This window comes from Mastigoproctus giganteus, chromosome 4 (assembly GCF_048544385.1).
Source record: "Mastigoproctus giganteus isolate SK-2022 chromosome 4, ASM4854438v1, whole genome shotgun sequence".
Taxonomy (NCBI): Eukaryota; Metazoa; Arthropoda; class Arachnida; order Uropygi; family Thelyphonidae; genus Mastigoproctus; species Mastigoproctus giganteus.
Window position 1 is genome coordinate 9,462,861 of NC_143578.1, and position 566,771 is coordinate 10,029,631.

General features: G+C 37.1%; 3 protein-coding genes, 1 non-coding gene and 1 pseudogene across 11 annotated transcripts; 3 read left to right on the plus strand and 2 right to left on the minus strand.

Annotated features, from left to right (window-relative positions):
- Positions 1-12,055: 12,055 nt before the first annotated feature.
- Positions 12,056-12,859, minus strand: LOC150086377 (noggin-1-like). The gene has a single exon (XM_090371292.1). It carries the CDS (start codon positions 12,857-12,859, stop codon positions 12,056-12,058), a length of 804 nt encoding a protein of 267 aa, XP_090227418.1.
- Positions 12,860-30,760: 17,901 nt separating this feature from the next.
- On the minus strand, positions 30,761-30,831 carry TRNAG-GCC (transfer RNA glycine (anticodon GCC)). Its single transcript has one exon. It is a non-coding gene; the product is annotated as a tRNA-Gly (tRNA).
- Positions 30,832-51,334: 20,503 nt separating this feature from the next.
- Positions 51,335-174,949, plus strand: LOC150086379 (U3 small nucleolar RNA-associated protein 6 homolog). Its single transcript, XM_090371293.1, has 21 exons — positions 51,335-51,476; positions 55,060-55,144; positions 58,732-58,773; positions 66,552-66,623; positions 70,469-70,537; positions 81,511-81,574; positions 85,681-85,799; positions 92,823-92,855; positions 100,627-100,677; positions 104,024-104,102; positions 112,791-112,872; positions 120,846-120,958; positions 124,018-124,086; positions 124,507-124,580; positions 132,022-132,099; positions 134,909-135,094; positions 139,094-139,171; positions 152,597-152,703; positions 153,672-153,738; positions 160,004-160,076; positions 174,762-174,949. Exons 1-21 carry the CDS (start codon positions 51,385-51,387, stop codon positions 174,947-174,949), a joined length of 1,821 nt encoding a protein of 606 aa, XP_090227419.1. The 5' UTR covers positions 51,335-51,384.
- Positions 174,950-211,935: 36,986 nt separating this feature from the next.
- GTPBP1 (GTP-binding protein 1) lies at positions 211,936-481,935 on the plus strand. 8 transcript variants are annotated; one of them, XM_090372553.1, is made up of 13 exons: positions 211,936-212,166; positions 229,203-229,272; positions 294,916-295,097; positions 337,325-337,552; positions 356,025-356,133; positions 375,008-375,188; positions 376,791-377,043; positions 384,615-384,710; positions 421,288-421,526; positions 449,340-449,484; positions 458,372-458,554; positions 462,369-462,504; positions 481,277-481,935. In XM_090372553.1, the coding sequence occupies exons 4-13, from the start codon at positions 337,433-337,435 to the stop codon at positions 481,636-481,638; spliced, it is 1,824 nt and encodes a 607-aa protein (XP_090228679.1). In that variant the 5' UTR covers positions 211,936-212,166; positions 229,203-229,272; positions 294,916-295,097; positions 337,325-337,432; the 3' UTR covers positions 481,639-481,935. The 8 variants fall into 8 exon arrangements, with proteins under 8 accessions (XP_090228679.1, XP_090228680.1, XP_090228683.1 ...); XM_090372556.1 differs by lacking the exons at positions 211,936-212,166; positions 229,203-229,272 and adding exons at positions 229,379-229,565; positions 229,896-230,031; XM_090372554.1 differs by lacking the exon at positions 229,203-229,272.
- Positions 212,241-213,851, plus strand: LOC150086381 (cyclin-L1 pseudogene; annotated as a pseudogene).
- Positions 481,936-566,771: the final 84,836 nt, after the last annotated feature.

Below are 566,771 nucleotides of genomic sequence, written 5' to 3' on the forward strand. Positions count from 1 at the left end.
TTGAACAATTTCTGCTCTACTTTCCTTTAATTTACCACAGAGTCGTTTAGCTCTTCGTTAGAGTTAGATAAAGTTTTGGCATTCCCTTCCCCAAAGAATTCCTCGTGTGAATATAAGCGCAAAACACCTATTCAATTTGTCCGCGACCTGAGCAGGGTCATCAACAGTTAACCAATAGATATCAAGTTGTCCAATGTGATTCAACTCCTTCCTCTTACTGTTAATATAAGCATAGAAGCCTTTGCTGTTTTACTTTGCACTTTTTTGCCAGAGACTTCTGATAATTAGCTTTAGCTTGTCTAACCTCCTTTTTTGACTTTATTACAGACTAATTTATATCTATCGTAGGCTTCTGTATCACCTGATAATTTATATGCATCCCATGCACTGTTCTTCTCTGCCACGTGTCTCAATAGTTCATCTCACATCCATTTAGGTCTAAGCCTTGAAGAGTATTTCTTTTAAAATATTGGTATGAAAAACCTAGTAGTTTCTTTGAACAATATTTCTATTAAGAAATATTGTTAAAGGTTTAGGCCTAAATGGTTGTCAAATGAACTAATGAGACTCGTAACAGAGAAGAAATATGCATGGGATGCATATAAATTATCAAGCGACTCAGAAGCCTATGGCAGATATAAGTTAATCTGTAATCAGGTCACAAAGGAGGTTCGGCAGGCGAAGGCAGATTACGAGAAATCCTTGGCAAAAGATGCTAAGAAAAACAGCAAGGATTTCTTTACTTATATAAACTCTAAAAGGAAGGGGATGAATCTGATTGGTCCACTTGACATCGATGGTTCGACTGTTGATGATCCAAACAAACTTAATGAGTATTTTGCATCTACATTCACACGTGAGGAATTATTAAGGTTTGAAAATGGCAGAAGGTTATCAAATTGTAGCAGGGTGCTTAATGATCTTGTAATAACTGAGAGCAAAGTGGAAGAGAAATTGTTGAAGTTAAACGTAAGAAAAGCACCTCGGGTGCATGGGATCTATCCAGTTATATTAAAGGAGGCGGCAAAGCAACTAAGCAAACCCTTAGCCATAATTATGAGAGCATCCTTGGACTCAGGGGAGGTTCCCACCGACTGGAGATGTGCAAATCCCCCAATTCACAAAGGGGAATCGAAGGGTGACACGAGTAATTACAGACCAGTTAGTTTAACTTCGATCCTCCAATTCACAAAGGGGGATCGAAGGGTGACACGAGTAATTACAGACCAGTTAGTTTAACTTCTGTTCCGGGTAAAATAATGGAGTCACTGGTTAAAGATGCATTGCAGGATCATCTAGACAAGACTGCAGCAATAATTCAGACACAGCATGGGTCTGTTAAGGGAAAGTCTTGTCTGACAAATTTGATAGGATATTATGATGTGGTTACAAAGGAACTGGATGCAAAAAATTAATTTTGATATCATAATTTGGATTTCAGGAAAGCTTTTGACACTGTTGCGCATGGAAGACTATTGTACAAATTGGAGCAGAATGGTATTAAGGGTAAGTTGCTACAATGGATAAAAGGATGGTTAAGTGCGAGAAGACAGAGGGTGGTAATCAATGGGTGCTGCTCTTCTTGGACTAATGTTATTAGTGGAGTCCCACAGGGTTCGGTGTTAGGTCCACTGTTGTTTTGTATATTTATCAATGATATTGATGAAGGTATATCAGGCTTAATGTCGAAGTTTGCAGATGATACAAAGGTTGGCAGGGTTGTTAATGACAGTAATGGCAGTGTGCTACTGTAACAGGATCTAGATAATTTGGGCAGATGGGTTAAGAAGTGGCAACTGAAGGTTAACCTTGACAAATGCAAAGTACTGCATATGGGTAGAAGTAACCCCAGAGAAACGTACCAACTGTGTGGTACTATACTTAAGGTGGTAGAAAATGAAAAAGACTTGGGAGTAATTGTGCAGGCAGATATGAAGTTCTCTGAGCAATGCAGACAGGCTGCCAGGGCAGGTCATGGGGTTTTGTCAATGATATATAGGAATTTTGCTAGCAGGGAAAAGGAGGTGATTATCCCTCTGTATAAGGCAATGGTCAGGCCACGCCTTGAGTACTGCGTACAGGTCTAGAGGCCTCATTTTAGGAAGGATGTAGATTTGCTTGAGCGTGTACAGAGAAGGGCAACATGATTGGTGAGGGGAATGAAGGGATCCTCTTACCAAGAGAGGCTTAAGTTCTGCAAATTGCAGTGGCTGGAGACTAGGCACCTGCGCGGTGATCTGATTGAGGTATATAAGGCCTTGAATGGGTTGAGCACGCTGAATTCTGATGGGATCCTTCCACTTGTTCAGATTACGAACCTAAGGGGGCATAAATTCAAATTAAGAAAAGACAGATGTAGAATAGATGTGCGGAAATTTGCCTTTAGCCAGCGGGTGGTTAATTGCTGGAACAAACTTCCATCTGTCGTTGTGGAAGTTGATAGGTTGAATAAATTTAAGGAGGAACTGGACAGGCATTTGGAGGGAATGGTGTGATTTTTTTTTTTTTTTTTTTGGCTGATGCTGCATAAGCTCATACATTTGCTTTCTTGCATCACATGCCACTACTACTACTACTACTACTACTACTACTACTACTACTTTCCTGAATACTTCCCATTTAGAATTTGCTGTTTTATTTTAGAATTTCTCTTTACCCTTGACAATAGTTATGCCTTTAATAAAAGACACATTAGTACACCGTGATCGCTGCTATCCAGTGGGTCTTTTACCTGTAGATTCTTAATGAATGAAGAACCACTGCTCATAAAGATATCAAAAGTATTGCTTCCTCTTGTTGCCTCTCTAGCATGCTGCTGTTGAAAACAGTTATCCAAGAAATCCACAAAAGTCTTGCTAGTGTATGAGTGACCAACCCCCAAATTCCAGTCAACATCTGGAAAGTTAAAATCCCCCATTATGAGACATTGTGATTTGCTGGCCCACTCTATTTCCATGTATAGCTCTTTGGTAGTCACAGTCATTAGGCCCATAACACTCCTACTCTCAATTTTGTTTTCCGAGTGCTTATATCACACCAAACTGACTCAACATTGCACTCGTCACCCATATCAACTGGATGCACTGCCTTAGATTTAATATGCTTCTAAACTAAGAAAATAAACCCTCCACCTCTCCTGTCCTGTCTTCTTTCCTGTATACGTTGTACTCCCCACGTTCAAATTCAGCATCACTTATGTCTGAGTGACACCATGCTTCCGCTATTCCTACAATGGCTGCATTTTATAACTTAATCAGTACTTCACATTTATCAAATTTATTTACAATGCTCCTAGCATTGGTGTACATGCAAGTATACATGCACACGTTCTTACTCTTAGTTATCCTAATACAGCCAATGTATTTATTTGTTCAATGATGACCCACAGCGGGACCTGAAGTCCTAGACACCTTGCTTGCTTTCCAGGTTGCTGCATGTACCAATAGTAGCTGTGCAAGATTCACTTTCGCCTCTGTCATTAGTCTGTGTATCCCTCCCACAAGCTAGTAGTTTTCCGGCCCATCTATCACTGCCTCGATAACATCAGAAAATTCCTTGCATTCCTATTCAAGTGTATTCCATTCCTCTAAAAACAGTCTCTCCTGTTAACAAGCACAGACTACGCTGTGAAAAATTCTACCCCACGAGCTTTGTACATTCACTCCAGGGTCGAATTGATTGACAAGGCACTCAACATATACTCCTTCCTATTGTGTCTGTGCAGAATTGCAGACACTTTCAAATTCAATCCCAAATCGCGTAAGTCCTCAGATCTTCTACTCTTAATATCATTAGTGCCAACGTATACAACAATATTACCTTCTGTGCCCTTAAAAGATGGTATCTGCTCTACAAAGTCATCTACTTTTGCCCTGGTCCTATTCCACCTATCCTTCTTGCACAATATATTTCCCGTTTCTCTGGAGTCACCGACAATAACCACCTCCTATAGGACCAGCGCTTTCTGTCTTGGAGATTGCCGCTGTGTTATCTAATGCACAAGTGTGAGCTCTGTGTCGAGTTCAGCTGAAAGCTTGATGGGGCTCTCCATTTTAGATCCTTCGCGGGCATTTACCCTACTCTTCAAATTCTCTTAAACGCCCATTAGAACGCTGAGTCCGCACCTAATTTCTTCACATTTCCTGCACCTAGCACGAACGCACGCACGCACACACACGCACACACACACACACACACACACACACACACACACACACACACACACACACACACACACACACACACACACACACACACACACACCTTGGCTGGATCATGTCCTCTTCCAGAAAGGTGCGTCCTGTTCCAGAAAAGGTGCAAACATTTCGCAAGTTGCACATTTTGTTAGGCTGTGATACGTTGTAAAATTACCCCCTTCGGCTCTTCCACGTGCCACAGCACTCCCGCCACTTTATTCTCGTTACTTTGCTGCTTTAGTCTGGGTATGATTTCCGTTTAAATACAATTTAATTGATTAACAATGAAAATTAATAACATTAATAAATTTAATTGATGCTCCAAACTGCCTAAATCGGAGATATTTTTAAATTTGGTTAAGGAAGAGTAATTACTCTTTATAAACTAATTACTAAATGCAATTCTATAAATTTTAAAAAGGGACTCATTTAACTCATAGTTTTGAAACATATTCAAGTGAGACAAATCTAATTACAAGCAAAGTTGTTTTCATTACCCTCCGATAGATGGCATTAGATGTTAAAATTCTTATTGATCCATTCAGTTGTATGGGGTCGTTTGCCATAATACCAGGACAAGTCAGGCATAAGACGTCAGCCATGTTGTTAAATTGTGTGTCCTAAGCCTCGTTCTTCTCTGTTCGAACAAATTCCTGCTAAAAGTTTTCTCAAAAAAAAAAAAAAAAAAGAATCTCGGTGAAATCCAACCCGCTCCCGACTACAGATCTCTATTTCAAAATTTCAATGCTTAGAATATTTTAGGATTGATAGATTAACTTATTTTGTTATAAATCATGAATTACTATTTGCTAATGCGCCTGAAAGTAACTTGCATATGCGTACATTATTTTCATTTCGAATAATTGAGAAGGGAGGAATAATTTATACTGTACTTAATTTTGAATGAAAATGAATTTTGAATGCTGAACTTATCGTTACATGGAACAAATTTTTATTTTTAAAAAATATAATCCTTCAATAGCAACCTATGAATACCTTTAAATAAATGACTCATAAAGAATACAAATAATAAATCAGGTTACGAAAATTTTATTTTGTTTCTCAGAGCAAACTAAACTAGAATTACAATTAATACAATTTTTACCAATAAATCAGGTTACTTAATTTTATGGAATCTTCGGTTTGCTTTCTTTATAGATACAAGAGCCAAATTATAAATAAAATACAGCAACACAGCCTAAAAATTTTAAATATTTAAAAAAAAATTAAATATTATTTACCTTTCGGTATATTAAAAAATATACCGAAAGATAATATATTCTTCAATATAACAAGATCTGTACATTGGGATCAACTGATGGTGTTACCAACGTTGAATTCTAAATAGGAAGCTTTCAGGGACTTAATTTTGGAGCCTACTAGGCTTTTCATTCCAACTAAGAAATACTGTTCAAGGTTTAGGCCTAAACGGATGTCAGATGAATTAATGAGGCTCGTGGCAGAGAAGAAAAATGTATGGGATGCATATCAAGTATCAAATGACACAGAAGCCTATGCCAGATATAAAGTAGGCTGTAATCAAGGAGGTTAGGCAGGCGAGGGCAGATTACGAGAAATCCTTGGCAGAGGATGCAAAGAAAAACAGCAAAGACTTCTTTACTAATGTAAAGAAGGAAAGAGATTAATCAGATTGGATCACTTAACATAGATGGGTTGACTATTGATGATCATGCTCAGGTAGCTGATAAACTGAATGAGTATTTTGCATCAACATTCACACATGAGGAGCTATTCAATGAGGGAGTGCCAGAAGTTTAGAAAACTCTAACAGGGTGCTAAGTGATTTTGTAATAACTGAGAGCAAAGTGGAGGAGAAATTGTTGAAGTTAAACATAAAAAAAGCACCTCAGGTGGATGGGATCTATCCAGTTATATTAAAGGAGGCAGCAAAGGAAGTAAGCAAACCTTTAGCCATAATTATGAGAGCTTCCTTGGACTCAGGGGAGGTCCCAATGGACTGCATGTGTGTTCCGGGGAAAATAATGGAGTCACTGGTTAAAGAAACGTTGCAGAATCATCAAGACAAGACTGCAGTAATAGTTAAGACACAGCATGGGTTTGTCAAAGGGAGGTCTTGTCTGACCAATTTGATTGCTTACTATGATGTGGTCACAAAGGAACTGAATGCCAAAAATAATTTTGATATCATATACTTGGATTTTAGGAAAGCTTTTGATACTGTTGCACATGGAAGACTGCTGTACAAATTGGAGAGGTACAGTATGGCATTAAGGGTAAGTTGCTACAATGGATAAAGGGATGGTTGAGTGGGAGACGACAGAGTGGTAATCAATGGACACTGCTCTTCATGGACAAATGTTATTAGTGCAGTTTTCCAGGGTTTGGTGTTGGGCCCATTGTTTTGTATATTTATCAATGATATTGATGAAGGTATATCAGGATTAATGTCCAAGTTTGTAGATGATACAAAGGCTGGTAGGGTTGTTAACGACAGTATGCTACTCCAACTGGATCTAGACAAGTTGGGCAAATGGGCTGAGAAGTGGCAACTGAAGTTTAACATTGACAAATGCAAAGTACTGCATATGGGTAGCAATAACCGAAGAGAAACGTACCAACTGTGTGGTACTACACTCAGGGAAATGGAAAGTGAAAAATACCTGGGGGTAATTGTGCAGTCAAATATGAAGTTTGCTGAGCAGTGCAGACGGACTGTCAGGGCAGGTCACGGAGTCTTGTCAATGATATATAGGAATTTTGCTAGCAGGGAAAAGGAGGTGATTGTCCCTCTGTAAAAGGCAATGGTCAGGCCACACCCAAAGTACTGTGTACAGGTCTGGAGGCCTCATTTTAGGAAGGATGTAGAGTTACTAGAACGTGTACAAAGAAGGAAAACAAGATTGGCGAGGGGAACAAAGAGGTGCTCTTACCAAGAAAGGCTTAATTCTGCAAATTGCAGCGCCTGGACAGTAGGCACCTGCGAGGTGATCTGATTGAGGTGTATAAGGGCTTGAATGGGTTGAGCAGGCTCAATGCTTATAGGATTCTTCCTCTTGCTTCGGTTAAGAATCTGAGGGGGCATAGATTCAAATTGAGGAAAGACAGTTGTAGAATAGATGTGCGTAAATTTTCCTTTAGCCAGCGGGTGGTTGATTGGTGGAACAGTCTTCCATCTTTTGTTGTGGAAGTTGATAGCCTAAATAAATTTAAGGCTGATCTGGACAGGCATTTGGAACGAATGGAGGGGTGAAATGGGTACGTTTTTTTTTTTTTTTTGGCTGATGCTGCAAGAAAGCTTGCTTTCTTGCAGCATCAGCCAAAAAAAAAAAAAAAAAACGTACAAAGCTTGCTTTCTTGCATCGTATGCCTCTAGTAATGCTAATACTAAATGCTAATAATTTTATGATTACACCAGCGAGTTTCCTGATACAAGAAGTTGGTAACTGCTGCCCTAATATGATAAATGTATTCCTTTATTCCAATATAAAGTAATAAATTTGTACATAATGCAATGAATACAAAAATAATAATCCATAAATAATGGGAACGTAAATAGTGCAATGCAATGCAGAGCACATTTGATTTTCAATAACAAACCCTGGCACTAATTTAAGAATAAACACAAATTACTATCATTATTTATTATTTATTTTTTTTTTGGCTCAGACCCATAAATTTGGATTGTCAACATTTGTTTAAAAGGTTATGAGATGAACAACTATTTATGATCTAGATGTGCACATTTTCACTGTTTCAATTTCACAAATTTCCTCTCTCATTTAAAATTTTTTTCTGCATAATTTAGTATTATGTAGGTTTTAGTCAACTTTCAAACAAGTATATATATATATATACTTGTTTATAAACAAGTATATAACTAAATGGTCTACAGTAGACTTTGTAGTTAATATAATTACTATCTATGAATCTTAATTAGATATTAATAATCACATATTATTAATAATAAATATAATAAATATTTATGAAATATAATCATAATTTCTTACCAACTTTACATTGCTGAAAATGCAAATTTTATACTATCAACTTTCAACATCGTCTGCGATTTCTTCACCAAACACGCAATTCAGAACTAAGCACCACCTATGCACAAGTGGTTGAGGAATTTAAATTAAAATACGTTTTTAAAAATAAATATTCATTTTAAAAAATGAATTATTAAGCAATGAAGAAAATAAATATTGATTTTAAAAATTAATTATTGAGCAATACAAAAATAAATATTCATTTTAAAATTTAATTATTAAGCATTGAAAAAATAATGAATTAATGAAAAAAAAATCACGAAGCTAGTACATAGTGGTCACTATGTCTATCATATTTTTCATATTTGCATATTCACAGAGAAAATAATTTATTTAAATAATAGACAATATTGATAGTTGCTAGCACTTAATCTGCATTTTCAGCAAAGTAAATGACAAGACAAGAAAAGTTGACGAGAAACTGGGGTACTAACTTGTAAATATAATAAATAAATAAATAATTAATTAATATTTAATTCCTGTGTGTTTATTATTAGTTATTGCTTCGCTAAATATACTGTTACATATTCATTATTCAAATTATTGTCTATAAATCGGGAATTAAATTTAATGAGGTTGCCTGATGCGGGTGAGGGCACACACGGTACCACATCGTCGTCAATTTCTCCCTTGTCGAAGCCGTTAAGCTGGCGTTAATTGCACTCTCGCTTTCCGCCGACTTGCTTTAATAACGAGCCGATCTCTGACATTGAACGACGATGTCCCCCACCAGCGGCGAACAATCCTAGTGGAGCCGAACTGTCTGGACGAGATGAGGTTCTCACATTTACCTGTTTGTCTTTCTTAAGGTGAACACCTTCTTACCAGCTTAATAGCACCGTGAAGGATTAGGTCAGCAGACCTTGCACTGCGGGAGATGGCGCCAGCAACACTGTGGGCAGTAGACCACACAGAGAAGTGTTACAGCGTGTATCTTTTAGCTGCTCACGAAGAGAAAGAGAGGGGGCATACACAACACTTGGGCTATGGCAGCAAAATTAAGCTTGCGCTTTAGATATGTGCGTTCCTAAAGAATCCATATGCCGTATACAGGCAACTATTAAAATCTCCGCCATCAAAGAAAGATTTAGAATTATATTCGTATGGGGAATAAAATCTCTCCGCATCTTCAACCTCTCAGACACACCTTTAAGTCTACCGCATACCACAGTCATGTTTATTTATGTCACACATTCTCTTAAAGTATCATGGAAAGAACGAAAAATTCCGCATATTAAGGCATCGATCCGACAACCAACTGGTGCTAATACCCACAGTTATTTGTCAAGTGACCATGGTACAAGACGGCGTGGCTACAATATAAGGTGGTGCTGTTTCTTATATTATATATCTTATATCTTATGAACTTCTCTGACCGTGTGGCCTTCTCGAAGTATAAGTAGAAAACTTATTTATTTATTTAAGTACACAGCATTTATTATTAATCACATGTTGCATAAATTTACTGCTGCTATTTTTTTACTTCTCTATGATCTTTTTAATGTGTATTTATTCCAAAAGGTTACGCTAGTTTTAGAGTTTGGCTGTTTGCCTTACCAGAAGACTTCTCTTTTCATAGCATTAGAAACATCTGAAAGTCTTCTCTTAGAAACTTTTGAAATTACGGCAGTAAAATTGCTAATGTTGTTAAAAGATCATTCGTTTGAGTATCATCGTATTGATTATGTAAAATATTTAATATATCTAAGAATGAACAAATTGGAGAATTGAAGAACCTTTATGGCACTGGAATTTGTATATGGAACTTGGAATAACATAAAAAAGTTCACGAACAAATCGATTTATGTTTATATTTCTTTTAGTATTTTAAAACCACGCAATTTCTTTTTTTATTGTATATACCATACACATTTCTGACATTGTATTCCTTGAACAAACATCTCCAAATAAAAGATAAGGAAAATAAAGTTGTATCCTGTTATATGGAATAAATTTAAACACGAATTATGAGGAGATCCTATATATTGTAATCAAATTAAGTGTTTAGATATGTCTAAATGTATAAATGCATAAATTTAATTATTTAAAATGTATAGAAGGGTGACTCAATTACATCAAAACATATGATTGCATTTAAAGGATGTCTGAGAGCAGCGTTTCCCAAATTAGAGTCCGCAGACCCCCCCCCCCGGGGGGGGTTCGTAAACCAGTTCCAGGAGGTACGCGAAACGGACCCTCTGGAACTGGTCAAATTTTTCGTTCTATGTATAGCAAATTGATGATAAATAAAGTTATTATATATTTATGTAAAAATAAGAATAAAGTTGAGTTGTTTTAAACATAAAACTGAATTTTCTTTTCAGAAAACCCAGTGTTCATACATATATATATATATATATACACACAAAGAGAAACATATGCATATATGTATATAGGGGTCAGCAAACTTTTTTTTGATTTTTGAAGGGGTCCGTAGATCTCAGTAGTTTGGGAATCACTGTCTTAGAGCAATGTCCATGATTTCCGTTGTGGCGCGGTTTGACGAGCGCTTGTAATTTAATGTATTTTTTGTTCATATGAGAACCAACTGGAAAGCAAGGGATCCAATGCTGTGATTTAAAAAAGTACCACATGTGATACAAAAATATAACGTGACTTAGTTCGTATTCAACTATACACTGATGCATTAGAAATGACGTACACATTACAGGAGAACCATGCTACCCTCGCCTGAGACCGACTAAGTTACCATGTTGTGAAAAATGCCCATAAAAATTCCTCGCGTCGTTGACGGGATTGGAATTCAGGTCTTTTCCATCCGGTGCGGGGATAACGATGATTATACCAACTGTGCTACCAACGAGGGCATAATTTCTTTCCTGCATCTTGCTAACTTTTAAAAATAAAGCATTGCAAACAGATATTACTTTCTGATTTAACCTAGTATTAATTTCCTGATCTATTTTCTAATCTACCATTTAAATATATGCTATTGACTACAACTTATTTTTAGAATCAGTATCACCCTTAAAAATCACAATACACTTCATTTCAAAGTGATACTATATGAATGGTTTGCTTAAGAAATTTAATAAAATGATTAGAACTGTTTTATAAAAATTAAAATGAATAAATAATCTTAAGATATGTTAAGTTTCATGTCTATTTTGTATAATGTCTATTTTGTATAATACTCTGAGCAATGATGAATTACAGGGTGAAATGAAATATATATATATATATTTATTATATTAGCAGTCAACATCTAAGATTTATTTACTCTTCGTTTGTCATGAATAAAATATTGAGGGCGATACTATAGAAAAAATAAGAAAGAGTTACGTTCAATTCGAAATCTTTTCTGCTGCCTCATAAAAACAGCTTGAAAGTAAGATAATATAATTGAATTTTTCCATGAAATTTCAATAAACGGTTTAATAAAAAATATATTTATTATAAAATCTTCTAGCATACATGATGTGCATAAATGCATTATGTACTACGTAATTCAATATTTTTACAAAGTTATATACAGAAGAGAGTGATAAATGTCTCTGTTTACACATTTATTGCTACATACTTTCGCACTACCAAGACAGGAGTGCAATTCGAAAAACCGGTAAATGTTCGTTGTGCGACAATATCACAAATGAAGAAGCTATAGCAATCATGTTCATTCAAACATAGTAAAATAATCAACTAACAAAATTCACACGAACTATGCACAGTCTGGTGAAAGTCAGCAGAGTAATCATGAATTTCTCATATTTTGAGAATTTATTGACTTCTTCCACTTAGAGCCAATTTATGGCAGCTCGAGATGGTTATTCTACACTACTTACACCGAAGAACCAGAATTCGCTTTCGACCTCAGCAGGTACAAAAGCATTCCGTGGTAACAGGATATGGAACCCGAATCCACTCACATTTCATCTTCGATCTGCCTCTGTCGTTGGACTCTTGTCCACGCTTCGACGAACCTTGAATCAATCTACCATTCCGTGATCCACGTTCTGACCTTCGCTTTCCCTGGCGGCGTCGAGTACGGCAGTGCCAACGTAGCAATTGAAGAGTAGTACTGGTGGCGGGAACGCAGTGCATTCCTGGAGGCCAAGAACATGTTCCATGTTTCTCAAGGCATTCGCCTCTTTTGATCCAACGAGGCCAAAATAAAGGACCAATGTCCACCCACACGAATCGAATTGGACAGAAAGGGCGACGGAGAAGCCATTCTTTGATTGTTTGGATCACTCCAGGGTTGTCAGACACACTGGTATCGCCCACTAGTCTCAGTTCTTCGGTTAGGTTTAAGTTTTCGAGTTGCCTTTTAACCCTTTCCATTGCCCATCCTTGATCGGAATATTCCAATGCAGTTGCTGCAACGAGTTCCTTTGGTTTGTCTATGGACATCCAGTCACTGTCGAATTCGTCTCCAACTAGCTGTCTCAAGTAAGTCTGATCCAGGTTCTTGATGCGGGGTCGCCGTGGATAGTTGTCCATCGAATCCAAAAGCTGTAGCTGGGGTGAACTGGTTGGAGAGTAACTCTGGGGTTTCAGTGGTCGCTTGTGTTTTTTAAGCATGTCATTGTTTAGAGAATTTTTTCGAGCAGCTCCAACACACATCGCAGAAACGACTGCTGCCAACAGGAATCGTAATGAAGTTATCTGGACCATGTTTTGCTGTTTCTGAAATAAAACAAAATATTTTGACTATACAGATACGAGCATGAAAATTCATGAATAATTAAGACAGCAGATTTATGATAAAAATTCATTAAATTATAGGCGTCAAGAAACTAGAAAGTTAAGAAAATAAAATAAAAAAAATTAAATAAAAGTTTCAAGGCATGACCATATGATGATATTCTTTTACTCTTTATCTTGCAAACTCCTTTGACCCTACGTGGCCGGATTGTAAACAAAAATTTAATTTATTGCTTTATTTTTATGAAGACAAGATTTTTAGGCAATATACAGCTTTTGAGATTAAGATTAAGAATAAGAATCTAAATCATTACTATAAACTGGCCTACACGATATTAGTTTTTGATATGAAATTTTGAAAAGTTCTAATTTAAAAATTTTTACGAAACTTTGGAAGATGCTTACTGAATCAAGGATGGAGACCACAGGCACAGTGATACAGAGCCTTATTAAAGAGAAGGGGGTTTTTTTGAGGGAAGAGAGTTATAGCCCCAACTTAAGGAAACTTAACTCTTAAGTTTTCGTTCCATGACCAGATTAATTCTTTTATTTAAAACAGCGATTAAGAATTCTTTGAGGAATATGATAATACTTTTACTGTTTTAAACAGATATATGTACATCTGTATTTTACTGCATTGCTTTAATAATAATTATAATCTGTATAAAGCCAATTAAAATTTATTTTATGACGTTATAGTCTAAATTATCTCTAGTGTAACTGCTTTATTTAATATTTAACTAATTCGTAAATTAGTTAAAGTTTTATTTATTTACGTATTAATTTACATTTAATTTACTAAAACTGGCTTATTTTAGTAATGATTCAGAATCTTGTGCAGAAAGTTAAATTTTTTGACCCAGAATAGCCAAATGGCTTGGCACACCTAGGGTTCTGAGCTGGATATCATCATTCTTCACTTTCTTGGTGATTCCCTTCTACTTCTCTCACCCTCTCTCTCTCTCTCTCTCTCTCTCTCTTTCAGGGTGACTCAGAAATTTTGTTTTGGCTGGTACAGCATAAGCCTCAGCAATTATTATTATAAAATAATAATAATTGCTGAGTCATTTATTGTGGACTGTTCCTAGAAAAGGTGTGGTACCGGTTAAAATTCTGTTGATTCTATCGCCTAACGTGCATTTTAAGATAAAACTCTTATTGAAATGAAAGCGAAATGATGATGCCTGAATCATGAACAAAATCATAGCAGAAAGATAACTTCCAATATGTTTTTATAGTACATCTCAAATTAACCACTAAGTCTGTGGGCGAGTCCAAAATTACAAAATTAACAGTAACCACTGTTCTAGTACCTAAACAAACATTAAAGATTATTATGCGTTTTTGTACAAAAAATAATAATAAATAACATAAAATAAATGCAATTTACCGTATATTTTCCAAGTGAAAAGAGATAATTGTCCTTTTGACCACCCATTCACTTTTCCACCTTCATGGATTTTCAAAAAATCCATGAACTCGAAATTCTATGTTCGAGTTCATGGATTTTTTTAAAATTTAATTTAGGACCACTTGCGTATGTGGATGATAATTAGCCAACCAGACCACCTGGAGTATAATGAAAACGGTTGATAACTTTAAAATTGGTATAACGGATATACAAGTCTCTTTAAATCTTGTTCAAATACAGTTTTCTGATTGAAAGAAGCGCAATATAGGAGTATTTTAAACTCAGTGAGAAGTGAACAAATTAACAAATTGATATTTTGTATTTCTCTTGTTTTATGCAAAGAAAAATCACACTAGAGACTTGAAAAAAAAAAACCTCACTCTGGAGTTCTTTTTTCAAGTCGGAAATAACAGAAAAGATCATTGACCTTTTTTTTTTTTTTTAATAACATTAAAAGACTATGTTATTTATTTCAATTTATTCACATTTCCGTTTCAAGGGGCAGTCTTCGTCACACATTTCTGATTCGCGATAAGGTATTCAATAGCGCAACAAGACTGGGGACCACTGAACTAGGCCATAGCAAACATAACAGAAGTACTTTAATTAGCATGGACATTTTAAAGATGGTTGTATTATATACTGCATTGTCACAACAACTGAAGATGTGTCAGAGTGAATGGCATAGCGGAACGCCTCACATTGCGAGAGTCCCGTATCTAGAGGGGATGGACTAGTTTCACAAATATCACAGAAAATAAACCAACTTTAAAACATCATTATAATGAAATATAAAAAACAGTAGGTTCCACTTTAAAGGTAACAATATATGCACTTTGTACAAGTTGGTTCTCGATAAGTTTTGTGGGTGATCCCCACCCTCCTTTGATTAATTTTGCTGGAGTCCCACAAAACCTTGTTCATACGAAGCTGGGATGACCCTGTGACGACTTTCTTGGGCAATATACACCGTCTAAGTCATATTTTTCCATGTTTATTCGCAGTATTACAAATTAGATGCCCAAATTCTAAACTTGAATAATTCCTTATATCAGTGCTTTAACTGGCTTGCCATGACACGTAAATGTAAGATTAGGCGCCCTGAGATCTGTACTTTAGTGTGCTAAGAAAACTTTTGAAGAAATTGAAATCATAACGAATAAAGTGAAATACATTTGTTTCGCCACTGAAGGTCATGTCTCTAATGGACCGAGCTTGAGTGTGTTGGGAGAATGTGAGACTCCTTTCTATATTGCCTCATGAAAAAGATAAATGAAGGTCCTAAGGCAGCGCTTTTCAACCTTTAAAAAATCAATAGACATCTCCATTTCTATTTTTCACTTTCAAAATCCTGCCAAACTCTTTCTGGGAGATACCTGTCAAACTTTATAGTTTAATATGAATTTTTAAATGAACTCAAAAATAACACAATGTCCATTTTTATTAAAAAGGAAAATATATCATAATTTCATATTTAAAAATATCTCATAAAGACTACACGGGTGGAACCATTTCTCAGAAAAATTCTCTACACTTATTTGAATCGAAATTTATCTTGGAAGATGTCTGTGGGTAATGGACCATTCTTTTAGGTTGGCAATGAAACAAAGAGTCTCATTAAACTAGCAAAGAACTCAGATTAAAGGAAACGTTTAAAAAGCCGTAACTTTATAACCCACACATCGCACATTTTCTGCGTGAAGTGAAGACGATACACATATCAGCGAAAAAGCCATTGAGAAACTGTTATCATTTTCTTTCTCTTTTTTTTTTTTTTTTTTTTTTCGTACATTGAACAGAATAGAACAGATATCTGTTTATTGTTTCTTTTTCCCAGAAAGTATAAAATTTACAATTCAGTACACATTACATTCCAAAAATTGGAATGGCAAAGGCGACTTTCTGGAAACGCAATGAACCGATCAGAAGGAATGTGAATAGAGAAATAAAATTAAAAACGTTGAGATGCTATGCGTGGTCAGTCTTCCTATATGGGTGCGAAACTTAGACTCTGACAAAAGAGAGAAAAGTTAAGATCTCTGTTGATATGTGGTGTACTTGAAGAAATGCTAAAAAGTGAATGGACTGGTAAGATTAGGAATGAAAAAGTTTGGAGAAGAATGAGAAGTGACTACAGCTTATTGAAAGAAGCGATGAAGAGGAAGCGGATGTATGCTGAACATATTATGAGAAGTTCCTCTGAAAACAGACTAGTTACATCGCTAGATGGATGGAAGAAAGAGACAGAGACAAAAACAAAAAGGGCGACCAAGAAGAGAATGTCTAGATGACTTAAAGGAATGGTCCAACAAGAAGAAAAGCTTTGATCTGAAGCAACTTGTCCAAGACAGAAAGCTTTGGCAAATCATGACTGCGAACACTTCGACAGGGAGACCGCGCAACACTTATCCCAGCACTAACTTATTCACAATACGAACTTTGATAACGTTAATATTACTAACAGGAAAAAAGTATAAGAAAAAATTTCTCGTTGGAATTTTAATTTTTAGGATCCCTTGTCTTTTCGTAGGCCCTAAAAACTTGGTAGGCCCTAGACTCAGGGCCTATAACGCCAAATGGAAAATACGGATCAGCAAGTACTTTTTTTTAATGTACAAAGCACAGTTACTGACAACTTTTTTTTTGTTGTTTTTCTTATTTTTTAAAATTTTCTTATAAAATACAGTTGAAGTTTATCGAAGTACTTTCGGATATAACCGTTGCTTCCAATTATAATTATAACAACGATTCCTAAGTGAGTTTCGCAAGCAACATTTAGGCACAATTCATTAATAAAAAAATGTCACAAGACATTATTTTATTAATGAACTTTAAACAAAGATCAGAGTCAGCAAGATTAAAACAGGCTTACTGATGCTTGCGCTGTAGAAATTGAAAAAAAAAAAAAAAATAGAATATGGCATTCAGAAAATAATATGGTGACTACCTATAAATCATAAAATTTTAAAACTTTTAAATGAAAGAGAAACAACAACAACAAAAAAGTTTGGTTAAACTTTAGTTGATGTTTGCAATATTTGTCATCCCTGCTTCAGAATAAATTATTTTTTGTCCAGTTACTTTCTTAAATATCGGTGATTGTTTTTAAACCGCATTATAAAAATGCGCTTTGACGTAAATTAAGCCATAAGTCCAAAATTTATTCCTTCTAGCAATGAAGAGTGAAAAGCCGAAAAGCTCTGTAAAAACTTTAAAATCTATCCATGGTTTGGTGAATATACAAGTGCAATAAGCAATAGACAGACATCAATAAACTACAAATATTTACAATTCACAATAAAATACTCACCACAATATTTGAAATCAACGGACAGTTCTTTCACTGTCCCAAACCGAATTTTGATCTTCACTTATTGAACGAGGTAAGTAAGGGACTTAAATGTGCCAGACCAAAGAGACGTGCTTTTTATACATCGCGACCTGAAGAAGCCATAATCAAGGTCCCAGAGGGATAACCACTGGAAACAAGTAACTGAAGAAGTCCGAACTTCGGCAAATCAGAATACCTCCTTCTTTAAAAGAAAGAAAAAAAAGGCCACTTCATCCTTTGTGGGACGCCCTTTGAGAACAACGCCGCCTTAGGGAACAAGAAGACCGTGTCTCTAAGGCAAGAATGCAGGCGCCTGTGCGGGGAACATTTACAAAACCAATACCACAATGGATCAGTGACAAGTCTCCAGCTCCCTTAATCGTCTCTCCATCACGAGAGACGTCCGAGTTCTTCAAAAGCGACGCGAGAATTGGAATGGACGTAGTTCGTCAAAGGTAAATGAATGCTGTAGTAACGAGGGTCGCGCACGCTTTAGTTTGCTTCAACCCCTCCCCCCACCCCAGACTTTAACAGTGTACGCCTGAGGTGGCAATCAACTGGTTGTTCAGTGCGGGAATCTCGCAGATTGTAATCTCTGACACTGACGGCAATCTGACTAGCACGAGACAAAGTGCCGTGAAATGTAACGCTGTGATTAGCGAGCAGCAAGTCTGACTCTGTGACGTGCTCAAATAGTTGTTGACAAATGAGTCTTGAATATTTGCGGCAAGCAGGCAGACGACACTCACCACTGTCTACTCTGTGTGAATGAATCTTCGCTGCTGGAGCTATTACCATTTGCCCATAGAATCGGCTGCCATCAACAAATTAGAGATGTCTTATGACGATCCCAAATTTCATTAATTTAGATATCATTAAGCTAGTAATGGGACAGCGGGTTGAATTTTCGAATTTCGTTGTACGTAATTAAGCGATGCCATTCGGACTGTAATAGGAGATATTATCTCCAAAGGTTATCTGGCTTCCTTTCACGTAGAAACAAAGTCCTTACAACAAACACACAATAGGCCAGCGCCGTTAACGTTTCGTGCTGGGGTACACTGGGTCAACACCGACTATGACTATGATCCCTGGTTTTGGAGCACGCCAGCGTGTCGCCAAGAGGTGTCAAGACATATTCGCAAAACAAAGTCGATTTTTATTTCACCAAAAAATTGTCATTGCACAAAAATTTCAAAGTTCCAAGCAAAAGTAGCTTTATCAGCAAGTTTTTTTTAATTACTTTTATGTAGCATTTTAAAAGAGTTGAGTTATGAAAATCTGTTGAACGTAATTTCTATTGTATCCCAAAGAATAATGAGATAAAATCCTTTGCTTTAATACGTATGTTATTGAAATTTTAATAACATCCACTGACAACTCATTTATTATGATTTCATTCATCATATCGGTTTCATTCAAGTAGACATTATTCACCATGGTGTCCATTTTTGACGTTAGTTATGGGAACTAATTGGAAGTGGACCAATTTGAATAATCGATTTCTTCAAAGTCTTTTTTCTTTTTAATATCCCAAATTCCATTCTCAATTTTTCAATGATATCATCTTGTCATTGATGGATAGCACTACACGCTAAAGTTTTGTAGACATTTTTGCAACACAATGGCCGACTCGACATGGTACACTGCACTCGGCAGCAAGTATAAATAGCACATTACAGTATCGGGAAGCTCGCTTAAAGTATACCGTATTTCAAAAGACTTTAAAGAAAACCGAAGTAGAATATGAAGGTAATAAGAACACCTATTCAAGATCCTGAATGTATATTGTAAGTCGGGGAGAACAAAATTTCACGACTTTCACTCAAACAGAATTCTGAATATCAGCAAATACTTTCCCACACTATAAATTGCCTTGCCAATATTACAGCTTAAAAAAAGAAAGAAAAAAGTGTGTCTATCAAGAATTGAAGAAGAAAATAAATCAGGGGGTTGTTGTTGTTGTTGTTGTTGTTGTTGTAGGAGTTAGGAGCATCAGCGACTAAGGCCATGTTTCTCCCTGTATATTGTCTGTAAATTGCGTTCGTCTTGTGGACGATTTTCTATTTTCTGGATGAAAAACCCGAGTTTCCCTGAAGAAAAAACCATGCTGCCCTCTCCTGAGACCGGCTAACCACGTTGTGAAAAAGACCCATGAGTCGAACTCAGGTCTTTTCCACCCAGTGTGGGGAGGATGGCGATCCTATCAACATGTTTATAACATACAAACTGTATAACTAAATATATCAACATACTGTAAAAACCATTAATGAAAGTAATGCACAAATAACATTGATATAAATAAAGTACAAGTAATAAAAGCGATAAAAAATTAAAAACAAGTCAAAAACATTATAAAAGGTGTAAACCTTTGCGAAATTAAATATGGTTTATTTAGCTTTTGAATATTTCCCCTTGAAAAGATCTAATTCTGTTCGAAAAAAACAAATAAATAAAAACAAATAAAATAAGTGATTTTTCTAGCAGGTAAGGACATGGAAATTTTTAAAGGAAAGAAGATGGGAACAGGCGAACTTATTATTGATAATTTTATGGAAAAGGCAAAGACCAGAGATGGTTTTGCTTTGAGAACCAAAATCGTTACATTCCAGTTTTAGCGTTTAGAAATGTATTCATACAAAATGTTATTATGTGGAGCCCAGGGTCTTCATGAGTAGTACACTGGTTTCGTCACCGTCCTCCCCACACCGGGTGGAAAAGACCCGGGTTCGAATCCCTTCGACGACTCGAGGAACTTTTATAGGCTTTTTTTTCACTCGGTGGCTGACTTAGTCGGTTTCAGGCGTATATAGCAAGTTTACCCCCCCCCCGGAAAAAAGGGGTTTTCTGTCCAGTAAAGAAGACAAATGGACCAGAGAACACACGCAATTTACGGACACAATACACATGCGTAGTTGAAAGTAGCTTTCTAGGTGACCCTAATATTATAGTTTAGTTAGGGATGCAGTTTCAGGTGACGGGAACCATTGCAAGAAGAGCTGGCCAAGGTCGCTCGAGGGCTATGTCAACTAGAACAGACCGCTATCTGGTTCTAACAGCAAGACGGAACCCAAGACGTTCTGTCATGAACTGTCTCTTGATGTTGCTGCGCCCACAGGTGAAAACATTTCCAACCGGACTGTGTAAAGAAGGCTCAATTCAAGTGGACTCTAAGCAAGGAAGTCGGAAGCCAGTGGTTTGTATTATTTTAACCCAAAACCACCGCACAGCTTATCGAAACTGGACTTGGAACCCTGGAAATTGGGGTACAGTTCTGTTCTCTGATGAGATTTTAGCCTTTAAACAGATTCTAGACGTTATTTCATCTGGAGACAACGAGGAATGCAGTACCATCCCTTCAACGTCAGAGAAGCTGGATACGATCAACAACCGCGCCCCTCTTCATGTTTTTAATAGGCTACCATAACTGCGCAGAGGTATCGAAAACAGATCCTCGAACCCTATGTGTTACTTTTGGGGTGCGGTTGGCCTAGATTTTCTTTTCATGCACGACAGCGCCACTGCACATAGAGCTCAAGTGGTGGAGGAATATCTTGAAACTGAAGATATCCAACTGCTGCCTTGGCCATCACGATCAGCCGACTTAAATCCGATCAACCATGTGTCGTACGCCTTGATAAGCTAAGATCTGCGCTGGTGGAAGAATGGGATTTGAATGCAATTTTATGAAGACTCATATCGAGCATGGTTCATCACTGTCAGGCGTGTTTAGCCTTTGGAGGGGATCCTATGTCATGTGACCATATTTCAAGCACCTTGTATCGACTTCTGTAATGTGACCTTTTTGGTAATTCTTATACAGCCACTATAAATGTCCCTTATACCCGTCCGAAGTTTCTTGCTGTCTCCTCATTTCATCGTTATTCTGTAGTACACCATCATATCCAAATTTTGTCCCACTTCATCACAAGCTGACGAGTTACACCACTTTTTGTACGTGTTCTGTTCATTTTGTCGATCAGTGTATATATAGATTTTAAGTTTCATAGGACCAAGACATAGAAAACTTTTAAAGCTTCTTGCAGAGGTTAAAAATTAGCAGATTATTGAATATCCTATGAAACTTAAAATCATAGTATAGGCTAAAAAACAGAATTCAGATTTATTATTATTATTATTAATTTTTTTAATAATTTTTATTATTATTATTATTTCTTGTAGAAAATAGGTTAGATTATTTACGTAAAGATTAAAAAGTAACGGGCCTAGCGAGGAACCCTGGGGGACTCCATTAATTGTTAAGAGCGAACGATGGAGACCGAATGCCATTGTTTATTAGTTTTTAGTGCCGTTGGCCGAAGTGTGTATATAAACTTTTTTTTTATTACATTTAGGAATCTTTCTTGAAAAGGTCACTGACGTTTTTGTAAGCTGTTTGATAAGTTGGAACTTGAGGCCAGTCTCATTGTTAACGTTGTATATACATTATCATCACGTGCGTTCGATTCATATATATATATATAAACAAGTGTTCGATTCTGAACGATTGCAGAGCTATGGTCATTTGACTTTTAAAAAATGTATATGCAAATTTTAATGGTAAAGCAGACGAATTCCGTAATATCTTTATTCATGCTAGGTACACCGTTTCTTAATCTTATTTACATTGGCTTGGCTTTGCTTAGCAACACTTCCTTGTGTACAAATGGACTCGTATATGACGCTGGTGAAGGCTCAGAGTCGGAATAGCTGATATAAACTGTAGTTGGCACATGTAGCGATCAGTCTCCACTATCTTGACAATAGCCAACATGGATAAGTGCTCCAGTTCTGTGTTGGCACGAGGCTGCAGTGAGTGGTTAAACAGCAGTCAAACAACCAGCCAACGGCCATGGTGAGCTTCGTGTATCGCGTCTCATAACACTGCAGGGACGCAGCATAGTGGCCCAGCCAGTACAATATAGGAACAGCAAAACCAATTGCCTTAGTGTTTAGTGTTACATGTCCTGCGGCTCTGGGGGTTCCCCCAACTCCACGTCGCAGCTTTGTGACGTAATACAAACTCTATAAAAGCCAGACATGTGAGTTAGTATGTGTTTATGTGGGGTAGTGTTGTTATTTTGCCATCGTGAATATCGCAGTTGGTATAATCATCGACCTCCACACTGGGTGGAAAAAGTTCGAATCCATTAATGACGCGAGGAATTTTTATGGGTCTTTTTCACAACGTGGCCGAGTTAGTCGATCTCAGCAGAGGGTAGCATGGTTTTTTTCTCCCTGAAACTTTTCGTCCTGAAATTTACAGCGCAATATGACCTACTTTGCTGATGCACCTACAGCAACCAACCAACTTCTGTTGGTATATTTTTCGTGTGGTCCCTTAGCCTAGGGGGGGGGTCAGTGGAACACCACAGTCCCCTAGTTATTGTCCAGTGCAGCGGGGCGATCCCTGGCGAAGTCTGAGCTAACCAGGAAAGAAAAAAAAAAGGAAGTTTCTTTCAAAAGGAATATAACTCACATTTTCAAATTTCTTTTTCTCTTTCTTTCTTCTTTAACGGAACACAAAATACTTCCACACACACACACACGAGGCGGGGGGAACTTCATTCAACACAATTTTAGTTGAGCTATCACTTATACCTGGTGGTTATAAAATAAGTTTTCCTATTCGGGAGACCCTAGTGTCAAAACGGTTAGAGGTAGCGCTGTAAAATTCGGTGGGTATGTCATTTAGAGTATGGAGAAGCAATATGTAGAAGAAAAAAAAAAAAAAAAGTTCAAATTTCCGCCACGAGATGGAACACTTAGGATTAGATTTTAATATCAGAATTTAGAAATCTACAGATATTGTTCGATGTGCTTTCCTTCACTTGACATTCTGAAAACGGAGGACTGCGCGTGACACAGTTTCCCCAATGAGATGCTATTGGGGATGTTGGCCAATGAGAAATCACAGGGATTGAGGGCTGGCCAGAACTGCAGAAAATCTCTAGAAATGATTTCCGAATGTTGAACAGAGCAGTTCCTTCACTTGTCGAACAACGTGGGGAGAGGCATCACCTTGCATGAATACTACGGTCACCTTTCTTGCAGAACGCGAATAATGTGATCTCTTAGAAGAGCGCAGTACCGTGCACCAGTTACCGTACACCTTAAGGGGTGGGGGCATGTGGTGTAGACCCTTCAAAGAAAAATGGTCAGGTTATTAACTCTGCTGTGAATCCACATCATACTGTAACGTCTGGACTTTGTAGTGGTCTTTCATGCACAGCAGATGGACGAGAATATTTGGCAGTTTTGTGCATTTACAGCCCCATGAAGAGTGAAATGTGCCTCATCAAATTTGAACGAATTTTTTTCTTCTATCAATCGCTTCCCCATACACTAAATGACATATCCACCGATGTTCACAGCGCTAACTCTTTTGACACTAGGGTCTCCTGAATAGGGAAACTTATTTTATAACCATCTGGTACATACTTATGCGCCGGACATTAGCTGGCATACAGGGCGGATTTAAACTTGTTCTGACCCTAAGCTATAAGATGTATAAGGCTCCATTTCTCTTTTGCAGTTCACCTGTGACAATATTAAAAAAAAAAAAAAGGATTTTTTTAAGATGGAGTGAGGCCTCTTGTAATGTGAAGCTCTAAGCTATAACTTGTTTAGCTTATGTGTAAATCTGGCCCTGCTCGTATAGGCTATGGAAGTCGACAGTTGGCATGGTACTCATGCTCAGTGCGAGACACAAGAAACTGCGCCTTGCATGAGCACATCAGAATAAACTTAACCGACATATGAAAATCTGTTGCCTAGTCTGATGAATTCCGTTTCTAACTCTATCATCCTGATGGGCGTATCGGCATTTGAAGAAAGCAACTTGAGGCCACTGCACCTGGATGCATCGTTGGTGTTCAGCAGGCTGGATGCGGTGGTGTTATGGTTTAGGAACTGTTTTCGTGGTATGCCCTGGGTCATCCGATCACCGTTAATCAACGGCTCTATGCGCCTATCTTTCTATCGTCGCCGGCGAAGTACATCGCTTAATGATGACAGTATATACAGACAACTTCAGCGTCTATCAATAAGCCAACGTGCCATGCCACAAAGCCTGAATTGGTTTCAGTTATATAGCAATGAATTCTCTATCCTCCCATAGCCGCCTGATCTCAATCCAATTGAGCATATTTGAAACTTACTGGAAAAGGACGTTCGGGTATTACTGGACACATTATGCAACGCACTACAAGGACATCCTGTAAGTAAAATGCAGTAAATTTGGAGGCTTGTACCGGTTATGTTACGGGAAAACGGTGGCTACACGAGGTATGTTAGATGGATGCTTCTACTATAATGCCAACTTTGTATATATTTTTATTATTTTTTACTATTAAAAACACAACGGTCATTTTTTTTTTAAAATTCAGTCAATCATAGCTTCTTAACAGTTTAAAATCGGACATATATGAGCTTATATGAACTTTTTTCAATATTTTCAGGAATCTCTCAGATTCCAATAGTACAGCCCACATGTTATGAAATTTAACTAACTTAACCTAACATACTGTATTTGACTAAAGACTGTTGTTGAATGCTTTTCTGTTTTTTTTTTAATTTTTTGTGGGGTTTTGGGAGCATCAGCGACTAAGGTCATATGATTCCATATGTATTGTCTGTAAATTGCGTGTGATCTGAGGTCGATTTTCTGTTTGCTGGACGAAAAATCCGAGTTACCTCGAGAAAAAAAAACCATGCTGCCCATGAGACCGACTAACTTAGCCAAGTTATGAAAAAGGCCCATCAACATCCTTCACGTCATCAACGAGACTCGAACTCAGGAAGTAATACTGTAATACTCTACACTAACATATTAAGCCCATATGATTTTACCTCAGATAATTGGGGTGTGACGTCTGGGTAACCACAAAATTTCGATGCTATTATTTGCGCCCATAGCATTAATCTACAAAGATCCACTTCAAGGCGCATGGTGCTCGAGCACGTTGTTGTTTTTTAAGAGTATCAGCGACTAAGGCCATGTTGTTCCATGTATACTGTCTGCAAAGTGCGTGTGTTCTGAGGTCGCTTTTCTGCTTTGCTGGACGAAAAACCCAAATTTCCGGGATAAAAAACCATGCTACCCTCGCATTAGACCGACTAACTCAGCCACGTTGTGAAAAAGGCCCATAAAAATTCCTCATATCATCGACGATATTCGAACTCAGGTCTTTACCACCTGGTGTAGGGAGGACGGCGTTCCTACTGACTGTGCTGCCCACAAGGGCCGCGAGTATGAAAAATCATCGAAAAACACGTAGAGATGGGCACCATTATTCCTGTTCCACATAAAATGGTTGTTTATTAGAATTTTTTTATTATTATATTTTTGGTTATTTAAAGTAGTTAAATCAGTTCTGAAAATGTATGATCCAAGGTTTTAATGTTTATTAAAAACTTATCCTATAAATGCATTTATTTAGAGAGAGAGAGAGAGAGAGAGAGATAGCGATATTTGTCTAAACAGATATCGCTTATACACACACACGCTCTCTCTCTCTCTCTCTCTCTCTCTCTCTCTCTCTCTCTCTCTCTCAAATAAAAATGTTGTCGAAGAAATGGAAACTATTGCTCCTACGCATTACGAGGAATACAAAAAATTAAACATTATAGCATTTCGCAATTTGTGAACATCTCCTAATTCAGGATCCAAGATCTACTAACGTGAGCGATGTTTGCAGTTACTTTGGTGGGTTAGTTTATTTAGTCCACGAGGTTGTGTAAATAAAATAACTGTTCCAGGAAAGTGCCCATTTAGTGAAGTGTGTTGGCAAACAGGTCCTTTATCTCTAAATGAATAAGAAGAACTCTAAAAGTAAACAGGTTTCGTTAATATCTAAATATTTTATCTAAAATATATTTAGGCAAGTATAAACATTTTTAGATAAATTTCAATGAATTCAAATATTTTCTGTTATCTTAATAACTAAATAAAGCACTCAAAACCTATGTTGGTATTATTATACATAATGGAGTCACACGTTTCGAGGTATTTTCTTACCACTTCTTCAGTAACTGCAAAGATAGTAACTAAGGGTTATTATTATGGAATTCTTAATTTTTTTTTAGTAGAATTAAATAGTAAAAGTTTTAGCATATCAAACTTAGATCTGATTCGAACAATTTTGTTTTAAGGTTAATTTTATATGGTAAATAACAATAATCCGGAAACACTTACTGACTTACAAGATGTCTTTTCAACATCACCGTCACAAAAGATCACTTCGATCAGAAAAACTTGTGAATAAAAAAATTTCAAAATTCTTGGAATTAGATCTGAATTTGATTTACTGAAACTTTTAATTATACTAAACAATTTTAAGAGTTTCATAATCATAACCCTTAGTAGCAGTTTTAATAGCAGTTGTAATTTTATTACAACTGCTATTAAAACAAGAAATTATGTTTTAGCCAAAACACAAAAAAACTACACAGTTCATCCATCCGTACCCTCCAAGAATTTGTCTAGTTTTCCCTTGAATTTATTCAACCCATCCACTTCCACAACACCATATGGCAGCCTGTTCCAACAATCAACCACACGCTGGCTGGAGGCAAACCTCCGCACATCTATCCTGCAACCATTCTTCCTCAACTTGAATTTATGCTCCCTCATGTGTATGTGTGTGTGGTCTCAGCAAGTGGAAGAATGCCATTAAATAACATTCAGCTTAATCAATCCATTCAAGGCTTTAAACACCTCAATCAGATCACCACGCAGGTACCTACTCTCGAGACGCAGCAATTTGCAGAAGTGAAGCTCTTCTAGGTAAATTAAGAGCACCTTTTTTGGTTCCCTTCACCAATCTAGTTGCCCTTCTCTCATCCGTTCCAGCAGATCTACAGCCTTCCTAAAGTGAGGCCTCCAGACCTGTATACAATACTTAAGATGCGGCCTAACTATGGCTTTACACAAAGGGATAATCACCTCCTTATCCCTGATAGCAAAGTTTCTGTACTTCATTGACAAACCCCATGAGCTCTCCTGGCAGCATGTCTGCACTACTGAGAGAATTTCATATTCGACTTCACAATTACCTCAGGTCTTTTTCATTCTCAACTAACCTCAGTGTACTACCACAGAGTTGATAATTTAATCTGGCGTTACTGCTACCCGTGTACATTTGTCAATATGCTACCATTGCATTTGTCAATGTTAAACTTCAACTGCCATTTCTCAGCATGTCGACCCAATTTTCCCAGATCTTGTAGTAGTTCGCCCAGATGACTGTCGTAAACCACCCTGCCAGCCTTTATATCATCTGCAAACTTAGATATTAAGCATAATATACCTTAATCAATATCATTAATAAATATTGAAAACAACGAGCCAGCACTGAACCCACTAATAACATTAGTCCACGAAGAGCAGTACCCATCGGTAACTACTCTCTGTTTTCTTCCACTTAACCATCCCTTTATCCATAGCAGTAATTTAGGATATATATATATAGTGTTGTTAAAATTAAAGTATCCATATGTAGAGGGCTCTGGAGCGAGTTCTAAGTCTCGTACTGAAGAGCAACAGGTACAATAAAGAATGCGCTCGCCATTTATTGGAAGAAAAAAAATTAGTTACAAAATTTGTCACTATAGGGCGCTGTGGCAATACAAATCACTTGAACAGCGCTGCAATTGTTCAATGTGTCCTCCATTTTGGTCAACAACAGTTTCCATTCGAAGAACAGTATTTTCTACTGCAGAACGTAACATGTCAACTGGAACAGCCAGCACATGACGTCTAATGCTGTCCTTCAGATCTGCCAGAGTTTGACATCCTTCCCGATACACCTGGTTCTTCAAAAAACCCCACAACCAGAAGTCACATGGGCTGAGGTCCGGTGATTGTGGTGGCCAAGGTGTCTGGAAACAACGGCTGATGACCCGTTCGTCTGTAAAATGTTGGTGGTCACTCTTTAGCAATCTTTGGACACAACGGTGGATGTGGGGGTGGCACACCATATTGCATGAATATGGTACCCTGAAGGCACCCACGTTGTTGTAGCTCTGGTATTGCGAAATTTGCCAACATTTCATAATATCGCGAGGTCCAGTCGGTGTTACCTGTTCAAAAAAATATGGCCCAATCATGAATATGGCCGTAAATCCACATCACACTGTCACTTTTGGAAAATTCAACGGGACTTCTTGGATAACTCGAGGGTTTTCTGTTGCCCAAATGCGACAGTTGTGCGTATTCACTTGTCCATTTAAGCAGAAGTGGGCTTCATCGCTCCAAAGGATGTTCCATAGCCAAGTGATATCCACTGTCATTCGCGACAGAAACTGAAGTGCGTATGTGAAACGAATATCTGCATCACCATCCGATCCTCAGTTCGAGCAGCCAATGCAGAGGACCTGAATAGCGGTGGTCCTGATGCAGCGAAAATTAAAAATAAGACAGATACATTTTGACGATTTTCGCTCTTCTGTCTTACATGCTGCTGGCATTATATTTTTTTATTTAATTATCATTCTAATTTTTTATATTTCGAGCATCATGTAGAGGAATATGCTTTTTTGCTGCCTCTGATGTTTGCTTTAGCTTTTTATTTTTTATTATGAAAGATTCAGTTTTCAACTATTTCAAACATTATTCAAATATATATATATCACATGCATCTGTGATATACATATGTATATCAGGCACCTGCGAGGTGATCTGATTGAGGTGTATAAAGCCTTGAATGGGTTGAACACGCTGAATTCTGATGGGATTCTTCCATTGTTCAGATTACGAACCCAAGGGGGCATAAATTCAAATTGAGGAAAGACAGATGTAGAATAGATGTGCGGAAATTTGCCTTTAGCCAGCGGGTGGTTAATTGCTGGAACAAATCTGTCGTTGTGGAAGTTGATAGGTTAAATAAATTTAAGGAGGAACTGGACAAACATTTAGAGGGAATTGTTTTGTAAATTTTTTTTTTGGCTGGTGCTGCATAAGCTCATACACTTGCTTTCTTGCGTCACATGCCACTACTACCACTACTACTACTACTGCTACATGATAGTAGTGGGCTGATTTGCTAACGCTGCACCCGTACTGCCATCTATAGTTTATTATTCGTCTATATAATCTGGTTAAGATTACTTTTTGTCAGTGGTGTGGCTTTGCATTGGAGTCCTTGTATCTGTCCTATTTTTAATTTTCGCTGCATCAGGAGTGGTCCTGATGCAGCGAAGAAGACCTGAATAGATGACGCTATTCAGGTCTTCTGCATTGGCCGCTCGATCTGAGGGTCGGATGGCGGACTGATCTTTCGATCGACTCGCCTTTGCGGCGATTTGTCTAGCGATCGAAATGCAGCGATTCCTTGACCATTATTGGCCTTGTGGTCCTCTGTTGAGATGGAGCATAATGGTCAGTTTATTTTTGTTTTATTTTATTGTAGTTGGATTACATCTCTGTTGGTGATATTTCACACTTTGGACTTGGTGCCCTTCAGAGGGGGCGCCGTTAAATTTCTATTTAATTGACATTCAAAATATTATTTTATTTTTGCATTTAGATTTTCTAAATTATTTGGAGAGTTTCTGCTACAATATTTTTACTCTTGTTACCCTTCTCTTCCCTCCCTGTTGGTTTGATCGTTACATTTAATTGTGACTATTTTCGCTCTTCTGTCTTGCCATGCTGCTGGAATTATATATATTTTTGATTTAATTATCATTCTAATATATATAAAGGTAAAGCGCCACTTATCCAATTTAACTAGAAGCTATAACCCGAATAAAAAAAAAAATAATAAACAAATAAAAAACTGTTAATCCAAATTATATTTAAATAGGATTTTGATGGGCAAATATTTTCGTTTATAAAAGAAAATAACGCCAAACAGTTACGAAAAATGTATTTGTTTACGCCGTAAACAAATACATTTTTCAAAAAATCATATTTAAAAATTCTGTAATAAAATAATTATTCATTATTATTTTTTTTAATAATTGTTAAGTTATAATATCTGCGGTCATGGTTAATTCAGTCAAACGGATAATTAAATTTGGGATTTAAGTTTGGAGATATGACATAATCAATTATATTAATTATTCACCTAATTGAACTCAGTTAATGAAGAAAGGATGGTGTGAGAAAAAAAAAAAAAAAAAAACTTGCATCGGCCGGGAATCGAACCCGGGCCGCCCGCGTGGCAGGCGAGCATTCTACCACTGAACCACCGATGCTTGGTTGAGAATGTTTGTTCTAATTCTGTTAAACTGTCTATAGCTAAATTATAAACAATTTTTTATTGATATTTTAATTTATTCAGGTAAAAATATGCTGTTTAAATGCTTCCATATGAACTAATGTTTGAAACCGGAGATACGATATAGGAGTGCATGAGATTAAAAAAAAAAAACAACAAATACAGGAGATGCATATGAAACAAATGCACATGAATGTGCAATTAAGATATATGCATAACCAAGTTTTAATTTATGGGAAATTACAAATGTTCCTCCTCCCCCACTTCTCAACACAATTTGAAATATCGCTTTGAAATAACCATTCTGTAAACTGTTCATAATATGGGTCGTGTTAAATTCAAGCAACTGTAACACTGCATGCATTGCCCTTGTAAGTTTATAGAATAGGGATTTGTAATAAGAAATTATTATATTTAAATTTGGTTTTCATTTTATAGCAAATGAATGGAACTTTTTTTTAAGATACATTTAAATGACATATTCATCTTTTTTTTATCGATATATTAAGAAATTCGGTTTTTGAAACTGATATTAAACAAAATTTTAATTAATCGTTTAAAGGTCAATTTACTTTTATATTATTTTGTGAAATATTTGTCGGTGTGTTCCATCCATTTTTGCTGCTGTTTCGCTCTCTCATTTTTCCAATACAACAGAAGTTTTTAAACAACAATTATGTTATTCTCAGTTCAATGTTTCACGATTTCCTCAAGCCAATGCACCATCATCGTTAGCACGCGTCATCTGAAGAGCACACTCCTGTCATCTAGTGAGGAATTATAGAAGCAATTATACATTTTTTGTATAAAACTGTACCGGGAACCTTACTAAATTTGTATTAGTATTAATAAAGAAAAGCCATTTTTAGGAAACAGAATTATTCAGCATCCGCGTCAAAAAAAAAAAAAAAAAAAAAAGGAAAAAAGAAAAAATGCACTATAATTTATTTCATTCTTTTGATTTGAACCGTTCTATCGTCGTCTCATATTCATACAAATTAGCGCTCTCGATTAATCTTATGATTAAAAAATCATTGAGTTAATCTTATTGTTAATCTTAAATTTAAAGTCACATATAATCCTGATGTAAAATGAAAACAATGCATTAAAAACCACTAACAAACAATAATACACTTATGACACAAATAATTTTATTTAGACCGATGAGCCAAAACATTATGACCAGCGAGTCGTTATGCAAATCGAAGCAACTGCATGTGAACTACAGCGTGTCCGCGGGTCGAGACACGGGATAAAAAACAACCGATACTGAGATCCGTTAATCAATGTTATTGTTGTTCTTCAGATGGGGAAGGCAGCAGACTTAGACAAAGGGCGAATTTGACAAAGGCCAAATTGTAATGGCCAGATGACTGGGTCACAGCACATCTAAAAAAAAAACCAAACTATTATTTTTAGGTCACCCGAATAATTAAATTCATCTGCCATGCTGTGTGGCTTATGACTGTTAATTGCGTGTGTTCTATGGTCGATTTGTCTGTTTTGCTGGACGAAAAACCCCAGTTTCTGGGGGGAGGGGGAACCTTGCTATCTATGCCTGAACCGATTAACTCAGCCACGGAGTGAAAAAAGCCCACTAAAGTTCCTTGCGTTCGACGGGATTCGAACCCGGGCCTTTTCCACCCGGTGTGGGGAGGACGGGTCAGAGCATATCCGAAACGGCACGGCTGATAGGGGACACTCACGGTCAGCCGCGGTTAGTACCTACCGACAGTGGTCCGAGGAGCGAAAACGCAAGAACCGCCGGCGAAGGATCGGATGACTACGGCTCATCGATGCTTGAGGTGAGCGAAGGCTCATCCGGATGGTACGTGGCAACAGAAGAGCGACTATGGCGCAACTAGCCGGTAATTGGAATGCTGGTGATGGGAGTAGAGTAATGTGTCACAACACACAGTACATCGAACCCTGCTGAAAATTGGACCGTGTAGCCGCAGACCACTCCGAGTGCCCATGCTAACCACTGGTCATCGGCCACGGCGCCTACAATGGGTGCGCGAGCATAGAAATTGGACCTTGAGTGATTGGAAGACGGTCGTCTGGTCCGATGAATCACGTTTCCTGTTGCACCATGTGGACTGCTGGGTACGTGTGCGTCGTTTACCTGGGGAGGTGATGGCTTCTGGATGCACCATGGGACGAAAACAAGCCGGTGGTAGCAGTTTCATGTTTTGAGCGATGTTCTGCTGGGATACCATGGGTCCATGTGCCAGGCATTCTGATGTCTACCACCTACAGGGAAGCTGCCATTTCTGCTCCACTTTTCTCCTTGTTTTCTGATTACTTCTGTGACCGTGAGGTGATGGTTTGGAGTGGTGTTCAGGAAATCAGAAGAAAAATCACAAGGGGATGCCCACAAGGCTCAGTCTTGGGCCCATTCTGTTGAAGCCTGTTTTCGACACCTGGTTACATAAGCCCTTCCAATCAACAACATTAATAACTTTTGCAGACGACCTCACTATCTATTGTCACGGTCGGAACCCTAGCAGGGAGATAGTAAATAATGCAAACCAAAGCTTGCCATATGGGCGGATAAACACAAATTGAATGTATCCACACAAAAAACGACGCAACGGCTGATCTGATCAAGGGGAAACTCGATAGGAGTGCCCACCACTCGTCAAGTACACAGGTCAAAGAATCAAATATACACAAACAACTAGCTACATAGGCACCATGGTGGATGAAACACTCAGCTTCCTCCCACACACGAAATACTTAAGAGAGAAGACCAAGACCTTCCTGATGGCCCTCAAGCAAATATCCAGAAGAGAATGGGGCCGAAAAGCCCACACGCTACGGTTATATCTCGTTTGTTTCGAACATATCCCAGGCGCTTGACGAAGGAAAACAAGTCGACTCCATCTCCCTTGACTTAAGCAAAGCCTTCGACAAGGTAGTCCATCAGAGACTAATCAACAAACTGCATCACTATGGTCTCAGAGGACAAGCACTAAACTGGATTGAAAACTACTTGGAAGGTAGAGAAATGTCCATGACATTTAAAGGTAAAACCTCATATCCTTTCAGTCCTGAAATTGGTGTCCCACAGGGTTCATGCTTAGGCCCGCTATTATTTCTTATCTACATCAATGACCTGCCAAGCACCCTTGGAGACTACCAAATCAAAATCAACGTATTTGCAGACGACATAAAAATCTATAAAGCAATTCGCAGTACCAATGACTGCATCATCCTAAACGAAGCTCTTCAACGAGTTATTCAGTGGCTGAAGGAGAACAAAATGGCAATCAATGAAAACAAGTGTGAGCTGATGATCTTTGCTAATGCACACAAGAAAAACAAACTTAATTTTTCTTATTGTATCAACAACAAGGCAATCAAAAAAGTTAGTACAGCCAAAATTTTAGGTATCTTTATTAAAGAATCATTTTCCTTTGATGTCCATGTCTCTGACATTGTGAAGGCAGCTAGCAAAAAACTAGGTTTCCTGAAAAGAATTAACCGAGAGTTCAATCAGTTGGCACTTTTCATCTTTCTTTACAAAATCTATGAATTTGCCTCACAGGTCTGGTCCCCACATGTTGCTTACAAAAAATTAGAAATTGAAAATATTCAAAAGAGAGCAATCCAGTACGTTTGCTTTAAAAGTGGCCTTGAATACTATGAGAAATCCTACCATGAGTGGTGTGTATTCTTTGGACTCGAAACGCTGGAAAAAAGAAGAGATAAAGCCGACTTACTCCTTCTTAACCAGCTGTTAAATGGTACCCTGAACTGCCCTCATCTCGTCTCACAAATAAATTTCAACGCTCCGAAAAGAGCGGTAAGAAACCATCCACTGCTGAAACCATCCTATGCGAGAACAAATTATGGATACTACAACTTCTACAACAGGACTGCAAGATCAATGAACAAAGCAAATATTGAGATATTTGATACCCCCGGACACTTCAAGAGGCAACTGAAATTGCTAACCTCATCCGGTACCTGACTTAAAATAGACTCTTCTTTTAGGTTCTAAGACTCTGATTGTGTAATGTGTGTGAAGAAATACCAGTGCTCTGCCTGTTCACTTAAATAGGACGGATGAGTCCTACTTTTATTTATTTAGTTTTATTTTATCTGTACATTTACTTTTTTCTTTACTTTGGGAAATATGTACTCCAAGCTTCTGCTTTGAAGCTATGTAATAATTCTTTGTAGCTGCACCCTCAGGCACGTTGTTTGCTGTTTTGTAGCTGTTAATAATAATAATAATAATAATAATAATAATAATAATAATAATATAACTGTTTTCATTTCTATTCTTACTTATGGAACGGGTGCATGGGGATATAGAGCAAACGAGGTGATTATAACCAAACATCTGGAACAAGCACACAGATTGGCGCCCTTAAGCATGTCAAGGGTATGCCAAACAACTTCAACAATGGCGTTACAAGCTCTACTAGGGAAAATGCCAGCAAATCTAGAAGTAAAGTTCAGATGCCTGAAGTACAGAATAAACAAAGGAATACCCACGACTATTGATCACATCACTGTTGCCTTGCAGGCTGAAAAGAAAACGGAAATAGTCAGAATAAGGAATGTGATGAGGGAGAAATGGTAAACACCTGGACAACCACGGAAAAGGGAGGAACAACAAGACAATACACCCCAAATGTGCAAGAGCTAATCAAGGAGAAAAAATTATGGCTAGCTCCAGGCCTATATGCCTCCTTCCTAATGACGGGCCATGGCAGTATAAACACCAAACTATACCAACTGGGCCTAACAGAGACACCATAATGTTACTGCAGCGAGCCTGAAACTGCTGACCATATACAAAACGATTGTCATTGTTACTAGGATCTAAGGCAGGAGCTCGCCTCCTTAGTAGATTCCACACCACCAATTGACCAGCTTGCAAATGGCCGTCATTCAGTGTAGCCACGTGTTCTGGAGCTCCTGAATGTTGAGTTATTTTAATGTGTTTAAAGTGTTTTCTTCCACTGGAAAAATGTACCAGCTAAAAGAACTTCGCAATTGGATTAAGTGAGTGAAAAATTTTTGTTATTACGAGGGTTATCTGGACTGTACTCTCTCGTCATAGACCTAATCCCTTTAGGCTTAGCATTCTGCTAACGCTTTGCTGTAGTCAAACACGTATTGTTGACAGTTAGGCCTAGTGGATATTGCTGAGAATACGATATGTATATAGTTTTGATTTGGAGCAAATTCGTGCGCGTATAGTGTGTGGCAGCCTACGAATGAGCTCCGATTAAAATTAATAATTTGTGCGGTTATACTGTTTTGATTTTCGAGAAAGATGTTCTAAAGATGATCTGTCCGGTAATAATGCCAAATCGCCTGCATCTTCCTCAGGTAATGTTTTATTTATTTCTTGGCTGATTTTATCAATACAGTACTTCCAATTCCCGACTATAGACCAAAAGCAGTTGGCTACGCCGTCGGTTCCTCTCTCTAGGGCCACGCTCACCGCTGGCTACTTCTTCCCCCCACTTGTGTTCTGGGGATAACTCGGGGATTTTCGAGGCGTTGATGTGCGGCTTCAGATCATCACACGGGCCTGACGCTTTCGTTCGGCGGCTTTTTCAGTCCTCTTGAGGCGTAAAAAATTTCAACCCCGTTAAACCTCCGGTAGACCTTTCAGAAGAAATCAAATTACTCAGGAGCAACCCCTTACAATTGCTTTATTATAGCTTTATTGGTCTTTGACCCAAACCATACAACCCTTAGACATGAGCTCAAGAGAAACATCCTCATCGTCGGCTGACGAGAATGCTGTAGCAGACGATTCAGACCAAGTTGGCCTCCAGCCTCCCAAAGTGAACAAGTCCAAGAAAAAGAAACAGAAAAGTAAGAGGAGAGCAAAAACCAGAACACCCCGGTCTCCTCAAACCATACTAGAATTTCTCAACAAAGTGCCTCTTGATGAATCTGACCCTGTGATCTCATCTAAGTTTCAATTTAACACTTCAACGCCAGTAGTAGTTCGCCTAGCCCCTGTCCCTCCTACTCTGCAACCTTCACAGGCAAGCTCTCCCTACACTGGGAAATTACAGACCACTCTCTCTCCAACAGCTATAAGTGCTCCTGCCTCCCAGGCAGCTCTAGGGCCCTCCCCTAATCTAGCAGAGAGTCCTGGAACATTATCTGCAGCCAAACTATCAACCAATATTCCTACCCCATCAGGGACTCCTAAGACCTCCTCTGCCAAACAACCAGAGAGACCACGCAGAGCATTGGATCAGACTGAGACAGAAGGCCTCCCCCAATCTAGAAAACTAACCGTCACAGTAACTACACCTTCTGCATACCCTACAACTCACAAACCTATAGATGAAGACTCTCCAACCCATCAAATAATATCTGCTTTACATAGGAATCTTGTGACCTTTCTTAATCAAGATAATAGTCGATTCAACAGACAAGCGGCAAGTTATGTTCAAGAACTCTGGGCCACCCTTGAATCTATTACCACTGCCCTCCTTATCGACAGCGAGAAACTAAAAACCACTAACGAGGAACTTAAGACAAGAACCTCCATCCTTGAGAAGGTGCTGGACACTCTACCGAATCTTCCTACACCACGGCTACAAGCATATAAAGAATGCGGGGAAAAACAAACGCCACAGCGCGTCCCGACATACTCGGAAGCGCTGAGGATCCCAATAGCAACGGAAACCCAACCAACCGCAGAGACGCACCAGAAGAGGAAAACACTGTTGCCAACACCAAACCTGGTGATACTCCGACCAAAGGAGACTGGCAAGATCCCCTCTAGTGAGGAATTAAAAACAAAAGTAATTAGTAATATGAGGGAGGACCTTAAAAATACAAGAATAAAAGGAATACGGAAAATGAGAGACGTAGGACTAGTAATTGAAACCGAAACTAGACAAGAAATACAAAGTATCATAGAAAACCCCAAAATAGACGCTCTCGGATTAACGGCCCAGCCGCCCAAAAGGAAGGGACCGTCAATAATAATCTATGACGTCAATCCAGAAGTCACAGCAGCCCAGCTGGCCGAAGAGCTCTACCTCAGGAATCTGCAAAAGGAAATACCAGACAAAGAAACACACGAAGTAATAACCACAAAGTTTCATATAAAGGCGAGAGGAGGAATAAACAACAACTGGAGTGTGGAGCTTATACCGGAAGCATGGCAAGTCTTAAAGGACAGAACAAGGGTATATATTGAGTGGGGCAGCTACCGATTCCGGGAGCGAGTGGTGGTTCCGAAATGCTTTAGATGCTGCAAGTTCGGACACACTACGCATGTCTGCACCCAGACAGTTCCAACTTGTGGACACTGCACAGAGAAGGGACACGCCTTTAAAGACTGTCCACACAAAGACAAGGAAGCCACCTGCGCAAACTGTAAGGCAATGAAAATAGAACACGCGCATTCAATCAAGGACCCGAAGTGCCCAGTCTACCTTAAAGCCAAAAGCATATACCAAAATAGAATCGATTATGGGGACAAGAAATAAAAAGTATAATATAGCAATGATTAAGATAATCCAGACTAACGCGCAACGAGCCAAAACAGTGGCAGACCAAATCCGGGTCAGGGCCGATGAGGAAGACACCGACATAATCATATTGCAGGAGCCATACGTTCACGCAAAGCGAGTGGTGGGGTATCCACTGCAATATAAGGCCGTCCACACGGAGGAGGACACCCCATGGGCAGCGGTCCTAGTCAGGAACACCAAAATCACTGCAACAAAAGTAACTCAACTGTGCACGACCTGGGCTGCCTGTGCCCAGCTCATTACAGCACTAGGCTCCCTATATGTAGTGGCCCTTTACAGCAGGCCAGGACAGGAAATTGAGACCACAATCAACTACCTGCGCCGTCTCCAAAACACTCTGCCGAATGAAAAAATAATTATAGGAGCGGATGTAAACTGTCGCTCTCCACTATGGCACAGCATTACTGCCGACAGAAGAGGAACAACAAATGGGCAGCAACTCGAAAACTATCTGATAGGATCACAATTTGTTGTACTGAACCAACCGCACCATCTGCCAACATTCTGCAACACCCTCTGGGAGGCCACCATCGATATCACTCTAGCAACTAGGAACCTGGAGAACCACGTGACCGACTGGAGGGTGGAAGACGCTTGGACCACCTCGGACCATCGAGTCATCACCTGCAAAGTAACAAGAACGCTGCCAAGAACAACAGCAAATATACAAACACCCCACAGATACGCAGTTGCCAAGGCAGATTGGCCCCAATACAAAGAGCTACTAACTACAGCGGTTAACAACAAACCTCCGTCCCTAGATCCACAGAATAATCCGAACGAACTGCAGAAGGCAATTACTAAATTGATGATAGATATCAGCAACCAAACTATCAGGAAGAAACAACCCCGACTGGGCTCAGTCCCCTGGTGGACCCGGGACATTGCCATGCTCCGGCGACAAATGAACAAGAGTAGGAAGGACTTCCAGAGGGCCCGAAGAACATGGCCAGCAAATGAGGTTGAAGCCCTGAGGCAAATATATAGACAAATAAGAAACCGGTACACTGACGCCATAAAGACAAGTAAAAGACGCTCTTGGGAGTCCTTGGTCTCCACAGCAGGGAACAATGACCCCTGGGGCATTGTCTACAAAGTAACAACCAATAGACTGCCTAGGGGGGAGGTGATTTCTACCACTAGGACTCGGCAGGGAGATCTCACCACAACCTGGGAGCAGTCGATGAATAACATACTCGACAGAATATATCAAAAACCAAATATGTTAACTATGCCAGGTCAGAAACAGACATGCTACAGAAACGATAACTACAGAAACCAGGCGATTGAGCCTCCCTTCACCCTGGATGAACTCAGCGTGGCCGCTAGTAGGGTCAGAAATAGAAAATGCCCGGGCCTCGATCTTATTGAGCCTGAAATACTGAAGAAAACCGTGGAATACAATCCGCACCTACTCCTAACACTATACAATAGATGCTTGGAAACAGGACATTTCCCAACTGCATGGAAAACAGCAAATTTAAAACTAATACTGAAAAATCCTACCAAAAATCCAGAATTTCCGGATTCATATCGACCCATCGCACTGCTCCCAGTGGCAAGCAAATTGTTTGAAAGATTACTCCATGTGAGAGTTATAAAACACTATGAAGCGGCAGGCCTACATGCCAGAAATCAGTATGGCTTCAGACCAGGATCCTCAACCGTGGACGCACTGGGAAACTTGCTAAGGATTTTCCAGGATTGTAGACGAAAGTATCTGCTGCTCATCTCTGTTGACTTTGCTGGGGCGTTTGATTCACTTTGGTGGCCAAGCGTCCTGGCAAGGTTGAGGGAGGCTGAGGTGCCTCTTAACCTCTACAAAGTAATCGAAAGCTATTTAACACAAAGAAGAGTGGAAATCAATGTACACTATCAAAAAATAACAAGAGAGGTGCACAGAGGATGTCCGCAGGGATCGGTGCTTGGGCCGCTTCTGTGGACAATGGTCCTCGATGAATTCCTGACTACGGACCTGGGTTCTGTGGCAGTACACGCCTTCGCGGACGACTTGACATTGACGGTAGAGGCGGACTCCAGGGCCCAATTGGAGACGCTGGCAAATCAGGCACTGCAGCGGCTGCAGCAATGGGCATCAAAGAACCAGCTGAAAATATCGTCAGACAAGACCTCATCGATCCTGCTAAAGGGGACTCTGCAACTACGACGACCCCCGCAAATTAAAATCAACAATGTAACAATCAAATTTGTGAGCCAACTGAAGTATCTGGGCGTTATCCTAGATAAAAACATGACGTTCCAGCCGCATCTGAAATACATCAGAAGAAAAATCAGAGGATACTCTGGACTGGTAACCAGAATCACAAGGAAAGATTGGGGACTCAAGAAAAAAGCACTGATGCTTTACTATAAAACAACCTTCCTGCCTGCAATCACCTATGCAGCAGCGGTTTGGTATCCAAAAACGACACTGGTAGTCAACAAAAGAACACTAGAAATGACCCAAAGGACCATACTGCTATCAACAACGCGCGCCTGCAGCACGGTAAGTACCCCAGCATTGCAGGTACTTGCTGGAGCGCTCCCTCTGGACCTGGAGGCAGTTCAGGCCGGGCTACTGTTTTTGCTGGCCAGGGGAGTGGCCGCTACCCACCAAGGATACACGACTGACCCGGCGGGCAACCTAAAACACGAAAAAAATAGGCTACAGACCCACCTCCTAGATCTTTGGCAGAGAAGATGGACAGAGACTACAAAAGGCGAAGTAACAAAAAGATTTCTACCAGACCTCCAGAAAATATACCCAAAGCAGCCACCGTGGTACTTCCCAGGGTACCATATGACAACACTATTAACCGGACACGGACCCTACAAGGAGAAGCTGTTTGGCTTCCGACTTGTTGAGGACCCCAACTGCATATGTGGAGAAAGTGAAAGCTGGAGCCACATAGTCTATGATTGTCAACACTATGAAGACCTCAGAGGGCTACTAATAACAAGGTTAAGATACTTCCCAAAAGGACTGGAGCACCACTTCCTGGACACTGAGGATGAATATAGGGCACTCTCCCAGTATGCGCAAGACTTATTCACCAGGAGAAAAACACTAATAGCTATCTACAGCAACGTACACAGAGATTGACAAAAATCGGCTCCAAATGTGACAAAAAAACTGAAACCTTGCAGAGGACCAGTACTTGGAAAAGAAGAGTGCTGATCACACGGAAGAGAAAAGCAAGGACGGGGGAATGCAGCACAGACAGTAGAGAACAGACTAAACGCAGCACAGTTGCAAACAGCTTGATGGCGATCTGAAGAGGACACCCTCGCCCTCTTCACCTATTATTCCCACTTCCTTGGGGGGAGGGGACATTTTTTGTTCCTTCTCCTCCACCCCCAAACTTCTACTCTGGTGGGGCATGGGCATGCCCCACTGAAAACTGGGGCTATCTACTCTATTGGCCCCATATTTCTGTCTTTTCCCCCCAATCTTCGGTCTCCCTCCCCTCTCTACCTTCATCATAGCGAAAGCCCCACACGTCAAAAACTAAATATGATAAAATTACCTTACGCCCAAAACTCGGCCTAGCAAACCAAAGCGACATTACCCCAGCGCAGATTTTTTATTTACTTATATATTTATTTTTATTATTTTTATTTTTTTATTTATTTATTTTTATTTTTTTTTTTTTTTTTTATTTTATTTATTTATTTTTTTTTTTAAGGTCCTAGCCGCCGAAATCCCAGGAAATTAAGCGGCAGGACCTGCCAGAGTGAATCTACAGCTACTGGGTTCCTGGTCTGCCTCCACGGGGCGTAAGTGGGACAACGTTGGGCCTCAATAGGGGTCCAACGGCTAAATGACCAGATGAACAACGGTACAGAACACAACACATGAACAATTCCCACACACTTTTAAATCTCTGGCATTTCCCAGTGAACTGGTTCACCACAATGAAAGCAACGCGGAGATGGGGGAAACCCCTGGTGCCGTAAGACAACAACACACACTTACACTTACACTTACACTTACCACCAATTGACAAGGCAAAGTTCACAAAAAGCGAGAACAATTTCAAGCCATTCAACACCTTCGGGACTAAGACTTTTAAGAGAAGAGAGGCCATTAGGAGAAAGGACAACCGGCAGGAAAGGTCCGTTCGAGCTTTGGATCTTCCACCCAGGAATGCCACGGAATTATGGACTGCAGTGCAGCAAGCATGGATGGAAATACATATGAAACGCTTTCGTGAATTTGTGGACTCAGTGCTCACCGTGCGACTGCCTTTCTCCGGGCAATAGGTGGGCTTACCCGTTACTAGGTAGGTATCTTATGATTTCTGTCCACCCAGTGTACAGCAAAAAAAATCTATCGCACGGAACAATAGTTGCGGGTGACGCTAGCTATTTCAATGCAAGCTATGCAACAGGTGGTCCTGATGCACAGTGCGTAATCCATACTGTAGTGGAGAAGCATTCTATTTCAATGTCAGGGTCAGGTTTATAATGATCGATTGCAATGCTCACATCACATTCTGCCGTTTCAGTTTCATCATCATCTCTATCGGATGAAAAATCAAATAGCAACTTGACTTTCTTTGCTGGAATTTCGTCATTTACAATATAACTTACTGCAACTTGAGCAGCTTAAAGATCCTTAAGTTTGTTTTCAATAATTGACCACTTTACACGGTTCTAGCAGAGATTTCAAAACACGAAGCTTTTCCCATTCACCTTCATTAGGTTGAATTTTTGACACCATAGTACAGCCAACATGGCATCTTTTAATTTTAAGGAATGCTCTAGCATATTAAGTGTTGAGTTCCATCTAGTAGCGATATCCTGGATAGGCGTTTCTGGAGGCAGATGGCATTTAATCAGTTCTCATTTCAATTTGTTAAAGTTGACAGGACACAGTTTAAAATGACCCACAATTTTACGACATTTGACAACAACAGCTAATAAAGCAGCTTTGGATAAACCTTTTTTATGTGTAAGAATCTTAGGCGGCACCTACTAAATTTCGGACGCTAGTAAAATCAATTTGTCACGATTTTGCGATGCGGAAATGAATTCATTTCTGTTTCATAACAAAGAAAAACAGAATCGGCAGAGGAGATCGCGCAAAGGATCATGAGAGGTGATATTGGATGTGCTCAGAACTGGCATAGACCAGTTGGTTGCAGAAAAACGTTTATGATTCGGGGCATATCACTCAGATGGCTTTGGGCTAATCATTACCACCCGTGGAAGAAACCTTTTGGTAACCAGAGAAATGGATATCTTGAGGGCAGTGGTCTTGGATGTGCTCAGAGCTGGTATAAACCAGCTCTGAGCACATACAAGATCATTACATTACATGTGCTTCAGCCTTATCAGTTAAAGTGCATGTAATGTAGGCGTTACAGTTCCCGTCTGTATTACTAAAGTGGTTGTATCTTTCCATCAAGAGGCGAATCATAAACGGTTTTTCTGCAAGCAGCAGGGCCGGTCAAGAATATTTGAAAAGGTTCACGATTGGGACGTAGTAGATTCCAAATTACATGTATTTGCTTGTCATTGGCCATTCTCATTAAGTTGCAGAAATCCTCGTGGTCACCAAGTTTTTGCGTTTCTTTGCAATTGCGCTGAGTCGGTTGAGCGTGCGAAGCTTTAGATCTTCATTCATCTCGCTGTTTGGATGGTTGTAAATGTTTCAAAAGGAGTCTTTTTCTCGCAGACGCGATACAAAGCTATGCAGGTCATTATCGCATGCTTCATCAGGGTCAACGTCGTCGTTGTTTTGACACATTACATACAGTATGTACAGTAGAGAAATCTTTGCTAATATGACATATTATCTGCTACATATTAGCAGAGAAATCTTTGCTAATATGTACCATATTTGTTAATATGTACCATAAAATATAATTAGAATACAGTTTTAATTTAATAATTAATATAATTATATTTACTTTTATCAATTTTTAACAATATTGTTAGGCATCTCCTAACAATCAGAGACGGTTCGCCGAGGAGGCAGTGGAGCGGAGCGAGTGACGCTGTCCCCCGTACGGCTATCACAAGAGAAGGGCAAGACCATCCAGCCCCAACTGTTAATAAAACAGACTGCTTCTATAGGGATGGGATACACTTAAATAGAAAGAGTGCAAGAATATTTGCTGATGCTATCGAGGCAGTGTTCGGTGGGTCGGAAAACTGCTAGCTTGGGGGAATTCACAGACTAAGAGGTTAAAAGTAGCTGCAGGCAGAGGTGAAGGTGATTCTTGCACAACTTCTATTTAGAATAAGTCGCGACCTAGCGCGAGGGGTGCTGGGGGTTTCAGGGACTGATGGCAGTCATCGTGAAACAGGTGGGTATATGGGATGTGTTAGGGTAGCTAATAATAAGGATAGGTACATGTATACTTGCATGTATACCAATGCTAGAAGTATAGTAAATAAAGTTTATGAATTTGAAGTGTTGGTCAAGACATCAAAGGCGGATATTGTTGTGACAGCAAAGACGTGGTGTCACACAGATATAACGAATGCAGAACTGGAATTTGGGGAGAACAATGTGTACAGAAAGGATAGACAGGATAGGAATGGAGGAGGTGTTATGCTATTAATTAAGAAAAACATAAAATCAAAATAAGTGCATACAGTTGATAGAAGGAGTGTGTTATAGGCCTAATGACTCGAATGAGTACAATGATTAATTGTACAGAGAAATAAAGTGGGCTAGTAATTCAACATGTCTTATAATGGGGGATTTTAACTTCCCAGATATTGACTGGAATTTGTGGGTTGGTCACTCACACACTAGTAAGACTTTTGTGGAATTATTGGATGATTGTTTTCTGCAGCAGCATGTTCGAGAGGCAACTAGAGGGAGTAATACTCTTGATCTGATTATCAGCAGTGATTCTTCATGCATTAAGAATCTGCAGATAAAGGAACCAGTAGGTGGCAGTGATTACAGTGTGCTGAAGTGAGATTTACTCAAAGAGGTAACTACCATCAGGGGTAAAGGGAAGGGATTTTGCTCTCATAAAGGTGACTACGATGGTTTGAGACAGTATTTAAATTCTATACAGTGGGACCAACTGATGATGATACCAACAGCAAATTCAAAATGGGAAACATTCAAAGAACTTATCTTGGAAGCTACTAGGTTTTACATACCAACTAAGAAATATTGTTCAAGGTTTAGGCCTAAATGGATGTCAGATGAACTAATGAGACATATGGCAGAGAAGAAAAATACATGGAATACATATAAATTAATGGGTGACATGGAAGCTTATGATAGATATAAGCTGGTCTGTAACCAAGTCACAAAGGAGGTTAGGCAGGCAAAGGCAGATTACGAGAAATCTTTGCCAAAGTATGCAAAGAAAAACAGCAAACGTTCTTTACTTATGTAAACTATAGAAGGAGGGGATGTATCAGATTGGTCCACTTGATATCGATGGTTCAACTGTTGATGATCCTGCTCAGGTAGCTAACAAACTAAACGAATATTTTACATCGACATTCACACATGAGGAGTTATTCAGCGAGAGGAACGCCAGAGGTGTATTCAACTCTGGCAGTAAGCTAGATAATCTTGTAATAACTGAGAGTAAAGTGGAGGAGAAATTGTTGAAGATAAACACAAGAAAGGCACCTGGGGTGGATGGGATCTATCCAGTTATATTAAAGGAGGCAGCAAAGGAAGGGGAGGTACCCATAGACTGGAGATGTGCAAATGTGACCCCAATTCACAAAGGAGGATCAAAGGCTGACACAAGTAATTATAGACCTGTGAGTTTAACTTCTGGTCCAGGAAAATTAATGGAGGCACTGGTTAAAGCAGCACTGCAGGATCATCTAGACAAGACTTCAGTTATAGCCTGGACACAGCATGGTTTTGTTAAGGGAAAGTCTTGCCTGACCAATTTTATGGGATACTATGATGACGTTACAAAAGAACTGGATGCAGAGAATAACTTTGATATTATATATTTGGATCTTAGAAAGGCTTTTGATACTGTTACACATGAAAGACTGCTGCACAAATTGGAGCAATGTGGCATTCGAGGCAAATGGCTGCTATGGATAAAGGGATGGTTGAGGGGGAGAAGATAGAGAGTGTTAATCAACGGACACTGCTCTCTCGTGGACTAATGTTATTAGTGGAGTCCCTCCGGGTTCAGTGTTGGGTCTATTATTGTTTTCTGTATTTATTAATGATATTGATGATGGTACGTCAAGTTTAATGTCCAAGTTTGCAGACGATATAAAGGTTGTCAGGGTGTTAAGGACACTACTGCCGCTATGCTGCTGCAACAGGGTCTGGAAAGGTTGAGCAGATGGGCTGAGAGATGGCAAATGAAGTTTAACATTGACAAATATCAAGTACTACATATGGAAAACAGCAACCCCAGAGCAGCGTACCAATTCTGTGGTACTACATTGACAGTGGTAGAGTAATTGTGCAGGCAGATATGAAGTTCTCTGAGCAGTGCAGACGGGCTGCAAGAGTAGCTCATGGTGTCTTGTCAATGATATATAGGAATTTTTCTAACAGGTAGAAGGAGGCGATTATTCCCTTGTATAAGTCAATGGTCAGGCCACACCTTGAGTACTGTATACAGGTCTGGAGGCCTCATTTCCAGAAAGATGTAGAGCTGCTGGAACGAGTACAGAGAAGGGTAACAAGATTAGTGAATGGAACAACGGGTTGCTCTTACGAAGAAAGGCTTAAGTTTTGCAAATTACAGTGTGTGGAGACTAGGCACTGGCGAGGTGATCTGATAGAGCTGTATAAAGCCTTGAATGGTTTGTGCATGCCGATGAGATTCTTCCTCTTGCTCAGAATAATCACCTGTTAGGGCATAAATTTAGATTGAGGAAAGGCAGTTGTAGGATAGATGTGCGGAAATTTGCCTTTAGCCAGCGGGTATTTGGTTGGTTGGTGGAACAGACTTCCATCCCTTGTTGTGGAAGTTGATAGTCTAAATAAATTCAAGGCTCAGCTGGACAGGTCTTTCGAACGAACGGAGGGGTGAAATGAAAGTGATTTTTTTTTTGGCTGATGCTGCATAAGATTGCTTTCTTGCATCATATGCCTCTACTAATGCTAATGCTAATATGCTAATGCTAATGCTAATATGCCCACACCTGTGCGGTGTGGCCACATGACATGATGTTCATTGTTATTTGTATAAAGTAAAACTAAAATCATCTCAGATTAAAAATGGAATTTTATAGTTAATGTTGTTTGACATTAACCCCTCGATATGCAGGATGTATAAGTAAAACTAAATTACTTGAGGTATTGCTCAAAACATCAAAGGCAGATATTGTTGGGATATCAGAGACGTGGTGTCACACAGATATAAGGAATGCGGAACTGGAATTTGGGGAATACAATGTGTATAGAAAGGATAGACAGGACAGGAGGGGAGGAGCGGTTATGCTATTAGTTAAGAAACACATAAAGTCCAAGGAAGTGAAGCCAGTCGACATCGATGGACAGGGCAGTGTCGAATCAGTTTGGTCTGACATAAGCATAGGGAAATCAAAATTGAGAGTACGAGTGTGCTATAGGCCTAATGACTCTGATGAGTATAATAAGATATTGTACAGGGAAATAGAGTGGGCCAGTAAATCAGAGAGTCTTATAATGGGGGATTTAAATTTCCCAGATATTGACTGGAATTTGTGGATTGGTCACTCGCACACTAGCAAGGCTTTTGTTGATTTATTGGATGATTGTTTTCTACATCAGCATGTTCGTGAGGCAACAAGAGGGAGCAATACTCTTGATCTGATTATCAGTAGTGATTCTTCATGCATTAAGAATCTGCAGATAAATGAACCACTAGGCGGCAGTGATCACAGTGTGTTGAAGTGGGATTTACTCAAGGAGGTAACTACCATCAGAGGTAAAGGGAAGGGTTTTTGTTTTGGTAAAGGCGACTATGATGGTCTGAGACAGTATTTAAATTCTATACAGTGGGACCAACTGATGATGTTACCAACAGCAAACTCAAAATGGGAAGCATTCAAGGAACTAATCTTGGAGGCTACCAGGCTTTACATACCAACTAAGAAATATTGTTCAAGGTTTAGGCCTAAATGGTTGTCAGATGAACTAATGAGACATGTGGCAGAGAAGAAAAATGCATGGGATACATACAAATTAATGGGTGACATGGAAGCCTATGATAGATATAAGTTGGTCTGTAACCAAGTCACAAAGGAGATTAGGCAGGCAAAGGCAGACTACGAAAAATCCTTGGCAAAGGATGCAAAGAAAAACAGAAAAGAGTTCTTTACCTATTTAAACTCAAGAAGGAAAGGGATGAATCAGATTGGTCCACTGGATATTGATGGTTCAACAGTTGAGGATCCTGCTCAGGTGGCTAACAATCTAAACGCATGAGGAGTTATTCAGGAAGGAGAATGATGTAGGTAAAGTAAACATTGGCAGTGAGCTGGATGATTTTGTAATAACTGAGAGGAAAGTGGAGGAGAGATTGTTGAGGATAAACATAAAAAAGGCACCTGGGGTGGATGGGATCTATCCAGTTATATTAAAGGAGGCAGCAAAGGAAGTAAGCAAACCCCTAGCCATAATTATGAGAGCTTCTTTGGACTCAGGGGAGGTACCCATAGACTGGAGATGTGCAAATGTAACCCCAATTCACAAAGGAGGATCAAAGGCTGACAAAAGTAATTATAGACCTGTTAGTTTAACTTCTGTTCCAGGTAAATTAATGGAGGCACTGGTTAAAGAAGCACTGCAGGATCATCTAGACAAGAATTCAGTTACAGCTCAGACGCAGCATGGTTTTGTTAAGGGCAGGTCTTGCCTGACCAATTTGATTGGATACTATGATGTAGTCACAAAAGAACTGGATGCAGGGAATTACTTTGATATTATATATTTGGATCTTAGAAAGGCTTTTGATACTGTTGCACATGGAAGACTGCTGCACAAGTTGGAGCAGTGTGGCATTGGAGGCAAATTGCTGCTATGGATAAGGGGATGGTTGAGTGGCAGAAGACAGAGAGTGGTAATCAATGGACACTGCTCAACGTGGACTAATGTTATTAGTGGAGTTCCTCAGGGTTCAGTGTTGTGTCGGTTGTTGTTTTCGGTGTTTATGAATGATATTGATGATGGGATATCAAGTTTAATGTCCAAGTTTGCAGATGATACAAAGGTTGGCAGGGTTGTTAAGGACACTACTGACGCTATGCTGCTGCAACAGGATCTGGAAAGGTTGAATAGATGGGCTGAGAGGTGGCAAATGAAGTTTAACATTGACATATGTAAAGTACTACATATGGGAAATAGTAACCCCAGAGCAACATATCAACTCTGCGGTACTACACTGACAGTGGTGGAGAATGAAAAGGACCTGGGAGTAATTGTGCAGGCAGACATGAAGTTCTCTGAGCAGTGCAGACGAGCTGCAAGAGTAGCTCATGGTGTCTTGTCAATGATATACAGGAATTTTTCTAGCAGGGATAAGGAGGTGATTATTCCCTTGTATAAGGCAATGGTTAGGCCACATCTTGAGTACTGTATACAGGTCTGGAGGCCTCATTTCAAGAAGGATGTAGAGCTGCTGGAACGGGCACAGAGAAGGGCAACAAGATTAGTGAATGGAACAAAGGGTTGCTCTTACGAAGAAAGGATTAAGTTTTGCAAATTACAGAGTCTGGAGACTAGGCACCGGCGAGGTGATCTGATAGAGGTGTATAAGGCTTTGAATGGTTTGAGCATGCTGAATGCCAATGGGATTCTTCATCTTGCTCAAAATAATCACCTCAGAGGGCATAAATTCAAATTGAGGAAGGACGGATGTCGGATAGATGTTCGGAAATTTGCCTTTGGCCAGCGGGTGGTTGGTTGGTGGAACCGGCTTCCGTCACTTGTTGTTGAAGTTGATAGCCTAAACAAATTTAAGGCTCAACTGGACAGGTATTTCGAGCGAACGGAGGGGTGAAATGGGAGTGGTGCTTTTTTTTTTTTTTTGGCTGATGCTGAATAAGCTTGCTTTCTTGCATCATATGCCTCTACTAATGCTAATGCTAATGCTAAAGTCATTTCAAAGAAAAAATGGAATTTTGTTGTTAACGTTGTTTGACACTAAACCCTCGATACGCAGGATGTTTAACTTCTGGGGCTCACATCTGGTGAGTATGGGCTTGTCACACCCAGGGTCCTGAGCTGGATTTCATGATTTCCTCTTTCTTGGTGATTTCCTCCTATTTTTGACTCTCTCTCTCTCTCTCTCTCTCTCTCTCTCTCTCTCCCTCTCTCTCTCTCTCTCTCTCTCTCTCTCAGGATAACTCTGGATTTTTTCCCCCTCAGGCTTCCTTGCACCATTTGTCTAATAATAATAATAATAATAATAATAATAATAATAATAATAATAATAATAATAATAGTATCTTGAAAGTGAATGCACAACAATAGCACCCAAGGAACCTGAACGAATTACGTGCTCAGTTGTTTTCCTTAATATTGATATAAACTATTTAAGTTGTATAGTTACAAAAGAATTTAAGATGCAAATCCTACGAAAGAATTCATTAAACGGTTCGTTCTAAAAGAGGGTTTACCCATTGTTATTTTAAAATTACACAAGTGACTAATTTTTTGTCTGGATCTAAATAAATACAAGATCTAAATAAATAGATCTTAAATCGATCTTCTATTAGTTTATCTCCTTTATGTTTTGCCAGTTAGCATCATATTCATATAAAGTTAGCTCTTTTAACCTGCGAATATTTTTAACACTTGGAGGGGGGGGGGGATTCTACCGGGCTGCACGAGGCCCGTTTTCTGCTAGTTTGGTCTCTACCAAGTCTGGTAAATTGGATTTTTTATTTCATTACCAATAAAAACTTTTGAAATCGAAGATGGCGCTGGTATTATTTAATGGCGGAAAACACACGTGTGTATGGGCATATTTAAGTATTTTGTAGTTCTGATATTTGTTTAAAAATAAAAAAAAATAAACAGAAAAACAAAGTAGTACTATTAACTGCAAAAAATGGCTGAACTTGTTCATCTCCGGACGGAAAGAACTATAAATGAATTGGAACAAATGGAAAGAGTTGGTTTATTTACACGAGAAGAAATCAGGTATGGGCTTCGATCATGTGTGTATGTGTAATAGTTTTACTTATTGACAGTGGCGTATTCAGATATCGTAAGGGGGGCTTGGCGACCAGGCTTTTGAATATTTTTTTAGAACGCCTCCTGCGTTCTTTTTCTTTAATTCAAAATTTTGGTTAAAGGGAGCATATGCTCCCTTAACTAAATATTGAAAGATATTTGTAGTTTTAATTGAGTAAGGCTAGAGCAGTGAAGATATAACATTTGAGGATATAATATTGGTCCGTTGTTTCATTATGATAATTTGTACCATAACGAATGGCCCATTATGGTCTATATTGCCCATGCATAGTTGTGTCAAAATTCAAAGCAGAATTGGATAGCCACCGTTTGGTAACGTGGATTTTATTATTATTATTACCCATATGGTGCAAGGAAGCCTGAGGCTTATGCTGCACCAGCCAAAAAAAAAAAAAAAAAAAAATTCCCACATTACCATGAGAGAGAGAGAGTCAGAAGTAGAAGGGAATCATCAAGAAAGAGAAGAATGATGATATCCAACTCAGGACCCTGGGTTTGCCAAGCCCATACTCACCAGATGTGAGCCCCTGGGGTAATGCTCTGCATTATAAAAAAATAGTAAAAATATAAATAAAAAAATAATAAATAATATATAAATAAAAAAAATAATAAATAATATATAAATAAAAAATAAAAATATAAAAAAATAATAGCACTACACATGAAGTGTTATTTTCATATAATATATAATGTCAAATAATATCATTATAAAATAGTGCCTATGAAGACATGATTTTGACTTCATAACAGTTTATCTAGTAGTAGTAATGGCAAATGATGCAAGAAAGCAAACTTAAAAGCACCAGCCAAAATAAAAAAAAACACAGTTCACCCATCCATACCCTCAGTTAACTGGATGCATTGCCTTTGATTTAATATTCTTCTTAACTAAGAGCATAACCCCACCACATCTTCTATCCTGTCTGCCCTTCCTGTATACATTGTCCTCACCATATTCAATTTCAGCATCACATACATCTGAGTGACATCATGTCTCAGCTATTCCTACGCCTGCATTTAATGACTTAATCAGTACTTCAAATTTATTTACAATGCTCCTAGCATTAGTGTACATGCAAGTATACACGCACATGTTTACCCTAACACTGCCCGTGTATTCATTTGTTCCATGATGACCCACAGCAGGGCCTAAAATCCCAGACACCTTGCTTTCCAGGCTGCTGCATGTGCCAATAGTAGCAATATAAGAATCACTTTCACCTCTGCCTGCAGCTATAATTAAACTATTAATCTGTGTATCCCTCCCCAAACTAGCAGTTTTCCGACCCATTTATCACTGCCTCAATAGCCTAATCAAATATTCTTGCACCCCTTCTATTCAAGTATATCCCATCCCTGTAAAAACAGTCTCTCCTCTTAACAAGCACAAACCATGCTAAGAAAAATTCTATCCCGAGTCTTGCACATACTCTCCAAGGCCAAATTGATTGACAAAGACTCTCAACATATAATCCCTACTGGATGGTATGAATGATAAATCTTTTTTTTTTAATTTTCTTGTGTTTGGCAGATGTATAAAAGAATTCTGGTTAATTGCCCATAATTTAGCAATTATAATACTAATACTTCTATTATAATTCTACCCTTCAGTAGAATGCCTTTCCATCACCACACCAAAGCCGATTTCAGATGATCCTGATCCAAATGAGATTGTGGATTCCAGGAGTGAAAGCTTCCCTCCGCCACATTTCAGATTCCCTCACCTCGCTTCAGTAATTTGAAGAAACAAACACCTGTGCAGTGTGGGCATCAATTTTGAAGTGATATCAGTCTAAAATGGCTTTTGAAGAGACCACAACAAAGATTTCTTCAAGTATTTCCTCTTTGCTGTCAAATGAAGAGATCTGTTTAACCCAAAGGAAATATTATCAGTTGTTACGTTATTATAAACAACATAGTTGTTTCTTTATTGTGAAGGTAGATAGTTTTTGAGTGCTCCTCATTACTTGAGATATTTATAAACAAAAATAATAAATGAAAATTTCCAGATTTTTATGCTAGTTTTAATGAAATTAGAACAACTCAGCAGATCTTTATAAAAGAATAAATAATTTTAATAAATAAAAGAACTTTGAATAAATTCAAGGAAGAACTATACAGGGGCTTACATCTGGTGAGTATGGGCTTGGTGCACCCAAGATCCTGAGCTGGATATCATCATTCTTACCTTTCTTGGTAATTCCCTTCTACTTCTGACTTTTGTTTTCTCTCTCCCTCTCTCTCTTTCTCTCTCCCTCCCTCCCGGGTAACTCAGAAATTTTTTTTGGCTGGTGCAGCAAAAGCCTCAGGCTTCCTTGCACCATATGGCTAATAAAAATATATATGTAACTATAGGAGGGGATGGAAAGGTAATGTGGGATTCTTTTTTTTTTGGATGATGTTGTATAAGCTTGCTTCTTTGCACGAGTTGCTATTATTAGCACTACTACTAAAGATTTAAATATAAATTTCATAAAAATCTTCCCATGGGTTGATGAGTTATTACATGTGGATAGATAAATGGTAAAGACATTTGGTGCTTTATGCAGTTAAGAAAGCACATAAAAAAGATCATAATTAAAAAAAATATTGTCATCATACTTAAAAACTTTACCTATGTGAAACTAAAACTTGCTTTTAACATCCTCAAGGAATGAAGTAACGTTCTTTGAAACTCCTTTGAACATCCCATATTTCCTGATGTCAGCCGAATGATTAAATTTTAATTTTTTTTAAACTTCAAACTTTATTTAGGAAAATAAAGTTTTCCTAAAGTAAAAGTTATAAAGTAAAAATTTTTTCTGTTGCAGTTTGATACCCATGAACAGCAATTTTCTCTGTAGATTTATTGACACTTCAAAGAATATCTGTTCCTAAAGAAAAGGTGTTCAATTTACAAGCTGCTTCAGAAAGTTTTTCACAATCTTGCAGTGTGTATTTTTTATAATCTTAAATCTAGCTTTGCAATCATTTTATAACTGTTACTCTGCTAAAGTGAATTAAATATACTTAACTGAGATGAGACTGGTCATTGACCTTACTGAACAATAATGACTTATCAGTCAATAAGTAGTGTTTTCATTGAGCTTTGGCATGGCATATAAAAATCTAACCAGCACTTTGTGTCCTTATGCAGCAGCCTTAGTTTGACAACTAAATGGCAATAAGATGTTATCAAATATGTTCTGCTAGATTCCAGATTGTGTAAAATTAATCTATTATTAGTATTTAACTATATTTCATGATTTGTGTAACATCAGCTTATATAATTTTGAACAAGCTTCAATACTACTGTCATATGTTATTATTTTACTTAAATTTCCCCCTTTATTGTACTTGAATTTCATTACTGATAATAGAATCTGTCAAGGGTCCTAAAACACCACCTTTGTATCAGATTTAGTGTAATTAAGTCATAGGCACTTAATCTAACTTTGAATTATTCATGTGTTGTGTTTTATTATATAATTAATCTAAGCCTATTTAATTTGTTTTGTAATTATCGCTTTTTTTTTTTTTTTCTTTTCAGAAAAATAATAAAAAGGCGAACAGCTCTGGAATACAAGTTGCAGCGTCGGCAGAAAACAAAAGAAGATTATTTGAATTATATTGAGGTGAATGAAATTTTAAATTAGAATTTTGCCACAAAGAATGAAATAATCACCATTAGTGATAAGGCTTACACCTTACGTTCAATTGAGAGGTGCTTCTATTTTGGGAACTTATGGTTATGGTAAAACTTCTTAACAAGATAATACCACATTCCCTAAAATATAGATTGTTTCATTTAAAAAGGTGCGGCTCAAGTGAAATGAGACTCGTTGCTTTTTTTTTTTTTTTTTAGGAGCATTAGCAACTAAGGCCATATTGCTCCGGGATATGCGGTGGTCATTCCCTGACCTTTCCGCATCCTCCATATTTGGTGGTGACGGGCTCGAACCCCGGTCTAATCAAGAAGCGTGTGCTACACACTGCTGCCCCTTCCCACCTGGCTACGGAGGCGCCTACTCGTTGCTTACCAACACCTTACTACTGCGCATGTCAATAACATTCACATCATGCTTTAGCTTTATTTTCCTGTATAGATCAGTTTTTGTTTCATTGCAATTGGTTAAGTTTTGATTGAACTGTGCCTCTCTAAGTGGATTGGATTCCAAAAGAAAAATGAGTGATTGTAATTTAGAGCAAAGAATTGTTATTAAATTTTTAGTGAAACTCGGTAAAAATGCTGCAGAAATGATAAAAAAGTGTACAGTAATGAAACCATGAGTCAGTCGTGTGTATGAATGGCACAAACAGTTCAGAGAGGGATGGGACAATGTCCACGACAACAAGAAGACAGGAAGACTGCCAACTTTGACAACAGAAAGAATATTGAAAGGTGTGCATGCAAATTGTTTTCACATGTCCTTGCAGACTATCAGAAACAGAAATGTGTGGAAATTTGCACGGAACTCCTGACTTTTTGGATTCAGTGATAACAAGAGATGAATCCTTTGTCTTTCAGTATGATCCACAAACCAAGCGGCGCCTCCAGAGCCAGGTGGGAAGGAGCAGCAGTGCGTAACACATGCTTCGTGATTAGACCGGGGTTCGATCCTGTCACCACCAAATACGGAGGATGCAGAAAGGTCAGGGAATGACCACCGCATATTCCCGGAGCAATATTGCCTTAGTTGCTAATGCTCCTAAAAATCAAATAATAATAACAAACTAAGCATCAAAGCATTCAGTGGCAAGCTCCTTCTTCACCTCATTTAAAGAAGAAGCAAGGATGTCTTGATCGAAAATCAAGTCCATGCTTGCCGTTTTCTTTGACTGTTGTGGCGTTGTTCGTCATGAATTTGTCCCACCAAATCAGACTTAATCAGACATTCTACATTGAGATTTTAGAAAGACTTCTTGAAAAAATTTGAAAGACATGGCCCAATTTATGGCCGGCCAAGTGGTTTTGCATCATGACAGTGTACCAAGTTATTCCTCTGTCGCACTGAGAGAGTTTTTAACAAAAAACAAGATCACAACAATGGAGCACCCACCACATTTAGCAGACTTGGTGCTGTGTGACTTTTTTCTGTTACTGAAAATTAAAATTTGAAGGGGATAAACATTTAAATTGTTGTATTTAAAATAATAAATGATTTAAAAAATATTTCTTGTTTCTTTTTTAGCCACGCCTTGTATCAATGTCTATTTTGCTTATTTTTAGGTTTAGGTTATTTGAACCTTCTTTCTCATCTTTGGGCTGAAAATGAATGTTAAAATTATGTGTTACCGTTTAAATTTTGCCTAATCACCTTTATTTCTTTTGCTTTCTTTTTTTTTTTTTGTTTGCCAATGGGAAGGTCTTCCCTTTTGTTAGCTTACGCTTTTGATTTTATTTGAAGAAAAATTAAACACAGTGTAAATATGATGTTATGTTTGCTTTTCATTACTTGTGTTCAGCAGTTGGCTGCATTGAGGGCAATTTGTGGCACCAAGTCTCGTGCTTCGACCATTGTGTTATTTATAACTTTTTTCTTTAAATAAAATTGGTGTTTGTTTGTTTCAGAACTGACATTTTTGAAATTGAGACAATCCTTGTGGCACCTCTTTTTTATCTGAGGATGAGGAACAGCTTTCCAATTGAGAAAAAAAAAAACAGTGATTAAGCAAAATTTAAAATTAGAAATCATAAAATATAAACGGTAATACTTAGTCCAATTTTTACATCAAATTCAAAACTTTTACATAAAAATAAATGAGGTAGGTTCCATTGCCCTTTAATTGAAATACCATATATGTGTTGAAAAAAAAACCCTCTGAGGTCAGGACACGATACTTGTTACTTCTATCTAATCACTGGCTAGGCTGCAATTGAGATATATTTTTATTATAATACTTTTACACTGTTGAAAATAGTAAAACTTATTTACAGTTGAACAACAAATGTTGTCTTTCTCAGCCATAAATGTTTCAAGTCTCAGCTCCTAAATGCTGGTCACAAAGGGTAGGATTGGGAATGGTTTTAGGTAATGCTTCATCATTAGCAAATTTTCAAAAAACCCCCTTAGCAAATTTTCATTGTATGGTATGACATTGCTGTGCGAGAGACTCAAAGATAATAGTGATTGCATGTTCCCTATCTGTGTTCATAACACATCTCTCATACCAGTTACACTTCACTTCCATCCATTGGTAATGTTATTGATATTTTTTTGTAAACAATGATGACTTTTGAAAGGGGGTTTATATAGTGCTCTTTTATTGCCATATGTTCAGCAAGAGCTGAACTAAAATCTGTTACGTATAACATTCATGTGGTTTCCCAGGCACCTCATTTTTATTCCTTGAGGCACCTCATTTTTATTCGATGAATTACTGGATTATGCTAATGAAGACACTGAGTAATCATGTGGTTTAACTACATATCTTGCCATATTTAAGAGAAAGAGATATTTATGGTTGAGAAGGGCAATGTTCATTGTCGGAAGCTTCTATGACAATATTCGTTGTCATGGAAGCTTCTGACAATTTTGTCGAGCAGTGTATATTTAGCATATGTTGATAAGAAATAGTTTTTGGGATTTTTACTTTTGGGACTTGACAGAAATGCAGTGATATATCTGATGGATTTTGATGAGCTAAATCCAAATTTGAAGTCAGATATTGCCTGGCACCCACAGATTTCAAGAGATATGCAGGTATTATAATTGTAATTTTTAAGGCAATTTTAAGAATTTGAACAATTTCAACAACATTTAAATTTTAACAGTGATTAAACTAAGATTAAACATTTTTTACATGAATATATTGCTGAGACTGCAGCAAGCATTTTTTTTATAAGAAACAAAAATAAATAAATAAGGGAAAACATCATTGTCAATTTAAAGAGATTAAAAAGAAAGTATCTCTACTCACTGTGTTTGATGTGGTGGTGGAGACCGTTCAAATATCAGAAAGTCCTTTATTTAAGGATTTTCAGATATTTGAAGAGAAATATAGATAAAATAATAGTTTTTTTTTTTTTTTATATATATATATATATAGATTTGTGTCAAGCATCACAAAAATTAAAATTTATACATAATTTATACAAAGAATGATTATGTTGGATAAAATTAGCGCTGAATTTATTTGAAGAACTATTAATTTTATTTTATTTTAGATTATGAAGTAAAGTTACATAATGTGTCATAATCATTCTTTTTTTTCTTTATAGTACGAAATTAACTTGTTGAGTTTGCTTCAGAAAAGGAGACCGGTAAGTTGTGGATATTCAGAGCATTTTTAAAATTTTGAAATAACAGATAGAAAATTTCTCAACAATTCAAATTTCAGTTATAGTACTATATTTTAGAGAGTTTCAGTGGAACATATGGTAGAATGTTGAATTACCATGTGTCCATCATATATTACAGTAATTTTTCATATGGAAATAATGGGTCTAGCCCCTGATGATCCTTAGTACCTTCAAGTCAGTTATCATCTTATTTTTTGCTAATGATACAATTTTACCTGCTGCAACAACAAAAAAGAATGAAATGGCTCTGTTTGTTTGCAAGTTTAGTGGTTCTGTCATTCATAATTGCTACAATTAATACATAAGCATTAATGTACAAAATACATACACTGAAAAGCAGACCCATTATTTGCATGCAGGCATTGAGCATATGCTGAGTTGTGAAGTACTCTGTCATAATTTCCTTTATGTAGAGATTGCATGTGACACAGGGAAGCAAATACTTACTGAGACTTTAATATTCTGCACTTGGCTTCATGTGGATTGTGAATGATTATTATGAACAAGTAGAAGAAACTGTTTTATTAATTTGTTTATATCAGTAGCCCAGCCCAAGGTGGAATTTATGAAGTAAGATAAATGTATTTTTCTAGAAAATAAAACTGGGACGATTTGACAAAAAAAAAAAAAAATTCTTAAAAAATAACTTGTACATGAAATTTTATATTTTTCAATGTCAAATAGTACTTGTTATTTTTTAGAGAGAATTAATAAAAAAAATATTAATACATGAGGCATTATAAACATTTGAAAATTTGTGTTTTAAAAATTTGGCAAAAGTAAAGAAAGAAACTAGAAATCTCCACTGGCAAATTGCTTTTTTGCTACCAGCAGGAAGCTTCTGGTAGCATTCAGTTGAACTGATTATCTTAGTGGCAGAGAAGAGACATGCATGGGGTGATTTTAAATTGTCAGAACACACAGTCGTACATTAAGTACAAAATGCTATTTAATTAAGTTATTCAGGAGATTAAGCATGCTAAGGCAGATTGTGACAACTCTTTAGCTAAGAGTGCAAAGAAAAGTAGCAAGGAAATCTTTGCTTATGTTAACACTAGAACGAAAGGGATGAATCAATTGGTCCACTGGATGTGAATGGTATAACTATTAATGATCCTGTATACAGGCTGCTCACAACTGAATAAATATTTTGTCTGTTTTCACACATGAAGTTTTTTGAGATCTGGATAACAGACATCTGTCTAATACTAATTGGGCGGTAAATGATTTTATAATAATGGAAAAGAAGGTAGTAGTAGTAGTAGTAGTAGTGGCACATGATGCAAGAAAGCAAGTGTAGGAGCTTATGCAGCATCAGCCAAAAAAAAAAAAAAAAAAAAAAAATCATCACACCATTCCCTCCAAATGCCTGTCCAGTTCCTCCTTAAATTTATTTAACCTATCAACTTCCACAACGACAGATGGAAGTTTGTTCCAGCAATTAACCACCCGCTGGCTAAAGGCAAATTTCCGCACATCTATTCTACATCTATCCTTTCTTAATTTGAACTTATGTCCCCGTAGGTTCGTAATCTGAACAAGTGGAAGGATCCCATCAGAATTCAGCGTGCTCAACCCATTCAAGGCCTTATAGACCTCAATCAGATCACCGCGCAGGTGCCTAGTCTCCAGCCACTGCAATTTGCAGAACTTAAGCCTCTCTTGGTAAGAGAATCCCTTCATTCCCCTCACCAATCGTGTTGCTCTTCTCTGTACACGCTCAAGCAAATCTACATCCTTCCTAAAATGAGGCCTCCAGACTTGTACGCAATACTCAAGGCGTGGCCTGACCATTGCCTTATACAGAGGGACAATCACCTCCTTTTCCCTGCTAGCAAAATTCCTATATATCATTGACAAAACCCCATGACCTGCCCTAGCAGCCTGTCTGCATTGCTCAGAAAACTTCATATCTGACTGCACAATTACTCCCAGGTCTTTTTCATTTTCTACCACCTTAAGTGTAGTACCACACAGTTGGTACGTTTCTCTGGGGTTACTTCTACCCATATGCAGTACTTTGCATTTGTCAAGGTTGAACTTCAGTTGCCACTTCTTAGCCCATCTGCCCAAATTATCTAGATCCTGTTGCAGTAGCACACTGCCATTACTGTCATTAACAACCCTGCCAACCTTTGTGTCATCTGCAAACTTCGACATTAAGCCTGATATACCTTCATCAATATCATTGATAAATACACAAAACAACAGTGGACCCAACACCGAACCCTGTGGGACTCCACTAATAACATTAGTCCACGAAGAGCAGCACCCATTGATTACCACCCTCTGTCTTCTCCCACTTAACCATCCTTTTATCCATTGTAGCAACTTACCCTTCTGCTCCAATTTGTACAGTAGTCTTCCATGTGCAACAGTGTCAAAAGCTTTCCTGAAATCCAAGTATATGATATCAAAATTATTTTTCGCATCCAGTTCCTTTGTGACCACATCATAATAACCAATCAAATTTGTCAGACAAGACTTTCCCTTAACAAACCCATGCTGTGTTTGAATTATTGCTGCAGTCTTGTCTAGATGATCCTGCAATGCATCTTTAACCAGTGACTCCATTATTTTACCCGGAATAGAAGTTAAACTAACTGGTCTGTAATTACTCGTGTCACCCTTCGATCCACCTTTGTGAATTGGGGACACATTTGCACATCTCCAGTCCGTGGGAACCTCCCCTGAGTCCAAGGATGCTCTCATAATTATGGCTAAGGGTTTGCTTAGTTGCTTTGCCGCCTCCTTTAAAATAACTGGATAGATCCCATCCACCCCAGGTGCCTTTCTTATGTTTAACTTCAACAATTTCTCCTCCACTTTGCTCTCAGTTATTACAAAATCATTAAGCACACTGCTACAATTTGATAACCTTCTTCCATTTTCAAACTGTAATAATTCCTCACGTGTGAATGTAGATGCAAAATACTCATTCAGTTTGTTTGCTATCTGAGCAGGATCATCAACAGTCGAACCATCGATGTCAAGTGGACCAATCATATTCACCCCCTTCCTTTTAGAGTTTATATAAGTAAAGAAATCCTTGCTGTTTTTCTTAGCATCCTTTGCCAAAGATTTCTCGTAATCCGCCTTCGCCTGCCGAACCTCCTTTGTGACCTGATTACAGACTAGCTTATATCTGCCACAGGCTTCTGCGTCACCTGATAATTTATATGCATCCCATGCATTTTTCTTCTCTGTCACGAGTCTCATTAGTTCATTTGATAACCATTTAGGCCTAAACCTTGAACGATATTTCTTAATCGGTATATAAAGTCTAGTAGCTTCCACGATTAATTCCTTGAATGCTTCCCACTTAGAATTTACTGTTGGTAACATCGTCAGTTGATCCCACTGTACAGAATTTAAAAACTGTCTGAGACCACTGTACTCCCCTTTACGGAAGCAAAAACCCTTTCCTTTACCCCTGACGGTAGTTACCTCTTTGAGTAAATCCCACTTCAGCACACTGTGATCACTGCCACCTAGTGGTTCCTTTATCTGCAAATTCTTAATACACGAATGATCACTGCTGATAACCAGATCAAGAGTGTTACTTTCTCTGGTTGCCTCTCGAACATGCTGCTGCAGAAAACAATCATCCAATAAATCCACAAAAGTCTGACTGGTGTGTGAGTGACCAACCCACAAGTTCCAGTCAATATCTGGGAAGTTAAAATCCCCCATTATAAGACATTCAGATTTACTGGCCCACTCTATTTCTCTGTACAATTGTTCATTGTACTCATTCAAGTCATTAGGCCTGTAACACACTCCTACCCTTATTTTTCCTTTCGCAGTGCTTATCTCGCACCAAACTGACTCAACAGAGCACTGTTCATCTATATTAACTGGGTGCACTTCCTTTGATTTTATGTTTTTCTTAATTAACAGCATAACACCCCCTCCCTTTCTGTCCTGTCTATCCTTTCTGTACACATTGTACTCCCCAAATTCCAGTTCTGCATTCCTTATATCTTTGTGACACCACGTCTCTGCTATCCCAACAATATCCGCCTTTGATGTCTTGACCAACACTTCAAATTCATCAAATTTATTTACTATACTTCTAGCATTGGTATACATGCAAGCATACATGCTCCTATGCCTATTCCTTGTTACCCTAACACATCCCATATACCCAACTATTCCATGATGACTGCCATCCGTCCCTGAAACTCCCAACACCCCTCGCTCCAGGTCGCTTCTTATTCTAATAGAAGTTGTGCAAGAATCACCTTCACCTCTGCCTGCGGTTACTGTTAAACTATTAGTCTTTGTATCCCCCCAAACTAGCAGTTTTCCGACCCACCTAACACTGCCTCGATAGCATCAGCAAATATTCTTGCACCCTTTCTATTTAAGTGTATCCCATCCCTGTAGAAGCAATCTCTCCTGTTAACAAGTACAGTCCAGGCTGAAAAAAATTCTACCCCTTGAGCCTTGCACAATCCTTCCAGGGCCGAATTGATCGACAAGGCTCTCATCATGTACTCCCTCCTATCGTGTCTGGGCAGAATTGCAGACACTTTCAAATTCAACCCTATTTCACGGCTTTTTTTCAACAGTGACCTGTACTTGTTGAGTAATTCCACCGGTCTCCTACTCTTAATATCATTAGTGCCAACGTGTACAACTATATCACCTTTTGTGCCCTTGAAAGATGATATCCGCTCTACAACGTCATCAACCTTTGCCCCTGGCAGACATACCCTGGTCCTGTTCCTCCTATCCTTTTTACAAAGGATGTTCCCCGTTTCCCTGACAATAGAGTCACCAACAACAACTAGTTCCTGTGGGACCAGCGCATTCTGCCTTAGGGGTTGCCGCTGTGTTGCGCGATGACCAAGTGCAAGCTCTGGCGTTGATGTGGGCAGCTGAGAGCTTGATGGGCCCCTCAATTTACTTCCTTCGAGGGCATCCACCCTGTCCTTCAAGCTCTCATATAGGCCCATAAGAACGCTGAGTTGTTGCCTGATTTCGATACACTCCTTGCATCGCGCACACACAAAGACATCCCCCATGGCAATATCATGTTCCGTTCCAGAGAGTTCGGCAAACATTTCACAAGTTGCACATTTCTTTAGGCTGTGATGCGTTGGAGAATTGCCCCCCTCAGTTCTCCCCCGAGTCACAGCACTCCTGCCACTTTGTGCCCGTTGCTTTGCTGCTCTAGTTTGGGGCATGGTAGTTTAAATTAAAAAAAATCAATAAATTAAATGTCAGTAGTATTTGAATAGAAACTATTAAATAGAAACAGTGAAGCGTATTACTATATAATTATGCGTTAGAACTACCTAGCTACCTCAATTAAAAAATTTGAATTCCCTACCACTATATCCAAAAACAATGGCTACAAAAATGGAACGAAATAACGGTTTTACCTATCGTAAGTAAAATCCACAAAAACTCTTTATCTAAATTAAAAATAAAAAATAACCAGCGTAACTATAACTATATGACTACGTATTAAGTACAATATAAAATAACAATCATGTAAATAACAGGTAAACACTTATCGTTTTTGCAGAGCCTGTAACTGATAGCTGTAACTTTTAAAGAGATTCAGCGCCCTCCAGCAACATGTCTTCCAGGTGGAAGACATGTTGCTGCAGCTAAAAGCAAATAAGGCACATAGGGCTGATATTGGTGTAGCTATTTCAAGTTTGATGGCTCAGTTTGCTGTTGATACAAATGTGGACATAGTGGATAATGCTAGTTATCTGGATATATTACTGCAGGAAAATTTAGATAAACTAATGATCAACTAGCCAAATGGACTGAACAATGACAATTGAAGTTTAACATTGATAAATGCAAGTTACATTTGATACAGTCATCCTGGAATAGCATACTATTTAGGTGACACCAAGCACAAGGTAGTTGACAAGGAAAATACCTAAGGATATTGTAAAGTCCTACATGAAGGTCTAGGTGGAGTGTAAGCAGGCTGCTAGAACAGTTTATTGGGAGGTAGTTTGTCAATGACATATATAAACTTTGTCAGGAAGAGCAAAGAGATGATTATCCTGTTGTATAAGGCAATGGTAAGGCAATCTGGAATACTGCATACAGGTTTAGAAATCTCATTTTAGGAAGGACATAATCTGTTGAAAAGGTGCCAAGAAGAGCATAAGATTAGATGGGAGGGCACAAAAGTTTTACTAAGAAAAAGAATAATTACTATGGAAATTAGGCAACTGCATGGTGACCTAATTGAAATGTATAGAGCTTTAAAAGGGGTAAGTAAACTAAATGCTGATGGCATCTTTATTCTTCCTAATATGACATGCACACATACTCAAGGGGACATAAATTTAAATTGAAAAAATGGTGGTTGCAGGCTTTGTGTGTCTGTAAATTTGACCAACCAGAGAGATATTGATTGCTGGACTAAACACACGTTTTATGGGTAGTTTTAATCGATTGGAAGTGGGTAGTTTAAATGAATTAAAGATGTTTTGGACAAATTACTAGAAGGAATGGGCAAATAAAGTGGGTAAATTTTTTTTCATTGTGTATAAATTGCCTCCTTGCAAATTGTTGCCCATACTAATACTATTCTATATTAGTTATAATTCAGATTCGCTCTGCATTACATTGTGCTCTGTTTTGCTTGACCAGGCCAACAAATAGATCTCCTAGAGCAGCGGTTCTCAACCTTTTTTTAATACTCGTACCATCAAAACAAAAATTGAAAAATGTCGGTACCACTTATTAAAATATGTATTTGTATTAAGAGGAAAAGTCAAGAATATTCACATAATAAGGCTATGTTATTAATTATACATATTTTTATTTCATTTTTAATACAAAAATTGAACAAACTAAATAAAAAATATTAAATGAAACAGTACAAAATAAACTATAAAATACTTCATTAGTATGGTGATATAATTGTAATCAATAACGATTTAATGCAATAAATTGTGTGAACTTGAACAAATATTTCACTTAATGTGACACTTTAGCTTGTTTGACAGTGATTAGTTTATATATATTTAGTTCTGTTTTACTTAATTTCAAACATAAATTTGGCTCCAAAGTGAGCCTTGTTCTACTTTTTTTTTTTTTAAATACATCATAAAAGAAAATCCTGTTTCATGTAAATATGTCATACAAAATGGCATTAAACCTTTCATTGCTCTTTCTGAAATTTGTTTGAAATCTTTTTTTATGCTTAATCCAAAAGTTGATTAAAGTGTTGTTTTTGAAATCATCCATTAAATTTTTGTTAGATTGAACTCTTGTTAGATAAAAAAATATATAGGTAAAACATGTAATTATTTGCCTTTAGAGGGGGAAGTTTTTAATGTTTCATTTTTCATAATTTCATTAATTAATAAAAATTCAACCATTCTGTGATTCACTTACCACCAAATCTTTTTCCATGTACCACCGGTTGAGAAATTCTGTCCTAGAGGACTTCAATTTTTTTCTCTCTTCTGGACAAAAACTTGTCATAGTGATTATGGCTTTACATTTATAGGGATTTGCTCTCCAAATGTTTCTTTTTCCATTTTGCTACACTCAGTAATTTACCCAGTAAATTTAACTTGGCCCTAAATTGTTTTCTTTGTCAGTTTGCACCAGGTCTTGAAATAATGGGCTGGTAGTACGACAATGTAATATCTTCTTATTCAAACTGCATTTGCTATATGAATGTCCTTATCCTTTAATTTATTTGATTAAATTTGAACAATTAATTTGATTGCATTTTTCTTTTCATATAGAAAATTGGATATAATTTGAAGAGAAAGGAAATTGATCATGCTATTGCCAAAAGAATAAATAAATTATTCAAGGTAAGACTATTTTTACTCTGTTTTTGAAAAGTTTTTAAGTTTCTGTGCATGGCAGCCTGGTCGTACCCAGAGATTCTTAGCACCCTCTGCTTCCACTCTGATCCTCTCTCTGCCATAAGAGGGGGAGTGACGGCCATTTGTTTCGTTGTTCTGTCATTTGCTGGAAGGTTTTAACATGCCACATTAATTAAATTATGTGCTTAGAATGCTACCTCATCCTTCCAATGGTCTTTGGTCAGATGGACAAAATTGTCTGGATGTAAAAACCATCTGTACTGTTATGTTACGTAAATATGTTACCAATATTTTTGTTATTACCAATACTGTTATGTTACATAAATATATCATAAATTTAGCATATAGAGATTTTTATTGATCTAAATATGATCAGGGAAGATTGAAATTAATAAAATATGTTGGAGTAAAGCCTTTGGTTTGAGATTTATTTTATTAACTGCTTAATTCCTCAAAATGTATTAATGTAATTATTTTAAAATACATTAAACCATATTTTCTCTTTTATTAATAGTGTATTTCTATTTCATTTTTAGAGTACATATTACCTAACACGGCAAAGTTCTTATTGTCATGTTTTTTTTTTTTTTTTTGTGTTTAATTGCCGATGCTTTGAATTATAGTTTTTTTCTCATTTTGTTCCGATTGTGGCCAGCAGCATCTGGTCATCTTAATCTAAATAAATAATAAAAGTTTTGTGTACTTTTAATCTCTGCATTGTCCTATACAGCAAAAAAGTAAAGATTGAAATCAATGTTTGGAATAATTTTTTAAAAATAATTTTTTAAAATTATTTAAAACACTGAAATAATTTTAGAATTTTGTGCATTAGATGACAGGCCTCTCTATCAATTGAGCGATAAAAGTGTTCCCTATTCCCTATAGCAGAAACAATACGGAAATGTGCATAATTTTCAAATTATTTTAATAACTATTTAAATATAATCTTACGACCTTTATGCACTGCTAGACAAAATTAACAGAACATGTAGAAAATGTGATATAATTCGTGTAGTTTGCAATGAAGCAGGACAGAATTTGGTATGTTGGTGTATCATAGAATAATGATGAAATGAGGAGACAGCAAGAAACTTCGAACAGATATAAGGGACATTTTAGGGATTGTATAAGAATTACTAAAAAGATCACATTGCAGAAGTCTATATAAGGTGCTCAAAAAGATGGTCACGTGTCATCAGCATGGTGTATGGTCCCCTCCAGCAGCTAAACAGGCCTCATAGTGGTGAACCATGCTCGAGAGGCGCCTCCGTAGCCAGGTGGGAAGGAGCAGCAGTGCGTAGCACACGCTTCTTGATTAAACCGGGGTTCGAGCCCGTCACCACCAAATACGGAGGATGCGGAAAAGGTCTGGGAATGACCCCCGCATATCCCGGAGCAATATGGCCTTAGTTGCTAATGCTCCTAAAAACCAAATCACAAACCATGCTCGAGATAAGGGTGCCTATAAGATTCTGTGGCAACAAAACTCATTCTTTCACCAGCACCGACTTTGGCTCACCAAGCACTGACTGAGGAACTAGCTGTTGGTGTACAATGCGACACACAAAGTTGCCCTACACATGTTTGATTGGATTTAAGTCTGGTGATCTTGCTGGCCATGGCAGTCGTTGAATATCCTCGGTTTCAATATATTCCTCCACCACTTGAGCTCTATGTGCAGTGATGTTGTTGTGCATGAAAAAAAATCTCGTCCAATCACACCCCTAAAAAATCACACATAGGGTTTGATGATCTGTTCTTATCTTTGTGCAGTTACAGTACCCTTATCAAAAATATAAAGTGTGTGGCCATTGATCATTATTCTGCCCCACACGAGAATAGTGTCTCCATTGTAAGTGTTCCTTTCCGATGTTGGAGGGATGGTACCACATTCCTCATACTTTCCAGATGAAATAACGTCTAGAATCTGTAGGCTAAAATGGGACTCATCAGAGAACAGAACTGTACCCCATTTATCAGGGCTCCAAGTCACATGTTCATGACACCAGTTTTGATGAGCTCTGCAGTGATTTTGGGGTTAATGGGATGCAGACTACTCCTTTCCTTGTGTAGAGTCCACTTGAATCAAGCCTTCTTAACATGGTCCTGTTGGAAATGTTTTTACTTGTGGCTACAGCAACCGTGAGAGGCAATTGATTACACAACATCATAGGGTTCCATCTTGCTGTTAGAGTCAGATAGCAGTCTGTTCTGGTTGATGCGCACCTTGGGTGACCTCTTCTTGTAATGGTTCCTGTCTCCTGATACTGCTTCCATATTGCCGAGCCGATACTGTGTGACACGTTAAACCAGTATGCCACCTTTATCCATGACATTAGTATGGCATACTGTCCTGCTTGAAGTCATCCAGTGGCCTGCCATCTCAAAGAATCATCTAAACAACAACTTGCCATCCTGAGTGCTGGACACGTGGCTGTCCCTCTGAGCAAGCCAAAAAAATGGGAATTAAGTGATGTGGTTGCAACCCATGTTTTTATAGGCATGAATAATTTGCATAATGTGTGGCTCTGTAAGATGGTAGATCAATTTCTATTGGATACTTGGGATTTGCATGCCAGAATGCTTATTATATCAAACATCGGACTTTGGTGACACTGTTCACAATAAAATATTCATGAAAAACATTTTGTTCTGTTAATTTTGTCGAGCAATGTATTTCTTAGGCCTTTGTTTTTATTTATATAATAATATGCGTGTGTACATGCATATATGTGTACTAGGCTAATTGCTTAGCACAATGCTTCCCACCTATTTTAATTTTGCTTTATTTTATTTTAAACATCATTCCCACTGAATTTGATATGATTTTCACTGAATTTCATACTGATTTGAAAATAGGTGAGAATTTACAATAAGAAGTTTATAAACAGTGCATCAATTGGAAAACGAGACTGATACTAGAAAAAAATGATCCCATGTATGAGTAAACTAACCTTTATTCAAAGTAAATTCCTCCTGCTTCCACATGCTACATGCAATAATCATGAAGCAACTGGTGGAAGGCCATGACTGATATATGGTTCAATTTTCTCATCACAGCTCTTTGAATGGTGTTGACATCAAAATAACAGCCTTTCAGTGGTGCCTTGAACTTTGGGAACAAAAAAGTCACACAGGGCTAAGTCTGAATACGGTGGGTGTGACAGTACACAGATTTTTTTGTTAGCTTGGTGTGTTGCACAAGAGGAACTAACTGCTGTCTTCTCCATACTGAGGCTGCACATGATAGATTCTCAGCAGACATTTCAAAACATCCAGATAGTAGGCAGCAGTAACACTGGCCATTGGGCATGAATTCTTTGGGCACAGTTCCCATTCTTATCATAGAAAGCGATGAGCATGGTTTTGTGATCTTTCTTGATGAACTTATTTTGCTTCGGAAGAGCTTGCCAACTTTCACTCCGCACTTTGTTGCTTTTTTGCTATTTCATACTGGAAACACCATGTCTTGTCATGCATAATGATCAAATTCAGGAATTTGGGTTTGCTTTCAGTTGCCTCAATGAGTTCTCTGCAGTGTTCAACTCACACCTGTCGTTGACTGCCTGTTAATGAACGTGTTAAAAACCAAGCACAGATCTTCGTTTTCTTCAGATCTGGGCCTGAAATGGTGGCAATTTCTGTAGTATGAGCTTGACTGTGGTGCTCGAGGGACATCACTCTTTCATTTCATGGTTACTTATAGTATGATGGCAGTGCCAACATTCTTCTTATGACATCAGTCTTGCTTTCCAATTTCTGCACTGTGCATATATTATTAATAATATTACTGGATAAAAGCTTATTTTTTTTTTTTTAACTCATTGTAGGGTGCAATAATTCGTTTCAAAAATGATGAAAATCTGTGGCTTTCACAAATTGAATTTTGCAAAAGAATGGTAAGGAATATATATTTCATATTTTTTATCAATACAAATAAGTATAACAAGCTTAAATAACTTAAGAATTGAATGATATAGGCCAGACAAGAGTGAGAGTGTGTGTGTGAGCGTGCATGCATGCACTTGTGTGTGTATATGCATGTGTGCGTGCACATGTGAAAACTTTGCACTAATAAAATGCTGCATTATTAAATAAGGGTTTGATTAAAAAACTGGATAGGATCAGGAATACTAGAATTCTGAACTATCTCATACAATGCTTACAAAGTTAGTGATGTGACTTGAGTACCATCTGTTATGGTGACAAATGAAACAAGTATAGCTTTTAAATGTAAATAAAATATATCTTGTGGACATTCAAGTTCTTTTAACTTCATCAGTGAAAGGAAATCAGTCAAATTAGCAAAAAACCAAGAATTCACAGTAACTTACCTTCAGTTGTGTGAGGTCAACTGGACTACAGTGATGTTTAGCTCTTTTGTATCTTTCAGTCATTCTATCCATACACATGAAATTTAGTATACCTTTAAAGAAAGGGGTTAAAGAGAAGGTAAGAAAACTTCTCCTTTCAAACTTTGAGAAATCTTATTTATTGTCAAGCAAATAGGAAAAATGCAGGATCAAGGAAAATGTCACAAAAGCTAACTCTTAGTAAGTGGGCATTTTTTCCTTTTGGCAGAAAATGCAGCAAAAAGAATATCATCTATTGCAAAGGATTTCCTATCTTCCCCCCCCCCAGTTTATACTGCAAAAAAAAAAAGAAAAAAGTTTTGGTTCCTGTTCAGTGCAAAGAATTGAGTTTTAGAACATAAGGCCTTGCAACAAGAGGCCTTCCTCTGTTTCAACCATAACTGGTATGCTACACAATTTGTGTTTGTTTCATGTTTTCCATGAGTATTTTTTGCTGAGACAGATATTTGTTTCATTGAAGAATTAAATTATCCAAAGGTGATAAATGTGATGTCTCTAAAAAATTTCAACATCACAGTTGATACAGAAAGAGAAGAAAACTCTACATCCATGTCACGTTGCATGAAAAGGGAAAGGAGTGCATGCTCCTTAGATTATTTTTTTGAAAAACATACCACCACCAGAGTACCTTTTTGGATGTGTGTCTAATCTAATACCAAAGCTCTTCATAGGAGCTTTGAAATAATTTTAAGGGTTTTTGTTATTTTAATACACTAAACTATAGTTAATATATAGTTTGGATTCCTGTAGTCACATAGGTTAGTATATTTTTGTATTTAGATAAGTATTTGGAAAGCTACAGTTTAATATTCAGATAGCTTTTGTTATTAATATTTTAGCAGAAATTTGCAACTTTCACTTGGTAGCTTAAATTTAACTTCTTTAGCGGTTAAAGTTTTGTCAACAGTGTAATTTCTGCAATATTTCGTTAACATAAATTCTGTAAATTTAATTTTGTTAACATATATACTGTAAATTTAAATTTTGTAATCTTTCTGAAGTTAAAATGTTACTTAAATAATAGTTGCTACAAGATCCGCTTACAATACAAAGATCAAGGACATTGTGATCCAGATGGAAATGCTTGCAGGAATATCCGGTGGAGTTTTTTTTTTTTTTTTTTATGTAAACCCCAAACATGAGAGGTATTGGAACCTATAATACTTGGTACCATGCTTGGGTTGGAGATTGAGAAGATGAAAGAAGATATTTGTTGACGTTAGACTTGAACTTCTGTAGACTGTAATTTGCCGACCGGGCTAGCCAGGTGGGTAAAGGGCCTGCCTGGCAACCCAAAGGTCGCAGGTTCGAATCCTGCCTCGGGCTTGGATCAAAGTACTGCAAAAACCTTGGGAGGTGCATTATGGCCACAGAAGACAATGCACCAACAACTACCAAAAAAAAAAAAAAGACTGTAATTTTCAGGAAATACCTATGAAGGAAGGTTGTTCCAGAAAATGGCAGTTGAATGAATAAACGAGGAAGATGAAAAGTTGGTTCTGTGAGTTTGAAGTTGGACAGTAAATGGATGTTGGCTAGTAGCGGCACATGTTCGGACTGTTTTGAAAGAGAGAGAGCGAGAATTATAGAAGCCGATTCAGAAGGATAGTGCCCATGGAGGTATCTGTAGAAGAGGCATGCAGCAGAAACAGTACATCTGTGAGACAGCGAGTGGAGAAACTGTGTTAGAGATGAATCATTAATTAACCTAACTGCCCTCTTCTGAATGGAATCAAGAAGCCTGAGAGAGGTTTTGGGGGCACCAACCCAGATGTGGAAACAATATTCCATGGTAGGGCGGATTTGCGATTTGTAAAGAGTAAACAGCTGTTTGGGAGAAAAGTAACGCCGAGAGCAAAAGAGAAAACCAAGTTTTTTAGATGCAGAGGAAGCAATATTTGTAATGTGCTTGTGCCAATAGAGATTAGAAGTCTGGGTAATCCCCAAAAGAGATATATCGTTTTTGCCTAGAAATCAGAGTGTCACCAAAGATAAGCATAGGAGCAGAAGAATCCTTTTTGCGAGATATAAGACAAGACTGAGTTTTAGAAGGATTGAAATCAACTAAGTTGTCTTTGCCCCACTGGAGAATTGTTTGTTTGTTTGTTATTTGGTTTTTAGGAGCATTAGCAACTAAGGCCATATTGCTCCGAGATATGCGGTGGTCATTCCCTGACCTTTCCGCATCCTCCGTATTTGGTGGTGACGGGCTCGAACCCCGGTCTAATCAAGAAGCGTGTGCTACGCACTGCTGCTCCTTCCCACCTGGCTACGGAGGCGTCACTGGAGAATTATCTGGAGATCGGCATTTAAGGAATTGGTAGTGGATATTCGAGAAGTTGAAGTGATTGATCAGGGCAAGGTTTTTCAAAATGGAAAGTGGAATGCATTCTGCTATCATCGGCAAAACTATGGATAGGATTTCCAGTCAATGGAAGAAGGTCATTAATATACAAGAGGAAAAGAGTGGGGGAAAGAACTAAACCTTGGGGAACACCAACATCAGTGGAGAAGTTAGAAGACAGAGAGCCATCTACCATCACCTTCAGTGAGCAATCAAAGAGAAAACTGGATAACCAATTACAAAAAACAGTTGGCAAACCATATCATAAGATCGAAGCTTGTTTAGAAGACCTTTATGCCAAACACGATCGAAAGCCTTTAAGATGCTAAGATTTCACTGAACTTTTCCATTGAATTAGTCCATAAATGGGTAACATAAGCCAGAATATTACCAGTGGATCGATACTAACGGAATCCATACTGGTGATCGTTGATCAAACGGAAGATTTCTGGGTAGTTTACGAGTTGGCGGTTAATTGATTTCGCCATTACTTTAGAAAGAGTAGAAGTAATTCCAATGGGACGATAATTGGATGGGAGGGATTTGTCACCCTTTTTAGGAACTGGCTGGATATGAGCAAATTTCCAAGCAGAAGGAAAAAACACCTTTGGAATAAGAAAGTGAAAAAAAGGTGGCAAAGAAAAGGAGTAAGTTCAGGAGCACAGGTTTTGAGAACAAGTGAAGAAATACCATCAGGACCTGGAGCTTTCTTAGCATCGAGATTCGTCAAAATCCTTCTGACATACTTTTGATGGAAGACCACAGGTGGCAGTGAATAGAGCGTGGTGCGAGGTGTTTTACCAAGATTATTAATACAAGAGTTGAAAGAAAAATGGGATGCTAGCAGGTCAGCTTTATCCTTGGCTGAAGTAACAACAGAACCATCTGGTTTGGACAGAGGTGGGAGCAGAGAAGGACAAAAGTTGCGGCCAATAGCTTTGGCAAGAGACCAGAATGCTCGGCTACCATTAGGGCAAGAAGCAAGTTTTCTACTATTAGCCTGTTCAAACTGTGGTTTGGACTGATTAATAACTGCTTTACAATTGTTGCGAGCTTTGGTGTAGGCAGAAAATGAAACTGAAGAATTAGAAACAAGCCAATTACGGTATGCAGCGTTCTTCTCTTGAACAGCCTTAGCACATTTATTGGAAAACCAAGGTTTAGATAAAGGACGAGATTTTAAAGTGGAGTGTGGAATAAAGGATTCCATTCCTGCAAGAGTAATTTTACTGACACGATCTGAGAAAACGTTGACATCAGTTTTGAAACAGTAATCCGACCAAGGAAAAGAAATCCTGCAGGTCATCCCATTTTGCATTCTTGTAATGCCAAACAATATGAGGTTGGGAATAGCCATGAGATAAGGGCTCCATTGGAAAAGAAACAATCACCAAGTTGTGATCTGAGGTGCCTAAAGGCCCTCTCACTTCGACCATGTACTTAGAAAGGTTGTTTGTGAGAAAAAGGTCAAGCAGTTGGCTGTATGGTTAGGATTGTCCGTTATTCTTGTAGGTAAATGAACAATCTGTGCAAGGTCATTAGTAATTGCAAAAATATCAGCATCTCAACCAGCTGAGTCGGTGTGACTAGAAAACAGAAGTTAGCTGGAGTTGGCACCTCCATAGCCGTGTGGGCAGGAGCAGCAGTGCATAGCACACGCTACTTGATTAGACCGGGGTTCGAGCCCGTCACCACCAAATACGGAGGATGCGGAAAGATCAGGGAATGACCACCGCATATCCCGGAGCAATATGGCCTTAGTTGCTAATGCTCCTAAAAAAAAAAACCAGCTGGAGTTGTGAACATTAAAATCACCAAGAAAAATTACCTCACTGTTAGGAAAGTTGGACTGGAGAAAGTCAAGTTGCAAAGAGAGGAAGAGATTTTAAGCCAGAGAAGATCAAAAAGTGGAGATTCCAAATTACCAAGTCTCTGACTGGGAATATCGGAACGGACATATGCACAAGTACCACCTTTGAGGCGAAAGGAATCATACAGTGAATAATTTGGGCAACTGAGATGAGCAGTAGATGAATCAACCGATAACTGAGATTCTGTCAGAAAAGTACACGGGGTTTGGCGGACTGCAAGTGGAAATGGACATTGTTGAGATTAGAATTGAGACCACGTATATTTATGAAATGAGTTAGGAATTATTTGGGAGGTTTAGATCTTTTTACAGATAAGGTTGCTCTGTTAGTTTGACAATTCATGTTGTATTCAATGGTTCAAAAAAGTGGGTGGGACATGCTGTATGAAGTAATGAAATTTTTGATATGACGTACACATGGTAAGAATATACCCAGATCCTTGACATAATGTGGCCTTGACAATGCCCCCTCCCCACATACACACTACTCGGACTCCCTCCAGTCACTATCTGGCAGAGTAGAGGTAGCAAGATTATACACTAGCTGATCCGAAAGCCTCCTAGAGAGTTACCAATAGGTTCGGTGTACTAACTACCGGTCGGACTGTGAACACCATTTTAGAGCTGTACCCTCGAAATGTAAGAAATTGGATCTTGCCATGATGTTCATCATAATCTCAAAAGTCATCAATCATACTGCATGATGGAAGAGATGGAGAAATGTTGACCGGAACTTAGCTCTGGAGACAAAACATGGGTTCCATCACTTCAAGCCTCATAGGAGGTTAGGTTTGCAACTGTTGCAACTGTGTCATTTGTATAGTATTAATATGTGGCATGTATTTTAAAGCTGGTCTAGTAGACACTCTTAGCTCAACTGATGATTCTTTTCTTTGCAACCGATGTAAGGAGTGTACTGATCTTAAATTATAACTTGGTACATTAAAAGAAAAATTTGAGTCACTGAAGAAACAAGTGTTTGCCATAGAAACAAATGTAACTGGGAGCTCATCAGGGACTTGAGTACCTCATGACCTGTCAAGTGATGCACCCCCCCCACCCCAATTGGGATCCCAGAAAAGAATAGTGAAGTGCCGACTACTCTGGTTGAAGGCGATCTAATTTTAAATTTTATTGGGAGGCTATTGTCAGGAAAACGGGTAACATTTTTTGTAATAAAGATAGGTGGTCCAGATCCAGAGTGTGTTTGTCAGCATATGAGGAGCATCAGTTAATGATGTTACCAACAAATTGTCAAAATTTAAGGAAGGTAAGAGAGAATTATTATTCGTATGGGGACTAGCAATGTTAAATTTCCACGACCTAACCATCTGTTGGATAAATATAGCACTATGCTAAAAAAATGCCGCGAGTTAGGTCAGAATGTGTGTGTCTGCAATTCTCCTCTCTGGCCAGATATGATAGGAGGAATTATATGTGAAATGTCTTGTGGATTAACTCAAGACTTAAGGAAATCTGCAAGGCTCTAGGAGGGAAATTTTTATCAGCATGCCCTTCATTTGTAGGTAGAAGCAATTTATTTTGTCGAGCTGGTATTCATTTGAACAAAGGTGGTCCAAGGGTTTTTGCCAGTATCATTGAGGATACCCAAAGGGTTTAGGAAACTGCTAATTAGGTGGGAAAAGGGTAATTTAGATTTGTGTTTATTTGATGATATGGGTTAAAGTATTGCTTGCACTTGCCTCAAGAATTCTTGTTTGTTTCCACACTAGAAAATGTTGATAAGATGTTCTGAGGGTAGCAAAGTTTCATTTGAGGGTGAAGATAAGGCTTGGGTTACAAACCTAAATAACTTCAAGGAATATGTCAGGATAGTAAACTATAGAAGATTAATCTTAACTGTGTCTGCAGTAATATCAGGAATGTTGTCAATAAAATGGTTGAATTTGAACACCTGGTTAGGGCAACTAATGCTGATATAATAAGGGTAACAGAAACGTGGTGCCACCGGAAATTGGGGATGACGAGTTCCACTACAGTATGTATAATGTATTTATGGAAGATAGAAGGGGTGGAGGGATCATGCTTCTTATCAAAAGCAGCCTGAGTATGAAAAAGAGCTTAGCTAAGTCTGGCGTTACGTCTGCCAGCATAGAATTTGTGTGGTGAAATTTAGTTGGAAGCAAAGGTATAATGAGAGTGGGAGTAATATACAGACTGGAAGATTGTGAAGAGTATGATGAGAGTCTCTATATGCAGATGGAATGGGCAAGCAAGCATGAATGTTTTATTACAAGTGACTTTAATCTGCCCCAGATCGATTAAATCAAATACGTGGGAAGGAAACTCACCTTGGGGAAAATTTTTTTTAAATAAAGTAGATGATTATTATTCGTATCAGCATGTTAGAGAAAATATTAGGGATGAGAATATTCTTGACATCATCATTACTCATGAATCAGATGACATCATAGGACTTTACGTACAGGAACCATTATCAGGAAGTGATCATGTAATCGTCAGTTGAAGATGAAGAAAGAGGTTGCAGTAGTTAAACGTAAAGGCACGGGTGTTAACTTCAGAAGAAGGTACATTGATAGTCTGAGGTGCTATGTGGCATCTGTGGATTGGGCAGATTGCTGAGGGTGGGCAAATATATTTGAATTATGGAATACTTTTAAAGCAAAAATCACAGCAGCAATGAATGCATATATACCATTAAGAAAATATTGCAGGAGGAGGAGGAGGATGCTGAACTGGATGACTGCAGACCTAGCTGGTCAAATAGAGCAGAAAAAGATAACATGGGATAGTTACAGAGTGATGAAATGTACTGAAGCCTACAACAGGTAGGTGTCTAATGATATGGGAAATTATCCTGTTGATCTATAATAGTACCACAAATAAGGTTAGGGAGGCCAAGGCTGCATATGAGAAAGCATTGGCTAAGAGAGCAAAGAATGGGGACAAGGAATTTTTATGCATTCACATACAATAAAGAAGAAAGCTAATCAGATCAGACTCTTGTTCACTGAGTGTGGGAAAATCTTAGATGCCCCAGCTGATGTTGCGGATGAATTGAATAGGTACTTCTGTCAGTCTTCGCTGACTAAAGACCCTTTATGCTGAAAAGAAGCTGCATGAGTGAGGTTGAGCCATATGAAATTAGTGATTTCATAATGACAGATGATTGCTTATTAGAAGTGGCACCTCTGTAGCCAGGTGGGAAGGAGCAGCAGTGCACACGCTTCTTGATTAGACCGGGGTTCAAGCCCGTCACCACCAAATACGGAGGATGCGGAAAGGTCAGGGAATGACCACCGCATATCCCGGAGCAATATGGCCTTAGTTGCTAATGCTCCTAAAAACCAAATAACAAACAAACAGCTTATTAGAAAAATATTTGAGCATAAAGGTAAGTAAGGCTCCCAGAACATACCGGTTAGTCTGACTTCAGTGGTAGGAAAAATCTTAGAGGCAGTGATTAAGAGTGTAATCCAGGAACATTTAGATAGATATGGCATTCTGAAGGATACACAACATGGCAAGGCGCCTCGGTAGCCAGGTGGGCAGGAGCAGCAGTGCGTAGCACACGCTTCTTGATTAGACCGGGGTTCGTGCCCGTGACCACCAAATACGGAGGATGCGGAAAGGTCAGGGAATGACCACCACATATCCCCGGAGCAATATGGCCTTAGTTGCTAATGCTCCTAAAAACCAAACAACAACAACATGGCAATCATCAGTTGAAGATGAAGAAAGAGGTTTCAGTATTTAAAGGTAAAGGCACAAGTTTTAACTTCAGAAGAAGGGACTTTGACAATTTAAGGTACTATAGAATTTTATGAGGAACTGTGTCAAAATAGCCTACTAAAGGCTAGTTTGACCCAGTTCCTCATAAACTGGATGTAGGGAACAATTTTGACTTAGTTCATTTGGAGTTTAGCAAGGCATTTGACTTGTTCATATGAGCAGGTCTCGTGACTTGCTCATAACCTCCCTCATGAGAGGTTACTCTCATGAGGGAGCAAGTATAAGTTCATATATAAGCCTGAACAGGTTGGGATTACTGGTAAGATTCCAAGCTGGATTGCTGGGTGGCTGCACGGCAGAAGACTGTGACTACTCAATATTCTTCAGATTGGTGAAACGTCAGGAGTGGATCCCACAAGATCAGTTCCTGGACCACTGTTGTTTCTCATTTTCATAAACGACATCGATGAAGGGATAAAGGGCGTGATGCCAAAATTTGAAGAAGACGTAAAGATTGGGGGCGAGTGGTTAATGATCACTGTCAAGCAGCGCTTCTTCAGGCTTCAGGAATGGTCAGAAAAGTGGCAGCTTTGTTTTAAAGCAGCAAAATACAAGGTCCTAGACTTGAGAAATAGCAACCCCAAAATAACTTATATACTTGGTGGAATCGAATTGAAAACAATAAAGGGATCCGGAAGTTATGATACGGGCAGGTATGAAGTTTTCTGAGCAGTGTAAACAGACTGCCAGGAATGCTCATGGTGTCTTATCAGACAATATCCCATAGTGATTGGAAGGTCATAATTGTATGACTGCTTTGGGAATACTGTGCTCATACGAAAAAAAAGACATCGAGCTTCTTGAAAGGATCAAAAGACGGGCAAATCGAATGGTGAGATCGGTTAAAAGTTGATCATATGAGGAAAGACTGATTATGTGGGCTGCAGAAGCACCTCAGAGGTCACCTGATTGTGGTTTATAAGGCTCTGAGAGGGATTAGTAAAATGAATGAAGGTGGTATTTTGACTATTATAAAGGATTTCAGAACTAGGGGGCCATTAATTCAAATTATGGGGGTTTAGGTTTAGATTAGATTGTAGGAAGTTTTCTTTTAGCCAGCGAGTTGTTAATTGCTGGAACAAGTTACCCTCGTGGGTAGTTGAGGCTGAAAGTTTGAATAAATTCAAAAGTCAACTTGCATAGTTACCTGTGTGAGAAGGGAAACGTATAATTTGTATTTTCTTATCTACTTGTTTTATTTTACCAGTTCAGCAAAAGCCTGTGGCTTCCTTGGACTATATGGTGAATACTATTATCGTTACTTTGAGGAAAATCATCTGTTAACATCCCAGATATAAACTGCCAAAAGCTGCTGTAAAATAGAAAAACTTTGCAATCACTTTGTTGCACTTCCAAAAAAACTTGCTTTTAAATCTCTATTGTTATATTTTTATATAACAATTTTCATATGTACTTGATGTAATAAGAGCATTTCAATCAAGGTTTAAAGGAAAATTGCAGCTGCATTATAAACTTTTTAGAACTAAATAGAAATCTGAAAATCTTTTGATCTATTTTGATTGTATCTACATGGAAAGTGAAAAATATAGTAGGTTAGTTTTTTTTTTTTTTTTCAGTTGTTGCAGCAAAAGCCTGTGGCTTCCTTGTATCATATGGCTAATACCAATCTAGTAACTGTCATGAATAGTCTCATTACCTTCTGTTTTCCATTACCTTGCAATGTTTCCAGCAGTTGATTTTGAGCATTTCAATTTTTCTACCATCTGGAAAATTGATACACAGTCACTGTATGACCCTGTTGTCATACCTTTTGTGAAAGGCATATAAATTATGGATAATTCTTGTCATTTTGTAAACTTGTTATAACACCTGTTAACCTGAATAAAAGTTTCTTTTCCTTTAGTTTGCTTCCACCTATATTTGAGAAAGTGCATTCAATGTGCCATAATTATGTCAGGCTGTACTAACATTCATAGTAGAGATGCCATAAACTTTATTCATTTTCTTGCAGATGCCAGTAAGCCTTTATCTCCCATACCCTAGATTTTTAAAATTGCAGTCAAAAACATTAAAGGTTAACAACCTTATGATTCTAGAGTACCACAGTGAGAGCACATTTTCTGCTCAACCTTCTGCCTTTTCTGTACCCTTTACTTTCTGTCCATTCTGTGGATGGGTGAAGGGTTGAATAGAAAAACAAAAAATGAACAAACAAACTTAGCACTTAGCATTAGATTATTTAAATAATTGTTGTCGAGACCTTGTAATTGCAGAGAAAGGGATGATAAGTCCAACTGTTCTAATAGATTTTTTTAGTAGGTTCTATCAGGGTCAAATTCATTTTCCTGTATCAGGAAAATTGAATTCAGTTAATTTCTTACTGACTTTATTCAGATAGTTTAATTAATGAAAGCTGTGTGTGTGTGTGTGTGTGTGTGTGTGTGTGTGTGTGTGTGTGTGTGTGTGTGTGTGTGTGTGTGTGTGTGTGTGTGTGTGTGTGTGTGTGTGTGTGTGTTGATGGGCTCTAATGTTGTATGTTTTTATTTCTAGCATTGGTATCATTCTGTTAGTGAGCTGTTCGAGCAGATGCTTCAGATTCATAACAAAGTACCTGGTAAGTAAAGCTATCCCCCCCCACATGCATTCTTCATTTCATTGAAAATCAAATGGAATGATGCAGAATTAATGTGTTTTTACTGGATATTTTAACTAACACTGTTCACAGAATTATTCCTTCCATTAATTTCTCCCTCTTCTAAACCAAACAGAATATGTGATCTGACCATCTAGGGGAAAAATTATATTTCATAGTTAAAGATGTGAATTGCTATCTAGAGAGCAATGGAATTATAAAGAAATCACAACATAGGGAGATCGCATTTAATCAATGTCATATTAGTACTAAGAGGTCACAAAATAACTCAATAGAAAGAAAAATTCTGACATCTTTTATTTAGACTTTAGTAAGGAAATGTGGTTTTTACAAAAGTCACATGAATAACTTTTATAGAAAGAGGTAAGTTTTTGTTGTTGATAAAGTGATAATCAGTCAGAGGAGGATAGAGGGTCATTATGAATGGTCATTGCTCTTTATGTACTATTTTCACACATAGGGTTCCATCTTCTTCTTCTTCTTCTTTGGTCCTTAGTTGGCAGCTGGGGGAGGCGGTTGGCCACGCAACCAGTATGCTGCTGTAGGTGCCGCAGGGTTTCGGACTTGCTCTGTGATGTTCTTCCATACCTTACGATCCATGGCTTCAGTCCTGGCCTGGTTAAGGTCGAGACGTCGGCTCTTCAAGTCATCTTCCACTTGCTTGGCCCACGTTTTCCTAGGCGCGGTCCATTGGATGCTCCATTGGGTGGGTTGTTGTCTCCAAAGGAGTGTGGATGGTATTCTGTTCGTGCCCATTCTACCTACGTGGCCAAACCATCTGAGCCTTCGCTTCTGGATTTGGTCGGCAATGGTTGGTTGCTGTTGGCATCTGGCGCGGATGGTACATTAGTGATGCGGTCGCGAAGAGAGATGCCCAAGATCTGCCGCAGGCATCGCATTTGGAATACCTCAAGTTTGTTCAAATCTAACTTGAGACAAATCCATGTTTCCGATCCGTAAAGAAGAATGGGCAGGATCAAAGTCCGGAAGAGTCGGATTTTAGTCTTTGTGGAAATGTTGGTCCTCTTCCATAGACACCATTTGAGCGAGGCGAACGCAGTGGCCGCCTGTCCAATTCTGCTGTGGATTTCCATGGTGGATGCAACTTTCTTCTCCTGGACCAGCGACCCAAGGTATTTAAAGTCCTGCACTTGCTCGATCTGGACGCCTTCGAGATAGATGGTGGTTTGCGACCCATCTGTTGTCAGGGCCTTTGTCTTACCAGCATTGATCTTCAAACCGTATGGCCGGGCAATGCGGGCAATGTTGTAGAGGATGTCCGTGGCTTCAGCGTCGTTACCGGCAAGGATAGCACTATCATCAGCAAACATCAGGTCAGTCACATAGTGATCCTTGTCATATTGTATGCCCTGTCTGTTTCTGAATGCTTGCCTCATAATGGCGTCGACCACGATGTTGAAAAGCAATGGGGAGGCTACATCCCCTTGGCGGACTCCAGTTTGGATGGTAAATTCCTCAGATAAATCGTTCTGGATGCGCACCTGGCTGGTTAAACCGTTGTATGCAGTTTGGAGGAGTGTGATGACTTTTCGAGGTACATGTTCAACCTCTAGTAGTTTCCATAAGGCAGGCCGGTGGACACAGTCGAAAGCAGACTTAAAGTCAATGAAAACAATGACGGTTCGCTGTCCACACCGGATCCTCTCCTCCATCAGCTGACGAATGGCAAAGATTTGATCACAGCATCCTCGCCCGGGTCTAAATCCTGCCTGTTCTTCTCGACTGGTTTGCTCGCGATGTTTTTGCAGTCTTGACTGGATGATCTTCATAAAGACCTTTCCGATGATGGAAAGGAGGCTGATGCCACGGTAGTTCTTGCAGTCCCGGTTATCACCTTTCTTGTGGATTGGTACGATAATGGCTTTCCTCCATGTCAATGGAATTTGTTCAGTGCACCAGATGGTTTTGAGGAGTGAGTGTAGTCGGCGAAGCAGTACATCTCCCCCGGCTTTGATCGCTTCTGTGGTGACTTGGTCCACTCCTGGTGCCCTGCCATTCTTCAGGGATTGTATGGCTGCTTTCACTTCTTCTACTGTAGGCTCAACATCGACCATGGAGACCTCAGGGGGGGTCGATCGAGAGTGCTGTTGCTGGCGGTCCCTGAGGTGGGTCGTGATTATACAAAGCTTTGAAGAATTCACTCCACCGTTGCAGGCGTTCGGATGGTGATCGCACGAAGGTCCCATCAGCATTCTTGATGTTGTCACTAGTCAATTTGGTCTTTCCACTCAGACATCTGAGGGTGCGGTAGAGAGTGCGGTACTCGTTTTTGGATGCCGCCACTTCAAGATCGTCTGCCACTTGGTTCCAGTATGCTTCTCTTTCTGCTGTCATTCTTTGTCGGACTTCTCGGTTTAGCTGCCGGTACCGTTCAAAGTCGACCAACTTTGCCTGTTTCCGTTTGTCCACGAGGTCGAGGCACTCGTCTGATATCCATGGTTGCGTTCGACGTCGGGCAGGTGGACATAGAGGCTTGGCACATTCCAGGATGGCATCAGAGATCTGCTTTTCTTCTTCATTTATATCCTCGGGCACAGCCAGCATCTCGAAGCGGTTGGATAGGGCGATCTGATATGCCTGTTTGTTGGCAGCATTCATTAGCTGCCTCCAGTCCAGCTTGGCTGACCGAGATGATCTTTTTGCATGCCGTAATTTGAGCTGCACCTTAGCCCGGATGAGGTAGTGATCAGATCCGCAATCAGGTCCCCTCATGGCACGAACGTCCATGAGTGATGAGCGAAATCTGGCATTGATCAAAATGTAGTCCAGGATTGCTGAGTCCTTGCCAGATGGATTTCGCCATGTAAGTTGATGTTTTTGAGGGTGCTGGAAATGGCTGTTTCCAATGATCAGGTTGTTAGATGCGGCAAAGGACAACAAACGTAAGCCGTTGTCATTGATCTTCCCATGGCCAAACTTGCCCATTGTTGTTTCCCAACCAGATCTGTCCACGCCAATATGGGCATTAAAGTCCCCTGCGAGGATGATCACTTCTGTCTGCGGAATTGAATCCAGCGTATGTTGGAGCTGGTTGTAGAAGTCATTCTTGGTCGGGTCCAGGCTAGTCTCAGTTGGCGCATAGGCGGAGGGTTCCATCTAGGATTCCTCAGATTTAAAAACAGTGCTGGATCCTTTTCTGATATTCTTTTAGGTTAATCCTTTTATAGATAAAAGGATTAACAAATTCACTTTCTAAGTTTGCTAACCTAACCAGGTTCAACTATAACAGTGTCATTTATTTTTCCTATTCTCTCATTTTAATTTATTTAGAGCATCCTCATATTCTAATTAACCATTGACTAACTTGGTCTGAAGGCTATTGCAACATGCAGTTTGCTGCTTGTAAAGATATCAGTGAGGCCTAATGGTAATTTTAACAAATACAAATTCTAAATATGAAATGTACAAGGAAGTTATTCTGGAAGCAGCTACTAAGCTTCTTATACTAACGGAAGTGTCCAGGTATCATCTCGTGCAATACTGTAACCAGTGTCGTGTTCTTGGCAGTGCGGGGTTTGTTTTGCCTTGTCTGAATTGATTGTGCCAAACCAGACTGTTTCTTAGACATGACTTTGCACCACACGTGCACACAGCTCGGAATTGCTGTGAATTTCTGTGTGCTAAGTTCTTGCATGCAGACGTCACATAACTGTGCTCAGGTTTTCATTTATTGACCTTTCAAGGTCAATAAATGCCAACAAAGGTGTACAGCATACTAGATAAAGTGTCTTTATTCGTGTGATATTTTACTATTGGGAAGTCATTATCCCAAAACAACTTTTGTCTTACTTTTCATTTACAGCCCTCACACTAATGTTTTCTCTGATTTTGTGGTATGCAGCTGGAAGTTATTTAATGATTTAAGAGTATTTGTCTATTTTTAATATAAATTTAAATTGTGGCTTTCAACCGTTAACTAATCGAAGTATTAGCTGATCAGAATTTGAAGATATCATTCTGAATGGGATGAATTTGTGATATATTTTTAAAAAAAAAGTGTAGTGAATATTTGCTTTAAAATAAATAAAGTAAAAATCTTTTTTCAGGTCTATGGGTAATGGCTGCAAAGTGGGAAATGGAAGAAAATGATGCTCCAGAAAAAGCCCGAATCTTGCTTCAAAAAGCAATTAGATTTCACCCTACTTCTTGGCATTTGTGGCAAGAGGTGAGCAATATAGTTTTGGTTTTCATAAATGTGATTGAAATTTATTACATATACATGTAGATGATAGTATTCATATAACAAATTTTTTTTGTAGTTTTCAGTGGCTACCAAATAAGGTTGTTACTTTTTTCCAGCCTCATTCTGCTATGTGTAGATATTATGTGGGTCTAGAGCAGGTTTAGCATGATATTGTCAGTGGCACCAAGTTTTGTGTGCATTTAAAGTCTATTTTGGAATGTCTGTGGATGATCAAGAAAAGTGGTGGGCATCTTGTGTCTGCTGTGGTAGTTGCAGGTCAACATTAGAAGGACAGTTTCATGGTAGTGATAAGTGTATGCTTAGTGCTGTACCTCAAGTATGGAGAGAACCCACAAACCATTGTGTTGACTGCTACTTTTATGTGATAGATTGTATATCAAAGTTTTAAAAGTCTGCAGATCAAAAGTTGTAGTGTATCTCAACATTCCATCCCATTTTTCTCCAGTGCCACACAATGAAGGCCCACCAATCCGCAATCCACTTTTTCAGAAAAGAGCTTTCAGAATGAGTTCAGAATTGGATGATGAACAAAATAATTGGGCTTACACCTCAGAAGTCTGTTCAAGTAAAGTACCACATTTCTCTAATCAGCATGAATTGGATGACTTATTGAGGGACATGTGTCTAACCAAATCAAGTGCACTCCCTTGGTTCCAAGAAACAGTCTTGCTTCCCTCACTCCATATCAAACTGGGACTGGACAAACAATTTGTTAAATCATTGGATTTTCAAGGTGACACTTGCAAGCATATAAAATCTGTTTCCAAAATTGAAAGGTGACGTGTATTGTTCCAGGAGAAGCAGATGCTTCTTTTACCAGAACTGGAAGACAAAATGACTGATGCTAAATGAAATGCCTGGCAGTCATATCACCTTGTAGTGAATGACTTTCAATTTCTTGCTAGAATTTAAGAGTGAAAATTACATAGTACTAGTTGAAAAGTTGATTGAAAATTATGTAAAAATGGGATGCAGAATATCAGTCAAGCTCCATTACTTGCACTCTCACTTGAATTTTTCAGACTAAATCTAGATGCTGTCTAACATCATTTGGACAAGGGCATGAGGAAAAATTCTACTAGGATATCAGTCAGTAGAGAAAGAGTACCAGTGAAGGTGGTATGAAGCTGTGATGGGTGACTATACCTGGTTCTTAGTTTTCAATGATGTTCAAATTTACAAATTTGGATTTTTTTTGATTAACCAAGAAGCATTTCTGCTTTTTAATTTGTGATTTTTTTTTAACTTGTCATTTATTTGTAGCAAAGATTTTTTTGTATATAATCTCTGTTTTTGTATAAAAACTCTATTTTGTATAAAAGTTAGGCATTGTTAATAAATCTTATATACATTTATCCATAGCTGCCAACTCTGGATTTGGGCCATTTACAAGGTGTTCACTTTGCACATCTTGATTTGACCCCCTTCTCAGTCTCACCATTGTAATATAATAGGTAGTTTGGAGTTCCCTGTCCGTTTTGCCAAAACTGTTTTTCTTTTCTCAAAAAATAGTAAAACTGCATTAAAATATGAATTTCTTATTTTCGTTAATGAGTACAACGGTGATAAACACCTAACAATAGTTTGTTGTAATTGTTCAATAAGCCATATGAAAAGCAAAATAAGAGCAGTTTATTATGCAGATTTCTCACTTCCAATACAGTGTACACAGATTCTCTCTATCTCTCCCTCTCTCTCTCTCTCAATTTAAAAAACTAAAAATATTAATAAAAGAACTTAAAGTTTATTTAAAAAAAAACATTTAGCCTTTACAATCTGGTATCCCTTCCATTTAATCCTTGCTAGTGGCAGTGATTGACAGGCAAGCCCCTCTTACTCATTCCTTTCCTCACAGTAATTGGAAGCTCTGACCTCTTCAGTATATGGTATCCATTTTAGTTTAGTTAGTCAGAAAACAAGTTCCTGATTTTAAAACAGTGGCAAGAGAGGGGAGAATAAACATCCTCCCCTTGCCATTTGCTGTTTTAAAATCAAAAACTCTTTTTCCAATTTTAAAACAATAGCGGGGACTGGGGTGTACCTAACACTGAGTAAAAAGCCACCAGTGGGAGCTGGTTGCTTTTTACTTAGCGTTAATGGCCTGCCAATCACTGCTACTCTCAATGATTGATCAGAAGGGGTACTAGATTGTAAAGACTAACCAAAAAAACTAGTATCGTTAAAGATTTAGTTTTCAAAGAAAATAATTTCCATGTTTTCAACTATTCTAACTCACTTGCCAATAATCTAAAAATACATACCAAAACATCACCTTTCCCTATCAATAAATTAGTGAAGGCTACCTTCCTTATCAATCACAATAATAAAAGACCAATGATAGATAAGTGCAGAGACATGTGATGAATTTCAAAACAGTATATAAAACAGTATCTTAGCAATAAATATACTCATACACCAACCATAAGAATAAGTATTTTACTGTAACTGAAAATTTACAAATTTAAATAAAATTACTACACTATGTATTTACAAAAAGTAATATTATAATAAATTAAATTACGTACATTGTGAAAACATTAAAACTGTAATAAAATCCTTGCAATAAAATACAAATTTGTATACTAAAATAAACTGGATTAAAAGCGATAAAAACAATAAAAAAAAAAACCTGGAGCTTTCGGAAGCATCGGCTTCCTTCCTCAGCAGTAACAAAACTTCCTGCAACACTTCCTTATATAACAGGCTCACGGTACTTATACACGTGGTTCAGTCGGCGCATGGTCTGAACTGGAAGCGGAAACAGCTCGGGAGCGTGTCAAGCAAAACCGTTCATCCGTACTTAGGACAATGGTTTCAAAAAGAGGATGCATACCCATACCTCTGTCCCTATTCATGATATTGTTGTCGGATGAACAGATTCGCAAGTTCTCGAGCCATTCACAGTCCCAGAACCCATGTACTCAATCCACAATAACCGCATCCTCTGGGGAGATTTGATGCTGCCTCTCCCAAAAATGCTCGGACACAGCAGACTTGTTGTAATCAGCGGTTTTTATAGCATTTGCATGCTTCCCCAGACGATCCTTGAACCGTCGTTTTGTCTCACCCAAATAACATTCCCCACGATCCGGGCATTTTATCCTGTATACCACTCCACTACTTAGGTCCTTTGCTATTGGGTCTTTTTACTTGGGACACAACTGTGTGCAACCTCAGCCCAGGAAGCTGCACACATTGTGTTTTATAACCACGCAAAATTCTCGCTAGATGCTCGGTAACGCCCGGATAGTAAGGAATGTATGCGGTAGCCACAGGAACAAACGGTTCCTGACGGTTGGACTCTGTTCCTCTACTAAATCTGTCTATGATCCTCTGGGGGTATCTGCATTTTCTAAGGTCTGCTGTGACTCGTCGTCTAATTTCACATTCTTTGTCCTCAGAGGTAGTACAGTGTGACCCTGCTCTATCTAGTAGAGCTTTTACCACACTATTTTTACGTTGTCCAGCTTGGGCTGAACTATAATGGGTGTACTGGCCTCTGCACATAGGTTTTTTATACACTGAAGTTTTAAGCCTAGGGCCTATCCTAGAGACAAGTACATCCAAGAATGGAAGGATACCTCCTGTCTCCACCTCTGAGGTAAATTGAATAAATTGGGAGAAGCTATTAAGCCAATGGAGTGCATCATCCTCTCTCTCCTTCTGGACCACGGTAAAGGTATCATCAACATACCTCTTCCATTTCTTTATGGGAAACTGACATCCACCAAAAACCCTGACCTCTAACTCCTCCATGGCCTAACTCCTCCCATGGCTGTACCGTGAACCTGTTTGTACATAACACCTTGGTACACCATAGTGGTGCTGGCCAGACAAAGTTCCACACCAGAACAAATATCCTCTACGTTTAAAAGTGATCTATTACCCAAAGAGACATCATTACTCAACGCTTTTCTAACACAATATGTTCCATGTTTAATTGGAATGCATGTGAATAGTGACACAACATCAAAAGAAATCATGCTCTCATTTTCATTTACAATCAAATCTTTCACAAAACCCACAAATTCTTTGCTGTCTTTTATGACATAGTTGGACTGACCCACTATAGTCGAAATCAATTTAGCCAAGTACCCCGACAAAGCATATGTGGGGCTTCCTATAAATGATACGATGGGTCTGAGAGGGACTTCCGTCTTATGAGTTTTTCGGAAGTCCATAGAACCTGGGGAGTTGGCATCCAGTAGCATGTAAGAACCAAAAGGTCTCCCTGGAAATCTTCTCTGCCTTTAACCAAGTCTGTACCAGTTTATTAACGTGCCGCTCTAGGCCAACCAACGGGTTTCTCTGAGTAACTTTATACGTATTATTGTTCTGTAAAAGGTCCAATGCTTTTTTGTGATAGTCTTCTTTGTTTAGGACAGCCGTCGATCTGCCCTTGTCCGCAGGTAAAACCACAATTCCCTCGTCTCTTCTCAGTTCATTCAAGGCTTTTCTTTGACTAAAGTTAAGATTCGGAGATACTTTCTTCACCTGGCTCAAAATAACGGCAGACTTCACCCGGATCTCATTAGCTAGGGCCTCCAGTAGCTTGCTGATGGCCTGTTCAATACCCATTGCTATCTCCGCAATGGGAGGTTTGGGAGGTACAAGTGTAAACTTAGGACCTAGATTTAAAACTCCCTCTTGCTCTTCAGTAAGTTGCCTATTACTCAAATTGTGAACAAAACGAGTACGTCTATCATTACGTTAGGTGGTAGATGACTTTCATCAACCGGTGAAATACCACCACTTTGCTTATTGGAGGCTTGAAGTGGTGAAACCCATGTTTAGTCTCTAGAGCAAAGTTTCTGGCACCCCCCTATACTTCTCCTTCAACCCATGCACGGTACTAAGTGTTGTAGGTTTTGATGCCTTTCGTGTTTGGGGTTTTTATAAAAAAAAAAAAAAAAAAAACCTAGCGAGAATTTTGCGTGGTTATAAAACACGCTGTGTGCAGCTTCCCGGGCTGAGGTTGCACACAGTTGTGTCCCAAGTAAAAGACCCAATAGCAAAGGACCTGAGAGTGGAGTGGTATACAGGATAAAATGCCCGGATTGTGGGGAATGTTATGTAGGCGAGACAAAACGACGGTTCAAGGATCATCTGGGGGAGCATGCAAATGCTATAAAAACTGCTGATTACAACAAGTCTGCTGTGGCCGAGCATTTTTGGGAGAGGCAGCATCAAATCTCCCCAGAGGATGCAGTTATTGTGGATCGAGCGCATGGGTTCTGGGACCGTAAATGGCTCGAGAGCTTGTGAATCTGTTCATCCGACAACAATATCATGAATAGGGACAGAGGTATGCGTATGCATCCTCTGTTTGAAACCATTGTCCTAATTACGGATGAACGGTTTTGCTTGACACGCTCCCGAGCTGTTTCCGCTTCCAGTTCAGACCATGCGTCGACTTAACCACGTGTATAAGTACCGTGAGCCTGTTATATAAGGAAGTGTTGCAGGAAGTTTTGTTACTGCTGAGGAAGGAAGCCGATGCTTCCGAAAGCTCCAGGTTTTTTTTTTTTTTTATCGTTTTTATCGCTTTTAATCCGGTTTATTTTAGTATATTTTATTGCAAGGATTTTATTACAGTTTTAATGTTTTCACAATATACATAATTTAATTTATTATAATATTAGTTTTTGTAATACTTAGTGTAGTAATTTTATTTATTTTATTTTAATTTGTAAATTTTCAGTTACGGTAAAATACTTATTCTTATGGTTGGTGTATGAGTATATTTATTGCTAAGATATGAATTTGCCCAACCTCAGAGGCCTCTTTCAGGATATAAAACTGTAAGCTGTTTTATATATATGGCTAAAAAAAAATGATTGTGACCTAGTTTGGCAGCCAGGTGACTTTTTGTTATGAATTTGTAAGAGGCAAAGCATATTTCCTTACAGCTGTCAAAAGTCTGCTATCTCCCAAACAGAATTCATAGATAGCAAGTTGCCCAACTGGGTTTTTGGAAATATTAAGTTAAATATTAACTTTTTATTAAATATGATCATATTTGGAGAACAGATTCATCATTCCAGTAACTGTGTGGCACTATTTAGAAAACAAATATTTTCCAACCAAAACAAATTGATTTAAACACATGTGCGTACACACACACACACACACACACACACACACACACAGTATTTCTCACTATAATGAAATGTAAGGAATAGATATTTTGGAGATCAGTTCTGACAATTTCAGTGTGAGAACCTACCTGATGCTATTATGAAAGAAGAAAGATTTGATGTATAGTGGTCAGGGAATTTACAAGTGCGCAAGGAAGCATGAAATATAACAAATTATTCAAAGTCATTCTTGGAATTTTAATAATTACTCATAGCAATGCTGAATATCATAGAATATACAAATCCCGAGATTTGCAGGGGGGGGGGGGGAACAACTTGAAATTCAGATCTTCCCTTTCCGGTAAAGCTTGAAAATACTCTTAACAGCAAAGTCTGAAACAATATCTTTCTTGAAGAAATCATAATTAGTCAATGTTTAAGAGAACAATCCTAACAGAAATCCACAGACAGAAAAATCATTAATGAGTTAATATTTTAAAGCATACTGTAGTAGTACATTAAGGGCATAATTCTGATTTGTATCTACTGGGTATATTGATGTTGGATGTTATTTTAGCAGCATGGGGTACAAGTAAATTAAAAATGGAAATTAGTGGGAAAATAAGCACTTCAAGCTGCATAGAATGTAATCTGTCTTTAATGCCTTGGTAAGCTTATGGTGTAATAAGGGCAACATTTCACTGAAGAAGTGGTAATGAAGTACTGTGAAATGTCTGAGAATAATCTGTAACCCTTTTAGAAATTAAAGACATTACATTCCTTGTAGGTTGAAGTGCTTATTTTTTCACTAATTTCCATTGCATCTATATTATTGGATGCCACATTTTATTAAATTATGTCTCAGTTGGTAAGAAAGAGTAATTTTTTTTTAATTATTCTATTACAGTATTATCGAATGGAGTTAATTTTCACAGAATTGGTAAGTATTTTATGGAAAAAATTTTCAGACATAAATAGTTTGCCTGTACAGTACTTTGTATATATATATGTAAATCTGCTGCAGTACATAGGGCAATGAGGCAATGTCCACTTGCCAAGATGCCAAATTAAAGGATTATCCCAAGTGCTGCAGCAGCTCTTCGTATGTCTAGATAGTTGCATGAAATGTTTTTTTTTTTTTTTTTTTTTTATGAAAACCCCAAACACGAGAGGTATTAGAACCTACAGTACTTAGTACCGTGCTTGGGTTGGTGGTTGAGAAGACGAAAGAAGATATTTGTTGACATTAGACTTGAACTTCTGTAGACTGTAATTTTCAGGAAATACGTATGAAGGAAGGATGTTCCAGAAAACAGCAGTTGAATGAATAAACGAGGAAGATGAAAAGTTGGTTCTGTGAGTTTGAAGTCAGACGGTAAATGAATGTTGGCTAGTGGCGGCACTTGTTTGGACTGTTTTGAAAGAGAGAGTGGGAATTATAGAAGCTGATTCAGAAGAACAGTGCCCATGGAAGTATCTGTAGAAAAGGAATGCAGCAGAAACAGTACATCTATGAGACAGAGAGTGGAGAGACTCTGTTAGAGAGGAGTCATTAATTAACCTAACTGCCCTCTTCTGAATGGAATCTAGAAGCCTGAGAGAGGTTTTGGGGGCACCGCCCCAGATGTGGGAACAATATTCCATTGTAGGGCGGATTTGCGATTTCTACAGAGTGAACAGCTGTTTGGAAGAAAAGTAACGCTGAGAGTGAAAGAAAAAACCAAGTTTTTTAGATGCAGAGGAAGCAATATTTGTAATGTGCTTGTGCCAACAGAGAGTAGAAGTCAGGGTAATCCCCAAAAGAGATATATCATTTTGCCTAGAAATTGGAGTGTCACCAAAGATAAGCATAGGAGCAGAAGAATCCTTTTTGTGAGATATAAGACAAGACTGAGTTTTAGAAGGATTGAAATCAACTAAGTTGCCCCACTGGAGAATTACCTGGAGATCGGCATTTAAGGAATTTGTAGCGGATATTCGAGAAGTTGAAGTGACTGAGCAGGGCAAAGTTTTTCAAAATGGAAAGTGGAATGCATTGTGCTATCATCGGCAAAACTATGGATAGGATTTCCAGTCAATGGAAGAAGGTCATTAATATACAAGAGGAAAAGAGTAGGGGAAAGAACTAAACCTTGGGGGACACCAGCATCAGTGGAGAAGTGAGAAGACAGAGAGCCATCTACCATCACCTTCAGTGAGCGATCAAAGAGAAAACTGGATAACCAATTACAAAAAACAGTTGGCAAACCGTATCATAAGATGGAAGCTTGTTTAGAAGACCTTTATGCCAAACATGATTGAAAGCCTTTGAGATGTCAAGAGCAACTGCTTATGTTTCATCAGACTTTTCCATTGAATTTGTCCATAGATGAGTAACATAAGCCAGAATATCACCAGTGGATTATTACTGATGGAATCCATACTGGCGATCGCTGATCAGACAGAAGGTTTCTAGGTAGTTTAAGAGTTGGTGGTTAATTGATTTCTTCATTACTTTAGAAAGAGTAGAAGTAATTGCAATGGGACGATAATTGGATGGGAGAGATTTGTCACCCTTTTTAGGAACTGGCTGGATATGAGCAAATTTCCAAGCAGAAGAAAAAACACCTTTGGAATAAGAAAGTGAAAAAGGCGGAAAGAACAGGAGTAAGTTCAGGAGCACAGGTTTTGAGAACAAGTGGAGAAATACCATCAGGACCTGGAGCTTTCTTAGCATCGAGATTCGTCAAAATCCTTCTGACATCCTTTTGACGGAAGACCGCAGGAGGCAATAAATGGAGTGTGTTGGGAATGGTGGGAGGTGTTTTACAAAGATCAATAATACATGACTTGGAAGAAAAATGGGATGCTAGCAGGTCAGCTTTATCCTTGGCTGAAGTGACAACATAACCATTTGGGTTTCACAGAGGTGGGAGCAATGATGGGCAAAAGTTGCAGCTAATAGCTTTGGCAAGAGAACAGAATGCTCAGCTACCATTAGGGCAAGAAGCAAGTTTTCTACAGTTAGCCTGTTCAAAATCTTGTTTGGACTGATTAATGACTTCTTTACATTTGTTGCGAGATTTGGTGTAGGCAGAAAATGAAGATGAAGAATAATTGGAAACAAGCCAATTACAGTATGCAGCATCCTTCTCTTGAACAGCCTTAGCACATTTATTGGAAAACCAAGGTTTAGATAAAGGATGAGATTTTAAAGTGGAGTGTGGAATAAAGGATTCCATTCCTACGAGAATAATTTCATTGACATGATCAGAGCAAACGTTGACATCAGAAGTTTTGAAACAGTAGGCCGACCAAGGAAAAGAAGAAAAGAAGTCTCGCAGGTCATCCTATTTTGCATTCTTGTAATGCCAAACAATACGAGTTTGGGAATAGCCATGAGATAAAGGCTCCATTGGAGAAGAGACTCTCATTAGATGACTCTCATCAACCGGTGCAATAAATACCACCACTTTGCTTATCCATCATGCAGTATGACTCATTACTTTTGAGGTTATGATGAAAATCATGGCAAGATCCAATCTTCCTTACATTTCGAGGGTACAGTTCTAAAACGATGTTCGCAGGCCGGCCGCTAGTTAGTACACTGGACCGAACCTATTGGTAACTCTTTAGGAGGCTTCCGGATCAGCTAGTGTATAATCTTGCTACCTCTACTCTGCCAGATAATGACCGGAAGGAGTCTGAGTAGTGTGTATATGGGGGGGGGCATTGTCGAGGCCACATTATGTCAAGGATCTGGGTATATTCTTACCGTGTGTACGCCATATCTAAAAATTTCATTACCCCCCCCACACACTTTTTCCTTCTATTAAATACACCATGAATTGTCAAACTAACAGAGTAAGCTTATCTGCGAAAAGATCTGAACCTCCCAAATACTTCCTAATTCATTTCACAGATATATGTGGTCTCAATTCTAATCTCAATAATGTCCATTTCCACTTGCAGTCTGCCAAACGCCATGTACTTTTTTTGACAGAATCTCAGTTATTGGTTGATTCAAATGCTGCTCATCTCAGTTCCCCAAATTATTCGCTGTATGATTCCTTTCGGCTCAAAGGTGGTACTGCTGCATACATCCGTTCTGATATTCCCTGTCAGAGAATTGGTAATTTGGAATCTTCTCTTTTCGATCTTCTCTGGTTTAAAATCTCTCTACCTCATTGTGTCAAATTCATCTGCTGTCTGTACTGTTCTCCCAACTCCACTAATCACTTGGAGCTCTTTGACTTCCTCTCTTTGCAACTTGGCTTTCTCCAGTCCCACTTTCCTACCAGTGAGGTAATTTTCCTTGGTGATTTTAATGTTCACAACTCCAGCTAGCTTCCGTTTTGTAGTCACACTGACCCAGCTGGTCGAAATGCTGAGGCTTTTACAATTTCTAATGACCTGCACAGCTGGTACATTTACCTACAAGAATACCAGACAGTCCTAACCACAGCCAACATGCTTGATCTTTTTCTCACAAACAACCCTTCTAAGTACCCGGTCGAAGTGAGTGGTCCTTTAGGTACCTCTGATCACAACTTGGTGATTCAAAATGTTCAGGAAAGAAAGTTAAAATTGAACTTCACAATTATTCACTTTTGTCAAAGTGAATAATTGTGAAGCCATTCTCTTCTCCTATCACTCGACGGATTTCTGGAACCCATTTACTGATGTTAATTTTAGTACTCTGGATGTGCACTGTCAGACTTCCTCCATTGGAGTTGTGATACTTTGGAATAAAAAGAAGCAAAATTGGGAGAGTAGGGAGGGTGATTTATTGCAAAACCAACAACGTGATGACTCGCACTCCATTATCACTGAGAAAATATTTGATGGAAAAACAGAATTCTTCCAGTTTGGTGAAAGGGACTCTCCTTTGCCGAAGGGATGCATTTTGAGACTTTGGAGGAAGTCCAGTATCTTATTGAAGGCACTAAAATTGATATTAGTAACCTTAAAGGAAACTGTCTCAAAGAGGCCAAAAGGAAATAATGTGCAAGTTCAAATCTAATTTACTTGTTGAAGTCCTTTTTGAAACTTTATAGCCACATCTCGTATGTATGGATAATTCACTTTTGTTCTGTAAAAAAGCAAATAATCTATATGAGATGTATAAATATCTTTTATTAAAAAGTAAATATCTTTCGTACTTGTGTAACTACTTTGTAACTTAAGATGCAATATTGTTTATCCATGATTGAAAAATATGGTGGTCACTGTACTATCACAATAGACCAATTTATAGATCACTATTGGAATACAATCTGAACTGTGTCCTGATACTAATATGTGTTGCCTGATGTTATTAATATTTGTTGTGTTGTTGTTGCAGTGATGAATTGTCTAAATGCAGATTTATATACTTTGCACTTTAGAACAGATATTTCTTATTCATTAAATAGATTTATATGAGGTGTGGTGGTAAAATTCCAAGACTGGTACAATAAAAAGAACACAAAGTGAAGGAGCTCAAAAATTATTTTATTTTTATTCAAAATAATCACTACCTGATTGAATGCACTTATTGCACAATTCTAAAAATTTCTGAAGAGTCAGTGAGGGTGTCCAAAATGATGATGATAATGATGTTCAGTTTGGTGGTTAGGTTTTTCTTTATGTCCTCAACATCTTGAATTCTCTTTCCTTTGATGGCAATTTTCACTTCACTTTGGGAAAGTGGAAGAAATCTGCTGGTGCAATGTTTCATCAGGAATGTTGTCATAACAAGTGTTGAATTGCGGGGGCATTGTTGTGTGACAAGAACCAGCTGCCTCCTCTCGGAATTGTGGCCTCACCCAGGAAATGCACTTCAATAGCTTTTGAAGCACCAGTACATAGAACACAACATTGACTCTTTCTCCCCTTCAGGTGGTACAAATGTGAATCACACTCTTTGTCAAAAACCATGATCAGCATCGTCTTGATCCTGGACTTTTGTAAACAAAACTTTTGGGGGCTTGGTGATGATTACGAAGTCCAATACCCAACACTCCTCTCTAGTGACAGCACAGTTGAGGAAATTAGAATTATCTTGACAGTTTGGATGAAGTATTTGCATGATGACACTCTTCGTTGCTGCTGCTTATCTGTGAGGCTGTGCAGAACAAATTTTGCATAGACCTTCCTTTTCCCTAAACCTTCATGCAGAATTTGATGAATCATTTCCTTAAAAAAAAAAACTGCAGCCATTATCAACCCACTGTAGGAAGCCTCCTCAACAATTTATGTTGAGGGAAATGGACTATAATCCGCCATGCTGGGCCATTGTGGATTGGCAAATCGATCGTATTTAGCAGTCAGGGGCTCCCCTGTCTACTCAATGAGCATGTGCTACTGCACTCCCGCTCCTCACCACTCGGCTACGGAGGCTTTTGTCTCCTTATTCGTATCCAACTCGGCCATAATTCTGAGGGTCAAATGACAATCTCATGACACAATTCCTTAACTTTTGTAACTCTGTCCTCATTTTGAGAGGTTGTTAGATGCTCACCTTCTTTGGCCATCACAAGAATCCTCACATCCATTTTTGAACTGTGTATGCCATTCAAACACAACTGTTTCATTACCATAAACAGTTTTTAACACTTCATATGTTTCTGAAGCAGATTTCCCAGTTTAAGGCAAAATTTGATTTGTGTTTATTGCCCCATTGCAAAATCGTGGCATGGAATGTTAATGTTGCTAATGAAACTGCCTGTTACTTGTAACCCATCAGCCTACTGGACAATCTATGCACCACCATCTGTTGGGCCGACCGGGCTAGCCGAGTGGGTAAAGTACCTGCCCGGCAACCCAAAGGTCGCGGGTTCGATTCCCGCCTCGGGCTTGGATCAAAGTACTGCAAAAACCTTGGGAGGTGCAATATGGCCGCAGAAGCCGATGCGCCAACAACTACCAAATCAAAAAAAAAAAAAAAAACCATCTGTTGAAGGAAGTTTGAACTACAACATACCACTTCCATTTATTTCAAACTTGTTGAACAAGACTGCAATGCTCCAGCACCAGTACAGGAACTTTATTGCCAAACTTCATATTTCTCAAGTTTTTTATATTTTTAAGCCATTTGAAAAGTACATTTTTTAAAGTAGACTATCAAAAAAGATCTTGTACTATTGTAAAGGAGAATGTAGACAAAATGTTACACTGCTAATGGAATAGAATTCCAGCTATGATGTTTTTAAGATATATTGGCTTTAATGCTTTGAATCAGGAATAATATTCCTAAAGGGGCTTGCTAGATAGTCGGAAGGTCTGTATGTTAAGTTTTTTCTTCTGACTTTTTGGTTACATGGTGGGGTTTCATCATAGTATGTAACATATACCACACAAGGTTTGAAATGAAATTCTAATGTATGAACCTCTAACTTCATGACACTGTCTACGTAATTGTTAAGAGAGCTGATATACATCCTGTCTGGAATGTTGCCACGTTTATAGTGCTCACGTCTTTCAATTCTTCCAGTTACCTAGGATCTACATGAAATATTAGTACTTGTTTTCCAGAAAGTTGCATAAAATTTTGTGCAAATTAGTTCATTGTATATGCAAAGCTATATACTAGCCTCAGTTTCATCTGCCCCACAACTTGTATAGACCAAAGTGTGTTTAAACATTTAACATTTGTGCATCTTATTAATTGTCATGTTACAAAACTTCATTATTCTTTGAGGTTTGTGCTGTGTGAGTACCATGTACTTTGTAAATTTTTTTTTTCTCGTTTCTTAGGAGACATTCCAGTACTTTTGCAGTTTTTGTCTCTGTATAAGAAAATATGCAAGGTTAATTTGTTCCCTCTAATGTTACAGTGCAAGTGCTTTCTTCAGTTTCATATTGTGACTTAAATTGCATGTATTTCAGGCAATATATATTACGATATATTTAATTTCAATATACTGGCTGATCATTGAATTTGCAGAATGGCAATGAAACTGTAAAACCACTCAAGTTTTAGCAAACTACAGTAGACAGCAAGAGAGTGTATGTCTGAGAATGCAGTACACAGTTGCAATTTCTGACATGTTGTCTGTTAGTTGCAATGTGACTTTAAGTTCTGTGTTGACCATTTTGTGAGCAACAGAATGGAATAGTTGAAGACTGAGCAAAGTTTTGTATTTCACTACCATGTTTGATGTGATATAAGCACTATAGAGAGTGTGAGGAAAAATGCTAGATATTTTTGAAAAGTGTTTGAAGAAAACTGCAATTTTCAACTATCATGGGTGCATTATAGAAGGTCGAGAATTTATGGCAACAGCAACCATTCTTAAAGATTTATCAGTAAATGGCTTCTCTGAGTAGATTCATTGAGTGTAAAAAGATTATTTTGAAATTAGGAGTACCAGCAGACCTCAGTGAAGATTTAAATTCAAGGTAGATTCATTCTGCAAATTAAATGATGAACCTATATATTTAAGGAAAACTTATAATCTCAAAATAGGTATTTCACTTATTACTTTTTACTAATATATTTTATTACAAATATTCTTTTGACTTTGCATTAATAATTTTTATATGCATAATAAATAGGAAATTAAATCCATATTTTAAATGGGCAGCATTGTAGCATTCACAATACAACAGGTAAAATAGCAGCAACATCATATGATAATTGCATTTCAACACCTTGTGAATATGCATACTACCATGTTAAAGTTGCATAAAAGTTGAGGTAGTTTTTTAGACTCCTGTTATTGAAATTTGTATTTTTTATTATTTTGTAGATGATAAAGAAGAAAGAAGAATTGGAACTTAAGCAGATTCACCTTTCCATGGTTTGTGGAATTTTGATAATTTTTTTAATTGGCGGAAATGAGAATGTTTAAGTTTAGCATTAGAAAGGGCACATGATGCAAGAAAGCAAGCTTATATAGCATCGACCAACAAAAAAAAAAAAAACACTTTTATTTCACCCATCCACTCGCTCCAAATGTTTGTCAAGTTCTGCCTTGAATCTATTTAAGCTATCAACTTCTGCAATGACAGATGGAAGTTTGTTCCAGCAATCAACCACCTGCTGGCTAAAGGCAAACTTCCACACATCTATCCTACAACTGTCTTTCCTCAATTTGAATTTATGCCCTCTCAGGTGATTATTCTGAGCAAGAGGAAGAATTCCATCAGCATTGAGCATGTTCAAACCATTCAAGACTTTATACATCTCAATCAGATCACCTCGCAGGAGCCTAGTCTCCAGATACTGTAATTTGCAAAATTTAAGCCTTTCTTCGTAAGAGCAACCCTTTGTTCTGTTCACTAATCTTGTTGCCCGCTTGTTCACTAGTCTTGTTGTTGTATTCGTTCCAACAGCTCTACATCCTTCTTAAAATGAGACCTCCAGACCCCTGTATACAGTACTCAAGGTATAGCCTGACCACTGCCTTATACAAGGGGATAATCACCTCCTTATCCCTGCTAGAAAAATTCCTGTATATCATTGACAAGACACCATGAGCTACTCTTGCAGACCGTCTGCACTGCTCAGAAAACTTCATATCTGCCTGCACAATTACCCCCAAGTCCTTTTCATTCTCTACCACTGTCAGTGTAGTACCACAGAGTTGATGCGTCACTCTGGGGTTATTGCTTCCCATATGTAGTACTTTACATTTGTCAATGTTAAACTTCATTTGCCACAGCTCAGCCCATCTGCTCAACTTTTCTAGATCCTGTTCCAGCAGCGTACTGTCATTAGTGTCATTAACAACCCTGCCAACCTTCGTATCATCTGCAAACTTGGACATTAAGCCTGATATACCATCATCAGTATCATTTATAAATACAGAAAACAACAATGGACCCAACACTGAACCCTGAGGGACTCCACTAATAACATTAGCAACGAAGAGCAGTGTCCATTGATTACCACTCTCTGTCTTCTCCCACTCGACCATCCCTTTATCTATAGCAGCAATTTGCCTCCAATGCCACACTGCTCCAATTTGTGCAGCAGTCTTCCATGTGCAACAGTATCAAAGTCCTTTCTAAGATCCAAATATATGATAACAAAGTTATTCTTTACATCCAGTTCCTTTGTGACTATATCATGACTATATCATAAACAAACCCATTCTGTGTCCGAGCTATAACTGAAGTCTTGTGTAGATGATCCTGCAATGCCTCTTTGACCAGTGCCTCCATTAATTTCTCTGGAACAGAAGTTAAACTAACAGGTCTGTAATTACCTGTTTCTCCCTGTGATTCTCCTTTGTGGATTGGGGTCACATTTGCACATCTCCAGTCCATGGGTACCTCCCCTGAGTCCAGGGAAGCTATCATAATTATGGCTAGGGGTTTGCTTACTTCCTTTGCCGCCTCCTTTAATATAACTGGATAGATTCCATCCACCCCAGGTGCCTTTCTTATGTTTATCTTCAACAATTTCTCCTCCACTTTACTCTCAGTTATTACAAGATTATCTAGCTTACTGCCAGAGTTGAATACACTTCTGGCATTCCCCTCCCTGAATAACTCCTCATGTGTGAATGTAGATGCAAAATATTCATTTAGTTTGTTAGCTACCTGAGCAGGATCATCAAGAGTTGAACCATCGATATCAAGTGGACCAATCTGATTCATCCCCTTCCTTCTAGAGTTTACATAAGTGAAGAACTCTTTGCATCCTTTGCCAAATATTTATCGTAATCTGCTTTCGCCTGCTTAACTTGGTTACAGACCAGCTTATATCTATCATAGGCTTCTGTGTCACATGTTAATTTATATGTATCCCATGCATTTTTCTTCTCTGTCACATGTCTAATTAGTTCATCTGGCATCCATTTAGGCCTAAATCTTGAACAATATTTCTTTGTTGGTATGAAAAGCCTAGTAGCTTCCAAGATTAATTCTTTGAATGCTTCCCATTTTGAATGTTGCTTATGTTGCTTTTTTTTATTAGTAAGCATTTTTCATAATCAGCAAACATTTAACAACATATTTGAAAGAAAAATAGAAGAACAATCTTTTTCTTCAGGTTAATATCATCCAGATATGTTATACCCAATAGGTGTATGGGTGCTCCAATAGTATAAATTCATTATTTTGGACTATCAACTTTCCATATACAATTGTCTCCATGCTATCCTATTTTCTGTTCCACCAAATTCTTTCTTTTTCAGACCAAACCCCCTCTCCTTTAATGCTTACTTTACACCATTGATACGCCGACCGGGCTAGCCGAGTGGGTAAAGTACCTGCCCGGCAACCCAAAGGTCGCGGGTTCGATTCCCGCCTCGGGCTTGGATCAAAGTACTGCAAAAACCTTGGGAGGTGCAATATGGCCACAGAAGCCGATGCGCCAACAACTACCAAATCAAAAAAAAAAAAAAAAAAAAAACACCATTGATACACCTTCCAATTATTTTTGCTTTGAATAAATGTTTAGCTAACTTTCCTTCTCCCATCCTTTTTACATTTCCACATCATCTTAAGTTTGCTTTACTCACTGTTTATTGAATGTTAGATTTTTCAAGAGATTTTTCTTATTTCCTCATTTGTTCTGCCACATTTCCATCTGTTAGTTTCATTTATTTTTATTACAACTCATTTCTGCAGATTCTAATTTTTGATTAATTACTTTTTTCTTACTCAGCTCCATTGGATTAAAATATGCTTAAAAACTGTGTTATAAATAGCTAATATTTGCCATTTGCCTAATCTTTGTTCCAGTTGAATTATTTAATTGGTTTCCTACATTTCCTGCTTTACTCATTATGTTGTCCATTTCCATGCTAATTTAACATCTTCTTTTAAGATATACAAAATTGCTAACTTGTACCACTTTTTTCATTATTTAGGCTACACTAAATTTTCCCTGTCACTCCCACTTTCATAGCTTTTTTGTGCGACTGATTTTCATACAAAATTGTGTACTACCTTTATCCAATTTATTCAGAGATTATTATTAATGTCATTATGGTTAAAAAATATTCCTGAAATTAACTTATCTTTTGTCTAAATCTGCTTTAAATTTGTTTAGATAATTCAGCATTCTTTATAATTTAATACAGAGGTTGAGAGAATGAGTTTTCCAGCCAGGCAAAAGTTTGGAATTATTGACTATTTATGAAACAAAATTGATGAACATTGCTATAAACCATCATACATATTTTAATTTTTCAGTCTGAAGATGCATATACCTCATTATCGGAAGGTCAGATACCTTTGGCAGTATATAGAAATGCAGTCGAGGCCATACCAGGTAATATCTTATTTAAGTTTTACAGAATGAATAATTTTTACCTTTTATTTAAATTGATTATGAACCTTTTACAATTTTGTGTTTGCTGTGTTTTGCAAAACACAACTTGCATTCTTTTGTTTTGTAAACATGCCACATAGAATGTGCTTTATAGTATCATCACAGTTCTTTTGAGATGTTACTTTTATTGCGATGAAAATTGTACATTTTAATTACTTGTCTAGTTTAGAGAGTCTGAAAGATATCATAACTGGGGACTCAAGACCTTGATGCATTAAATCTCATACTCTGACAGTTGACCTCTGATCATCCAGAACTAGTGCAAAGTGGACAAATTATGTGCTCGCAGATGGTGCAGTGGACTGCACCATCTGTGTGCATCTAATAATCACTAGTAAGGAAATGAAAACTGGCAGAAAGGCTATTTTATAAAAATATTAAAATAAAAATATTTGCCAGTAAATTAAATAGATGATTTAATGATAAGTTAAAGATGGTACTGTTCACTTTTTCTAATGTCTTTTTTTTTGGGAGTGGCGGGGGGGGAATGAAGTGGTTGGAATAAACCAAAAAAAAGGACACGAAGGAAGATGGTTCTATAGTTGGAATAAAACAAAGTGAAAAGCACTGGCTTTTTTTAATTCCAAGAAATCAAAGGTCACCTATAGTTATTTTGCTAAGAATAAAATTACCGTGTAGTTGATCTTACCTGTCTCTAATGCATTTGCCATTACAGTTATAAAATAACACTTCAAGTACACTATAGTTCAAAATTTATAAAATAGCTAATGTCATTTTGTGTAGTTGATATTTATAAAAAGCATAGCAGTGCCTTGTCCATTTTATGTGTTCTTTCAATCGCAGAAAAGTTTCATAAAAAATGCTATAGTTTTATATTTTGCAGCATATTGAACATCACCCTTTTGATGAGTTGTCTTGGTATTGCATTACTTTTAAACAAATGGTATCACCCAGCAGTTATTCTGCTATTTGTTTTCAATTAAATTTTTGGAACTTTTTCCTCCTAATTGAGTTTTTTCCCATCCCACGACAGGTACTGATACTGGGTGCGTGGGGTGGTTGTTTTGTCCAATTACTATTTTTGGTCTAAGAACACTGACTACCCTACAGGTGTTCAGGGTTGTGGCTGTCTGGAGTTTCATGTAAGTGTTCTGTGTGAGGTCTGTTGCTGCTTGGTTCTTATGGAGGCTCTTTGGCGCCGTGCCAATGGTTGACATGGTGATTGGGATGGACATTACTTATTCCATATGCCACATTTCTTTGACTTCCTGTCTTTGGTCTGTACTTTCTGATCTTTTCCTTGTACTTTTTCTGGAGGTTGTTAATATTGGGAACCACTGTGTCGACACAATCAGGTAGTTAGCCATTTCCTTCTTGTCAGTGAGGGTTATGTGTGGTCTGTCATGCAGGATCATCTTCTTCGTTATTATGGTGCGGTCTCAGTACTGCTTGTGAGTAAGGATCTGTAGTACGACCTGGGTTTTGTACTTGTAATACAGTACACCTTTTTCATCAGGTGGTATTTTTTTTTGCTCTAGCTCTGATGTATTATCCTGGTGACCTGGTCATGCCTGTGAGTGTACTCCATCTGGATGATAACCCTGCATCCCACAGTGATGTGCTGAATTGTTTCTGGTTCCAGATGGTATCATAAACATGTGTCGTCTGTCACTCTAGGGCCCTTGGCAATACATTTTCTGTAGTTCCTGTGTTGATTACCTAGTCTTGGGTGGCGAACATGAATCCTTTGATCTTCTTGGGAAGAACCTGCTCATGAGCCATGCTTTTGAAGTCATCTTATCTATGTAGTCTCTATTGTAGTGTCTACCATGGAGTGCCTTCTTCACCCATCTTCCTGTCTTTCTTTCTTGTCTTCCTTATGGCTTGGTAGATTGGCACTGTTTTCCTGGAAATAAATCCTCAGGTTCTTAATCACTTTCTTCTGTTGTTCTGTGAGGCCTGTCAAGGCCTTCCCTCCTTTCTGGACTATGTTCAGATGGTCAGTTTCTCGATGGCCAACTTCACGTAGCATTGGTGGCTCTTGGCCATCATTATTGTGGTCGATCTCAATAATCTCTTCCAGCTCAGTGTTGGTCCAATCTGTGATCCCAAAGGAGTATATTAGTATTGGGACTGGTTTAAGGCCGTGTTCCCACTATTCAGCTTTGATTTTAGCAGGTTTCTCAGTCTCTGATGGTATTTCGCAATGAGGCAAGTCTTGATCTCCTTGTGCTCTAGCTGTCGAGCCTGCATCATCATCCCCAGATATTTGTAGGTCTCTCCCTCTGTCATGGCTTCAATCTCTACACCAGTATTTAGCTGGTAGTTTTGGCATGGGATTTCCCTGATGCAGTCCATAGGTCTGCATTTGTCTAGCCCAAATTGTATTCTGATGTCAGTGCTGAACTCTTTGGTGATCCAGAGTAGCTGTTGGAGTTAATTCTCTGTTACTGCATAGTTTGATGTCATTCATGTACATCATGTGAGAGAGGGTATACAGGATCTTCTTTAAGGGTATATCCTCTCTCTCATCCAATGTGTGTGGATGACAGCAAACTATGCAGCAACCGAGAACCAACTTCAACAACTAATCCAGATCACCAAATTGTTCAGCAGGTTGACTTTGTAGATCTTCACAGGTTCTATCACACACAGAGTCAAAGGCCTTGAGGTAGTTGATGTAGTAGGAGTAATAGTATTTGCCGTATAGTACAAGGAAGCCACAGGCTTTTGCTGCACTGGCAAAAAAAAAAAAAAAGTACATAAGAAAATGAAAATTATATGCTCTCCTCCTCACACAGGGGTTTGTTCCCTTAAATTCTTCTGGGGCCTTTTTCCACTCTTCTGTTCTGAATATCATGACCTTATCTTTTTCCACTTCAGCTGCAGTGAGTTGTACTTATACTTCCTGTTCCTCCTCTAAGTTCTGGTTCGGTTGTGTCCATATTCCTTGTTCCTTGTAGTTGGCCACTCACATCCAGCTTGATTTTTCCAAGATTGCAAGAGCTATCAGGTTCTTCATGACCAAGATCCGTCTCTGGTCTGCTATTTGCTGTTTTGTGACATAGATAGTCAAAAACCATTCCAACCACTTGGTGTGCATTTTCATCCTGTATATTGTCATATTGGTTTCTAGCTTTGTTACTTTGTAATATGTTTGCATGATGAATGATGCTCTACTTCATGTGTTGGCTTTTCCTTCCTGGGTGGTCTTTCTCTTCAGTCATTGGTAGCCATATGGGGGAGAATGCCACTTGCTCTGCTGTCATCTGTGATAGAGAATGACAGTGAAGTAAATGGCACTAAAATTATTATTGTTTTATTTTATTTTATTTTTTTGGCTGATGCTTCCTCACTTCATTTATCTTTACTTATTCTAACTTGTTCATTATGTTGAGATTTGAAAAAAATGTAAAATATTTTTACATATGCTAACTAGTTGTGCTGATTAGTCATCCAAACAGGTGAAAAGAAGGAGTAGGAATTTAATATTTTATAGCTCTTTGTATATCACACACATGCACACCATACTTTAATTAATAAATTTCCACCCATACATTTACTATTATCATACGGTCACTATCATTATTACTCATAAATAAATAAATATATATATATATATATATGTTGAGGAAATCTGGTCGAACATAAAAAAATCAATTCTGGGAGCTGCTGATGAAAGTCTTGGATATAAACCTATAAAAAATAAAAACTGGCTGAGAACTTGGAATGAAGAATTGAAACAAACAATTAATGAGAAAAAAAAGACCTATAAACTATTCCTACAAACTAAAGACCTACATCTACACATAAAATGTAAAAAGCTTAGAGCAGAAGTTAGAAAACTAACCAGAAGAATCTGACGAGATGACTGGGATAAATTTGTTAAATCTTTAGAATGTGATATCACAGGCCCACAGAGAAGAGGTTTTAAAATTTTTAAGAAATTACAACTAGACACAAATGATCAAATAAAAACCAACTCCATCTTTCAAGCAGAATGGAAGCAACACTGTTCCAAACTTTGGTATAACCCTGGCACTAGGGAATTGGAAGATGAATCTGTGGTAACCAAAGATGAAGAAAATATAACAATGGAAGAACTAGAGTTAATATTACAAAAATCAAAAAACCAAAAAAGCCCAGGCATAAACAATTTGAATGTAAAAGTAAACTGCAGCCATTATCAACCCACTGTAGGATGGAAGCCGCCTCAACAATTCATGCTGAGAGAAATGGACCATAATCTTCCACGCTGGTCCATTGTGGGTTGGCAGATCGACCATATTTACCAGTCAGGGGCTTGAACCCCGTCTACTCAAAGAGCGTGTGCTGCTGCACTCCCACTCCTGACCACTTGGCTGTGGAGGCATGGTGGCACCTTACTAAAAAAACACACTGCTAAAATTATTTAACATCATATGGCATAAGCAACAGATACCCAAAGATTGGGAAACAGGAATAGTAATCAATTTACACAAAAAAAGGCTACAGAAATAACCCTAACAACTACAGAGGAATAACGCTGATTTCAACTGCTTCAAGGCCTCTAATATACTAAAGAATAAACTTAATAAATACAGTGAACAATTCTTAGAAGAAGAGCAATGTGGGTTCAGAAAAGGGAGAAACACAATAGATGCCATTTTCTCATTACAACAAATTTTGGAGAAAAGAAGAGAATTCAATCTACTAACATTTCTGCTGTTTATTGACTATGAAAAAGCATATGACAATGTAAACCAGGAAAAACTTTGGCAGATTCTACGTGAAGAACATATCACAACCCAACTCTGGAAAGCAATGCAAAAAGCCTATATAAAAACTCAAAAGTCTGCATAAAATATTTTAATGGTCAACTCTCAGACCCAATTAACACCAATAAAGGAGTCAAACAGGGATGTAGACTATCACCAAATTTATTTAATATCTACATCAATAAAATTATTAAAGAATGGAAACAAACAATTAACAACAGAATACAGTTGATCAACAGGAATAAAATCCAAACTATATTATATGCTGATCAAGTTATAATTGCAAAATCTGAAGATGAACTACAGATAGCAGCAAAAGAACTGAATAAAATAGGTAAAAAGTATGAGATGAAAATCTCCACCTCAAAAACAAAATCTATGGGATTATGTGGAAAAAACATACAAAGAGTCAAAATTGCTATTGATGACAAAATAATAGAACAAATATCCAACTTCACTTATTTGGGAAATTTAAAATCAAATGAAGGGAAAGACATCCATACTAAACTACAAAAATATAATAAAATGAATGGAATGATTAAACACCACTTCAGGAAACAAATGACAACCAAAACAAAATTACGACTGCACAACATCACTTCAAAATCAGCCCTCTTCTACAGCTGTGAGACTTCAGTCATAAATAAGAAAGATGCACACAAACTAGAAGCAGCACAAATGAGTTTTTTAAGACCATTATTAATCTTTACAAGACTAGACCACCAAAAAAATTTAGATATCCGCGAGAAATTAAAAGTAGATAACATAGTAAATGACATAAAGTGGTATCAGAAAAAATGGATCAGCCACCTAGAAAGAATTAATCCAGACCTGATCCCAATCCAGTCTGGGTTCTGGGTTTGTAGTTAATTAGCCTTTAACTACAAACCTACAGGCAAGAGAGATGTGGGTCAACCATGACCACAATGGCGAGATCAAGACCACCTCAGAGAGCTACAACGAAACAGGTCTTAAAAGACCTAAGCCGCTTGTTGCAGGAAGCTGCTTGTTGCTGCATGTTGAGACATGTTCATACGTGCATAATAGCCGCCGCGCCAAGTCGATGGGCTCAGTTATTCATTAGTAGTGAGAGTGTAAAGTGCTTGCGATGGCATCGTGGTCACGAAATGAGATAAGGACAGTTTTGCGGTATAATTTCGTGCGTGGTTTAACCATAGACCAGTGCTTAGAAGAAATGACTCTTGCACTAGATGATGATTGTCCACATCGTACAACGATATTCAGGTGGTATAGAGAATTCCAAAGGGGAAATTTCACTCTGGAGGATTCTGAGAGGCCGGGAAGGCCACGAACGTCAGTTACGGAGGAAAACGTTACTGCTGTGAGGAAAATGCTTGACGAAAACAGGCGAGTGACCTACCAACAGATAGAGGATACTTTGGGCCTAAATGCACCAGCAATTCGTTCGATTCTGCAAGACCATTTGCACGTGAAGAAACTTTGTTCTCTCTGGGTGCCGCATCAACTGACTGAAGAGCAGATGACACGACGTGTGACTTGGTGCCGAGAGATGTTAAAAAAAGTTTGATAAGGGACAATCTCGGTATGTGAACAACATCGTGACAGGTGACGAGACTTGGCTGTACTATTACGATCTGCCGACCAAGGCTCAAAACAAAGTTTGGGTCTTTGATGATGACGACACACCCGTAATTGTCAGAAAATCCCAATCTGTAAAGAAGAAAATGATAGCTGTATTTTTCAAATCAAGTGGAATTGTGGAACGTGTCATTTTGGACACGCAGAAGACAGTCACAGCTAAGTAGTATACTGAACAATGCCTGCCTAAAGCCATTGGATCTATGAAGAACCTGCGGCCAAAGTCAAGAATGGACACCTGGTACCTCCATCACGAAAATGCTCCAGCTCACCGCGCCAAAGCCTGCACCGAATATTTGACCACGACAGGACTGAAACCTCGAGCACCCTCCCTACAGTCCAGACCTTGCTCCCTGCGACTTTGCACTGTTCCCGCATGTGAAAATGAAGCTAAAAGGGAGGCACTTTTCCAGTGATGAGGACCTTCTACGGGCTTGGGACAACGAGTGTGCTTTACTCCCTAGTGAAACTTGGCAGAACTGGTTTAAAGATTGGTTTCAGAGGATGGAGAGGTGTATTGAATGTAGAGGAAATTACTTTGAAAAAATTAAATAAACAAAGCTGTATTGCAAAACTTTCCTAGTACCCTTTGTATATATATATATATACAGGGCGGGTCTCGCTAAATAGTACAAAAGAAAAAGATGGGAAAGATTATTATTACTCATAAACACACACACACACACACAGGGTGGGTCTCGGTAAATAGTACAAAAGAAAAGGGCGATAGTCAGAACTGACGCATGGCTACACAAAATTTATTTATAGCTGCCGGATTTACACAAATTGCGATTACTGATACACTAAAAACCATGTCTATGTCTTGAAGATAACGTCTAGCAAATGACCTTCATCGGCATCGATGCATTTCTGCAAGCGCTCCTGGAAGCTCCTCATGACGTCTGAAGCATTTCCTGGGGAATGGCCTCAATCTCGTCTCGGATTGCCGTCTTCAAATCCCCAATACTGTGTACCCACCGGGAGAAAACTTTGTCTTTGAGATATTTCCAAAGAAAAAAGTCTGGGGCTGTCAGTTCTGGAGACCTAGCTGGCCACGGGACATCCATGGGACAAAGATGGTTGTAGGATAGATGTGCGGAAGTTTGCCTTTAGCCAACGGGTGGTTGATTGTCGGAACAAACTTCCCTCTGTCATCGTAGAAGTTGATGGCTTAAATAGATTCAAGGCAGAACTTGACAAACATTTGGAGCGAGTGGATGGGTGAAAAAAGGGATTTTTTTTTTTTTTTCTTTTGGCTGATGCTTTATAAGCTTGCATTTTTGCATCATGTGCCTTTGCTAATTCTAATAACCAGAAAAGCGAAAATCAACTCATCCTGCTCCAATATCTCAAGGGATTTTGTGCAGAAGTCTGACTTGGTCACTTTATCTGCTGCCGTAGCTCTTGAACAACTGCAATTTCTGCGGTTGAAACTTTAAATCAAATTTCACAATCTGACGCAGGGAACTGCGACACATGTGCAGTGTCCTTGCATGGCGATGAACTGATTGCTGGGTACTTTGCTGCAGAGCCTCACAGACTTATTGGACATTTGTTGCCACTGTTTCACCCACAGAGTAACTTTGTTTTTATATGATTGAAGATTTCAGTAAAGGGGAAACATTTTTCACCATAATAACATAAAAATCCGCACAATTCCAGTTATCGGTATCATCGCAAATTAAATAAGATCGAGTTTACTACCTGTTTATAATAGATTGCACTAGCAGAAAAGCCCAATAAACCAGAAAGTGCAAATTGTTTTTATGGTCGTGACCTCCAGAAATGTGTTTTTGAAAAATATCACAAAGCCGTTCAAAATTGGTTTTTATAACAGAACATATGATAACGATGAAAGTGTAGTGCATTTTAATGATTTGAATTGGTAACTAATACAATTTATACTATAAAAATGACCTTTTAGAGAGTTATATAGTGAAAATTTCAACTTCCGAGGTCGTGGAACGAATTACCAAAAAAAAATATATTTTTGGGTTCACTTTACGATATTTTCACGATACGATGGTGTCTCTGGAACGGATTAATATTGTAAAGTGGGGTACACTGTATTGTATAGCTACGTGTGTGTGGTATTTATGAATGTTTAACATTCATTTTTTGCAATTAATGTTCGTATTTTCGATTTTGTTGATACTTAGAAAAAAAAAAAAAAACTTGTAAACCCAGGAACTCGTAAAGCGGGAACTGCCTGTACTTTGCATTCTGAGCTAGTTTATAATTATTGCAATAATTATTAAACATTACTTAACAGAATGGATTTATATTCCAGATGTACTCTTTGCGCTGTCATTTCTTCCAATCTGTGAAGAATTTAGTTTCTCCAAGTTTCAGAAAGATTACATTTTTGAAGAGTAAGTTTTTATTCAATTAGTAGTGTTAGAAAATAAGCCTTTTTTAAATTTTTAATATATATTAAAAATATTTAATTCTAGTTGAAATTGGCAAAAGAGTAATTTTTACCCATTCCATCAGTCATCTACTGCTTTAAATAAAGCTTATCCACAGCAAGAATATATACAGTGACTTTGACTCATTACCTGTAATGAGACTGCTAAAATTTGTTTTTGATTTAAATGGAAATTCTGTGATATCAAAAAAAAAATTTACATGCTGTTTGTTGATTATTTTGCTCTTAATATCAGTATCAAATTTTAGTATCTCTTAATTATTACTTGCAATATATTTAATTGTATTAGCATTTTTTTTAGCATTAGCATTAGTAGAGGCATTTGATGCAAGAAAGCAAGCTTATGCAGCATCAGCCAAAAAAAAAAAAAAAAAAAAAAAAACCCCACTTCCACTTCACCCCTCTGTTCGTTCAAAATACCTGTCCAGCTGAGCCTTAAACTTATTTAGGCTATCAACCTCCACTACAAGGGATGGAAGTCTGTTCCACCAACCAACCACCCGCTGGCTAAAGGCAAATTTCCACACGTCTATCCTATCATTTCGTCTATCCTATCATCTGTCTTTCCTCAATTTGAATTTATGCCCTCTCAGGTGATTATTCTGAGCTAGAGGAAGAATCCCATCAGCATTGAGCATGCTCAAACCATTCAAGGCTTTATACACCTCTATCAGATCACCTCGCTGGTGCCTAGTCTCCAGACACTGTAATTTGCAAAACTTAAGCCTTTCTTCGTAAGAGCACCCCTTTGTTCCATTCACTAATCTTGTTGCCCTTCTCTGTACTCGTTCCAGCAGCTCTACATCCTTCTTGAAATGAGGCCTCCAGACCTGTATACAGTATTCCTGGTGTGGCCTGACCATTGCCTTATAAAAGGGAATAATCACCTCCTTATCCCTGCTAGAAAAATTCCTATATATATCATTAACAATACACCATGAGCTACTCTTGCAGCCCGTCTGCACTACTCAGAGAACTTCATATCTGCCTGCACAACCACTCCCAGGTCACTTTCATTCTCTACCACTGTCAGTGTAGTACCACAGAGTTGATACGTTGCTCTGGGGTTGCTGTTTCCCATATGTAGTACTTTACATTTGTCAATGTTAAACTTCATTTGCCACCTCTCAGCCCATCTGCTCAACCTTTCCAGATCCTGTTGCAGCAGCATAGTGTCAGTAGTGTCCTTGACAACCCTGCCAACCTTTGTATCGTCTGCAAACTTGGACATTAAGCTTGATATACCATCATCAATATCATTTATAAATACAGAAAGCAACAATGGACCCAACACTGAACCCTGAGGGACTCCACTGATAACATTAGTCCACAATGAGCAGTGTCCATTGATTACCACTCTCTGTCTTCTCCCCCTCAACCACCCCTTTATCCATAGCAGCAATTTGCCTCCAGTGCCACACTGCTCCAATTTGTGCAGCAGTCTTCCATTTGCAACAGTATCAAAGTCCTTTCTAAGATCCAAGTATATAATATCAAAGTTATTCCCTGCATCCAGTTCTTTTGTGACTGCATCATAGTATCCAATCAAATTGGTCAGGCAAGACTTCCCCTTAACAAAACCATGCTGTGTCCGAGCTATAACTGAAGTCTTGTCTAGATGATCCTGCAGTGCTTCTTTAACCAGTGCCTCCATTAATTTTCTTGGAACAGAAGTTAAACTCACAGGTCTATAATTACTTGTGTCAGCCTTTGATCCTCCTTTGTGAATTGGGGTCACATTTGCACATCTCCAGTCTGTGGGTATCTCCCCTGAGTCCAAGGAAGCTCTCATAATTATGGCTAAGGGTTTGCTTACTTCCTTTGCTGCCTCCTTTAATATAACTGGATAGATCCCATCCACCCCAGGTGCCTTTCTTGTGTTTATCTTCAACAATTTCTCCTCCACTTTACTCTCAGTTATTACAAGATTCTCTAGCTTACTGCCAGAGTTGAATACACCTCTTGCATTCCCCTCGATGAATAACTCCTCATGTGTGAATGTTGATGCAAAATATTCATTTAGTTTGTTAGCTACCTCAGCAGGATCATCAACAGTTGACCAATCTGATTCATCCCCTTCCTTCTAGAGTTTACATAAGTAAAGAACTCTTTGCTGTTTTTCTTTGCATCCCTTGCCAAAGATTTCTTGCAATCTGCCTTCGCCTGCCTAACTTCCTTTGTAACTTGGTTACAGATCAACTTGTATCTATCATAGGCGCCGACTGGGCTAGCCGGGTGGGTAAAGCGCCTGCCTAGCAACCCAAAGGTCGCAGGTTTGAATCTCGCCTCGGGCTTGGATCAAAGTACTGCAAAAACCTTCGGAGGTGCATTATGGCCACAGAAGCCAATGCGCCAATAACTACCAAAAAAAAAAAAAAAAAACTATCATAGGCTTCTGTGTCACGTGTTAATTTGTATGTATCCCATGCAATTTTCTTCTCTGCCATATGTCTCATTAGTTCATCTGACATCTATTTAGGCCTAAACCTTGAACAATATTTCTTAGTTGGTATGTAATGACTAGTAGTTTCCAAGATATGTTCTTTGAATGGTTCCCATTTTGAATTTGCTGTTGGTAACATCATCAGTTTGTCCCACTGTATAGAATTTAAATACTGTCTCAGTCCATCGTAGTTGCCTTTACGAAAGCACGAGGAAGATGAAAAGTTGGTTCTGTGAGTTTGAAGTTGGACAGTAAATGGAAGTTGGCTGGTGGCGGCATGTGTTGGACTGTTTTGAAAGAGAGAGCGGAAATTATAGAAGCCAATAGAAGTCAGAAGAACAGTGCTCATGGAAGTATCTGTAGAAAAGGCATGCAGTAGAAACAGCACATCTATGAGACAGTGAATGGAGAGACTCTGTTAGAGAGGAGTCATTAATTAACCTAACTGCCCTCTTCTGAATGGAATCTAGAAGCACGAGAGAGGTTTTTGGGACACCGCCCCAGATGTGGGAACAATATTCCATGGTAGGGCAGATTTGCGATTTGTACAGAGTGAACAGCTGTTTGGAAAAAAAAGTAACACCGAGAACGAAAGAGAAAAACAGGTTTTTTAGATGCAGAGGAAGCAATATTTGTAATGTGCTTGTGCCAAGAGAAATTAGAAGTCAGGGTTATCCCCAAAAGAGATATATCATTTTGTCTAGAAATCGGAGTGTCACCAAAGATAAGCATAGGAGCAGAAGAATCCTTTTTGCAGGATATAAGACAAGACTGAGTTTTAGAAGGATTGAAATCAACTAAGTTGTCTTTGCCCCACTGGAGAATTACCTGGAGATCGGCATTTAAGGAATTGGTAATGGATATTCGAGAAGTTGAAGTGATTGAGCAGGGCAAGGTTTTTCAAAATGGAAAGTGGAATGCATTGTGCTATCATCGGCAAAACTATGGATAGGATTTCCAGTCAATGGAAGAAGGTCATTGATATACAAGTGGAAAAGAGTGGGGGAAAGAACTGAACCTTGGGGGCCACCAGCATTAGTGGAGAAGTTAGAAGACAGAGGCGATCTACCATCACCCTCAGCGAGCAATCAGAAAGAAAACAGAAAACTGGATAACCAATTACAAAAAACAGTTGGCAAACAATAAGATGGAAGCTTGTTAAAAAGACCTTTATGCCAAACACGATCGAAAGCCTTTGAGATGTCAAGAGCAACTGGTGCCTCCGCAGCCAGGTGGGCAGGAGCAGCAGTGCATAGCACACACTTCTTGATTAGACTCGGGTTCGAGCCCATGACCACCAAATAAGGAAGATGTGGAAAGGTCAGGGAATGACCACCGCATATCCCGGAGCAATATGGCCTTAGTTGCTAATGCTCCTAAAAACCAAATAACAAAACAAAACAAACATCAAGAACAACTGCTTGTGTTTCACCAAACTTTTTCATTGAATTTATCCATAAATGTTACATAAAATGTAATTATATTAAATTTAAATTTCTATCCGAAATTAATTCACAATCACAGTAAAATATTTTTGAATATTAAAAATCAGTTATATATAAATTGTTCATGTCTTAATTCCATTAATTTTAGAATTATTAACTCACTTCTTGACTTGAAGATAGACTTCTGTACAAATCCAGCAGTGTAGCCTGCAAGTTAGAAATTAGCATTAGCATTAGCATTAGTAGATGCATACAATGCAAGAAAGCAAGCTTATACAGTATCAGCCAAAAAAAAAAAAAAAAAAAAAAAACCTTCCCATTTCACTCATTCATTCGCTGCAAATGTTTGTCCAGTTCTTCCTTGAATTTAAAAAAAACTATCAACTTCCACAATGACAGATGGAAGTTTGTTCCAGCAATCAACCACCTGGCTAAAAGCAAATTTTCACACTATTCTACAACTGTATTTCCTCAGTTTGAATTTATGCCCCCTCATGTTCGTAATCTGAGCAATTGGAAGAATCCCATCAAGCCTGTTCAAACCCATTCAAGACTTTATACATCTCAATCAGATCACATCACAGGTGCCTAGTCTCCAAGCATGGCAATTTGCAGAACTTAAGCCTTTCTTGGTAAGAGAAACCCTTCATTTCCCTCACCAATCTTGTTTCCCTTCTCTATACTCGTTCCAGCAGCTCTACACCCTTCCTAAAATGAGGCCTCCAGACCTGTAGGTTTGGCCTGACTATTGCTTTTATACAGGGGGGGATAATCACCTATCCCTGTTAGCAAACTTCCTGTATCTTATTGACAAGACCCCATGAGCTGCTCTGGCAGCTTGTCTGCACTACTGAGAAAAATTTATATCTAACTGCAATACCCCCAGGTCTTTTTCATTCTCTCCTACCCCTGAGTGTGGTACACTCAATGGACAGAAATCATGGGATACTTACCTAGTAATGGGTAACCCCCTTTAGCCATGTCACTGCCCCGGATAAGGGCAGTGACATGGCAAGGCATTGAGTCCACCAATTCACAAAAGCATTCCACAGGAATTTCCATCCATGCTTACTGCACTGCTGTCCATAATTCCGTCACATTCCTGGGTGGAGGATCCATAGCTTGAATGGACTTTTCCACAGCATCCCAAAGATGCTCCACATGGTTTGTGTCCAATGAACGGGGAGACCATTCCATGATGGTAAAATATGCAGAATGCTCTTCGAACCATGTTCTAGTCACCACGGCTCTTTGGGGAGGCACATTGTTCTGCTGGAAGAGCCCATTTCCCTGTGGGTACACGATGACCATGAAGGGATGCAGATGATCCGCAAGGATGGACACGTAACCTGGACCTTTCAGAGATGTGTCTAAATGTATCAGAGGTCCCAACATGTGCCAGTAGAACACACCCCAGACCATTACCAACCGTCCACCTGCCTGAACAATTCCTTGTTGACATGACGGACGTATAGCTTTGTGCGGTTTCTGCCAGATACGCACCCTTCCGTCCACTCGAAATAACTGGAATCGTGGCTCATCAGACCAGGAAACCCATCTCCAATTATCCAAGGCCCTGTACCAATGTTCTTTCGCCCAGTTGAGTCGTAGAGTCCTATGTTGTGGTGTTAGCAATGAGACTCTGGTGGGTCAGCGGCTCCCATAACCTATTGCAGGTAATGATTGCCTGATGGTCTTGGTGAAGACATTTCTGGCACCTCCCTCATTGAAATTGGCAGTGATTTATGCCCCTGTCGCTCTCCAGTTGGCTGGAACAATGCAAGACAGACGTTGACGGCCACGTTCATCTACTACCTTTCTCTTCCCACAGCTCTGTCCATGATGGGATGTTATTCTGGAAATGGCATATTCCCAATACACTCTTGATACTGTCGAACGGGAATAGTGTAATTTCTGTACCACTTCTGCGATAGAGTGACCCATGCATCAGGCACCCACTATCATCCCTCTTTCAAAATTGGTTAACTCATAATGTTTATCCATACTGATATCAGTTTACTGTCTATGTGAATGCAGTGTACCAATATACCTGCCAACCATTGGGTTTGTCCACTGGCTAGAGGAGTGACAGCATTGCATTGCCCAGGAACCAGGTATCCAATGAATTCTGCCCTTTCAGTGTAATTGGCGTTACTCTAGGGTTACTGCAAAGTACTGCTCATATGCAGTACTTTGCATTTGCTAATGGTTAAAATTCAGTTGCCACTTCTCAGCCCACCTGCAAACTTTTCTAGATACTGTCATTACCATCATTAACAACCCTGCCAACCTTTGTATCATCTGAAAACTTAGGAATTAAGCCTGATATACCTTCATCGATAACATTGATAAATATGGAAAATAGCAATGGGGCCAAACACCACACCTTGGGGGACTTCACTAATTTGTTGCTAGGTAATGGAATCTTCTGCTTAATGAAACAATAAACAATAAAATTTGAATATCACATGGCCTCTGTATTTCCTCATATCAAACTTTGGTTAGATTCTATACAATATCCTGATTGAATTTTTATAAGAAGCTGATAATCAGGAATTATTTTTAGTATTGCATAAATGGGGATCAAAATGCAAAATAAAAATGAGATGTGAATCAGCTTGATGTTAGTATGCTCGCATGTATCATGTGCAGTCAATAGTTGCTTTCTCGAAATCATGGCAGCTGTGTTTTGACCATGGTGGTTTTTTTTTTTTACTCATTTTTATAAAAACAACAAATGATTATTTTTATCAGGCTGTATTCTTCCCATTTATCCTTGGGGGACTCTATTAATTTTGTTGCTAGGTAATGGAATCTTCTGCTTAATGAAACAATAAACAATAAAATTTGAAAATCACATGGCCTCTGTATTTCCTCATATCAAACTTTGGTTAGATTCCATACAATATCCTTATCGAATTTTTATAAGAAGCTGATAATCAGGAATTATTTTTACTATTGCATAAATGGGGATCAAAATGCAAAATAAAAATGAGATGTGAATCAGCTTGATGTTAGTATGCTCGCATGTATCATGTGCAGTCAATAGTTGCTTTCTCGAAATCATGGCAGCTGTGTTTTGACCGTGGTTTTTTTTTTTTTTTTTACTCATTTTTATAAGAACAACAAATGATTATTTTTATTAGGCTGTATTCTTCCCATTTATCCCTTTACTGAATATATTTATTTTGTTTTTGTATTTATATAAATTGAATGCACAAATTTAGTTTCATAAATAAAGTAGTTTAATTTGAAATGTTGTTAAAGATTTTTAAAGGCATTCCTTGATTTACTTGAATTATTTTTCCATAACCAATTATAACCAAGTCCTCTGTCCCCTTCTTATGTTTCTTCTCTTTCTTGTGAGCCATAAAAAAAAAAATAATAATAAAAAAAAAAAAAAAAAAAAAAACCAACCGGTGATACCTCATCATACTTGATCCCACTGAAAAAAAGTGAATAAGATGTACAGTCCGAAACAAATTTTCACCAGAGCTGAAACCAGTTTATTTTGCCAAAAAAAAAAAAAGAAAAAAAGAAGCTTAACAGATTATTTCTTATCAAGGAGGAAATTTTTGCCAGGATTTAAGAAATCTAAAGATTGCTTAACCCTTTTCCTAAAAAAAAATACTGCAGGAAATTTTAAACTTAGAACAGTGTTGGTACTACCTGTGGTCAAGGTTGTGTGTTTTTTTGGAAAGCATATAAGAAGGTATGAGCTAATGGACAATTTTTCAAGAATAATCTGTGGATTGTTTTTACCTAGCTGTCAGTAAAGTTGCATTGAAAATGATTTTGTAAACAAAATGCTGCTAGTCTGCAAGAATACTTTCTTCGATAATGTCCTGTGGTATACACAAGTTGTAGTCTGAAGTTAGGGCTATTTTGTCTTGGGGAAAATAATCCTTGATCTTTTTGCTTAATGCCTGGTCTCCACAGAACCAGTTAAGGATATAAATTGAGGGATGCCTATAATTCTGTGAATAATGAATTTATATATTATTATAACATATATGATATTTATTTTAGTTTACAGAAAAGACATTCAGATAAGGAAGAACTTTGGAATGCTCTTGCAAGAAGTTCTGTACAAGAAACAAAGGATGCAGATAATTTGTGTGTACAAGGCACTAAAAAATGTGGTAATTGAATGAATATTTTAAATTGCTGTTCCACTATATATTTTTTTATATTTTATTTTGAATATACAGTAAACCCCCACTATTCGTTGGGGGTTACGTTCCTGAGAAATGGCACGAATACTGAAAATGCGAATACTGAGTAATGGCGCCCATAGTAATAAAAGGGTTCCATTCCAAAGTATGAAATATATAAGAAAAACTAGTCTAAAATTTTGTCTATGTATTATATGTTCCAACATTATATATTATAGTGAAATACAAGCATAAGGTATCGAAATGAAAATAAGAAAAAATTTAATGTTAAATGTAACATTTATTAGAAATTTCAAACAAATCTTTCAAAAACATATCAAGAATATGAGTTGCTGGGGGAAAAAATAACTCATATTCGAAGTTTGTTTTCATTTTTTTATTGCGCTCCTTTTGGATTTCCCTGTAGGCAAGAGTTCTAGGTCTCATTTAAACTTGATGCTTCTTTCCAAATTAGGATCCATTTCTACCACCTTTTCTGAAAGTTGTATGGAGAGGCTAAAGATTGCCTTTAATGATTTGTTATTTAATTCTGGTCTAACAATGTCGAGATCTTCCTCCTCAGGATCATTTTCGTTCTCCTTTGACCTTGTCACTAATTCATCCAACTCTTCTATTGGAACTTCATCTCATGAGTCTCAATAAGTTCCTGAATGTCAACGTTTTCAAAGTCCCCATATTCTATTCCCTGTGTGATTGCTACAATATCAGCAGCCAGTTCATTGATATTGGGGATTGTTTTAGCAACAACTTTCACCAACACATTAATTGTAGATACTCTTATCTCATCAACTGATACCTTGATGCTGATCAGCAATCTGCGATGTTATAATTTTTCTAACTTTGACTTACAGTTAAGTCTGTCTCCCTTTCCATTTTTTTCAATTAAGCCAGTAAAAGTTCTCCTAACATAGTAGGACTTAAATGCAGCAATCACACCTTTGTCTAGCAGTTGTAAAAGTGATGTGGTGTCAAGTGACAAAAACACAATTTCACCGTTTGGGTGGTCAGATACTAGACCTCTTGGATGTCCTGGCTCATTATCAGTGAGAAGTAGAACTTTGAAAGGCAAAGATTTTGAAGCTAAGTAACTTTCCACCTCTCGCATAAAGCTATCATTAAACCACTCTCTAACAAGTGTAGTTGTTACTCAGGCTTTAGTGTAATTGTAGTAACAAGTGTAGTTGTTTACCGTGCTTGCAATTGTATCACCCCTCTCCCCCACCCACCAAGCACTGTTTTGACTGGACAAGATGATTTTAGCCACACCCATATTTTTTATGGCAGAAAATGTTTACAGTGCTTTAAAATTCACATTTTTTTAGGTTTCATTTTATATTAAATCAGCAACCGCAAATATGCAAGCCTGTAAATTCAGATACTGTGAATAGCAGGGGTTTACTGTACATGTTTTCTTTTATAGTCCATTCAGTTTGATAAATCTTTACATGATTTATAATTCTCATTAAAATCTGCAGTTTTTTTGATACATAAAGAAATGTTTAATAAAATTTTTAACTGCATTCATTAAGAAAAATTTTTTTGAATTTCCTGTCAGTAAAATTTTCTGAAAGTTAACTAAGAATATTCAGTTTAAAATATTGTTTTGTAATTCTTGTTAAAAGAGCAATAATTCAGCAAGTAAGTCAGCAAATTCTAGTTAAAATTATAGGGCATGCATATTTGAAAGAATCCTTTTCACTTTTCACATCACATGGTTTTATACTAATTATGATATTGTGTATGCAGATATTTGGCAGTGCCCTTGCAACTTATTGTAACAAGTTCAGTCATTTTGCCACTGTCATTGTTGAAAACATTTATGGAATCTTTGCATTTTGCCAAATATAACTTATGTTATATTTGATCTGGTCGATATGGAGAGTGGAGTGGAAACAGTTCTGGTTTTTGGCAAGAAATTCTTGTACATTCCAGTCAGAGTGAGTAAGCACTTTGTTGTGATTTTGATAGAGAAGCCAATACAATATGCTGCTTCTAGAAAGTTTCTGCTCTATCTTCTCATAGAGTCCATATGACATCTTTTTGGAAATTTGATCCTGTGGGGGGCAAATTCTTAATGTACAATTCCATCGATGTTGAAAAATTCAATCAGTATGCTCTTTGCATTATAATGAATTTGTCTGCCTTCATGTATGGTGACTTTGCATTTTTCCATTGTAGACACTTAATTTTGTTTTAGATTGTACCTATAAACCCATGTTTTTTCATCCATGATGATCTTGGAAAGAAACTATGGGTCTCACTGAAGTGTTTATTGAAAATCCAGACATACATTGATTTGATTCTGCTTTTGCTTATCAGACCCAAATTTAGTAACAGTTTTATTTTATTCCTATGTTGAAATCTTGTAGCAAATTGCTATAGCATGATCTAGGTAAGATTTTATTCTCAATGGTAAAATCATAGGTATTGAGGTGCCTGTTTTTTTGCGAACAAATGCTTTAATTCATATCATATTTCCATCTGTTTTGTTTGAGGATAGGCACCCTGAACTTTTCACATTGTTAGCAGAAACTTTCAGTTTTGAACTTTAAAAACTACTTGGTTGCTCCAAAAGCAAGTTTTAACATATCATTAGTTTCTCTGACAGTTTTATCTAGTTTGAAACAGCACTTGATAAAGTGTAGTTCTTTAAAGTCGATCATTATCCGAACAGCTATTGAATCAGCAGATTAATAAGGGGTACTATACATTACATGACTTAATAATAACAATTACTTCTGAATGGAACATCCAGTAATTTTTGAAATAAACAGCAACTATTTCATTAACTTGCATTCTACTACCACCATCTGGCAGATGAATTTTATACTAATTATGATAGTGTGATCTTACAGTTAGTCTAGAAACTATTTTATTACACTTCGTATGCATGTGTAAGTAATCCTTGCATTTTCATTTCTGAGATTACTCTTACTAAACTTTAGTGTGCTTTTCTTTCATCTGTTTTGGTGGAGGTGGCAATTTCTTATAAAATTCTTATTTTTATTTTTTTATTTTTTTTGCAGAATCTCAAGAATATACCTGTGGTCAAGCAGTTGCAATTTTTGAGGAAGCGATACAAAAGATACATACTGGTAAGAAATTGGAGTGATTTTTCAGCTTACTCTGGAAGTGTGGTTATTTTAATTTTATCAAAATGTTTTTTTTTTTCTTTTTAATTAATGTTAGGTTAATTATACCTTAAATTTTGTACCCTTTCTGTTCAAATGTACTACAGTAACCATGTCATAATATTATTTCATGTTGAATTTTTTTAACATGAAATTCTGTTTGTCATAATATATTATTAGCATCATAGTTGTATATGGCACATTATATTGTCTTTATATTAAAATGTCATTATATTATATTAAAATGTCTATTAAGTAGAGACAGGATCTAATTTTTTTTTTTTTTTTTTTTTTGCAACTTTTTAATTTCTGTTGTGGAGAAAATAAGAAATAGATAAAAATCAAATATAAAATAACAAGGTGCTTTTCATTTTCTTTTATCAGAAAAGATGTGGGGTTTCTATATACAGTATCTACTAGAGAGTCTTCAGAATGAGAATATTGAAACAACCATGCAGGTATTTTTCTGCTTTAATTTTTATCCATAAATATGAACATGGTTTATAGAAATGGTTTGTAGTCAAGTTGTTTTAATTAAAGTAGTATATTAATTAGGTCAGTGCTGTACAAATAAAAGATTATGATCCTTTTATGGATCTCAAAATATTCTTAAGGAGTTGTGAAAAAATTGGCTTCCTAATACAGTTATGGGTTAAAATGTCAGTGACTGGAGAATCTTTAGTTTTTGTTTATGTTAAATAAATAGCTTTTATATTACCTGCACATTATATCAATAATATATATTTTTTTATTTATTTTCCATCATTATCAAAGATTTGGTATTTACCTTTTCCCTTCTGATGCTCACCTGAATAAATCACATCAGATTCTTTCAATGATATATTTTTAATTGCATAATATGAACATTAATTAGAGAAAATACCAAAATGAAATTGATTAAAATACATAAAAATATCTTCAAGAGTCAAAGTCACCTTGATGTTTTGGTTTGTTTCCACTATATCAATAAATCACATATTTATATTATTAATGACCTTGCATTATAAATTTCTTGTGTGGGAAAGTAATGTGAAGCATTGTTCACATTTTTGAAATGTTTTATGGTGATTTTGTGTTTAATAAAGGAATGTTATGAAACTGAAAAACCCTTATGGCCAGGGCTTCAAAAACTACTGTTTTATTTGGAAGGAAGTCTAAGAATTATGTTGGCTTCATCCACTTTTGGAGAATGTTTTGTAGCTATGACATCAGAAGTTAAAATCAGACTGCCACACATACTATTTGTGCACACCTTTAAAGTTTTTGTCATGAGCCACCTTCATATTTTCTGTCACCAACATTTCTACTAGTACTAGAAGCACTACCAACAACAAACTGCTTGAGTTTTTCCTTGCTCTTATGAATATCAGAAAACTGAGAAAAAATAACACCAAATTTTATTATGTTTTTTTTTTTGTCATGACTGTCTGCCACTTGGAAATGCTTTTGTCCCACCAGAGTGACAGTGACAAAGCCTGGGCTTGTCACTGTCACTCTGGTGACAGTGACAGCTGCATTTATTCATGAATTGAAATAAAATAACCAATGTCATTTTTTACTTAAAAACCCAGACCCTTGTGGGTAGCACGGTTGGTTTAATCACCTTCCTCTCCACACTGGGTGGAAAAGACTGGAGTTCAAATCCCCATCAATGACGTAAGGAATTTTTATGGGTCTTTTTCTCAATGTGGCTGAGTTAGTCAGTCTCAGGTGACAGTAGCTTGGGTTTTTCATCTGGCAGACAACAAATTGACTGCAGAACATGCACACAATTTATATCCAGCTCAATATGGCTTAAGTTGATTCGAGGTTGGCATTCGAGGTGAGCGGACGCGCTTAGACAGGGCTCCTCAGTTAAGTGGTTTACTTTTGGATAGTGCTTTTAAATATTTGATTTATTTAGATATTGTTGGATTATTTTGTTATAGGTTTTCCTGTAACTGTTTGATTTTAATAATATTATAGATATAATTTTTTAAAGTTACTTTCATTGATATTTATTTAATTTTATAATGGTAGTTACGAGATCTGCCTTAAACACGTCACAGGGTATCGTGACTCACACGGAAATAGCAGATGGCGATTTACGGGTGAGTCATGATTTAATCCGTTGTGGAACCTGTGGAATGTTTTCCAAGGTCGACCTGGTGACTAATCCTACCTCACCTGGGGATTCTTTTCTTTGTGATCGATGTAAGGAGTGCACCGATCTTAAATTACAATTTGGTGCACTGATGGAACAATTTGAGTCCCTGAAAAAACGAGTGCTTGCCCTCGAAAATAATGCATCTGGGAGCTCGTCAGGGACTCAAAACTCCAGCAATCCACCAAGTGATGCACGCCCGATTCGAGCCTCAAAACAGAAAAACCAAGTGCAAACTACTCTGGTTAAAAAGGACATTGTTTTATTAGGAGACTCCATTGTCAGGGAAACGGGGAATATTTTTTGTAATAAAGATAGGTGGAGGAGAACCAGGGTATGTCTGCCGGGAGCAACTATTGATGATGTCACCAACAGACTGTCAGATTTTAAAGGGGGTAAAGAAAATATTATTATTCATGTGGGGACAAATGACATTAAACGTACACGATCTGACGATTTGTTGGAAAAATACAGGACCATGCTGAGGAAATGTCGCGAGCTAGGCCATAATGTCTATGTGTCTGCAATTCTGCCCAGACACGATAGGAGGGATTATATGTTAAGAGCCTTGTGGATTAACTCAAGACTTGAAGGAATCTGCAAGGCTTTAGGGGGTAAATTTCTATCAGCATGGCCCACACTTGTAGGTAGAAGGAATTTGTTTTGTAGAGACGGGATACACTTAAACAAAGGTGGTGCAAAAGTTTTTGCCAGTATTATTGAGGATACCTTAAAGGTTCAGGGAAACTGCTAGTTAGGGGGGATGTGGGTAATACTGACACGCGTTTATCTGATAATATTGGTCAATGTAACTCTTGCACATACCTTAAGAGTTCTTATCTGTTACCCCAACTGGACGTATTATCTAGATGTTCTGGGGGCAAAGACGTTTCACGTACGCGGGTAGCTAATATCAGGGAAGAGAGCCTAAAAAAACTTCAAGGGTTGTGTTAGGGTTGTTAAATATACAAGAACAGTAAATCTTAATTGTTTATACAGTAACGTTAGAAGTGTCGTCAATAAAATGAGCGAATTCGAACTGCTGGTTAAAACAAGTAACGCGGACATAATAGGGCTTACAGAGACGTGGTGCCACCCGGAAATTGGGGATGATGAGTTTCAGTACGGCTTGTATAATGTATTTAGGAAGGATAGGTTAGATAGAAGGGGTGGTGGGGTAATGCTTCTTATCAGAAGCAGCCTGAGTGCGACGATGGCTTTCCCGGATTCAGACGTTTCACATGCTAGTATAGAGTCTGTATGGTGTGAGATAGTTGGAAACAAAGGTATAATGCGAGTAGGAGTAATCTACAGACCAGGTGATTGTGAAGATTATGACAAAAGCCTCTACATGCAAATGGAATGGGCAAGTAAGCGTCAATGTCTTATTATGGGTGATTTCAATTTGCCTCTAATTGATTGGAGTAAATGGGAAGGAAACTCGACATGGGGAACAAAATTTTTAAATCAACTAGATGACTGTTATTTGTATCAACATGTCAGGGAAAGTACTAGAGAAAAGAATATCCTAGACCTCATCATCACACATGAATCAGATGACATAACAGGGCTGACAGTAGAGGAACCAGTAGCAGGAAGTGATCACGGAGTTCTACGGTGGATGATGACGAGAGAGGTAGCAGAAGTAAAAGGCAAAGGAATGGGTTTTAATTTCAGAAAAGGAAATTACGATGCCTTAAGGTACTACATGGCCTCTATTAACTGGAAAGATATCGCGCAGAGAATGAATACAATTGAACTGTGGTACGCTTTTAAAACATTAATCACAGATGCCTTGAATGCGTATATACCATTAAAAAAATACTCCACGAGGAGGGTTCCAAGTTGGACGACTAGTGAAGTTGCCGCATTACTTGAGCAGAAAAAGGTGGCATGGAAAGGTTACAGAACAATAAAAAGTACTGAAGCCTATAACAGCTACAAGGTGATGTGTAACAGAGCCACAGAAAAGGTTCGACAGGCAAAGGCAGTTTATGAGAAATCACTAGCAAACAGAGCAAAGAGGAGGGATAAAGAATTCTTCACATATATAAATGCCAAGAAGAGCAGGACAAACCAGATCGGACCTTTACGTAAGGGAAAGGGGATAGTAATAAATACACCAGCTGCCATTGCAGATGAACTCAACAGTTATTTTGCATCGATATTTACAAATGAAAAGCCTTTTGTGGCAAAGGGAAATTGTGGGAGCGAAGTTAAAAAAAATGTAATTAATGATATTGAAATTTCGCAAGATTATTTAATGAAAAAACTTTCGAGCCTACAGACCAGTAAAGCTCCTGGAGTTGATGGAATATACCCTATAATCTTAAGAGAGGCAGCAAGCGAGTGCATTGAACCATTGAGGCTAATTATGCGAGCATCATTAGACTCTGGGGAGATTCCCTTGGATTGGAAAAGTGCAAATGTATCTCCCATACATAAGGGTGGCTCTAAAAGTGAAGTTGGAAATTATCGACCTGTCAGTCTGAGTTCAGTAGTAGGGAAAATCATGGAGACAATGATCAAGGGTGGAATTCAGGATCATTTGGATCGAATTGAAATTCTCAAGGATACTCAGCATGGTTTCGTAAAGGGAAAATCATGTTTAACAAATCTGGTTCGCTATTTCGAAAGGGTCACTCACGAGCTGGATTTAGGGAATAATTTCGACATTGTTTATTTAGATTTCAGCAAAGCTTTTGACTCAGTCCCACATGAGCGGTTGCTTTATAAGCTGGAACAGGTTGGAATCACTGGGAAAATCCTTAGATGGATAGAAGGATGGCTTCAGGGCAGGAGGCAGAGGGTTGTGATAAATGGCTATTCCTCAGATTGGGTTGATGTAAGAAGTGGGGTTCCCCAAGGATCAGTATTAGGACCACTGTTGTTTTTAATTTTCATAAACGACATTGATGAAGGGATAGAGGGCGTGATGTCTAAATTTGCAGATGATGTTAAAATTGGGAGAGTAGTTAATGATCACTCTCAAGCTGAGCTTCTTCAGAGAGACCTAGATAGACTTCAGGAATGGTCAGAAAAATGGCAGCTGTGCTTTAATACAACAAAGTGTAAGGTATTACACCTGGGAAACAGTAATCCCAAAAAAACTTATTCACTTGGTGGAGTTCAACTAAACCCAGTACTGGAGGAAAGGGACTTGGGTGTTACGATACGGTCAGACATGAAATTCTCTGAGCATTGTAAACAGGTTGCAAGGAAGGCCCATGGTGTCCTATCGATGATCTATCGAACTTTTGCAAGTAGAGATAGGGACGTGATAATCCCATTATATAAGGCTTATGTTAGACCACACTTGGAATACTGTGTTCAAGTATGGAGACCGCACCTGAAGAAAGACATCGAGATTCTTGAAAGGGTGCAAAGAAGGGTAACTCGCCTGGTGAGATCGGCAAAAGGGCGTCCTTATGAAGAAAGACTTCGAATATGTGGGTTGCAGAGTTTGGAAACTAGACACCTTAGAGGAGATTTGATTGAGGTGTTTAAGGATCTGAGAGGCATCAGTAAAATGAATGAGGACAAAATTTTCAAGATTATAAATGATGCTAGAACTAGGGGACATAAATTCAAGTTACGGGGGGAAATGTTTAGATTGGACTGCAGGAAGTTTTATTTTAGCCAGCGAGTTATAAATTACTGGAATAAGTTGCCTTCATGGGTGGTAGAGGCCGACAGTTTGGGGAAATTCAAAGGTCATCTGGATAGTACTTTCGGGTAAGGGAAGCGCATAGGATGATAGGTTTAATTTCCTTTTTATTTATTTTTTATTTTATTTTATTTTTTTATTTATTAATTATTATTATTTAGTTATTTATTTATTTATTGTTTTTATCATTGTTTTGTTCGGATTTTTTTTTTTTTTTTTTTTTTTGGCTGGTGCAGCATAAGCCATAGGCTTTCTTGCACCTTGCGGCCGTTACTAATACTAATACTAATACTAAGTCACTGATGTGCCTAAATCCTACTATAACCAACCAATTCACCCAATAAGTGAATCTGTTATTCATTAAAAACTTTAATTAATGTAATTGTATATTCATGAAGTTCTCTGAGTAGTGCAGACCAATATGTGATGGAAGCTCATGGATTCTGTCAATGATATACAAGGGCTTTGACAGAAGGGAGAAAGAGATGATTATTCCACTGTATAAAGCAATCGCTATGCCACTCTTCTGGAATACTGCATACATATTTGGAAACCTCGTTTTGGGAATAACATAGAGCTATTGGAAAGGTGTAGAAAAGAGCAGCAAGAGTGGTTTGTGAGGGGGGGGGGGCATTCTTAAAGGATATTCTTATGAAGGAAAACTGGGGCCTGTGAATTGTATTAGCTGTAAACTAGGCAGCTGCATGGCAACATAATTGACTTGCATAAGCTTTTAAGGATTAACTAAATTAATTGGTGATGGCATCACCAATTTACTCTTTCTCAGACAAAGTGGACATAAATTGAAAAAGGGCAGTTACGGAATAAATTTGCATTCAGCCAGGAAATAATTGACTGTTAGAATAAAACTAATTCCAGAAATAGGTGGTAGAATATATTTAATGAAAGTTTGGACAAAGGAATGGGCAAATTAAGTGGATATAAAGTTTATTTATTTATTTGTGTTACCTCTTTTGGCTGCAGTTGCTTTTCTTGCATAATTTTCATTAATACTAATTTTGTCAATTCTTTGCTCCTCCATTTTGATTCCACCTTGGCCTATATCTTTTTAAAGGTATAAGATGGTATATTTCTTCTAATATTATTTTCTGGAACATTTATGTTTCTTTAGGAATTTCTATTCCTAAAAAATTCTATTCTTTAGGAATTTCAGCTACTCTCTCAGAATTGAACTCAGATAATGTCTAAAACCAATGTAATTCCTCTTAAAGAAAATAAAAATCATTCTTTCTTTTACTCTTGGCAGTGATTTCTTTGGATACATCCCATAGTAAAACATTATAGTTAATTTCAGTTGATAGTCCAAGAGAAATTGAATGCAGAAACAAGTTTTCAAATTACAACATAAGTTTATCAAAATGTTTTTTAACTTAAGACTTTCACAAAATTGAAATCATCAATCTCAGCTATCCTATATAATTTTGTACCATATATATCTTCTTTTATAGTTGACTAAAATTTGTAACATTATATTATTTTGTGCACAGAAATGTCATGGAAACTCTAGTTTCATATACTCACTGATTGTTGTGGACTTGTGCTGTTCAGGTTTTGGTTTATAGTCTACAGAGCTGATGACTGAAATTTCTTGGTTATCTCTCTCTTTGGTTGAAGTCAGAGTCATACAAAAGAACAATTTTTCTGAAAACTGACTCTTTTATACATTAGTCATTTTTTATTTGCAAACTAAAAAAAAAAAAAGGGGGAAAAAAAAGCGTTTTCATATATTTTACTGTGAATTAGCTTATATAAGCACTTTACCATAATCCTAATTTGATGAATGTCTTTTAAGCCATATTTTGAACTTCTGTCCTTAAAAATATATAAAATAATATATATTAAAATATATAAAATATTGATTTTAATAACCAATGTAGTTTAATCTCTACTTAAACTTCAACAGTTGTGACAGTTATTTTTGAGGATGGGATAATGATAATGTTTAATTTTAAACATATATAAAGTGTCACTGATTAAGTCTCCTGTAATTTATTTCATTAAAATCTTTATTTATTTGGCATAGTTATTATATAAATACCAGTATGGTAATTGTAAAAGTTATTTTCAGATTGTTTCACAAGTGAATAGTGTCATGGAAAGGGCAGCCGAAAAGAATTATCTGTCCCAGGAATATTATGAAGAGTGGGTAAGTTGAAGCAGTTCTTTAATATGAATAAATCTTTATTGCTTCAAATAAGAAACATTCATATAAATCACACATTTCAAGTAGTATTACTTCTTGACAGCATGCAGCTAGGAGTCTAAACGAATAACATATCTTTATGGGAATGTAAATAAATTCAATTCCTCCCACCATTGAATTTGCAGTTTATACCTTTTATATGTAAGGAGATGCCATATGACAGACATGGAAAGATACAAACAACATTTTATAGATAAAACTGGCAGAGTTATTAGGAGATAGATTATCTACATTTGTAGCAGAAACTCATGTAACAACTATTGCAGTTGGTAAACATATCATTGTAATTTGTGTGCTTCCAACAAGGACTTTGAACTTATAGTGTATATTCTCCTATTTGTCTTTTTTTTTTTTTAATTGTTTGAATTTTCTGGCTGTTAAGAAAGAAACTGCTTAAAAAAATGTTTTTAAATGTAATATTTTTGTTTTTCACTTTGCTGAATCAATATGTATATGTTATTGTAATCATAAAGTTAAAATTTTAAAGACAATACATGTGAAAGTGGTGTGCTTGACATAGTTACCACTTATGTAGAGGGTGAGTGATAGAAGCTAATGATGTCACTGCTCTAATGTGAAAAATAGTGAAACGCTACCTTACCTAGTTTAAGATACTTAGTCCTTAATTTTATTAATTGGGTTTAGAAATAAAAAAGACTTTGCCCTGGATAAAGATGGCTAATTATATAAATAAATGCAACCTGTTAAATTTGCATTTTATGCTGATAATGGAATATTATTTGATTCGTCAAAAGAAAGAACAAACAAAAGAAAATTTCTAGTGATGAAAAACCCCAGTAAAGCTATGAAATGTTTAAAGGGTCAAGTTTGAAAAGAAGACATGGTAAGAAACTTCTTATTTTATAAACAACTGCTATCAGAAACAAAAAACAACCATTATTGTTGTTGCCATTAAAGAACTAAAGCAGTGTGCAGGCTCTATGTTTATAACAGAAATTTTTTTTGATTAACTTGAACTGGACTACATAATAAAACAAGTCCAAAAAATTATTAAAGAGCGATTTGTGATGATAATTTTTTGAGAAATGAGGTTTAATTTAGGAATTATTAGTGTTATTAAAAATGTTCTCAAGTTTTAACCACTTTGATTTAAGATTTTAGTTTTTAAACAAGAGTTCTGCATGTTATAGATTATCTGGTGAATGTAAACTTGTGTTATTTTTTATTTTAAAGGCAAAAATATAACTTTCTTTTGTTTCAGATGAGTCATGTTGTTTCTTTTAGACTTTTAAGGTGTTCGCTGATGTAGTTAAGCATCAACTGTCTGGACCTGTGTTTTTAAGTCGGGAAACCCTACACTAAGAAACAGTGATTGAGTTTGTGTACTTTTATTTTTTTTTATAAACAAATACTTTCTTCTTCCTGGGATTCTAAGTGAAGGGGGAGAGGCATGCAGTGGCAGAACCTTTGATTTGTTTAGTTGACTTCAGACCTGTTTCTTATAGCATTAACAACACACTTTGGATAAGTATCTTTTTGGATCTTTGGAGTATTAATTGTTTGGCACAGTGCTATACAAAATATTATATTTTTGAGCAAAACAAAGGTGGGAAACACACCATCCTTATATGATAAGTAGCTACTACACACATAGGAGTAGGACTTAGATTATTATTTTAAGAGACTTGAAAGGTATATAAAAGATATACAGTAGACTTTCAGAATAACGGTACCTTCAGAGATTCAAGATGCTGTTATTTTGATTTTTCCGTTTTCTAGAAAGTTTTATTTTTAATATATTTAATGCAGAAATAATGAGGCTAAATAAGAAACAGAGATTAAGAATGCAATTTTATTAACTGCACACAAAAAAACATAAACATGTTGATGTAAATGTAAACCATCAGAGTCCGACATGCTTACTTAAGAGTTAATATTAAATATATAAAATGTCTCTTTTGCAGTTGTGTAAAGCAATGCAAGGAAAATCTGGATGTGGAAATCCGTTGTGTTACACAGATGGATTTCTAAATGAAGAGTTTTAAAATTTTTTCAGTTGCTTTCCTGAATTCAAAGAAAGCAGACTAAGATGAACTAAGCATTTTCAAAAGCTTCACAAGGTCCCTCTCCTTACTCTAACAGTGATTAAAATAGCAAAATAACTACATACAAATATTAATTTTGCAATACATACAACAAATTCTAGAAATCTCAATGAAATAAACATAACTAACAATATTCAAAAACAACATGAACATTGTATGCTATAAAGTTTTGTAGGACAAAAGATTGGTTACATGAATTGGTTCATGTAACCAATTTTACTCATTACTCAGAATTGTGTAACCAATTCTGAGTAATGAAGACCCTTGTGGGTGGCAGAACCAAGGAAAGGTTGTGAGTATATGACTGATCTATTAATGCTGTTTCTGTTGTTTTTGGGGAGGCCACCTGTACTAGACCCTACCCTTGAAGATATGAACTTCGTTGTTGGCATTTAAAGGGGCAAAAGAATTTGAATAATTTGAACAATATTGAACATTTAACTCTTCTCATTTCAAATGATATTTTCATCTCCCATTTTCTTCTCTGTAGCGATCGTTCATTTCTTGATACATCAAAATTCAGGAGATTATCTGTATTTTCATCATTCGGCATCTCAAAAATTAGTGATTCCAGCAAAAACTGTTACAATTTGTAATGTGATTATCCATTTTCATTTGCTATAAATGTGTTAGATCCTATTTCTTTTTTTGTAGTTATATTGTATACCTGCTTTAATATTTTATAGGCACGATTATTAAATTCATCTGGTGAAGATGGATCAGCAAGAAAAGTGGCTATTGAAGCTTCAAGAAAATGGCCAGAAAAGGTAGACCTCTGGCTCTTTTGCCTCACATTACATACTGAGGGAGAGCAGGAATATAATTCTATCACAAATTTATTTTGTGAGGCTCTCGAGAAGGTTTCAGAAAAGGTAAATTTTTGTTCAATATGTTGGAGATCAAGTGAATGACACATAAGTGAGTGAATTACATGTGAATGATAAATTAGTAAAAGAGGCATACTGCACCATGTTGGAAATTCATATTAGATTTAGAATGCTTTAATAACACTGAATTATTTTTTTAATTAAATTTTTTAAAAAATAATTCAGTTTATTTAAAGCTTCCTAAATTTAGTATGAATTTCCACTGCAGCATAGTGTATCTCTTTTACTAATGAATTTTTACTTCAAATTTTATGTGCAATTAGAATTAATTTTTATTTCTTTCTGTTTTAATACAACTGTTGTAAGATGTGTATACACATTGTGTAATGCAGTCCTATCGTTTTTTTTCCTCCATGAGTATATGTTAGATTTACTAAGAATGGTAGTAGTCTGATATTATACACTGGTGTGCAAAACTTAAGGACCAACACTATTTCTAAAGGTTACAACCTCAAAATCAAACGAAACAGCCTGTGACGATTTGCATAACTGTGGCCATTCAGTAGAAAGCTGGTGCACATGCAAAAATTTCAATCGTGATGAGAGGGCTCACATAAACAGATAAAAGCAGCAGTTATGTGCAAATTACCGAATGGTGAGCATGATTGTTACAGACGTTCAATTGGTTTCATACAGTGCCACAGACAACAAAATGGCCAGTAGACAACATCTGGATGACTTTACCTGAAGTCGAATAATTGGGAAGCTCGAGGAACGTCAAAGTGCGAGAAGTGTGGCTGCAGAGTTCGGCATCACCCATAGCATCGTCTCATGTGTGTGTGGTTGGCCTTCAGAACGACAGATACAGCTGTTCAAAGGACCAGTGGCGGTCGTCCATGAAAAACAACACCAAACAGCAATATCCTGCACAGGACGCAGGATATTGCTGTTTACTCTGGCCAGGCGACTCCACAAAGGTGGACTGTTTGCCCAATGGCCAGTATGCTGTGTCCCTTTAACACCTGCCCATCGGAGACACTGTTTACGGTGGTGCATTGAATGCAAGGACTGGACAGCAGTGCAATGGGGTAAGGTTCTCTTTACTGATGAGAGTAGATTCAGTCTCAACAGTGATTCTGGACGTTAGCTAATCTGGCAAGAGGTTGGCACGCAGTATTACCCTGCAAACATCACTGAAAGAGATCGATATGATGGTCGAGGTGTCCTCATCTGGGAAGGCATTATCTTGGATGAATGTACACAACTCCAGATACTGGAAAGCGGTACTGTAACCAGTGCATGCTACTGTACTGAGGTAATCCTTTCCCATGTGCATCTGTTCCGAAGTGCCAGCTCCTCCATAGCCAGGTGGGAAGGAGCAGCAGTGCGTAGCACATGCTTCTTGATTAGACCGGGGTTCGAGCCCGTCACCACCAAATACGGAGGATGTGGAAAGGTCAGGGAATGACCACCGCATATTCCCGGAGCAATATGGCCTTAGTTGCTAATGCTCCTAAAAACCAAATAACAACAACAACCGAGGTGCCATTGGCCCCGAGTTTGTGTTTATGGATGATAATGCCACACCCCATCGCACTGCAGCTATTGATATGCTTTTGGAATGTGAGGATGTTGTTCGTACGGATTGGCTTGCCCATTCCACTGATCTAAACCCCATTGAACACATATGGGACACTCTGGGGAAATGCCTAGCGGCATGTCCACACCCACCAGAAAATGTTCACCAGCTGAAGATGGCGCTGACAGAGGAATGGACGATGTTACTGCAAGAACTTAACAACATTGTTCTAAGTATGGACAGGCAGTGCAAAGCCTGCATCGACATTAAGGGTGGCCATATCTCCTACTGAGGACCGCCTCTTCCCTTTGTTCCATCTTTGGCAGTGATGCATCTGTATCATGGCAGCACTGGCTGCCATGATACAGATGCAAGCCATGTGTAATGAACTTCATAGATAAATTAATTATAATTATAATAATGATGACTGCCATTTTTGAATAAAGTCCCTCTATACCATTTTATTTCTGTTGTGTTGTTTCCTTCATCATTTCTGTACCTCACAAGGTTTCTTTGGTATGCGTTTCCCATATCTAGGCCACTCCTATGAGAAGCTACAGGTGGAAACCTGACTGGTCCTTAAGTTTTGCACACCAGTGTATTTTGGTACCCTGTCTGATGGTATATTTGCTCCCCTTCCTCTCACTGGTATATCAGAAAGTTTTATGAAGACATTTTCACTGTCAGGCATCACAATTTAAATTTTAGAAAAGGCTTGGGTTTGAATCCCACCAAGACGTCTTTTTTTTCTTTTTTTTTTTTTTTTTTTGTCGTGAGTTAGTTTTGAGTGGTGGGAGTTGTATATCAATCAAAGGATTAGTGTAGATCTGATTTTATTTGTTCTCCTTGAACTAGTTATGTGATGGAGTGCATATATTTAAGGAATTGACATTGATGAGTAAAATGCTGTTTATTCTAGTTTTCTCAAATCTTACAGGATGAAAAATGGTTGTTGGTCACATGGTGTATTTTATAATTTTAACTGGTTTTTTACTTTTACTTGGTTCTGTCAATGGGCTTCAAATTATTAAAAAAATCATGGTTACTGCACTCAATTACATAATCTTCCCTTTTTTTCTGTTATGTCAGTTGAGTTTGAATATTTTCAAATAAACATCACCTGGTGGCAAAAGATAACTTTTTTAAAGTAAAATAAAGAAGAAAAAAAACTTCTTAAAACTTCAAAAAACTTAACTGGTTGCATCTGCACATGTATTTAGTAGCCTAAATTTAATTTGTATAACCCTATATGTGTATACTGGTAGAAATGAAAATTTTTCTTCCTAATGATTCAGTTAATTTGATATTTCTCATTTCGGTCTTATTGTAATACTTCATTGAACTTATTGCCACCATTTGTGTCCTTGTTCCTTATACTGATATTTTAATCATTCTCCTTATTTCCATGTCTAACATAACTTACTCATGGGAATAAGTTCCTTAATGAAAAATTAAGCATAAATATCTGGTGGGAACACTGTAGTATTCTTGTTACGAAGAATGGCAAGAATACTATAATGCAGTTGTCCCATTTTTGCATTATAAATACACAGTAGTTTTCTGCTCTTGAATATATTTTTTTCAAAATCTAGTTTGGATTTATTAATAACTTATTTGTCAATCAGAAAATGACACAGGGTTTTTGATGCAAGTGAACTGTGATATGCTGTCTTACCACAAACCTTAGCAAACTCATAATATAACAACAGGAAAAATTTGTTTGTAAATCCTATGATGGATCTTTTTTATTACATTTTTTCTTTTATGTATTTCTTTCTTGCAAATTACTTTGACATTGTGTGTCCTGCAATAAACAAAAGTTTTCTTTATAAGTTTTTTTGGCAGTTTCCAAATCCTTCCTTTATTTCCCATAGACTGTTCCTTTGGATATTCTTCATCATATAACCTGTCATATCCATTGCCTTGCAGTCAGTATGAGGGGTTATGATTTGGTATTGTAAGGTCTAATGTTTTCTCTGAAATTTCTGCATCTAGCAGTGTCAGCTTCTCTTAAATAATTTAAAATACTAGTTACTTTGGAAACTTTCAAATAGTGATATCTGAACTTTTTTATTTATTTAATTTATTATTAGTTTTTAATTTATTATTATTTTTGGTATCTCGACTAATCTTTTAAATCAAAATATCATATAATACTAATATTATTGATTATTTATTAGCCACTTAAGTCATTTTTAGAAAAGAAAATGCAAGCCATGTGTAATGAACTTCATAGACAAATTAATAATAATTATAATTATAATAATGATGACTCTAAATAATAAACTAATGTAGGGATGGAAATTAACAAGTAAGTAGCATTGCCTTGCTTACTGAATTTAGGTATATAGATTAGCATCAAACTCAAAATATCATGTTTAGAATTAATAGAAATTATTCATAAATTCTCATAATATTGTATATTATTTTTTTATTTTGTTTATTATTATTTTTTTATTTTATAGGCATCCTTACCACTCTGGCAGTTCTATACAGATTGGCTAGCATCACACTACCAGCATAAATTAAAGGAATGGTTTGAGGTGACTTTTTATGAATTCTTAAAAACAATCTTTCAATTAGTACCAGTAACATTTTGTTTAATTCTTGTATGTTATTTTATTTAATAACATACAAGTATTTGAATAGTAAAAAATTGCAATATAAAAATTTTTTAACTCTAAGCAGTCTGCAAGAAAATGAACAGCGGCTATTTCTGTAAGTATATAATTATAATATCTGTGAGATATTATAATTATATATAATTTCATTGTGCCTCATATCATTATAGTAAGCAGTCATATAATTTCAATTTTAATTTTAAAAATATTTAAATCAAAATACCTTATATAATGTTAATACTATTGATTACACTAGTCAGCAAGGTTTTGCTAACATGGGTGAAAGCAGGCATTTTTTTTTGTTAATTTGTATGTGCTGATTGCAAATATGACAGTAAAAAGTTTCTATCCTGGCACATTTTTTAGAAAAATGCAAAACAGTTTTAAAAAAAACATAAAATAGCTTCAAAATCATCCAATATCGCACTCTGTACCTTTCCTGATTGAATTTATTTTAACAAAAGAGATATATCTGTGTTGTTTAATGGTATACTAAAACCTCTTTTTAGTTTTATGGCCCTGAGGAGTGGCCCCTCTGAGTTATATTGCTATAATCCTTATTATGCAGTAGCATGTTTCTGGCGGCCAGGAGTCTCTGTGAAAGACAACTTGTTTACAAGCTGTCTTTAACCCTTAAATGTACATTTTTGGGGTTAGTTTCGATTTGTGAGATCTGGTGGTAGGTTGTGGTGTTTTAAAGTTCCGTTTTGGTCTTGTGAAAACTCGTGAAATGGAGCAAAAGTGCCATGCACGCATTAATTTGCCAAACAGTTTTTACTATGTTTGTGGGCAATTTACAGTGAAGTCGCAATGTCAATCATTATAGTAAGCAGTCATATAATTTCGGTTTTAATTTTAAAAATATTTAAGGTGAAATAAGCTTATTATTTTGATTTTAGTTGCCACGTGGGTGATCAGGATAAAAGGTGGGCATATGTGCTGTATAACATGCTATGTAAATCTGACTGAAAGAATGAAGGGGAAGAATTCTAAAATGCCTTTTGCTGTTCCGTAAGATTAACCTGCGAGAACTAACAAGCCACCTCAAAGATTGTTACTTCTGCCTCACAAATACTAAGGGGTTTTCAAGGGAAAATAGAGTTAAAATAAAATACCCCAACCTTCCATCCACAATAAGACCAGTGACCTATTCCTCCACCTAGTTGTGAAAAAATCACTATTTCAGAAGAAGAGCAAGAATCACTAGAGCCCATACCTGCCTCCTTAATATCTGCAGATCTCTTTGTTACAATCCTGAAAATGACAAAACCCCACACTTAATTGAGCAAAGTGAATTAATGATTTGGTTAGGGATTAAATCTTTCAAAGCAACAGGCTGAGCTATTAGGATCTAGGTTGTAACAGTGGAATTTGCTGGCAAAAACCATGAGGATTTCAGTGTTTAGAAACTGAAATGAAAAGTTTGTGGTTTATTATCAAATGGAAGGTTCTCTTTGTGTCTGTAAATGGATTGATGGATGAACCAGGGTTTGAACAACACAATTCTGAAGAATGGAAATTATTCATCAATTCTTCTAAACTCAGTTTAAAAGCAGTTTTGTTACACAATAGTAATATCAAACCATCAGTCCCAGTAGCCCATTCAGTGGCTATGAAAGAAATCTATGACAGCATGTCATTGCTATTAAATGCCTTAAACTATAAGAAATATTGTTGGAAAATCTGTGGCGATTTAAAAGTAATCCCTTTGTTGCTTAGACTACAGGGTGGTTTTAAGTATTGTTTCTTCCTGTGTTTATGGGATTGTTGAGCAGTAGAACATCATTATATTGGGAAGGAATGGTCCATCAGAGAAGAATACTTTCCTGGGAAACTCAACATCCTTTAGTGAAAACCGAAATGGTACTTCTTCCGTCTTTCCGCATTAAGTTGGGTCTCTTGAAAAATTTTGTAAAAGTTCTGGACAAAAATAATGAAGGAAAAATTAGTGATGCAAAGTTGAAGGAGGGTATATTCGTAGGTCCACAAATTAGATGGCTTTTAAAGGAAAAAATCTTTGAAACTAAACTTAATGCTACTGAATTAGCTGCATGGAAAACCTTCAGAGAGCTGTTGTTAGTGGGTTTTTAGGGAATAAAAAGTAGGGAACTATAAAGAGTTCATAGAATTGTTGCATAACTATCAAAAGTTAGGATACCGAATGTCACTGAAGATACACTTCCTACATTTGCACCTGAGCTTCTTTCTGGACAACTTTGGACCTGTCAGTTACAAGCCGGGGGGAGCGATTCCACCAAGATATCTACACAATGGACCAGAGGTACTAAGGACAATGGGATCCAGCAATGATGGTGACTATTGCTGGTTTCTGATAAGGGAGGACCATTCTGCTCATAAGAGGAAAAAATAACTAAGTAGTATGATTTCCTATTTTTGCCTCTACTTTTGTGGGTCAATTGCTTACTTAAATCCAAAGGCGTCTCCGTAGCCAGGTGGGAAGGAGCAGCAGTGCGTAGCACACGCTTCTTGATTAGACCGGGGTTCGAGCCTGTCACCACCAAATATGGAGGATGCGGAAAGGTCAGGGAATGACCACTGCATATCCCAGGAGCAATATGGCCTTAGTTGCTAATGCTCCTAAAAACCAAATAACAAACAAACACAAACAAACAAGAAAAGTAGTCAAGTACATTTAGATAAGTAAAAATTCATAATTTTTGGAAAAAGAGGAGTATGACACCATAACATGAAAACGTGACATGCTACGAACTTTCTACTGTCATTTTTGTTTCCAGAACATGCAATTTAGTCAAAATCAGTTGATTTCGTTCATATTATCGAAAAAAAAAGTTTAAAATTGTTGGCTAGTGTTATTTATTAGCCACTGAAGTCATTTTTACATTTTCATTTGTTCAGATGACACTGCCCACTTCCTCTATACCAGCGATTCCCAACCTTTTTGACCTGCGGAGCCCTTTTTAGAATCAATTCCTATGGAGGAGCCTTATTCTTACCCTATGTTTTCAAGCTAAGGGTATTTAAGAGTAGTGTTACAGGGGGGGAAGAGGGGGATAGATAATAAGGGAGTGCAAAGTAAAGAGATATTTAAACAATCGTACAATGTTACAATGTCCATGCAATAAAATTATATTTTAAAAACTGAAATTTGCCATAATATCTCAATTTATTTTTAACTACCACCAATACACATGATATTGTCAAAACTTGACTATACATAAAAGTTCTCCCAAAGTTCAAAAAATCAAACCATTTGCGTTACAACAGATTTTACATTATTGGTGAAAGCAATAATAAGGTCCATACAATAAACTCAGTTCCTCCAATATGAGAATAACCGACTTTATCTTTTATAATCCAAAATACAAAGTAAAGCAACTAAATCCAAAATACAAAGTTAAAGCAACTAAAAATTTTATTACGAAATACAAACACTTACCTACTTGAAAACCAATAAAAGCACCTGGGTCAATCAATAATGTAGCATTTTTCTACCGGAAATATATTGCAGTAGCTCAGAGTTCGAATGTACAAGTAGAGCAAAACACAATAGTTTATTAAAGAACACTTACAAAGTACACAACTAAATACTCACAAAGAGGTCAAATGCACTGAAAACTCATGGAAGAATTGCTAGGTAATCATAATGTTATTGCTATGAAAATTAACTGCGAAGTGACTTCAAGTCGACTAGCCAGCCTCTGTTTATATGGTGCTAAGTTTTGAGAAGCTTCAAGCGGATTCCAAGAATTCTCAAAGGGTCGAGAATGGGCAAAAAACTTCTCGAATGTACAGTTCCAAGAAATCACACAGATATTCAGTTCCAGGAAGGGTCATTAAAATGCAGCACGCGACAGAATGTGCGTGACATGTTGGTGCTCCACTCTGCCTCGTCACCTGTCTGTCTCGTACTACAATAATTTTGAAGCTAATGGCAGCAAAATGACTGAACGTCGTCTGCTAGAGAATGCGCAAAATTCAACTTGGCAAATTTTTATTCAGAATGTGATTTCTAGTTTTCTAATTTACATTTCTAATTCTTTAATTCCATTCAATTTTTAGCTATTTTATTTTCCTGGAGCAGCCGCGGAGCCCCTGGGAAGTGTACACGGAGCCCTTAGGTTGGGAACCACTGCTCTATACACATAGTCCTCAGAACCAAAGTTTATCAGTCACAGCTGGAACCCATAAAAACTCACAGAGGACAATTGCCCTTGTTAGCTGCAAGTTATTCTCAGTTATTTCAGTTCTGTTTTTTCAGTGTCTTGCTTCATGTGAGTCCTTTGTATTATTACAAATGATTAGTCCTCAATGACATTATAGTGATTTCACTACTTGTCACTCACTTGGAGTGGTCTAGATTTGAGTCCCATTATAGATGGAGGAATTTCTCTTCAACTGTGGTCTATAGTTCACTCAGGCAGAGGGAGTAGAGTTATTCTTGGTTTTTCAGCCCATGAACACACATTTGTACAGACATAATTCACAATAGTGTGGTATGGCCTAAGTTGCTGATGCACATAAAACCCAACAACAATGATACAAGTAATTAAGTAAAATTATAATGAAAATCTGTATATGATATATTTATTCATCATGTAAGTGGTCCCTTATAAATGTTAGCTGCTATTCCTAAACTGAATGACTATATATGTTTGCTTGTTTTATTAGAGGTAAAAATAATTTTATAGTCTATATCACTGCACACCATCAGGCATCTCTCATATTGTGAGGTTATACTTCATAACTGGGTTGTCACTATTGCAACACCAGGATATCTGCCCACCCGTCAAAGAGATGCCAACAAGCTTTGAAACTGTGCCGTCTGGGTGGTGGTATCTGCTGAGAATAAGTAACAGTAGTCTTCTCCACTGGTGAAGTGTTACTTATTCAAGATAGTACAATACCATGGCAACTCGTTATGAAAGCATTCACAGCTTTGGTAGATGGCTATGTTAAAATGTTGCTTTTGCACTAACCTATATGTTAGTTATAATGTACCTTAAAAAATCATGTTTATTAAGTTACCTTAATAAAACATCAAAACATAATTATTTACATATTCTTTTTTGGCTACTTCATAAGTGCATTTTTTCTGTCTAGTGTAGAAAACTTGTTTTTGTGATATTTTGTTATATGTAAATAATTATTATTTTTTATAATTCCCCTGTGAAGTTCATGACATTGATTTATTGCCATTTGCCACTCATTTACGGAATTACTAAACAAGTACAGGTCACTGTTGAAAAAAAGCCGTGAATTAGGGTTGAATTTGAAAGTGTCTGCAATTCTGCCCAGACACGATAGGAGGGAGTATATGATGAGAGCCTTGTCAATCAATTCAGCCCTGGAGAGATTGTGCAAGACTTGAGGGGTAGAGTTTTTCTCAGCCTGATCTATGCTTGTTAACAGGAGAGACTGCTTCTACAGGGATGGGATACACTTAAATAGAAAGGGTGCAAGAATATTTGCTGATGCTATTGAGGCAGTGCTAGGTGGGTTGGAAAACTGCTAGATTGGGGGGATACACAGTCTAATAGATTAACAGTAGCAACTGGCAGAGATGAAAGTGATTTTTGCACTACTTCTATTGGAATGAGCATCAGCCTGGAAAACAAAATGCAGGGGATTTCAGAGACTGCTGAGAGTCATTGTGGTACAAGTAAACACATGAGTTGTGTTAGGGTAGCTAAGAATAGGAACAGGTGCATGTATACTTGCATGTACACCAAGGAGTTTGGTAAATAAATTTGGTGAATTTGAGGTATTGGTCAAAACATCAAAAGCTGATATTGTTGGGATATCAGATACGTGGCATCACACAGATATAAGGAATGCAGAACTGGAATTTGGGGAGTACAGTGTGTATAGGAAGGATAGGAAGGGAGGAGGGGTTATGCCATTAGTTAAGAATCAACAGGGATTACCTTTATTTTAGATATAGGAAGCTTCTTTTCCAACTCTCCTTATGCCTTAGACATAGTCTGAGCCTACTTAAACAATGAAAACATAAAAATTAATAACACCAGACTCCCCAAAGACAGAATATTCAAACTAACAAAACTATTAGTAAATGCTAATTACATTCTCTTTCAAGAAAAAATATACAGACAGATTTTCGGCCTCCCAATGGGCCTAAACATCAGTGGACCCATTGCCGAACTATACTTAGACAAATTAGAAAAAGGTCCATCTTGATCCATTTATACCACAGATCACATATTACGGAAGATATCTGGATGACATCCTAATTATCACAGATCATTTGACCATAAACAATATTCTACAGGTTTTTAATAACATCCATCAGAGATTAAAATTTGAATTAGAAATTGAAGCAGAAACCCACTCCATAAATTTCCTTAATTTTACCATACACAGATTAGACCAAAAACTAAATTTCAGCTTATATAGAAAACCCACTAATAAGGGGATGCTTTTGCATTTCCACAGTTATCATCCCCAACCGTACAAAAAATCAGTCATGCTGAACCAATTTCTTAACGCCTTTAAATATTCTTCAACCCAGATTTCTCTAACCACTGAAATAAATGAATTAACCAGAAGATTCTCAAATAGGGGTTACCCGCTAACCTATATAAACAAAGTTAAAACAATAGCCCGTGATAAAATAAATAACAACAACCTCGCAACAAACATTGCACAAATATCTGACAAGACCAAAATACATTTCATCACCATTCCATATGTCGAGTACTGGTACAATAAACTTAATCAAATATGCAAGGGAACCGACATGAAAATCATAGCAAAACCTATGAACAAATTATACACATTCTTCAGAAATCGACCTTCAAACACCACATTCCAATCACAGCATGACCCTAGTATACAGCATCCCATGCAAAAATTGCGACACTGTTTATGTAGGATCTACTATGGGAGTGTCACAGCTTTGAGCAAAACAACACGAAGCTTCTGTGCGGGTGGATCGTTCAGATGCATCTGAACTTTCGTTCCACGCAATAAATGAACGACATTCATTCAGCTTTAATGAAACAAAAATTATAAATATTCAACACAACTACCACAAACTACTTATTGCGGAAACTTTAGAGATGAAACTACATGAAACTTCAATCAATATCCGTAGACCATTCCTATTGTCCAACGATTGGTCACTTATACGCATGCATGAAGAACAAACACTACAACAAAGACAAAAGTTTCGGATTAATTGTGAGTTGCTCTATTCCTGTGAACAAGACACCCCGAAAAGTTCTAGTCCAACTTAAGGAGAATAACCCCCCTTAAGTAGAGAATAACCCCCCATATCCAATTTTTTAGACCCCTAAATTTAATTCTAAAGCCCAGCTACAGGACCAAAAGAAATAATCAGTCCATATTTATTAAGCAGTTTAGACCTTCAAAAATCTAATTTTATGCCAATCCACGTAATAGTTTCCTTGCTGCCAGAGGTATGGTGTTTGTAGACAGAAATCTTGAGCGCTCATTGTTGAGACTGCACGGTCTGAACATTACGGTTCTGACAGTGGGGAAGATGTCCCACATGTTTTGCAAAATTCATATATGGCCTTCCCCATGAATAGTGAGTTGGACTAGGAGAGTTGGAAAAGAAGCTTCCTATATCTAAAATAAAGGTAATCCCTGTTGATTCATAATATAATAGAATATAGGAATTATCGAGCACTTAATAGCTCTCTATTATCAAAGCTATTAGTTAAGAAACACATAAACTCCAAGGAGGTACAGCCAGTCGACATCACTGGACAGTGCAGTGTTGAGTCAGTTTGATGTGATATAAGCACTGGGAAATCAACATTGAGAGTAGGAGTGTGTTATAGGCCTAATGACTCTGATGAGTATAATAAAAAACTGTACAGGGAAATAGAGTGGGCCAGTAAATCAGAGAGTCTTATAATGGGGAATTTTAATTTCCCGGATATTGACTGAAATTTGTGGGTTGATCACTTAGACACTAGTAGCAAGGCTTTTGTGGATTTATTGGATGATTGTTTTCTATATCAGCATGTTCGGGAGGCAACTAGATTGATTAATACTCTTGATCTGATTATCAGTAGTGATTCTTCATGCATTAAGAATCTGCAGATAAAAGGAACCACTAGGTGGCAGTCATCACAGTGTGCTGAAGTGGGATATACTCAAAGAGGTAACTACCATCGGGGGTAAAGGGAAGGGTTTTTGCTTTCATAAAGGTGACTATGGAGGTCTGAGACAGTATTTAAATTCTATACAGTGGGACCAACTGATGTTACCAACAGCAAATTCAAAATGGGAAGCATTCAAAGAATTAATCTTGGAAGCTACTAGGCTTTACATACCAACTAAGAAATATTGTTCAAGGTTTAGGCCTAAATGGATGTCAGATGAACTACTGAAATATGTGGCAGAGAAGAAAAATGCATGCGATACATATAAATTAATGGGTGACATGGAAGCCTATGATAGATATAAGCTGGTCTGTAACCAAGTCACAAAGGAGGCAAGCAAAGGCAGATTATGAGAAATCTTTGGCAAAGGATGCAAAGAAAAACAGCAAAGAGTTCTTTGCAGTTCTTTGTGTAAACTCTAGAAGGAAGGGGATGAATCAGATTGGTCCACTGGATATCGAGGGTTCAACTGTTGATGATCCTGCTCAGGTGGCTAACAAACTAAATGAGTATTTTGCATCTACATTCACACATGACGAGTTATTCAAGGAGAGGAATGCCAGAGGTGAACTAAACTCTGGCAGTGAGCTAGGTGATTTTGTAATAACTGAGAAGAAAGTGGAGGAGAAATTGTTGAAGATAAACATAAGAAAGGCACCTGGGGTGGATGGGATCTATCCAGTTATATTAAAGGAGGCAGCAAGGAAGTAAGCAAATCCTTAGCCACAATTATAAGAGCTTCCTTGGAATCAGGGGAGGTACCCATGGACTGGAGATGTGCAAATGTGACCCCAATTCACAGAGGATCAAAGGGCGATACAAGTAATTATAGACCTGTTAGTTTAACTTCTGTTCCATGGAAATTAATGGAGGCTCTGGTTAAAGAAGCCCTGCAGGATCATCTAGACAAGTCTTCAATTATAGTTCGGACACAGCATGGGTTTGTTAAGGGGAAGTCTTGTCTGACCACTTTGATTGGATACTATGATGTGATCACAAAGCAACTGGATGCAGGGAATAACTTTGATATCATATATTTGGATCTTAGAAAGGCTTTTGATACTGTTGCACATGGAAGACTGCTGCACAAATTGGAGCAGTGTGGGATAGATGTATGGAAGTTTGCCTTTTGCCAGCGGGTAGTTGATTGGTGGAACAGAATTTTATCTTTTGTTGTGGAAGTTGATAGTCTAAATAAATTTAAGGCTGGGCTGGACAGGTATTTTGAATGAATGGAGGGGTGAAATCAAAGCTTTTTTTTTTTTTTTTTTTTTTTTTTGGCTGATGCTGCATAAGCTTGCTTTCTTGCATCATGTGCCTCTACTAATGATAATGCTAATTTAAAGAGATTTTTGTTTGATTCCCATCAGTGAATGGAGGAATTTCTAATGTCCACTTCAATCAAGGCCGTACTTAGCCGATCTCAAGCAAGGGAGGTAGGGTTTTCTCCATGAGGTTTTTATACCAAGATCTTTGCTAGGAAATGTAAACACAGCAATTACTATGGAATCATGAATGTATGCTCACTAAGCAGAAAAAAAATAGAGCACGAAATTTTTTTCACAAATTCCCTACAACTAGAAACCTCATTAACTTTAAAAGACCCAAAGCTGAGTTCTGACAAATAAGAAGAAAAGCAAAGAAAGATGCCTGGATTAGTTATTCTTCAGCTGATGACAAGGGCACATGCATCTGGAGGAAAATTAAATCTAAATGATAAATATGTGGAGACCCTAACCTCAGTACTAAACTGGAAAGGCAGGACCTATGCTTACTGGCAGAAATAGTGAAAACTTTAACTTAATCATTCGCTAGTATATTGGCAGTATCCTCTTACAATCCAGTCTTTCAAAAAATTAAGGTCTGTAGAACAGCATAAAATCAACTTCACTACTACACTGGTGTGCAAAACGTAAGGACCAACACTATTTCTAAAGGTTACAACCACAAAATCTTTAGTTAAGGTACTCTTTACTGATGAGAGTAGATTCAGTCTCAGCAGCGATTCTGGACTTCAGCTAATCTGGTGAGAGGTTGGCACATGGCATCACCCTGCAAACATCACTGAAAGGGATCGATATGCCGGTCGAGGTGTTCTCGTCTGGGGAGGCATTATCTTGTATGGACGTATACAACTCCAGATACTGGAAGGCGCTACTGTAACCGGTGCACCCTACTGTACTGAGGTAATCCTTCCCCATGTGCATCTGTTCTGGGGTGCCATTGGCCCTGAGTTCATGTTTATGGATGATAACGCCATACTCCATCGCACTACAGCTGTTGATATGCTTTTAGAAAGTGAGGATGTTGTTCGTATGGATTTGCCTGCCCGTTCCCTTGATCTAAATCCCATTGAACACATGTGGGACACTCTGGAGAAATGCCTAGCAGCATGTCCACACTCACCAGAAAATGTTCACCAGCTGAAGATGGCACTGACAGAGGAATGGACGATGTTACCGCAAGAACTTATCAACAACATTGTTCTAAGTATGGACAGGCAGTGCAAAGCCTGCATCAACATTAGGGGTAGCCATATAGGTGGTCCTCCTACCGAGGACCACCTCTTCCCTTTTATTCCATCTTTGGCAGTGATGCATCTGTATTATGGCAGCCAATGCTATGTTGCCATTTTTGAATAAAGTCCATCTGTACCATTTTGTTTCCGTTCTTGGTTCGGTGTTGTTTCCTTCATCATTTCTGTTCCTCACGAGGTTCCTTTGGTATGCTTTTCCCATATCCAGGCCACTGCTATGAGAAGCTACAGGTGTAAACCTGACTGGTCCTTAAATTTTGCACACCAGTGTGTGATATCATACCTGTACAACCATTCACATCAACAGAACTTTTAGAATCTTTTAATTAAAAGATTTGATTAAAATTTTATTAAAAATTAAATAGTGCAGCTGGTCCAGATAGTCTACTAGATAATATTAAAAGAACTAAACAACAAAGCAAAAAAACTCTGTTAAATTTCTACAATCAAATATTTTTAGAAAATACTTACCCAAAATACTCGGCCCACTCAATTGCCCTAGTCTTCCCAAAACCAGGAAAGGATTGTAACTTTCCCCATAATTACTGACTAGGTGTGTTGGCAAACTCTTGGAAAAAATGGTTCACATGCAGTTAACATGGGAACTAAAATCTTGCTAAACAATAATGACTACTAGTTTCATAAGAATCAACATTAGACATGATGATCAAAGCAGAAGCAAACATCCACAATGCTTTCATAAATAGACAACATCTTGTCATGGTTAATGTCGATATTGAGAAAGCCTTTGATACCAACTGGCTACAAGATATTCTTCAAGATCATTCTTTTAGTTTGAGAGGGCCATTATCCTAACTTATACAAAACTTTCTATGCCACAGAACATTTCAGGTTAGCCATCTAAACAACCTATCTGAATCATTTGAACAAGAGGAAGGTATACTGCAGGGGTCCATCCTCAGTGCAACTTTATTTACAATCAAAATTACAAGTGTGACATGTGACATTCCAAGTACAGTTGAATCACATTTGGGACAAGAGATAATGAGGTTGACAACCTCATTATCTCCTGTCAGTCACAAACTATGAATATGATTGAAAGGCAACCTCATTATCTCTTGTCAGTCACAAACTATGAATGATTGAAAGGCAACTAACTTCAACTTTCCGTAGTCAAAATAAAATCATGGGTGCTACTGAATGGCTATTCCCTAGCAGAAAAAAAATCCACTGAATTCATTTCTGAAAAAAATGCAGACCACATCCAAATCCAAATATTTAAAAAATAACCTGATTCCTCTTACCAACAACTTACATTTATTGGGCTAATATTTAGACAATAAACTAATTTTGTTCTTCAGACTGCTTGTCTAAAAAAATTAAGATCCTAAGAGCTGTCTCCTGGGTGCTGAAAGAAGCTCCCTCTTAATCTCTAGAGAACCTTAATTCAGTCCCACTTGGACTATGGATCGCCAGTCTACAACTCAGCAATACCATCCAGCTGAATATAATAATATGCTGAATACCATTCAGCATAGTACCCTTAGGATAGCTGTGGGAGCCTTCAGAACATCTGTGATCCACAGCCTACTTGGTTCTACAGCCTGTCTGGCAACCCAAAGGTATAAGGTATAAGGTATGTTAGTGTCTAACGGCTCCTGGGATTTCTCCCATCTCCGCGGGTGTACATTGTATCGGGGCCAGAGATTTGAAGTGTGTGGGGGTCATGTGCTGTGTATTGTGTTGTGCCCTTTGTTCCTCCGGTCTATTAGCCGCCGAGCCCCTAGTGGGACCCGACGTTACCACACCATGCCACGGGGAGGCTGACCGGGTGTACCACTGTAGCTAGAGTACTCTGGCGGGTCCTGCCACCTACTTTCCTGGGATTTCAGTGGCTAGGACCAGATTTAAGAATGAGATGATCGCTGTTTCTTGAGCAACGGTTGTAATTTTAACAGAGCGTAGGGTTGTTCGCTGATAACTTGTTCTAGGGCCAAATAGGTCGGGCAGTAATTTTGATGTTTTTAGATTTAGACCTGTGGGGGCATGAGTGTGTGTGTATATAAAAATATATATACACACACACCCACACACAAATATATATATATATATATAAACTAAAAAAAAAAAAAAAAAACGTTGTGCAAGAGAAAAGTAAGGGAGGAAGGCAAAAGACTGGAGGGTAGGAAACAGAAGAAACCCAAAGGTCACGGGTTCGAATCCCGCCTCGGGCTTGGATCAAAGTAAAATGCAAAAACTTTGGGAGGTGCATTTTGGCCACCGAAGCCGATGCGCCAACAACTAACAAAAAAAAAAACCCAGTGTTCATTCTGCTAATCTCAACTAACAAGCAAGTGCATATCCTCATTGAATGTTCTCAGTGGTCATATATCTGGAAATTCAGCTTTACCTCTTTATCTAACTTGCAGGAACCTTAAACTTTATCACAGATTCTTGACAATGATGCAAATTTTGAAGGACTGTTTCATATTTACATTGCATAAATTTATCAAATTATCTGTGATAATCATAATGAAATCCATAAACAGTCACAGTATGGCCCAGGAGGCACTTGTATCAAACATACAAATTAGCATGTGAACACACTTCTACAGATAAATATACATGCAGATGAGTGACAAACTCCATTTTATTTAATAATTATACAATAAAAATTCCTTTGTGAAGCTATAGTTTACTCTGTTTTATTCATTGCAGCATGGTATTCAGAAACGACCAGAAGTTAGCATTCCATTGAAGGAGAAGTACCTTGAAATAACAGCAAAGAAAGGTGATATTACTGAAACAAGATGTCTTTACAAAAGGTAATTTGTATCTACCTTTTACTTTTCTTCTAGGTTTTTTTTTTTTTTTTCTTTTACTTTCATCACTTCTGTTTTTCTTCTTTTTTCAAAGTATTATTTCAGAACGTTGGGAATACAAATACTCGTTAATATCTTCTAGACAAACTCTGACTGAAAAGAGTGGAATATGGCTGTATTACATTTTCAATTAGACTGTGGGACTCTTTCCCTCAAGAATGTACTAGTTTAGGTTAAAAACAACATAAGTAAATTTTATATTGCATCTCTAATTGAGGTGAGAGAGGGTTGAAAGTGAACATCTACAGTAATTACCCTAGGATAACTACTATCGTTTATAAAAATATAATTGCCTACTTGAGGGAATATACTGCAGAAGAGAATACAATATTATTCTCTTCTGCGGTAAATTTTGGACTTTGTCCACACTTTGGAAACCATTTTAATTAGCTGGCTCTGCTTTGTGAGGTATAGCATTTGTTTTTGCTAGTCTCTGTTGTGAAATTCATTTTTGCCATAATTGCAATTTTTATGTCCCTTTTGGGGAACATGATTACACCTTGCTTTATATTCAGAAATGCAATATATTGAGGTTGCACTGTATTTAAAGGAGTTTTATTGATTTGATTTTAATGGGCTTCACTGCTAGTAGTATCTATAAATAGATAAAATAAGCTTATTATGCATACTTAATTGACAAAAGAATTCAAATTTTGAACTGTTATAGAGTTTTCTTTTTTAATACGACTTCTGTCTCACTTGTTTGCACCTCCCTCATTTTATCCATAAATAGATAAAATAAGCTCATTATACTTAATTGTACAAAAGAATTCAAATTCTGAATTGGTATAAAGTTGTTTTCTTTTTTAATACGACTTCTTTCTCAATTGTTTATCCCTCCCTCATTTAGTTTTTGAATATTTAAAAAGTTGCTTATTTTTATTTACTTTGTAATGCATTTAATTTTTCAGGTTGCTCAGTTTAAGGCCTTTGTCACTACACTTCTTTGAAGCAATGATAGCAAGTGAAGAAGCACAGGTAAGTTGTACTAATTTTTCATTATACTCTTGGAATATGTTTAGATAATTTAGGATATTTGGGATGAATGGTATATTTTAAATGTTTTATTATTTCATGCTGATGTTTTAAGATATGCTAGTATTATTAGCATTAGAATTAATATTGGCCATAAAGTGCAAAAAAGGCCAGAGCTTTTGCTGCACTAACCAAAAGAAAATTATACATCTCTCTTTCTTCCTGTGGATCTTTATCCACCAAGAAAAGCCATCAGCCGCAACTATTCATGGAGACAACTTATTCCAATGATTAAGAACTTGCTGGCTGAAGGGAAACTTCCTGTAATCCATCCAGTCATATTAATTCTTTCCACCTAGTATTATATATGCCTTCTAGTGTAACTTAATATCATGAAAATTTCACCTTCATTCATTTTTAAACCCCATTTGGATCCCCTCTAAGTTATCTAGTTATCTTACTCTCTAGCCCACATACTTGAAGCCTTGTGTCAAGTTGGGGCCCTTTTACTGATCTTGCCCATTCAACAATTCAAGATGCTGTGTGTTTCTCTTTTTAGATGTAGCCTCCCTACATGAACATATTTGAAGTGCCATCTCACAGTTGCCTTATACACTGGAATTGTATCCTCCTTCTCTGTACAAGATATTGTTTGATAAATCAGCAGAAGGACAACATGCCCTCCTCCTCCCCACACTAAATGCTTACTATTAGTATTGGAAAAATTATGCAAGGGAGCAAATTATACAGCAGAGTTAGAGATAAAAAAACATAATAAATTTCTATCCGCTTTGTTTCCCCATTTCTTCTAATAATTTGTCCAATCCTTTTTAAATTTATTCAAACTACCCATTTCAATAATACTAAGTGGAAATTAATTCCAATCATGAATGGCTGTATGGCATGAATGAGTATGGCTGAAGGCAAATTTTCACAGTTACTGTTGCAACCAATCTTTTTCAGTTTAAATTTATATTTTCCTTATGTGTGTTGACTGAGAAATGGTGAAGATGCCGTCAACATTTAATTTACTCAACCATTTTGAAGCTTTAAATACTTCAGTTAAGTCACCATGCAGATGCTTAGTTTCAAAGGCGCCTCCGTAGCCAGGTGGGAAGGAGCAGCAGTGCGTAGCACACGCTTCTTGATTAGACCGGGGTTCGAGCCCGTCACCACCAAATACGGAGGATGTGGAAAGGTCAGGGAATGACCACCGCATATCCCGGAGCAATATGGCCTTAGTTGCTAATGCTCCTAAAAACCAAATAACAACAACAACAACAACAACTTAGTTTCAAACATTGCAATTTACAGAATTGATGAGAATCCCATTTTGTGCTGATAACTAATCTCATTGCTGTTCTCCAAACCCTTTCCAATCAGTATATACACTGGTGTTCAAAGAAAGTGCATCACCTAGGAATTTCACATTTCTAACCCTTTTTCTTGATGGTATGTTGCATTAATGACTAGCGTCGCAAATAGAAATATAAACAAAAGATATTTATTAATAGTTAAGGCAAAGCTAAGTAATATTTGACAGGTGCTCTCAAAATATTCCAAAATGAGCATTTGCAACCTTTATACAACAGTTTTGGTAAACACAATTATGGATGAAATGTTATCAGAAGCCCTCAGTATGCTTCAGTTTATTATTTTAAATGGAAAACAAAATGAAAAGTTCACCAGCTGTAAACTAATATTTAGTTGAACCACCTCTGGCCCTGATGACAGCAGCACACCATTGAGGCATTGACAAGATCAATTTCTGAAGATAATCAACTGATAGTTCGTGGTTCCAAACACGAATTATGGCTTCCTGAAGTTCACGAAGGGTCTTTGGTTTCTTTCTAGCAACTGCAGATTCCACATGATGCCAACAGTTCTCTATAGGGTTCAGGTCCGAGCCGTTTCCTGGCCAGCTAAGAGTTGTAATGGACCGTTCTTCCAACCATTTTTTTACCTGTAACAAATGTAAACACATTACTGTCGAACCTGTAATGCAGAATGAAGCTAAAGTAACTACAGAAGTGCCTATTTACACTTTTCGCCCGATGACAAGGAGCAGAATCGTCCTGAAAGATGCAGTTACTTGGCAGGTTGAAATGGTCTCTAATGGTTATTTGCCTTCCAATATAGCCAGGTATCCATTAGCATTTATGGAACCTTTTATAAACTGCAGGTGACCTACTCACCATGGTCAATATATGCAATATACCTCTATGCGATGGCTCCTTTCTTCAGTGGGGAAAATATTCCCATCCATTGAATCAAAATCTTGAGACAGTTACATGAGGCTTATGCATTGGCCAATACTCACAGTTTTCATGTATATGCAGACAGCTCAAAAACTGACATATCCATAGGAGCTGTAGTGGTCCTTCCTACATCCATTGTCTGTCCAGTTACCAATTGAATGCAGTGTTTTTACAGCTGAACCCTATTCAATAAAAATGGCTTTGAATCTCCTTAACGACCTAATAAATACCCAGGTCATAATATATACAGACTCTTTAAGTGCAGTGAGTGCTTTACAGAATAAATTACAACATTCCCATCCTTCTTGATTAGACCGGGGTTCGAGCCCGTCACCACCAAATACGGAGGATGCAGAAAGGTCAGGGAATGACCACCGCATATCCCAGAGCAATATGGCCTTAGTTGCTAATGCTCCTAAAAACCAAAATAACAAATAACAACATTCCCATCCACTTCTCACACAAATCAGATCACAGTTATGTAACCTTGATGAAAAGAAGCTGACTGTCAAATTCTGCTGGATACCCGCCACGTTGGAATTCCAGGAAATGAGCATGCAGACGAAGCAGCAAAGCACCCTGCTTGCTTTGATTCCATCCCAGTTCCTTACTCTGATTTCAAAACCAATCATACGACGGATATGTACTGAGATGTGATCTGAAATGTTGCATACCCAGACAGGAAACAAACTTCTTGAGATAAAACAGAATTCACAGTTGAGGAGATCCAGTTTTAGACTAAACAGGCTCGAAGAGGTCGTGCTTTCAAGAGCACAAATTGGCCATACATATCTAACGCACCTTTTTTTACTGCTAGGAGAAGATCCTCCACTTTGCTTACACTGTAGCTCTGTACTTGCCATTAGGCATATCCTAATTTGAAACATGCAGTTCTAACTGAATGGTAATGTGCACATTACCATTCAGTTAGAACTGCATGTTTCAAATCCCAGTTTAATTTTCAGAAACCTCTGCAACTATCCCATATACTTGGAGATGATGGCAATTTTTCTGAACTTTTAACTTACCTGAAAATGATCAACACATTTACAGTCACTTCTAGACCAAAGTAACAGGCGCAATTTGGTCATAGTAGCCCTTGCACCATTAAACCCCACTCCAACAACAACAACAACATCTTGAAAGAGATCAGAGGATACTTGATAAATCTAACAGAATATAACAGCGATAAGGTTTTGCTGGATTCCTGGGCATGCTGGAATCCAGGGAAATAAGAAGGCAGATGAAACAGCTAAAATCCAGTCAATCCTATATCTTCACTTGCCTCGATTCCATATATGGATTGCAAACTCACTATAAAGCAGGGATGTATTGACCAATGGGCATCAGTCTGGCAGCAACAAACCCATAATAAGCTCTTCCAAATAGAGAAAATGCCACAGTACCAGAAATCTAGTTCACGAGTGAACTGACGAGAAGAGGTTGTTCTTGCAAGGACATGCATCGGGCATACCCATATCACTCACCTTCACTTGCTGACAGGCAATGAACCTCCTCACTGTTGCCATTGTTCTGCCCTACTAATGGTGAAACATATCCTTCTTGACTGGCCACACAACCATGCTGCTCGATTAACAGTTTTTAAAGCAGTTCAAACCCAAAATAATTCATTAGAGATGAACCAAACTCTCAGTGATGATGCAAATCTATCTGGCCTATTTAATTTTTTAAAGCAAATTCATTTATACGAACTTATTTGAGATATGACTGAAAAAAGAAAAAGGTTTTGTTTGCAGAACTACTGTGACAGGCACAATTTGGCCTTAGTTGCCCTTGTGCCAATAAACCCCCATTAAAACCAAAAAAAGGTGACCTACTCCACGATACGAAATGCACACCCATATCATTTGGCTGGTAGGGAATTTCACTGTAGACACCATACAGTCTGGATGGTATTCTTCACCAATGTCTACGGCAAATCGTTTGTCTCCCATCAGAGCCATGCAGGTTGAATTTCTTCTCGTCCGAGAAAATAACCGACTTCCACTGCTTGGGGGTCCATTTGACATGTTCTTTACACCAAATTAATCAGGCCTTTTTCATTTTTTGTGTGAGGAGGGACTTCTTAGAATGATGGGCTATAAGTTCATTTTTGAAGTGGCATTTTCTGGTGTTACTGCACTTGCTACCAGTCCTGTATGTTCTTTCCATTCTCTTTTCAGCTCAGATGAAGAAGCTTTACGGTCTTTAAGGCATAAGCACTTCAAAACGCAGTCCTGTTTTGGTGTAGAGACTCATTTGCATCCAGTTCCTTTTTTCCTATCAGCAGAACCAGTATTCTTCAGTTTGGAAAGAAATCTATTCACTGTCAACTGATTATAAGACACTCTATAAGCAATATGCTGGGAAGAACGTCCTTCCTCACATAAAGCAACAATAGCACTCTTTCTTTGTGGCGTCAGCTGCACGTAACTCACAATCCTGACACAAGCAAGAAATGACTGCAACTCTTGCAGAGCATGCTTATATAGCTGAAAGTAACAGCTGATGCAATATTATGTCATCACCTACCCATGTCAATCTTATGTAATCTGTAAGAAATATTGCCATATACTTACGTTATTAGGATGACAATTACAATTTTAAGGGGTGATGCACTTTCTTTGAACACCAGTGTGTATATCCTTCTTAAAATGAGGTTTACAAACCTCTATGCAATATTCCAGATATGGCCTAACTATCACTTTCAAAGTTCCTGTTTACCATTGATAGAACCCATCATGCGGTACCCCTGGTCTTTCTTTCTTTATCATGCAGCTGTAACAAAGTTGGAGGAAGAGGACATTGCCAAATAGCACTCTTCAATATATCCCATACATTCTCAATAGGATTGAGAGTGGGTGAATGTGGGGGCCAAGGAAGGTGGTGGAAATCTGTGTCATGTTCTCTTAACCATTCTTACATGATTCAGACATGATGCGCTATTGCATTATTATCCATAAAGTGGCCATCACCTTTGGGATTGAAGTGTAACATTGCAGGGTGCAGTGATCTGATACAAAATTCAGGTACTGCCTTGATGACATTCAACCTTCCATCAGTATTATTGGACAGCCTGTGCCAAGAAAACATTCCCTGTACCATGATGCCAATGCCAGATGCTTAGGTTGTCATCACACTCTCTGCCTATCATCAGTGCAAAACAAAGTGTATTGTGATTTTTCTAACCACATTACTTTCTTCCATTGTTTCCACTGTCCAATCACGACGTATTTGGATGTCGTGATTGGACCACTACAAGCAGATTTTTCTGTTTTTCTCTGAAACAGGTGGATTTGAATAGGCAAGCAACACCAATACCAAATTTCTTCAATTCTTTGTGCATGATATGGGTTGAAATAGTGCAGTCTGGGTTTAGTTGAATTGAGATGTTATTTGCTGCACACTGGATGTTATTTTTCTATACAGTCTCCTTAAAATACAACAGCTTTGTTCTTGTTTTGTTTTTCTGCCACATTGAGCAGTTCTTCCACATTGAAATGTGGAAGAACTGCTTACCTCTCAAGTCATTAAAAACCTTCGAGACGGATGATTTTCAGAAACCAGTTATGCCTTTCATTTCTTTAAACGTGGCTCCTGCTAAATGTGCACCCACAATAAGCCTTTTTTCAAAGTCTGATAGATCATGCATTTTCCCCATTCTGGATTCAGAATCTGCAGTTTTATACTTGGCGAGGCAGCATGTCATCATCCCACATCACACTTTTCTTTGCATCTATTTGCATTTATTCACATTTATATCCATTTCTTCTGTCTGTGACTGTCTAAATACAAATGTTTGTATTTTTTTGGCTACTGTATCTATAAAGTACAATAAAAACTACATTTCATTTTTTTTAATATATTATGCATATTTATAGTCAAGGTAGATAACTCATTGAATGTCCCTTTGTATATATAAATGATCCCCACTCATTTGTTTATGGATTAAAAGTATAATATATTTAAAGATATTGGACTTTAAATGTGATTGTGTGAATTGTTTTTAGGCACAGTCATCCATAAAGAAGGTCAGAAGGTGCTATGAAGATGCAATTCATGAATTTGGTGATATAGCTTCCAGTAAGTTGAGAGTTCAAATCAAACACTGATTGTGAGAGATATTTGAAAAGTTTCTGTCCTACCGTGTATTTTAAAATAAAATCAACACAATAATATTAAATTATAAACATTTATTCGTGTGTAATTCAATTTTAAAGTAATATCTTAAATATTATTATTAGTAGTATTATTATATAATCCCACAACTATGAATATACACCTAATTCTGTTTTTACACGATAGATACGTTCCTGAAAAATACGTGTAAAAAACATTCGTGTAAAAAAATACATTGTATTTATGGAAGAAAAGAAGATTGGTTCCGGATCTAAAAAATCAGTAAAAATAATTTTAAAAAAAACACACAAAAATATTATTTTTAAGCTTATTATTTTATTTCAACAAAATACACATGTAATAATATGTAATGAAAATGTATTAAAGTAAATTTGTATGCATATGAAATGAATTCTTCATGAACAAAAAAAATCTGTTTTACACATAACAAAATTTTATTCATTTTCACTTTCTGATAATAAACGGCGCATACGTTTGCGTACGACTGGAATATCACTGCTATCGCTAGAAATGTTGTGGACATCGTCTTCTTCCTCTATTAATGAAATTCTTTCTGTGATCTCTTGAGCAAAATCAGCACGAGTCTCCTCTGGTGGTGATATTTCACCGGTTTTTTGAACGAATTCAGTTATTAATCGTTGTGTTCGTGTTTTGGTTAGGCCGTTATATAATTCTCTGTAAGAGGCTGTCAACAATTTCAGTTCACGTTGAAACTTCTCAGAGCGTTCCTCATTAGGGTCATGTTTGACAAAATGATTACCTAATTTTCTGGCCAGTTCCAGACCTTCTTTTATTAAATCTGCATTTAGAACAGGATCATTTTCTTCATTATCACTACGTTCTGTGAGATAAGGAGTCCCAAGGACAATCTCTAATATTTCATCTTCGCTTAGGGCTTTGTCGGTTAACAATTCATCAATATCTTCAAACGATAGATCATCGAATCCTTCTCCACCAATTTTGTGTGTCATTGTAATGATGTTGGGAAATTCGGTCGTATTAAGGATGATGGCATCTTTGCTTTTTATACATTGTGGCCAAACCGCTTTCCAACACGCATTTAAAGTTGCTGGTTTTAATTCAGTTAACGCTAATCCAACTTGATTGATACAATCCATAATTGAGAATTTCTTCCACACATCAATGACTGTTAGTGTTTCATCATTCAGTTTGTCCAAAACGTGTTGGAATGTTCGTTTTACGTAGTATGTTTTAATTGTCGCAATTATACCTTGGTCTAGCGGTTGTATCAAAGATGTAGTATTAGGTGGCAGAAATAAAATTTGTACGTTTGGGTGTTCCAAGACAGGATGGCCGGGTGCATTGTCAAGAATCAGAAGAACTTTATATTCGAGACCTTTCAAATTCATATAACGTCTGACTTCTGGGATGAAACATTTGTTGAACTATTCTGTAAAGATAGCAGTAGTCACCCAGCCCTTCTTGTTTGCCATCCAGTAAACAGGCAGTTTATTGATATCTACACCTTTCATTGAACGTGGGTTTAGGGCTCGATTTATCAGCAGTGGTTTCAACATACGATCTCCTGAAGCGTTGGAGGAAAATAATAAGGTCACACGATCCTTAGCTACCTTAAAACCACCAGCAGTTTTCTGCGATTTGGCTACATACGTTCTGTTCGGCATTCGTTTCAGGAAGAAACCAGTTTCATCTGCATTCCACACTTGATCAGGAGTGTATCTTCCATCTTCGATAATTTTTGCAAGTTCCTGCGGGAATACTTTAGCAGCCGATTCATCTGCAGATGCAGTTTTACCTTTAATTTTTATATTATGAAGAGTATTCCTTTTAAGAAACCCTGTCATCCAACCTGTACTCGCAGAAAAGTCATACTTTCTGTTTAATTGAGATGAAGTGCTTGGCTCCTTTTCTTTAATCTGTCTGTAAATTCTTAGTGCTGTTTGCTTGATGGCATTTCCATCTACTGGTACTCTTTTTTGTGACTGGTCTTCTATCCATATTACCAGAGCCTTTTCCATTTTTTCCTTGACAATATCTCTTGTATATGATGATGAATTAACACTTACTTTTGTTCCAGAACATACCGACTTCCTAACTGCAGCTTCATTTTTCTTAATAGTTCTTACGGTAGCTTCATGTACACCAAAATGCTTTCCTACAGACATAGCCCCTTGTCCAGTTGCAAGACGATCTAAAATTTGAATTTTAAGTTCCAAAGAAATCGCTTTCCTTTTCATTTTGGTAATAGGCGAATTATTCGACATTATATAAGGGCTACCGAAAAATATCTCAGTTATAATTAATAAAAAAAGGTATGAAAAATTTGTAAACTTACAATTTATTGACTATCGGCAAAATTAATAAATTTTTATGTGCACAAATTTCACTAAAGATTCTTTCACTTTGAAATAGAGCGTACTACTAAATGTCTTCCGAAGATGGCGCCTCCGTAGCCAGGTGGGAAGGAGCAGCAGTGCGTAGCACACGCTTCTTGATTAGACCGGGGTTCGAACCCGTCACCACCAAATACGGAAAGGTCAGGGAATGACCACCGCATATCCCGGAGCAATATGGCCTTAGTTGCTAATGCTCCTAAAAACTAAATAACAAACAAACAAACAATCTTCCGAAGATACAATGCACGAATACCGTAGATGTGCACCAAATTCAATAAAAGCGTTGACAATTCATAGATACCTAGACGTACACATTGGTAAACAAAAGCACGCGTTTCAAAACGCACACAGTAGCTGTTATCCAATCTATTGGTGCGTGTAAAATAGAAATGATACTAATATGCCACAAATTTAAAAAAAAATTTTCTTAGAAGGCAAAAAAAATTAATTGGAATCGTGTTAAATCAAAATGACTCGCGTAAAAAGAGAATGAAATTTTTATTTTGAATTCGTGTTAAATCAAATTCGTGTAAAAAAAGTTCGTGCAAAAACAGAATTAGGTGTACTTTTAACAAAAATCTCACTATAACAAAAATATTTCCCAAGTTTCTGAAGATCTCCCTTATCAGTAGTATTTGGTAAAAACATTTTGAAAAATATAAAGAGATTTAGTTCCTGTGCACAATACAATCATTTACAAAACTACATAAACTAGTTTTCTGGCTACATTTCTGGAACTACTGTGCCAGAAATCAGAACAACTGGGTCATTTCATCAGAATAGTAAGAAGTTGTAATAGTAATCGAGGCATGTGATGCAAGAAAGCAAGCTTATGTAGCATCAGCCAAAAAAAAACATTTCACACATCCATTCCCTTTGAAAGTTTGTCCAGTTCCTCCTTGAATTTATTTAAGCTATCAACTTCCATAACGACCGATGGAAGTTTGTTCCAGCAATCAACTACCTGCTGGCTAAAGGCAAATTTCTGCACATCTATTCTATAACTGTCTTTCCTCAATTTGAATTTATGCCACCTCAGGTTCGTAATCTGAGCAAGAAGAAGAAGAAGAACCCCAACAGAATTGAGCCTGCTCAACCCATTCAAGGCTTTATACACCTCTATCAGATCATCTCACGGTTGCCTAGTCCAGATGCTGCAATTTGCAGAACTTAAGCCTTTCTTTGTAAAACCACCCTTTTGTTCCCCTCACTAATCTTGTTGCCCTTCTGTACTTGCTCAAGCAATTCTGCATCCTTCCTAAAATGTGGCCTCCAGACCTGTATGCAGTACTCAAGGCGTGCCCTGACCATTGCCTTATACATAGGAATAATCACCTCCTTTTCCCTACTAGCAAAATTCCTGTATATCGTTGACAATACCCCATGAGCTTCTCTGGCAGCCTGTCTGCACTGCTTAGAAAATTTCATATCTAACTGCATAATTACTCCCAGGTCTTTTTCATTTTCTACCACCCTAAGTGTAGTACTACAGGGTTGGTACATTTCTCTGGGGTTATTTCTACCCATATGCATTATAGCCACTCCCAGACTTATGTAAGGGTTGCATTCTGCAGAACTCTACATAAGTCGGAATTTCCCTAAATGCTTATGCAGCACTCGCAAATTTGATTGAAGAAAAAAAGAAATGTTCGATGAACCTGTAAATAGAATTATTCAATTTTTTTATCTCATGCGCAGGAAAAATTACAGAAGTGTACAAAATTACAAAAATTTCAAAATTATAAAATTACAAAAATAGAGAGGAGACAGGCATAATGTCAGCAAGTTTTACCTTTCGAGCATCGTTGCCAGAATTAACTCTCCAGCTGATAAGCACGCCACTGCGGAAGTTGAGGGCTGTGGAGATTTAGAAGGAATTTTTTCCAACACATCCCAAAATTTCTCTGCAACTGCAGAATTGGCACTGGCGACTTCACCGCACCATACAGAAGAATGAAACCAGCGCGATGCTTGAACCTATTAAACCACCCGTTGCTTGCCGCAAACTTGGCTTGGAGTTCGCCATACTTATCCTTAATATCTTCGTAAATACTTCTTGCTTTTGCTTGAATGGCTATTGGACTCAGGGACACTTGCTTCTGAATCTGATTTTCCGTCCATATTATTAAAAGCTTTTCCATCTTCGATATAGCACTTGAATGCTGTTTTGTGATCACTGTTGATCTTAACCCCTACCTTTCATAATGCCAACATAATCTGCAAAGGCAGAACTGGGGATGGACCTGCTCACAGTGGGATCGTCATTCTAGTCGGCAACCATACTCCTTTCCAAGTAATCCCTCTTACAACCACCATAGAGGTGGTTGCTGTTTGCCTCTTTGTAGAGTTTCTTCTAACAATTTGTTCAGCCACCTGGGATTAACATCTCCTAAGCAGATCTCATTGTGCAACTGCCTGCTGTTAGTCTCTTATTAGATCTCAGTGGACATAATACCCTATAGGGTAAAATAGACACATGCTTGAAGTTTACTTCAAGCATGTGTCTATTTTATGCTTGTCTATTTTTTAGCACATGTCTTGGCCGTAGTTTACTGCCAGTGGGCTCTCTGTTTACTCCCCTTCTCTCCTCTCTTTCCTCACATAGGAGGTTGAAGAAAATTCCTGTGGGCGTGTCCCTGCGATATCTCTTTTGACATGGAAAAAGACCATGTCAGTCGTCAAGGATAATTCATTGGAAATTTGATAATGCTGACTGGGTTGCCTTCGGACATCTGTCAGTTTGACACCACAAGCATGATGCAATTATGTACATTACAGAACGTATTGTCCACACAGCAGCAGTTGCAATTTCCAAAACGTTTGCATGGTTTCCACCATTTCCAAAACCTTGGTGGAATTCAGAATGCACAGCATCAAGAAAAGCCCAAAACAAGGCATGGGGGATATTTCGCCACTATAGAAAATTTAATATCCTTTAAATATGTGCCAAAGCATATTATATGAACCAAATGGAATCTTGAATCTGTTTTAGCTCCTCCATAACCCAGACTGCTAGCTCAAAAGTAGTCTGTGTAAGATTTGGAAAATGAAGGGAAAATGTCCACTATGCCCTTCAGTGATCTTAGAGCATGGATGTCCAATTGTATCCATTATGCCCAAGGGAAAACATTTGCAATAATGTCATTCTCCCCAAAGTTCTTGGTCCTAAAAGAGAAGAGTGAGAAATGTTCATTAAACTTTACCAAATTTACCAAACTCCTAGCATTTACCAATGCTAGGAGTTTGGTAAATAAATTTGATGAATTTGAGGTATTGCTCAAAACATCAAAGGCAGATATTGTTGGGATATCAGAGACGTGGTGTCACACAGATATAAGTAATGCGGAACTGGAATTTGGGGAATACAATGTATATAGAAAGGATAGACAGGACAGGAGGGGAGGAGGGGTTATGCTATTAATTAAGAAACACATAAAGTCAAAGGAAGTGAAGCCAGTTGACATCGATGGACAGGGCAGTGTCGAGTCAGTTTGGTGTGACATAAGCATAGGGAAATCAAAATTGAGAGTAGGAGTGTGCTATAGGCCTAATGACTCTGGTGAGTATAATAATATATTGTACAGGGAAATAGAGTGGGCCAGTAAATCAGAGAGTCTTATAATGGGGGATTTTAATTTCCCAGATATTGACTGGAATTTGTGGGTTGGTCACTCGCACACTAGCAAGGCTTTTGTGGATTTATTGGATGATTGTTTTCTACATCAGCATGTTCGTGAGGGAACAAGAGGGAGCAATACTCTTGATCTGATTATCAGTAGTGATTCTTCATGCATTAAGAACCTGCAGATAAATGAACCACTAGGTGGCAGTGATCACAGTGTGTTGAAGTGGGATTTACTCAAGGAGGTAACTACCATCAGAGGTAAAGGGAAGGGTTTTTGTTTTCGTAAAGGCGACTATGATGGTCTGAGACAGTATTTAAATTCTATACAGTGGGACCAACTGATGATGTTACCAACAGCAAACTCAAAATGGGAAGCATTCAAGGAACTAATATTGGTGGCTACCAGGCTTTACATACCAACTAAGAAATATTGTTCAAGGTTTAGGCCTAAATGGTTGTCAGATGGACTAATGAGACATGTGGCAGAGAAGAAAAATGCATGGGATACATACAAATTAATGGGTGACATGGAAGCCTATGATAGATATAAGTTGGTCTGTAACCAAGTCACAAAGGAGATTAGGCAGGCAAAGGCAGACTACGAAAAATCCTTGGCAAAGGATGCAAAGAAAAACAGAAAGGAGTTCTTTACATACTTGAACTCGAGAAGGAAAGGGATGAATCAGATTGGTCCACTGGATATTGATGGTTCAACAGTTGAGGATCCTGCTCAGGTGGCTAACAATCTAAACGAGTATTTTGCATCTACATTCACGCATGAGGAGTTATTCAGGAAGGAGAATGATGTAGGTAAAGTAAACATTGGCAGTGAGCTGGATGATTTTGTAATAACTGAGAGGAAAGTGGAGGAGAGATTGTTGAGGATAAACATAAAAAAGGCACCTGGGGTGGATGGAATCTATCCAGTTATATTAAAGGAGGCAGCAAAGGAAGTATGCAAACCCCTAGCCATAATTATGAGAGCTTCTTTGGACTCAGGGGAGGTACCCATAGACTGGAGATGTGCAAATGTAACCCCAATTCACAAAGGAGGATCAAAGGCTGACACAAGTAATTATAGACCTGTTAGTTTAACTTCTGTTCCAGGTAAATTAATGGAGGCACTGGTTAAAGAAGCACTGCAGGATCATCTAGACAAGAATTCAGTTATAGCTCAGACGCAGCATGGTTTTGTTAAGGGCAGGTCTTGCCTGACCAATTTGATTGGATACTATGATGTAGTCACAAAAGAACTGGATGCAGGGAATAACTTTGATATTATATATTTGGATCTTAGAAAGGCTTTTGATACTGTTGCACATGGAAGACTGCTGCACAAATTGGAGCAGTGTGGCATTGGAGGCAAATTGCTGCTATGGATAAGGGGATGGTTGAGTGGCAGAAGACAGAGAGTGGTAATCAATGGACACTGCTCAACGTGGACTAATGTTATTAGTGGAGTTCCTCAAGGTTCAGTGTTGGGTCCATTGTTGTTTTCGGTGTTTATGAATGATATTGATGATGGGATATCAAGTTTAATGTCTAAGTTTGCAGATGATACAAAGGTTGGCAGGGTCGTTAAGGACACTACTGACGCTATGCTGCTGCAACAGGATCTGGAAAGGTTGAACAGATGGGCTGAGAGGTGGCAAATGAAGTTTAACATTGACAAATGTAAAGTACTACATATGGGTAACAGTAACCCCAGAGCAATGTATCAACTCTGCGGTACTACACTGACAGTGGTGGAGAATGAAAAGGACCTGGGGGTAATTGTGCAGGCAGATATGAAGTTCTCTGAGCAGTGCAGACGAGCTGCAAGAGTAGCTCATGGTGTCTTGTCAATGATATACAGGAATTTTTCTAGCAGGGATAAGGAGGTGATTATTCCCTTGTATAAGGCAATGGTTAGGCCACATCTTGAGTACTGTATACAGGTCTGGAGGCCTCATTTCAAGAAGGATGTAGAGCTGCTGGAACGGGTACAGAGAAGGGCAACAAGATTAGTAAATGGAACAAAGGGTTGCTCTTACGAAGAAAGGCTTAAGTTTTGCAAATTACAGAGTCTGGAGACTAGGCACCGGCGAGGTGATCTGATAGAGGTGTATAAGGCTTTGAATGGTTTGAGCATGCTCAATGCCAATGGGATTCTTCATCTTTCTCAGAATAATCACCTCAGAGGGCATAAATTCAAATTGAGGAAGGACGGATGTCGGATAGATGTGCGGAAATTTGCCTTTGGCCAGCAGGTGGTTGGTTGGTGGAACCGACTTCCATCACTTGTTGTTGAAGTTGATAGCCTAAACAAATTTAAAGCTCAACTGGACAGGTATTTCGAACGAACGGAGGGGTGAAATGGGAGAGGGGGTTTTTTTTTTTTTTTTTTTTTTTTTTTTGGCTGATGCTGAATAAGCTTGCTTTCTTGCATCATATGCCTCTACTAATGCTAATGCTAATGCTAACTTCTCTTCAAAAGGGATTGAACCATATAACAAGCCCTTTACACAGGAAGAGTTAAGTGCAGGACTCATTCTCTCATGAGCAAGTTCTTTAGGGCCAGATCACATCCACTATGAAATAATAAACCGCCTTTCAACACAATCTAGGGATAATCTATTTTTATTTAATAGAATCTTAATCGGCAAAGAATATCCGAATTCCTGGTGGAAGGCAATTATTCTTGCCTTTCCAGAACCAGAAAAGGATCCTCAAGTAACTATAATCCTATCACTCTGACAAGCTGCTTGTGCAAGGGTCTAGTAAGAATGGTTAATGCTCACCTTATGTAGTATTTGGAAATAAGTGATTGGTTTCCAGGTAAAAGCAGACCATTTGTTTCCAAAGTGGACAAGTGTAAATGGTCCAAAAGAAACAGATTCACTTTAGATGAAACTTGAAATGAAAAATAATCAAACTTGAAATGTACATTTGTGATTCTGATACTTTTATTAAACCCGAGCATCTGGTAGCAGTTTTCTTTGATATTAGCATTAGTAGAGGCATATGATGCAAGAAAGCAAGCTTATGCAGCATCAGCCAAAAAAAAAAAAAAAAAAAAAAAACACGCTCCCATTTCACCCTTCCGTTCGTTCCAAATACCTGTCCAGCTCAGCTTTAAATTTATTTAGGCTATCAACTTCCACAGCAAAGGATGGAAGTCTGTTCCACCAACTAACTGTCTGCTGGCTAAAGGCAAACTTCCGCACATCTATCCTACAACTGTGCCTGTGCCCACCAAATACGGAGGATGCGGAAAGGTCAGAGAATGACCACTGCATATCCAAGGAGCAATATGGCCTTAGTTGCTAATGCTCCTAAAAAAACCAAATAACTAAATAACCTACAACTGTCTTTCCTCAGTTTGAATTTATGCCATCTCAGGTGATTATTCTGAGCTAGAGGAAGAATCCCATCAGCATTGAGCATGCTCAAACCATTCAAGACTTTATACACCTCAATCAGATCACCTCGCAGGTGCCTAGTCTCCAGACACTGTAATTTGCAAAACTTAAGCCTTTCCTCGTAAGAGCAACCCTTTGTTCAATTCACTAATCTTGTTGCCCTTCTCTGTACTCTTTCCAACAGCTCTACATCCTTCTTAAAATGAAGCCACCAGACCTGTATACAGTACTCAAGGTGTGACCTAACCATAGGTCACACCTTGGAGGTCACTCATAGGAGGGAATAATCACCTCCCTATCCCTGCTAGAAAAATTCCTATATATCATTGACAAATCACCATGAGCTACTCTTGCAGACTGTCTGCACTGCTCAGAAAACTTCATATCTGCCTGCACAATTACCCCCAGGTCCTTTTCATTCTCTACCACTGTCAGTGTAGTACCGCAGAGTTGATACGTTACTCTGGGGTTACTGCTTCCCATATGTTGTACTTTACATTTGTCAATGTTAAACTTCATTTGCCACCTCTCAGCTCATCTGCTCAACTTTTCTAGATCCTGTTGCAGCAGCGCACTGTCATTAGTGTCCTTAACAACCCTGCCAACCTTTGTATCGTCTGCAAACTTGGACATTAAGCTTGATATACCATCATCAATATCATTTATACATACAGAAAACAGCAGCGGCCCAACACCGAACCCTGTGGGACTCCACTAATAACATTAGTCCACGAAGTGTAGTGTCCATTGATTACCACCCTCTATCTTCTCCCACTCAACTATCCCTTTATCCATAGCAGCAATTTGCCTCCAATGCCACACTGCTCCAATTAGTTCAGCAGTCTTCCATGTGCAACAGTATCAAAAGCCTTTCTAAGATCCAAATATATGATATCAAATTTATTCCCTGCATCCAGTTCCTTTTTGACCACATCATAATATCCAATTTGATTGGGTATTATGATCTATAATTACTTGTGTTGCCCTTTGATCCTCCTTTGTGAATTGAGATCACATTTGCACCTCTCCAGTCTGTGGGTACCTCCCCTGAGTCCAAAGAAGCTCTCATAATTATGGCTAAAGGTTTGCTTACTTCCTTTGCTGCCTTCTTTAATATAACTGGATACATCCCATCCACTACGGGTGCCTCTTTTATATTTATCTTCAACAATTTCTCCTCCACTTTCCTCTCAGTTATTACAAAATCATCTAGCTCATTGCCAGAGTTTAATTCACCTCTGGCATTCCCCTCCTTGAATAACTCCTCATGTGTGAATATAGATACAAAATACTCATTTAGTTTGTTAGCCACCTAAGCAGGATCATCAACAGTTGAACCATCGATATCCAGTGACCAATCTGACCAATCTCATCCCCTTCATTCTAGAGTTTACACAGGTAAAGAACTCTTTTCTGCATCCTTTGCCAAAGATTTCTCATAATCTGCCTTTCCTTGCCTTTCTCATAATCTGCCTTTGCATGCTTCCTTTGTGATTTGGTTACAGACCAGCTTATATCTATCATAGGCTTCCATGTCACCCATTAATTTATATGTATCCCATGCATTTTTCTTCTGTGCCATATGTCTCATTAGTTCATCTGACATCCATTTAGGCCTAAACCTTGAACAATATTTCTTATCTTAGTTGGTATGTAAAGCCTAGTAGCTTCCAAGATAAATTCTTTGAATGCTTTCCATTTTCAATTTGCTGTTGGTAACATCATCAGTTGGTCCCACAGTATAGAATTTAAATACTGTCTCAGACCACTGTAGTCGCCTTTACGAAAGCAAAAACCCTTCCCTTTGCTCCTAATGGTAGTTACCTCTTTGTGTAAATTCCACTTCAGCACACTGTGATCACTGCCACCTAGTGGTTCCTTTATCTGCAGATTCTTAATGCACGAAGAATCACTACTGATAATCATATCAAGAGTATTAATCAATCTAGTTGCCTCCCGAACATGCTGATGTAGAAAACAATCGTCCAATAAATCCACAAAAGCCTTGCTAGTGTGTGAGTGACCAACCCACAAATTCCTGTCAATATCCGGGAAATTAAAATTCCCCATTATAAGACTCTCTGATTTACTGGCCCACTCTATTTCCCTGTACAGTTTCTTATTATACTCATCAGAGTCATTAGGCCTATAACACACTCCTACTCTCAATTTTGATCTCCCAGTGCTTATATCACACCAAACTGACTCGACACTGCACTGTCCAGCCATGTCGACTGGCTGTACCTCCTTGGATTTTATGTGTTTCTTAACTAATAGCATAACTCCTCCCCAAATTACAGTTCTGCATTCCTTATACAGTGGATTCCGGTTATTTGGGCCACCGGTTAATCGGGGCAGCTGGTTATTTGGAGCAAATGTTAAAAAACAGAACCCAATCGAGAAAATAGCCAGGGTTTACTTCGCTTAATTGGGACAAAATGCCGTTTAATCGGAGCAGGAGGCCGCAGCACTGGAGATTACCCTACGATTGTCTCCGACCTTACCATGTGGTTTGGGCGGATTTCTGGAGGTCACAACCATAAAACAATAAAAACAATTAGCAGTCACCTGTTTATTGGGCTTTTCTGTTAGTGCAATCTGTCATAAACGGATAGATTGCACTAACCCAACTGTGGGTTAGTGCAATTCTGTGGGTTATTATGGTGAAATAACCTAGCTATTCATGGCAACCAATTTAATATCCTATTAAATTGGTTAGCTAGATTATTTCCATGAATTCTTCAATCATATAAAAAAATTAATTTTCAGAATCTTCTATTCATTCCTATTTTTTAAGCTTGTTAACTTGTTAACAAGTTAACAAGTTGCTTAACTTGTTAACTTGTTACTTGTTAAACTTGCTTAACTTGTTACTCCATTCTCACTTGCGTGTATCATGTTACTTACAATTTGTGTGTGCCGAGTTGTAATTGATTACTTATCTTTTTACATTTTAACCCCACCCACAAATGTCAGTGAACAGAAATGTCAACTAGTTAGTATGTACATATTACAGTACGTATTAATTATTCCGATTATCACGTATATTCTTCTGATTTTTGGGTATCATTTAATTTTTTAATTGGTAAGGTAATAAAGGGTAAATTTGTTCTTGATATATCTTTACTTTTATAGCCTGTGGATAATATTCCTCCTATTTTCGCTCATTAGAATTGCTGCTTGATAGAATTAAAATTCAATTCACAAACATGATCATAATGACGGGTGCTTACTACACATCGTATAGTGAACGGTACTTTACTGTGGTGAGTTCATCGTAATGTGATTTGATTGTACAGTGAACCAATTGTAAAGCGGGGGTCCATTGTATTTTTAACTTCTTTTACGTGAAACTTCGGATAATTGGGGCAGCCGCTTAATCGGGCCAAAATGCACTAGTCTCGATGTGTCTCAAATAACTGGAATCGACTGTATCTGTGTGACACCACGTCTCTGATATCCCAACAATATCTGCCTTTGATGTTTTGAGCAATACCTCAAATTCATCAAATTTGTTTACCAAACTCCTAGCATTGGTGTATATGTAAGTATACATGCACCTGTTCCTATTCTTAGCTATCCTAACACAACCCATGTGTTTACTTGAACCGCAGACTCCCAGCAGTCTCTAAAATACCCTGCATCTTGTTTTCCAGGCTGCTGCTCATTCCAATAGAAGCAGCACAAGAATCACTTTCACCTCTGCCAGTGGTTACTGTTAATCTATTAGTCCTTGTATCCCCACAAGCTAGCAGTTTTCCGACCCACCTAACACTGCCTCGATAGCATCAGCAAATATTCTTGCAAAATATCATACAACACAGCCCGGGAATTTGGTAATTACAAAACCTTCATAACTTGGGAGTAACATAATCTCCATGTTTTCATTGAAAACTGCCTATTGAATTGCCAGTTTCAAGTCCATTTCAGATCCACACTCCTGAGTGTTTTTCCAACATGGAGTTCCACAAGGATCTGTACGAAGTGTCATGCTTTTTGCAATCAAAATACACTATCATAGAACAACTTCCTGTAATGGAAAATAATGCTCTTTAAGTTGATGATTTTACTGTATTTTGTCATTCATTCAATATGAGGGTCATTGAAAGATTAACTACAAAAGCATCTTTTACCTTGGACATTGTCTGATGGGTTCAGACTGTTGTCATAGAAGACCATTTCTGTTGCAAACAGAATCTCCATCTTGACCCAGAATTAAGGCTAGAGAAAAATGTCCTGGTAGTGGCAGAAGCTAAATTCCTAGGAATAATTTTTGATAAAAAGCTGACTTTTCTACAACGTTCATCAGCTTTAGACAAGGTGTACCAAAGGGCTTCTACAGTCCTTTTTGTCAACTTTGTGGGGTGCAGATCACTACCTTTTTTTTTTTTTGTCCCTACTGAGCCCTTGTCCATTCTTGATTATGGTTCTCAGGTTTATGCATCTGCTAGAAATGGCATACTTTGGTGGTTAGATCCATTCCACTATTAGTCCATCTGGACTGCCACTGGAGCATTTTACACATCTCCTATCCAAAGTGTTTAGGTTGAAGCAAATAAACCATCTCTGTCTCTTCGATTTAAGTAGTTGTCCTTACAGTGCATTTTTAAATTGAAATCCCTGCCTATTAACTTCACATGGGTATTACTTTTTGAGCAATGATGGGAAAATCTGTATAATGCTCAATGGTCTGCCAAACAATCCATAGTATTCAGATCCAAGGATTAAATGAACTAAACATTATAGTAGATGATGTTGCCCAATCACCAAGGCAACTCCTTTCACCTTGGCATGCTCAGCTTCCATCCTGTGACCTCTCTTTCTCTCAAAATTGTTTTTCTCAAATGGTTCTTAAGTTCCTAATTGCAGTATTCATGCTGAATACTTTGTAAGATTGGCTTGCCAAACATGGATATTGTTTCGTGTTAATAGTTAGCATCAAAATATCACAAAGAATCTTTGGTTTCTAGACTGTTATTAGTCATAGAAGTACTTAATATTTTTATGATTTGATTTTTTTAAATTTATCGTAGTAACTGAATAATGTAGTAACTTAAAAAATTTTTTTAATTTTTATTTATTTCAATAATTTAAAAGTACTGTGGTTTTTAATTTTTAATAGACTAGGCTTGTTTTTAACTTCAAGATATTTCTACTTTTTTTTGCTGTTATTAAAAATAACATCTTATAATTCAGTTTAAATTTCAATTGTCATCTCTTCCAGGTTTGTGGTTGAAATATATCACTCTAGAATTGAATCATCCTCATGGTAAACCAACTGAAGTGGGAAATATCTATTTGAGAGCTGTCAGGAGTTTAAATCCAAGCATAACAAATGACTTTATCAGTCAGTATACACTTTTGTCTACTGGCCATGCCATTCCTACTTCCATGCCAGAATTAGATAATTAAGAAGTGCTGTAAATATTGTAATGATGTATACGATATACTTCCTGATGTACAGGTTCATTTTAGCTAATTGAGAAAATGATGCCACCGTAATAATTCTTTATAATGAAGGAATGGTAAATTTGTACATATTAATTAAAATATTTTCTTGTGTATTTGTCTCTTGAATCTTTTTTAATATTACACTTATTATTGTATCCAGGCATGCAATTTAGCATTACAAAAATTCTGAGCAGATTAATTGAGTATTTGTATTCACTATATGGGGTAAGCTGAAAGAAAACATTTTACATTACAGTCTGTATCACTTTTTCCATAATTTGAATTTATGTCACTAGTTCTACAACCGTTTATAACAGTGAAAATTTTACCAAATTTACCAAGCCTGTACTAACATATTCAAACTCTTTCCTCATACGGATATGCTCTTTTGCTGATTTCATCAAGCACGTTGCCAGTCTTTGGGCCTTTTAAAGAACTCAGTGTGGTCTCTGTACTTGGATGCAGTATCCCAAGTGCAGTCTCATCATTGCTTTATATGGTGGGATTATGATCTCATCTACAAACAAATAACCTATAAATCATCAATAGAACTCTCTTTGCAACTTGTCTATGGGAACTTCATGTCTGCATGGATGGTCATTTTTGACCATCCCAAGACAGCATCTCTCTCTCTCTATATATATATAACTTTAAAAAAATCGAACTATTGAAAACGAATATATACTGGCACGTATAATGTTCAATTGGCCAACATGGCAAAAAACAATGGCATTAACGATGCACAAAAGACGGATTAAAATACAAAGAATGATAATACAAAAGAATGATATATATATATATATATTATCATGGCATAAGATATGTTAGAGAAAAATAGTGCCAGAATCAGTTTATTTGTTGATATAAATACCATATGCAGCATAATATTGATAACAGAGAGTAGAATTAATTGGAACAACTAAGAAGGGATAATCTGACAAACGACAAGAAAATTTAGTGTTGAGCTGTTTCCAATTTCTGATGGTATGAAAAGTTTAAGTCCATTTCTACTTTTAATGAGTTTGTTTCCATAACCTTCACTTTATACAGAGGAAGTTGATAATCTAACTGTAGGTGAACTATAATTACACAGAATTTTGTTCAGTTGAATGTAGAACATTGCCTTGCCTCTTGGCACTCATGGTCAGGACTCATAAAAATAAGGGCACATTTCTTTTCAAACCAATCACAACAGAGTCTTATAATAATACCGAAGATTTAATAGAAGTATCTTCTTAATATCGGATATCATTGAAGTGGCTTTACTTTTAGACATCAATGTATTTTAATGGTTTAATAAAGAAGTAGGGTTTTATTTTTTTGAAAAAATTAACCAGATATCAATACTGAGAGGAATAGTGATCATTAATAGTCTGCAAATTCATTATGTATGTTGTGTTTCTGTAAGCTGCTTGAAATACCAATGAGATTAGTCTGTAGACATAAAACAAAACATCTAATTTCTTTTTATTTTATTTTATTTAAATGAAATACATTACTGCCATAGTTTTATGAAATTTTCAGGCCAGCTAAATTCCAGAAGTACATTTCCATAAAGTATTTTCCTGACATTTAGAAATTAAGGACCACATTTTGGGGCACAATACCAACACCTAATTTTGTGCTCTTAAAATAATAGTGCAGGTCATACAAGATAAACTGAAAAGAAAAACCAAAAAAATGACTGTTGCAATAACCTTTAGGAAATTTTCTGTTTTTCAATGTTAACTTATCAAAGGGATCAAATATCAAACATAATACTTCAAGTGTATCCATTTGTTCTTCACAAGAATGATTCACTGAAGAGACAAGTTATATGAAAAAAAAAAAAAAGTTATATACATTTTGATTTATACACTACTACAAAAAGGCAGACTGCATCCAAAGCAGGCCATTTTGTTTTGTCAGTAATTCCTGCCATTTAATTTACAGGATATTACAATTATTGTAAAATAGAGACGTATTCAATTTACCTGAACATACAGATGCCTTTAACTTCACTGTTTCTTTTTACTTTTACACTCCTGAAAGAAAAGATAAATAAGTATGTATTTTCTGGTAAAGGCATTAAATTCATTTCTTAATATGAATTACACTGGGCAACAAATTAAGTTTTTTCCACCTCCCAAAATATGGAATGTCTCATGGATTTTGTTGAATTCAAATTTTAAGTCAGATATTGCCTAGCATCCACAGATTTAGAGAGAAGTGTAAGTTATGCTTATTGAAACGATGAAATTTTGATAGGGGTATTGCAATAAACATTAGTTTCCTTTTTCTTTTGTAATGATCAATTGCCTCTGATCAGTGTCCAGCAATAGCCTGCCAGCATACTATGCTTTTGTCTTCCCTAGTAACATTTCACCATAGTAACAGCATCTTGATGAAACTGTTCAGGTTTTTCATTAACGTGTCTGAGATTATCCAGGAAAAATTCTAAATGGGAATGGAAAAATGTATTTTTAGAGACATAATGGAACTGAGATTTGAGTAGGCTCTACAATCAATAGGACTACCAACTACTGTAGCAAGGTCTGTAAAATCCTTGATTCCAGAACTTCTCAATCTCAGCCCAACGGATATGAACAGATAGACAAAAATCTAAGTATGCAAAAATTAAAATATGAGATATCTTCGAACTGAAGGTGCTAGGGGAAAAAAAATGGGCTTCATATTTGAAATTAGCATTAAAAAATACACTACCATATTTCTATTGAAATATTTTTCACTGTTCGGTGTTATCAAAGATTTCATTGTTTCTCTGTGCATTGATTTTATCATATATCACATATTTCAAACTAATATTCATAATATTAAATTGAGATATCCCATAAATATGTTCATTTCAATTAAAAATTTAACATATACTGTATGATTTGAAGGTTGGGAACAGCTGGGTTGCGACTCTGCTCTTCTAGCTTTCTTCAGTGTTATTGTATATGCGGCAGAGTAAGAACTTTATCTGTTTCACTAGAGTGATGGATTTGAAAGAATGATGAATTCCATAGGATCAAAATATTAATTGGTGCCATTTAAAATCGACTCTGTTGTTTCTTTCCCACTTCACCTTTGCATAATTACCCAAGACATCTACTGTCAGCTTATGTATACAATCATACACCTGGCACAAAGTGAGGTGGGGGAGAGGATATGGGGATAAGTATGTCTCATGGTACAACAGTGCCCAACCATATTGGTTGTCTGCTATCCATATGATGTGGCCAGCATGATCTCTTGATCTTGCTTTGGATACCTTAGGAGACAGGAGCTTAGCACTGTTCTCAAGAACTATTGATATCATTGCCGCCTGGGTGTTTTTGTAGCAACATCAACAGTATAACATCCCTATTGACTGGAAATTAATATTTCACACTGCTTTATTATTGAATATTATGTCATCCTTCATGATTTTGTGCATGTCATTTTACCATTGTAAGAACTGGATTTTCAGAATATTTGGCCACGTCCATAATTGTATCCCTTACAGGTGATCCGCATGTAAGAAAACTTTTGAATAGTTGCTGATTTAAATATGTATAAGCTCTTTAAGAAAATTGTTTATAATTTTTTTATTGTTTTGGAATAATTTGAATAGGAAAAGTACCATGAGCTTACAATGAACGAGAGGATTGAAATTGTAAGGTGGCATGCAAAATATGATAGCGCTGCAGAAATTACTTGCCAGTTTAAGTTTTTTGGATATAAAGACCATAAAGAAAATTCTGAAAAAGCTTGGTGAAGTGGGAAACCTCGTATCTCAAAGACACCACCAATTTGAAACCTGTAAGAGAGAATATCAAAATAAGTTAGAAAATATCTCAAAAAAAGCAAACTTTGGAACTTAAAATACCTAAAACAAGCTAAAGTAGAATGAATTTCAATACAAGGTTTATCATCCCATATTGCTACAAAGATTTTTGAATGAAAATGACCCTGATAGAAGATTGTTGAACGTTTTTTGGCCACAAGTCTTATGAACTCAGATATTGCTGATAGTATTTTGTGGACTGATGAAGCTGTTTAAACTAAATAGAACTTTACATGCCATTAACTGGGTTTAATACTCTTATCATTCCCACTTATTTAAGAAGGATTTACATGCTTTGCAGGATTTACAGGATTTGCATGAAGGGCTTGGCAATCTGCTGTAATTTGCACGGTGGTGTTCTCTGACCTTTGAGGGGAACCATGACAGGCAAAAGCTACCTGAGACCACTAAATGAAAATCATACCATTAATCCAATTCAAAATCAATTTTCAGCATTGCTTTTTTATGTAGGATGGAGCAATAGTTCCCAATGCAAAAGTTATTTGAAATTCCTAGACCAAAAGTTCCCAGGTCAATGGATTGGACATTGGGGTTCTGTTAAATGACCACACAGTACGATTGACTGTGTGTACCACCATGTACAATGGAATGTAAGTATAAGAAATTCATATGTAGAGACCAAAATATATTCATTACAATGAAATTTCATTATTGAAATTCAACAAGAATATTAGAATGATAGTTGGGTATTGCAAAATGTCAATAAGAAAAGAAACTTACTTTATAAAATGCATTTTTATATTTTTTAATGAAAACATTCAAAAATTTAAAAATGTGTTCTTTACGCTTGCGTTATAGTTGAAATAAAACTTTCTTTAAACTTCAGAACAAGACTTATCCATGGATCTTTGCAACGCAGAGCAACATGAGCTTAGCCCCTCCGACTGCTTTGCAGTGATTGGATGATCTATTCCTTTGCCCAATTTTCTTTCCCACTTTAAAACCAGTGGTAAAATGGAACTGCTAAGCTGCTTATTGAGAAATGAGTTCCCCACCTATATGCCTCTGGTTTAAAATCAGAATGATTTTCCTCTTTACTGCTGGTTTTAAATCGTGAAGGAGTAGATCATCCAATCTGAAGCTGGGGCAGGCTAGATGTGTTCATAATTTGCTGTCTCAAGGATCCATGGGTAAGAGCCTTGTTATGAAGTTTAACCAAAACTTTTAATTTTGCTGAAAAAAAAAAAAAAAAACATAAACATGAAACTAAAGCTTCTTCTGAAAATTAAAAATCAAGTGTAAATCATATTAAACACAAAATTGTAAACAATTTCGATAATGCTGGTGCCTCTGTGTAAACCTGTCACTTCCAAAGTTACCCAAGTAAAGTAAGTTGTAAGAGGAATGACAGATTAAAATTAAAAGGCCAGTTTCAAACAGGCAATTATTAGGGCATTGCAAGACCAAAGATAAAAAAAAAAAAGAAGCATGTCATATTGTTTAAGAATTTTATTTTTACAAATTTCGTTAAAATGATTATATTTTTTTCGTAGTGGGATGATTTACCATGTAAATTGGCAAAGGACAGGAAATGATTTTTTATTTTACAGAATATTTTGTTACTCTGGCATTCATTATATTGTAAAATAATAAACAAATGTATATTTGTTTATTATTCTACAGTAAAAACAAATAACAAACAAACCGCTTATGGAATACACTCATAATTAAGAAATTTTCCTAGCCCCCTGACAGGGATTAAATTTACAACACTTAATTAATAATAGAAAATTTAAAATTGAAATTTACCTTTTCAAATTTGTTGAAGGCCACTTCAAAGTCGGAAACTGCCTTTGATTGCTCATCCATGAAGCATCTGATGGTACCCTTCATTATCTATAGAAAAATAAGATGATTTCTAAACAAAGAACATCATTTGTTTAACATATCTAAAAAATGAATTGTAAGTTACTACTGAATCGATTATGTCAATACTATATTAGTCTTTCATTTGTCTCCAAAAAACAAAGTGCCATGGTTAACTTCGATTGCTTAAGATAGGAAGGTATGTACCTATTAGAAAGTCGGATTCGCTAATAAATTGGTGGGGCAGTGCATAATCTAGTGGTGATCAGAAAGATGGTTTACCAAAGAAACTAGTTGAACAACAGGGCGTAGCTACAAAGAACAAACTCAAACATTCTAATAATTAATACATCGGAATAAACATTTGAAAAATAATGACCACGATGCATTTCTCTCTCTCTCACCTTTTCAAATTCCCCGGGTTTGGTTAACAATGTTACGCATACTTGAGCGCTTGAAAAATTGGGTTTAATGATCTTCGTGGTGATGACACTGTCATGGCAAACCGTCCATTTCTTCAGTTTCTAATAAAAAGAAAAGCATTATTGTATTTCATAATTTAATTATTTAATTCTATTAATGTATTTGCTATTTTTATTAATAAAACTAATTTTTATTAATTTGATTAATTTAATTTATTTAAATTAATTCTTACAATAAATCCTTCCAAGGGTTTGGTTTCGATTCCATTAATAAGCATGAAGTAGATGAGCTCTGTCAGAAAGAAAATAACTTCTAACTTGTCTAATATGTTAGAACTTGTTTTCATGTTAGAAGTTCTAACTTCTAACATGTCTAATACGAGTTATAAATTACTGGAATAAGTTGCCTACATGGGTAGTAGAGGCTGACAGTTTGGGGAAATTCAAAGGTCATCTGGATAGTACCTTCTGGTCAGGGAAGTGCATAGGATGATAGGTTTAATTTCCTTTTTATTTATTTATTTTATTTTTGGCTGGTGCAGCATAAGCCATAGGCTTCCTTGCACCATGTGGCCATTACTAATACTAATGGTCTTTTCCAATGATTCTAATTATTCGTTCCCTGGCAGAGATTTTCTTTTGTCCTCTGTAGAAAGTAGCGATTGCATCCCATAAACGAAAGCTTCGATCAAAACTTTTTTTACTTTTAGCATTACCATTAGCAGTGGCAAATAATGCAAAAAAAAAAAAAAAAAAAAACAAGCTTACACAGCATCGGCCCAAAAAACAAAAAAACATTACACTTCTCATTTCACCTATTTATTCACTCCAACAATTTGTCTAGTTCTTCATTGAATTTATTTACACTACCAACTTCCGCCAAAAAAGATGAAAGTTTGTTCCAACAATCAACCGTCAGTTAGCTAAAGGCAAACCTCCGCACATCTATCCTGCAACCTCCTTCCTCAATTTGAATTTATGCCCACCCCTTATGGTGTGGTCTAAACAAGAAGAATCTCAACAGAACTGAGCTTGTTCAATCCATTCAAATCCTTAAACACCTCAAGCAGATCGCCTCTCGGGAGCCTAGTATACAGACGCTGTAATTTGCCCAGCTGAAGCCTTTTTTTGTAAGAGCACCCATTTGTTCCACTCACCAATCTCGTTGCCCTTCTCTATACTCGTTCCAATAGCTCCACATCCTTCCTAAAATGAGGCCTCCAGACTTGTATGCAGTACTCAAGATGTAGCCTGACCATGGCCTTATACAATGGGATAATCACCTCCTTATCTCTGCTAGCAAAATTCCTGTATATCATTGACAAAACTCCATGAGCTGCCCTGGCAGCCTGTCTGCATTGCTCAGAAAATTTCATATCTGTAATTGTTACTACCAGAACGTTTTCATTTTCCACTACGTAAGTAGTACCATTGGCACGTTATTCTGAGGTTACTGCTACCCATATGTAGTACTTTGCATTTATCAATGTTAAATTTCAATTGTCATTTCTAATCCCATATGCTCTTCGGCGGTATTCTCGTGTGTGGCGGAATAATGATCAGCGGCCGTACCCCTCTTCGTGTTTTTGAAAAGTGTACGGTAACTGCGCAGAGTTACCGAGAACAGGTCCTCGAACCATATGTGCCACTTTTTAAGAGTGTGGTTGGCCCAGGTTATCGTTTCTTGCACGACAACGCCACTGCACGTAGAGCTCAAGTGGTGGAGAAATAACTTTAAACAGAAGATATCCAACGACTGCCGCCGTGGCCAGCACGATGAGGGTGTCGGATGCCCTTGGGCGTCGCATCTCACGCCGACAGCCAGCTCCTCGGTCATTTGGTCTGCTAACGTCTGTGCTGATGGAAGACTGGCATTTGTTGCCACAGAATCCTATAGACATTCTTATATCGAGCATGGTTCACCGCTGTCACGCCTGTTTAGCCGTTGGAGTTGATCATACGCCGAAGCAACCTCAGAGGCTCACATCTGGTGAGTATGGGCTTGGCGCACCCAGGGTTCTGAGCTGGATATCATCATTCTTCTCTTTCTTGGTGATTCCCTTCTACTTCTGATATTCTCTCCCTCTCTCTCTCTCTCTCTCTACCTTCCTCCCTCCATCTCTCTCTCTCTCTCTCTCTCTCTCGCTCTCTCTCTACCTTCCTCCCTCCATCTCGGGGATTTTTTTTTTTTTTTTTTTTGGCAGGTGCAGCATAAGCCTCAGGTTTCTTGCACCGTGTAGCTAATAATAATAATAATAATAATAATAATAATAAAATGAATGCATGTACCATATTTTCGAGCAAGTTTTATCGACTTCTGTAATGTGACCTTTTTGGTAATTCTTATAGAACCCCTATTAATGCCCCTTATACCTGTCCTAAGTTTCTCACCATAGAATTACCATAGAATTTCAACGGTATTCTATGGCACCCCATCATACCAAATTTTGTCCAGCTTCATCGCAAACTGCACGAGTTAAACCACGATTTCTATGTGTTCTGTTAATTTTGTCGAGCAGTGTACTATCCAATCAAATTGGTCAAACAAAATTTTCCCTTTAGAGAACCATACTGTGAGTTTGTTAAGTTCTCTTTCATCTAGTAAACAAAAAGCTTTTGCTTGCATTGAAGTCCAATAAAACAAAAGATTTTTGTTACTTTTCACATTTTAACATTACATCTTTATTTTTAAATATGGTTGTACATACCTCTGGAGACAATTGATTGAATACACAGGTCAGTATAGCAGCGTTGACATCATTTTCTGAAAGTTAAAATAATATTCATTAATTCATCAAAATGGGTGTTAAAGTATTAAATTAATATACACGAAAGTAATGCCACTGTGTGTGGCAAATATTATTACGATTTAACCTCACCATTGATGAGATTAAAACTATTTCCCATATATATATATATATTTTTTTTAATTTTAAAGAAGATGGGTTTAATCTCCCCAAACAGAAACATAAAAATTGTCTAGTCTGATTCTGGACATATTTGTGAAACCAAAATGAAAGACATTACCGCATGATCAATTAAGTGTACAGATCCATCTTGACAATTATTATAATGTGGGAAACAATGTCTGTCAAATAACTGAACCTTCGAGACTAATTTCTTTAATAGCAGCAGTTAAACCCCACCATATATTTAATATATTTATTAGGAATTTTCAAATGAAAAATTTCGAATAGACCCTGCTACTCTTCCTGGGATAGGCACCAATTTCGGTGACAAATGATGTTATTTGTTTAAAAAAATAAGTGTTTGTTGTTGCCAACACAAAATATGGCTGCTTGAATGCTAGAATCCATTCTATTTTTCTATATAAATTAAGTTAATTCAGAGGAAAAGAATTAATCATTCGAAAGCTATAAACATTATTGTACAATGCTAGGAAAATATATCAATTGTACACAGAAACCGCAAAATACATCAATCTCATATTGAAAAGCAGTTACTAAAGTGTTCTGTATATTCTACAGAGTGGGTATAAAGACCTTTCCCAAATGTTTACAAATCAAATATTCAAACTGCAATACTGGACAAATTGTGCAGGGGGAAAAATTTTGGTATGGTGGTGTACAACAGAATAACATTGAAATGAGGAGACAGTGAGAAACTTAGGACAGGCATAAGGGAGATTTATAGGGATTGTATAAGAATTACCAAAAAGGGTCACATTACAGAAGTCGATAAAACTTGCTCGAAAATATGGTCACATGACACCAGTACGGCGTATGATCACCTCCAACGGTTAAACAGGACTGACAGCGGTAAACCATGCTCGATATATGAGTGTCTATAAGATTCTGTGGCAACAAATACCAGTTTTCGACCGCACAGACGTTAGCAGACCGAGAAGTTGGCTGTCGGCGTGCAATGCGACGCCCAAATGTGCCCCACACATCTTCCATCTAATTTAAGTCCGATGATCGTGCTGGGCACGGCAGTCGTTGGGTATCTTCATTTTAAAGTTATTTCTCCACCACTTGAGCTCTATGTGCAGTGGCGTTGTCATGCATGAAAAGAAAATCTGAGCCAACCGCACTTCTGTAAACTCGCACACAGGGTTTGAAGTTCTGTTCTCTCTACCTCTGGGCAGTTATGGTACACCTGCCAATTTACACGTAGAGGGGGGGGGCGATGAGAACAATGCCTCCACCGAAAGTGTCCCTTTCTCTGATGTTGGAGGTATGATACCACATTCCTCGTTGACTCCAGATGAAATAACGTCTAGAATCTCTTTGTAGGCTAAAACGGTACTGATCAGAGAAGAGAAACTGTATCCATTATTCAGGGCTCCAAGTCACATGTTCAGGGCACTAGTTTAGACGAGCTGTGCAGTGGTTTGGGTTAATAGGAAACAAACTAGCTTCCTTGTATAGAGTCCACTTGAACCGAACATTCTTAACACAATTCTTTGGAAATGTTTCACCTATGCTTACAAAAACCTCAAGAGACAGATGATGATGACCGAACATCGTAGGGTTACGTCTTGCTGTTAGAGCCAGATAGCGGTCTATCCTGGTTGATGTAGCTCTCGGGTGACTTTGGCCAGCTCTTGTTGTGGTTCCTGTCTCCTGAAACTGTTTCCATAATGTCGAGACGACACTGCTTGACATGTTAAGCCAACGTGCCACCTTCACCTGCGACTGTCCTTAGTCGCAGGTGGGGGTGGCACGTTCTTTGAGATGGGGTCATTGGGCGACTTGAAGTCGCACAATGACCCCCATCTCAAAGAATCATCTAAACCAAGATGACTTGTCATCCTGAGAACTGGAGTTGTGATTGTCCCACTGAGCAAGCAAAAATATGCCTAATGAATAATAATATTTGAATAATATGCCTAATGTGTTGCTCTGTAAGGTAATGGATCAATTTCTACTAGATGATCAGAATTTACATGCCGGAATTCCTATTACATCAGACATTCGCCTTCGGCGACACCGTTAACAATAAAATATTCATGAAGACATTTTGTTCTATTAATTTTATCGAGCAATGGATAAATCGTATCGAAAAATAATTAGGCAACATTTTGAAACACACTTGACTATACTTAATTATGTTAGATTACAGCTTGAAGCTGTAACCTAACATAACTGTAACCTTCAAACTGTAACCGTTATGTCAAAGACTGTTGCGGGAGGAATACAATACAGTGATTCTGTGATTCAAATCTTCCAGTCTTAGCGTCATTCCTTTTTAGAACGAACGCAAAAGCTAATTTGTTTCATGGAATTAATAAATCGCTTAGTTCCCTGATGGGGGCTAAGCGATTTGTTTAAAAATTTGAATTATTTTTTTAAAATAATCCCACGTATACTGATTGCAATGCAAAAAAAAATCGTTTTCGAAATATTAATTTTATGAAGTAGAAAAGGACTTTATAATTACTCTCTACTTGTACTTCAAATTAAATATATACACACACTGCCCTACTATCATTATCAGGACACCTCTCCATGGATGGGGAGACAGGTCCTATGCATGCAACACGTAACAGAACCTGCTATCGATATGCACACTGGGCTTCGAACAGAGAATTACAAAAGTGGGCATGCAAGATGACACGTTCAACAGAATTACGTCAACAGTTCAACAGAATTGATCACATCAACAAATGCTGGACGCTGATGAACATAGAGTAAGGAGCGCGAATCCTGGAACTACAGCAGCGGAAAACAGTCATATGAACAGACGAATCAAGGTTCGCACTCTATCAGTCTGATGGCCGCTCCTGGGTGTGGCCAATGCCAAGAGAACAGTTCCTTCCTGATTGTATCCTCCCAAAAATGAAGTTTGGTGGAGGCAGTGTCATGGTATGGGGCTCCTTTCACGGTCTGGCTTGGGACCATTAGTCGTTACCGACAAAACCATGAATGCTGTGCAATACCAGGACAGCCTGGACAATTATGCACTTCCAGCATTACGGCGTTACTTTAGAGAAGGCCCATACTTGTATCAGCAAGACAACGCGCCATGCCATACTGCTTGGGTCGTAATAGGGTGATTTGAGGATATTGGCCAGCTCACAGTACCGATTTGGATCCGATCGAGCATCTCTGGAATGTATTGAATCGTAGGGTACGTGAACATCCAGATCGCCCAAAGAAAAAGGCCGAACTGGTGGCTGCGTTAAAGGCCGAGTGGAGCAACATATCACTTGACATTTATAAAAATGCTGGTTGAGAGTATGCCGCGAAGATTGAAAGCGACACAATGAAAGCTTTTTTTTTTTTTTTTTTTTTTTTGTCTAAAGGCAGGTGTCTAGATATTAGTTAGTACGTGTATATTTCGAACCGCCTCCTCGTGGCGTGGACGGGTACTAGGAAGCAGCCTTCCTGGTGATCGCTGCTTCCTGGTATCAAAGCGGCTAGAAACAGCTAAACAATACAACAACAACAACACACACTATGCAAACATAACACTATACTAATTTCTGGCCATTGTATAGAGTCTTGTATATCATCACAGCAACCATGGCGGAGATAAACTAACGTTTAGGGGCCGCTTAAGACACAATACATGTCCACACATGTATATATATAAATATATATATAACAAAACAAAATTGGAAAAAGAATACGAAAGAATAGCCCCAAGTAATTATAAAATAGTTCGGAAACTGAATTGTTTAACAAGAAATCAATTTGTTAAAAATTTAAACATTAATTTAGTAAAATTTTTGAAATTAATTAATTAAGATTTTAAATCCCTACTTACTGCAAAGAAACTTTAATTTTTCCGTCATTCTGGCCACAATGGAATCGTCGACTTTCTCGTTGAAAGCACACTGCACAAGGATGCTGTTCCACATCAGACACAAAGCACCCAAAACGACAAGACCCATCATGCCAAATGGTGTTGGCTTCATGGTAACCTCAGCGAAAATGCTGACAACCAATTGTCTATCCCGACTTTAAATATACACACAATCACAACATATTTCAAAGAAAGAAAGAAGAGAGAGACGACCATCTGGTAATTATATTTTTGATTAATAACAAACAAGTGGTAGCAGTTAGTGTCAAAAACATTCCCGAATACAAAACATCTCCTATTTAGGAAGCTCCATACTGCGAATCCAATTGCCATTGTTATCATCTTTCAATTTATGAAAGATGACGCACGAAGTCATACTGATTAATTATTACATAAACAATTATGATTAATTATTATCATAACTCTGATCTATAGTCCTTTATCGTTGCAAATCAGACCATCAGCTTTTAAACTCTCTCTCTGCATTTATAATTCCCCTATCATCATCAGGGAGAAGAAACTCAAATTTAGTTTCATTATACCATTTTACAAATAACTTTAAATTTATTTTTTGAGCTTTTTGACCAACAGTGCCTATTAGCTTTTTGTAAGCTGTGTCCTGAAAGCAAATTTTAGGTTCATTCTATTCAGTTTTTCAAAAAACCAAACTAGTACGTTAGGGTCCGGCTATTTATTACATATACCCATGTGTATTGTGTCTGTAAATTGCGTGTGTTCTCTGGTCGATTTGCCTGTTTTGCTGGACGAAAAAAACCCCAGTTTCTATGGGAAAAAACCTTGCTATCTACGCCTGAGACCGACTAACTCTACCACGAAGTGAAAAAAGCCCAAAAAGTTCCTGCGTCAACGACGGGATTCGAACACTGGCTTTTTCCATCCAGTGTGGGGAGGACGGTGACAATATCATTGTGCAACCGCGAAGGCTATCCAGTTTTTCAATGCGAACAGTTATTCCAAGCAAAAAATAATCTAACACTTGCCACGATGATAGACTTCAATAAGAAATTCAGAAACATCGCCATTTTTTATTTAATTTTGGTATTGATCGACTGAAAATTTAATAAAAAAATTATCTTGTCCAACCTTGTCCTACACGAGAGGAACCTTTACGGGCTTTTCACACTTTGTGTCTGAGTTACTCGGTCTCAGGCGTGGATAGAAAAGGTTTTTACTCCCAGAAAAACTTTTTATCTTACCCAATAAATCTCGTAAGACATCACGTGGAAAGTATCTTCTTAAATCTAAATAAACATTACGATACAAAGTCCTTCTCAGATAGAATTAGAATCAAATTAAACTTCTGTAATAGTTCTGGCTCGCCTAAAAAAAAGGAGTATGCTTTAACATGAATGAAAGCCATTCAAAGGATTGTCCTTGAAAAGCACTAAAAATACAGGTGGTCTCAGAAACACGAAAACCAAAAAGAGCAACAAAAACAACAAAAGGAAAGTACTGCTAAAAGTCTAGACGTTGTTTACAAATGATATAGCAGACATTACTTTTTGTCTAGGCATCACTTACACAATATCAGAGAATTCGTGGGGTTGCATTTCCTAAATTGCTCTAGTTTGCCTGCTAGAAAATAGGACAGTACTACAATAAATTATTTTTATTAAATGGATTAAATTTTCGTTTAATAAATCTGCTTATGATCGATGCAATGCAAAAACCATTAACACTACCTCAACATTTAATGAGCTAAGTATTTAGAAGAGAACACACCACAAATATTACATTAACAAAAAACAGTTTGGGCTGCTAAAAGTTGTAAAACTGAAACTGATGAGGTCAATTTTTGAAAAGTTTTATTAAAATATTTTGAAGAAATCGAGGAAGAAATCTATGAGGATATTGGACATATTATCATTGTTTTTGCAAACCGTTCCATCTACTATACTTTTCATCTACTACTGGATATTAATGGTAGTGCAGAATATACACTGCCCTGCCATTAATATCCAGACACCCCTCTATGGATAAATAAACAAGTCCTATGCATGCAACACGTCACGGAACCTGCTATAAATATGCACATTGGACTTCGCACAGACAATTGCAAAAGTGGGCTTCGAACAGACAATTGCAAAAGTGGGCAAGCAAGATAACATGTTCAACAGAATTACCTTAACACTTCAACAGAACTGATCACCTCAACAAATGCTAGACGCTGATGAACATGGTGTAAGGAGCGCGAATCCTGGACTGTACAGCAGCGGAAAATATCATATGGACAGACGAGTCAAGGTTCGCACTCTAAGAGTCTGATGGCCGTTCCTGGGTGTGGCGAATGCCAGGAGAACAGTTCCTTCCTGATTGTATCCTCCCAACAATGAATTTTGTTAGAGGCAGTGTCACGGTATGGGGCTCCTTTCACGATCCGGCTTGGAAACCATTAGTTGTTACCGACAAAACCACGAATGCTGTGCAATACCAAGACAGACTGGACAATTATGCACTTCCAACATTATGACGTTATTTCAGGGAAGGCCTGTATCAGCAAGACAACACGCCATGCCATACGGCTCGGATCGTAACAGAGTGGTGTGGAAAAGTTGGATTGGTCAGTCCAGAGTCCTGAGCAGAACCATATCGAGCATCTTTAGCATTGGCATTAGTAGAAGCATACGATGCAAAAAAGCAAGCTTACGCTTGCTTTCTTGCATCGCAGCATCAGCCATCAGAAGATACTTTCCTCCCAGTTCACCCCTCCATTCGTTTCCAAATGAAGTGCCTGTCCAGCTCAGCCTTAAATTTATTTAGGCTATCAACTTCCACAACAAAAGATGGAAGTCTGTTCCACCAATGAACTACCGGCTGGCTAAAGACAATTTCCGCACATCTATTCTACAATTGTCTTTTTTGCAACAGGGCCGAGTTAGTTGGTCTCAGGCGAAACTCGGTTTTTCATTCAGGAAACAGAAAATCGCCCTCAGAACACACACACACACATACTGGCCAGGGGAGTGGCCGCTACCCACCAAGGATACACGACTGACCCGGCAGGCAACCTAAAACACGAAAAAAATAGGCTACAGACCCACCTCCTAGATCTTTGGCAGAGAAGATGGACAGACTACAAAAGGCGAAGTAACAAAAAGATTTCTACCAGACCTCCAGAAAATATACCCAAAGCAGCCACCGTGGTACTTCCCAGGGTACCATATGACAACACTATTAACCGAACACGGACCCTACAAGGAGAAGCTGTTTGGCTTCCGACTCGTTGAGGACCCCAACTGTATATGTGAGAAAGTGAAAGCTGGAGCCACATAGTCTATGATTGTCAACACTATGAAGACCTCAGAGGGCTACTAATAACAAGGTTAAGATACTTCCCAAAAGGACTGGAGCACCACTTCCTGGACACTGAGGATGAATATAGGGCACTCTCCCAGTATGCGCAAGACTTATTCACCAGGAGAAAAACACTAATAGCTATCTACAGCAACGTACACAGAGATTGACAAAAATCGGCGCCAAATGTGACAAAAAAACTGAAACCTTGCAGAGGACCAGTACTTGGAAAAGAAGAGTGCTGATCACACGGAAGAGAAAAGCAAGGACGGGGGAATGCAGCACAGACAGTAGAGAACAGACTAAACGCAGCACAGTTGCAAACAGCTTGATGGCGATCTGAAGAGGACACCCTCGCCCTCTTCACCTATTATTCCCACTTCCTTGGGGGGAGGGGACATTTTTTGTTCCTTCTCCTCCACCCCCAAACTTCTACTCTGGTGGGGCATGGGCATGCCCCACTGAAAACTGGGGCTATCTACTCTATTGGCCCCATATTTCTGTCTTTTCCCCCCAATCTTCGGTCTCCCTCCCCTCTCTACCTTCATCATAGCGAAAGCCCCACACGTCAAAAACTAAATATGATAAAATTACCTTACGCCCAAAACTCGGCCTAGCAAACCAAAGCGACATTACCCCAGCGCAGATTTTTTATTTACTTATATATTTATTTTTATTTATTTTTTTATTTATTTATTTATTTTTTTTTTATTTTATTTTATTTATTTTTTTTTTAAGGTCCTAGCGCCGAAATCCCAGGAAATTAAGCGGCAGGACCTGCCAGAGTGAATCTACAGCTACTGGGTTCCTGGTCTGCCTCCACGGGGCGTAAGTGGGACAACGTTGGGCCTCAATAGGGGTCCAACGGCTAAATGACCAGATGAACAACGGTACAGAACACAACACATGAACAATTCCCACACACTTTTAAATCTCTGGCATTTCCCAGTGAACTGGTTCACCACAATGAAAGCAACGCGGAGATGGGGGAAACCCCTGGTGCCGTAAGACAACAACACACACTTACACTTACACTTACACTTACACACACACACACACACACACACACACACACACACACACACACACACACACACACACACACACACACACACACACACACACACACACACACACACACACACACACACAATTTGAAACTGTGTCCCCCTCCGGTTCTTAATCTGAGCAAGAGAAAGAATCCCATCAGCATTCAGCTTGCTCAACCCATTCAAGGCCTTATACACCTCAATCAAATCACCTCACAGATGCCTACTCTCAGGCACTGCAATTTGCAGAACTTCACACTTTCTTGGTAAGAGCAGCCCTTTGTTCCCCCTCACCAATCTTGTTGCCCTTCTTTGTACTACGTTCAAGCAACACTACATCTTTCCTAAAATGAGGCTTCCCAACCTGTACACAGTACTCTAGGTGTGGCCTGACCATTGCCTTTGTTAGCAGGATAATCACCTCCCTGTCCCTGCTAGAAAAATTCCTATATATCATTGACAAGACTCCATGACCTCTCCTGGCAGCCCGTCTGCACTGCTGAGGGAACTTCATATTTGACTGCACAGTTACCCCCAGGTCTTCTTCACTTTCCACTTCCCTGAGTGTAATACCACACAGTTAATATGTTTCTCTTCGGTTATTGCTACCCATATGCACTACTTTGCATTTGTCAATGTTAAACTTCAGTTGCCACTTCTCAGCCCATCTACTTAACTTTTCTAGATCCTGTTTCAGTAGCATTCTATCTTTTTCTATCATTAGCAACCTGATATACCTTCATTGATATTATTGATAAATATACAAAACAACAATGGGCCAAGCACCAAACTCTGGGGGCTCCACTAATAACATTAGTCCATGTAGAACAGTATCTATTTATTACCACTCTCTGCCGTCTTCCAGAGAGTCTTCATGGAACAACGTTTCAAACTCCTTGAGTGATGAAGGTGCAGAAACCCTGCGCCTCGCTCTCTTCTCCTAACATTCACTCAATGACTCAATAAAATTTGAGTCTGGCGACTGTGCAAGTTAGTAGAGAAGCTTAGCCTCAGTTTCATGCTCCATAAAACAAGTTTGAACACATCTAGCTGTGTATATTAGAGCATTGTCATATTGAAATATGGCATCGTTTGTGGAAAACAATATTGACACCATGGGACGAAACTCAACTCAGAATATCAACTGAATCAGTGGCAATAATTTGCCAGTTCAGGTTGATGATAGGGCCTAAAAAATATATTGCTGCCCAAACCATTGTTACTCCTCCTTCATCTTTAACGGTTAGCACAATACAGTCAGGTCGAGGAGCTACTTTATCGTTCTCCAAATGTGCACTCTCCCTAATGTTGGAAAATGTGTGAATGATGATCCTAATGAAATTATGACGTTTTCAATTATCAAGTGATCAGTTTTTGTGCTTTTTACACCATTGCATCCTCTTTTCACCATTACCATCAGTAATGATTGGTTTAGCATTGGCGATTCTTCCAAAAATTTCAGCCTTATGAATTACTCCCGGAACTGTTTTGCTAGAAACTGAATTGCTGAGACTCACATTAAACTCTGCAGTTATTTTTAAGCAGTAGTTTTACGTTTTCGGGCCACAATTATTTTCAGTGTTCGTTGGTCTCTTTAAGCCTGCTTTGATTTTATGCCAATAGCCTTCCTATTGGATTTTGTTTTTCCATACTTGATGGATGCAGACATCACTTTCGATTCATTTACTATACATTAAAGAATTCAGCAGTTTTAGTCACCGATACCTCTGCTAAAAGTGCACCAAAAATTTGACCTCTTTAGAATTCAGGCAGGTTAGTCATTTTCTTCATGTACCTTTTTATATAATCTCTGAATAAATATCAGCTTTCATTGCCTTTCCTTCACATGACTGCCTGCAAGAAACAGCAACAACAAAAATCATGTCTTTATGTTCATAAATACATCATACAGCCATTACAAAAACTACTATTTTCATATCAGTTGTTTCCATTGTTTTATCCACTCTTGTATATCTCTGCAACCGATCTATGTCATTTTAAAGGGAATTGGCTTGTTTCTGATGTCTTTAAATCATCAGGAAACATAGAAAACATCCCTTTTTGTAGGATTTTAGGCACATCAACAACTTGATAAAATATCCTTAATAATATGTCTGTAAATTGCGTAATCCATGGTAGATTTGCTCGTTATCGGACGAAAAATCTGAGTTTCTGGTTAAAACCATGCTGCTGCTGTCGCATGAGACTGATTGTCAGCCACATCGTGAAAAATCGCCCATAAATATTCCTGGCGTCACTGAGAGGGTTCGATCTCAGATCTTTTCCACTCGATATGGGTCCGACGGCTCAAGGGAGATGCACACGAGGATACTTGCCTACACCTCTCCTGTTTCACAGAAGACGGAGTGCATACTGTTCGCTGACAGACTCCACTTGCTGCAGTGGTCTACCCAGAGGAATATCCATTTACAATTACTGCCTTTCTCTAATCTTCTAGCCAATCCCTGATCCAATGATGGGATCTTATCAAAATCCTAATTTAGTCAAGTTTATTTGTCACCTTGCCCTGGTTTATATTGAAGTCAAGGTAAATAAAGTCAAAGCATCCACCTGCTTCTATCTGTCTTCATTTCCTATTCATCAGCGGTATGGGATGCACTTAGTTAACTCGAAGGAAGGAAACTGCATTTATTTTCCTTGATTGGGAAGGCTTTTCTAGTTGACATGTAGCTGCAAGAGTTGACTGAACTATTCTATGTCAATATCACTTAAAAAGGAACGTGGGACCAGAGATGTCAAAAACAAAACTGGAACCGGACTGACAGAAAAATATTGCATCACAGGACAGAATTTTCAAGCGCCTTACCTCCGTGATTGTCATTCAAGTTCCACAGACCTAATATCCATGTGTAAGGAACATACTGAGGTAAATTAAAGTCATACAACTGTCTGACAAACACTTAAGGTGAGTGGTCTGAAAGCATATGGGTAAAATTGCGCGCATCCATATCGTAAAAAGCAGCTGTTGGCAAAATCCATGAATAAAAAAATAACTAACCTGGGCTAAAGAATATGCTAATTAGACAATTGAGCAACGGGTTATTCTCTGATAAATCCAATTTAACCACCATAGACTTCCCCAACTTGAATTATGTTCCCCTAATCGCTTGGAAAATCATTTTACATCAGTTTATAACAAATTTGAAGCTATAGGAGCAATTATAATTATATACAGTCTTTAATTTGTTGATATTTTTACTGTGATGCAATTTATGCAGCTGCCTCGCTACGCATATACACTTATAATACTTATTCAAGTCGGAATTATGCAATAGTCTATGATTGTCTAAGACTTTTTTCTTTAATTAAACCAGAAGAGAATGTAGTCGTTCTCTTGACTTAATAGAGCCAAAAAAAAAAAAAAAAAACCCTCACTCAATTACGGATGTTGACAGTGGTATTGAAATCAGTAGATAGAGGTATTGAAACCAGTGGCACAATGTTTCTCAGAAAAAGAGAGAAAGAAAATCGCCTAATCAGGGACGATGCAGTAAACTCGCATCACACCATTGCTCCTTAAAACAAATGCATATCAGCAACCACCTCTCATCCTGTTGAATGTTTGTAAAGATCCATCTAGTTAATGGCTCTCAATTTAGTAGCAAACGCTGCACATGCTAGATTTTATAAAGACACGGGGAAAACATTCCTTATTGCTTGTCCTACTGTTGTACTTGGAATCCTTATCTCTTCAACAGCAAGTAGAACTGTAGTGGATGTTGAGAGTATCCCGGTTCGTGGATGAGCTGGTTTTGGTCAGGTTTCCTGGTAACTTAACTAATAGGACTCTCCTAAAGTAATATTGGAGACTTAGAATTTCTTGTAGAACGATTAATCATCAGAGCTTGATAGGGCAAAGATAACGTAATTTCTAGAGAACATTCAATAATGCCCTTTAAAGTAATTTGTACACCTCGTATAATAGTCAATTTGTTCAACAGCGTTCCTTTCCAACGAAATCTGGAAATAATAAAATTTTTATTCGATAAAAGCCTATGGTACAAAATGTTCTTCCATAATTGAAGTTTTAAATTTTTTGACAGACTTTGGAATACCTTGTATACTCTTATACATTCCCAAACTACAACATTTAGGATGTAGAATCGACTTATTTGTCCGTGTGTCCATGAAAGTGCGCTATTATTGACTACAATAGATGCTAAATATGTTATGCGCTATCTATTTTATCATAAGTATGAATGGGAAAACACCATCTGTTAAAGTTAAGAGAAGTTTTCTTATGGGAACATGCAATCAAAGATAACCCGAAATTGTGAAAGACTAACAGTTCTGAGAGAGCATTTCAGATTACACAGTGGAGAGTATTCTTCCTGCAGGAAATTTTGAAAATTACAATGGAATCAAAAGACATGACGAACAACTGAAACTCTGAAGTTGCTCAAGTGGTTACATCAACAGATGCTTTATCCAGCTGTGCATTAAGAGAGCCCAGCTGGATAAAACATAGTTTCTATATGGTCATATTTTTAATCACATTTACATGCTGGCAGTTTTAAATATAATTGGTCCAGATAATTGAATAATAACTAACTCAGCCACAGAGTGAAAAAAAAAAAAAAAACAGTTCATAGAGAATGAGTCATGGATGAGATAACACACTATTTAGAAGACTGGAAAAAAGTAACGGCAATGCAATAGCTATAGATAATAACAGTTTAATTGCATACGCACAACCTTATCAAAAGTATTCGGTAAACCAAACTATTATATTAGGGTCACCCGGTAATTTCTTACCTGTATTTGTTTCTGTAAATTGGGTGTGTTCTCTGGTCGATTTGCCAGTTTTGCTGGACAAAAAAACCCCGGATCCTGGAGGAAAAAACCTTGCTATATCTACGCCTGAGACTGACTAACTCAGCCACAGAGTGAAAAAGTCCAACACAGGATTAGAGGATCACTTCTCGGTACCTCATTTACGGTACCCTTCTCAAAAACATGAAAATGGGTGCTGCTGTTGATCATTATTCTGCCACACGTGAGACCACCACTTCAACCCTAAAAAATGTCCCTTTCTCTGATGTTGGAGGGTTGGTACCGCATTTCTCGTTGTCTCGAGCTGAAATAGCGGCTAGAATCGGTTTATAGGCTAAAACGGAACTTATCAGAGAACACATTTGTCAAAGCTCCAAGTCATGTTTTCCACCCAGTGTGGGAAAGACGATACTACCGTGCCACCTGCACAGACAGTATTTGATAAACATGAGATATTTACTAATTATAGCATGTTGAACTGGTATAAATCCTCTTACATTGTTATTGTTTTAATAGGATTTTAGGAGCATCGCCGACTAAGGCCATGTTGCTAAGTGTAAATTGCATGTGTTCTGAGGTAGATTTTTTGTTTCCTGGACGAAAACCAGAGTTTCCAGGAGAGAAAACCATGCTACCTTCGTCTCAGACCAACTAACTCAGCCACTTTGCGAAAAAACCCATAAAAATTCTTCCGTCCTCGACGGGATTCGAATTCGGGTCTTTTCCACCCGGTGTAAGGAGGACGGCCGTTCTACCAACTATACTACCCACTAGGGTCATCTTCACATATCAAAATGAATGAGTGGCTATATTCATACTGAATGTGGCCTCTTATTAATGCATAGAGGCTATATTCTTACTGAATATAGCCTCTATGCATAATCAAGTAGCCTTAATATTAATATTAATAAAGATCGACAAACAGTAACCTTTTTCGTCTTCGTTGGAAATTTTTAATGCATTAACTACCTTGTTAACACAACTCGCGTCAGAGGGTAACAGTTCGTTTGGTACACCAGTTCATACGGTTTGAAGTGTGTTATATCTACACAAGTATAAACTGTATGACCAACCAAAAGGAATCTGAAATATCCAAGTATACTGCTCGACAAAATTAACAAAACAAAATATTTCCATAAATATTTTATTTTGAACAGTGTCGCCGAAGACGAATATTTGATAAAATAAGCATCCTGGCACGCATATTCCGAGTATCCGATAGAAATCGATCTACAATCTTACAGAGCTGCACATTATGCAAATTATTCATGCCTATAAAAATAAAGATTGCGACCACATCTCTTCATTCCCGTTTTTTGGCTTGTTCAGTGGGATAAAAACCAAATTATGATATTAGGGTATCCTGTAAACGATTACATCTACTACACTTCTGTTCTCTGATAAGTTCCGTTTTAGCCTATAAACAGAATCTAGCCGCTGTTTCATCTCCAGACAAGGAGAAGTAAAGTGTAAAGTGTGTTTAGGGTCAAGCGGCACCAGGGGTTTCCCCCATCTCCGCGTAGTTTACATTGTGGGTGAACCAGTTGACTGGAAAAGCCAGAGATTTAAAAGTGTATGGACTTTGTATATATTTGATGGCTTGTACTGTTGTTCATCTGGTCATTTAGCCGCCAGACCCCTACTGAGGCCCGACGTTGTCCCACTTTAGCCCCGTGGAGGCAGACCAGGTACTCACTAGTATATAGTTCACTCTGGCAGGTCCTGCCACCTAATTTCCTAAGATTTCAGTGGCTAGGACCTTAAGACAACGAGAAATGCGGTACCAACCCTCCAACATCAGAGAAAAGGACACTTATTGTTGAAACGGTGCTCCCACGTGTGGCGGAATAATGATTAACAGCCGCACCTATTTTCATGTTTTTTATAGGGGTGCAGAAAATAAGGTACCGAGAAGAGATCCTCTATCCCTAAGTGCGATTTTTTAGGGGTGCGGTTCGACCAGATTTCCTTTTCATGCATGACAACTCCCTTGATCATTGCCTCCACGATTGTTCCTACTACTGAAGAATGACAGGTCGGCAATTTCCCACTTCATTCTTAGAACCGCCCTTAAGTATTGGAAATACATTATCACTTTTCCAATTCAATGGAATCACTTCTAAGTCCAGGGAAACTCTCATAATTAGCCCCAATGGTTCAATGCACTCATTTGCCGTTTCCCTCAAGATAATAGGGTATTTTATGAAAAGATTTTTCATTAAATAATCGTGTGAAATTTCAATGTCATTCATTACATATTTTTCAACTTCACTCCCATAATTTTTCTTTGGCATAAAGGGATTTTGTTCTGTAAATATAGATGCAAAGTAACTATTGAGTTCATCTGCATCATCAGCTTGGGTATCTAATACTGTCCCAAGTCCATTACATAAGGGTCCGATCTGGTGTGTCATTCTCTTCTTTGCATTTATATATGTGAAGAATTCCCTATCCCCACTCTTTGCCATCGATTTCTCATAATCTGACTTTGCCATCCTAACCATTTTTGTAGCACTGTTACAGATCACTTTGTAGCTGTTATAGGTTTGTGGCTTCAGTACTTTTTATTGCTTTGTAACTTTTCCATGCCGACTTTTTCAGCTCAAGTAATCGGGCAACTTCATTATTCATCCAACTTGGCATCCTCTTCGTGGAGTTTTTCTTTAATGATATTTACGCATTCAAGGGTTCTGTGATTAATGTTTTAGAGGTAGACCATAATTCAATTGTATTCGTTCTCTGTTCTATATCTACCCAGTTAATAGAGACCATATAGCACCTTAAAGCATCGTAATTTCCTTTTCTGAAATTATAACCGATTCCTTTGCCTTTCACTACTGCTACTTTCCTGTTCATCGTCCACCGTAAAACTCCGTGATCATTTCCTGCTACTGGTTCCTGTATTGTCAGCGCTATTATGTCATCTGGTTCCTGGGTGTTGTTGAGGTCTAGAATATTCTTTTTCCTAGTACTTTCCCTGACATGTTGATACAAATAAAAATCATTTAGTTGATTTAATAGTTATCTGCTATGTCGAGTTTCCTTCCCATTTGCTCAAATCAATTAGGGGCAAATAAAAATCGCCCATAATAAGACATTGATGCTTACTTGCCCATTCCATTTGTAGGTAGAGGCTCTCATCATAATGTTCACAATCACCTGGCCTCTAGATTGTTCTCACTTTTATTATATCTTTGCTTCCAACTATTATTATTATTAGTTATATGGTGCAAGGAAGCCTGAGGCTTATGCTGCACCAGCCAAAAAAATAAAATTCTAGAATTACCCTGAGAGAGAGAGAGAGAGAGAGAGAGAGAGAGAGAGAATGTTAATATACAGTTCAGGACCCTGGTTGTGCCAAGCCAGATGTGAGCCCCTGGGTTTAAACTCACAATCACACTGATCATATACTAGCATGCAAAACGTCTGAGGCCGGGAAAGCTTTCGTCGCGCTCGAGCTGCATTTGATGAGAAGCATGACCCATCATCCCTTCAATTCTCCCAATCCTTCCTAAATACATTATAGTTAGATTACTGTAACTCATCATCCCCTATAAAATTGAGAGTACAGGCGTGCTATAAGCCTATGTCTCTGATGAGTATAATGAACAGCTGTGCAAAGAAACAGAGGGGGCCAGTAAATCAAATTTTTTTATTATGGGAGTTTTTAATTTTGCAGATATTGACTGGAACTTGTGGGTTCGTCATTCGCACACTAGGAAGTCTTTTGTGGATTTATTGGATGATTGTTTTCTACAGTAGCATTTTCGGCAGGCAACCAGAGGGAGTAATACTCTTGATTTAATTGTTTGTAGTGATTCTTCATGCATTAAGAATCTGCAGATAAAGGAACCACTATGTGGCAGGGATCACAATGTGCTGATGTGGGATTAATTCAAAGAGGTAACTACCATTAGGGGTAAAGGGAAGGGTTTCTGCTTTCGTAAAGTTGACTACGGAGGTCTGAGACAGTTTTTAAAGTCTATACAGTGGGACAAACTGATGAGTTTATCAACAGCAAATTCTAAATGGCAACCATTCAAAGAATTAATCTTGGAAGCTACTAGGCTTTTCATACCAACTAAAAAATATTGTTCAAGGTTTAAGCCTAAATGGATGTCAGCTGAACTATTTGTTTGTTTGTTATTTAGGACCATTAGCAACTAAAGCCATATTGTTCGGGGATAAGCGGTGGTTATTCCCTGAACTTTCCGCATCCTCCGTATTTGGTGCTGACGGGCTCGAACCCCAGTCTAATCAAGAAGCGTATGTTACACACTGCTGCTCCTTCCCACCTGGCTACGGAGGCGCCTCATCTGAACTAATGAGAAATGCATGGGGATACATATAAATTAACACGTGACAGATTTAACTGGTCTGTAACCAAGTGACAACGGAGATTAGGCAAGCAAAGGCAGATTACGGGAAATCTTTGGCAAAGGATACAAAGAAAAAGAACAAAGAGTTCTTTATTTAAGAATTTGCAGATAAAGGAACCACTAGGTGGTAGTGATCACAGTGTACTGATATGGGATTTACTTAAAGATTCCATTACCATCAGGGGTAAAGGAAAGGGTTTTTGCTTCCGTAAAGGTGAGTACAGTGGTCTCAGAAAGTTTTTAAATTCTGTACAGTGAGATCAACTGACGATGTTACCAACTGTAAATTCTAAGTGAGAAGCATTCAAGGGATTAATCGTGGATGCTACTAAAAGTTTCATACCTATTAAGAAATATTGTTCAAGGTTTAAGCCTAAATGGTTATCAAATGAACTAATGAGACTCGTAACAAAGAAGAAAAATGCATGGGATGCATATAAATTATTAAGCGACTCAGAAGCCTATGGCAGATATAACCTAGTCTGTAATCAGGTCACAAAGGAGGTTAGGCAGGCGAAGGCAGATTACGAGAAATCCTTGGCAAAGGATGCTAAGAAAACAGCAAGGATTTCTTTAGTTATATAAACTCTAAAAGGAAGGGGATGAATCTGATTGGTCCACTTGATATCGATGGTTCGGCTGTTGATGATCCTGCTCAGATAGCAAACAAACTGAATGAGTATTTTGCATCTACATTCACACATGACGAATTATTAAGGTTTGAAAATGGCAGAAGGTTATCAAATTGTAGCAGGGTGCTTAATGATTTTGTAATAACTGAGAGCAAAGTGCAGGAGAAATTGTTGAAGTTAAACATAAGAAAAGCACCTGGGGTGGATGGGAACTATCCAGTTATATTAAAGGAGGTGGCAAAGCAACTAAGCAAACCCTTTTATGAGATCATCCTTGGACTCAGGGGAGGTCCCCACGGACTGAAGATGTGCAAATGTATCCCCAATTCACAGAGGGGGATCGAAGGGTGACACGAGTAATTACAGAGCAGTTAGTTTAACTTCTGTTCCAGGTAAAATAATGGAGTCACTGGTTAAAGATGCATCGCAGGATCATCTAGACAAGACTGCAGCAATAATTCAGACACAGCATGGGTTTGTTAAGGTAAAGTCTTGTCTGACAAATTTCATAGGATTTACCACATACCATAGGATTTTATGATGTGGTTACAAAGGAACTGGATGCAAAACATAACTTTGATATCATATATTTGGATTTCAGGAAAGCTTTCGACACTGTTGGGCATGGAAGACTATTGTACAAATTGGAGCAGAATGGTATTAAGCGTAAGTTGCTACAATGGATAAAAGGATGGTTAAATGGGAGAAGACAGAGGTTGGTAATCAATGGGTGCTGCTCTTCGTGAAATTATGTTATTAGTGGAGTCGCACAGGGTTCGGTGTTGGGTCCACTGTTGTTTTGTATATTTATCAATGATATTGATGAATGTATATCAGGCTTACTGTCGAAGTTTGCAGATGATACAAAGGTTGGAAGGGTTGTTAATGACAGTAATGGCAGTGCTACTGCAACAGGATCTAGATAATTTGGGCAGATGGGCTAAGAAGTGGCAACTGAAGTTTAACCTTGACAAATGCAAAGTACTGCATATAGGTAGAAGTAACCCCAGAGAAACATACCAACTGTGTGGTAGAAAATGAAAAGGACCTTGGAGTAATTGTGTAGTCAGATATGAAGTTTTCTTAGCAATGCACACAGGCTGCCAGGGCAGGTTATGGGGTTTTGTCAATGATATGTAGGAATTTTTCTAGCAGGGAAAAGAAGGTGATTTTCCCTCTGTATAAGGCAATGGTCAGGCCACGCCTTGAGTACTGCGTACAGGTTTGGAGGCCTCATTTTAGGAAGGATGTAGATTTGCTTAAGCTTGTACAGAGAAGGGCAACAATATTGGTGAGGGGAATGAAGGGATCCTCTTACCAAGAGGGGGCTTAAGTTCTGCAAATTGCAGTGGCTGGAGACTAGGCACCAGCGCAGTGATCTGATTGAGGTATATAAGGCCTTGAATGTGTTGAGACGCTGAATTCTGATGTGATCCTTCCACTTGTCCAGATTACAAACCTAAGCGGGCATAAATTCAAATTAAGAAAGGACAGATGTGCGGAAATTTGCTTTTAGCTGGTGGGTGGTTAATTGCTGGAACAAACTTCCATCTGTCGTTGTGGAAGTTGACAGGTTGAATAAATTTAAGGAGGAACTAGACAGGCATTTGGAGGAAATGGTGTGATTTTTTTTTTTTTTTTTTTTGGTTGATGCTGCATAAGCTCATACACTTGCTTTTCCACTCGATATAGGTCGGACGGCGCAAGGGAGATGCACACGAGGGTACTTGCCTACACCTCTCCTGTGTTTGCGCGGTAGCACAGTGGTATCGTCACCGTCCTCCCCACACCGAGTGGAAAAGGCCTGGGTCCGAATCCCGTCGATGCGAGGAACTTTAATGGGCTTTTTTCACTCCGTGGCTGAGTTAGTTGGTCTCAGGCGTAGATAGCAAGGTTTTTCTCTCCAATAACTGGGGTTTTTTCGTCCAGCAAAACAGGCAAATCAACCAGAGAACCTACGCAATTTACAATCACAAATACGGGTTAATGTATTTAATTACGGGCAACCCTAAAAATAATAACAATAATTACACCTCTCCTGTTTCACAGAAGACGGAGTGCATACTGATCTTGCATCACATGCCACTACTACTACTATAAATGGAAATTTGGTCCAACAATAAACAATTCGTTGGCTGAGTCACGTTTATCCTTCCTCAGTTTGAATTTATACCTTATTCTGTGTGTCGCCTGAGCATGAGGAAGAATGCTATCAGCATTGATTTTGCTTTATCCTCTCCTTTCCTTTGGCATGGACAGGAAAATTACAGGAAGAACCTGTAATTTTCTTGATTTTTCTGATTCCTAGTAACAAACCGTCCAGAAACAACAATTACTGTGGTGTTTGTGTGGGCGGGGAGTGATCCTTTCTTCATTTAATACTCCTCTTATAAGCAGTGTAAATCATTTTACCTGGAAACACTGCAAGAGGGCCACAATAATCTTTCCTAATTCCCTAAAATTTATTTATTTTTATAGTGTATTTGTTTTATTCGTCATCATCATCATGAACTTGGTCCGGCTTAGGTCGTTTAAGACCTGTTCCTTTGTAGCTCTTGGAGGTGGTCTTGATCTCGCAATCGTTGTCTTAGTCCACCAACATCTCTCTCCCTCAGCGTTTCTGCGGAAACCTACAAATGTACAGACCAAAAGTCAATCGGTCAAAAGAAAAACCCTTCTGCCCACACCCAACATAGTGGTTGTACAACCAGTAGGGAATGAAAAATCCACCAGTGAGGAAATAAAGAAGAAAGTCACAGAGAACTTGAAAGAGGACTTCGGCGCTTCTAGAATCAAAGCTATCCGAAAAACCAGGAACCCCGGGATAGTTATTGAAACAGCAACCAGAGAAGGAGCACAGCAGATAATAACAAACCCCAAGATCTTCACCCTAGGCCTTACCGCGGAGGCCCCCAAAAGAAAAGGGCCATCTGTAATCATTTTTGATATTGACCAGGATATGACATCTGAATGTGTAAGGGAAGAGATATACAGGAAAAACCTCCTAAACCAATTACCTGACAAGGATGAAAAACAGCTAATCATACCCAAGTACAGAACAAAATCTAGAAATAGTGGAAACTGCAACTGGGTGGTAGAGCTGGCCCCCGAAGCATGGCAGATCCTACGAATGCAAAACACCATATACATAGAGTGGAGCAGTCATAGATTTAGAGAACGTGTGGATGTACCAAGGTGCTTCCGATGCTGCAAGTACGGCCACACAACACACACCTGCGCCCAAAAAGAAGCAACGTTTGTGGCCACTGCTCTGAAATGGGCCACAATTACAGCAGCTGCCCAAAGAAAGAAAAAGATCCCATCTGCACCAACTGCAAATCCCTGAGGTTAGATCATGCCCATTCCACACGCGACACAAACTGCCCAACTTACCAGAAAGCTAAGAGTTCATACCAGTCACGAATCAATTATGGGGATACACCATAAGAAATTTAATAACGGAATCCTTGTGGTGCACCAAATAAACGCGCAGCGAGCCAGAGCAATGGCCGACCAAGTACGGCAAAGCGCTGATGAGGCAAACGCAGATGTTATCCTGATACAGGAGCCCTACACTCACACAGGGCAAGTCAGGGGCTATCCTCTCCGATATAAAATTGTACAATGCAACGAAGACACTCCGAGGGCGGCGGTGATAGTACGAAACCCGGAGATAACCACAACAAAAATACCACAACTCTGCACGCCATGGGCAGCATGTGCCCATATTATTAGCTCTGTTGGCAGCCTGTATATGATCTCGCTGTACTGCAGACCCGGAATAGAAATAGATTTCGCTATCACATACCTACAAACAGTGCAAGAAACCCTAGCAGGACAAAGAGTCGTAATCAGCGCCGATGTAAACTGCCGCTCCCCTGTCTGGCACAGCACTACACCAGACCGACGAGGTACCAGGAATGGACAGAGGCTTGAGGAGTTCCTAGCAAATTCTATCTTCACTGTAAAGAATCAACCCTTCAATCTACCGACATACTGCAACACCTTATGGGAATCAACCATAGACATCATGCTAACCACAAGAAACATAGCAGCTCATGTGACCGATTGGACTGTGCAAAACGCCTGGACCACATCGGATCACCGCACAATCACCTTCAATATCAAGAGAACGATGACAAGACCAACAAATGGCAAACACATGGCGAGCAGGTTCGCCATCAAAAAGGCAAACTGGGAGCTCTTTCGAGAACAATTGATCCGCAAAGCACAAGAGGAAGTGACCGGATGGGAGAGTGACAGGATGGAAAGCGTAGACAGGATGCAGGAGAAAGTCACCCACATTATAACCACTGCAGCGGAAATGGCGATGAAAAGGAAGACACCCTCCGTAGGAGCCATGCCGTGGTGGACTCCGGAGTTACAAAGACTACGAAAGCAAGTTCAAATAAAGAGAAAAGAACACCAGAGGGCGCGGAGAACCTGGCCACCCGCAGATGTAGCCGATCTAAGACATCAATACCAACAGCTACGCAATGCCTACACTGAAAAAATAAAGAAAAATAAGAAAGCCTCCTGGGAGCGACTAGTCTCTGCGAGCGGAAATGACGACCCCTGGGGGGTTGTATACAAAATAACCACAAATAAGCTCCCCAAGGGGGAAATAACGACGGCAACAAAAACGCCTCAAGGATCCCTCACTAAAACATGGGATGATTCAATTAATAATATTATAAATACAATCATTCTAGGACCCCCAGACAACCTCAGTGACAAGCAAGAAGAAATTTCCCAAGCGAACGAGGCATACGCATCGCAACAAATGGAGCCGCCCTTCACCATGGAGGAGCTACAAAATGCTGCGGACAGATGCGAAATAGGTAATGCCCAGGACCAGACCTCCTGGAGCCGGAGCTGATCAAAAAGGCTGTGGAACATATACCTGGCCTCCTGCTCAAACTTCTAAACTGCTGCCTGCAAGCGGGGAAATTTCCGACCTCCTGGAAAACCGCAAATCTGAAACTCATCCTGAAGGACCCTAACAAGCATTAGCATTAGCATTAGTAGAGGCATATGATGCAAGAAAGCAAGCTTATTCAGCATCAGCCAAAAAAAAAAAAAAAAAACACACACCACTCCCATTTCACCCCTCCGTTCGTTCGAAATACCTGTCCAGTTGAGCTTTAAATTTGTTTAGGCTATCAACTTCAACAACAAGTGATGGAAGTCGGTTCCACCAACCAACCACCCGCTGGCCAAAGGCAAATTTCCGCACATCTATCCGACATCCGTCCTTCCTCAATTTGAATTTATGCCCTCTGAGGTGATTATTCTGAGAAAGATGAAGAATCCCATTGGCATTGAGCATGCTCAAAGCCACTTGAACAACCGGATTCCTACCGACCGATAGCTTTACTGACTACCCTGAGTAAACTATACGAAAGGCTGTTGCATAAAATAATTATGAACCACTACAAAGCTGCAAACCTAGAATCACCAAAACAATATGGATTCAAACCGGGATTATCAACCATAGAAGCAGTTCAAAACCTTATATTCAAAGCAACTTAATGCGACAGGAAGTACTTCCTAGTCATTGCAGTGGACTTCGCAGGGGTGTTCGACACCCTTTGGTGGCCGAGCGTCCTCGGCCGGCTCCGGGAGGCAGCGCTCCCAACAAACCTCTACAAGTGTATAAAGGATTACCTAACTGACCGAAGAATTGAGGTGGTAACACCTTTTCGAAAAGTGGCTCGATGGGTCCGCAGGGGCTGCCCCCAGGGCTCGGTCCTGGGGCCACTCATGTGGAACATTGTCTTTGACGACTTCCTGGCTCAGGACTTGGGCGAAGTGAGCTGCCAGGCCTTTGCTGACGATTTGGTCCTGATGGTCGAGGCGGACTCCAGATCGGGCCTGGAGACTCATGCAAACCAGGCAATACAGGTGTTACAGGATTGGACAAAGCTGCACATGTTGAAGATCTCACCCACGAAGACGAACTCCGTTCTACTGAAAGGAGTGCTTGACATCCACAGACCACCACAAATAAAGATAGCAGGAGCAACCATCAAACTTGCAAAACAAATACGATACTTAGGAATTACAATCGACAGTAATTTATCCTTCACCCCTCACATCATCCACCTGAAAGAAAAACTAAGGAATTACACAGCATTAATAGCAAGAGTCTCACGCAGGGACTGGGGATTAAACAGGAAAACCCTGTCCCTGTATTACAAAGCAATTTTCATCCCAGCCATTACCTACGGATCCCCGATATGGTACAAAAAGCAGGAACATAGTGGCATAGTGTTTTGTGGAAGGCGCCACCGGTGGTTTCCCACATCTGCACCATAGTACTCTGTGAAGAATTTATAGAATCTCTGTAAAAGCCAGAAAAAGTGTGGTGTCTGGTTTGTGACAGAGTTGTGCTGTGATCTGTTGTTCTGTCTCTGGCTGCTTAGCCGCAAGGCCCCTAAGGGAACCCCATGTTGCCTGCCACCACCACCACTGGGAGGTGAGCCAGGCTGCCCATTATACTCTGGCTGGCCTCCGCCAGGGTTGCCTGAGCTTCCTGACGGAGACCAAAAAAAAAAAAAAAAAAAAAAATATATATATATATATATATAATAATAAAAAAAAAAAAATATATATATATATATATAAAATAAAAATAAATTACTAAAAATAAGTAAAAAGTAGTAGATTAAAAAAAAAAAGGGGAGAGAGAGAGGGGCATAGAAGAATAGAGGATTTGAGGGGGAATGAATTTGGGTGGGTTGACAGTGGAGAATAAATCCACCCTAATTGGGCAAAGTATAGGAAAGAGTGTGGGTTTAAAAAGTCACAGGGGACAGGTGCCCCTGTGTAATTGTCAATGGCATAGTGCCTGTAGATCCCGCACTGAGGTCAGTGCCAGCAATCCCGCACCTAGATCGGTGCCAGCAGTATATCCTACCCATTTCGGGTTTGCGATGACTTAAATCCCGCACTCCAAGGAGTGCCAGCATCCCGCACCTTGGATGGTGCCTGCAATGGATCCTACCCTATTAGGGTTTGCATGATTATGTCTGCGTTTTCCGGGGGAATAGAGAGTTATCCCATGCCGGTCCGGTTTAGTTCTTGGGCTCTGAGTTCTGCAATCTTAGCTCGCCTAAGAGCAAATGTTTCCTGCACGTAGGTGGTTAATGCCTTATAGGTATGTTCCTCAAACAGCAGGAACAGTAGTAAATAAAAGATACTTGGACACAATCCAGCGTAGCATTATGCTCATCATCTCTCATGCATGCAGAACAGTGAGAACGCACGCCCTCCAGGTCTTGACAGGAGTCCTCCCACTGGACCTGGAGGTGACTCGCTGCAGGCTCATGTACCACCTGTCTAAGGGAACACCCACTACCATCTATGGACTCACCCTAGAACCAAACAACAACAACCGCAAAGCAGAAAAGCATAGAATCGTGGCTCACCTGCTACAGCTGTGGCAGGACAGATGGACAGCATCAAACAAAGGCGAAGTGATGAAGAGATTCATACCACTGGTTGCTAAGACGTATCCAAAAGCGCCCCCGTGGTTTAACCCGGGGTTAAATACAACGTACTTACTAACGGGCCATGGTCCATTCAAGGCAAAATTGAACATGTTGGGTATAACGGAGGAGCTAACTTGCACTTGTGGTGAGCCTGAAACATGGCATCATATAATGCACGACTGTGAGTGCTATGAGGAACACAGAAGCGTGCTAATAACTAAAATACAGTACATACCAAAAAAAAAAAAAAAAGAACACCATCTCTTGGACACAGAAGACGACTACACGGCTTTCAGCCAATTTGCACGAGAAGTCTTCGACCGAAGAAGAACGGAAATTGCCATCCACAATGAATGAAAGTAAATTACATGCTCGAAGAAAATCGACCACCCCACAAGACTGCAAAGAGTAAGAGGAAATCAAAATGAGCGTGGAAGAAGACAACTCCGACCAAAGTGAGGCCATAAATGGATCAAAGGACCCAACAAAGATCAAGAAAATAGCAAAGTGACAAGAAACCTAGTCAGACACAGCCATAGGAACTAACCGACGAAGATGAGTATATGCAAACAAACCAAGTGACAAAAAGCCCGGACTGGACATAAATGCAGGAACTACTTGCATTATGCCATATGGCGGTCTGAATAGGACTCCCTAGTCCTATTCACCTTTAATTCCCAATCCCCAGGCAGGGGGAAGACAGTTTCCTGTTTCCCCCCTGCCACTCCCCGCTTCTCTACCTCTGGTGGGGCATGGGCCTGCCCCACTGCTTTTGGGGACACCTACTCTAATGTCCCCATACTTCCGGCTTTTCCCCCCAGTCTTTAGTCTCCCTCCCCTACTCTGTCTATACACCAGCGAACGTCCACACAATGTTAAAAATTAAAATATGTCCAAATTCAAACCGCGCACGCAAAACTCTTTCGGCTTAAACCTTTTTCAGCGATTATTTTATTTTTTTATTTAATTTTTAGCCACTGAAATCTCAGGAAACTAGGTGGCAGGGCCTGCCAGAGTAAAATATCAACTACTGGGTACCTGGTCTGCCTCCACGAGGCTAAGTGTGAACAACGTTGGGCCCCAGCAGGGGTCTAGCGGCTAAATTGCCAGAAGAACAACAATACACAACACTACACTTACAACATCCATACACTTTTAAATCTCTGGCCTTTACAGTGAACTGTTACACCTACAATGAAAGCAACGCGGAGTTGGGGGAAACCTCCGGTGCCGCTAGACACGAATACATTTTACACTTTTTTTTCTCTCTCTCTCTCTCTCTCTCTCTCTTGCCTGTAGGTTTGTAGTTAAAGGCTAATTTTGGGATCTGGTCTGGGTTCATTCTTTCTATGTGGCTGATCCATTTTTCCTGATACTGTTCGTTTCGTTTTATGTCATTTACTATGTTATCTACTTTTAATTTCTCGAGGATATCTAAATTTCTTTGGTGGTCGAGTCTTGTAAAGCCTAATAATGGTCTTAAAAATCTCATTTGTGCTGCTTCTAGTTTGTGTGCATATTTCTTATTTATGACTCAAGTCTCACAGCTGTAGAAGAGGGCTGGTTTGAAGTGATGTCGCGCAGTCGTAATTTTGTTTCAGTTGTCATTTGTTTTCCGAAGTGGCGTTTAATCGTTCCATTCATTTTATTATATTTTTGTAGTTTAGTGTGGATGTCTTTCCCTTAGTTTGATATTAAATTTCCCATATAGGTGAAGTCAGATATTTGTTCTATTATTTTATCGTCAATAACAATTTTGACTCTTTGTATATTTTTTCCACATAATCCCATTGATTTTGTTTTTGAGTTGGAGATTTTCATCTCGTACCTTTTTACCTATTTTATTAAGTTCATTTGCTGCTATCTGTAGTTCATCTTCGGATTTTGCAATTATAACTTGATGATCAGCATATTAACCCCAGGGGCTCACATCTGGTGAGTATTGGCTTGGCACACCCAGGGTCCTGAGTTGGATATAATCATTCTTCTCTTTCTTGGTGATTTCCTTCTCTCTCAGGGTAACTCAGAATTTTTTTTTTTCCCCTGGTGCAGCAAAAGCCACAGACTTCCTTGCACCATATGGCTAATAATGATAATGATAATATAATGTAGTTTGGATTTTATTCATAAATCTAATTAATATTAAATTTTTAATTTGTTAATAAATAAATTCGTAATTGCTTTTATTTAATAATAATAATTATTATTTAATTTTGTTCCTGAAATATAGAATGATTAAATGTATTTTGCGCATTCATTTCTTCAAGGCTTTCATTTTGCCCCCGATAACATGAGATGTTAACCTTACTCATCTGATATGCCACAGGGCTGAAAATCTTACGAGAGTTCCAACGAGAACTTCGAGGAATATTACGTTTGAGAGTAGAAATTGCTGTGTATCGTTCTTGAAGGAATTCTGGGAATCGTGATGACGTCATTAGCCATTTTGTTCTACCTTCGTGTGGTGACATTAAGTGCTGAATTTCAAAAAAATATATATAAAAGAAGAAGCTGATATTTTAGTGTTTCAGACAGTCTGTCTTGTGTTTTTAAAGTATGTGAGTACATTTTCGATGTACATACCGTTGAAATTTCCAAAGAATTTCGTTGGAGTTTGAAGTTATGCTGCCAACAGGATATTCCGGAGTTCTCCATATCTGAATTGGGCTAACTCAAGTTTAATGATATGTAAGTCTCATTTTATTGTATATTTGCAATTATTGCCAGTGATTATAATTATCTCGCTATATGTATGTCTAATTTAGCATATTTAATTGTTTTGTTGCGATCGCTGTTACCGGTTGTCCTGCATAGTACTCAGCAGCTTTGTCATCGTGAGCAGGCAGCACTTAGGGAATATGGCGGGTGTCGAGCCTGTCGCAAACGGTTTATATAATAAGAAAGCAGAGTACGGAAGAGTTGCATTAACTTTAGCCCATTGTTTACTGCCACGTGAGAAACTGTCACCGACACCCTCATTTTTGGACGGTATAGATAACGAACTCGAGTCAGATTTGAGGATATACGGATGTGAATTAATACAGACTTCAGGTGTTCTTCTTCGACTACCCCAAGTCGCTATGGCAACAGGCCAAGTGTTATATCAGAGATTTTATTATTCAAAATCTTTCATAAGGTACGATATGGAAACTGTTGCTATGGCATGTGTAATACTCGCATCGAAATTGGAAGAATCGCCTCGAAAGATACGAGACGTAATTAATGTTTTTCATCATATAAAACAAGTCAAACGAGGGAAGACGATATCACCACTCGTCTTGGACCAGAACTATGTACTTCTTAAAAGTCAGGTAATCAAAGCAGAGAGGCAGGTTTTGAAACAGCTGGGATTTTGTGTACATATGAAGCATCCCCATAAGATAATTGTGACATTGTTGGAGGTGCTGCAGTGCAAAAATCAGAGGTTGACACAGACTGCTTGGAATTATATGAATGACAGTTTAAGAACTGATGTTTTTGTGCGTTATTATCCAGAAACAATTGCTTGTGCATGCATATATCTGAGTGCCAATTTATTAAATATTCCTTTGCCTAGTAAGCCCCAATGGTATCTTGTGTTTGGTTCCAGGGAAAAGGATATCGAAACTGTGTGCACCAAAATTTTATCTTTGTATTCCAGAAAAAAGATTGATCCAGAAAAACTTGAAAAGTCTGTTGAAGAACTGAAAGTTGCATATCAGGAAACTAGACGAAAGGCAAAGGAAGCATCTGGAATGATGCCTCCATTGAAGAGTAATGGTGACTTTTCCCCAAATTTAAAAGTTAAATCTGCACTGAAGCAGGATGAAATTGAAAAATGTCAAAGTGATAAGCCTAAAGATGTGGCTGTGCATGAATTGAAGAAAAGAAAAAGTTCTCCTGACCAGATTGTGTACCATTCAGCAGAAAAACGGACTAAGTTATATTCTTCAGACAGTTCGGGTGCAAGTTCATCCTCATCCTCAAAGTATAAGATGAGGTCTCATTCTAGAAACCATAGAGAACTAGAATTATATTCATCACATATAGCTTATAAAAAGTATAAAATGCATTCCTATAAGAAAAGATCTCGTAGCCATAGCCCATCTCCTAGAAGATACAGGAGGAGTCACAGCAGGTCCAGCAGTGGCTCTTCTCGAAGTCAAAAAGGCCAAAGTCATAGCAGGTCTTCTAGTTATTCTCCTCCAGTTCATAAACATAAAAGAAGTAAGAATAGCAAGATTAGAGGGAGTCATTTATCCAAAAAACACCATAGCAGGAAAAAGAAAAACAAAACAAGAAGTCGGAAAGCTTACTCATGATGTAGGATAAACTGTATATTATGAAAATTTTAAGGCCTGTGATATGAACTTAAAGACAATATAATGCCATTTCAGACTGAATTAGAACTTTTAAGAACTGTATATTATATACATAACATTCATACACACACACATATATATATATTATATATGTACACACACGTATATACATATATATATATATATATATAAAAGTTAATATGTACAAAACATTACTGTATAGTTGTATTGGACCCTTTAAACAAAAGTTTTGCATTTGATTTATGAAAATAATGTCATTTCATTATTTGCACAATTATTCTGAAAAGCATTTGTAAATATAAGTTTTTCAGATTGTATAGCTCTGATCAGCTAGGATGGTGGAAATTATTTGTTAAACAAATAAATTTCAGGACAATATTAATTAGATGACTGTTTTTTATTTAAAATATGAATATTGAGAAATATTAAATATTTATTGTATACAGTTTTAAGGAACTCAGATTATTTATATTAAAATAGTTTTGATTTAAAACCTTATAATGTGAACATGACTTGTCTTGATATCACTTAATTCAACTTAATTTTGAATTTGCATGTGAATGGCTCTGTTTCACTGTGCTTTATAAAAAAGCTAACTGAAATAATTTTATTTCAAATTTTGTGAATGAATATTAGTTTAGAAATAATGTTAAAGTTGAATAATTATTTCATATCACAAACAGGAAGAACTTTGTTTTATCCCATTAAAATAATATAATTTCTGAACCATATTTCTCAATATGATGTTTTCTGATGATGATGATGGTTTGACATTGTCCAAGTAATTAAAGTTTTTTCTTATAAAATTTGAAGAGTTGTTAATTGCAAATAGTGACATTTCTTTCTTTTTGAATATACTTTTTTATTTTTAAATAAATATAAATTTATTTAAAAAAAAACACAAAATACCCATAGAAATTAAAATTCAGTGAAGTATAAAATTTTTAAAGTTCAGGGAACTATCAGGCAAAAATATATTTTAACACAAACATTTTGAAGTCATAACATCCATTTTTCTTTTTTAACCTTACCATATACTGACCAAATCTTATTGATAAATTTAATAGACTATCTGGAGATTTTGATTCATGCATATGAAGATTTTTTAAGGTTTATTATAATTTTATATCTTTAGTATTACCAACCTTCATAGAAATGTTAACAATTTTGAGAAGACATGAATTTCACCGGAAGTGATTGCAGTTACAAGTGATAGAAGGAATCGTGAATCATTTTGTTAGGAAAAAGGGTCTGGACACTTATGTTTGCAAAATTGCGGTAGTTATTTTTGCTCAATTTTAAAAATCCCACAACACTGTTGTGGGATTTGCTAGTATGACTGTTACAAAGCATCATCAGACCATATCAATAGCCACACATTGTGTGGCTGTTGATATGGTCTGATGATGCTTTGCAGTCCACTTGAATGGGGCATACTGGCAGTAGTATGTGGATGATATCATGTAATAAGTCCATTATATATATAAAATGGCATTTGCTAGTTAATCTTTGGAGGATTTTATTCTTAAGATCAAATCAGAGAAATACAAAAAATGGTACCACAATAGGATTAAAAAATATATTCAAATGTAGCTTTATGAATAAATACTAATGCTATTTATACTCTATTTTATCTAAGAAAAATGCTGGTGCACCGACACTGAGCATGAAATTTCAGAAGCTATTCATTGGTAAAGTGTGTGATAAAGATGTGCGGGGAAACCTTTTTTCTCACATGTGGCAATACATCTTCTAAATCAGGATATATGTTAATGAATAGAGGAGGATGCTTCCATGTGAATGCTCAAGTTTTATTGTTCTGCTTGCAGAGTGGATGTTTAGATTTGATAGGGGAAAGAAATACCACCAGTTCTGTGGAAGTTTAGATTCTCTGTGAGGTCAAGATGGAAGATTTTATAAAAGAATGGCTCTTAATAAAATATATTTTAATAATTATATACGTACGTGACTTTATACAATGTGTGATGAGCAGGAAAACATTCTGGGCTCCAGTCTATTTCAAGCTCTGTTTCTGTGTTAACTTTTAGCAACCATTTTCAGTGATAGAAGCAATTCAGATTTGGAGCACCCAAATTCTGTTTCTGCCTTATTGCTTCATGAATTGGCTTTGAACTGCATATCATACGAAGAAGTCTAATACGATCAGAGTAGTTGTTATGCCAAGTAAACCCCTAAACAAATTTGTCCGAAGTGAAATAAAAAAAAAATCATATGTGATCAAAGTAATGGGATTCCCTCTTAAAGCTATTTATATATATTTTTTCTTGAGATTAGCATACCACAACGCTATTGATCACAAGGATTGTAACAGCGTTTCAGTCATCTCTATATACAGGGTGTCTCAAAAATATTGGTACAAACGTTTAGGGGAGGTAGGTAACATCTAAAGGAATGTGAATCGCATAGGAACCCATAACCGGAAGCATCACAGGAAAGTAATAGCAGAGGCAGAAGAAGCAGAAATGACACAAGACAGTAATTAGTGGCAAACATTTATTTGACATAATATTAACAACGGAGTATGAGATGGATGCATTTCATGATGTTACAACAGATGCTCGAAGGTTTCACCATGAGACGCGATGCATGTGAAACCGACGCAGCATGGATTGGCGGACACGGTCAAACACACCTGGAGTTTCTTTGACAGTAGCAGCAGCAGCGCAGACGAGTCTCGCCACGAGATCCATTTCCATCTCCACAGGCGATTCATACACAATAGATTTGAGGGTCCCCCCACAGAAAGAAATCAGGTGAATGTGGGGGCCAGGCACCACAGCCAATCCATCAATGCCCAAAACGCCTGTTCAAATGGTCATGAACACACCTTCCATAATGGGCAGTTGCCCCATCATGTTGAAACCAAATGTTGCGTCTCACATTTGCTGGAACATCGTGAAGTAACCCTGGTAGAACTTGTTCAAGAAAGGTCTAATATTTAGCAGAGTTCTTGCGGGATGGTAACAGGTATGGCCGACTAAGCAGTCGCCGACCATACCTGCCCACACCTTTATTGCGAAGCGATGTTGTGCCACATGGGGGGCGCACACCGTGTGGGTTGTCATGAGCCCACACACGAGAATTGTGCTGATTGAATAAGCCTCATCCGTGAATAAAACATAGGCTGGAAAATTCAAGTCTTGAACACTTTCTTGGAGAAACCACTGCGCAAAAGCCACATGTGCAGGATGATCTTGGGGGAGCAGTAACTGAACCCTTTGGAGATGAAAGGGGTGTAAGGAATTGCCATGCCAGACATGCTGTACACTGCAACGAGACACTCCTAAGGCAGAGGCAACGGCACGTGTGCTGGTAGTAGGATTATTCTGGATGGCATTGAACACGCTTTCTTCCATGATGGGAGTTCGCGTCGAACGTGGTCTGCTCGCACTACTCCTGTTACCTCTAAATGACCCATAATCACACAAATTTTGATGCACATGCACAAATGAATGGTGGTCCGGTATATGTCTGTCTGGGAAGCGTTCCCCATAAATTCATTGAGCGGCTCGTGCATTGCCCTCTGCTAATCCATACACTAGGTGCATGTCTGCCAGCTCGCAGTTCATATATCGATGCATGCTGTTCATGCAGCGACTACTGCTTGAATGAGTAAACCAGAAATTTTCCCTCTCGTGAACTGATGAACAGTGCCGTCTACAGATGTTTCCGGTTATGGGTTCCTATGCGATTCACATTCCTTTAGATGTTATCTATCTCTCCTAAACGTTTGTAACAATATTTTTGAGACACCCTGTATGTGTTTATGGGATGAATAAATCCAAAGAAATCTGCAAAGAGAGAGTGTGAAGGAACTTTTACCCCTGCTTTTTTTTTTTTTTTTTTTTTTTTTTTTATTTATTTCAGCTGATTTTAAATCAACTGCAATAAATAAAAAAAATTGGTGCAATGAGCTGTGATCAGCTTACTAAAACATTCCTTCTTATTCCAGTTTACCTAAAGAAAGTGACCTCCCCATTCAAATGACCATTTTTAATACTCCAGTATAGCTTCAGGGTTGTCGGAGAAGTTAGCTTCATTGTAACAGTTTTTGGTAGCTAATATGCCAGCACTGTGGTTTATATAAAGTGGGTCTGCTTCTGTTGTGATATTCATTGTTTAATTTCCTTCAGAATATCAAGTTTTTTAAAGATAAGTTTAACTAGTTTTTGAGTAATCATCTGTTCAAAGGTTGTTAGCCTAGCAGTTGCATCCAGTTGGGTTGTAAATGCCAAACATAATTACTTTTAAATCATCTATTATATGTATATATTTGATTATGGGAAGGTTGGCGAGAAATATCTATTTGCAGATGTTGTTTTAAGCATATACAAAGATGGGGTAATATGGTTGCATTATATATGTCTTTACATGCAACTGCATTACAAATGATATAAATTATAATATCTTAATGTTTTAAATAACCACTTTTGCTTAAATTATAATATTTTATTTTATTTTTCAGTTATTTATGCTATTGTTGACGAAAATATAATTTAATTGAAAGACTCAGTTGTGTTGTGTGCTTATATATAGATTGAGGATGTGAAAATCGGTCTGTACAATCATTTAGGTAACAAATGCTTATTTAAAAGAATTTATTGCATATGAATGTAATCTCCATAGTTTGCAGTCTTGCAGTGTTCAAAATGAGTAACGTGAAATAACTTCTGTTTTCAAGTCAGACAGTGTTTCACATTTGCCATGAAATCACGATTATTATAGTGAAACTGGCTTTTTATATTCCGAAAACTTACTAGGGATAAACACAGCTGGTTTGCATGCAGATAAACATCTTCATGCAAATATAATCTTTATATAAAGAGCATTAACCCTTCAAAATAGTGAGGCAGTGCGAGATTCCGTAGCTGATTATTGTGGCGTCTCATGCTATTTGCCTTTGAGAATATAGGTTAAACGTATTGATCTGTATCTCACATAGAAATTGTGCCTTCAGTTGGTAAAACTTATTCCTGATATGGAAATGTTCCATCTTTTCTAGTGAATTTGAATGCCTTTAACCCAGAATTTGAAGGCATTAATTATGCTTGATAATATGTGGGCATGAATTTTTATCAAACTGAATGAAGCGAATTCACTTTTTCTGTGTGATACCCAAAAATTTTATTTTTAGATGAAGAAATAAAAAGGAAGAATGAGTTTTTAAGAGTTCTACCATATCTAGTAAATATTTAAATCCCGTATGGCTGTTAAATACTAGAGAATTAGTGAAAATTTTAGTTACTATATAGTATCAGGAATTATCAGTTACATCTTTAAAATAATTTTTTTTTTTTTTATTTTCAAGAAAGTGCAATTCTGATAACTAGTAAAAGATGAAGTCTCTCTCTCTCTCTCTCTCTCTCTCTTTATATATATATATATATATATATATATAAGTGAATTAATCTTAATAATGTAGTACCTTATTTAAAAAAAAAATTGATTTTGTTAACCAAAGCACTAAGATTTTATATAATTGGTAAAACTGTTATTCAGACAAAGAAGCAGGACACATATGTACGAGGCATTTAATTTTTTGATTATTTCTTTCCTCAAAACTACCACCTCAAAGCAGAGGAATGATAGTATTTTAATTTATATATTTAGTAATATTATTAATTTTAGGTATTTTACGTTTTAACATTAGTTTAAACATTGGCAAATATGTTGGTACTAAATTGTGCCTTCAGGTACACATTGTTAGTCAACACCATATAACCTGCCTATATTGCAACTCATCTGTTCTCACATAATTTCTGATCCCATATCACAGTAGTTTTCAACCAGGGTGCCGCAACAACATTTTAGGGGTTCCGTGTCATTTGGGTTTAAGTTACTGAAACTTTTTATTTTATTTTTTTTTATTTATATATTTATTTCATTATAAAAAGGTGTATGGTATCCATCGTACCATATCTTTTTAATTTTGTGATGATTTATAATTGATCTTTATTTAGTAGCTATATAAAGAATAAAATTATTATATATGTATGTATAATTTCTATTATGAATTGTAATTTTATTTGTAATTATATTATAATAATAACTATCATATAACATATATATACACATACACACACTGCCCTACCATTAATATCCAGACACCTGACTTTAGATAAAAAAAAAAAAAAGAGCTTTTGTGTCATTTAATATTTTGTGCTGAAACCTTTTGCTTTTATGACGGCCTTCAATCTTCGCGGCATACTCTCAACCAGCTTTTTATAAATGTCAAGTGATATGTTACTCCACTCGGCCTTTGACACAGCCACCAGTTCGGCCTTGGACCATCGAGTACATCCCAAAGATGCTCGATAGGGTTCAGATCAGCATTCTGGGCTGGCCAATCCAACTTTTCCACACCCATGTCCTCAAACCACTCTGTTATGATCTGAGCAGTATGGCATGGCATGTTGTCTAGCAGATACAATGGCAAATAGCCTTCTCTGAAATATTGCCATAATGTTGGAAGTGCATGGTTGTCCTGGTATTGCACAGTATTCATGGTTTTGTTGATAACGACCAATGGGCCCAAGCCATGAAAGGAGTCCCTTATCTGTTATTTTTATAAATGTAAAAAAATGTAATGCTTTATGTAGTACATACCTAAAACTTTAAAATAAACTAATCTAAAAGGGTCTTCATATTTAAAAATGATTGTGTTTTATGGATTTTTGAGATTTATGCATAGGTAATGTAATATATTTTTCAACTACCAGGGATACATCACACGTTTTATATTTAATGACCTTTCTTTTCAAAACATTTCCCCCTCCCCACATACAACACAGCAGTTACGCTTGTTCTTACTAATAATTTATACAGTTTGTGCACAATTTTAAAGTAATATTGTGTATGACTTCATGGTTTTTCACATTCAAAGCTTTGTTAATTGAAGTGGACATCAGGATGAATGGTCACTACAGGTATGCAGTATACAGGGTTTTCAAAAGTATGTGTAAAATATTCTGGGACATATTCTAGCACAGCGTTTCTCAAACTGTGTTTCGTGGAACACTAGTGTTCCGTGAGATGTGAACAAGTATTCAGCAAAAAATCAATAATTAAAAAAAAAATAATAAAATAAATAAATTTTGCATATTTGTAGCATATGCCACTTTTGTATCATTATAATATTTAACAATTTTTTTTCAGTTATTAATATACTGGCATAGACTAATAATCAAATAGACCACAGAACACTTTATTTTGGCAGGCTTTGCATAGCGAAGTGTGCGTAGAATAATGACACCTACAAAAAAGTAGCAATGTGGTGATCTAGTATGCCATTCATATGCGATTTAACCTGGAATACACGGGTTGAATGAGAGGAGAAAGTGAACCAATATCATAACTAAACTCACTTCCTTGTATAAAATTTTTTTTTTTATATAATTATTAGTATTTCAAAATATTATTATTAAAATATGTGATCGTGGATTGGTTGTTAAAAAATGAGAAGCAAAGTACTTCTAGTAGTGCAACTGTGGGCGATGAAAACGAACACAATATTGTCACACTTCAAAGTGAGAATGAACAATCGCAGCCTTTTGTTTCCCAAAAATCTGAAGTGAAAAAACAGGAACCAACTAATAAAAGACCAAAACGAAATTATAATGACAGTTATTTGAATTTTGGCTTACGTGTGTAGGCACCTCCGTAGCCACCGGGGTTCAAGCCCGTCGCCACCAAATACGGAGGATGCGGAAAGGTCAGGGGAATGACCACCCATATCCCGGAGCAATATGGCCTTAGTTGCTAATGCTCCTAAAAACCAAATAACTAACTAACTAAGCTTACATGTGTTGGAAATAAAGATGCTACTGATGCACGGTGTGTCGTATGTAATAAAATATTAGCAAACAGTTCTTTGGTTCCCGCTAAACTTGTGTTCCAAGAATATGTTGAGATGAAAAGTGTTCTGTGACTAAAAAAAGTTTGGGAAACACTGTTCTAGCATTTGAAATAAGAAAAGAGAAACTCATACAAACATTTGTCCAAATCTCAACTGTTATGGAACTATGCAGGCCTTGAAATTGAAAATTTTATGGAGTGGAATGCTCTTCAGGAACAGAGGAGTTAGTGTGTATATATGTGATATTACCAGTACGTATGATGAAGTGGAACTGCTTTCTCATCCATTTTGAGCCTTGAATTTTTTTTTTTTTTTTGTTTTTTTTTAATTGAACTTTATCCTTTATCTTACCTTTTGTGATTTTTCATCTAAATCTACATTTTGCTTTGTGGTACGTTGCTGGAATACATTCAGAGTTCAGGTTTGAGTAAAGGCATAGAATTTCATTACATATAACAATTACTATTTTGTAATCTCCTTTAAAAGATGGGCTGTTCTTGGATTTAATTTGGCACCCCATGTAGTTTGCTATTAAATGATAAGGTTAGAATTTTTATTGCTTATATATGCAGGTGATATTTTATGTGAATGAAAAATCAATTTTGCTCTTTTTTTGTAGAAATTTACTGAAGATAACTAACTTCAGACAAATTATTTGTATGTATTAGGATTTCTTTTATTTTGAAATTGCTACCACAATTGAAATTTTCTTTGGGTCTTGTTTTTCATATTTTGTGTATAGATTAAAAAAAAGTACACAGACTGTTAAATTGGGATTTCTTATTTTACAAAAAAGCAGCATATAATCATATCTAGATTTGTTGATTGTTTATTGAATCTTTATCTTTAAAAGGTTATTTTATGGTGCAGTGTATGAGCTATTTGGTCCCTTGTTGTGGTCCTTTTTGTATAGTTTCTAATAGCTATATATTTATAGTTTTTTCTAAATGACCAAATGTTTAATGATAGATATATTTCAAATAATGCCAAGTTATTTCATTTATTTGATTTGGTGATATTTACTTAATTTGTATTTTGAAACTTAATTATTTTTAAAAATAAATTAGCAAGGCATCTTAATTTTTTTCCCATTCATTGAGAATGTTCATCATGTGTTTGATATATCCTAAAGCAAAGAAATTTAGGCTTGTGGAGTGGCAATTTAAAATTTTTCCAGTTCCATGGATCACCAGAAAGAAGGTGTAGACCAGTGGTTGGAAAATATTTCTAGAGAGTGATTGAACAAACAACTTTTCATTGACTTAATTTATTATTGTTAAACCAGATAATGTAAGTTTGGGATCACAGGTACAAATGGGTTATTAGCCAATTTTGGAAGGAAATCTGATAAATGCGATATATGGATCATCCTGAGGTCTAGAGTAGCGGTGTTTTGATACTGCATTATTACGGGTTTCATTAGCATTAGTAGAGGCATATGATGCAAGAAAGCAAGCTTATTCAGCATCAGCCAAAAAAAAAAAAAAAAAACACACACCACTCCCATTTCACCCCTCCGTTCGTTCGAAATACCTGTCCAGTTGAGCTTTAAATTTGTTTAGGCTATCAACTTCAACAACAAGTGATGGAAGTCGGTTCCACCAACCAACCACCCGCTGGCCAAAGGCAAATTTCCGCACATCTATCCGACATCCGTCCTTCCTCAGTTTGAATTTATGCCCTCTGAGGTGATTATTCTGAGCAAGATGAAGAATCCCATTGGCATTGAGCATGCTCAAACCATTCAAAGCCTTATACACCTCTATCAGATCACCTCGCCGGTGCCTAGTCTCCAGACTCTGTAATTTGCAAAACTTAAGCCTTTCTTCGTAAGAGCAACCCTTTATTCCATTCACTAATCTTGTTGCCCTTCTCTGTACCCGTTCCAGCAGCTCTACATCCTTCTTGAAATGAGGCCTCCAGACCTGTATACAGTACTCAAGATGTGGCCTAACCATTGCCTTATACAAGGGAATAATCACCCTGCTAGAAAAATTCCTGTATATCATTGACAAGACACCATGAGCTACTCTTGCAGCTCGTCTGCACTGCTCAGAGAACTTCATATCTGCCTGCACAATTACCCCAGGTCCTTTTCATTCTCCACCACTGTCAGTGTAGTACCGCAGAGTTGATACGTTGCTCTGGGGTTACTGTTACCCATATGTAGTACTTTACATTTGTTAATGTTAAACTTCATTTGCCACCTCTCAGCCCATCTGTTCAACCTTTCCAGATCCTGTTGCAGCAGCATAGCGTCAGTAGCGTCCTTAACAACCCTGCCAACCTTTGTATCATCTGCAAACTTGGACATTAAACTTGATATCCCATCATCAATATCATTCATAAACACCGAAAACAACAACGGACCCAACACTGAACCCTGAGGAACTCCACTAATAACATTAGTCCACGTTGAGCAGTGTCCATTGATTACCACTCTCTGTCTTCTGCCACTCAACCATCCCCTTATCCATAGCAGCAATTTGCCTCCAATGCCACACTGCTCCAATTTGTGCAGCAGTCTTCCATGTGCAACAGTATCAAAAGCCTTTCTAAGATCCAAATATATAATATCCAAGTTATTCCCTGCATCCAGTTCTTTTGTGACTATATCATAGTATCCAATCAAATTGGTCAGGCAAGACCTGCCCTTAACAAAACCATGCTGCGTCTGAGCTATAAGCTTAGTTGCGTCTGAGCTTAGTTGCAGCATTTTTTTTTTTGGGCCAATGTGTTGCCTTCTTTCTTGCAATGCACCAAAGAACATCAATATTATGCATTGTTGTAGGTTCTTAACTTAGATTAGTTTGGACTCATACTTTTTATGTGACCAAAGACGGGCCCAACATAGCTGAGTAGTCAGTCACAAGGGTACAGAAGTACACATGCATTGAGTGGGCTGTGGTTCAAGCCGCATGACTGCTAAATATGGTTAAAATGCTTGTATTCATTGTCAAAATAATGTAAACTCCTCTGAACTAGTGTTCATGCTGGAGTATGAACAAGAACTTTTTTTTTTTAATAAACCAAGTATGCAGTCAACATTCCTTATGATGGTATGTAGGCATGAAATGCATTGGTCAAGTACTTCAGAATATTGATTTTGTAGCCTGATTATTGACTAGGGATTTCATACTGATTTTGATATTAATTATGGATTTTGTAATATGTTTTTATAAACATTTCTTTATAAAACTTTTTTTTTTTTTTTTTTTTTAAGGATTAATGATGACTATACTGCCATTTGTTGAAACTAACTGCAAACCCTATAATATATTGAATTGTTGGTTCTTATCAGTTTTACAATATCATTTGCATTATTAGGACACAAACAATAATGCATAATGATTTCAGCAGCTACAAATGTATCTCGCATATCCTCCCTAATTACTGGTAGTTTACCATCATTATGTCAAAGCAAATTCAAACAGCCATATATAGGTGGCTTGTGGGAAAAAAAAATGATGTCCTTGAACCAGTCTCAACACTGCACATGTAGAATGATAAAGAAAATGGGTTATCTTTAATAGTTATGAGGTTTTTTTGTTGTATAGACTGTACAAGTCAGTTATCTGCTTTATGAAATAATTATCGTTAACTTGAAGCTTTATATTTTACCTAATTCGTGTAAATTACCATTAATTATTTATATAAAATGATGTTTGCAGGCCGGTGCTGGATAGTCTACCGGACTGAACCTTATTAGTAACTCTCTAGGAAGCATCCAAATCATCTGGTATATAACCTCACTGCCTCTACTTTGCCAGAGATGGAAGCATTCTGAGTGTGTAGTGGGGGGGGGGATTGTTGAGGCTACATTATGAGTTTGGTATATTCTTAATGTGTGTACCCCATATTCAGAAATTTCATTACCTCATAACATGTTCCCTTCACTTGCTTTTACTATACTGAATAATCCAAAATAGCCAAACTAACAGAACAAACTTATCTGCAAAAAAAGATCTAAACGTACCAAACATTTCCTTGTTTATTTCGTAAATATGTCATCTCGGTTCCAGTCTTAGTGATCATTTATGCTGTCTGCTGAGCCCCACTTACTCTTTCTGACAGATTCCCAATTATCAGTTGTCCTTATTGTTCACTGTACAATTCCTTTTGCTTCAAAGGTTGTGCATGTCTGCTCTGATATTCCCTGTCAGAGACTTAGCAATTTGGATGCTTCTCTTTTTGATCTTTTGTGATCAAAAAGAACTAAAAAGAAAAAAAAACTAACTCAAAATCTCTCCTCCCATTTGTCAGATTCATCTGTTGCTCTATTGTTCACCCAACTCTACTAATCACTTGGAACTCTGACTTTCTTTGAAACTCTCTCCAGCCCAACTATGCATTATATAATCGGCGCCTCCGTAGCCAGGTGGGAAGGAGCAGCACTGCATAGCACACGCTTCTTGATTAGACCGGGGTTCGAGCCCGTCACCACCAAATACGGAGGATGCGGAAAGGTCAAGGAATGACTACCGCATATCCCGGAGCAATGTGGCTTTAGTTGCTAATGCTCCTAAAAAAACCAAAATAGCATTATATAAATTCAAAATTTCTTAATTTCTATTATATTTTTTTATAATCCTAAATTCAATTATTTGTTATATAACTTCAATTGATTTTGCCATAGTGCATATCGATCATTACAGGAACAGAGAACCTCTTATTGTTGTTGTTTTTCAATTTGGGTGGTTGACTTTGGAAGAAGTCACCCAAATTGTAGGTATACAGTGATAAGTTTTTGTTTATGTAATATATTTTATCTATGCATTCTCCATAGATTTATCTAGATATGGCTTTTACGATAATCTTTCCCATAAACTAATACATATATTTAACATAATAATGCGGTGTATATATATGTATTACATTATGGACATTGTGTATCTGTTGTCACTGCAATGACACTAGCCCATAAATTCTGTATAATGATGATTATCAACATACTATATAACTCATATATATATATGTGTGTGTGTGTGTGTGTGTGTGTGTGTGTGTGTGTGTGTGTGTGTGTGTGTGTGTGTGTGTGTGTGTGTGTGTGTGTGTGTGTTTGACCAGTACAGCAGAAGTCTCGCAAGTTGTCACTTGTCCTGTGAATCTGGCTGGATAACATGTGAAAATTGTTAGGAAGTGTGTCTTAGCTGTGCTCCTGCTAGTTGTTGTTATGCGGTGATCCTACCTTAGATTTGTGCAGAGCTCTGCAAGTTTCTGGAGACTCTTGACTATCTGATTTTGGTTGGAACCTTGTGGGATGACCTGGTATTCACACAGAACTTTGACCCCCCCCCCCCAGAGTTTCTGATTGGTTGAAGATGTGTGCACACACTTCTGGTTAGCTATTCTAGCTGACTTTCAAATGCCTAATAGCCATTGGTTAGGTAAGCTGTCTGACTGTGCAGGATAGTTGTTTGGAAAGCAAATTTGTCATGTTTTACTCTGCTTTCAGAGTGCTGAGACCAGAAGGTCAGAAATAAGAGACATTCAGAAGCTGGTCTTGTTGGGTACTCACTTGAGAGAACCTAATATGTTTGGAGGAGTTAGTTATCTTATCCCTTTTTTCCCATACCAAATCATCTGGGCTTTATCTGAATATCCTCCACGCTTAAGTGAATTGTGGAAAGTATGTGGGGGTTGTGGTATCAGTGATGCTGTGGAAAGCTGCATTGCTTACTGTTAGCCTCCCAACCAGTGGTTCCTGAATGCTCATTTAGTTGAGAATTGTGCTTCTGATTTGATTGACATTGTGTTTGCCACATTAGTAGTCTGTTAAAGGGCATATCAGAGTGTATTCAGTTTCCTGTGTATGGTGAAAGTCTTGTACATTGTACAATTTGTAAACAGTCACCCCTTTAATAGGGTAATCTAAAATATTGCCTCAGTGGGAATAATTAACAGGTTAGTGATGGAAGTTGTTTATAATCAAGTTGTGTATGTAATTTAGAATAGCTTAAAGTTTATGGAATGGGATTACTTCATGTAAAGTACTTTTCCTAAATTGATTAGGGCCTTGATGCATACACTTTCTTTTGAAAGCTATGGAATATAATTTTATGATTAGTTATAGGGTACTTTTGCCTTGATATTATACTGTTCAGAGTAAGGAAGTGGGATGGCAGATAAAATGTTATGTTATGGGAGAGGGGAATAGTTGCACAAAATTTTGTCCATTTTATGACTTCGGAATATGTATTTTTGTTTTATTTTTTTATTTTCCTCTTAACAATGCAATTAGAAGACAAAATGCACAAGGCATAATTTCTTATGGGTTTAGGTAATTAACTATATAATATCGGTGTAGATACACCATAGTTTACACATAAATTTAAACTACGCATGTAGTGTAAAGGCATCATTTTAATTGTATCTCATATTGTGGGTGCCTTCACAATGAGATATTAGAAGATGAAACGCACACTGATGATGAAGCCAACTAGCTTCGAAACAATCATTTGGGTGGTGGTATCTACTGAAAATAAATAACAGTAGTCTTCTCTACTAGAGAAGCATTATTTATTTGAAGTAGTGCAATACCAGCTATCTTGTTGTGAAGGCACCTACAATATGAGATACAATTAAAATGATGCATTTACACTACATACGTAGTTCAAATTTATGGGTAAACTATGGTGTATCTACACTGATATTATATAGTTAATTACCTACCCATAAGAAATTATGCATTTAATCTTCTAATACATTATTATTTATACACCATTTGGCATCTCTCATATTGTGGAAATAACTTTGCAACTGTGATGGCATGTTGTATTACCAGGGTACCTACCCACTCACTGATGATGAAGCCAACTAGCTTCAAAACGATCGTCTGGGTGGTGGTATGCACTGAAAATAAATAACAGTAGTCTTCTCTACTAGAGAAGTGTTATTTATTTGAAGTAGTGCAATACCAGCTATCTCATTGTGAAGGCACCCACAATATGAGATACAATTAAAACGATGCCTTTACACTACATACGTAGTTCAAATTTATGGCGAAACTATGGTGTATCTACGCCGATATTATATAGTTAACAATGCAATATAAACAAAATATTTCTCTAATGAAAATGACTAAGCATAAACAAATACTGATCATATATACAAAGTAACAGTGTATACTGCTACTTTGTTGGCTTATCCTTCTGTAATAATTCAGCGTAGAATTCTTTTATTCACACCTTCCTTATATGCACCAATTTTGCATATCATGTGTGTGTATTCTATACATCAAAAATACATTATCAGTTATTGTTACTTTCAGAATGACAGATTTAAATATTTATGTTCATTTATAATGAACTGAAATTTGTTCACTATATTATTTATCAAATTGAAAATTGACTGTACGAATTAGTTGGGTTAAAACAATCTTTGGTCAATAAAATGTTTATGTAGGCTGTGAGTCATTTTTTTTCTTACTGGGACAAAAAAGAAGTAGATCAATTTTAATTTCTTTATGTTAACACACATTTATCATTTTCAAGGGAAATAATGTGCCTATATTTTTCTTTCTCTAGAATGTTTCCTCCATTTCCAAGATGCAGTGACAGTTGACAGAATTTCTTCAAGAATTAGATTCATCTTTCTGTATTAGCATTTGGCCATTTCATATATATTTCTTATGTTATTGAATTTTAACATACCATTTTTTCCCCTGATTAAATTTTGTTTATATCACTCTGGTTTGGAATTTGGAGTTTATATATTGGCTTACAGCTAATTGATAATTATATATCATTTTTTGCCATGCCAGTTATTTGCATATTACAGATTTCTTCTTGATAATGAATCCATCTTTGATCTGTGAAGTCAGAGGCATCTGTATTTTCACTCATAAGCCAAGAAGAGGGGATGACTAAGGCCATTGCCAAATGAAACAAGTAATCCCTTTTGTGACCATAAAGTAAATTATAATTCGGTGTTAGACAAAATTTTCATGAAAGCAGTATATCACTAATTGATTAATTAACGTTGACATTTTCCATTTGCTGAAGAACTGTTTTTACAGTTTCAGTAAATATAGTGAAAAGTGTGAATCTTAATCAAACTTAGTTTATGTGGTGTCTTTCATGAAATTTATTAATAGCACATCACTTTTCAACTTTTTTTTTTTTTTTTTTTTTACAGAAATCTCTTTCACTATTTGCTTTTGACTGATTAATATGATCAGTGTTACTAATTATATACATGTTTTTTCTTTGGATGATAAGGAAATGTGCTGGATAGAAAGGTGGAGTTCCAAATTGGTTTATAGGCTGACTTCACATGCTAACATGAATGTAGTGTGGAATAATCAGAATAAGAGAGAGGTGGTTCTGTAGAAAGCTGTACCAAATTAAAATTCAGGTACTATGCATACCCTCAAGCTGAGATTTTGGAAATTTTTAAAAGTGCTTATGAATATCAACAAAGTATGTTTCACTCCTGTTTGGATGATTAAACTGTTATTTGCCATTTGTCTCAGCAAGTTCCTTTTCCAGATAGGTGACTTGTAATATAATTCTAACAGATTGTGGAAGCTGTTTGTTAGAAACTTTGCAAATTAATGTGGGACAACGTTTCCTGTAGATAGATGAGTTGTGTGAGTATGGCTTAGCCTTCTGAAATATATTTCGTGTTTTTAACTCTATTACCACTTAATGAATAAATTGTCACCTTCATATCTGAGATGCTGGCACATTATTTTCTGAAATATTGAACCCAATTTCAGAATTAAAACTACATGAATAATCTTTCAGTGTCAATGTACATGGTGTGCTAAACTCCAGATTTCTATCTTTTATAAACATGTTTCCACACTTCTATAATTAATTTTATGAATAAAATATGGAATTCCGTCTCTTTGTTTTAGCAAAATTAATTTAGCTTTAGGAGCATAAGTAAAGTGGAAAGCAGTGCTATATTCAAAAATATAATTTTACAAGGGTATTTCACAATTGTTATTCATGATGTTCACAAAATACTCTTACATCTCCAAATAGTGCAAAAAAATGAAGTGATTTATCTAAAACATTTCCTTGAAGTTTTATTGCTATGTTTATCATTTGACTTGTGTGTGTGTTTTAAATTCTAGGTGAGCCATGTGATGTGTTATGTTTAGTACAGAATAACATTAGCTTTCATCATCCCTATCTTAAGAGCCTTTTTCCCAGCTATTTGGGATCAGCCTTTCCTGTCCTCTTCTTCCTACTAAAAGTCATCTCTTCTCAGCATATATCCTTTTTGGTTGTTCTTTTCTCCACTGTACTTCTATTTGTATTACCATAATAATTCAGAGATGGAGAAACTTTTGCACATTATGCACCACCTAAAATTCTGTGACATATTACATTTAAGTATTAAAATAATCACATTACACGTAATCTATTATACATTACTAAAACCATTCTTCAATATATGTTTCTTCAGAATATCGGCCTCGTTTTGTATTTATAAAAGTAAATCTTTCATTTGAAAAGTCTCACTCAGGATTCGAGTTTATGATATTAACAAGTTAATTTTTAAATACTAAATTAAGTAATAAATGCATTTTCACAAATGACTAAGTGACATTGTAAATCAGGATATTATAACCATGACGATAGTAGATGAATCGGTAGTGATAGATAAGAGCACCTTGTGTGTTTTTGTTATATGTGATCAAATGCTGATGAAGTCCCCCAACTATTCCTTGATTCTTTTGGCAGAAAAATTTAATGGTAAGGTATATATAAATGGCATGTCACCATCGAAGTGGAACCTTATTTTTGACCTTCGTACCCAATCTCCACACCATTCTGCAATCTACCTGGATCACAAACATAGACAAGATGATCACAGAATCTGACATACCTCCAGATAAAGTAAAGTCAATATAATGCATGTATGCATTATAGAATTATACTAAATATGTAATCATAGTACTAACTCTTAACATTATAACATGCATTTTCAACTGACCTTGAATATAGTTGACTTTTCAAAAAATGGTTATTGTTAGCAAATTAAATCATCACAAGACAGTATTTTAAAATATTACCGGGCATTGCTGCCCGGTAAGATTTTAAAGAACTGCCAACATGTATTCTTATAATTACAGCAATGATTTACTCAATTTCATTTTTCCCTTAACATGTTCACTGCCTGAACACAAACTTGTGTCGAAATAAACTGAAATTTTTGTGTCTCAATGCAAATATGCATCCATTGAATTGTGGTCAGTAAATGAGCCCTGTAAAAGGAAAAGCACATGAAATAAACAACTGAGTGATATTGGCAACTGATTGAACCATGAACTATTGCATTATGGTTGGGATTTTGTTTAGTGTCAATTGCACTGTGTAGAGAGTGTTATAAAAACATTATACTTGGTTCACAGCTTCATTATGTTCTTTGCTTATGTTGAAGTTAATTTGTCCAATTTAGTATTTTCTACAAGAAGAAAGGTTAAAATGTTTTGAAGATTATGCTTGCTAAATTTTAATTCTTTAGTTTGTGCAAAACAAAACCTCATCCTTAGTGTGTGTCCACTGATAAAATTTTGTGTAAAAAAAAAATTTCCTATAAAATTTTACCCAAAAGAGTTATTGTGCAACTGGAACATCAGGACTAAAAAGGAACAGAGATGGACAGTATGTTTGAAGCCGATAAAAGCTTCAACATACTGTCCATCAGCTCTTTATAATATGCCAGTCATCTGATACTGAAATAAAATTCTATTCAAGTGATGCAGATTCTGAATCTCATTCAAATGTATTTGTTGATGTTAGAATGCTACAAACAACAGATACTGGCATTACTTGAAGTGATGATTCTTCACAGATGAAATCCATTTATTAAAAAAACACTGCTTACTTGTTCCCCTGCCACAAGGCACAAATATAAGTGGCAGTGAATGTGTTAAGTATTCAGGTACAGGTAACACCATAAAATTAATAATCTTATTTTGTCAGAGAAAACCATAACACAGATTTGTGTAATAATTATGAATTGATTTGTAAAAAAAACTGCTTTGAGTTTCGGATGAAATCTTGAATATGAGAAATTACTATTCAGTAGAGTCAACTATAGGGATTAAAATTAATTTTATTTATACATAAATAAAGAGAAAAAGAGTAAATTGAATAGGACCTTTGCAGAATGGAAATTCTCTACTTATAGATAACCCAGACTATATGAGTGCTGACCTGAGTTGATACTTGATATTAATTTTCACAGCAGAAAGCCCCTTTTATGCTGGAGGATATTGTGCTAATGTACCTGAGAATTGTGGGATTAGGGATATTCAAAATACAAAATAGGATCCCAAGCTGCTGGACTTGAATTTTAGTAAGTCTCTGGATGTGATGGGATTGACAGAGAGCTTCGAAATAACATCAGGTTTGAAGCAAGGAGGCATTCTGTCACCACTACTGTTTATAGCTGTCACGAATGATGTGCAGTAGAGTGGCGGAACAACTTGGAAAATACCAGATGAAAGTCATGCTATTTGCAGATGACCTCTGCATATGGGGGGAGAGAGCAGGGAACAAGTTGATATGTGGGCTAGTATGGCCAATGAATTTGGACTGGTTTTCAGTCAGGAGAAGAGTGAAGTAATGGTTCAAAAGAGGAGTGGTGAGCTTGACGGATACATTACAATGGAAGGGAAACAGCTAAAAATGGTTAACAACCTCAAGTATCTAGGAAGCACCATTACAAAGACTAGAGTAATAGACGAAGAAATAAGTAGAAGGATACAAGCGGGTGGGAATTTCTATAGGCAGACGAGATCTGATCAGGTATCACTGAGGTGTAAGAAGGCTATATATTAGACCTATTACATACCAATTGTGACGTCTGCATCTGAAACTTGGACTGTGAGGGGAAAAGGATGAAATCAGGATGCAGAAATGAGATTTGTGAAGAGGATAGCTGGAAAGACAAGATGGGACAAAATTAGGAATGATGTGATTAGGAAGAGAATTCAGGTTGGAAAACTCCAGAATAGTATTGAAAGGTCTTGTTTGAAATAGTTTGGACATGTCAAGAGGATGAACTAGATGCATTTGCCAAGAAGAATGTTTGATTTACAATTAAGGGACAAAAGACCAAGGAGGAGGCCAAGAATTGAGGTGGCAGGACATGATAAAGACTGATGTCATTAAGAGAGTCAGAACTGGTGTGAAATCAATGACGGAGAGAAGTACATGGACAGAGCATGGTGGTGAGGCTTCATACGTCGACTCGTGGAATAGCAGAATGATGATGATGCTTGTTAGATAGATGTATGAAAATTTTGTTTTCAGCCTTAGAGTGACTGATTGTTGGAACAAACTTCCATGTTGTGTTGAAGTGGGTAGGCAGTTAAGAAAGAATTGAACAAATTATTAGAGAGGATGGGAAAGATTTTTTTTTTTTTTTTTTTTTTTGCTGATACTGTATAAGCTTGCTTATTTGCACCATTTGCCAATACTAATACTGATTTTTTGACGTGCTGTCCTGTGATAGCTTAAATTGCTTTCATGCTTAACACACATTCATCTCTTTGTGCTAATTTCTTCCAAAATTGTGTAACATAACCAGAATAGGTAGATTCACTATACAGTAAAAAAAAAAAAAAAAAAAAACCTGAAACACTGCCAGAACAGCTGATTTGAAGTTTACTGGCTTCCGATCAGCTGGAAAATGGTCTCTATTAGTGAACTGTGGGTATTGTATTTGTTTTAAGTGAATGGCCAACTGGAATATGCAAGTACAACTTCCATTCGGAAACATAACTGTTATGTTTACCTTTAAACCATAGAACTATGCTGCAATTGCCTTACTTAATATAATACTGTAGGACTGAAAGAGTATTTCAATACAGTAGTTAAAATCAAATCAAAAATTGTCCCCTTTTCATACATCTGATTTCAGTCATAGAGAAACTTTTTGTTCTTACTGAAGAACAAATGTCAAGTACTTGCTACCGAGGCTTGAGCTTATGTTCAACTTAGGATCAACTACTGTTATCCATGGTTCCGCCTGAGTTGCTAATACCTTTTTAAAATACTGAATCTGTTATTTAAAATGATATCAGCAACTTAGGCAGAACATTGAATGCTGGTATTTGTCTCTAACTTGAGAATAAGCACGAGCTGTAGTGCTGAGTTCTTGGTGGTGGTGGTGGTGGTAGTAGTAGTAATAGTAATGGCAAATGATACAAGAAAGCAAGCTTATATAGCATCAGCCAAAAAAAAAAAAAAAAAAAAAAAAAACAGTTCACCCATCTATTACCTACAAGAATTTGTCTAGTTCTCCCTTGAATTTATTTAACCCATCCACTTCCACAACAACAGATGGAAGCCTGTTCCAACAGTCAACTACCCGCTGACCAACCCCCTCATATCTTAATCAGTTATGCAGAGTCAGTAAGGATTTTGGACTAAAGATGAATACGGCTAAAACAAAAGTAATAATGAACAAGTATGCCACAGAAAGGGATATAATGATTGAAGGAGCAGTAATTGAAAAGGTGGTGTCATATACTTATCTGGGACAAGTCATTAGCTGTAATAATGATAAATGGCTGGAAGTCAAGAGAAGAATAAATTTTGGATGGATAGCATTCAGGAAATGTAATCACACACTGAGGAGAAATATCTCAATTTGTCTGAAACATTAAATAATGAACCAATGTATACTCCCCACCATGACTTATGGAAGAGAAGCTGAGAACTATACAGCGAAGAATGGAACGAATTATATTGGGAATCAGACTGTTAGATAAGAAGAGAAACACATGGATTAGTCAGCAAACTTAAGTAAAGGACATACTTATCAAAACTAAAGAACTAAAATGGTCTTGGGCCGGACACATAGCTCGAAGACATGATGACAGATGGATTAAGAAAATAACAGAATGGTACCCAAGAGAAACCCTGGAAGACAACAACAGCGATGGACATGAAATTCATGAGTTTGTCGGTAGTAAATGAATGGCCATTGCACAAAACAGAAGGAACTGGAAAGTTGCTGGAGAGGCCTTCATCCTGCAGTGGATTGAAAATGGATGATGATGTGTAGTCTCAGAAAGTGGAAGAATACTATTAACATTCAGCTATTAACATTTTGCAAAGTTTCTCATTGACCATTGACAAAACAACATGAGCTGTCCTGGCAGCACGTCTGCACCGCATAGAGAATTGCATGTCTGACTGCACATTTACCCCGAAGGTATTTTGCATTCTCCACTATCCCGAGTGTAGTACGTCACAGTTGATAAGTTACCCCATGTGCAGTACTTTGCATTTGTCAGTGTTAAACAACTGCCATTTCTCAGCCCATCGACCAAATTTTTGTAGATATTGTTGCAGTAGTGTACTCTGACTGTCTTTAACCACACTGCCTTTGTATCGTCTGTAAACTTAGATATTAAGCCTGATATACCTTCATCAATATCACTGATAAATATTGAAAACAACAATGGACCTAGCACTGAACGTGGGGAACTCCACTAATAACATTAGTCCACGAAGAGCAGTGTCCATTGATAACCACCCTCTGTCTTCTTTCCATAACCAGCCCTTTATCCTTTAATGCCACATTCTCTAGTTTGTACAGCAGTCTTTTATGTGCAACAGTGTCAAAAGCCTTCCTGAAATTAGCATTTCAGGAAGAAAGCAAGCTTATACATCATTAGCCAAAAAAACTCTTCCCATTTCACCTGTCCATTCGCTCCAAATATTTGTCTAGTTCTGCCTTGAATTTATTTACACTGTCAACTTCTATGACAGATGGAAATTTGTTCCAGTAATCAACCACCCACTGGCTAAAGGCAAACTTCCGGACATCTGTTCTACAACATTCTTTCCTCACTTTGAATTTATATCCCCTCAGGCAATTAATCTGGGCAGCAGGAAGAATCCCATCAGCATTGAGCATGCTCAACCCATTCAAGGCCTTATACACTTCAATTAGATAACCTCGCAGGTGCCTAGTCTCCAGACACTGTAATTTGCAAAATTTCAGTCCTCCTTCATAAGAGCAACCATTTGTTCCATTCACTAATCTTGTTGCCCTTTTGTACGTTCCAGCACCTCTACATCCTTCCTAAAATGAGGCCTCCAGTCCTGTATACAGTACTCACAGTGTGGCCTGACCATTGTCTTATACAAGGGAATAATCACCTCATTTTCCCTACTATAAAAATTCCTGTATATCATTGACAAGACACCATGAGCTACTCTTTCAGACCATCAGCACTGCTCAGAAAACTTCATATCTGACTGCACAATTACCCCTAGGTCCTTTTCATTCTCTATCACTCTCAGTGTAGTGCCACACAGCTGACGCGTTACTCTGGGATTACTGCTACCCGTTTGCAGTACTTTAACATTTTTCAGTATTTAAACTTCAGTTGCCACCTCATCTGCTCAACTTTTCTAGATCCTGTTGCAGTAGAGTCTGTCATTAGTGTCATTAACAACCCTGCCAACCTTTGTATCGTCTGAAAACATGGACATTAAACCTGATATACCATCATTAATAAATACAGAAAACAACAATGGACCCAACACTTGAACCCTGGGGGAATCCAGTAATAACATCACTCCATGAAGAGCAGTGTCCATTGATTATCACTCTGTCTTCTCTCACTCAATTATTCTTTTATCTATAGCAGCAATTTGCCTTCAATGCCACACTACTCCAATTTGTGCAGCAGTTTTCCATGTGTAACAGTACCAAAGACCTTTCTAAGATCCAAATATATGATATCAAAGTTATTCTTTGCATCCAGTTCCTTTGTGATCACATCATAGTATCCAATCAAATTGGTCAGAGAAAACTTCCCCTTAACAAATTCATGCTGTGTGTGAACTTTAACTGAAGTCTTGTCTAGATGATCCTGCAGTGCTTTTTTAACCAGTGCCTCCATTAATTTCCCTGGAACAGAAGTTAAACTAACAGGTCTGTAATTACTTGTGTCACCCTTTGATCTTCCTTTATGAATCGGTCACATTTGCACATCTCCAGTCCATGGGTACCTCTCCTTAGTCCAAAGAAGTTCTCATAATTGTGGCTAAGGGTGATTTGCTTAATTCCTTTGCTGTCTCCTTTAATATAGCTGCATAGATCCCAGGTGTCTTCTGTATGTTTTCTTCAACAATTTCTCCTCCACTTTGCTCTGAGTTATTACAAAATCATTTAGCTTACTGCCAGAGTTTAATACACCTCTGGCATTCCCTTTCCTGAATAGCTTCTCATGTGAAAATATAGATGCAAAATACTCATTCAGTTTGTAAGTTACCTGAGCAGGATGATCAACAATTGACCCATCGATATCGAGTTACCAATCTGATTCCACCTCTTTCTTCTATAGTTTACATAAGTAAAGAACTCTTTGCATCCTTTGCCAAAGATTTCTCATAATCTGTTGGTCCCACTGTATAGAATTGAAAAACTGTCTCAGACCACCGTAGTCGCCTTACGAAAGCAAAAATCCGTCCCTTTACGCATGATGGTAGTTATCTCTTTGAGGAAATCGCCCATCAGCACACTGTGATCACTGCCACCTAGTGGTTCCATTATCTGTAGATTCTTAATGCATGAAGAATTGCTACTGATAACCAAATCAAGAGTATTACTCCCTCTTGTTGCTTCCCGAACATGCAGCTGTAGAAAACATTCATCCAATAAATCCACAAAAGCCTTGCTAGTGTATGAGTGACCAACCCACAAGTTCCAGTCAGTATCCGGGAAATTAAAATCCCCCATTATAAGACAATCTTATTTCTTGCCCCACTCTATTTCTTTTTTCATTATCTGAGTCATTAAGCCTATAGCATTAGCATTAGTAGAGGCATTTGATGCAAGAAAGCAAGCTTATGCAGCATCAGCCAAAAAAAAAAAAAAAAAAAACCCACTTCCACTTCACCCCTCTGTTCGTTCAAAATACCTGTCCAGCTGAGCCTTAAACTTGTTTAGACTATCAACCTCCACCACAAGGGATGGAAGTCTGTTCCACCAACCAACCACCCGCTGGCTAAAGGCAAATTTCCGCACGTCTATCCTACATCTGTCTTTCCTCAATTTGAATTTATGCCCTCTCAGGTGATTTTTCTGAGCTAGAGGAAGAATCCCATCAGCATTGAGCATGCTCAAACCATTCAAGGCTTTATACACCTCTATCAGATCATCTCGCTGGTGCCTAGTCTCCAGACACTGTAATTTGCAAAACTTAAGCCTTTCTTCGTAAGAGCACCCCTTTGTTCCATTCACTAATCTTGTTGCCCTTCTTTGTACTCGTTCCAGCAGCTCTACATCCTTCTTGAAATGAGGCCTCCAGACCTGTATACAGTACTCTAGGTGGGGCCTGACCGTTGCCTTATACAATGGAATAATCACCTCTTTATCCCTGCTGGAAAAATTCCTGTATATCATTGACAATACTCCATGAGCTACTCTTGCAGCCCGTCTGCACTGCTCAGAGAACTTCATATCTGCCTGCACAACCACCCCCAAGTCCCTTTCATTCTCTACCACTGTCAGTGTAGTACCACAGAGTTGATACGTTGCTCTGGGGTTGCTGTTTCCCATGTGTAGTACTTTACATTTGTCAACGTTAAACTTCATTTGCCACCTCTCAGCCCATCTGCTCAACCTTTCCAGATCCTGTTGCAGCAGCATAGTGTCAGTAGTGTTCTTGACAACCCTGCCAACCTTTGTATCGTCTGCAAACTTCGACATTAAGCTTGATATACCATCATCAATATCATTTATAAATACAGAAAACAATAATGGACCCAACACGAGCCCTGAGGGACTCCACTAATAACATTAGTCCACGATGAGCAGTGTCCATTGATTACCACTCTCTGTCTTCTCCCCCTCAACCACCCCTTTATCCATAGCAGCAATTTGCCTCCAATGTCACACTGCTCCAATTTGTGTAGCAGTCTTCCATGTGCAACAGTATCAAAAGCCTTTCTAAGATCCAAGTATATAATATCAAAGTTATTCCCTGCATCCAGTTCTTTTGTGACTGCATCATAGTATCCAATCAAGTTGGTCAGGCAAGACTTCCCCTTAACAAAACCATGCTGTGTCTGAGCTATAACTGAAGTCTTGTCTAAATGATCCTGCAGTGCTTCTTTAACCAGTGCCTCCATTAATTTTCCTGGAACAGAAGTTAAGCTCACAGGTCTATAATTACTTGTGTCAGCCTTTGATCCTCCTTTGTGAATTGGGGTCACATTTGCACATTTCCAGTCTATGGGTACCTCCCCTGAGTCCAAGGAAGCTCTCATAATTATGGCTAAGGGTTTGCTTACTTCCTTTGCTGCCTCCTTTAATATAACTGGATAGATCCCATCCACCCCGGGTGCCTTTCTTGTGTTTATCTTCAACAGTTTCTCCTCCACTTTACTCCCAGTTATTTCAAGATTCTGTAGTTTACTGCTAGAGTTGAATACACCTCTGGCATTCCCCTTGCTGAATAACTCCTCATGTGTGAATGCTGATGCAAAATATTCATTCAGTTTGTTAGCTACCTGAGCAGGATCATCAACAGTTGACCCATCAATATCAAGTGGGCCAATCTGATTCATCCCCTTCCTTCTAGAGTTTACATAAGTAAAGAACTCTTTGCTGTTTTTCTTTGCATCCCTTGCCAAGGATTTCTCGTAATCTGCCTTCGCCTGCCTAACCTCCTTTGTAACTTGGTTGCATATCAACTTGTATCTATCATAGGCTTCTGTGTCATGTGTTAATTTGTAAATATCCCATGCATTTTTCTTCTCTGCCATATGCCTCATTAGTTCATCTGACATCCATTTTGGCCTAAACCTTGAACAATATTTCTTAGTTGGTATGTAAAGCCTAGTAGCTTCCAAGATAAGTTCTTTGAATGCTTCCCATTTTGAATTTGCTGTTGGTAACATCATCAGTTGGTCCCACTGTATAGAATTTAAATACTGTCTCAGTCCATCGTAGTCGCCTTTACGGAAGCAATAACCCTTCCCTTTACCCCTAATGGTAGTTACCTCTTTGAGTAAATCCCACTTCAGCACACTGTGATCACTGCCACCTAGTGGTTCATTTATCTGCAGATTCTTGATGCATGAAGAATCACTGCTGATAATCAAATCAAGAGTATTACTCCCTCTAGTTGCCTCCCGAACATGCTGATGTAGAAAACAATCATCCAATAAATCCACAAAAGCCCTGCTAGTGTGTGAGTAACCAGCCCCCAAATTCCAGTCAATATCTGGGAAATTAAAATCTTCCATTATAAGACTCTCTGATTTACTGGCCCACTCTATTTCCCTGTACAGTTCCTTATTATACTCATCAGAGTCATTAGGCCTATAGCACACTCCTACTCTCAATTTTGATCTCCCAATGCTTATGTCACACCAAACTGACTCAACACTGCACTGTCCAGCGATGTCGACTGGCTTCACTTCCTTGGTTTTTATGTGTTTCTTAACTAATAGCATAACCCCTCCCCCCTTCCTATCCTGTCTATCCTTTCTGTAGACATTGTACTCCCCAAATTGCAGTTCTACATCCCTTATATCTGTGTGACACCATGTCTCTGATATCCCAACAATATCTGCCTTTGATGTTTTGAGCAATACCTCAAATTTATTTACTAAACTCCTAGCATTGGTGTATACGCAAGTATACCTGCACCTGTTTCTATTCTTAGCTACCCTAACACAACCCATGTGTTTACTTGTACCCCAATGGCTCCCAGCAGTCTCTGAAATACCATGCATCTTGTTTTTCAGGCTTCTGCTCATTCTAATAGAAGCAGTGCAAGAATCTCTTTCACCTCTGCCAGTGACTACTGTCAATCTATTGGTCTTTGTCTCCCCCCAAGCTAGCAGTTTTCCGACCCACCTAACATTGCCTCGATAGCATCAGCAAATATTCTTGCACCCTTTCTATTTAAGTGTATCCCATCCCTGTAGAAGCAATCTCTCCTGTTAACAAGTACAGTCCAGGCTGAAAAAGATTCTACCCCTTGAGCCTTGCACAATCTTTCCAGCCTTGCACAACCTATAACAGACTCTTACTCTCAATTTTGCTTTCCCAGTGCTTATCAAGTGGCCAGTTCAGTGTCAAGTCACCAAAGTGACTTGACACTGCACTGGCCACCCATGTTAACTGGCTGCACTTCCTTGCATTTTAAGTGTTTCTTTTATGACCCCTTCCCGCTTCCTATCCTTCTTGTACACACTGTACTCCCCAAATTCCAATTCTGCATTCCTTATATCTTTGTGACACCACATCTCTGTTATTCTAACAATATCTGCCTTTGATGTTTTGATCAACACCTCAAATTCATCAAATTTATTCACCAAACTCCTAGCATTAGTGTACACGCAAATATACATGTACCTGTTCCTATTCTTAGCTACCTTAACACAGCCCATGTATTTACTTGTTCCGCGATGACACTCAGCAGTCCGAAATCCCCCGCACCTTGTTTTCCAGCCTGCTGCTCATTCCATTAGAAGCAGTGCAAGAATCACTTTCACCTCTCCCAGTGGTTACTGTTATTCTATTAGTCAGTGTATCCCTCCACGCTAGCAGTTTTCCACCTCCCTAACACTGCCTCAATAGCATCAGCAAATATTATTGCACCCTTTTTATTTAAGTATATCCTATCCCTGTAGTAGCCGTCTCTCCTGTTAACAAGCACAGACCAGGCTAAGAAAAATTCTATCCCATGAGATGCACAATCTCTCCAGGGCCGAATTGATTGATAAGTCTCCTCATATACTCCCTCCTATCATGTCTCGGCAGGATTGCAGACACTTTCCAATTCAACCCTAACTTACGGCTCTTTTTTTCAGCATTGACCTGTACTTGTTAAGTAATTCCGCCAGTCTCCTAATCTTGATATCATTAGTGCCGACGTGTACAGCAATATCACTTTTTGTGCCCTTAAAGATGATATCTTCTCTAAACATCATTAACCTTTGCCCTTGTCCTGTTACAATTAATATGATGTCAAAATTATTTTTTGCATCTAGTTCATTGGCCAGTGTATCATAGTAACAAGACTGCTCCTTGACAAATCTATGCTGTGATTGCAGTATACTCTACATTGCACATCATTCACGACAGCTATGAACAGTAGTGGTGACTGGATGCCTCCTTGCCTTAAACCTGATGTTATTTCAAAGCTGACCGTCAACCCCACCACTGTTCTTACTTTGCTCATTGTATTGGTGCACACATTCTCAATTCTCTCCACAAGATATTCCTCTATCCCCAAGTTTCTCAAAACCTTCCACACTTTCTCTTTACAGCATCAAATGCTTTCTTTATATCCAAAAATGCCATTCATAATTATTGTGTTCATAACACTTTTCCATCAGTTGCCTGATGCAGAAAATTAGATCCACCATTGATCTGCCAGTCCTAAAACCGTACTGTTCCTTGGCCAACCTATTTTCAATCGTTTCTCTTATCTTCTGCTCTTACACTCTCTCATACAGCTTACTCACATGTGATGTCAGTGTGATGCCTCTATAATTGGAACACATTTTCCTATTCCCCTTCTTGAACAATGGGATTATCAAACCTTCTTTCGGCACTTGTCTCTCATTCCAGGTCTTAAGGAACAGTCTGTATGTCCACACTACCTGCCTCGCCTGTAGCCTTCGGCAATTCTCCATTTATCTCATCCATACCAGCAGACTTGTCTATCTTGTTGTATTTCCATGCCTGCACTACATCATTCCATGTCAAGTCTGTCTGCTCTTTCTCCGTATCTTCGCTTTAATCCCCTCTTTTAAGATCAACCTGTCTTTGTCCCTTTTGCTGGCTGTCCTGCATATTCAATAGATTTTCAAATACTTCTATGTTCCTCTTGCCTCTTTGTCCTTGGTTATTAGGTTCTCATCCATCAAGTATATGCTCTGTTCACCATCTTTTCTCCTTTTCCTCACCATACCATACAGCGTCTTTTTATTACCATCAATATCTTGTCGTAGAGTTTCACCACATTCTTCCAACCACGGTCTTCTTTTCTTGTTAACTGTCCTCTTGGCCTCTCTCTTCATGGTTTCATATCTCTCTTTATTCTCTTCATTTCTGTTCTGAAAGTAAGTCCTGAATGCATTATTCTTGATTTTCACAGCCTCTCTCATCCTATCTTTCAACCAAGGGGTTTCTTTCGATCTCCGTCTATTGCTTGTCCTTCCACAAAGCTGCTCTGTCAGTCCTACTATACAGTCTTTGAATGCTTTCCATTCTGATTCCACGCTGTTCATCACTGTCTTAGGTACAACCTTCCTGAACTCTTCTCTGAACATCGCCCCTTTTTCCTCTTCTTTCAACTTCCACACCCGTAGTTTTCTCTCTTATTATTTTGATCCTCTTCTATTTAGGGAATCTTAAAATTCCAACAACTAACCTGTGATCACTACCCAAGGAGACACTAGGAATGACCTTGATGTCCACTAGTCTGTGTCGCTCTTTATCCATGAGTATATGGGGGCGGGATTCTGTTGACCGTCCCAACTGTATCTTGTCACTTTGTGACTCTTTCTCTTCTTGAACCAGGTGTTTCCTATGACCAAGCTGTTCCGTAAACAGAAATCTAAAACCCTGTCACCATCATCATTCCTAGGTCTCCAGCCATGCGGACCCATAATGTATTCTAGTCCTTGTCTCTCCACTCTGACTTTTGTGTTCAGGTCACCCATGATAACTATATCTCCACCTGTGATGTTCTCTTCGAGCTTGTCCTCAAACTCCAGCTTCTCCATTTCTTCACAACCGGTTTGCGGTGCGTAACATTGTACTGTCTTCAATGTTTCGTTGTCATTCATTTGCAGTTTAATTGACATGAGTCTGTCGCTGATATTATTCATCTCCATTAGCCTGTTCTTAATTCTGTGATCTATAATGATGGCTACACCCTTCCTCGCTACATCACTCCCACACCATATTGGTCTGGGGGTGATGATTGAATTATTTTTGGCATTTAGTTCCTTTGTAACCACATCATAGTATCCAATCGAATTGGTCAGACAAGACCAATTCCCCCTTGACAAACCAAGACATGGTTTGTCAAGGGGGAATCCTTGACAAACCATGCTGTGTCTGAATTATTACTGCTGTCTTGTCTAGATGACCTGCAATGCTTCTTTAACTAATGACTCCATTATTTTCCCTGAAATGGAATTCAGACTGACAGGTCTTTAATTACTCGTGTCACCCTTTGATCCCCTTAGTTCAAGGAACTCTCATTATGGCTAAGGGTGGGTTGCTTACTTCATTTGCTGCCTCCTTTAATATAACTAGATATATCCTGTCCACACCAGTTGCCTTTCTTATGTTTAACTTCAACAATTTCTCCTCCACTGATCTCAGTTATTACAAAATCATTTAACTCCCTGTTAGAGATTGATAAACTCTCCTCCTTGAATTCCTCACGAATTCTTTGAACTCATGTGTAAATGTAGATGCAAAATACTCATTTAGTTCGACTGCTAAATTTTCAATTAGCTATCTGAGAATGATCATCTACAGTCAAACCATTGATATCAAGTGGACTAATCTGATTCATCTCCTTCCTTTTAGAGTTTATATAAGGAAAGAAGTTTTTGCTGTTTTTCTTTGCATCCTTTGCCAAAGATTTTTCATAATCTGCCTTTGCTGGCCTAACCTCCTTTGTGACTTGATTACAGACTAGCTTGTATCTACCATAGGCTTCTGTATTGCCTGACAGTTTATGTCCGTCCCATTCATTTTTCAATTAGAAGACAGAGAGCTATCTACCATCACTCACAGTAAGCAATCAGAGAGAAAACTGTCCTTATTGAACATCCGTATTTTGGCTCTGTTTTGACTTATGTGAAATTGCTGATTTTGCAGTTTCGAATTTGTGGGTCTATTTGTTTAGACTGGGGGCTTGAGTACAACCCTCCCAAGTCATGATTGTCACTAGAAACTCTCCATGAGAATTTGTTGTGTTCTTTATGCAGCATTGACTTGCTGACACACAAGAATGTATAATTGGGAAACATTCTGGATATTTGTTGTTGAGCACATTTGCAACTTCTTGCTGACTACAACCTCCACAGAGCAGAATTACTCTCATCTCTATTCAGTGCCATTAGTGAATGAACAAACTTATGGGACATCATGTAGAATGTCTAGTTGTGCATGTATCCTTTTTGACAATGCTCATAAATATAAGTGAAACTCTATAAGGAGAAACAGAAGGAGATGTTTCTGGGATAAACATCAGAAGTATAGGGATAAATGTTTCATTACAATATTTATAAAATTTATAAGTAAATATTATTTCTGCTAAATAAAATAATTTTGTTTACATGTACTCGGGTTGATATAACAAATTAATATAGGCGCAGCATTAATTCAGCTCAGTTTATTTTTATGTTTAATAATTAATTTAAGGTGTAACTATTACATTTTGTTCTTAAACTTCATGAACATTAAACCTCTCAAGAACTTACAGATTTGAGAATGGAAATTTTTCATCAGTTCTTTTTCCATATACCAATTTGGTTATAAAATGTTTCCCTGTTCAGGAGACCCTAGTGTCAAAATGGTTAGAGATAGCACTGTGAAAATCGGGGGGGGGGGGGGGGGGGGTATGTCATTTAGGGTTATGGAGAAGTGATTTGGTGAAGAACAAAAATTAGTTTCAATTTCTGCCCCCAGGGGAGAGATTGGCACTGTAAACATGAGATGAAATACTTAACTTAGGATTAAATTTTAATATCAGAACTTAGAAATCTACAGATATTGTTCTATGTGCTTTCTTTCACTTGAGATAACATTCTGAAAACTGAGGACACTGTTTCCCAACGAGCATCTGTATGCCACTATGGTAAACGTCTTTCAGGTATCCCCATAGCCAGAAATCACAGGAATTGAGATCTGGGGATCAGGCTGACCAGAACTGTGGAAAGTCTCTAGAAATGATGTGATCATTTCTGAATGTTGAACAGAGCAATTCCTTCACTTGTAGACCAATGTCGGGAGGGTCACCATCTCTTGCATGATCACTACGATCTCCAAGCATTGCCTTTCTTGCAGAGCGGGAATAATATGATTTCTTAGAAGAGCGCAGTACAGTGCACTAGTTACTGTACACCTTATGGGGGGGGTGCGATGAGGTGTAGACTCTTCAAAGAAAAATGGTCCGATTATAAACTCTGCTGTGAATCCACACCATACTGTAACGTATGGACTTTGTCATGGTCTTTTGTGCACGGCAGATGGACGAGAATATTTGGTAGTTTTGTGCATTTACATCCCATTTAGGTTGAAATGTGCCTCATCAGACCACAAGATCTAGCCCATGTATCGTCAAGTTCCATACGAGCCAGAAATTGCAGAAATTGTCTATGCATTGTTGATGATCACAAGACTTTAGTACTTGCACTACATGAATGTTGTATGTGAACCAGTGTAAAATTATTCGAAGCACTTTATGTACAGTAGACCAAGGAAGGTTCAAGTCTCTTGACACCTCTGACAGGCACTACTGACTGGTAGTGTTTCACATTGTGACCATTGCAGCTGCCACGTCATCCCCTGCCTGGAATTACGCCTAACTCCCTGGTCAGTCACTTCGGATTTCTTTATTAATTTTCAAAGCCCCACTGACGAGGTCAAAGGTCCTTTACACAAACGTTTAAGTTTCCGATATTCATGTAGTTCTGCATTAGCATTACTATTATTCTGGTAGAACAGTTTTATTAAAAGAGCACGTTCCTTTTTTGTAAGAGCCATAATGGTTATTGAATGTGGCGTTGGCTTTTCTGCTTTTATCTTACAGGATGTCATTTGTGTAAGCAGCATGCCTTGAAGTAAATGACAACTTTTACATATGTACAGCACCATTTCCCCCTGGTGGCAGCAATTTGAATTAATTTTTTTTCCCTTCTACAAATCGCTTCCCCTACACCCACCGATTTTTACAGTGCTAACTCTAACCTCTTTGACACTAGGGTCTCCTGAATAGGGAAACTTATTTTATATACACCCGGTAAATGTGAAATTCATGATTAACATTTTTACATTTAAATAAATATTAGGTGCATCTGTTTTTAATAAAATAAAATTAGAAAGTAACTATTTGAATTATTATGCATTTAAGATTTGTCTTTGCAAAACTATTGAATGTCTGCATTGCCTAAATTATTTTTACTTTTTTTTTTTTTTTTTTTTTTTCTTTAGTTTATTTTCCTGGCTGTATGCATTAAAAGATATTGTATGTGTTACTGGTCATTTCTTAATTGGCCTGTATATACTCTGAGCAGTATGTTATATAAGTCATTTATTAATAATATATTAAGATATATTAATATTATATATAATATTATATTAATATTATATATAATATTATATTAATATTATATATAATATTATATTAATATTATATATAATATTATATTAATATTATATATAATATTATATTATATTTTAAGATATATATAGTATGAACCAGAGTTGCAGTGCTCAATACGTTCTACGTTGATATCAATATTTGTAAAATAATAAGATAAGTTTACCTCAATACTGTATAGTGCGTAGAACACCTCCGTATGATACTCTCCAGAAATTGAAACGAAAAAATCGAAAAACTTACATTAGAGTAACAAATAATTTAAAAAATAATTAACAATCAATTTAACACAATTAAAAATAAGAAAATTAATTAAAAGAATTTAACAAAAAACTTGCAAAACGATTTTCCTTCCTGAAGCTGACAACGCTTTTAGACTGTATGTCGTGATCACAGGAATGAAAATTACCAAATAAGGGTTAGTATGAAACTTAAATAGGGATTATTTGTCTTCGTGCATGTGCGTAAAAGCCCATGAATTGGAGATGAGATATGGCCGACGAACTTTAACTTCGGTATAAAGAATTCAGTTTAAAGAATCTGTTAAGCTGTTTGTGCCACTGTTCAACATATAGTGTTTAAAGAAAAGGAAATAAAGTATTTTTTGATGTTACTATTGTTGGTTGGTGTAGTATTTTGTATCCTATCCTTAGCTTGTATCCTAATTCGGTTTATTGTAGCAAGGGGATAAACCCTGTTTAAGTATTTGCTGGTTAATATTTGTATTTCTGAGCCCAAAGCAGATTCTGTCGTTGAATATTTGTAGGCATTAAGAAATTGATTAAAGATAATCAATCTTTTGTAGGTGAACGGGTGATAGCTGCTATAATGTAGAAGCATGCTGGTGTTTGTAGGTTTTCGATAGATGTTAAATTGGATTTTATTCGAGTCCCGAGTAAGTGTGAAATTTAGAAAATTTAATGACTTTGTATCTGTATCCTCCCTTTCCAATGTAAATTTGAGTCTAGAATGAATATTATTAAACGAATGTAAAATGTCTTGGATAGTACTACTATCAGTAATAACTAGAACATCTTAATACCTCCCATTATGTGATACGGGGTCGAAAAAGCGTCAAATGTATATGCTCAATCGTTGAGAGATAGATCTCCGATATTAAGCTGCTCAGGCTCAATCTCATTGGCAAACCAAAAATTTGTTTGTACACTTTGTCTCGAAAGGTGATATAGTTGGCCTCAACTAACAGTTTAATTAAGTGAAAAATTTCCTTAATAGGAAGCTTCGTATAATTAATCGGTATCGAGTTATTATTTAACACATCCCAAATAATATCTAATGTGTATTCAACGTTTACATTCGTATATAATGAGCATCTAGTGAGAATAACTTGTCATTGTTGCCAAGTCTACAGTCCTTAAGGTTATTAAATAATGTATCGTAGTTCTTAATCCCAAATTTTATTGCCTGTCTAAAGGGTTTTATAATGCTATATACATGTGTGGCCAAGGATGAAAATGCTGAGTTTCTGTAGGAAACAATAGGCCGAATAGGAAATCCAGTCTTGTGTAATTTGTGTAATGTTCTGGCCTTCAATTCCTTTAACTGAGCCATAGTAATGTAGTCGTTTTTTTTCGATACGTGGTTAACATTTTATTGTATTGATTGACTAAATTGGTAAATAGTGCCCCGTCTACTTCAAGATAAGTGGAACTATCTGAAACTACTGATTCTAACTTATTAATATAATCAGGTTTATCGAGTATTACCACTGTATCTCCTTTATCTGCCCTCTGTATAATATCTTTATTTTCCTGAAGTTCACTTAAAGCTGAACTGTCATGTGTATTCAGTTTAGGAAGTCATGTTTCTTTTATGTTACTCACCACTTGGTTAACTTGTTGAATAAATAAATCTTTTTGTGGAACATTACAAAGTCCAAATTCAATATCAGTTATGTATCATACAGAGGTGTTCTATGTACTATATTGAGGTAAACTTCTCTTATTATTTTTACAAATATTAAGATATATTCAAATTTCCAATTTTAATTCAAACAGCCTTGATTGGATAAGTACACTATTCAGTCAGTATCCTGAATTCTGTTAAATAACAAGACTTTGCAGCCAAGAAAAGTTTGTATATGAGAAACATATATAGTACTTGATGAATTTCTGTTATTTTCTAAGTCAGAACATTGTATTTCAAAAACAATTATAGCGGTTTTTGAAAGTGGTTATAGCAGATATGTTTATTTTATTAAACTTAATATATTTTTAACTTTCTTTAATTCTTAAAAATATCAAATGGTAAATTGACCTGATTATATGCTGCTTATTTGTTTTTGATAACCCAGTTTAGTTTATTTCCTTGGCCGTGTGCATTAAAAGATATTGTATGTGTTACTGGTCTTTTTTAATTGGCCTGTATATACTCTGAACAGTCATTTATTAATAATATACTAAGTATATTCAGATTTCAACTTTTAATTCAAACGGCTTTGATTGGATAAGTACACAATTCAGTCAGTATCCTGAATTCTGTTAAATAACAAGACTTTGCAGCCAAGAAAATTTTGTACATGAGAAACATATATAGTACTTGATGAATTTCTGTTATTTTCTAAGTCAGAACATTGTATTTCAAAAACCATTATAGCGGTTTTTGAAAGTGGTTATAGCAGATATGTTTATTTTATTAAACTTAATATATTTTTAACTTTCTTTAATTCTTAAAAAAATCAAATGGTAAATTGACCTGATTATATGCTGCTTATTTGTTTTTGATAACCCAGTTTAGTTTATTTCCTTGGCCGTGTGCATTAAAAGATATTGTATGTGTTACTGGTCTTTTTTAATTGGCCTGTATATACTCTGAACAGTCATTTATTAATAATATACTAAGTATATTCAGATTTCAACTTTTAATTCAAACAGCTTTGATTGGATAAGTACACAATTCAGTCAGTACCCTGAATTCTGTTAAATAACAAGACTTTGCAGCCAAGAAAATTTTGTACATGAGAAACAGGACATGTAGTACTTGTTGAATTTGTGTTATTTTCTAAGTCAACACATTGTATTTCAAAAACCATTATTATAGCGATTTTTGAAAGTAGTTATAGCAGATATGTTTATTTTATTAAACTTAATATATAGTTAATTTATTTCTTAAAAAAATCAAATGATTAGTTGACCTGATTATATGCTGCTTATTTGTTTTCGATAATCCCAGACTAAATATACTTTGAACTCTTCAATATTTATTTAAACTTCATTTATTAAATTTTGTATTTTTCGATATGTTAATAATATCTTTGAATTTTTTTCCCCCTCTTTGTTCATGAGAAGTAATCTTGTAGGTTTTAGAAAAAATATGTGCACATCATAATTAGAAATACACTTTAAAAGGATTGCAGTACCTTGTAAATTACTATCATTTTTATGAATTTGTTTATTCACACAAATATTTATTTACTTTTGCACTACATTTCTGCAGTTTCACATGGAATCAAACTATTTCCTGTTCAATTTGCTTAATTAGGTTTTGAATTGTTCTTGATCATCTTGATAGGTGTGTTAGGACAGCAGTTCCCAAACTACTGAGATTAACGGACCCCTTCAAAAATCAAAACAAGTTTGGGACCCCCTTCTAAACTCAGTATGAACACTGGGTTTTCTGAAAAGAAAATTCAAAGTTTAATGTGTGAAACACCTCAATTTTATTCTTATTTTTATACAGATACATAGTAATAACTTTATTTATCATCAGTTTGCTATTCATAGAATGAATAATTTGAAATATGTATACAATTATATACACTAATCTTATTGAAAATAAGTAATGTTCTATGATGAAGTTCGTTGTGATTCTGTCAGTATGTTTTTTAAGAAAATAAACATATATTACAAATGATACCTTCTGAATGTTTCACGGACCCTCTGGAACTGGTTTATGCCTCCCCCCCCCAGGGATCTGTTGACCCCAAGTTTAGGAAATGCTGTGTTAGGATATCCCTACAAAAGTAAGTTGGGAACTTTTAAGCCCAAAATTCTGGTTAACCTTGAAACAACTTCTAATCAGAGTGAAGGGATAGATTACTCAAACAACAATGATGTACAAGCAATGTGGGCAGTTTTATTATATTGTCAGGGCCATGTTTGACTGTTAAAAAAACCCATATTTCCTAATTTTGAAACAAGAATATGTTTAGTCACAATTTGGTATCACTCTGATAGCAGATGTCCATAAATATACTTATCTAGTTTTATATTTTGGTATACTAACATGCATGTATAATGCACTTGAGCTGAAAATGATCCAACACAAATGAACAGATTTTCAGGCTTGACATAGCCAAATGGTCAGCAGTGCAGTTTGTTTCATTCAGAAGCAAACATGACTTCTGAATGAAATGATATTCTTCTAATCTGTACCTCTATCAAATTGAGCTGTTGGCCTATATGGCCATCCCAAGGTATAAATAGAAAATTTATCTTATATACAATTTAATTTAGCTGGACTGTAATAAAGTTGTAAACTGAAGAGTAGTTTAAAACTACACTGACTGTTTAACTACTGTATCTCATTCCAACCAGTATATCAATATAACCTCTGAATTTTTTGTGGTGGTTTACTTTCTTGATCTCCCAAGTGCGTACCTGTGTCCATGTATGGTACACTAAGATCACACACAGTTTTTATGTACAAACTTATAATACTCTGTGTGCTGTGTACAATATTTAATTTCTACTAATACACTGCTGTATGAACGTTTTTTATGTTAATTTTAAATATATGTGGAAGATTTTTTGTGATGACCAACAAACTCGAATTAAAATCAAAATTTTAATAAAATACAGTATGTACATAAACAAGAAAACACTAAATACAGTAGAAGTAAATAAAGTAAGAATAAAACTGATAAGGTTGAAGATTAAAAGCTCTAAAATAAAATGACAAGTAGCTTTCGAAGTGGAGTGCTTCTTTATCAGCTTAAAGGAATGGATGACATACAGTAGTATAAATGGCAGAGTTCATGTGATTTGTAAATAGGTCAGAAATGACTGGGCATGACAGTATTTAACTGTCATGCCCAGTCATTAAATGTCGAGATTGTCAGGTGTGTTATATTGCCAAGACTGCCTGGAGGCTGGAAAATATCTCTGGGCATGAGAAGGTATATTTTATTTTCGTGCTTTTACTCTTTGACCTTATCAGTTTTATTCTTATTTTACTTATTTCAAGTTTGTCATTTGTCAAAGAAATCTGTATTGTGTTTCCCCGTGCCCAAGATTTTTTCCTAGATTTAAATATAGTTTTTACAGTTACATCTTCACATAAAATTTTAACTCTATCTTTCTGTGCTTTAATATTTTAGCTTATAGGCAACTTGCTATTATATAGCCCAATTAATGCTACAAGCATTAACAGGGTTTGTTACAAAATTACAATTTATTTGCCATGTTATTTTATGACTGTTAAAAGAACTGTCGTATACCAGCATTATAAAAATACAGTAATTTTAAGAAATGACCTTATTTGAGAGAAGTGAGTAATACCCCGACTTACGCGAGCTCGGAGTTACGCGGTTCTTGATTTTTTTCGTTTGGCAACACTACCGTCCACTATCTTCAAGGTCGTTTTTCATATGCTATCGATATACGTTGCGACGGCGGAGAGTGAGAGTGAAAGATGAACAAAATTCAACTTTGCTGCCGCATGAGCTGCACACATAGACAAGAATTTGCATTCCAACTGTCATATTTATATGTGTGCGTTCGAATTCGTGCTCAACTTTTGTTGCAAATTACATCGTTTTCACAAATAAAAAAACTTTCCAGGCTTTAAGGTTTCCAAAGACCGATTGATAATGATGGTCGGTGGGAATGCAGCTGGTGACTGCAAGTTAAAACCTCTCTTAATTTATCGCTCCGAAAACCCAAGAGTTTTAAAATATATATCTAAAATTAGCTTACTAGTGATTTGGAAGTCAAATCATAAAGCTTGGGTGACAGCTTCCATTTTTGAGGACTGGTTTGGTCACCACTTCATACCCGAAGTCGAACGTTATTGCAAGTCTAAACAGATTCCATTTAAATTGATCCTTCTTATTAACAATGCACCCGGTCACCCTCCTGCCACCCTAATTAATTTCGACTGACGTGTGAAAGTTGTGTTTTTGCCTCCAAACACAACCAGCTTGCTTCAACCGATGGACCAGGGAGTCATCAAAACATTCAAGGCCTACTACACGAGGTGTTCGTTTGCACGTCTGAATGAAGCTATGAGACAAAATAGTGAGATATCTGTTAAAGACTTTTGGAAACAATTCAATGTTTTAGATGCCGTAAGAATCATTGAAGCACCTTGGGATGAAATTAACAAAAAAAAAACATTGAATGGTGTCTGGAAGAAACTTTGTCCATTTTTTTTTTTTTTTTTTTCAAAAACGAGACGAAAACAATGCCAGAAACTGATCATGTCGCTCATGTGATAGAAGAAGTTGTTAATCTTGCCAGGCAATTAGATTTGGAAGTCAATGGTGATGATGTCAATGAGCTCTTGGATTCACATAGTGAATCCAACTGCAGTTGTATAACCAACTGTATAAATAACTCCAATTTTATTAAATATTTTTCTTTTACACAATGAATGAGCTCATAGAGATGCGTGAGCAAAACGTCACTGAATTATCCGACACTTCAGACCCAGTTCCACCAGAAAAGCACATGACAGTTGCAAGCTTGACAGAAGGTCTCAGCTCAATTGAAAAGGGCTTAAAAATTTTAGAAAACATAGAGTCCAATGAAGAACGCGTTATAGCTACAAAGCAAGGAATAAAAAATTATTATTATTATTATTATTATTATTATTATTAGCCATATGGTGCAAGGAAGCCTGAGGCTTATGCTGCACCAGCCAAAAAAAAAAAATTTGAGTTACCCTGAGAGAGAGAGAGAGAGAGAGAGAGAGAGAGAGAGAGAGAGAGAGAGAGAGAGAGAGAGTAGAAGGAAATCATCAAGAAAGAGAAGAATGATGATATCCAGCTCAGGACCCTGGGTGTGCCAAGCCCATACTCACCAGATGTGAGCCCCTGGGGTTATTAGCTTGCTACGAAGAAATTCTGCATGAAAAAAAGAAGGCGCTGTGTCGTCAGACGAATTTGTTAGATTTTATGAAGCCATCGACATCAAAATAACTTTTTTACGTAACTCATTAATTTTTTTAATACATAATTTGTATTAATATGTATAAATAACTGCAATTTTTTAAAATATTTTTCTTTTAAACTAGTGTTTTTGTTAGTCCTTGGTCCCAATTAAACAAAATTTATATGTATTTATTTGCAAAGTTGTACCCAGACTTACGCGAATTCGACTTAAGCGATTTTCGTCGGACCCACGTATCGCGTAACTTCAGAGTATTACTGTACTTAACAGAGCACTGTCACAAATCGTTGTGGATATGAATGTTTTGCTTTTTTGAGCAATTCTCTCTAATTTGATCTGCCTAGTGAGAAGGTTTTGAACTTTTTCAACTTTTTTTTTTTTAAGAGGCTATTTTGCAGAATGATAGTAAAAGAATTTTTCTTAAAAAAAGTATTAGTATTGCCTGGTATTAATAAACTTGCCAGTGTTTTTGGCCATTTAAATAGCAGGAGAATACAGATTTTAAGAAAGGACACATTTTCACACAAAATTATAATTGTGTCAAGGTATAAAAATATATTATGTTACACTCTGCACAGGCTATATATTATGGCCTGTGCTTACAACTTCATTATAACTATTTTGTGGCAGTACACAATCTCATACTTGTGTGTACTATGTACTTTACCCATCAAGTCACATACAGCCAAAATATTGTGATTTCAGTTTAGAAAAGTTATGTATACAAGATTTAAACTCCTGAATTTCCATTGTCAGGCCAAAGGAAAGGTTGCCAGAGAACTTTTCCAGGTTTTATTACTGCTACCGAATTGAATTGAAGCTGAATGCTTTGTACTACTAGAGCTAGTGAGTTAGACAGCACTAATTGCTTCACTCACTCACTAATAATTTTTATATGGAAAATTTCTTATCTATCCCAAATTAGTGTGGATGGAGATATCACATTTTGGGACATGGGTTTCAAGATTGGTCAGAGAGTAATTTCTCTTAGAACTGAGATGGTGAAAATTAGTCATTGTAGCATATGTGGTTGTTGAGCTTCCTGCGTATTTCCTTAAATGCCAAAAGCAAAGGCAGGATAACAGAAATAGATTTCTCTTAACTGGATTTTGTTTTTTAATGTTTGTAATTAGACTTTTACACTAATAAATAATATATTACCCTAGTGGCTCACATCTGGTAAGTATGGGCTTGGCACACCCAGGGTCCTGAGCTGGATATCATCATCATTCTTCTTGATGATTCCCTTCTACTTTTGACTCTCTCTCTCAGGGTAGCTTGGGAATTTTTTTTTTTTTTTTTTGGCTTGTGCAGCAAAAGCCTCAGGCTTCCTTGCACCATATGGCTAATAATAATAATAATATCACATCATGATGTGATATATTATTTATAAATGCATGATGATGCATTTATACTAATTGTTTTATTCTGATATTAGTTGATATTATTTTTGATGGTTTCCTTTTTGGTATTTATCAGAAAAATGATTTTGTTTGGAAGCAGAATTATTTCTCTTTCTGCTTCCCTGAACTTCTCAAATCTGTCAACCTTGGGACCTGATCCTTACCATTTTCTTTTACCTGTATCTATAGCAATATCTGGAAGGGTTATCAGTAAAATGGGTGAAGTTGAATTCCTGGTTAGGACAATTAACACTGACATAATTGGGTTAATAGAAAATACTCGTGTGTGTAATTAATAAAATATGACATGAGTAGGATGCCAGGATGGAATAATAGGAGTGGGACTGGTTTAGTAGAACAGAAAAAGATGGCATGGGAGAGGTAGTAGCAAAAAAGCACTAAAGCCTACAACAGATATTAGTTGATTTTTATTATGTAAGGTCTGCACCATAGCCGTATTTGGTTCAGTTATTCATATTGATTTTGACATATTAAAGTGAAAAGAGGGAGGGATATTTATTTACTCTGAAATATTAAGAATTTTTTACTTTCTTTTATTAAAAGTGATTTTATAATACATAAGTTAGTTTGATAATATATTCTTAAACATAAAGAAAAGTCAACCGGATGGAGTTGAGACTTTGATCTGATATGAATTCCATTAGAGGTTGTAATATTTCCACTGTTATATACATTATATATTCAGTGTGTATGAATTGATATTATTTTTATAGTTATACGATGTAACAGAATTGTTTTTTTTACAATAAAATTTGTGAAAAGTGAAAAAAAATAATTGTTAAAAAATTACTTAATGTTCAGTAAACTTCTAAAAAAGTTTTGATTATTAGAAGAATCTTAATTTGGATCCGTTCAGTGGTGTTGAAAATTCAGATACGTTTATGTGCAAAACCATATTTATAATATGCTGAGAGATATTGCTGACTTTTCACAATTTTATGTATAAAATAGCTGCTTAGATTAATTCAGCCTGTGTGGAAGAACTGTTTTGTTTCAGAGTTTTATTGGTAAGGAATTTCACATAACCATTTGCTTATAATTTTAGCATTAATGATTCTTGATTTTTATTCCTCGTTAAAGAAAGTGTATGAGGTGCAAGCTAAAAGTTTCCAGACAGGCTGTGTGTTTGTGCTAACCACATGTAGTATAATGGGCCTGAACTAATTCATTTAGGTCGGTGTGGCAAGTTTTGTGCTAGTAGAACTTCTGCTTTTATGCGGTTGGTGTTTAAGTGTGTTTTTGTTGAGTGTGTCTTGCGAGTTTTGTAGATAAGTAAGATGGCAACGTTATGGAATGAACAACGAATTTGTAGCAAATTTTGTCATAACTTGGGGAAACAGTTTTTGGAGACTTGCAAAATTATTAATTTCTGTGTGTGCAGGGACATGCAAGCACAGGCTGGAAAGGATTGAAATGTCTTTTCCAAGGTCATAATGGGATGAATGGCTGTGACCCAGGAAAAAAAGTCATTTGGGAAGTCATCTCCACGTCCAAAAGAGGCAAGGTAGGTCAGATCAAATGACAGGAGTATGCTGATTGTTTTCTTTGACAGTCAGAAAATGTTCATCTGGAGTTCCTTCTGCCAGACCAAAAAAATTACTGGTTCTACATCATGGTCCTAAAGCATTTGAAGGAGAATGTCAGGAGAAAATGGCATGCTCAGCATTGTCTTCCACATCGTGACAATGCACCAGTTCACATGGGCGTAGCACACGCTTCTTGATTAGACCGGGGTTCGAGCCCGTCACCACCAAATACGGGGGATGCGGAAAGGTCAGGGAATGACCACCGCATATCCCGGAGCAATATGGCCTTAGTTGCTAATGCTCCTAAAAAAAAAAAAAACAAACAAACAAACAGTTCACATGGCTTTGTTGATCCTGCAGTTTTTAGCCAAGAACAAAATGGCAATTGTCCTACATCCTCCCTGTTTTCTCCTGATCTGGGCTCCTATGACTTTTTCTGTTTCTCAAAATTGAGTTAAAATTATGAAGATTCAAAGACATCTTAGAGATTTAGACTGAAACAAAAAGTGTTGGACAGCATCGTGAAACAGGAGGTTTGAAAGATGCTTTAACAGTAGAAGTGCTGGGATCGATGTATAAATGCCAATGGCACTTCTACAACATGGTTTCCCTCTAGCACGGTTTGAGAATTGCAGGAAATCTTGCATAACATGGTATTATTGAATTTTTCTGCTGGGAAAAACCCTTTATGTTAGATGTAATTTTCAGTGTTTCCATTCCTTTTTGTGAATCCCTGCTGTTGACTCGCTAAGCATTATCGCTTTTGTGATATTTTTCTAAAGCACATTTCTGGAGATCACTACCATAAAACAATTTGCAGTTTCTGGTTTATTGGGCTTTTCTGTTAGTGTAATTATAAATGTTTAGTAACCTGGAACTTCTTGCATTTGTGATAGTATCGATAGCTGGAATTCTGTGTTTTTTCACGTTATTGGTGAAATGTGTTTCCCTTTCTATGAAATATTCAGTCATATAAAAAACAAATAAATTTCAGAAACTCATTACTCCATATTATGTGTGTTGCAACTTATGCATGCTTATTAATTGCTGATCATTTTTACTGTTTTAAATTTTACAACCAAAAAATAAAGTCAGTGAACAGAATTATCAATTAGTTAGTATATACATGTTACAGTATGTATTAATTAAGCCATATACATAAGCGTAAATTTATTTTGCTAACTGGAAAATATTCTTCCGATTTTCACGTATCATTTAACTTTAATTGGTAAGGTAATAAAGTTAAATTTGTGCTGATATCTCTTTTTGTGCACCCTGAATATATGCACATTAAAAAATGTAAAAAGATCTTGTGTGCATGTAAGAATAATTAAAGTGGAGGTCTACTACATTTTGTTGGGAGATCCATGGGTTAGGTTCTTTGCTATTGAACTTGTGCTTGTTTGAGACCATAAAAAATTGTGACTTTGAAGCGTGCAGATTGTGACAGAGAACAGAAGGTACACAAAATCTAGATGCTGCAGAAGAGATTGTGCTTAGCAGCAATGAAGAGGAAGAAAATTAAATGAGCGTACATTATCTGGCATATAAGTATCACATAAGTTTGTAAGGTAAGACGTTTGTTCAGTTATTACTATTTAAGTTACTACTATTATAAAAATAAAGTTAAAATATTAAGTTATTACTATTATAAAAATTAAGTTTCTGATAGTTATATGAAAAAAAAAAAAAAAAAAAGGTGTACAGTAAACCCCCCGCTATTCGTGGTATCTGTATTCGCGATCGCTGATTTAATATAAAACGAAACCTAAAAAATGTGAATTTTAAAGCGCCGTGAATATTTTCCGCCATAAAAAAACATGGGCGTAGCTAAAATTATCTTTCCCGGTCAAAACAGCGCTCGGTGGGTGGGGGAGAGGGGTGACAAAATCGCGAGCATGGATGTTTCTCGCTAATCCTTGTTCAATATGTGTTATGCACTTGTTATGGAAGGTTTCGTCATTTGCTTTTAATTTATATGCTTATAAATTGAATCAATTTATAAGTTGATATGCTTACAAAAGTGATAAATCTACCGTTTTGCAGTGTAAAACAGACTTTTTTTCGAGTGTGTTAACAGAAGAAAGTGACTTTATTGTGGACAAGTTCTTTCTAACCCCTACAAAAATATGACTATGAATAACAAGAGAAATGTGAAAATATCAAAGAAGGTGGTGACATTAGCGAATAAAATTGAGTTATTAGATAAAATTTCTAATGGTGAAAGTGTCTCCTCAGTGGCAAAACATTATAAAATCAATGAGTCAACGGTACGATCAATCAAGAAATCGGAAGAAAAAATCAGCCGTAGTGTCAGTGAAAACGCGCTAATTGCTTCAAAAATCTGCTCTGTAACTCGTGATGTTAAATTAGAAAAAATGGAAAAAGCTTTAAATCTGTGGATAGAAGACCGAACTCAAAATAAAATTCCATTAAATTCACTCATCATTTGTGAAAACGCAAAACTCCTTATCAATGCTTTAGCGAAACTGGTGATAGCACTGACGGGATAGGTTTTTTAGCTAGCAAAGACGCTGGTTTGAAATTTCTAATAAATATTACATTTAATATTAAATTGTTTCTTATTTTCATTTCGATGCCGTATGCTTGCATTTCACTATGTACATAGTCATTATGAAGGTACATATAATACATACATAGACAAAATTTTAGACTAGTTTTTCTAATATATTTCATACTTTGGAACAGAACCCCTTTATTGCTATGGGAGCCATAACTCAGTATTCGCGTTTTCGGTATTCACGGCATTTCTCAAGAATGTAACCCCCATGAATAGCGGGGGTTTACTGTATTTTTGTTAGGTTTTATAACGTAACCACCTTTTTGTACTGGTTCTTAGTCCCGTATAACACGGTTTCGCATTACACAAGATTTTGTAGGAACCAAACTACCGTGTTATACGAGGGCTACCTGTACTTAATTTAAAATTTTATTGTCCTACAGTTCAGAAACTTCTGGCTTTCACCTTTTAATGAGGACTAGCACTTTAAGTATCTAGGTGTTATTGTTTCTTAATCCCACCAGTACATATGTTGTCTTATAAAACAAGCGTGCATGTAGTCAGATTTCTCACAAATTTAAATACTTACAACACAACTATTTATGATATTTGTCAATTCCCCCCCCCCCGGTCATATTAAAACCATAACCTAAGTGGTCACCATCAGATTTTCACACCAGCCTTGACTTTTTTTTTTTTAATTTCTTCTTATTATTTTTTTTTTTCTTGGTCATTAATTCTGTGTGCATGGGAAAAAAATATAAGTATCATATTGATAATGTGATAATAATGAGTTATTTTTTAAAAATCTTACTTTGTTAAAAAAAATGGGCATTTGGGATAGTTTTCTACTAAAATTTTAAGAAGCTTAAAACTGCAGGATGTGATATATATATACAGTAAACTCCCGCTATTCGCGGTATCTGTATTCGCGATCGCTGATTTAATATAAAATGAAACCTAAAAAATGTGAATTTTAAAGCGCCGTGAATATTTTCCGCCATAAAAAAACATGGGCGTAGCTAAAATTATCTTTCCTGGTCAAAACAGCGCTCGGTGGGTGGGGGAGAGGGGTGACAAAATCGCGAGCGTGGATGCTTCTTGCTAATCCTTGTTCAATATGTGTTATGCACTTGTCATGGAAGGTTTAGGTCGTTTGCTTTTAATTTATATGTTTATAAATTGAATAAATTTCTCAATTTATAAATTGATATGCTTACAAAAGTGATAAATCTACCGTTTTGCAGTGTAAAACAGACTTTTTCGAGTGTGTTAACGGAAGAAAGTGACTTTATTGTGGACAAGTTCTTTCTAACCTGTACAAAAATATGGCTACGAATAACAAGGGAAATGTGAAAATTTCAAAGAGATGACATTAGAGAATAAAATTGAGTTATTAGATAAAATTTGTAATAGTGAAAGTGTCTCCTCAGTGGCAAAACATTATAAAATCAATGAGTCAACGGTACGATAAATCAAGAAATCGGAAGAAAAAATCTGCGTATACTGTCCGTGAAAACGCGCTAATTGCTTCAAAAATTTGCTCTATAACTCGTGATGTTAAATTATTAGAAAAAAATGGAAAAAGCTTTAAATCTGTGGATAGAAGACCGAACTCAAAATAAAATTCCGTTAAGTTCACTCATCATTCGTGAAAAGGCAAAACTCCTTTATCAACACTTTAGCGAAACTGGTGATAGCACCGGTGGGATAAGTTTTTTTGCTAGCAAAGTCACTGGTTTGAAAGATTTGTTTGAAATTTCTAATAAATATTACATTTAATATTAAACTGTTTCTTATTTTCATTTCGATGCCATATGCTTGCATTTCACTATGTACTGTCTATGTACATAGTCATATTATGAAGGTACATATAATACATACATAGACAAAATTTTAGACTAGTTTTTCTTATATATTTCATACTTTGGAACGGAACCCCTTTATTACTATGGGAGCCATAACTCAGTATTCGCGGAATTTCTCAGGAACGTAACCACCGCGAATAGCGGGGCTTTACTGTATATATATATATATATATATATACACAGTTAGATAGTATGAACCAGAGCTGTAATGCTCAGCAGCTCTGGTTCATATATATATATATATAGTGGGCCGACCGGGCTAGCCGGGTGGGTCAAGTGCCTGCCTGGCAACCCAAAGTTCTTGGGTTCGAATCCCACCCCGGGCTTGGATCAGAGTAGAAAATGCAAAAACTTTGGGAGGTGCAATGTGGCCACAGAAGCTGATGTGCCAACAACAAAACAAACAACAACATATACAGCGGATTCCAGTTATTTGGGCCACCGGTTGATCGGGGCAGCTGTTTATTTGGGGCAGAACCCAATCGAGAAAATAGCCAGGGTTTACTTTGCTTAATTTGGACAACATGCCGTTTAATCGGGGCAGGAGACTGCGGCACTGGAGATTACCCTGCGATTGTCTCCGACCGTACCACGTGGTTCAGTCAGATTTCTGGAAGGCACAACCATAAAAAAATAAAACAAAAACAATTAGCAGTCACCTGTTTATTGGGCTTTTCTTTTATTGCAATCTATCATAAGCGGAAAGTAAACTCGATCTTATTGAATTTATGATAATACCGATAGCTGTAATTCACTGGGTTATTATGGTGAAATGTGTTTACACCTCCATGGAATCTTCAGTCATAAAAAATTAATTTTCAGAATCTTTTCTTCATTCCTATTTTTAAAGCGTCGTAACTTGTTACTCTGTTTTCACTTGTGTGTATCGTGTTACTTGCGATTTGTGTGCTGTGTTCTTTGTTATTTATTGATTGCTGATCATTTTACTGTTTTAAATTTTAAGCCCCACACACATAAAAGTAAAGATATATTAAGCACAAATTTACCTTTTATTACTTTACCAATTAAAAAATTAAATGATTGTGATAATCGGAAGAATTAATATGTACATACTAACTAGTTGACATGTCAGTGAACAGAAATGTCAACTAGTTAGTATGTACATATTACAGTACGTATTAATTCTTCTGATTATCACGCATATTCTTCCGATTATCACGTAATATTCCGATTTTCACAATCATTTAATTTTTTAATTGGTAAAGTAAAGGTAAATTTGTGCTTAATATATCTTTACTTTTATAGCCTGTGGATAATATTCCTCCTATTTTTGCTAATTAGAATCGCTGTTTAATAGAATTAAAATTCAATTCACAAAAGTGATCACAATGACTGGCGCTTACTACACATCGTAATGTGATTTTATTATACAGTGAACCAATTGTAAAGCGGGGGTCCATTGTATTTTTAACTATTTAACTATATAATGGCATGGACTAGTGCCATTGCCTAAGACATGTACACTAAGACCATAGTGTAATATAGGAGTTATTCACTACTCTTTGCTAATATCAATACATATATTCTAACATAATATACTATATTATATATACACACACACACACTGTGCTGCCACTTTATTAGGTACACCTACCTAGTAGCATGTTGAGCCTCTTTAACCTTCAAAACATCCTGAATTCGTCTAGGCATGGATTGAACGAGATGCTGGAAATGTGCAGGAATGGAGTACCATGCAGACGTGATTGTGTCACGCAATTTCTTGAGATTCGACAGAGGTGTAGGCCTGCAGCGAACAGCTCTTTTCAGCTCATCCTAAAGATGTTCAGTAGGATTGAGGTCCACAGACTGAGCAGGCCACTGCAGCAAAGAAAGTCAAAACCTGGAACCATTCCATAGTGATTTGGGCTTTGTGCACCGGCTCATTATCCTGCTGGAAGTAACCATTTGACTGAAGATAAACTGTCAACATGAACGGATGCACTTGGTCAGCAACGATGTTTAAGTACGATGTGGCATTCAGACGTGAATCTGTGGATATCAATGGACCCAATGAGTGCCAAGAAAACATTCCCCATCACCTTGCACAGTAGTCGTAAAACATGACAGGTCCATGGATTCGTGTTGTTTTCACCAAATTCTGAGCTTTCCGTCAACATGATGCACCAGGAACGTCGAGTCGTCAGACCAAACAACTGTTTTCCAATCCTCGATAGTCCACAGGAGGTGTGCTCTCTTGTTCTTCATTGATAACAAAGGTACGCGATGTGGCCATTGGCTGTTGTAGCCCATTTGTAACAAAGTACAACTAGTGGCCCGTTGCAATATTTTGTTCTGCACACCAAGGTTGTATTCTGACGTGATGTGCGACATTATGGCCTGTTCGTTTGCTCACATAATTCTAGCCATCCTCCTCTGACCTCTCTCATCAACAAGCGATTTTCTTCCATAGGAGTGCTGTTGAGAGGTTGTTTTCTGTTTGTTGCACCATTCTCGATACATCCTTGAAATTGTGGTGCATGAAAAGTTCAGGAGAACTGCCATTTCAGAGATGCTTTGTCGAGCATGTCTGGCACCTACTACCATGCCACGTTCAAAGTCCGTTAGATCACTCCTTTTCTTCATTCTTGCTACTTTTTGTACGCTTAACTGGTACTAGAAAGGTTGCTCTGCTGCATTTATATCCACAACTGTGGTCATGTGACTTTCAACGTTGTGGGACAAACCATTTGTGTGCACAGCAGGGGTGTACCTAATAAAGTGGCAGCACAGTGTGTATATATACATATATATATATAATTCTGAAACCCCAAAATTTGGACTTGCACCAGAGCAAATGGCTAAAATTCTGAAATATCAAAAAATGACATCAGTGGTTCATTCATTTTTAAACAAGGGCAGAGGGTAAAATATATCATTGTCTGGCAATGCACCTAGCCCAAGTTCTTAACAAGCTACACTTTTTACTACAACTAGCTAATACCTCTTTTTATGCCTCTATCTTTAAATGTGAAAATGCCAGAAGATCGAAATCTTGGATTTCTGAAAGGATTTTTCTTGAGACAAAATATACCAAATTTTATTTCTCTGGGATGGTCCACTGTCCTTCTGTAGATCCTCAAACAGGGTAGTTTTTGCTGTCTGACCGACTCCTCATCAATATTCTAATATATTTCTGATTAAGTTAGAAACTTGAAATTTGGTACGGTTATAGGATTTTCTTTCCTGGTAATGGGAAAATTAATAAAACTTAATGATAAGTTATCTAGGTTATATATGATAAGTTACTTGCATAACTTATCTATGATAAGTTATGCAAGTTAAATTAGCAGTATTATAAAAACAATCTGTTTGTATTAATTAAAAACTAAGATCTTTTTAATATTAATTAAAAACTAATGTCATGTTTGCACAGCCCTGAGAAGAAATGGTATCCAGCTAATTGTTATTGGCATTTGCCGATATAACATAGCATGTTCATGTGTTGTAAGTTTAATAACTCTGTGAAGCAATTTGATATCTCAAAAAAAAAATAATAATAATAATTGTAAAACAAGTGAGCCAAGTTCTTTTGCAAGCTTTGCAAAATCTTCCACTCTTGATATCAAACAATAATTCCAAGTTTATCATAACCTCAGTTATGAAAGGAATTAACATCCAAAAGATGTACCAAGTTTGTTATGGGCTAAGCTATAAAAAGCAGTGAGATGAAAAAGTTATGCTAACTTTGCTATTGGAAACTAACAACTTGAAAGTTTGTCATACACTTTTTGAATTTACTTAAAAAATTATAGTTCATTTTAGTTTGTAAGGTGATGAATCTGACAAAGAACAAACTTTTAATCTGGTTAGCCAATAGCATACTTAATCTCACTACGTTTCATGGCTAAGCCTATAAATAATAGTATTCACCATTAGTGCAAGGAAACCACAGACTTTTTCTATACTGGCAAAAAAAAAACCTGCATGGGTATATACAAATTATATGTCTCCCTCCTCACACATGTAATGATCCAGTTGACCTTTGAATTTATTCAAACTGTCATCCACAACTACCTGCGAGTGCAACTTGTTCCAGCAATCAACAACTGGTTAAAAAAAAACTTTTTACAATCTAATCTAACCTTAATCCCTGTAACTTGAATTTATGGCCCCTAGTTCTTGAATTCTCTATAACAGTAAAAATTCCGATTTAGTTCATTTTACTAATCCCTCTCAGATAAACCTCAAATGGGTCACCTCTGAGGTACTTGATTGCTAACCTCCGTAGCCCACATAATCACAGTCTTTCCTCGTACGGCATCCGTTTGCCAATTTTACCATTTGAGTTGGTCTTCTTTGTATCCTTTTAAGAAGCTTAATATCTATTTTTCAGATGAGGTCTTCATACTCGAACACAGTATTCCAAATGTGGTCTTACAATGCCGTATACCGTGGGATTATGACCTCCTTGTCTCTACAAGATAACATTCAGTGGCTCACTTGCCTTTCATTCTCCACTGTTAATTCAATTCCACCAATTGTATAATTTATTTGCTCTTCTCCAAGTTTATATTGTAGTTGCTGTTCCCCAAGACCCTGCATTTAGCAGCATTAAAACATAGCTGCCACTTCTCTAACATATGTTTAAGTTATCCTGAAGGAGCACTGATCAATGACTACCAATCTTGACATTGCAAATTTTGACATCACATTTTCTCTCCATTCATTGATGTCATTTATAAAAATAATAATAAACATTGGTGCCTCCATGGGCAGGAGCAGCAGTGCGTAGCACATACTTCTTGATTAGACCGGGGTTCGAGCCCATGACCACCAAATATGGAGGATGCGGAAAGGTCAGAGAATGATCACCGCATGTCCCCGGAGCAATATGGCCTTAGTTGCTAATGCTCCTAAAAACCAAATAACAACAACAACATAATCAACAGTGGTCCAAGAACCACTCCTTGAGAGACCCCCCCCTCACTCCTAATTTTACACCAATCTGAAGAACATCCATTAATCACAACCTTTTGCTCTGCAGCTGCTGAGTAGCCCATCTTGGAATCTTACAAGTAATCCCAACCTGTCCAAGCTTATACAGTAACCTCTCATGTCAAATGCCTTGCTAAAATTAAAATGAATCATCTCAAAATTGTTCCCTAAATCCAGTTCATGAGTAACTGTGTCAAAATAGCCTACTAAGTTAGTTAAACTTGGTTTTCCCTTAAAGCCACATTGTGTGTCCTTCAGAATGCTGTATCTTTCTAAATGTTCCTGGATTACACTCTTAATCATGCCTCTAAAATTTTCCTACCACTGAAGTCAGACTAACCAGTCTATAGGTACCAAATTCACTCTTAGAACTGCCTTTATGTATTGACGATATGTTGGCACTTCTCCAATCCAAAGGAATCCCTCCCCCCAATCAGCACTCCCTTGTGGTTTCTCTCAAAACTACCGGGTATATGCCATTAACTGCTGCAGCCTAACTTGCCGTTATGCTCAAGTTTTTCTAATAAACAATAATTTGTATTTACAAAATCACTAGTTTTGTATGGCTCAGCCTCACTCGTATAACTTCTCAGCATGAAGGGTCTTTCGTCAGTAAAGACCCTTCATGCTGAGAACCAATGGAAGACCTATTCAATTCATCCGCAACATCAGCCTAGTCATCTGAGACTTTCCCACAAGGGTTCAATCTGATTAGCTTTCATCTTTGTTGTATTCACATACATGAAAAATTCCTTGTGCTCGCTTAGCCAATGCTTTCTCATATTGCAGCCTTGGCATCCCTAACCTTATTTGTGGTACTATTACAGATCAAGTTGTGCCTGTTGTAGGCTTCAGTAATTTTCATCACCTTGTAACTATCTCATGCTCTCTTTTCCTGCTGTAATTGACTGGCCAGCTCTGCAGTCATCCATTTTGGCATCCATCATGCTGCAGTATTTTCTCAAAGGTTCATGGCTTCTGTGATTTTTGCTTTAAAAGTATTTCATAATTCAAATGTATTCTCCCTCCCTCAAACAAACCTGGCACATCTTTTCGATATCAATGTTTTTCGTGGCTACGAGGTTATAATGAACTTGGCATCACTGTTTTTACCTTTTTTTTTTTTTTTTTTGAGATATGCTATACTTGTAAGGTTGCCAGGATAGGTAACATATTCGTTATATTTGGAATATAGCAAATATTCCAACACAGACCATTACACAATGATAATATACTGCTTCATTCACTACTTTGATTTTTAAACAAGGGCATAGTGAGCATATATCTCCAATCCCTGCAATGTTGCCTGCATAACATATTCCCTATATATATACACAGAGTGTGTAATATATAAAATAAAAATAAATTTTCTGTTTATACTCCGGGACCACCAAACGGTCAGAGGAGTTAACAAGATAGACAGAATACAAGAAACAGCACCGTATTCAGTAGTCACGGGCTTGAACCCCGGTCACTCAAGGCACGTGTACTTATGCACCCGCGCGCCTGACCACTAGGCTACGGCGGCCTTCTATATAGTACTTTAGTCATAATAAAATGGCGCCTCCTTAGCCAGGTGGGCAGCAGCAGCAGTGCATAGCACACACTTCTTGATTAGACCAGGGTTCGAGCCCATGACCACCAAATACAGAGGATGCAGAAAGGTCAGGGAGTGACCACCGCATATCCCCGGAGCAATATGGCCTTAGTTGCTAATGTTCCTAAAAAAAAAAACCAAATAATAATAACTTTAGTCATAATGGAAAATAATTTGCAAATGAAATTATCAAATTGGCTTTTACCAATATGAACTGTTAAATATTATTTTATTGTACCACTGTGAACAATTGTTTGTTATTCACAGTGGTAAAAGTCCAAAATGAAGCGAAATGTGTTAATATATTTGGGTTTAATATGTAGCAATTCAGTTATAATGGAAAGGATTCAGATTTTGCCAGTTTGCTCCAGTAACAGTCTGAATTTCAGACTTTCACCAAAGTGAATCAGTAAATTCTGAGATTAACCAGATTTTGGGCTTTTGAAGTTACAAATGGGTTTTTTTTTTTTTTTACATCATTAATATTGAATCATCTTAATGAATTTTTTTTAAAAAAATATTTTAATTTTTTTAAAGTAATAATTCCATCTTCTCTTAAGATGTACATCATGGAAATTTTAATTTTCAGAAAAACCTTGTAACTAAGTAAACAGTAGTGTAAATAATTTCTTACTACCATAAACAACTGAGAAAACCTTTATCCCAATGCAGTAGTAGTAACAGTAGTAGTCCCTCCCATCCAATTATCGTCCCATTGCAATTACTTCTACTCTTTCTAAAGTAATGGAGAAATCAATTAACCGCCAACTCTTAAACTACCTAGAAACCTTCCGTCTGATCAACGATCGCCAGTATGGATTCCGTCAGTGTCGATCCACTGGTGATATTCTGGCTTATGTTACCCATTTATGGACTAATTCAATGGAAAGGTTCGGTGAAACACAAGTAGTTGCTCTTGACATCTCAAAGGCTTTTGATCGTGTTTGGCACAAAGGTCTTCTAAATAAGCTTCCATCTTATGGTTTGCCATCTGTTTTTAGTAATTGTTTATCCATTTTTCTCTCTGATCGCTCACTGAGGGTGATGGTAGATGGCTCTCTGTCTTCTAACTTCTCCACTAATGCCGGTGTCCCCCTAGGTTCAGTTCTTTCCCCCACTCTTTTCCTCTTGTATATCAATGACCTTCTTCCATTGACTGGAAATCCTATCCATAGTTTTGCCGATGAAAGCACATTGCATTCAACTTTCCATTTTGAAAAACTTTGCCCTGCTCAGTCACTTCAACTTCTCGAATATCCGCTACAAATTCCTTAAATGCCGATCTCCAGGTAATTCTCCAGTGGGGCAACTTAGTTGATTTCAATCCTTCTAAAACTCAGTCTTGTTTTATATCTCGCAAAAAAGGATTCTTCTGCTCCTATGCTTATCTTTAGTGACACTCCGATTTCTAGGCAAAATGATATATCTCTTTTGGGGATTACCCTGACTTCTAATCTCTCATGGCACAAGCATATTACAAATATTGCTTCCTCTGCATCTAAAAAACTTGGTTTTCTCTTTCGCTCTCGCTTTACTTTTCTTCCAAACAGCTGCTCACTCTGCATAAATCGCAAATCCGCCCTGCCATGGAATATTGTTCCCACATCTGGGGTGGTGCCCCCAAAACCTCTCTCAGGCTTCTTGATTCCATTCAGAAGAGGGCAGTTAGGTTAATTAATGATTCATCTCTAACAGAGTCTCTCCACTCGCTTTCTCATAGACGTACTGTTTCTGCTGCATGCCTCTTCTACAGATACTTCCATGGGCACTGTTCTTCTGAAATGGCTTCTATAATTCCCGCTCTCTCTTTCAAAACAGTCCGAACACATGCCGCCACCAGCCAACATCCATTTACTGTCCAACTTCAAACCCACAGAACTAACTTTTCATCTTCCTCATTTATTCATTCAACTACCGTTTTCTGGAACAACCTCCCTTCATACGTATTTCCTGAAAATTACAATCTACAGAAGTTCAAGTCCAATGTCAACAAATATCTTCTTTCGTATTCTCAACCTCCAACCCAAACACGGTACTAAGTACTATAGGTTCTAATACCTCTTGTGTTTGGGGTTCTCATAAAAAAAAAAAAAAAAAAAAGTCATTATTAGAAGACCCACATTCCCATGTAAAACATGAGAGGGACACTAGGTAGTTAAAGCATGTGAGGAACAGTCATCCTTGTTTAAACTAGTTTTTTTAAATCTTTTGTCTTTCAAGTCACACTTGAAGTTCACAACCTAAATAATGATTGCCATTTAATTTGATGGAGTTTACCCTAATCTCACAGCACACTTAAAAAGGCTTGGGGGCACACCGTTTGAGAATCACTGGTCTGAGGAATGGGTTTAGCTGACATAACAAATATTTCAGGTTTCTCTTCCCCATCATCATCATCAGCCATTTTCAATCCACTGCAGGATGAAGGCCTCTCCAGCAACTTTCCAGTTCCTTCTGTTTTGAGCACTGGCCATCCACTTACTACTCAAAAACTCATGAATTTCATCTATCCATCTCCGCCTTTGTCTTCCAGGTTTTCTTCTAGCTCCTCTTGGGTACCATTCTGTTATTTTCTTAGTCCATCTGTCATCATGTCTTCGAGCTATGTGTCCTGCCCAAGACCATTTTAGTTCTTTAGTTTTGATAAGAATGTCCTTTACTTGAGTTTGCTGCCTAATCCATTTGTTTCTCTTCTTATCTAACAGTCTGATTCCCAATATAATTCGTTCCATTCTTCGCTGTGTAGTTCTTAGCTTCTCTTCCATTCTTTTGGTGAGTGCCCAAGTTTCACTTCCATAAGTTATGGTGGGAGTATACATTGATTCATTATTTTACGTTTCAGACAAACTGGGATATTGCTCTTCAGTATGTGACTATATTTCCTGAATGCTATCCATCCAAAATTTATTCTTCTCTTGACTTCCAGCCATTTATCATTATTACAGCTGATAACTTGTCCCAGATAAGTGAAAGTGAAAGTGTGTTTAGGGTCCAACGGCACCAGGGGTTTCCCCCATCTCCGCGTAGTTTACATTGTGGGTGAACCAGTTGACTGGAAAAGCCAGAGATTTAAAAGTGTGTGGGAATTGTATTTGTGTGGTGTCGTGTACCGTTGTTCTTCTGGTCATTTAGCCGCTGGACCTCTATTGAGGCCCAACGTTGCCCCACTTTCGCCCCGTGGAGGCAGACCAGGAACTCACTTGACTTAAGTTACTCTGGCAGGTCCTGCCGCTTAATTTCCTGAGATTTCGGCAGCTAGGACCTAAAAAAAAAAAAAAAAAAAAAAAATTGAAGATATATAAATATGTATATATATATATATATATATATATACACACACATGCAGTTGTAATTTATTTTTGAATGTTTGCATACAGCGCATAGCGTCCATGCATTCAAACGGCAAGAGCAGGGCAGTGGATATGATAGGCCGAGACTGGGCGAAAATTATTTTTGATTTGATTAATTTAGGATGTAGGGCGTTTACATCGTGTATAGATAGAGTGGGGGAGGAGAGGCAGAAGGCTGGGGGGTAAAGGTAGAAGTATGGGGGCGACAGAGTAGATGTCCCCACGTGGTCAGTGAGGCATGTCCATGCCTCACCAGAAGGAAAAGGACGGTCGGCGGAGAGAGGGGGGGACAGGGTGTCTCCCCTCTTCCCGCCTGGGTTTGGATTTAAAGTAATCGAGTCAGGTGCTCGATTTTGTTCGCCAAAATGGCTTGGTGGCAGTGAACTGCACGATCCAGGTCGGTGTGTTCCTTTGAAAAGTCCAGGGTTGTAGTCATTCTAATGGTTGTAAGCCGTGTCCTTTATTCTTAGTAGAATCCGTTTCCTTGTAGGGTCCACGATGCGGCAGTCATGATACTTTGTCGTTTTCAGTTCTCAGCTTGAATTAGTTTTATTGCTGTTGGTCACGGTTTGGTTGTTGTACAATGAGGGTACGTCTCCTCTTGTAGAGGTCTTCTGCGAATTTTGAGAATGCAATGTATTGCTCTTTACTGTTGAGTAGGTGCTTTTCTCTGTCTCTGGGCAAGAAGGTGATCCTGGAGATGAGCTGGCAGCGAAGGTCATCGTAGAGCCGGCAATCGTACATGAGATGCTGCCAGCTCTCAGACTCTCCACAGCAGCAGGCAGGGTCCTCTGTGATGCCCAGGGCTGTGAGTTTTGCCTTGAATGCTCCGTGTCCGGTAAGTAGAAAGGTTGTATAGAGGCCCGGTGAGAACCACAGCGGGGCCTTCGGATGCAATTTCTCCACGTTAGAGAGAAATTTCCTAGTGATCTCTCCCTTGGAAGAGTTGTCCCATCCAGATTGCCATATTTGCGTGAGATGGGCAGTGAGCCTTTTCTTTTCGGTCGCTCGGTTAGCAGTGGGATCTGCATTGAAGCCCATGAAGGTGCAGGCGTTCCCCTTAGAAATTTCATAGAGGATACCGATTCTGGCCACTTCCAGGTCGAGTGGAAGGGTTCCAGCCAGCACCTGCAGCGCGTGTGTGCTTACTGTGCTGCAGGCCCGTGTGATGGCTAATAGCATGGCTCTGTGAATGGAGTCGAGTAACCTGTGGTTTACTGCCATGGTGACTTTAGAGTACCATGCTCCCGATGCATAGGTTGCTATCGGTATAAAGGCTGCTTTGTATATGAGCTTGAGGGTTTTGCTGTTTAGCCCCCAGTCCCTTTTTGCGACCCTGGTGATGAGAGCCGTGTAGCCCCTAATTTTCTTCCTGGTGTAGTTGAGATGCGTTTTAAAGGAAAGAGTGGCGTCAAGTATTACACCCAGGTACTTGAGCTCTTTTGATAGTCTCAGTGTGGTGGTACCAATCTTGATCTGAGGGGGTCTCCTCGGATCAAGGAAGCCCCTTAGGAGGATAGAATTAGTTTTTTCTTTGGAGATCCTGAGATTGTGCTTTTCGGTCCATTTCAGAAGAATTTGTAGGGCATGGTTTGCCTTTGTTTCAAGTTGTAGTCTGCTGTTTCCGGCGACCATAAGGATAAGGTCATCTGCAAAGGCTTGCGAGGATGCTTCACCAATGTCCGTATTAAGGAGTTCATCCATTGTGATGTTCCACAGTATTGGTCCCAGTACAGAGCCCTGTGGGCAGCCTCTGTGTATTTGTCTTGTAAGCGTTCTATATGGGGTGTTTATCGTGATACGTCTGTCAGACAGGTAGCTTTTTATTACGTTATATAAATTTTCTGGCATGCTGGTCTCCCGGAGCCGGGCCAGGACGCTTGGCCACCAGAGGGTGTCAAACGCCCCGGCAAAGTCAACAGAGATAGCTAGGAAGTACTTTTGATCAGTGGCTGCTGCTTGCACCAAGAGATAAGTATATGACTCCACCTTTTCAATTACTGCTCCTTCAATCATTATTTCCCTTTCCGTGGCATACTTGTTCATCATTACTTTTGTTTTAGCCATATTCATCTTTAGTCCAAAATCCTTACTAACTGTGCATAACTGATTAAGATTTTCCTCTAATTCTTTGGGATCGTGGCTTATGACCACAATGTCATCTGCAAATCGTAATTGGTTTAGGTACTCTCCGTTCACATTGACTCCTTTCTGCGACCAGTCTAATCTTCTGAAAGCTTCCTCAAGGGCAGCAGTAAACAGCTTCGGAGATATTGTGTCTCCTTGTCGAACTCCTTTCTCGATTTTAAATTTGCTACTGTCTTTGTCTAGTCTAATAAAGGATGTAGCACTCTCATATATTTTCTTCAAAATCATAATATATGGAGTACCTATGCCTTGTCTTTCCAGTGCCCGAAACAATGCCTTATGCTGTATGGAGTGAAATGCCTTTTCATAATCCACAAATGCCAGGCATAATGGTGTTTTATATTCATTTGCTTTCTCCATTAGCTGTGATATTACGTGAAGGTGGTCCATAGTTGAGAATCCTGTCCTAAAGCCAGCTTGCTCTTTCGGTTGATTCTCATCAAGTATTCTTTCTAATCTGTTAGTAATGACCCGTGTGAACAACTTGTAGATGTGGGATAACAAGCTAATTGGTCTATAATTTCCAATTTCTGATTTATCTCCTTTCTTATGCAGCAAAACTATGATTGCATTATTCCACTGCTTAGGCATCACACCTTTTCTAATGCACTTTGTGAAGAGCCTTGCCAGTTTTTGTGTTATGTCTCTTCCTCCCAATTTTAACAACTCTACAGTAACTTCATCTTCCCCCGGGGCTTTCCGATTCTTCATTTTCTTCAATGCATGTTCTACCTCATCGGGAAGAATATCGGGTATGTCGTATGTGTTGCTACTTTGCAATCCATCTTCCCCACTGCTGGTATCATTCCCTCGCTCCTTGTATAATTCTCTATAGTAGTCTTCTGCTATTTGAATTATGCCTTCTCTGCTGTTTATAAGTACACCATCGCTATTCTTCAGTTTCAGTATCATTTGTCTTTCTGTATTACTGCTCATGGCTGCTGATTTAAATCCTTTGTTTTCCCTTAATGCTTGTTCTACTTTTCTTGTGTTAAATCTTCTTATGTCCTCTCTGAGTCTCTTTCTAATGGCTTTGCATAACTCAGTATACTCAATTTTCTACCTGTCAGTGTTTTTCTTGCTCTTCATTTGTCGTCTTTGGTTCATCATGACAAGTGTTTCTTGACTAATTTTTTCTTCTTTGGATTTCTGTTTCCCTATAGGTTTCTTGGGCTTTATCACTTTCAGAAAGTTGTAATATTCCTCGTCGATATCTTGGTCCTCAGCAGTCTGCAGAAGCTCAAACTTGTTCTTAAGTTCCAGTACATACTGCTTTTTCTCCTCCTCTGTTATTTCAAAGACCTTTGTATTATTTACTCGAGTCAGTTTTTTCCTTTCCTTTCCTACATCTATATCAAGTGTACATCTTACCATTCTGTGATCACTTCCAACATTTACCTTATTCAGGACGGTAACATCATTCACAATATATCTTCTGTTAGTGAGGATGAAGTCGATTTCATTAGTTGTTAATCCATTTGGACTCTTCCATGTCCACTTTCTGTTCACCCTTTTCTTGAAAAAAGTGTTCATTACTGACATTCCTTGAGATTCTGCAAATTCCACAAGTCTTTCACCTCTTTTATTTCTTTCACCAATTCCAAAATTTCCTATAGTTCCTCTTTCTGCACTGTTTTGCCTTTTTCCAACCTTAGCATTGAAGTCCCCTATAATAATAGTGTAGTGAGTTTTCTGCTCATCTAGAAGACTCAATTTCAGTGTACATTTCTTCAACCTCTTCATCATCATGGCTCGATGTTGGTGCATAAATCATTATAATATTTAGCTTGTACCTCTTAGAAATCTTGAGTATTAGTCTTGACACCCTTGGTGATGTACTTTTGAATTCCAAAATGTTGTTTTTAAAATCTTTATGGACCAGAAACCCAACTCCACCTTCACTCCTTTCACTGTTTCCATTGGTGTACAGCAGATTTCCACTTGATAAACTTATAAGTGATTCATTTCTTCTTCTTGTTTCAGCCAAACCGATGATATTCCAATTCACATTTTCTAATTCCTTTTCCAGCTCTAATATCCTGTCTTCACCGATGAGTGATCGCACGTTATAACAGGCCAAGTTCAATTTCCGTGCATGGCAGCCTGGTCGTACCCAGAGATTCTTAGCACCCTCTGCTTCCACTTTGATCCTCTCGCTGCCGTAAGAGGGAGAGTGAAAGCTGCTGGGGACTGAGGGCCATTTGTATTGTTGTGCTCTCATTGCTGGAGGGTTTGGTCTTTTCCTCTTCACGCTGACCAGGCGTCTTGAAGAGAACCACTCTACACGTTCGTTGCCACCTAAGTGACGTAACAGGGCTTACCATCGAGAAGGTGTGCATGAGTGGATTTTAGGGAGGCAGGCCAACCGGACTTCTCCTAAATCTTCTGTAATAGAGAGATATTGGATCCATCAGTGTTTTAGGCTGAGTGTCTGATAACACACAGGATACCTGTCCCCCTCTAAGCCCCAACCCTTCCCCAAAATAGACTTTAGAAATAAGCAACGAGCAAAGACTTTGTCAGAAATGTTTCTTCATGGTTAAAAAAATTTAAAGCAAAATTTCTCCTTTAAAATCTTAATTGGGGGAGTGAGGTTCATAATGTAAGAACAGCATGGTTGTTTCAACTTGCATTGTAAGTTTTGAAACTTGATTGTTACAAAAAGCAAATGACTTATAATTATTATTTATAGGCAATGTTTTTAATTAAAAAATAAACTATATTCATAATGCTGCTATAATCATATAATTTGACAATTTTCCATGTGAAGGCTTAACAAAGTGTGGTGCCCTGCATAGCATTTTCTTGACTACCAAGTTGCACTCTTCTTACAATCCAGCCAAACTTTGTGGCTCTGATGACATTATGCCAGAGTTTTGCATGTGAATGGCAATACCACTGAACATATTTCTTCATAATCAATTTGTAGTTTTGTCAATCTACAAATCAAGTGCTGTTTTACCATTTTTTTTTGTTGCTATTACTTGTATGTGGGAATAAATATTATTGCTTTATAACATTATAGTAGACTGCTGAGTAACTTAAACGATATGTATAATTACATATCCACTTCACTTGATTAAAAAAAAAATGCATTTGTTCTGGAAAGGTTTGCAACATTTGTGTGATATGAATGTGAAAATTAAGTGATTGAGATGATAGTAACGAAATTGAAGAAGTCTTTTTTTTTTTTTAGCATATTTTAATCAACTTCATAAATGAGATACTGCTACAGAATTATTTTACCCTGAAACTTAATGCTAGTTAACTTTGCCTTCAAGAAAAGATTAGCATCTCTAGTGATTTTATAAATATGGAATATTTTAGGATTATATGCAATTTTTATACATAAACATAAAATCTTCAAAAGGAGATATCTTTTCAGAAGGAAGAAACAACATATTTGGAAGTTGATGTGCCATCTGTGCTTATGACACTCATACACTTTGCGTGTTTCTTTGATTCCTCACCATAAGCTAGTTGTAACAACATATACATTTCAAATGGAGAATTTTTAATAATGTGCACAAAATTTGACCAATGTTATGCTGGTATTATAGTACTATATACTTGAATATGAAATGCAATGGCTAGCTACTTTTAAATATGATATGATTTGGCCCTCTTTAGATTAGGAATATAAATGATATTTTCCTAATATGTAAAATTAGGATTTTGGAATTTTTTTTCTTCCTCAACAGTCAGCAACTAAGCCAACAGTAAAAATATCAGGAATTTCTGCAATTTTTGTATAGATACAGTAAGTCCCCGGCATATGTAAGAGATATGTTCCAGGACTTCTTATGTAAGTCAAGTTTTACGTAACTCGGGAATGATTAATGAAATATTGCTACTATATCCCTGATGTGCCAAAATTACAAAAACCACATAATATCCTCAGAAGAATAAAGAAAAACAGTTATATATTTTTCAATTAATTAGTTATATATTAACTATATACATAGAAAAATAGTTATATTTTTAATTAGTTCAATTTTATCTGGGGACAGGTGAAGTTGCCGGAGTGACACATAAGAAAAGAAAACATAAAAGGAAGGAAAAACGCATGTTATTGTACTGTAAAAACTAACATGTATTTCGTAGCCTTGGTTATTATAGTTGACTTCATTGGTGCCGATCTCTTTGCCAGTTCTTGTATTTGTATTTGTCCTTTATTATTGTGTTCACAGTTGACACTGACAAATGTAAATTCAGCGCGATACTTGTTAGTGTTTGACCATTTTCATACATCCTTGTTATTTTAATTTTCTGATCCAAATTGATCGCTTTCCTTTTTTTTGGTAGATTTACTGGTACTACTGTCACTTATTCTCTTAGTTGGCACCATGATAAAGGTCAAAATGAAATTTTGTAAAGAACTTCACAGGTTTAAGGCAGAAAAACACTATTATCACCTCACACGAGCTCACATTTTATTAAAGCACATTTCTGGAGGTCACTACCATAAAACAATAAAAACAATTTGAAGTTTCCTGTTTATTGGGCTTTTCTGTTAAAGCAATCTAATTATAAACGAGTAGTTAACTGGATCTTATTGCATTTGCAAAAATACCAATAGCTTGAATTTTGTGGAGTTTTTATGTTATTATGGTGAAATGTGTCCCCCCCCCCTTCACTGAAATCTTCAGTCATAAAAAAAACATAAATATATTTTCAGAATCTTCTCTTCGTTCCTATTTTCTGAGCTTCGTAAACTTTTACTCTATATCTCACTTGTGCAATTTGTGCGTGCCATGTTTGTTGTTTGATTCCTCTCCCCCCCCCCCTTTTTTTTTTTTTTACTGATATTTACAATCCTAAAAATTTACATAAGTCGGGGACTCGCTGTATTAGAAATATAGATCTCTGTATACTGTATTTCTAATTCCAAAATCGTAATCTCACATGTCAGGAAAATTTCTTTAAAAACTACAATATATTATTGCTAATGTAAGATTCAGATTTACTAGTGATTTACCTTTGCTTGCGACCACTGAAAATCTTATTGAACAGTGGTGGAATAAGTTACAGTATTTTACAAACAACTTAAAGTGAAATCACCTGTCTCCATAATTTCAGTGTATTATATCTCATAGGGTATAGGGTTCTTGGTATTAAAAGCTTTACTTTCATTAACTTTTGATGAAAAATTGTGAAATCACACAGAACCAGAAGCTTGAAATGGGCAGTGTCCATGCCATATGGAAATGAAAAAATAAAAAAAAAATCCAAAAAAAAGTAACACCAGGATGAAATTGAGATGGTTATGATGAGAAATTGGTACATTGTTGGAGAAGCTTTATTACAAGCACAACATTCTCCTTGAGAGTTTGCCTCTTGACCCTTGTTTGCAGAGGTTTGGTTCAAATTTCTTTGGAGACTAGAGGAATTCTAGTCTCCAAAGGGCCTCTTCATTCAGGGCTGTAGTTAACCAGTCTCTGTATAAGATACACCCTCCATAACACATTCTGTTTTTTAGTCTACACAGTTTAAATTGTGCTGTGAATGCATACTTGTATGGAATTGCCACCTCTTTAGAAAGGTGACAACTCAGTTATACAGACATAATACATGATAATGACTAGATGAAGTGGTATGTGTGTGTGTATTCCTTTTACTTTTTTTGTATTGTATTTTTTAACCTCTAATGTAGTTCACAGCTTAAATTTAATTTAATAATATAGGACTGTGGGGGAAGGAGGAATACTTCAATATAGAAGTCAAAATCAGACAAATTTGGTATTACTGTATTAGATATATGATCACAGAGTTCTGCCCCCTCGAAAGAACTCTGCACTAATGCTTATTCTTATATCCAGCTTAGAGTAATACCATTATTCACTCATGGTTCTAGTATTAGTAATGGCCACATGGTGCAAGGAAGCCTATGGCTTATGCTGCACCAAGAAAAAAATAATAAATAAAAATAAACAATAATAAAATAAAATAATAAAAATAAGAGAAAAGGAAATGGGCAACCTATGCAATTCCCTCCTTCCTTAGGTAATTATCCAGCTGACCTTTGAATTTCCCCAGATTGTCAGCTTCTACCACCCATGTAGGTAACTTATTCTAGTAATTTATAACTCGCTGACTAAAATAAAACTTCCTGCAATTCACTCTGAACAATTCCCCCCATAACTTGAAATTATGGCCCCTAGTTCTAGAATCATTTATAACCGTGATAATTTCGTCCTTATTCATTTTGCTTATGCCTCTCAGAGCCTTAAACACCTCATTCAAGTCTTCTCTAAGGTGCCTAGTTTCCAAACTTTGCAACACACATATTCGAAGTCTTTCTTCATATGGATGCACTTTTGCCGAGGCGAGTTACCCATCTTTGGACCCTTTCAAGAAAAATAACAACGTCTTTCTTTAGGTGTGGTCTCTATACTTGAACACAGTATTCCAAGTGTGGTCTAACAGTAGCCTTATATAAGGTATTATCACTTCCTTATCTCTACTAGCGAGTTTGTTAAATCATCGATAGGACACCAATGGGCCCTCCTGGCAACCAATCTACAATGCTCGGAGAACTTCATATCTGACTGTATCTTAATACCCAAGTCCCTTTCCTCCACGAGCTGCCGTTTTTCTGACCATCCCTGAAGTCTAGGTCATTCTGAAGAAGCTCTGCTTGGTGGCAGTCATTAACTACTCTACCAATTTTTACATCAACTGCAAATTTAGACATCACACCCTCTATCCCTTCATTGATGTCATTTATGAAAATCAAAAACAACAGTGGTCCTAATTCGGATCCTTGGGGAATCCAACTTATTACATCAACCCAATCTGAGGAATAACCATTTATCATAACCCTCTAAGTTGAAAACATTTTTTTAAAATGTGTAGCATTACCTAAACATGCGGATCTGCTATGCATTTAAAAATCTGAGGCACCTTCAGAACAGCAGTTTCGAAACTCATTGGCTTATTATAAGAGATGGTGGGTGGCCTCTGTTAGTGAATGTATGTTGAACTGTGTGTATATTGTTTAAGTGAATGGCTAAGCAGTATATGGAAGACCCTATGTAATATAATAATATAAATTGTGGGGCATAATTTAATGCAAACCAAAATTGGACAAATTTAACTAAAGCTCTATACACTACACATGTCAGTGAATTTGAAGGTTTGGTCAAGACATCCAAGGTGGATATTGGGATATGACATTGTGTCACACAGATATTAGGAATGCAGAATTGGAATTTGGGGAGTACAATGTGTACAGAAAGGATAGGAAGGGACGAGGGGTTATGCTGTTAATTAAGAAAAACATAAAATCAAAGGAAGTGTATCCAGTTGACATAGATGGACAGTGCAATGTTGAGTCAGTTTGGGTTGACATAAGCACTGGAAAAGCAAAAATAACAGTAGGAGTGTCTTATAAGCCTAATGACTCGAATGAATACAGCGAACAGCTGTACAGAGAAATAGTGGGCTAGTAAATCAGAATGTCTTATAATGGGGGATTTTAACTTCCCAGATGTTGACTGGAACTTGGGGGTTGGTCATTCGCACACGAGTAAGACTTTAGTGGATTTATTGGATGATTGTTTCTGCAGCAGCATGTTCGAAAGACAATCAGAGAGAGTAATACTCTTGATCTGGTTTTTTTTTTTTTTTTTTTATGTGAACCCCAAACACGAGAGGTATTAGAACCTATAGTACTTAGTACCGTGCTTGGGTTGGAGGTTGAGAAGACGAAAGAAGATATTTGTTGACATTGGACTTGAACTTCTGTAGATTGTAATTTTCAGGAAATACGTATGAAGGTAGGTTGTTCCAGAAAACAGCAGTTGAATGAATAAATGAGGAAGATGAAAAGTTGGTTCTGTGGGTTTGAAGTTGGACAGTAAATGGATGTTGGCTGGTGGCTGCACGTGTTCGGACTGTTTTGAAAGAGAGAGCGGGAATTATAGAAGCCATTTCAGAAGAACAGTGCCCATGGAAGTATCTGTAGAAGAGGCATGCAGCAGAAACAGTACGTCTATGAGAAAGCGAGTGGAGAGACTCTGTTAGAGATGAATCATTAATTAACCTAACTGCCCTCTTCTGAATGGAATCAAGAAGCCTGAGAGAGGTGTTGGGGTAACCACCCCAGATGTGGGAACAGTATTCCATGGCAGGGCGGATTTGCAATTTATACAGAGTGAGCAGCTGTTTGGAAGAAAAGTAATGCCGAGAGCAAAAGAGAAAACCAAGTTTCTTAGATGCAGAGGAAGCAATATTTGTAATGTGCTTGTGCCAAGAGAGATTAGAAGTCAAGGTAATCCCTAAAAGAGATATATCATTTTGCCTAGAAATCGGAGTGTCACTAAAGATAAGCATAGGAGCAGAAGAATCCTTTTTGCGAGATATAAGACAAGACTGAGTTTTAGAAGGGTTGAAAACGACTAAGTTGTCTTTGCCCCACTGGACAATTACCTGAAGATCAGCATTTAGGGAATTGGTAGCAGATTTTCGAGAAGTTGAAGCTGATTGAGCAGGACAAGGTTTCTCAAAATGGAAAGTTGAATGCAATGTGCTATCATCGGCAAAACTATGGATAGGATTTCCAGTCAATGGAAGAAGGTCATTGATATACAAGAGGAAAAGAGTGGGGGAAAGAACTGAACCTTGGGGGACACCAGCATTAGTGGAGAAGTTAGAAGACAGAGAGCCATCTACCATCACCCTCAGTGAGCGATCAAAGAGAAAACTGGATAACCAATTACTAAAAACAGTTGGCAAACCATAAGATGGAAGCTTGTTTAGAAGACCTTTATGCCAAACACGATCAAAAGCCTTTGAGATGTCAAGAGCAACTACTTGTGTTTCACCGAACCTTTCCATTGAATTAGTCCATAAATGGGTAACATAAGCCAGAATATCACTAGTGGATCGACACTGATGGAATCCATACTGGCGATCGTTGATCAGACGGAAGGTTTTTAGGTAGTTTAAGAGTTGGCGGTTAATTGATTTCTCCATTACTTTAGAAAGATTAGCAGTAATTGCAATGGGACGATAATTGGATGGGAGGGATTTGTCACCCTTTTTAGGAACTGGCTGGATATGAGCAAATTTCCAAGCAGAAGGAAAAACACCTTTGGAATAGGAAAGTGAAAAAGGCGGCAAAGAATAGGAGTAAGTTCAGGAGCACAGGTTTTGAGAAAAAGTGGAGAAATACCATCAGGACCTGGAGCTTTCTTAGCATCAAGATTCATCAAAATTCTTCTGATATCCTTTTGACGGAAGACCACAGGAGGCATTGTTAGGAATGGTGGGAGGTGTTTTACCAAGATCTTTAATACAAGAGCTGGAAGAAAAATGGGATGCTAGCAGGTCAGCTTTATCCTTGGCTGAAGTGACAACAGAACCATATGGTTTGGACAGAGGTGGGAGCAGAGATGGGCAAAAGTTGCGGCCAATAGCTTTGGCAAGAGACCAGAATGCTCGGCTACAATTAGGGCAAGAAGCAAGTTTTCTACTCTTAGCCTGTTCAAACTCTAGTTTGGACTGATTAATAACTGCTTTACAATTGTTGCGAGCTTTGGTGTAGGCAGAAAATGAAACTGAAGAATTAGAAACAAGCCAATTACGATATGCAACATTCTTCTCTTGAACAGCCTTAGCACATTTATTGGAAAACCAAGGTTTAGATAAAGGACGAGATTTTAAAGTGGAGTGTGGGATAAAGGATTCCATTCCTGCAAGAATAATTTAACTGACACGATCTTAGCAAACGTTGACATCAGAAGTTTTGAAACAGTAATCCGACCAAGGAAAAGAAGAAAAGAAGTCTCGCAGGTCGTCCCATTTTGCATTCTTGTAATGCCAAACAACACGTGGTTGGGAATAGCCATGAGATAAAGGTTCCATTGGAGAAGAGACAATCACCAAGTTGTGATCTGAAGTGCCTAAAGGACCTCTCATTTCGACCGTGTACTTAGAAGGGTTGTTTGTGAGAAAAAGATCAAAGGTATTGGCTGTATGATTAGGATTTTCCGGTATTATCGTAGGTAAATGAACAATCTGTTCTAGGTCATTAGTAATTGCAAAAGCCTCAGCATCTCGACCTGCTGGGTCGGTGTGACTAGAAAACGGAAGGCAGCTGGAGTTGTGAACATTAAAATCACCAAGAAAAATTACCTGACTGTTAGGAAAGTTGGACTGGAGAAAGTCAAGTTGCAAAGAGAGGAAGTCAAAGAGCTCCAAGTGATTAGTGGAGTTGGGAGAATGGTAGAGACAACAGATGAATTTGACACAATCAGGTAGAGAGATTTTAAGCCAGAGAAGATCAAAGAGAGGAGATTCCAAATTGCCAAGTCTCTGACAGGGAATATCAGAACAGACATATGCACAAGTACCACCTTTGAGGCTAAAGGAATCATACAGCGAATAATTTGGGCATCTGAGATGAGCAGTAGTTGAATCAACCAATAAATGAGATTCTGTCAGAAAAAGTACATGGGGTTTGGTTATCAGCAGTGATCATACGTGTATTAAGAATTTGCCGATAAAGGAACCACTAGGTGGCAGTGATCACAGTGTACTGATGTGGGATTTACTTAAAGATATAATTACCATTAGGGATAAAGGAAAAGGTTTTTGCTTCCATAAAGACTATAGTGTCTCAGGTAGTTTTTAAATTCTGTACATCGGGACCAACTTATGATGTTACCGACAACAAATTCTAAGTGGAAGCATTCAAGGAATTAATCGTGGAAGCTACTAGATGTTTCATACCTATTAAGAAATATTGTTTAAGGTTTAGGCCTAAATGGTTGTCAAATGAACTGAGTCTCATGGCAGAGAAGAAAAATGCATGGGATGCATATAAATTATCAGGCAACATAGAAGCCTATGACAGATATAAGTTAGTCTGTAATCAAGTCACAAAGGAGGTTAGGCAGGCAAAGGTAGATTACGAGAAATCTTTGGCAAACTATGCTAAGAAAAACAGTAAGGATTTCTTTACTTATATAAACTCTAAAAGGTAGGGGATGAATCAGATTAGTCCACTTGATATCGATGATCCTGTTCGGATAGCTAAAAAAAATGAATGACCATTTTGCATTTACATTCACACACAAGCAGTTATTAAGGGAGGAAAATGTCAGAAGTTTATCAAATTGTAGCAGGGTGCCTAATGATTTTGTAATAACAGAACAAAGTGGAGGAGAAATTGTTGAAGTTAAACATAAGAAAGACAACTGGGGTAGTGGGATCTATCCAGTTATATAGGAGGTGCCAAAGGAATCAAGCAAACCCTTAGCCATAATTATGAGAGCATCCTTGAACTCAGGGGTGGTCCACATGGACTGGAGATATGCAAATGTATCCCCAATTCACAAATGGGGATTGGAGGGTGACACAAATAATTACAGACCAGTTCGTTTAACTTCTTTTTCGGGTAAAATAACGGAGTCACTGGTTAAAGATGCATTGCAGAATCATCTAGACAAAGACTGCAGCAATAATTCAGACACAACACGGGTTTGATAACCGAAAGTCTTGTCTTACAAATTTGATTAGATACTATGATGTGGTTACAAAGGAACTGGATGCAAAAAAATAATTTTGATTTCAGGAAAGCTTTTGACACTGTTGCACATGGAAGACTACTGTACAAATTGGAGCAGAATGGTATTAAGGTAAGTTGCTACAATGGATAAAAGTGTGGTTGAGTGGGAGAAGACAGAGGGTAGTAATCAATGGATGCTACACTTCGTGGGCTAATGTTATTAGTGGAGTCCCACAGGGTTCGGTGTTGGGCTGCTGCTGTTTTGTACAAATAGCAGTGGGCCCAACACCGAAACATTGACAAATGCAAAATACTGCATATGGGTAGAAGTAACCTCAGAGGAACGTACCAACTGTATGGTACTACACTTAGGGTGGTAGAAAATGAAAAAGACCTGGGAGTAATTGTGCAGTCAGATAAGAAGTTTTCTTAGCAATGCAGACAGGCTGCAAGAGCAGGTCATGAGGTTTTGTCAATGATATACAGGAATTTTGTTAGGAAAAAGGAGGTGATTATCCCTTTGTATAAGGCAATGGTCAGGCCACACCCTGAGTACTGTGTACAGGTCTGGACGCTTCATTTTAGGAAGGATGTACACGCTCATTTGCTTGAGCGTGTACAGAGAAGGGCAACAAGATTGGTGAGGGGAATGACGGGATGCTCTTACCAAGAGAGGCTTAAGTTCTGCAAATTGCAGTGGCTGGAGACTAGGTACCTGCGAGGTGATCTAATTGAGATGTATAAGGCCTTGAATGGGTTGAGCACATGAATTTTGTTGGAATTCTTCCACTTGCTCAGATTACAAACCTAAGGGGACATAAATTCAAATTGAGGAAAGACAGTTGTAGAATAGATGTGCGGAAATTTGCCTTTAGCCAGTGGGTGGTCAATTGCTGGAACAAACTTCCAACTGTTGTTGTGGAAGTTGATAGCTTAAATAAATTCTTTTTTTTTGGCTGATGCTTGCTTTCTTGCATCACATGCCTCTATTACTATTTCTTTGAATAGGCCTCTGGGGTTGGGAATATTCATATTCATAATAACTGCACAATCCTATACCAACCGTTATTATATAAAATAAATAAATAGCGTGTTTATATTAAAATAATAATGATGAAAATAAATAGAATGATATAATTCCACCGGATAAAATTGATAAAAATGTAACTGTCTGTACTGTAAAATATGAAATTTTAAACTGCAGTGAATAAATTACAATAAACAATGTAGATAAAATGCCGGATAATAAAAGTGCTAAAACACCGTAGCTTTCAGAGGCATCTGCCTCCTTTTTCAACAGTGAGGTTTATCATACAGCACATCCTTAAATATCAGCAGGCTCACGGTTTTCAGCACGTGTTTCTATAGGAGCATTATAGTAATATTACTATAATAAATTTGTGAAAAGATATCAACTTTGCACAACTATGGATAATGGTATTTGTCTCTATGTTACCATTACACCAAACCTCGTCAAGTGCTATTGAACTTTTGAGGCAGCAGAAAATGTTCCTGCAATTATGTGTCTCAAATTTAATTAAAGTTAATTTAATTCTACCTCTAAAGAAGGAAGCAAAGTGACTTTCACAATGTTAGGCTGTGTTATAATATTTTTTCCTGGTTCTGAATCATTGAATTTATATCCGACCAGAATGTAGAGTCATAGATCTTTAATGTTAAGTGCCTGTGTTATCTGAAGAAAAATTGTCTTTAACACCATATCAGAGATGAACTGGCACACTGGTTTGAAAAGACTTAGAAATATAGCTGTTAAAGGCTACTGTGGTATAATTGGAATGTGGCTCTTCTGGCAGCAGTAAAATATTCAGCAAATTATAATAATAAAGAGATGGAACAATTTGTTTGAGTGGTTTCTAATCAGCAGTTAAAGAATATTTTTTCAAGATAAATGCACATACTGAAGCCAGGAATTAAAGACAACTACAATTTACCTGAACACATTTACCAATTTAGAATTTAGAAACACATAGAATGCAGAATTTGGGGGGTTCATAACCTATTCAATTTTTGGAAGCAGAAATAAAGTAACTGAAATACATCTAAGGCTGAAATATTACATACAGAAAAATAGGGTACATACTACTTGCTGGGACAGGAGAGGAATACCGTACCAATTTGCAAATGAATTCCTTTTTTTTTTTTTTTTTATTTGTGTGTTTCTCTCATTCCTTAATGGGTAGCAGTTTTGTATTTTATTCAATTTTATTTTATTATATGTTATATTTCAGCTTTGGGTGTATTTCATAACTTAGTTCACTTTCTCTTTATGCCTGCAATGGAGAAAAACAGTTTTGTGCAGGTATTCCAGATAGGGAATGAGCACATACACTACTGCACATGATAACATTAGAATGTTTATTATGGGAAAATATTTTTAAGAAGTTTAAAGTTAAATAAGGTAAGATAAGTATGACATTTAAGTAAAAGCAGTAGGGGATTAAAGCTGACATTCTGTGGGCACTTTCCTTCCTTCCTTCTAGGCTGGTTGCCTGGACACGCTTATAAAGCACAACACCTAACTGACCTACTTGTGCAAAAGTGAAGTAGTGGTATACCAAAACTAACCCCCCCCCCAACTTTACTGTTTTACTTTATCTTATCCTATTTAACTTGACCTTAAACGTAAATTTTTTTTAATATTTTTGTGTTATATGCAGTGGTGTGTGTGTGTGTGTGTGTGTGTGTGTGTGTGTGTGTTTGTGTGTGTGTGTGTGTGTGCGTGCGTGCGTGCGTGTGTGCTCACTTACTATGTGAATTATATTTCCCAGTTCTAAATTAAAAAAAAGACTTCACCTTAGATTAATAAATTCTGTCTCTTGATTTTTTAAGGAGTCCTTATGTGCTGTAATGTAATAACTAGATCGTATGTATAGCTTAGCTTAATTTTCAGCACTCACCTCATGAGGTGAGTGCTGAAAATTAAGCTAAGCTATACATACGATCTAATTAATAAATTCTGTTATTTGATAATTTAATTCTCAACATGAGAGTGGTTATTTATAAAAATTTTCAACATTAAAATTCACATGACATTAATGCATCTAAATGAAGCTGTTTTAATAGTATTTATTTTTATCAGAAAATATGTCTACTACAGGTATCTCAAATACACAGCCTGAATGCCACCCTCTGATTTTAATCTAATTATAAAATGTTTCATTTGGTGAACCAAGAAAATACTTCACTTGTAAATACTGCAACCAGCATTCAACATAAGAACATTCTCTTTGATTTTATAGTGGGTTTGCCATTTGTCACGTGTTGATATCAAATATCCTTAGCTGAGCAGTTCAAGTCATGTGACTACTAAATATGGCAGTCTTCTTGAATTCTTGTGATCTTATGTAGTCATCCTGGATTATAAAACAGAAAATTTATTTTATTTAAATCCTTCAGCTCATATATGACAATTCAGTTGATTGACTTCAAATCAAAATGTGTCTTATTGGACTACTTCACTTTTGGTTTTATTATGACATTTTGATTTTCTTTAGAAATTTTTAGTGTGGTTTGGCAGTGGTAAAATCTGTTCCCATAATTTGTAAGTTTCAGTCTAAACAAGGAGCATATGCAAGCAGCTGGAGACCCCTATGCAAGCTTCTTAGGATATTGTACTGCACCACTTAATGCTACATTTGTTTTCAATATACTTAAAAATATATTATCCAGTTAAATGTCATTGTAATTTAACCTAATAAGTTGATATCCATTAATGACCCTTTCTTTGTAAACTGGTGTTTTTCACACCAGTGTAAAAAAATTACTAAATATGATTTTAAAGTAAATATATCCACTAATAAAAACAGATATCAGTGACAATTATTCCTTGGTAAATATTATTTTGTACACTAGTGTGTATAGTAGTGCATTATGGTTACTAGTATGGCTTTAAGTGATGCTGGTATAATGCCTGCAACCTAATGAGTTTGAGGGAGACCCCCCCCCTCCTTACATTGGTAGACAGCTTTATCTTATGATAGTCTGTTAGCCCTACTGCTTCACATCCATATGTCATATATTCTTGAAATATACTCAGTGTGCAGTTGTTAGGATGTGTTATATCAGCAACTGAGGGAACTGGAGTTTTCTGAGCTCCTGGGCATCTCTTAATTTATAATTAATTACTTTTGTTGCTGAATTAAGCTTTCTGCCAATATTACTTAACAAGTTAAATCAACAGATGTGGACATTGATATCGGAAACGTGAAACATAAGGGATGCAATGAACAAAGTGGGCAGGAGTCGGGTAATAACTCCTGGTTAAGGAGCATATAGAATCTCAGGTAATGCACCCAGATGATTTAGGCAGCCAGTGTAGTGTTGAGTCAATTTCGTGTGACATAAGTAGTGGGAAAACTAAGATGAGGGCAGGAGTCTGAAATAGGCTAAAAAAGGCTGTGATCAGGCAAATAGTAATTCAAACAACTGTACAGATAGAGTGGGCCGGTAAATCAAAATGTCTTATATCTTGAGATTTTAACTATACAGATATTAACTGGAACTTGTGGGTTGGACACGCATGCTGTAATAAATTTTCTGGATTTATTGGATGATGTTTTCTATATAGCGGTATTCTTAATATGATGATTATTGGACTTTTCTTGCATTAAGAATATTCAAATAAAAGAGTCACTAGTGGCAGTGATCATGACATAACTACTTTCAATGGTAAAGGATTTTGCTTTTGTAAAGGCAACTACAGTGGCTTTAGACAATTTTTAAATTCCTTTCAGTGGGACCAACCAGTAATGTTACCAATTGCAAATTCTAAATGCGAGGCATTCAGGGAAATTACTAAGCTTTATTACAACAAAAAGATATAGTTCAAGATTTAGATCTAAATCAATGGATGTCAGATGAATTGACAAGACTAGTGGTAGAGAAGAAAAATGCATGGGATGATTATAAATTAGCAGGGAACATGGAAACCTACAAACTGGCACAAAGTGTAAGTACAAACTGGTCTGTAGTCAGGTCATCAAATGGATTGGGCAGGTTATGAGAAGTCCTTGGCTAAGGATGCAAAGTAGCAATGAATTCTTTGCTTATGTGAACACTAGAAGGATTGGGATGAACAGGCCATCTACAGCTGTCATCTGCACAACACGTTTCCAATTAATGAATAAAAAATTGAAGATATTTTCTATCACCTGGAAATGGTTTCAGATTTTTATCATGTACCCTCTTCACACAACAACATTTTAGTGTTGTAAAGGAGATCATTATCAGCCATATGGTGCTAAGAAGCCTGAGGCTTTTTCTGCACCAGCCGAAAAAATTAGAGTTACCCTGAGAGAGAGAAGTAGAAGGGAATTACCAAGAAAGAGAAGAATGATGATATCCAGCTCAGGACCCTGGGTGTGCTAAGCCCATACCAGATGTGAACCCCTGGTTTGTGGACATCCTCTATAATTATTTAGCTGCAACCATCATGTATTCATTTTGGTTTTTATACTTGTTGATACCACTTCTTTCTCACTAGGTCTTCTAACATTGGCATTTATCTTTATGGCTTGCTTTTTCATTCCTTTAATTTTATTATTTAATATATGATTCCATTGTGAATGTCATGATTGAACAACACACAGATAAACCCATCTAACAAAAAATTAAATTAACTAAAAAAAAAAAAAAAGGAATTAAATTTTTCTGTGATAAAATTTAGTCTTTTATTGCTCCAAAAAGCATAAAACTTCTGTGGTGATGTCATACTTATCCCTTGCAAGTAATCCAACTGGCTGTAGGAAATGATGAATTTCACTTGCACAAGAGAAATTAAACAAAAGCATCTTTTGTATCATAGGAAGCATAGCTATGCCTTTTCACAAAAGTATGTGCATGGAGTGGAGATCTACTCAGAAGCATTTTGATTATGGTTCTGTCCACAGTAATGGAACTTCAGTGGAGCTTATTGCCATTGGCCCATTGTTCTGAATTTCCTTGAAAGGTACAGAAAGTTGCAGCAGAAGTGAACATTTGTGTATACAGTATATATTTGGAAATTCCTTACCATCATTAATGAGTTAAATCAAATTAAAATAATTTGTGTATATGCTGTTTGATGCTGACAGTTTTGTGTGGTGTGGAATAATGTTGGAAACTAGGCTGAGAAGATATAATGTATATTAATATATGTTAGTAAACCTGAATGAGATTTTGCAGACCCAAGTTTGAAATATAGAAATTTCATTCTCTCAATTTAAAAATGCCCTTTTATAAAATTAATCATATCTTTTTTTTTTATATAAATACATTTTGCATTATAAACATCAATTTAAACCCACACAAAAAATGATTTAAAAATTCATAATTTTCTAGCAAAATTTTTCCTAGGACATGAAAAAAAAATCAGTGTAGGTTTTATAAAAGTGGCAGCCTGGCTTTGGGAGAGGAAGGGAGAAAAGAGAAAGGGGAAAATATTTACAGTGGAATTCATTTAATGTTTCTTTGGGGAACAAGGAATATACTATAATTGATGATACACCATATAAAGTTGCAGCAACTAAGGAAATTAAATGTAAGTGACATTAATTAATACAAAATAGATTATAAAATGGTGTCAGGACAGAACTAGAAAATGTCTCAAACACAAGTGAAATGATATATAAAAATTTAGATTTTTGTATATTTAATCTTATTCAAGAAGAACCTTAATACATTTTTTCAAATTATGTATACATATAACACTTTGAAATAAATCATATTTATGATACAACAAAGGTAGCTGTTATGCCAGTAAACTCCCAAAACAACATGTTTAATGTTGAGGAACATTCCATTTTAGAACTTAATTTATTTACAGTTTGGCCAGGCAAGTTTAGAAAAATGTCAAGCCATTCTTCCAAGACAGAGAATTATAAATTGAAGGATTAGTTTTCTTCACTTTCAAAGGAATTAATTACCTTGCTTCTAAAGTCAGCTAGATGACTACTAAATATTTAGTAAACCTGAATTCAGACTAAACGAGAGAGAGAGAGAGAGAGAGAAAGAGGAGAGATATCACTGCAGTCTCTTGTAAAACTGCAAATTGTCAGAATCCAGTTGAAGTTTATACCAAGCTAAGTGGAAATTTTCTACTTTGTGGTTTTTCTGGTTATGTATATTTTGGCACGAGTGTATTTTAAATGAAAAAAATTGTACTTCATGTATTAATGAATTAAATGTTGTATTATCCAATTGTAATTACCTTATTCTGAGTTCTGTGTATTAAAATGAAAAATCTTTTATTGTCTAACATTATTATGACTTATGTTGAACAATTTTAAAATTGGTATGATTGCTGAACCATGATGTATAATGGTAGAAATATAGTACAAAATTAGATGTTTTAGGTTTAGTGTAGGTCAACAGTTTTCAATGAAATCTTTATTCTTAATTTTGTTAAATCTGATATGACAAGGAAAAACCATAGCAGTTGTAAATACTTGAAGAAATCTCTAAAGGATATTCATAGGCATTTCTGTAGGGCCTGTGGAATTGGAGTTAAGAAATCTTTTCAAGAACTGAGATTCCACCATTGGTGATTGCTAATTTGTAATTATATCTTAAACATTTGTTGTGTATTTAATGTAGTCAAGTGACCAAATATCAAGAGATCTCTATCTTTAATAACTTGAAATTAATGCCAACAAGTATAAAAGTTTTTGTGCTTATATATCTATTGTCATGAAAAATGAATGTTAGTTTAGTAATGGAATCAGGTATTCTTAGTGGTATATAATAATTAACAGTAGCCGCATACTTGTAGAATAATCCCTTTTGCCTTTCTCAATAAGAAATAAAAACAAAAGTATCCAAACTGCTTAATTACAATAGTTTGTTGCATTGCATCAAAACACAAACATATTTTTCTTCTCTCATGAAGTACAACTGGAACAAACCAGTGTGTATTAATATTCCAGTGTATTGTAAATAATCAGTTTAGCTAAAATCCTGGCTTTTAAGCAATATGTCAGTAATTTTATTTAAAACGTTTAGCTCAAAGACATGCCAAATACATTAGAAATTTTGGAATTTATCTCACAGTCATATTGTAATGAAGATGTTAATAGTAATCTTATAATAAACAAAAATCTTATAAAAGCAAAAATCTTATAAAATTTGCCTTATTTACTGTATATCTTAATGTGATATAATTGCAAGATTAGAAGCTGGATCATTTTGTAACTGAAATATGTTACTTTTGTGTTATTGTGGAATGCAATTTTAGAGACCCTAATTTTCTAGTGATATAAATCTAAATTTGTCTCTAGAACTTAAATCTTGCTATTCAGCCAGTCACAGCAGATAAAAATTAATTGAAGTTAAACAGTGGCAGCTTATATTAAGGTTCAGGGATTTTTTAACCTTTCACATCTGACATCTAGTTTACTATATGTAGTAAACCTACATATATGCATATGTAGGTTTACATATTTGTTCTGTGTGACTTCAACAATGAAGAGAAAAACATGGATTCCTTTCTACCTGAGGTCCTTAATTGAGTGTCGTTAGGCTTCTTATTTTTAGTTCTTGAATCTTGGCAATGTCTACAGGTGTTCCCTTCTGGATATTCATGAAGCAGTATTTAATGGAATAATGTATCCTTTTGTGTAGGATGGGATAGCTCACTAATAACCTTTACATATTTCATGAAAGTTGTGCATGTATATACTGTGTGTGTGTGTGTGTGTGTGTGTGTGTATATATATGTTTATATAAAGTAATGATTTCAGTTAAGAGTAAGATATATTACTTATACATTCCAGTGCAAATTGTTTTGAACTTTTGTAAAATGGCCAAAAAATTGTTTTACATATTTTTCAGTTTAATAATAATAACCATATTATTGCAGATATGGGGATCTTCACTGCACTGGAGATGGCGTCTCTTGCAAATTAGAAGAACTTTGGTGCCTTTTTCAACTGGCCCACATTTCCTCCTCTGAGTGAATGACCCCCTCTTATCTTTTTTATATGTTGTTCTCTTATTGTGCCATAATCTAAGGATGAATTACTGCCCAGGTTTTTAATTTGTGTGAGTTATGTAATGTAGCTTAATTTTAAGTAGTTAATATGTACTTGGTGTTTGTGATAAATCTGTCTGAATTCATATTCACCTTAATCACTTAAATGTATTCCCAAATTCTAGTATAAGTTTTTATAATAGTCTTGGAGACAACCGTGTTTATCTTTATAGTAAAGTTTCACTGTAATATTTTGATGCCAACATTGATCTGTAATAATTGAAATCTGATGTTGCAAAGTACACCTTGTCAGTTTTCCCCCCCTCTTTCTCCTTGAATTGTATATTGAAAAATTTAATGCTGTAAGGAACATCCTATAGGAAATACAGCTGATTGTAAGATTTTAATGAAATATATATAGTTTAATGCACATCCTTATATTTTAAAATATAAATAATAGGTAATTGTGCGATATGAATATAATGTGAACTTTAATGCTAAATTTAACTGCTACAGTCTAGATTATTAGAAGTAACTTCATTTTTAAACTACCTTTTCTTGAATTATTCTTATATACCAATATAAACATTTATGAAGAAATAATTTCTTAATGTTTTGCATATTTGCTCATTGTACCTTTACATCCATTTGCTCAGCACCCAATTAAATATTTCAGCAAGAGAAGTAAGTGTTATTCTTATTCAGGACTCGAAATATGAAATGTTACAAAATGGAACACTTGTCAGGGTGGGTACATACAGAAGGCAGTTAATGCATATGACAAACTAGAACAGCATTCTGCCATCCATTCCCAGCCTTGCTCTTATGGACTACCGATGAGCAGATATGTTCTTAGGAATGGTATTATTTTTAAAGGTTTCAAAACAACATTACCTGGTATATTAATAATATAACAATGGTAGTTTATAAAAAATGAAGTTCGTTGTACTGTCTGATCAAATTATTTTATTTAGTGGATGATTATGTACCTTCTAATAAAAAGATGGATTTCTAACAGTAATTCATTTTCTGAAATACTACATGTAAAAACAGTAATTACTTGTTTGTTCTAGAGCCCCCTCTTCATCAAAAATATATATACACTTTTGTTTTTGGTGGAGGAGGACTCTTAGCACGCACACACAGAGTGGTCACTTTATTAGGTACTTAAACTAATATCAAGTTGCCCCCCCCCCATAAGTGATAGGATTTATGGCAAGGACTCAATGAGGTATAAAAAGCAGGTCACAGGGATGAGAGGTGATGGCTCAGTTGAAAAGTGGATGGTTATGGATTTATTGTGCAATTCCTGGCTTTGTGACATGGTGCATTATTGCTAATGAATATACTACACTTTCCAGTTAATTAGTGACATCCAAATGTTCCACTGATATCAAGGGGACCCAGTGTGCACCACGAAAGCACTCACCATGCTATTACACTGCTACAACTCCACCAGCCTGTATTGTTGACACTGATGAGATAGGTCCTTGGACTCATGCTGTTTTTTGCCATATCCTGGTTCTAAATTTTTCACCTTTACTAGTCTTTCAGCTTGAAACTGCAAGAACTGGGAATCATCAGACCAGATAATTCTCCAATGTTGGTATTAGTGAGCCCACTGTAACTGTACCTCTTGGTTTCTGCTGGCAGGAGTGGAACCTGATTCTGTCATTAACTGTGATCCCTCTCCATGAGTTGTGTGTTCTGAAATGCCTCTTTAGTTACCACTATTGTATTGATTTGTTCTCTGACTGACGGTATCCTAGTTATCTTGCATAAGTTTTGGCAGCCTCCATTAGCACTTTCATATCAATGAGCTGTTTCCAACCACAGGATTGCTGTTGGCTGGATATTATTTGGTTGTTAGGCCAATCTGATATACCTAAGAGCCATTCTACAAAAACAGGGTTGCAGTTTACAAGGTAATCATGCTGTTGCAGACCACCATAGCACATTCAGAATCACTTAAATGTTTCATTTTGCCCACTCTTGCACTGAATTGCACATGGTACAACATCTGTTTTCGTATCTATCCACCTACTTTATATTGCATAATATGAACACATGATGCGTGACTGGAGAGGTGCTCTGTTTTGTGAAAAGGATAGGTGTACCTGATATATTGGTCACTCAGTGTCTGTCTGTCTGTGTACACACACACACACACATTATTTGTGTTATATATGTGTATAATTGAAGGAACCAGTTAAGTTTGTTTTTCTGTTTACAGTTTAAGAAATTTGCATAGTTTTATGTATTTTAAAATTTCATTAGTTGTAGCTAATAAATTCACTGCTTGAAAAGTGCATAGTTGAATTTTCAAACTTATCAGTTGGAAGGTTGTTTAGTGAATGATATATCTTTTTAAGAGCTTATTAATAAACTCAGTTTTACATTGTCATGATTCCAATTAGTTCCTCTCAGCAACTTACCCTTCATTGTAGATATAGTAACTGAATAAGGGTAAGTGAAGTGAAATTGAGTCAAATGAAGACAAGATGTCTGTTATGTGTGGATGTAGTGATGAGTACTACTGGAGTTATGTAATGGTAAAGATGGCACTATTCAGTATACAGATATTATGATGCATAGTAATAGAGATAGTTTGGGCCTGCTTAACCTTTCATTCATGAAAGGTTGCACCTTAATACTGGTGCACTATCGCTTCAGCTGCCCGTTTGGTATAAAACTCGACACCAACCAACCCTGAATGGTTAAAATATAGGAAAATCAGCATGAAGTGTATACCCAAATTTTTATAATGACCAGCAACATCTGGTAGTAATGTCTGATACATTGCAATTTTTAATTTGTACTGTCTGGTATATTGCAAGCTGGAGGAAGTGTATTCTTATAATGAATTATGATTGTGAAGGAGATATAGAACAAGTAGTATATATAGGTGCCTCCATAGCCAGGTGGGAAGGAGCAGCAGTGCCTAGCACACGCCTCTTGATTTGACTGGGGTTCGAGCCCGTCACCACCAAATACAGAGGATGTGGAAAGGTTAGGGAATGACCACCGCATATTCCCGGAGCAATATGGCCTTAGTTGCTAATGCTTCTAAAAACCAAATAACAACAACAAGTAGTATAAACTGGAAGGAAGCTTTCCAGTATGTAGTGGAAACTGCCTTCTTTTACCACAGCTGAAAAAAACTTAAAGCACTGAGATCATCCTGCTTGTGCTATTCTTCAACTTTCTGGGTTCATTGCTGTGCCTTGTTATGTGCCAAGGTGAACGAGTACTTGAAATGTAGTTAGATTGCCATCCTGCTTCAATTTCAGATGTCCTCAAACTGCCGCCCGTCACCACCAAATACGGAGGATGCGGAAAGGTCAGGGAATGACCACCGCATATCCCGGAGCAATATGGCCTTAGTTGCTAATGCTCCTAAAAACCAAAATAACAAATAACCTCAAACTGCTGCCTTTATTTCAAAGTCAAGAAATTTGAAAACTGTCCTGCTCCTCCTCCATCAGATCAAGAACCAGAAACAGTCGTGTTAATTTGATACCTAGCCATTCTTTAAGGGATTCAGTGACATAGTATCAAAAATAAGAAACTTTTATGCTTAAGTGAAAGTGTCATTTTGTTATAGCACAATGTGTGGTGATTGATCAGCTGTCCCTTTTTTATAGCCTTAATTGTTGGCATCAGTTTTGTGTTTTTGAGAAATTGAAAAGATATCTGGCTGGTGGAAAATATGAAGGAGTCCTATAAGTATTAACAACTTTAAAAATTTTATTAATAGGTAGAAGAGTTGGTCTAACAGATTATTTGAGAAAAACTATCTCCACTTCACAAGCTAATCTCATTTTCATTTGACTCACCCTTTGATTTTCTCTTGTTATACTCTTCTTGCACATTATTGAATTTAGTTATTGATTAGTTATTATGCAATCTTAATGCTGAATAACCTGTTTTCAAAGAATTGGTAATTGTCATGAAATATTGAATATTAATATTTTAGCTTTGTGTGTATATTTATGTGTAAAATGCAAACTGATGTATTTTCTAAAAAAAAATTTAGCCAGTTCCTAAAATCATGGAGGATTCCTTTTCATGTTTGACTTCATTTTTATGAATTCTTATAAATACTGAAGAATGTTTGAGAATAATAACATAGTATGCTTTTTTGAAGCAGCTGTGATAGTAATATTCTGATTTCACCACTGATTTACGGTTGCCTGTAGCTGCTGTTCTGCCTGCAATCTTCTCCATTTTCAGGCAGATTTAAAATAGAGGGCTAATAGTCACAAGAGATATCAGTTTAGTATAAAGTACATTTTTGTGTTGATAAATGTTGACTGTTATATGTTTATGTATGCCTAATATGTTACCTGTAATTTCACTGTAATTCATATATCTAAATGATTAATGGCAAATATCTTTCACATTGAAATCAGTTTCCTATGCTGTAGAAATGGCAGAAACAGTTGCTGACTGCCATGAAGCCATATCACACAAAGTGTGTTTCCATTGCTATTTTCCAGCCATTTTTCAACAACAGCACTAGGTAGATTCATCCTTGTAGTTAGCAGTTCCTCTCTCCTATTATTTTATCTCCAGTAATGACTGTCTTTCTGGATAAGAAGCATAGAAATGCATTATTGAGTTCCTATTATTGAGAATATCTTCTTGTCATCTATTTTATTTGTTGCTATTATTCTTTTCTATTAGTAATTGCATAGGCAACTTTGTTAACCCTTTTGTGCATATGCATATATATATATATTTGTTAACTATGATTAGGTGTGTTTATGTGTATATAAAAATAAACAAATCTGCAGCCATTGTCAATTCACTGCAGGGTGGAAGCCTCCTCAACAAGTCATATTGATGGAATGGACCGTAATCTGCCACGCTGGTCCTGTGTGGGTTGGCAAGTTGACCATCTTTAGCATTCAGGGGCTTGAACCTCGCTCTATGCAAAGACAAGACAAAGAGCATGTATTATTGCACTTCCTCACCTGACTGTGCAACTCCAAAAGTTTGTTTAGTTCAGCCTTGAATTTATTTAAGCTGTCAACTTCCACAATAGATGGAGGTTTAGCTGATGTCAATTCCTAGACACACAGGCTTTTGTGTCTAGGAACCTGTGTGCAAAAGGGTTAACACCACTTGTTTTTGTTACAAGTTGCTGTCATTGACTAATGCTTACCATATTTTTGTTTATATAAGATAAGATCAAAAAAATAATTTCAGGACAAGTGTGTCAAAAATAGCTGAACATGGAATAAGAAAAAAACTTTTATTTTAAGTTTTTTTCATTGTTAGTGATAATTTCATATTGTTTCACTATTTTTAGAATATTGTTTTTTAAACAAAGATCTGTACTTCGTTGAAGAAATAATCTTCAGAACTATAAAATACGATTCTTTGAAGCACATGGTGAAATGGTTTTTTAAAGAGATGGCATATTTGAATGGTATAACCATTGCAAAGACAGCCATGATATCATTCAGGATGTTGCAAGTTGTGGGAGGTCTCACATATCAACAGATTACAAACCTGTCTTCCATTTTAGAAGCATTTTTTGGACCAATCATCAAATAAGCATTGAGTCTGTAACTTCTCAGGTTGGAATACCATATGATAGTTGTCGAGCTATCATGTCAGATGCTATAAATGTGAAAAGATTGTGCAACTTCATTTTTCCCAAGTTTTTTAGAAATCAAATGGAAACAAGTGAAATTTCCAAAGAACTGATCAGAATGTGTGATTTTGATCCAACATTTTTAAAAAATATTGCTATTTTGTAACAGAAGATAATCTAATTTTATCACTACAACTTGCAAACAAAGCATTGGCCCACTGACTGGAAGTCTCCCAGGAAAAAAAAAATATTCACATACAAATTTTATCTTTAGTCATACAGGTCTAAAGATAAAATTATGCTAGAGTGATTTCTTAACTGTACTAGCATAATTATGAATTCGTACCAGAAGGTCATACTTGATAATAAGTCTATATACGTAGAAATCATTAAGTACTTGAGACACAGACATAAAAGGAGGGAGAGACCTAATCAGTAGACCTAAATGGAAATTACTCCATGATCTTGCTCATAATGGCAATAGTATTATTGTAATAAACCTCAAAAGCCGTTATTGTGATCATGAATAAGAAGTTTTTGAGGAATATTTTACTTCTGAAATTTCTTCCAGTCTATCCATGTACTTTATATATAGGCAGACTTATTTTATTGGGCGCCTCTGTAGCCAGGGGGGCAGGAGCAGCAGTGCATAGCGCACGCTTCTTGATTAGACTGGGGTTCAAGCCCGTGACCACCAAATGCAGAGGATGCGGAAAGGTCGAGATGACCACCGCATATCCCCAGAGCAATATGGTCTTAGTTGCTGATGCTCCTAAAAAAACCCAAATAACAACAATAACAACTTATTTTATTTCCTTAAAATCAGCATTGTTGTTGAGTTGGACAAAGAGAGATACTGTCTTGGTTGACTTTTTCGAGTTTTATTTCTTATTTGGTCAGCATCTAGTGAGTGTTGGCAAAATGAAGCAAGGAAGTAAGTATCATCAACCAAAAAAAAAAATTCTCTGCTTCCATTTTGTCCAATTGAAGGCTCCAATTTTGTTTTTAATCAAATAACGTCACCTAATAGTTTAGTCTCTTATTCATTTGAATTTACATTATAAGTTTTTAATGAATTCACTGTTGGGCAGTGTTATTTGATTAAAGTAACAAATTTCATAATTTGTTACTTTAATTCAATTCATGGACAAGCACATTGTTTCTAGAGAGTCTTTCACTATCACAGGAAGGACAATATTGTTCCCAGGCAATAATGGTAGGAAAACATAATTCAGAGAAGCATATTTTTTCAAACAAAAAATGTAACCTAAGAAAACCACTCTTACTTAGCAGACATGTTCAAACAGTGGACATTTCTTAATGTGCCAATCAGAATATATTGTTTTTTATTGGATATACTATCTCCTACTGAATAACAGATACTTCAAAATTGTAGTGTATAGTACAGTAAAGAGACTTAATATTATTGCAGTCTGATTCATTATGTGCTCAACTAAAATTACTCAAAAATCCAGTCTTGCAAATTTGCAGGTTAGTGGACAAGGGCGGTAAAGCAGAGGTATTTTTGGAATCTGATTTGCTGTTTGCTAGACTGATATTACATATTAAAATTTCAAAATTTTAATTATTATTATTAAATTTTTACCATTATTTAATTATTTTAGATTTAATCGTGCAATTTTTAAAATATTTGTAAACTCAAATGCATGTACAGTCAGAAAATTTCTTTACTCATTTATGTACCATTGGAAATTAAAGTGGATAATTTTTAAGTGTATATTTTTATGTCCCATTGGTGTGTTATTGGAAGATTTCACTATTCGGTCCTTCCTTGCACTTTTTTAGATCCTGCCTTGTATAGTCCCCAGGTATCATTGGCAAATGAAATAAATGATTATATGTAAGCATCATACCATTTCGTTAACAAAATTGCCCTTGTCCAGTACATTTGGGGAAGGGGGGGGACTTGGTCTTGGTAGGAATTCTCCAGCAGCGAGTATATCTCATATTGATGATTCAGAAATGAACTTCATGCTAATTTCACAGTGATGACAACCTCTGAGAATTAAGATTTGAAGGTTGATGAAGCCCTATTGTATTTGCCAGTGCCATTGCTCTATTATTGAGGTGTTATTATATTTATTAGCCATATGGTGCAAGGAATCCTGAGGCTTATGCTGCACCAGCCCAAAAAAAAAAAAAAAAAAAAAAAAAAAAATCCTGCATTACCCTGAGAGAGAGAAGTACAAGGGAATCACCAAGAAAGAGAAGAATGATGATATCCATCTCAGGACCTTGGGTTTGCCAAGCCCATACTCACCAGATGTGAGCCCCTAGGAAATTTTGGAATTGGTGAAAGACTTGTGGAATTTGCAGAATCTCAAGGAATGTCAGTAATGAACACCTTTTTTTCAAGAAAAGGTTGGACATGGAAGAGCCCAAAATGGATTGACACTAATGAAATTGACTTCATCCTCACTAACAAAAGATATATTGTAAATGATGTTACTATCTTGAACAAGGTAAATGCTGGAAGTAAGGTAATGTTAAGATGCACACTTGATATAGCTCAAGCACATCTACATCCTTCCTGAAATGAGGCCTCCGGACCTGTACGCAGTACTCAAGGCGTGGCCTGACCATTGCCTTAAACAGAGGGACAATCACCTCCTTTTACCTGCTAGCAATATTCCTATATATCATTGACAAAACCCAACCTTTGTATCATCTGCAAACTTCGACACTAAGCCAGATATACCTTCATCAATATCATTGATAAATATACAAAACAACAGAGGACCCAACACCAAACCCCGTGGGACTCCACTAATAACGTTAGTCCACGAGCTGACCGGGCTAGCTGGGTGGGTAAAGTGCCTGCCTGGCAACCCAAAGGTTGCGGATTCGAATCCCGCCTCGGGCTTGGATCAAAGTACTGCAAAAACCTTGGGAGGTGCATTATGGCCACAGAAGCCGATGCGCCAACAACTACCAAAAAAAAAAAAAAAAAAAAATTAGTCCACGAAGAGCAGCACCCATTAATTACCACCCTCTATCTTCTCCCACTCAACCATCCTTTTATCCATTGTAGCAACTTACCCTTAATACCATTCTGCTCCAATTTGTACAATAGTCTTCCATGCACAACAGTGTCAAAAGCTTTCCTGAAATCCAAATATATGATATCAAAATTATTTTTTGCATCCAGTTCCTTTGTAACCACATCATAATATCCTATCAAATTTGTCAGACAAGACTTTCCCTTAACAAACCCATGCTGTGTCTGAATTATTGCTGCAGTCTTGTCTAGATGATCCTGCAATGCATCTTTAACCAGTAACTCCATTATTTTACCCGGAACAGAAGTTAAACTAACTGTTCTGTAATTACTTGTGTCACCCTTCGATCCCCCTTTGTGAATTGGGGATACATTTGCACATCTCCAGTCTGTGAGGACCTTTCCTGAGTCCAAGGATGCTGCTCTCATAATTATGGCTAAGGGTTTGCTTAGTTGCTTTGCTGCCTCCTTTAATATAACTGGATAGATCCCATCCACCCCAGGTGCCTTTCTTATGTTTAACTTCAACAATTTCTCCTCCACTTTGCTCTGTTATTACAAAATCATTAGGCACCCTGCTACAATTTGATAAACTTCTGACATTTTCCTCCCTTAATAGCTTGTGTGTGAATGTAGTTTCCCTCAGCATGAATTGTTGAGGAGGCTTCCATCCTGCAGTGGGTTGATAATGGCTGCACTTTACTTTTTTTTACCCTGCTACGATTTGATAAACTTCTGACATTTTCCTCCCTTAATAGCTTGTGTGTGAATGTAGATGCAAAATACTCGTTCATTTTTTTAGCTATCTGAGCAGGATCATCAACAGTGGAACCATCGATATCAAGTGGACTAATCAGATTCATCCCCTTTCTTTTAGAGTTTATATAAGTAAAGAAATCCTTGCTGTTTTTCTTAGCATCTTTTGCCAAAGATTTCTCATAATCTGCCTTCGCCTGCCTAACCTCCTTTGTGAACTGATTACAGACTAGCTTATGTCTGCCATAGGCTTCTGAGTCGCTTGATAATTTCTATGCGTCCCATGCATTTTTCTTCTCTGTCACGAGTCTCATTAGTTCATTTGATAACCATTTAGGCCTAAACCTTGAACAATATTTCTTAATAGGTATGAAACTTTTAGTAGGTTCCACGATTAATTCCTGGAATGCTTCCCACTTAGAATTTACTGTTGGTAACATCGTCAGTTGATCCCACTGTACAGAATTTAAAAACTGTCTGTACTCACCTTTATGGAAGCAAAAACCCTTTCCTTTACCCCTGATGGTAATTATATCTTTAAGTAAATTCCACATCAGTACACTGAGATCGCTGCCACCTAGTGGTTCCTTTATCTGCAAATTCTTAATACACAAATTGTTTTTATATTAATGGTTCTGGCTGAACCATGGAATTTGTGAAGCAATTTGTGCTAAATGAGGGGTTACACATTATTAATTCAAAAATTACACGACTAATTTTCGAAGAAACATAATGATTCTTTGAAATAATTTTCGATTCAAAAAATAAAACATAATTTTTATTTTTTATGATTTTTTTTTTTATTATTATTATTTTTTTTAAGTTTTCTTTTTAAGAAATTTTGATTTGATATTCAACAATAACCGAATGTTTGGCTATAAAGTTAAAACATGCAAAAATTTAATATTTAAAAGCATTTATGTAAATAGTTTTCAAACTTCCAATTCCTTTGAAATAAGCACTCCTGGGTGGCATGCATACTTTCCAGAAAAATTATAAGCTATGAAAAATTTCCTGTTTTTGCAGTTCCACCTGTTTATTGGATCTTGGATTTTTTATAGATTGTGTTAAATCCATTATCATGGTTTGCTGAGAATGTCCTAGTTTTACCAACCACCTAAACCAGTGTTTCTTAACCTTTTTGAGCCGTGACCCAGATTATGGTAATAGTTTGGTTTCATGACCCAAGAAAGATTAATAAAATAACACATACAGATAACAATTAAATAAATTTTATATTTTAATAGTACAAAATACATTACTTATATTGGTAACAACATTAAATCTTATTAATGTGAACCTTGGCTTTGAATAAGTTTTGAAAGCTCATCAAAATCTTGGTGTTATATTAGATAGGCTGCACCTTAGGTCATCTTCAGGCTGCAGTCTGTTTTGCGATTTGGTTTTTGTTATAATTAGAGTTGAAAACCCTGACTTGCATGTGTATGTTGTTGCAAAGGGCAGTAGTACTTTCAGTGCTTCGTTTACTAATGTTGGCTTTTTACTTTTTAATTTCAACAAGAATGCACACGAAGACTCGGTGGTTTTGTTAAAAGTGTAGCGAAGTGCCTCATCACTTTGTATTTCAATGAGTTGCTCTTGTAGGTTATTAATATTGACAAAATTCTCATGCAAGTCATTTACTTCAAAATTAAATGGCATTCATACCCAATTATATTTGAAGATATCTCCTTCGGGAATATACCGATTAAATTCTACTATTAGGTTTTCTAAATGTCTGACAATAATTTCTTGTATGTCAGCATCAGCGAAATTAATGTTTTTATCTTCAATAAGTTGATTAAGGGTTGGGAAAGAGGCAAGTTTATTTTCTCCATAATTTTAGCTTACCTTTGAAGCATGTTATCTTTTCAGCTAATTCGATAAGAGTGTGATTGCACTCTTGCGTAGATGTATTTAAGTTGTTAATTTTGGAAAAAAATATCTGAAAGATAAGCTGCTTGAAGAATCCACTTTGAATTGGAGAATCTTGTACCAGATGGTGATTTTTCTGTCAAAAAAAATTTCAATCTCATTGCATAATGATAAAACTCGCTGAAGCACTTTTCTGCGAGACAGCCATCTGACTTCAGAGTAATATAGCAAGTGTTCATATTCAGTGCCAAAATCAGAACACATTAAAAATTCAACAATTGAGAGCCTTTGATTTAATAAAATTGACCACCTGAATTATCTCATTTAACACAGTGTACAACTCAGGTGACAGATTTCTTGAAGCAATATTTTTGTCTATGTAGGAAGCAGTCAAAGGTTTTAACCTGCAGATTAACTTCTTTTACTCTTGCACAAAAGCCTTGCTGAGCCCCTAGCATTGCCGGTGCACCATTGGTGCATACCCTGAAGCATTGATTCCAATTCAGTCCTTCTTCCTTAAAAAAAAAGAATCTACCATTTGAAAAATATCTTCTCCTGTTGGTTTAGTGGTCATTGGTCTGCAAAATAAGATTTCTTCTTCCATATCTTGTACACCTGGGTATCGTACATAAACCATTGTGAATTGGGGATACATTTGCACATCTCAAGTGCATGAGGACCTCCCCTGACTCTAAGGATGCTCTCATAATTATGGCTAAGGGTTTGCTTACTTCCTTTGCTACTCCTTCATTATAACTGGATAGATTCCATCTACTCCAGGTGCCTTTTTTATGTTTAACTTCAACAATTTCTTCTCCACTTTGCTCTCAGTTATCACAAAACCACTTAGCTCCCTGTTAAGAGTTTGATAAACTTCTGGCATTCCCCCTCCTTGAATAACTCCATGTGTGAATGTAGATGCAAAATACTCATTCAGTTTATCAGCTACTTGAGCAGGATCATCAAAGTCGAACCATCTATGTTAAGTGGACCAATCTAATTCATCCCCTTCCTTCTAGAGTTTACATAAGAAAAGAACTCTTTGCGTCCTTTGCCAAAGATTTCTCGTAATATGCCTTCGTCTGCCTAACCTCCTTTGTGACTTGATTACAGACTAGATTATACCTGTTGTAGGCTTCTGTGTCGCTTGATAATTTATATGCATCCCATGCATTTCCCTTCTCTGCCACGAGCCATTAATTAATTAATCCGACATCCATTTAGGCCTGAACCTTGAACAGCATTTCTTAGTTGGTATGAAAAGCCTAGTAGCCTCCAAGATTAAGTCCCTGAAGGCTTCCCATTTAGAATTCACCATTGGTAACATCATCAGTCGATCCCACTCTATAGAATTTAAAAACTGTCGGAGACCTCTGTAATCACCTTTACGAAAACAAAACCCCTTCCCTTTACCGATCCATAGACAAATTCAATGGAAAAGTTTGCCGAAACTCCAGCAGTTGTTCTTTTCATTTCAAAGCCTTTTTGATCATATTTTGCTTAACAGCCTTGTGAATTTTCTTCCACCTTATGGTTTGCCAACTGTTTTTCGTAATTGGCCATTCAGTTATATCGCTTACTGCTCCATGTGTCTTTTTTTTTTTTTTTTTTTTTTTATGTGAACCCCAAACACGAGAGGTATTAGGACCTATAGTACTTAGTACCGTGCTTGGGTTTGAGGTTAAGAAGACGAAGGAAGATATTTGTTGACATTGGACTTGAACTTCTGTAGATTGTAATTTTCAGGAAATACGTATGAAGGAAGGTTGTTCCAGAAAATGGCAGTTGAATGAATAAATGAGGAAGATGAAAAGTTGGTTCTGTGGGTTTGAAGTTGGACAGTAAATGGATGTTGGCTGGTGGCGGCACGTGTTCGGACTGTTTTGAAAGAGAGAGCAGGAATTATAGAAGCCAATTCAGAAGAACAGTGCCCATGGAAGTATCTGTAGAAAAGGCATGCAGCAGAAACAGTGCGTCTATGAGAAAGCGAGTGGAGAGACTCTGTTAGAGATGAATCATTAATTAACCTAACTGCCCTCTTCTGAATGGAATCAAGAAGCCGGAGAGAGATTTGGGGGCACCACCCCAGATATGGGAACAATATTCCATGGCAGGGCGAATTTGCGATTTATACAGAGTGAGCAGCTGTTTGGAAGAAAAGTAACGCCGAGAGCGAAAGAGAAAACCAAGTTTTTTAGATGCAGAGGAAGCAATATTTGTAATGTGCTTGTGCCAAGAGAGATTAGAAGTCAGGGTAATCCCCAAAAGAGATATATCATTCTGCCTAGAAATCGGAGTGTCATTAAAGATAAGCATAGGAGTAGAAGAATCCTTTTTGCGAGATATCAGCTTCTGCGAGATATCACCTGCTCAATCAGCTTCAACTTCTCGAAAATCTGCTACCAATTCCTTAAATGCCGATCTTCAGGTAATTCTCCAGTGGGGCAAAGACAACTTAGTTGATTTCAACCCTTCTAAAACTCAGTCTTGTCTTATATTAGCATTAGCATTAGCATTAGTAGAGGCATTTGATGCAAGAAAGCAAGCTTATGCAGCATCAGCCAAAAAAAAAAAAAAAAAAAAAAAAAAAAGTAAATAAATAAAAATAACCACTTCCACTTCACCCCTCTGTTCGTTCAAAATACCTGTCCAGCTGAGCCTTAAACTTATTTAGGCTATCAACTTCCATCCCTTGTCGTGGAAGTTGATAGCCTAAATAAGTTTAAGGCTCAGCTGGACAGGTATTTCGAACGAACAGAGGGGTGAAGTGGAAGTGGTTATTTTTATTTATTTATGTTACTTTTTTTTTTTTTTTTTTTTTTTTTGGCTGATGCTGCATAAGCTTGCTTTCTTGCATCAAATGCCTCTACTAATGCTAATGCTAATATAAGACAAGACTGAGTTTTAGAAGGGTTGAAATCAACTAAGTTGTCTTTGCCCCACTGGAGAATTACCTGAAGATCGGCATTTAAGGAATTGGTAGCAGATTTTCGAGAAGTTGAAGCTGATTGAGCAGGACAAGGTTTCTCAAAATGGAAAGTTGAATGCAATGTGCTATCATCGGCAAAACTATGGATAGGATTTCCAGTCAATGAGAGAAGGTCATTGATATACAAGAGGAAAAGAGTGGGGGAAAGAACTGAACCTTGGGGGACACCGGCATTAGTGGAGAAGTTAGAAGACAGAGAGCCATCTACCATCACCCTCAGTGAGCGATCAGAGAGAAAACTGGATAACCAATTATTAAAAACAGTTGGCAAACCATAAGATGGAAGCTTGTTTAGAAGACCTTTATGCCAAACACGATCAAAAGCCTTTGAGATGTCAAGAGCAACTACTTGTGTTTCACCGAATCTTTCCATTGAATTAGTCCATAAATGGGTAACATAAGCCAGAATATCTCCAGTGGATCGACACTGACGGAATCCATACTGGTGATCGTTGATCAGACGGAAGGTTTCTAGGTAGTTTAAGAGTTGGCGGTTAATTGATTTCTCCATTACTTTAGAAAGAGTAGAAGTAATTGCAATGGGACGATAATTGGATGGGAGGGATTTGTCACCCTTTTTAGGAACTGGCTGGATATGAGCAAATTTCCAAGCAGAAGGAAAAACACCTTTGGAATAAGAAAGTGAAAAAAGGCGGCAAAGAATAGGAGTAAGTTCAGGAGCACAGGTTTTGAGAACAAGTGGAGAAATATCATCAGGACCTGGAGCTTTCTTAGCATCAAGATTCATCAAAATCCTTCTGATATCCTTTTGACGGAAGACCACAGGAGGCATTGAATTGAGCGTGTTGGGAATGGTGGGAGGTGTTTTACCAAGATCATTAATACATGAGCTGGAAGAAAAATGGGATGCTAGAAGGTCAGCTTTATCCTTGGCTGAAGTGGCAACAGAACCATCTGGTTTGGACAGAGGTGGGAGTAAAGATGGGCAAAAGTTGCGGCCAATAGCTTTGGCAAGAGACCAGAATGCTAGGCTACCATTAGGGCAAGAAGCAAGTTTTCTACTCTTAGCCTGTTCAAACTCTAGTTTGGACTGGTTAATAACTGCTTTACAACTGTTGCGAGCTTTGGTGTAGGCAGAAAATGAAACTGAAGAATTAGAAACAAGCCAATTACGATATGCAACATTCTTCTCTTGGACAGCCTTAGCACATTTATTGGAAAACCAAGGTTTAGATAAAGGACGAGATTTTAAAGTGGAGTGTGGGATAAAGGATTCCATTCCTGCAAGAATAATTTCACTGACACGATCTGAGCAGACGTTGACATCAGAAGTTTTGAAACAGTAATCCGACCAAGGAAAAGAAGAAAAGAAGTCTCGCAGGTCATCCCATTTTGCATTCTTGTAATGCCAAACAACACGTGGTTGGGAATAGCCATGAGATAAAGGTTCCATTGGAGAAGAGACAATCACCAAGTTGTGATCTGAAGTGCCTAAAGGACCTCTCACTTCAACCTTGTACTTAGAAGGGTTGTTTGTGAGAAAAAGATCAAGCGTATTGGCTGTATGATTAGGATTGTCCGGTATTCTTGTAGGTAAATGAACAATCTGTGCTAGGTCATTAGTAATTGCAAAAGCCTCAGCATCTCGACCTGCTGGGTCGGTGTGACTAGAAAACGGAAGCTAGCTGGAGTTGTGAACATTAAAATCACCAAGGAAAATTACTTCACTGTTAGGAAAGTTGGACTGGAGAAAGTCTAGTTGCAAAGAGAGGAAGTCAAAGAGCTCCAAGTGATTAGTGGAGTTGGGAGAACGGTAGAGACAACAGATGAATTTGACACAATGAGGTAGAGAGATTTTAAGCCAGAGAAGATCAAAGAGAGGAGATTCCAAATTGCCAAGTCTCTGAAAGGGAATATCAGAACGGACATATGCACAAGTACCACCTTTGAGGCGAAAGGAATCATACAGCGAATAATTTGGGCATCTGAGATGAGCAGTAGATGAATCCACCGATAACTGAGATTCTGTCAGAAAAAGTACATGGGGTTTGGCAGACTGCAAGTGGAAATGGACATCGTTGAGATTAGAATTGAGACCACGTATATTTGTGAAATGAATTAGGAAGTCCTTGGGAGGTTTAGATCTTTTCGCAGATAAGCTTGCTCTATTAGTTTGACAATTCATGGTGTATTCAATAGTAAGGAAAAGTAGGTGGGACATGCTGTATGAAGTAATGAAATTTTTGGATATGGCGTACATGTGGTAAGAATATACCCAGATCCTTGACATAACGTGGCCTCGACAATGCTCCCAGCATACACACTACTCGGACTCCCTCCAGTCACTATCTGGCAGAGTAGAGGCAGCAAGATTATACACTAGCTGATCCGGAAGCTTCCTAGAGAGTTACCAATAGGTTCAGTCCGGTGTACTAACTAGCGGCCGGCCTGCGAACACCGTTTTAGAGCTGTACCCTCGAAATGTGAGGAATATTGGATCTCGCCACGACGTTCATCATAACCTCAAAAGTCATCAATCATACTGCATGATGGAAGAGATAGGGAAAGGTTGACCGGAACTTAGCTCTAGAGACTAAACATGGGTTCCACCATTTCAAGCCTCCAATATGCAAAGTGGTGGTATTTCACCGGTTGATGAGAGTCATCTACCACCTATATATGGTCTTTGTCTTCTAACTTCTCCACTAATGTAGATGTTCCCCAAGGTCTATTTCTTTCTCCCCCTCTTTTTGTCTTGTATATTAATGACCTTCCATTGACTGGAAATCCTATCCATAGTTTTGCTGATGGTTGCACATTGCATTCCACTTTCCTGTTTGAAAAACTTTGCCTTGCACAAACAGCATCAACTTCTGGAGTATACAGTACCATTTCCTTGAATTCTGATATCCAGATATTTCTGGAGTGGGGCAAAGATAACTTAGTTCATTTCGATCCTTCTAAAATTCAATCCTGTCTTCTGAAAAAAGGATTCTTCTGCTCCTATGCTTATCTTTGATAACACTGATTTCTAGGTAAGGTCATATATCTCTGATGGGGATTACTCTGACTTCTAATCTCTCTTGGCATAAGCACATTACAAATATTGCTTTCTGTGCATCTGAAAAACTGGGTTTTCTCTTTCACTCTCGGCATTACGTTCTTTACAAAGAACTGTTCACTCTATACAAATTGAAAATCTGCTCTACCATGGAATATTGTTCCCACATCTGGGGTAATGCTCTCAAAATCTCTCTCTCACACTTCAAAAGAGGACAATTAGGGTAATTATTGTCTCATCTGTAAAAGAGTCTCCACTGTTTCTGCTGCATGCCTTCTCTGTAGATACTCTCATGGGCACTGTTCTTTTGAATGTCTTCTATAATTCCTGTTATCTCTCTTTTCCAAAGCAGTCTAAACATGTGCTGCAACCAGTCAACATTCTTTTACTGTCTAACTTCAAACTCCAACATTTCTTTCTTCCTCGTTTATTTCTTCAACCTCTGTTTTCTGGAACAACCTCCCTTCATAATGTATTTCCTGAAAACTACAATCTACAGAAATCCAAGTTTAATGTCAACAAGTATTTTTCATTTTCTCAATCTTCAAACTGTGCACAGTACTAAGTACTATAGGCTCTAGTACCTCTCATGTTTGGGGTTTTCCTAAAAAAAAAAAAAGTTGGTCCCACTGTGATCACTGCCATCCAGTGGGTCTTTTAACTACAGATTCTTAATGCATGAAGAAATGCCACTAATAACCATATTGAGTAGTGCTGCTTCTTGTTGCCTCTCTAACATGCTGTTGTAGCAAGTGAGTGGTCACTCACTCACTTGCTAGTGAGTGAGTGACCAATCCACAAATTCCAGTAAAACCTGAAAGGTTAAAATCCATATTTATAAGACATTCTGATTACTGGTTCACTCTTATTTCTCTATACGGCCATTTGGTATACTCATCACAGTCAGTCCTATAGCATACTCCTCATTTTTAATTTTCCAGTGCTTATGTCACACCAAACTGACTCAGCATCACACTGGTTACACATGTCAACCGGATGCACTACCTTAGATTTAATATACTTCTTAACTAAGAGCATGCCCACCTCCAGTCCTCCCTGTATATATTCAAATTCAGCATAGCATAGCTTATATCTGAGCGACACAATTTCTATCTCTCTGTAGTATCCCTACAATGTCTGCATTTGATGACTTAATCAGTACTTCAAATTCATCAAATTTATTTACAGTGCTCGTAACATTAGTGTATATTGCAAGTATACATGCTCCTGTTCTTACTCTTAGTTACCCCAATACAGCACAAATATTTTCTTGTTCTGTGATGACCCACAACAGGGCTTGAAATCCCTAACACCTTGCTTCCCAGTGCTGCTATGGGAGGAGATGTTTTCTTGGGAATCTCTTGGAGCCCTCGTACCCCTAGACTGCATGTTAGATGCTAAAAACTATCTATCCTTTGTGGCTAGCAATGAACAACTGTGCGGGAAAATAGAGTGGGCCAGTAACTTAGATTGTCTTATAATGGGGGATTTTAACTTCCCAGATATAGATTGGAACTTGTGGGTTGATCCCTCACAGACTTTTGTGGATTTATTGGATCATGTTCCAATAGAAGCAGTTCAAGAATCACTTTCTCCTCTGCTTGTGGCTCTTGTAATCTATTGTGAAGAAACATATGCAACGATAGTTTTTATGATGTATAATAGGTTGAAAATATATCATTTTCATTGTTTTTGCTTTCAAAGGGTTATATCTTATAGAGTTACTGACTTTGAGCAAAGTTTGTCAAATTTGAAGTTTAAAAAATTCTTGTTCATAAATAGGAGATTATACAGTCTCCTATTTATGAACAAGAATTTTTTAAACTTCAAAAATGAAAACACCACCAAAGATGAAAACATCTTTGGTGGTGCGTATTAAATTTCTGTCCAACAGTCAGTGTTTGGCCCATTGGCAAAAATGTGAAACGGAAATGATGCACAATACGTCACTTCCTAAATGACGCTAATGCAGTCACTAACATTGATTCGGTAAAGTAAGTAGGAGTTGTGAGCATAAAGCATTACATTGTTCATAACTTCAGTCTGGTTATAAAATGGATCTGATTTTCATCAAAGATGTTTTTGCATAAAACATTTTTGCATGTGTACAGCTTTTTGTGCTCTTTTTTTTTTTTTTTTTTTTTTTTCTAGGAATCCAACAGCTGATTTAAATGAGTGTTAAATGCACTACAGCCATTGGATTACCTAAAATGTACCAATTGCCATAAATATGTATTTCCTGCAGTTGCACGTGTGACTGCAGGAAAACCTGATTAATAGTTATTATTCATTCTGTGCTAGTGATCTCAACCTGAGAAAATGCAAATTAAAATAAGCTAATAACCCCTTGAGTTGAGGGAGAATTACATATTTTATATGTAAAGAGAGAGAGAGAGAGAGAGAGATAAATAATGTAATGGTAAAATTAGACAAATCAAGAATCACAACATGATCCCCTCCCTGGGAGTAATAGTAAACGATAAATCTAATATTATTTTTAATTTCCAGAAAATAACAGAAAACTTTAAAATTAAGCTAAGGATTTTTACAGATTAAATCTAAAAATGAAATGGACCGAGGAAATTTCTGGATGGCTAAAATCCAAACTACTAGCTTATTTAATTTGGAAGTTATTCATATGAGGACCTGCACTACATAGCCCCTACCTTGGAATCTGCTTTGCAGAGGCATTCAAAAAAATTCATAGTCCAACATATTAAGCAGAGTGCTACAAACTTAAAAGTTGGCATCCCAGAAAAACTGTGGCCATAACCTTTCCAGCAGAGTACTGTTTCTTGAAATGTTTAGGAGGTGAGTGATAAGGGGTGCTTGCATTGCGCATTGAAATTTCTTGCCTAGATCACAGTGACAGCAACAGTTACAAAACTACTGGAAAAATCTCCCTTTGTCTTTACTGTGTATAGTAGCAGTCTCTTAATGTTTCTCGCACTTTTTTTAATATTTGTTTTTATTTTATTTTATTTTTCTACAGATTAATATTAGTCCCAGGTTGCACTAGGCAAAACAAAATAATAATAAAAAAAATTATAATAATAAACAACTTCTATTGTCACAGATGCCTATCCAGCTGCCCTTTGAAGTTCTCCAAACTGTCCAAAATTTTTTTTTTTTTATTTGTTTTTATGCTATGTTCTTTTTATGCAAATTAGTATTAGCCCTTTGGTGCAAGGCAGTCCCAGGCTTTGTTGCATTAAGCAAAACAAAATAATAATGAAAAAATAAAATAAACTACCTATATAAACCACCTTCTCTTGTCACGTAGGTACTTGTCCAGTTACCCTTTGAAGTTCCCAAACTGTCCATGTGGTGAACTGATTCTAGTAATGAACAATTTTCTGACTAAAAGAAAACTGTACAATTCAGTCCAAACCTTTTCCCCCTAATTTGAATTTATGGTCCTTAGTTCTGGAACCATTTATAACAGTGAAAATTTCACTCTCAACCTTTTTCCTTTAAGAGCTTTATAGACCTCAGTTCAATCTTGGTTTTCAAGCTCTGTAGTACAAAATCACCATTTCCTCGTGGATGTCTTTTTGTTGACCTTACCAAGTATGATGCCTGTCTTTGGACCCTTTCAGAAAGCTCAGTGTCTTTTAGAGGCAATCTCCATGCTGGAACACAGTATTTCAAGTGTGGTCTTGCAGTTGTCTTGTGAGATGTTGCCCTCCCTATCTCTACAAGCAAATATTTGGTAAATCATTGATAAAACATCATTGGGCCCCTCCTTGTTGTGATGGGCCCAATGATGGATGAACATCTTTATGTTCACCCGTATTGTAACTCTTGAATCTCTTTTTTTTTTTTTTTTCGTTTCTTTTAATTTAACCCCACCAAGCATATAAATTATTTTGGTTTGCAATTCTGCCAGTGTAACACTGTATTTTGCTGCATAAAAATATAGCTGCCACTTCTTGACCATTCCTAAAGTCTATCTACATCATCCTGAAGAAGTGCTGCTTGGTGCCAATCATTATTTATTCCAGTTTTCATATTACACCCTGTAATTCCATTTGTTGATATCATTTAAGAAAATCAGAAGCAACAGTGGGTCCCAGTACTAATTCTTGGGAGACACCTCTTCATAGTTTAGCCCAGAAGTTTGCAAACTTTTATACCTTGCATTCCCTCCTAAAATATTAAAAAGTGCTTAATGAAAACAGTCCCTCTCCTCAAAAAAAGTGTCATTATTCACAAACCTCTGGCCTGCAGCCACCTGTGCTTCATAAAAACAGCATTCCCCCTCTCAAAAAAAAAAAGAAAAAAAGTGTCATGCCTGTCCAGCTTACACAACGATCTCTTGCTTTTCTAAGTCAAATTCTTTGCTAAAATCCAAATAAATAATGTCAGAATTAAATCCTTCATCCGTATCATGAGTAACCATCAGAATAACTAATCAGGGTGACTTAATATGTTTTGATCCGTTCAGAACAGTGCTTTGTTTTCTTCAGAATTCAATTTGCCTAAATAATGACCCTGTATTGCACTTGATTGTTGTCATAATTTTCCATAACACCGAAGTCAGACTATAACTGGTCAGTAGCTAATCTTCTTCACTCTTAATATATTGCTGATGATACCTTGGCACATCTCCAGCGCAAAGAATCTTTCCAAAGTTCAGCGATGCCCTCATAATTAATCTTAATGTTCCAATGCACTCTTTTGCTCTCTCCCTTAAAATTATTGGATTTATGCCATCAGCTTCTGAAACCAAGGACTCACATTTAGGCTCAAAAGTTTTTCTAATAGACAATTGTAATTTCAATATCACTAGTTTCATAGTTCCCAGCATCACTTGCACTGTTTCTCATCACCATGAAGAGTCTTTCATATGCAAATATAGATGTAAAGTACCCGTTCAATTCATCTGCAGCCTCGTCTTATCTAAGACTTTCCTGCACCTATTATGTAAGGGCATGATCTGATTCGTTTATTTCTTCATATTCATATATGTGAAAAATTCCTTGTCCTCCTTCTTTGCTCCTTCATTGATTTCTTATAATCAGCCTTTGCATTCCTAATGTGTTCTGTGGTACCATTGCAGATCAACGTATAGCTGTTATAGACTTCATTATTTTGCACTTTCTCATGTTATCTTTTTCTATGCTATTAAATTAGCTCATTATTTCTCCATTTTGGCATCCTCTATATTTTCTTAATGGTATGTATTTATTCATGGCTTCTGTGACTATTGCTTTAAAGATATTCCATAACGCTAATGTATTAAGCCTTTGCTATCTGCCCAGTTGATGGCCTTGTTTCCAACCCATGGGCAACCTTTGCATTGTATAGCTTGCAGTTATGTAGGCAGCCTTACGTGTTATCCGCCCTCCAAGTTTAAAAGTAATGCATCATTAAAATTATAGTTTCACATTGAATTTTCGAAAATATTGGTTTTTGGTAATAATTGATTTTTCTATGTTGCTTATGATTTACGTGTCTTCCTCAGCATTTAACAATAATTACTATTATAACTGTATATCCCATTTTTCTTCCAGCTTATGTATTAATGATCTTGGTAAAACACCTCCCACCATCCCCAACACGCTCCATTCAATGCCTCCTGTGGTCTTCCGTCAAAAGGATATCAGAAGGATTTTGATGAATCTTGATGCTAAGAAAGCTCCAGGTCCTGATGGTATTTCTCCACTTGTTCTCAAAACCTGTGCTCCTGAACTTACTCCTATTCTTTGCCGCCTTTTTTCACTTTCTTATTCCAAAGGTGTTTTTCCTTCTGCTTGGAAATTTGCTCATATCCAGCCAGTTCCTAAAAAGGGTGACAAATCCCTCCCATCCAATTATCGTCCCATTGCAATTACTTCTACTCTTTCTAAAGTAATGGAGAAATCAATTAACTGCCAACTCTTAAACTACCTAGAAACCTTCTGTCTGATCAACGATCGCCAGTATGGATTCCGTCAGTGTCGATCCACTGGTGATATTCTGTCTTATGTTACCCATTTATGGACTAATTCAATTAAGGAAGGAAAATCGTTTTGAATATTTTCGTTAGATTCTTTTAATTGCGTTAATTTGAATTTTAATTGTTTTGAATTGATTTTGAATTGTGTTAAATTGATTATTTAATTATTTATAATTTACTTTAATTATTTATATTTTACTTTAATGTACCGGTAAGTTGTCGATTTTTTCGTTTTTTCCGTTTTAATTTCTGGAGGGTATCATACGGAAGTGTTCCACGTACTATATTGAGGTAAACTCCTCTTATTAATTTACTAATATCATTATCAACGTAGAACATATTGAGTATTACAGCTCTGATTCATACTATCGGACTAATTCAATGGAAAGGTTCGGTGAAACACAAGTAGTTGCTCTTGACATCTCAAAGGCTTTTGATCGTGTTTGGCATAAAAGTCTTCTAAACAAGCTTCCATCTTATGGTTTGCCAGCTGTTTTTAGTAATTGGTTATCCAGTTTTCTCTCTGATCGCTCACTGAGGGTGATGGTAGATCTCTCTGTCTTCTAACTTCTCCACTAATGCCGGTGTCCCCCAAGGTTCAGTTCTTTCCCCCACTCTTTTCCTCGTGTATATTAATGACCTTCTTCCATTGACTGGAAATCCTATCCATAGTTTTGCCGTTGATAGCACATTGCATTCCACTTTCCATTTTGAGAAACCTTGTCCTGTTCAATCAGCTTCAACTTCTCGAAAATCTGCTACCAGTTCCCTAAATGCTGATCTTCAGGTAATTGTTCAGTGTGGCAAAGACAACTTAGTTGATTTCAAGCCTTCTAAAACTCAGTCTTGTCTTATATCTTGCAAAAAGGATTCTTCTGCTCCTATGCTTATCTTTAGTGACACTCCGATTTCTAGGCAAAATGATATATCTCTTTTGGGGATCACCCTAACTTCTAATCTCTCTTAGCACAAGCACATTACAAATATTGCTTCCTCTGCATCTAAAAAACTTGGTTTTCTCTTTCGCTCTCGGCATTACTTTTCTTCCAAACAGCTGCTCACTCTGTATAAATCGCAAATCCGCCCTGACATGGAATATTGTTCCTACATCTGGGGTGGTGCCCCCAACACCTCTCTCAGGCTTCTTGATTCCATTCAGAAGAGGGCAGTTAGGTTAATTAATGATTCATCTCTAACAGAGTCTCTCCACTCGCTTTCTCATAGGTGTACTGTTTCTGCTGCATGCCTCTTCTACAGATACTTCCATGGGCACTGTTCTTCTGAATTGGCTTCTATAATTCCTGCTCTCTCTTTCAAAACAGTCCGAACACGTGCCGCCACCAGCCAACATCCATTTACTGTCCAACTTCAAACCCACAGAACGAGCTTTTCATCTTCCTCGTTTATTCATTCAACTGCTGTTTTCTGGAACAACCTTCCTTCATACATATTTCCTGAAAATTACAATCTACAGAAGTTCAAGTCCAATGTCAACAAATATCTTCTTTAGTCTTCTCAACCACCAACCCAAGCACTGTACTAAGTACTATAGGTTCTAATACCTCTCGTGTTTGGGGTTCACATTAAAAAAAAAAAAATAATAATAATAATAAGAATGTTATTAGTTTTATGTAATAATTATTGGATTTTCATATTTAATATTATTTTGAAAAAAAAATTATAAATATAAAAGTTTGATAACAAAGGTTAAATTCTATTTGAAAAATGCATAACTAGTGGTAAGGAACCTGTTCTTTTGGCTTTCAAACAACCAGTGTCACTTCCAGTGGTTGTTTGAAGTGTGGGTCATCTTCCCTGGTTTCTTAACCTCATTTATACTGCTTAGACCAGCGTTTCTCAAACTGTGTTCTGCAAAAAATCTTAATTAATAATTAAATAAATAAATTTTACATAATTGTTAGCGTACACCACCTTTGTATCATTATAATTTTTAACATTTTTTTTTTCGGTTATTAATATACTGGCATAGACTAATAATTGAATAGACCGCGGAAACTTTATTTTGGTGGGGTTTACATAGAGGTAATGACACCTACGAAAAAGTACCAATGTGGTGGTCTAGTATGCCATTCACATGCAATTTAGCCTGGAGTATATGGGTTGAAGGAGAGGAAGAAGCAAACCGATATCATAACTAAACTCACTTGTTTAAATTTTTTTTGATAATTATTAATATTTCGAAATATTATTATTAAAATATGTGACCATAGATTTGTGGTTGAAAAAAGGAACTTTAAAACGAGAAGCAAAGTACTTCTAGTAGTGCAACTGTGGTCGATTAAAATGAACACGATATTGTCACATTTTAAAGTGAGGATGAACAATTGCAGCCTTTTGTTTCCCAAAAATCTGAAGTGAAAAAACAGTAACCAACTAATAAAAGGCCAAAACAAAAATATAATGACAGTTATTTGAATTTCCGCTTTACATGTGTTGGAAATAAAAATGCTCCTAATGCACAGTGTGTCGTATGTAATAGAATATTAACAAACAGTTCTTTGGCTCCCGCTAAATTTGTGTTTTGTAAGTGTTCTGTGAATATCTTGTGAGATGAAAAGTGTTCTGTGACTAAAAAAGTTTGGAAACCCTGGCTTAGACCATAATTTTATCAGATATTGGAAGGTACAGCATCACCATGTACTGCCGTTTTGCATTTGTGAATAACATTAGGTCCATTCCGTTCCTTTGTCAAAACTTTAGTTATGCCAGGCGTGTCAGTTTTGTTACATCCATGTTTTCCTTTGGTTTTGTTACTTTAGATTTTTTCTGTTATTCTATACTTCACTCTACTGAGCTGGGCATATTAATAGTCAAGGTTAATTTATTGAATGTAACTTGTAGCTAAAGGGCAAGAGCCATAATGACATAGTATTTAGTGTCAGGTGCCACCGGTGGTATCCCTCATCTGTTCCTTATGTATTCTGTGTTGGAATGCAGAACTACTGCAAAAGCCAGGAAATAAAGTGTTGTGTCTGGTTTATGTAGTATTGTTTTTGTTCTGTTGTTATGTCTGGCTGCTTGGTTGCAGGGGCCCCTAGTGTAAGTTGCAGGGTCCCCTAGAATGTAACTTGTAGCTAAAGGGCAAGAGCCATAATGGCATAGTATTTAGTGTCAGGTGCCACCGGTGGTATCCCTCATCTGTGCCTTATGTATTCTGTGCTGGAATGCAGAACTACTGCAAAAGCCAGGAAATAGTGTTGTGTCTGGTATATGTAGTATTGTTTTTGTTCTGTTGTTATGTCTGGCTGCTTGGTTGCAGGGGCCCCTAGTGGGGACCGTATGTTGCCTGCCACCTCTGCTGGGAGGTGAGCCAGACTGCCATTTTGCATGAGTTTTGTGGATGGAGACCAGAAAAGAGGGGGGATAGTAAAAATGGTGGAGTCAAAGTAGGCAAAAGGAGGAGGATGAGGAAAAAAGGCATCCAGTGGAAAGAAGAAGAGGTGGGAAGGGAGAAGTAAGAACCACCCCTGGTCTGGGAACCCACCAAAGGGCAAGAAAAGGAAGATAGCTTGTAGAACAAGATAAGTCTGCAAAGGTAGTGCCAGATTGGCATCTCACATCTGGCAAACCAGATGTCTGCTGCACCTGACCAACCTGAGGGTATACAGGTGCAAGGAAACCTTGACAGGTCAGCAGATTCCGTGCCCTGAAGAGAGGAAGCCTGTACAGTTCTCATTCCGGTTTATAAGGAAGGCGGGAGTAAGTCAGTTGGTAAAATGATAGCAGAGGCTTAGATCAGCGGGGGAACCAAAGAGTTGGGGCTGTGTCGCAGGTTTTTTTTTTTTTTTTTTAATTCAGTTTCTAGAGAGAAAGGACCATTGTGGGTGAAGGCTACCTGTGCAAATGTGTAGAGTTCTTTATAGTTCTGTTCATCTATGACAAAAAAATGTTCATCTCCATGTGGGAGGGAGTGGAAGTTTGCCAGCATGATGCTTCTGAATGGATGGTAATTTTCACAGTGGTAGAGCACATGTTCCCAGACCTCAGGGTACCACAAATACAGGATGGACTGTCAGTTTGGCCCAGGTCAGCAAGCTTTTGGTTTAATGAGCCGTGTCCCATGAGAAGATAAGTGCCATAGAGACCTGGTGAAAACCAAGGGGATGGCTGTGGGAAGGTGATGATGACTTCTGGAATGAATTTCTTTCTAACCAGCCCCTTAGGTGTGGTATTCCAGTTGCCTGGCAAAATTTCAGTGAGGTGAGTATACAGTCTTTTCTTTTCTTTTTTCCAGTTATTGCTTGGGTCCAATGTGAAGTTGAGTATTGTGGCAGTGGGTTGTTATAAATGGTGCTTCACCCCCCTCCCCCAAGCTTATAAGCAGGGTTCATCAAGATTCATTAATGTAAAGCCACTTGTTTTCTGATCTTGAATTATATTGACAAAGGAATAAAGGTATAGTACTTTGCAGATGATATAAAAGTTATTAGAGTGATTTATGATGCAATCAGGCTGAGCTTCTTCAAAATGATTTGGACTGTTTTTTAGGATAGTCAGGAAAGTGCAATTACATTTTAATGCTGCCAAATATTAAGCCCTACATTTTTACTAATTATTTTCTGTACCTTTACATCTAAGAAGAAGGAAGTTACATGTAAGTCAGGTCTGTATCTAAGGAATGACAAAGATGGGTGACTGGTAAGATAGTGAAGATGCATTCATATGAGAGACCAAATGTGTGGTTAGAGTTTGGATAGCATCTTGGGAGAGAGGGTCTGGTTTATGTGTATAGGAGTACACTAGGGTGAGGGGGGGGGGTAATTGAATAGTGGCAAATTTTCACAAATGGAACCATAAAAATATATATATATATATATATATTTTTTTTTTTTTTTTAGTTTGATTGCTTAGATGAATTAAACTTTAGTGTCTATTTTCCATTGGGTATTAGGGTGTATCCTGAACAGGAGATTTTGTTAGCATTTCAAGTCTAACATATTCCTAGGGGTCTGTGGTGGTGTTCAAATTATATAATAAACAATAATAAAAAGTTAGTTCTAATACTAATTATTTAATTTTAATTAATGTTATTAATCAATACTAAACAATACTAAATAACATTCCCTTATCTGGTCATCTATCCGCTACTTCTTCAGGGGCTTTGAGCGGATCGATAGCCAGTTTTACAGACCACAGGAATAGTCATGGGATCTTGCTGCTCCAGTGCGATTGCCAACCTATATTTACATCACTTCGAAAATAACACAACAGAAGAAATTAAAATGTTCAGATATATTGATGACGTCCTAATCATCAACCACGACGGTTTTGAAACACTAGCCCAAGCAATATATCCTACCGACCTCAGCATAGAACGTACCAACCAAAACAGCAAATTACAAGCATATTACCTAGACAGCCAGATTACTATCAAAAATAACAAAATCGAAACTAAACATTATGACAAAAGAGACCACTTCAAATTCCCAGCTATAAAACTCATCCACTGGGATAGCAACATTGCAAAACACATATACGGAAACACAATTAGGAACCAAACGACCAGAATAATAAAAGTATGCAGTAATGCAGAAAACACAACAAAAGCAATTAACAAACTGATAAAAACACTCACAAAAAACAATATACCCTACAATTACAGCAAACACCACATAAAAGCGGCCACACTTATTAATAACAAAAATCTAATATCTAAATCACAAAGCAATACCAAAACCTAAATTAAGGTCCGGATCTCCTATGCTCAGAGGAGGCTCGTCCTCTGACCGCACTATAATCCGGTTTCCTATATTAACCCACCCTTCAAAATCAGAATAAAAAAAAATAAAAATAAAAAAATTAATCTATGGGTAACCATTCGCAAGGTAAAATTCACTTTACAGGAGGCTGTAAATATGTAAATAGCTATCCCCGAGGACAAAACGGGCTGTTATGCCTTAGAAAAGCTATACCGGCCCAGTCCAAAGGGATAGCAAACCAACTTATGTAAATAACAATAAATAACGCTTGTAAATATAATACAAACATATCACATTTTATTCAAATTAATGTTCACCACGGAGTTTAAAAACGGAAACAAAAACCCCCCACCCAGGCCGCACCCCGGCTGACGTAGGAACCAACCCACTTATCGGAAGACTTGCTAAAATATCACCTTACAACAATATCAAGCAACAATAGACGTGACTGCGCAATAAAAACCAAACCAAGAATGAAACAAACAGTGAACAAGAGCTAACCCCTCTTTTACTGAAGGACCACCACCACCACCGGACAGATAAGTATAGCTCCACTCTCTTATTCCGATAATTACCCGTTGGGCTTTGTTTCTCCTATACCAGTTTGCTGAATTCCTAAATTAAGTATTAAAAATATTCAAAAATTTAAAGACAAATTAGCATAAAAATATCATTATTTAATAAATTAAATAATCTAAAGGAGATAAAAAATCTCACTAATAAGGCAAAACTGATAAGGAGTTAACAGAAACGGGTAATTATGAGACATTCCTTTAAAACTGGCTATCGATCCGCTCAAAGCCCCTGAAGAAGTAGCGGATAGATGACCAGATAAGGGAATGTTATTTAGTATTGTTTAGTATTGATTAATAACATTAATTAAAATTAAATAATTAGTATTAGAACTAACTTTTTATTATTGTTTATTATATAATTTGAACACCACCACAGACCCCTAGGAATATGTTAGACTTGAAATGCTAACAAAATCTCCTGTTCAGGATACACCCTAATACCCAATGGAAAATAGACACTAAAGTTTAATTCATCTAAGCAATCAAACTAAAATATATCAAGCACGTATAATTGTCGAATTGCCAACGGCAATGGCATTAACGTAGCAAGGGATAAAATATTAGAACAATCAATAAAACAATCAAATTTAATTCATTTAAGCAATCAAAAAAAAAATATATATATATATATATTGGGAAAAATTAATATATTGGACCTAAGAAATACTGGTAAGCATATTGTCAACCAGTGGGATAAACTGCCTTTGTGAGTAGTTGACATTGGCATCCTGGTAAGATGGGATGGCTGGGTCAGTACCTTTTAATGGTGGGAAGGGCATTATGTGAAGGATGAGGTTGTATAGACCCCCCCCCTTCCTCCCAATGCAGCAAAAGCATAGCTTTCTTTCAGTTTTTTGCCTTCACTAATATTAGTTAAAACCAATATGAAATTGAAGCAAAAGGACTGTAATGAAATTCACAAATGCTAAATCCAACAAAAATTAAATAAATTGTGCAGTTGCTAAATTTTTAAATCTCTTGACTAGGGCATGTTTTTAAAGCAACAAACAATAGTGTACGGAATTCACCACTCATATCTTTGCAGTAAGTTTTTAAAAATATTGAAAATGAGTAACTTTAAAATTATTCTTAATTTTGAATATAGTGGATAATGATATCAAAAATTATCAGTAGTCTTGTTATCCAAAAAACAAATATTTCTCTGAACTCAGTGATGATTAAAAAAAATAATGTCCAATTTGCTGTACTTGTTGAAAATACTCTTTTCTTTCATTTGAGCTGGCTGACAGGTGGGGATGGGAGAATGTATTATGCTAGCTTTTTTTATGTAGAGTTGTGTATTCACTCTCAACATTTTTTTCGCTATTCTTTTCATCTTTGTATTTCTTTACAGTTTTTCCTTTTATATGAAACCATACTGGTTTTTAGATGTGCTTGCTTTACTAGTAGATAGTGATGCATTTTTTCACTGTTAGGTCATAGTTATGTTTCAAAAAATGACTGAAGCACATTTCTCTTGTTTGGTTAAATAAAAAAAATCAAGTAAAACTATTTGGAAGCTTTATTAGTTACTGATCTGCATTTATATTCAACTTATATAAAATAGTTGCATTATGATGCAACTATTTCACATATATTGCATTATGTAAAATAGTTAATGCAGAAATAGCATGATTAACATGTCAATCACTGAGACAGTGTTTGTGTCTCACTTGTTTTACTATCACATCATTAAAGCATCACAAGCAGTATATTCTTTAATGTAAAATGAATCTGAATTTCCTGGCACACCCAAATACGATTTTGGTTTAATTGTTTTTTTTTTTTTTTTTTTTTTTTTTGGATAGGTCATGGTGTTCTTGCAGGATATGTAAAATAGATATAGAAATCCTACTATATAACAAAAGATTTAGTTTATGTAATAATACACGTACGCAGTTTTTACATTATTATTATTATTATTATTATTATTATTATTAGCCGTATAGTACAAGGAAGCCTGAGGCTTATGCTGTACTAGGCGAGAGAGAGAGAGTGTCAGAATTAAAAAGGAATCACCAAGAAAGAGAAGAATGATGACATCCAGCTCAGGACCCTGGGTGTGCCAAGCCCATACTCACCAGATGTGAGCCCCTGGGGTTTATAAAGTTAAAAAATATATAATGCTCTTGTTTATACTCTAGCGCCATCACTAGGTCAGCGGGTTTACAGTTAATTATTTTGACAGTGAATACAATCATTAATTGTATTTAGTCATCACATGACCTCACCACGGTCCACCCCCATTATTGCACACTCATGCTTGACCACTTGGCTACGTAAGCTATATATTTTTTATGTTTACTGGGATAAATTTAGCATTTATTTTAAATGCATAAAATTAAGTTCTAATCATTGATAAATTAATCTAGAATTGTTTCCCCACCCCTAATGTCATGTAATAGTTTTTGTAACCATGCTTGTTCATCCTTGTATGAACAAGCATGGTTACAAGCAGAAGCATATATATATATATATCTGCACAAGCATATATATATTTTTTTTTTTATTAACATTATTATGGCAATTAATGTGGCTTTATTACTTAGTCACTTTCCTAAAAAGGAGATAGCATTCTCCTTCTCTAGGAACATTGCAACTCTTATGTTTTATCTCTATTTGGAGCATCATCAGGGAGTTCACTCTTATCCTCGATGTTTTGTATTTCACTTCTGTTGATAAATATAGCCTTATCGAGTGGAGAATGTCACTTGATTTTATGAAAATACAATTAGTTAATAAGAAATAGGTCTGTTGAAAGCATTTCGGCAAGAAATATGAATGTATTGGCAAGAAACATGCTATATATATCAAACGTAGTCTTCCAGTACATTAGAAGATGAAATACAAGCAATCACATGAAGACTAGCTGTTATGCTTTAACATATCAACTGCCATGAGAAATGACAGTTATGTGTCAGCCTTTTTTGGTTCAACAGGCCACCCTTGGTGTGTCGCATGCTGTATGTGTGAACCCTGTGAGACAGCAGATCGTTCTCACTGTGTATTACATCATATGGACAATAAGGTGGCCTAGAGAACCCAAATACAATTTTGTGTGTATTTGTTGTGGTTATGGTTATGTGAAACTGATATATAATTTAGGGTGCTTTATTGAACATCTCTTTTTATGTTTCCTTTATTATAGATGTACTGTACTGTACATATAATTCTTCCAGATGAAGAATTATATGAGATGTTTGAAAAATACAGGAAGTGGTAAAATCCAACATATTTCAAAAAATAAATAAATCATTTTAAAATATGAAATATAAAAGCAATCTGACATGCATATGAACATTGCATTTTTCTTTTAAGAATTCATGCAATAAAGAATGACATTTATCTCTAAGTGATAGCATTTTTATAGTGCTATCACTCATTCAACAAATTTTAACTCAGAGCAAACTGCCCTGCAAATTACAGTTGAGTGGTGGTTATAGTGCTTGTTTGAATAGTGACCAGGTTAGAACAGCTGAGAGTGAAGAGAAGAAAATTCCCACGTGGATACAGAAAAATGTATCTTTGTTAAATTATTTATCCACTGCCCATAAAGTGTTCAAGAGCACACACTTCAATAATTGAATATAGATACTACTGATTTTAAACTATATTTTTCAGCATGTGCATATAATTATTGAGAATAGGCTTAACTTGAACCTGCACTTTTCCTGTTTGAGTGATAAATATTTCTGTAATTTTCATTTGAAAAATTAAAGAAAACATTTCTTTGACAGCAATTGCAAGTTTCAGCTGTCTGTTCCAAGTTTGTGTGGCATCTCAAAGAACCTACACACCTGGATCCAGGTTAAAGTTGACATTACAGTGCATGGCGTTTGCTGTGGCCGTTGATTGTCATTTGTTTATATTTAACAAAGCGGATTGTTGTTTACATTTGTAACCACTAGCACCTATCTCTTAGTCATTATAAATGTATACAGAATAATTAAGTATCAGAAAATAAGTTAATATTCTTTGAAATGTGCTTCTCCAAAATTGCACAATCACTAGGTGTACACTCTAAAATCTGGAAATTTTTTTTTTTTTAAATCTTGCACCTTTCAATCCCTGTGGGTGCTGAATTTTAGAGTTTACTATATAGGAAACAAACTACGAATATTTTTATAAATTAAAATTTTATATCTCTTAACTCAGTACTTTATGGTGTTATTCGTATGATCTTTATTTCATTGAAAAATGTAAAATAAAAACAACATTACTGCAGTTACTCCTTGCAAAAATCTTTATTTATACATTATGACTTTCTTGGTTTACTTTTAACAGAAGACAGACAAACCAAGTAGTTTATTTGTTGTTTGTTGGTTTCTTTATGTTTATGTGGCTTACAGCTCTCACTGGCTAATAAACAGATATTTCAATATGTGGCATGGGGTACTCATTATTATGTCACAATGCAATTAATACAATGTTTCTCTTTATAAGTTAGTATAGTTGGGTATTCCACCCTGCAACTTAAATTTATTAAGTTGAAGAGATAAATACTCTGTCAAAAACCAGATGGTTCTGTTGTCACTTCAGCCAAGGATAAAGCTGACCTGCTAGCATCCCCTTTTTCTTCCAACTCATGTAATTGATCTTGGTACCTACCACCATTCCCAGCATGCTCCATTCAATGTATCATGTGGTCTTCCGTCAGAAGGACTTTGATAAAACTTGATGCTCAGAAAGCTCCAGGTCCTGATGGTATTTCTCCACTTGTTATCAAAACCTGTGCTCCCGAACTTACTCCTGTTCTTTGCCATCTTTTTTCACTTTCTTATTCAAAAGGTGTTTTTCCATCTGCTTGGAAATTTGCTCACATCCGGCCAGTTCCTAAAAAGGGTTACAGATCCCTCCCATCCAATTATCGTCCCATTGCAATTACTTCTGCTCTTTCTAAAGTTATGGAGAAATCAATTAACTGCCAACCCTTAAACTACCTAGAAACCGTCTGAACAATGATCGCCAGTATGGATTCCTTCAGTGTCGATCCACTGGTGATATCCTGGCTTATGTTACCCATTTATGGACAAATTCAATGGAAAAGTTCGGTGAAACATAAGCAGTTACTCTCGACATCTCAAAGGCTTTCGATCGTGTTTGGCATAAAGGTCTTCTAAACAAGCTTCCGTTGTATGGTTTGCCAACTGATTTTTGTAATTGGTTATCCAGTTTTCTCTCTGATTGCTCACTGAGGGTGATGGTAGATAGCTCTCTGTCTTCTAACTTCTCCACTAATGCTGGTGTCCCCCAAAGTTCAGTTCTTTCACCCACTCTTTTCCTCTTATATATTAATGACCTTCTTCCATTGACCGAAATCCTATCCATAGTTTTGCCGATGATAGCACATTGCATTCCACTTTCCAGTTTGAGAAACCTTGCCCTGCTCAATCAGCTTCAACTTCTCGAATATCCGCTGCCAATTCCTTAAATGCTGATCCCCAGTGGGGCAAAGATAACTTAGTTGATTTCAATCCTTCCAAAACTCAGTCTTGTCTTATATCTTGCAAAAAGGATTCTTCTGTTCCTATGCTTATCTTTGATGACACTCCGATTTCTAGGCAAGATGATATATCTCTTTTGGGGATTACCCTGACTTCTAAGCTCTCTTGGCACAAGCATATTACAAATATTGCTTCCTCTGCATCTAAAAAACTTGGTTTTCTCTTTCACTCTCAGTGTTACTTTTCTTCCAAACAGCTGTTCACTCTGTACAAATTGCAAATCCACCCTACCATGAAATATTGTTTCCACATCTGAGGCGGTGTCCCCAAAACCTCTCTCAGGCTTCAAGATTCCATTCAGAAGAGGGCAGTTAGGTTAATTAATGACTCATTTCTAAGTCTCTCCACTCGCTGTCTCATAGATGTACTGTTTCTGCTGCATGCCTTTTCTACAGGTACTTCCACGGGCACTGTTCTTCTGAATTGGCTTCTATAATTCCCGCTCTCTCTCTCTTTCAAAAGTCTGAACACGTACAGCCAACATCCATTTACTGTCCAACTTCAAACTCACAGAACCAACTTTTCATTTCCTTGTTTACTCATTCAACTGCCGTTTTCTGGAACAACCTTCCTTCATATGTATTTCCTGAAAATACATCTGCAGAAGTTCAAGTCTAATGTCAACAAACATCTTCTTTCGTCTTCTCAGCCTCCAACTCAAGCACGGTACTAAGTATTATAGGTTCTAATACCTCTCGTGTTTGGAGTTTTCATAAAAAAAAAAAATAATAATAATAAAAAAATAGCATAGATATTAGCAAGCTGGACAAGACATGCAGTATGTCTCGTCGCCAATGGTGCCATATTTTTAAAATTGCATCTTTGCATTTTTTTTAACATTGCAGTAGTTAACCCTTTTAATTATAAAGATAATTTTAAAGATGAGTGGTATTTAGCCTTCTGTTGCTAGTATGGTCTTACAGATGCCACTTTTTAACCGATTATGCAATATTTGCTGTTTTAGTGTCAATATATCACGAATTATGAAATGTTGATTTTGGAAAAAAAAAGAGGTGCCAATCTGTTTTTCTAGGCAATTTCCATGTGGTGTCTGTGATGCACTAGTAACCAGTGTGTAATCTTGCCATATAGCTTGTTTCACGGGATAAATGCAAATAGTTGATAAATAAAAATGTTCATGTGTCTACACAAGTGTTTGTGTTTCAGTCCAGGGGATCAATGACCTTAAAATTTCTAAAAATATACATTAAAAAACTGTTATTATTATTGGTTTCATTTATTTTTGCTTTGATAAATTGAGTTTAACAAATTATAATTAATACATCACTATTTTGGTTCAAAGGTAAATAAAGTGTCAGATGTCTCATGAGCATATTTGTTAAATTGAAGGGTATGAGTGAAGTAAGGTTAATTAGCGTTTGATCTCTATTTCTTCATCTTGTAATGAACATTTTCTTTATTCATTTCACAGTGAATATTCAACTCAGCTAGTGACTAAATTGTTTTATTGTACAAATATTAAAATAATAGCACAATGTATTTCTTAAAATATTCATAATTATTATCACAAATTTACGTAATAGTATTTGTTAAATGCATTATAATTAAGACTCCCACCGCAGTTATTCCGTTTGAGAAAATCACGTAATTTTCTCTTTCACAGTTGATTTCTAAATTTTTTTTTTTCTCCTCAAATATTAAATAACTTATGGAATTATAGCTAAAGGCTTAAATTATGCAAATAATAATCACAAATGAAAGACTTCTTTACATAGATAACGAACTCAAAAGATTTCATTTGTAAATTAAATAACACAGAGCACAGGCTCTGTATTTAGCTCTATATTAAGAATACGATAACAACTGCAATAAATTGTACCTTATTTATCAGAAACATTTGTTAAAAAATTATGATAACTAATAAACTGCCAAATGTTTGCTTTCATTGTAAATTTATTGAAATTTAAATAAATATCTATATATATATGTGTGTGTGTGTCACTAAGTGAACAGTATTCAAAGACTAATATTTTAAAATGTTTAAAGCTGACTTAAGCTTAATTTCAAAGTGTCATAAACATTTAAAAATAAATTATAAAATTTTAAGTTTACATTTTGGTTAATCTTACTGTTGATATGCCATTGTATATCCTAATCAGTAGAAATTACATCATAAAGTTACAGTGTATTTTGTCATCCACTGCTAATGATCTTGTTTCATATCTTCCAATCATTGCATCATTCATTTTTATAAAACCACTGGTGTGCTGTCCATAACATTTATGTCAGCACAAACCATTGAACTGTGTTACAACTTGTGAAAATTATTGTACATAATATGAACTGAAACTTATCATTTTCAGTTCGTATTAAAAAAAAAAAAAAAAAAAAGTCGGGGTAAGCATGATTTTATCTTAGTGTTTGTAATCTATTATAATTTTAGTATTGATATCAGTAATAAATTTTAAAAATTGATCAACCTCTGGTTTTCCTAGTACATAGAAAAATTACTTTATTTGCAGAAAAATTATTTTATTTTATTTATTGTTATTTTTTGTCTGCAATGTATATGAACAGTTAATTGATTTATTTTATTAAATAGAAAAAAAACAAAAACTTTTATATAGAAAGGTATTTAGTTTTTCATGATTATGGATAAAAAATTCACTCTAGCATAAATGTGTAAATAGTAATACCAGTAGATCAATTGTTAAAGTTTGTGCAGATAAACAGAAAACGCGTCGATGGCGCTTGTTTATTGCCAGTTTATCTTCTTGATTAATATTAATTGTATTCTTTTATAGTTAATAGAATATTAACTATAGTCTTTTAACCCCCTTTGGTGGTTAGTTAAAATTTTGAAACGCCCCAAACTCTGCTACAATTAAATTGCCAAGCAGTTCCTGATAAACTCGCTTCAGTAATGTTCCATAACCCGATTCGCGTGTTGTTGTTGATTATCATTTTCATACGACGACCAATGTCCGTTCTGTTCATGTTTCTCGATTGCGAGATTTTTGACCGATAACATATTCCGCATAGGAATAAGTGAATCGCTTCCAGAAATTGGCAAAAAACCAAAGGAGGAAGATACCGATGCGTTCTTTTTTTGCCGCCTCTGCTGCTGGGATCTGCCCAGTTAAGTTCATATATTTTATCACAGCATTAAATACAGTATGAAAATATAGATAATAAAAGTTTCTTCACTGTTTTATTTTCGTCTTTTAATGCCGATATAAAGATGCGATTGTAACGGCAAAACCACAAGAGCATTCAAAACCACTTGTAGCACGCGGGTTCTACGAGAACATCGTATGAATCTAGATGGACGTATCTGAAACTCGGTGTGTAACAGGACTTAATAATTATTGGGACGTTTTTTGGCTCTTTTAAAAATGGATTTCATTATGATCGCTTTTGCATCTATGAAATCGCGAAAGAAAAATGTTGGGTTCATCCAGTACTTGAGCAGCTTACTACTTTCTTTTTTTTTTTTTTTTTTTTCCCCCCCATAAAAACAAAGTATCCAGAAAAATTCTTCTCATATTACTGTGTCATAGCCTTGATTTCTTGGAATTTATAACTGAGAAAAATTGCTAAAATGGGTTCCTTCCCCCCCACCATTTTTTTTTTTGTTAGCATATGTACAAAATAGGCTTGTCTGCAGATATGTATAATGCTCCATATTTTGGCTTCTGCATGTAAACACTCAGTGGCTAGCAGATGGATTTTCATAAAATTTTATATTTGGTTCTTGTAGAAAGATTGTTGAGCCATTCCAAATTTAATTAAAAATCCAGTAATTATTATTTCTTTTCCTGTTTGCGTGCCTGTAATAATTGGACTTCCAGTGGATGGATTTTCAGGAAATATTATGTCTTGAAATTTCTTGCATCATTTCTATGCAAATGATGCAAGAAAGCAAGCTTATACAGCATTAACTGGGGGGGGGGGAAAAATCCCATTTCACGTATCCATCCCCTCCAATAGTTTGTCTAGTTGTTGAATTTTTTTCAAACTATCCACCTCCACAACAACTGATAGTTGCTTGAAATTAACATAACAGCATACAGGAAAGCTCACAGCAAAATTTTTGGGTTACTTAATAAAATTTTCATCATCAAACCAGTAATATTTTTCCTGCTGGCCAAAGGTTGTGACATTTACCAAGAGTTAACTTAATTCATTTTTAGGCAGGCTGCACAAGGTAGGATAAAAGTAATTAGAAAATTATCAGCACAGTATGTTTCCTTAACCTTCTGTTACTAGTATGCCACTTTAAAAAAAAAAAAAAAAAATATTATTGTTATTGGTTTATCTTTTTTATTTGATTTGATATTTTTAATTTTAGCATATGATAGATCACCATTTTAAATTCACTAATCAAGCTAACAAATTTATTTTTTATAATTATAACAAAAAGGGGTATCCTAACAGATGCCACATGAATGTCTTTTTTAAATTGAGGGAATAAGTAATGGAAGGTTAATAATTCAAGTATCTCTGTTTCCTTCCATCCCTCTCGGTCTGTCAGTGAGTCTTAGTGTAGATAGCAGAAATTAGCACTTGTAACTGGTGTATATTCATATTGCTGTATATGTATGCTGATTTGGAGTACAACCAATATTACAGTTAATGATTTTGTTAACTTATTAATTTATTAGAAATATTCTCAACAGTAATTTCCTCCTGGGTATTTTAGAAGAATGGACATTCCATCCTTTCTTTTGTCCCTGTTCTCTTGCTGAATTGTGTCTGAATGACATTTAGCATTGTTAGATTTTAAATAATTTAATACAAATTAACTTAATCAAATAAGTGTTTTTCCTTTAATTTTAATATTAGGATTTTTTTAAATATTTTTAGAATTTTTATAATAAAATAACTTATTTTAATGTGTGATATAATAACTATACCCAGTGTTTCTCTCCTTTTCACTGTAAATATCTCACCTAAGTAATTGCCATTTGCTGTTATGATTCTAGTAATAATGAAATATTTAATACTGTTCAAAGACTGTACTGTATTACGGTATTGAGAACATTTGTTATATATATATATATATATATATTTTTTTTTTACATAATATTTTACCAACATCAAAAGAGGATTCAAAAATTTTGAAATCTGAGAATTGTGTACATTTTAAAATAAAATATAATGCTAAAGTTTGCATCTTGAGTTTTAGTCCTTAACCAGCTTAATATTTTTTTAATATTCTTAGTATTTTTTTATAAATAGAAATTTGACTCTGCAGTTACATTGTGTGTACACCACTAGTATTCTTGTTTCATGTCTTTTAGTCATTGCATCGTTCAGTTGTGGTAGTTCTTGTTTTCTGCATTATAATTTATTGAAAATACACTGTTCATTTCAAATTATGCTCTGATTAGTTCATAAAATATGAAATATTTTTTTATTAATTGTTGCTGAGCATAATTTCAGTGTCAGACTTGACATTAAGAGCGAATTTTAGTAAAAATAGAATCATTCATAAGGTTTTCACAGTAATAGAAAAAAAATGTCAAGCTTGGTAGAAAACATTCTGTATGTGGTATCTTCAATTTTATTTTTGCAATTATGGTTTGTCTACAACATGCAAAATCAGTTAATTTCTTTTTTTAATAAAATAAAAAAAAATAAAGGATTTGAAATGAAAACTAGTCTTTATAGTCTATTCTCAAAAGGGTTTATGATTTTCTCTCTCTCTCTCTCTCTCTCAAAATTTTAATATTTCCTGTAACATGGAAAATTAATAGACAATGAAGAATGGCTTAAATCCTCTCTCCAGAAAATTTTTGAACATCACTGCTCCCTAATTTTTATTAGAAAATGCATTGGTTATGTATAAAATGGATAATGATTTTTTTTAATAGCTTTTCATTTAAATGGCAACTAAACTCATTTAATAATTGCATATCAGACAGATTAGTTGTTAAACTTATTATTTTTATGAATAACCTTTGTTAAGTTCTTATATCTTTTTCCTGTGTTCAGTTTTTGTTTTATAATTTAAATGCAATTCCTGTGAAACTGAATCACCTTTTTTTTTTTTTTATATGAGTGCTATGTAATTTTTCACAATTAAGAATAATATAAGCATCTTGAGTATTCAGTATACTCATACTCTTTCTTACATGATATAGATTTCATTGATATGAAATCTGTAATACTTAAAGAACTTCTCTCAGTACTCAATTTTAAATTTCAGTATTGAGTCATTATGCATTTAATAAATGCACATCTGTAAATTTTAAAACCATTTTGCCTTAAAGTTCATATTTTGAGGATTGCATTAAATTAGTTATTAAATAGGATCACTAATTGTAACACAGTCTACTTATCTTAGACATCATAAGATAAGAAAAATTACTATATTGCAGTAAACATTTAGCAGTGATGCCCAGCAATATTCCAAGTCATTCAGTGCTTTCAGCAAAACATATTTTGATGTGTTCCAGTAAATATTTATTGCATTAAGTGAATGATGTAATACACCAGTTAATTTATGCAAGTTTGAATAAAATAGATAATTAGTTAATAATTGTACAGATGTTGAAATATTGAAAAATACTTAGTTAAGTATGTTTAGTTCCAACTCTTTTATGCTAATTGTTACCAGTCATTTTTTGTAATTTGGATTTTAAATTTAGGCATATTTTTATCTGAGTACACCTAATTTTATTCTGTGTTGTATTTTCATTATTTTTTTTAATTACTGTTGTCTAATAAAAAGGTGTGGCTGAAATTTAAAATAAATCAGTAATGTTTCTTTAGATTGTACATTTTTACTTGTATAAATGTGGTAATGTGGAGCTTATAGCACAGAAAGTTTCCAATTGATTGGGCAGTTGTAATGTTAACTTCATGTGTTTTGATTAGATAGTAGATTCTCCATTTTTAACCAGAGGCAGAAAAGAATGCAATGAGATTGCTACTTTAATTTTTTTTTGTCAATATGTGTAAACATTTATAGAAATTATTAAATCAGTAATTTTTTTAAAACAGTAACCAAATTCATTTAACTTTTTTTTTTTTTTTTGAAAAATTATTAGAGGAGATCAGATTCATTTGAAAAATATATCAGATCATTTGGTACGTACTTTGTAAATATGACTAGTACTTACCAAAAAAAAAAAAAAAAAAGTAAGGGCTGTTTAGACCTACCAAGAAAGTGGGTTGTATTATAAGAATGAAGTTATCTATAAAATTGTCATTCACCATTGTAATCATAATGTTTGCCATTTGCCATTCCTTGACTGTTTATCTTCAGAATAAAAATGTGGTTAGTTCTTTTTTTTTTTTCCTGTTATTTAAGATCTCTCTCTTTACAGGAGACTGGCTCTCAGCTGTACACATTTTTTGAACGAGGATGTGAAACTGCTTAATGTGTGTAATTTTTTTAATACTGTCACCTAACAGAGAAACAAAAGTATTTTACAATGGCAGCAATAGTTGATCAAACTCCAACCACAGCCAAGAATGTGGCTGATTTATTTGTACCACAAGTAGAAGCTGAGGATGAAAATAAAGATAATGACATTGCTGAACTCAGTGATAAGGTGAGTGTTGAATTGAATGTTATGAGTCACGAGTCATATAACTTAAAAAGGGAAAAAAAATCTAAGCCTTTAAAGTAGTAATAATAAATGTGACCAGGCAGCAGTAATATTACTATTATTACTACCCAGTCATATACTACTGTTTTTTTTTTTTTTATCGTATGATATGAGCAATACACGAAGGAACCAGTTTTTCCCTGCTTCCTTCATGTATCGTGGCTGTGAGATCCAACCGGATAGTGCAGCACGCACCATCCTGATATCCAAGCCCGAGGCAGGAATCGAACCCACAAGCTTTGGATTGCCAGGAGGCACTTTACCCACCTGGCTACCCCAGTCAGCATACTACTGGTAACAGTGCTATTACTGCAAGGTTAGTGTTTACCAAAAGCACCTCTGTATCCCTTGGGAATGTAGAATTTCTCTTCGTTTATTTTCTGTGCTAATATTTCAGTGAAAGGTTTCGGTTTTTTTTCTTTTGGATCATCATAACACTAGTGAATTTATCAGTTAATGATAGTAGAAGAAAAGGGTAAATAGCCTCTAAATTAAATTAAAGGTGACTTCATACCACAGTTAATTATGGAAGTTAATTTTATTTGTTAGGTCACAAAGTCCTTATAAGCAAACAGTTCACTTTTTTTTTTTCACTCTACAGAAGCATAGAAAAATAATATAATTTCTGCTTTAAAATTAGCTTTGAAGGATTTTTTTTTTCCCTTCACTGTCTTTGTACAGAGAGCAACCAAGAGTTTGTTCCTGAAATGTAATTTCTAGAACCTGGGTAGTATTACAAATAGAATATCCAAAAGTTGTCTGTACAAAATAAAGACATTTTTAAGATTCAGATGGTTTTTTTTTTTTTTTTTTTTTTTTCCCTCACAAAGTAGTCATTTAATATTTCAAAACTTGTTCTGAGAAGAATAGTGCTATTGGATGATGAATTTGATTATATTAAAATAAATTTAAAACCTCTGAAAGCTCCATTGGCACCTATGTATATGCATGTGTACAAAGCTGTATATATTCATTTGGCAGGCAGCAGACTTGCAAATACTGTAACTAAACACAGAGTGGTTATATTAACTTATGATAGAATGTCTACTGGCTGCCAAATACACAATTTAAAACTTACGTATATTAAATACTTAGTTTTCTGACACTTCATTGGATCACATCAGCATAAAATCACCCTGACATAACTGCATAGGCTAGCTGTAGTCCTTAGGCAATGTACGCAGATGCAAATTTGCATATTGCGAGATCGAGTGTATATTTCCACAAAAAAGCACTCTGCCCATTGTTGTATGATGTGTTGGTAAATCAACTGACATTAGAAAGTTTTTACGGCTCCAGCAAATAGAAAAGTTTTTGCGTTTTTATTGACTTAAATTGGCATATTAATTTATTTTTTAGAGTTGCTTTATATTCCTAGTAGCAATATAGTTTAAATTGAATTTAGATAGAGATTTGTAGGTTATTACTTAGTATCGGTAAGGGTATCAAATCCACATGTTGAACAGGTTTTGTAGCTCACACGAAAGGCACCTCCATAGCCAGGTGGGCAGGAGCAGCAGTGCGTAGCACACGCTTCTTGATTAGACCGGGGTTCGAGCCCGTGACCACCAAATATGGAGGGTGCGGAAAGGTCAGGGAATGACCACCGCATATTCTCGGAGCAATATGGCCCTAGTTGCTAATGCTCCTAAAAACCAAATAACAATAATATAACAGCTCCTGTGAATGCAAAGTTTTTAATTATACTTAGCCGCTTTATTGACATAATTGTTGGATTAAATTAGGTCTATAAGCTACTTATAGAAATTATCAAGCTCTGTGGTTTATTTTGAATTTAGATAGCGCGATTTGGAAAGTAAATAATACCTCATGTCCATAGATTAACCGTTCATAACTTGCTGCCATTGTTATAGACCTATCAAGCTCTGTGGTTTATTTTGAATTTAGATAGCGCGATTTGGAAAGTAAATAATACCTCATGTCCGTAGATTAAACGTTCATAACTTGCCGCCATTGTTATACGATACAAAGTGTGCTAGCGTAAGGTTTAATGGAAAACTAGATAGCATAAGGTTTAATGGAAAACTAGATAGTGAGTATAGTAGTATCAATTAATCAGTAAAATTTATTAATCTTATTAAATTTCATTGTCAATTGAATTGTGCTTTTTTAACTAAATAAATAGAGCGACTTAGTTTTTACAAACATAACATCATAAATTAATACATATAAGTTTACAGGGGATAAGAAAGTCATATAACGTAACTCAGAGATAATATTTGATACCGAAATACATATATATATTGTTAGGATATAACTGCATTAGGATATAGGTTTAGGGTTATATTTTGTATTGTAATTTTATTGAACTTGAATAGAAATCATGACTCAGACCAGAGCAGCAAAGCAAAAGGCTCAAACTAGTGGAAGTGCTGTGGCTCAGGAGAGAACTGGGGGGGGGGGGCGGTTGTCCTCTGAAGCAGTCTTTTGAAATGCACTGCTTGTTTGATGTGTGTGGAACAATCAGGAATGGGACATGATATTGCCAAGGTGAATGTCTTTGTGTGTGTGTGCGCGCGTGATGTAAGGAGTGCAAGGAAATCGGGTGGAAACTCAGCATTGCTATGGGCTTATGCGAGAGCTTGAAGGACAGGGTGTATGCCCTCAAAGGATTTAAATTGAGGGTCCCATCAAGCTCTCAGCTGCCCACATCAATGCCAGAGCTTGCACTTGAACATCACAAAACACAGCGACAACCCCCAAGGCAGAATGTGCTGGTCCGAAAGGAACTAGTTGTTGTAGGTGACTCTATTGTCAGGGAAATGAGGAACATATTGTGCAAAAAGGATAGATGGAACAGGACCAGGGTATGTCTGCCAGGGGCAAAGGTTGATGATGTAGAGCAGATATCATCCTTTAAGGGCACAAAGGGTGATATTGTTGTACACGTTGGCACTAATGATATCAAAAGTAGGAGACCGACAGAATTACTTAACAAGTACAAGACAATGCTGAAAAACAGCCGTGGGTTAGGGTTGAATTTGAAAATGTTTGCAATTCTGCTCAGACACAATAGGAGGGAGTATATGATGAGAGCCTTGTCGATCAATTCGGCTGTGGAGAGATTGTGCAAGGTTCGAGGGATAGAATTTTTCTCACCCTGGTCTCTGCTTGATAACAGGAGAGACTGCTTCTACAAGGATGGGATACACTTAAATAGAAAGGGTGCAAGAATATTTGCTGACGCTATCGAGGCAGAGTTAGGTGGGTCGGAAAACTGCTAGCTTGGGGGGAATACATGGACTAATAGATTAACAGTAGCTGCTGGCAGAGATAAAAGTGATTCTTGCACTACTTCTATTGAAATGCAATTGAGCAGCAGCCTGGAAAGCAAGGCAGTGGGGATTTCCAGGACTGCTGGGAGTCATAGTGAAACAAGTAAATACATTGGCTGTGTTAGAGTAACTAAGAGTAGAAACAGGTGCATGTATACTTGCATGTACACCAATGCTAGGAGTATAGTTAATAAATTTGATGAGCTTGAAGTGCTAGTCAAGACATCAAAGGCAGATATTGTTGGGATATCAGAGACATGGTGTCACATGGACATAGGCAATGCAGAACTAAAATTCGGGGAGTATAATGTGTACAGTAAGGATAGACAGGACAGGAAGGGAAGAGGGGTTATGCTGATAGTTAAGAAACAAAATCTAAGGAAGTGCATCTAAGCAAGGAAAAATGAGAGTAGGTGTGTGTGTTATAGGCCTAATGACTCCAATGAGTATAATGAGCAATTGTGCAGAGAAATAGAGTAGGCCAGTAAATTAGAGTGTCTTATAATGGGGGATTTTAATTTCCCAGAGATTGACTGGAATTTGGGGTTGGTCACTCACACACTAGCAAGGCTTTTGTGGATTTATTAGACGATTATTTTCTACAGCAGCATGTTCAGGAGGCAGCTAGAAGGAGCGATACTCTTTATCTGATTATCAGTAGTGATTCTCCATGCATCAAGAATCTGCAGATTCTTGCACTACTTCTTATAGGTGGCAGTGATCACAGTGTGCTCAAGTGGGATTTGCTCAAAGAGGTAACTACCATCAATGGTGTAAAGGGAAGGGTTTTTGTTTTCGTAAAGGTGACTATGGTGGTCTGAGACAATATTTAAATTCTTTACTGTGGGACCAACTGATGATGTTACCAACAGCAAATTCAAAATGGGAAGCATTCAAAGAATTAAAATACTAGGCTTTTCATACCAACAAAGAAATATTGTTCAAGATTTAGGCCTAAATGGATGTCAGATGAACTAATGAGACATATGGCAGAGAAGAAAAATGCATGGGATACATATAAATTAACATGTGACACAGAAGCCTATGATAGATATAAGCTGGTCTCTAACCAAGTTACAAAGGAGGTTAGGCAGGTGGAGGCAGATTACCAGAAATCTTTGGCAAAGGATGCAAATAAAAACAGCAAAGAGTTCTTTACTTGTATAAACTCTAGAAGGAAGGGGATGAATCAGATTGGTCCACTTGATATCGATGGTTCAAATGTTGATGATCCTGCTGAGGTAGCTAACAAACTAAATGATATTTTGCCTCTACATTCACACATGAGGAGTTATTCGGGGAGGGGAATGCCAATGGTGTATTCAAACTCTGGCAGTAAGCTAGGTAATCTTGTAATAACTGAGAGTAAAGTGGAGGAGAAATTGTTGAAGATAAACATAAGAAAGGCACCTGGGTGGATGGAGTCTATCCAGTTATATTAACGGAGGCAGCAAAGGAAGTAAGCAAACCCTTAGCCATAATTATGAGGGATTCAGGGGAGATACCCATGGACTGGAGATGTGCAAATGTGACCCCAATCCACAAAGGAGGATCAAAGGGAGACACAGGTAATTACAGACCTGTTAGTTCTGGTTTACAGAACTTCTGTTCCAGGGAAATTAATAGAGGCACTGGTTAAAGAAGCATTACAGGATCATCTTGACAAGACTTCAGTTATAGATCGGACACAGCATGGGTTTGTTAAGGGGAAGTCTTGTCTGAATAATTTGATTGGATACTATGATGTAGTCACAAAGGAACTGGATGCAAAGAATAACTTTGATATCATATATTTGGATCTTAGAAAGGTCTTTGGTACTGTTACACATGGAAGACTGCTGAACAAATTGGAGCAGTTTGGCATTGGAGGCAAGTTGCTGCTATGGATAAAGGGATGGTTGAGTGGGATTTAGACAGAGAGTGGTAATCAATGGACACTGCTTTTAGTGTACTAATGTTATTAGTGGAGTTCTTCAGGGTTCAGTGTTGTGTCCATTGTTGTTTTCTGTATTTATAAATGATATTGATGATGGTATATTAGGCTTAATGCCCAAAGTTTTCAGATGGTACGAAGGTTGGCAGGGTTGTTAATGACAGTACACTGCTGCAACAGGATCTAGAAAAGTTGAGCAGATGGACTGAGTGGTGGCAAATGAAGTTTAACATTGACAAATGTAAAGTACTACATATGGGAAGCAGTGATCCCAGAGTAACGTATCAACTCTGTCGTACCACGCTGACAGTGGCAGAGAATGAAAAGGATTTGGGGGTAATTGTGCAGGCAGTTATGAAGTTTTCTGAGCAGTGGAGACGATCTGCAAGACTAGCTGATGATGTCTTGTCAATGATATACAGGAATTTTTCTAGCAGGGATAAGAATGTGATTATCCCCTTGTATAAGGCAATGGTCAGGCCACACCTTGAGTACTGTATACAAGTTTGGGGGCCTCATTTTAAGAAGGATGTAGAGCTGTTGGAACGAGTACAGAGAATGGCAACAAGATTAGTGAATGGAACAAAGAGTTGCTCTTACGAAGAGAGGCTCGAGTTTTGCCTGTGCACCTGCGAGGTGATCTGATTGAGGTGTATAAAGCCTTGAATGGTTTGAGTATGTTCAATGCTGGTGGGATTCTTCCTCTTGCTCAGAATAATCACCTGAGAGGGTAGTTGTATCCTACATGTGCAGAAGTTTTCCTTTAGCCAGCGATAGATGTGCAGAAGTTTTCCTTTAGCCAGCGGATGGTTGATTGCTGGAACAAACTTCCATCTGTTGTAGAAGTTGATAGCTTAAATAGATTTAAGGCAGAACTTCACAAACATTTGGAGCGAGTGGATGAGTGAAATAAGGCTTTTTTTTTTCTTTCTTTTTTTTTTTTTTTTTTTTTGGCTGATGTGATGCTATATAAGCTTGCTTTCTTGCATCATGTGCCTTTGCTAATGCTAACTGCAATAAAACAGTTGGATTATTACAATTAAAACAGTTGATACTGTAAACCCTTTTGCCTCAGCTATCTACAGTATAGTAAATGGAAGGAAATTTTATTTATTAAGGGCAATAAACCTCCTAAGAGGCTGGTTGTGCTTTTCAGAACCCTTAAAATAGGCTTAGGTGGTGGTCTTTTTCATTCTGTGGCTGATAAGATGAAAATTTGAGGTGGGCTGCAATGTGTGTTATTCACTTTTATGGCCCGATTTATTTTTTCCTTTTTGCAGACCAAGCTGCAGTTCATGGCTTTTTTTTTTTTTTTTTGAAAATTGCCTATGAACATGGTCATGTATATACAGTGAAACTTCTCCTAATGGACACCTCTCGTTAACGGACATCTTTCTACAACGGACATTTTCAAATTCCCCAACTCATCTCCATTGGTTTTAACGTGTTTGCAGCTTCTGTCTAGCGGACATTCTCTGTAACGGACGCGGACAGGCAATCTGCACTGTTTCATTTAGATTAGCACTTAATTTGATCTCCCCATAACGGACAGCGGGCGAGCTCACGGCCCTTTTTCTAGGAATGTTTCTTCCACGTATTGCCTCAATCGTGTGTTTATTTTCTATTTCCGATTCTCTGAATTTTATCAAGGTTTACGTCGCGGTTCTAAACCCGTTTTCAAGAATTTTAAGGCACTTGTAAAACTTCTGATGAATTCGGTGTGTGCAGGGAGGGGGGGAATGTGGTCGGCCTTTCGTCTTTTCACTTTCAGTTTTCAGTTTTGTTCAGTGTCGTATGAAATGCACAATGTCTTCTCGTAAACATTTAACTTTAAAAGATAGTCAAACTCATTAATGCGTATGGCAACACGTAAATGAACAGGTTCAAAACTCATTCCCGAAAACTGTTGGACTTCAAATTTGTCGCGCACGTGCTAAAAAAATTCCCATTAATGAGCCTATTATTAGGGAAAAGGCTTTGGAGTTTGCGAAATCTATGGGAGTAAATGAGTTCAAAGCTTCTGTGGGATGGCTAGACAAGTTCAAAACTCGGCATAAAATTTCTTGGAAAACTTCTTCTTATACAAGGTGAAAACTTGCACCTTGTATAAGTGATGAAGGTGGATCTGTTGATACTGGGATTATAACAGAGTGGACCGTCAAATTGGAAGATTTATGTTGTGATTTTGAAGCTAAGGATATTTACAACTGTGACGAAACAGGGTTGTTTTTTTTAAAGCTCTTCCTGAAAACACGAGTCTAAAAAACGAAAAGTGCCAGGGTGGAAAAATTTCTAAGGAATGCTTGACTGTACTATTGTGTACAAATATACTGGGAGACTTTGAACAACCTCTTGTTATAGGAAACCCACAAACTCCTCGTTGTTTCAAGGGCATAAAGTTGAATCTTTTGGATGTTGACTGGAAGTCTAATAAAAAAGCGTGGATGACAAGAGATATCATGAGCGAATGGATAAGTCACTTTAACCAAAACATGATTCGTCAAAACAGAAAAATTATTCTTTTCATGGATAATGCTGCATCTCACCCACACATTGAATTGTCCAACATTCAAATCATTTTTCTGCCACCAAACACATCTGCAGAGTGTCAGCCCTTGGATCAAGGGATAATAAAAAATTTTAAACTTCACTACAGAAAATGTGTTTTAAGACATCTCATTGCAAACATGAACGATGTAACATGTGCGAGTGACCTTGCAAAGAAAATCAGCATCCTAGATGCGATTCAATGGATTTCCTCTTCAGTAAACGCAATTAGAAAAACAAACTGTCGTGAACTGTTTTGTAAAGTCTGGCTTCTCAAACGCAAAAATTGAAGTTGTGAACAGCAATGTGGAGCACCAAGAAGAACAAGAACTTCAACATCTGTTGATAATGTACGATATTTCCGCTACAAGTGACCCTGGCTACAAAGATATAGACTCAAACCTCACTACAGAAGACGGTGCTCTAGATATCAACGACATTATCATTGATATTTTTCAAGAAGTTCCTCATGAGGATGAAGAAATGGAAGGAGGTCATTCTGTCGAAGAACATATTAACGACGAACCACCGATGAAAATAGAAGCAGCGCTCATACAAATCAATCGTTTAAAAATGTTTTTCGCCACTGAAGAAGATACTGAAGGACTTTCGATGGTTTCTTCACTCCAAACAAATGTTGAAAACAAAATTATCAGCCGGAAGAAGGTGCAGAAGAAAATACGTGATTACTGTATGTATTTTTCTTAAGATAAAGTCATAATATGCATAGCACAATTGTATGTATATTATTTACAAAAATATTGTGAAAAATCTGTATATAATTTAATTTAATTTTACATTAAACGTTTAACGATTTTTCTTTATCTCTTGTGTATGTAATTGTATATTATTTACAAAAATATTGTTCAAAATCTGTATATATTTTAATTTAATTTTACATTAAACGTTTAACGATTTTTCTTCCTTTCTTTCTTTTTTTTTTTTTCTCCCTCAGACTTCTTGTTAGCGGACACTTCTCTCTAACGGACACATTTTCGTTCCCCATGGCTGTCCATTAAAGGGAAGTTTCACTGTATAAACACTTATGATTAAAGTTTGCTATGAGTGTTATGCTACAGTTGGTTCATCATCTGTGATACTCACGGCATAAACTGTCTCTGTATTCACCTCTCATTGATCATTAATAATTGTTATTTAGAGGGAAAGGGCGTGTGTTTGGCTGATATTCCACACTTCTGAATCTGTCAGCAATGCAAGTTAGAGGAGTTACTATATATTTATTTCTTTTGAAAAAGAATCTTTATTATTTGTATTACTTTTTTTTAATCACTATATTTGTTTAATCTTTATTGTTCGCACTCCACATTCTGAATAAAATGTATCAGTAATATATTGTATCTTTTTGTTGTTGTTGTTGTTTTATTGATTGTAGGGCAATTGGAGGTGTTCCTGCTAGTAAAACAGGAAAGTGTTTTGTGATAATCATAAGAGAAGGGGAAGGAGTTCTGAAAGCTTTTACTTTTATTCCAATTTGTGGAGGATATTGTCTTCCACTTTTAGCAGAAATATTCTGTGTGGTATTTTGTTTCTGTTTATTTTATTTTTTTAATCAAATATTACTGAAGTAATTTTGTAAATGATACTTCGGTAAGCTTTACAAATTTTGACCAACAGCCCAAGGAATAAAATAATAAGTTAATTTCATAGAAAAATTATCAAAAAGTAGATGGTTGCACACTGCCAATGAATCCTCTCTTTATCTATGGTTGAATTTTAGCATTTCATGATTGGTTAAATTTATTGCACAGAAACCAGAAAATCCAAAAACCAGCAGTGTTTAGGTGTTCTGAGGTTGGTGGATTTTGCAGATTGCACCCTTATACGCATTCAAGTTGTCACAAAAGAAAATTTATTTGGAAAAATGTGCTCATTTCTAATTTGTTACTACATTTCAAGTTTCCTTTAAACTAGAGTATTGTGTATGTTAATCAGATGATTAGTGCACAGTAATCAAAATTAAGAGAAAGGTGCTTTAGTGTGCAAATAAAGTAATTACATCATAATATTTAAGGCTGCAAAATCAAATAAAATTAATGCCAATAAATTAAAGCAAAATATTAGGGGGTCAATAAACGAGCTATAAACCGATTAGAAGGGCTAATTAAGAATTATGGAAATGATATAGAAAAGCATGTGTGCATATTAATGACTGAATAAAAATTTAAAAATTCAAAGTGTGATCAAAATGTTTAAGGGCTGACTTTGTATATTGAAATTGTGACAGTATAGTCAGTCATCTTGTCACAATGTGTTTGGTTTGCTAAGTCATATAGCACACAAATCACCTATTTATCTGCTGTTAATCTGAATAAGTACATTATGAATAGACATTTTATGCATTTCCTTATGTTTTAAAAAGAGCGATTTTTTTTTTTTTTTTTTTTTTTTTAAATGATTGAGCAGCAAATTTGCATCAAATTGTATTTCAAGTTACAGAAACCCATGAAATGTTAAAAAAAATAGCTTTTGGAGGTGCTATGCTATGTTTGCCATTCAGAGACTTTTCTGTAGTTTGTAAACTTGAAAGATGGTTGCAGTCACTTGTGTTGTTCATGACCTGATCAGGAGTAATCAGTGTTTAACTATCTATGAAGGTGCTAGTGAAATATTTCTTATGAGACAAGTCAATCATTTTAACACAAGATTTGGGAATGTGCATTTCGATGAAATTTTTCTCTCTTGCTTGTCAGGATCTTTGTCAATATGCTGCTGCTACTGCTGATCCACACTTTTTCTTCTTTACTAGTGACAAATCATAGATGTATAGCTGTGACCTCAGAAACAAAGGGCCAAGGCCCATAGCAAACAAGACAATCTCAATGAAATGTGAATATCTTTCTTATTATAATTTTTGACTTTCAAGGCATTGTTTATTGTGAATTTATTAATCATGGTGAAACAGCGAACAAAGAATACTCCAAACATTTATATGGCAATTACACAGTGCTGATGGAAAAGTCTGCATTAGGGAATTGGCTGCTTCATCGTGACTGCACCCTTCCGTACTCTGCTTTCCATTCAAAAATTTTTTGTGAACATTCCAGCCATTGTTTCCCCCCCTCACAAAAAAAAAAAAGTTCAGTGCTTCAAAAGTCACAGATGACATGGAAACTATTAGCAATTTCAAAGAAAGCCTATCGGGGAATATTTCCATAAGTTGCCAAAGCACTGAATCTGTTTATACACTGTCAAGGAAACTATTTCAGATGAGATTTATAGGCGCCTCTGTAGCCAGGTGGGAAGGAGCAGCAGTGCGTAGCACACACTTCTTGATTAGATTGGGGTTCGAGCCCGTCACCACCAAATATGGAGGATGCGGAAAGGTCAGGGAATGACCAATATGGCCTTAGTTGCTAATGCTCCTAAAAACCAAATAACAAACAAACAAACATGAGATTCATCCAAATAGCCATTAAGTGTCGTCATTTCCCAAATATTAGTTCAGTCTCCAAATGTTTTACTTGCACCTTGTAAAATAAAATGAAAATATTGCTAACAGAAGCAGTTATAGCTATAGTGTATATGCATATCTGAGAAGTGCAGAAAACAAGTCACAGAAATAATAAATATTTTCATTGCTGATTTTATTAATTCCAAATGTTAGATATAAAAAATGGATATGCTTATGTTCACATAGTTCCATTGTACTTAAATGAAATTACTTCTAATATGAGCAACTTTATTTGCAATGATAAATTGCCAGTAAAAAGTCAACATCAAATCTTTTTGATATGTAACAGTGTGGTCTGTTAATTTACAGACCTTTATGTTAGAGCATACCTGTTAAATGAAATTGACATGTTTTCAGTTTAATGAACATAAGCAGTATCATGTGACAGGCATGTAATAAGATTCTCTGTTTGACCTGAGCTTGAGTTATAAAGACTATGTAATGTACTGTATTGTTGTTATGGTCATAATAACCATTGATAGCTCAGTGGAATGCTAAAAGGTAAATAATATCTTTTAAGTTGGTAAACACATGAATAATTGTAGTAGTGGAAGATGTATCTTAAATCAGAAAGCAATTTTGGGAGATTATATTATAGTCATACATAATTAGGAGAAAATAGGATTTGTTTTCTTGATGTACAGTACCATGTACATCAAGAAAACAAATACAGTGAAACTTCTCCTAACGGACACCTCGTTAACGGACATCTCTCTACAACGGACATTTTCAAATTCCCCAACTCACCTCTATTGGTTTTAACGTGTTTGTAGCTTCTGTCTAGCGGACATTCTCTGTAACGGACACGGACAGGTAATCTGCACTGTTTCGTTTAGATTAGCACTTAATTTGATCTCCCCATAACGGACAGCGGGCGAGCTTACGGCCCTTTTTCTAGGAACGTTTCTTCCACGTATTGCCTTAATCGTGTGTTTATTTTCTATTTCCGATTCTCTGAATTTTATCAAGGTTCTAAACCCTTTTTCAAGAATTTTAAGGCACATGTAAAACTTCTGATGAATTCGGTGTGTGTGTGCAGGGGCAGGAATATGGTCGGCCTTTCATCTTTTCAGTTTCAGTTTTCAGTTTTGTTCAGTGTCGTGTGAAGTGCACAATGTCTTCTCGTAAACATTTAACTTTAAAAGATAAAAGTCGAACTCATTAATGCGTATAATCGGCAAAAAAATAGTGTTCGCAATCTCGCTGCAAAATTCAAAATCGGGAAGGCGCAGGTAAGCGACATCCTAAAGGAAAAAAATGAACTGCTCAAACAATTTTGGCAACACGGAAATGATCAGGTTCAAAAATCATTCCCGAAAACTGTTGGACTTTAAATTGACAGTGTTACGTATGAGTGGTTTTGTCGCGAACGTGCTAAAAAAATTCCAATTAATGGGCCTATTATTAGGGAAAAGGCTTTGGAGGTTGCGAAATCTATGGGAGTAAATGAGTTCAAAGCTTCTGTGGGATGGCTAGACAAAAAAGTTCAAAACTCGGCATAAAATTTCGGCATAGAAAACCGTAAGTGGTGAAGGTGGATCTATTGATACAGGGGTTGTAACAGAGTGGACCTTCCAATTGGAAGATTTATGTCGTGATTTTGAAGCTAAAGATATTTACAACTGTGACGAGACAGGGTTGTTTTTTAAAGCTCTTCCTGAAAAAACAATGAGTCTAAAAAACTAAAAGTGCCAGGGCGGAAAAATTTCTAAGGAACGCTTGACTGTACTATTGTGTACAAATATGCTGGGAGACTTTGAACAACCTCTTGTTATAGGAAAACCACAAAATCCTCGTTGTTTCAAGGGCATAAAGTTGAATCTTTTGGATGTTGACTGGAAGTCTAATAAAAAAGCGTGGATGACACGAGATATCATGAGCGAATGGATAAGTCACTTTAACCAAAACATGATTCGTCAAAACAGAAAAATTATTCTTTTCATGGATAATGCTGCATCTCACCCGCACATTGAATTGTCTAACATTCAAATCGTTTTTCTGCCACCAAACACATCTGCAGAGTGTAAGCCCTTGGATCAAGGGATAATAAAAAATTTTAAACTTCACTGCAGAAAACGAGTTTTAAGACATCTCATTGCAAACATGAACGATGTAACATGTGCGAGTGACCTTGCAAAGAAACTCAGCATCCTAGATGCGATTCAATGGATTTCCTCTTCAGTAAACGCAATTAGAAAACAAACTGTCGTGAACTGTTTTGTAAAGTCTGGCTTCTCAAACGCAAAAATTGAAATTGTGAACAGCAATGTGGAGCACCAAGAAGAGCAAGAACTTCAACATCTATTGATAATGTACGATACTTCAGCTACAAGTGACCCTGGCTACAAAGATATAGACTCGAACCTCACTACAGAAGATGGTGCTCTAGATATCAACGACATTATCATTGATATTTTTCAAGAAGTTCCTCATGAGGATGAAGAAATGGAAGGAGGTCATTCTGTCGAAGAACATATTAACGACGAACCACCGATGAAAATAGAAGAAGCGTTCATACAAATCAATCGTTTAAAAATGGTTTTTCGCCGCTGAAGAAGATACTGAAGGACTTTCGATGGTTTCTTCACTCCAAACAAATGTTGAAAACAAAATTATCAGCCGGAAGAAGGTGCAGAAGAAAATAAGTGATTACTGTATGTATTTTTCTTAAGATAAAGTCATAATATGCATAGCACAATTGTATGTATATTATTTACAAAAATATTGTGCAAAATCTGTATATAATTTAATTTAATTTTACATTAAACGTTTAACGATTTTTCTTTCTTTCTTTCTTTTTTTTTCCTCCCTCAGACTTCTTGTTAGCGGACACTTCTCTCTAACGGACACATTTTCGTTCCCCATGGCTGTCCGCGTTAAAGGGAAGTTTCACTGTATTATATTATTATGCTTTGTCACTCATTTCTTTGTGTCTCTGCCTGCAAAGCATTTGAGCAACTTGACTTTGCTCTTCTAATCATATTGCCAGGAATTTCACACAAAAACTTTGCTGAAGTCTTCTGACCAAGTTCCTTTAAATTTATTCACTTTTAATCCCCGACACTAGCTGGATGTTTATTTGCTCTCTGATCAAAGCATGCTTCTGCACATCAACTCTGCAACCATCCTTTTTCGGTTTATGTCCCTTTTATGTATGAGAACAATTTGAGGTGCCATCAACACTTAGTTTACTTAACCCTCTTAACCACTTGACTGTGTATGGTACATGCAGATGTGCTGATCAAAAATTGATTCATTTCTGGGTATGCAGATGTTACCATTTAATATTAGGAAGCTGTCCAGCAATCCAATAAATGGAACAGAGAAAGAAGTAAAGGAAAGGAAACTTAGAATTGTTGGACATAATGTTAGATGTACTGTATTGTCAATTTGTCAGTTGCTGCCTGCCTCAAGCGAATTTAAAGTGACATTTAAGTTACAAAGCCAAAGAGGCCTCATGACCAGCAGTGGATACCCTCCCTTCCATTTATTTCCAAAAGCTATATCAACATATGCAGAAGTATATAGTTGCTGGAGGTGTGAAAATTAATATTACTATTTTCAGCTCAACATATACAGGCACTCCCTGACTTACGTAATACTCAACTTTGCATAAGTTTTTGCCAGCTGGTGTAAAATTAAAAAAAATCGTGGAAACATATTTTGTATCCCTTAGGAAAAAATGGAGGTATTGTTGAAAGCATTGCAATGTGAACCCAACAACGCATTTTTTTTTTTTTTTTTTTTTTGGTAATTCGTTCCAAGACCTCAAAAGTTGAAATTTTTACTATATAACTAAACTATTTATCTCTCTAAAAGGTCATTTTTATAGTGGAACACTACCCTTTCATCATTATCATATGTTCTGTTATAAGAATAAATTTTGAACAGCTTTATTGATATTAGGTCACTACCATAAAATAATAAAAACAATTTGCACTTTCCAGTTTATTGGGCTTTTCTGTTAGTGCAATCTATTATAAACGGGTAGTAAAGTCGGATCATGTTTCATTTGTGATAATCCCGATAACTATGGTGAAATATGTTTCCCCTTCACTGAAATCGTCAATCACATATAAAAAAACAAATAAATTTTCAGAATCTTTTCTTCATATTTACTTATTACAATGGTGAAAGGAAAGTGACCAACAGAAAGTGCAAGTGGTGGCAGTGCTAGGAAACAAAACAAAATTGGTTTAGAAATGAAGATGAAAATGGTTAAGAAGTACGAAGCAGGACAAATTTTGTCATCATTGCACTGGAATTAGGTCTTGCTGCTTCAACAGTGAATGCTATTTTAAAGGACAGTGCGTGTGTAAAAGATCATGTTGAAGGATCAACACATTTAAGATCAACAGTGATCACAAAACAGCTTTCGGGTGCTATATCAAAGATGGAAAAGCTATTAATAATATGGATGGAAAATCAGATTGAGAATTGAGTCTAATGGCCATTCAAGCAAAAGCAAGAAGTATTTATGAAGATATTAAGGATAAGTATGGCAAACCAAAAGCCCAAGTTCATGGCAAGCAATGGGTGGTTTAATAGGTTCAAGTATTGCACTGGTTTCCACAACGTTAAAGTATACAATGAATTTGCCAGTGCTGATTCTGCAGCAGTAGAGATATTTTGTGATGTGTTGAAAAAAACCCCTTCTAAATTTCCACAGCCCTCAACCTCTGCTGCAGCATACTTATCAGCTGGATATGTTGATTCTGGCAACGATGCTCTAAAGGTAAAACTTGCTGATGTTATGGCTGTCCCCTCCATTTTTTTTGCAATTTTATAATTCTGAAATTTTTGTAATTGCACACTTTTGTAATTTTTCCTATGCATGAGATTAAAAAAAAAAAAAAAAATGAATAAATAATTCTGTTTACATGTTCGTCAAACATTTCTGTTTTGCTTCAATCAAATTCAGTGCACCATAGTTGCAAGTGCTGCATAAGCCTTTAGGGAAATTCTGACTTACGTAAAAGTCGACTTACACTGAGTTCCGTGGAATGCAACCTTGTGTGAGTTGGGGAGTGGCTGCAATGTCATTATCAGAACTTTTTTTGAACTCACTTGTTATATGCCTTGGATGCATATGAAATTGTGCTTCTTTTGTCAAGATGTTTGTCATTTTCTGAACTTTCTTCAACTTACTATATGTTCTTTAGGTTTGCACATTTTAAGGAAAGATGGAAATTTTTTTGGTAAATTTCTTCATTACTGACATTTTATGAGAGAGTTTAGGGGGAACTGTCAGTCTGCTGAATTTGTAAAGGGTGGTTTAAAAGACCAGAATGACCATTTTGCTTCAAAATAACTTAGATTGAGTTGCACAGGTAGTCTGAAAAATGGAAACTGAAATTTAATGCTTCTAAACATAAAGTTTTTGCACTTGGGGAACAGAAATCCAGGAGTTACTTATTAGGCAGGGGGAATTCAGTTAAAAGTTGGCCAGGGTGATAAAGACTTGAAGTTACAATTCAGTAAGTGATGTTTTCCATGCAGGGTGAACAGGTAGTTAGGAAGGCTATGAAGTTGAAGGGCTATGATATATAGGATGTTTGCAAGTAGGGAAAAAGATGTCATTATCCTCCTTTGTATAAGATGATAAGACTTCATTTAGGATATTGTTTTCAGGTCTAGAGGCCACACTTGAAGAAAGAAGACAAATTCTAGAAAGGATTTGGAGAAGGGCAACCAGATTGAAGGGTGCTGATCAATGCCCATATTAAGAACAGCCTTGGAAAGTGCACATAGCAAAGCTTAGCAACTAGATATCTTAAAAAGGACTGGTGGTAGACATTAATAAGGCTGTGAAGGGAATTAGTAAAATGAATGAGGGAGATACATTTTCACTGGCAGAATTGAAAGTGGTGGTCAAGGTTGATAGTTTGGTAAAGTTCAAGGTGGAATTGGATACACACTTTGTTGAAGGGAGAAAGTATGAATGTGCTTTTTTTCTCCCTCCATTATAATACTAAATTTATATTCGTAGAATGTTAAAGTGGAAATAAATTGGAAAGCCTGCATATTTCAGCTGTTCCAGAATGATGATCCAGATCAGTGTATGGTATTCTGTAGTGGTACAAACATAAGAAAATAAAGACTAATTTTTGGAATGCAATTGTATGTTTTACATGCTGATTCATTGAAACTGAATCAGCATGTAAAACATTATGACTGTGTATTTGGCTAATTAAAACCCACTCAATACTCTGCGAAAAGATGCTAACCTGACAGTTTTTACTGGCTGGATCAGATTCATCTCTTGAGGTAATCGTGGTTTCATTGATACTTGTATAAGGCAGAGCTGTGTTTAACCTTTTCATGATCTAGATCTATACTCCACATTTGTGGGCTTTTTCACATGAGTACATACAAAATTGTATGTTTTTACAAGGTCTCTTTAGGTGCATTAAAAATAATGTAGCTGCTTTTTTTTTTAATTATCTTGTCCAGTATGTCCTGCCATCTATTATCTGTGTTTCTAACTAACAGTAGACAGTTTTAATATATGGCAACATGAAAATAGCTTTGAAAATCAGAGGAGAACATTGAATCTGCCAATCATTGTTGCCTGATTTTGCCTTACAAAATCTGAAATTGAAGAAGTTCTATAGAATTCAGATCTAAAAGTTGATGAATTTAAATTAATTCTTAGATTTTTTAAAATTCTAGTTTGATTTTTGACTATAATTTCACCCCAATGCAGGGAAATCAAGTCAAAATAAATTGATATTTTAAAACATTTATGTAAAAATTCTCTTTTACAAAACTTCAATATTTCTCGAAGGAAACTCACTCCGCAGAGCTAAACGCTATGGAAAACTTGTATGAATACTTGGGGGAAATCCACTTATGAAAAGAAATAAATGTTAAAGAATAATGCCACTCATGTAATAATAAATATGTTTCTGGAAATAGAGGTGTACTTTCAGCAGGATCATGCACCACTACAATTTAGCACATCTGTGTCTACCTTGATATGGAATGGATAGTTCTTCACTGAAGCACTTGTTCATATTCTTAAGATCTCCAGACCTTGCAACTCTGGACTGTTTTGGTGAGAGATACCTTAAAGATTTACCTCTGTTCATTTCTGTTTCTTTTTTTTTTTAAATAATGTTATATTCTTTTGCATTTCAAATTATAAGAGTATAAATTTTATTTTAGGGAATCCTAATAAGTCCTACAGCAGAACAGTTTGATGCCCTTCAGAGGAGGTTAGCACTTCGTCTAGAAAATGGCCACGATGAAGTAATTTATGAAGTTGGAACAGGAGGTTTGTTTATATATTTTCCAGTATTGGAAATTAATATTGTTTGAATATTAATACCAAAAAGTATGGTTGTCCCACACCTGGTACTCTTAATCGGGATCAGGGTGAGGGAGAGAAGAGCAAAGCGAATTGGTACTAAGCAGAGATTTTTCCCTAGTTATTAATACAACTAACTACGTATTAGTTGCTCTGAATAGCACTTTAGACTGATTTTAAAATGCAATCTACCTTTATAACAAAATAATAGAAACTCCTTAAACCTTTAAGACATTAGCAATCATGTAAGATTCTGTTGGCATTTTGAGTACAGTGTAGCATCGAAAATCCGAATGTCAATAATTCGAACGAGCCAGCATTTATTTATTTTTTTTATGCTGGTGCCATGAAATAATTAGAGTAAGCACCAGTTATTTTCATTATGTTTACAAATTGAACTTTGATTCTATTTAATGGCGATTTTAATAAGCGAAAATTGAAGGAATATTATCCATAGGATATAAAAACAAAGATACACTGTATAAAGCACAAATTTGCACCACTTTTTTTTTTTTTCAACAAAATTAAATGATACGTGAAAATCGGAAGAATATTGTCCAGTCCATAGGTTAGCAAAATAAAAATAAATTTGCACTTATATACATACAGTACTAACTAAAAATAACACTTTATTATCTGATATTTCTGTTCATTGGCATTTTTTTGAGGTTGTAAAGACTAAAACAATAAAAAAAAAAAAAAGATGTTTCAATCAATAACAAAGAAGGCGGCATGCAGAAATTGCAACTAACACAATATGGCAAGTGAGATACAGAGTAAAAAGATTCTGGAAAGAGTTTTATTTTACTGTGTTGTAGTTTTCTTTGTCTTTTAAAAGGAAACAGAATTTTTTGACTATTGAATCGAAGATTAGATTTTTACCAGACTTTCAAAAGGAGAAGGGGGATCTTCGATAGCAAAATTTTACAAGCTTTTTTGGAAAGTCAACCATAACAGACATTAAAAACAATGCAAAAAAATTTTAAACTTCATATCGAAACTTGTTTCAGATTGTGCTAAAAAAAACCAAAAAAAACTACAGAACAGCTGACAATCCATCCCTTGAAGATGCTGTTTATTTATGGTTCACACAGAGACAAAGTTTAAGAGAACCCATACCAGGACCTTTGCTGTGTGAAAAGGCCCTGGATTTTAACAAAAAATTATACGATCCCTCGGATTTTAAAGTTACTTTTTTTAGTCTCCAGAACAGTATTTTTGATAAGTTCAAAAATCCAAACAAATTGGAAGTCTGAACTATCCCCGGTCTCAGTTTGGATTTTTGACGCTCTACTGTAATTCCAATAGAATCCCCCCCCCCCACGTGCACACTTGCCTCCTGGCAATTAATTATATAAATGCTACTATTATATAAAGTTATTTCATATTCATATTTCATTAAATTTCATATTCATAATGATGACAGTTAATTTTTCTGAATAAAAAAGTAACATTGCTCAAATGATACAGGATTCTGCTTAATTTTTTTTTTTTTTCCCCTAAATGCACGTTGAATTACTATAATGATATTGTTTTCGAAAAAAAAAGACAACTCGTTAGGCTATTGTTATCTGTTAGGTTTACAAAATTATTGTTAACACCTAAATCTCTATACAGAGATTTAGTATAGACAAAGCCACATGTAACAGCCATGTGGTGTGAGGATGCCCTGGGCTTTTGCTATTCCAGCAGAGGAAAAAAAAAAAATTAAATAAATAAATTTGAAAAAAAAAAAAAAAACTCATGTAGGCACGTGCCAATCCAATTCCAACTAACCCACTCCATGCTTAAACAGAAACTTCCTACATTTCAGTCTAAAATCATTTCTTAATTGAATTTATAGCCTAATGTTCTAATATCATTTTATAACCATGAAATTTTGAAATATAACCATGAAATTTTTACCTTCATTCATTTCTTGTCCTGTTTTGAGGGCTTTTATAGATCTCAGTGAGATACTCTATAAAATGCCTAAGTTAACAAGCTGTAGCTCACATATTCAGAGTTACTTTGGGCACCCTTTTTCCCAACCTTGCCAAATGCATTTCCTGTCTTTCGACTTAATTTTGATGTAGGGTGGGCCATTGGGCATACAGCATCAATGAACAGAGATATTTCTATGAATTTTCAAAAAAGTTACAAAATTTTATTATTTCTCAAGTATTGCAAAAGCCTTCACATTTGTTTCATTCATTATTTTTTCCTTGGAGACTATTACCCTAAAAAATTCTTTAAGGCTTTATTTTGGAGTAAAAATTTAGGCTTAATAAATAATAATAATAATTTTTCATAAATACAGTCGGATTTGGTTATAATGAGCATCAAGGGACCAACAAAATTTCCTTGTTATAACCATTACTCATTATTCACTATATCTGATGAGTTAAATCTACCTCCTATTACAGAGAAAAAGATAATATCAGTATATACCTACATATTATTTATATTAATATGCTTCTGTTCAGTGTTTAAATTGATCCAGCCAACTGTTGTTACATACAAAATTGTCATGTCCAAATTGTTTAGCAAATTTTTCCACTTGAGCCTTCAAGATCGGACCATCTATTGAAAATCCAACAATTCTTTGTGTAGTGAACCATTGAAGCAATGCTTCATGATGTTTGTAACCTCTCACTTTAAAAAAATTTTTTTTTCTGGTTATGTTCTTTTCCAGTGCCAATAATGTAAACATGTTTATTCTTCCACAATGTCAATACTGTTGAAAAGGACAAAGAAAACTTTTTACACACTTCAACATTTTTTGCACCACATTCCAACTCAGTGCTACTCAAAGTGTGGTCAGCAGACCGATGCTGATCCGCAAACTGTTTGTTATCAGTCTATGGCAAATTGGAAATTGGTTGTGGACATTACCGGTTCCCAACGATTTCTCCGTTACCAATCTGCAAGATTGTATTTTACAAACGTACTGGTCTGTGATGGATTGGAAATAAAAAAAAGCTGGTCCTTCACCACAGATAGTTTGAGAAGCACTGTTCTAACTCACGAATAATTTTGACTTTTCACGAATCGATGGAGATTTTCTTTTGTTAGTTTCCGAAGGAAGGGTTCGTTTCTAACTGATTTTATTTTAAAATAACAGTAAAGTGATCTGCATACAAAGTTCTTAGAAGTCTTGAAATAAATTTATGGTTCAGTGAGTACAAGGCAATCTGTAAATAAGGTAATACGACAAGCAGAATGCCAATGCGCTATTGTATAGCCCCTTCCCCAGAAGGACAAGGTCATAAACTGGCTGCTAATCAAATGCAGGTGGTCATAAAAGCTACGTCACCCTTTTAATTTTTGTCTATACCAAAAATTGGGTTTTTTTGATTATCTGAGCAATTAAGAATTCAAACATTCTTAATTGCTCGGGTAGTCAAAATTTGTACAGTATATCTGTGTAGTACGCTAATTATAACAGTGAGCGATTGTGTGGGAATACATGTAAATTAAAATCATTATGGCTTTTGCTCATTACAGCCGTGATCTCATTATTTCCATGCTCATTATAACCAAGTTGGACTGTATTTTGCTTTGGTTCATTTTCACTCGCTTTTCAACTGTCATTTGATCTCAAGGAAATAATAATAATAATAAAAAAAGATAATTTTGATCTTATTATTCACTGTAGCCCCACCCCCAACTCCAACTAGTGAATTCTGTACACGAATGCATTTGCTACTGTTACTTGACTTTTTTTTTTTTTTTTTTTTTTTAGGTCACTTGGACACAGAATTCCAAGTATAATTGTTTGAAATGTTAACCTTTCTCCCTGTGTGCACTGTGCTTGGAGCATTTCATATCACCCTGGAGCGTGAATCCCAAAATCTATTTTCTCCTACTCTAATGTCTTCTATTCAACTCCTCCTAGTGTGAAAGTTATTTTGATGTTATTATTTCTGAAGTCTTTGCTTTGCTCTTTCTTTTTAATTTTTTTTATTATTATTTTTTTTAACATTAAAAGGATAGGTATCACTTTTCTGGCCATTCCTGAAGCCTATTTAAATCAATGTGAAGGAAAGAGGGCAACTTGGCATGGCCATTAATCATTCTCAGTCTTTATGTCATCTTAAAATTTTGACATTTTATCCTTCACCATTATCATTTTAGTCAGCACTAATCCTTGAGGGACTCGTGTATCTTTGGGATGCTGTGGAAAGGTCTATTTGAGCTTTGGATCCTCTATCCAGGAATGTGATGAAATTATGGACATTTCCATTCCTACCTAGCCTTGTTTTGTGTCTTGAAAATTGGTCGTGGACGTTACCGGTCCTGGCCCCGGGTGCCAAGCGATTGACTGAGCGATTTCTATTTGTGCTTTCACTGCGACTTTTTGATAGGTGAATTCTGCTTTCTCTTTTACGTTCCTCTCTTTGAGAAATCCTTTAATTTAGTAGCTCTTGTATCAAAAGTACTGGTAGAGAGCAAGGAAGGAAAGTAACCTTTCTTTATTTTTCATATCTAATAGACTAACTCCTACTAATTTCACTTGGTCACTCCAGGCACTGCTCCTGCCTCCCTGTGGCGGGGCCGGTAACCTTGGCAGAAAAGTTCATCTGCCAGGGGCTAAAAGGAGCCAAGATGGAACAAAATATGTTTCCTTGTTTAGAACCGACAAGCAGTCGGCTAAACACAGAGCACGAACATGACTCTTCGCAAGCAAAGAGGTTAAAAACCATTTCCTCTGCGACCGAGTTTCCTGCATTTTTAATAATGCATTCATTATCAGAACAGCCTCTTAGTAAGCTATCCCCCCTTTCTTATCCAAAAACACTTGGAAAGTATTGCAGGGTCTCCCAAGATGGTTAAGAGATTGCAATCGGGGGACTTACTAGTAGAAACTGTCAACTGCAGGCATTCTGAAAAACTCCTGAAAGTGACAAACTTTGCAAAAATTCCAGTAAAGGTAACTGCCCATGCAACCCTAAATACATCTAAGGGTGTTATATCTAGTTGGGACCTTTTGAATGTGACAGAAGAAGAAATTAAAGAAGAGCTAAATGAACAAAATGTAATTGCTGTCAAAAGAATCATGACTAAAAGGGACAATATACTCACACCCACCAGAAGTATCATTCTCACCTTTAACAGTCCAAATCTACCCTCAACAGTAAAAGCAGGATATTTACTCTATCGCATTCGTCCTTATATTCCTAATCCGTTGAGATGCTACAAATGCCAAAAGTATGGCCATTCTCAGACGGCATGCAGAGGAAACCCATCATCATCAGCCATTTTCAATCCACTGCAGGATGAAGGCCTCTCCAGCAACTTTCCAGTTCCTTCTGTTTTGAGCACTGGCCATCCATTTACTACTCAAAAACTCATGAATTTCATCTATCCATCTCCGCCTTTGTCTTCCGGGTTTTCTTCTAGCTCCTCTTGGGTACCATTCTGTTATTTTCTTAGTCCATCTGTCATCATGTCTTCGAGCTATGCCCAAGACCATTTTAGTTCTTTAGTTTTGATAAGAATGTCCTTTACTTGAGTTTGCTGCCTAATCCATGTGTTTCTCTTCTTATCTAACAGTCTGATTCCCAATATAATTCGTTCCATTCTTCGCTGTGTAGTTCTTAGCTTCTCTTCCATTCTTTTGGTGAGTGCCCAAGTTTCACTTCCATAAGTCATGGTGGGGTATACATTGGTTCATTATTTTACGTTTCAGACAAACAGGGATATTGCTCTTCAGTATGTGACTATATTTCCTGAATGCTATCCATCCAAAATTTATTCTTCTCTTGACTTCCAGCCATTTATCATTATTACAGCTAATAACTTGTCCCAGATAAGTATATGACTCCACCTTTTCAATTACTGCTCCTTCAATCATTATTTCCCTTTCCGTGGCATACTTGTTCATCATTACTTTTGTTTTAGCCATATTCATCTTTAGTCCAAAATCCTTACTAACTGTGCATAACTGATTAAGATTTTCCTCTAATTCTTTGGGATCGTGGCTTATGACCACAATGTCATCTGCAAATCGTAAATGGTTTAGGTACTCTCCGTTCACATTGACTTCTTTCTGCGACCAGTCTAATCTTCTGAAAGCTTCCTCAAGGGCAGCAGTAAACAGCTTCGGAGATATTGTCTCCCCTTGTCGAACTCCTTTCTCGATTTTAAATTTGCTACTGTCTTTGTCTAGTCTAATAAAGGATGTAGCACTCTCATATATTTTCTTCAAAATCATAATATATGGAGTATCTATGCCTTGTCTTTCCAGTGCCTGAAACATTGCCTTATGCTGTATGGAGTCAAATGCCTTTTCATAATCCACAAATGCCAGGCATAATGGCGTTTTATATTCATTTGCTTTCTCCATTAGCTGTGGGGACCCCAGGGAAACCCAGCTTGTCCCAATTGTGGATCTTCTGATCACAGTCAAAACGACTGTTCAGCAAAAGAAATGACTTGTCCTAATTGCAAGGGTAACCATCCTGCTTACTCTAAAACATGTGAGAAGTGGAAAATGGAGAAAAAAATTGTAAAATATAAAGTCGAAAATAAAGTTACTTATCAGGAAGCAAGAAAATTAATTGCACCCAGTATATCTAACCGTAGCTATGCCAGTATTGCAAAAAAATATCAAACAATAGCCACGCAAACTGATGTTACTGTTCCATCCAACATATCAATCTCCGACTGGGCTCGAGCTGTTCTTTCTCAGCAACAGTCCAATATCCAGAAGCACTCAGATCAAGCAAGTAATATGCCTCTTACGATTCCAGCAAAATCTCCTCATTCGCCAATGATTGCTACTACACCAAATAATCCCAGTTCAACTTCAAAACAGAGTATTCAGGAAACATCAATAGATCAAGAGTACCCATCTAAACAGGAAGATCCGATTCTTGGAATATTTGCAGAAGAAGAAGAAGATATGGACACAGGTCACCCCACCTTTCCAAAAAGAAATAAACCAAAGCCAGAACGCCACAAGACAGCCACGTCAGGTACAGCTTCTTCTAAACTCAAATAATGCCTTATATTTTACAGTGGAATTGTAGAGGCTTTAGAGGCAACATTGATGACATTCAGTACTTAATTAGACGCTACTCTCCAGTGGGTTTCTGTCTGCAGGAAACCTATTTAACTGCTAAAATTTCTGTTTCTATAAAAAACTACTCAGTCTATCGAAGAGATCGGAATACATCTGACTCTGCTCGTGGTGGTGTAGCTATTTTGATTAACTCAAAGATCCCTGCTAGTCAAATCATTCTTCAAACCCAAATTGAAGCCGTTGCCGTGCGTCTGATTGCTGAGATTGCATTTACGCTAGTCTCAGTCTATCTCCCACCAAACAATACCTACTCTTATAAAGATATCGAAGAACTTTTAGTACAGCTACCCTCCCCAATCTGCTTGCTAGGGGATTTCAATGGCCACCACCCTTTATGGGGATCCTCTAAATTAGATAGACAGGGCCAACTGATTGAAACCTCTACTAGATAAACAGAACCTTACCTTTCTTAACAGTGGTACACACACCCACATACAGTTACTTACTGGACAGACCTTTGCAATTGACCTCTCGATTTGTGCTCTGATACTGTTTTCAGTCATTCAGTGGTCCGCTATGGATGATCCAATGGGAAGTGACCATTTTACAGTTGTCTGTGTAACCTGCTCACTACACAACTACCATTAGACCAACCCTGCAGAAAAGGGAAATTTTCTAAAGCCAAATGGGCCAAATTTCAATCAGCAATCATTCTGGACAAAGAAACTATTCAGCTACAACCTATAGATAAAGTAACCGATTATATCACATCCAGTCTTTTAGTTGCAGCAAAATACTCAATTCCATTATCAAACCCCCCAACCCGACGGCACTTCAACTACTGGTGGAACGAAGAGTGCACGAAAGCAAAGAAGGAAAAAAATAAAGCATTCAATTTATTCCGTTGATTTCCGACAACAGCTAATTTAATTAGCTACAAGAAGCTAAGGGCAAAAGCGCGGTTCATTCACAGGCAAGCCAAGAAAGATTCTTAGACTCGGTTTGCATGTACTATCAACAGAAATACCGACTCCAGATTAATATGGAAGAAAATTAGACAGCTTTCTGGGAAGTTTCCAATCATCCCTTCCCTAATTCTTTCATACAATGGACAAGAACTCTCTGATCCTCTAGATATAGCGAATGCCTTGGGTAAAACCTTTGCCGAAGTCTCTGCTATATCAGATTACACTCCAAAATTCCAAAAAATTAAGACCTCCACCGAACAGAGGCCCATTAACTTTAGAACCTCACTATCACTTCCGTATAATCAGCCCCTTGAATATTGTGAACTTTTACAAGCCATAAAAACAACGAGAAACAGTGCAGCTGGGCCAGATTGCATATATTATGTCATGCTGCAGCATCTCGATGAGCAGAATTTACAAATGCTGCTAGTTTTCTTTAACCGGATCTTCCTGGAAAATATTTATCCAACATCTTGGCACCATGCTACAGTTTTGCCCTTTTTGAAACCTGGAAAAGATCCTTCCAGTCCTAATAGTTACAGGCCAATCTTTCTGTCAAGTTGCCTTGGTAAAATTCTTGAAAAAATGATCCACAGTCGACTCAGCTGGATCATTGAAACTGAACAACTATTGAGTAATTGTCAACATGGCTTTCGCAAAAATAGGTCCTCTCTAGATCTGATGATCAAGGCCGAATCTGAAATTCGCAATGCCTTTGTGAAAAATGAACACCTTGTCATGGTCTCCATTGATATAGAAAAGGCATTCGATACTACCTGGCGGTATAGCATTCTCAGTGACCTACATAATCTTGGTCTACGAGGCAACCTGCCTATATTCATTAGGAACTTCCTCCATTTCCGCTCTTTCCAGGTTCGATACCAAAACTCCCTTTCTTCTACATTCTTGCAGGAAGAAGGAGTACCACAGGGGTCGGTTTTGAGCGCAACCCTGTTTGCCCTTAGAATTGATTCCATTTACAAATACTGTAGAAGCCTATCTTTATGCTGACGATCTCTCCATTGCTTGCCACTCTCAGAACATGAGATCTATTGAACGGCAATTGCAAATGTCCCTCAATAAAATTCAAAAATGGGCTGAGTTCAATGGATATCGGCTTTCCCATCAGAAAACAGTTGCTATCCACTTTTGTAACCAACGCAAATTACATATAGACCCTGAACTCCGGATATCAAATTCCAGCATCCCGATTACCAACAATATTAGATTCTTGGGATTAATATTAGACAGCAAGTTAAATTTCCTTGAGCACATAAAAGTAATACGTACTACTTGTCTGAAAAAGCTGAACATGCTTAGAGCTCTATCTGCCCAGTCTTGGGGAGCAGATCGTACAACTTTGCTGCTCTTATATAGAGCACTGATTAGATCTCGGTTAGATTACAGTGCCCCAGTTTATGATTCTGCTCGAAAGAGTGTATTGCGCTGGCTCGATCCTGTACAACACAATGCACTGAGGATTGCTCTTGGTGCTTATAGGACATCACCAGCCTATAGTCTATATATTGAAGCCCATGAGCCCCCTCTTTACCTCCGCAGAAAAATGTTACTACTTAAATATGCAGTCAGAATACGAAACTGTTCTCCGCACCCCATCCAACCATATCTCTTTAATCCATCATTTCACAATCTCTATAGAAATAAACCAAATAAAATACGCCCAGCAGGCCTACGGCTCCTTGAAATAGCACAAAATTGGAATGTTCCTCTCCAGAGTAGGCAGCACAGAAAGAATTATTCTTGCCCACCATGGACCCCATTTCCTCAACCATCCTGTGATAATTATTTTCTCCAATGGGGAAAGAATCGTCTACCAACTCTGAATGTGCAACAACTCCATGCTAGCCATATTCAAAACTGTTTTGACTTCTTACCGATATATACAGATGGTTCCAAATCTCATTCAACTGTTGGAGCAGCAGCAGTGTTTCCCTCTGCTATCATATCAGCCTCTCTTCCACCTGAGTACAGCAGCTTTTCAGCGGAATTATATGCAATTCAATTAGCTCTAGAAAATTTGACTCTTCACCCATCTGCAAAATATTTAATCTACACTGACTCTCTCAGCTCAATTAGAGCAATGCAGAATTTCTCTTATAAGGATCACCCTATACTAAATCAAATCAAGTATTTGCTGTTGAAAATCGAAGATCGCCAGCAACGAGTGAACTTTTGCTGGATTCCAGCACATTCAGGCATCAAAGCATTAGCATTAGTAGCATTAGTAGAGGCATTTGATGCAAGAAAGCAAGCTTATGCAGCATCAGCCAAAAAAAAAAAAAAAAAAAAAAAAAAAAAAAAGTAACATAAATAAATAAAAATAACCACTTCCACTTCACCCCTCTGTTCGTTCGAAATACCTGTCCAGCTGAGCCTTAAACTTATTTAGGCTATCAACTTCCACGACAAGGGATGGAAGTCTGTTCCACCCACCAACCACCCGCTGGCTAAAGGCAAATTTCCGCACATCTATCCTACATCTGTCTTTCCTCAATTTGAATTTATGCCCTCTCAGGTGATTTTTCTGAGCTAGAGGAAGAATCCCATCAGCATTGAGCATGCTCAAACCATTCAAGGCTTTGTACACCTCTATCAGATCACCCCGCTGGTGCCTAGTTTCCAGACACTGTAATTTGCAAAACTTAAGCCTTTCTTCGTAAGAGAACCCCTTTGTCCCATTCACCAATCTAGTTGCCCTTCTCTGTACTCGTTCCAGCAGCTCTACATCCTTCCTGAAATGAGGCCTCCAGGCCTGTATACAGTACTCTAGGTGTGGCCTGACCATTGCCTTATACAAGGGAATAATCACCTCCTTATCCCTGCTAGAAAAATTTCTATATATCATTGACAATACACCATGAGCTACTCTTGCAGCTCGTCTGCACTGCTCAGAGAACTTCATATCTGCCTGCACCACCACCCCCAGGTCCCTTTCATTCTCTACCACTGTCAGTGTAGTACCACAGAGTTGATACGTTGCTCTGGGGTTGCTGTTTCCCATATGTAGTACTTTACATTTGTCAATGTTAAACTTCATTTGCCACCTCGAAGCCCATCTGCTCAACCTTTCCAAATCCTGTTGCAGCAGCATAGTGTCAGTAGTGTCCTTGACAACCCTGCCAACCTTTGTATCGTCTGCAAACTTGGACATTAAGCCTGATATACCATCATCAATATCATTTATAAATACAGAAAACAATAAAGGCCCCAATACTGAACCCTGAGGGACTCCACTAATAACATTAGTCCACGATGAGCAGTGTCCATTGATTACCACTCTCTGTCTTCTCCCCCTCAACCACCCCTTTATCCATAGCAGCAACTTGCCTCCAATGCCACACTGCTCCAATTTGTGCAGCAGTCTTCCATGTGCAACAGTATCAAAAGCCTTTCTAAGATCCAAGTATATAATATCAAAGTTATTCCCTGCATCCAGTTCTTTTGTGACTGCATCATAGTATCCAATCAAATTGGTCAGGCAAGACTTCCCCTTAACAAAACCATGCTGTGTCCTAGCTATAACTGAAGTCTTGTCTAGATGATCCTGCAGTGCTTCTTTCACCAGTGCCTCCATTAATTTTCCGGGAACAGAAGTTAAACTCACAGGTCTATAATTACTTGTGTCAGCCTTTGATCCCCCTTTGTGAATTGGGGTCACATTTGCACATCTCCAGTCAATGGGTACCTCCCCTGAGTCCAAGGAAGCTCTCATAATTATGGCTAAGGGTTTGCTTACCTCCTTTGCTGCCTCCTTTAATATAACTGGATAGATCCCATCCACCCCAGGTGCCTTTCTTGTGTTTATCTTCAACAATTTCTCCTCCACTTTGCTCTCAGTTATTACAAGATTCTCTAGCTTACTGCTAGAGTTGAATACACCTCTGGCATTCCCCTCGCTGAATAACTCCTCATGTGTGAATGTCGATGCAAAATATTCATTTAGTTTGTTAGCTACCCGAGCAGGGTCATCAACAGTTGACCCATCGATCTCAAGTGGACCAATCTGATTCATCCCCTTCCTTCTAGAGTTTACATAAGTAAAGAACTCTTTGCTGTTTTTCTTCGCATCCCTTGCCAAGGATCTCTCGTAATCTGCCTTCGCCTGCCTAACCTCCTTTGTAACTTGGTTACAGATCAACTTGTATCTATCATAGGCATCCGTGTCACGTGTTAATTTGTATGTATCCCATGCATTTTTCTTCTCTGCCATATGCCTCATTAGTTCATCTGACAACCATTTAGGCCTAAACCTTGAACAATATTTCTTAGTTGGTATGTAAAGCCTAGTAGCTTCCACGATAAGTTCTTTGAATGCTTCCCATTTTGAATTTGCTGTTGGCAATATCATCAGTTGATCCCACTGTATAGAATTTAAATACTGTCTCAGTCCATTGTAGTCGCCTTTACGAAAGCAATACCCCTTCCCTTTACCCCTAATGGTAGTTACCTCTTTGAGTAACTCCCACTTCAGCACACTGTGATCACTGCCACCAAGTGGTTCATTTATCTGCAGATTCTGAATGCATGAAGAATCACTACTGATAATCAAATCAAGAGTATTACTCCCTCTAGTTGCCTCCCGAACATGCTGATGTAGAAAACAATCATCCAATAAATCCACAAAAGCCTTGCTACTGTGTGAGTGACCAGCCCCCAAATTCCAGTCAATATCTGGGAAATTAAAATCCCCCATTATAAGACTCTCTGATTTACTGGCCCACTCTATTTCTCCGAACAGTTTCTTATTATACTCATCAGAGTCATTAGGCCTATAGCACACTCCTACTCTCAATTTTGATCTCCCAATGCTTATGTCACACCAAACTGACTCGACACTGCACTGTCCAGCGATGTCGACTGGCTTCACTTCCTTGGATTTTATGTGTTTCTTAATTAATAGCATAACCCCTCCTCCCTTCCTATCCTGTCTATCCTTTCTGTACACATTGTACTCCCCAAATTCCAGTTCTGCATTTCTTATATCTGTGTGACACCACGTCTCTGAAATCCCCACAATATCTGCCTTTGATGTTTTGAGCAATACCTCAAATTCATCAAATTTATTTACTAAACTCCTAGCATTGGTGTACACACAAGTATACATGCACCTGTTCTTTTTCTTAGCTACCCTAACACAACCCATGTGTTTACTTGTACCCCAATGATTCCCAGCAGTCTCTGAAATATCCTGCATCTTATTTTCCAGGCTGCGGCTCATTCCAATAGAAGCAGTGCAAGAATCACTTTCACCTCTGCCAGTGGCTACTGTTAATCTATTAGTCCTTGTATCCCCCCAATCTAGCAGTTTTCCGACCCACCTAACATTGCCTCGATAGCATCAGCAAACATTCTTGCACCCTTTCTATTTAAGTGTATCCCATCCCTGTAGAAGCAGTCTCTCCTGTTAACAAGTACAGACCAGGCTGAAAAAAATTCTACCCCTTGAGCCCTGCACAATCTTTCCAGGGCCGAATTGATTGACAGGGCTCTCATCATATACTCCCTCCTATCGTGTCTGGGCAGAATTGCAGACACTTTCAATTTCAACCCTAATTCACGGCTTTTTTTCATCAGTGACCTGTACTTGTCAAGTAATTCCGCCGGTCTCCTACTCTTAATGTCATTAGTGCCAACGTGTACAACTATATCACCTTTTGTGCCCTTAAAAGATGATATCCGCTCTACAACGTCATCAACTTTTGCCCCTGGCAGACATACCCTGGTCCTATTCCACCTATCCTTTTTACAAAGCATGTTTCCCGTTTCCCTGACAATAGAGTCACCAACAACTACTAGTTCCTTTGGGACCAGCGCATTCTGCCTTGGGGGTTGCCGCTGTGTTCCGCGATGACCAAGTGCAAGCTCTGGCATTGGTGTGGGCAGCTGAGAGCTTGATGGGCCCCTCACTTGTAATCCTTCGAGGGCATCCACCCTATCCTTCAAGCTCTCATATAGGCCCATAACAACGCTGAGTTGTCGCCTTATCTCCTTACACTCCTTGCATCGCACACACACAAAGACATCCCCCATGGCAGTATCATGTCCCATACTTGACTGCTCCGCAAACATCAAGCAAATAGTGCATCTTACAAGGCTGTGATTCAGAGGACAACTGCCCCCCTCAGTTCTCCCCTGGGCCACAGCATTCCCATTAGCTTGAGCCCTTTGCTTTGCTGCTCTGGTTTGAGTCATGATTTAGATTTACTTTCAATAAAATTTCAATTTCTGTACAAAATTAAATCCTAAACTTGTATCCAAACACAGTTATAACGCTATATTTATGTTTCAGTAACGAGTGTTATCTACGGAATATTTACGTTTCAGTAACGAGTGTTATCTACGAAATATTTACGTTTCAGTAACGAGTGTTATCTGCGAAATCCCTTTATATAACTTTCGTATCAAGTTATGTATTAATTATTTGTTTTTACTAATTATTTATGTTACGTAACCTAAGTGGTTATATGTATAATTAATTATGTTAAATAAAATTAATTATATTACGTTTGTAATCTAAGTCGTTATATGTATTTATTTAAACGTACAATTTAACTGCTAACGAAGTTCAACTAACGCTATCTAGTACGGTATATCGTATCACAAAGGCGGGAAAATTACGAACGGTTAGCGGAGTTGAAACAGGTGGAAACCTTTACCGATACTTTTATGCAATTACAAGGCCGAGTAAAGAATAAATACACCAAATTAATCAGAAAATCAAAGGGAACGAGTTGGCTGATATTTCGGCTAAAAATCCATCAACAGTAGACTTAACCTCTGCCTATATTCCAGTTTCTGATTATAATATTATAATTCAAACAGCATTTTGTGCACAGTGGACAGAGCTATGGCATAAACAAACAAATAACAAACTGCTCCAGTTAAAACAGGACCCAAAATTTTGGCACTCATGCATTCAGACAGTTCGGCGAGAAGAAGTGGTACTCGCGCGGATTAGAATAGGACATACTCATCTGACTCACCTCCATCTACTCACAGGCGATGATCCTCCTCTTTGTTCACAGTGCTCTGAGCATCTAACAGTCAAACATATTTTGATTGACTGTCCACATTATCAACAACATCGAACTTCAATATTTCATTCTCTGGCTAATTTCTGTGAACGGATAACATTAAATGATATCATTGGTGAAAATGCCAATATTAATGAACTTTTCTGTTATTTGAAACAAATAGGAATGTATAAGCGACTCTGATTAGTTTCTGGCATGAAATGAGATTGAACCGTCTTCACATTAATTATTTATTTTATCTTTTCAACATACCTATGAATAGGCGCAATATAGCCACAGCAGCTTGTGCGCCATTAAACACCCATACCACACACACAAGTTACCGGTCCCCAACGATTTCTCCGTTACCAATCTGCAAGATTTGTATTTAAAAAAGTACTGGTCTGCGATGGATTGGAAATAAAAGAAGCTGGTCCTTCACCACAGATAGTTTGAGAAGCACTGTTCTAACTCACAAATAAAGTGAGTTAGAACAGTGCTTCTAACTCACTTAATTTCCAATAAAGTGAGTTTAGAAGGCACAAAACTAGGATTGATATTATTTTGATATTGATTGATACAAACAAGGCACAAAATAATACATAGAACAAAACAAATATGATACTCAAACGTAATGTGACTGGTGGACACAGGCACACAGCTAAACTCTGAATTACTTTGAAGTAAACATTACGCATGACCAAACTGCATGAAGCCTCGACTAGAATGGCAATCATATCAGCATCAGTGTTGCCAACTCTAGTCAGTTTAAAATACCTAGGGCACAATGCAAAAATAGCTATAATCCTACATTAACAATGGGGGAAAAAATTGTAGCTGAAGGGAATTTAAATGATTGGTGTATATATTCTGAAAAACGACAGGGGAGGAAGAAGTACGTGCCCCGGTGCCTCTACTCTGAATCTGCCTATGGGGAGAGGGAAGGTCATGGAGTCTATAGTCAAAGATGCATAAGAGTATATTGGTAAGTATAATCATAAATCAGTGTTGTGATCCAGTCTTATAAAGGAAAAACATTTATTTCACCAAAATGATAAATTATTATGATTTAGTCACAAGGGAATTAGATGCAAGAAAATTCTGATATTATATTCAGCAAAGCATTTTATATATTTCCAATTGGGAGGTTATTATACAAGCTGGAGTCTCTCAGGATTTCTGGCAAAGTCCTTTGGTTGATTGAGATATGGCTGAAGGATAGGAAGCAGATGGTTATTTATAAATGTTTATTCTTCAAAGTGGACCTAACTGCTCCCCGGGAAGTTCCCATACGTAAACTCAATTGATTTGGGAGGTGCAGTATGGCCTAAGTAGCCCTTGCACCAGAAACTACTACAGCGACAACAAAGTGGGCCAAGGCTGTAAGCAGAGTTCTGTATTGTTTAGTACTAGAGCCATTCTGTTTTAATCTTTATGATTGATATAGATAAGGGAATAAATGGTACTATATTGAAATTAGCAGATGAAATAAAGGTCTGAAGAGTGGCTAACAATTTAAATAAGGCCGATCTGAAAATGTCAGAGATAATACTCACAAATTAGTTTACATCACAGGGCTTACAATGCAGGAACCATTGAGGCCAATTTGCATGTTGAGCTTTCTGAAAAGCCTGGAATAGCTCCTAAGAGGGAATCTACTCCTTCACTATAGTCTCCCAGTATAAGAAGCTTTTGCAAATTCCTCTAGTGTATGATAGAACTCAAACTCAGAACTCTCAGAATGCATATCAAGTAAAAACCCATACAATCACAGAGGAACAAATGTAAGCACATAATGCTTTGACTCACTGGTATGACTGGTAGAAACCAGCAGAAGTTGCATTGCTATTTAGTCTGATTATTTTACCACTCACTACTACTGTAGTTGTTGGGAATTTAGCAATATCAGTCCTTGATTCTCTACCCCAGTACAAAGATGTTGGGCACAAAATCGGGTGGTGGGGGTATGTGACTCTCACACTGAGACCAGGGGCATGTTGGTTGAAAATGGTTGGGAACTACACTGTGCAACTTTGATTCTGTGTGTAAAATATGCATTCTTTTGATATGCCATTTATATATTATATAGCCTTCTTTATTAACACTACTTCATCAAAATGGTAATGATCACCAGTTACATCTACAGAGAATACCTTTTGCATTAATGCATTTTATTAGTGTCTTGTTCTGGTTAGTTGTTCATTCATATACTCTTATTGGAGATATAGTATATACTTCCATATGCACTTATTTGTTGATTTGATTCAGTGTAGACTAAATATGAGGACACTAAGATCTATATACAGTATTTTGATTATCTTAAAGGATGTTTAGCTTGGTTTTACAGTAATGCAATATATTTCCATAATCATCTTCTGGTTTCAAATTCTGAACAAGTTGATGTTTACTTGGAAACAGTTTTCTGGTGAGCTTTTAGGGATTTACACTACAGCATTTATTGCTACAATTGTTTCTGTTATTATAATTGGAAGTTGAGAATAAGAACATTTTTTTTCTGTGTAATTTGTTCCTTGCAAAATTTCTTGTAGATATAATGGAGCCAGGTTTGAAATGAAGCACCAAAATTTTCTGTAAGTTCTTTCTAACACTCCCAAGTATCCATAATAATTTGAATTAAATTAATAATCTTCAATCTGAAACAAATAAAAAATAACTGAAATTTATATCACAAATTATTTGCATATTGTTGAATGATATAATAGACTTGTGTCAATTGAACACATAAGTGAAGCAAGTAACTTTAGCCGGGTGGGTAAAGTGCCTGCCTGGCAACCCAAAGGTCATGGGTTCGAGTCCTGCCTCGGGCTTGGATCAGAGTAAAATGCAAAAACTTTGGGAGGTGCATTATAGCCATAGAAGCTGATGCGTCAACAACTAAAAAAAACAAATTTAAAAAAAATTAACTAACATGTTCACTGCTTCAATGCAAATTTACATCAAAACGAGCTGCAGTTTTTGTGCCTTAATGCAAATATGTGTCCACTGAATTGGAGCCAATAAATGATGCTGTAAATGGAAAAGCACTTGAAATGAACAACTGAGTAATATTGGTGAACACTGATTGAACCATGGGCTATTGCATTATGGCTAGGATTTTGCTTAGAGTCAATCGCACATTTTGTCTAGAAAGTGTTATAAAAAAAAATCTGTTTACTTGGTTCACGGTTTTGTATGTTCTTCTTAGATTGAAGTTATTTTATCTAGTTTATTATTTTCCCACAAAAAGAAAAGGTGAAATTTTTTTCTTTAGTTATTTGAAAAACAAAACATCTTTAGTGTTCATCTACTAATAAAATTTTTTTTTAAAGAGTGTTTTTGTATAAAATTTTGAGTATTTAGTTAGAGACAGACATGCACTTAACACTTATCCATCAATTTAATAATTACAAGGTTACAATACTATGAATTAATTCCATTAGACTGTGCATTTTGAGTGTTCACAAATCTCGATTACCATTCAAGGAAATATAGAATGCTATTCTAAAGTTTTGCAAATGGCACTTCAACAAGGTGCAGTGAACACTTTTATTCCCGAAGGAGTAAACATACTCTGAAAATACTGTTATATATTTGGCATTTACATTGTTAACTAACAGCACATTCAGAAGATGTGCAGGATATTGCCTACCAACATAGGCAGCTTTAAAGATTTAATCCATGATAATTCTCTCTTGCAACTGTAATATGATTGTATTTTTTTGTGATCCCAGTTTCACATACAGTTGCTTGCCATCCAGTTGGTATCTGTTTAACAGTTGCAATCTACTTACTTTGTAAGTTTCTGCATGCTTTGAATAAATTTTTATTCCTAGATAGTGGAGAAGCAGGATTAACAGATGAAGAAATGGCAGCTTCAGTAGCTACATTAGAAAGCATGGCAACCACTTTAGATGCAGATTGTGTATTATTGCGAAAACACAAAGCAGAACAAGGGTTTGTGGCAGAATACCTAATTAGGAAGAGGGCAAAAGATGATGATTTTGTAGAAGTCAGGTAAGAATTTCATTTCAGACATGGTTCTTCATTTAAGGTTTTCATTTAATTGTTTTTGCTTTAAGGCTGTCTTTTTTTATTTTATTATTTTTTTTCTTCTTTAACTTATATTTCAAGTATATGCTTGAAATATAAGTTAAGCAGTAAAAGTTAATGGCTTAACTTTTGCTTTTGACTTTTCTGTAAATAAATAAAAAATTGTGGTATATATAAAATATATATACCATAATTTTTATCACTCATTTGATCTATTTTCTCTAGGGGTAGTGGAAAAATGATTATTGAGTGCAGATAACACTCTGGGAAAATGGCTATATGGCAATTGCCATTTGGTAAGTAGGTTATCGAAATATTTCATGAAACAGAAAATGGGTCACAAAGGACCCGTTCATGCCTATTTTAAGGTGTTGAATAAGGTGTTGTCATTCACACCATACAGATTTTACTGTACATCAGTGGACTGCATTTTGCTTTTGTTACAGGAAGAACTAACTAAGGCAGACTCTTTTGAGGAGTCAAAAAAGCGATCAATGACCAATTTACATTGGTTTAACATAACGTTGGCCAAGCAAGATTTTAGATTTACAAATCCATGCTTTAATTCATTTAGTATATTATACTTAAGAGAATCTTGTAATGCAACCTTAACCAACACTAAACTTCCTCACCACTGTTCCCCCTTGACACAGCTGAAGGGCATTTATACAGTGTTTTAATTTGATTAATGTTTATATCTCAGAAACAGACTTGAGATGTATGTTTATAGGAACTTTATTTCTTAATAAAAATGGTTTAATAATGGTTTTATTTTTAGTTGTTAGAATGTTCCTACATTTGCTCCTTGCAATTTGAAACACCCTGTATAGTTAAATCTTGTATTTTCTTAGGAATATACTGTGTGAAAGTCATTCATTAAGTGGGATGAATGTTCAAAAAATTTTACACTTGACTATTTTATTTATGGAGTTTTAAATAATTTATCAAGTCTCTGAAGTGGAAAGTAGACAAAACTTTACCTATTTAAAAAGTGATATTGCATTCTTGTCAATGTTTTGAATCCAGCTTTTGTTATCTTAAGACAAAGCTTAGCAGATAACAGGTCTCCTCCAATCTTTAAAATTCTTATATCTGCTTGTTATTAACTTCCCTGATATATCCCTTGTAATTATTGAAGCATGTGGTTGTTAACCTGTCTTGGTTTCATTACATCCTTTTGTGTAATCAGCGAGTAATCATCTGTGGACCTTTGGGAATCTGGTTTCATCCTTGGTCTCTGAAACTTCTTGAATCCTCAAGGAAGTTCTAAGAGTTCCTGTATTTGCTTGTTATTAACTTTCCTGATAATTCCTTGTAATTGTTGAAGCATGTTGAGTAGTTGTTAGTCTGTCTTACATATCTACTCAAGGAGAATGCCATGCCCTTACAAGGTGCATTATTCAGCCATTTTAATGTTTTGTTTCCATAAGTGTTCTCTCTCTCTCTCTCTCTCTCTGTTATTTTTTCTATGAAAAACAGAGAGAACAGTATGAAACTATTTTTCATACTTTTTTTTTAAGGAAGTTTGCATGCAATAATTAATTGCTGATCTCCTTTTCTTTATAGGGTGGCTGTGGTTGGCAATGTGGATGCTGGAAAAAGTACATTATTAGGTGTATTAACTCATGGGGAATTAGATAATGGCCGTGGTTTTGCTCGTCAGAAACTCTTCCGTCACAAACATGAAATGGAATCGGGGAGAACATCTAGCGTTGGAAATGATATTTTAGGATTTGACAGCTGTGGACATGTTGTAAATAAACCAGATTCTCATGGTGGACAACTTGATTGGATCAAAATTTGTGAGGCTTCTTCAAAGGTGAAAATTCAGATTTATTTTCTATTTTTCAAGTTTTAATAATGCGAGTAAAGTGGTAGCTTAAGTGATTCTTGTTGGTTTTATTTCTTAATGAATTATGTACATTTTATTTAGTAGTAGTAGTAGTAGTAGTAGTAGTAGTAGTAGTAGTGGCAAGCTTACACAGCATCAACTAGAAAACATACACATCATCTGTCCATCCCTTCTAATAATATGTATAATTCTTCCTTAAATTTATTCAAAACAACCTTTTGCTGAAACAGCACATTATCTTTCTACAATCCTTCCTTATTTTAAATTTATGCCCCTTAAATGTGTTGTCTGAACAAGAGTAAAGATACCATCAACATATAACTTACTCAATTCATTCAAAGCATTAAACACCGCAATTAGATCTTTAAGTACTATAAAGTTTCCATTTGCTGAACTGAAGTTTTTCATCCGAGTGCCTTTTTGTTATCCCTACTAATCTCATTGCTGTTCTCTGCAGTACTCAAGATGTGGCTTAACAGAATAATCACTTCCTTATCCCTGGTGGTAAATTTTCTGTATTTTATTGATAAAATCTGCACTTCTCAGAGAACATCACGCCTGACTGCACAGTTACCGCTAGTTCTTTTTTGTTTTCCACTACCATGAGTATGTGTAGTGGAGAATCAGTGAGTGTGGTACTACACAGTTGGTATGTTATTCTGGGATTTGTCAGAAGCAGGCGATATCTTAAACAGTTTATGTGTAACATACAATCCAAACAGAAATTTATAGGCAGAAAAATCCTAGGTAAACTAATTTTTGAAAGCATAATGTGTTGGTTATGTTGTCAGTAAAATATTTATTTCTAAAGTTCTGTGTGGAAAAATTTTACACTTGAAATCTTGTTTTCCTACTTCATAGCTTTCCAAAGTTTTTCCATGGTGACCTCCCAGGGACATTCAAAATTCTGTACAGCACCTCACCACAAAAAAATAAAGTTGTAATGTAATAATAGTATTTACATAACTTTTAGAAGGGTAATCGTAAAAACACATTTATAAACAAATTTTTATTAAAAAGATTTTTCAAGTTTAGTGACACACATATGCTTGATGTGTCTAACAAATTTATGTTAGGATGAACCAGGATCAAGTTCACCCACATTTTCTCATTTAACATTTTAAACTTCATGTTTCACTGTTTTATATTGATCATTACAGAATAACCAGTTTCACAAGAATAGGTAGTTGAAAACTGCAACAAAACCATGAGAGCTCATTTAGCCAAATTAGAAAAATCTTCTTGGAGTGAAATCCAGATGCCATCTAGATAATTTTCTTGGTATTTTAACTTTGAGCTCCGGTTATTTTTCAGTTCTGCAAATTCCTTTTCTTCTTCTTCTGCCAGGGAAAGCCTGTTAACATCTGATGAAACAAAAGGATTTCTTATTCAGGCATATGCATTTGTGTTCAGATCTAAAAAAGGATCCTTCAAGTTTGTTGCTCAATAATGTCAGGTGTTTACAAATCAGTCTTTTATATTTTTCTTCAAATAACAATCAGAAGTTTTGGTAACATTTTATAATTGTCCCCATCAACTTTCCTGCACCAAATTTTTTATTTGTCTCTTAGCACTGAAATTTTGCCTATTGTAATCAAAATGTTCTCACCTTTTCCTAGTGCACTGGAATTTGTTTTGTTCAGGAGTTCAAACATAGACAAAAAAGCTAATTTTGTGCAGTATAGTTCATTTTTAAGTAGACTTATAAACTCTGTTTTATTTTCACACTCAAATAATTCCAACATTGCATCCTTGAGCTCATAAATGTGACTTAACACTCATCCCCTTGATAATTAGCATACCTTAGTATGAAGGAGAAGATTGTTGTGTTTTGTACCCATTTCTTTGCATATATGAGCAAATATAGACAAAAAATGTTCAATTTAAGATGCTTGCTTTTAATAAAGTTAAACATCTGCACAGTCTAGGTGGTAGATGACTTTCATCAACTGGTGAAATACTACCACTTTGCTTATTGGAGTCTTGAAGTGGTGAAACCCATGTTTAGTCTCTAGAGCAAAGTTCCCGGCATCCCCCCCCCCATACTTCTCCTTCAACCCATACACGGTACTAAGTACTATAGGTTTTGATACCTTTCGTGTTTGGGGTTTTCATAAAAAAAAAAAGGAAAAAAAAGTCTTTTCTATAACTATTATTAGGTCTTCACCAATAGGTTTTGCAACCAGTACCTACTGAGTAGAAATCAGTATGTGGTTAGTATTCTCATTTTTTTTTTTTTTTTTTTTTTGCCAAGGAAATAAAATCTTTTGTAGCCCCTGTCATTGAAGGAGCACCATCTGTGCATATTCCAAAACAGTTGTTCTAATATAAATTCAATATTGGTCCAAGATAAGAGTGAGAATTCCACCTTCATTCATTTTACTAATCCCTCTCATAGTGATTAGTAAATGGTGAGATTGGCAGAAGGACAACCATATGAGGAAAGACTCCAATTATGTGGGCTGCAGAGCTTGGCAACCAGGCACCTCAGAGGTGACTTGATTGGGGTTTATAATGCTCTTAGAGGGATTATTAAAATGAATGAAGGTGGAATTCTCACTGTTATAAAGAATTTCAGAACTAGGGGCCATAAATTCAAATACAGGGGTTGAGGTTGAGGCTGACAGTTTGAATTTATTCAAAGGTCAGTTGGATCATTACATGTGTGAGGAGGGAAGCATAAAATTTGTATTTTCTTATCTACTTGGGATTTTTTTTTTTTTTTTTTTTTGCCAGTACAGCAAAAGCCTGTGGCTGCCTTGCGCTATATGGCGAATACTATTACTATCTTCTCTTGTAGTAAGCATGATTTCTTTGCATCATAAATACTGTTCAATAATTTTTTCATTCATAAATAAAATGTATGAAAGCCAAGAGTTGGGCAAGTTCACTAACATCAGTAGATTCATCATCTTAAAGTGAAAACGTGGTATTGTTTTTCCCAAATGTATCTCTTGTCAGATTTTCATTGTTTCCAGATATATCCTGAATTTGTCATCCAATTGTGTTGTTAGGCAAAGGAACCTCCTTAATTTTAGCTTCATATTCAGGGCTGAATGTAGTTTTCACATGGCACTGCATGTCAGAATTATGGTTTTCTTGCCAACTGAGTGTTGTAGCATATTTTTTGCAATTATATTATGAGTGTGGTAGCATATTTTTTCAAATTAGCTACTAGATAATTTGAAAGCTTTATCCTAAGTCTTAAACTTCTTAGTAAATAAAGCACTCTGTGGTCTGTGTTTCAGCATATCTTTGAAATAATTGTTTTTTCTGTTAAATGGTTGTGTTTAGTCGAAAAATTTTATTTGGCACCATATTCACATTATTACTTGCCAGTTTTTCTTTGTAAACCAAACACAAAGTTAGAGCTACACCATGTAAAGCCAATTTTCAAATACTCCTTACTGTATAAATGTACTTTACCTTTTGTAAATTTTGTGCCAGTATTGCTATAGCCCAATGAGAACAAACACTCTGTCCTACTTATCTAAGTTTGGATGTCTATTTTGGTAGTACTAATTGCTTTAGACTCTGTTGTGTTATCTTTCTCAATATTAGCAATATTTCTTTCTCACAATAAATTTATCCATAACTAGGGTAATACTAAAAAGTCAACTTTCAAAAATTGAAAAAAAAAAAAAAAAAAAAAAATGCTGCAAACATTAATCAAGCCTAGAAAATATAAAAATATTGCACAGTAGCATACGACTAACATAATGCTGAACAGCAAAACAGCTGTGGTGGCACACAATTACTCAATAGTAGAGTGGTGCCACTGATGTCAGAACCAACAAACTACAGTGGTAGACAAAAAAACTTCATCACCTTAAAAAAAAGTAACATTTGTAGTGAAATGTATAAGATATTGTTTGAATAGAGTAATTTTGTTTGTCATAAAGCAAAGGTATTGCATCAGCCGTTTCTATAAATACGGCATTGGAAGGGTATACACACTCATTAGTATCCTGTTTTGTGGAGGTGTAAGCATGGCTCCATATGTTCAGTTGACACCAAGAAAAAAGTTTAGCTGTTGCCCTGTCCCAAGAAGAACTTTCTGCACATGCTATTGCTGATAAAATAGGCTGCCCCAGTCAACAGTATCCCGGGTGCTGAAATTAAAGCATGAAACCGGTGATGTGAAGAGAAGCCCTGAATCAGGCTGCAAGAGAGTGACGCCTTCCTAAGGTCAATATTTGAAATAGCTATGCCTTCGTAATCACGATGTTAGTGCTCCTGATCTAAAACTGGACTTTAAGATGGCCTCTGGGGTTGAAACAAGTGCACAAACTATCCAAAAACAGCTTTTGGAATGTGATCTGCATACCTATTGGCCCAAAAAGAAGGCTTTGTTGACCCAACAAATGAGGAAGAAGCAACTAGCTTAGGCTAAAATGCATGTTTCATGGACAAAAGAGCAATGGGACACTCATCTTTTCTGCATGGCTTGGATTGGGAAGCGATATGTCAGAAGACAAAAATCAGAAGTATACCATCCTGACTGCATAACACCGACTGTCAAGTTCCCCGCTGGTCAAGTGGTCTGGGGATGCATAAGCAAAGGGGTGGGGCGAATTAAGTTTATTAACGGAATGGTGAATGTAGAAACCTACACTGTTATCTTGGAGGTGTGCCTGAAACCTGTTATTAGGGATCACCACACAGATGTCCAAAACTGCATTTTTCAACAGGACTCAGCACCTTACCACACAGCAAAATTGGTAAGTTTTATGCTATTTAGATATAATGATGAGTTTGTCTTCTTGTCTCACAAACTTAAAACATACTTATGCCAATGTTTTCCCACGTTTTTCTCCCTTAAGGTGCAGTCATACCTCAGAAATGCTGGTATTATGGTGTTGGACTGGCCTGGCAACAGTCCAGATTTGAACCTTATTGAAAATTGATGGTGCATAATGTCGTCTAAAATTGCTCAGAAGAAGAAAAAGAAGCTAACAAGTAAGATTCAGCTCCAGGAGAGCATTGTAAGGTGTGGTATCATGAAATTGGGCAATCGTATATCCAAAAGTTGATAACTCTAAGCCAGATCGTTGCCAGGCTGTCATTAGCATTAGTACAGACATATGATGCAAAAAAGCAAGCTTATGCAGCATCAGCCAAAAAAACCACTCCCATTTCACCCGTCTGTTCGTTCCAAATACCTGTCCAGCTCAGTCTTAAATTTATTTTGGCTATCAACTTCCACAACAAAGGATGGAAGTCTGTTCCACCAACCAACTATCTGCTGGCTATGCAAACTTACGAACATTTATCCTACCTACATCTGTCTCTCCTCCATTTGAATATATGCCTTCTCAGGTGATTATACTGAGCAAGAGGAAGAATCCCATCAGCATTGAGCATGCTCAAACCATTCACGGCTTTATACGCCTCAATCGGATCACCTCGCGGGTGCCTAGTCTCCAGACACTGCAATTTGCAAAACTTAAGCCTTTCTTTCTAAGACAACCCTTTGTTACATTCACTAATCTTGTTGCCCTTCTCTGTACTCTTTCCAACAGCTGTACATCCTTCTTAAAATGAGGCCTCCAGACCTGTATACAGTATTCAAGGTGTGGCCTGACCTTTGCCTTATACAAGGGGATAATCACCTCTTTATTCCTGCTAGAAAAATTCCTGTATATCCTTGACAAGACACCATGAGCTACTCTTGCAGACTGTCCGCACTGCTCAGAAAACTTCATATTTGCCTGCACCATTACCCCCAGGTCCTTTTCGTTCTCTACGACTGTCAGTGTAGTACCACAGAGTTGATACATTATTTGGTTACTGCTTCCCATATGTAGTACTTTACATTTATCAATGTTAAACTTCATTTGCCATCTCTCAGCCCATCTACTCAACTTTTTTAGATCCTTTTGCAGCAGCGTACTGTCATTAGTGTGCTGACATTAGTGTCATTAGTCTCCCACCTTACCCTAGTCACGTGGCCTGGCATACAAGCATACAGTAACAAAGCCCCAACCTATTCATTCTATCTTTTTCCTTTAATAGCAGTCGTGCACATAAGCTCAGTCCATATCTCTATGTCTCTAAAACTATAAGCATTGTATTTACAACAAATACATAATTGAAATGTATTTGCGGGCCATGTAAAATTGCTTCGGGGGGCCGGATGCGGCCCGTGGGCCTCCAGTTTGAGACCACTGCTTTAGATGTTACCTACCTCCCCTAAACATTTGTAACAATATTTTTGAGACACCCTGTATATCTATATAAATTTTTTTCAGTATCAAGTATTATCTTTGAGTTCCGTTATATAACTTCCGTATTGAGTTATGTATTAGTTAATTATGTTACATTTGTAAAATCTAAGTCGTTATATGTGTTTAGTTAAAAAGTAAAATTTATTAACAAGATTAATAAATTTTACTGATTAATTGATAATATGATATACTATACTAAGCTAACGCTATCTAGTTCGGTATATAACGTTGTATCATATAACAATGGCGGCAAGTTACGAACGGTAAATCTAGGGACACTTAATTATTAATTAACTATCAAAATCTCGCTGTCTCAATTCAGAATAAACCAAGTATCTTTACTAGGTCTATAAGCTACTTATAGCAAATAATTTAATATAACAATTAGTCAATAAAGCGACTAAATATACCCAAAAAAACTTCCCGTTCGCCGGATCTGCAAATTTTGTAAAACGTGTGGATTGGACATCCTTACTGATACTAAGTAATAACCTACAAAATCTCTATCTAAGTTAAAATGTAAACTAAGTATCATAACTAGGAATATAAAGCTACTCTAGAAAATAAGTTAATAAAACAGAAAAAACTTCTCTATTTTCTAGAGCCGTAAAAACTTCGCCTGCACAGGCTACACTCATTCCTATTTCTCATTCTCGTTCCCATTTAATTGTAGCTCAGGGAGGAACAACAAAATATTGAGGACTTATTTTGCTGATTACATAATGCTATTACGTTAACTTGCAATAAAAAATGCAATAAAATGTATGTTTGGTTGTCGTGATTGCCATTTGCATGATTTCTCATATTTCCATTAATTACGCATTTTATCCTTTCAGAAGATGTTTATGGTATTAGGTATAACAGGTGGAGTCTTTTTTATTGGATTTCATTCACAGAGATATATATCCCCTCTAATAAATGCATTTCGAACAGTTCTGCAACTCACAATGAAGTGCGAAACACATTATTTGCAAAATTCACAAGTGATGCAGTTTTTTTGTCTGCCACTGTAGACTTAACCATGAATAAAAATGAGCTTAAAAAATTACCTTAAATACTAACTATTGGTGGAATTTTGCCCATATACCCCCTCTATTCTATTTTATTATTTACTGACTTATTTTTTTTTAGATCAGCAATTTTGCAAGACCTATTTTGGAGATCATTGTACTACCGTTTACAGTTACATGATTTCCAGATTTTAAAAAGTCAAAAGCTATGCTAATATAAAGACTTGTAAGAAAGCACTGTGTGTAAAATTATGCTTTTAATTTGGTTTATTTGTTAATTTTTTTCCATCTTTGTTTTCAGGTGATAACATTCATAGATCTTGCAGGTCATGAGAGGTATTTAAAAACTACTATTTTTGGAATGACTGGGCATTTACCAGACTTTACCATGCTTATGGTAAGCTTAGTTTATATAAATTATTAAAAGTTCTCAATAGTAACTTCAAATAATGCCATGCACATAATTGACTGTTCACTATATTTAATTCAGCTTCCTATAATTCTTAAGTCATGCTTGTTTTATATAGATGTTAGCATGTATATGTCTTTACCCACATACTATCCTGTAAAAAGTATTTCAACACCATTATATATAGAAAAACACAAGTTTGATGAACATGTTAATAAGATGTACAACTCCTTTGGTCCCAGAAGATTTGATTCACTGTGAAAACAATTGACTCTTATTTTTTTATTTTTTTATTTATTTATTATTTTTTTTTTTGTAGTAGGCAGCAGAAGTTTGCATTCATTTGGCTTCATTTTCCTTAAACTAGATATTTATACTGCTTACTATATAGAATGGAAAATTATCAAGATGAGACATGAAGATGAGTGATCATTTTATACAGCTGACAGAAATCATCCAATCAGTTATATTGGTTATAATGTCATAAACCAAGTCTGTGTTGATGGTTTATGACATTTTAACCAGTGGTCCAAGTCTGAAACACAGGAAACAGCCCTACACTATGACTGCTTTCTCTGAACTTCACTATAGGCTATTCCTTTTGGCATTCTCCACAACTCATGCTCAACTGTGTAATTGCAGCCCATTACTCCCTACCCTGCCATGAGCCAGAAATGATTGGCTAGGCACCACCAGACAGCATCTGACATTTTGTTGTTATAATATGGAGTTTATGAGCTGCTCTGTCTTGAAAATCTATGCTGTGCAGCACCTTACAGACCATGGATATACTTATGAACACTCCTGTGAATGCTGGAATTCCCACAAAATGCTTTTCAAGGAGATCCTTCTGTTTGCTTTTGCTACTTTTTTCAGATCAACGATTTCAGTTCAGTCATTGTTTTTGATCTACCTGACCATTTTTGTGCACCTCCTTCGCTCTCATCCTACCTTTTCATTGCAGAACTTAACAAGGTTCAGATGTGTGGCTGTCTCACAGTGGCAAATTGCAGATGTGGTATCTAATGATTAAGCCTTTTTAAAATCCTTGCCCTGATTCATGCCTACCAGAATACTAGAAGCTCCTGACCAATCGAATATGCAAGACTTCTGTTCTTCTTTTCCTTGGTTGGATTACTGTTTTAAATCTTCTGATCCACATTTACTCAGATTGTGTTAGTTAAATTATTCTTTAAAGGATGAAATCCTTTATTCTGCATTTCACCTTTAAAAACTTTGGTTCCCAACAAATGCACTAAGGCTGTCCAAGATAAGAATGTTGCATATTCGATTGGCTTGTCCAAAACCTCAGTTGGATGCAAGCCAATTTCTGTTTACATTATAGATTTTAACAATTATAAAGCAGTTATTAATCAATCAAACATGATTGTAAACAAGTTAAGAGTAGAAAACTTGCTTTCTGTCCAAATGGTAGTCAAGCATTCTAGGGTATCTTGCCAAAACTATTGCTGTGACTTTTGTCCATCTGTACTTCCACCTCTGTTAAAACCCGATGATTCTGTTGCATCCTCAGCTAAAGATGACTTGCTAGCATCCTACTTTTCTTCCAATTCTTGTATTGATTACTATGATAAACCTCCCCTTCTACCATACCCAACACACTCCATTCAGTGCCTCCTGTGGTCTTCCAACAGAAGGCCATTAGAAAAATTTTGAACATTTTTAATGCCAAGAAAGCACCAGATCCTGATGTCATTTTTCCACTTGTTTTCAAAACCTGTGCTCCTTAACTTACTCCTGTTCTGTGTCACCTTTGTACACTTTTTTTTATTTCACTGGCATTTTTTATTCTAGGAATTTTGCTCATATCTAGCCAGTCCTAAAAAGGGTGGCAGATCTCTTTCATCCTATCCTCACTCTTTTGCACTTACCTCTACTCTTTCCAAAGTAATGGAGAAATTCATCAACTGCCAACTCTTCAACTATCTTGAAACTTTCCATCTAATTGTCAGTGTGGATTCCATCAGTGCTTAATCCCACAATAGTTTCAAGGTGATGTGCACTGCCATTTGCAGGGATCATTATTCAAAATAATGGAGTACCTTTCTATTTCTTTATACATGCATGCATTTACTTGAACCTGCATTATTCCCCAATGTCTGGATTAGGTCTGGAGGCTCAATAATTGCTTCCATAAAGTTTTACATAATTCAGAAAACTTGTTTGAATTGCTGGTTATCTTATTGTTGGCTTTAAAACCAACATACAATACTTTTAAATTGTATTTTAGCCATATATTAATGACCTTTAGAGTTTTCAGTGAGAAAACTTATTTTGTTATTTCTCTTCTCTTTCTGATATAAAATACTCATAAAGTAAAAAAAAAAAAAAGGAAAAAAAAAAAAATGCCCCAAATATTATCTTTGTAATTTTATGGTTTCTTAAAACTTGCCATCAGAAAACTTTCAGAAAACACATGTGTTTTCTGAAATTGTTTCAGCAAAGTGCTTTAAAAATGCAGTTTCGAGCTATGTGTTCATTGTAATTACATTTACAGTAATGTAGTAATAATGCTTTACTGGATGTCCATAAATGATTTTTTAAATTTTAATATTTTATTCCTCAGAGTATGTTTCAGATGCACATAAGGAATATAAACCATCTGAAACACCAACTCACAAAGTGTTGTAAAAAGATTAAGTTTTGTATGGATGTCTCAGTAATGTCAAAACATATTCAACCTTGTATCATACCTTTTTGGAGAATAGTGTGGTCAATTTTTGTGCCTGCCTCTGTGCTTCATGTTTTGAGCTCTTCGAGTGTTTTCATCAATATTCATTGAATATAGAGTTCTTGCAGGCACTAACCAGTTTTTACAAATTCAGTGTCAGTATAATAAATTAGAGCAGGCAACCAAAATAATTTGTTATTCTGAAATGTAATAAAAGATGTCAGAACAATAGTTACTTATTACAAAATAACTACAGTCAGTCCTCGTATAACATGTGTTTACACTACACAAATTCGATCATACAAGATTTATAAATAGGGGTATGATGCTGCAAAAAAATATGAAATTGTGAAACGCTTTGAGTGGAATGAAAAAATGTGATATTGTGCATGCTATAGACTTAAATGAGACAATGCTGGGAACAATTAGAAAGAATGCAGAGAAAATAAAAGTAACTTTAATAGCAGGAACGGCTCAAAGTGTAACAAAATACATAAGATCAAGACAGAATTGGTAGAGGTGGAATGTCTGTTATCTGTTTGGATAGAAGATCAAACAGAGAAGAGATTAGGAACAAGTTTGCATACGATAAAAGTAAAAGCATTAGCAATATTTTATTACTTAATAATTGTAATAAATTGTGTTTGGTAATGTTTTGATTATAAATGTGTGTTCAGTCTTGAGTGGTTGGCACCTAACCCTATTTTTCCCATGAGGTCTGTTATTTATATTGCATTACATGAGGGCTTCTGGAAACTCAACTATCGTATTATACGAGGACTGACTATGCAAAAAAAATTTACTTTTGAAGTAGTTATTTATTTTTCAATTAAAAAATTTGGAAATTTAGAAATGTGTTTTTTGTTTGTTATTTTCCACAAAACAACTTAGTAATTCTTACTGTAATGCTACAGTTTTTCCATTTTCAAATTTATAAAACAATAACAAGCAAGCCATCAGATGATGATGTAAACAACCATACTACTTCACATAAAGCTGCAAATAAATGTAATTTCTGTATCATCACATTTCATGAAATATGGTATGTAACTCTGTCACTTCAAAAAGTAAGACTAAGAAGGCAGATTGATTAAAAACTATTTTTGAACGGACAGTTAATTGCCCAGTTAGTAAATCATTAGTGTTGCTGGATGCAAAAGGCCAAAGGTTAAGAAGTGTGTCAACTGAAACTGCCCCTCCCAACTATTACTCTTAGTTGGTTAAGTATTTTTGCAGATTTGTTATAAAGTTTTTTTTTTTTTTTTATAGCAAGATGAATTTTTCTTGTACTAAACTGATATTTTTATTAAAATTAAACAATTATATAAAAACATGGTAGCTTGGCAGGGGATGGGAGGTACTAAGTACTCTAAAAATAAGTGCACTATTGCAGAATTAAAAGCAGTAAAAATATTTAAAAAGCAATAATTTGCATGTACTGTGCAAGTTAGTAGAGGCATATGATGCAAGAAAGAAAGCTTATGCAGCATCAGCCCAAAAAAAAAAAAAAAAAAAAAAACGCTCCCATTTCACCCCTTCGTTTGTTCCAAATACAGGTGACCCCCGCGTAACGCTGATAATTCTTTCCGGAAAAACAGAGCGCTAAGTGAATCCACGCTAAGCGAGCGCCGCATTTCCATAAGGTAACATATGTATTTGTGAGTTGCGGTCGGTGCCATAGGATATTTCCTAATCAATTATAAACGGTAGTGAAAAAGTGCACAAATGTCGGTCAAAATATTTAATATTCAAATATTTGTACATATAAAATATTCTGCATTACATACGTATATAATTATGTGGTAACTACTTATGTACCAAATTAAACTTAAAATTCCAATTAAAATCATGAATTTAATTGATCTAAATTGATTTAATTTAATTGATAAATTTAATCATGAAAAATGTGTCGATTTTGGGTTGAACTTTGGCCCTCTTCCAAATAAAATAAAAGGGGTATTAATTTTAAATCCCCCGAAGCGTTACCACCGAACGATAAAGTCAACCGATCCTTTGCTGCTTTGAAACCTGGCATGTTTTTTTCTTCTTTCAATATGAAACTTCTTTTAGACATTCGTTTCCACAAAAGTCCCACTTCATCTATGTTAAAAACTTGCTGAGAAGTATAACACATAATAATAATAACAACCCTCTTCAATAATTTTAACAAGTTCTTTTTTGAAAGTTTCGGCTCCTTGATCTGCACTTGCGGCTTCTCCCTGGATTTTAAATCTATTCAACCAGCTCTTACTAGTTTTAAATGGTTCCACATTTTTTTTTTTTTTTTTAGGTGAGTTTTCTTCAGATCATTATATTGGCTAATCTCTCTCTCTCTCTCTCTCTCTCTTTTTATAATATTTAACTTAATTGAATTCTGCATTGGATATTATCTTCAATAAAATTTGTTAAAAGTCTTTCCATTTCAATCCTAATAGCCGGCCTAGCCCTAGTTGCTTGCAGTGGAACAGCTATCTTTCAAGCTGCCAAAATTAATTCCTTATTTTTTTTATAATTGTTCTTACAGTTAAACTTGCAAGTCCTAAATTATGGCACACATCCGCTTGTCTTTGACCAGAATCAATTTGCTTCAAAATGTCTAATTTAATTTTCAAATTCAGTCTTTTTCTTACATTTGTAGTCTTCATACTGCGCCCAGACGTTGTTGCTTTTTCATTCTTATTGGCCATTATTAACTCTTCGAAAATGTAACTGCATTGGTTGCATTAATTATGATACAATGTTCAAGTAAACTGTCCGTTACGCAAGATGTCTAATACTGTACTGAGTAATGACTAGACTTCAGATAAATGCATATAACGCAAATATTACAAGCAATATACTTGATCATTTTTTAAAATGTTGATCTTGGAACTATGTAACAAGTCACTGCACTGCAATTAAATTAGTGTAAGAGAAAATTTCACTGAGCGTGGCAAACGTTTAATGCTGTTTTGCTATTCATTTTCAAGCTATCGACTCCATCAAATGAAACAATTTCGTTAAATATGCCAAAAATGCAATCTGTAAAAGAGCGTTATAGTGATCTGTGACAGCGTTATAGTCAGATATGGGTTTTAATATATGAACAGCGTTATAACAAATCAGTGTAAAGCGAACCGCGTTATAACAGGGGCATGTATCTGTCCAGCTCAGCCTTAAATTTATTTAGGCTATCGACTTCCACAACAAAGGATGGAAGTCTGTTCCACCAACTAAATACCCGCTGGCTAAAGGCAAACTTCCGCACATCTATCCTACAACTGTCTTTCCTCGATTTGAATTTATGCCCTCTCAGGTGATTATTTTGAACAAGAGGAAGAATCCCATCAGCATTGAGTATGCTCAAACCATTCAAGGCTTTATACACCTCAATCAGATCACCTCGCAGGTGATCTGATTGAGGTGCCTAGTGTCTAGTCCCCAGACACTGTAATTTGCAAAACTTGAGCTTTTCTTCGTAATAGCAACCCTTTGTTCCATTCACTAATCTTGTTGCCCTTCTCAGTACTTGTTCCAACAGCTCTACATCCTTTTTAAAGTGAGGCCTCCAGACCTGTATACAGTACTCAAGGTGTGGCCTGGCCATTGCCTTGTACAAGGGGATAATCACCTCCTTATCCCTTCTAGAAAAATTCCTGTGCCATTGACAAGACACTATGAGCTACTCTTGCAGACCGTCTGCACTGCTCAGAAAACTTCATATCTGCCTGCACAATTACCCCCAGATCCTTTTCATTCTCTATCACTGTCAGTGATACTCTGACAGTGATCGAGAATTTCATTCTCTACCACCGAGTTGATACGTCACTCTGGGGTTACTGCTTCCCATATGTAATACTTTACATTTCTCAATGTTAAACTTCATTTGCCACCTCTCAGCCCATCTGCTCAACTTTTCTAGATCCTGTTGCAGAAGCGTACTGTCATTAGTGTCCTTAACAACCCTTCCAACCTTCATATCACCTACAAACTTGCATTAAGCTTGATATACCCCTCATCCGTATCATTTATAAATACAGAAAATAACAATGGACCCAACAATGAACCCTGAGGGACTCCACAATAACATTAGTCCACGATGAGCAGTGTCCATTGATTACTACTCTCTGTCTTCTCCCACTCAACCATCTCTTTATCCATAGCAGCAATTTGCCTCGAATGCCATACTGCTCCAATTTGTTCAGCAGTCTTCCATGTGCAACAGTATCAAAAGCCTTTCTGAGATCCAAATATATGATATCAAAATTATTCCCTCCATCCAGTTCCTTTGTGACCACATCATAGTATCCAATCAAATTGGTCAGGCAAGACTTTCCCTTAACAAAACCATGGTGTGTCCGACCTATAACTGAAGTCCTGTCTAGATGATCCTGCAGTGCTTCTTTAAGCAGTGCCTCCATTAATTTTCCTGGAACAGAAGTTAAACTAACACATCTATAATTACTTATGTTGCCCTTTGATCCTCCTTTGTGAATTGGGGTCACATTTGCACATCTCCAGTCCATGGGTACCTCCCGTGAGTCCAAAGAAGCTCTCATAATTATGTCTAAGGATTTGCTTACTTCCTTTGCTGCCTCCTTTAATATAACTGGATAGATCCCATCCACCCCGGGTGCCTTTTTTTATTTCCATTTTCAACAATTTCTCCTCCACTTTCCTCTCAGTTATTACAAAATCATCTAGCTCACTGCCAAAGTTTAACTCACCTCTGTCATTCCTCTCCCTGAATAACTCCTCATGTGTGAATGTAGATGCAGAATACTAATTTAGTTTCTTAGCCACCTTAGCAGAATCATCAATATCCAGTGGACCAATCTGATTCATCCCTTTCCTTCTAGAATTTACATAGGTAAAGAATTCTTTGTTGTATTTCTTTGCATCCTTTGCCAAGGATTTCTCATAATCTGCCTTTACCTGCCTAATCTCCTTTGTGATTTGGTTACAGACCAGCTTATATCTATCATAGGCTTCCATGTCACCCATTAATTTATATGTATCCGATGCATTTTTCTGCTCTGCCATATGTGTCTTTAGTTCATCTGACATCCATTTAAGCCTAAACCTTGAACAATATTTCTTAGTTGGTGTGTAAAGCCTAGTAGCTTCCAAGATAAATTCTTCGAATGCCTCCATTTTGAATTTGCTGTTGGTGACATCATCAGTTGGTCCCACCATATAGAATTTAAATACTTTCTCAGACCACCGTAGTTAGTTGCTTTTTCTGTGTATTTATTTATTTTTTTTTTTCTGTTACTGACACCGCCATTATTCACAAGATACTTGTACCAACCAAGGATCAGTAGTTTTTGGTATTCCCTTCACCTCCCATGCTTATACTTATAGCAGATTTCATTTCATGGAAAGCTGACACAGAAATTGGTTTCACTGGCCCAGTCACCATTTTTGCGATACTAATGAATGTAGTTCTACTTTGTTGCAAGGATGTACAGTAGGCTGCAATAGAATTTCCAGATTGAAACCCTGTAATTGATCTTTTCAATAATTCATCTGTACCTTAAGCATTCTCTGAGCAGTAAAATGTTAAAATTGTAAAGATCATTTACAATCATCCTATATTATATGTACATATATGTATGTGTGCAATAAAGCACTTTAATTACTACTGTAGTAAAACATTTCACGATTTGTTACCACTCTTTTTTGTCTAGGTATCTCTTGTCCTTATTGGCAGATGTAACTGAATAAGACTATTTTGGTCCCCTCAAAAGTACTGGGATCTTAGTGATTGTTTCTGCATGATTGGTAAGAAACCTTGACCTCTGACATTTATACCAGACAAAGAGAGAAATAAAGCTGATAGGAAATGTTAGACTGAAGTAGTTATTAAAGAATTTTATTGTATGAATTCATTATTAAGTTTAGTTGGTATTAGTAATATGATGTGAGGAAGAAAAGCTTATGCAGCACCAGCCAAAATAAAAAAAAAACAGTTATCCACTTCATATGTCTGTTCCTGCCAATAATTTGTCTAAACTTTGTTTAAATTTATTAAAACTGCTCATTTCCACAACACTAGGTGAAAGTTCATTCCAGCACTCAGTTAAAATAAACCTAATTTTCCGAATGCCAATTTCTATACATTTTTTCTGCAACCATCCTCTTTCAATTTAAATTTATGTTGCTTCTGTGTGTCATCTCAGAAGTAAAGATATCATTAGCATTTAATTTACTTAAATTTTTTTAAAATCCTTATACAATTCAGTTAGGTCTCCTTGCATCTATCTGGTTTTCAGACAGTGCAATTTACGGAGCCCGTCTTTCTTGGTAATATAACCTAACCTATTATTTTGTGCTCCCCGATTAATCTTGTTGCTCTTTTCTGTACCCTTTCCAACAGATGTTTGTCTTTCCTAAAATGAAGTTTCTAAACCTGTATGCAGTATTCCAGATGTTAACCATTGCTTTATAATAACATGCACATATAAGTTATAAATCCCGTTCCTGGACGTCCTAATGCATCACGTAGGCCCACATCTAGAGACTTCAGTATACCACAAACCTATGTGGTGCGGTCAATTCACTAACTACAGATCCGGCCACGCACCAAGCCATTTCAATAGCACTGCCCGCACCCTATTCTCCAGGGCTTGGAGCCATTCCAGCTCTGATACAATTAGGCGTAACGAGATCTCCCGTGTGAAGGCGGACCTAACCAAATGTGGTTATCCATCCCATGTGCTAAGTAGATGCCTATTACAGGCAGAAGAACTCACATCCAACCCAAGACCACCGAACCAAGGTGGTATATCGTCCGCCTACATTCCCTGGCGTGGAATCCAGGCGTGTCACGATGGATCTCGAAGGTCCTTAGAAATTACAACATCAAATGTGTGCAATTACCATGCAGGAACCTACGTTCACTTGTCTCCAGCGTGAAGACCCCTGTCACACCTGTCTTACGCAGCAATGTAGTATATCACATCACCTGTAGAGACTGTAACAGTTGCTACATAGGAGAAACATCAAGAAGTCTCCAAGATCACCGTATGGAACACGACAGAGCAATCCAGTTTGCTGAAACTGACCAGTCCGTGGTTGCGGAACATTTTTGGGCCACCAACCACAATCTTGACCCCAAACGCGACTTTGAAATAGTAGACCACTCACGACACTTTCGCCATCACCTATGGCTAGAGTCACTCAACATAGTAAACAATCCAAAGGCATTAAATTGTCAGAAAGGCATACGTCTACACCCCATCCTCGAGACAACAGTTTTAATGCTGGATGATCAGTGGAGTAGAAAGCATCGCACGTCCGTGCAACAACAATGACACATGATTAACGTGCCTCACTCAGCACTTATTCGTTGTATATTTTTGTATTTAAATGTCAGTTGATGAAGAGACACGCGTCTCGAAAGCTACTATTAGTATATATTTGTATTCTTACATTAAACTGGATTTATAACTTATACGTGTATGTTATTATAAACCATGGACCCCAGTACACCAGGCCCATTCGTTACTGTTAACCATTGCCTTATGCAATTGGATAATTGCCTTTTTGTCCCTGCTGGTCAAATTCCAGTATATCACAGAACCACGTGGGCTGTTCTAGCAACCTATTTTGCACTACTAAGAGAATTTCATGTCAGAATGTAGGTCTAGGTGTACGATTATATTTAGGCGCCTCCGTAGCCAGGTGGGAAGGAGTAGCAGTGCGTAGCACACGCTTCTTGATTAGACCGGAGTTCGAGCCCGTCACCACCAAATACGGAGCATGCAGAAAGGTTAGGGAATGACCACCGCACTGGAGCAATATGGCCTTAGTTGCTAATGCTCCTAAAAACCAAATAACAACAACAACGATTATATTTAGTTCTTTTTCTCACCAACTATCTTACCAACTTACCAACAACAACGATTATGTTTAGTTCTTTTTCTTACCAACTATCTCAGGTATGATAATGTCTAAGTGTTATGTTATTCCGGGATTACAGCTAGCCAAATGCCGTAGCTTGCATTTATCAATGTTGGCTGTCCACTTAGTATTAGCATTGGTAGAGGCATATGATGCAAGAAAGCAAGCTTATGCAGCATCAGCTAAAAAAAAAAAAAAAAAAAAACACTCTCCCATTTCACCCCTCCGTTTGTTCCAAGTACATGTCCAGCTCAGCCTTAAATTTATTTAGGCTATCAACTTCCACAACAAAGGATGGAAGTCTGTTCCACCAACCAACTACATGATGGCTAAAGGCAAACTTCCACACATCTATCTTACATCTGTCTTTCCTGAATTTGAATTTATGCCCTCTCAAATGATTATACTGAGCAAGAGGAAGAATCCCATCAGCTCAAACCATTCAAGGCTTTATACACCTCTATCAGATCACCTCGCAGTTGCCTAGTCTCCAGACACTGTAATTTGCAAAATTTAAGCCTTTCTTCATAAGAGCAACCCTTTGTTCCATTCACTAATCTTGTTGCCCTTCTCTGTACTCGTTCCAACAGCTCTACATCCTTCTTAAAATGAGGCCTCCACTCCTGTATACAGTACTCAAGGTGTGGCCTGACCGTTGCCTTATATAAGGGGATAATCACCTCCTTATCCCTGCTAGAAAAATTCCTGTATATCATTGACAAGACACTATGAGCTACTCTTGCAGACCGTCTGCACTGCTCAGAAAATTTCATATCTGCCTGCACAATTACCCCCAGGTTCTTTTCGTTCTCTACCACTGTCAGTGCAGTACCACAGAGTTGATATGTAACTCTGGGGTTGCTGCTTTACATTTGTCAATGTTAAACTTCATTTGCCACCTCTCAGCCCATCTGCTTAAATTTTCTAGATCCTGTTGCAGCAGTGTACTGTCATTAGTGTCCTTAACCACCCTGTCAACCTTCGTATCATCTGCAAACTTGGACATTAAGCTTGATATACCATCATCAGTATCATTTATAAATAAAGAAAACAACAATGGACCCAATAATGAACCCCGAGGGGCTCCACTAATAACATTAGTCCACAATGAGCAGTGTCCATTGATTACCACTCTCTGTCTTCTCCTGGGGTTCGAGCCCATGACCACCAAATACGGAGGATGTGGAAAGGTCAGGGAATGACCACCGCATATCCTCGGAGCAATATGGCCTTAGTTGCTAATGCTCCTAAAAACCAAATAACAACAACAACATTTGTCTTCTCCCACTCAACCATCCCTTTATCCATAGCAGCAATTTGCCTCCAATGCCGCACTGCTCTAATTTGTACAGCAGTCTTCCGTGTGCAACAGTATCAAAAGCCTTTCTAAGATCCAAATATATGATATCAAAGTTATTTCCTGCATCCAGTTCCTTTGTGACCACATCATAGTATCCAATCAAATTGGTCAGGCAAGACTTCCCTTAACAAAACCATGCTGTGTCCGACCTATAACTGAAGTCTTGTCTAGGTGATCCTGCAGTGTTTCTTTAAGCAGTGCCTCCATTAATTTTCCTGGAACAGAAGTTAAACTAACAGGTCTATAATTACTTATGTTGCCCTTTGATCCTCCTTTATGAATTGGGGTCACATTTGCACATCTCCAGTCCATGGGTACCTCCCCTGAGTGCAAAGAAGCTCTCATAATTATGGCTAAGGGTTTGCTTACTTCCTTTGCTGCCTCCTTTATATTTGCCTTTTTTATATTTGTCTTCAACAATTTCTCCTCCACTTTCTTCTCGGTTATTACAAAATCATCTAACTCACTGGCTGAGTTTAACTCACCTCTGGCATTCCCCTCCCTGAATAACTCCTCATGGGTCACGCTTCTTGATTAGACCGGGGTTCGAGCCCATCACCACCAAATACGGAGGATGCGGAAAGGTCATGGAATGACCACCGCATATTTCCGGAGCAATATGGCTTTGGTTGCTAATGCTCCTAAAAACCAAATAACAACAACAACTCCTCATGGGTGAATGTAGATGCAAAATACTCATTTAGTTTGTTAGCCACCTGAGCAGGATAATGAACAGTTGAACCATCAATATCCAGTGGACCAATCAGATTCATCCCTTTCCTTCTAGAGTTTACATAGGTAAAGAACTCTTTGTTGTATTTCTTTGCATCCTTTGCCAAGGATTTCTCATAATCTGCTTTTGCCTGCCTAATCTCCTTTGTGACTTGGTTACTGACCATCTTATATCTATCATAGGCTTCCATGTCACCCATTAATTTATATGTATCCCATGCATTTTTCTTCTCTACCATATGTCTCATTAGTTCTTCTGACATCCATTTGGCCTAAACATTGAACAATATTTCTTAGTTGGTATGTAGCACCTAGTAGCTTCCAAGATAAATTCTTTGAAAGCTTCCCATTTTGAATTTGCTGTTGGTAACATCATCAGTTGTTCCCACTGTATAGAATTTAAATACTATCTCAGACCACCGTAGTCACCTTTACGAAAGCAAAAACCCTTTACTCCTGATGGTAGTTACCTCTTTGAGTAAATTCCACTTCAGCACACTGTGATCACTACCACCTAGTGGTTCCTTTATCTGCAGATTCTTAATGCATGAAGAATCACTACTGATAATGAAATCAAGAGTATTACTCCCTCTAGTTGCCTCCTGAACATGCTGATGTAGAAAACAATCATCCAATAAATCCACAAAAGCCTTGCTAGTGTGTGACTGACCAACCCACAAATTCCAGTCAATGTCTGGGAAATTAAAATCCCCCATTATAAGACTCTCTGATTTACTGGCGCACTCTATTTCCCTGTACAGTTTCTTATTATTCTCATCAGAGTCATTAGGCCTATAACACACTCCTACTCTCAATTTTGATCTCCCAATGCTTATGTCACACCAAACTGACTCGACATTGCACTGTACAGCGATGTCGACTGGCTTAACTTCCTTGGATTTTATGTTTCTTAACTAATAGTATAACCCCTCCTCCTTTCCTGTCTTGTCTGTCCTTCCTGTACACATTGTACTACCCAAATTCCACTTTTGCATTTCTTATATCTGTGCGACACCATGTCTCTGATATCCCAACAATATCTGCCTTAGATGTTCTGAGCAATACCTCAAATTCATCAAATTTATTTACCAAATCCTAGCATTGGTGTACATGCAAGTATACATGCACCTGTTCTTATTTCTAACTACCCTTGTGTTTACTTGTACTTCAATGACTGCCAGCAGTCTCTGAAATATCCTGCATCTTGTTTTCCAGGCTGCTGCTCATTCCAATAGAAGCAGTGCAAGAATCACTTTCACCTCTGCCAGTGGCTACTGTTAATCTATTAGTCCTGGTATCCCCCTCCCAAGCTAGCAGTTTTCTCACCCACCTAACATTGGCTCGATAGCATCAGCAAATATTCTTGCACCCTTTCTATTTAAGTGTATCCCATCCCTGTAGAAGCAGTCTCGCCTGTTAACAAGTACAGACCAGGCTGAAAAAAATTCTACCCCTTGAGCCTTGCACAATCTTTCCAGGGCCGAATTGATCAACAGGGCTCTCATCATATACTCCCTCCTATTGTGTCTGGACAGAATTGCAGACACTTTTAATTTCAACCCTAGTTTACGGCTTTTTTTTTTCAACAGTGAAATCTAGATCTTGATGTAGCATATGCCGATTACTGTCATTAGCATTAGCATTAGTAGAGGCATTTGATGCAAGAAAGCAAGCTTATGCAGCATCAGCCAAAAAAAAAAAAAAACCCACTTCCACTTCACCCCTCTGTTCGTTCAAAATACCTGTCCAGCTGAGCCTTAAACTTATTTAGGCTATCAACCTCCGCCACAGGGGATGGCAGTCTGTTCCACCAACCAACCACCCGCTGGCTAAAGGCAAATTTCCGCACTTCTATCCTACATCTGTCTTTCCTCAATTTGAATTTATGCCCTCTCAGGTGATTTTTCTGAGCTAGAGGAAGAATCCCATCAGCATTGAGCATGCTTAAACCATTCAAGGCTTTATACACCTCTATCAGATCACCTCGCTGGTGCCTAGTCTCCAGACACTGTAATTTGCAAAACTTAAGCCTTTCTTAAGTTTTAAGTTTCTTAAGTCATTAACCATTGGAAGATGTAACTGAATAAGACTGTTTAGTTACAACTTTTTATCATAGCCAAACTCAGACATCAAACTTGAAAATCTTATATCAGTATCATTAATATATACATCACTTGTCTTTAATGCCATATTGCTCCAATTCATACAGCCATCTTACATGTGGTATAGTGTTAAGGGCTTTACTTTAATCTAAGTATATGATGTTGAAATTATTCTTTGCATCCAGTTCCTTTGTGACAGTCTCATAGTAGTTAATCAGATTGGGTCAGGCATGATCTGTCTTTAACAAATATGTGCTGTGATTGCCTTATGGCTGTACTACTTCTTTTAACTATTAACCTGTAGTTTTCTGTAGTATATAGTTTAAACTTACAGGTCTTAAATTACCTAATTCACCCTTTGAACTTCTCTTGTGAACAGGAGATACATCTACACATCTCAAGTCTGTAGGGATTTCTCCTGAACATAAGGATGCTTTCGTTATTATGGCTAAAGATTTAGTTACCACTTTCACAGCTTCTCTTAATATAATTGAATAGATTCCATCAGTTCCAGGAGTTCTGTTCACTTTTAGCTGCAGCAGTTTCTCTACAAACTTATTTACTGTTATTATTAAAAATCATTTAACTCCAAATCAGTATTTAATAGATTTCTGCTAACCCTGTCTCTAAAAACTTTACCTGTGAATGTAGTTGTACAATGATAGTTTTTATATGTTATCACTAACCCACATGAACAGCCAGGGAAGCTGTTCATTGGGCTCTTCTAAACACAAGCTATACCATAAGAAGATGATCATTTACAAATGGATTAAAGTGAAGGAACATTGTCGTTTTTTTGAAAAAATCTCTTCACTTTTTGAACTGGTCACATCTCTCTCTCTCTCTCTCTCTCTCTCTGGTCTTGATTATAAAATTTATTGGCATCTTGAAACATCAATATACTATAGGGGAAAAGTTCCCACTGCTTTTAAGTCAATTTTACCTCAATTTCTGATCTATAACAAGTACTAGAGTTAACGGCCTACTGAAGTTGACCTGATTCTATTATAGAAGAAATTCTATGTTTGGTAGGAAATAATAGTATTTACCCAGTATATGCATCATTATATTGGTATTATGGTGGCTATTATATTCTCTGTATAACTATTTTTGATAAAAGTTACTTTTCATTAACAATAGGTGTACTAGTGTTTGAGTTAAATCATTTACTTTACATTCAATTCAGGAACATTAATTAAATTTTCAGTTTTAAATGAAATAAGAGTTTTCTTATTACCACAGTAAAATTAAATTGTTCTTCAGTTAATAAACTAGTAAATTATCATCCTTTGCTATATTAAAATAAATATGTTTTAATGATGGTGTAAGAGGAAAAGTTTAATTTAAAAAAGTAATTTAATGTACTATTTGGCATGAGGTGTGTGTGTGCTTTCAGGCTTCACAGATTTTTATAACAAAATGGAAAAATTATATTATAGTGCTGCTTGAAAAAAAAAAAAAATTACAATAACATAATCCTAGTGAAAATTTTTATAGGAAATGCATGTAGTGTTACTTGAGTGTCTATGGAATGAGGTGTGTCTGAGGTAAGGAGTTTAGTTGAGTGTAAGCAAAGAAGTAGCTTTAAAGAAACTTATTAATATAAATTCTCTGAGGTAGGAAATTTTGAATCTCTTAATAGGATTTATTCAGCTAAATGGAACTGCCTTATTAAGAGCAGTACAGTAGAGCATCGAAAATTCGAAACGTCCATAATCCAAACGAGCCAGCATTTATTTATTTATTTATGCTGGTGCCATAAAATAATTGCAGTAAGTGCCAGTTATTGTGATCACGTTTGTGAATTGAATTTTGATTCTAATAAGTGAAAATCAGAGGAATGTTATCCACGGGCTATAAATTTAGCACAAATTTATATCTTTTTTTTTCTTTACCAATTAACAGAATTAAATGTATATGAAAATCTGAAGAATATTATCCACAGGTTAACAAAATAAAAATAAATTTATGCTTATGCACAGAGCTTAATTAATATAGATACAGTACTAAGTAAACGTAACAGTTTGTAGTCTGTTATTCAACACACCTTGTAATCTGATATTTCTGTTCACTGAAATTTTTTGGAAGTTGTAAAATCAAAACAATAAAAAAAAAAATAAGTGTAAATCGAAAACAAAGAACACTGCATGCAGAAATTACAACACGATATGAACAAGTGAGATACAGATTTAAAAAGATTTTGAACAGAGTTTTTTTGCAGTTTATTTTACCATGCTGTAGTTTTATTCATTTTTTAAAAGGAAGAGCAGAAATTTTTAATAATTGAACCGAAGATTGAGACTTTAAACAAACTTATTAATTAAAATAAGTTTGTTTAAAGACTTACTAAAAAGTCTTTCAAAGCAAAATTTTATGAGGTTGGAAAGTCAACCAGAACAAACATAAACAACAAGGAAAAAAATGTATAAGTATAGTGTGAAAGCATCAATAATACATAGCCAAATCTAAATGAACAGAACATTAGCAAAGCAGCATCGTTTTAAGTTATATCTCATATTGTGAATACCTTCACAACGAGTTGCCATGATATTGCACTACTTCGAATAAGTAACGCTTCACCTGAGGAGAAGACTAATGTTACTTATTCTCAGATGGATACCACCACCCAGACGGCACAGTTTCAGGCCTATTTGGCCCTTCTTCGGTGGGTGGGTGGGTAAGTACCCGAGTGATGCAATGATGGCAAAACAGTTATGAAGTATAACTCCACAATATGAGAGATGCCTGATGGTGTATGATGTATTTAGACTATATGTATTTAGATATAACTTAAGACGATGCCGCTTTGCTAATATTCTGCTCATTCAGATTTGGCTATGTATTATTGATGCTTTCGCACTATACGTATACATAGTCTAGACTTTTCCATAGCTTGAGGCTACACCCTAAACGCTTTATAGTCTAAATTTACCATCAACTTAAAAATGAAGCTTGAAAGGTTAGGGTTGACATACAGTTTAACTTCCACTTTAATCACCAGAAATTATGACCTGTGTTTCAGCTGGACCTCAGTCTTATTTACTGCCTTCAGTTTTAACTTAGTGCAGGTAAATAGGAGTGCTAGTGAGTTTCTCATGACATCATTTCCGTTAACAGATAAATGTTCACATTGAATATTTATTTAACTTATATTAAATTTATTTTATGAACATAAAATTGTAGTTGTAATTTTTTTATTATAAGCTCATGGCATGAAATTCCTATACATAGTTAGAAAAACATTTGATGGCACGATGCACAGTGGGAGTGGAGAATGAATTCAGTAACTCCTGAACCTACCGATAAGTGGCTCATTTTCAACATAATATGCAACATACTATAGGGGAAAAGTTCCCACTGCTTTAAGTCAATTTTACCTCAATTTCTGATCTTTTCTGATCTATAACAAGTACTAGAGTTAACGGCCTACTGAAGTTGACCTGATTCTATTATAGAAGAAATTCTATGTTTGGTAGGAAATAATAGTATTTACCCAGTATATGCATCATCCGTGATATAAAAGCAGTTTTTCCACTCATTTATAATAGTAATAGAGGCAAATGACGCAAGAAAGCAAGCCTATGAGGTTATGCAGCATCGGCCAAAAAAAAAAAAAAAAAATTCACACAACCATTCCCTCTAAAGGTTCATCCAGTTCCTCCTTGAATTTATTTAAGCTACCAACTTCCACAACGACAAATGGAAGTGTGTTGCAGCAGTTAACCATCTGCTGGCTAAAGGCAAATTTCCACACATGTATTTTACATCTGTTTTTCCTCAATTTGAATTTATGCCCACTTAGGTTCGTAATCTGAGCAAGCGGAAGAATATTCCATCGTAATTTAGCGTGCTCAACCCATTCAAGGCTTTATACACCTCAATCAGATCACTTCGCAGGTGCCTAGCCTTCAGCCACTACAATTTGCAGAACTTAAGCCTTTCTTGGTAAGAGAAACCCTTTGTTTCCCTTCTTTGTACATGCTCAAGCAAATTTACATCCTTAAATGAGACCTCCAGACCTGTATGCAGTACTCTAAGTGTTGCCTGACCATTGCCTTATACAAAGGGATAATCATCTCCTTATCAATACTAGCAAAATTCCTGTATATCATTGACAATACCCCATGTTCTGCTCTTAGCAGCCTGCCTGCATTGTTCAGAAAACTTCATATCTGACTACCCAATTATCCCCATGTCTTTTTCACTTTCCAGTTCCCTGGGTATAGTACCACACAGTTGGTACATTCCTCTGGGGACACTTCTACCCATACGCAGTACTTTGCATTTGTCAATGTTAAACTTCAGTTGCCACTTCTTGGCCCATCTCCCATCATAATTAGGCGCCTCCGTAGCCAGGTGGGGAGGAGCAGCAGTGCACAGCACACGCTTCTTGATAAGACCGGGGTTCGAGCCCGTCACCACCAAATACGGAGGATGCGGAAAGGTCAGGAAATGACCACCGCATATCCCGGAGCAATATGGCCTTAGTTGCTAATGCTCCTAAAAACCAAATAACAACAACAACAACAACAACCCATCAGAATTATACAACTCAATAAGATCACCTCACAGGTGCCTAGTCTCCAGCTGCTTCAATTTGCAGAACTTAAGCCTCTCTTGAAAAGAGGACCCCTTCACCAGTCTTGTTGCCCTTGTCTGTACATGCTCAAGCAAATCTACATCCTTCCTAAAATGAGGCCACCAGACCTGTATGCAGTAGTCAAGGCATGGCCTGACCATTGCCTTATAGAAGGGCAAAATTGCAGTATATCACTGAGAAAACCCCATGACCTGCTCTTGCAGCCTGTCTGCACTGCACAGAAAACTTCATATCTGACTGCACAATTATTCCCAGGTCTGCCGACCAGTCTAGCCAGGTGGGTAAAGTGCCTGCCTGGCAACCTAAAGGGTACCTAGTCTGTAATTTGCAAAACTTAAGCCTTTCTTCGTAAGAGCAACCCTTTATTCCATTCACTAATCTTGTTGCCCTTCTTAAAATAAGGCCTCCAGACCTGTATACAGTACTCAGGGTGTGGCCTAACCATTGCCTTATACAAGAGGATAATCACCTCTTTATCCCTGCTAGAAAAATTCCTGTATATCATTGACTAGACACTATGAACTACTTTGAGTACTATGCCAAGTTTTGAACTTGTCTAGCCATCCCACAGAAGCTTTGAACTCATTTACTCCCATAGATTTCGCAACCTCCAAAGCCTTTTCCCTAATAATAGGCCCATTAATGGGAATTTTTTTAGCACGTGCGTGACAAAACCACTCATACATAACATTGTCAATTTGAAGTCCAACAGTTTTCGGGAATGATTTTTGAACCTGATCATTTCCGTGTTGCCAAAATTGTTTGAGCAGTTCATTTATTTTCTTTAGGATGTCGCTTACCTGCACTGCTCCGAAAACTTCATATCTGCCTGCTCAATTACCCCAAGTCCTTTTCACTCTTTAACATTGTCAGTGTAGTATCGCACAGTTGATACGTTACTCTGGGTTTACTGCTTCCCATATGCAGTACTTTACATTTATCAATGTTAAACTTCAGTTGCCACCTCTCAGCCCATCTCCTCAACTTTTCTAGATCCTGTTGCAACAGCTTACATCAGTAACAACCTTGTCGACCTTCGTATCGTCTGCAGACTTGGACTTGGGCAGTGTTAGGTGGGTCGGAAAACTACTAGCTTGGGGGGAGACAAAGACCAATAGATTGACAGTAGCCACTGGCAGAGGTGAAAGAGATTCTTGCACTGCTTCTATTAGAATGAGCAGAAGCCTGAAAAACAAGATGCATGATATTTCAGAGACTGCTGGGAGCCATTGCGGTACAAGTAAACACATGGGTTGTGTTAGGGTAGATAAGAATAGAAACAGGTGCAAGTATACTTGCGTGTACACAAATGCTCAAGTTTAATACAAAATTTGATGAATTTGAGGTATTGCTCAAAACGTCAAAGGCAGATATTGTTGGGATATCAGAGAAGTGGTGTCACACAGATATAAGGGATGCAGAACTGGAATTTGTGGAGTACAACTTCTACAGAAAGGATAGACAGGATAGGAAGGGCGGAGGGGTTATGCTATTAGTTAAGAAACACATAAAAACCAAGGAAGTGAAGCCAGTCGACATCGCTGGACAGTGCAGTGTTGAGTCAGTTTGGTGTGACATAAGCATTGGGAGATCAAAATTGAGAGTTGGAGTGTGCTATAGGCCTAATGACTCTGATGAGTATAATAAGAAACTGTACAGGGAAATAGAGTGGGCCAGTAAATCAGAGAGTCTTATGATGGGAGATTTTAATTTTCAGATATTGACTGGAATTTGGGGGCTGGTCACTCACACACTAGCAGGGCTTTTGTGGATTTATTGGATGATTGTTTTCTACATCAGCATGTTTGGGAGGCAACTAGAGAGAGTAATACTCTTGATTTGATTACCAGCAGTGATTCTTCATGCATTAAGAATCTGCAGATAAATGAACCACTAGGTGGCAGTGATCACAGTGTGCTGAAGTGGGATTTACTCAAAGAGGTAATTACCATTAGGGGTAAAGGGAAGGGTTATTGCTTCCGTAAAGGCGACTACGATGGACTGAGACAGTATTTAAATTCTATACAGTGGGACCAACTGATGATGTTACCAACAGCAAATTCAAAATGGGAAGCATTCAAAGAACTTATCTTGGAAGCTACTAGGCTTTACATACCAACTAAGAAATATTGTTCGAGGTTTAGGCCAAAATGGATGTCAGATGAACTAATGAGGCATATGGCAGAGAAGAAAAATGCATGGGATACTTACAAATTAACACATGACACAGAAGCCTATGATAGATACAAGTTGATATACAACCAAGTTACAAAGGAGGTTAGGCAGGCGAAGGCAGATTACGAGAAATCCTTGGCAAGGGATGCAAAGAAAAATAGCAAAGAGTTCTTTACTTATGTAAACTCTGGAAGGAAGGGGATGAATCAGATTGGTCCACTTGATATTGATGGGTCAACTGTTGATGATCCTGCTCAGGTAGCTAACAAACTAAATGAATATTTTGCATCGACATTCACACATGAGGAGTTACTCAGCGAGGGGAATGCCAGAGGTGTATTCAACTCTAGCAGTAAGCTACAGAATCTTGAAATAACTGGGAGTAAAGTGGAGGAGAAACTGTTGAAGATAAACACAAGAAAGGCACCCGGGGTGGATGGGATCTATCCAGTTATATTAAAAGAGGCAGCAAAGGAAGTAAGCAAACCCTTAGCCATAATTATGAGAGCTTCCTTGGACTCAGGGGAGGTACCCATAGACTGGAAATGTGCAAATGTGACCCCAATTCACAAAGGAGGATCAAAGGCTTCCTTGGACTCAGGGGAGGTACCCATAGACTGGAAATGTGCAAATGTGACCCCAATTCACAAAGGAGGATCAAAGGCTGACACAAGTAATTATAGACCTGTGAGCTTAACTTCTGTTCCAGGAAAATTAATGGAGGCACTGGTTAAAGAAGCACTGCAGGATCATTTAGACAAGACTTCAGTTATAGCTCAGACACAGCATGGTTTTGTTAAGGGGAAGTCTTGCCTGACCAATTTGATTGGATAACTATGATGCAGTCACAAAAGAACTGGATGCAGGGAATAGCTATGATATTATATACTTGGATCTTAGAAAGGCCTTTGATACTGTTGCACATGGAAGACTGCTACACAAATTGGAGCAGTGTGACATTGGAGGCAAATTGCTGCTATGGATAAAGGGGTGGTTGAGGGTGAGAAGACAGAGAGTGGTAATCAATGGACACTGCTCATCGTGGACTAATGTTATTAGTGGAGTCCCTCAGGGCTCAGTGTTGGGTCCATTATTGTTTTCTGTATTTATAAATGATATTGATGATGGTATACCAATCTTATGTCGAAGTTTGCAGACGAAACAAAGGTTGGCATGGTTGCCAAGGACACTACTGACACTATTCTGCTGCAACAGGATCTGGAAAGGTTGAGCAGATGGGCTAAGAGGTGGCAAATGAAGTTTAACATTGACAAATGTAAAGTACTACACATGGGAAACAGCAACCCCAGAGCAACGTATCAACTCTGTGGTACTACACTGACAGTGGTAGAGAATGAAAGGGACTTGGGGGTGGTTGTGCAGGCAGATATGAAGTTCTCTGAGCAGTGCAGAAGGGCTGCAAGAGTAGCTAATTGAGTATTGTCAATGATATACAGGAATTTTTCCAGCAGGGATAAGGAGGTGATTATTCCCTTGTATAAGGCAATGGTCAGGCCACACTCGAGGTACTGTATACAGGTCTGGAGGCAAGAAGGATGTAGAGCTGCTGGAACGAGTACAAAGAAGGGCACAAGATTAGTGAATGGAACAAAGGGGTGCTCTTACGAAGAAAGGCTTAAGTTTTGCAAATTACAGTGTCTGGAGACTAGGCACCAGCGAGGTGATCTGATAGAGGTGTATAAAGCCTTGAATGGTTTGAGCATGCTCAATGCTGATGGGATTTTTCCTCTAGCTCAGAATAATCACCGGAGAGGGCGTAAATTTAAATTGAGGAAAGACAGATGTAGGATGGACGTGCGGAAATTTGCCTTTAGCCAGAGGGTGGTTGGTTGGTGGAACAGACTTCCATCCCTTGTAGTGGAGGTTGATAGCCTAAATAGGTTTAAGGCTCAGCTGGACAGGTATTTTGAACGAACAGAGGGGTGAAGTGGAAGTGGTTTTTTTTTTTTTTTTTTGGCTGATGCTGCATAAGCTTGCTTTCTTGCATCAAATGCCTCTACTAATGCTAATAAAGCCTGATATACAGAAAACAACAAAGGACTCAACGCTGAACCCTGGGAGACTCCACTAATAACGTTAGTCCACGAAGAGCAGTGTCCGTTGATTACCACTCTGTCTTCTCCCACTCAACCATCCTTTCATCCATAGCAGCAGTTTGCCTCCAATGCCACGCCACTGCTCCAATTTGTGCTGCAGTCTTCCATATGCAACAGTATCAAAAGCCTTTCTAAGATCCAAATATAGTGAAACTTCTCTTTAATGGACAGCCATGGGGAACGAGAATGTGTCCGTTAGAGAGAAGTGTCCGCTAACAAGAAGTCTAAGGGAGAGAAAAAAAAGAAAGAAAGAAAAATCATTAAACATTTTATGTAAAATTAAATTAAAATATATACAGATTTTGAACAATACTTTTGTAAATAATATACAATTCTTCTTCTTCTTGGTCCTTAGCTGGCAGCTGGGGGAGGCGGTTGGCCACGCAACCAGTATGCTGCTGTAGGTGCCACAGGGTTTCAGACTTGCTCTGTGATGTTCTTCCATACTTTACGAACCATGGCGTCAGTCCTGGCCTTGTTAAAGTCGAGACGACGGCTCTTCAAGTCATAACATTTACATACACAAGAGATAAAGAAAAATCGTTAAACGTTTAATGTAAAATTAAATTAAGTTATATACAGATTTTGCACATTTTGCACAATATTTTTGTAAATAATATACATACAATTGTGCTATGCATGTTATGACTTTATCTTAAGAAAAATACATACAGTAATCACTTATTTTCTTCTGCACTTTCTTCCAGCTGATAATTTTGTTTTCAACATTTGTTTGGAGTGAAGAAACCATCGAAAGTCCTTCAGTATCTTCTTCAGTGGTGAAAAACATTTTTAAACGATTGATTTGTATGAGCGCTTCTTCTATTTTCATCGGTGGTTCGTCGTTAATATGTTCTTCGACAGAATGACCTTCCATTTCTTCATCCTCATGAGGAATGTCTTGAAAAATATCGATGATAATGTCATTGATATCTAGAGCACCATCATCTCTAGTGAGGTTCGAGTCTATATCTTTGTAGCCAGGGTCACTTGTAGCAGAAGTATCGTACATTATCAGTAGATGTTGAAGTTCTTGGTGCTCCACATTGCTGTTCACAACTTCAATTTTTGCATTTGAGAAGCCAGACTTTACAAACAGACAGTTTCTTTTCTAATTGCGTTTACTGAAGAGGAAATCCATTGAATCGCATCTAGGATGCTGAGTTTCTTTGTAAGGTCACTCGCACATGTTTTCTGTAGTGAAGTTTAAAATTTTTTATTATCCCTTGATCCAAGGGCTGACACTCTGCAGATGTGTTTGGTGGAAGAAAAACGATTTGAATGTCGGACAATTCAATGTGCGGGTGAGATGCAGCATTATCCATGAAAAGAATAATTTTTCTGTTTTGACGAATCATGTTTTGGTTAAAGTGACTTATCCATTCGCTCATGATATCTCGTGTCATCCACGCTTTTTTATTAGACTTCCAGCCAACATTCAAAACATTCAACTTTATGCCCTTGAAACAATGAGGATTTTGTGGTTTTCTTGTAACAAGAGGTTGTTCGTAGTCTCCCAGCATATTTGTACACAATAGTACAGCCAAGCATTCCTTAGAAATTTTTCCGCCCTGGCACTTTTCGTTTTTTAGACTCATTGTTTTTTCAGGAAGAGCTTTAAAAAACAACCCTGTTTCGTCACAGTTGTAAATATCCTTAGCTTCAAAATCATGAGATAAATCTTCCAATTTGTCGATCCACTCTGTTACAACCCCAGTATCAACAGATCCACCTTCACCACTTACGGTTTTCCAAGAAATTTTATGCCAAGTTTTGAACTTGTCTAGCCATCCCACAGAAGCTTTGAACTCATTTACTCCCATAGATTTCGCAACCTCCAAAGCCTTTTCCCTAATAATAGGCCCATTAATGGGAATTTTTTTAGCACGTGCATGACAAAACCACTCATACGTAACATTGTCAATTTGAAGTCCAACAGTTTTCGGGAATGATTTTTGAACATGATCATTTCCGTGTTGCCAAAATTGTTTGAGCAGTTCATTTGTTTTCTTTAGGATGTCGCTTACCTGCATCTTCTCGATTTTGAATTTTGCAGCAAGATTGCGAACACTATTTTTTTGCCAATCATACGCATTAATGAGTTTGACTTCATCTTTTAAAGTTAAATGTTTATGAGAAGACATTGTGCACTTCACACGACACCGAACAAAACTGAAAACTCAAACTCAAAAGACGAAAGGCCGACAAAATCCCCCCCCCCCTGCACACACCGAATTCATCAGAAGTTTTACACGTGCCTTAAAATTCTTGAAAAAGGGTTTAGAACCGAGACATAAACCTTGATAAAATTCAGAGAATCGGAAATAGAAAGTAAACACACAATTGAAGCAATATGTGGAAGAAACGTTCCTAGAAAAAGGGCCGTGGGCTTGCCTTCTGTCCGTTATGAGGAGATCAAATTAAGTGCTATTCTAAACGAAACAGTGCAGATTGCCTGTCCACGTCCGTTACAGAGAATGTCCGCTAGACAGAAGCTGAAAACACGTTAAAACCAGTAGAGGAGAGTTGGAGAATTTGAAAATGTCCGTTGTAGAGAGATGTTCGTTAGGAAAAGTTTCACTGTATATGATATCAAAATTATTCTTTGCATCCAGTTCCTTTGTGACTACATCATAGTGTCCAATCAAATTAGTCAGACAAACTTCCTTTTAACAAACCCATGCTGTGTCTGAGCTGTAGCTGAAGTCTTTTCTAGATGACTGCAATGCTTCTTTAACCAGTGCCTCCATTAATTTTCCTGGAACAGAAGTGAAACTAACAGATCTAATTACCTGTCTCTCCCTTTGATCCTCCTTTGTGGATTGGGGTCACATTTGCACATTTCCAGTCAATGGGTATTTTCCCAGAGTCCAAGGAAGCTCTCATAATTATGGCTAAGGGTTTGCTTACTTCCTTTGCTGCTTCCTTTAATATAACTGGATAGATTCCATCCACCTCAGGTGCCTTTCTTATATTTATCTTCAACAATTTCTCCTCCACTTTACTCTCAGTTATTACAAGATTATCTAGCTTACTGCCAGAGTTTAATACACTTCTGCAATTTCCCTTCCTTAATAACTCCTCATGTGTGAATGTAGATGAAAATATTCATTTAGTTTATTAGCTACCTGAGAAGAGATCATTCAACAGTTGAACCATTGATATCAAGTGGACAAATCTGATTCATCCCCTTCCTTCTAGAGGTTACATAAGAAAAGAACTCTTTGCTGTTTTTCTTTGCATCCTTTACCAAAGATTTCTCATAATCTGCCTTTGCCTGCCTAACCTCCTCTGTGACTTGGTTACAGACCAGTTTATATCTATCATAGGCTTCTGTGTCACCTGTTAATTTATATGTATTCCATGCATTTTTCTTCTCTGCCACATGTCTAATTAGTTCATCTGACATCCATTTAGGCCTAATCTTTAACAGTATTTCTTAGTTGGTATGAAAAGCTTAGTAGCTTTCAAGATTAATTCTTTGAATGCTTCCCATTTTGAATTTGCTGTTGGTAACATCATCAGTTGGTCCCACCATATAGAATTTAAATACAGTCTCAGACCACCATAGTCACTTTTTACCCCTGTTGGTAATTACCTCTTTGAGTAAATCTCACTTCAGCACACTGGGATCACTGCCACTTAGTGGTTCCTTTATCTGCAGATTCTTAATGAAGAATCACAACTTATAATCAGATCAAGAGTATTACTCCCTCCAGTTGCCTACCGAACATGCTGATGTAGAAAACAATCATCCAATAAATCCACAAAAGCCTTGCTTGTGTGTGAGTGACCAACCCACAAATTCCTGTCAATCTCTGGTCCACTGTATTTTTTTGCATAATTGCTCATTATACTGATCAGATTCATTAGGCCTATAACACACACCTACTCTCGTTTTTCCTTTCCCAGTGCTTATATCACACAAAACAGACTCAACATTTCATTGTCCACCAACATCAATTGGATGCAGTTCCTTAGATTTTATTTGTTTTTTAACTAACAGTCTAACCCCTTCTCTCTTCCTGTCCAGTCTATCCTTTTTGCACTGCTTATGTCTGTGACACCACATCTCTGATATTCCAACAGTATCTGCCTTTGATGTCTTGACTAGTATTTCACTCCATCAAATTTATTAACTGTACTCCTAGCATTTGTATACATGCACCTGTTTCTACTCTTAGTTACCCTAACATAGCCCATGTATTTACTTGTTCCACTATGACTCCCAGTAGTCCTGGAAATATCCCGTCTCTCCTGTTAACAAGCACAGACCAGGCTGAGAAAAATTCTACCACTTGAGCCTTGCTCAGTCTCTCCAGGGCAGAATTGATCGACAAGGCTCTCATTGTATATTCCCTTCTATCGTGTCTGGGCAGAGTTGCAGACACTTTTAAATTCAACCCTAACTCAACTAACTCGTGTTTTTTTTTTTTTTTTTTTTTCGACATTGACTTGCACTTGTTAAGTAATTCCGCCAGTCTCCAACTCTTAATATCATTAGTGCCAACATGTACAACAATATCACCCTTTGTGCCCTTAAAAGATATCTGCCCTACAACGTCATCAACCTTTGCCCCTGGCAGAAATACTCTGGTCCTGTGCAAAAAGGATAGGTGGAACAGGACTCTGGTCCTGTTCCACCTATCCTTTTTGCACAATATGTTCCCCGTTTCCCTGACAATAATTACCGACAACAACTAGTTCCTTTGGGATCAGCACATTCTGCCTTGTGGGTTGCTGCTGTTGCCACATTGTACTCCCCAAAATCCAATTCTGCATTACTAATATCTGTGTGACACCACATCTGTGATATCCCAACAATATTTGCCTTTGATGTCTTAACCAGCACTTCAGATTTATCAAATTTATTTACTATACTTTTAGCATTGGTGTACATGCAAATATACATGCACCTATTCTTAGTTACCCTAACATAGTATTTATTTGTTTCATAATGACTGCCATCATTCCCTGAAACCCCTTGCGCCAGGCCTCTGCTCATTCTAATAGAAGTAGTGAAAGAATCAACTCTGCCTGCAGCTACTTTTGACCTTTTAGTCTATGGATCCTCCCAAGCTAGAAGTTTCCCAACCCACTTAACGCTGTCTCGATAGCATCAGCAAACACACTATTTAAGTGTATCCATCCCTGTAGAAGCAGTCTCTCCTGTTAATAAGCACAATCACACTGAAAAAAATTTTACCTCATGAGCCTTGCACAATTCCTCCTGGGTCGAATTGACAAAGGCTTTCATCATATACCCCCTCCTGGGCAGAATTGCAGACAGTTTCAAATTTAACCCTAACTCGTGACTTTTTTTTCAACATTGACCTGTACTTGTTAAGTAAATCTGTAGATCTCCTACTCTTACTGTTATTGGTGCCAACATGTACAACGGTATCACCCTTTGTGCCCTTAAAAGATGATATCTGGTCTACAACGTCAACCTTTGCCCCTGGCAGACATACCCTGGTCCTGTTCCATCTTTCCTGTTTACACAATATATATCCTGTCTCTATCACAGTAGTGTCACTAACAATAACTAACTCCCTGTGGGACCGGCGCATTCTGCCTTGGAGATTGTGGCTGTGTTGCCTGATACACAAGAGTCAGCTCTGGCATTGAGTTAGGCAGCTGAGAGCTTGACAGGCCCTCATATTAATTTCTTTGAGGTCATCTATCCTACACCTCAAGCTCTCATAGATGCTTATCAGAACACTGAGCTGACACCTAATTTCTAGACACTCTCTGCACACATAAATACATACTTGTTTTCTAGATCATGTTCTGTTTCAGAGAGTTCAGCAAACATTTCACAAGTTGCAAATTTTTTTGGCTGTGATTCAGTGGGGAATCCCCCCCCCCCAGTTCTGGCCCAATTCACAGCACTCCTGCAACTTTGTGCCCGTTGCTTTCCTGCTCTAGTCTGGGGCATGATATTTAAAATTATTAAGATCAATAAATTTAATTAATTATCAATACTACACTGTCTAATTGAATCTTAAATGCAGTTATATGTATTACGCTATATAATTTTACGTTAGAGCTACCTATTTACCACAATTAAAAATTTGAATTCCCTACAACTATATGAAACAATGGCTGCAAGATTTGAACAAAAGACAACGGTTTTACGTATATTAAGTAGTAACCTACAAAAACTCTCTCTAAATTAAAAATAAAAATAACTAGCGTAACTAGCTACTTATAAAGTACAATGTAAAATAACATTGTACCACAAATGAAAACAGTTTTTATTTCTTTCAACTCTCCATACAGTTTTCCCCTTTTGTGAAAAAGCTATAGTCTGATTGCAAGAATAGTTCTGAAGTCATTTCTGGGCAGTCAACCTGTGTTGTATTCCCCAACATAAAGGCCGGGTGGTGAAAAATGTGCATCTTGTTCAGATTTTAAACTTTCAATTACAGAACAAAAGTGATAACTTTTTTTACATCTCCATTTTCTTGGTTAATATAAACAGCAATCATGATGCAGTATCACATATTCATTGGTCTGCCTTGTTATAGAGTTCATTCTCTTTCCATTTATAAAATTTAGCCTAGTTGCTATGAAAGCAGAAGCTCTTCATATTGCAAACAGACTCCATCTTACAGTACCACATCTTCCATGATTTTGGTCATTTTGTGTTGAGGTATTATAATTCTGTCAAGCTAGTTACTATTAGTATTTATCATCATCATCATCAGCCATTTTCAATCCACTGCAGGATTAAGGCCTCTCCAGCAACTTTCCAGTTCCTTCTGTTTTGAGCACTGGCCATCCATTTACTATCCAAAAACTCATGAATTTCATCTATCCATCTCCACCTTTGTCTTCCAGGTTTTCTTCTAGCTCCTCTTGGGTACCATTCTGTTATTTTCTTAGTCCATCTGTCATCATGTCTTCGAGCTATGTGTCCTGCCCAAGACCATTTTAGTTCTTTAGTTTTGATAAGAATGTCCTTTACTTGAGTTTGCTGCCTAATCCATGTGTTTCTCTTCTTATCTAACAGTCTGATTCCCAGTATAATTCATTCCATTCTTCGCTGTGTAGTTCTCAGCTTCTCTTCCATTCTTTTGGTGAGTGCCCAAGTTTCACTTCCATAAGTCATGGTGGGGAGTATACATTGATTCATTATTTTACATTTCAGACAAACTGGGATATTGCTCTTCAGTATGTGACTATATTTCCTGAATGCTATCCAACCAAAATTTATTCTTCTCTTGACTTCCAGCCATTTATCATTATTACAGCTAATAACTTGTCCCAGATAAGTATATGACTCCACCTTTTCAATTACTGCTCGTTCAATCATTATTTCCCTTTCCGTGGCATACTTGTTCATCATTACTTTTGTTTTAGCCATATTCATCTTTAGTCCAAAATCCTTACTAACTGTGCATAACTGATTAAGATTTTCCTCTAATTCTTTGGGATCGTGGCTTATGACCACAATGTCATCTGCAAATCGTAAATGGTTTAGGTACTCTCCGTTCACATTGACTCCTTTCTGCGACCAGTCTAATCGTCTGAAAGCTTCCTCAAGGGCAGCAGTAAACAGCTTCGGAGATATTGTGTCTCCTTGTCGAACTCCTTTCTCGATTTTAAATTTCCTACTGTCCTTGTCTAGTCTAATAAAGGAGGTAGCACTCTCATATATTTTCTTCAAAATCATAATATATGGGGTATCTATGCCTTGTCTTTCCAGTGCCCGAAACATTGCCTTATGCTGTATGGAGTCAAATGCCTTTTCATAGTCCACAAATGCCAGGCATAATGGTGTTTTATATTCATTTGCTTTCTCCATTAGCTGTGATATTACATGAAGGTGATCCATAGTTGAGAATCCAGCCAGCTTGCTCTTTCGGTTGATTCTCATCAAGTATTCTTTCTAATCTGTTAGTAATGACCCTTGTGAACAACTTGTAGATGTGGGATAACAAGCTAATTGGTCTATAATTTCCAATTTCTGATTTATCTCCTTTCTTATGCAGAAAAACTATGATTGCATTATTCCACTGCTTAGGCATCACACCTTTTTTTTTTAATGCACTTTGTGAAGAGCCTTGCCAGTTTTTGTGTTATGTCTCTTCCTCCCAATTTTAACAACTCTACAGTAACTTCATCTTCCCCCGGGGCTTTCCGATTCTTCTTCTTCAATACATGTTGTACCTCATCAGAAAGAATATCGGGTATGTTGTATGTGTTGCTACTTTGCAATCCATCTTCCCCACTGCTGGTATCATTCCCTCGCTCCTTGTATAATTCTCTATAGTAGTCTTCTGCTATTTGAATTATGCCTTCTCTACTGTTTATAAGTGTACCATCGCTATTCTTCAGTTTCAGTATCATTTGTCCTTCTGTATTACTGCTCATGGCTGCTGATTTAAATCCTTTGTTTTCCCTTAATGCATGTTCTACTTTTCTTGTGTTAAATCTTCTTATGTTCACTCTGAGTCTCTTTCTAATGGCTTTGCATAACTCAGTATACTCAATTTTCTCCCTGTCAGTATTTTTCTTGCTCTTCATTTGCCGTCTTCGGTTCATCATGACAAGTGTTTCTTGACTAATTTTTTCTTCTTTGGATTTCTGTTTCCCTATAGATTTCTTGGGCTTTATCACTTTCAGAAAGTTGTAATATTCCTCGTCGATATCTTGGTCCTGAGTAGTCTGCAGAAACTCAAACTTGTTCTTAAGTTCCAGTACATACTGCTTTTTCTCCTCCTCTGTTATCTCAAAGACCTTTGTATCATTTACTCGAGTCAGTTTTTTCCTTTCCTTTCCTACATCTATATCAAGTGTACATCTTACCATTCTGTGATCACTTCCATCATTTACCTTATTCAGGACGGTAACATCATTCACAATATATCTTCTGTTAGTGAGGATGAAGTCGATTTCATTAGTTGTTAATCCATTTGGACTCTTCCATGTCCACTTTCTGTTCAACCTTTTCTTGAAAAAAGTGTTCATTACTGACAGTCCTTGAGATTCTGCAAATTCCACAAGTCTTTCACCTCTTTTATTTCTTTCACCAGTTCCAAAATTTCCTATAGTTCCTCTTTCTGCGCTGTTTTGCCTTTTTCCAACCTTAGCATTGAAGTCTCCCATAATAATAGTGTAGTGGGTTTTCTGCTCATCTAGAAGACTCAATTTTGTGTACATTTCTTCAACCTCTTCATCATCATGGCTTGATGTTGGTGCCTAAATCATTATAATCTTTAGCTTGTACATCTTAGAAATCTTGAGTATTGGTCTTGACACCCTTGGTGATGTACTTTTGAATTCCAAAATGTTGTTTTTAAAATCTTTATGGACCAGAAACCCAACTCCACCTTCACTCCTTTCACTGTTTCCATTGGTGTACAGCAGATTTCCACTTGATAAACTTATAAGTGATTCATTTCTTCTTCTTGTTTCAGCCAAACCGATTATATTCCAATTCACATTTTCTAATTCCTTTTCCAGCTCTAATATCCTGTCTTCACCGATGAGTGATCGTACGTTATAACAGGCCAAGAAAGCAAGCTTATAAAACATTGGTCAAGAGGAGGAGGGGACCAGTACTTCTCATATAAACAGTTCATCCACTCAAACTGTTTATCTAGTTCTTACTTGAATTTAATTCAAACTACCCGCTTCCATAATACCAGATGGAAGTTTGGTACTTGAAGTTGTCACAGACATTCTCTCAAGTATGACAAGCTAGGCTTGCTACTTGTAGTCTAAAACACTGATGAATCTGATATTCAAGTGAAACTTGGGTCAAGTGGCACAAATTTCAGCAAAGTGAAATTCTGTGACAACCAAATCCTCTGATTTCACCTTCATGATGGTGGGACTGTTAGCAACCGTGGGTATAAACCCCATGTGCAAGTCCTGAAATACAGCACCTAGTATACTGGAGGTATGGCATCCACACCACACCACACCACAAACAGGAATGCCAACCCTCTGTTTGCAGGTGATACTACATGGTAGATGTCGCCTCCGTAGTCAGGTGGGAAGGAGCAGCAGTGCGTAAACACGCTTCTTGATTAGACCGGGGTTCGAGCCCATCACCACCAAATACGGAGGATGCGGAAAGGTCAGGGAATGACCACTGCATATTCCCAGAGCAATATGGCCTTAGTTGCTAATGCTCCTAAAAACCAAATAACAAACAACAACATGGTAGATGACTCATCAGTGGGTGCAATACCATCCCTTTGCTTATTGAAGGCTTGTAGGAGAGGAGCCCATGTTTAGTTTCCCGAGCAAAGCTCCAGAAATCCCCTATCTCTTCCATTATGCAGTATGATTGATGTCTTTTGAGGTTATGATGGACATCATGGCAAATTCCAATCTTCCTTACATTTCAAGAGTGCAGTTCTAACATGGTATTCACATGCTGGCCGCTACATAGTACACCAGACCAAACCCATTGGTAACTCTCTAGGAGGCATCCAGATCAGCTAGTGTATAATATCGCTGCCTCTACTCTGCCAGATGATTATTGGAAGGATTCCAGGTTGTGTGTGTATGTGGGGAGCATTGTCGAGGCTGTGTTGTGTCACGGAATTGAATATATTCTTTCCCATGTTTATGCCATACCAAAAATTACGTTACTTCATACAACATATCCTCCCCATCTTACTATTGAATATATCATTAATACACTAAGAGAAAAAACTTATCTGTGAACAGATCTAAACCTCCCGAACACTTCCTCATTTGGCTTAATTATTCACTGTACAATTCCTTTCGTTTCAAACTTGGTACTTGTGCATATGTCTGTTCTGATATTCTCTGTTAGAGACTTGATAATTTGGAATCTCTTTTCAGTCTTCTCTAGCTTAAAGTTTCTCTACCCCATTCTGTCACATTCATCTGTTGCCTCTATTATTCTCCCAACTCTATCATTTTCCCAATTAAGATGAATGAGGATGAAATTTTCACGGTATATAAATGATTTTAGAACTAGGGGCCATAAATTCAAGTTATGGGGGAGATGTTTAGACTGGATTGCAGAAAGTTTTATTTCAGCCAACAAGTTAAGTTACCTACATTGGTAGTAGAGACTGACAGTTTGATAAATTTCAAAGGTCAGCTGGATAATTACCTGTGGGAGGAGAGAAATGCATGCGTTGTCTTTTTCCTTTTATTTTTATTAATTATTATTATTTTTTAAAATTTTCTTCTTATTTTGTTATTCTTTCTTCTTTTTTTTTTTTTTTTTTCTGGCTGCAGCATAAGCCATAGGCTTCTTTGCACAATTACTAATACTAAACTCCACTAATCATTTGGAACTCTTTGATTTCCTTATTTGAAACTTGACTTTCTCCCAACTTCTTAACAGTGAGGTAATTCTTCTTCGTGATTTTATTGTTCACAACTTTCAGCTATCTTCCATTTTCAAGTCACTGACCCAACTTTTTGAGATGCTGAGGCTTTTGCTGAGGCCAGTGACATCACACAGACCATTCATTTACTTACCAAAATATGACAATCCTAACCAGACAGCCAACATTTTTATTTTATTTTTTATTTATTTATTTATTATTTATTTATTTTTTTTTTCACAAACAAACCTTCCAAGTCCTCTAGACACCTCATCAACTTGGTGATAGTCTCTTCTCCAACAATAATTGATACAATTATTGTAAATAAGTTTTATCTAATGTTCAATAAAATTATAAGTAAGATTAAATTAAAGGATATTGCCATGGAAATATGAGTGCAGTGTTTCTAAGGCTGTATGGCATATAGCAGCCAGTAGTGTGACCTGCTGCACATATATATACAAGTCAACCCAAATTACCCTCTGTTGAATCTGATGGATTGTTCCAACATATCTAACCCCAGCCTTCTTGTCTCCTGTTCTTCAGTTTTAAGAACGCTATGTAATTTATGGGTATGATAAGTGCATCTACAAGTGCTTGTTGTGTGAGCTAAAAAACCTCAAATAGCTCACAGGGAAGCTCTTCTTCCTCTGCTTGAGTGAATTAATTACAGCCTCAGTTGAAGAGGATTTTAGATATTTTTGCAGACATTGACAGGAATGAAACCCAGACCTCTCCAAAGAAGTGCTAGTGGAAAAACACTATACAGTCACCTTAATATATTCTCCCACTTAACTGGGCAGTATCCATACCTGTTCAGTTAATATATATATATATATTTTTTTTTATTTCAGTTACAGTTATTTTAATTTACTGCATAAATTAATTATCCTTAAACACTGTGTAGTAATGATATTGTCACAGATCATTTTTGAAATGTTAAGAGTATTAGGTAGACATTGCATGTAAGTTGGACACTTTCCTTTTTTTATAGATTTTTGTGTTAATATTACTGCTCTGGTCTTTTAATATATGTATAGCTGGGTAAGAAGACACATGGCTGCTATTAATATTAGTCCATTGATTATGGACTAATATTAATTACATTAAAAGATTAAACAGTACATTTTTATAGATACATTTAAATTCTTTTCATAATAGTGCTTTGTAAATTTTAAGCTGCACATAAACATCTTGTACCCATAGCAGTAACTCTGTTTTGAATGATTATCATGACCATCATTCATTATAGATATACAATCAAAGCATGGTTATTACTACTATGAAATGAGTTGACATTTCATTTTATTAACAAACCTTTTCTTGTAACCTTTAATCATCATAATTTTAGTGAAGTTGCAGCTATGTACTCATCTGACCTAATTATTGAACATACTAATGTTGATAGTATCCATTTGTTTATCTACCTGTTGTATAAAATACATCAAGCTTTCCAGGTAAAAGGTTAAATGTTTGCTTCTTAATGTGCTTATTTGTTGATATTTCTCTCTTTGTTTCTGCATACACTTAAAGGCAAATACACACACAAATGTATAGTGCTTTATGTGCTTTCTATTAGATTGGAGCTAATGCTGGAGTGGTTGGAATGACCAAAGAACACTTGGGTTTAGCCTTAGCTCTTAACATTCCTGTATTTGTTGTTATTACAAAGATTGATATGTGTCCTCCGAATGTGCTCCAAGATACTATGAAACTTTTATGGCGCATCTTAAAGTCACATGGGTGTCGAAAAATTCCTGTTACTGTCCATGCTGAAGATGATGTTGTAGTATCAGCTACAAACTTTGTTTCAGAAAGGTGAGTAAAAATTTGTTAAAATTAAGTTCTACATAAAAAGAAAACTTATGTCGAAAGTATTATTTGAAACCAGTCTAATTTGAAGAATGGAATTATATTAAAAGAATGGAATTTTTTATTTCCATTGAAAACAACCACTGCTCAATATATTGTTAATTTTTATTAGTATACCTAATAAAATTGGAAATTATTTCATTCACAAATACTGCTGCTAGTGAGTATCTTAAAATTCAGTTACATTTTTAGAAAATAGAGTGCTATTTCATTCATTCTAACATTAAATAAATAGAGATGCATTCTTTATAACGTTTTTTTTTTTTTTTTTTTTTCCAACCTTGAGAACTACAGTATACAGCAGTATATCCATATTTTATAAATTGACATACCACAATGTACCTTGATTGAATAATGTACAGTATATATCATGAATAAGTCATTTAAAGAATTAATTTTTCTTGAAGTAGGAGTTAAGAGTTGACTGTCTTCTCTTAGGTTTTGCTCACAAAGTATATCTTGATAGCAAGGAATTATATCAAGAACACCTCTCTTTTGGTACTCACCATAGCCAAGTGGGCAGGAGAAACAGTGCGTAGCACACACTTCTTGATTAGACCCGGGTTTGAGCCTGTGAACACCAAATACGGAGGATACGGAAAGGTCAGGGAATGACCACCGCATATCCCCAGAGCAATATGGCCTTAGTTGCTAATGCTCCTAAAAACCAAATAACAAACAAACAACAAACCTCTATTTTCTTTGCCTTGTTGCTTTGCTTTCAGTCCATTAGCATTAGTAGAGGCATTTGATGCAAGAAAGCAAGCTTATGCAGCATCAGCCAAAAAAAAAAAAAAAAAACCACTTCCACTTCACCCCTCTGTTCGTTCAAAATACCTGTCCAGCTGAGCCTTAAACTTATTTAGGCTATCAACCTCCACCACAAGGGGTGGAAGTCTGTTCCACCAACCAACCACCCGCTGGCTAAAGGCAAATTTCCGCACGTCTATCCTACATCTGTCTTTCCTCAATTTGAATTTATGCCCTCTCAGGTGATTTTTCTGAGCTAGAGGAAGAATCCCATCAGCATTGAGCATGCTTAAACCATTCAAGGCTTTATACACCTCTATCAGATCACCTCGCTGGTGCCTAGTCTCCAGACACTGTAATTTGCAAAACTTAAGCCTTTCTTCGTAAGAGCACCCCTTTGTTCCATTCACTAATCTTGTTGCCCTTCTCTGTACTCGTTCCAGCAGCTCTACATCCTTCTTGAAATGAGGCCTCCAGACCTGTATACAGTACTCTAGGTGTGGCCTGACCATCGCCTTATACAATGGAATAATCACCTCCTTATCCCTGCTGGAAAAATTCCTGTATATCATTGACAATACTCCATGAGCTACTCTTGCAGCCCGTCTGCACTGCTCAGAGAACTTCATATCTGCCTGCACAATCACCCCCAAGTCCCTTTCATTCTCTACCACTGTCAGTGTAGTACCACAGAGTTGATACGTTGCTCTGGGGTTGCTGTTTCCCATGTGTAGTACTTTACATTTGTCAATGTTAAACTTCATTTGCCACCTCTCAGCTCATCTGCTCAACCTTTCCAGATCCTGTTGCAGCAGCATAGTGTCAGTAGTGTCCTTGACAACCCTGCCAACCTTTGTATCGTCTGCAAACTTCGACATTAAGCCCGATATACCATCATCAATATCATTTATAAATACAGAAAACAATAATGGACCCAACACTGAGCCCTGAGGGACTCCACTAATAACATCAGTCCACGATGAGCAGTGTCCATTGATTACCACTCTCTGTCTTCTCCCCCTCAACCACCCCTTTATCCATAGCAGCAATTTGCCTCCAATGTCACACTGCTCCAATTTGTGTAGCAGTCTTCCATGTGCAACAGTATCAAAAGCCTTTCTAAGATCCAAGTATATAATATCAAAGTTATTCCCTGCATCCAGTTCTTTTGTGACTGCATCATAGTATCCAATCAAGTTGGTCAGGCAAGACTTCCCCTTAACAAAACCATGCTGTGTCTGAGCTATAACTGAAGTCTTGTCTAAATGATCCTGCAGTGCTTCTTTAACCAGTGCCTCCATTAATTTTCCTGGAACAGAAGTTAAGCTCACAGGTCTATAATTACTTGTGTCAGCCTTTGATCCTCCTTTGTGAATTGGGGTCACATTTGCACATCTCCAGTCTATGGGTACCTCCCCTGCGTCCAAGGAAGCTCTCATAATTATGGCTAAGAGTTTGCTTACTTCCTTTGCTGCCTCCTTTAATATAACTGGATAGATCCCATCCACTCCGGGTGCCTTTCTTGTGTTTATCTTCAACAGTTTCTCCTCCACTTTACTCCCAGTTATTTCAAGATTCTGTAGCTTACTGCTAGAGTTGAATACACCTCTGGCATTCCCCTCACTGAATAACTCCTCATTAGTGAATGTCGATGCAAAATATTCATTTAGTTTGTTAGCTACCTGAGCAGGATCATCAACAGTTGACTCATCAATATCAAGTGGACCAATCTGATTCATTACCTTCCTTCTAGAGTTTACATAAGTAAAGAACTCTTTGCTGTTTTTCTTTGCATCCCTTGCCAAGGATTTCTCGTAATCTGCCTTCGCCTGCCTAACCTCCTTTGTAACTTGGTTGCATATCAACTTGTATCTATCATAGGCTTCTGTGTCATGTGTTAATTTGTATGTATCCCATGCATTTTTCTTCTCTGCCATATGCCTCATTAGTTCATCTGACATCCATTTTGGCCTAAACCTTGAACAATATTTTTTAGTTGGTATGTAAAGCCTAGTAGCTTCCAAGATAAGTTCTTTGAATGCTTCCCATTTTGAATTTGCTTTTGGTAACATCATCAGTTGGTCCCACTGTATAGAATTTAAATACTGTCTCAGTCCATCGTAGTCGCCTTTACGGAAGCAATAACCCTTCCCTTTACCCCTAATGGTAATTACCTCTTTGAGTAAATCCCACTTCAGCACACTGTGATCACTGCCACCTAGTGGTTCATTTATCTGCAAATTCTTAATGCATGAAGAATCACTGCTGATAATCAAATCAAGAGTATTACTCCCTCTAGTTGCCTCCCGAACATGCTGATGTAGAAAACAATCATCCAATAAATCCACAAAAGCCCTGCTAGTGTGTGAGTAACAAGCCCCCAAAATCCAGTCAATATCTGGGAAATTAAAATCTCCCATTATAAGACACTCTGATTTACTGGCCCACTCTATTTCCCTGTACAGTTTCTTATTATACTCATCAGAGTCATTAGGCCTATAGCACACTCCTACTCTCAATTTTGATCTCCCAATGTTTGTCACACCAAACTGACTCCACACTGCACTGTCCAGCGATGTCGACTGGCTTCACTTCCTTGGTTTTTATGTGTTTCTTAACTAATAGCATAACACCTCCCCCCCCTTCCTGTCCTGTCTGTCCTTTCTGTAGACGTTGTACTCCCCAAATTGCAGTTCCGCATCCCTTATATCTGTGTGACACCACGTCTCTGATATCCCAACAATATCTGCCTTCGATGTTTTGAGCAATACCTCAAATTCATCAATTTTATTTACTAAACTCCTAGCATTGGTGTACACGCAAGTATACCTGCACCTGTTTCTATTCTTAGCTACCCTAACACAACCCATGTGTTTACTTGTACCGCAATGGCTCCCAGCAGTCTCTGAAATACCATGCATCTTGTTTTTCAGGCTTCTGCTCATTCTAATAGAAGCAGTGCAAGAATCTCTTTCACCTCTGCCAGTGGCTACTGTCAATCTATTGGTCTTTGTCTCCCCCCAAGCTAGCAGTTTTCCGACCCACCTAACACTGCCTCGATAGCATCAGCAAATATTCTTGCACCCTTTCTATTTAAGTGTATCCCATCCCTGTAGAAGCAATCTCTCCTGTTAACAAGTACAGTCCAGGCTGAAAAAAATTCTACCCCTTGAGCCTTGCACAATCTTTCCAGGGCCGAATTGATCGACAAGGCTCTCATCATATACTCCCTCCTATCGTGTCTGGGCAGAATTGCAGACACTTTCAAATTCAACCCTAATTCTCGGCTTTTGTTCAACAGTGACCTGTACTTGTTAAGTAATTCTGCCGGTCTCCTACTCTTAATATTATTAGTGCCAACGTGTACAACTATATCACCTTTTGTGCCCTTAAAAGATGATATTCGCTCTACAACGTCATCAACCTTTGCCCCTGGCAGACATACCCTGGTTCTGTTCCACCTATCTTTTTTACAAAGCATGTTCCCCGTTTCCCTGACAATAGAGTCACCAACAACTACTAGTTCCTTCGGGACCAGCGCATTCTGCCTTGGGGGTTGTCTCTGTGTCACACGATGCCCAAGTGCAAGCTCTGGCGTTGTGGGCAGCTGAGAGCTTGATGGGCCCCTCAATTTAGTTTCTTCGAGGGCATCCACCCTGTCCTTCAAGCTCTCATATAGGCCCATAAGAACGCCGAGTTGTTGCCTGATATCGATACACTCCTTGCATCGTGCACACACAAAGACATCCCCCTTGGCAGTATCATGTCCCGTACCCGAATGCTCTGCAAACATCAAGCAAACAGTGCATTTTATAAGGCTTTGAGTCAGAGGACAACTGCCCCCCCTCAGTTCTGCTCTGAGCCACAGCGCTTCCATTAGCTTGAGCCTTTTGCTTTGCTGCTCTGGTCTGAGTCATGATTCTATTAATTTATTAATTAATTATGTTATTAATTATATTATGTTTGTAATCTAAGTCGTTATATATATTTATTTAAACGTACAATTTAACTGCTAACGAAGTTCAACTAACGCTATCTAGTACGGTATATAACCTACGATATATCTAGTACGGTATCACAATGGCGGGAAAGTTACTAACGGTAGTTACGAACACGTGGAAACCCTTACCGATACTTTTACAAGGCCGAGTAAAGAATAAATACACCAAATTAATCAAAAAATCACAAAATAATGTTATACTACTAAATTTAAATCAAAAGTTTTAGAAAAACAATAATTTCAAATCAATAAATAAGAAAAATCCACTTAGCGGCTTGGAACACGACCGTCACTAGTAGCCTCGTCAGCAGACTTGAGTCCAGGTCACTCTCGGTGAATTGGGCCCTTGAGGATGTCACAGACATTCTCTCAGATATGCCAGGCAAGCTGTACTGACTACCTGGGAGTCTAAAACGCTGATGGAACTGATATTCAGGTGATATTCAAGTCAAATAGACCAATTTGGGCAAAGTCCAGACGGTCTGTAATAGCCAAATCCTTTGCTTGCACATTTACGATGGTGGGATTTTTTTTTTTATTTCCATTGAAAATAACCACTGCTCAATATATTGTTAATTTTTATTAGTATACCTAATAAAATTGGAAATTTTATTTCATCCACAAATATTGCTGCTAGTGAGTATCTTAAAATTCAGATACATTTTTAGAAAATAGAGTGCTATTTTATTCCATGCACAAGCACACTGTGGGTGACCACCCAGGTGTGAACCAACGTAAGCAGGGGTCAGGGTGTGGCACCCACACCACATGGAGGAATGCTGCCCCTCTGTTACCAGGCAATACTAGGTGGTAGATGACTCTCATCAACCGATGCAATACCACCACTTTGCTTATTGGAGGCTTGATGTGGTGGAACCCGTGTTTAGTCTCCGGAGCTAAGTTCCAGTCAACTCTTCTCCATCTCTTCCATCATGCAGTATGATTGATGACTTTTGAGGTTATGACGAACATCGTGGCAAGATCCAATCTAATCTTCCTTACATTTTGAGGGTACAGCTCTAAAACGGTGTTTGCAGGCCGGTCACTAGTTAGTACACCGGACCAAACCTATTGGTAACTCTTTTGGAGACTTCCAGATCAGCTAGTGTGTAATCTTGCTACCTCTACTCTGCCAGATAGTGACTGGAGGGAGTCCGAGTAGTGTGTATGCAGAGGGCATTGTCGAGGCCACGTTATGTCAAGGATCTGGGTATATTCGTACCATATGTACGCCATATCCAAAAATTTCATTACTTCATACAGCATGTCTCCCCCCCAACACTTTTTCTTACTATTGAATACACCATGAATTGTCAGACTAATAGAGTAAGCTTATTTGCGAAGATCTAAACCTTCCAAGCAATTTCTAGTTCATTTCACAAATATGGTTCGATTGTTGATGATCCTGCTCAGATAGCAAACAAACTGAATGAGTATTTTGCATCTACATTCACACATGAGGAATTATTAAGGTTTGAAAATGGCAGAAGGTTATCAAATTGAAGCAGAGTACTTAATGACTTTGTAATAACTGAGAGCCAAGTGGAGGAGAAATTGTTGAAGTTAAACATAAGAAAATCACCTGGGGTGGATGGGATCTATCCAGTTATATTAAAGGAGGCGGCAAAGCAACTAAGCAAACCCTTAGCCATACTTATGAGAGCATCCTTGGACTCTGGAGTTTGTTCCGTTCCAGCAGTCAACCACCTGCTGGCTAGTGGTAAATTTATGTCCCTGTCGTGCATAATCTGAGCAAGAGAAAGAATCCCATCAGCATCGAGCTTGCTTGAACCATTCATGGCCTTATACACCTCAATCAAATCACCTCACAGGTGCCTAGTCTCCAGATGCTGCAATTTGCAGAACTTAAGCCTTTCTTGGTTATGAGCAACCTTTTGTTCCACTGACCGGTCTCGTTCCCCTTCTCTGTACTCATTCCAGCAGGTCTACATCCTTCCTAAAATGAGGCCTTCAGACCTGTATGCAGTAGTCAAGGTGTGGCCTGACTGTTGTGTTATACAAGGGGATAATCCACTCCTTAACCCTGCTAGCAAAATTCCTATATTCACTGACAAGACCCCATGAACTGATCTGGCAGCCTGCCTATGCTTCTCTGAAAACTTCACATCTGACTGCTCAGTTATCCCCAGTTCTTTTTCATTCTCCACTGCCTTGAGTGTGGTACTGCACAGTCAGCACTTTATTCTGGGATTACTGTTACCGATATACAGTGCTTTGCATTTGTCAATATTAAACTTCAGTTGCCACCTCTCAGCCCATCTGCTCAAATTTTCTAGATCCTGTTGCAGTAGCCTACTGTCATTAACAACCCTGCCAAACTTTGTATCATCTGCAGACTTGGACATTAAGCCTGATATACTTTCATCAATATCATCGATAAATACAGAAAACAATAATGGGCCCAAGTGAACCCTGGAGGACTCCACTAATAACATTATTCCATGAAGAGCAGCATCCATTAATTAACACTTTCTGTCTTCTCCCACTAAACCATTCCTTTATCCATAGCAGCAACTTGACTTTAATGCCATACCGCTCCAATTTGTACAGTCTTTCGTATGCAACAATATCAAAAGCTTTCCTAAAATCCAAGTACAGTCAGTCCTCGTATAACACGTGTTTAGATTACACGAATTCGATCATACACGATTTATGAATAGGGGAACGATATCTTATATAACACGAACCGAATTCACTTATGCACGATTTGCCTTTGTGTTTACAAGAAATGGCAGTCGAACGCAGAATCACCCCAACCGAACGCAACACAATAGGAATGAAGAGAAGATTCTGAAAATGTATTTATGTATTTTATATCAGTGAAGGAGAAACACATTTCATCATAATAACTCAAAAACCACACAATTCCCGCTATCAGTATTATTGCAAATGCCATTAGATCATGTTTACTACCAGTTTATAACAGATTCCACTAGCAGAAACGCAACTGGAAATTGTTTTTATTGTTTTATGGTAGTAATCCCTAGAAATGTGCTTTAGTAAAATGTGAGGTGTTAATAGTGTATCTCTGCCTTTACGGTGTTGTTTATTCAGTTGCTACACGCGCGCAGCTTTGTTTATGTGTATCAAGCGTGCCTCCTTGTTTTGTAATTGTGCTTTATTCCCTAAAAATGAGTAAAATACTTAAAAGGTGTGAAAAGGAAGCGTCCTGGTGAAGATACTTCAGATTCAGAGAGAAAAAGAAAAGCAATATCGATAAACAGAGGCGGACTGGGTCAAAAATTCTTACCCAGGAAAATTTATAGTGCCCTAATACTCTGGTTTATGGCCAAAATCACACCGGCCTCTGGCCCACCGGGGTTTCCCCGGTAAGGCTTATGGCCAATCCGCCTCTGTCAATAGAGAAAAAATATGAAATTGTAAACGCTTTGAGCGAAATGAAAGACCATGTGATATTGCACGTGCTACAGACCTAAATGAGGCAACGCCGAGAATTAGAAAGCATGCAGAGAAAATAAAAAGAACTTTCATAGCAGGAACAACTCAAAGTGTAGTTAAAATCCATTAGATTAAGACACAAAGAATTGGAAGAGATGGAACGCCTGTCATCTGTTTGGATAGAAAATTAAACAAAAAACAAGTTTGCTTACGCTTGAAGTAAAAGCATTAGCAATATTTTATTACGTAATAGTTGTAATAAAATGTGTAAGTATTTTATTACGATTATTTATTGTGTTTGGTAAGGTTTTGGTTACAAATGTGTGTTCAATCTTGGGTGGTCGGCACCTAACCCCATTTTTCCCACAGGGCTTGTTGTTTATATTGCACGATTTTGCATTGCACAAGGGTTTCTAGGAACGCAACTATCGTGCTATACGAGGACTGACTGTATATGTGATATCAAAATTATTTTTTGCATCCATTTCCTTTGTGACCACATTGGTCTGACGAGACTTCCCCTTAACATACCCATGCTGTGCCTGAACTATAACTGCAGCATTGTGTTGTGATCCTGCAGTGCTTCTTTAACCATTGACTCCATTGTTTTTCCCAGAACAGAACAGAAGATAAACTAACAGGTTTGTAATTATTTGTGTCACTCTTTGATTTCCCCCCCCCCCTTTTTTTGTGAATTGGGGATACATTTGCACTTCTCCTCCAGTCTGTGATGATCACCCCTGAGTTCAAGGATACTCTCATAATCAAGGCTAAGGCACCTCCGTAGCCAGGTGGGCAGGAGCAAGTGTGTAGCACACGCTTCTTGATTAGACCGGGGTTTGAGCCTGTGCCCACCAAATATGGAGGATGTGGAAAGGTCAGGGAATGACCACCGCATATTCCTGGAGCAATATGGCCTTAGTTGCTAATGCTCCTAAAAACCAAATAACAAACAATAATCAAGGCTAAGGATTTGCTTACTTCCTTTGCTGCCTCCTTAAAGTTTCCGGGGGTGTCACTAATATGGAATGGAAGTTGCTCTCTTTGCAGTGCTCTGGTTGAAATTTTAGAACTTCCTCATTCATATACCATAACTTACTGTTAATCTATTAAATTCACTACTCTGGGCCATTAGGGGAACTCTAAAGCAGGAACCTTCTACTTCTGCACCAGAAACTGTTTTGTCTTCCTTCAGCCAATTTGCTTTAATTATGATGCCATGACAGTTAAAATTTTAACAGATTGAAGATTAAAATTAATATATAGCAAATCCTTACTTTAAAAGACCTGAATTTAACGGACTTGGAAATAACAGCCAGCATCCACTGAACCAGGGTTTTCATCCTTATGGAATCCAGAAATGCAACTGCTTCAGTCTGTTGATATTTTCTGTCAGTTAAAATGTTTTCATAATAAAACAGATTGCCATGGAACCAAAATTTTTCTCAGATGGAAGTTATCTGAACCTGAATTGTGGGTACTTGAGACAATGAATATGGTTTAATCAGTTTCCACTGCCACTCTACAATTTGTGAAAATTTTAAATATTTTTTATTTCATTGTACAGCACTTTTTAATAACATTCTAGCAACTTTGGCATGTATGCATGTTTCTTTTGAGTTTAATGGACAATTGTATTTAGCAAACAGGCCTTACCCTCATGCAGTCCATTAAAGAAAGATTTGCTTTATCACAGCAAATGGTGTAATACTCCATTTGCTGTGATACACAAGAATGGCACGTGATACAATACACAAAACATTTGTTAATCTCAACCTTTATATATATGTACTTCAATTTTTGATGTTAAAATTGGACTGAATGCAATTACTCTTTAGATTTTATGATATCTAAATTTAAATTTTGCTTGCTTAACTTCTCTTTTTCTCATTGGGAAAGTTATTCCTATCCTGAGTTTAGTTCTAAAAACATCATTGATATTCTTCTGAAATTAACATAAAATGCTGTTATTTGAGTGTGTGGGAAGGAGAACAATGATTTAAGTAAACATCTGTATTTGATGATGTTTACTGCATGTTTTTGGTTTTGTGAAAAACAGCCAAAATCACTCCTATGAATCAAGTTCTTTATAAAAAGTGTCCAAAAACTCCTTTGATGCATCAACAACATCCAGATCGGTCCAAACAATTGCTTAATCATTTTCAACATTGATTGCATGTTTATACTAACATGCCATATGAGGATTCCAAAACCTGCCTTGTATTGGTCTGTCAAGAAGACAGTGTTGGTCACCTCACACCTGTTTTGATTGACATCATCATGGAGTTGATGTATATGTAAGTATGCTTCCAGTTTTTGTTCAAGTTTTATTTTCAAACAAGAGGACTCAGCATGTGGAACCTTCTATCCCCATCCCCTTTCTCAGCAGAAACTTCCATACCCAAAGAGGATGTTAATGTTAATATTCCATGGGCTCTCCCTGAAGCTGTAGTGTGTCTTAGAAGAACAGCTCCATTGTTTTTGAACAGTTTCACAACCATCTCAATGTCCGTTACCCTAATATATTTTAACAATCGCATCCTAGTTTGTTCTAGAAAATGTATTTGTATTTAGTTTTCATATTTTGATATGAGAGAGAAAGAGAGATGACCTTCAAAGCTTAAACTAAGGGGCATTTTTAATAATGTTCATTGAGGAAGTGATACTAGTGAAAAGGTGAGAAAAAAGCAAAATAATGAGTGAACAAGTATATGATATGATGTGAACTTAATTTTCCTGAGTTTTAATAATATTGAGCTTATTTATTCTACTGTATTGTAAGACTAGGCATCATACATTAAAAAAAAAAAAAAGAATAAGTGATGTCTAACATTCATTGAAGGCTGTAGTCTCAGTGTACATAATGATAGCTTTGGATAGTAATATTTACTGATGGAGAACTAAGTCTCTTTTATATAACATGTTGGGTGATCATGTTGTTTTTAAACTTTTTCTTGTTTTCATCAGTGAAAACAAGAGCATGTTATTGCAGATTTTAAAAAAATCGGAACTACTTGCTAATCCTTTCGAGGTGTCAAAAAAATGGCCTATTGAATGACCAACTTTCCAGCTGAACTTTTTCAACATTAATCTCATATTTCTTTGGATTACTCGCAAAATGAATGGGTAGATGTGCCCTTTTTCTGGAATCGTACCATTCCAAGAAAATATAAACATTATAGTTGGACAAACAGCAATCTCTCACTATGACCAAATATCTATACTGGTTAATGAGCTTTTGAAGAAATATAAGCTGGAAATTTGTTTTATAAATATTACTTCCCAAATCATAACATGTAATAGATTTACCAGTCCTTCATAGTAATGAATATTTTCTCAATTACAAAAATGAAAGGCCCTTGTGTATGACTTCAAAAAATTGCACATACATACATCAAAAAAAGCCTATGCAATAAGTGCATACTCTATGCCTATTTTACTTATCACAGTGCTAAACTTGTTTATAAGCATCACTGATATCAGTTTTTGCATTGTTCAGCAGTACTGCTACAGGTAGCATTTTGGTCTTGTACTGCCCCCCCCCCCCCTTTTTTTTTTTTTTAGGGCTGTATTTTTCTGTTTTTCACTTTTTTTTTTTTTTTTTTTTCCCCTTCATTAATTCTGCAGAAAATATACATTGCTGTTGCCTTTTTTGATGATATTTAGTATTAGCAACAACCACATGGTGCAAGGAAGCCTACTGCTTATACTGCACCAAAAATAAATAAAATAAAATAATAATAATAATAATTAAAATATAATAGGAAAATTTAAAAAAATAAATAATAGGAGAAAATGAAACAGACAACCTATACATTTCCCTCTACCCATCCAGCTGACCTTTGAATTTCTCCAAACTGTCGGCCTCTACCACCCATGTAGGTAACTTATTCCAGTAATTTATAACTTGATGGCTAAAATAAAACTTCCTGCAATCTAGTCTAAACATCTCCCCAACATAACTTGAAATTATGGCCCCTAATTCTAGAATCATTTATAACCCCCTAAAAATTTTGTCCTTATTTATTTTGCTTATGCCTCTCAGAGCCTTAAATACCTCAATCAAGTCTCCTCTAAGGTGCCTAGATTCGTAACTCTGCAACCCTCATATTCAAAGTCTTTCCTCATATTGATGTCCTTTTGCCAATTTCACCAGGGGAGTTACCCGTCTTTGGACCCGTTCAAGAAGAACAATGTCTTTCTGTGGGTGCGGTCTCCATACTTGAACACAGTATTCCAAGTGTGATCTAACAATAGCCTTATATAATGGGATTTTGACGTCGTTGTCTCTACTAGCAATTGTTCAATAAATCATCGATAGAACACCATGGACCTTCCTTGCAACCTGTCTACAATGCTCAGAGAACTTCATGTCTGACCGTATCGTAACACCCAAGTCCCTCTCCTCCACTACTGGCTTTAGTTCAACTCAACCAAGTGTATAAGTTATTTTGGTGTTACTGTTTCCCAAGTGTAATACCTTACACTTTTGCTGAATTAAGGCTTACTGCCATTTTTCTGACCATCCCTGAAATCTATCTAGGTCACTCTGAAGCTCTGCTTGGCATTGATCATTAACTACTCTACCAATCTTTACATCATCTGCAAATTTAGACATCATGCCCTCTATCCTTTCATCGACTGTATTCTTTTGATTTTCATAACTACTTCATCGATATATTTATAGAAAATCAAAAACAACAGTGGTCCTAATACTGATCCTTGGGGAACCCCACTTCTTACATCAACCCGATCTGAGGAATAACCATTTATCACAACCCTCTGTCTTCTGCCCTAAAGCCATCCTGCTATCCATCTAAGGATTTTCCCTGTGATTCCAATCTCTTCCAGCTTATAAAATAACTGCTCATGTTGGACTGGGTCAAATGCTTTACTGAAATCCAAATAAACAATGTTGAAATTATTCTCTTGAGTGACCCTGCCAAAAAAGCTAACCAGATCAGTTAAACATGATTTTCCCTTTACAAAACCATGCTGAGTATCCTTCAGAATTCCATTTATATCTAAACGATTCTGAATTCCACCCCTGATCATTGTCTCCATGATTTTCTCTACTACTGAAGCTAGACTGACCGGCTGGTAATTTCCCACTTCACTTTTAGGACCGCCCTTATGTATTGGAGATATGGTGGCACTTTTTCAATCCAACAGAGAATCACTGCTGAGTCCAGTGATGCTGTCATAATTAGCTTCAATGCACTCACTTGCCACCTCCCTTAAGATTATCGGGCATATGCCATCAACTCCAGGTGCCTTACTGGCCTGTAGGCTCAAACGTTTTTTCATTAAATAAACATGTGAAATTTCACTATCATTAATTACATTTTTTTCAACTTCACTCCCATAATTTCTCATTGACACAAAGGGTTTTTCTTTTGTAAATATCAATGCAAAGTAACTTTTGAGTTCATCTGCAACTTTAGCTGGGGTATCTAATACTATCCCACGTCCATTACATAAGGGTCCGATCTGGTTTGCCCTTCTCTTCTTTGCATTTATATAGGTGAAGAATTCCTTATCTCCACTCTTTGCCAGTGATTTCTTATAATCTACCTTTGCGAGCCTAACCTTTTCTGTGGTACTGTTACTAATCAATTTGTAGCTGTATATGTATCAGTACTTTTCATTGCTCTGTAACCTTTCCATGCCATCTTTTTCTGTTCAAGTAATCTGACATCTTCTTTAATCATCCAACTTGGAATCTTCCTTGTGGAGTATATTTTTAAATCAACTAGTTGATTTAAAATATTAACCTCCATATGGAGTTTTCTTCCCATTTGCTCCAATCAATTAGAGGCAAATTAAAATCACCCATAATAAGACATTGATGCTTTTTTGCATGTAGAGGCTCTCATCATAATCTTCACAATCACATGACTTGTAGAGTACTCCCCCTCTCATTATACCTTTCCTTCCAACAATCTCACACCATACAGATTCTATACTAGCATGTGAAACATCTGAATCCGGGAAAGCTTTCATCATGCTCAGGCAGGATGTGATAAGCATGACCCCACACCTAACTTCCCTATCCTTACTAAATACATTTTACATACCATACTTAAACTGATCATCCCCTATCTCCAGGTGGCACCACGTTTCCGTAAGCCCTATTATACCAGTGTTACTGGTCCTAACCAGCAGTTCGAATTCACTCATTTTATTAACATTCTGATATTACTGTATAAACAATTAAAACTTAGTTTTCTTGTATAGTTAAATACCCTAACACGCCCTTTAAAGTTTTTTAAGCTCGCTTCCCTGGCATTAGCTACCCACTCATTTGAAACATTTCTACCCTTAGAACATCTTGCTAACACGTGATGTTGCGATAACAAAGAAGCACTCTTAAGCGCTATGTGCAAACATTACTTTGACCAGTATTATCAGACTAATGCATATCTATATTACCCTTGTACCCCCCCCCCAAACTAGCAGTTCCCCTTAAACTTTATAAAGTATCGTCAATAATACTGGCAAAAACTCTTGCACCACCTTTGTTTAAATGTATCCCATCTCTACAAAACAGATTCCTTCTACTTACAAATGTGGGCCAAACTGATAGAAATTTCCCCTCTAAAGCCTTGCAGAGTTCTTGTCTTGAGTTAATCCACAAGGCTTTCAGCATATTATTGTTACTATGTTTATTGATCTGATCTCAGATACACTGTTAATGGTTACCTGTTGTGTATCTTTTTATTAATAAAATAAAATAAAATAAAAAAATATAATCCCTCCTATTGTACCTGGGCAGAATTGCAGACACATAGACATTGTGACCTAACTCACAGCATTTCTTCAGCATTGTCCTGTATTTGTCTAATAAATCGTCAGATTGTGTATGCTTAACCCATTAGTGCTGGACATACTTGTATGGGAATGCTAATTCAAAATGTTGTTATTTTGAAACTGTCCCAATTCCATGAAATATTTCTTAGTAAATTAATAAGAGGAGTTTACCTCAATATAGTACGTGGAACACTTCCGTATGATACCCTCCAGAAATTAAAACGGAAAAAACGAAAAAATCGACAACTTACCGGTACATTAAAGTAAAATATAAATAATTAAAGTAAAATATAAATAATTAAATAATCAATTTAACACAATTCAAAACAATTAAAATTCAAATTAACGCAATTAAAAGAATCTAACGAAAATATTCAAAACGATTTTCCTTCCTGAAGCTGACAATGCTTTTCGACCGACTGTCGTGATCACAGGAATGAAAATTACCGAATCCGGCTAAACCTGCACCTTAAATAGTGATTATGTGTCTACGCGCATGCGCGTAAAGGTCCACGCATCGGAGATCAAATATGGCCGCCGAACATTAACAGAATTCTCGTGTAATTTAATTTCAACGGTTTCTGCAATTAATAGTCGCGTATAATTACGTTGAACGTTAAGTATTTTGGCCTCGTTAAATAAAAAAGTATGTTTTTCGTTAATGGCATGAAAGGCTAATTCTGACGCTGCTGAACGAGAAGCACGAACTGAGGCTTCGTGTTGATTTACACGGATATTAAGAGAAAACCGCGTCGAACCCTGATAAGACGAGTCGCAATCACCGCAAGAAATATTGTATACTAGATCATTAATTTGTGTTGCGAACGCCGAAAGAACCGAGCGATTGTTCAGTATAGTGTGTAACTTCCGTATAGGCCTAGCTATAATTTTAAATTCGGTATCTTTAAAGAATCTGTTAAGCTGTTTGTGCCACTGTTCAACATATGGGACAGAAATAAAGTATTTTTTGATATTACTATTGTTGATTGGTGCAGTATTTTGTATCTTATCCTTAGCTTGTACCCTAATACGATTTATTGTGTTAATGGGATAACCCCTGTTCAAGAATCTGCTAGTTAATATTTGTATTTCTGAGTCTAAAGCAGAATCCGTCGTTGAATATTTATAGGCATTTAGAAATTGATTAAAGATAATCGATCTTTTGTAGGTGAACGGGTGGTAGCTATTATAATGTAGAAGCATGCCGGTGTTTGTGGGTTTTCGATAGATGCTAAATTGTATTATGTTCGAGTCCCGGGTAAGCGTGAAATTTAGAAAGTTTAATGACTTAGTATCCGTATCTTCCCTTTCCAATGTAAATTTGAGTCTAGAATGAATATTATTGAACGAATGTAAAATGTCTTGGATAGTACTACTATCGGTAATAACTAGAACATCGTCTAAATACCTCCCATAGTATGTGATACGGGGACGAAAAGGTGTCAAATGTATCTGCTCAATCGTTGAGAGATAGATCTCTGACATTAAGCCACTCAGGCTCAAACCCATTGGTAATCCAAAAATTTGTTTGTACACCTTGTCTCGAAAGGTGATGTAGTTAGCCTCAACTAATAGTTTAATTAAGTGAAAAATCTCCTTTATAGGCAGCTTCGTATAATTAATCGGTGTCGAGTTTTTATTTAACATATCCCAAATAATATCTAATGTGTATTCAACGTTTACATTCGTATATAATGAGGTAACATCTAATGAGAATAAATTGTCATTGTCGCCGAGTCTACAGTCTTTAAGATTATTAAATAATGTATCGTAATTCTTAATTCCAAATTGTATAACCTGTCTAAAAGGTTTTATAATGTTATATACATGTGTGGCTAAGGCTGAAAATGCCGAGTTCCTGTAGGAAACAATAGGTCGAATCGGAAATCCAGGCTTGTGTAATTTTACCTGACCAAAGGTGCAGGTTTAGCCGGATTCGGTAATTTTCATTCCTGTGATCACGACAGTCGGTCGAAAAGCATTGTCAGCTTCAGGAAGGAAAATCGTTTTGAATATTTTCGTTAGATTCTTTTAAATTGCGTTAATTTGAATTTTAATTGTTTTGAATTGTGTTAAATTGATTATTTAATTATTTATATTTTACTTTAATTATTTATATTTTACTTTAATGTACCGGTAAGTTGTCGATTTTTTCGTTTTTTCCGTTTTAATTTCTGGAGGGTATTATACGGAAGTGTTCCACGTACTATATTGAGGTAAACTCTTATTAATTTACTAATATTATTATCAACGTAGAACATATTGAGTATTTCAGCTCTGATTCATACTATCTAATGAAATATTTCTGTATATTGTTTATCTATAAATATCAGGAAATGATTCATATACCACAGTCAGCACTAGATGTCTTCAGTACTGATCTTGCAACAGTTGCAAGAGACAGATTTATTTCTCTATTGACTCACAGAAGTTATCAACAAATTTTTATTAATGCAGAGTGTTTTTTAATTGTCTTAGTTTTACAATCAAATTAGAGAGACAATATATGCTGTAAGTATGAACAAAATTTCATTTATTACATTTTTTCTAGTTTTTTTTATTTTTATTTATTTATTTATTTTTTTTATATCTTACCATCCTCAAACAGGGTTGTTAGGCGTTACTGTATATAAGTTTTATTTTTATTTATAGTGAATCATAAACCTGGCGATAATGGAACCGAAGATTTTTTTTTTTATGGCAAGTTGTTGTTTGTTATTTGGTTTTTAGGAGCATTAGCAACTAAGGCCAGATTGCTCCGGGGATATGCGGTGGTCATTCCCTGACCTTTTCGCATCCTCCGTATTTGTTGGTCACAGGCTCGAACCCTGGTCTGATCAAGAAGCGTGTGCTACGCACTGCTGCTCCTGCCCACCTGGCTACGGAGGTGCCTTTATGGCAAGAAGAAATACACCACACTTGAGGAAGCTATCGAAGATGTTGCAAATCAAGAGACAATGATAATGAGTTTTTAAATTTGCATATTACCTCCAAATTTGGACGCGTTTACGCATTTAGATTGTGAAGAGTTTGATGAAGATGTTTTACAGGACCTTAATTCATTTCGAAAAGAAATTCCTGGTTCTATGGAAATTTCATTTGAAAATAACAATGAATATGTTTTTCCCTCGGAAGATGTTCCAGAAAATAAAAGTGGTAGTGATTTAACGGTATATCTCGATTTTGAAAATGCAAAGTGGCTGAAGAGACATCCGGAATATGCACCTTTCGGAACAAATGAACATTACTACTAAAATTAAAATTACAGTTGCTCAGAGTGAAACGGATACAAAAATATAGATTGTAACAGGTTTAATAATAGGAAATATACATATATTAGATTAGATACATAAACCTTTCGGTTATCTAGTTAACCTTCTTCAGTTGATATACACATTGTTCTACAAGTGAGTTAGATGCTGTGAAAAATGACTTAAAAGATTTGTCCCCACCCAAAATATTCGAAAAACTTTTTAGTGATGAAATTAGCATTAGCATTAGTAGAGGCATTTGATGCAAGAAAGCAAGCTTATGCAGCATCATCCAAAAAAAAAAAAACCCACTTCCACTTCACCCCTCTTGTTCGTTCAAAATACCTGTCCAGCTGAGCCTTAAACTTATTTAGGCTATCAACTTCCACAACAAGGGATGGAAGTCTGTTCCACCAACAACCACCCGCTAGCTAAAGGCAAATTTCCGCACGTCTATCCTACATCTGTCTTTCCTCAATTTGAATTTATGCCCTCTCAGGTGATTATTCTGAGCTAGAGGAAGAATCCCATCAGCATTGAGCATGCTCAAACCATTCAAGGCTTTATACACCTCTATCAGATCACCTCGCTGGTGCCTAGTTTCCAGACACTGTAATTTGCAAAACTTAAGCCTTTCTTCGTAAGAGCACCCCTTTGTTCCATTCACTAATCTTGTTGCCCTTCTCTGTACTTGTTCCAGCAGCTCTACATCCTTCTTGAAATGAGGCCTCCAGACCTGTATACAGTATTCTAGGTGTGGCCTGACCATTGCCTTATACAAGGGAATAATCACCTCCTTATCCCTGCTAGAAAAATTCCTGTATATCATTGATAATACACCATGAGCTACTCTTGCAGCCCGTCTGCACTGCTCAGAGAACTTCATATCTTCCTGCACAACCACTCCCAGGTCCCTTTCATTCTCTACCACTGTCAGTGTAGTACCACAGAGTTGATACGTTGCTCTGTGGTTGCTGTTTCCCATGTGTAGTACTTTACATTTGTCAATGTTAAACTTCATTTGCCACCTCTCAGCCCATCTGCTCAACCTTTCCAGATCCTGTTGCAGCAGCATAGTGTCAGTAGAGTCCTTGACAACCCTGCCTACCTTTGTATCGTCTGCAAACTTCGACATTAAGCTTGATATACCATCATCAATATCATTTATGAATACAGAAAACAATAATGGACCCAACACTGAGCCCTGAGGGACTCCACTAATAACATTAGTCCACGACGAGCAGTGTCCATTGATTACCACTCTCTGTCTTCTCCCACTCAGCCACCCCTTTATCCACAGCAGCAATTTGCCTCCAATCTCACACTGCTCCAATTTGTGCAGCAGTCTTCCATGTGTAACAGTATCAAAAGCCTTTCTAAGATCCAAGTATATAATATCAAAGTTATTCCCTGCATCCAGTTCCTTTGTGACTGCATCATAGTATCCAATCAAATTGGTCAGGCAAGACTTCCCGTTAACAAAACCATGCTGTGTCCGAGCTATAACTGAAGTCTTGTCTAAATGATCCTGCAGTGCTTCTTTAACCATTAATTTTCCTGGAACAGAAGTTAAACTCACAGGTCTATAATTACTTGTGTCAGCCTTTGATCCTCCTTTGTGAATTGGGGTCACATTTGCACATCTCCAGTCTGTGGGTACCTCCCCTGAGTCCAAGGAAGCTCTCATAATTATGGCTAAGGGTTTGCTTACTTCCTCTGCTGCCTCCTTTAATATAACTGGATAGATCCCATCCACCCCGGGTGCCTTTCTTGTGTTTATCTTCAAAAATTTCTCCTCCACTTTACTCTCAGTTATTTCAAGATTCTGTAGTTTACTGCTAGAGTTGAATACACCTCTGGCTTTCCCCACGCTAAATAACTCCTCATGTGTGAATGTCGATACAAAATATTCATTTAGTTTGTTAGCTACCTGAGCAGGATCATCAACAGTTGACCCATCAATATCAAGTGGTCCAATCTGATTCATCCCCTTCCTTCTAGAGTTTACATAAGTAAAGAACTCTTTGCTGTTTTTCTTTGCATCCCTTGCCAAAGATTTCTCGTAATCTGCCTTCGCCTGCCTAACCTGCTTTGTAACTTGGTTACAGATCAACTTGTATCTATCATAGGCTTCTGTGTCATGTGTTAATTTGTATGTATCCCATGCATGTTTCCTCTCTGCCATATGCCTCATCAGTTCATCTGACATCCATTTCGGCCTAAACCTTGAACAATATTTCTTAGTTGGTATGTAAAGCCTAGTAGCTTCCAAGTTAAGTTCTTTGAATGCTTCCCATTTTGCATTTGCTGTTGGTAACATCATCAGTTGGTCCCACTGAATAGAATTTAAATACTGTCTCAGTCCATCGTAGTCGCCTTTACGAAAGCAATAACCCTTCCCCTAATGGTAGTTACCTCTTTGAGTAAATCCCACTTCAGCACACTGATCACTGCCACCTAGTGGGTCATTTATCTGCAGATTCTTAATGCATGAAGAATCACTGCTGATAATCAAATCAAGAGTATTCCTCCCTCTATTTGCCTCCCGAACATGCTGATGTAGAAAACAATCATCCAATAAATCCACAAAAGCCTTACTAGTGTGTGAGTGACCAGCCCCCAAATTCCAGTCAATATCTGGGAAATTAAAATCTCCCATTATAAGACTCTCTGATTTACTGGCCCACTCTATTTCCCTGTACAGTTTCTTATTATACTCATCAGAGTCATTCGGCCTATAGCACACTCCTACTCTCAATTTTGATCTCCCAATGCTTATGTCACACCAAACTGACTTGACACTGCACTGTCCAGCGATGTCCACTGGCTTCACTTCCTTGGATTTTATGTATTTCTTAACTAATAGCATAACCCCTCCTCCCTTCCTATCCAGTCTATCCTTTCTGTAGACGTACTCCCCAAATTCCAGTTCTGCATTCCTTATATCTGTGTGACACCACATCTCTGATATCCCAACAATATCTGCCTTTGATGTTTTGAGCATTACCTCAAATTCATCAAATTTATTTACTAAACTCCTAGCATTGGTGTACACGCAAGTATACATGCACCTATTTCTATTCTTAGCTACCCTAACACAACCCATGTGTTTACTTGTACCACAATGACTCCCAGCAGTCTCTGAAATATCCTGCATCTTGTTTTTCAGGCTTCTGCTCATTCCAATAGAAGCAGTGCAAGAATCTCTTTCACCTCTGCCAGTGGCTACTGTTAATCTATTCGTCTTTGTCTCCCCCCCAAGCTAGCAGTTTTCCGACCCACTTAAACACTGCCTCAATAGCATCAGCAAATATTCTTGCGCCCTTTCTATTTAAGTGTATCCCATCCCTGTAGAAGCAATCTCTCCTGTTAACAAGTACAGTCCAGGCTGAAAAAAATTCTACCCCTTGAGCCTTGCACAATCTTTCCAGGGCCGAATTGATCGACAAGGCTCTCATCATATACTCCCTCCTGTCGTGTCTGGGCAGAATTGCAGACACTTTCAAATTCAACCCTATTTCACGGCTTTTTTTTTTCAACAGTGACCTGTACTTGTTAAGCAATTCTGCCGGTCTCCTACTCTTGATATCATTAGTGCCAACATGTAATATCACCTTTTGTGCCCTTAAAAGATGATATCTGCTCTACAACGTCATCAACCTTTACCCCTGGCAGACATACCCTGGTCCTGTTGTAGACTATATTTGTGAACGAACATATTGTAGACTTTATATGTGAACGAACAGTAATATACACTCAACAAAAAAAAAAAAAAAAACATTCATGAATTTACTATTGCCAACAAAGAAATGCAAAGTTTTATTGCAGTATTGCTTTTGACAGGATATCACAACTTTCCTCAAGAATGAATATATTGGTTACTGGAAAGAGATTTGCTCCACTGGCCAATAATGATGAAATTGGAAATTGGAAATTGTCAAGATCAAATGTACAGAGTTAGGCCAATAATGAATATGCTCATAAAACAGTTTTTGCTAGTGGGTTTTTTTTTCACAAGGATCTGTCAATGGTGAAGTATTTTGGACATAATCCAGCAAAATAATTTATCAAGGGCAAACCAGTGAGGTTCTGTTACAAAATTTGGATGATAATTAGTTCTTCTGGGTATTGCTACACTTTTGACATCTATTGCAGAAAACCAACTAAAGAAACCAAAAATGTGAAGAGTATACCTGTAGGTGCAAGAGTGGTTATTGATTTATTGGAACATGTGCCAGATCCATAAAACCATGTAGTTTTCTTTGACAATTATTTTACAATGTACTCGATGATATTTTTGAAAAAGAAGAAACTAAGAGCTACAGGAACTGTGAATGACAATCGAGTTCAACACTGTCCTATTATGGCATCTAAAGAAATGAAAAAAATGGAAAGAGGTACATATGACTATAGGTTTGATGTCATCAACGACATATTATGTATAAAATGGAAAGATAACATATGTTCTATTCTTATCAATTATGATTTTGTTGAACCATTACAATATGTAAAACGTTGGTCAAAAACTGCAAAAGCTAAAGTCAATGTAGAACAATCTGCATCATTTGCTTTATACAATGGTGGAATGGGTGGCATAGATGCCCATGACCAATGTATATCTTTATACAGGGGTCCAGAAAATTTACCGCCGCGTCAGTTTATCGCATTTTACCGTCTAGAAGCAATGAAATGTGTTTGGTAAAATCATAAAAACTTATTTTTTATTTAAGTTTCTGCCTTAAGCTATGATTAGCATATTTTTGGAATTCTATGAACTGTGAGGGAATAGTACTGAAATAAAAAAAAACACATGTATGGAAATATGTAATTTAATAAGTAGATTATGTATTTTAATAGTTACATGTATCACAAAAATAGTAAAAAATCCATTATTTGAACAATATAACAGTTGGTTAATTTTAAACTAAACTAATTATAACATTATGTATGTCATAGTACGCTGCAAAAATTCAAAATGAATGTTTATGCAATCTTCAGAATCAGTCACGTTGAGATAATTAATTACTAAGAAACTGTAATATTTACAACACAGTATGTAAATTATAAAAAGAAATATTATGCGCTACATCTCTTAGATAACCAACAATATCACCCCGTTCATCATATGCACCAACAAGCCTTTTAATTCGTAAATCACAATCGCAATACTTCTTTTTTTTTGTCACCCTGATCACTTCCACTTAAATAACATTCAATGCGCATTTCATTAATACTTTGTTCTTTTTTAATGCAATCGATAAATTTCCAAATGTTGGGATGATATGCAGCGACTTGTTCCTCAAATCCTCTATGCCACCCTTCAACAGAATTATTCGTTCTTAGTAATCCTTCAAGAACAAGCTGGCATACGTTCCACATTTCGTGGGAATACTTTGTTGGTCGACGAAGATGTCGTCTGGTTGGGTGTCCAATCCATGTATCCTCAAAATAATCAACAACTTCTTGCGATTCTGGAGGAAAAACACCATTTTCACACAGATGTTCAAAAATGACCGTCACAATTGGAGTGGGCACAAATGCAATTGCTGCCAAAATTCGCGTATTTAAAGCAAAATTAGCATCAGTTTCATAACGTTGTTTCAATCCATTATTCTGAATGGAACGAAAAATACATTGTGAAAAGTGGAAAAAACAACCCCGTTGCGAAGCATCAGGAAAAACTCTTCTGCAAGCATTCATCATCGCCATTTCAAAATCTATAGTTATTGATTGCGGGGACATAGCCGGTTCCAATACTTTCAGCTGCTGTAATAGAGATACGTACGTTTCCTCAGACTTGTTAGGCAATAATGCATAAACTAATGGAAGCGATATTTTGTCCTTGAATCCATGCATCGTATACAGCTGATAAAAAAGTAAGGGAACAGTTTTGAAAGTCCCGTCGGCATACCAGTGTTCACTTCGCGCTAACAACTGCAACAACTTCTTTTCGTACTGAAAATTAACATACAATTGTCCTCGGGTCCAGAATCAAATTGTAGAAACAATTCTCCCTTGCACGATGTTTTATATTCTTCTGTAAAAACTATTTCTCTACGATACGATGGAAGAACTGGGCCATCAAAATTTCGATTTCTTATATTTTGGATCATTCGTTTCATTGTGTCTACACTTGGAAGCTTAGGGGCTGCTGCTTGGCTACAGATTCTCGAAACATTTGAAATAATACTATGAGGCGTATTATTTGTTGTTTCTGCATAAGTTCGAATGGTATCAAGAAGTTGTGCTGCGTCTCCACAATGATTGTGCTCCTTCCACGTTTTAACGATGGTGTTATCTACCATAGTAACTCGAGCAGCACATTTAGTTTTTCAGTAATTTTGACACTTCCAATGAATTTTGGTTTTCCTTTTTCTGATTTCAAAAATTCCACCAACATGATGCGTTCACAAACTCAAAAGGATGAAAAATAAACTCAAAATAAGAAAATGTTGTGATTGTAATAGATTATAAATATATAAGTATCTCCCTAATCGGCATGCCCTACCCCCACTCCCCTAAAACATGCTGCTTAAAGTTAAAAATAAATTTATATAAATTATATGTATTGCCTGGCGATGTTTGTAGGCTATAAATTATTTATGCGATTAACTGATACGGCGGTAAACTGCTACTGATTAATTGCTGGCGATAAATTGCGGGCGATAAACTTTCCTAGACTTAGTCTAGGAAAGTTTATCGCCGAAAGTTTAAGAAAATTTAAGTTTGTAAACAATTTATAGCCTACAAATGATTGCTAGCATATTTTATTGCCAGGCAATACATATAATTTATATAAATTTATTGGTCATTTTAAATTGAAAATATGGCTTTTCTGTAGGTGTTATTTAAGATTTAAGTGCAGTTAAAAATGGAAGTTATATGCTAGGTATACATTTCCTAGAAATACATACCATTGCAGGTGCTTTAATTTAATTAGGTACCTACTTAATTCCATTAACTTAAGTGGAAGATCCGGGCGACAAAAAAAAGAAGTATTGCGATTGTGATTTACGAATTAAAAGGCTTGTTGGTGCATATGATGAACGGGGTGATATTGTTGGTTATCTAAGAGATGTAGCGCATAATATTTCTTTTTATAATTTACATACTGTGTTGTAAATATTACAGTTTCTTAGTAATTAATTATCTCAACGTGACTGATTCTGAAGATTGCATAAACATTCATTTTGAATTTTTGCAGCGTACTATGACATACATAATGTTATAATTAGTTTAGTTTAAAATTAACCAACTGTTATATTGTTCAAATAATGGATTTTTTACTATTTTTGTGATACATGTAACTATTAAAATACATAATCTACTTATTAAATTACATATTTCCATACATGTGTTTTTTTTTATTTCAGTACTATTCCCTCACAGTTCATAGAATTCCAAAAATATGCTAATCATAGCTTAAGGCAGAAACTTAAATAAAAAATAAGTTTTTATGATTTGACCAAACACGTCTCATTGTCTAGACAGTAAAATGCGATAAACTGACGCAGCAGTAAATTTTCTTAGACTCCTTTATACAGGATAGCAATAAGAGGTAAGAAATGGTGGTGGTGGGCCCTGTTTACATACATGTTAAATATGACCATCAGTAAGGTGTGGAAGTTTCACCAAATGAGAGCAGAGATAAAAATGAATCAATTAGATTTTCGTCGAAACATCATACGAAATGCTGCATCAACAACAAACAAAAAGATGGAAGTCCTATGAAAATTAGTGAAGGCCATCACTTTCCAGAAAAACTTGATAGACAATTAAAATGTTGTGTTTGTCATATGAAAGCTGTAAGGTCATGTAAGAATTGTCAGAAAACAATGTGCATCGAAAAGGGTTGCTACGAAAAATACCACTTATCTGCCTAGCATCCCCATTTGAGGATGCCTATTTTTCTAAAAAAAAAAATAAATATATTTTCTTTGAAATTTTGGTTCTGTTTGTTTCCTTAACTCATAATCTCACCGTAATATTAAGCGTAATGAGTAGTTTTTGATAGGTAGTTTTTTCATAGTCGTTAACGGGTTAATATCGTTAGTCCCCACATGAATAATAATATTCTCTTTATCCCCCTTAAAATTTACAGACTGTTGGTGACATCATTAATGATTGCTTCCGTCCAGCAAACCCTGGTTCTAGTTCAACTATCCTTATTACAAAAAATATTTCCTGTTTCCCTGACAATGGATTCTCCTAATAGGACTAAGTCCTTTTGAACCAGAGTAGTTTGCATTTGGTTATTCTGTTCTGGGGCCTGAATCGGAAAACTTGGTAGGTTACTAGAGTGTTGAGTCCCTGAGGAAATCCCAGTTACATTATTCTTGAGGGCAAGCACCCGTTTTTTCAGTTTATCATGATGGTTATCCAGCTTGTAGTTTATTCTTAACATCTTGACAACAAATAGGAAGTGTTAAGAACAGTGTGCTTTCATATTATTATGGTGACTGACAACAAACTGAACTTGGAAGTGTTTTTGGAATGTCAGCCATTGGTAGCCTTCACACCCAGTGGTAGTCTTCCATTGTCATTACTCAGATTTTCTGAAATTATAAAGGAGCATAATAGGATTAGGACGACAGAATAGGTTTTACAGTTAACAAAACATGATCAGTAATGCATTGTACGATATAGGGAATAACACAGATTTTGTAAATATTTTATACAATAGGGTGTCCGGGCTAGAGGTATCCAAACACACACGCGCACACACACACATGCGCGCACACACACATGCGCGCACACACACATGCGCGCACACACACATGCGCGCATACACACACGCGCGCATACACACACGTGCACGCACACACACACACACACACCTCAGCATCTATAAGGAGTATTAAAATAATTTTTTTGTTATTATACAGAGTAACTCACCAAGTTTTTATGAAGGTTAGTAAAGTTCTTTTGTAACTCGACAGATGTCAAAACGATACTCAAGCTCTTGCCAAGTGTTTTCCAGCATCTGAGGCATTATTAAAACAACTGCTTCAACGATATGCTGTTTCAAATCATCCAAATCCTGAACTTTTCTCTAGTACACAGTCTTTAATAAAGCCTCGTGCTTTTTTATTTTTATTATTATTATTATTTATTATTATTTTTTTTTTTCATAGTCATATCTGTGGGGAAAAAATGGACTGATGATGCCCTTTTTGTGCACTCCTCCTAATCAGACATTGACTTTTTGGTGTGTCCCTTTCATTTTCGATCACTTGGTGAGGATTCTCCATACCCCAAATGCGGAAAAATGTGAGGAAACAAACCTTGGAATGATTTCCTATTGACTGAACTTTCATTTGAGAAAATATAATGAGTGGTTCTCGCATTATAAGCCATATTTTGGATACCTCTAGCCCAGACACCCTTTATTATAGCCTCTGTATGCTTGCATAGGCTTCTTTATGTAGCATTTCTGTTAAGATAATCCTTTTTTTAATATTTAAGGAAATCGTATTTAATATTCACATTAAGAATATCTTTTTTCCTTTATTTTTGTCTTCCCTCTAGGTTATGTCCAATTTTTCAAGTATCAAATGTAACTGGCGAAAATCTTCACTTACTCAAGATGTTTCTTAATCTTTTGTCAACAAGAATGCCAAATTCAGACTCAGATCCTGCAGAATTCCAAATTGATGATACTTATTCTGTCCCTGTAAGTAAACACATTTATTTAGCCATTACTTATAACTGTTTCATTTTGCATTTGTTAGGTTTCAGTAATTAAATAATTTTTTGCCATTTTCTGACCCTAAGTAGGGTTAGAAGAAGGTGAAAGATTCACTTAGGGATGGCACTAAGCATATGTAATCAGTAAATCACATTGGTAGTGATTTACTGATTACAGACATATCTACACTTTACCATGGCCAATTGAGTAGTGGATGACAGAGTCATTTTGGTGAACAGGCTTTAACTGCTTTAAAATAGTTTGTTTATTCTGAGCATTTTCAGGGGGAATTCGTAATTTATGGTTACTAATATTTTTAAGTTATGCGGGTTTGGATCACAGTTTAGTTGGCTTCCACAATAATTTCTTGTAACTTTCAATTTTTGTATATACAGCAATCCCTTGCTGTTTGTGAGGATTCGGTTCTCAAGAAATGTTATGAATTCAGAAACCACGAATAATAAGGTTCAGCACCCATATGAAACTAGGTGTTACATTCTAAAACGAAGAGGGAAAACTAGTCTAAATTTGAGTTTACTTATGTATTTTATTTAAGTACAGTAAACCCTTGCTAGACTGGATTAATGGGGAGGGGAAAGTCATCCGGATTAAGCAATAATCCAAATTAGTGAAGCAAAAGATAGCCCTAAAAGACAAAAAAAACTTAGAACACAAATAAATGGAAAATTTAATGATATAGGTAGTGCTGATGAAAATGAATAAATAAAATATCACAAGCCTTTATTAAAAACTATAAAAACACAATACATTTATCTATCAATTTATTTATCTATTTATCCATCTATCAATAGATGGATAAATGTATTGTCACAGTGGTGTTGGCATCGCATGCCAACACCACTGTGAACAGAATTTTGCATATTTCGATCCGGATTAACTGTAACTGGATTAGCGAGGGTTTACTGTATAGTGAAATACAGATATGTGTGGTTTCTAATAAAAACACAAATTTTTAAATTCAAATATAATTTATTGTAATTGTCAAACAATACATGATCGACACTAGAGCCTGATGTTGAATAGACTAAGAAACTTTATTTCTTTTCAATTTCTTTTGTGAACTTCCTTATAAGGTGAAAGCAAGTGATCAAGTTCTCTTAAAACTTGAAGCTCCTTTCCATATTTTGATCCAACTAACACTTTATCAGAAAGTTTTTTGGATAGTGGGATTTCATTTAATGATTTGATGTTAAATTCTGTTCTAACAACGTCAAACACTTCATCTTCAGTATCATTTTAACAATTGGGGAAATAACAATCATTTTAGTTCTCACTGGACATTGCCATCATTTCATCCAGTTCTTCTATAGTGAGACCTTCTGTTTGAGTCTCGATTAGTTCTTGAATGTCTGCTGTCCCTCACCTTCTATTCCTTTTGCAGTTCTTACAATCTCTGCTACCACATTGTCTATATTGGAGATTTGTCTATCACCACTTCTGGCCATCATTTCTGCCAACATACATTAATGGTAGATTCCTTTATCTGTTCAACTAACTCCTTTATGTTGAACAGGCATTCAGCAGTGGTATTATCTTTCCAACTTTGGCTTGCACTTAAACTTCAGTCTTTCTCCATTTTAGTTGGCAAGCTTGTGAATGCTCTTCTGACATAATAGGTTTTAAAAGCTGCAATCACACCTTTGTCTAGTGGCTTAAAAGGTGATGTATTTGATGGCAAGAATAAAATTTTGACAGCTGGATATTCAAACATTAAATTCTCTTAATGTCCTGGAGAATTATCAATTATAAGAACTTTAAATAGCAATGATTTTGAAGCTAAGTAAGGTTTTACTTCATGTAGAAAGCAATTACAGAATCATTCTGTAAAAAGGGAAGCTGTTATCCAGGCATTTTGATTTGCTTTCCAATAAATTGGGAGTCGTTGTTTATCCTTCCCCTTTAATGCGTGGATTCAGTGATTTGTAAACAACCATCGGTTTGATCATATGGCCACTTGCATTAACACAAAATAACAGAGAAAGCCTATCCTTGGCAGCCTTAAATCCAGGAGCAGATTTTTCATGTTTTGTTAGGTAAGTTTTGGAAGACACTGTCTTCCAAAACAATGCACTTTCATCTGCATTAAACACTTGCTGGAGTAGATATCCTTTATCCATAATAACTTTTTAATTTGCCCAGAAAACTTTTTGCTACCACAAAATCTGCCGACAGATTTATCCACGAGCTTCACATTGTGGAGGTTTAAATGTTTTTTTTTTTTTTAATTTTAAACCAGCATTTGCTGGCTAAAAAATTTGTGCCACTAGAACTTAGAGCTGTTTTCAAATTTGCTTAAGTATTTGTATAGTTTTTTTTCTCAGTTTTAATGTCATGCAGCATGGTACATATTTTTGTTGCAATAGGTGCACTCTCAGAAACACAGTGTTGTATCTTTACTTTCAATTTTTTTTTAATGGATCAGACAGTGAATTTGTGGATTTTATTAATAGTTTGCAACTGAAACTAAAATTTCTCCTCTTGAAAGTTTACCTTACAACTCAATCTTGCTTGATAAAATCACCTTCTTCAGTCTTTTAACGATTTCCTTTTGCTAAAGCTCATATTTTTGTCAAAAATTAAGCTGTCAAACAGTAAAACCAAGGTAGACATGCACTCCTACTACAAATGCATAATGCAGACTGACAGTTTCACACTCAATTAACGTTAGTCGCGTTCACACTTGAATCAATGTTAGTCATGCTCACACTTGTTTGCACCCTAGATCACAGTGCATTAACATTGACATTTTAAGTTTATAAATGTGACTCTGAATAAGTGAAACAGTGAATAAAATATCTGCAAATAGCAGGGGGTGGTTGTGTGTGTGTGTGTGTGTGTGTGTGTGTGTGTGTGTGTGTGTGTGTGTGTGTGTGTGTGTGTGTGTGTGTGTGTGTGTGTGTGTATCTGATAATTAAAATAAATGATATTTAAAATAAAAAACATCAGCCAGTAGTACGGCAAAAATGCAGAGCGAAACGAAACGCAAAATAATATAAAATAAACAAACAGGGAAGGGAAAGTAGAGATAATAAGACAAAAAGGTAGTCGATAATCCCCTGTATAATTTAGTCATTAAACCCAATTAATAAAAACGATGTAAATTTAAAATAATGCCAATTATATATAATTTAGCGGTACCCCCCTCGAAGAGGGGGGGGGGGTACCGCTAAATTATAAGCAGCGCCTGTGCCGCCATCTATTCTTTTCCTTTCTATTATACTTCGAGGGGGTACCGCTAAATTATATATAATTGGCATTATTTTAAATTTACATCGTTTTTATTAATTGGGTTTAATGACTAAATTATACAGGGGATTATCGACTACCTTTTTGTCTTATTATCTCTACTTTCCCTTCCCTGTTTGTTTATTTTATATTATTTTGCATTTCGTTTCGCTCTGCATTTTTGCCGTACTACTGGCTGATGTTTTTTATTTTAAATATCATTTATTTTAATTATCAGATATAATTAGGCTTCATGTGGAGGATGTGCATTTGCTGCCTCTAATGATAGCTTCATATTCATATTTATTTATTTTTATTACTTTTGCCTAATTTTTACATCACATTTTATATATATATAAAAAGAAGCTTTGTTTGCATTTCCTGAGTACAGCTGTTATGTTGATCTTTTGAGCAGGGGTTACAATTTTGAGGAATTACTCCGGTTGACAGTTGTAAGTTTCTTCAATTTTTCCCTCCCCTGTAGTTCTGGTTAGCATTTGTTATTTTTAATTCAGTCTAGTAAACCTATCATATTTGATATTTTTCCGAGTTTACTACACACTGTGTTGTTTGGTGTTATTTACCACCATTAAAATCAAATGATTAAATACTAACAATACAAGTTTTGCTGTGACTTGCCACAAGAAGTGGAAGAGGGTAGCATGGCTTGTTTTCAGTGGTGAAAGTACTCTTCACTTGATTTGCCAAAAGAAAGTCAACTACCCGATAAGAGGTTTGAAACATTGAAAATCCTCACCAAGTCACTGAGTGTGAATAGGACTTCCCAAAAATAAATATTTTGTGCCATTTGGCATCACAAAACTTATCACCTTTTCTTTATAGTGGAAAAGTTCAATGTAAACATTCACCTGGATTTGTTGAATAACTGGCTTATGGCTCAGCTTTATGAATATCTATTGATTTTATCCTCTAGTAAGATGGTGCACCTCCTCATTTTCGTGTGGATATATAAGAATATCTCAATGACAAACAAAGAAAGTGGCATGTGGTGCTGTGAACCATCTGACATTTTACGGTAATATGTAAACACAGAGGCCTCCATAGCCAAGTGGTCAGGAGCAGGAGTGCAGTGCACACGCTCTTTGAGTAGATCGGTGTTCAAGCCCCTGACTGATCGATCTGCCAACCCACACTGTACAAGCGTGGCAGATTATGGTCCATTTCCCTCAACGTGGATTGTTGAGGAGGCTTCCATCCTGCATGGGATTGATAATGGCTGCAATTTACTTTTTTTATAGTCTCCTAAATTTTATAGAGACTTTTTATAGTCTCTAAATTCGTTTTTTTTTTTTTTTTTTTTATATTGCAGTACACCACCAAGCAGAGCTTCTTCAGAGTGACCTAAATAGACTTCAGGGATGGTCAGAAAAGTGGCAGCCTTGCTTTAATCCAGCAAAGTGCAAAGTCTTACACCTGGAGAACAATAACCCCAAAATAACTTATACACTTTATGGAGTTGAACTAAAGTCAGTAGTTGGAAGAAAGGGACTTGGGAGTTACAGTACAGTGAGACATGAAGTTCTCTGAGTGTAGACAGGTTGTAAGGAAGGCCCATGGTGTTGCGTCCTATTGATGATTCATTGAACGTTTATTAGTAGAGGTAAGGTCATCATAATCTCAATTATATAAGGCTATTGTTAGACCACACTTCAAATATTGTGTTCAAGTGTGGAGACTGCACCTAAAAAAAAAAAAAGACATTGAGCTTCTTGAAAGGGACCAAAGACGGGTAACTGATATAAAAAAAAAAAAAAAAACCTCTCCTAATGAGATTGGCCAAAAAGCGTCATCATAGAAAAGTCTTTGAATATGTGGGTTGCACAGCTTGGAAACTAGGTACCTTGGAAGAGACTTGATTGAGGGGCGCCTCTGTAGCCAGGTGGGCAGGAGCAGCAGTGCATAGCGCACGCTTCTTGATTAGACCCGGGTTCGAGCCCGTGACCACCAAATATGGAGGATGCGGAAAGGTCAAGGAATGACCACCACATATCCCCAGAGCAATATGGCCTTAGTTGCTAATGCTCCTAAAAACCAAATAACAAACAAACTTGATTGAGGTGTAAAGGCTCTTAAGAGGCAAAAGTAAAATGAATGTGGACGACGAAATTTTCACGGCTATAAATGATTCTAGAACTAGGGGCCATAAATTAAAGTTATGGGGAGAGATGTTTAGACTGGATTGTAGGAAGTTTTATTTTAACCAGGGTGCTATAAATTATTGGAATGAGTTAGTTACATGGGTGGTTGAGGCTGACAGTTAGTGGAAATTCAAAAGTCAGCTGGATAGTTGCAGGAGGAGGGAAATGCATAGGTTGTCTGTTTCCTTTTTTATTATTATTATTTATTAATTATTTATTTTATTTAATTTTATTATTATTTTACTTTTTTTTTTTTTTTTGCTGGTGCAGCCTTAGGCTTTGCTACCTTGCACCATAAGGCCTTTACTAATACTAATACATGATTTAAAGTCTGAAGGGTAAACTAAGCAACAATCATTTTCAACAGGAAATAAATACACCGCTCCCTGGATATAACGGCGTCATTTATACCGCAGGTCTCACTGCATGCCTGACATTGCCGTTGGAAAAAATTCTGACAAAAATATTACATTCCTTTGCAAACCTTGCACTGCAGGAGGCTTCCCCACTCAAATGACCCAGTGTTTGCAAGAGAGGGAAAAGGCGGGGGCCTCTCGGAAATCCCGGGGACCTTTACCCTCCCACCATGTTAAGAAGCAAAAAGGATGTTTATCGAACAAAGAAAATTTGCTAATCTTCTTCGTCACTAACCACTACACCCATAGCTTGAGTCGTGCAATTTGCTTATCTTCTCCAACAAAAAAAAAAACAAAAAAAACGGTTTTCCCAAAAATGGTTAGATGGGAGCAATGATCGTCTTTCTTTGTGTAAAGGTTGTCACTTAAAAAAAAAAAAAAAAAAGGCAATCCATAGTTTGAGACTTACCTGTGCTGGTTGTGTTTTTTTGTGACTGTTCGGTGTGTATCGGTGATTTTTTACATTTTTGCAAGCTATCGTTCGTAATAAATTAAAATTGATTTCAGGGGTTATGGCGAACGTTAATAAAAGAAAGTCTTACACAATCAAGGAAAAGCTGACTGTAATCGAATGGGTAAAAAGTGGTGTTTCAAAAGCACAAATAAAATCTTGAGGGGAACAATACGAGGATGGATTACAGAAGAAGGAAGACTACATTCCTTCTTCGATAAGTTGGACAAAACCCCAGGACTGGAAAGGAAGAAATCAAGACTGCAAAAACGAGGCAGTGGATGATTGTTTATGCATGTGGTTCACTCAGAAATGCAGTTTAGGGTTTTCACTGTCAGGTCCCATTCTGAAGATACAAGCAGAGAAATTTTTTCAAAACTTAAAGCTTGATGGTGAATTCTCTGTCACTGGTGGATGGCTATGACATTTGCAGAAATGTCATAGCATTGGGGAAATAACAATTAGCAGTGAAGCAAAATCATCAGATGCCAATAGTGCAAAACAATTTATTAGTGACTTAAAATTTATGTGTGAAGCTTTCTGTAATGAGCAACTATACAATTGTTATGAGTGCACTGTTTTACAGAATGTTACCAATGAAATCTCTGGATTTAAAGTCAGCTCTGAACAAAGCAGGATTGAAGATTAGTAAGGATCGTGTCACTCTATTGTTTTGCTTGAATAAAACAGGAACCCATAAGCTGCCACCCATGGTAATTGGGAAAAAAAGAATTCGCAATGTTTTAAATCCATCAACCGAAAACATCTCCCTGTAGAATACGTGAGCAGCTCAAAAGCATGGATGACTGCAAATTTATTTTTGAACTGGTTCCACAAAATGTTAGTACTATCAGTGCAACAGCATTTGAGAAAAATATGCATCAAACCCAAAGGAATACTGTTTTTAGATAACAGTCCAGTTCACCCACCTGCTGACAGTCACATATCCAAAGATGGAAAGATTTGGGCCATGTATTTACCAAAAAATACCACAGCATTAATCCAGCCTCTTGATCAAGGAATCATTTATAATTTTAAGGTAAATTACAGATGCGAGCTGCTTTTATCTTTGCTGTCGTCCGATCCTGATGTTCCTGAATTTCTAAGGTGTAAATTTAAATGAAGTAGCGTATAAAATTAGTCTTGCTTGGGAGAGTATTTCAGAAGATACAATTCAAAATTGTTGGAGAAAAAGTGGTTTTCTGAGAACAGCTGATGGAGAGAATCAAACTGTGACAAATAAACAGCAAAATAGTGGACAAATTGCTGCTATACATTGTGATATACAAGCAGTTAGAGATACCCTCGAGGAACAGGAACTCGCAGAGAATGCAATCAATCAGTGGGTTGAAATTGACAAAGAAGAATTAGTGTGTTACTTATTAACTGATGAAAACACTGTTGAAAGCATCACCAATGAGAAAAGGACGGAAGTGATGGGGAAAATGGAAGAACTAGAGGAGCAACCTTTCTGTTGAAGTTCTCACAGATCAGGAAGCACTACAAGGCTTAGAGACTGATTGGGTGGTTAGAGGCACAGCAGGAGGTTGAGCAAGTAAAGGTTTTGCAATTTGTGTCTTTAAAAAGTATGATCTTGTAAAAACGATTCTCCTGTAAAAAGCAACAAAAAATTAGGCTGTCATCACCTGCCGCTTGTTGAATCTGTCTGCACGGGAATTTCTTGTAATAAAGTATGCCCTGTGTCATGCAAAGAAAGGTTGCATTCTTACCAAGTACAGCAGATATGACTAACACCTGAAAATAGTGACAACAATCAAATTTTCTACCACTGGCTGCATATTGTTCATGTGTAGATGTTGAAAAATTTTAATACCATTAGATAAACATCTTTCCAGCACGACTTCAGGATTTTAGGAACCAAACTACTATGTCCACATATTCTACCAATTCATTTAAATGCATATTTGTATACAGCTTTTCTGACGAGAAACTCCTTATTCCCTTTGGGGAATAAGGAGTTTGTATCAAATAATATTGACCTTGTTACAGCCAAGAAGGTCCAATTGCCTGGTCTTTGCAATCTCCAGATAACAGTCCTATCAGTTTTTGTGCACAGAACTGCATAAAAAAGAGTGGTTAAGCTAAAGAAATCACAAGTCTGCAAGTTGCATTCAAATTTGCAAGTCGCTGCAGGTTGCATTCAAAATGCCACTGAAATCAATAACAGTTCTCATTTGACAGTTGTGAGCCTGTACATGTTTTGCACCACTATGAAGCATATCTTAGAGCACAAAAGAAAAAAGGTAGTATGTGGTTACTATTTAGTTTTTCTAAGGTCATACTTCTAGTTCTAGCATAGCATAATTACTAGTGAGATTGAAAGTAAAAATGGTACTTAAGAAATACCAAAGAAATATTAAAAATAAATAATATTGACATCACTCTAATAGATATTTAAAATATTAAGTTTAATACTTTTTTAGCACGCTTTGAGAAGAGACACGCTCACTTTCAGGATATGATTTTCAGTTTTTTTCCAGCTCTAAGATTATATATATATTATTAATCCATCCTTTAATCATCATTGTAATAGCATGAATCCAAATTACCAAAATAATTCATTTTAACTTATTTTACAGGGCGTTGGAACCGTTGTTTCTGGTACAACAGTAAAAGGTGTAATTCATTTAAATGATATCCTAATGTTAGGACCAGATCCACTAGGTCGTTTTCAATCCGTTGCAGTGAAATCTATCCACAGGAAACGAATGCCTGTTAAGGAAGTGCACAGTGGACAAACTGCTTCTTTTGCATTAAAAAAGGTAATGATTGTAAAAAGTATAGCTTTATCAAAATTCTTGAGCATAAAACAAATATTAGTTGTAACTTTAAATTGCAAGAGAATGGGAGGTTAAAACTAAGCAGCCCTGGGACAGATAGTATTTTAATTATAACTAATATTAAGCCATTATAATGATGGCTTAATATTAGTTCTTGTTCCCACCAGTAACTTGAAGTTGTAACAGTATCATTAAATTTGTCGTAAAAAAAAAAAACACTAATTCCATGTATTTATTTCTAACATCTGGAAATCATTTTGTTGCATCATAAATGGTTAAAAGCACACTTTTCTGGGTAACTTAAGGAAATGGCCTTCTTGGAAGTTAAATCTCATCACACGTTGCAAGGGATGCCAACTGTTTGCATATACTGCATAAAGTTCCAAAAATTTATTATGGTTTTTGTTGATTGAGGTATCTTTCATTGTCCAAATCTTTTAACTGGAAGGGGGTAAGATCACTGTGATAGCAAAAATCAGTGCTATTGGACTATCATTCTTCTATTCACTATTTTCTGTTATTTAACCCTGACTAGAGCAAGTCCTCGTTCTTCTAATGCTCGCTTTATACTACCATCAGTCCAGTTTCCTCCTCCTGCTTCTTATCCTATTGCTGTGCAGTGCAAGGAAGCCACTGGCTTTTGCTGCACTAGCAAAAAAAAATAAATAAAATAAAATAAACAAAACAGAATAAACTAAATACTCAATATTATAAATGAGTAGATACTATTTCTTATCTACTCCTTCCATTGCTTCATTTTTTTTTTTTTTTTTTTTTTTTTCATTTAAATTCTCATTTGTAAAGGTTTAAATTTTTGTTCAATCCCTTTATTTTTTACCCAGCTCACAGTGCCTAGGTTAATATAGGTTTAAAAAAGTGTGTTACAGGTGTTAAAAAAGTAAAGCCTGTAGTTGTTTTTATGATGTTACGTGTAAATGGGATGAAAATTTTTGTTAAAATTTTATAGAATCATAAGACTTGTGTACTAACTACAATGGAAACTGGTAAATGCAAAATGCACAGGACTTTCACAAATATTTCTTGTTAACTAAATTTCATGGTAAAAATTTTGATGACCAATTAAGGTGGGGATTGATTCGCAGAAAATAATTAGTTGATCATAAATACTGTGAAAATCACAACTATCACATCATTCGCAATAACAAGATGTGCCTGCAAACTCTTCTCTTTAAAACCATTCTTTCATGTGAGGAGGGTAATGATATCACAGCATTAACTCAATGTAAAGCCCACCCATAATTTCTGTCATATTTTCATCAATATTGGCCCAATGATGAAAAAATTGTGAACTACTGGTATTTTATAAACAGCTGTAATTTTATCTCTCAACTAATTCCTTTGTTCTAAATGAATTTGTTTAATTAATTCATACACATCCTACTTCGATTTATTTCTGTGTTTTAATCTGTTTTCACTGAAGTCAAGAGGTATTAGAACCTATAGTACTTAGTACTGTGCATGGGTTGAAGATTGTAATTGTAGATTGTAATATTCAGGAAATACGTATGAAGAAAGTTTGTTCCAAAAAATGAAAGTTGAATGAATAAATGAAGAAGAAAAGTTGGTTGTTGTTATTTGGGTTTTTTTTTTTTTTTAGGAGCATTAGCAACTAAGGCCATATTGCTCCAGGGATGTGCAGTGGTCATTCCCTGACCTTTCTGCATCCTCCGTATTTGGTGGTCATGGGCTCGAACCCTGGTCTAATCAAGAAGCGTGTGCTACGCACTGCTGCTCCTGCCCACCTGGCTACGGAGGCGCCTAAGAAAAGTTGGTTCTGTGAGTTTGAAGTTGGACAGTAAATGGATGTGTTGATGGGGTGCGGCACATGACTGCTTTGGAAGAGAGAGTGGGAATTATAGTAGTATTATAGTGCCTGTGGAAGTATCTATAAAAAGGCATGCAGCAGAAACAGACCATCTATGGGACAGAGTGGAGAGACTGTGTTAGAAATGAGTCATTAATTAACCTAACTGCCCTCCTTTGAATGGAATCTAGAAGACTTGAGAGACGTTTTGGGGGAACAATAATCCATTGTAGGACAAATTTGTATGTAGTGAACAGCTGTTTGCAAAAAAGTAACACCAAGAGCGAAAGAGAAAAGCTAGTTTTTTAGATGCAGAGGGAGCAATATTTGTAACATGTTATGGCAAGAGAGAGATTACATAGCCCAATTTACATATAAGCTAAACATTACAGCTTAGAACTACATGTTACAAGGGGCCTCGCTCCACAGGCAAACTGGGTAATCCCCAATAAATATATATGATCTTACCTTAGAAATCAGTGTCATCGAAGACAAGCATAGGAGCAGAAGAGTCCTTTTTGCAAGATATAAAACAGGACTGAATTTTAGAAGGATTGAAATCAACTAAGTTATCTTTGCCCCACTGATGAGTTACCTGGAGATCGGCATTTAAGGAATTGGTAGTAAATATTTGAGAAGTTGAAGCTGTTTGTGGAGGGCAAGGTTTCTCAAACTGAAAGGTGGAATGCAATTTGCTATCATCAGCAAAACTGTGGATAGGATTTCCAGTCAATGAATGAAGGTCATTAATATACAAGAGGAAAAGAAGTTATGGAAGTTTGTATACAAGATTATCCAAACAGGAATGGAATTATAGGAAATCAGAACATTTCTTTGTTAAGGAGAGGACATTTCTGACTAAGCTGATTGGCTACAAGGGGTATTCAATAACTTATCTATCTGGTCTACGAATATGCTTAAAATATAAAAAACTAGATTTAGAATACTTTCATAAATGTCTGTTCTTGTTTGCACAGGTCCAGCTCAATACAGTGAAGTACGGAAGAACAGAAAAGAATTAAAATGGCCAACTCGAGGAAAACATGAATTTGTGAGATTGGAGCTTCAAGTCATCTTCAAATTTTTGACGAGAAGGGAATGGGTCAGAAGTTATTCACAAATTCATGAAGTTGTGTAAGGTTAAGTTGGCCCCTTATGAAGTGACACTTCCATAAATATTTTAAAAAATAGTATTTATAAAAAACCTGATTATGTGCAGGATAGATGTATTAAAATTTATGAGGAAACAATCACTGGAGATACATATGCTGCTGTTTGCAAAAATGAAGTCCGTGTGGTGACAAAATGTAAATTGATAGGGGCTAATAGATGTCCAAAAAACAGAATAATTCCAAAATTTTTCCTTTAGTTTTATTTATATGTATTTTTTAAGTTTTCTTTAGTTTGTCTAAATTTAAAAAGAGGTGCATTGGTTAACATTTTTTTTTCTTGATTTCTTGATATCATTAATGGTAATGCTAATTAATAAATTTTCTGGGTTTGTAGATAAGTTAACTGATATTTGTGAATGCTTATGAAGCTTTCATAAGCACTTTTCCTGTCATTTGGCCTATCAAATGGTTATTGTTATCTCATTAGAGGAGAGCCTGTAATGAGGTAGTAATATCTTTTATTGCAGGCAGTGATTTGCCTGATGCAATAATACCCACAACCAGCGACAATGCTAGGGGTATTATTAGGGGTATAGTGGGTAATGACCACTATCAGACTGATAATACACCATTACAAATCGTTATTTGATCTGAGAAGTTCTTTTTATTTCTGTAGCAATTGTCAGTTGATGCCTTTCAAAATGGGAGATCAGTGCATTTGTAATGTCTTTTATAGTGCAAACTGTTATTCAGAAATTATCTTTTATGTAACAAATGAACATAAGTCCTGAGATTTTTTATAATATTTTTGAGTTAATTGAAAATATCAATTAAAACTTTTTCATTTAAAATTTTACAGATTAGAAGATCTGATATAAGGAAAGGTATGGTGATGGTATCCCCTTCTCTGAATCCAGAAGCTTGTTGGGAGTTTGAAGGAGAAATTTTAGTATTACACCATCCAACAACTATTAGTCCAAGATACCAAGCTATGGGTAAGAAAATGTTGTATAGTGTTGCGTGTGGGAATGTTAGAAATAGCTGTGAGTGCAAAGAATTGCTTGTTTATGTTGACACTAGAAGGAAGGAAAGATGAACTGCTTTGGTACACTAGATATGAATAGCATGTTTATTGATAATCTCATTTGGGTTGCTGCCAAACAATAAATATTGTGTATCTACAAGTACTCATGAAGAAGTATTTTTTATTTTATTTTTATTTTTATTTTTTTTTTTGCACATAAGGATACTGGAAGTATACTAAGTTATAACTGGTGTAACTAAATGATTTTGTGATAACTAAGAAGAAAGTGAAAGACAAATTGTTGAAACTAAAAGTAATAAGGCAGCCTGGTACTGATGTGGGAGCTACTCAATTATATTAAAAAAAGTGCCAAGCAGGTAATCAAACCCTTTGCCATAATTATGAGAACATCCTTGGATTCAGGAGAGGTCTCCATAGATTGAAGAATGTGCAAATGATTCACATGTGGAGGTCAAAGGGTGGAATGAGAGTAATTACAAATATGTAAGCTTGATTTGTGTTCCAGCGGAAAATAATGTGGTAAATAATGAGGGGGGAAAAAAATACTTCTTCGTGAATACTTGTAGCGGTTAAAGACGTAATGAAGAATTATCTTGGCCGGAATGCAGTTATACATCATTCTTAGCATTAATTTGCTAAGGGGAAATGTTTGCTAATCAATATGATTAGTTATTATGATGCAGAAATAACAAAGGAACTGGATGCAAAAAATATTTTATTGTCATATACTTACAGTTCAGTAAAACTTTTGCTACTGTTAACACGTGAAAGTCTGCTGCACAAATTGTAGCAGTGTAGGGGCAAGTTACTGCTATGGATAAAAGGATGATTAATGGTAGAAGATGGTGGTTATTAATGTGCACTGTTCTTCTTGGACTAATAATATTGGAGTCTCTCGGGATTCACTGTTTGGCTTCTTGCTGTTTTTAGTAGTTATTAATTCTACTGATGGAGAAATATCAAGCTTAATGCCTAGGTTTACACTTCATACATAGGTTGGCAAGGTGGTTAATGATAGGAATCAAGGCATACTACTGCAACAAACCCTAGAAAAATTAGGCGTATAGACCGAGGAGTGGCTGGACTTTAAAAGGTTAACATTGATAAATGCAAGGTACTACACTGATGAGCCAAAACATTATAGCCACCTACCTAATATGATGTTGGTCCTACATGTGCAGCAAAAACAGCTCATGCCTGGTGAGGCATGGATGTTACAAGATTTCTAAATGTGTCTTGTGGTATCTGGTACCAACACTTAACCAGCAGATCCTTTAATTCCTGTAAGGGCCATGGTTGAGACACCAGAGATTGGAGTTGCTGTTCTAACAGAAACCACAGATGCTCAATGAGATTGATATCTGGGGAATTTGGAGGCCAGGCAATATCTGAAAGTGTTCTGCGAACCAGTCTTGAACAATCCGGGTGGTGTGGCATGGCACATTATTCTGCTGAAAGACGGCACCAGCAGAGGGGAAGACCGTTACTGTGAAAGGGTTTATCTGGTCAGCAATGATGTTTAGGTAGGTGGTAGATGTCAGAGTGCCTGGCAATGGATGACCAGACCCAGAGTATCCCAGAAGAACATCACCCAAAGCACAACACCGCCACCACCGGCTTGTTTTCGTCCCACGGTGCATCTGGACACCATCACTTCCCCGGGTAAACAACACACACATACCTGGCCATCCACTTGGTGCAACAGGAAACTTCATTGGACCAGATGACCTTCTTCCAATCACTCAAGGTCCAGTTTCAATGCTTGCGTGCCCATTGACGGTACTGTAGCCAGTGGACCATGTTTAGCCTTGGCACTCGGAGCAGCCTGCGACTACACAGCCCCGTTTTCAGCTAGGTTCGATGTACTGTGTGTTATGACACATTACTCCTGTCACCAGCATTCCAATTACTGGCTAGGTGCACCATTCGCCCTTCCATTGCCACATACCATCTGGAAGAGCCTTTGCTCACCTCAAGCATCAGTGAGCTGTGGTCGTCCAACACCTCGCTAGTGGTTCGTGGATTTTCCCTCCTTTGACCACTTTTGGTAGGTATTAACCACAGTTGACTGTGAGCACACCACCAGCTATGCCGTTTCGGATATATGCTCTGAATTAGAATGGCCAGTTGTCTGGCCATTCTAATTTGGTCTTTGTCAAACTCGCTTAAGTCCTCTGCCTTTCTTTCCCATCTGAAGAACAAGAGTAACACTGATTATCAGAGCTCAGTATCAGGTGTGTTTTATACTGTGTCCTGACTTGCGCACGTGCTGTAGTTCACCTGCAGTTGCTTCAATTTGCATAACGACTCATTGGTCATAATGTTTTGACTCATCGGTATATGTAGATAGGGTAGAAGTAATCCCAGAATAACATACCAGTTGGATCGTACCACACTGAAAATAGTGGAGAATGAAAAGACCTGGGGGGATACACTCTGACATGAATTTCTCTGAGCATTGGGGTTCTGTCAATGATATACAGGAATTTTGCCAGCAGGCATACAAGAGGTGATTATCCTGCTGTATAAGGCAATGATTAGGCCATGTCTTGAGTACTGCATACAGGTCTGGAGGCCTTAGCTGAAGGATGTGGAACTATTGGAATGGGAGCAGAATAGAGCAACAAGATTAGTCAAAGACACACAAAGTTATTATTACTATGAAGAACCTTCAGTTCTGTAAATTACATTTTAAAACTGGCCATCTGGAAGAAGATCTGAATAGAGAAGATCTGGTTTAAGGTCTGAATAGAGTGAGTAAACTAAATGCTGATGGCATCCTTACCCTTTCTCGGACCACACTCATTAGGGGATGTAGCCGAGTGGTCAGTGCAAGGGAAGAGGGGTACACCTGAGTGAATATCGTTCAAACTGGCGTTACTGCTAAGTACGTTAGTGTTCTTGTATTCTCTCTATCTTGTGAAATCCTTTGATCTATTGTGGTTGCCCCATAGTATGTATAAACAGAAAATTTATTTTATTAATAAATTTAAATTAAAAAAAAAAAAAAAAAAATGGTTGCTGGATAAATGTGTGAAAATGTATTTTCAGCTGGAGAGTAATTGTTTGTTGTAACAAACTTTCATCTGGTATTGTGGAAGTAAGTAGATTGAATAAATTTAAGGAAGTATTAAACAGTTTGTCGAAGTGGGGAGGATATATGGATGAGGTTTTTTATTATTTTTTTAAACTTATATTTTCGTTTTTTCTGGTTGATGCTACATGAGCTTATCTCCCTGCATTTTTCAGCACTACTAACACTAAGTTATTAAGTTTAGCGAATAGAGGAGTGCTCTAAGAAAGAACCTGTTTTTGTACAGGTTACAAGTATTAAAACGCAAATAATATTTCAAGATTTTTGTATTCTCTCTCTCTCTCTCTGTTCAGCAGATAATATATAGTTATGCATATTATTCAGCATAGTACTTGTTTTAATGTACAGCTCATATACTTTGTGTTGCCTGACTATTATGTCAGCAGAAACGAAATTTGGTCATCTTTGTTATGTAGGAAAGTGAGTAAGTCTGCACATGCCTTACAGGAACTCCCCGACTTACGTAAGGGTTGTTCCACGCGGCACCACGTAAGTTGGAATTTCCCCCATGCTTGTGCAGCACTCGCAACTGTGCTCGCTGAATTGATTGAATCAAAAAATAAATGTTCATCAAACATGTAAATAGAATTATTTATTGTATTTATTCAATTTTTTATCTCGTGCACAAATAAAAATTACAAAAGCGTGCAATTTAAAAAAATTTTCAAAGTAATAAATTTACCTCTCAAGCATCGTTGCCAGAATCAATGTCTTCAGCTGATGAGTACACTGCTGCAGAGGTTGAGGGCTGTGGAGATTTAGATGGGGTTGGCTGCTCAACCTTACAAAAGAACATATTAATGGATGACTGGATGGTGGCTTTTTTTTCATCGTAGATTGCCTGGTAGCAAGCAAGCATATCATTTACCCCTCTGTTAACTTTTAAGAATAATTCGCTGTCAAGATCCATCTTCTCAAACCTTGCCATTGCCGTCTCTTTGGTGGTGAAGCGTATTGGCTTCTCATTTGGTTCATCTTGAGCTTCGTCAGCATTTTCTTCTTTCACTATCACACTTTTGCAAGTCAATAAGTTCTTCATTAGATAATTCCTTCTCTTCTTCCTCTGTTAACTCCACATCTTTGGCATCAACCTCCAACTGAAGTAGCCTTGCAATCTTATCTGTAACCTCTTCATATGATTTGTCTTTTTCAGATCCTTCGAAGCCTTTTACGTGCCGTGGGCATATTTTCTTTCATGCGCCATTTAAACAACTTTTAGTAATTTCTGCCCAAACCTTATTAATGTTTAAGATGCCATGGTAAATACTGTAAGATTTCCAAAAGTCTCAACGTAAAATTTTTCTCATGATCTATGCCTGAGCAAATGTTGTGCTTAAATAGTATGCTTTTAAATTCAAAATAACACCCTGATCCATAGGTGGTTGGATGAGTGAAGTCATGTTTGACGGTAGAAATATGACTCTTGTTCAAATTGAAATCATCTAGATGCATAGGGTGTCCAGCAGCATTATCTAATAGAAGCAAAATCTTGAAAGGATTGTCGTTGTCTTTACAATATTTTTCAACCTTGGAAATGAAGCAGCGTTTAAACCAATCCTCAATGAGAGATATTGATCAGAAATGCATGGGTAGGAGGCTTTATTGATGCCCTTAAATGCATGAGGATTTCCAGAATGGTACACAAGCAGTGGTTTTAATCTGTAATCTCCTGCTGTCTTAGCCCCAAGCAAGAGCGTGGCCCTATCTTTTTGACGCTTTGAAACCTGGCATTGTATTTTCCTCTTTGGCAATGTATGTTGAATCTGGCATTTTTTTCCAATACAGAGCAGTCTCGTCAACATTAAAAATTTGCTGCATTGAATAGCCACCTTCATCAATAATTTTTTCCAACCCATCACAAAATTTCTCTGCAGCTGCAGAACTGGCGATTCAATGCATACTTTAATGTTGTGGAAACCAGCGCGATGCTTGAACCTATTGTTAAACCACCCATTGCGTGCCACGATTTGGCTTGGCTTTCACCATACTCATCCTTAATATCTTTATAAATACTTGTTGCTTTTGCTTGAATGGTCATTAAACTCAGGGGCACTCGCTTCTGAATCTGATTTCCATCCATATTATTAATGCACTGTCCTTTAAAATAGTATTCACTGTTGAAGCAACGAGACCTAATTCCCTTGCAATAGATAAATAAATAAATAAATTCTTTATTGCTAATAAGTACAGTACATGTACTAGAGACAATAATACTCAACACGGCGACATGGCCAGGAGTTTTACATTATAAATGAAATTATAAATGAAATTAATTGGCAAAAAGGAAAAAAATACCGTTACATAGAAATTGAGTTACAAACATGTAAATTATAATAATGAGAAATGAGGACTAAACGTCATATGGAGGAAATTATCCCAGTTCCACAGATGGAATCCACTCGAGGAGCATGTGACGGTATTTGTAGTCGGTAGCTAATTTCTGAAGGTCGACTCCAAGACGGAGCAGTGCCTGAATTTTGGGGAGTGCCTGGGCAGGTAGGAACCGACTACACAGTTTCAACCGGTTGTATTTGAGGATTAGTGTGGGCTCTGACCTCAAGGATGGCGTAGGATTGTGCCACTGACAGAAATTCCAGATGTTTGGGGCGTTTATCACTCCTGTGTACATTTTTACTGAAGTCATTAAATGCCTGCTGTCAATTAACCTCGGGAGCCTGGGTACATTTAGCTGCTCAGCCATGTCAGTTGTTCTCAATTGAGGGGGTCGGTGATGTTTATTTGTGGCCCATTTCATTGTCCAGTATTCACACGAGAACACCGGTTTTTGAAGTGAGGGCGACGCAGATACCCAAATTTCAGCAGCGTATAAAATAGCCAGATAAACGGTGGCTTGAAGATATCTGTTAGTGATTGCGGCATCGTTGGAATGAAGTAAGTGTTGTTTCGCTCTCCACCTTAGGGTGTTAAAACTATTCCAGAGGTATTCTGTGTGAACATTAAATTTCAGCTTCGGATCAAAATAGACACCGAGATCTTTATGGCAGGTAACCACTGGAATTAGAGCACCTAAAACTAAAGGTTGAATTATTGTTGGTTGCTGTTTCAATGAGTAAGTCATTATTGCAGATTTTGACGGGTTAAGGTTTAATCCAAACATCTTCAAGTAAGTTGAAAGAGTAGTCAAGTTCTCTGTGATGGAAGACGTAATTGCCATTGGGTTTGCAGACGGTGGGATTAAGGTAAGAAACTTTATATCGTCGGCATATATTAGAGCATCATCACGAGGACTCGTGAAAGGAATCAGAATTGCTGAGAAGAAAAGGCCAGACAAGACACCTTGTGGGACTCCTGCATTAATTTTTCTTGTAAAGTGGGTTTTCTTCAAAGTGAGGTGGACACTTCTATTCTTCAATAAGACAGTGAGGAAAGCTAGTAGGTCTCCATTAATCCTGAAGAAGAATTGCAGGAGTCTGAGAAGGGCTGTGACGTCTAGGCTGTCAAAAGCAGCTTCAATGTCAGCGTACACTATAGCTAATTCAGATTTAGTTTTGAAGGCTTGAAGAATTGATGTCTGTGCGGCCATGAGGTTTGTTGTGGTGGATCTATTTTCGACTACGAAATGGAACTGTTTCGGCTTCTGTGGCATCAGCTGTTTGTTTAATGCTGGAAGGAGTACCTTTTCTAGAAGTTTGAGGAGGGTGGAAAAGTTGAGATTGGTCTGAAATCTTTTAGGCTTGTTGGTGCTTTGACCTTAGGCAGTGGCCTCACAGAGTATTCATTCCACTGAGCAGGGAAAACTCGTGTGGAAAGAATAGAGTTGTAGATTGAGAGTAATGCACCTTGTGGGACTCCTGCATTAATTTTTCTTGTAAAGTGGGTTTTCTTCAAAGTGAGGTGGACACTTCTATTCTTCAATAAGACGGTGAAGAAAGCTAGTAGGTCTCCATTAATCCTGAAGAAGAATTGCAGGAGTCTGAGAAGGGCTGTGACGTCTAGGCTGTCAAAAGCAGCTTCAATGTCAGCGTACACTATAGCTAATTCAGATTTAGTTTCGAAGGCTTGAAGAATTGATGTCTGTGCGGCCATGAGGTTTGTTGTGGTGGATCTATTTTCGACTGCGAAATGGAACTATTTCGGCTTCTGTGGCATCAGCTGTTTGTTTAATGCTGGAAGGAGTACCTTTTCTAGAAGTTTGAGGAGGGTGGAAGAAGTTGAGATTGGTCTGAAATCTTTTAGGCTTGTTGGTGCTTTGACCTTAGGCAGTGGCCTCACAGAGTATTCATTCCACTGAGCAGGGAAAACTCGTGTGGAAAGAATAGTTGTAGATTGAGAGTAATGCATCTAGGATATACGGGCTAAGGCATTTAATTATGAAATGAGGTATCCTATCACGGCCTGCGGTACTAGATGGTCGCAGGGAGTTAATAGCATATATCAGTTGCTTTCTTGTGATGGAAATTATGGAAAGGTCATCAGTAGGAGCAAATTGGGAGTTTTGGAGAGGAATTTCAGCAGAGGCGAATTGGTTTTGAATCTTGAAATGTAGTCCATCCAGTTATCTAGATCAAGATTTGAATTAATTAATGAGTATTATTGACGCCATACTCATCAAGACATGATGAGTATGGCACTTTTCCTTTAGACAAGGTAGCATCAATGTATCTCTCTAATGCTGATGCCTTGAGTCTGTTGAACATAGCTCTTGCTCTGGAGTATAGGATTTGATCTTGGGTTGTGCCAAAGATTTTCCACTGCCTGTGAAGGTACTGTTTGTTGTGGAAACTGCACACTAGATCTTTGGTCCACCAAGCTCTAGTTCTTGGAGAAATGTGTACGGTTTTAGCTGATGCATAGAGGGCGACTGTATTTATCCATCTAGTGATTAGATCAACTACGAGGATTGGGTCACATCCATCAAGCACATGCCATGGAATAGACTGCGCTGCCTCGAGGCACTTTTTTTGGATCCAGAAAATTCTGAGAGAATATGATTTTCTTTTCAACAGTATTAGGGCAATTGAAGTTTGGCATAGACAGAACAAGGAGTAATGCAATTGGGTTGTGATCTGAATTGAAGGACGTTTCTGGTGGAATGTCGACTCTGCAAATTCCAGAACATAGAATCAATTCAAGGTGATTGGTGCCTCCCGTTGGCTCCTCATTGATAATCATCAACTTTAATGGAGAGAGATTGTTCATTAGTCGTTTAAAGAGAGGGCTCAGGTGGGGTGGAAGATTAAAATCACCGCAGAGTATGTGCGTAGCAGAAGGGTGTAACTTACTCATTATCCAGCCGGTAGCATCGTCAACTGTTGCAATATCTGGAGCTGGGGCTATGTAGATTGCGGTTAAATCGATTAAACTTCACAGTCACGAGTATTGCTTCGTAAAATAAGGAGTTGCTAGATGTGACGTGCACAAATTTCAGGTTGGAATCTTTGACGAAGATGGCAACACCGCCGCCTCTAGATTGAGATCTTGACGTGAAGAACGATGAAAATCCAGCGGGCGGAGCATAGGCTATTGACTCCTGATCAGGTTCAAGCCATGTTTCTGATAGACAGATTACATCCATGCTGTTGGACAACAAGAGTTGTTCGAGGGTTTCAGGCTTATTTCGGAGGCTCCGGACATTTTGGTAGAAAATTCTAAGGGCGAGTTGAAAGGGAATTTTTATAAGTGCTGATCTATTTGTAGATTGTTTTGAACACCTCAACAGATTAGGCCTTGTGGAATTTATCCTGTTAATTGAAAGTGATTGAAAAGCAGGGTTATGTGGTGTCATATCGGTATGTTTATAAGCAGTAGCTGGGGCAAGAAAGTGATTGGAGCTGGACATGTGGTGCAGTGGTTTTCGACAGTCGAGAGACACTAGTGTAGTTTCACAATTTGTTAGTCATGCAGGGGGGAGCTGTCATCTTTCTGTTTTGCTCATAAGATGGAAGTTGAAGTGGATGGTTTTGGGTCTTTCGGTTCATAAAAAAAGCCCGATTAAAGTGGCAACTGGCCATACAGATGTGGATGCAACAGATCTGAACGCCCGACTTTTGCAAACTACTCTAAAGGACGAGTAATTTTGCATTTTCTTGAGTAAATTTGCAGATACTTTGGTATGCAAGTTCTTTACTCATTGCAGCCTCAATTTCCCCAGCAGTTGTCAGTGGCCCCAGTCGGGAAATAAAAAGACTTCTGTGCTGGGAGGTGGAAGGCATGCTCATCGATTTCAGAATAGAGGATGTGGAGGTACCAATCCTAATCTGACACTTTTCCTTGATATTGGCAGGGTGGCTCTTAATTTGAAAGGGTGTCCTGGGGAAATGAGGGTTCTGATTAGCTGTTAATTGAGATGAAATAGAATGGGTAGCAGCGATTTTTGCCCAAGATTGTTTGTTCGTGACAGGTGAGCAATGGCTGCTTTCAGACAGCAGCACAGATGGTAAAACTTAGGTCAATTTTGGAGGTAGGGTGCTAATTTGGTGGGCTTCCACTTGTGGATCGCACCTCTGTTCAGCTGCTTGACACGAATTCATGACCGGGACTTCGCTGCTTGCTAAATTAGGGAATTGAAGTTCCTCTGAAAGGTGATTGTCTCCCTGAGTATTTGGGCAACATTCCAATTCGGCGGGATTGTGTGAGGGCAAAATATCTTTCTCTGCGGATTGGGTGGTGATTTGAGTATTGATTCTGTTAGCCGGTTCATTTTGTTTGGAAAACTTATGAATTTTGAAACATCCAGTTTTGATTTGCATATTGGTAGTATTAACACACTATTAAGCTATTAACACAGGTATGAAATTTCTTTGCAACTCATCTGCTGCAGACTTGCTTATTGACTCGTTCTGGATTTCTGGCCTTGGCTTGTCCTGTATGGACAGTGCGGCCATTGACACTGTTCCTGGCAAAGAGATATCGGTTTGGATTATTGCTCCGGGCCTGAGAAACGGTTAATTTGTCTTTGGTGCACGACGGTTGCAACAAGCTTTGCGACGAAAAACTTATCTCACCCCTAATACACCCCGGCGTTTTGCAACTGATTAACTTGGGTGCTTCATTATGACAGTTATTGAGGGTATCCACAGGGAGGATCGATTTAGCGGTATTACGATTTTTTGAAATTACATCAGATGGAACATCTCGCGACAAAAGTTGTATACTGACCATGTTATTCATATCAGAATTTTCATTCATGTTGTTATGTTCAGATGGTCTGCTCTTGACTGCGTCTACCCCTTTTGATTTAAGTTCCATTCCATGCATATTGCAAAATGAAGCATGGCTGTTCCTTGACGTGCGCATCATATTATAGATCGTGGTATCTTGTTCGCTGAGTTTTTTGTTCCGTTGTTTTTCTTTTTCAGAACTCATTATGAGTTCTTGTTGAGTTGCTAATATCGTGCGGATTTGCTGTTTTAAAAGGTCCTGGTTGGTAATGACCGTATCTAGTTTGATTCGTAACTCATCTATATGGGATTTCAAGTCATGATGATTTGTGTTGCTTCGATTTATTGACGAGTTTTGCTCTGAGCAAATTTGATTAATTAACTGTAGAGTGTCTGTACAATTGGTGTCTTGTAGAGGGAATTTGGATCCAAAGGTTTTTATCTCTGAATTCTCAAAAGAGACTTCATTATCTGATAATTCATCAATAATCTTGGAGAGCGCTTCTTTTCGTTTTTTATCAGATATTTTCCCGGTTTGGTTTATCTCTGTTGCAGTACAGCCAGCACAAATCCATTAATTTTTTTTTTTTTTTGCTTCATTTTCTTAAATGTCCTATGCGCCACTGAGGCACATTTTAGACAATATTCCATTTTGCAGCTTATACAGAAAAGCGTATTTTTTACCTGATTCTTGCAGATCAGGCATGTCTCTGTTCTCCTCATCCTCGGTTATGAAAAAGGCTTGCTTGTTCCCTGAGAAAACTCAAAACACGCTGAGTTCAGTTTTCGTTGCTCTTCTAAGCCGATTTCTGCATGGCAATCACACAAGGCCTGGTCTCCGAGTTTCTATAGCTTTAACGTTGTTATTTGTGGCAGTCAAATTTGTTGAGGCAGGGAAACGATTGTCTACTTACAATTATGATTATGGTTCAAGTCTCTGTGGGAGTTCCTTTGCCAAAATGACCTTGGAGTAGGTACCAAACGACTCCCGTTCAAGGTCTTAGTTATTGCTTTGTATAAGCTTATAAGTATACATCACGTACATTAAAACTTGGTGTAGCCAGCATTAAAATTATAAAATATAATTAAAAAGTTACCTTTTAACTTCATTGCAGAAACAACATGTTCATCCAAGAGCTCATTAAATTCTGAGAACGGCTGTACAAAAATTTATCATACTTTGACAACTAAACACACAAATTTTTGATTAAACATAGAGCACTAAAAATACACAGCAGTGTGGTTACGGGGCCACGGTGGCATATTCACCGCTTCGATTCTAATTAAATTAAACACACTAAAACTGTCCAACTTCCTGTTTTCTTAGCAGGGTTGTCATGAAAACTCCGCAGACACTAAAAACAGTTCATACTTAATGTTCAAACTAAGAAGCAAACTCCCAGTGGGAACGAGCCAATATCCTTCAAACCCCGGATTCTTATTTCCGAAGAGAAATACAGTAGTGAAACAGCTAAGCCTAATTATCGACAATGCGCATGTAACTACAGCAAAACGTGTTAGAACATGGCCAGCAGAATGCTAAGCCTAATGAGATTAGGCAGATAACGAGAGAGTTCTTACAAGATAACTCTGCTAATAACAGAATTTTCTCACCGACGTAATCCGCTTGCTTAGTTCTTTCAGCTGGCACACTTTTCCAGTGGAAGAATTCACTTTAAACACATTAAATAATTCGAAATTCAGGAGCTCGAGAAATTGTGGCTGCGCTAAATGACGGCCATGACAAACTTTGTCCTGCTTCGTACTTCTTAATCATTTTCATCTTCATTTCTAAATCAATTTTGTGTTGTTTCCTGGCACTACCACCACTTGCACTTTTTGTTGGTCTCTTTTCCTTCATCATTGTAATATGTAAATAGGAATGAAGAGAAGTTTCTGAAAATTTGTTTTTTTATATGATTGAAGATTTCAGTGAAAGGGAACACATTTCACCATAATAGTGTAAAAACCCACACAATTGCAATTATTGGTACTATTGCAAATGCAATGAGATAGAGTTTATAATTAGATGCACTAACAGAAAAGCCCAATAAACTGGAAAGTTCATATTGTTTTTTGGTTGTAACCTCCAGAAACGTCCTTTAGAAAAATATCACAAAGGCATTCAAAATTGATTCTTATAACGGAACATATGATAACGATGAAAGGGTAGTGCAATTTCCATTATAAATATGACCTTTTAGAGAGATAAACAGCTTACTAATATAGCAAAAATGTTCAACTTCCAAAGACTTGGAACTAGGGCTTACAATACCGGGATCCCGGTCATTTTTTTCCTGTATTGATACAAAAAATACCAGTTTTTTCGGCCGACCGGGCTAGCCGAGTGGGTAAAGTACTTGCCCGGCAACCCAAAGGTCGCGGGTTCGATTCCCGCCTCGGGCTTGGATCAAAGTACTGCAAAAACCTTGGGAGGTGCAATATGGCCACAGAAGCCGATGCGCCAACAACTACCAAATCAAAAAAAAAACAAGTTTTTCGGTACTAATTTAAAAAAAAAAAAAAATTGTTTATAATTTAATTACATAAAGGTTATAAAATCACCTTTATGTGATTATGACGTCGTTATTTCTACTAGCAAATGTTCAATAAATCATCGATAGGACACCATGCAACATTGCGACCTGTCCACAATTCTCGGACAACTTCATGTCAGACCGTATCATAACTCGTAAGGCCCGTTCCTCCACTACTGACTTTAGTTCAACTCCACCAAGTGTATAAATTATATTGGGGTTGCTATTCCCCAGGTGTAAGACCTTGCATTTTGCTGAATTAAAGCATAGCTGCCACTTTTCTGACCATCCCGGAAGTCTATCTAGGTCACTCTGAAGAAGCTCTGCTTGGCAGCGATCTTTACATCATCTGCAAGTTTAAACCTCACGCCCTCCATCCCTTCATAGATCTCATTTAAGATAGTCAAAAACAACAGTAGTCCCAATACTGATCCTTGGGGAACCCCACTTCTTCTTACATTAACCCAATCTGAGAAATAACCATTTATCACAACCCTCTGTCTGGTGCCCTCAAGCCATCGTGCTATCCATCTAAGGATTTTCCCTATGATTCCACCCTGCTCCAACTTATAAAGTAAACACTCATGTGGGACTGAGTCAAATGCTTTGCTGAAATCCAAATAGACAATGTCAAAATTATTCCCAAAGTCCAGCTGTTGAGTGACCTTGTCAAAATAACTAGCCAAATTAATTAAATATGATTTTCCCTTTAGAAAACCATGCTGTGTATCCTACAGAATTCCATTTCCATATAAATGATCCTGAATTCCACCCTTGATCATTGCCTCCATGATTTTCCCTACTACTGAAGTTAGACTGGCCAGTCAGTAATTTCCCGTTACACTCCTAGAACCACCTTTATATTCCAATTTACACCAATCCAACGGAATCTCTCCTGAGTCCAGTGATGCTCTCATAACTAGCCTTAAAGGTTTAATGCCCTCACTTGCTGCCTCCTTTAAGATTATAGGGTATATGCCATCAACCACAGGAGCCTTACTCGCTGTAGGTGCGAAAGTTCTAATTAAATAATCACTTGAAATTTCAACTTCATTAATTACATTTTTTTCAACTTCACTTCCATGATATCTCATTGACACAAAGGGGTTTTTTATGTAAATATCGATGCAAAGTAACTGTTGAGTTCATCTGCAACTCTTCAGCTGTGGTATCTAACTGTCCACCATTCATTACATAAGGGTCCAATCTGATTTGTCCTTCTGTTCTTTGCCATTTATATATGTGAAGAATTCCTTAACTGCACTCTGCTCTCTTCTTTATTCCTTATCCCCACTCTTTGCTCTCTCCCAGACTCAGTAAAGATACTACAGTGAAAATTATACTTCGCTTAATAAAACATCTTTCTCCTTCAGAAAATGATGAACATAATTCAACCATGGAAGACCAACATGGAGCAGAACATCAGTGTTCCTCAAATTCTTTCCAAAATATGAAATTGCCTTACACCAATGAGATTTTAAAAGATGAACTTGAGTCAGAAATTAATGAAATACTTTTAACTATTTTTGCTAAAAAAGTTCAAAGCTTATAAAATATGGACTGAGATTGTCTACGATTATCTCGGTACAATAATACCAGAATAGAATCCCAAAGGGCGTTTTCTTCCGCTAATCAAATATGTACTAAAATCAGATCCAATTTAAACGATCATACTATTGATTGCTTATGTTTCTGAAGAGCTCACTTTATTTGGACAGGTAGTGTGGATGCTTAAACATAACTAAACTTTGCAGTAACAATATGTATTTTTTTGTTTTTAGAATAACTGTATTTTAATGATTTTTTCTGAATATTTATTATTGCAATAAAAGTATATTTAAAACATGAATTCAAGTAATTACAGTACTTGTTTTTTTTTTTTTTTTTCCTTACTTTATTGCACCTAATTGTCATCAAAATTTATTGAGAAAGACGTTTGTTTTTGGAATACCGGTATCCTGGTTTCATAAATTAAAAATACCGAAATACCAGTATTAAGATTTTGACCGGTATTGTAAGCCTTACTTGGAATGAATTACAAAAAAAAAAATAAAAAAAAAAAAACATGTTATTGGGTTCACATTACGATATTTTCACGATGCCTCCGTTTATTCCTACGGGATGCAAAATACTTTTTTTTTTTTAGTTAGAACTGGCCAGCAAAAACTTGCGCAAAGTCGAATTTCTATAAGTCGAGTATTACGTAAGTCGGGAGTTTCTGTAGTTAATTTCATTTTATTGTCTAATATGAATCTCTCTCTCTCTCTCTCTCTCTCTCTCTCTCTCTCTCTCTCTCTCTCTCTCTCTCTCTCTCTCTCTCTCTCTCTCTCTCTCTCACACACACACACACATTCATTTGTCATCCTCTCACAGTGTGCACCCTTCACATTGTTAGAAATCAGTGTTTTGTTTTCAGTAGTGTGAACCACTGTAACTAAAATTTCAGTAGTGTAAACAAAATCATGCTATAGTGCATAATATGCATAATTCACTATGATCAGATGAAGTTTTGGAGAAAGTGAGTATAAATATAAAAGTTAAAGGCAACATGCTATATACTAGGATTCACCGGTTAGTTTTCATTTGGGTCTGTATTAGAAAAAAATTAATGTCACAGTATATGCATGCTTGAAATTAAAATAAAGTTAATAAATCATCTAATATTTGTATTTATGTAATTATAGATACAATGTTTAATTTTATGTACATATGCATATTAATGAGAAAAATTGCATTTTTTTTTTCCAAAACAATTTTTTTGAAATCTGGAACAAACTTTGCAGATGATCATTCTTTAGCCAATATCGAAACTTTTGTTCTTAATGTGGTTCATTTTTGAAAACACTGATTAACGTATATATGTGCCTGACCATTGCCTTATCCCCTTGTATAAGGCAATGGTCAGGCCACACCTTGAGTACTGTATACAGGTCTGGCGGCCTCATTTTAAGAAAGATGTAGAGCTGTTGGAACAAATACAGAGAAGGGCAACAAGATTAGTGAATGGAGCAAAGGGTTGCTCTTGTGAAGAATGGCTTCATTTTTTCAAATTACAGTGTCTGGAGACTAGGCACCTGCGAGGTGAGGTGTATAAAGCCTTGAATAGTTTGAGCATGCTCAATGCTGATGGGATTCTTCCTGTTGCTCAGAATAATTGCCTGAGAGGGTATAAATTCAAATTGAGGAAAGGCAGTTGTAGGATAGATGTGCAGAAGTTTGCCTTTAGCCAGCGGGTGGTTGATTGCTGGAACAAACTTCCATCTGTCATTGTAGAAGTTGAATAGATTCAAGGCAGAACTAGACAAACATTTGGAGCGGATGGATGGGTGAAATGAGAAGGGAATGTGTCTTTTTTTTTTTTTTTTTGGCTGATGCTATATAAGCTTGCTTTCTTGCATCATGTGCCTTTGGTAATACTAATGTTGATCTGAATGTTGTAAATTGAGTATACAGTTTTCACATTGCACATATTTTCCCCAAAACTGTTGAAAAATCAGCCATTTCCAATTGCGCAACTTTATTACTTTTAAACCATTTTGCTGCCTCGTTATTCAATTCCTCATTTGGTTCATGTAAAAATTGACATATGAGCTGTGTTAATTTTTATGTATATTTTTTTTTCAAATCTGTAAACTTTTTTTTTGTCAAATTCATCTTTTAGTTTTAGAAAATTATTGTATTTGTTTTTATCTAATTGTATATTAAGTTCTTCCATCAGTACTTCTTTCACATATGGAAAATGTGGCATGTCATCATTTAATCAGAGGAAAAATATGTTGAGTTTCTTATGAAATGAATATACAATTGATAGCAATTCAGAAATAACCGTGCCCTTTCCTTGTAATTTCTCATTTAGATTGTTCAAATGTGTAACTATATCAGTTAAGAAGGCAGTAGTAAATTACATTTGTATCTTGAAGAAAAATTAGATGATTTCTCACTGCTGGAATTGTGGAAATAGCAAGAAATAATTTTACTTTCTGAATTGACCCACAGTCTTCATAAAATGTCACTCTTGCTAAGCCACATTATTGTGAAGCATATCAATGTAATTGGCTTCAACTTCCTGAAGAAACAGTGTGAATCACCAATGATGAACTGAGGATGTAGGTTGAATAAAACTAATCATCTTTATAATTTTACATTATTCTTCAAAAATTTTAATAAGTTTCCAACATAAGACAGTTTGAATTATGCAATAACGTAGCAGATTTATATTATCTTGCTTCGGGTGTTGAACCAGTCCTTTGGTTGAAGCTGTCATTGCAGGAGCACTATCTGTGCATATTGATATTAACTTGGATATATCAAGATCGGTAGTATTCATAAATTCAGTAAGTAAATTGTATAAGTCTTCTCCACAAGCTCTGTCCTCAAGGGAGGGATAACACAATTAAGAGTTCTTCGTGGTATTGCTCACTTTTTTTGTAAAAAAAATCGCATAAATATTAAGTATTTGCAGTATCGCTAAAGTCACAATATTCAGAAAGTTAAACATGATGTTGTATTTGTTTAAAATATTCTTCTGCTGGTATTTCTGAATTTCTCATATAGCTTCTGGCTGATAACAGGATCCTGTGAATGCCATCAACGAGGAAGAAATACATAAGGCAGCTTTAGTCACTTTTTCTTGCTGGGACAGACATCGTTTCATAATTTGTGTTGAAGCAAAGAAGCTTGATAATAAATTTGCCACTTTATTTTTAAGAAGGACACTTCCTACTGTGTGTTTATTATGAAAACTTGTATGCTTCATATCATAATGATGTTTCAGCAGTGGCACATTATCCTATAGTCAAAAAAGACATCTGCCTAGGGGACCTGATCAGATGGGGGGGGCAAAATCACTGTTTCAAAAACACATTGCTGTTTTTTTTTTTAATATTTAGTGATTTTTATCGGAAACTGAATTTTCTACCTGTCAAGGTCAACGAACTTGAAGATTAATTTGAAAATTACTTTTTTTTTTTTTTTTTTTTTTTTTCAAAAATGGTGTTACCAATTTGGTGAAATTTTATATTTAATTCTTCCTTAAATAGTTGAGTTAATTGAAAAAATAGACTGCCATGTTTTTTTTTACCCGACAACGCTGGCACCCTTATGCTTCAGGCAGCACAGCATCAGAAAGAAGGTAGCCACGATCTTATCAACCAGTCTTGAGTGAATGTCCAAGCAGAACTGAGGTGCAACGGAATAATTCATCAGTTTTTGATTTTAATGAGTGTAAGAACATTAAATATTGAGTTAACAGAAGAACACAGAGAGCTGAACTTTTTCAATAAGAACATTTTAGCTTAAATATCGTAGGTATTTTAATTCGTTTTTGTAAATTAATTTTTGTTTTGTTTTGTTTTATATTAACAAATGTAGCAGATACCAGATATATATATATAGTGATAAAATCATGGTTTCCATTGTTTCTTTGAATGGAATTTCTGTGCCCCAAATTCCTTTTTGTCTTTGGCCCCGTGAAGGTATAACACACCACTGCATTTCAGATTACTACTTTTAATAATAGCAACTGTTTGAAGACAAATTATACACACTGGAATTGCTCCTTTATTGGGAAGTGTAAAACAATAATTACTTAATATTGCTCTCCTGGCTAGTTCCCTTATAAAGTGCTATAACAGGAGTTTACTGTACCAAAAGTAAGTTGCAAAACTGGTAACATGACTATTCTTGGTTTTAATTTAGAGCTTTGATAATGACTTGTTATTTAGCTATGTAAATAGGATATACATGCAAACTTATATATATATATTTTGTGTAGTAAAAATTCTTAGCTTTTTTAATTTCTCCTTTTGTGTAAGTGACAGCATTATATGCTAAACAAAATTTTAGTATGTGCATGTATAGCTTTTGGGTAGATTGTTCTAAAATAAGAATAAATACTAATTTATTTATTCATTTTATTGGTATTTATATTTTTTACTCTAAAATAGAGGAATTTTTTTTTTTTTTTAACAGTTCATTGTGGTAGCATTCGACAGACTGCTTCAATTCTCAGTATGTCTAAGGAGTGTTTACGAACGGGAGACAAAGCAATAGTTCACTTTCGTTTCATTAAAAATCCAGAATACTTACGTGCAGGTATGAGAATGGTGTTCCGAGAAGGAAGAACAAAAGCAGTTGGAAATGTTGTAAGATTATTACACAATGCTTTACCGGCAAGCCAGTTAGCACGTACTAAACCAAATAAGATGAGACCAGCTAATGCATTTACAAGTCCTACAGAATCGCCGTCAAAAAGTGAAAAGGAACCACAGAAATCAAATAAGAGGAACAGGGGTCGCCACCATCAAGGAAACAAATTTGTGCAGGCAGTATGACTTTTGTCATTCTGTTTTTTAGTGCTGTAACTGGACTCTGGTTTATAGTAAACATCATGACAGTTCCATTATGGAAATTTTAACTGTGACACATTGTGCTGTTTTCAGCATTCGATTCTTATTATTTAAAACTCCATCTCTGTTTTGGTGATCACTAAATTTAAAAGTAATAGAATTTTACATTCTTGTTATGCATCTCTTGACTTTTACAATTTTAGTATACTGCTAAACAGCCATCCGGTTTATTTTATTTAACATCAGAGCATAAAATGCTGCAGTTTGTATATTCACATTACTAGTTCCGGGACAGTTAAACTGAAGCTTGAAGCACAGTGAAGTTTTCAGTTAAAAAATAAAAAAAGTTGATGTTATCTGTTCTTTGTCTTTCATAATCACTGCAGTACTGCACATAATCACACAGTGATTATGTGCAGTACTGCTTTTCAAGATTATTTAGAAAAATTAAAGTACATTTAATTTTAACATCAGAGAATTTTAAAAATTGGCAAAATTTTTTAATTTGCATATATCTGATTATAATTAATAATTAGATATGAGGCATAAAAACAAAAACTTAAAGGAACTTTTTTGTTTCTTACTAGCTATTTGGATGGATCTCCTTCCAAGTAGTCTTCTTAAAACTATACACTGCTTCTTATATCTTTGTAAGCATTACTGATTGGCTTTATAGAATTGCAGCTAATTCTCATGTTACAGAAAGGGGTCGACTTTGAACTTAAGAAACAAAAAAAAATTCATAGGAGGTTAAATCTGTTGAGGATTTAGCTCCCTAAGGATGTGTCAGGTTTGGGGACCACAGTGATGGAATAATTCACAAGAAATTCTTGAATGAAAAGCACTGGATGGAGTGCCAAATCCCCAAAGCCTACTTTTCTAGCCATTTTCTCTGAACAGCATTGCATGATCACTATAGAACTGTTCTGTAGTATTCCTGGTTCACTGTTTAACCATGAGGAAAAAATTCATAATGAACAATGATCTGAGTCAAGAAATACAGTAAAATGATCTTCACATTTGATAGTTTTTTATTTTTTTTATTGAGCCTTGAATGTAGTCTTCTGGAAGGACTACGCTTTTGTTTCACCACCAATAACGGTGGAAGTACTGCTTCCATCATTACTAGTGGAAGAAAGAAAGAGTAGGTCCACAGCAGCACAAGATCCTGAGATACAAGAACTCACCACTCTGGTCATCAATGAGGATGCAGGGCATGAACTTTTCTGAAACACTGCATTCCCAAATGCTGTGTTAGAATCAGTGTACATCTCCCATAAGGAATACCAATTCACTAGCGACTTTGCAGATAGTAACATCAATCACTCCTGATCAGATCACCAACACAAGTGATTGAATCGTTGGTTTAGTATTAGTAGGGCAAATGATGCAAGAAAGCAATCTTATGAGGTTTATGAAGTTTGAAGGGTGGCTAGAGCAAGGATCATCTTTGACAAGCTGCCCTCTTTAAACTTTGCAAATCACTGAAAAGTCTTCAAATGCCACAGAATCTTCTCCAAAAATTGTTTCTGTTTCACTTTTTTTCTAATTCAAAACAAAATTTGATGCAAATTTGTTACTCAGTAAAAGCATTGATTTTAAAGTGCAATTCAATACTTAAAAGACCTATTCAGCACATTAATTCAAACTGACTTCGGATAAACAGGTGATTTATCATTGCTATATTGAGATGGAGCACCAAATGTAATAAATGGTAACTCAGTGATGCCACAATATAAAGGTACAAAGTCACTCTCCAAACTTTTTGACCACACTTCATCTATATTTCTTGTTTTCATTGTTTCACTGTTCCTAAAATTGCTCATGGGATTTAAGTAATTTCAGTGGAGTTATGTTCTTTATAAAAAAAAAAAAAAAACAACAGGAAAACTCAGTAACCATGAGTGTAAGAACAGCTTTTCATTATTTTTCCACCCTACATATTGCAGAACAAGTTAGTTAATGTATTCAGTGTTTCATATAAGATGCATTCGATTTTTTTTATTATTATTATTATTAAATTTTGTTTACTTTTTTTTGTAAATATAGTGAAAAATACTTTTCACTTAGATTAATTGCAGAAAATGAAAAAATAAATCACAAATTAAATGATTTATTTTTTCATTTCCTGCAATTAATAGAAGTGAAAAGTAAATATCTCCTAGTCTATTAATTACTAAGATGTAGAACACTTAATAAACACTAATTTTACATTCTCTAAACTTGACTTATTCAGTTTATTACTACTGTGTGATATTTATTACTCTTTTTTTTTTTTTTTTTTTTTTTTTTTTATCTCTTCACAAGAAACAATTCAGGAGACTTGCATAAAAGTTTTAGACATACCTGCACAGAATGTCTAAAACTAAAACTATACTGCATTATCAACAATATTGCATTAAAACTATGTTTAATATGTGAGTTTTTTTCTATACAATTTGAATAAAAAAAAATAATTATTGTCAGATTTCTATTTGTTAAATGAAATTTGGATTGGCTTGAGAAATATTTTTAAAGGGCACAACAATAAAATTTCATGAAAATCAATCCACTGGTAAGTCCCTCTGTTACCTGTAGATTAAAGGGGCAGGTAGACATGGTGAAGACAATAGATACATACATACATATATATATATATATATACACACACACGCACAGCCAGACCTCTCTTTAACGAACTTCCATACAGCAAATTTTTCTATGTAGCAAACTTTTTTTTGATTTCCCCTTGGTCATTACATTGAAAATAGTTTCCACAAAACCAACTGATTTAGAGAGACTTAGGTATGCATTGTTTGCACCTCTGGCCTTCAGGCAATAAAGTTAATGCTGTAGAAAGCACAAATCAAGAGCTAAAGGGATTAATTCCACAAATTAAGAGCTAAAACATTCTACAATTTAATGGTGCCCGTAAAACCCTGCAGGAGGAAAGTGGCCAACCATGTGATAGAAAAAGATGAATGGTTTTTGGAGAGACCTTTTCTATACAACCTACATACTACTGAACCGAAAAGTTGCGTTGGTCAACTGCTAATATATGTCCACAGCCATTGGCAAAGATTGTCATATTCCTGATACGAACATTGGCTCTGGGCAACCTGTTTTCTACTGTAAGCATCCAATTAGAGAATTAGGTGAGAGTGATTTTCCTTTAACTCAGAAATTCATCTGTTGTTTTGAAGAAATGAGTGATCGAAGCTTTCACTAAATTTCACCTGCCTCTGTTTACATGATAAGTACAAGTGGTCCCTAAATCAGTTTTGTTTTAGCTGCTGTGCAAGTAACCTTACAGTGTCTATGAGAAAATCCTTGAGTGTAGTGTGAAAAGGTAGAAGAGCTTAATAGTATAAATCTGGGTATAAAAAAAAGAGAAATTGCTTTAAAATTGGGTATTCCTGCCAGTAGTGTGTTAACCATTATGAAAAACTGTTTTGATTTTCAAACTGTTTAAGGAAACTGGACCCAGTCGGAAGTGTGCGAAATTATGCCTTTGTGAAGATGTGGATGAAGTTGATTTGAGACCAAAACGTGCCAATATCACGGCCATTAATAAAAGAAAAGACTATGGAGTATGCATCTTTTCTGGGCCATAAAACATTCCAAGCCAGTTATGTTTGGCTGAAAAAATTTAAAGAGTGCCGTGGCTTGAAAAAGATTTCTACAGAAAGGAGTTGCAATTGAAGAAGACTACCCAGTACAAAGAAAGTTTTTAAAAAAAATTATGGAGGGCTATAAGCCCAAAGACATTCAACGTTCATGAACATGTCTATTTTTTAAATGCTTGCCAAATGAGACACTGACTTTTAAAAGTGGTAAAAATAGGAGAGAATTAGACCTGGTTGGGGCAAATGTGGCTGGTAATAGGTAAAAGGGAAAAAAACCCCTGATGTGTGAGGAGTAAAGTTGTTAGAGTTGGACTACAACAAAAAATCTTGGATGACAAGTGAAATTTTTGAGCAGCGGATTTTAAATTTCAATAGAGAAAAAACAAAATCACGTTGATTGTTGACAACTGCTTTGCCCACCTTCACTCGGTAATTTCGAAACTTACAAGTGTGATGGTTGTTTTCTTCTCTCCGGATACCTTGTATAAAATGCAGCCAATGAGCAAAGGATTTGAAAATGCACTACCGAAGGCACACACTGAGAAAAATACCAACCAACCTATAGATTCTGTTTTACAGTGGCAGACAAAAAAACTGCATCACCATAAAAAAAGTAAATTTGTAGTGAAATGTATAAGACGTTTGATTACGGTCATTTTGTTTGGCACAGAGTAAAGGTATTGCTTCAGATAATGCTTCTATTGCATCGGACAGTTATTGCGAAGTATTGCATCAGCTGTTTCTATAAATACGAAGTTGAAAGGGTATACACACTCATTAGTATCCTGTTTTGCGTGGGTGTAAGCATGGCTCCACATGTTCAATTGACACCAAGAAAATAAAAGTAGCTGTTGCTCTGTCCCAGGAAGGGCTTTCTACATGTGCTATCACTGATAAAATAGGAGGCCACCAGTCAACAGTATCCCAAGTGTTGAAATTAAAGTAAAAAACTAGTGATGTGAACAGAAGACCTGGATCAGGCCGTAAGAGAGTAACTACGCCTTCCAAAGATTGATATTTGAAATGGCTATACCTTCATAATTGCCATTCTAGTGCTCCTGATCTAAAACTGGATTTTGATATGGCCTCTAGTGTTGAAACAAGTGCACTGTACTATCCAAAGACAGCTTTTGGAATGTAGTCTGCATGCCTATCAGCCCAAGAAGAAGCCTTTGTTGACTCAACAAGCGAGGAAGAAAGCAACCTGCTTGGGCTAAAATGCATGTTTCATGGACAAAAGAGCAATGGGACACTCATCTTTTCTGACGAATCGAAATTCAATCTGCATGGCTCGGATGAGAAGCGATATGTCAGAAGATGAAAATCAGAGGCAATACATCTTGACTACATAACCCCGACTGTAAAGTTCCCCGCCAATCAGATGATCTGGGGGAGGCATAACAAGCAAAGGGGTGGGATGAATTAAGTTTATTAATGGAATGGTAAATGCAGTAACCTACACTGCTATCTTGGAGGAGTGCCTGAAACCCATTATTAGGGATCACCACACAGACATCCAAAATTGCATTTTTCAACAGGACTCTCAGTACCTTGCCACACAGCAAAATTGGTATGTTTTTTGCTATTTAGATTTAATGATGAATTTGTCATGACTCAAAACATTGTTTTCTCATTTTTCTACACTAAGGTGCAGTCATACCTCAGAAATGCTGGCATTACAATGTTGGACTGGACTGGCAACTGTCTAAATTTGAACCCTTTGAAAATTGCTGAGATATAATGTCTAAAATTGCTGATGAAGCCAACAAATAAGATTCAGCTGCAGGAGAACATAGTAAAGGTGTGGTACCACGAAATTGGGCAAGTATATATCCAGAAGTTGATTAACTCTGTGCCAGATCATTGAAACTCGAGGAGGAACAACAAAATATGACTTATTTTGCTGATTTACAGTACATAATACTATTACGTAACTTGTCATTTCACTTTGTACACGTAATGGCAATAAAATGTATGTTTGGTTGTCATGGTTGACTTTTGCACGATTTCCCATATTTCCATTAATTAAGCATTTTTCCTTTGGGAAAATATTTATGGCAATTAGATATATCAAGTGGGGTCTTTTTATTGTATTTCATTCATATAGATATATATATCCCATCTAACAAATGCATTTCAAATATTTCTGCAACCGACTGCAGAATTTGCAGATGTGCATATCACTTAGCGAAAGTGTGGAATTAAAATATGACAAACGATTAAAAATTGTTTCGCAAAAGCAGGTTTTGCTAAAACATCAACAGCGATGAGAGCGAACTACAGTACTACGACGGTGAACAATCTAGGAAGAGTTGCAAGCAAGGTTTGATCAGTGGAGAAATTGTTCTTGACGAATTTTTAGGAGTTGATATCATAGCAGCTAATAATCTGAGTGACTCCAACATTTTGGAGAGTATTTAAAGAATGAATGACAATATCAACGAAGAGTTTGATGGATAAGGCAATATTAAACTTTCCAAATAAGAAATGGTAGCAGCATTTGAAACTTTTTGGGAAGAAAATGTAGCAGAATATTTGATATTTGAGTGTTTAAACAAATCCGAAGGTTTTTATGAACAGTATACAGTAGAATCTAATGTACAATAAAAATTAAACAAATTTTTTATGATATAATTCTTAAAAGTGTATTAATACATTGTGTGCATAATGTACATTTAAAAACAAATTGTGTTAAGATCTTAATGAATTTAAATATTTCCAGTTACTTCTGATTTATTTCCCACCTTTTACTGTATTTCTGAATTTACAGTATTTTCCATTGTTTAAAAGGTCATATTTCTTTATAACAAAATTTCTGTTTAACGAATTATTTCAAGGGAATGATTAATTTTGTTACATAGAGGTTCGACTATATATATAGGTGAATATACTATATATGTTCGACTATACATACGGACAGAAAAACTGCATCACTTGGGAATTTTGCAAATAATGTGTTTTGCACTGCATTGTGGGTTGCAGAAATATTCGAAATTTTAGATAGGATATATATCTCTGTGAATAAAAATAAAAAAGCTCCACCTGATATGCCTAATTGCCATAAATATCTTCCCAAAGGGTAAAATGCATAATTAATGAAATATGAGAAATACAAATTGAAATCATGACAACCAAACATACATTTCATTGCATTTATGTGTACAAACTGAAATTACAAGTTAACGTAATAGTATTATGTACTGTAAATCCACTGTGGTTCTTGAGGTTGTCCCAGATATTCTCTCAGATATGCCAGACAAGCTGTACTTGCTACCTGGGAGTCAAAAACGCTCATGGAACTGATATTTGGGTGACATTCAAGTCAAGCGGATCCAATGTTGGCAAAGGCCGGATGGTCTGTGACAACCAAATCCTCTGCTTGCACCTTCACGATGGTGGGACTTAGTAATCCTGGGTATAACCTTCATGCACAAGCACACTGTGGGTGACTAACCAGGTGTGAACTGACGTAAGCAGGGGTCCAGGTGCAGACAGCAAAACCCACACCATGTGGAGGCATGTCGCCCCTCTGTTACCTGGCAATACTAGGTGACTCCCATCAACCAACGCAATACCACCACTTTGCTTATTGGAGGCTTGAAGTGGTGGAACCCATGTTTAGTCTCCAGAGCTAAGTTCAGGTCAACCCTTCCCCATCTCTTCCATCATGTAGTATGACTGATGACTTTTGAGGTTATGATGAACATCATGGTGAGATCCAATCTTCCTTACATTTCGAGGGTACAGCTCTAAAACGGTGTTCACAGGCCAGCCACTAGTTGTACACTGGATCAAACCTATTGGTAGCGCTTTAGGAGACTTCCAAAGCAGCTAGTGTATAATCTTGCTACCTACTCTACTCTGCCAGATGGTGACTCGAGGGAGCCCGAGTAGTGTGTATGTGGAGGAGAAAGAATCGTCGAGGCCACGTTATGTCAAGGATCTGGGTATATTTTTACCATGTGTATGACATATCCAAAAATTTCATTACTTCATACAGCATGTCCCCCTCACTTTTCCTAATTATTGAATACACCATGAATAGTCAATAGAGTAAGCTTATCTGCGAAAAGATCTAAACCTCCCAAACATTTCCTAGTTCATTTCACAAATATGTGTTGTCTCAATTCTAATCTCAACAATGCCCCTTTTCACTTGCAGTCTGCCAAACCCCATGTACATTTTCTGATAGAATCTGTTATCGGTTGATTCGACTACTGCTCATTTCAGTTGCCCAAATTAACGCTGTATCATTCCTTTCACCTCAAAGGTGGTACTCGTGCATATGTCCGTTCCGATATTTCCTGTCACAGACTGCAATTTTTGAAATCTCTTTTCGATCATCTCTGGCTTAAAATCTCTCTGCCTCATTGTGTCAAATTCGTGTGTTATCTTTACCGTTCGCCCAACTCCACTAATCACTTGGAGCTCTTTGACTTCCTCTCTTTGCAACTTGACTTTCTCCAGTCCAACTTTCCTAACAGTGGTGATTTTAATGTTCACAACTCCAGCTGGCTTCCGTTTTCTAGTTACACCGACACAGTTGGTTGAGATGCTAAAGCTTTTGCAATTACTAATGACCTTGCACAGATTGTTCATTTACCTACAATAATACAGGACAATCCTAACCATACGACCAACATGTTTGGCCTTTTTCTCACCAACAACCCTTCTAAGTACACGGTCAAAGTGAGTGGTCATTTAGGCACCTCAGATCAGAAGTCGGTGATTGTCTCTTCTCCAGTGGAGCCTTTATCTCATGGCTATTCCCAACCTCGTATTATTTGTCATTACAAGAATGCAAAATGGGTGACTTGCAAGATTTCATTTCTTTTTTTCATTGATCAGATTACTGTTTCAAAACTTCTGATGTCAACGTTTGCTTGCTCAGATCATGTCAGTGAAATTCTTGTAGGAATGGAATCCTTTATTCCACACTTCACTTTAAAATCTTGTCCTTTCTCTAAGACTTGGTTTTCCATTAAATGTGCTAAGGCTGTTCAAGAGAAGAACGTTGCATATCATAATTGGCTTGTTTCCAGTTTTTCATTTTTTGTCTACACCAAAGCTCGCAATAATTGTAAAGCAGTCCTTAATCAGTCCAAACTAGATTTTTAAAAGGCTAAGAGTATAAACTTGTTTCTTGCCCTAATGGTAGCTGAGCATTCTGGTCTCTTGCCAAAGCTATTGGCCGCAAATTTTGGCCATCTCTGCCCCCACCTGTCAACACCAGATGGTTCTGTTGTCCCTTCAGCCAAGGATAAAGCTAACCTGCAAGCATCCCATTTTTCTTCCAACTCGTATTAATGATCTTGGTAAAACACCTGCCACCATTCCCAACACGCTCCATTCAATGTCTCCTGTGGTCTTCCATCAAAAGGATGATAGAAGGATTTTGACGAATCTCGATGCTAAGAAAGCTCCAGGTTCTGATGGTATTTCTCCACTTCTTCTCAAAACAATTTATTATTCCAAAGGTGTTTTTCCTTCTGCTTGGAAATTTGCTCATATCCAGCCAGTTTCTAAAAAGGGTGAAAAATCCCTCCCATCCAATTATCGTCCCATTGCAATTACTTCTACTCTTTCTAAAGTAATGGAGAAATCAATTAACACAACTCTAAACTACCTAGAAACCGTCCGTCTGACCAACGATCACTAGTGTGGTTCCAGTCAGTGTTGATCCACTGGTGATATTCTGGCTTATGTTATCCATTTATGGAAAAATTCAATGGAAAAGTTCGGTGAAACAGGAGCAGTTGCTCTTGACATCTCAAAGGCTTTCGATCGTGTGTGGCATAAAGGTCTTCTAAACAAGTTTCCATCTTATGGTTTGCCAGCTGTTTTTGTAATTGGTTATCCAGTTTTCTCTCTGATCGCTCACTGAGGGTGATGGTAGATGGCTCTCTGTCTTCTAACTTCTCTAATAAATGTGGTGTCCCCTCCAAGGTTCATTTCTTTCCCCCACTCTTTTCCTCTTGTATTTTAATGACCTTCCATTGACTGGAAATACACTCCGTAGTTTTGCTGATGATAGCACATTGCATGCCACTTTCCATTTAGAGAAACCTTGCCCTGCTCAATCAGCTTCAACTTTTCGAATTTCCGCTACAAATTCCTTAAATGCTGATCTCCAGGTAATTCTCCAGTGCTGCAAGGACAACTTAGTTGATTTCAATTCTTCTAAATCTCAGCAGTCTTATTTTATATCTCGCAAAAAGGATTCTTCTGCTCCTATGGTTATCTTTGGTGGCAGTCCGATTTCTAAGCAAGATGATATATCTCTTTTGGGGATTACCTTAACTTCTAATCTCTCTTGGCACAAGCACATTACAAATATTGCTTCCTCTGCTGGTCTTGGCGCCTTAGTAGCTAATGTGCATTTAAAACCAAAACCAAACCAAGCTTCCCTCTGCATCTAAAAAACTTTTTCTCTTTCGCTGTCGGATTACTTTTCTTCCCAACAGCTGTTTACTCTACAAATTGCAAATCCTCCCTACCATCGAATATTGTTCCCACATCTGGGGCAGTGCCCCTAAAACCTCTCTCGGGCTTCTAGGTTCCATTCAGAAGAGGTCAGTTAGGTTAATTAATGACTCCTCTCTAATAGTCTCTCCTTTCGCTGTGTCATAGACGTACTGTTTCTGCTGCATCTCTTTTCTACAGATACTTGACTCGGAGTCTGCTGACGAGGCTAATGGGAGCCAGATGTGTTTAAAGCCGCTAAGTCGATTTTCTTATTTATTGATTTGAAATTATTGTTTTTCTAAAACGTTTGATTTAAATTTAGTAGTATAGCATTATTTTGTGTCTTTCTGATTAATGTGCTGTATTTATTCCTTACTTGGCCTTGTAATTGCATAAAAGTATGGGTAAGGGTATCAAATACAGGTGTTCGGAGTTGCACTCCACTGAACGAGAAGTTATTTAGCCGCTTTATTGACCAATTGATATATCAAATTATTTTCTATAAGTAGCTTATAGACCTAGTCAGGTTCGTTAGTTTGTTCTGACTTGAGACAGCGAGATTTGGAAGTTTAATTAATACTTAAGTGTGCGTAGATTTACCGTTCGTAACTTGCGCCATTGTTATACGACACAACGTTATATCCCGAATTAGATAGCATTAGCATATTATAGTATATAATATAGTCAATTAATCAGCAAAATAATCTAATTTTGTTAAAACTTCGTTGTCAATTAAATTTAACTAAATACATAGATTACAAACGTAGCATAATTAATTAATACATAACTTGATACGGAAGTTATATAAACAGAACTCGTAGATAATATTTGATACTAAAACATATATATAGCGGTATAACTGTGTTGGGATAAGTTTAGAGTTATAATTTTGAACTGAAATTGAAATTTTATTGAAATTAAATCGAAATCATGACTGGGACCAGAGTAGCAAAGCAAAAGGCTCTAGCTAATGGGAGTGCTGTGGCTCAGGGGAGAGTTGTCCTCTGAATCACAGCCTTTTAAAATGCACTGCTTGCATAACGTTTGTGGACAATTGGGTATGGGACATGACATTGCCATGGGGGATGTCTTTGTGTGTGTGTGTGTGTGATGCAAGGAGTGTAAGGAAATCAAGCGACAACTCAGCGTTGTTATGGGCCTATATGAGAGCTTGAAGGAAAGGGTGGATGCCCTCGAAGGATTTAAAGTGAGCGGCCCATCAAGCTCTCTGCTGCTCACATCAACGCTAGGGCTTGCATTTGGTCATCACCCAACACAGCGGCAACCCCCAAGGCGAGAATGCGCTGATCCAACAGGAACTAGTAGTAGTTGGTGACTCTATTGTCAGGGAAACGGGGAACATGCTTTGTAAAAAGGATAGGTGGAACAGAACCAGGGTATGTCTGCAAAGGTTGATGACGTTTTAGAGCGGATATAATCTTTTAAGGGCACAAAAGGTGATATATTTGTACACGTTGGCACTAATGATATTAAGACTAGGAGTCCGGCAGAATTACTTAACAAGTACAGGTCCCTGTTGAAAAAAAGCCATGAATTAGAGTTAAATTTGAAAGTGTCTGCAATTCGGCCCAGACGATAGGAGGGAGTATATGGTGAGAGCCTTGTCGATCAATTCGGCCCTGGAAAGATTGTGCAAGGCTCAAGGGGTAGAATTTTTTTCACCCTAGTCTGTACTTGTTAACAGGAGAGACTGCATCTACAGGAATTGGATACACTTTAATAGAAAGGGTGCAATAATATTTGCCGATGCTATCGAGGCAGTGATAGGTGGGTCGGAAAACTGATAGCTTGGGGGGTACAAGGACTAATCGATTAACAGTAGCCACTGGCAGAGGTGAAAGTGATTCTTGCACTGCTTCTATTGGAATGAGCAGAAGCCTGGAAAACAAGATGCAGAATATTTCAGAGACTGCTGGGAGTCATTGGGGTACAAGTAAACACATGGGTTATGTTAGGGTAGCTAAGAAAAAGAACAGGTGCATGTATACTTGCGTGTACACCAATGCTAGGAGTTTGGTAAATGAATTTGAGGTATTGCTCAAAGCATCAAAGGTGGATATTGTTGGGATATAAGAGACGTGGTGTCACACACACATAAGGAATGCAAACTGGAATATGGGGAGTTCAACGTCTACAGAAAAGATCTGAAGGGAGGAAGGATTATGCTATTAGTTAAGAAACACGTAAAAACCAAGGAAGTGAAGCAGTCGACATCGCTGGACAATGCAGTGTCCAGTCAGTTTGGTGCGACATAAGCACTGGGAGATCAAAATTGAGAGTAGGAGTGTGCTATAGGCCTAATGACTCTGATGAGTATAATAAGAAACTAAACAGGGAAATAAAGTGGGCCAGTAAATCAGAGAGTCTTATAATGAGGGATTTTAATTTCCCAGATATTGACTGGAATTTGTGAGTTGGTCACTCACACACTAGCAAGGCTTTTGTGGAATTATTGGATGATTGATTTCTACAACAGCATGTTCGGGAGGCAACAAGAGGGAGTTCATGATCCTCTTGATTTGATTATCGGTAGTGATTCTTCGTGCATTAAGAATCTGCAGATAGAGGAACCACTAGGTGGCAGTGATCACAGTGGGCTGAAGTGGGATTTACTCAAAGAGGTAACTACCACCAGTGATAAAGGGAAGGGTTATTGCTTTCCTAAAGGCGACTACGATGGTCTGACACAGTATTTAAATTCTATACAGTGGGACCAACTGATGATGTTACCAACAGCAAATTCAAAATGGGAAGCATTCAAAGAACTTATCTTGGAAGCTACTAGATTCTACATATCAACTAAGAAATATTGTTCAAGGTTTAGGCCTAAATGGATGTCAGATGAACTAATGAGACATATGGCAGAGAAGAAAAATGCTTGGGATACATATAACTTAACACGTGACACAGACGCCTATGATAGATATAAGTTGATCTGTAACAAAGTTACAAAACTTTGCATCCCTTGTCAAAACTCTTTCGCAAGGGATGCAAAGAAAAACAGCAAAGAGTTCTTTACTTATAAACTCTAGAAGGAAGGCGATGAATCAGATTGGTCCACTTGATATCGATGGTTCAACTGTTCATGATCCTGCTCAGGTAGCTAACAAACTAAATGAATATTTTGCATCGACATTCACACATGAGGAGTTATTCGCGAGGGGAACGCCAGAGGTGTATTCAACTCTGGCAGTAAGCTAAATAATCTTGTAATAACTGAGAGTAAAGTGGAGGAGAAATTGTTGAAGATAAACACAAGAAAGCCACCTGGGATGGATGGGATCTATCCAGTTATATTAAAGGAGGCAGCACAGGAAGTAAGCAAACCCTTAGCCATAATTATGAGAGTTTCCTTGGACTCGGGGGAGGTACCCATAGACCGGAGATGTGCAAATGTGTCCCCAATTCACCAAAGGAGGATCAAAAGCTGACAAGTAATTGCAGACCTGTGAGTTTAACTTCTGTTCCAGGAAAATTAATGGAGGCACTGGTTAAAGAAACACTGCAGGATCATCTGGACAAGACTTCAGTTATAGCTCGGTAGTAGTAGTAGTAGTTATTTGGTTTTTAGGAGCATTAGCAACTAAGGCCATATTGCTCCGATTATAGCTCGGACGCAGCATGGTTTTGTTAAGGGGAAGTCCTGCCTGACCAACTTGATTGGATACTATGATGCAGTCACAAAAGAACTGGATGCAGGGAATAATTTTGATATTATATACTTGGATCTCAGAAAGGCTTTTGAACCTGTTGCACATGGAAGACTGCTGCACAAATTGGAGCAGTGTGGCATTGGAGGCAAATTGCTGCTATGATTAAGGGGTGGTTGAGGGGGAAAAGACAGAGAATTGTAATCAATGGACACTGCTCATCGTGGACTAATGTTATCAGTGGAGTCTCTCTGGGTTCAGTGTTGGATCCATTATTGTTTTCTGTATTTATAAATAATATTGATAATGATATGTCAAGCTTAATGTCTATGTTAGCAGGCGATACAAAAGTTGGCAGGGTTGTTGAGGACACTACTGACGCTATGCTGCTGCAACAGGATCTGGACAGGTCCAGCAGATGAGCTGAGAGGTGACAAATGAAGTTTAACATTGACAAATGTAAAGTACTACATATGGGAAACAGCAACCCCAGAGCAACGTATCAACTCTGTGGTACTACACTGACAGTGGTAGAGAATGAAAAGGACCTGGGGGTAATTGTGCAGGCAGATATGAAGTTCTCCCGGACAGTGCAGACGGGCTGCAAGAGTAGCTCATGGCGTCTTATCAGTGATATACAAGAATTTTTCTAGCATATAAGGAGGTGATTATTCCTTTGTATAAGGCAATGGTCAGGCCAGGACGCCTCATTTCAAGAAGGATGTAGAGCTGCTGGAATGAGTACAGAGAAGTGCAACAAGGTTAGTGAATGGAACAAAGGGTTTCTCTTACGAAGGAAGGCTTAAGTTTTGCAAATTACAGTGTCAGGAGACTAGGCACCGGCGAGGTGATCTGATAGATGTGTATAAAACCTTGAATGGTTTGAGCATGCTCAATGCTGATGGGATCCTTCCTGTTGCTCAGAATAATCACCTGAGAGGGCATAAATTGAAATTGAGGAAAGACAGATGTAGGATAGATGTGCGGAAGTTTGCCTTTAGCCAGCGGGTAGTTGGTTGGTGGAACAGACTTCCATCCTCTGTTGTGGAAGTTGATAGCCTAAATAAATTTAAGGCTCAGCTGGAGAGGTATTTCGAACGAACAGAGGTGTGAAGTGGAAGTTTTTTTTTTTCTTCTGGCTGATTATGCATAAGCTTGGCTTTTTTGCATCATATGCCTATGCTAATGCTTCCATTGGCACTGTTCTTCTGAATTGGCTTCTATAATTCTCGCTCTCTGTTTCAAATCTGTGCGAACACATGCCGCCACCAGCCAACATCCTTCGACTGTCCAACTTCAAACTCACAGAACCAATTTTTCATCTTCTTCGTTTATTCATTCAACTGCCGTTTTCTGGAACAACCTTCCTTCATGCGTTTTTCCTGAAAATTACAGTCTACAGAAGTTCAAATCTAATCTCAACAAATAGCTTCTTTCGTGTTCTCAACCTCCAACCCAAGCACGGTACTAAGTACTCTAGGTTCTAATTCCTGTCGTGTTTGGGGTTTTCATAAAAAAAAAATCAGCAAAAGAAGTTCTTATATTTTGTTGTACCTCCTCAAGCTGCAGTTACAGCCTTGCAGATCTGACAGAGTTAATGAACTTCTGGATGTACAGTTGCCCAATTTCGTGGTACCACACCTTTACAATGCTCTCTTGCAGCTGAATTTTACTTGTGGGCAATTTCAGACGATATTATGTACCAGCAATTTTCAAAAAGGGTTCAAATCTAGACAATTGCCAGGCCAGTCCAACACTGTAATGCCAGCGTTTCTGAGGTATGACTGTACCTTTAGGGAGAAAAACGAGGGAAAACATTGGTGTATGTTTTAAGCTTTGTGAAACAAAAGAAAAACTCATCATTAAATCTAAATAGCATAAAACTTACCAATTTTGCTGTGTGGCAAGGTGCTGAGTCTTGTTGAAAAATGGAGTTTTGGATGTCTGTGTGGTGATCCCTAATAACGGGTTTGAGGCACTCCTCCAAGATAGTAGTGTAGGTTTCTGCATTCCCCGCCCCATTAATAAACTTAATTTATCCCATCAGTGTTATGCAATCAGATGGTATGCCTCCGATTTTCGTCTTCTGACATATCGCTTCCCATCCCATCCGAGCCGTGCAGGTTGAATTTCGATTCGTCATAAAAGATGACTGTGTCCCATTGCTCTTTTGTCATGAAACTTGCGTTTTAGCCCAAGCAAGTCGCTTCTTCCTCATTTGTTCGGTCAATGAAGACTTCTTCTTGGGCCTGATAGGCATGCAGACCACATTCCAAAAGCCGTCTTTGGATACTTTGAGCACTAGCATGGCGATTACGAAGACATAGCTGTTTCAAATATCTATCTTTTGAATGCATACACACTCTTTTACGGCCTGATCCGGTTCTTATCTTCACATAATCGGTTTCACTCTTTAATTTCAGCACCTGGGCTACTGGTGGCAGCCTATTTTATCAGCGATAACACGCGTAGAAAGCCCTTCCTGGGACAGTAACAGCTACACTTTTTTTTCTTGCATGTCAACTGAACATATGGAGCCATGCTTGCAACGCCGTATTTATGGAAACGGCTGGTGCAATACCTTGCAATTACTGTCTGATACAATAGAAGCCTCATCTGACGCCATACCTTTGCTTAGCGACAAACAAAATGACTGTAATCAAACAATATCTTATACGATTCACTACAAATGTTGCTTTTTTTAAGGTGATGCAGTTTTTTCGGCTGCCACTGTATATATATATATATATATATATATATATATATATATATATATATATATATGTAATAAGGATAAAAATGGGGTGAAGAGTTAAGTGATAATAGAAAGATAAAAATAATATGACAGTTGCACCGGAGCGTGCAAAGCAGCAGCAGCAGCAAAAGATACAAAAGTTTATATATATATGAGGTAGAAGTTATAAATCGATTGAAAAGTATGAAGATGGTGGTATAAATTGCACAAAATGCCAAAACTAATAGGACAAGGATAGCAGAAATTGGTGATATTGATGGCGTGAGAAAAAATGTGAGTATCCTATATGATATAATCAATTAAACAAAATTATAGGCTGAATTGGATAGCCAATTAGAGAGAAGGGAGTAAAGCAAAAATTATTAGATTAATATATGAAGTAATAGCAAGCATCAGCGGAATACTTTGGTTATATGTCCAAGGAAGGAGCGGGAGGGAAAATACAAAATTAAAATCTGATGGTAGCTAAAAATATTGATACGTAATCAGGTATTTCTTCAGGGGCCTACACCTGATTATATATCAAAAAGTGTGTTTCTATACTTGTCCCTACTTTTGGAAGAAAAGGAATTTTAAAAATAAATGAGAGCAAATCGGAGGGATAGAACTTCCACAAAAATATGGACAAGGTAGTCCCAACACAGTTTATGTTGTAGAACATAAGAAATTAAGAAGTAAAATAGTAATAAAATTAAAATAAGTGCTTATGTCGTAACTTAGATACAGTAATAGGTGGTTATAAGTGAGTATTAGCAAATTATGCTATTTAGTAAAAATTTTGGAGAATTTGTATAAGAATTTAAAATTAGAAGATAAGAAGTGGTGAGAAAAGGGAAGGGAAGGGATAAAATTGCATAAAAAAGGCGAACTGCAAGAGGTTAAGGACAGTAGGAACGTTCGTATCACCATCGTATTGTACTAATAGCTTTACGAATTAGAAAAAAAAAAATAAAAGTAGAAAGATAAAAAGCTAAGAAAAAGATATTAAAGGCTCTCCCGAGGAACCTTTTTCTTAGCTTTTTATCTTTGGGACGTCACTATCAGTGAAGAAGTAGATGCCAGACAAGTAGTTTTTCAAATTAGGAAATAGGCGGAAGTCCAATTGTGTTAGATCTTATGAATATGGGAGGATGAATTAAGATTTCAAAGCAACACAACACTAGGTTGTAGATCACTCATAAACTTGTTCAATACCACCACTTTGCTTATTGGAGTGGTGGAACCCATGTTCAGTTTCCAGCAACCCCCCGCCCCACGAAATCTCTTCCATCATGCAGCATGAATGATGTCTTTTGAGGTTATGATGGACATCATAACAAGATTCCATCTTCCTTACATTTCTGAGGTACAGCTCTAAAACAGTGGTCACAGTTCAGCTGCTATGTAATCACTGGACCGAACCCATTGGTAACTGTAGGAGGCTTGCGGATCAGCTAGTGTATAATCTCGCTGCCTCTACTCTGCCAGATAGTGACTGGAATGAGTCCGAGTAGTGTGTATGTATTGTTGAGGCATTATGTCAAGGAGTTGGGTATATTCTTACCATGTATATGCCATATCCAAAAATTTCATTACTTCATACAGTGCCCTCGTGGGTAGCGCAGTTGGTAGGATTGCCACCCTCCCCACACCAGCTGGAAAAGACCTGAGTTTGAATTCAGTGACGAGAAGAATTTTATAGATCTTTTTCACAATATGGCTGAGTTATTCGGTCTCAGTCGACGGTAGCGTGGTTTTTATCTCCCAGAAACCCGGGTTTTATGTCCAGAAAACAAAAATCAACCTCAACACACAATTTGCAGATAATATGCACAGCAATATGGCCTTAGCTCCCTCTGCTCCTAAAACCCAATAACTTTGTACTGCTTGCCCTTGCCACCTTTTATTCTGAATACACCATGAATTGTCAAAACATGACAAAAGTTTCTTAAAAAAGATCTAAGCCTACCAAACACTTAATTTCACAAATATATTTCGTCAGTTCTAATCTCTATGATGTCCATTTCCACTTAAAGTCTGTCAAACACCATGTACTTTTTCTGACAGAATCCCAGTTGTCGGTTAATTCAACCACTGCCCATCTGAGGTATCCGAATTGTTCGCTGTATTACTCCTTTTGCTTCTAAGGTGGTACTTTTCATATGCCCGTTCTGATATTATTATTATTATTATTATTATTAATGGCCATATAGTGCAAGGAAGCCTGAGGGTTATGCTGCACCAGCCAAAAAAAAAAATTCTGAATTACCCTGAGAGAGAGAGAATGAAAGTCAGAAGTAGAAGGGAAGGGAATCACCAAGAAAGAGAATAAATGTTATCCAACTCAGGATCCTGGGTGTGCTAAGCCCATACTCACCAGATGAGAGCTCCTGGGGTTATTACCTGTGAGAGATAGTAATTTGGTACCTTCTCTTTTTGACCTCTGGCTTAAAATCTCTCCACCACATTCTGTCTCAAATTCATTTGTTTCCTGTATCGTTCTACCAACTACACTAATCACATGGAACTCTCTGTCTTCCTTTCTTAGAAACTTGACTTTCTCCAGTCCGACTTTCCTAACAGGGAGGTAATTTTCCTTGTCGATTTTAATATTCACCTTTCCGGCTAGCTTCCATACCCGCGGTTCTTGGTAGATGGCTCTCTGGTTTCTAACTTCACTATGCTGATGTTCCCCAAGGTTCTGTTCTTTCTTCCACTCTTTTCCTCTTGTATATTAATGACTGGAAATCCTATGCATAGTTTTGCTGATGATAGCACATGCAGTGCACCTTCCATTTTGAGAAACCTTGCACAAACAGCTTCAATTTTTCGAATATCTACTGCCAAATTCCTTAAATGCTGATCTCCAGGTAATTCGCCAGTGGGAAAAAGATAATTTAATTGATTTCAATCTTTCTAAAATTCAGTCATGGCTGCACTGCGTGTGTATTTTATGAAAACCCCAAACATGAGAGGTATTAGAACCTAAAGTACATAGTACTGTGCATGAGTTGAAGGTTTAGATTAAAGAAGATATTAGATTAGACTTGAACTTCTGTAGTTAAAAGAACCACTGAGTGGCAGTGATAAGGCACATTGTTCTTGTGGAACAAGACTCCTTTGCTCAGTTTTTCCTCAGTGTTTGGTAGTTTCATGCAGAGACTTCACAAGGTCTGCGTATTATACTCATGTGGTTGTTTGGCTTTTTGGGAGGTAATCAACTAGCAAAATTCCATCAGCATCCTTAAAACTGATGCTATCATCTTGCTAGCAGAAGAAATTGACTTAGCTTCCTCTGGAACGGTGAAGAGCTATGTTTCCATCTTTTAGACTGCTCCTTAGGCTCTGGATGAAAGTGATGGATCCATGTGTCATCCATGCATCAGTCATTAGCCTTGTAAGGAAATTTGCCCGATCTTCTTGAAAACAATGCAAATGTTCATTTGATAACTCTAACAGATGAGATGCTCAAGATGCTGGCAATGTACCAAACTGTCACTCATCACCAGATCATGTACGCTGTCAACTTCTGGAATGAGGGACTTTTCAGATCTTCAACAGTGTAGGTCATCTTCCAGTTTCTCCATCCCTCATTTAAATGCTGCTGCCCACTTTTTGAAGCTTTATGATTTTCCAGAGCACTGCTTTTAGCCCTCCTTTAACTGCTTTAGTTTCTACCCCTTTACAAAATCCTGGGACGCCTGGGCCGTCCCAGGATTTTCTTATGCATGATCCCACACTGCTATCAGTGGGTCTTTTTTTAGTTATCTGGACAACCTCTACATTGCCAGCTTCAAATAGCTTAACGAATGCACCAAATTCTACTTCCAGTATGGCGCTGTTCGCACGTCCAGAACTTTGAAACCAGCAGTGGTATACATTTTCTCAGTATGAGCAATTTTGAAGGGATTCCCCCCCCCCACCCCGCCTTCAGAAAATTTCTTGTAGGAATATTTTGGCTGCTCGTTTACATAAATATTTCCCACATCCACTGCAATTACTGAACATTGATAAGTGTATTAATTCAAGGTACGCTGTGGCATGTTACATAAAGCAGATGCTTTGTTTCATATTTTTCCTGTCCGAGGATACAGAGTACTCACAGCACAATTTGAAATGTGTGTTGAGATGAATACCAGAAATGCCTTAAAATCAAAATTTATTCTTTAGAGTTTGTTTATACATATATATATGTTATTGTTATTGACTATAGTTCAGTTGATGTTTTATTTGAAATGAACTCCTTTCATCACTTTGTTGTTTGCAAATGTTTTCAACGTGTAGCCATTCATGTTATGTATGTACATAAGAATCAGACAATTTTCTACTGTAGTGTATGTTATAAATGTTATAAATAAATAAACACGGGTTCCTTTCTGGTTCATTACAAAATATCTGGGTTAACTAAGTCTTATCAGGCTGATTCTGTAGATCAGAACATCCTGACCCTGTATTTAAAAAAATACTAAAATTAAAGAAACTTTTGGAATAAAAAGCTCAGCGACAGGCTTGGTTAAAAGTGAGCACCTGTAGCATTGAGACATCCGTCATTTTGCTCCACTGTGTTACCAGGCCAAACATATCTTCAGTAAACGTGTTTGATAGTAAAACCAATGTATAATGGTGATCCAACCATTAAATGTTGCAAAGTACTGGCTCCTGAAGTAGACGACCTGGAAGTGTCTTCCGAGAATACCAGCACACAACACCAATGGCCAAAGCACTGAATTTAACTAGATTTTCAGCCTTAATGCATGAAAGACTAATATTCATCATCAAAATGATCGATGGGAGAATCTCAGCGCCCAACATTTGGGATACCGTGTATTAGCGGATTCTTCAACCAGCTCTCAGTTTCACTCCCAAGCTGCTTGCACTTCCGTCAAGGCTACATTTTAAAGATCGCTTCAACCCTTATTAAAAGCTCCATCTAGCTCAATCCTTGGATGTCATGGGTAAAATTGTAGATGAAAATATAAATGGCACATCCTAGATCTGCACATGTATTCCACACCCATCAACTGATATTAGATTGTTCCGGCTCGACAAGAATCTCACTGAAAACCCAACTCAAATAAACCATCTTGTGTTATTTTAAGTTGATGTACTATAATGTTATTTATACATAATCTTTAATTTAATCATTAAAGCTATTGTACTTATTCTGTATTATACTTTCAGCGAGGTAGTATCTCTGCCGCTTGTTAACTCCTAGCTTAGTGCCATGAAGGATTTTGTAAAGTCAAGGTTTTTGCACATACCTTTGCACCTTACAATAAAGTTCATATTTATTTATTCCTTAGTGAGACTGAAAATTTAGTGGTCATGTGGTGATAGGCCTGTCGGGTGTTGCTGTACCTTACACTTGTGTCGCTTTAGCTGAGTCTAGATGTCTTCAATTTTTGTTTGCTTCATTCTCAACTTCTCAAATGTCCACCACCAATTGAGAGCATTATTATCTGTTCTTTAGCGATTGTCATTCATTCCATTCGTGTCCTAACTTTTTATTCCAAAAGCTTATTCATCTGAATGGCCATTATGATTTAACCAGCTAAAAGCAAGCTGAAACTTTTATGAACAAACTGAGACCATACACAAGAATACAAAATCAACTTAATTTTATTTGTTTCAAAATATGTAAAATTCATACATGACTAATAAATATGGCCGTAGGACTCCAAAAACAGCAGTTATTTATATGGGCTCCATGTCTCGTGACCGTTTTCTGAACCACTATTACCTAGAAATATGAAACGAAAATCAAACAAAATTGCCTTGCATTTTATCGCACTGTTCGCCATTGAAACAGCCATTGAAACTATAAATTTATAGTTTGCTATTTTCTGAATTGCAAAATTTCACATATTTTTTTATTACCATTCTTTGTCTTAATGAAAAAATTTGGAGAGAAAAGATTATTCTTTAATAATAAATCTTAGGGAAAACCTTAAGAGGCAATGATCAAAAGTGCAATCCAAGGACATTCAAATAGAAAGCATTCTGAAGGCCACACAACATGGTTTCGTTAAGAGAAAATCGTGTTTAACTAACCTAGTAAGCTATTTTGACACTGTAGCTTATGAGATAGGTGTAGGGAACGATTTCGACATAATTCATTTTGATTTTAGCAAGGCATTTGACTCGGTTCCTCACGAGAGTTTACTGTATAAGCTGGAACAAGTAGGATTACTGGAAAGATTCTAAGACGGATTGCAGGGTGGCTGCAGGGCAGAAGGCAGAGGGTTGTGATTAATGGATGTTCTTCAGATTGAGATAATTTCAGAAGTGCCCCCTCCCCAAGGATCGGTTCTTGGACCATTGTTTTTTCTGATTTTCACAAACAATTGATAAAAGGTGTGATGTCAAAATTTGCATACGACATAAAGATTGGGACAGTCGTTAATGATCAGTGCCAAGCAGCACTACTTCAGGATAGCTTGAATGGACTTCAAGATTGATCAGAAAAGTGTGTTTTCATGCAGCAAAATGCAAGGTGCACTTGGGGAGTAGTAACCCCAAAATAAATTATACACGTGTGACTGCGTTTAAAATAGTAAAGGAAGAAAAGCTTCTGGGAATTATGATACGGGCAGATATGTTCTCCGAGGATTGTAAACAGGCATCTAGGAAAGCCCATGGTGTACTATTGGTGATTTATCAAATATCCTGTAGAGATAGGGAGGTCATGATCCTACTGCACAAGGCAATTGTAAGGCAGCATTGGGAATACTGTGTCCAAGTATGGAGACCTAATTTGAAAAAAAGACATGGAGTTTCTTGAAAGGGTCCAAAAGACGGGCAACTGATTTAATTGGGTTACAGCGCTTGGAAACCAGATATCTTAGTGGGGGAGACTTGATTGAAGTGTGTAAAGCTCTTTCTTTACACACCTGATTGATACTTTTTTATAACAGTTCTGGAAAAAATTCCAGAACTGTTATAAAAAAGAAATTTTTACTGTTATAAAAAATTCTAGGCTGTAAATTCAAATTACAGAGGAAGAAGTTTAGACTAGATTGTAGGAAGTTTTCATTTAGCCTGTGAATTGTTGATTTCTAGAACAAGTTTCCTCCACATGTAGTTGAGTTTGAACAAATTCAAAGGCAAACTGGATAGTTACCTATGTTAGCAGAGAAGGGCATAATTTGTTTTGTTTTTCTGGTTCAGCAAAAAACCTGTGGCTTCCTTTTCCCAATATGGCTAATTTTTTTGGAAGAGAAACATAGGATCAAAATCTTTTAAATATTTCGTGATAAAATTATTCAAAATAGTACTGAGTCCATAATGTACATATTTGATTCCATATGACCGAAAAACCTGGGTAATGTTCAAAACTGCATAGAAGATGTACGCAGGTTTGGTAACATTATGTTCTCTATCTTAGTTGGTGTAGGGTTAGGAGCATCAGCAACTTAGGACATATTGCACCGTATATAATATATCTGTAAAGTTCTGTGGTCAATTTGCTGTTAGTTGGAAAAAACACAAGTTTCCGGGAGGAGAAACCATGTTATCCTCGCCTGAAACCGATTAAGTCAGCCATTTTGTGAAAGAGGGAACAAAAGAAAAAAGGACCATAACAATTCCTCACGCCATTAACGTGATTCGAACAGGTTTTTACCTCCTGGTATCAGATGTGCTACCCACGAGGGCTTCTCTATGTTGTAAACTCCTCTGGCCCGATGTGGCTGTCCCAGTACAGAACATGTATTTTAATGAAAATACAATAATTTTATATTTGCTTAGATTCCTGTTCCTCTGCACGAGTTTAGTTAAATATATAAACTCGTCTTGGGTGAGTCAATTTCAATGACAAGTAGTGCAGTGTACTAAAGAAAATTAACTTTCTTAATATAAGAGGGGTGGTCAAAAGTTCTGAAAACAGGGTATATAAAATGTATTAATAAATTATAGAATAGGTTATTTTAATAGCTTAATGCCTTAGAAAAATTACATGAAAAACTGTCACTTGCTTATGCAGTTTCTAAAATTTAATAAATTTCATTTAATTTCTAGTAATGAAATTTTTAGCCAAAAAGGTCAGAAAAAGCTAAACAAAATCCATGAAAGAATGATTACAGTGTTTGTGGAAGTATGCCTGCCTTTTGAAGATTGATAGCAGAGTTCACAAAATAGAGGATGGGAGTCAGTTGAGGATAATCCAAGGTCTAGAAAAATTACTATCTTTGAAGAAAGAAAAAATGGAATGCAGAACTAAAGTGTTCTGCATTCTTTCAACTTGAAAAAGTACTTACCATTTCTAATGGGCGAATTTTAACAATAATACATGAACAATTGAGATATTGATGATGGTATATCAAGCTTAATGTCGAAGTTTGCAGAAGATACAAAGGTAGGCAGGGTTGTCAAGGACACTACTGACACTATGCTGCTGCAACAGGATCTGGAAAGGTTGAGCAGGCGGGCTGAGAGGTGGCAAATGAAGTTTAACATTTCACAAATGTAAAGTACTACACATGGGAAACAGCAACCCCAGAGCTACGTATCAACTCTGTGGTATTACACTGACAGTAGTAGAGAATGAAAGGGACCTGGGGGTGGTTGTGCAGGCAGATATGAAGTTTCTGAGCAGTGCAGACGGGCGGAAAGAGTAGCTCATGGTGTATTGTCAATGATATATAGGAATTTTTCTAGCAGGGATAAGGAGGTGATTATTCCCTTGTATAAGGCAATGGTCAGGCCACACCTAGAGTACTGTATACAGGTCTGGAGGCCTCATTTCAAGAAGGATGTAGAGCTGCTGGAACGAGTACAGAGAAGGGCAACAAGATTAGTGAATGGAACAAAGTGCTCTTACGAAGAAAGGCTTAAGTTTTGCAAATTACAGTGTCTGGAGACTAGGCACCAGCGAGGTGATCTGATAGAGGTGTATAAAGCCTTGAATTTAAAAGAAATGTAAAAGAAAACATGACTCGGACCAGAGCAGCAAAACAAAAGGCTCAAGCTAATGGAAGAGCTGTGGCTCAGAGGAAAACTGAGGGGGGCAGTTGCCTTCTGAATCACAGCCTTCTAAAATGCACAGCCTTCTAAAATGCACAGCTTGCATGATGTTTGTGGAGCATTCAGGTTCGGGACATGATATTGCCATGGGGGATGTCTTTGTGTGTGCACGATGCAAGGAGTGTATCGAAATTAGGCAACAACTCAGCGTTCTTATGGGCCTATATGAGAGCTCGAAGGACAGGGCGGATGCCCTCGAAGGAACTAAATTGAGGGGCCCATCAAGCTCTCAGCTGCCCACATCAACGCCAGAGCTTGCACTTGGTCGTCGTGCAACACAGTGGTTGGCAAACCCCAAGGCAGAATGCGCTGGTCCCAAAGGAACTAGTAGTTGTTGGTAACTCTATTGTCAGGGAAACGGGGACCATGCTTTGTAAAAAGAATAGGTGGAACAGGACCAGGGTATCATCTTTTAAGGGCACAAGAGGTGATATAGTTGTACACGTTGGCACTAACGATATCAAGAGTAGGAGACCGGCAGAATTGCTTACCAAGTACAGGTCACTGTTGAAAAAAAGCCGTGAAATAGGGTTGAATTTGAAAGTGTCTGCAATTCTGCCAGACACGATAGGAGGGAGTATATGATGAGAGCTTTGTCGATCAATTCGGCCCTGGAAAGATTGTGCAAAGCTCAAGGGGTAGAATTTTTTTCAGCCTGGACTGTACTTGTTAACAGGAGAGATTGCTTATACAGGGATGGGATACACTTAAATAGAAAGGGTGCAAGAATATTTGCTGATGCTATCGAGGCAGTGTTAGGTGGGTCGGAAAATTGCTAGCTTGGGGGAGACAAAGACGAATAGATTAACAGTAGCCACTGGCAGAGGTGAAAGAGATTCTTGCACTGCTTCTATTGGAATGAGCAGAAGGCTGAAAAACAAGATGCAGGATATTTCAGAGACTGCCGGGAGTCCTTGCGGTACAAGTAAACACATGGGTTGTGTTAGGGTAGCTAAGAATAGAAATAGGTGCATGTATACTTGCGTGTACACCAATGCTAGGAGTTTAGTAAATAAATTTGATGAATTTGAGGTATTGCTCAAAACATCAAAGGCAGATATTGTTGGGATATCAGAGATGTGGTGTCACACAGATATAAGGAATGCAGAACTGGAATTTGGGGAGTACAACGTCTACAGAAAGGACAGACTGGATAGGAAGGGAGGAGGGGTATGCTATTAGTTAAGAAATACATAAAATCTAAGGAAGTGAAGCCAGTGTATATCGCTGGACAGTGCAGTGTCGAGTCAGTTTGGTGTGACATAAGCATTGGGAGATCAAAATTGAGAGTAGGAGTGTGCTATAGGCCTAATGACTCTGATGAGTTTAATAAGAAAGTGTACTGGGAAATAGAGTGGGCCAGTAAATCAGAGAGTCTTATAATGGGGGATTTTAATTTCCCAGATATTGACTGGAATTTGTGGGATGGTCACTCTCACACTAGCAAGGCTTTTGTGGATTTATTGGATGATTGTTTTCTACATCAGCATGTTCGGGAGGCAACTAGAGGGAGGAATACTCTTGATTTGATTATCAGCAGTGATTCTTTATGCATTACGAATCTGCAGATAAATGAACCACTAGGTGGCAGTGATCACAGTGTGCTGAAGTGGGATTTACTCAAAGAGATAACTACCATTAGGGGAAAAGGGAAGGGTTATTGCTTTCGTAAAGGCGACTATGATGGACTGAGACAGTATTTAAATTCTATACAGTGGGACCAACTGATGATGTTACCAACAGCAAATGCAAAATGGGAAGCATTCAAAGAACTTATCTTGGAAGCTACTAGGCTTTACATACAAACTAAGAAATATTGTTCAAGGTTTAGGCCTAAATGGATGTCAGATGAACTGATGAGGCATATGGCAGAGAAGAAACATGCATGGGATACATACAAATTAACACATGACATAGAAGCCTCTGATAGATACAAGTTGATCTGTAACCAAGTTACAAAGGAGGTTAGGCAGGCGAAGGCAGATTACGAGAAATCTTTGGCAAGGGATGCAAAGAAAAACCGCAAAGAGTTCTTTACTTATGTAAACTCTAGAAGGAAGGGGATGAATCAGATTGGTCCACTTGATATCGATGGGTCAACTGTTGATGATCCTGCTCAGGTAGCTAACAAACTAAATGAATATTTTGCATCCACATTCACACATGAGGAGTTATATAGCGAGGGGAAAGCCAGAGGTGTATTCAACTCTAGCAGTAAGCTAGAGAATCTTGTAATAACTGAGAGTAAAGTGGAGGAGAAATTGTTGAAGATAAACACAAGGAAGGCACCCTGGGTGGATGGGATCTATCCAGTTATATTAAAGGAGGCAGCAAAGGAAGTAAGCAAACCCTTAGCGATAATTGTGAGAGCTTCCTTGAACTCAGGGGAGGTACCCACAGACTGGAGATGTGCAAATGTCACCCCAATTCACAAAGGAGGATCAAAGGCTGACACAAGTAATTATAGACCTGTTAGTTTAACTTCTGTTCCAGGAAAATTAATGAAGGCACTGGTTAAAGAAGCACTGCAGGATCATTTAGACAAGACTTCAGTTATAGCTCGGACACAGCATGGTTTTGTTAAGGGGAAGCCTTGCCTAACCAATTTGATTGGATACTATGATGCAGTCACAAATGAACTGGATGCAGGGAATATCTTTGATATTATATACTTGGATCTTAGAAAGGCTTTTGATACTGTTGCACATGGAAGACTGCTGCACAAATTGGAGCAGTGTGACATTGGAGGCAAATTGCTGCTGTGATGAAGGGGTGGCTGAGGGGGAGAAGACAGAGGGTGGTAATCAATGGACACTGCTCGTCGTGGACTAATGTTATTAGTGGAGTCCCTCAGAGCTCAGTGTTGGGTCCATTATTGTTTTCTTTATTTATAAATGATATTGATGATGGTATATGAAGCTTAATGTCGAAGTTTGCAGACGATACAAAGGTAGGCAGGGTTGTCAAGAACACTACTGACACTATGCTGCTGCAACATTATCTGGAAAGGTTGAGCAGATGGGCCGAGAGGTGGCAAATGATGTTTAACATTGACAAATGTAAAGTACTACACATGGGAAACAGCAACCCGTATCAACTCTGTGGTACTACAGTGACAGTGGTAGAGAATGAAAGGGACCTGGGGGGTGGTTGTGCAGGCAGATATGAAGTTCTCTGAGCAGTGCAGACGGGCGGAAAGAGTAGCTCATGGTGTATTGTCAATGATATATAGGAATTTGTCTAGCAGGGATAAGGAGGTGATTATTCCCTTGTATAAGGCAATGGTCAGGCCACACCTAGAGTACTGTATACAGGTCTGGAGGCCTCATTTCAAGAAGGATGTAGAGCTGCTGGAACGAGTACAGAGAAGGGCAACAAGATTAGTGAATGGAACAAAGGGGTGCTCTTACGAAGAAAGGCTTAAGTTTTGCGAATTACAGTGTCTGGAGACTAGGCACCAGCGAGGTGATCTGATAGAGGTGTATAAAGCCTTGAATGGTTTGAGCATGCTCAATGCTGATGGGATTCTTCCTCTCGCTCAGAATAATCACCTGAGAGGGCATAAATTCAAATTGAGGAGAGACAGATGTAGGATAGACGTGCGGAAATTTGCCTTTAGCCAGCGGGTGGTTGGTTGGTGGAATAGACTTCCATCCCTTGTCGTGGAAGTTGATAGTCTAAATAAGTTTAAGGCTCAGCTGGACAGGTATTTTGAACGAACAGAGGGGTGAAGTGGAAGTGGTTTTTTTTTTTTTTTTTTTTTTTTTTGGCTGATGCTGCATAAGCTTGCTTTCTTGCATCAAATGCCTCTACTAATGCTAATGCTAATGCTTTTAAAAAACACCAATACACATGGGTAGTTGAAAGTAAATTTCCAGGCGACCCTAATATAATTGTTTGGTTTCTTTTTTTTTATTTCCTCTAGTAAAAGCTGCAGTCACTTTTGAATGGACACAATTTTATTTGATAAAGTTTGTGCTTGAAAATCATCTGGCTTAACCTCGCGAATATCGTTCTTATCTGTTCTGCGAATAGCCATACCCATTCGCGCACATTGTTGCCAAGTTCTCACTGATTCTAAATTCTTTGCCTTCTTTTTGTTGCAAATATGTTGTTAGTTCCTGAAGTTTCTTCTGAAACCGGATCCATTCTTTACACTTAAAAACAACAACACAAGAATCTGATTCCATCTAAATGCAGGGATGAAAATTCTCAGTTGCAACCGGAGCTATCCAGTTTTAAGATACAGAAGGTAGAATTTGTAATAACAGTAACGTTTAGATCCCAAAGCTAAAGACAACTGTGGTCATCTGCAACTTCATTCCACGCTTCAACCAATCATAAAACCGCTGCGCACAATAATAATAAAAAAAATTAAGTGATATCTTCAACATTTTTTCATAAATTTTCCTTGCAAATAATTATTTTGTACGAAACGTTTTTAAATTTCCTATTCTGACAAAAAGTCTTCATTAAGAAACAGTTTTTCAGGTGTATTTTTAAATTTCATAAGCAAATGTTAGAACCATATCTTTAAGCTGTAATTTGTATGCTAAGTTCTGGCGCCAGAATAATCCTCATTTAGTTCCTGGAAAACAATATATGTAGAATTCCTGGAGAAAATTCAAAAGCAGTGACATCATAAGCCTCTGTAAATATGTTGAACATAAGGGTATAATTTGCTTTTTAGATTTTATGAGCAAACACATTACTAGAGCCATTTAAATTTGTATTCTACGGTGGCTATAATCTAGAGTTACCAGACGTCCTCGTTTCCGAGGACATGTCCTAATTTTTAGGGCGTCCTTGGACGTCCTCGCAGATTTTATACTTGCATCCTACTTTTTTGCAATTTAAAAAATTTTAAAAAATCATCTCACCAAAAATGAATTTTCATTAAATATTCTGTGCGTTGTAGAATAAATGTAAACAATGCTCTGGTTGCAATAAACGGACTGTGTTGTCCCAAAATTACACAAATGGACTGTATCTCATTATTTGTCAATTAGAAAATAGATGAGGGCAGGTTATATGACCAATTTATGAATTTTAAGAAATTTGTTTTCGGAGAAAAGAAAGATAATTGGGAAAACATATTAGTGGGCTGCATATTTTAATCAAAGTAAGACTTCTGAGCTTTTAAAAATTTCTCAATACATATTTTCTATTTTTACTCACAATGGGTATGTAGAGCGTGTATTTTCATTAATTTGCAATCAGTGGAGCAACATTAGAAATAAAATGGAAACAAATACTGTTAATAATATTTTGTTGGTTACTTATAATTGTAAAACATTTTATCATAAAATGTCTTATGGACAAAAAATAGCACTTTTTTGTCCATAAGAATTAGTTTCTTCGCTGAAAATGGGAAAGTTACAGTCTCCGAAGGTTGGAAAATGATGTTACTCGGGCTGAGAAGACTAAAACTACATTGTACGGTTTTTGCGAAGACCTTTAAAGTAGAAATTGTGAGTTTGCATATCCACATCTGTTCCGTTAAATTCTTTTTGGTGTTTAGCATTTGTATGAAATCGAACTTTTTATAACAAAGTTTCTCTTTCGAGGTCATCGAGCTCGCCATTGTTTGGGTCATCCCTGACGCCTTCAGTTGTACTATATCTTTTCCATTCTTTTCGTAAACGTAACCCGATTTCGCTCTACTTTCAATCCAACGCACTGATTTTTTGGAAAGACACTTCCGACTTGAAAATCGAACAAAACGACTGTGAAACATTTCTTACCGATTCGTTGGTAACATTGAAGCTAGACATTTTAGTAGTAATTATCATAGACCTGCATTGATAAGGAGTTTAAAATCAACGTCCCACACTTGACAAACTGTGGGGAAAAAGTACAGGAAACTTTCAACTGAGACAATACAGGGAATTAACGACGGCCATATAATTTTCAAACAGTTTATGTAAAAACAGAGAAGAGGTCCTCAGTAGTGTGGAAAAACGAATAAGAAATTTAAGTTTTATAATAAAATATGAAATAAAAATTAATGATCTTAAAGAGATTTTATCGAAGACACTTTATCGCAGGGGCGCACATCTGGTGAGCATGGGCTTAGCACACCCAGGGTCCTGAGCTGGATATCATCATTCTTCTCTTCCTTGGTGATTCCCTTCTCTCTCTCTCTCTCTCTCTCTCTCTCTCTCTCTCTCTCTCTCTCTCTCTCTCTCTCTCTCTCTCTCTCAGGGTAATTCAGAAATTTTTTTTTTTTTTTTTTTTTTGGCTGGTGCAACATAAGCCTTAAGCTTCCTTGCACCATATGGCTAATGATAATAATAATAATAATAAAATGTGCAAGATGGATGCACAGAAACCTTTCCATTCATGACAAACATCAAATGGTGGAATCATCAAATTAATTCTTGCTAATCCCAGATAGACTTTTGCTTGTTTGGTTTTTGATCATGAAACTTAACTATATTTTTATGATCCAAAATCTAAATTAGAACGCATGACGTGAAAGTACAAGGGATCCCCAACCCGAAAAAAATTTTCGAACCCAACCATCAGCTGGAAAAGTCCTTAGTTTTCTGGAACACAAAAGGAATGTTGGTAATTGATTACCAAGCATCAAAAACCACACTGATAGTGAATATTTGCCAGTCTCATGCAAAGTTAAAAGCTTCAATTCGGGAAAAAAGACAAGTAATGGGTCACCGTGTTTGCTTCTCTATGACAATATACCAGTGTAAAAAGCACAGCTAATATTCAAGAATGATGATGATTTGAACAATTAAAGCAACACCCATATGGCCCCAAGTGGCTATTATTCAGAAACCTCAAGGCTCAAATTCGTGGAACTCATTTGAAAGATGACAAAGAGCTTCACACAACTGGAAGCTTGGTTTGATGCCTAACATGATTTGTTTTATTTTCTAAAGGATTAAACTCTACAGATTAAAAAGAATAAGTAAATTGAACTTCTGGGTTAACACATTAAATAAATAAAATAACATGAAATTTTGTACCTATGTCTTTTAACTCCGTTCTCTGAAATTTTTCTGCCATTCATTGGCTATCTTAGCTTTCTGATATGAGCTTTTATTTCATACTAGATTTTAAAATAAACTCATAGTTTTCGTTATTAAAATAATCCAGAATAATTAAGTCAAAGAATTTACCTGATAAGATGACACCGCAGTTCTGAAAGGAGAAAAGAATGAATAAGGTTAGTAGTCTGTCACTATCAGTAATTTGAAAATTTAACCAATTAATGAAAAGCAAAGGAGATTAAATATTAATGTTGGGTTAAGTAGTGAGTGAAAGATTCGCCTGCCTACCTTGTATGAACGGACTATATTATCATAGAATGTGTTCACATCATTATAGATGGATCCTGCTAGAGTGACGCAATCCTTGACAATCTGCCTTCTCTAAGAAAATAAATACTAAATTAGTTAGCATTTCGAATGTACTGTTCGTAAGGAAATTAATCATTATTATTATTTAGTTATTTATTTTTAAATTTTAAGGAATAAACGCTAAAATTTACGCTTAAAAGAATAATAACACAAAATTAACATTTTTAATTAAGAAATCAAACAAGTATAAATAATATTAGAAGTTCAGTTTTCATATTCTAATCCAGATTTCTTAAAATTTCGATTTTCTGGGCTCCTAGTAGCCACCATAGTTCTTTACCATCTGATGCCACTTTATATTTATGATTACAACTTTACGAGTTCAGTTGCCCTTGGTCACCTTACCATGATACAAAATTTCAATCCTTTCGATTGTAAATCTCTCGAAAACATCGAAAAGTATGCCCCTGTTGCAGTAATGACAGTACACTACAGCTGAGAGGTGGCAATTGAAGTTTAACATAGAAAATTGTAAAGTACTGCATACAGGTAGTAGTAATCCCAGAGTAACATACCAACTGTGTGGTACTACACTCAGGGTGGTAGAGAATGAAAAGGACCTGGGGGTAATTGTGCAGTCAGATATAAAGTTTTCTGAGCAGTGCAGACAGGCTGCAAGTGTAGTTAATAATGTCTTATCAATGATATACAGGAATTTTGCTAGCAGGGATAAGGAGGTGATTATCCCCTTGTATGAAGCAATGGTCAGGCCACACCTTGAGTACTGCATACAGGTCTGGAGTCCTCATTTTAGGAAGGACTTAGAGCTGCTGGAACGAGTAAGTACAGAGAAGGGCAATGAGATTGGTGCATGGTACAAAGCGATAGAAAGGCTTAAGTTCTTCAAGTTGCAGCATCTGGAGACTAGGCACCTGCGAGGTGATCTGAATGAGATGTATAAGGCTTTGAATGGTTTAAGCAAACTCAATGCTGATGAGATTCTGCCTCTTGCTCATTACTAACCTGAGGAGCCAGTCTGTGCGGTAGCACAGTGGTATCGTCACCTCCCTCCCCACACACGGTGGAAAAGGCTCGGATTCGAATCCCGTCGATGACGGGAGGAACTTTAGTTGGCTTTTTTCATTCCAGGGCTGAGTTAGTCGGCCTCAGGCGTAGATAGCAAGGTCCCCCCTCCCAGAAACTGGGGATTTTTCATCCAGGAAACACAGAGATCGACCAGAGAACACACGCGATTTTCAGACAAATAAATATATGGGCAGATGTAATCATTTACGGGAGACCATAATATCATAATTTGATTCAACCTGAGGAGACAAAATCAAATTGAAGAAAGACAATTGTGGAACATATGTGCGGAAATTTGTCTTTAGCCAGCGAGTGGTCGATTGTTGGAGCAAACTTCCATCTGTCGTAGTGTAGGTCGACAGTTTAAATAAGTTCTAGGCAGAACTAAACAAGCATTTGGAGTGAATGGATGGTGAAATGGGAAGGGTTTTTTTTTTTTTTTTTTTTTTGGCTGATGCTATATAAACTTGCCTCTGCTAATGCTAATTACTCTTTAATTACTGAAAATACTTTAGCAACATGAAGTCCCAGCACCTCTAAGCGAAACGTAAGTTTCGAGTAGCAAGTTTAAATTTCCAGTTTAGACACACACGCAATCAGAATAAACGACACGGAAGCTCTCTCCAAATAACAGTTTCCATAACACTTACTCGACCGGAAGAATCACAATTTCAAGTCGGAGTTGATGCCCAAAGAATGCTGAGACTGTCATGTCCTTAAAGAAGCTTAACCCAAAAACGCGAATATAGAGCAGTTCCTGAAAACCCAAAACCCACTTGGTACATATACTCCAATCGAGCTGAAAATAGAATTTATATAACATGATTACCAGACGAAACCTAAATTTTCATATTCTTTACGCTTAAAATTATCTTTACCTTTGAGACGTAATTTCCTTTATCATAATCGGCACATCTGTAGTCTTCGATGTCTTCTGCCGTATACAGCTGGACGTGGTCAATCACTGCTGCGCATTTCTGCCAGTCTTCCCAAAACTAAAGCAATAAATAAATAAATTATTATTATTATTGCTCTTATATTATTTCTTCCTGATTGAAACTCCACCTCGTGACGGGTATTGCTACTAGGTACACAGGGTGGTTGTTGTTCAGTCTAGTGTTACTGTTGATCAAGGAACTCTCTGACTATCCTACAGTTGTTCAGGATTGCGACTTTCTGGAGTTCCTTGTAGGTGTTCGCTGGGAGACCTATTGCTGCTGCGCTGTTATGTAGGGTCTTTGGCACCATATCTGTGGTTGACACGATGATCGGGATGGTCGTTACTCGTTCCATATGCCACATCTCTTTGATCTCCTGTCTTAGGTTTGTGTACTTCCTGATTTTCCCCATGGGTTTTCTGCAGGTTTCCAGTGTTGGGTACCGTTATGTCAATCAGATAGGTAGCCTTTTTCTTCTTGTCCACAAGTGTTATATCTGGTCTGTTGTGTGCGATAGTCCTATCCGTTATTATGGCGCGGTCCCAGTACAATTTGTGAGTTGGGGTCTCTAGTACTGCCTGGGGATTGTACTTGTAGAACCGTACACTTTCTTCGATCAACTGGTATTTCCTTTCTAGCTTTTGATGTATTATCCTGGCTACCTGGTCGTGTCCATGAGTGTAGTCAGTCTGGGTGATCACCTTGCATCCCGCGGTGATGTGTTGGATCGTTTCTGAGGCCAGGTGGCATCGTCGACATGTGTCATCGAACAATCTGTGCTTCTTGGCGATGTATTTTCTATACTTTCTGGCGTTCATTACCTGGTCTTCGATGGCGAGCATGAATCCTTCAGTCTAGAGGAAGAGCATCGCGCTCGTTAGCCATGTATTGGAAGCGATTTTATCTGTGTGATCTTGATGGAGATCGTTGTAGTGTCTGCCGTGGAGTGTCTTCTCTGCCCAACTTTCAAGCTTCGTTTGTACCTCCTGGTTGGGGGGGGGGGGGATTCCTCGCTTAGGTTGAGTGGGGTGTATCGCTTGTCTATCTTCCTTATGGCCTGCTGGAGTGCTGCTGTGTGTTTCTGGGAGTAATCCTTCAGGTTAACTATCGCTGTGCTCTGTTGCTCAATGAGGTCTATCAGACCCCTTCTCATTCTGTCCTGGCAATTGTCAGTCTCTCCACGGCTGAGTTCGGGTAGTGTTGGCGGCTCCTGGTCATCATTGTCCTTGTCTTTCTCATGATATCCTCCAGCTCGGTGTTAGTCCAATCTAAGATCCCGAAGCAGTATGTTAGCACTGGGACTGCATGGGTGTTTATAGCTTTAACTGTGTTACTAGACGCCTCCGTAGCCAGGTGGGAAGGAGCAGCAGTGCGTAGCACACGCTTCTTGATTATACCAGGGTTCGAGCCCGTCATCACCAAATACGGAGGATGCGGAAAGGTCAGAGAATGACCACCTGGGATGATACACTGTTCTACCATTAATATCTAGCCACCCCTCCATGGATGGGGAAAACAGGTCCTATGTATGCAATATCTTGCATACACAGAACCTGCTATAATGATGCACACTGGGCTTCGCACAGACAATTGCAAAATGGGCATGCAAGATGACACGTTCAACAGAATTGATCACCTCAACAAATGCTAGACGCTGATTAACATGGTGTAAGGAGCGCGAATCCTGGACTGTAGAGCAGTGGCAAACAGTCCTATGGACGTACAGACAAGTCGAGATTCGCACTCTACTAGTCTGATGGCCGTTCCTGGGTGTAGCAAATGCCAAGGGAATAGTTCTTTCCTGATTATATCCTCCCAACAATGAAGTTTTGTGGAGGCAGTGTCATGGTATGCGACTCCTTTCATGGTCTGGCTTGGGCCTATTAGTCGTTATGGACAAAACCATGAATGCTGTGCAATAAATTAAATTATTTATTGCACATTACATAAACACATTAATGTAAATAAATAGCACATAAATACGTTAAATTATTAACTAAGTTTTAAGATTAAATTTAATAAATTGGTTGAATTTACAACTGTACAATTATGCACTTCCAACATTATGGCAATACTTGGGGGAAGACCCATACCTGTATCAGCAAAACATCAGGTCGTAACAGAGTGGTTTGAGGACATGGATGTAGAAAAGTTGGATTGGCCAGCCCAGAGAACTGATCTTAACTCTATCGAGCTTCTTTGGGATGTATTGGATCGTCGAGTACGTGCATGTCGAGATCGCCCAAAGAACAAACCCAAACTGGTGGCTGCGTTAAAGGCCGAGTGGAGGAACATATCACCTGACATTTATAAAAAGCTAGTTGAGAGTATGCCGCGAAGATTGAAGGCCGTCATAAAAGCAAAAGGTTTCAGCACAAAATATTAAATGACACAATAAAAGCTCTTTTTTTGTCTAAAGGCAGGTGTCCGGATATTAATTGTAGGGCAGTGTATTTTTAGCCTGGTTGGATCACGAACTAAATTTTCTTACCTTTGGTCCCATGTTTCCAGGGTGTGAGAGACAGGCAAAGAAATCCGATCGCCACTTCAAACCTAAGGGAAAAAAAAATTCAAATTACTCAGTTTCATTGTACATATGTATGTGCAGAAGTCGCATAAACAAATGAAAAAGTTATGACATTCTTTTTTAGAGATAGTAGCTTAAAACTAATGGTAGCCACAGTTTCATATGCAATAAATAAAACTGGATTTTCTGATTACTGGATCACCCTATATTAATCTATCAATTGCATTTTTTTTTTGTTTGTGCGTTTCTTCGTCTTCTAGATTATAACCACTGTAAGCCACTTCTAGTGTAGCTTACATTGGTTATAATCGCCTTCCTCCTACACTAGGTGGAAAAGGGCGAAGTTCGAATCCCGTAAGTGACGCGAAGAATTGTTTTCCATAAAATGACTGAATTAAGTCGGTCTCAAGGAGGGTTGCATGATTTTCATCCAGAAAACCGACCGAAAAATACACGCACATTGCAGACTCGATATATTTAAGCCTCGGGGCTTAGAACACCTAATTTTGCGCATTTCCTCAACTTTCTATTACTTTCCAATTATCGATTGCCATAGTGTATTCACGCGGTGCCAGTGGTTTCCCACAAAACCGAATTACGATGTGCTCTCCTTCCTTTTGACCACCCATGTGCAGCCGATCATGAATTAATCGTATTCACATAGTTCTTCAAATACATAATGGACATAAATTGAGCACACGAAATGCAGATCTGAAGTTTCGCAAGTGACCGAAGAAAACTATGACAGAAGCTAACATGACATTACAAAAAGACTGGAAAAGGTGAAAAGGTTTGCCACAACCAACTAAACTACTAGTCGTTGGTGTGAAGTGTTTAAAAAGATCAATAATCGTTTCAAAAGAGTGGACGCTTCAATTGCAAAAATGCCTTATAACAAAGCAAATTATAAACGCTGTCGCCATAATTGTTTAAGAACGATTATCGCTAACTCTTTCCTTCAAATTGATACATTAGATATTCTGAACTTTGCAGATTATGACATGCTTAAAGGGAGCAAGAGAAAAGAAAAATCATAAAGCACTCTTAAATCCATAGGGTGTGTATATTTGTTTGTGCGAGATGTTTTACATGCCTGAAAACTGTGTTACTTAATCCCTGGCTTTTAACAGAATTGCATACAGTATATTTCACAGCCACCTTAGAACTTTGGCCTGTCCCCTGTGGCTTCTTCTTGTTTGCAGCATTGGAGAGTGTCTTCTGTCTAAAAGCAATGTTCAACTACCTTGGACATTGCTTTTAGACAGAAGGGACATCTGCTTAAACCACCAGGACAGCGTTAAAGGAGATAGCTGAGAATGGCTTGAATAGTCGCATAAGAAGCATTGATGTAAGCGCTGTGAATTGGTACAGAAACATTAAATTTGGAAACGTTTTAGCTGATGTAAGCTCGTTTGAACTTGAGTAATATTTTGTTATTCTACCGTACAACATAAAATAAATAATATTTTATTTTAATATGAACTTTTTTTTTTATGGAATTTTTCTTTGGCTTATATACATCAAATACAACCCACATCTGTTTCTGCTCTTTGCCATATTCAAATTCAGTGGTGGTTTGGATTGAATTAATACATACTGGAATACAATGAATTAAATATTAATATTCATATCATATTAATAGCATGAGACAGATATGAAATTTATATTTTCATATATCTCTCTCATGCTATTAATAGCCTGTGCGTTAAATGTTAAGGCCATGAGACCTTAGCATTTAACATCAGATATATTGTTTCTTTGATTTTGTGTATTTTTAGGTCGGTTTGCTTTTTTTCTGGACGAAATGAGTATCTAGGAGATAAAATCCCCATGCAATCATCGCCCGACACCAACTAACCCGGCCATCCATTAAAAAAAAATACCATAAAGTACGAGGGGTTCTAATATCGTCGAGCTCCTTGTACTCTCATTGCATCAAAAACTAGGCAGTAAGAGAACCAATAGCGGATACTGACTACAATACCATAAAATGGTCTGTATCTAAAGAAACCTATGTGTTCAAAGGTAAAGGCGAGAGCTCATTCCATTATAGGAGGTGACTATAATGGAATGAGATAGTTCTTCTGCTCTCTTAACTGGGAAGACTATAGTGTGAAATATTCAAGGAATTTTTCTTTGAAGCCAAAATCGTGTTCATACCAATGGTCAAGTCCCATGACTGTAAGATGGGACTTGACCATTGATTGCGCAAAAGAAACAATCCTGGTACAGCCGCTACAGGCAATCGTGGGATCCCGATTTATATCAGTATAATATGAGATGAGATTTTGTAATAAAATCACTGATGGGATAAGACGAACGAAAGCCGATTACGAGAAAGCGCAATTCAAAAAGAGCTAAAAATGGGCAGAGGGAATTCTTTTCATACGTGAATACCAAAAAAAAAAACCCCAATAATAATACAGTATATATACATATCTTATATATCTCAAATAGGTCTCTTTTTCATAAAAAAATTCCTTTTATATAGAAAAAATTTCCATAAAATTCCTCGTGTCATTGATGGTATTAAATCAGATGTTTTCTACCTGGTGTACCAAGGACGACGATTATACCAACTGTGCTATCCACGAAAGCGTCTGAATAAAAACTGGCTAAACGATTGTAGTATACATTATCATTTTTCCCATTGGACCAGTGTAACAAGAGCTCGCTGTTTGGCTACTCCTATTTCTGATTTTCATAAACGATAGTTACGAGGGTATCCGAGAGAATCTGTCAAAGTTTGATGATAATTTGAAGGCGGGAAGGACGGTTAACAATTTGAGCCAGACCATGATGCTTCAAAAAAGACTGATCGGTCGCATATTTGCAACCGATCCAAAGAATTTTTTGGATCGGTTGGAAACATGCTAACAGCAACAACATATTTGCTGTTAGCAGATTTGCATGATGAAAAACCAAGTTTATGATTTAAAAAAACAAAACAAAACTGCACAATCGTTGCTTGAGACCGATTAATTCAGCCTTGGGTTCAAAACGCCCATAAAAATGCTGTCCGTCCCAACTAGAATTATTTCTCAACTTCTGTAGGTGACTAGGTTCGAAACCAGTCGTTTTCCACATAATGAAAGCGAGTAGCAACGCAACGCTACCTGCTTACAGTGTATGGAACATAGTTTGACATTAGAGGTGTTGCTCTCTCAAAAGTGCGATATATCAGCACGAGTTATTACATCGTATTGTACTAAACACCGAGAAGTATTATTGCCATTTTTTCGTAAATAATGAATAACTTTTTAAGTTATTACATAATTTCTTGAATTAATTCATTAACTAATCAATACTTTCAAATAAATTCATTACAAATATCTTAGCTCACCGCATTCCTTCTGTAGAGATTCTGCAAATTCTTCATCTTGCACACAGCAGAACGCAAAGTCCACTAACACAAAGGTATAAACCAAAAGCTTCATTGTTATTTCGTCTATGCAAGAAAACTGAGCAGAAAGTTCCTTTTAAATAGTTAAATATTTCCTTCACATCTGACGTCAGGCGTTTTCTCTTTCTTACAAATGGCATTTTTGCCCCAGTTTTTAAAAGCAATTTTACTAGTCGATAGGATTAACAAGCTTTTGTTATTTTCAATAATCTACTTTGCCCGAAGGTTGCATTCCACCGTTTCGTGGCTAATAGTTGCAAAATGAAAATCATTTCATGCAAATGCACCCCAAGCAGTGTCTGACCCCAAATCCCCAAATCCCCAAAAGACTTTGCTGAAGTTAAAAATGTACAGTAAAATTAAAGAAAAATGGTAAGCGGTGCTCCACAAAATTACGCCACTGATTTTTTGTTTTATTGTTAACGGGGACATTAAATAAATAAGGATTTTTTTTTTTTTTTTTAATTTCAGCCATCAATTATCGGATAATTCCGATTTCATTTCCAGTCGATTCGAAATTAAATCTAAAAACGTGAATCCGCAATATACGCACACAAAACAGTTCATCTGACCAGCAAAAAGTATCTTTGGCCCAAAAATATCATTGATAAACTAAAAATAACAAATAAATAAATAATAGTAATAGTGGACTGTGATTACCATACATAATAAAAATGAAATAATAAATAAATAACAGTAATCATTAAGTATTTGCCATATGGTGCAAGGAAACCACGGGCTTTTGCTGCGCAAATAAATAAATAATAATAACGAAATGAAATAATAAATAATAATAATAAAAAATAGAATGAAATAATTTTAACAAATTATTTTATGAAACTAATTATTTAATAATTATTAATTATTATAATAATAAGTATTTATAATAATTATTATTTACAATAATTTAATTATTTTATTAAGGTTTTGAACAAAATGAATAGGTGGAGCCACCGAGACATAAAATAACATTTAGGTCGTTTAGTTTACAGAGTAGTAAGATATGTTTGTTGTGATGTGAGATTTAGTTTGAAATTCAGTAAATTTAGTAAGGTATGTACTCTGTGGTTTAGTTTTAAATTTATTAGTTGCTACGCACAACTCAGGATATGCAGTTAAGTTGTTTTTACGTTGTCAATTAAAATCTTGAGTTTTAATGCGCCAAAGCATTTTCACTCTCTCATTTATTAATTATTTCATATTATTATTCTTATTATAAATTTGACACTTTATTAACAATCATTTTCTTTATTAACACAAAGAAAATGCAAAAATGAAAATTGTAATTCTAATGATGCTGTTATATTCGATTTTTTTTTTTTTTTTTTTTTTTAATGGTTAAAGACTAAATCACTGAACACGATTTGGGACAAACATAAAACTAAACAGAAATCAGAAAAATTTTAATTTAGGCTGAGAGTATCAGCCTAAATTAAAATTTCTATTTCTATTTGGGGCAGGCCCTGTTCAAGAATTACTTGTGGGCCCTAGGGTTCTGTGCAAAACTTATACGGGGCGTTTTTGTAATAATGATATATATATATATTTTTTTAATTTTTCAAATTTTACAGTAACTAAGACATAATTAAATAATTTTATATTATACTGAACAAAAATTTTAAATACCAATAATATTTAATACATTAATCAACAAATAGGCCACTGGGGTTGGGAATATTCATATTCATAATAACTGCACAATCCTATATAACGGTTGGTGTAGGATTGTGCAGTTATTATGAATATTAATGAACAATATTGTTGTTTTGGAGTGGAGCCCTGTTCGACAGAACCGGTTGAACATGCTTGTGGCCGGCACTGTTCCACCTCAGTGTTTTAACAAGAAAATGGTCAGATCTAACTGATCTAATTTGGCTTGTCTCCTGCGAACAATTATATTTATGGGTGTTGGAAAAATGTGTTGTTTATTCTCAAGTCGAACTGTTCACAAAGGTTGAATAGTCTCTCCCTTATCGTTTCTCTCTTTCTCTAATAATTTTACCGTTTTGCTCAGTTCCTACTCATGCATTGAAATCTTCCATTAAAAATATCTCTTTTTTCATAGAGATTTTTTCTATTAGTTCTCTCAGATCCTCCCAAAATACATCCTTCAAGGTATCAGCGATGTCATTGGAACATATATTTCCAAAATACATACAGTATTTCTCTCCTTTACATTGTCATATCCAATGAGATCATTCTTTTATTAAAAATTTGTCAATTTTTGATATTATGTCCCAATTTCTTTTAACAGCAATAGATGCTGTGCTCTTTCACTCTTATCGACTCCACTCCAATAATGGTAATATTCTCCCATTATTTCTTCTCTACATCCCTTTTTCTTTGTCTCCGATAAAGAAAAACACAATGTCTAAATTTAATTTTTGCAATTCATCTGGAAGAAAGATTCTTTTAGTTGAAAGACCTTGAATATTCCAGCATCCCAAAATCATTGTCCTTTGCCGTTTGCCGAGTCGTTGCCGAAAGGGTAATCCGTTTTCATTTCCACCTGTAGGTCGTTTAGCATTTGTGTATTTTTTACGCTGAACGAGCTCGTTCAGCGTAGCCCGTTGCAGCAACTGCCCAACCTGGAGGACCAGGTATCTCTCTCTCTCTTAGTTTGGCCCTTACCCCTTGACCTGTCCGGCTTGGAAGGCCCTATCAGCAGCTAAGCTAACGCCGAATTAGTTCTCCGGATAATCAGGGCACGCAATCTTCCCCACCTCGACAAGGTGGGTATACATTGGGGGGGGGGGGGGCAAACTATAAATATAATTAACAAAAAACAACTTAACCATATTATATGCTACAATTGTACGCTATCATAATTTTGATATCCTGCCAGATTTTTCTACCGTTAGGGCCGTCCCCAAAATTTGTGGAGCCCTGTTTAAGATTTACTTGAGGGGCCCTGGGGCTCTGTGCAAAAATAAATGCTATATATTTTTGTAATAGTAATTTTTTTAATTTTTTTTTCAAAATTTTAAAAATTTACAGCTATTGGAATGGCGATAATGTGGGTAACTAGACATTAAGACAGCAGTTGGCTCGTTGATAGAAATGCGTAAAAGATGCGGATGATACTATTATTTAGATCATTTTAACGCGAGGGCCTGTTCGATAGAACCGGTTGAACATTGCATGCTACCTGCGCTGGCTGATACCTTGTGTTTGTTTCTAAAGGGATGAAAGAAAGATAAGAGAAGAAAAAGAGATGCGAGAAAGAAAGAGATGATTTTTTTTTTATATTGCTTCTATTTATTATTCGACGTGTTGTTGGAAATTGCTTATGCAGCCACTTACTTTCGCGATCATCTCTTTCTTTCTTTATTATTATTTATCCCAGGGGCTCACATCTGGTGAGTATGGGCTTGGCACACTCAGTGTCCTGAGCTGGTATCATCATTCTTCTCTCTCTCTCTCAGGGGTAACTCAGAATTTTTTTTTTTTTTTTTGGTTGTTGCAGCAAAAGCCTCATGCTTCCTTGCACCATAAGGCTAATAATAATAATAATTTAGCATTTTATTATTAAACATATTATTTTTACAGTTTTATTTCTAATGAGTGTAGTTGATTTGCACTACTCATACTGCCCTCTATAATCTGTTTATTTTCTGTTATAACTTTACTTCTTTCTTTTTGGGAGCAGTCTAATCTAGCAGCGAGTGCTTAAGCTATTCTGTTCTTACAGTTGCAGTATTAGGGCCTCCATTATGTGATTTTATTGCTTCAGTGGACTTGCATTTTAGTTAATGTCTGTCTCTCTGGCCGTTGCGATAATTTGCATTACATGCGAAATGCAGTAATGTTTACGGCTGTTGTATTCGGGGCCCTCTGATGACATTGGTTGCAACGGTCGTCTATTTTTGTTCTTTGCTTTATTTGTATTTTTCTATATATATATATTTTTTATTATTATTTTTTTTGTGGTTGGTGTATCGTATAATTTTGGTGATATTTCACACTTGTTTGGCCAGTTGGCACCGGTCAAAATTTATTATTTTTAGGCTTATAACTTTGGCTGTATTTGTCCCTTAATATTTTTCAAAATTTTTAGATACATGTTCTTTCCATTTTTAGATACATATACCTTCCATTTCTGCTTCTGCCTCGTTGTTTATTTGTTTCTTCGCTGATTTTCTTCTTTTTTTTTTTTTAATATAATTACAGTAATATAAAAAGTTATTCGAAATTCGCACACTTTCCCCCTATATGCCAAATATGCGAATTATACTCCTAATAAATTGTCTACGGAGTGTATTTCATGAATCCAAAGTGATTCGACTGGAACATAACTGGCTTGCCAGGAGATAATAAACCTACTTATTTACATCCGAGTAGCAGCAATTATGTGACGATGAAACTTCATGCAGCAATAGCAGAAAACTTTTAAGCACTTCCTGCGAAGTTTTTGCTTCACTGAGTAAAGCGATTACGAATGTTCTTGGCAACACAAGGTTCTTCCCTATCAAAATAAACAAAAATGGAAACAAGATAAAACATTTTTGCCTTTGTAAAGAAGGAAGTGGGTATATCCAGTGGGTAATACAAATAGGAACTGCCAATCTACACGTAGATATGTAGAAATCTCATAACTCGCGAAAGATAAGGTAAATTTAGCAAGTAAACTTTTCTTCATAACTCAACTGAAGATAACAAAAATTTACATGGTAACACCAGTAACCAGAGAAAGCGGAAAACAAAGCTATGACGTCACGCTAACAACAACAAGAAAGTAAGTTGTTGTTGTTTTTTTGGGTTAAAGGAGCGTCAGCTCCTTCAGTTCCTTAAACCCAAAAAACAACAACATTTTCTGTTTTGCTGGACGAAAAAAAACATTGATTTTCTGTTTTGCTGGACGAAAAACCCGAGTTTCTCCTGATTTGGATCGGTCTCTTCGACTCTCCCTGATTTGCAATCTCTACGAACTACATCTCTCATATCTTTCACCTTTCTCTGAACTCATTCTAGGAGTTTATTATTTTTATTTTATTTTTTCTTAAAATACGGCTTTCAGACATAAATGCAGTCTCACAACCAACTTGTACTGCAGAACTACGGTGCTTGGCCACTTTATTACATATATGAAGGTTTGGGATACATGCAACAATCTGTGTAAACCGAAGTGGTGTGTAGCGTTTGCACGAAGCACTATAAAATCATGTGACTTATAGTTGTTTTACTGCTCTTTTTTAAGAGCATCATCGACTAAAGCCATATTGCTCCTTGAAAATCGACCACAGAACACACGCATTTTACTGTCTGTAAATTGCATGTGTTCTCTGTTCGATTTTCTGTTTAGTGGACGAAAAACTCGAGTTTCCGGGAGAAAAAATCATGCTGTCCTCTCTGAGACCGTCTAGTTCAGCCACGTTGTGAAAAAAGGCCAATAAAAATTTCTCACGTTATCGACGCGATTCGAACTCAGGTCTTTTCTCCCCGGTGTGTGGAGGACAGCGATTCTACCAATTGTTCTACGCACAAGGGCCACCGTGTGACTTAGATGGTGCCCAAATAAGTTCGTTGTCAAGGACTTTCAAAAAGGTATGATTTTTCAGTAGCCGTTAAGCAGATGCTACAGAAGAGAAGACAGCTGTACGTTTGTCCGGTGTTTTCAAAAGATTAGTGTCATTGGAATCTTTAACGAAAGGAAAAATAACAACAAAAAAAAAAAAAAAAAATCACGAAAAGATGTAACTGCTACCGAAATTACGGAGAGAGAGAGAGAGAGAGACAATTTAAAATGAATAATTTCAATTTTGCTTTACTCTAGAGTGGAAATTTTATTAAAATTATAAGCGTTATTCACAATGCTTAATTGATGGATATAAAAGTACACTGTATATAATCTTTGGACTGTATAGTCTGCTTAACTTCAGTATTAGTATTATAAAAGCTGAATGATACGAAGAAGCAGATTTTTTTTTTTTTTTTTTCATCTACCACAAAAAAGTAAAAAAATTTCTATCATTCGTACGCCGTCCCCGTTTCCAAAAAATGATTACTATCCAATTCCCCCTTAAACTTTAGCAAGCTAAACCTTATTCTCAAACCACCGCTGGAAGCAATTTATTACAATGCTTTACAACACACTGCCCGAAAATAAATTTCATGAGCTCCAGCCTTCTGTTACTCCCTAAATTTTTCTATTTGTGTCCCCTGGATATTCTCCCTCTCTTATAATAGTGAAATATACACCTTTCATTCTTTTACTGGTTACTTTTAGGGCCTTATATATCTCATCAGCTCCTCCCTAAAAATTTCTAGTTGCTAAACTTTGCAGTCCGCACCATTTATATGATTCTGCATACAGACATCAATTAGTACCCTCACCAATCTGGTTGCCGTTCTTTGAACCTGGGAGATGTAGATCTTTAAAGGAACCTTCCTAACCGCCTGTTTACACTGCATGGAAACTTTCATTTGTGACTGATATGTAACCCTTAAGTCTTTTTTGTCTTGAGCCACTGAACTCTCCTAACTTGTCATAACTTGGATATCATAACCTGGATTTCTGTTCGCTAGGTACAAAAGCTGGGGAACACAAGCATTAAATATGTAGAAGCATTGCAGCATTAAATATTTATAAAAGTTTATTAAAGTTCAATGCCCATTTGTGCAACATCTGTCATTTTGAAGCAAAATCGCCTGATTCTAGTCGTTAACCACCCTTCCTTCCTTCCTTTAAATCATTATCAAATTTTGTCAGACCTTGTGCGCTCCCGTAATAAATTAGCATTAGCATTAGCATTAGCATTAGTAGAGGCATTTGATGCAAGAAAGCAAGCTTATGCAGCATCAGCCAAAAAAAAAAAAAAAAAACCACTTCCACTTCACCCCTCTGTTCGTTCAAAATACCTGTCTAGCTGAGCCTTAAACTTATTTAGGCTATCAACCTCCACCACAAGGGAGGAAGTCTGTTCCACCAACCAACCACCCGCTGGCTAAAGGCAAATTTCCGCACGTCTATCCTACATCTGTCTTTCCTCAATTTGAATTTATGCCCTCTCGGGTGATTTTTCTGAGCTAGAGGAAGAATCTCATCAGCATTGAGCATGCTTAAACCATTCAAGGCTTTATACACCTCTATCAGATCACCTCGCTGGTGCCTAGTCTCCAGACACTGTAATTTGCAAAACTTAAACCTTTCTTCGTAAGAGCACCCCTTTGTTCCATTCACTAATCTTGTTGCCCTTCTCTGTACTCGTTCCAGCAGCTCTACATCCTTCTTGAAATGAGGCCTCCAGACCTGTATACAGTACTCTAGGTGTGGCCTGACCATCGCCTTATACAATGGAATAATCACCTCCTTATCCCTGCTGGAAAAATTCCTGCATATCATTGACAATACTCCATGAGCTACTCTTGCAGCCCGTCTGCACTGCTCAGAGAACTTCATATCTGCCTGCACAACCACCCCCAAGTCCCTTTCATTCTCTACCACTGTCAGTGTAGTACCACAGAGTTGATACGTTGCTCTGGGGTTGCTGTTTCCCATGTGTAGTACTTTACATTTGTCAATGTTAAACTTCATTTGCCACCTCTCAGCCCATCTGCTCAACCTTTCCAGATCCTGTTGCAGCAGCATAGTGTCAGTAGTGTTCTTGACAACCCTGCCAACCTTTGTATCGTCTGCAAACTTGGACATTAAGCCCGATATACCATCATCAATATCATTTATAGATACAGAAAACAATAATGGACCCAACACTGAGCCTTGAGGGACTCCACTAATAACATCAGTCCACGATGAGCAGTGTCCATTGATTACCACTCTCTGTCTTCTCCCACTCAACCACCCCTTTATCCATAGCAGCAATTTGCCTCCAATGTCACACTGCTCCAATTTGTGTAGCAGTCTTCCATGTGCAACAGTATCAAAAGCCTTTCTAAGATCCAAGTATATAATATCAAAGTTATTCCCTGCATCCAGTTCTTTTGTGACTGCATCATAGTATCCAATCAAGTTGGTCAGGCAAGACTTCCCCTTAACAAAACCATGCTGTGTCTGAGCTATAACTGAAGTCTTGTCTAAATGATCCTGCAGTGCTTCTTTAACCAGTGCCTCCATTAATTTTCCTGGAACAGAAGTTAAGCTCACAGGTCTATAATTACTTGTGTCAGCCTTTGATCCTCCTTTGTGAATTGGGGTCACATTTGCACATTTCCAGTCTATGGGTACCTCCCCTGAGTCCAAGGAAGCTCTCATAATTATGGCTAAGGGTTTGCTTACTTCCTTTGCTGCCTCCTTTAATATAACTGGATAGATCCCATCCACCCCGGGTGCCTTTCTTGTGTTTATCTTCAACAGTTTCTCCTCCACTTTACTCCCAGTTATTTCAAGATTCTGTAGCTTACTGCTAGAGTTGAATACACCTCTGGCATTCCCCTCGCTGAATAACTCCTCATGTGTGAATGTCGATGCAAAATATTCATTTAGTTTGTTAGCTACCTGAGCAGGATCATCAACACTTGACCCATCAATATCAAGTGGACCAATCTGATTCATCCCCTTCCTTCTAGAGTTTACATAAGTAAAGAACTCTTTGCTGTTTTCCTTTGCATCCCTTGCCAAGGATTTCTCGTAATCTGCCTTCGCCTGCCTAACCTCCTTTGTAACTGGGTTGCATATCAACTTGTATCTATCATAGGCTTCTGTGTCATGTGTTAATTTGTAAGTATCCCATGCATTTTTCTTCTCTGCCATATGCCTCATTAGTTCATCTGACATCCATTTTGGCCTAAACCTCGAACAATATTTCTTAGTTGGTATGTAAAGCCTAGTAGCTTCCAAGATAAGTTCTTTGAATGCTTCCCATTTTGAATTTGCTGTTGGTAACATCATCAGTTGGTCCCACTGTATAGAATTTAAATACTGTCTCAGTCCATCGTAGTCGCCTTTACGGAAGCAATAACCCTTCCCTTTACCCCTAATGGTAGTTACCTCTTTGAGTAAATCCCACTTCAGCCCACTGTGATCACTGCCACCTAGTGGTTCATTTATCTGCAGATTCTTAATGCATGAAGAATCACTGCTGATAATCAAATCAAGAGTATTACTCCCTCTAGTTGCCTCCCGAACATGCTGATGTAGAAAACAATCATCCAATAAATCCACAAAAGCCCTGCTAGTGTGTGAGTAACCAGCCCCCAAAATCCAGTCAATATCTGGGAAATTAAAATCTCCCATTATAAGACACTCTGATTTACTGGCCCACTCTATTTCCCTGTACAGTTCCTTATTATACTGATCAGAGTCATTAGGCCTATAGCACACTCCTACTCTCAATTTTGATCTCCCAATGTTTATGTCACACCAAACTGACTCCACACTGCACTGTCCAGCGATGTCGACTGGCTTCACTTCCTTGGTTTTTATGTGTTTCTTAACTAATAGCATAACACCTCCCCCCTTCCTATCCTGTCTATCCTTTCTGTAGACGTTGTACTCCCCAAATTGCAGTTCCGCATCCCTTATATCTGTGTGACACCACGTCTCTGATATCCCAACAATATCTGCCTTCGATGTTTTGAGCAATACCTCAAATTCATCAAATTTATTTACTAAACTCCTAGCATTGGTGTACACGCAAGTATACCCGCACCTGTTTCTATTCTTAGCTACCCTAACACAACCCATGTGTTTACTTGTACCGCAATGGCTCCCAGCAGTCTCTGAAATACCATGCATCTTGTTTTTCAGGCTTCTGCTCATTCTAATAGAAGCAGTGCAAGAATCTCTTTCACCTCTGCCAGTGGCTACTGTCAATCTATTGGTCTTTGTCTCCCCCCAAGCTAGCAGTTTTCTGACCCACCTAACACTGCCTCGATAGCATCAGCAAATATTCTTGCACCCTTTCTATTTAAGTGTATCCCATCCCTGTAGAAGCAATCTCTCCTGTTAACAAGTACAAATGCCAATAAGAATGATAAGAAACAGTTGTAGAGTTTTAGGAGCACCAGCAACTTTGGCCATATTGTGCCGTTATAATAAGTCTGTAAATTAAGTACGTTCTGTGGCCGATTTGCTGTTTGCTGGACGAAAAACCAACCCAAATTTCAGGTAGAAAAAAAACCAAAAAAACCATGCTACCCTTGCCTGAGACCGACAAACTCAGCCACGTTGTGAAAAACATCCATAAAAATATCGCGCGTCATTGTGATTCGAACTCAGGTCCTGATGGGAGGATGGGAGGGTATTGCACTAACGGTACTACACGCGAGGGTGCTAATAAGAAACAGAAGCAGCCCAAACAGTGTAGCAAAAGGAACTCTTCCTGCCCTTATCCACCCTGAGTTATATCCGTTTATGACAACTCACTGTCTCCTGTATTTTAGCCAGAAGTTATTTACGAGGAGTTATTTAGCTTTAGTAAAACTTCTTATCAAAAGTTTTACTAAAGTCAAGGTAAATAACGCCAAAATTGTTTCTTTCGTCTTTTTTTTTTTTTTTTTTCAATATTCCGGGCACAACCACCCGGTCAGAGGAGTTTAGAATAAATCCTGAATACAATCGTTAATCGCATTTAGTCAGGGGATTGAACCACGGTCCACTCAAAGAGCTTGTGTTAATTGCACTCTCTCTGTTTTCTGATCACTCCGCTACATCCAGCCAACTGCTTAATGAGTTCTTCATGTTAATTAACCAGACTGGTTAGGGGAGATTTCCCCACTACGAGCCCATGCTGTGATCCATAGAGGTCCTCTTATGTGTCCTTAAACACAGATTCCATGAGTTGAATATAAATATGTACTTTACTTTTGTTTTACGTATAGAAGAATTTTCTTATTCATTTTTGTTGACTTTCTCATTGTATTTAATTTTTGGATGCTTATTTGAAGTGATATATGTTTTCGCTGGAGTATGCATTCTCCAGCGAAAACATATATTCAGGCGGACAAAAAACTGCATCACTTATGAATGTTGCAAATAATGTGTTTTGCGCTGCATTGTGGGTTGCAGAAATGTTCGAAATGCATTTGTTAGTTTAGATATATATCTTTATGAATGAAATCCAATAAAAAGACTCCACCTGATATACATAATTGCCATAAATATCTTCCCAAAGGGTAAAATCCGAAATTAATGGAAAAATGAGAAATCATTCAAATGGCAATCATGACACCAAACATACATTTTATTGCATTTGCGTGCACAAACTGAATTAACAAGTTAACGTAATAGTTAAATAGTAAATAGTAAATCAGCAAAATAAGTCCTCAATATTTTGTTGTTCCTCCTCAAGCTGCAATTACAGCCTTGCAACGATCTAGCATAGAGTTAATCAACTTCTGTATATACGGTTGCCCACTTTCTTGGTACCACACCCTTACAATGCTCTCCTGCAGCTGAATCTTACTTATTGACTTCTGCTGAGCAATTTTAGACCACATTATGTAACAGCAATTTTCAATGGGTTCAAATCTAGACTGTTGCCGGGTCAGTCCAACACTGCAATGTCAGCATTTCTAAGGTATGACTGCACCTTAATGGAGAAAAACGAGAGAAAACATTGGTGTAAGTATGTTTTAAGCCTTGTGAGACAAGTAAACAAACTCATCGTTAAATCTAAACTTATAATGTTAAATCTAAACTTACTATTTCTTGAACCTAGATTTGAGGAGAGAAAAAAAAATAAAAATAGTATAAAACTTACCAATTTTGCTGTGTGGCAAGGTGATGCATTTTTCAACAGGATTCATTGTCCTGTTGAAAAATGCAGTTTTGGACGTCTATGTGGTGATCCCTAATAACGGGTCTCAGGCACTGCTCCAAGATAGCAGTTTAGGTTTCTGCATTCACCTTTCCGTTAATAAACTTGATTCGCACCCACCCCTTTGCTTGTTATGCATCCCCAGACCATCTGACCGGCGAGGAACTTTACAGTCGGTGTTATTCAGTCAGGATGGTATCCCTCCGATTTTCGTCTTCTGGCATATCGCTTCCCATCCGAGCAATGCAGGTTTGCCAGAAAAGATGACGGTGTCCCATTGCTGTTTTGCCCATGAAACATGCGTTTTAGCCCAAGTAAGTAGCTTCTTCCTCATTTGTTGGGTCAACAAAGGCTTCTTCTTGGGCCGATAGGCATACAGACCGCATTCCTAAAGCAGTCTTTGGATAGTTCGTGCACTTGTTTCAACACCAGAGCCATCTCAAAGTCCAGTTTTAGATCAGGAGCACTAGCATGGCGATTACGAAAGCATACTGTTTCAAATATCTGTCTGCGCGGTTAGCACAGTGGTATCGTCCTCCTCACACCGGGTGGAAAAGGCCCGGGTTCGAATCCCGTCGATGACGCGAGGAACTTTATTGGGCTTTTTTCACAGCGTGCTGAGTTAGTCGGTCTCAAGCGTAGATAGCAAAGTCCCCCCCCCCAGAAACTGGGGGGTTTTCTTCCAGCAAACAGGCAAATCGACCCGAGAACACACGCAAGTAGCACAGTGTGTATAAGCACTGTCCTCTCTACACCAGGTGGAGAAGACCCGAGTTTCGATGCCGTCAATGACACCAGGAACGTTTATGGGCCTTTTTCACAATGTGGCTGAGTTAGTTGGTTTCAGATGAGAGTAACATAATTTTGTCCGGAAAACTTCGACTTTTCTTCCAGCAAATCGACCACAAAGTTTATAGATATAATGTATTATACTTTTTTTCTCTCAGAGTCTTATAGACCGCAGTGAGGTCCCTTCCCAGGTGCCTGGTTGCCAAGCTCTGGCCTTCCCTCGTGCGAATGAACTTTCGCAGGTATCACCGAGAGGATTTCCCATCTTCGTAAGTTCTGCAAAAAGGATCCATTCAAAAGCTCGTGCTTCTTTTTTTAGATGCTGTCTCCACACTTCTACTGCACTCCAAGTCTCACCATTGCTTATATGTTAGGATTATAACCTCCCTATTTCTGCATGCAAACGTTCGATATATCATCGATGGAGCACCATAGGTCCACGTTGTTTCTTTACATTGTTCGTTCATTTCCACCCTTATCGTAACTGACCTCCAATCCCTTTCTTCCTCCACGTTCAGACCACTGTGTACTGTGTATAAGCTACTTTTGATTTGCTATTCCCCAAGTATAAGACCATGCATTTTATTGAATTGAAACATAGTTTCCAAATCTCTAACCATCCCTAATGCCTAAGTTGTCCTGAAGAAGCCCTGCTTCGTGCTGAATCATCAACTACTCTCCTGATCTTGATATCATCTACAAATTTTGGCATCACATTCTCTACCTCGCCTTTGATGTCATTTAAGAAAATTAGAAACAACATTGATTTCAGAAGAGTAAGCATTAACCATAACCTTCTACCCTTCTTGCAGCCATATTAGATCATTAACCCTCATCCAAACTGATGACCACTGAAACAGAAATTTGGTTAAATTTTGCTTCACAGTAAGACTTTATATACCAAAGTTAGAGCTGCTAGTGGGCGCAGTCCCTAATCATTACTTCTGTCAGAATCATAACTACGAATTCTGGTTTCCCCCAACAAGATTACCATCGAACACATGCCCCTTGCTCTTTTATAGCCACACCATAATAATCGTTGATGTCTCAAGCTCTTTGGACTTCCCGCTGTGGTAGACTTGGTGGCACAGTATGCTACCAATGACCACCATGCTATCATATTCGCCACAATGAGGGAAACTGACATATGTTATGGTTTTCCTTATAAAGATAAGGTGGATACCAGCGAGGAGATCAGAATTTGTAGCTATTCCTCTGTCCCTGACCACCTCTCTAAACAGAGAGAAATATCACTGAATATTACTAAAAAATTAAAAAAAAAAAAAAAAAAAAACACCGACACACACGAATGCAAAGTGAACTCGATTTTATTAATTAAAAAATATGTGATAATAAATACATACTGAAGTAAATCACTGTAGAAGTTTTTCCTTATGGACACTTCATAAGAGACTATTGGTGACTATTTCTTGAACCTAGATTTGAGGAGAGAAAAAAAAATATATAAATATAAATTTCTTTGAAAAGTAATTCCAAATGTTTTGGCCAAGAATTCTTTTAAAACTAGTATGGCTCTTTTAAGTTAGAATTTAAATTACCTTAATATTAGAGTTAAATAAAAGAATAGATCAAATAATATGTTAAATTATAATAAATAAATTACAACAAATTAAATTATAATTATAATAAATTATAATTAAATTAACTGCTATCTACTGACAATTATCTTAACTTCTCAATATCAATTTAAGTCTTCGAGTTTTATGCTTTCTGTACTAAATTTCAGCTTTAAGCTTTGCTTTCTCTTATTAAGCAGTTTAGTTATTTAAGAACTCACCTGCTGGGTTGATTCCACAGTTCTGAAAGGAAGAAAATAAACAACTTTAGTGGTGACTCACTTTCTGTATTATATTCGAAAGTGAAATGAAGTTGATATTGGAGGTCTGATCAAAACCTTTTGAAGCCTACCTTGTATGAACGAATTGCATCCTCGTAATGTGCGTCTTCACCTGTATAGATCGATCCTGCTTCAAAGACACAGTCTTTGACAATCTGTATTCTCTGATAAAAAAAAAAATAAAAAATTAATTAAACAATGCTTTCCATGAAGATTAATATGTATACTGGTTTCGGCTATAAGTTTAATAAACTATATTATTAAGTTCACGTGATATTTCATTTAAGCTATCAACTTCCACAACGACAGATGGAAGTGTGTTCCAGCAATTAACCACCCATTGGCTAAAAGCCAATTTCTGCATGCCTATTCTACAACTCTCATTTCTCAATTTGGATTTATGTCCCCTCAGGAGATTAATCTGGGCGAGAGGTGAAATCCCATCAGCATTGAGCTTGCTCAAACCAATCAATACCTTATACACCTCAATCAGATCACCTCACAGGAGCCTAGTCTCCAGATACTGAAATTTGCAGAATTTAAGCCTTTCTTGGTAAGAGCAACCCTTTGTTCCATTCACCAATCTCATTGCCCTTCTCTGTACTCGTTCCAGCAGCTCTACATCCTTCCTAAAATGAGGTCTCCAGACCTCCATGCAGTACTCAAGATGTATTCCTGACAATTGCCTTGTACCTCCATGGAGGTACTTCCTGAATCTCGCTTCAACGTCGGAATTTATTTTTGCTAACAAGGAGCCTGTCTGGATAGCCGTGGTTATAATCATCATCTTCCTCTTCGAATCCTGGCCGTGATGCTAGGAAGTTTTATGGACTTTTTTTGACTCTGTGGCTGAGTTGATTAGTCTCAGGCGTGGTTAACAAGTCCCCCCCCCACCCTCGGAAAATGAGTTATTCGCCGACAAAACAGGCAAATCGACCAGCAATCACCTGCAATTTTGCGAAAATATTACGCATGGTCAGATGAGTTGGTTCTCGGATGGCCATAATATGACAGTTTTTTTTTTTTTTTTTTTTTGCGGAAAAAGAAAAGTGATGAGTCTTATTCTGCGATAGAAGTGCAAAGAATATTTCAGGTAGTTTTTTAGATAGAGCCTTGAGTTGTAAATCTATTTATGAACAAGTATAAGAGACAAAACGCCTCCGAAAAAGAGAGCATAGGCCAAGCAAAGCTTTAGTCCAAGAAATCAACCAGTCAAAGGCCTGTTAAAACTAAAAAAAATTGAAAAACACACTGTGGTTCGATGATAAAGCAGCTTTTAATTTATGTAGATATATAAATTAGCACAACGTACACATTGCCACATTTTAAATTGTCTGTGGTACTTCTAGAGTTATTTTTATGTATCTTCTTGGAACTTTTAGATCGGTGGGTCTTAGGTGCTATGGAATTTTGTAGTCCCTACAGAGCTAAACGCACTACTGATGAATTTGTGTTAATAGAATTCTGAAAATAATAATTCAACTTTTGGGTGATCCTTAGCATGCGTCTATGAGTAAACGGGCCACACTAGCACTGTTGCGAGAAAAGCTTTACAGCCATTTTTCATGCTCCGAAAAACCTTACAGGAAACTTAAAAAACCGTTACAGAAACCTGGACATAATTCAGTAGTGGCTATTTCCACATTTATTGACAATCCTTTGCATCACAATATTGTGACATTTTTACCACAACAGCTATTATTCCAGCAAGATAGCTCTGCACGCCTGTTAGCTAGACGGAACGTTCATTTTACTGAGTAAATAACTTCCTATTAGTTGAATTATTTGTGTGGATAGAATTTCTTCAGATTGATATACGACAGTCAAAATGGAAAAAAAAATGAAAGTTCTTTGGAGCCAATCTTCAAAACTCTATGGTTGTCCAGCCCCCGGAGTAAGCATGGTTGTTACAACCACCGTCTTTCCAGTTCAACAAAGTAAACCGACCACAGAACAGACGCAATTTACTGACAATAAACGACCTGTGTATGAACAGCTACTTAATTAGGAAATCAGATGTGAAAAATGTTATTATTATCAGATGTGAAAAATGTTATTAATGGAGCAAGTAAATTACTCTGAGAGAAAACGAAGATTTTAATCTTACCTTCGAAAGATATTTTCCTTTATCGTAATCGGCACATCTGTATCTTCCTTTGACGTGGGCAAATTGGCATGATCTATTATTTTAGCACATTTCTGCCAGTTTTTCAAATATTAAGGACAATAAAAAAAAATTATTGAGTTCCCTAAATTGGGTACAAAAAAAAAAAAAAAAAAAAAAATGAGGATACATTTGTAACAGACAATATCAAAATATAAAAAATTACAATAAGCCTAAAAACAATATTTACAGAGAAAATTATAAATAACATTTGATGAATTAAAATGTAATGTCCAGTTTATTCAGCCACTTAATAGCATCGTCAGTAACATTATGTAGATCTTGGATGGGACCTTCAAATCTCCTCTTTGGACACTCCGAGACGACATGCTGGATGGTCTGAGGTACGTTGTCACAGTCACAGAATGGGTTTTCAGTTTTTCCCCACTCGTGCCACCAAAACTTGCATCTTCCGTGACTTGTTCGGATTCTATTCAGAGATGTCCATTCCTTTCTTGGTAAGCTGAAACCTGGTACAGCTCTGCATGGATCACTGACCAAGCCCAGGTGGTCGGGATTTGAAATTACCAGGATACAGCCTTGTCGCGGCTACTTTCCATAAAAGCTATGGTACCACTATGCATATCCGAAATAATATCGACCAAATAAAAATTTTGGACATAAGCTCTAAGCTTTGGAGTGATGAAGCCCACTTCTGCTTAAATGGACAAGTGAATACGCACAACTGTCGTTTGGGCAACAGAAAACCCTCCAGTTATCCAAGAGGTCTGTTGCATTCTCCAAAAGTGACAGTGTGGTGCGGATTTACGGCCATATTTTTTTGAACAAGTAACGCCGGCTGGACCCCGCACCTGTTCCGTCACTGGACAGCGATATTATGAAATGTTGGCAAATTTCGCAATACCAAAGCTGCAACAACGTGGGTGCCTTCAGGATATCATATTCATGCAAGATGGTGCGCCACCCCACATTCACCATTGTGTCCAAAGATTGCTAAGCAACACTTTACAGACGAACGGGTCATCAGCCGTTGTTTCCAGACATCTTGGCCACCCCGATCACCGGATCTCACCCCATGCGACTTCTGGTTGTGGGATTTTTTTGAAGAACCAGATGTAAAACTCTGTCAGATCTGAAGGACAGCATTAGACGTCATGTGCTGGCTATTCCAGTTGACATGTTACGTTCTGCTGTAGAAAATGCTGTTCTTCGAAATGCTGTTGTTGACCAAAATGGAGGACACATTGAACAATTGTAGCACTATTCAAGTGATTTGTATTGCCACAGCGCCATATAGTGACAAATTTTGTAACTAATTTTTTTTTCGAATAAATGGCGAGCGCATTCTTTATTGTATCTGTTGTCCAAATTTCTCTTCAGTACGAGCATTAGAACTCGCTCCAGAACCCTCTACATAGGGATACTTTAATTTTAACAACCCTGTATTTTCAGTCTGTATTCTAAAACAAATTTACTTACTTCTGATCCCCAAGTTTTCAGGATGCGCAAGACACTCTAAGAAATCTGTTCGCCACTCTAAACCTGATGAAAGACAAATTTTCAAATTACTCAAATACATTGTGGGTTCTTATCAGTGGCAAAGAATTATGATTATGCTTATCATATAGTATATGCTAATTTATATCATCAGCAAACAAAAGCACTTCCCATATCACCTTTCCAGCTGCTGAAATTATTTGTCTAATTCCTGCTTAAATTTATTCAAACGACACCACTTCCACCACACCAGATCGAAGTGTGGCATTATTATTAGATGCAAGAAGGCAAGTGTATAAAGCATCAACCAAAAAAAGCTAAAATCCATATCACCTGTCAATCACCTCCAACAATTTTTCTGGTTCCTCATTGAAATTATTCAAACTGCCCACATACATAACAATCAACCACCACCCGCTGGCTGAAGAAACGCTTCCAACCTTCCTCAATTTGAATTTATGTTCCCTCATGTGTGTAGTCTTAGCAAAAGAAAGAAAGCCATCAGCACTGAGCTTGTTCAATCCATACACGGTGTTAAACACCTCAATCAGATCACTTCTCAGGTGACTAGTCTGCAGACGCTGCAATTTGCAGAACTAAAGGTTTTCTTGGTAAAGCCACGCTTTCGTTTCCTTCAATCTCGTTGCCCTTCTTCGCGTTCCAGCAGATTTACATTCTTCCTAAAATGAGGCCTCCCGAGCTAGTCAGCATCCGGAGTTCTCAGGATGCTGCCTGACCATTGACTTATACAATGGGATAATATCTTCCATATCCCTGATAGCAAAGTTCCTGTATATCATTGAAAACAAACCCATGAACTCCTGGCAGCCTGTCTGCATTACTCAGATAACTTCATATTTGATTGCACAATTACCCTCAGGTCTTTTTCATTTTCCACTACCCTGAGTGAAGGGGCCACACAGTTGGTACATAAACCTGGGATTACTGCTACCCATATGCATTTGTCAACGTTAAACCTCAATTGCCATTTCTTAACCCAACTGCCTAATTTTTTTAGAACTTGTTGCATTAGTCTACCGTCATTACTGTGTCATTAATCACCCTGCCAACCATCGTCTCATCTGGAAACTTAAGACATTAAGCCTGATAGACTTTCATCAATAGCATTAATAAATATACAAACCAACAATGGGCCCAGGACTAAACCCTCTGGAATTCCATTAATAACATTAGTCCATGAAGAGTGGTGTTCATTAGTAACCACTCTTCGTCTTCTCCCACTCAACCACTCCTTTATGCAGTAACGTGCCCTTAATGCTCCAATTTTTACAGCAGTCTTTTAAGTGCAACAGTATCAAAAGCTTTCCTGAAATCCAAGTATATGATATCGAAATTATTCTTTGCATCCAGTTCCTTTGTTACTGCATAAATATTATCCAATCACATTTGTCAGACAAGATCGCCCCTTGACGAATCCATGCTGGACTGCAGTTTAACTGCATTCCTGTATAGATGATTGCGCATTACTTCTTTATCCAGTGACTCCATCATTTTCCCTGCATCAGAAGTTAAGCTAACAGGTCTGTAATTACTCACGTCACATTTTGATCCCCATTTCTGAACTGGGCTACATTCGCAGATCTCCAGTTCCGTAGCGACCTCCTCTGAACTACGGGATGCTCTAATAGCTAAGGGTTTGCTTACCTCCTTTGCTACTTCTCTTAATATAACTGGGGAGATTCCATCCATTCCAAGAGCATTTTTAAGTTAAGTTTCGTTTTTACGTTGGGCTTTTCTCAGCTATCAGCAAATCATTTAACTCTCTGTTAGTTTGATAAACTTATGCCATCTCCTTCCCAAATGAATTCCTTATGTGTGAATGTAGATGCAAAATACTAAGTCAGCAGCCCGAGCAGACTAATTTTCATTGTCGACTTGATAATAAAATCATCGACTTGATGTCGACGGCTCAATTGTTAATGAACCTGAGTAGGATCATCAAAAATTAAACCATCGACATCAAGTGGATCAATGTGATTCAACCCCTTTCTTCTACTGTTAATATAAGTAAAGAAGTCTTTACTGCTTTTTCTTGGCATTCTTTGCCAGAATTTTCTGCTTCAGCTTGCCTAACCTTCTTTGTGACTTAATAAACGACAAGTTTATATCTACCGTCGGATATACAGTATATGGTAGATATAAACCTACCTGTATCACTTTTTAACAGTGTTTCTTTACTGATAGGATCTGTATCATCTATGTGTATCACTAAGAAATACCGTTCGCCTGTAACGGTATTTCTTACTTGGTGTGAAAAGAATGTTTTCATTAGCATTAACATTAGTAGAGGCATATGATGCAAGAAAGCAAGCTTATGCAGCATCAGCCAAAAAAAAAAAAAAAAACCTTCCACTTCACCCCTCCGTTCGTTCGAAATACCTGTCCAGCTGAGCCTTAAATTTATTTAGGCTATCAACTTCCACAACTAGGGATGGAAGTCTGTTCTACCAATCAACTACCCGCTGGCTAAAAGCAAATTTCCGCATATCTATCCTACATCTGTCTTTCCTCAATTTGAATTTATGCCCTCTCAGGTGATTATTCTGAGCAAGAGGCAGTATCCCATCAGCATTCAGCATGCTCAAACCATTCAAGGCTTTATACACCTCTATCAGATCACCTAGCCGGTGCCTAGTCTCCAGACACTGTAATTTGCAAAACTTAAGCCTTTCTTCATAAGAGCAACCCTTCGTTCCGTTCACTAACCTTGTTGCCCTTCTCTGTACTCGTTCCAGCAGCTCTACATCCTTGAAATGAGGCCTCCAGACCTGTATACAGTACTCAAGGTGCGGCCTGACCATTGCCTTATACAAGGGAATAATCACCTCCCTATCCCTGCTAGAAAAATTCCTGTATATCATTGATAAGACACCATGAGCTACTCTTGCCGCCCGTCTGCACTGCTCAGAGAACTTCATATCTGCCTGCACAATTACCCCCAGGTCCTTCTCATTCTCTACCACTGTCAGTGTAGTAACACAGAGTTGATACGTTGCTCTGGGGTTGCTGTTTCCCATATGTAGTACTTTACATTTGTCAATGTTAAACTTCATTTGCCACCTCTCAGCCCATCTGCTCAACCTTTCCAGATCCTGTTGCAGCAGCATAGCGTCAGTAGCGTCCTTAACAACTATGCCAACCTTTGTATCGTCTGAAAACTTGGACATTAAGCTTGATATACCATCATCAATATTATTTATAAATACAGAAAACAATGGACCCAACACTGAACCCTGAGGGACTCCATTAATAACATTAGTCCACGATGAGCAGTGTCCATTAATTACCACACTCTGTCTTCTGCCACTCAACAATCCCTTTATCCATAGCAACAATTTGCCATCAATGCCACACTGCTCAAATTTGTGCAGCAGTCTTCCATGTGCAACAGTATCAAAAGCCTTTCTAAGACCCAAATATATAATATCAAAGTTATTCCCTGCATCCAATTTTTTTTGTGACTACATCATAGTATCCAATCAAATTGGTCAGGCAAGACCTTCCCTTAACAAAACCATGCTGTGTCTGAGCTATAACTGAATTCTTGTCAAGATGATCCTGCAGTGCTTCTTTAACCAGTGCTCCCATTAATTTCCCTGGAACAGAAGTTAAACTCACAGGTCTATAATTACTTGTGTCAGTCTTTGTTCCTCCTTTGTGAATTGGAGTTACATTTGCACATCTCCAGTTTGTGGGTACCTCCCCTGAGTCCAAGGAAGCTCTCATAATTATGGCTAACGGATTGCTTACTTCCTTTGCTGCCTCCTTTAATATAACTGGATAGATCCCATCCACCCCAGGTGCCTTTCTTGTATTTATCTTCAACAATTTCTCCTCCACTTTACTCTCAATTATTACAAGATCATCTAGCTCACTGCCAGGGTTTACTTCATCTATGGCATTCCCCTTCCTGAATAACTCCTCATGTGTGAATGTAGATGGAAAATATTGATTTAGTTTGTTAGCTACCTGAGCAGGATCATCAACAGTTGAACCATCGATATCAAGTGGACCAATCTGATTCATCCCCTTCCTTCTAGAGTTTACATAAGTAAAGAACTCCTTGCTGTTTTTCTTTGCATCCCTTAGCAAAGATTTCTCGTAATCTGCCTTCGCCTGCCTAACCTCCTTTGTAACTTGGTTGCATATCAACTTATATCTATCATAGGCTTCTGTGTCACATATTAATTTATATGTATGCCATGCATTTTTCGTCTCTGCCATATGTCTCATTAGTTCATCTGACATCCGTTTAAGCCTGAATCTTGAACAATATTTCTTAGTTGGTATGTAAAGCCTAGTAGCTTCCCAGATAAGTTCTTTGAATGCTTCCCATTTTGAGTTTGCAGTTGGTAACATCATTAGTTGGTCCCACTGTATCGAATTTAAATACTGTCTCAGACCATCGTAGTCGCCTTTACGAAAGCAATAACCCTTCCCTTTACCCCTGATGGTAGTTATCTCTTTGAGTAAATCCCACTTCAGCACACTGTGATCACTGCCACCTAGTGGTTCCTGTATCTGCAGATTCTTAATGCATGAAGAATCACTACTGATAATCAAATCAAGAGTATTGCTCCCTCTAGTAGTCTCCCCGAACATGCTGATTTAGAAAACAATCATCCAATAAATCCACAACAGCCGTGAGTGACCAACTCACAAATTCCAGTCAATATCTGGGAAATTAAAATCCCCCATTATAAGACTCTCTGATTTACTGGCCCACTCTATTTCTCTGTACAGTTTCTTATTATACTCATCAGAGCCATTAGGCCTATAGCACACAACTAATCTCATTTTGATCTCCCAATGCTTATGTCACACCAAACTGACTCGACACTGCACTGTCCAGCGATGTCAACGCTTCACTTCCTTAGATTTGATGTGTTTCTTAACTAATAGCATAACCCCTCCTCCCTTCCTATCCTGTCTATCCTTTCTGTAGACGTTGTACTCCCCAAATTCGAGTTCTGCATTACTTATATCTGTGTGACACCACGTCTCTTATATTCCAACCATATCCGCCTTTGATGCTTTGAGCAATACCTGAAATTCATCAAATTTATTTACCAAACTCCTAGCATTGGTGTACACTCAAGTATACATGCACTTGTTCTTTTTCTTAGCTACCCTAACACAACCGATGTGTTTACTTGTACCCCAATGACTCCCTGCTGGTCATTCCAATAGAAGCAGTGCAAGAATCACTTTCACCTCTGCCAGTGGCTACTGTTAATCTATTAGTCCTTGTATCCCCCCAATCTAGCAGTTTTCCGACCCACCTAACACTGCCTCGATATCATCAGCAAATATTCTTGCACCCTTTCTATTTAAGTGTATCCCATCCCTGTAGAAGCAGTCTCTCCTGTTAACAAGTACAGACCAGGCTGAAAAAAATTTTACCCCTTGAGCCTTGCACAATCTTTCCAGGGCCGAATTGATCGACAGGGCTCTCATCATATACTCCCTCCTACTGTATACCATGATTATTTCTCTGAATGCTTCCCATTTACAATTCGCTTTTGGTAACATCATCGGCTAGTCCCACAGTACAGAATTTAAAAACTGTCTGGACCACTGTGGTCTACCCTTAGGAAAGCAGAAGCCCTTAACCCTTAACAATAGTTTTCTCCCTAATAAATCCCATCAGACACTGTGTTTACTGCTACCCAGAAGGTCTTTTTACCTGAAGATTCTTGATGCGTACAATCAGCTACCCTGTGGCTGAATGCAAATTCTTGTATACAATACCTCATTACTAAGGAGAGAAAGCGCACTACATGTATGTAGTGCGCCTTCTCTCCTTAGCTCTAAGAGGTTTTAGTGTATAAAAAGGAAACATATACAAAGAAAGGCATTATTTAGAGTCCGTGATCTCGAAAACCACACCATGAATTGTTTTAGTATTTCTCTGCAAATAAGAAGACTTTCTTTCCCTTTAGATAAGAAATACAGGGAGGTCCAAAAGTAACGCCGTTTTTTAAAAAAAATTTAATACTCCTCAAAAATCCAGTCGACATCTATCTGTGGATGATGGGTATTAGTAAAAGCAGTTTTCTTCGACTTTTAAAAGAGAACAAGATGAAGCCTTACATTCCTCATGTGCTACAAAATTTGCATGATAGCGATCAAGACAGACGGTTGGAATTTTGTAAAATTTTCTTGAACAGAGTTTGTGAAGATGAGGACTTTCCTGATAACATATGATGGTCAGATGAAGTATCCTTCAAACTGAACGGGTACAGCAATCGTCCGTTTTTCAAATTGTTCAGATGTAAACCTCCATGTAAGAAGGTCTTAAACCTACTGGGAACTACAGTCTGGGCAACCCTCTCATCCATGGGAACAATAGGCCCAATATTCTTTGATGAGACTGTTTTGTCAGGATAATTATTTGCAGTACAATTTTGGCCTAGAGTTCAGGATCAAAATAATATTTTTCTTTTTCAAACAGGACGTGCTCCACCCCATTATGGAGTTAGGATTAGAATATGGTTAAATCTCAGTTTCACAGACAGGTGGCTAGGACGACATGGTTACTTTGAGTAGCCACCACAATCGGCAGATCTATCCCCTCTTGACTTCTATCTGTGGGGTGTAATGAAAAATCTTGTCTACAAGATGAAACCACGAACAATTTCTGAATTAAAACAAACAATGCTGGAGAAATTTGCCGAATTGTATGTATGAGGGCTTGTAGGAGTGTTATAGCAAGGGCTCTAACACTTGAAGCTCGTATTGAACAATGGGGGAATGCATTTTGAACATTTTTGTAGATATTAACATTCTGCTATATAAAGGATCATATTAAACATTAGATGACAGAGTTTAAGTTTATCTAATAAAGGAAATCGTTAAAAATTGATAAGGAAAACTATCAAGAATTTGTAAAATAAATAGAAAAAAAAAGGACGTTTCTTTTAGACCACCTGATATTGTTTCCATTTATTTGTAGATAACGAATAATTTAATAATTAATATTTTTAAATCAAATCATTTCAAATAGCTCATTTCACATTCTTTATATAGATATTCTGCAAATTCTGAATCGAGAATACAACAAAAGGCAACATCCACCAACACAACGGCATAAATGAAAAGCTTCATTATCATCCTGGAAATATTGGTCAGTGAAACAGGGGCCGATATTTAAATGGTTAAATACTTCCTTCGCGTATGACGTCAAAGGAGGGGAGGGTTTCTTTCCTACAAAGAATATTTATGCCCCAGTTTTTAAAAGGAATGTTTTTAAAAATCGAAAGATTACAATCTTAGACTTTCAGTAATCTAAGGAAACATTCCTGATGTGGGCTAACTGGGGAATTATCACTTATGATTCTTCCGTATTTGTAAACTGCAGGAATTATGTAAAAACCTTGTGGATAGGAGGGTGAATTTTATTATATTATCTATTTACATTTTTAATTAATTATTCACTTGTAACCCATAATGTTCATGTTAATGATCCTGGACAAATCATTTATCCAGGTTATGTTCAAAGTCATTTTCAGTTTTTATTTTTAATCATTATCATTCTACTCTTCCGTTTGGCACGGGTTGAGTCCCTATTTAGATATCGTCCTCCATTGTTGTCCATCTCTTGAATCTTGCATCATTTGTTGATAACTCTGAAAGCCTGTTTTCCTTTAGGCATTGGAGCCATTCTCTTTTGGGTCTTCCTGGTGGTCTCTTATCTCCAATTCTTCCTGTCTGTTTTCAATCATACAAAACAGAAATTCATTCTCCTAGTAACATCATACGAGAATAAAGTCAAGTATAAAATTACAAATATTTGAAAAGAACAATGCAATTAAATGAAAGACTAATTATATTGCTGAATATTAATGTATTTCCAAAACAAGACAGTTCGTAAACATCGCGAAAATAAAATATTATGTCGGACAAGTGGACCAGATATACACTACTCGACAAAATTACAAGAACACGTAGTGTAACCCGTGCAGCTTGTGACGAGGAGGGACAAAATTTGGTATGGTGGTGTACCATAAAATAATGATGAATTGTGGAGACAGCAAGAAACTTCGGTCAAGTATAAAGGGACATTAATAGGGGTTGTATAAGAATCGGCAAAAGTCATATTACAGAAGTCGATATAAAATGCTCGAAAATATGGTTACATGACATCAGTACGGCATTATAAGATTTTCTACACCACAGAACCACCTGAGCCATGAAGCGAAAAGTTCCTCGCTTCACTGCCAAGATTCGAACCCGGGCCTTTTGCATCCACTGTAAGGCAAACGATTATAACCACTGTTCTATCTATTCAAGGACTGTGTTTATTACTAAATACCTTTTCCTGTAAGAATCTCAGAAAAGTAGTCATAGGGTGTTAAATACAAGGAATGCGATGGCCGTTCAGTGGAATCCCACTGTCCAAGCCATTGACGGTGAGGTCCGTGAATTCTTAAGACTTTTTGTCTAAAAATTTGCGGACAATTTTTGTAGCAAGCTGGTGCTCCACCCTGTTTAAAAAAACGTTGACAATTGATTTTGGATTGTTCTAATCGAATGATTTTGTCATTTAGCAGTTTCAGGTAGCTTTCTCCTGTCATGGTTCTCCCAAATAGAGAAAGGTCCGATAATACCTCCTGTCCAATTACAGCTCAGACTGTCAAGCTAGGAACATTTAAATTTTCCTAGCTCGACAGCGATTAATGGTTCCATTTATTTTAAATGTCACTTCATCAGTTCTCAAAGCATTGTCACGATCGGTGGGTTTGTAACACTCATGGCCAAAAACCGTTCGGCAAATTCAAATCTTCTATCTGGGTGGTCCTCGTTCGAACTTTGTAGCAACATGGGATGATTACCCTCGTATTTAAACTTGTTTTAGGCATTTTAATATATAAACTTCGGGTTTTTTTTTTTTTACTTCTTTCGATATCCTATCAAATTCTCTTATAAGTCCCGAACTGGGCGATATCTTTGAGATACCCAAAAGGTAGATTTTGCACGGTTCTCACTTTAAACCTTTTCCCAATTTGCTTTATGGTGTTTATTATGGGCGGTTTATGTCCCAAGTACTTCTTGAACTGGAGAGCAACTTCTGCGTTATTATTGCTCTTATGTTATTTCTCCCTGATTGGGGGTTCCACATCGTGACGGGTATTGCTACCAAGTACACAGGGTGGTTGTTGTTATGTCTGGTGTTACTGTTGGTTGAGGAACTCTCTGACTGTCCTACAGGTGTTCAGTATTGCGACTTTCTGGAGTTCCTTGTAGGTGTTCGCTAGGAGACCTATTGCTGCTAGGCTGTTATGTAAGTCTTTAGCACCATATCGGTGGTTGACATGATGATCGTTACTTGTTGCATATGCACACCTCTTTGATCTCCTGTCTTAGGTTCGCGTACTTCCTGATTTTTCCCCATGGGTTTTCTGCAGGTTGCCAGTGTTGGGTACCGCTATGTAAATCAGATAGGTAGCCTTTTCCTTCTTGTCCACAAGGGTTGTGCAGGATTGCCCTATCCTCTGTTATCATGGTGAGGTTCCTGTACAGCTTATGGGTTGGTTCTCTAGTACTGCCTGGGGGTTGTACTTGTAGTATGGTACACTTTCTTCGATCAACTGGTATTTCCTTGCTAGCTTCTGATGTATTATCCTGGATACCTGGTCATGTCTATGAGTGTACTCAGTCTGGGTGATCACCTTGCATCCGGTGGTGTTGGATCGTTTCTGAGGCCAGATGGCATCGTCGACATGTCATCGAACACTCCGAGCTCCTTGGCGATGTATTTTTTATAGTTTGTGTTGATTATTATTAGCCCTATGTTACAAGGAAGCCTGTGAGACTTATGCTGCACCAGCCAAAAAAAAAAAAAAAAAAAAAAATTCCCGAGTTACCATGTGAAAGAAAGAAAGAGAGAGAGAGAGAGCATTTTCATATTGTGCATACCACATTACAATTTCAATATTCTACTTCGTTTTATGGCCCATGGTACTTTTCCTGTGTCCAAATTACTCTGGAAAAAAATTTTTAAAAATCTAAAAATATTCTTTAGTAACTTGTGCATAATTCAAAACAGTTTCCTTGCTCATGGACCACCCTGTATAGTATTTGGTACAGATCACAACGATTTATTAATGCTTAAAGATTAGTGAATACATATCGGAAAAAAAAAAAAAAAAATGGAACAAATAAAGTCTCAAAGGAGTTCCCTCTCCCCAATGTTAAACATCAGGGAGAGGGAACATTGTGAAGCAATGTTTAGCTTTGCTTAACATTGGGGGGACGGAACTCCTTTACACTCGTCATTCTCGGCTTCAGTTGTTTTCTTGCTGTCTTCTGCGCATCATCGCCCGTCAAGGACATTCAGTTACTGTAGTTCAATGCCTGCCAAGTACTACGCGAACTAATTAAAAATTGCAGTAGGCGCCACTGCACCTGATTTCAACAGTGGGAAGGTGAGGTATAATGACCCTGCTGACCCCCGCCTAGTTCCACCATTGATCTGCGTGGTGATGCGTCATGCGTAGCAGTCGTAGAAATTTTTGACCACTTACATAGTTTTTGCATCGTTGAAAAAAACAATTACGAATGCTCTCAGTACTAAAGGTCCTTCATATTACAATAGTCTACCAGCGTAAACAAGATAAACGCTTTTGCCTATGTAATGAAAGATTTGGCATTCAATTGAGATATTGCAAATAGGAACTGCCAGTTGACAAGCAAAATTTAACAATTCGTAAGCCTGTGTCGATAACGCAATTAGAGTTGTATCCTGGAAGAAAGAGAGCAGATAATGACAAAGCTGCAATGTCAAAATTAATTTGGTCAGTAAAATGATAGCAACGTTTAAAAAAGGAAGTAAATAATAGCAGTAGCAACATTCTATTCCCTGTTATCCGTTTAACAGGGAATAGAATACAATACTGATGACGGTTTTCATAGGTTAGCCATTTCTTGGCTTGAAGATTTCACTGCTCCTGGTCCTGATACCCTCCCCGCTGTTTTCTTCAAGAAAACTAGTTCGTCTCTAGCTCCAGTTCTTACAGATCTCTTCAGTTATTGTCTTATTCAGACCTGGCCAACCTAAATAGTTCTGTGGACCACCTTGACGAACTACAAATTTTTCTCGGACCACATATAATATAAAAAATCAAATGCCATAAAATTTATTTTCATTTTTATTTTATATCTACATCAATGCGATATTTGCTTTTCTTTGCGATTTTTTTGCAATTTTTTTAAAAAATCTACTTCAATATTGAAAAAATTTCTGAAAAGAAAGTTTCACAAACGTATGTGGAACCGAATGTGCTCAATTTTTTGTGCAAAAAATCTTATTAGCAATTGTTAAAAATTGTTAAATCTATTAGCAATTATTAACATGGTATTTTATTCTGGAATTATTAACCATAATCCCAGCATAACATACCGTTTAAAGGGTGGTACAAAACTCGAGGTAATGGAGTATGAAAAAGATATATGCTAACTGTGGAGGAATTTTGCCAGCAGGAATCAGAGGTGATTATCCCACTGCATAAGGCAAATGGTTAAGCCACATCTGGAAATCTCATTTTAGGAAGGGCATAGACTTGTTATAAAGACTGGGTTCTGTAAATTGCAGTATGTAGAAACTAGGTGGTGTAAAAGTCTTTAAAAGGGTTATGTAAGCTAAATGCCGATGGCACTTTTACCAATCCTTATCTGAAATGCAAAGGGGAGGGATTATAAATTTAAATTGGTAAAGAATGGTCACAAAATTTGTATTCAGTCAACTCTAAGAAAGGTTTAGACAAATTATTGGAAGGATTGGCATTTTTTTTTTTTTTTGACTGCTGCTGTACAAGCTTTGCTTCTTTGCAGCTAATACTAATATTAAAACTAATACAAAATTTGACATTGTCATAACTCTAATAGATATTTTTAATTAAACTTTTTGGGTTGCAAAAATATAGCAATATGCCTACTCTGAGGTTAAACAAGGGGAACAAACTGTAACCCAAATTATTGCAGTCTGTTCCCCATTACAAACATAATCAAGTAATGGTTTCATTCTAATTTCAGAACCCAAAACTTGGCCTGAAGACAGAATTCAATATGGAATCCAAAGAGGATTTTAATTTATTGATAATGAGACTGATTAGGGCATTTACTTACTTCATGGTACTTGGGCTGTGAGGGTCCTTGACAGCTGAATTCCAGAATTCTCTATTACATGCAAGCTCTCTCCAGTTCACCTCTTCTCCGACAACCACATCGATATCTTTCTTTATACCATCCTCCCATCTCAAGGTTGGTCTGCCAGCTTTCCTTTTCCCAGTTGGAATTCCAGTGAGGATTTGGATGTTTTCATCATGGATAGCATGACCAGCCCATCTTAATTTTTTCCTTTATGATTTGACTTATTCTTTCACTTCTATATTTCTCCTTTAGTTCATTGTTATGTAGACTTCTCCATTCTTCAGTGATTTCATCTTGTTTTGGTTTGAAGATTGTTCTTAGAATCCTATTTGTGAATGATTGCAATCTATTCTTTGATTGTTTTGGAAGTGTCTAGGTTTCACACCCATAAGTTACAATAAATTATCATTCTATATATCTTTATTTTCAAGTTTCTGGATACTTTGTATAAGGCAATGGTCAAGCCATGCCTTGAGTACTGCGTAGAGGTCTGGAGGCCTCGTTTTAGAAAGGATGCAGAGTTGCTTAAGCGAGTACAGAGAAGTGCTACAAGATTGGTGAGGGGGGACGGAGTCCTCTTACCAAGAAAGGCTTAAAAGGCTCTGCAAATTGCAGTGTCTGGAGACTAGGCACCTGCAAGGTGATCTGATAGAGGTGTATAATGCCTTGAACGAGTTGAGCAGGCTCAATTCTGATGGGATTCTTCCTCTTTCTCAGATTACAAACCTGAGGGGGCATATATTCAAATTGAAGAAAGACAGGTCCAGAATAGATGTATGGAAACTTGCCTTTAGTCAGCGGGTAGTTGATTGCTGGAACAAACTTCCATCTGTCATTGTGGAAGTTGATAGTTTAAATAAATTCGAGGAAATGGACAAACTTTTAGAGGGAATGATGGTTTTTTTTTTTTTTTTTTTTTTTTTTGGCTGATTCTACATAAGCTTGCTTCCTTGAATCACATGCTTCTACTACTACTTGTTTTGAAGTTAGGATTTTTTAAAGCATCTGTATTGTCAAAAAGTATTTGAAGCTTGACACTTTCTCGACTGTTTGATTTCCAATGATAGGTTGGGGTCATTATTATTCTTTCTACTAAGTTCAAAGTATTTTGTGTTGTTGTTGTTTATTTTTAGGCCAATGAGATTAGCTTCTTTTTACAGCACTATTAAATTAGAGATGAGACCCTGTATATCATCACTGATCAGGTATATGTCATCTGCATATGCAAAATTATTAAAACGATTACGGTTTGTTCGTTTGTTTGTTATTTGGTTTTTAGGAGCATTAGCAACTAAGGCCATATTGCTCCAGGATATGCGGTGGTCATTCCCTGACCTTTCCACATCCTCCGTATTTGGTGATGGGCTTGAACCCCAGTCTAATCAAGAAGCGCGTGCTATGCACTACTGTTCCTTCCCACCTGGCTACGGAGGCGCCCAATGATTAAGGCATAGTTGTAATAATTTTCTTACTAATAATTTCCTTTTCTGCAAATACTCTAATTAAAACAATAGTTTGCAATGGTAATGCAAGATACCTCAAATTCAAATAGTAATTTTCTTTCATAACGAACAGAATTAATTGTAACTTTGCCTATACAGCAGTGGATGAAATAGACAAAATATCTTGCTACTGATAACAACTGGTTTGAGAATTGTGTATCAATCAAATTTATAATGACAGAGCTTTTGCCTTATTTCACTCTAATTTAGCTTCCCCCCCCACTGAGATTCGTTTCATGTACAAATCTAATTGGTGAAAATTTCCTTTTCACCATATAGATATATTTAAAACTTTTGAAGTGACTTGCTTTTAAAAAAAGAATTCCACATAGACAGGATTCGATCTGAAATATATATAATTTATTTACAAACTGTTTAGAAATATACATATAAAAACATCCAAAGGTGAAATTTCCAAACAAATGGAGCTAAAATTTATGATACATATGGTACTTAATCGCAATATTTATTCCCCACCTCCACAATTTTTAGCTGGTCTGGAGTTCTTCAAATTCCCGCACTATATCTGACTGTACAATTTCATCAGTTCAAATTACCTGATTCTAAAAGATGTGACTTTAAAATAATAAAACTAATTTTATTGTTCTAGAGTTTGGCTGTGTCACTGTAGACATATATCATCAATAATTGAATTAGTCTACTACTAGCTATGTAATGCTGTTAAGTTTATCTTAATTTTCATTTTTTTTGGGAATGGGTAAACTAGGACAAGTGTCCTAGAAACACTTACTTTAATTATTTCTCCCTTGTAGTTATAACTGTTGGTCGTTGATTAATGTACAAATATTCTGCCCACATTACATGTAATATCAGTTACAAGTTAGCAGTTCATAGCTAAATTATGAACAGGATTTCCAGTCAATGGAAGGTCATTAACATACAGGAGTGAAAGAATGGAATGCTGAGGGAACTCTAGTACTGAAGTTAGATGACAGAGCTGTCTACCATCACACAGTGAGTGAGAGAAAAACAGCTACATGGAGGCTACTAAAGAAGGAAGGTAAACCATAATTACAAGCCTTAAAAATTTGAAAGCAATTGCTTGAGTTTCTCCAACTTTTCCATGGAATCTAAAGAAGAGATGTGCCAAGATATCATCAGTGGATTGAGACTGCTAGGTACACACTGAAAATCATTAATTGCATGGAAAGTTTCAAGACAGTGTACTAACTCTTTTAAGTTTGTTCTGAAATACAGGATTTTAAAAACAAGCGAGACATACCCATCAGGCTTCTTGGCATCAAGATTATTCAAGATTCATCTCTTTTTCAGCCAGAAGCCCAAGGGAGGCACTGAAAGGAATGCTCCCTGGTTTGAGGGAGGGGGGGATGAGATTTACCAAGACCATTAATGTAGAACATATGATAATAATAAGTCTGCTTTATCTTTAGATGAGGATGCAGTATAACCAGATGGATGTAACAGAAATGAAATCATGGAGTGGCAACTTGTACACAAGAATTCTGGCAGGTGGCTAGAAGGCTTAACTACTTTCAGATAAAAAGCAAGATTTCTGCTCCTAGCCTTTTCAAAATCAAATTTAGATTTTGCTACACCTGTTGTGAGCTTTAGAAAATGAAGTTAGAGTTCTAAATACCAGCCAATTGTGATATGATTTATTATTATCTTGACTGGCCTTAGCATATTTATTAGAAAACTGTAATTAAATAAGGGAAAAAAAGTTTAGGTCAGAATGAGGAACAAAATTTTTCCCACTTTAAGAATAATTTCATTTATTAAAGATCTCAGCAAGTAGCAGAATAAGAAGAATCAAAACAGTAGCCGAACCAAGGGAAAGTATTATCCCATTTTGGATTCTTGTAATGCCATATGATATAAGGCTGAAAATGGCCAAGGGACAAAGGCTCTGCTGGAAAAGACCATCATCAAGTTGTGATCTAGAGACAACTAACATTAACTTTGTATTTTGAAGGATTGTATATTAGTAATCGATCAAGAGTGTTTGGGTGTGTCATTAGGTGAATGAACAAGCTGTGTAAGGTCATTAGTAGCAACAAAAGCCTCAGCACAAAGAACCTTCCAAACAATAAATTAATTTATTGTTTGGAAAGTTATACTGGAGAAAATAAAGTTTTAAAGAAGGAAAGTCAAAATGTTTTTAGTGATTTGTAGAGTTGGGAGAACAACAGAGAAAAAAATGAATTTGGCAAATTGGAATAAAGAGGTTTTTAGCCAAATGGAAAAGAATACCAAAAAGAGCAGATACGAGATTAGGTCTTTGACAAGGAATATCAGAATAGACACAGACACAAGTACCACCTGTAAAGTAGAAGGAATTATAGAGTAAATAATTAGAACAAACGAGATGAGTGATGGCTGAGGCAACTGATGATTGAGAATCTGTCAGGAAAAATAAATGAGTGGGTAGTTGGAAATGGACATCATTTAGATTAGAACAGAAAGACACAGCAACATATACCTATCTCCTTAACACAGCATTCTCTCAACAATGCTCCTACATACACAATATTGAAACTCCTTCCATTCACAGTTGCCAGAGTAGAGACAACAAGATATACTACCACTTTCTTATTTTGCTATATGCCTCCTAGGGCATTACCAATAGGTTCAATTTCAGTGGATTACCTGGAAGCTAGCCTCTGATAACTGTTTTAAAGCTGTACTCTCAAAATATAAGGAGTACTGATTTCCATATGATGCCCTTCACAACCTCATAAGGCATGACTGATACTGAATGACAGAAGGGATGGGAAAATGCCAAAGCTTTGCTGTGGTGCCAAACATATTTCAAACCTCCATTAAGCAAAGTGGCTACCTCCGTTATACAAGGCATGTCAGAATTTTAGATTCCAAGTGGTGGCAGCCTTAATTATCAACATTTGATGAATGTCCTGCTCTCAGGGACCACAGTATGACCCACAGGAGATAAAAAAAAAAGAATAAATAAAAAAAAAAAGATTCCAGCTAAGAAAATCTCTGGCCCAGGTGCCAACATGTCTTGACTAGTTGTTGGTCTTTTTAAGGCATTTCCGAAATGTTGATTCATTGTCTCAAAACTCGTTTTTTTTTTTGGCTTTCTTTTCTCTATGGGTCAAGCCAGTTGAAGTAGCTCTACCTCCTCGTGGTCTGGGCCATACAGCTGGAATGTTCACCCCAGCTGGCATAGTAAGTTAGTTTTTTCAAAAATCTGCATTGCATTTTGGCTTTTTTCCATGATTCTGGTTATTAAGTTAACTTGCAATACTCTCATACTAATAAGTTAATTTAGTTTATTGATAGTTTGTAAGTTTAGCTGAGGTATTACTACTTAATAATCTGTTTTCTATTTTGATATTAGTTTTGTTTTATGTTATTTTAATATTTTCTTTTACTTTGTTGTTATTTTGCATTAATGGCTTCTACGCCTAGAAAAATACTTTTCCCTCTAGATGAGGAAGAGGTGGGGATATCTTTTGTGTAGGCTCCTCAGGGCCAGGAAGCTGTTAAGAATGTTTTAGATTGTGAGATATTTGAAATTGATCAGGATATCTTTAGACAGCACAAGATACTGCTTTAACAGAAGCAACTACCAGGCAGGTTGAAGAAACCATCAGTTAAGAAAAATCCCAAGATTAGGATTGAGGAGGTGCCTAGATGATCACTAAGGTCAAAAGTTAAACCTAAGTTCAGTAGTACCTTGGCTAAGGATACCTAAGTCTCTGAGACACCTGGACCTGACCTGAATGCTCACCCAAAGAAGGCAGGATGCATACCAGCGGTTTCTGGTCCCAAGAGGAGAAAAATCATGGTATTAGGGATATCTCTGATGTATAGAAAGGTGATCCTAGTGAACCTAGAGTATCAGAAGAGGTACAGAAGCTCTCAGGTCTGGCTGGATTTGAGAAGTTAAAACAAGCTTATACTAAACTGAGATATTATGAGTGATGACTTAGAGCAGCCAAGAACTGTTATATCAGATATTCTTACACTGTGAAACCACTTAGATACCATGCTGACGAAGACACACAAGGAGAACAAAGCTCTTGCAGCAAAGCTTGAACAGGCAGTATCTAAGACAACAGTTCAGCCTAAGGTTGACACAGACATCACCAGAACTGAGACAGACTATTATTATAAAGGTGCTGTGGACAAGTATAAAACCAGCAAAGCTGTGAAGGCTGAATTAATAAGATCAATTTTGCTGGAACTCCACGACATGAAGATAGTAACAGTCCACACTATTTGTGACAATCGAGCTGTGCTTGAAGCTGCAACTGAACAGGATGACTTGAACAAGATTATGTCATGTCCCAGAGTTAAGGAATTACAACTTTAGATTGAGAGACCCACTAGGAGATCCCAAGCTGGTGGTTTTCGACTTGAACAAGTCTGTGATTCAGGTTCATCTGGTCAACCAGTTTTAGCAAAGAAATGGTGTGGACCTTGGTATGGATGAAAAGAAGTTTCATTCTTCTATTATGATAGTTGCTTGTAATAAGATCAAGGACAAACCAGGTTTTAATTTTGTTATTCAAGATCCTAGTGATATTAGTAAGTTACTGACATCTAAGGGTAGAGTTTATGTAGACTGCGGCTGGCATCGAATGAGGGACTTGCTCGTTTAAAACTGGGTCACAATGAGTGACATCACTTTCATGATTGTCTCCAAAACAGGCAGAATCACCTAAATGTTTGAATTGCTGGAGGTGACATCTCACCTCTGGTCATCGGCTATTGATAGGGCCTGTCCGGAGTATTTAAGGGCAGTAGATCTGGTCAGGTGTAGAACTGACTGTGGATAGGCACAGAAGTTCACTCAATGTGTTTCAAATTAATGGCCAAAGGAAGCTTAATGTGCAGCACAATTGACAGTTGTTATGGAGGAGAAGGGTTTGTTATTTGGTTTTTTAAGAGCATTAGCAACTAAGGCTATATTGCTCCGGGATATGCAGTGGTCATTCCCTGACCTTTCCGTATCCTTCGTATTTGGTGGTGACGGGCTCGAACCCCGGTCTAATCAAGAAGCGTGTGCTATGCACTGCTGCTCCTTCCCACCTGGCTATGGAGGCGCCCAAGAGGAGAAGGGTGTTGACCTGGTTATGTTGCAAGAGCTTATACCAGTGGTGACGACATTTGTGATTATCCAAAAAGATAGTTAGTTACTAGTACTTCTGACCATAACTTTGTACAGAAATATCCAAATTGGATCAATGACAAATCAATAGATTTGTCTTGGTTTCCTCCAAGTGCATAGCATCAATATAGCATCTCTTCATAATTTTCAATAGTTTTGATTTTGTTTCTGAAAATATCTTAAGCTTCTATTAGCTTCATATGATGCTTAATCTGTGCTCTGCTGTTCTAGACTTCATCTGGGAAATCGTAGGCTGGAAAATCTTGGGTCGAGCCCTCAGAAATCCTCCAGGAATCGACCTTCAAGCGGCACTTTCCAAACAGCATCATCGGCACGCTGAACTCCACCAACATTGATTTAGATCTGTGGTCCAGAGATTCAGCCTACACAGGAGAAAAGTGCAAATCCATATTCACCATCAACATTCCTGCAATTGTTGGCGGAACTAGTCATAACTCCCAGTGAAAGATTTAAAGATTGTCTCAATCTTACACATGATACAATGTTTTGTATCATGTTATATAATAACTATATAATTTATACAATATAATATAAGCCATCTATAATCACTATTTCTGAACCAGCTCAAATGGTAATTAGCTTAAATTCAATCTGATTATGTTAGCTTTTCGATGTATTCACTATGTATATATCTACATAGTTTTGTATGTACTCAATGTAATGTGTCATTAATTGTTAGATTCCTCTGGTTGCCTGTAGCGGGAATCATGACCCTGTACATTTCTATTAATAAAGAATTTTATTATTTTCAGTCCATGTATTTTCAGAACAGCCCTCATATATCAGTCATGAATGATATTTCTAAACTCATATCAGATCATAACTTCCACATACTTGGATTACAAGTACCTTACTCTCATAACGGAGTTATAAAGGGACTACTGTACGGATGTAAAATTATCCAATCATAAACTGTTTACTCTAGACAGGGTGGCAATGTTATGATGAGATGCTGGGCGGCCATAGTTGTTACTGACCCTTCTATCATTGTTACAAAAATCTCTGGATTATTTAGTTCTCGTGGGCCTGTGCATGTTTGGAGGGTTCTTTTGGGCAGATTTACCTAAACTCACTATATATGCAATGCAGCCAGCAACAGAAACCTATTCAGTCATTTTTGCTTTACCCTGAGGATACTCTTCACAGGCTGGCTGATAAAAAGTGTCCTAATTCTTACTGATGCAGCTCCTTCCATTTTATGGAACAATCCTGTTACAGATGCAAAAGGTGAAATGCTAGAACTTATTCATACAAATAACCTCATAATATGGATTTCACATGGAATCCCCTCCAAACTTGTGTTATTCCTGGAGGTCAGTCGTTCATAAATATAACTTTATCTAACCAAACTCTAAGAAATTATATAAAAAATACCAGTATACACACATCCTGGTTCTGCAGTGATCATAATGCCATTTCACTCAATTTGGTTCAGGCTATAGCCGCCTGGTGGTCATGGTAATTCATATGACTTCCCAAGATATAAAATTCAATCAACTGACTGGTCACCTTTTGACAATTATCTATGTATGTTATTACTACCTCAAGGTACTGTGGGCAAAATTTAACTACGTTCTGCCCAACAACAGGCAGTTGAAGTTCAAAGATATATCAAACAAACTTGTGACACCACCTTGTGGAAAAAACAAAGACTCAACCATACCATGGTGGACTGCTCAACTGGCAGCTTTTAGGAAACATGAAATCAGCCAGAAGGGACTATCAAAGATCTAAAAGAAATAACAGAGATCCTGCTAAAATTCTTTTAAATGTTTGATAGTACCTTCTGGCTGATTTCATGTTTCCTAAAAGCTGCCAGTTGAGCAGTGATACAGAAATATACAGAGTTCACAGAACTACTAGAAATATATAGAGTTCACAGAAGAACTTTTCATAACACTATCTACAAAGAAAAGAAAAAAGTTCAGGACAAACTCATTCAGACAAACAGTAGTTTGGAGCAATGGGGACTTGTATATTGACTTGTTTCTGAGAAATTACATCCTGCAGAGATACTTTTCTATCAATATTAGTGATGAATAGGAAACCCCTGTCATGGGAGGACACAATTAATAAGCTCTGTGATGGCATCATTCACCAAGATTCTTCTTACCCCAAAAACTGCAAACTGACAAGATTTCAGTACTTAACATATCAAAGCTCTCCTCATGAAAGATCCTTTAGTAGAAAAGAGATTTCAGATGCCATCAAAACCATGAAAAATGGAAAATGCCTGGACCATAATCTTGTTCGGGTCCTAAAGAGGGTTTGGTCGGTGGTTCCTCAAGTTCTTGATAATCTTTTAAATGCATGTCTTAGGGATGGATGCTTTCCTGATCTCTGGAAACAGGCTAACCTGAAGATCTTCCTCTAACATCCAGATAAACCAGAAAATAACTCAACTTCTTATAGGCCTATTGCCTTTCTTCCTGTGATTGACAAGGTCCTGGAGAAATTAATTATTGCTTGCTTTAAATTAGCATACTGCAGTAAAAATCTTAATACTCAAAGACGGTACTGGATTGACAATTGGCAGGTGTACTGCTGATGACATCAAGATGGTCACTGATTCCGTTCTTTCAGCAAAAAATAAGTATGTCCTCACAGTCTTTGTGGACTTAAAAGGGGGCCTTTGATACTCTCTGGTAACAGAGTGTGCTGGCGAGGCCAGGATATCTAATCCTATTTACAAGCTCATCATAGAATACTTTGAAAATAGGAGTGTCACGGTTACTGCTGGTATAATAAAGTTTACAGGATGGTCACTAGGGCTGGCTCAGGGCTAAATACTCACCCTGTCTGCTGGAATGCAGTCTTTGATGGTCAGTTTTCTACTAATCACAACAATTCAATCAAGATAGCATATGCTTATGATCTGACTATCATTATATTTGGAAACTCACAAAATGAATTTGAAACCAAAGCAAATCTCATTCTAGAATATCTAGCTAACTGGTGCATAACAAATTAACTTGAAATTTCTATTAGCAAAATCAGGCATATGTTGTTAAAGGGACACTTACACATGAACAGACCATCATTAGTAAAATTAAATAGTCTATCTATCAGGTATGACAAGACACACAAATATCTGGGAATTGTGTTTGAAGACAAATTAAGTTTTGTCCCACATATTAAATATTTATCTCAAAAGATCAAGAAAATAGCTGGAAAACTTTCAAGAATTACTAAACACAAATGGGGCATCTAACTAACTATATTAAAGCGTTATTTTGACTGCATTTTTGTCCTTATATGCTATGCTGCAGGCACATGGGGTATAGGATTAATATTGGAGTTATTCAGAGATATCTTCTTCAGGCCCAGATGCTTTCTTTGATTATCTCATGAGCATGCAGGATAGTTTATATTCAGGTTTTACATATCTTATGTGGAAATATTCAGATCCAGTATGAAGTAATTTATCAACGTCTTCAATATCATTGTGAAGGGGGGAGACTAGTTATGCACAATGGGGATTTCTACCTTGACTTAAATGTTCCTGCTAAACAGGATAATAAACAAATATGCAATGAACTGGTTTCTCATTGGTAAAGAGATTGGGACAACTCAACTTTGGGTAGAGTATCTCACAAGTACTTACCTAGTCAAAGAATTTGATAAGAATATTTTATCTTAGTTTAGTCCCAGACTATATACCACTTTCTTACTTTCCGGACATTAGTTGGCATTAGTTGATGCATATGATGCAAGAAAGCAAGCTTATACAGCATCAGCCAAAAAAAAAAAAAAAATCCCTTCCATTTCACCCATCCAGTCACTCCAAAGGTTTGTCTAGGTCAGCCTTAAATTTATTTAAGCTATCAACTTCCACAACAATAGATGGAAGTCTGGTCCAGCAATGAACTATCTGCTGGTGAAAGGCAAACTTCTGCACGTCTATTCTGCAACTATCTTTCCTCAATTTGAATCTATGTCCCCTCAGGTTCTTAATCTGACCAAGCAGAAGAATCCAATCAGCATTGAGCCTGCTCAAACCATTCAAGGCCTTATACACCTCAATCAGATCACCTCGCAGGTGCCTAGTCTCCAAATGCTGTAATTTCCAGAATTTAAACCTTTCTTCATAAGAACACCCCTTTGTTTCTCTCACCAATCTTGCTGCCCTTCTCCGTACTCATTCTAGCAACTCTACATCCTTCCTAAAATGAGGCCTCCAGACCTGTATGCAGTACTCAAGGTGTGGCCTGACCACTGCTTTATACAAGGAGTTAATCACCTTTTTATCCCTGCTAGCAAAATTCCTATATATCATTGACAAGACTCCATGACCTGCTCTGGCACCTGTCTACACTGCTCAGAGAACTTCATATCTGACTGCAGAATTACCCCCAAGTCTTTTTCATTCTCCACTTCCCTGAGTGTAGTACTACACAGTTGGTACATTTCTCTTGGGGGAGATATGGGAATCTAAATGCAAAACTACACACCACGTAGCTTTTGATTGCTCTTCACACTTAGATTTGGGGCAGATTGAAAACCAAACCAATGTTTTCAGAAAGGAAGAAGTGACATTATGTATTCTGAATAAACAAAAGTATGACTTTTGCAAATTTTTCTGAAAGAGTTTTTAAGAGAAGAAAGAATTATGAAGAGAAACATCATTATTCGGTGAATTTGTACTTGGATTAATTAATTATTACTGTCACTCTGGCTGGATTCCAGGATTTAACTTCTTACCACCTGATCACTTTTATCTTTTTGGACTCTATCGACTAATCTGGACTTTCATACCTACTTATAGGACTGCTTGGGTTCCAAGGTTCTGAGCCCATTTCTCATCCATTATCTGTATATGAGACTGCTGACCCTATTTTTTGGATGCCACTGTCCCTTACTTTTACTTTTCTTCATTATTCTTGTAGTTTCTTCTTCTCATGGGGATGCTTTCTTTCTTCCTCTATCTGTCATCCTTCCCCCTCCCCTGTTATCCAAAACTTCTCCTATCTTCCTTTTTTGTTCAATGTTTTCTTTGGGTTTCCTAAGAATTTTCTGGGAAACGCAGTACATGTCATGTTCCTAGGTAGTACTTCCTGGTGCACCTCCTCATGGCTAGGGATGGGAGGTGGTGTCTGCTGCCTCTTGCCTGCAAAGTCACCAGGTACTGGCACTCAACACTCATTATAACAAACATTACACACACACACACACACACACACACACACACACACACACACACACACACACACACACACACACACACACACACACACACACACACACAACATTTTCAATGCGAGCTTTGGTGTATAGATGACAAGTATAGATGACACAGAAGTATTTAGAGAGAACTCTGGAGACTGCTATAAGAACAAGAAACATTAAATTAAAAAATTATCCAAAGAGATACAGAGTGCCTTTGGCTCTTGAGACCCCCCCCCACACCTGCAGGTATTGCCATCAGGAACCCTGAGCTGACTCTCTCTGGTCTCGACAGTGTTTTTCACACAGTGTCTAAATGGAGGTGATTGGTTCTCTGGGGTTGATCTACTGTGTCTCTCTTTATTGTCAGCATTCGGATTTTATTACTTGGCATATTAGATACTTCCTGCAGGTTTTGCACATGCTGGATTGACACAAGACAGTTGCAGGAATGGATACCAACACTGGATTCACATTTTTGAACTGTGCTCCAATGAATGATGTTCAGACTTTGAGGAGTTCCTTTCCTCCTCAAGATTGTGTATTATGAACGATCCATAACAGTTTCCTACTTTCTCCTCCCTGGCAGGTGTGAGTCATTTATCGATGTCAATGGATATTGCATATCAATGTCAATGCTGAAGCCCAGCTTCAGCTGCCAGGATGGTTAGGAACTGGCAGGTCCGTGGTGACTGAACCACCAGTGACCACAGAGACATCATTTTCCAGCTGGAAACTGATCAGGTGCCAAGACAATGGTGAAAAGTCAAACAGTTTCACCCAAAAATGTAGATTGAGATCACTTTATATCACTGATGTGAGCCTTACAGAATAATTGTGACAATTAGCATGATTTGACTGCTTCACAAAAGGTTGAAATGTTGACCTTCAGCCTAGGGAAAGTCTGTGAGTTAATGATGAGAAGAAAGAAGCATAAATCTATGAAATATGTACCATGGTGGACTCCTAAACTTTCACAGCTTCATAGACAAGTTAATAGTGTGTAGAAAATATCAGCAGATGAAGAAAAATGCATCAGTTGGGAGTGCACTTCACTTTAAATGTAAATATCAGGAATTATGGATGACTTACATGTATTTGATAACTGTTCCTAAGAAGACTTCTTGGACAAATTTGTGCAAACCCAGGGGTCAGCTGATCTCTGGGATCAGTGTATCGATTGATAATGGACAGGCAATATCTGAATGATGTGCTGTGAAATCTGTGAAAGACTTTGACCAGGGTAAATTCCTAGGCTGGTTGGATACTGTTGCCACCTGGATACTGCTCCCCACTACAAGCCATGGTCACTGCTAAGTTAAGTTACTAAGTTTAAAATTTTCACTTGCATTTAAGTTGATTCTTGGGGTCTCTGTTTTTGATGTGGCAGCTTGATGCAAGTTCACTTAAATGTAAATATAAATTAAGAAGTCATTAACAAGGAATATCAAAGTGGACATATACACAAGTACCACCTTTGAAGTGGAAGACCTCATAAAGTGAATTATTTAGATAAATAAGATGAATGGTGATTGAGACAACCAATAAATGAAATCCTGTCAGAAAAAGTAAGTAGCAATTGGAAAAATTTGGTTGCCAGTGCAACCAAATTTTTCCAAGTGGGTGCCACTGCAACCAAATGCAGAAAGGACAGAAAGAAAAAACACTTTCTTCTTCACAAATAAATTTAAGCAAATATTGCTTTAAACAGAAATGAAGGGAAACTGAATGACAGATATGACACCATATTATAGATTATAAGTAACTAACTAATTAAAAGTCAAGGTCAAAGGTTCTTCTCAAGTCTGAGGATGTGCAATAAGATCAGGAGTGGAGTAGGGACAGTTTATCACTCTTGATTGGAGCTTGTCCAATCAAGAGTGATAAACTTTTTGTCTGTATTTCATGCCTTAGATATGTAATGATTGTATATCATTTTTTAATATTTAATTTAATTTGTACTACACAAGGAAGAAAAAAATATCCCCTCAAACGTAATGTAAAATTTAGTTTGGTTCACACAACATAAATGAGTTAGAATAAAAAAAGTTGTGTAAAAAAGACGATCAAAATATTCCTGTTCACATATTGCACTTATTAGATATTAATTATAATTAATATGCAGTTAATTTCTACTTTCCCTTCAAGCCAAGCTTAGTAATTTTCAACAAATTTTATAACACAAAAAAAAAAAAAAAAAAAAAAAGCACTCAATGCATACTTTCTTTTTCATATAATAACCATAGTTTAAACTGCACAATGTAATATCACATCTTTAAAAAAAACTGACCTAAGTTAAAAATCTACCAAATTTTGTGGCATGCACAAGAAATGATTCAGTAGGCAATATAAGTTCTTAACATTGTGTAAGACCCTAAATTATCATCACTGGT

What these genes read in the sequence shown, in the direction of transcription:
- LOC150086377 (XM_090371292.1), bottom strand. Translation starts at nt 12,859, where the DNA reads ATGGTCCAGATAACTTCATTACGATTCCTGTTGGCAGCAGTCGTTTCT.
- LOC150086379 (XM_090371293.1), top strand. Translation starts at nt 51,385, where the DNA reads ATGGCTGAACTTGTTCATCTCCGGACGGAAAGAACTATAAATGAATTG. An exon ending in ACAAGGCACTAAAAAATGTG is followed by an intron (nt 120,959 to 124,017) that starts GTAATTGAATGA and finishes TTTTTTTTGCAG; the next exon opens with AATCTCAAGAATATACCTGT. An exon ending in ACAAGATGTCTTTACAAAAG is followed by an intron (nt 152,704 to 153,671) that starts GTAATTTGTATC and finishes TTAATTTTTCAG; the next exon opens with GTTGCTCAGTTTAAGGCCTT.
- GTPBP1 (XM_090372553.1), top strand. Translation starts at nt 337,433, where the DNA reads ATGGCAGCAATAGTTGATCAAACTCCAACCACAGCCAAGAATGTGGCT. An exon ending in TTGCTGAACTCAGTGATAAG is followed by an intron (nt 337,553 to 356,024) that starts GTGAGTGTTGAA and finishes ATTTTATTTTAG; the next exon opens with GGAATCCTAATAAGTCCTAC. An exon ending in TTTGTGAGGCTTCTTCAAAG is followed by an intron (nt 377,044 to 384,614) that starts GTGAAAATTCAG and finishes CTTTGTTTTCAG; the next exon opens with GTGATAACATTCATAGATCT.